This window comes from Lithobates pipiens, unplaced genomic scaffold (assembly GCF_037356315.1).
Source record: "Lithobates pipiens isolate NorthernLeopardFrog02 unplaced genomic scaffold, aLitPip1_a1.2 Scaffold_30, whole genome shotgun sequence".
Classification (NCBI taxonomy): domain Eukaryota; kingdom Metazoa; phylum Chordata; class Amphibia; order Anura; family Ranidae; genus Lithobates; species Lithobates pipiens.
Window position 1 is genome coordinate 153,961,640 of NW_027507791.1, and position 543,329 is coordinate 154,504,968.

The window sequence follows — 543,329 nt, forward strand, 5'->3', positions numbered from 1 at the left end:
ATGCAGTGCGCCCGCCGTTTCTCCTGGTGGGGGGAGGGGGAGGTTTTCGGCCGCGCCGGCTCCCCCTCCCCCCCCCTCACATACATGGTGCTACCACCGTTTCTCCTGGGGGGAGGGGGAAGTGATAGGCCGCCTCTCCCGTGGCAGATCCAGCTGTGGGGGGCGTCTGTATGCTCATCCAGCTCCATGATGGAGCCGCCAGCGGGTGCATTCGGTTCCTTGTACTGGGGGGGGCTCCACGAGGGGGGACACGCCGTCCGCCCGCTTTTTCCGCTGGGAGGGGGGGGGCATTCGGCAACCATCAACTTCCCTGTCCTGACTCCACGTAGGGGCCGCCCGCCCGCTTCTCCCGCCGGGAGAAGGGGGGGGGGGTTTTGCTGCCGTCAGCTCCTCTGTCCTGGGTTCTCCTGGTGTTCCGCCGGGAGAGAGGGAGGGGTTTCGGTTGGCCGTCGGCTCCCCCTCTCCCCTCGCATCTTCTTGTCCACTCTAGTGCAGGGAGACGGTGTGTATTTGCACACACTTTGCCCGCGGGGGCGGTGGTAGTGAGTATGTTCGGCGGGATAGAGGAAGAAGAGCATGTATGAGGGTATGCTGTTGTGCAAATCACACAGAGGAAATCTGCTGTTTTTCATTGCATCCACATAAACAAAGAGCCTGGGTCACCCCCCCCCCCCCTTAAATCGCTGGCTGCATTTCATTTCTGTGCTGCTAAAAGTTGACAATGCGTTATCTCCCGACTGCCTCTAATTGTGTTTATCATGCTGCAGAAAGCTGCTCTTCAGCTGTGATCTCCCCTGTGTCTTCATGAAGATGCTAGCGAGGCCCAGCAGCCTTCAGACTGGTGCCTGGCCAGAGAAGAGGCCTATTCAGAGGGACCAGTATTGGGGCCACAATACAATGCAGGGACGTGGATTGTCTCTGCACTACAGTCAGCTTGTCTGGAGGGATTGTGAGCTACCGAAGTGGCTGAATACAGCGCAGGGAGGGTAGCGGAGGGGGCTCTGATATTGGGGCAGCTGGGGGGGGGGATCCCAGGGACAGGTCTGCTCTTGTCAATGAGGATCAGTAAGTGCGAGACTCCGACACTCAGCCGCACCGCCTGAGCTCCACGTGGCGTGCCCCGCCTGAGCTCCACGTGGCGTGCCCCTCCCCCGCCTGAGCTCCACGTGGCGTGCCCCTCCCCCGCCTGAGCTCCACGTGGCGTGCCCCCCGCCTGAGCTCCACGTGGCGTGCCCAACCCCCGCCTGAGCTCCACGTGGCGTGCCCAACCCCCGCCTGAGCTCCACGTGGCGTGCCCAACCCCCGCCTGAGCTCCACATGGCGTGCCCAACCCCCGCCTGAGCTCCACGTGGCCTGCCCCCGCCTGAGCTCCACGTTCTCGTGCTATTCACTGTTTTCTCACGCAGTTTCACGTTCTGGTGCATTTTATGGTTTTCCCATGCAATTCGGTCCCATGCGTTTCCGGTTTCAGGCCATTCACGTTCTCTTAGCGGTCACGTTCTCAAAGCATTTGCGTTTTTCATGCATTTGCATTTCCTTGCAGTTGCGTTTCATGCAGCTGCATCTTCTTGCAGTCGCGTGTCTTGCTGTTGCGTTTCTTGCTGTTGCGTTTCTCAGGCTGTTGCGTTTCTCAGGCTGTTGCGTTTCTCAGGCTGTTGCGTTTCTCAGGCAGTTGCATCTTCAGGCATTTGCGTTTCTTGCATCTGCGTTTCTTGCATTTGCGTTTTGTTTCGATTACGTTTTCATGCAGGTATGTTCTCGTTCATTTACATTCTCATGCAGGTCATGTTCTCGTTTCGTTTTCCGTTCTCATTCGAGTTGACGTTCTCATGCTTGTTGGTTTCAAGCACGTTGCTTACTGTTCTTACGCAATTTTGTTTTTCATGCGTTTTGGGTCTCTCATGTGATTTACTTTTCTTATGAAGTTGTTGTTTCTCATACAATTGATGGTTTTCGATGCAATTTTACGGTTTCTCAGGCATTTGCGTTTTCTCGTGCGTTTCGCAGGCAGTTGGCGGTTTTTAAACGACGTACAGTTCTTACGCATTTATGGTTCTCATGAATTTATGGTTCTCAGGCATGTTAAATTTCTCAGGCAATTTACGTATTAGATGTTATTTGCGTGTCTCACGCAACTTCTTGTGTTTCCCATGTTTCTGACGTTTCCCCATGCTTTTTATAGCATTTTCTGACATTTCCCGTGGTTCTGACGTATTCCCGTGGTTCAGTTGACGGTTCATGCAACTACGGTTTCTCATGCTTTTATGGTTTTCTCTCACTTTCCAGGTTTTCTCTCACTTTCCAGGTTTCTCTCACTTTCCAGGTTTTCTCTCACCTTCCAGGTTTTCTCTATCGCTTTCCAGGTTTCTCTATCACGTTCCATGCTTTTTGGCATTTCATGTTTTGCGTTCTCATGCAGTCATGTCCTCGCTTCATTTTACGTTCTCATGCACCCATGTTCTTGTTTCATTTTAACATTCTCATACACTCATGTTCTCGTTTAGTTTACGTTCTCATGCATTTTATGTTCTCGTTTCGTTTTACGTTCTCATGCGATCATGTTCTCGTTCGATTTGACGTTCTCATGCTTTGTTTTCACGCACGGTTCTCACTCGTTTACGGTTTTACATGCAATTCCCATTTTCTCATGCAATTCAGTTTATGCAATTCTCGGTTTCCATGCAGTTGGTGTTTCTTGAAGTTACGGTTCTTACGCAATTTTGTTTTTTCATGTGATTTAGGTCTCTCATGTGATTTACATATGTAGTTGGTGTTTCTCATACATTTGATGGTTTTCCATGCAATTTTACAGTTTCTCATACAATTGCGTTCTCGTGTGTTTTGCTGGCAGTTGACGGTTTTTAAACGACTTACAGTTCTTGCGCTTTTATGGTTCTCATAAATTTATGGTTATCAGGGTTTTTTACGTTTCTCATGCATTTCACGTATCAGATGTATTGTTCATGGCTGTTATTTACGTGATGCAACTTCTTATGTTTCCCTTGTTTCTGAAGTGTCCCCATGTTTTTCTAGCATTTTCTGTCGTATTTACATGGTTTTGACGTATTCACATGTTTCCTTACGTGTTGTCCGGTGTTTCCTTCCGTATTTCCCAGTTGCCGCACGTTTCATGTCTCATGCCTTTCATGGCATTACCCTTGTGTAGTTTCATGATTCTCAGGCTTTTTACGTTCCTCATGCTTGTTAGTGTCGGATGTATTGTACGTATCTGATGCTATTTACGTGTCTCATGCATCTTCTCGCGTTTCCCATGTTTCTTTTGTTTCTCGTGTTTTCTTGGCTTTTCTCGTGTTCTTACACATTCCGATATGCCGCACGTTTTGTGTCTTATGCTTTTCTTTTCTCTTGTGTACCCCCCAGGGTTTTCTTTTGTGTTTTTCATCAATTTGTGAAGCCTGCATTTCCTAGGCAGGTCGTGTTTTCTAGCAGCCGCGGTTCTTAAGCCGCTCACGGTGATCAGTTCACGCTTCTCATGTTTTAGGTCAGTCACGTTTCCTCATTGCAGGTTTCGTTTTGTCGCAGGTGTTTTTGTTTGATCACGATTCTCTTGCTAGTTGTGTTCCTGATCAGTTGGGTGCCTTTCCTCACTATTTACTTTGTTTTCCTAGCTACGTCTCCGGCCAGGAGTTGTCCTGGGGTATGGAAGTTTGGTTAGTCAGTTTTCACTGATCCACGGTTTCTACTGGCTCAGGGGCTTTCGTGGATCACGGGGCCCGGGCTAGTATCTGTAGGCTCGGGTCTCAGAAGCAGGTTTCCAGTGACGCACTTTCTTGTCAGTTCCAGTTGTGGTAGATTGGTTTTCCATTTGGTTGGCACTGCAGCCTTGATCATTGGGTTTTGTTTTTTATTCCAGGAAAGCCCATGACACTGCTTGGCATGTTTCCAGGTTAGGTTTCCAGTCCTGATGGTGAAACGCCTAGTTCCCTTTGCTTTTCTGTTTTGTTTTAGTTTCCTTTTTGGCTTCTCCAGCTTGTATCAGCCTTCAGCACTTTCTGGGCGTATCCAGTTAAGTCCCAGCATTTCATGTTGAATGATCTATCAGGTTGTTTTATTTTCGGCTTTTCCGTTTGAAGCCATCCAGGTCTCCAGCGGTGGGGACTCCCTGCTGTGCTTAGCTGGTTTTCCATGGTGGGTTTCATTTTATGACGTTCACGTACTCTCAGGTTTATCTTGTGTTGGTCGCTAGGTTGGGCTCAAGGGGGTGCTATAGCTGGCCTTGTGATTCCTGAAGCCAGGGGAGGGGCTACTGCCTTTCTTAGTGTTTCCTTCTCTGCGGCAAAGGCATAACTCATTTGCCACCACTCCAGGTTAGACGTTATTCACTGGGTCATCTGGTTGTTGAGCTTTCTTCCTACTGTGTTATTTTTTGGCCCCTTTAGGCATACTGACCACGTGACCTTTGGCACACTTCAGGTCTTTGTTTCCTTGTTGCTCTTTGTTCCTTTCCTCATCATCCACAGAGTGACTCTGAGTACAAGTGTAAGGCTGACCGCAGGGTAAGCCTGTATTTGTAGGAGGAGTCAGGCTGCATAAAGCCTGCCCTCCTCCACCTCCTCCTCGTTGGACGTCGGATCTCGTGTCCCACCCACCCATTCCCTTTTTCTTTTAATTTCATTCTTTACATTTCATACTTGGGTATGCCCCCTTTAGGCATACTGACCACGTGACCTTTGGCACACTTCAGGTCTTTGTTTCCTTGTTGCTCTTTGTTCCTTTCCTCATCATCCACAGAGTGACTCTGAGTACAAATATATATATATATATATATATATATATATATACACACATACACACACACACACAAATTACCAGTGGGGCCACATTAAACCGGAACATGGGCTGGACTTTGGACATGCCTGTTATACACACATAGCTCCCAACTGTCCCTGATTTGGTGCAATGTCCCTCTGTCCCTCTTTCCCCCTCATTTGTCTCTCATTTTGGTCTGATCTATATAGTTTTATATAAAATGCACTTTTTTTCTTTCAAAAAGTGTTTCCTAGTGCTAAATCTTTCATTAAATTCTAAATTGCCGCATTTGTGAATTTCAAAAGTCAACATAAAGGAATAGTGGTGAAAAAAGCCCTTGTGGACTTGATGAACCTTTGTTTTTCAGATGAATTGTCCTTTAAGGGGGTATGGCAGGGGCATGTCCTATGCCTTCATACATTTGCTAGTAGGCAGTGGCGTCGCTAGGGGGTGGCTTTTGGGGCTATAGCCCCGTATCTGGGGCCCATAGCCCCAAGTCTCTCAGAGATAGCTGTGGCCTCTGTGCAGCTGGGCCACGAGTGTGGCGAGCAGCATTGGAGAGCAGGCAGGCAGCACGGGAGAGCCAGGCCAGCGAAAGAGCAGAGAGAGGACATCATCTCTCACCAGAGGCAGTCTGGGGGACCCTGATGTAAATGGGGGGCACTCTAGGGACCCTGATGTAAGTGGGGGGCTCTCGGGGGACCCTGATGTAAGGGGACAGCTCTCTGGGGACCTTGATGTAAAGAAGGAGCTCTCTGGGGACCCTGATGTAAGTAGGGGCTCCCTGATGTATCGAAGGGGCTCTATGGCGACCCTGATGTAAGGTAGAGGCTCTCTGGGCACCCTAAAGTAAGGAGGGCTCTTTGGGGACCCTGATGTAAGTGGGGAGGCACTCTGGGGACCCTTATGTAAGTGGGGGAGGCTCTCTGGGGACCCTGATGTAAGTGGGGGAGGCTCTCTTGGGACCCTGATGCAAGGAGGATGCTCTCCTGGGACCCTGATGTAAGTGGGGGGTCTCTCTGGGGACACTGATGCAAGGGGCATGCTCTCTGTGGACCCTGATGTAAGTGGGGGTCTCTCTGGGGACATCGATGCAAGGGGAATGCTCTCTGGGGACCCTGATATAAGTGGGGGGGTTTCTCTGGGGACACTGATGCAAGTGGGATGCTCTCTGGGGACCCTGATGTAAGTGGGGGGTCTCTCTGGGAGCCCTGATGTAGGGGAGGGGGGCTTTCTGGGGACCCTGATGTAATGAATATTTATATATATATATATATATATATATATATATATATATATATATATATATATATATAATACTGGTGTAAGTGGGGGAGGCTCTCCGGGGACCCTGATATAAGTGGGGATGCTCTCTGGGGACTCTGAGGTAAGGAGGGGCTCTCTGGGGACCCTGATCTAAGTGGGGGAGGCTCTCTGGGGACCCCGATGTCAGTAGGGGGGGCTCTCTGGGGACCCTGATGTAAGTGGGGGGAGGTCTCTCTGGGGACCCTGATGTAATGATAATATAATATATAACACACACACACGTATATTATATACGTGTATGCCCGCCCAAACATATGACTTCCTTTACTGCTATGGACTCTAGCCCCAGATCTTGTGTAGACTTAGCAATGCCCCTGCTAGTAGATGTCCCTCATTCCCATCTCAAAATGTTGGGGGGGGGGGTATGTACACATATATAATAAACATAAATATGTAATTTATAAATGACAATAATTATATCTGTTTATAAATAATAACAAAAACATATCTAATAAACCTATAGATTACACACCAGAAAGTCTGACTCTGGGCTTGCTGCCCCTTTCACACATATTATGGAAGGACCCTGACCCAGGAGGGACACCGTAGGCAGACACACCGCCCAATAATGAATGGACTGTAACCTAGCAACGACGAACGCCACTAACAGAACAACGAAGCTGACTCTCGGGTTACAGTCGGGCGGGATGTACGGCAAAAGGGCGATTTAGTGAAGTGAGTGTAGATATCGGTGAGTTTCGGGAAATAGCCGGAGGACGCGGTAGGTAAGCACAGGTAAGCGTCACGTGATTGCAGGTCCTGCAGGAAGCTCCATCCTGGGGGTGCGGCGCGCTGTGTCCAATGGAATCTCATCACTAGAAAAGGGTCTGTGGGGTTGAAGGGGATTTCCCCATTTAGGTGGCCACAGGCTTCCCAGTGTAGAAATAAAACATCGTGTGACTTTCTATAATAGGCTGCACTGACACAGAGTTCTGGGCTCTCTGTCTGGGGGACATTCAGCAGCGGTAGGTCTTTTCTGGTACTATGTTTTTATTCAGAGAGAAAAAATAAATAAAGTTATAAAACTCTCACATGGGGGATACAATCAGTAGATTTAATATAAAACAGAGTGAAAATGCACACATATGAAATGTATTCAGACATCGCAACCTGCAGAACCTCATTTCAGGGAGGTGGCTCTTCGTGCCCGCAAATGCCCCCCACCCCCGTGGAAAAATATTTTTTAGGCCGGGTTCACACTTCTGCGGGGGGAGATCCGGATGTGATTCGCACCGCACTGCAGTGCAAATCACATCCGATCTCCGTAGCGATGCGAGTTCAGCCATACAGATAGTATGGCTGAATTCGCATCGCTCCCGCAGCAAACTCGCACGGGACCCTTTTTTTGGTCCGCAACAGAATCGGATCGCATGGGTGTTCACACCATGCGATCCGATTCCTGTGCGAGTCTGCAGATCGCACTGCGATATGCGGACGGATCTGGGGGTGTCATTAACATTTCATTGACACTCCCAGCCGTTCGCATAGGGCAGTGTGAACTGCCGGCGGGAGTCATGCGATGCGGGAAAACGCCGCGGATTCGCGGCGTTCCCGCATCGCTGTGGTGCGGAGATCGGATGTGATTTGCACTGCAGTGCGGTGCGAATCACATCCGGATCTCCCCCCGCAGCAGTGTGAACCCGGCCTTAAGGCTGGGTTCACACCACAGCGATGCGGGAACGCCGCAAATCCGCTGCGTTTTCCCGCATAGCATGTCTCCCGCCGGCAGTTCACACTGCCCTATGCGAACGGCTGGGAGTGTCAATGAAATGTTAATGACACCCCCAGATCCGTCTGCATATCGCAGTGCGATCTGCAGACTCGCACAGGAATCGGATCGCATGGTGTGAACACCCATGCGATCCGATTCTGTTGCGGACCAAAAAAAGGGTCCCGTGCGAGTTTGCTGCGGGAGCGATGCGAATTCAGCCATACTATCTGTATGGCTGAACTCGCATCGCTACGGAGATTAGATGTGATTTGCACTGCAGTGCGGTGCGAATCACATCCGGATCTCCCCCCGCAGCAGTGTGAACCCAGCCTAAATCACTTTTTAAATATTTTTTCGCAGTGCTTCTGGGGGAGGGGGTGGGGTATGTGGACAGTGTCAGTATTTTTTTTGTCTCCTTTTATATTGTAAATTGTTGGCGCTATATAAATCCTGAATAATAATAGTAATCATTTTTAATTGATTTTTTTTTTTTTTTTCACAATGCTTTCTGGGGAGGGGATTGGGGCAGTTGACAGTGTTGGTAGGGCAGGGGAGAGTGGTATCAGTAGTTTTTTATTTTATTTTTTTTAAACTTTTTCATTTTTTAGATTTTTTTATTTTTTTTTACAATATACTTTTTAGATTTTTTGGGGGGCTTTGGTGAGATGTCAGGGGTCTAAACAGTGAAAAAAATAATAAAAAATAATTTTATATATATATATATATATTATTAGAGCTGCACAATTAATCGCCAAGAATCGTTATCGTGATCTTGACTAAAGTGTTTCACAATTCTTTCTTTGCAAAGAATTCTCTCTGCTCTTCTGAATCCACAGCCCTCAAAAGAAAGGAAGAGGAAAACTGGACAGTCTGCCAAGAATCAAAACAATCTTTATCAGTTCAACTTAAGTATAAACATTGTAACAATTTGTCAATGGAATAGACTTTGTGTGTAAGTAAAAAAAGTTTAACTACTTAAAGCGGGGTTCCACCCTAAAGTGGAACTTCCGCTGATCGGAACCCCCCCTCCGGTGTCACAATTGGCACCTTTCAGGGGGGAGGGGGGTGCAGATACCTGTCAAAGACAGGTATTTACACCCACTTCTGGGCATAGACTCCCACGGGAGTCTATGCCTCTTCCTGTCCCTGCGCGCTGTCTGCTGGGACACACACGAGTCCCAGAGACAGCGCGGACAATTCCTATTGCGCTGAGCGACTCGCGCATGCGCATTAGGGAACCGGGAAGTGAAGCCGCTTCGCTTCACTTCCTGATTCCCTCACCTAGAATGGTGGCGGCAACAGCCGAGAGCCGAGCGATCGATCGGCCACGGCTGCCGGCATCGCTGGACCCCGGGACAGGTGAGTGTCCATTTATTAAGTCAGCAGCTGCAGTATTTGTAGCTGCTGGCTTTTAATATTTTTTTCTACAGTGCAATCCCGCTTTAAACACTAAAACTTTTTCTGACATTTGTTGTTTTCAAGCTAAAATCATTTTTATTTTGCTAGAAAATTTACTTAGAACCCCCAAACATTTTATATATATATATATATATATATATATATTAGTAGACACCCTAGAGAATAAAATGATGCTTGTTGCAATATTTTATGTCACACTGTATTTGCACAGCTGTCTTTCAAATGCAAATTAAAAAAAAAATGACTTTAATGAATTAAAAAGAAAAAACACCCCACTAACCAGTAAAGTTAGCCCATTTTTTGTATAATGTGAAAGATTTTACATTGCGAGAATCGTGATATTTTTATTCTAAGCAAAAAAATTGTGATTCTCATTTTGGCCAGAATCGTGCAGCTCTACTATAAATAAATAAATAAATAAATATATATATGTGTATATATACACACACTCACGCTGATGGTGAATGAATGAAGTGAAAAATAGTGAATGTAGCTGCTATACACAAAGTGCTAAATACTTGAACAAAATAAAAAAAATGATTACAGCGCTCGCAAACATAAATAAAACGTAGAAAACCATCAAAAACATAAAGTCCCTAAAAATGACTGAAAAGATGCTTCAAATCCGTAGTGCAAAAAGTGTTTCAAAAATTTTCAGGCGTGACACGACACCCCCACATGTGTCCCCATTCACCGGATCACAACCACACCCAGCTTTGCAGTCTGGGGGGTCACTTCAGACTTCTAATGATATCCAAGGTGGCAGATTCAGTATTGGGACCTGATGACAGAAGATCATAACAGCATCCTTCAAGAGGATTTCTCGACCATATAAACAGGTACCCAGAATGAAAAAAGATGAACTAATAGTGAAGTACAGCTAAGAAACAGTTTTATTGTGCATGCGAATGCATACTTATGGACGTAAGTTATAAAACAGGCATAAATGAAGACAGTATTACAGCAAACGCTGTTCCTGGCGTTCTTTTCCACGAGACCGGAAGCGACGTCAATCGCACCGGAAGCTGCGTCAATGCATTTCACCCTCCTATAGGGCATCATCAAATGACCTGATAATCTTCTGTCATCAAGTCCCAATGCTGAATCTGCCACCTTGGATATCATTAGAAGTCTGAAGTGACCCCCAGACTGCAAAGCTGGGTGTGGTTGTGATCCGGTGAGTGGGGACACATGTGGGGGTGATGTTTTTTTAAACAGAAAACCCCTGGCATCTCCCATATGAGACAGACAAAGGGACTGAGAACACATTCCCCAGTCCCTTTCTCAGCACTAAAGATAAATGAACAGGAGACAGAGGCTCCTCTCCATTCATAAACTGAGCAGATAAACACAGTTTACTCTGCTCAGTAATCACAGGACACAGACGCGATCTCGCTCACTGTGTCCAATTACTAGTTCCCCCGCAGCTGGCGGGAGAGGAGGGGGCCAGAGGAGAACGGGGGGTGGAGAAGGACACAGAGGAGGCCAGAGAAGAACGGGGGGGGGGGGAGAAGGACACAGAGGGGACCAGAAGAGACGTGGGGTGAAGGACATGGAGGGATGAAGAAGGACACAGAGGGGGCCAGAGGAGAAGAGGGGTGGAGAAGGACACAGAGGGGGCCAGAGGAGAAGGGGGGTGGAGAAGGACACAGAGGGGGCCAGAGGAGAAGGAAACAGAGGGGGCCAGAGGAGAAGGGGGGTGGAGAAGGACACAGAGGGGGCCAGAGGAGAAGGGGGGTGGAGAAGGACACAGAGGGGGCCAGAGGAGAACGGGGGGGGGGAAGAAGGACACAGAGGGGGCCAGAGGAGAACGGGGGGGGGAGAAGGACACAGAGGGGGCCAGAGGAGAAGGGGGGTGGAGAAGGAAACAGAGGGGGCCAGAGGAGAAGGGGGGTGGAGAAGGACACAGGGGGGGCCAGAGGAGAAGGGGGGGGAAGAAGGACACAGAGGGGGCCAGAGGAGAAGTGGGTGGAGAAGGACACAGAGGGGGCGGGGGAGGAGCACACAGAGCAGCTGAAAACGATCGGCGCATCAGGGGAGACAGCTGAGATCACTGATCTCCCTGTATAACTTTCTAGCTAACAGCCACGGGAGGGAGAGAAGGAGAAGTGACTGTCAGTTAAAAATCTATACAAAGGAGATCGTGATCACAGCTGTTCCCCGCCGCACTGATCATTCCCGGGAGATCGGGAGGCGCTTGTGGGTGTGCAGGAGCTGCCGCAGAAATGCGGGAGACTTGAGATGTCTGTGTATTTAAGACATAGACTGTCAAACAACGGTAACCCTTTGACCAGTGCCGGGGGTCAACCCAATCGCTGTAAATGGTTAAAAAAAAATTTAAAATTACAAACATGTCATACATTCCTCCACTGTGGAGTTTGTTTTGCACAGTGTGGCCCCGAACCTAGTCTTCTGTGGTCCCACAACAGCGATCGCGGCTCCTCCTCGCATTGGTAAACCCCCTAGGAGAAGCGCTCTCCCTGGGGGTTACCTTGCGGGCGCACTCCTGAGACACAATAGACACAGAATGCTGGACTCGGCCCCGCTCCCGGTGCCCGTGTCATTGGATTTGATTGACAGCAGCGAGAGCCAATGGCTGCAGCCCCCCGGCCCCCTGTTTTACTTACCTTAATGCTGTCATCCTCCAGCCAGCTCTAGCTGGTGTCTCATGTCCCGATTGAATAAATTGATAGCAGCGCAGCCATTGGCTCCCGCTGCTGTTAATCAAATCCAATGGCGCTGCGCCAGGGGTGGGGCCGAGTCCTGCATGCTGGGTGAATGGACACAGATGCAGGATTTGGGAGTGCGCCTGCACGGCTGTCCACCTTAGGAGAGCCTTCTCCAACGTGGACACTCGATGCGGGCAGGAGCCGCCAGCACCGCTGAGGGACCTCAGAAGAGGAGGACCGGGGCCACGCTGTGCAAAACGAACTGTATAGTGGAGGTAAGTATGACATCTTTGTTATTTAAAGAAAAAAATTAGGATTTACAACCCCTTTAAGCCCGGTACACACAATGAGATTCTCGGACAAATGATTGTTTTTTTTTTTTTTTTTTTTGCATGCTAATCTCAGATGGAATTTGAAGATTTTACTTAAGTCACGAAAATTGTAGTAGAACGGAATAAAAATTCAGAAGTGATGTCATGCGCTGTAACGCATTTGTATTGCATTTTCCAACGTACTGGTTAAACTAAAATCATATGATCTGGCATCGTACGAAAACATTTTTTGTGCGTGTCCGATCAAATAATATTGGATGGACTGTCCTGATCGGCTCTCGAAGGCTCTTTGCTAACGATCCAATTATCGTACGATCGCTACAAAAGCAGTATTTTCCATACAATTTTCTGATCGTGTGTACCGGACATTAGGGCTCTGGGGCTAGAGTGTGGAGCAATCCACAAAAAACGAATCTAAGGCCGCGTACACACGGGCGGACTGTCTGTCCAACTTAGTCCGCTGAAACACATTTCAGCGGACAGTCCGCTCGTGTGTGGGCTTCAGCAGACTTTTTCAGCGGACAGTCTGGCGGACTAAGTCTTTCGGAATGTTGGAAAGACTGTCCGCTGGACTCGCATTTCGGCGGACAATCCGCCCGTTTGTGTGTCAGTCCACCCTACTTTTGAAATGAGCGGACTTTTCCCGCCCGGAGAAAAGTCCGCTCATTTCGAGCGGGTATCCAGGTAGGCGGGGCCCGCAACGGAGACGTCGCTGACCCCGCCGCCTGGTATGGACTTAAAGGGGGACCCCAACGCCGAAAAAAATCGGCGTGGGGGTCCCCCCAAGTCCACAACAGACCCTTGTCCGACCACGCTACCCGGCCGGCCAGGAAAGGGGGGCGAGCGAGCGCCCCCCCTCCTGAGCCGTACCAGGCCGCGTGCCCTCAACATGGGGGGGTGCCTTGGGGAAGGGGGGCCGCGCGGCCCCCCCATCCCAAAGCACCTTGTCCCCATGTTGATGAGGACAAGGGCCTCTTCCCGACAACCCTGGCCGTTGGTTGTCGGGGTCTGCGGGCGGGGGGCTTATCGGAATCCGGGAGCCCCCTTTAATAAGGCCTAGAGGCGATTCAGTTCGCATTGTGCGCTATATAAGTATTTCATTCATTCATTCATTCATTCACCCTATGTGAATGAGTATGGGGTACAATGTACCCCTACCCATTCACCTGTGAAAAAAAGTACAAAAAAAACACAACACAGGGTTTTATTGCACAGTTCCGGGGGTCTTCTCGTCGGACTCCTCCGCTATCTTCTTGTAGCTCTTTTGCTAGCGGAGGAGTCCGGCTATCTTCCCCGCCGCCGGCCTCTTCTCCCGACTTCGGGGGTCTTGTCCCCCTCTTCGGTTCTTCTGCCGGGCCACCGCGCCTTCTTATAGCTCTTTTACAGGCGGTGGCCCGGTCTTCTGTCGCCGCCGTCGCCGCCGCCTTCCGTTCTTCTTCTTCTTCTTCTTCCCCAGGAGCCGCGCTGCGCGGCCACTTATATAGTGACAATGGGGCGGTGTCACATGGGTTGGTGTCACATGGTGACCCCGCCCCCTTACGATGTCATAGTCCCCATGTGACATCAACCCATGTGACATAAAGCCATGTGACACCGCCCCATTGTCACTATATAAGTGGCCGCGCAGCGCGGCTCTGGCATTCCGGCCGGAGAGATCGTCGAGGCAACATCTCCTGGGGAAGAAGAAGAAGAAGAAGAACGGAAGGCGGCGGCGACGTCGGCGACAGAAGACCGGGCCACCGCCTGTAAAAGAGCTATAAGAAGGCGCGGTGGCCCGGCAGAAGAACCGAAGAGGGGGACAAGACCCCCGAAGTCGGGAGAAGAGGCCGGCGGCGGGGAAGAAAGCCGGACTCCTCCGCTAGCAAAAGAGCTACAAGAAGATAGCGGAGGAGTCCGACGAGAAGACCCCCGAAGACGGAAGACCCCCGGAGCTGTGCAATAAAATATTTTAACCCTGTGTTGTTTTTTTGTACTTTTTTTCACAGGTGAATGGGTAGGGGTACATTGTACCCCATACTCATTTACATAGGGTGGGGGGCCGGTATCCGGGGGCCCCCTTATTAAAGGGGGCTCCCAGATTCCGATAAGCCCCCCGCCCGCAGACCCCGACAACCAACGGCCAGGGTTGTCGGGAAGAGGCCCTTGTCCTCATCAACATGGGAACAAGGTGCTTTGGGGTGGGGGGGCCGCGCGGCCCCCCCTTCCCCAAGGCACCCCCCCATGTTGAGGGCACGCGGCCTGGTACAGCTCAGGAGGGGGGGCGCTCGCTCGCCCCCCTTTCCTGGCCGGCCGGGTAGCGTGCTCGGACAAGGGTCTGTTGTGGACTTGGGGGGGACCCCCACGCCGATTTTTTTCGGCGTTGGGGTTCCCCTTTAAGTCCATACCAGGCGGCGGGGCCAGCGACGTCTCCGTCACGGGCCCCGCCTACCTGGAGACCCGCTCGAAATGAGCGGACTTTTCTCCGCGTGTGTGGGCGAGTCCGTTCATTTCAAAAGTAGGGCGGATAGTATGGCGGACTTAGTCTGCCGTATTAGTCCGCTCAAAAAGTGCCGTGTGTGGGCAAGTCCGTTCATTCGAAAGTATGACGGACTGTCCGTCGGATTGTCTGACGGACTAAGTTGGCCAGACAGTCCGCCACGTGTGTACGCGGCCTTAGACCGGTGGTGGTCGGTCTTTTCAAGATGATTTTTAACCCCTTCCGGACCAGCCGCTGCAGTTTTAGTGTGACAGGTTGGCTTCCCTGTGCGAAACCACATAACTATACATTGACTCGCAGAGACCGGATCGTAGGCACACGCGCTGCACAGCTGGGGGTGCCGATGCTCATGGCCGACAGTCGAGATGACCACTGGCCACGAGCGATCATGAGCTGGAGACACAGAACAGGGACGAGTGTGTGTAAACACACACTTGCCTGTTCTGTTCTGAGAGGAGTGACAAATTGTGTGTTCCTATTAGCTAGGAACCACGACCTGTACCTCCCCCTTGACTTAGAATCCCCTCCCAGGGAACACAGTTAACCCCTTCACCGCCCCCTAGTGTTAACCCGTTCACTGTCAGTGAAATTTTTACAGTGTAATCAATGCATTTTTAATCGCACTGATCGCTGTATTAATGCCAATGGTTCCAAAAAAGCAGATCGCCACCATTACTTGTAAAAAAAACTTGTAGACGCTATAACTTTTTCACAAACCAATCAATATGCGCCTATTGCGATTTTTTATTTTTTTTGTACCAAAAATATGTAGAACAACACATATCGGCCTAAACTGAGGAAATAAATTGTTTTTTATATATATTTTTGGGGGATATTTATTATAGCAAAAATTTAAACATAATGCGTTTTTTTTTTTTCAAAATTGTCACGCTTTTTTTGTTTATAGCGCAACAAAAACAAAAAAACGCAGAGGGGATCAAATACCATCAAAAGAAAGCTGTATTTGTAGGAAAAAAGGCACGTCAATTTTGTTTGGGTACAATGTCGCACGACTGCTCAATTGTCAGTTAAAGCGACACAGTGCCGAATCGCAAAAAGTGCTCTGGTCAGGAAAGGGGTAAATTCTTCCAGGGCTGAAGTGGTTAAGATCCTTTGCACAGTGTCCGCTACAGTGCCTTGCAAAAGTATTCGGCCCCCTTAAACTTTTCAACCTTTTGCCACATTTCAGGTTTCAAACATAAAGATATAAAATTTAATTTTTTTGTGAAGAATCACCAACAAGTGGGACACAATTGTGAAGTGGAACGAAATCTATTGGATATTTTAAACTTTGTTAGCAAATAAAAAAACTGAAAAGTGGTGCGTGCAAAATTATTCGGTCCCTTTACTTTCAGTGCAGCAAACTCACTCCAGAAGTTCAGCGAGGATCTCTGAATGATCCAATGTTGTCCTAAATGACTGATGGTGATAAATAGAATCCACCTGTGTGTAATCAAGTCTCTGTATAAATGCACCTGCTCTGTGATAGTCTCAGGGTTCTGTTGAAAGTGCAGAGAGCATCATGAAGACCAAGGTACACACCAGGCAGGTCCGTAATACTGTTGTGGAGAAGTTTAAAGCCGGATTTGGATACAAAAGGATTTCCCAAGCTTTAAACATCCCAAGGAGCACTGTGCAAGCGATCATTTTGAAATGGAAGGAGTATCAGACCACTGCAAATCTACCAAGACCTGGCCGTCCCTTTAAACTTTCAGCTCAGACAAGGAGAAGACTGATCAGAGATGCAGCCAAGAGGCCCATGATCACTCTGGATGAACTGCAGAGAACTACAGCTGAGGTGGGAGAGTCTGTCCATAGGACAACAATCAGTCGTACACTGCACAAATCTGGCCTTTATGGAAGAGTGGCAAGAAGAAAGCCATTTCTCAAAGATATCCATAAAAAGTCTTGTCTAAAGTTTGCCACAAGCCACCTGGGAGACACACCAAACATGTGGAAGAAGGTGCTCTGGTCAGATGAAACCAAAATCAAACTTTTTGCCCACAATGCAAAACGATATGTTTGGCGTAAAAGCAACACAGCTCATCACCCTCAACACACCATCCCCACTGTCGAACATGGTGGTGGCAGCATCATGGTTTGGGCCTACTTTTCTTCAGCAGGGACAGGGAAGATGGTTAAAATTGAGGGGAAAATGGATGCAGCCAAATACAGGACCATTCTGGATGAAAACCTGTTGGAGTCTGCAAAAGAGCTGAAACTGGGACGGAGATTTATCTTCCAACAAGACAATGATCCCAAACATACAGAAAAATCTACAAAGGAATGGTTCACAAATAAACGTATCCAGGTGTTAGAATGGCCAAGTCAAAGTCCAGACCTGAATCCAATCGAGAATCTGTGAAAAGAGCTGAAAACTGCTGTTCACAAATGCTCTCCATCCAACCTCACTAAGCTCGAGCTGTTTTGCAAGGAAGAATGGGCAAGAATTTCAGTCTCTCGATGTGCAAAACTGATAGAGACATACCCCAAGCGACTTGCAGCTGTAATCGCAGCAAAAGGTGGCTCTACAAAGTATTAACGCAAGGGGGCCGAATAATTTTGCACGCCCCACTTTTCATTTTTTTATTAGTTAAAAAAGTTTCAAAAATCCAATAGATTTCGTTCCACTTCACAATTGTGTCCCACTTGTTGGTGATTCTTCGCAAAAAATAAAATGTTATATCTTTATGTTTGAAGCCTGAAATGTGGCAAAAGGTTGAAAAGTTCAAGGGGGCCGAATACTTTCGCAAGGCACTGTAGGTCAGGGTTTCTTTTAGCTTCAGGAAGACCTCTTACACGCAAGTTGATGCAGCAAGACCTTTTTATTATGGTCCTCTATTTTCAACACAAGTGATTTGAGAGGTGCCCTGTGTTTTTTTTCTGTTAATGCTGCTATAATGCTTAGGTGGTTTCACCATCTTCAATTACATAGGTTGAAACAAGATACAAGGCCATATAGTTCAACAAATTAAAAAAAAAAAAACTCAATATACACAATCCTTTATCCACAGTTGATCCAGAGGAAGGCGAAGAACCCCTATGCAGCATGGTCTGATGTGTCCCAATGGGGAACATTTTTTTTAATTGCATGAATTAAAATCCAGTTGTATTTTTTTGCATTTAGGAATGCATCCAGCTCTTTAAAAAAAAAAATAAAAAATCTAATGAGCTGGTCACAACTAGTTCTTGAGATATCTATACAGACAATCCTTTTAAGCAAAATTGGGGACTTTCTCTATTCCAATGGGAACCACTTGTAAACATATGTAAAAAATTACAAAATTGTATTCTGTTTCACATTAAAAACAAACAACATGATTTCTTTAAAAAATATAATTTCCCTGAAGAACACATAAGGAACAGAAAATTCCTTTACGTAATTCAGAGCTTTGTCACCAAAAGTGCACGGATAGCTTCACAAACGGTCTACACGTTTCGCAGGATCCCCCGCTTCTTCAGGACTGTGTGAAGTTTATGAACACATCTGTTTTTTGAGCTCTGACTATACACATATAGTTCTTGAGGGAATCTATTCCACATTTTTACAGCTCTTGCTATAAAAAAAGCCTGACCAAATGTGGAGGCTAAATCTCTTTTCCTCCAAACATAAAGAATGCTCCTCCATTTCTTATTATATTTATTAACCACTTGACCACTGGGCACTTAAACACCCTTAAAGAGGGATTCCACCAAAAAATTTTTTTTTAAAAGCCAGCAGCTATAAATACTACAGCTGCTGACTTTTAATAAATGGACACTCACCTGTCCCGGGTTCCAGCGATGCCGGCAGCCGAGGCCGATCGATCGCTTGGCTCTCGGCTGCTGCAGTCACCATTCTAGGTGAGGGAATCAGGAAGTGAAGCGAACCGGCTTCACTTCCCGGTTCCCTACTGCGCATGCGCGAGCCGCGCCGCGCAATAGGAAATCTCTGCGCTGTCACTGGGACCCGTGTGTGTCCCAGCAGATAGCGCGGCAGGGCAGGAAATGGCGTAGACTCCCACGGGAGTCTATACCCGGAAGTGAGTGAAAATACCTGTCTTTGACAGGTATCTCCACCTCCTCCCCCCTGAAAGGTGTCAATTGTGACACCGGAGGGGGGGAGGGATCCGATCAGCGGAGGTTCCACTTTAGGGTGGAATCCCGCTTTAATAACCAGACCAATTTTCTGCTTTCGGTGCTCTCACATTTTGAATGACAATTACTCAGTCATGCAACACTGGACCTATATGAAATTTTTGTCCTTTTTTTCACACAAATAGAGCTTTCTTTTGGTGGTATTTAATCACCGCTGGGTTTTTTATTTTTTGTGCTATAAAAGAAAAAATACAGAAAATTCTGTAAAAAAATGAATTTTTCTTCGTTTCTGTTATAAAATTTAGCAGATTAGTAATTTTTTCTTCATAAATTTTGGCCAAAATTTATACCACTACTTATCTTTGGTAAAAATAAGTACAAATTGGTGGATATTATTTGGTCTTTGTGAAAGTTATAGAGTCCACAAGCTATGGTGCCAATATCTGAAAATTGATCACACCTGAAGTACTGATGGCCTATTTCAATTCTTGAGACCCTAACATGCCAGAAAAGTACAAATACCCCCCAAATGACCCCTTTTTGGAAAGAAGACATTCCAAGGTATTTAGTAAGAGGCATGATGAGTTTTTTGAAGTTGTCATTTTTTCCCACAATTCTTTGCAAAATCAAGATTTTTTTTACTTTTTTTTTTTTTTTTTTCACAAAATTGTCATATTATCAGTTTATTTCTCCCACAGCATATGCATACCACAAATTACACCCCACAACACATTCTGCTATTACTCCCGAGTACGGTGATACCACGTGTGAGACTTTTACACAGTGTGGCCACATACGGAGGCCCAACATGCATGGAGCGCCATCAGGCGTTCTGGAGCACCCAGGACAATTCTGACATTTCTCTCCTACATGTAAAAATCATCATTTATTTGCTAGAAAATTACATCGAATCCCAAAACATTATATATGTTTTTTTTAGCAAACACCCTGGAGAATACAATGGTGGTCGTTGCAACTTTTTATCTCGCACGGTATTTGCGCAGAAATTTTTCGAATGCTTTTTTTTTGGAAAAAAGTTTTGTGCTTAAAAAAAAAAAAAAAACACAGTAACATTAGCCCAATTTTTGCATAATGTGAAAGATGAAGTTACACCGAGTAAATCGATACCTAACATGTCACTCTTCAAAATTGCACAGGCTCGTGGAATGGCGCCAAACGTCGCTACTTAAAAATCCCCATAGGCGACGATTAAATTTTTTTTTTTACTGGTTATATGTTTTGAGTTACAGAGGAGGTCTAGGGCTAGAATTATTGCTCTCGCTCTAATGTTCGCAGCGATACCTGACATGTGTGGTTTGAATACCGTTTTCATATGTGGGCAGGACTTACGTATGCATTCGCTTCTGCATGCGAGCACATAGGGACAGGGGCGCTTTAAAAAAAAATATATATTTTTATTGTTCATTTTACTTTATTTATTTTAGTTTGACATTTTTTCCCCCAAAAATAAATTTTTTGATCACTTTTATTCCTATTACAAGGAATGTAAACATCCCTTGTAATAGGAATATGGCATGACAGGTCCTCTTTACAGTGAGATATGGGGTCAATAAGACCCTGCATCTCACCTCTAAGCTGGGAAGCCTGAAAAAAAAAAAGATTCTGGATTTGATCGTATTGGCGAGTCGGTAGAAGCACCGGAGGGCGGCGGGAGGGGGGGGGGGTGTCTATGGCTGGGTATTGCAGGGTATCACCGACTATGGCTGGGTATCTCAGAGTATGGCTGGGTATCTCAGAGTATGGCGTTGCAGAGCATTGCAGGATATTGGAGGGTGTTGCAGAGCATTGCAGAGTGTTGCACGGTATTGGCGGGCATTGCAGAGCATTGCAGAGTATTGCAGAGTGTTGCAGGGTATTGGTGGGTGTTGCAGAGCATTGCAGAGTGTTGCACGGTATTGGCGGGCGTTGCAGAGCATTGCAGAGTGTTGCAGGGTATTGGTGGGTGTTGCAGAGCATTGCAGAGTGTTGCAGGGTATTGGCGGGTGTTGCAGAGCATTGCAGGGTATTGCAGAGCGTTGCAGGGTATTGCAGAGTGTTGCAGAGTGTTGCAGAGTATTGCAGGGTATTGCAGAGTAATGCAGAGTAATGCAGAGTAATGCAGGGTATTGCAGTGTAATGCAGAGTATTGCAGTGTAATGCAGAGTATTGCAGGGTATTGCAGGGTATTGCAGGGTATTGCAGGGTATTGCAGAGTATTGCAGGGTATTGCAGAGTAATGCAGGGTATTGCAGAGTATTGCAGAGTATTGCAGTGTAATTCGGGGTATTGCAGTGTAATGCAGAGTAATGCAGAGTATTGCAGAGTATTGCAGAGTATTGCAGAGTATTGCAGAGTATTGCAGAGTATTGCAGGGTATTGCAGGGTATTGCAGGGTATTGCAGGGTATTGCAGGGTATTGCAGGGTATTGCAGAGTAATGGCAGGGTATTGCAGAGTATTTGCAGGGAATTGAGGGGTTAATTTTCGGTGAGCAGCGATGTGGGCACTGCAGATGCAGCCCACATCGCTGCTGACACCGATCTCTTCCCCCTCCGCTGTTCCGATCGGTACAGAGAGGGGGAGGGAGGAACCGGCGTCATAACATGACGCCGGGTTGTTTACAAGTGATCACTCCGTCATTTGATCACTCCGCTCATAGCGGCCGTTTACCGTGATCCGTGATGCGCCGGGTTCTGTGGATGGTCACGAGTGGAATTCTGGGAGGACGTCATATGACGGCCTCCCAGAGTTAAGAAACCGCCCTGTAGCCGTCATTCAGCTATAGGGCGGTTATTAAGTGGTTAATTAATAATACTAAGACCCCTTTCACACTGAGCCACGGGCAGCATTAGCGTTAAAGCTAGTTTAGCAGCGATTTACCGTTGTTTTTGCGGCACTATTCAGCCACTAGTGGGGTACTTTTAACCCATGCTAGGAGCCAAAGAAAGGGTTAAATGCACCCATTAATTTTAATGGGCAGGGGCAGTGTAGGAGTGGTGTAAACACTGCTCCTCCACTTCCCCAAAGACGCTGCTTGCTGGACTTTTCTAACGTCCTGTCAGCGAAGCGCCTGAGTGTGAAAGCACTTGGGCGTTCATGCTGGGACTGCAGGGAGGCATTTTTCAGGTACTTTACAGGCAATATTTTAAGCCCTTTAGCGCCTGAAAAACGCCTCCAGTGTGAAAGGGGTCCAAGTGTTTCAAATCACTTTCCAATTGAACAGGATGCTGGCTGCAGGTGTCCTACCTGCCTCTACTTTCCCAGCATCTGATCCATATATGTAGGAATGTGTTCTGCCATCCACTCTTTTTAGGTCTGCAGATCATGTCACGGGAAAGCTTTCTGAAGATCTGTTACCCTTTCCCAATCTCTTTTAGCTGCCTTCCTGTGTCGCAGCCAGCCCTAGATTGAGTCTTGATGCTTGCCTGAACCTCAGGCCCTTGGATTAACAAACTGCCTCATGGTGCCCATTTGTGCTGCAGGTGGGGTAGTGGGGAGGAGGTTTTTCTCTTTTTTTTTTTTTACCCCTTTCATTCCATGCTTAACCTAAATGCCTCCAGACATAGAGTGTGCTACCACACTGGTGGCAAAAGATTCCCCTATATGTTAGACTGGGTGACAGAGAGAGCTTTTATACCCACAGCTCTATGCAGGGAGATTTGAAGGAATTTGGGGGCCCCAAGCAAAATGGACATGGAGGCACCCCCAACTGCCCCCCCCACACACGCACGCACACACGCAAAGCCTACAGGAATCACAGCATAGCGATACAGTTTATGTTCACCAATACTTTATATAAATAAAGGTTTACAGTGCAAATACTGCTGTTGCATATAATGTGCATAAAATGTGAACATTTGCTACAGTGTACTGTAGAATCTTTTCTCTGCTTTGTAAATTTTTGCAAAAAGCTTTAACTACTTCCCACCCGGCCAATGTGTATATATACGGCCGGGTGGGAGTTCTCTACTTCTGCCTGGACGTTCCTGAACATCCTTCAGAAGTAGGGGGATTGCACGCGCGATCCCGATGCTCTCATGTCACTCAGTCACGGCGCATCTTGGATCGGCAGGAGGGCTCTGTGATTGGCCCTCCTGATCACATGACGGCCATGTCCAATAACAGCCATCATGTGATGTAAACAAACAGCTGGTTGCTAGGCAATCGTCTCTCCTCGCCTCACGTGGAAGTCGTCGCTGAGGAGAGGAGAGCGGATCGCTGCAGCCGGCTGGTGATCAGTGAGTATGAGCTGTTTTTTACAGCGTTTTACTCGCTGATCACCAACCTAGTCTAAAACAGTGTAAAACACACATGTCCCCAAAACACACATGTCCCCAAATAATAAACACACATGCCCCCCACATATGTTCCACTAAAATCACATGTCCCAATGATTATCTGCACACATCTGTACATGATCATTTGCGTACATATGTCCGTGATCACACAAACCAATTATTATACACTTAACGGAAATTATTTTTTTTTCTTTTAAAATAGAAAGAAGAAAATATAGTCGTGAATAAATACCACCAAAATAAAGCTATATTTGTGCAAACAAAATGATACAAATTTAATTTGGGTACAGCGTAGCATGACCGTGCAATTGTCATTGAAAGTGAGAGAACGCTGAAAGCTGAAAATTGGGCTGGGAAGGAAGGGGGAGAAAGTGCCCTGTATTGTAGTGGTTAATAAATATTACCTAATTCAAAAAAAGAGCAATAAGATGGAAATGAGATGGTAAAGAAAGAAAGCTATGGTAATTGTTTTTATTATGGTCAGCAAGCTCCCATATTTTTATTACTAAATGGGTCTTGATGACTGCCTCCCACCACCCCTCCCGTGTTCGGTACGCGGCAGGAGATTCAGTTTTCTACTCCCGGCCGGCCGGACTGAAAGGAAGTGAGTGTGTGCGGCTGGGAACAGGAAACTGAAACTCCTGTACCGCGCGGACTGAAGGAAGAGGCGCTCGGCCACGCTACAGGCTGCAGCTTATAGGAAGCGGCGGCGTGGCTGGGGCCCAGGCTAGCTCGGGGCCACAAGCAATTGCTTGTTTTGCCTGTCCTGTCGCAACGGGCGTGGCTCTGTGCTGTCTTGGTTGGTCATTACTAGAGGTTGATACCAGGTCAAATCCAGGCAGTTTCACTGCTTGCATTTAAAGAATAAATGTATAATTTATGATCTAATAAAGTAAAAATAGATCCAAAGCTCTATTGGTACTACTTCTCCTGGGGATCACAGGAGTGACCCGTATTCAGTTGACAGTTGGCTGATGACACTCAGCTGCTCCAGACTCTGGAGGAATCCTGACTTTAATGTTGGGATCCACCTAGAGGCCTGGACTGGGAGCTGGCGCAACCTCTCAGTGAGCCGCTGAGAGCCTGAGACGATATACTCCCGCCCCCTGAACAGCCCGACCCTCCAGTGAGAGCTGGAGGGGCAGAGCAGAGATCTGGTGACTGACAGCCCTGGCTCTTTGATCATCGAGAGCTGAGCGACTAGTGACTGCTCAGTTCTCGGCGTAGAGGCGGTGGAATACAAATGCAGCATTGGATCGATGCTAGGTAAGTATGAATGTTTATTTAAATACCAAACTTCTGTTTTAATGAATACACAGCTGCATTAGTTTGTGTCTTTTTTTTTATATATATATATATATATATACCTGGAATTCAGATTAAATACAACCATTTCACCTGTAATTACAGGGATTTAAAGTTTGAAACTTATGTATAGTAATATGTGATCAATGCATTGTGCTTGTATTTAGATTTTAGATGAGTTTTCTGGAGATGGATATTGTGAAAGGAAACCTGGATGACATTTCCAGACCTGCTTCAGTATCTCGGTCCCGTCCTGAAAGCCGTATTTCAAGTTCACTCCAGGCAGAGAACCCAAAAATATTTTCCACTGTAGGCTCTTTGGAAGTGTTATCACCAGAACTGTTCCTTTCAGAGGTAAAGTCATTTATCTATCTTTTGCAGTGTCCAAAGTTTTGTTGGTGTCAAGAAGATCTAAAATTAGTAGATGTTTAGTGATGCAATGGGCCACAGCTGGACCATCTAAGGCTCCATGCACACTGAAGCCGTTTTTGGGAGTTTGGGCGTTTTTTTTTTAACCTCTTAAGGACCAGGCCTCTTTTTCTGACTCTGTGTTTACATATTTAAAACAGTTTTTTTTTGCTAGAAAATTGCTTAGAAAAAAAACAATATATATTGAGGGTTCTAACACCCTAGAGAATAAAATGGCGGTCATTGCAATATTTTTTTCACACCGTATTTGTTCAGCGGTCTTACAAGCGTGCTACTCACATATGCGTTAGTTTCTGCAGATGAGCTTGTCGGGATGGGGTGTTTTAAAATTATTATATATTTTTTTTATTTATTTTACTTATTTTTTTTTTTTTTTTTTAATGGATCACTTTTATTCCTATTACAAGGAATGTAAACATCCCTTGTAATAGAAAAAAGCATGACGGGTCCTCTTAAATATGAGGTCTGGGGTCAAAAAGTCCTCAGATCTCATATTTGGACTTAAATGCAATAAAAAAAAAAAAAAATTGTCATTTGAAAAAATGACATTGAAAAAATGTGCCTTTAAGAGGTAGTGACGTTTTGATGTCGCTTCCGCCCTGCTATGGTATAGAGACGGGTGGGGGCCATCTTAGCCTCACTCGTCTCCATACCACAGACAAGGCAGGTCCCGATTGCCTCCACCACTACCGACGGCTCCGGGGGGGGGAGGGAGTGGCACCTTTCCCGCCGCCGATAACGGTGATCTCGTGGCGAACCCGTCGCAGAGACCACCATTATTGTACACACAATCGGCGCCTGAAGAGATGGATATCTTGGTTGTGGCAGCAGCTGCTGCCATTACCGAGAGATCCCTCTTCAAAAAATGGACGTACATCGGCGTACGCCGGTTGTAAAGTGGTTAACAGCCCATAAACTCCCCTCTATGTTATCCTTTGTGTCCATGCACACATGGACGTTTTTGGATGTTTATCAGCAGTGGAGTTTATGGGCTGTTTTTTGAACGCCATAAAATCGCGTTCATGAGTCACTAAAACGCAAAAAAAGGCTAACATGGAAAACCGCAAAAAAACGCTAATAAACACTATTGCAAAAACGTTCAAAAACGTTGAAAGACTCACTGCAAAGCTACTGCCGTTTATATAAAGTTATTTTAACCACTTCAGCCCCGGAAGGATATACCCCCTTCCTGACCAGAGCACTTTTTGCGATTCGGCACTGTGCCGCTTTAACTGACAATTGCGCGGTCCTGCGACATGGCTCCCAAAAAAAAAATGTAAATATCCAAAAACGAGTTAAGCGTACGTTTTTTAAGGAGTTCAATTTTTGCCTGGAACTCCACTTTAAGGTGCATGTGAACCCAAATCTATTTTAACATTCTTAATTTATATTTTTCAAATACAGGCATGGTTGCAGGTGGGTCAATACAGCAGTCCAAACATTGGACAAATCCAGAATAATTACATAGATACCCACTGATATAATATAAACCAATGAAGGAATCCACACATTGTTTAACCACTTCCCGCCCGCCCTATGGCCGAATGACGGCCTTAGAGCAGGCGGGTTCCTTCGCCTGGCCGTCCCTGGACGGCCTCGTGTTTACTTCCGCAATGCGCGCCGCCGGGGGGCGCGCATCGCGGAAGTTTTGTATTCGCCGTGTCTCCCGGAGACAGGCAAATACAGATCGCCGTGAATGGCCAATCAAAGCGGCCGTTCACAGCGCGATCGCAGCTGCCAATGGGAGATGATCTCATATGTAAACATATGAGATCATCTCCCATTGCCGTGTCTCTCCCTCCTCACACAGAGACAGCGCGTGAGGAGGGAGAGCGATCTGTAAGTGATGAATTGTTACACTGTCAGCCCCAGTGCCAACTGTCAGCCCCAGTGCCATCTGTCAGCCCCAGTGCCAGTGCCATCTGTCAGCCCAGTGCCATCTGTCAGCCCCAGTGCCATCTGTCAGCCCCAGTGCCAGTGCCATCTGTCAGCCCAGTGCCATCTGTCAGCCCAGTGCCAGTGCCGCCAGTGCCACCTGCCAGCGCCAGTGCCTGCCGTCAGCCCCAGTGCCGTCAGCCCCAGTGCCGTCAGCCCCAGTGCCGCCAGCGCCAGTGCCACCTGCCAGCGCCAGTGCCACCTGCCAGCGCCAGTGCCATCCGTCAGCCCCAGTGCCATCAGCCCCAGTGCCGCCAGTGCCGTCAGCCCCAGTGCCGCCAGTGCCGTCAGCCCCAGTGCCGTCAGCCCCAGTGCCGCCAGTGCCGTCAGCCCCAGTGCCGCCAGTGCCACCTGCCAGCGCCAGTGCCACCTGCCAGCCCCAGTGCTGTCAGCCCCAGTGCCGTCAGTGCCGCCAGTGCCACCTGCCAGCACCAGTGCCATCCGTCAGCCCCAGTGCCATCCGTCAGCCCCAGTGCCGTCAGCCCCAGTGCCGCCAGTGCCGTCAGCCCCAGTGCCGTCAGTGCCGCCAGTGCCAGTGCCACCTGCCAGCCCCAGTGCCATCCGTCAGCCCCAGTGCCATCCGTCAGCCCCAGTGCCGCCAGTGCCGTCAGCCCCAGTGCCGCCAGTGCCGTCAGCCCCAGTACCGCCAGTGCCGTCAGCCCCAGTGCCGCCAGTGCCACCTGCCAGCCCCAGTGCCATCCGTCAGCCCCAGTGCCGTCAGTGCCGCCAGTGCCAGTGCCACCTGCCAGTGCCACCTGCCAGTGCCAGTGCCATCCGTCAGCCCCAGTGCCGCCAGTGCCAGTGCCGCCAGTGCCGCCAGTGCCACCTGCCACCACCAGTGCCGCCAGTGCCACCTGCCAGTGCCACCTGCCAGCACCAGTTCCACCTGCCAGCGCCAGTGCCATCATCCCCAGTGCCGTCAGCCCCAGTGCTGCCAGTGCCACGTGCCAGTGCCACCTGCCAGCGCCAGTGCCATCCGTCAGCCCCAGTGCCGTCAGCCCCAGTGCCGCCAGTGCCACGTGCCAGTGCCACCTGCCAGCGCCAGTGCCACCTGCCAGCGCCAGTGCCATCCGTCAGCCCCAGTGCCGTCAGCCCCAGTGCCGCCAGTGCCACCTGCCAGTGCCACCTGCCAGCGCCAGTGCCACCTGCCAGCGCCACCTGCCAGCGCCAGTGCCACCTGCCAGCCCCATTTGCCAGAGCAATTAGCCAGAGCAAATAGCCAGCACAATCTGCCAGTGCCATCTGCCAGTGCCAGCCCCAGTGCCATCTGCCAGCCCCATCTGCCAGCCCCATCTGCCAGCCCCATCTGTCAGCCCCATCTGTCAGCCCCATCTGTCAGCGCCATCTGCCTCCAGTGCCATCTGCCTCCAGTGCCATCTGTCAGTGCCACGTGTTGTCAGTGCCACGTGGGGTCACTTTGTGGGCATTTCCATTGTCCTGGTGTCATTTTTGCTATGTACATGCTATGTGTTGGAAATATCTTATAAATGGACAACTTTGCGTAAAAAAAATGCATTTTCATTTTTTTTCCACATTTTCCCAAAACTTCTGGAAAAAAAATGAACCATTCAAACGACTCATTATGCCACATAGATTATACGTTGGGGTGTTAGCTTTCCAAAATGGGGTCACTTTGTGGGCATTTCCATTGTTCTGGTGCTCCAGGGCCTTCAAAAATGTAATAGGTGGTTGAGAAATGAAATGTGTAATTTATGCTCCTAGAACGCCTGATGGTGCTATTTCAATATTGGGCCTCTGTATGTGGTCAGGCTGTGTAAAAGTCTCACACATCTGGTATCGTAATACTCAGAAGGCGTAGCAGAACGTATTTTGGGGTGTCATTTGTGGTATACACATGCCATGTGAGAGAAATAACCTATTACATTGAACATTTTGTGAGAAAAAATAAATAAATAAAAAATCTTCATTTTGCAAAGAATTGTGGGAAAAAGATGACAACATCAAAAACCTCACCATGCATCTTAGTAAATACCTTGGAATGTCAACTTTCAAAAAAGGGGTCATTTGGGGGGTATTTGTACTTTCCTGACTTGTTCGGGTCGCAAGAAATGAGATAGGCCACCAGTACATCAGGTGTGATCAATTTTGTGCGATTCGCACCACAGCTTGTAGACTCTCTAACTTTCACAAAGACCAAATAATATCCACTAATTTGGGTTATTTTTACCAAAGATATGTAGTAGTATAAATTGTGGCCAAAATTTATGAAAAAAAAATTATAATTTGCAAAATTTTATCACAGAAACAAAGAAATATGCTTTTTTTTTCAACATTTTCGGTCTTTTTTCATTTATAGCGCAAAAAATAAAAACCCCAGAGGTGATCAAATACCACCAAAAGAAAGCTCTATTTGTGGGGAAAAAAAGACACAAAATTCATTTGGGTACAGTGTTGCATGACTGAGTAATTGTCATTCAAAGTGTGAGAGCATCAAAAGCTGAAAATTGATCTGGTCAGGAAGGGTGTTTAAGTGCCCAGTAAGCAAGTGGTTAAAAGCAACATAACAACCTAAATCCCCATACACACTATCAGATTTTCTGTTGATTTTTGTCTTCAGATTTACCAAAACCATGTAGTGCAAGGGCCTGCCTGACTGCATACAAATTGAAACTCCTAAGGTTTGACCTCATATTATAGGGTTTTGGTAAATCTGAAGGAAAAAAAAAATCAGCAGAAAATCTGAGTGTGTATGGGGCTTTAGGCCTGATTCACACCTATGCATTTTTTGTGCTTTTTGCATTTTGCATATTTGCACTGCAGTCCACTTAACACAGTTTCCTATGGAACACGTTCTGCAGTGCAAATCTGCGAAATGCAAAAAGCACAAAAAACGCATAGGTGTGAATCCAGCCTTAGACATACTAAGCAGCCTACAACTTGTCCGAACCATTTTTATAACGGGCACAGAGGGGAACAAACACGGCCTTCTCCAAACAGGAGCCGCTGTAAGACAAATGTATTTTTTAATATTTGACATTGTGCCTCCCTGTATACATTTTTTGTGAATACGTTGCAAAGTTTCCGTTTTAGGGCAATCCTGCCAGTAACAGCACTTCTTTCTGCAGGCTGACAATGCTAACCTACTGCCTTGCAATTAGCAGAAGCATTGTCAGCCTTCCATGTGTGCTCCTTCAGCTGGACCATTGGGCTGTTTGTTATGCCTTTCAGAAAGGGCGTCAAACTAGAAAACTAGAACTCGCATGGCTGGCGGACAGTGCGGCTGCTAATTGTCAGGCAGTGCCACAAAGCTGTCAACGAAAGCAGTGAAGGGGATATTTTGGGTTGAAGGCTATGTTCATAGGTTTCCTTCGAGCATCGTGTTTACTTCATGTATGTTCTTAACAAAAAAAAATGGAATCTATTAAAAAACATGGTTTAATGACTTGTTAAGTATTAAAATCAATGAGCATAGCATACATACATAGCATAACAAGCAGGCAGCTAGAGCTTTTTAGGGGGGTGAGCAATGGCAGCTCTACATTTTTTTTCAGGACAGGTTTATTTTGAATTGTTCTATGCTAACAAGAACTAGTGATGGTTGTCCAAGAAGATAAGCAGTCTGAATCTGATTAATAGGTATATATATATATATATATATATATATATATATATATATATATATATATATAATATATATATACATATAATAAGGCTTTATGCACACTGGACGTTTTTGCAGTAATCAATGCAATTTTATAGCATTGATCGCTGTATTAATGCCAGTGGTCTCGAAAATGTGTCAAAATTGTCTGATGTGTCCGCTTTAATGTCTCAGTCACGATAAAAAAACGATGATCGCCGCCATTACTAGTAAAAACAAAAAAAAAAATATTAACAAAAATGGCATAAAACTATCCCCTATTTTGTAGACGCTATAACTTTTGCACAAACCAATCAATAAACGCTTATTGTGATTTTTATTTACCAAAAATATGTAGAAGAATATGTATCGGCCTAAACTGAGGAAAAAAAATAAAAAAATTTTTGGGGATATTTATTATAGCAAAAAGTAAGAAAGAATGCGTTTTTTTTTTCAAAATTGTCGCTTTTTTTGTTTATAGCACAAAAAAAAAAAACCGCAGGGGTGATCAAATACCGCCAAAAGAAAGCTCTATTTGTGGGAAAAAAAAGGACGTCCATTTTGTTTGGGAACAACGTCGCATGACTGCACATTTGTCAGTTAAAGCGACACAGTGCCGAATCGCAAAAAGTGCTCTGGTCTTAAGCCAGCAAAATGGTCCGGGGCTTAAGTGGTTAAGTATTGGGACTGACTTCTGGGACACCCTTGGGAGCATGTACAGAATGGTACAATGCTGTGTCTCAGACAGTTTTCACCAGCAAAGGTTTTCTGTTATTACCTTTTGGCAGTGATTTGTGAATTGGACAGCAGAAGTTTTGATTTGAGTGGTACCAGACCCTTGGCTGGCTTACCATAAAGTGTAACAGTAGTCGTGTATGGGAATGATATTGGTATGCATTAGTATGTTTATTAGTTTAATGTGAACATAAACCTTGGTGATTCATAAACTGTACATAGGAAATATTACAATATGTCATGTAAAACCTCTGTGTTTTGAAGCTGCAGAATTTGACTTCATGTGATGATCAAGAGACTCTTAAAGCCCAAAGTCCGGAAAACAGTCTTAAAGGTCAGAGGTCACAGAGCCCTACAGTGATCACATTAAACAGCGGGCAAGAGAGAATTCATGAGAATCTGAAATCAACAGCGGCAGAGCAGTCAGGTAGGTAATGTGTGGTCTTGAAAACATTTTTTCTCTAATGCCACGTACACACGACCAGACTTTTTGACAGCAAAGGTCAGACGGAAGGAGTTCGTTGGACAATTCGATCGTGTGTGGGCTCCATCGGACCTTTGCTTGCCAAAAATCTGGCGGAGTTTAAAAATAGAACATTTTTTACATTTTCCCACCGGAGCTCCGCTGGGCCGATAAATCTGTTTGTGTGTATGCTAGTCCGACGGACAAAAACCGGCGCTAGGGCAGCAATTGGCTACTGGCTATGAACTTCCTTATTCTAGTCCGGTCGTACGTCATCGCGTTCTAACCCGTCAGACTTTGGTGTGATTGTGTGTGGCCAAGTCCATTCATTCGGAAAGACCGTCGGACCTAGTCCCTCGAAAAGTCCGGTCGTGTGTATTCGGCATTAGTTTAAAGAACATTTAGCAGAGCACAAGGGTCTGTGATCATCTCAGATCCCACTTACCCATACACTGCAACAGAAAGATCCCCTTGGACCTTTTGCATTCTTGTGCTAGATCACATTGCACTTGGTTATTTTAAAATGATAAAAAAGAAAGATAAATAATTTAGGCAAATAAGTAAAAATCAATCACAGAGTTACAAATTAAATTCCATCTTAAGCCTAACTGCTCTTAAAACTTTCCCCTTTCAAAACTTATGTTTACTAACCTGTGTATGAAAGATTTATCTACTTACCTATTTTCAGACCTGTCACGTGATCTGGCTCCCCTGTGTTAGCTAGCGCAACTACAGGGGAGAGGAGGGAGAGCCAACAACAGATGAGCCATTGAAGCCTATAGGTTACGTTCAGGTTTACTAGCCATTGTCAGAGAACTCTCCCCTGCTAGACATTGGCAGAATTCTCCTCTCCCTTGCAGCTCCACTGGGCCCTGTCTCAATATTAGGCTCTGCCCCTTCACATCTGCCCCCCCCCCCACACTAAGTACTGCCCCATTCATGTCACCCCCTCCACATATGTAGGCCAGGGGGAAGTAAGGGGCTCCTAAATGGCACAACTGCGGTTCTGGATGGGACAGCGGCCTGGTCCGGATCCAGTCTGTGGTCCGCTATTTATTAATGGCTGGCATAGGTGTTAGGAGTAGGGAGGAACAGTTTTAAAAGTAGTTAAGGTTAAGCTGAAATTCTACTTTCAGACATATTTTAACATTTTGTGTGATCGTAAAATTAAATAAAACCATCCAAACAACTACACAAAGCTGATCTGTGATTTATTGCTATTACTGAATGTTTGCTCATGGTTGGTGAGAAAGCACCAGACACTTTTGTAACATCCAAAAGTTGATTTTATTAAAGGATGAAGCGGTATTAAACCCCCAAAAAATTATTCTAATGTAGTTTTCTAATTCTTAGATGTGGTGGCTGCATTCATTTAATTTTGGCAGGTTGTAATAATTTATGTGTGGCTAAAGACCTGGTGTAAGAGGGAAAGAGTTGGGTTTCTAGAGTACTGGGCTAACTTTTTTTTCTTTATTTTCCCTTATCTCACGAATATTATTGTACTTATATATTTATGTAGAGTGTTATTTACATAGTTATATTTGTTTGGTGTTCACGAAACATAGTAAGAACACTATTATTTTAAACCCACGTAGTCACATTTGGAGAGGGTGCCGCATAAAAATACAATTCTAATAGTTCCTCACACGTGGGTGAATGCATATTTATGTGAGCAGCACCCACCTTACACACATAATTTCACATATTTAGGTAGGTAGTGCAGAAGTGTTGACAAAAACACTATCACAAGGATGAACAATATCCCTTGACAGGTCATCTTTATGGAAAGATATGGGGTTTATAAGACCTGTCTGTAATGGGGTCTATAAGGTCTGTAATGTCTGTGTTGTGCTTAATTTCTCTGTTATCAGCATGAATCCCTTCTAACACTAAAAAAAAAAAAAAAAAAAAAAAGTGATAGGGGAGGGATATTTAGCTGATTGACAGCCTCAGCTCTGTTCCTGTGTGCTGTGTAAAGGGGGTGTCTCCGTTCCCTCCAATCTGCTCTCGCAGCTCTCCACGCAGAGCTCTGCAAAATGTCATTTCACCTCTGCTCCCTCTTTCTTCTGACAGCTCAGGCAAATTTTATAAATTCAGCACTTTATAAAAATGTAGAGAAGAAAAGACAGCAGACAAAACAGGTGCAACTTAAGTTGGAGGATTTGTTGCGCCTAAGGCCAGTTACTTTGCTGGGTTTATGTAAAGGTTTACAACTACTTTAAAGACCCGCTTCCTGGCCAACCCTTAATAACACTTTTTCATTACTATATATTCACAGTCATTCCTTTTGTGTAAGTTTTTGCTTACCTCCTCAGAAAAAGAAATCAGATTTGTTTGACAATGGTAGGTTTTTGGTGAATCCATGTTGTCTATTGCTTAAAATATTGTGGTATTTTATTTAACTCTCGAGTATCTTCACAACTACAGAAGTTAAACAAACTGGTATGTAGTATTTGGTAAAGACTTTGATCCCTTTTTAAATATAGGCACCGCATTGGCCTTGTGCCAGTCCAGTGGTACTATACCAGTAAATAAAAAAATTAGAAACAATGGCTTGGAGTTCAGCTCTTTGAGGACATGTGGGTCCATTTAGTCCAGGTGCTTTATTCACTTTTATTTTGTCAATTTTTTTTGGAATGGACAGCACGTTTTTTTTTTTTTAATCAGAATAAAGTTTATTAACCACTTGCCGACCGCCGCACGACGATGTACGTCGACAGAATGGCACGGGCAGGCATATGGGCGTACATGTACGTCCCTGCCTTCCCGCGGGTGGGGGGCCCGATCGGGCCCCCCCCGGTGCCAGCGGCGGTCGGTATCCGTTCAGGAGCGATCCGGGATGAGGGGGCGGCCATTCGTTCATGGCCACCCCCTCGCGATCGCTCCTGACGAATGGAAGTGAAGCGTGACATCACTTCCTCTCCTGTAATGTAAACACAGGCAGAGGAAGTGATGTAATCTCTCCTCCGTGTCGGTATTTTTCGTTCCAGCACCGAGGAGAGAGGATCGGTGAGTTGCACCAACACTACACAATACAGTAGAACATGCCAGGCACACTCTCACCCCCATTCACCCCCCGATCACCCCCCCAATCACCCCTGCACCCCCAGTCACAGTGACACCAATTGCATTTTTTTTTTTTTTTTGCATTGGTGTCATTTGTGACTGTAATAACTGTTAGGGCAGTTAGGGTTAGCCCCCTTTAGTTCTAGGGTACCCCCCTAACCCCCCCAATAAAGGTTTAACCCCGTGATCACCACCCTCCGTCGCCAGTGTCACTAATGCTGGGTTCACATTGCAGCGGTTTATGAGAACGGATGTGATTTTGCACCGCACTGCAGTGCAAATCACATCCGATCTCTGTGCGATTCGAGTTCAGCCATACAGATAGTATGGCTGAATTCGCATCGCACCCGCCGCAAACTCGCACGGGACCCTTTTTTTGGTCCGCAGCAGAATCGGATCGCATGGGTGTTCACACCATGCGATCCGATTCCTGTCCGAGTTTGCAGATCGCACTGCGATATGCGAACTGATCTGGGGGTGTCATTAACATTTCACTGACACTCCCAGCAGTTCGCATAGGGCAGTGTGATGCGGGAACCCGCCGCGGATTCGTGGCATTCCCGCATCGCTCCAGTGTGAACCCAGCCTAATAAGCGATCGTTTTTCTGATCGCTGTATTAGTGTCACAGGTGACGCTAGTTAGGCAGGTAGGTATTTAGGGTCGCCGCAGCTTTTTATAGCGCCAGGGACCCCCATATACTACCGCATAAAGCCCCCTGATTGCCCCCTAGTTAACCCTTTCACCAGTGATCACCATATAACTGTTACAGGTGACGCTGGTTGGTTAGTTATTTTTTATAGTTTCAGGGCACCCGCCATTTATTACCTAATAAAGGTTTAACCCCCTGATCACCCGGCGGGTGATATAAGTTTGAGGGTCAGATAAGGTCTGCGTCGCCCCAGGCAGCGTCAGGTTAGTGCCAGTATCGCTAACGCCCACGCGCAAAGCATACACCTCCCTTAGTAATATAGTATCTGATCAGATCTATATTAGCGTCGCCAGCAGTTTAGGTTTCCCAAAACGCATTGTTAGCGGGATCAGCCCAGATACCTGCTAGCACCTGCGTTTAGCCCCTCCGCCAAGCCCAGCCCAGCCCACCCAAGTGCAGTATCGATCGATCGATCGATCACTGTCACTTACAAAACACAACACACATAACTGCAGCGTTCGCAGAGTCAGGCCTGATCCCTGCGATCGCTAACAGTTTTTTTTGTAGCGTTTTGATACAGTCGCTGACAGCCTAGGTGCTTTTTTACCTGTGAGTCTCACTAGTGTACCCCTAAATTTAGGGGTGTCTACTTTCCAAAATGGGGTCATTTGGGGGGGGGGGGGGTTGTGCCATCTTGGCATTTTATGGCCTTCAAAACTGTAATAGGTAGTGAGGAGTGAAGTCAAAAATTTACGCCCTTAGAAAGCCTGAAGGCGGTGCTTGGTTTTCGGGGCCCCGTACGCGGCTAGGCTCCCAAAAAGTCCCACATATGTGGTATCCCCGTACTCAGGAGAAGCAGCAGAATTTATTTTGGGGTGTCATTTCACATATGCCCGTGGCATGTGTGAGCAATATATCATTTAGTGACAACTTTGTGAAAAAAAAAAAAAAAAAAGGTTTGTAATATTCCCGCAACTTGTGGCAAAATATAAAATATTCCATGGACTCAACATGCCTCTCAGCAAATAGCTTGGGGTGTCTACTTTCTAAAATGGGGTCATTTGTGGGGGTTTTGTGCCATCTTGGCATTTTATGGCCTTCAAAACTGTGATAGGTAGTGAGGAGTGAAATTACAAATGTATGCCCTTAGAAATCCGGAAGGCGGTGCTTGGTTTTCGGGGCTTCCAAAAAGTCGACCACATGTGGTATCCCCGTACTCAGGAGAAGCAGCAGAATGTATTTTGGGGTACAATTCCACATATAACCATGGCATGTGTGAGCAATATATCATTTAGTGACAACTTTGTGTAAAAAAAAAAAAAAAAAAAAAAAAATTTGTCATTATTCAATCGCTTGAGGCAAAAAAATAAAATATTCAATGGGCTCAACATGCCTCTTATCAATTTCCTTAGGGTGTCTACTTTCCAAAATGGGGTCATTTGGGGGGGTTTTGTACTGCCCTGCCATTTTAGCACCTCAAGAAATGAGATAGGCAGTCATAAACTAAAAGCTGCGTAAATTCCAGAAAATGTACCTTAGTTTGTAGATGTGACAACTTTTGCGCAAACCAATAAATATACAGTTATTGACTTTTTTTTTTACCAAAGACATGTGGCTGAATACATTTTGGCCTAAATGTATGACTAAAATTGAGTTTATTGGATTTTTCTAATAACAAAAAGTAGAAAATATCATTTTTTTTAAAAATTTGCGGTCTTTTTACATTTACCGTATTTGCCGGCGTATAAGGCGACTGGGCGTATAAGACGACCCCCTATTTTTCAAGTGAAAACATAGGTTTTGGGCAATGCTCGCGGTATAAGACTACCCCCCTTCTGAGGCAACACCATTTAAAAAACACAAAGCAAGAATGCCAACTACTCATCTGCCATGCTGTGATATGTCATAAAGTAAATCAAACAAATATGTCATAAAGTAAATCAAACAATAATAACACAAACAGATCTATTGAATGCCAAAACTCTGGAAAGTAGAATTTTTCACTAACCAAACCTATACCACTTTTGGTTTACATTCTATGGGAATTGTCCACCAAAATGCATTTAACCCCCGTCATATGTCCCAGATTTACCTGTCCCTCTTGGGTGCCTAGGACCTCAAAGGCAAACAGCAGGATGTATAGTAGTAGATCAGTGAATGGATTTACCCAGGGAAGTATGGTGAGCGGTGTATTTTAATGAATACAACACCTGGATTGGCAGAGGCTGTAGCATCATCAACCCTTGTCTCTCTGTGTCTCTGTCTCTCTGTGTCTCTGTCTCTCTGTGTCTCTGTCTCTCTGTGTCTCTGTCTCTCTGTCTCTCTGTGTCTCTGTGTCTCTGTCTCTCTGTCTCTCTGTGTCTCTGTGTCTCTGTGTCTGTCTCTCTCTCCCAATTTGAGAAGGCTACTCTATGTAGGGTTTGGCTCAACGGTGTATACTGTTTGTAGCTGAAGCCACATACAGTATTAGCAGACATTTGGGGGCTGACATCCATCGGGCAGCATTGTATATCCGGCGTATAAGACGACCCCTAATTTTTGGGCATTTTTTTTAAGTGTAAAAGGTAGTCTTATACGCCAGAAAATACAGTATATCGCAAAAAATAAAACTCGCAGAGTCAGTCAAATACCTTCTATTTGTGGGAAAAAAAGGACGCAAATTTTGATTGGGTACAACATTGCATGACCGCGCAATTACCAGTTAAAGCAGCGCAGTGCCAAATTGTAAAAAGACCTCTGGTCATTGACCAGCAAAATGGTCCGGTCTGAAAGTGGTTAACAACTTTTAAAAGTATAATAAACAATGCACATTCGTATAATATTTATACAATACCTTCACAGAATGCAAAGTAGAATAATGTTCTTGTACATAGCTAAACTGATTTATAAAACAGATTGAACATGAGATGTCATTAGTCGTTATGAGTTAGGGAGACATTCTCATCATATCTCTTCCCCAGTACTTTAAATTAAGCTCACTCCAAGGGTGAGGACTAAGTGTTTGAGTTTCCATGTTAAGTCAATAGCCGATCAAGAATTAGTTCTAATGGAGCCAAGCCAGGGGTAGCTAGCCAGCATCTCCAGATCTTTTTTTTAACCCAGGTGGGGCTGCCTTTGGGCTGATCTATCAAGCACTCATATCTCAAAGTTAATCCCATGTTAGCTAACCACATCTCTAACATTGGACAGGTTTGAAAGATCCAATGTTGCAAGATCAGCTTTTGAGCTTGGAACAGTGCTCTGGACACTGCCTCTGACATATTTGTCCATTATAGCTTCATCTAGTATACCCAATAAGTACGGTTTAGGGTCAAGACAGACGATTATTTGAAAAGTATTGTTGATGGTGTTTACTATGCCACTTCAAAAGCGGTGTAACTTTGGGCACCGCCAAAGGAGATGTATCAAGTCCCCATTAGCTCCCTTACATCTCGCACACAATGGGTCTGGGCGGAGTCAGAGAGAGAGAGAGAGAGAGAGAGAGAGAGATGAGTTACACCATATGCCCGCCACTGTCAGGTCACCTTGAGGCGAGGTGACAGGCGCACACCGTAGGATCAGGAGTGCACCGCAAGGTTGTGGACCCTACGGCTGACTGCTGCAGACGGGGGACAGATCCCACTGGGGTTAGAGCGTAAGATTCCCTGGGGCGCGGAGTCTAAGAGCCAGCAGGGGTTCACCAGCGCCTCTGGTGGTGAGGATGGACTTGGCTGCAACTAGCTCCAGGTCGCGACCCCCAGGGTCCCCCAGCTCGCACCCACAGTAGGCAACAGGAGGATAGGGATGGTGAGGGACAAAGCCAAGGTCGGGGCCACAAGCAGACAAGAATAGTCGGGGACACGCCAAAAGGTCAGGATCACCGGCAAACGGGGATAGTCAAAACACGCCAAAGTCGGTAAAGGAAAACAGTAGAAGAGCACACGGCAGGAAACAGGAAACTAACACACAAAGGAATACACAATGGTTGATCAGCACTGATGGCCTGCAGTGCACAGGTTAATATAAGGCTCCCTGATAGGGCCTGGGGTGGAGCCATGCTTAGAGGAGAGGTTATAAAAACCACCAGGTGGAAGTGGCTGGCCTCTTAGTCTGAAGACATGAGGGGAGGTAAGCAAACACAGGAAGATCACTGCATAACCATGACAGCCACCCTGTCACCCTCCCAGATAGCAGCCTGGGGATTATGATAAAAAAAAGGACCCATACAATAAAAAATTTTTCTCCGAAGCCAAATATTTCCAGCACAAATAGCACCGTTTCGCACTATCAAACGCTTTGTTCGCGTCCAGTGACAAAACCGCTCTCGCCCCTCCGTTATCAGCTGGTGTTTGCATATTTATATAAAGTCGTCTGAGCTTGACAGCAGTGGATTTATTAGGCATGAAGCCAGCTTGATCTGCATGAACGATATCAGCAATTACTCTGCTAAGCCTCTGAGCCAGTACTTTAGACAAAATGTTTATGTCTGCTTGTAACGAGGAAAAAGGGTTTTTAGTGTATTGTTGATATACCTCCATTGGTAGCCTATCATCCCCAGGTACTTTAGAGTTGGAAAAAGAGCTTGTCGTCTCCCAGATCTCCTCTTATGTATGAGGAGCATCCAGACTTGCTCTGTGAGTGTCTGATAGAGTGGGTATATTGATACAAAAAACAGACGCCACTGCCCCTGTCTATAACTAGCTATTGCAGTAAGCAGCATTGGGGTGAGGGCGACATAAGGTAAAAACTAGGCCAAGGATATATCCAAGAGAAAAATACCAAGCTTACTTACCGACCAGCTTGGGTATATTGATAGACTGTAAATAACTTGATAGGGCCTCTAGGGTATAGGAGACCTTGAAGGCATAGAGATCCGAGTAGAATTTCACTAGTTCTGCCATAACCGTTTCCGGGGAAATGTCATAGCCCCCTGTAGGAAGCTTTTAGGGCAGCAATCACTGGAGCCACTGGGTGTACATTAACTGTTTTTGCAAGCAGACGACCAGTCTGTTCCCCCTCTTTATAAAAGGTTACCTTGAAAAAAAAATAATAATTCAGCTTTGGAGTTAATCCGTTGTGTCAGGGCATCCTGTGCAGCCAGCCAAGCTAACCGTGCCTTGTTTGAGGTTTGTGAAATATACACTCTCTCCCTTTCCTGGACATGTTGTGTGAGAAGTTTTTTGTGCTTTTTAGATTCTGTCTTTATATTATTAATGGCGGATATGAAGACTCCACGTATATAGCATTTAATAGTGTCCAACTTAAGTAGGTTAGTGTCAGTTTCAGCCAAAAAGCATTTAGACGCCATGGAGCTCTAGGAGTCAGAACAGGTCTAGCTGTAATCCAGCATATTGTAGCAGTGGGGCGTCTTGTTGTGAAGAACCTAAATTTGAGGGGGGGGGGGGGGGGGACTGTCTAGGGCAGGATTTAGGACCTTTTTAAAATCATTTAGGACAAAGACTGGAATATCAGACGTATCTAAAGTGAAGACCAGCAGCACTGAAATGGAAAAGGGTGGAGGTTTGTATACCACAGCTATGATACATATTAAATAGAACAATTTACAATATAAAAATACGTATTGCCCCTCCAGGTCAGATATTGCAGCTAGTTCGTGAAAATCCAGAGATTTGTGTACAAGGACAAACACCCCTCTGGAGTATGAGGTACACGTGGCATGATATATCTTTTGTGCCCAGGAGTACTTTACACAGCTAAGAGTCTCTGGAGTGAGATGGGTCTCTTGGAGGCCTATTATTGCAGGATGGTACTTACGGGGGTCCATACTCACCATCACCCTCTTTAAACTATTGTGTAGTCCCCTAACGTTCCAGATAACCAGAGGTATGTCCGTCCTATGACTAATAAGATCTTATGCAATGTGGCAAATGAGATGCATCTGCATCTCATACTACTAAAGTACCTTCTTAGGCCTAGTAAGTATTATAGATGAACAAGATAGCTCCAGAAGTGCAGAAAACAAAAAATCTAATGAAAAAAAACAAAGATTAACTCAGAAACAACCTCGCCGAGAGGGTTGAGAAACCGTTCTTCCCAGTTATGGGTATCAATTAAATTAAACCTTAACTTATAGTGGTACCTTTCAGGCAAAGCTTTCCAACAAATAACACTTAACAGGTGTGTTCGCATTTGTTGATGAGTCATCTCGCAGAGAGCATTTCACGATCCCCAACGAGGGGGTGCCTCCATCTGAGCTTATGTGTAAACGTAGCAACATTTTAGTGACTCCGGTAAAAGTGCAGCACCCTTCAGAACCACCGAATCAAAGGTATGCGTCAGTTTGTAGAGGAAGAAAAGGGAAACGGTCTCAGGTGTCAGCGTTGTCTCGATTCCTGGCGTGAAGACAGGGTTCATTGACATCCAGCCAGTCTGCAGCTTCCCTGGCTAAGTTGAAGACATGCGCCTGACCTCTGGCTGTAATTTGCAGCTGTGCAGGGTAGAGCATTGCATATGGCAAATTAAGGAGTTTGAGACGTTGCTTGACATCCTGGAATTTGGCCCGCTTCTTCTGCACCTCAGGCGCGACTCTGGTGCCATTGTAATGTATATTGGATTTCTCCCTTGCTAGCCTTAAAATTTTCTCTCTGGCATGGTAGTGTATTATTTGCGCCAGGACTGGCCTAGGTGCGAAAACCTTAGCAGGAATGTGATGCACCCTTTAAAGAGCAAACAAACAAAGGCTTCTTTCCCGAATAGATCCAGCAGCCATTTCTTGACTAATTCTGTGGGGTCACAATCCTCTACCTTTCTCGCAGCCCCACTATGTGAATATTGTATAGTCTAAGGTGATTTTTAATACCATTCGTTTTGTCACTTGTTGCAGTGGCTATGTGAGCAGCAGTGCGGCTTTCAGCAATCAGTGGAGGTAGTTTGTCCTCAAGATCACTGACGCGGCCTTCAGAAGCAGTTTTTTGTTCTTTAATCTTGCAGAGGAATCTGTCAGCGCCCCTAAGACCCCTTTCACACCACACCGCCCTTTGCGTCGGCGGTAAAACGCCGCTATTTCTAGCAGCGTTTTACCGCCGGATTTGCGGCACATTTCGGCCGCTAGCGGGGCGCTTTTACCCCCCGCTAGCGGCCGCGAAAGGGTTAAAACTGCCGGCAATACGCTGCAATAGCGGCGTTTTGCCGGCGGCATTACAGCGCTGCCCCATTGATTTCAATGGGGAGCAGTGGTGGAGGAGCGGTAAACACACCGCTCCTTCACCGCTCCTTCACCGCTCCAAAGAAGCTGCTGGCAGGACTTTTTTCTGACGTCCTGCCAGCGCACCGCTGTAGTGTGAAAGCCCTCGGGCTTTCACACTACAAACAATGGTGTAGCTTCTTTAGGGCGGATTGCAGGCGCTATTTGTAACGCTATAGCGCCTGCAAAATGCCCTGGTGTGAAAGGGGTGTTAGTGCTCCTTAAAGCGGAAGTAAACCCGCCTATCCTTTTCATCCAAGGAAGCTGTAATCTTGGCCTCTTTAATTTTCAACTGCCATAATGCTGCACATGTGATCAGTTATGACACCAGCCATTGGATGGTTTGACAGTTTGGTTGAAAGCACAACCAATGTGACAGTTAGCATTCCCAGCATGCTGGGAATATACATGTTTTTTTTTAAAACTGTTAAATTGATGGGTTTACTTCCGCTTTAACTGAAGCAGTGCAATGCTTTACAGCTTGTAAGATTTGACTTGGGGTAGGCTGTACTTCTACCTCTCTCTTATCTGCAGTGCCTGCTGATCACTGTCTGGGAGAGACATGGTATCAGGCTCAGTCCCATGCTCTCTCTATAGACTGGGATAGGTCAGCTTCTTCCTCCTGGGCTGCAGATGAGCCTTGCCCCTGCTTCTCTGTGATTTTTTTTGTGTATAGTAGAGCATGTCTCTGAGGGCATAGGAGTTATTTTTAATTAGGTCTCTGAATGCTGGAGTGCATGGATAAGATGTTGTCCTGTTACAACTGCATGATTTACTGGTTCATAGCCTGGGAGTCTAATAAATGCCCTGGTTGCACCATGAATGCAGTATTTCCAGATATATGTTTTTCCACTATTAAAATGGCTCCTACAGGAGAGCTAGACAGAGTATCCACCATTCTGAAACTTTCACATTGGCTAAAAAAAAATTCTGGTACCTCCACCTAATGCCTCTGGTTGCATATGTTCCATGGCCGCCTCCAGCTCGCTCTGATCTCCTGTCTCAAGGACTGACCCTATGTCCTGTCACACTGCTTTACCAGCTGGCTGTTGAAGCTCAGGCTTTGCAAAAATGTGTTATTGCCACTATGTTTAGAGTTCATGAAACTTGAATGATTTGACTTCCAGACAAGTATTTAGCATCTTCTTTTACTTCATCTTCTGCTTCAGTGTTTTCATCCTAGGGACAAACTAATCATAGTGGAAAAAAATAAAATAATATATAGATATATTTATATATAGTAATCAGTAGTTTCCTTCTACCCATATCTCTGGATGTACTTTTAACTGAGGTTTTTGCTTAAAATCATTTCTGCTCAGCAATTTTTTCATCATATTCATAACTAATTGTTCAGATATGTAACAGGTTTACAGTTAAGATGTCAGTGAAGAGAAGGACATTGCCAATGGCAATTTGTTTGTTAGAACAAGGGAACGTCGGGGACCAGCTGGTGCAGATAAATCTGCGGTGTTGGATTACCTGTCCCTAACACCCACAAATAGTGACAATGAGGGACCCAGATGGTAGAACTAGGTGAGTAAAATTAGCTTTACAAGGTAGTAAGAAATGAAATTGTATGCTAAATGGGTGATTTAATTTTTGTCCAAAGATGAGTTTAAGTCAGTTTGCACTGCAGTTTGTGTGATGTATTTACATGAATGGCTGACTTATGTTTGTCTCAATTTTTTTGTTTAAACAGATTCTTCTGAGATTCCTGTTGCAGTAGAACCTAACATTGACCCCAGACTGGAAAAAGCCATAAAGAGAATGAAGGCTCTAGATGAAATCTTGCTTAAAAAGATTGCAAAGGAGAAGGAGGTTGTAGCCCAGACCAATACACTTAGAAAGCATTTGTGGGAAGAACTACAGGTACAGAAATTGTCATTTGAAATTTTCAATGCAAACTACAGTTTTATTTAAAAATATAACAATAAATAATTTATAAATATAAAAATCAAAAAAATAAATTTAAAAAAACCACTGCGTTTGGGTAAAAATAGCAGCCAACATGAAAAGCCAGAATACACACTCTAAATAAATAACTTAAATGGAAATGTAGCGATAATAGAATGACAACCAAATGGTTAGGATGACACCTACGATGGTGACGTCATCCTGTGATCCATCCCTGATTGGCTGTTGTATGTTCGTGCTTGGAGCGAAGCCCGTAGGAACTCTGAAAAGTTTTACATATGCTTGGATTGCTTTCATGCTGGTTTTACAATGGATTCTTGTAAGTGAAACTTTTATCTTTACTTATTAAATGGTCTTTTCGTACTACACTATGAAAGCGAAGCACCTCTCTTGCTTTTGTCTTCGATTATTGCTGGAGCAGTGTGAGCCACATATGGTTTGAGGTAGACCTATTTCCTCTTGCCCTGCTTGACCACCTGTAATTCAGTGGTCATATATATCTGATAAGCAACTTGAATACTCGCCTTGGGTGTGGAGCACGATCTTTTCTGGCTGCCGATCTGGTCCAGCATCACAGTTTTCCCTTCACTTGTTTTTTATATCTCACAGAGTACTAAAGAGAACATTTGTGTGTACAGTGTGCTATCTGTTTAAAAGGACAATTTTTTATGCTCATATGTTTTTTAAATACTGTATACGTTTTTTAGCTTTAGAGATTTGCCTACAGGTTTTGCATGTGTACTCATTTATTGACGCATATTTTTATTCCTTAGCAGGATCATATGCAGGATCATATGGTGAAGGTGTCATCCTAACCATTTGATTGGTTGTCATTAAATTAGTGCTGCACTTATTTAAAAATGTATCCAGGCCTTCTATATATGTTGTATCAAATTTAGCACAATTCATTGCAGATTTCTAACCACTTATTTTTTTTAATCAATATACTGAGACAGCCTACTGCAATACCGTTTTGAAACTCACTTCTACTTGGGGGAGGCTCTTACTGCTATAATCGCTATATCAGCCTCAGCACTTCAGTAAAAAAACAAAAAACAAAAAAAAAAAAAACTAGCAGTTCCAGCATCTCTTTAAATACATGGGAAAATTATCATCTAACATGAAAGGCTTGCTGCAGTTAATAAAATGACAGAGCTGGGAAAACCCTAAATGTTACAGTACCTCAAGTTTTGTGTAGGTTGCCAGGATAAATAGTGGGCATATCACACAAGGAGAAGTTCATTTTATTTTTTGGAAGCGTCCTGTGCACAGATTGTGTACAGATCCCTCAGAAATTTGTTGCAAGAAAATGATACACAGACTTATTTTTTTTGGTTGTTTGACATTTATGGCTGGCTGAATATTATTATAAGTGTTTTTTATTTCATTATGTATAAACTCACTTGTGTAGCCATTATCTAATTTGTCAAATTGACAAAAGTGAAAATTTCCTTTTAAAGAATAAGTAACTCAGCATTTCATCTGTACATAAAAAGAGCTGATTGATCTACACAATTGAAAGCAGGAGAACAATTTACAGAAATGAAGTTGGGTTGTAGACACTGTGTTTGGCATCTACGACTAGTAGACAGAAGGTACAGAATAGGACTCAGTGTAAGAGAAGCCAGTACGTATCAGAACAAGAGTAAAGGATCACTGCAAGCCATGTATTAGAATGCACATGCAAAGTATTAGCGTGTACACTAAGTTTCACATGCGCACGTATGGGTGCACACTTGGCAATGGCACCAAATGGCCTGTTTAAGCTGAATTGTGACATGAACAGATTGCCCCGTCAGCTAGTTTCTGATTTATATCTGCCCTGATCTGCTATATTTGCCTTCCCTTGCTTGACCCAGCTTGCCCGTGACCCATCTATGGGTTCCTGCCTACCTGTTGTGATCTGAGCTCGTACTCTGACTCCACTTCTGCCTTATGTTCCTGTGCCCAGCTATGAACTGATCCTGACTTTGCCTCTCTCTGCTGTTGCTGCACCTTGCTGCCTGATTGCCGATCAAGTGTCATCATGTAGGGGTCTGTGGTCCCTGTCTGGTGATTATTATACAACCAAGAGTTGGAACTTCCTGCTACATTGGCCTTCGTGCCACTTTGTGTCCTCACACCTCCTGTCACCACTAATAGTGATATTGGACATGAGGTGCAAGGTATGTGACACCCAGTGCTACCAGTAGTAGACCTGAACTGGTCATCCCTTTTACCCTCTGAGAGTATGTTTAGAACTTGGCAACAGGTTGTTCCAAGGCTACAGTTCCCTTGGGTCATTTTAACGAAAACAAGTAGGGAGCTAAGGAAATGAAGAAGCTACTCTTTATACCAAAGAATCAAGCAGATATGATGTCCAATGTAAGCCAGAATATAACCCAAAGGAACTAGTAGCCAGACATAACAAATGTTCAAACAGAGACAAGGTCAGAATCTGGAAGCAAAAAGGCCAGAAGCCAGTTATTGTCTTCAGAAGGGAGAATCTGAAGCTAGAAACTGGTTACAGGAGTGCGTCCAAAGGGTGGTGATAAATAATGTGTGGTAAATGGAGTGCCCCAGGGTTCTGTCTTGGGACCAATTCTATTCAATTTATTCATAAATGATATAGAGGATGGGATAAATAACTCAATCTCAGTTTTTTTCGGGGACGACACAGAATTAAGCAGGACAATAACTTTACATCAGGCTATAGAAATTTTACAGAAATACTTGAACAAAATAATGGAGTGGGCAAATACATGGCAAATGAGGTTTAATGTGGAAAAATTTAAGGTAATGCACTTGGGGACAAAAAACATAAATGCAAACTACTCACTAGGGGGAGAACTGCTGGGGAATCAAGGATGGAGAAAGATCTGGGGCTCCTAGTAGATAACAGATTGAGCAATAGCATGCAATTTCAAGATGCAGCTACCAAAGCCGGCAAAATATTAGCATGCATAAAAAAAGGATATACTCCAGAGATAAAACTATAATCCCACCACTTTATAAAACTCTGGTTAGGCCACTTCTGGAGTGTTCTGTTCTGTTCTGGTCACTAGTCCTCCTATGAAACTATGAAATCCAGCTACAAGATAAAGCAGTGATATAGAAATGCAGGACATTTAGGAAGACCATCCAACAACTTGCACAAGGTCTTGGCTTCATTAAGTTGAAGTTATATAGTTACATAGTTGGTCTAGTTGAAAAAAGTCCATCTAGTTCAACCAATAAAAGGGGGGGGGTTCTGGGATCTGATGCCCACCTTGCCCCGGGGGTTGCAGTGGCCTCCCTGGATGCTGAAAAAGCATTAGACTCTGTCGAGTGGGAGTATCTTTGGGGGGTCCTGCTCCACTTCGGCTTTGGCCCCAGATTTATTTCCTGGGTGAAGGCTCTCTATGGCGCCCCTAGGGCAAGAGTGCGCCCTGGGTTGGTCATTTTTCCCACTCTCCTCCTCCGCAGGGGTACTCGACAGGGATGCCCGCTCTCCCCGGTGCTTTTTGCGCTGGCCATAGAGCCAATGGCCATATTGATCAGGTCTTCTTCGGTGATCCGTGGCATCCCCTTGGGCCCTGTGGAGGAGAAAATTTCCCTTTATGCCGATGACATCCTTCTATACCTTCGGGAGGTGTCCACGTCCCTGGAGGAGGCCCTCTCCCTTATCGACAGCTTTGGCAGGTATTCGGGTGTCCGAGTAAACTGGGACAAGTCTGTCCTGCTTGCCCTCCACCCCTCGGATGCCGGGCTCCCGGGTTAACGCCCCACTTCAGGTGGTTACCCAGTTTAAATATTTGGGGGTGATAATCCACAAGGACCTGGCCCAATTTATACCTCTTAATCTTGAACCGGTTTTGTCCTCACTGACACGACAGTGTTCAGGTTGGAAGACTTTACCTCTCTCGCCCGTGGGCAGAGTTAATTTGATCAAGATGTCAGTCCTGCCCAAGTTCACCTATCTGTTCCGACAAACCTCAGTGCATATTCCCCAGGTTTTCTTTCGGAAGTTAAACAGTTTGATCATTTCCTTTATCTGGAATGGTGGCACCCCGAGAATAGCACAGAGCATGCTTCAGCTTCCGATCTCTTTAGGGGGTTTAGCTCTGCCTTGCTTTAAGTACTACTGGGCCGCAGTCCTGGTGACGGTGCAGTGGTGGATGTCTGCAGAACCGGCAAACCCTGCGGCTACCCTTGAAGCGATGCTCTTGGGCTCCTATTCCGAACTCCGGAACTTAGTCCACAGAGGCCCTAGGTCCAATCCGGGGGTCACTCCCTCGATGCGGGCCACACTAAGGGTCTGGGACGCGGTCAGGGCCAGGATAGGGAAACCTAACAGCTGGTCCCCTGATACTCCGCTGTGGGGGAACCCGCGGTTGCTCCACTTTCGATCCATTCCGGACCCTCTGCTGTGGGCCCGGAGTGGTATCAAGACTTTGGCGGATGTCTCCTCCTCACAGGGGTTGCTTCCATTTGATGAACTGAAACGCAGACATGAGCTGCCTAACTCTGTTTTTTAGGTATATCCAGCTCTGGCATGCCTATCGAGTGCATTTCTCATGCGCTATCACTCTGGAGGCAACCCCTGTGGAGACCATTTTGGCCCTATCGAGTGAAAAGAAAACGCTGTCGACCTTATATGCTGTTTTAATCAGTATTGATACCTCTGTTGTCTCCCGTCTGTTCTCCAAATGGCAGCGGGACATACCAGAACTAGAGGAGGGGGACTGGGAGGAGGGTGTTCAACAATATCTGCCTCTCATGATATCCTCTAGAGACAGATACATCCAGCTTAGGTTTATTCATCGAGCTTATTACTCCACAGACTGTTTGTCCAGAATTTACCCTAACAGGAGTGGTATGTGCCCTAAATGCGGCTTGGTCTCAGGTACTTTCTTCCATATTGTATGGTCTTGTGAGTACTTGCAGACCTTCTGGAGGGGGGTGGCGTCGGAGATCAGCTCTATGGGCCAATTTGAAGTCCCCTGTGATCCGCTGCCCCTCTTACTGGGTATTGTATATATGATTTCGGCATCGCAGGCTAAAAAACAATTTGTATTCTACTCAGCCTTCTATGCTAGGAAAGCTATCCTAATTAAATGGCAGGATCCTAGTCCCCCAACGGTGACCCAATGGAGAGCCCTGATTGATGCGGCCTTACCGCTCTATAAACTGATGTACCTGGGAAGAAACTGTCCTAAAAAATTTGACAAGATATGGGGACCCTGGACCAAAGAGAGGCCACTTACTTAGTCACTAAGCTGAGGATGAAACAGGAATCTCTGGGTAAGAAGATGGTTGTAGTGGGGAGGGTCTGTGAACTTGTCTGCCCTTTTGCCTTAGATGGAAATGACATGTGCTTGGTATAGATGATTCTATCCCACCCGTAGTGATATGTACCTTATACTGATTTTGCCCTCTGGTTGCAACTCTGGCCTGAAAGGATATTACAGGACTGCATAATATAATCTGATATGTTTCTTATGCTGATTAGCCCATATTTGACTTTTCTTTTTATATATTCTTCTTGATCTACCGCTGTAAACTGCCACGATAATCACTGCTGAAATTGTACCACTGTTCTGACATGTACTGTACAAACTTAATAAAATCTTATGTTAAAATAAAATAAAAGGGGGGTGACATACAAAGTTGCGCATAACAAGTTGTACATGTGCTAGCATGAGAGCAGGGCTGGGCCGATATAATGGTAGAAGAGATGCTGTGGTGGCACGAGGCAGACATTGGGGACTCTCCTGGCGCTGTATTGCCTCCGACTTTTTATGTACAGTCCCGCTGTCTACACTGTATCAGGATCACTGTGTGCTGCTGATACAGCAGACCAGCTGCCTACATGACAGGAGAGCTTTACTGATTAATCTGTGAGAGTAGATCTTCTGATGTAATCTGCAAGGTTGGGCTGTCAGTGTGACAATGAGTTGCTATATATAATAAGGACTCCTTCACACCAAAATGTGGTCCTGGAAAGATGCCTTCCATGCGCGTATCCCACACAGCAGCAAAAACGCTGCCCATGTGAGATGCAAGCAGGTGCCAATGAGTTGTTAATGTCACCCCAAATGCTTCTTGCAAACGCAGCATGTTTTACAGCCATCAAATCGCATGGTCCTGAAGTACCATGGCATTTGTTGCAGTGTGATCTGAGAAACTAGTATTTTTTCCAAGTTGCAGTGTGTTTTTTCAGCCTATTCCAATGAATGGGCTGCCAAAACCGGACTTGCAGGAACGTGTGTGCTCCAGCGTGAACTGGCCCTACAAGTGACTGCGATAATTCTTAAAATCTTCCATTAAAGCAGCCAGGAAATGAACTATATATTAGCCCAAATCAAACACTATTGCTTGGGTTTAGTGGTACTTGCTATCTCCCCCCGTGCAGGATAATCAAAGCATGACTCCTCCCAAAATGATAACTACTAGTTGGATTGATGTAATTAAAGCAGAACTAAACCCATCAATTTAATTTTTTCCCAAAAATGGTTACATTCAAGACATGCCGTGAATGATATCTGTCTCAGCTGCTTTTGCTCTCAACCAAACTGTCAAGCCATCAAATGGATGGTGCATACCTGATCACAGATGCAGCACCATGGCAACTGCAGATTAAACAGAGGCTAAAAATGACAGCTTCCTTGACTATAAAGGATAAGGAGGCTTTAGTTCCACTTTAAGTCTATATGGAGCAGATCATTTCCATGACATATTGATTACATTCAGTTATTTTCCTTGTTAAAAGGTTTTATTGCATGTACAAATGATATACATATTAGACACAATAATAATTATACAAATCAAGGTAATGAAGTTTACTCACACAGATACAAAAGTATTATTATCATTATCTAAATTCATTTAAAGACATAAATGGTAAATTAATAATAAATCCTTAACTAATAAACAAAAATATCATTAATAATTTGCAAATCAAGGACCTTGCAAAATTAGATGCAATCCTCGGAACTATAATAAGATAGAAACAACTTGTATGCATATTTTTATAATGATATGTAAGTATGAGTATAGTAAAAGGAAAGAAGATGAGAGAGAAATGAAAAGATACAAAGAGAAAAAAGAAAAGGAAGAAAAGAAAGGGGGGAAGGGAAGGAATCCGCGGAATAGGGCTGAGAGCCGCCGCTATTTCTGAAATTAATGTATTCAGGATGATATCTTCTCAATCAACTACCATGGCAAAAGCACTTTCAAGTCAAATGATGGAGATAAAAAGTTATCTATCCATAGCTGCCATATTTTTTCAAATTTAGGAATCGTGTACGACTTCGTTAGTCACCAAGTCCGGAGTTCTCCAGGCTTTTGCCAACATTCAGTTATTTTCAAACACCAAGACTCCTCCTCTATCAAGTACCAAAGTCCCGATGAAGGAGGCATGTTAAAAGCCTTTGAAACATAATGAACTCTATCAAAAAAATAAATAAATAAATAAACATTTTGTTTAGTCTCCCCACTAAGGGCACATTTTTATCAGAATGCAATGTGTATATGTGTTCTTGTATGTTGAGGCACTTTGGTGCACATTGTGCATTATGGTGTTCTTTAAAGTTGATTTAGATGTGTATTTGAGTGGCATGAACAATTAATAGCACTTCAATGCATTAATGCACATCTTGTACAACACAATTGCAATAATTCCTCACAACCCAGATATTTTTATTTTAAGCACATCTCACGTAGTTTAATCGTGACCAACAGTTTGACAACTCCCCACGGTAGAATCCAAAGTATCCAAATTATTTGTCTAAAATGAACAATTAAGATCAAAGTGCATTGAGCTTCTTCGGAATAAGTGTTTCCATCTCATAAATCCACCATAATTCACATTACCTGAGGGTCTTAATTTTGTCTGACCCTCTTCTGTGTTTGTTTGATATTTCTCTATACCCCAGAAATGAAATGCAGTGGGGCTCTTATTGTAAATTTCCCTAAAATGTATTTTTATAACTGGTTATTCTTGAATCAGATGGAGATATTGATGTGTTGATTACAGTAATTCTCTTCGCCAGTCAATGTTTAGTTCTTCCTATGTATTGTAACTGACAAGGGCACTGTGAATACAGTACACATCACTCTCTATTACATGTGATCATGTGCTTAATTTCATATTCTTTCTTGGTAACTGTAGACTGGAATTGCTTTCTCCTTCTGAGGTTACCATTTGTCTTTGTACATCCTTGGCATTGGCCACAGCTATAGAATCCCTTTTGGTCCAGAAAAGTAGAGATGTTATTTCTTGGTGGATGAATAACTCCCTTCACAATCCTATCCGTTAGGTTCGGAGCTCTTTTGTAAATTAATTGTGGCTTTTTTGGGAGAATTGTATTCCATACCTTTTACCTTATAGTAGGATAGTAGGATAGGCCAATGTTTGGATACAATATTCTCTATTTTGTCTGTCTTATACGCTAACTGAAACTTATATAATACTTCATACAGAATTCTTTGTTGGTAATGACAGCTTCAAAAGGAAGTAAACTCTCCCACTCTGATGCTTCTCTTCATTTAGTCCATTATAATAAGTAATTATCAGACTATAGCCATTGTAATCCAGCCCCAATCGCATATTACTTACTGTTTAACCGTCTCCCAACCGGCGCACGCCGATGTACGTCGTCAGAATGGCTTGGGCAGGCATATTGGCGTACAGGTACGTCTATTCTTCAATGCTGCCATTGCGTGCGTGCCGGTCGGGACCCCTGTGAGTCTGGTCGTGGGTCCCGCGGACTCAATCGCCGCGGGCATACCTGCGATCGTCTCACGGGGTGGCTGAATGGAGGAAATGCTGTGTAAACAGCATTTCCCCATTCTTCTTAACAACTAGTGACGCTGATCTCTGCTCCATGTGATTGGAGCAGAGATCAGTGTTCACTAAATGAAAGCCCAGCCCCCCCACAGTTAGTAACACACCCCTAGGAACACTTAACCCCTACACTGCCACCCACTGGTTAACCCCTTCACTGCCAATGTCATTTACACAGGAATCACTGCATTTATATAGCAGTGATTACTGTATAAATGACAATGGTCCCAAAAATGTGTCAAAAATGTCCGATGTGTCCGCCACAATGTCACAGTCACAATAAAAATCGCTGATCGCTGCCATTATTATTAAAAAAAAAAAAAAGAATAAAAAATTATTAATAAAAATGCCATAAAACTATCCCTATTTTGTAAACGCTACAACTTTTGCGCAAACCAATCAATAATTGCTTATTGCGATTTTTTTTTTTTTTTTTTTACCAAAAATATCTAGAAGAATACGTATCGGCCTAAACTGAGGGAAAAAAATGTTTTTTTTTATATTTTTGGGGGATATTATAACACAAAGTAAAAAATAATGCGTTTTTTTCAAAATGATCGCTCTATTTTTGTTTATAGCGCAAAAAATAAAAAACGCAGGGGTGATCAAATACCACCAAAAGAAAGCTCTATTTGTGGGAAAAAAAGGACGTCAATTTTGTTTGGGAGCCACGTCGCATGACCGCGCAATTGTCAGTTAAAGCGACGCAGTGCTGAATCGCAAAAAGTGGTCTGGTCTTTGACCAGCAAAATGGTCCAGTCTGTAAGTGGTTAAAGAAACTTTAAAAAACTTGTTTCCAGGGGTTAGGCAGCACTATCCTAAGTATTGTTTTCTGAGTCCGCAGTGTAGTGTATTTCTGCCCTTACATTGAGCAATTCCTGTACTGTTAACCAAGCCTCCTTCTCAATCCAACGTTTCTATGACAACCCTGCTTCCCTGTTCATAGCTGACTTGTTTTATTTCATAGTATTTACTTGTGCCGATGTCTAATGTTTCCCTTTGTCAGTCTTATCAGCTTCAGCTGATAAGACTGCACTAATGGGCAGGTTTACATTGTATGTCATGTTACATGGTCACATGGTGTGTAGGAGGAAGCTCTGAATGAGTCTGAAGTCTCCTGGGAGTTCAGTGTTGTGCCGTAGGAAGTCCTGATAACAGATAGATAAGACATAGAGAGTGTGCCGTAAATCAGGGGAGATCTGGGCATGCTCAGTGACTTCATTCTAAAGAACAAAAAAGGATTACAACAATACTAAGTAAGTAAGGAGATATCTACAAGCAGTGTTCATTAGAGTTTTTTATGCTGATTTACATGGGACAAAGTTGTGGGGGAGGGTTTACAACCACTTTCAAGGCGCCTCCTGTATGAAGAAACTAGTCGTATGCATTGCTCAGGTGTGATTTTGGCCATTCTTCCACACAAACAATCTTCAAATCTTGAAGGTTCCGTGGGCCTCTTCTATGAACTCTGATCTTTTTTTTTTTTTTTTTTAATAAAATAAATATTTATTGGATTTTAAGCAAAAGAAATTTACAAAAAAACAACAAAGCACCGTACAAAACCCAGTGTAAAAAAAAAAAAAAAAAAATCAGTTTTAAACAATAAAAATCTTTTGAAACATACCGAGTCCCGTAGTCTGACCGCCAAGATTCTAGGGCCAGACGTACTGCCTGAAACTTCCAAAAAAGTTGATAGGCAAGGTCCTCTAACCTGGACCATCTCCACTGGACAGAATCTTCTTCCAGGGCTGCTCCCAAGCCTAGAAGGCTGGCATCTGTTGTTAACACCTTCCAGGATAAAGATTTTCCCTTTTGCTGGATAACAACAACCAATTTAGGCTCTATGTCAGGAACCAAGTGTATTGGAAACAAACAAAGCCTGAATTTTTATTCCACGCCGACAAGATGGTGTCTTGAAGCAGTCTTTGAGTAAAAATCGTTGAAGGAGGCCACCATTTCCCCTAAAAATCTCCTGCACAGCCGAATGAAGGAACTTTCCTTTGTTTTGATAAGTTGAATTAATCCTACAATGGAACTGATTCTCGTCTGAAGTAAGAATATCTTCTTCTGTATGGTATCTATAACCAGCCCCCAAGTACCATAATCTCCTTGATCGTTTTAAGGAGAATCTTCCTAGGTTGAGAATCCAACCTAGAGATTTCAGATATTTACGACTGAGATCAGACTCTGGTTTTAGACCTGAAACTGAATGATCTATTAAAAGTAGATTTTCTAATAGGCTAGGACCGCTATGCCTTGAGCCCTTAACCTGGCTAAAGGAGGTGCCAGAATCTTTCAGAACACTTGTGGTGCTGTGGCTAAGCCGAATGGAAGGGCCACAACTGAAAAAAATAATTTTATATATTTCAGACCGCAGAAATTTCTAGTAAGTGGGAAACTTCGGCACACGGAGATATGCAACTCCCCTCCTTGCAGGATGGACACAGCCGATTGAATTATGAAAGGGTCGGATGTTTAAAGAGGAAGTAAACCCTGATGGGATCCGCACGGGAGCCGACACTCGCGGCATATTGCCGCGATCTGCAGCTTACCCAGTGCGCCTGCGCGCCGCTGTCTACAGCGCATGCGCCGTAGACAGCGGTGGCTGTCTTCAGGTAAATATCTCCTAAACCGTATAGGTTTAGGAGATATTTCTTGGACCTTAATCTAGGCTTACCTGTAGGTCAAAGTGGTTTGTAAGGGTTTACAACCACTTTAAGTGCCGATAGAGATCTTCGAGATCTAGAATGGGTCTTACCCCTCTGTTTGGTTCTGGAACCTTAAAAGGTTTCAGCCCAAAACCCCCTGTTCCACTAAGGGAACCTCTGATATCACTGACTGGGATAACAGCTGATCCAGAGGCCAGAAAGAGAGACTTCTTTTTTTCTTTGGATCCCTAGGAACATTGTCTGAGGAGAAGGAAACTCTTGCATAAAGGCTGCCCCATCAGCAGCCCAAGGACCCCACAGGCAGCACCCAAACAGGGACCCGAACCCCGGAACCTCAGATCAAAAGCCGACTGAGCCCTCCTGGCTCTCAAAACTCTAGTCACAACCTAGAGAAAACATTTCAGAAATCCCTCTGCTCTTGACATTGTTCCTGCCAGATCTTGAGAATCGCAGGACCTTTCCCCTCACCCAAATGAGTGGGGGTACTCCTTCATGAGAAGGCTTTAGCATTCTGCTTTGTGGGCTTTCTGCCCCAAGATCCTTCTGCTGCCCTTGGGGACTTTCCCTCGAACCTGACGATTGAGACTGTCGAGCCTGCCTAGAGGCAGATGCCCCAGGCATAGGAGAGGCAGCATGATAAAAGGAGAAATGTTTGAACCTCCTTTTACTGATAAGGAGAGATTTACCCTTTTGGATGTACTTATCCACTCTAAATAGCCGTACCCCAGGAAGGGAAACAAACTCATAAGGCTGCTAGAATGGGCCAGCCAATCACCTGATTTGAAAATCTTTGGAAAGAAGTAAAGATCAGAGTTCATCCCCATCGCCACTCTGCGATCTACGACATTTTGGGCCCCTCCTCCTCCCCCCCACTGCATTTTGGGACACACAGTGGTCCCAGAAGACGGTGAGACCATTCAGAAAGCACAACGTGACTCACGCATGCGCAGTAGGAAGCAGGCTGTGAAGCCGTAAGGCTTCACTTCCTGTTTCCCTTACTACAGTTGCCAGCACCTGCACCCGAAGCCGATTGACGAATCGGCTAGGGGTGCCAACATTGCGGGATCCCTGGACAGGTAAGTGTTCTTATATTAAAAGTCAGCAACTATGGTATTTGTAGCTGCTGACTTTTATTTTTATCTTTTTACAGACTGGAACTCCTTTTAAAATGCACTTCAATACCACACGCCGTCATATGACGTCCTTGACTTTGTGCGGGGATATCTGAATGATGCAGCTACAGGCATCATTCAGATATCATCATTATTTGCAGGTGGCGATTCTGTGCATGTCAAGAATGATCATAGCGGCAGTTCCGCTTCTTGATCGTCCGTTCCCCCCCCCCCCCCCGCCACCATCTGGTGCTTCTCCGGGCTCTCTCGTGCCATCGGGGGGCCCCTAGAAAGAATTGGATGCCGCTGGATGACGACCATACTATTTTTTTTCTGGTGACCAGATGGTCACCAGTCACCTCTATGACCGCCGGAGGCCCGGGTGCGACGTTTTGACGTAACGCCTGGACCCCGCGTGTAAACAAAGCTACGATCGTGGCTGTCAGCATGAGATCGGTGAGTTTTTTTTTTTTTTCGGTCTCATGCTTTACAGCCTGGAGCAGTGATGTGGGGTCTTATTGGGGGGCGGCACAGTGGTGTAGTGGGTAGCACTCTCGCCTAGCAGTAAAATGGGTGGCTGGTTCAAATCCCAACTGTGACTCTATCTGCCTGGAGTTTGCATGTTCTTCCTGTGCCTGTGTGGGTTTCCTCCGGGTAATCCGGTTTCCTCCCACACTCCAAAGACATGCTGGTAGGTTAATTGGCTTCTGTCCAAAATTGGCCCTAGTGTATGAATGGGGACCTTGGATTGTGGGCTCCTTGAGGGTAGGGACTGATGTGAGTGTGCAATGTACAGGGCTAGGGACAATTGTAGACACTCGCTCAGGTTGAACTGGATGGACTGGTGTCTTTATTCAACCTTACTAACTATGTAACTATCTCTCCATAAAGAGGACCTGCCACGATAGATTCCTATTACAAGGATTGTTTACATTCCTTGTAATAGGAATAAAAGTGATAAAAAAATTTTTTTATGTAAAAATTAAAAAAATGCATTAAAAAAAATTTTTTTTAAACGCCCCTATCCCCGGTAGCTCGTGCTCAGAAGCAAACACACGTAAGTCCTGCCCAGGTATGTAAACGCCATTCAAACCACACATATGAGGTATTGCCACGTGCGTTAGAGCGAGAGCAACAATTTTAGCACTAGCACTCTTTAACTCTAAACTGGTAAGCTGTAAAAAATTTGAAAGCTTCTTCTATGTAGATTAAGTACCGAAGTTTGGCGCCATTCTATGAGTGTGCACAATTTTAAAGTGTGACATGTTGGGTATCTATTTACTTGGGGTAATATTATCTTTCACATTATACAAAAAATTGGGCTAACTTTACTGTTTTGTTATTTTTTAATTCATGAAAAAAAAGGCGTTTGAAAATGTATTGCGCAAATACTGTGCGAGATAAAAAGTTGCAATAATGCCATTTTATTCACTAGGGTGTCTGCTAAAAAAACATATATAATGTTTGGGGCTTTTGAGTAGCAAAAAAATTATGATTTTTACATGTAGGAGAGAAGTGCCAGAATAGGCCCGGTATTGAAGTGGTTAAAGAGAACCTTACAAATACATATAAAGAAGACCTTGAGAAACTGATCAGAAGAGGCTTAAGGCCGGGTTCACACTGCTGCGGGGGGAGATCCGGATGTGATTCGCACCGCAAATCCCATCCGATCTCCGTAGCGATGCGAGTTCAGCCATACAGATAGTATGGCTGAATTCGCATCGCTCCCGCAGCAAACTCGCACGGGACCCTTTTTTTGGTCCGCAACAGAATCGGATCGCATGGGGGTTCACACCATGCGATCCGATTCCTGTGCGAGTCGGCAGATCGCACTGCGATATGCGGACGGATCTGGGGGTGTCATTATCATATCATTGACACTCCCAGCCGTCTGCATAGGGCGGTGTGAACTGCCGGCGGGAGGCATGCGATGCGGGAAAACGCCGCGGATTCGCGGCGTTCCCGCATCGCAGCGGTGTGAACCCGGCCTAAAAAAGAAAATCCTGGATGAAAAGGAAGCTTATTTCTTGATCCCCAACACGAATTGCGTCCCCAAGAGCCATAAAAGCCCCCAGGAAGACCCATAGCCAATTGAATAGGATCAGTAGGTGCTTGAATAACTAATTGACTTATTGTTGATTTCGAATATTGCCATGAGGGTACACAAGCTTCGTATTCTACCATCACTAGGTGGCTCAGACAGATCATCTAAGCATATGTTCTCAAGGATTGTGTTCCACCCATTCCTGTCCAAGTGCACCCTACTAGATTTGTGAGTGCTTCTGGGCTTGCGTTTTTGGCATCAAGCAGCTGTTTACCAGGTTTGAAAGACTATCATCTAACCTCCACTTGTGTTTTTTGTTTGCTGTGTTGCCACACCTCAGTTGGACTACTTTTGACCTAAATGTTTAAGTCTTCCCGTGTGGAAGCCTTAAACTCTAACAATGGATGCTAACAAAATTATTTTAAAGTGAGTACAAACATCCTATTTTTTTGTGTATACCAGGGGTCTGTCCTTCAGACTTTAGGAGGGCCGGACTAGGGGCAGTGGGATTAGAAAATGTCCTGGCATTCAGTGGGAGTAAACAATGCCCTATCTTTGGTGTCAGTGGAAATACCGGGCCCCATCATTGGTGTCAGTGGAAGGAATAGTGCCCCATTGTTGGTATCTGTGGGAGAAATTGTGCCTTTTTGTTGGTGAAAAAACAGTCAGCGCCAAAATAAATTACTTCCTCCTATAACAGGGTAAATGTGTGAAATCGCCAATATATGTGACTGCACAGCTGCTGAACAGTTAGTGATACACCACACCAAATTTAATATTGTTTTCTAAATAGTGCAGCGCTGCGTCTCATTAAATAATGTGCATACAAAATTTATATTAAACATTTCATGATCAAACAAAATTTTAAATAAAAAAATAAAAATGTAAAAAAATGTGAAAAAAACAGTTTATCTGTGTCAGTGCTTCCAAAACAATCACCACTGTGTGTGTTCGTCCTCAAAAGGACCAATATCCAGTGCACACCTTCACCAGCTCATCTTGTAATGCTGTGTACACACGACTGGACTTTTTGACAGCAAAGTTCCAATGGAACAAATCCACTGGACAATTCGATTGTGTGTGGGCTTCATCGGACCTTTGCTGTCTAAAAATCAGACGGACTTTAGATTTAGAACATGATTCAAATATTTCCGATGGACTTGAGTCGGGTCGAAAAATCCGTTCGTCTGTATGCTAGTCCGACAGACGAAAACCGACTCTAGGGCAGCTATTGGCTACTGGCTATGAACTTCCTCATTATAGTCCGGTCGTACGTCATCATGTTTGAATCCATCGGACTTTGGTGTGATTGTGTGTGGCCAAGTCCGTTCGTTCGGAAAGTCCATCGGAAATCCGCTGGAAGAACGTCGGACCTAGTCTTCCAGAAAATCCGGTCGTGTGTACACTGCATAAGTGGATTTGTTTTGGGGGCTTTAAATAAACAGAGTACACTATGGCACTTTTGTTTGTTGTTTCATGTCTATATCCTACGGAAGTAATAGCGTGATTGAGGACTTATGAGAAAGTGAAGGAAGGTTTGTCTGATGGCAATACAAACGCAATACAAATGCCAATTACCCACACAGAGGAGCAGTCTGGAGACTGTAGTATTACCATGGGAGAGTGAAAGTTGATCCATTGTGGTGGACACAAGGATTGATTTGTTTATGCTTTTACATTCATCTTTGAGGTGAGAAGGTACTTTAGCTGGTGGAGGTGTTCACTGGATATTGGTCCTTTTGAGGACAAACACACACAGCAGTGATTGTTTTGTAAGCATTGACACAGATGAACTGTTTTTTTTTACATTTTCCTTTTTTTGATAACATTTTTTTTTTTGATCATGAAATGTCTAATATAAATTTTGTATGCACATTATTTAATGAGACACAGGGCTGCACTATTTAGAAAACAAATTTTGATTGTGTTACTGGGAGGAATAATGCCCCATTGTTGGTGCCAGTCAGGGCCGCTGATAGGGAAGTACAGCCAGCCTTCCTGTAGGGGGCCCGAGCTCTGCCACTTCAGAAGAGGGGCCCGGAACCTGCAGAGCAGGAGAGCTAGCCGAACTGCCTTCTGACATTTGTGGATCTCCTTGAAGCGCTGCCAGCTTTCTCCCTCCAGCATCTCAGTTCTTCCTACTGGCAATTGGTAAAGTGTCCCGATCTGGAGCAGAAGACAGCTGCAGTCTCAGTCTGCCTGTGTCTCTGTCGGGTCCTGAAACTCCCCCTCCTCAATGATATCTCTGGTCAGCATAAGCAGGAAGCTTGCTTCACCTCCTCCCTGAGTGCTGACCTCTCATCCCCCTCCAGATATGCTCTCACTGCTCTGTGCTCACTGAACTTCAGGGTTTGGATGGAGTAGTGCTTCTGCTGGAGGGGGTGGGGTTGCTACTGGAACAAAGTCACAAAACTTTAGGATTTTGGAGAGAGGGTGAATATGAAGCCAGTCTAGAACTGCAGATAGCTGTCAATGCAGTGCTGAGCAAGAACCCAGTGGACACATCTCTCTCTCCAGCTGCCAGGCATCTCTGCCCAGCCATTTCTATATACCATCCCTAAGGTCCCTTTATACTTCATATAGCAGTAACAAACATTCCTGCTCACATTTTCTTATTTTTTTTCTTGTTTTTCACACATAGGGTAACCCATTCACTTGAATGGGCTGTCATATATGTGACAAACACATAGAGGCTTCAGAAACTTTTAAGGCATGCAGCGTTGCCACATGACAAAACGCATGTCTTCTCATTGCATTTGGGGTGACATTAACAATTATTGTGCACCACAAGTTATATGCGCATGTGCAGCGCATTTCCAAAATGCACTGCAAATTGCCCATTACCTATGCACTTGTCACACATTCAGGTAACCTCCAACGTGAATGTGGCCTAATGTCTCATATACACTGCTAGTTTACTTTTGCTAAACCCCACAGGCTGAACGAAAAAAACCCCTGACACCTCAGGTCAGAGCCTCTGTACTGACAATCTAATGTTAGTACAGTGATCTCCCCTGCTATTCTATTGTGTTCTGACAAGGGGACGCCCCACCAGAACACTCCGGCCAGGGAGATGGTCAGCATCCCTTTTTTAATCAAGCCCTTTCGACATAAGCCAGCTGTCATACCGGGCTGTATACATGCCATGGCTGCAATGCTTTACTTCATAGCTGAGGCATTTGTACTGCAGGCTGCAGAATTTGACAGGCAGCACCACCTGTCAAACTTCCCATTGAGTTCAATGGGGCTGCTCTGCACCTTGAAGCCAAATACTTGGCTTACAGCTGCAATGCGGTCTCACAATGTAAAAATGTAAAATGTAAAATAAAAACAACAGGTGTCATGAGGCAGCAGTAGCAAGGCTCTTATTTCTGCAATGGCTGCAAAGCATACCATTGTGACCATGGCATTTTAGCGATTTGATTTCCCGGGGGCCCTGTCAGGTAGGTTGTTGGGGGCCCTGTGATTTCTAACAGCGGCCCTGGTGCCAGTGACAGGAATTATACCCACCATTGTTGGTGTCAGTGGATGAACTAGTACCCCAAGGGTCGGATAAAGGCAAGCAAAGGTCCACAGCTGGTCTATACCACTGCATGTACAGAATATATTTAGTTTACCTTGGTGTTCTGAGGAGCTCCGCTTGATCAAAACTTTGAAGGTAAAAAATTTTCAATCAGCAGCTGCTGGCAGTGTCATACTGGAACCAGGCTGACTGGTAAGTGTGCTGGAAAATCTTTTGTTTGCGATGTTCATTGCCCTTCCATGTGCACCTTGCAGCAAACGCCAGTTATAGGTTGGGGTGGTTGCTATTTTTTTTGTACAATGTCATACTGGACCTGCAGATCCCACATACTCACCCAAGTAGCTGTCATTGTTTGTTTGTGTAATAAGGGACCCCAGCTTAAGAATTTCACTGCAACAATCACTCTGCTCTTTTGTGACTTACTGGACACTGAGATTGAGGCAGTCGCGCAGCAGTTATTACCAGAATTGGTGTTCATACATGACCTTGGAAACAGTTGTATGTCATCTCAAGATTTGGTTAATTACTGCAATATTCACATCTGAAATAACAAGCTGTCACCTATCAATCACTGAAGTGGTGAGAAGGCTGTGAGAATTGCTGGAGCATTTTTTTTATCTAACTTCTTCTTAATTTACTCTATCTGGGTCATGTTGTGTTTCTGTATTTTTTTCTTCCTGCTATTTCCGGAGTTTCCTGCTATTTCCATGTTTAGACAGGGAGTAGCCTCTTAGTAATTTTTTCCTTTGTACGATTTTCTGAGGGTCCCTTTTTGAGTGCACAGCTACAGGAAATGGGCACTTCTTGCTGAGTACACTGTACAGTGGCATTGTTGGTCTCTGAATGTAGTTTCTACTCCTTCACTAAGCTCACTACTTCTCAATATATCCTCACATACCCAACTGTGGACATAGCAGGTCTTGAAGTAAGTGAAGAGTCAGGTAACATAATGCCTTCCCAGGGGCCAATAGATTTCCCCTTTCACTTGCTTTTCCTCTTTTACTACTGCAAGTAGTGAAGAGCTTAGCGTTTATCATCAGGTGTGGAAAGCATACTTTGCTTGGTGTGAGTCTACAGACTTTCACCCAGGAGTTTCCCTGTGGAACTAGGCCTTTCTTTCCTGCAGTTTTACCCTTAGTGCCATCAAGTGTCACATCTCTGCTCTTGTTATTCTTTTCTAGAGACTGTTGGCTTCCTACTCTCTGGTCAAGACCTTTGTGTGAGGAGTCTCCTAACTGCTTTAAATTTGAAACAGGTCCTTTTGGTGCTTCAGACGCCTCAATTTGAACGTATCCCTATTTCTGCTCTAACTTACAAAGTATTTTTTATTGGTGCTATCACTTTGGCTAGACGAGTGTCTGAACTGACAACCTTATCCTGTCAGGAACTCTTTTTGGCACTTTGTGTGTGTGTCCAGCTACGATCATCGTAGGTAATCTCTCCGTGGCCACTGATACCTAAACACCTGTGCAAATTGAGCCTTAACAAGCAGATGAAAGCAAGTTATTGACAGCAACACCTTCACAGAGCCCCGGTGTTGTTGTTTTTTTGCTGCAGTCCAGCAGGTGAGAGTGTCAAGGACTGGGGCTACAGTAGGGAGGTGAAGGAAGGAGCGCAGTAGCTGCTAGCACAGACAGTAATTGGATACTCCCAGAATAGAAGACTATAATGAGCATGATGTGAGGGGGCTGTGCTACACAATTGACTGTCTTGAAGTTGTCAAATGTGCTAGCAAGTTACATAGGTTGAAAAAAGTCCATCTAGTTAAAAAAATAAAAATAAAAATATATACATACAATCTTCAATCCCATATGCACAAAACTTCACCCACAGTTGATCCAGAGGAAGGTGAAAATACCCTAGTAAAGCATGCTCCAATTTGCTACAGCAGGGGAAAAAAATTCCTTCCTGATGCCCAGAGAGGTAATCAGATTTTCCCCGGATCAATTTTACCTATAAATATTAGTACTCAGTTATATTATGTACATTTAGGAAATAATCCAGGCATTTTTTAAAGCAATCTACTGAGCTTGCCAGAACAAACCTCTAGAGGGAGTCTAGTTTGGTTCAGAGGCACATTGCAAGCAAATAAAAATAGATTATAAGGAACACACTGTAAGTGAACATTTTAAATATTTTAATTGTATGTGATTTTTAAATGCAATTCAAGTTGGTAATAGTGTCTCTTTAAAAAAGGCGTCAAATTGATTAATAAAACCACTATCACTTTTCTTCTAGGCACTTTATATCTGACTAGTGTTGATTTATTGTATTATTACATTCTCTTATGATTTTACATTATGTCTCTTCTTTAGAGTGTTTCTGGGAATTCTTTGTTGCGCAGTCATGAAGAAATTGTGAATACTGATAAATTTTTGGCACTGAGTCCACAATTCGATAAAACTCCAGGTAAGCTATGAATTATATTATATATAAAAACATACATTTGTGTAAGTTATTGGAGTTCTGTGTTCAGAAATTAAATGTTCTAGAATCCAGAATAAACAAACCTATAATAACCTATATTTCTTTATTGACCAGTGAGTGATACAGAATTCCATCTGAATCATGAGTTAAGCTAGCCATACATGGATCAAAATTCATGAATTCAGAAATTCGATCCATATATTGGCACAGATCGACTTCTGTTGAACTGGCCTGTTGTGATCACCACTACAGGTTGTAGACTGCAGCGCCGATCAGTGTATTCTAATGATGGGGAAGTCTCCCCGCTGTAGAGAGTAGTGTCTCACAGCTGGGAGGATTCCCCTATCCACCTTCAATGTAAGGTTTTCTTGAATCATCAACTGCTAGCAGACGAACAGTCTTGTGGTTTTTGTCCTGCAGGACACCTCAAAAGTAATGGACTCTGTTACGCAGCCTAGCCCTCACTACTGTTTCTAACTGGGAGATTTTCTTGCTTCTATTCATGCTTACTGCTGCTTCTGCTCTACGTGCCTGGAGGGAAAGTTGCTTTGCAGGATCTTTGTCTGCCACCTGCAGGGAGCCTTGTTCAATTTGCAGCCTAACTACCCCAGCTCTGAGGCTTGAGCGCCTGGTCACAGGGTTTTATTGATGACTCTTATAGGATCCAGTGGGACATGTCTTTTTCTGAATGGGTTGTTGAGTGGGTTCTGAGTTGAGTTTCTCTGCCCCTAATACTCACGCTGAAAGGTTTTACCTTGGGTATAGAGGGGTCTATGTTCCAGCTTGCTCAGATTACTCAGATGCTAAACCGGAGCAGAGGGGTAGTAGGCATCATGCTCTCTGTTCCCCAGAAGGATTAGCTGTCAGTTTCACTGTCTCTGCCAACCCTGGGTGAAAAGACCCTTTCTGGTGACAGCAACGACTTTGAAGGCTTAACCCAATCACAATGAGGTCAGCTTACGAAAATATTGAAGCAACTCACAATACCAAAAAGCTAGAAGTTACTATTATGTCTTACCGATACACGTGTTCTGTCAAGTATATTGCTCATAATGCTTATTTGATTCATTTATCTACAAATATTAGAAAAACACAGACAAATCCCATTGCCCTTGGTAGAGGGATTTGTTAAGATGTTATCCACACCCACCTGCCTAACAGGCTATGGCCTTCCTTATGGAAAATGCCTCTTCCTTTTTGAATCCCACCTAAAGTGATTGAAATCCCTATTCAGTTTTATTACATAGTTACATAGTAGGTGACGTTGAAAAAAGACACAAGTCCATCAAGTCCAACCTATTTTATGCTTTCTTTATCAGGTTCAACTGTACAACCTGCATTTAATGTAAGTCTTGCTAGCTCAGGCCTTATTGGATTGCTCCAAATCCCTGTGCAGGAATTTATCAGATAAAGGTATTGACCAGCATCTTGTCAGATGGTGCTGTGCTTTTAACTCCTTTATGCCACCTCATGGTGACCCTGTAAGTGGGCTTTAATGTCAGGAGGCAGAGTGGCTTCCTGATGACGTGACCACTGTAATTGGCTCTTAAATGATTGGGAGTCTGTCTGGTTGTCCCTCCTGAACAGAAGCAGTGATCGATAGCTGTCAGACAGCTTGGTCAGTGTGCTGGATTGGCGTGGACTCATGTGTAGCAGCTGGGCATTAAGGCCCACTTTTACACTGCATACATGTATTATGCAGTTGGTTAGAGGTTATATCACGTGTGACACAGCACTGGATCCTAGTCGTTGGATGTCTTGTATTAGTCTTCTGTCAGTCTGGAGGAATCTCCAAAAAGGACCTCCCTTTTTTTTCCCCTTTTGTGGGGGACCAGTGATTGGTGCTTGTCTGCTGCTTTAATGATTTCATCCAATCTGTGGTAAGAATATGTATCTTCTCCACAATTGGAAGGGTAGCATGTATGCCCCCCTTTCCTTCCATTAACCATGCATCTTGCATTCTTTCAATTCACAGTTCCTGAAAGTCCTGGCAGGTCAAAAGCATCAAGTCTGTAGATTTTCAGCGGCAGGTCAAGTGCATCAAACCTGCAGTCTTTTGTAATCATGAAGATGCTTCTGCACCTGTTTTAGTCAAGGTTGTGGAATGACTGGTTGGAGAAGTTTGCATCTTGGAGATGTGGATTCTGCAGATGGTGTCTCAAAGTTAAAAAAATAGAGTTCTATTCCTTGCCGCCTCCCTCGTTTTTTTCTTATACCTTCCTGTGTCCCCACAATATCTTGTGGATCTTCATCCCAATCTTCAGGGGTTGTGAGTTCAGGAATTTTGTGTTTTTCCCAAAATCATTTTTTCAGGACAGTATATGAGATAAAAGGAGGATTCAACCCTTTTGTGTTATGTATGTACAGTATATGAGATAAAAGGAGGACTCAACCCTTTATGTGTTATGTTCTTTGTCTGTTTGTATATGTTTTGTTGAGGTTATGTGCTTCACCTTTTTCCTTTTTTTAAAACTAACTAGTTGAGCAAAACGACTTCCTTTTTAAAGTGTCTTTGGGGGTGTCTTTCCTGTTCTTGTTGGGGGAGGTGCCTATATATTAATTTTAAAGTTCCAAAACCAAATAGCTTTTATTCAAATCTAGACTTGATGTAGTCAAACGTGTTTGTGTATTGCCAGAGGTTCGGGTTGGAATATTCTTATTTGGCGATTTAAATTTTTTCATAATGCTTCAATTTGTTAGTCCATGGCCTCAACAGACATCAAGAATGGCTATATTTTTGTTCATATTTTTCAGTCATACATCACAGTAGCAAAGTGCCACTTTCAGGTTATGGTGCTTTCATTCTGCCTATTCTCACAAAGGTGCACTGGTTCTGGCCCTTATCCATCAGAGGTGCTTCCCTTTAATTGGTTACTTGGACAGCCTTCTCTTGAGAGAGCAGATGACAAAAGGTGTGTCAGGGACTTGCTTGCCACCATGCAGCGGATGCTCAAAGGCAGATGCAAATGCTCACGCGCGATCCTGCAAGTGCCCATCTTGCAGGCACAAGCGAACAAACCTGATTCTGCTTACTCCTGTATTAGACCCGGCTTACCTCTGGCTTCGTATATATCTCCTACCCTGACCCTGGCCTGTATCTGGACTTTGCCTCTGCCTTCTACTTACCTGATTGAACTTGTGTTGCCGATCTTTGTCTGTACCTTGACGATTCCTTGTCTGCTGGCTATGCCTACATCTGTTCCCAACCTGGCTTTTCTGACCATGCATTCTGTGGTTACGGTGTGGAGGAATGATCTTGGATCTCATCCTCAGATGTACATGCTCCTGCCCCCTCTGTGCTTTCCATTTACGTTTTCCCCTCAAGCCTGGTCCCCCCCCCCCCCCCAAGGGGGAGAGGGTGTACTGTCAGGGGTGTCAGGGCTCCTACTACTTAACAAGCAGCTCTTTTCTTTCAGTGCTCAGAAGCTGCTTAGCTGTCATGTCATTTACCAGCCACTCGTTACCACAGTGACTCACCTGGTTACCATTAACCTGCCTCATTAGTCCAGCCTGCAGTCAACCCCTTTTTGCTATTTAAGCAGCTTAACTAATTTCTTATTTGCCCTTGCGTGGTCTGTGTTCTTGTGTTCCTGTGAATGACTTGGACGGATGTCGGACTTCAAGTAGCAGGGCAAAGTCGGATCCACAGTGGTATGACTGTAGCGTCGTGTCGTACCAGTGTGAACCCAGCCTAAAGGAGAAGCATGGCCAAGGCTATTTTAGCTCTACTTCTCCTGTAGGTCAAAGGAGTGCAATTTGTTCTGTACTCCTGTGTCTCCTTTTCAGCCGACAGCAAGCTAAAACCCTCTGTCAGCAGACGTCACTCAGCTGGTTCAGGCTGAGTAAAGATCCTGACTTTACAGTTGGGATTCACCCAGATGCCTGGATTGGTAGCTGGATCAGCCTCTCAGTAAGCAGCTGGGGGACTCAGCCAGCTGCTGCTGCCCCTGCCACAATCCAGTGCTATAGTTTCTCAGGTGATTTTATGGTAAGTACAAAAACTATTTTTATTTACTTATTTTATTTTTTTTAAAAACAGCAAAGGTGAAATAAAAAATAAAGTGAAAGTATACTATACACCTACTGTACTCAAATACACAGAAAGTAAAAACAAATACGAAGATTACTAACTACAAATACACAAATACACTCAAGTAAACATCATACCCAATAAAGAAAAATTAAGAAAAATAAAATGCAATAGCACCACTTACACAACTTTACTGTAACTCTTGTCATGTAGCATTGTTCATGGAAGCTACAAACTTTCATTGACTGAAGCTTTATTACTGGCCTTTCTTTTTGTCCTTTATTGAAAGCCGATACTCAAATGTTTTGTGGATCTACAAACTTATGCTTATAAAATATCAATACAAAGCATCTATGCAAAAAAAGAAATGTTTTATTGAATCCCACCCATTTAAGAATAATTTTATAGAAACCTTTAGCTGTTTGATAATGTAGGTATTTAAAGGAGAAGTGTTTTAAAAAAAATTGAAACTCCCTAGGGAGCTAAGAGCATATAACACTTGATCCTCACTGCCGGTTTCCCTTAGAGGTAGTGGCGGCGGCAGAACCCGAGAGCCGATGGAACCATTGGCTGGGATGCTGACATCGCTGGGGTCCAGGACAGGTAATTTTCCTAATATGTGCAGCTGTTGGCTTTAAATTTTTTGCTGGGGGGGGGGTCTAGCTGATTGTAAAGTCTAGTTTTTTTTCCTATAAAAATAACATATATGTCTATACTTACCTGCTCTGTGCAGTGGATTTGCTAAGAGCATCCCCGATCCTCATCTTCTCAGATCCATCTTCTGTACTCCTGGCCCCTCCCTCCTGTCGAGTGCCCCCACAGCAAGCAGCTTGCTATGGGTCACCCGAGCCGAGTCACAGCTTCATGTGTCCATTCAGGCACGGAGCCACTCCCGACCCTGCCCCCCCTCTCCAGATTGGCTAACTGACGTTGATTGACAGCAGTGGAAGCCAATGGTGCTGCTGCTGTTTCATAGCCAGTCAGGAGGGATAGTCTAGTAAGGAGGCTGAGGCACTAGTAGAAATCGCTGGACAGAGATGGGGCTCAGGTAAGTATTACGGGGGCTGTGGCACGCAGACGTTTTTTCCTATCTTTATGCATAGAATGCATTCAGATAAAAAACCTACTGACTTTACAACCCCTTTAAATGATCCTTCACAGTTCCTACAAAAATGTACCATACACATGGGGGTGGCACAGTGGTGTAGTGGTTAGCACTCTCACCTAGCAGTAAAAAGGGTTGCTGGTTTGAATCCCAACCACTCCTGCCTGTAGTTTGCATGTTCTCTCTGTGCCTGCGTGGGTTTCCTCTGGGTAATCCAGTTTCCTCCCACACTCCAAAGACATGCAGGCAGGTTAATTGCCTTCTGTCCCAAATTGGCCCTAGTATATGAATGGGGACCTTGGATTGTGGGCTCCTTGAGGGTAGGGACCAATGTGAGTGTGCAATATACAGGGATAGGGACAATTGCAGACACTCACTCAGGTTGAACTGGATGGACTGGTGTCTTTATTCAACCTTACTAACTATGTAACTATGTAACTATGTAACATTAGTAAAGCATTCACTTTTCACTTCACAACTGGTCCAGTTATGAAAAAACTGCTAATATCCCCAACTATTACCACTTACCAAAAATATTATAGTCACTATGTAGCTAACCGTAATATCTGGTATTTAATAACAAATAACCTTTTACATGAGCCATTCATCTACAAAAAATGTGTTCCATCATATTTGACTCTGCGGATGTTATAAAAATGTAATGACTTCACATGGGATTCCTCCTGCAGCTGACTTATTCTAGCTGTAACTGCGTTATATAACAATATATAACAATATTCCACATTACCTAGGAATAGATTGTTTAAAACATCACCTGAAATATCAAATACAACAGATCTAAAACCACTTTCGGAAAACCAAGCAATTCAACTGAAAAAAGAATTTGGACATTTGAAAGACCCATTAAAGCTGGCAGTTCCAGTACATATGGTAACAGATGTTTATGCTGTTAGTTTATACAACATGAACAAACATTTATTACCACCAGATCCAATGATATACAATTACCCATTGAGACGCATCTAGACTGGGGATCTACGTAATAGAATGCACATTGCAAATACAGTATGTTGTAAGTACAGTCCAAATACTAAGAATACAGTTAGACACAATATATCCTCAGGATTTCAACACTGTATCTCCATAAACTTTAAGACATGCCATAATAACTACATTGCAGTATGGCTAAAGAAAATTAGGTATCTTGTTTCTTGAGGCTTCAGTGAAAGTATAGAGACCTTTACGGAATCACATTTAGTATAGCACAGCCTGGAAAATAATATGGAAAATCAGATCTTTGGGATGAGAATAGCAAATAAAAAATATATGCAATGACATCTATCGACCACTAGAGGGACTCTAGATTTAGGGAAGATTGGGATAGAGAAGGAAAATCCCTATTTAGAACAAATGTATACCAATAATCTTGGACCTCTAGATCATTATTTCTCAAGGCGCCCCCAACAGGTCATGTTTTCAGGATTTCTCTCAGGTGAAACAGCTGTGTGTCAGAGGATCAACAGACTTCAACGTCGGTGCATCCCTGTGCGCCTGCGTGGTAGACCAGCGCAGAGGCGCACATGGGTGCGCGATACGGCGGGTTTGCACATCACCTGATCACTCTGGCAGGCCTATAAAAGGCAACCATTTGCTCTGTGTCTTTGCTGGTTTGTCTCCTCAGCTCACCTGTGTTCCTCTGCTTCCTGTTCCTGTTTGCCACTTCCTGTTGTGACCCGGATTGCCTGAAGACTACTCTGATTCTCTCCTGACCTGATCCCTGGCTTGTTTAACGGACTTCCTGCTCTTAGCCTTGCTGGCTCCTGGACTGATTACATGTGTTTGACCCTCGGCCTGCCTCTGGAATACCCTCTGTCTTTCACATTTAGCCTTGCTAGCTCCCGGACTGATTACATGTGTTTTACGGGAGCGTCGCTCCGAACGCCTCCAGTCACCTAGACCCATGTGGATGCTACCCCGGGCACCTGTTCCAGCTCCTACCTCCTCTACTGATGGTGAACCCATGCAGCTGGGCTTGGTCCGGGCTCCACTCACCCCTGATGAGAGACTCCGTCGGCGTCAAGCCAACCTTTGTCTATATTGTGGTGAAGCGGGCCATTTCCTACGCAGCTGCCCTGTGAGACCCAGTAAGTGCCGACCTCGTGTTGCTGTGAATTCTCAGATTGCGGTTTCCACCCGGTCTCACCTTGTCCTCCCGGTTTCATTACAGGTGGCGGAAGAGGAGGTTTGGCTGGGAGCCATCATTGACTCTGGGGCCTGCAGTTGCTTTATGGACATAACCCTAGCTCGGAGCCTGCACGTTCCCCTCTGCTCTAAAAAACAACACCTTCAGATTCATCTGGCTGATGGCTCCCTACCCTGTTCCGGTCCTGTGACCCAGGAAACAGAACCAATCTTGACATCCACAGACTCTGGTCACTGTGAATTTCTTCGCTTTGACGTTATCCACTCTCCTATGTTTCCAATCATTCTTGGTTTCCCTTTCCCTGGAACAAGAAAGAAGTACTCTTTTCATCTGCCTACTGTTCACAGCACTGTCACCTGCCGACCTCCCACAAGTCCACCTCCTGTCTAACCATACAGACCATTCCTGATAACCTGCAACATGTCCCTTCAGCCTATCATAATTTTTTGGACATCTTTGACAAGAAGAAGGCTGATACTCTGCCACCCCATCGGCCCTATGGTTGCCCGATAGACTTGCTACCCGGTTCCGAAATTCCGTTTGGTCGGATCTTTCCATTATCAGAGACTGAACTAGAAGCCCTATGCTCTTACATAGATGAAAACCTGGAAAAGGGATTCATCCGACCATCCTCTTCTCCAGCTGGTGCAGGCATCTTTTTTGTTGAAAAAAAGGACGGTTCTCTCAGGCCTTTCGTGGACTACAGGGAACTTAATAAAATTACCATTAAGAACAGGTACCCGCTTCCTCTCATCCCTGAACTTTTTCAACGCCTAAGAACTGCCAAGATATTTACTAAACTAGATCTTCGGGGAGCATATAACTTAGTCCGAATCCGTGATGGGGATGAGTGGAAGACGGCTTTCAGGTCTAGATTCGGGCATTTTGAATATCTAGTGATGCCCTTCGGGCTCTGCAATGCCCCGGCCACATTCCAGCATCTGGTCAACGATATATTCCGTGAGTATCTAGACAACTTCGTGACAGTATATCTTGACGATATTCAGATTTTTTCCAATTCCTTAGAACTGCACCGTACCCACGTCAGGAAGGTCCTCCTCGTCCTCAGAGAACATGGGCTCTACCTAAAGGGAGAAAAGTGCGAATTTGAGAGAGACACCATCCAGTTCCTTGGATTTATCATCACCACAGGAGGAATCTCAATGGATCCACAAAAGATCAAAGCTATCCAGGAATGGCCGGCACGTTCAGACAAAAGGTCTGTACAGCGATTTGTTGGCTTTGCCAATTTTTATCGCGGGTTCATCCAGGGGTTCTCCACGATTATTTCCCCCATCACCCAACTAACCCGCCAGCAGGTCAAATTCCAATGGTCTCCACAAGCACAGGAAGCCTTCGATGAATTAAAGAGACTCTTTATATCAGCTCCTATCCTCCTACATCCAGATCCAAGCCTTCCCTATGTGTTGGAGGTGGACACCTCTGAATTCGCATTAGGTGCTATCCTCTCCCAAAGAAGTGGGCCGAAGGCTCTCCTTCATCCAGTCGCCTTCGCTTCCCGGAAACTCAGTCCTCCGGAGAGGAATTACGATGTCGGAGATCGAGAACTTCTCGCTATAAAGTTGCACTGGAAGAATGGAGGTACCTGCTGGAGGGTGCGTCTCAACCCATCATGATCTTTACAGATCACAGGAACCTGGAGTACCTCAGAGCTGCTAAACGCCTCCGACCCCGACAAGCACGCTGGGCTCTCTTTTTCTCCAGGTTCAATTTCCATATCACCTTCCGTCCCGGTTCCAAGAATGGGAAAGCAGACGCACTCTCCCCAATGTTTCCAGAAGCCGAAGAACCACCTGAACCCGCAACTATTCTGTCTCCACACAACTTCCTCCAAATTATCCAGCCCGATCTAGAAACTGCCATCAAACAAGCCACTAACCAACTCTCCAAAACTACAGCATCCTCCCTGTAAAGGAAACACGGTTTGCTATGGGCACACAGCAAGGTATTCATTCCTCCTTCAGTAAGACCTCAGATTTTGCAAACCTTTCATGACCACAAGATGGCAGGACATTTTGGGACCGGGTTGGAGAAGGGACTGCAAGAACTATGTCCAGTCCTGTATCACTTGCCAACGTAACAAGGGGGCAAACACCAAGGCCTGGGGACTTTTGAGGTCCTTACCTGTTCCCGAACGCCCTTGGAGAGAGATCTCTATGGATTTTATTGTTGACTTACCACCTTCTGACCAGTTTACTACAATCCTAGTAGTGGTAGATCGTCTCTCGAAGATGGCACATTTTCTACCTATGTGTGGCACTCCTTCTGCTTCAGCTACAGCAAGCATCTTTATCAAGGAAGTCGTGAGGCTACATGGCGTCCCTTCCAACATCGTGTCTGATAGGGGAATCCAATTCACCTCCAAATTCTGGAAGGACATCTGCAAAGCACTGGAAATCAAGACCTCACTATCCTCCGCATACCACCCGCAAAGCAACGGGCAAACAGAAAGAACGAATCAGACACTAGAGCAATACCTTCGTTGCTTCTGCTCCTGCTCTCAAGACAATTGGTCCTCTCTCCTGCCCTGCGCGGAATTTGCCTACAATAACTCGGGACACTCCACCACCCACCAAACACCCTTTTGGGCTAATTATGGCTATCACCCTTCCTTCCTGCCAGATTCCATTCCCGAAGTCTCCACTCCTGCAGTACAAGAACGGGTAAAATCAATCCAAAACAATTTCCTACAAATCCAAGAAGCTATGAGAAAGGCTCAGAGGGACTATGAGGAATATTATAATAGGGGGAGATAGAACTGTCCAAGTTTCAAGATCGGGAAAAAGTTTGGTTATCCTCTATTAACCTTAGATTACCATACCCATCAAGAAAACTCGGCCCCAAGTTCATTGGTCCCTTCGAGATCAAGAGGGTGGTAAACCCAGTAGCCTTTGAATTATCGCTACCTAGTTCGTACAAGATCCACCCGGTGTTTCATGCATCCCTATTGAAACCAGTGATCCAAAGCTCCATTCCCGGAAGAGAAGTGGCACCACCTCCACCGGTCGAAGGCGAAGAAGAATTCGAGGTGGAGGCCATAGTGGATTGTCGAAAGGGGGGAGACAGACTCAATACCTGGTTAAGTGGAACCCCCCCTGAAGACAATTTTTGGGAACCATCCAGTAATATTCATGCTCCTCGCTTAATACGTGACTTCCACCGTAGACACCCTGAGTTACCAGCCAGGTTGGGCATCCGGAGGCTGCCCCTTGGAGGGGGGCACTGTCAGAGGACCAACAGACTTCAACGTCGGTGCTTCCCTGTGCACCTGCGTGGTAGACCAGCGCAGAGGCGCACACGGGTGCGCGATACGGTGGGTTTGCACATCACCTGATCACTCTGGCAGGCCTATAAAAGGCAACCATTTGCTCTGTGTCTTTGCTGGTTTGTCTCCTCAGCTCACCTGTGTTCCTCTGCTTCCTGTTCCTGTTTGCCACTTCCTGTTGTGACCCGGATTGCCTGAAGACTACTCTGATTCTCTCCTGACCTGATCCCTGGCTTGTTTAACGGACTTCCTGCTCTTAGCCTTGCTGGCTCCCGGACTGATTACATGTGTTTGACCCTCGGCCTGCCTCTGGAATACCCTCTGTCTTCCACATTTAGCCTTGCTAGCTCCCGGACTGATTACATGTGTTTGACCCCCAGCCTGCCTCTGGATTATCCTCTACATTCAGCCTTGCTGGCTCCCGGACTGATTACTTGTGTTTGACCCTCGGCCTGTTCCTGCACAAGCCCTCTTCCAGACCTTCACACAAGTCAGGTGTTAGAACCCCTGCCGGGCGTTCTCTTCAAGTACATCCCAAGGCCATCTGCATGGGCATCTCTTCCCTCAGAAGACTTCCTGCGTACCAGTCACCTGCTGGAAACCCGTGCCCCTTCGTGCCCTGTACCCGCTGTTCCACCCTCAGGGGTACTGTGCACCCAGTTGCAAGGGAAGCCGCTCTCAGCACTTCGGCCCCTGGTGAGTACCTGACACTGTGGTAATTACCAAGGCCGTGAAACTGATCATATCACCTGTGCAAAATAACGGAATGCCTGAAAACATGACCCGTTGAGGCACTTTGAGGACCGGAGTTGAGAAACACTGCTCTAGATGAATTAAGAATGTTTATACTATGTAAGCATGGAAAACTGATACCTTTTAAAAACATAAATATGGCTGGATACAATTCTAACACATACTGTAAAGTTAGATATATATTTAACACACAAAACTAGTACCCTCTCACCTGCATAATAGGAATGAAACCTTTAGATTGTGACCACATAATCTATGTAGAAATAAAGCTACACTTGTAGGAATAATATAGAATATTTTTATGCATTTATTTGATGATATACCGTATTTGCCGGCGTATAAGACAACCTTTTACACTTAAAAAAACTGAGCAAAAAGGAGGGGTCGTCTTATACGCCGGGTCCGCTGCTGGGATGCCTTCTGGCTGTCCGGTAATACTGTATGTAGCTTCGGCTACATACAGTATATACCACTGAATCAATCCCAGTGAGCGATGTATTCAAATGAATACAGAGCCTGCTCGGATTGGAGCAGCAATCTCTGCCAATCCGAGCAGGCTACACACAGTAGCCTGCTCCGATTGGCTTTGAGAGTGAGGCGCGGGCTGATGATGTAACAGCCTCCGCCAATCCCAGCAGGCTTTGTATTCATTAATAGAATACATTGCTCGCCGTGATTGGCTCCAGCACCAGAAGGAAGAAGGAAATGGCTCCAGCAAGAACGAAGAAGAAGAGGGATATGAAGCGTCGGAAGCCTCGGAATCGGGGGTCGTCTTAAACGGTGAGTACGGGCAAAACATTTTAACTGTGCAGGTTTTTAGGGGGTCGTCTTATATGCCGGGTCGTCTTATACGCCGGCAAATACGGTACTGTACATTTGATATGGTTATATAGTCATGATCTAACGAGTTAACATTGGACTCATATATTTAATCCTAATACAAAGCACTGTACCCCAATTAATATGCAACTATGATATCATGTATTACTCCTCTGATATATATTTTAGAGAGCATTATAAAAGAAATACAGGACTATATGTTAAAGTGATATTAAAGTCAAGTTAAAAAAAAATAACAAACATGTTATACTTACATGCACAGAGCAGCCCCAATCCTCCTCTCCTTGGGCCCCTCCGCCAGCGTTCCTGGCTCCACCTTTCTGACAAGTGCCTGCAGAGCAAACAGCCATTACTTTGCATTTCCATTCAGACATGGAGCCGCGCCCCCTCTATTCTCATTGGCTTACTGGCTGCGAATGACAGTAGCAGGAGCCAATGAGGAGGGAAAGTCCCCGGAGAGGCCAAAACTCTGTTGTACATTGCTGGATCGTGATGGGGCTCAGGTAAGTATTGGGGGGCTGCTGCACACAGAAGGTTACATAGTAGGGGAGGTTGAAAAAAGACACAAGTCCATCAAGTTCAACCTATGTGCATGATTATATGTCAGTATTTCATTGTATATCCCTGTATGTTGCGGTCGTTCAGGTGCTTATCTAATCGTATTTTGAAACTATCGATTCCCCCCGCTGAAACCCCTGCCAGTGGAAGGGAATTCCACATCCTTGCTGCTCTTACAGTAAAGAACCCTCTACGTAGTTTAATGTTAAACCTCTTTTCTTCTAATTTTACTGAGTGGCCACGTGTCTTATTAAACTCCCTTCTGCAAAAAAGTGAAAAAAAATGAAATCATATCCCCTCTCAAGCGTCTCTTCTCCACAGAGAATAAGTTCAGTACTTGCAACCTTTCCTCATAACTAATATCCTCCAGACACTTTATTAGCTTTGTTGCCCTGCTTTGTACTCGCTCCATTTCCAGTACATCCTCACTTAGGACTGGTGCCCAGAACTGGACAGCATAGTCTAGGTGTGGTCGGACCAGAGTCTTGTAGACAATTGGGAGAATTATTGCTTTATCCCTGGAGTTAACCCCCTTTTTAATGCATGACAATATTCTGTTTGCTTTGTTAGCAGCAGCTTGACACTGCATGCCATTGCTGAGCCTATCATCTACTAGGACCCTGAGGTCCTTTGCCATCCTAGATTCCCCCAGAGGTTCACTCCCTAGTGACTAGATTGCATTAATATTTTTGCCACCCAAATGCATTATTTTACATTTTTCTACATCAAACCTCATTTGCCATTTAGTTACCCACACCATTAATTTGTTCAAATCTTATTGCAAGGCCTCCACATCCTGCAGAGAAGTTATTGCCCTGCTTAGCTTAGTGTCGTCCGCAAATAAAGAGATTGAGCTGTTTTATCTATCCTCCAAGTCATTTTTGAACAAATTAAACAGGATCGGTCCCAGCACAGAACCCTGGGGTACCCCACTTTCCACCTCTGACCATTCTGAGTATTCCCCATTTATCATCACCCTCTGAACTCGATCTTGTAGCCAGTTTTCAATCCATGTACTCACCCAATGGTCCATGCCAACAGACCTTACTTTGTACAGTAAACGCTTATGGGAAACTGTGTCAAATGCTTTTGCAAAATCTAGATACAACACGTCTAAGACCTTTCCTTATCTGGGTGGCAGCTCACCTCCTCATAGAAGGTTAATAGATTGGCAAGAACGATTCTTCATGAATCCATGCTGATTACTGCTAATGATACCGTTTTCATTACTAAAATCTTGTATATAGTCCCGTATCATCCCCTCAAAGAACTTGCATACTATTGATGTTAGGCTAACTGATCTGTAATTTCCAGGGATGTATTTTGGCCCTTTTTTAAAGTTTGGTGCTACATTCGTTTTTCTCCAATCAGCTGGTACCATGACAGTCAGTAGACTGTCAGTAAAAATTAGAAACAATGGTCTGGCAATTACTTGACTGAGTTCCTTAAGTACCCTCTGGTGCAAGCCATCTGGTCCCAGTGATTTATTACTGTTAAATTTCCCAAGTCTAATTCTAATTCTGTCCTCTTTTAGCCATGAGGGTGGCTCCTGTGATGTGTCATGAGGAGAAACACTGCAGTTTTAGTCACTGAAGCCCCCTGATTCCCTTGTGAAGACTTATGAGAAGAATACATTCAATACCTTCACCATCACCATCGCCAATATGGTCCATACTCCTCCTTTTATACTGTTTATATACTTAACCACTTAATAACCGGCCCATAGCCGAATTACGGCTACAGGACGGTTTGTTAACTATGGTAGGGCGTACAGTGACGTCCTCCCAGAATTCAGCTCTCACGCGCCCCCTGAGAACTTCTGTGACTGCTGAGTCCACAGGACACGGCGCATCACAGATCACAGTGAACGGCCGCTGATCACATGTAAACCAACTGGTGGGATTTCCGGTTCCTCCCCTCTCCATCCAGTGACAGATCCATCCATTCTCACCCATCCATACTCTGCATACCCAGCCATACCCAGCCACACCCTGCATACCCAGCCATACCCTGCATACCCAGCCATACCCAAAATATATGAAGAAAATGTATTAATTTGCAAAGTTTTATAACAGAAACGAAGAAAAATTCATTTTTTTCAGAATTTTCTGTCTTTTTCCTTTATAGCGCAAAAAAAACCCCAGCTGTAATTAAATACCACCAAAAGAAAGCTCTGTTTGTGTGAAAAAAAATTCAAATAGGTACAGTGTTGCATGACTGAGCAATTGTTATTCAAAATGTGAGAGCACCGAAAGCTGAAAATTGGTCTGGTTATTAAAGGGAGTTTAAGTGCCCAGTTGTCAAGTGGTGAAAGAATTTCTTGGGATTTTTTTGCTCTGCCCTGCTATATGTCTTTTGTGTTCTATGTTATCTGCGCTAATTGCACCCTTACATATCTTGATGCATTCTTTGTAAATTCTGAATGCTGATGATGATCCCTCAGCCTTGTATTTTTTGAATTCCTTCTCCTTTGCTTTTCTATGCATTTTTACATTATAGTTAAGCCATTCAGAACTTTTGTTCGCTCTTTTAAATTTATTTCCTAATGGGATGAACTTGCTAATGCCCTTATTTAATATGGTCTTAAAGCAAACCCATCTCTCCTCTGTGTTTTTTCTTTCTAAGATTTTATCCTAATTTATATCTTCTAGCAAGGTTCGTAGTTTAAGGATGTCGACTCGCCTTGTGTTTCCTATTTGTGTGATTTATACTGAAGCCAATTGACCTGTGATTGCTGTTTCCTAAATTGCCCCGCATCCATGATCAGGTCTGTATTGTTGGTATTCAATAGATCTAGTAACTCCTTGTTTCTTGTTGGTGCATCTACCATCTGACCCATGAAATTGTCCTGCAAAACATTTAGGAACTGGCGAGCCTTAGACGAATGCGTGGTTCCCTCCACCAAGGCTATGTCTGGATAATTAAAATCTCCCATTATGGTAACACTTCCCATCCTTGCTGCTAATCCAAATTGTGATAGGAGATCCCTCTCCCCCTCCTCATTCAGGTTAGGGGGCCTATAGCATACTCCCAGTATTATTTTTCCCTTAGCTTCCTCCCTTTGGAGCTCTACCCATAAGGATTCCACCTCCTCCCTAGCTCCCTTATTGATATCATCTCTCACATTTACTTGTACATTATTCTAGATATATAGGCATACCCCTCCCCCTTTTTTACCCTCTCTATCTCTGTGATAAAGGGAATACCCATGAATGGTTGCCAGCCAATTATGAGAGCTGTTGAACCAAGTCTCTGAAAGTCCCACAAAATCTAAATCCTCCTCGTTCAACAGTATCTCTAGTTCACCCATCTTATCCGCCAGGCTCCTGTCATTGGTGAACATGCCGTGTAGTTTAGATCGGTCGTATACTGACCTCTTATTGGGTGTTACAAGATTGCAAATACAGTCATGGTCGAAATTGTTGGCACCCCAGAAATTTTTCCAGAAAATCAAGTATTTCTCACAGAAAAGTATTGCAGTAACACATGTTTTGCTTTACACATGTTTATTCCCTTTGTGTGTACTGGAATAAAACAAAAAAAGGGAGGAAAAAAAGCTAATTGGATATAATGTCACACAAAATTCCCAAAATGGGTTGGTCAAAATTCTTGGCAGCCTTTCAAAATTGTGGATAAATAAGATTGTTTCAAGCATGTGATGCTCCTTTAAACTCACCTGGGGCAAGTAACAGGTGTGGGCAATATAAAAATCACACCTGAAAGCAGATAAAAAGGAGAGAAGTTCACTTAGTCTTTGCATTGTGTGCCACACTAAGCATGGACAACAGAAAGAGGAGAAGAGAACTGTCTGAGGACTTGAGAACCAAAATTGTGGAAAAATATCAACAATCTCAAGGTTACAAGTCCATCTCCAGAGATCTATATTTGCCTTTTTCCACAGTGCACAACATTATCAAGAAGTTTGCAACCCATGGCACTGTAGCTAATCTCTCTGGGTGTGGACGGAAGAGAAAAATTGATGAAAGGTTGCAGCGCAGGATAGTCTGGATGGTGGATAAGCAGCCCCAAACAAGTTCCAAAGAAATTCAAGCTGTCCTACAGGCTCAGGGAGCATCAGTGTCAGCGTGAACTATCCGTCAACATTTACCGTATATACTCGAGTATAGGCCGACCCGAATATAAGCCGAGGCCCCCAATTTACCCCCAAAAAAACTGGCAAACTTATTGACTCGTGTATAAGCCGAGGGTGAGACATGCCTGTCCATCCCTGTGTGTGTGTCCGTCCATCCCTGTGTGTCCGTCCATCCCTGTGTGTCCGTCCATCCCTGTGTGTCCGTCCATCCATCCCTGTGTGTGTGTGTGTCCATCCATCCATCCATCCCTGTGTGTGTGTGTGTCCATCCATCCATCCATCCCTGTGTGTGTGTGTGTCCATCCATCCATCCATCCCTGTGTGTGTGTGTCTCCATCCATCCATCCATCCCTGTGTGTGTGTGTGTCCATCCATCCATCCATCCCTGTGTGTGTGTGTGTCTCCATCCATCCATCCATCCCTGTGTGTGTGTGTCTCCATCCATCCATCCCTGTGTGTGTGTGTCTCCATCCATCCATCCCTGTGTGTGTGTGTCCGTGTGTGTGTGTGTGTGTGTGTGTGTGTGTGTGTGTGTGTGTGTGTGTGTGTGTGTGTGTGTCCAGCCTACCTGTGTCCCGAGCCTCCGTCCCGTGCCTTGCCTCCTTGCCTCCGTCCCGTGCCGTGCCTTGCCTCCTTGCCTCCGTCCCGTGTCGTGCCTTGCCTCCGTCCCGTCCCGTGCCGTGCCTTGCCTTGCCTCCGTCCCGTGCCTTGCCAGGATCGCCGCTCTTCGTCGGCGCCTCGGCGGCCATTCTAACATTCAAACGCCGCGCCTCCGCCTTCGCCTGTGATAGGCGGAACACTGAATTTCCCAGCAGCCTGTGTTCCGCCTATCACGGACATCGTCTCATCCTCGTCCGTAGTACGAGGATGAGACGATGTCCGTGATAGGCGGAACACAGGCTGCTGGGAAATTCAGTGTTCCGCCTATCACAGGCGAAGGCGGAGGCGGAGGCGCGGCGTTTGAATGTTAGAATGGCCGCTGTCTGTCTGCTCGATACGCTGATCGAGCAGGCAGACAGCGATGACTCGAGTATAAGCCGAGGGGGGCACTTTCAGCCTCAAAAAAGAGGCTGAAAATCTCGGCTTATACTCGAGTATATACGGTAAATGAAATGAAACGCTATGGAAGGAGACCCAGGAGGACCCCACTTCTGACACAGAGACATAAAAAAGCAAGAATACAGTTTGCCAAAATGTACTTGAGTAAGCCAAAATCCTTCTGGGAAAAAGTCTTGTGGACAGATGAGACCAAGATAGAGCTTTTTGGTGCTGGAGCTTTTTCTGTTTACTGAAAGCGGAACAAGGCCTACAAAGAAAAGAACACAGTACCTACAGTGAAATATGATGAAGGTTCAATGATGTTTTGGGGTTGTTTTGCTGCCTCTGGCACTGGGTGCCTTGAATGTGTGCAAGGCATCATGAAATCTGAGGCTTACCAAAGGATTTTGGGTTGCACTATAGAGCCCAGTGTCAGAAAGCTGGGTTTTCTTCCGAGATCTTGGGTCTTCCAGCAGGACAATGACCCCAAACATGTCAAAAAGCACCCAGAAATGGATGGCAACAAAGCGCTGGAGAGTTCTAAAGTGGCCAGCAATGAGTCCAGATCTAAATCCCATTGAACACCTTTGGAGAAATCTTAAAATTGCTGTTGGGAAAAGGTGCCCTTCCAATAAGAGAGACTTGGAGTAGTTTTCAAAGGAAGAGTGGTCCAAAATTCCAGGTGAGAGGTGTTAGAAGCTTATTGGTTATAGGAAGTGACTGATTTCAGTTATTTTTTCCAAAGGGTGTGCAACCAAATATTAAGTTAAGGGTAACTGTCACAATTATGAATAAACAGCACTACATTAATCATAAAGTCTTTGACTTATTATATTAATAAAAGTCCATAGTAAAAAAGTTCATAGTAGAAAAGATGCAAGTTGGAAATAGATCCCTCAGCTTCAAATGGACGCACCACAGTGATTTCACACAAATATCAAAAATGTGCCCAGCCACCGACAAAAGATTGTGCTTACCACATGGTAAAAGCGTAAGCAGCGTTATGGTAAGAGCCAATCGCAGTTTCGCCTGTACTAGATGTCTTTCTATCCCAGGGGCAACACTTCATATGGTGTAGATCATTACGTTGCTCCACACTCCCATTCCCACAAAATGAATATGCTCAGAAAAGAAAGAGAAGCTTACAATAGTGTAAAACCATTGACAATCCTTTAATTATAAACGAAATGCACTTACATAAAAAAAAGTGTTTGATCGTATAAATATAAGCCAGCTGGCAAACTCTGTAGCCCGTCCTCCTCTCGTTCAGTGTGGTGACGTCACAGCATGCCCTCCCAGATGCGTTTCATCAAACGTGACGTGATGCTTTCAGCATCTGCCTCCGACTTTGTCATTGGTGCCAACATGCACCATGACAGCCAGGTCTTCCCCAGCCTCTCCCAGTAATCTGTCCACCAGATCCATGACGTGCCAAACCCGAGCATACAGGCCGGCGCTTCAGGTCTCTATGACAGATTGCTCTCTCTGTCCTTCAAAGAATTAAGTCTCCTACCACCAGAATCTGTCTATCCTTTCCCTTCACTTGCCCCCCACTCTCACTGGAGGAGTTCTTCCCTTGGCACCTAAGAGAGTCCCTCAGCTCCAGCAGTGCTGGCCCCTGACCGCTTTCACCATTGTCACTCAATGGAGCATACTTATTGAGATGCTCCAGCCAGGATCGGCCTCGCTGGCACTTCATCCTCTATCCTTCCAGACTGTCACTCATCTACTCGTTTCTAGTGCCTGCACCTCTTTGTCTCCACCCGCCTCTGTGCTGGCCCCTGCCGGCACCTGCCAGGTACATTCCCGGCTCTCCTTTAGTATGGAGGGTCTTCTCAGTGCTGACAGTTGCTTCCCTAGATTCAGAACCTGGGCTTCCAGGGAAACAATGTGCTTACATTTTACACAGCAGTATCCGCCCTCGGCCAGCTGATCAAGGAACACATACATGCCGCAAGATGTACACCAAGTCACATCCCCAACCTCGTGTCGGGCATCATACCTACTAATTTTACGAGGATTGGGGATTATACCCTGTCCAAATTACCTAACAACTAGCTTCCTGACACTGATACTCAACAATACAATACACAGGTACACAACAAGACAATAGACTGCATGATGGTGAAAAACCTTGAGCCTTTAGGACCACTTTTAATACACGTCGGCTATTAAAAGATATAACACAACAGATTTGGACTTGTTTTTTGTAACAGCAGGATGATTTTATATAAGTTCATGACAATATGTAGATTTGTATCAAGTAATTTCAAGTATCTCACAAAAGTGAGTACACCCCTCACATTTTTGTGAATATTTTATTCTCTTTCATTTTTCATGTGACAACACTGAAGAAATTACACTTCGCTACAATGTAAAGTAGTGAGTATACAGCTTGTATAACAGTGTAATTTTGCTGTCCCATCAAAATAACTCATCACACAACCATTAATCTTAACCGCTGGCAACAAAAGGGAGTACACCCCTAAGTGAAAATGTCCAAATTGCGCCCAAAGTGTCAATATTTTGTTTGGCCACCATTATTTTCCAGCACTGCCTTAAACATTTTGGGCATGGAGTTCCCAGAGCTTCACAGGTTGACACTAGAGTCCTCTTCCACTCCTTCATGTTAGAGACCTTGTGCTCCTCCACCTTAGGTTTGAGGATGCTCCACAGCTGCTCAATAGGGTTTATGTCTGGAGACATGCTTGGCCAGTCCATCACCTTTACCCTCAGCTTCTTTAACAAGGCACTGGTCATCTTCGAGGTGTGTTTGGGGTTGTTATCGTGTTGGAATACTGCCCTGTGGCCCAATCTCTGAAGTGAGGGGATCATGCTCTGCTTCAGTATGTCACAGTACATGTTGGTATTCATGGTTCCCTCAATTAACTGTAGCTCCCCAGTTCCGGCAGCACTCATGCAGCCCCAGACCATGACACTCTCACCACCATGCTTGACTGTAGGCAAGACACACTTGTCTTTGTACTCCTCACCTGGTTTCCGCCACACACGCTGGACACCATCAGAACCAAATAAGTTCATCTTGGTCTCATCAGACCACAGGACATTGTTCCAGTAATCTATGTCCTTGGTCTGCTTGTCTTCTGGAAACTGTTTGCGGGCTTTCTTGTACATCATCTTTAGAAGAGGTTTCCTTCCGGGATGACAGCCTTACAGACCAATTTGATGCAGTGTGCTGCATATGGTCTGAGCACTGACAGGCTGACTCCCCACCCTTTCAGCCTCTGCAGCAATGCTGGCAGCACTCACACATCCATTTCCCAAAGACAACCTCTGAATATGACACTGAGCATGTGCACTCAACTTCTTGGGTCTGTTCTGTGTGGAACCTGTGCTGTTAAACTGCTGTATGGTCTTGGGCACCGCGATGCAGCTCAGTTTCAGGACCTTGGCAATCTTCTTATAGCCTATGCCATCTTTATGCAGAGCAACAATTTTTTTTTTCAGCTCCTCAGAGAGTTCTTTGCCATGAGGTGCAATGTTGAACTTCCAGTGACCAGTATGAGAGAGTGAGAGTGATAACACCAAATTTAACACACCTGCTCCCCATTCGCACCTGAGATCCTGTAACACTAACGAGTCACATGACACCGGGGAGGGAAATAATGGCTATTTGGGCCTAATTTGGACATTTTCACTTAGCTGTGTACTCTATAATGCATCAAGGGCAAACAAACTGACAGGGAAACCACTTCAGTACTGGGTACTTTCACCCCCTTCCTGCCCAGGTAAATTTTCAGCTTTCAGCACTGTCGCACTTTGAATGACAATTGTGCGATCATGCACCAATGTACCCAAATTAAATTTTTATCACCACTGGGTGTTTTGTTGTGACTAGCTGTATTTGGCTATTCACATGTATATCTGGTACAGGCTGTGATTTGCCCTGTCTGTACCATGTGATCACTGTGACAAATCTCCGCTAGCAGCACAATTGTTTTGAAAAGGAGGGCCATCCATAGTTTACAATTGTCATGTGATCTGCTGTGATTTGTCACAGCAATCACATGGTACTGGTAGCAAGACACAGCTGGTGACAGATCACACCGCTGTGAGGCCTGTTCCAGGAGGACGTCGTATTACATCCACCCAGAACGACAAATGTTAGCGGACCTTCAGTAATTTTCTGAACTTTCCATCTATTAAATCTTCTGCCCTTGTTGTTTTAATTTTGGATAGTAAAATTTTTTTTCTGCCAGTAAATACCTTATATAGAAAGCAAATGTTCCCATTTGTGTTGGACCTTATAGGCGCTTGACTCGTATCACAATTGTATAAATAAAGAAGTAATTTTAAAAGTAAAAATAAAAAAGTAATTTAATTATTTTCATATTGATTAAAACAATAACATAGAATGTACATGGCCAAAAGCCACTAAAAATACACCAACTGTAGCATAATTGATAGTGCGAAAAAATATCCTTTACCTGGTGCGTTTCAGAGTTTATTTCACCTCCTTCATCGGGGGTAGGTACGATATCAATTCTAATCACTTTAGTAGAGTGTGTGTGCACATTCCATGTTGAATTAAATGAAAACACAGCCTCAAGGAATTCCTGTTTTGTTTCGTCCCCAATGGGTGTATAATATATTATATTATGGACCGGATAGGAGCCAGTGTTTTAGAGGAGCATCACAGGTGCCACCTTAGGAATGGGAAATCCAGACTAGAGGTCAACCGATATATCGGCCGATATTTGCCGTTTTTTAATTAATCGGCATCGGCCGATTGTGCTGATAAAAAGGCCGATTTAGAACAGCGCGACTTGGAAAGACTTCTGTAATAGAAGTCAGCGTAAGTTGCCTGAGTCGTCATAGAAACGACTTGTCTCCTCTCTGGGCAGTCTGCCAAGAAAAGAACAAAAAGATACAATGTTTACACTTGAATGAATGAAATCATCTCAGTGTGTAGAAGTTCTCAGTTTAACCATTTAAAGACTAAATCTTTTCTGACACTTGTTGCTTACAAATAAAAATCCTGTATTTTCTGCCAGAAAATCACTTAGACCCCCAAAAATTATATATATATATTTTTTTAGCAGAGATCCTAGGGAATAAAATAGCGGTTGTTTTGCAATATTTTAAGTCACACGGCTTTTGCACAGAAGTCTTTCAAATGCATTTTTTTGGGAAAAAAATACACTATTTAAAAAAAAAAAAAAAAATGTAAAAACAGTAAAGTTAGCCCATTTTTTTTTTCGTCCAAAAGTTTTGACTACCTGTTTTTATTTAATATATAGTTTTTTTTTTTTTTTTTATCTAAATCATGCATACAAGTAAACTGATTGGAGGTTTGTTTTGTTTAATAAATGTTTAAATGTAAGAAATTTTCTGTATCACTTATGAAGGCTGCTTTCACACTGGAGCGGGCGGGCGTTGATGGTAAAACGCTGCAAGTTTTAGCGGCTCTTTACCATCATTTTAGTGGTGCTATTTGGCTGCTAGTGGGGCACATAAAACCCAGCTAGCGGCCGAGGAAGAGGTTAAATGCGCCCGTGAAGCACCGCTGCCAAATCGCATTGCATGCACTTCGGCAGTGGTGCCCATTGATATCAATAGGCAGGAGTGGTGGAGGAGCGGTATACACCACTCCAAACGTGCTGCTTGCAGGACTTTTTTTAAGATCCTGCCAGCGCATCGCCTTAGTGCCCATTCACACTACCGCGACTTGTCAGGCGACTTAGTCGCCTGACAAGTCGCGCTCCGTTCTGTACTATGGAACCGTTCTAATAGGAGCGACTCAAGTCGCTCCAACTTAGAAAAAGGTTCCTGTACTATTTTGGGGCGACTTCAGGCGACTTGCATTGACTTCTATACAGTCGTCGTTTTGCAAGTCGTGTGCAGGTCGCGTCTGTGAGTCGCGCTGCAAGTCGTGTCGCCCCTGTGTGAACGGGCACTCAGTGTGAAAGCACTCTGTCTTTCACACAGACTGCAGGGGAGCCGTTTTGCAGGCACTTTACAGGTGCTATTTTTAGCCCAAAAGTGCCTGAAAAATGTCCCAGTGGGAAAGGTGTGTTAGATTTTATGAGATCAAGGGGGATTAAAAAAAAATAAAAAATCGGCCTAACATATCGGCCCAAAAAAAATCGGCATCATATATCGGCTATCGGCCGCCATGATTTCTAAATATCGGCATCGGCCAGAGAAAAACCCATATCGGCCGACCTCTAATCCAGACACACTAATGCAGCATACAAACGATCTGAATTTCCGCCAGCAAAAGACAGATGAGAGCTTTTCATCAGAAAATGCGACCGTGTGTATGCTCCATCGGAATTTAGCTGGCCGAATCCCCGCCAGCAAAAATTTGATAGCATGTTCTCAATTTTCCAGATGGAAAAACTTTCTGTCGGAAATTCCGATCGTGTGTATGCAATTCCGACATGCAAAAACTCACGCATGCTCAGATTCAACTACGAGATGGAAGCTATTTGCTACTAGGTATTGAACTTCCTTTTTCTAGTCTTGTCGTACGTGTTGTATGTCACCGCATTCTTGGCGGTCGGAATTTGGTGCGATCGTGTGTAGGCAAGACAGTTTGAGCGGAATTCCGACGGGAAAACCATCGGAGCTTTTTCCGACGAGAATTCCAATCATGTGAATGCGGCATAAGGCCTAGCAGACAGAATCCTTTGTATGTGAACCTACTGATAAAGCAAAAGATCTCCTGGTGGATGGTATTACATGATTGCACTAGATTTTCCCCGTGTCCTCAATGAATTGTGGCCTCCATGAGGGTGTCCTGAGTGCAGAGCATACTGCGTATACAGAATTACATCATTGAATGGTTCTGATATAAATATCAACGAAATGGCGCACTTTAGTAGATATTTACAGTACTCACAGGCCAGACTTATTATAATGCCTCGTACACACGATCAAACAATCCAGTGGAAAAGTCCAGCCGACTCAAGTCCGCCGGACAATCCCCCCTGTGTGTAGGCTCCGGCGGACTTTTTTTACCCAAAAGTCCGGCGGACTTAGAAAGTAGTTTTGCACTCCAATCTGTCCGCCGGACTCGCATTTCGGCGGACAATCCGGCCGTGTGTGTGCGCCAGTCCGCCATACTTTTGAAATGAATGGACTTTTCCCGCCCGGAGAAAAGTCCGCTCATTTTGAGCGCGTCTCCAGGTAGCCGGGGCCAGCGAAGGAGACGTCGCTGGCCCCGTCACCTGGTATGGACTTAAAGGGGAACCCCTACACCGAAAAATCGGCGTGGGGGTCCCCCCTAGGTTCACATTAGACCCTTGTCCGAGCACGCTACCCGGCCGGCCAGGAAAGGGGGTGGGGACGAGCGAGCGCCCCCCCTCCTGAGCCGTACCAGGCCGCGTGCCCTCAACATGGGGGGTGCCTTGTCCCCATGTTGATGAGGACAACGGCCTCTTCCTGACAACCCTGGCCGTTGGTTGTCGGGGTCTGCGGGCGGGGGGCTTATTGGAATCCGGGAGCCCCCTTTAATAAGGGGGCCCCCGGATACCGGCCCCCCACCCTATGTGAAGGAGTATGGGGTACAATGTACCCCTACCCATTCACCTGTGAAAAAAAGTAAAAAAAAAACACAACACACAAGGGTTAAAATAGTTTATTGCACGGCTCCGGGGGTCTTCTGACCGTCTTCGGGGGTCTTCTCGCCGGACTTCTCCGCTATCTTCTGCTAGCTCTTTTACTAGCGGAGGAGCCCGGCTTTCTTCTTCGCCGCCCTCTTCTTCAGACTTCGTTGGTCTTGTCCCCCTCTTCGGGGGTCTTGTCCCCCTCTTCGGTTCTTCTTGCCGGGCCACCGCGCCTTCTTCTAGCTCTTTTTACAGGTGGTGGCCCGGTCTTCTGTCGCCGTCTTCTGTTCTTCTCTTCTTCTCCTCTTCTCTTCAGATGTTGCCTTGTCGCTGCCTCTGCTCAAAATGGCAGGGGCGCGGCGACTTATATAGGGATATCACCAGATGATGTCCCCGCCCATTATGATGTCACAGTCCCAGCATCCTCTGGGACTGTGACATCATAATGGGCGGGGACATCATTCGGTGATGTTCCTATATAAGTCGCCGCGCGCCGCGTCCCTGCCATTGTGAGCGGAGGCAGCGACGAGGCAACATCTGAAGAGAAGAAGAGAAGGACAGAAGACCGGGCCACCGCCTGGAAAAGAGGTAGAAGAAGGCACAGTGGCCCGGCAAGAAGAACCGAAGAGGGGGACAAGACCCCCGAAGTCGGAAGAAGAGGGCGGCGGCGAAGAAGAAAGCCGGGCTCCTCCGCTAGTAAAAGAGCTAGCAGAAGATAGCGGAGGAGTCCGGCGAGAAGACCCCCGAAGACGGACAGAAGACCCCCAGAGCTGTGCAATAAACTATTTTAACCCTTGTGTGTTGTTTTTTTTTTAACTTTTTTTTACAGGTGAATGGGTAGGGGTACATTGTACCCCATACTCATTCACATAGGGTGGGGGGCCAGTATCCGATAAGCCCCCCGCCCGCAGACCCCGACAACCAACGGCCAGGGTTGTCGGGAAAAGGCCCTTGTCCTCATCAACATGGAGACAAGGTGCTTTGAGGTAGGGGGGCTGCGCGGCCCCCCCTTCCTCAAGGCACCCCCCAGGGCATACGGCCTGGTACGGCTCAGGAGGGGGGGGCGCTCGCTCGCGCCCACCCCCTTTCCTGGCCGGCCGGGTAGCGTGCTCGGATAAGGGTCTGATATGGACCCCTTTTAAGTCCATACCAGGTGACGGGGCCAGCGCCGGCTCCTTCGCTGGCCCCGGCTACCTGGAGACGCGCGTGTGTGGGCGAGTCGGTTCATTTCAAAAGTACGGCGGATAGTCCGGCGGACTTAGTACGCCGTATTAGTCCGCTGAAAAAGTGCCGTGTGTGGGCAAGTAGCCCGTTCGGAAAGTCTGGCGGGAAGTCCGCCGGACAGTCGCTACGTGTGTACGTGGCATAAGCTTACCTTATATACCTAGGTACAAGGTAAAGTAGAACTTAGGCAAAACTTATTTTTTTTTCTAATTTTGGATAGAGCAAGGGAGTGTCCTAACTCCTGTCAGATTTTGTTCACCATCTAAGTCCCATTGTGAAGATTTCCTTTCACTTCCTGTCACATAGCCAAAACAGGAAGTGAGAGAAAATCCCTGCAATTTAAGTGAATTTCTTGTGGACCCCCAGGTCACCAGAATTAGTGTCCCCATTGTAAGATTTCCCCACCATTACTTTTCTGAGAACAACCCAAAATATGAGATTTTCTTTTACTTTCGCTTTCAATGATAATTGTAAACAGGACAAATGGAAAGAGTGAATCTCCATAAGGGGGGCAAAGAGAGTGATAACATCTGACAGGTGTCTCTCTTTTAGCCACATGGTGAAATAAAAGGCTAATTTTGACTAAGGCTGGGTTGATTGTGATTCTTGACTAAGGCCGGGTACTGATTCTGGATGCGGTTCGCAGCAGGGGTCTCGTACGTCCCTGTTCTCCATTTCAGGGATAAATCAGGGCCACATCTTTGCCAAAATTCGGCCCTGAAAAGGAGCCAAAGACACACAGGACCTCTATCCAAGCCGCTCCGCAGCCACCCTGGAGATGTGTGAACCGGCTCCATAGAGAGCCGGGCACATTCTCATGTAATGCAAATTGAATGTGGAAAAACCTCTGCATCCAATTTGCACTAGTGTGAACCTAGCCTAAATGTTTAGTGAGGAAGAAATCAAGTCAAAATCACTCCACATATCCCTTCTCATTGTGCAATGTTATTTTATCCTGACTGCTGCTCATCTGGTGAACATCATATATGAATGTTTAACCACTTTAGCCCCGGAAGGTTTTACCCCCTTAATGATCAGGGCATTTTTTGCGATACAGGTACTGCATTACTTTAACTGACAATTGCGTGGTCGTGCGACGCTGTACCCAAATAAAATTGATGTCCTTTTTTTCCCCACAAATAGAGCTTTCTTTTGGTGGTATTTGATCACCTCTGCAGTTTTTTTTTGTTGCTATTAACAAAAAAAACAAAAAAAGAGCGACTATTAAAAAAAAATTCTTCATCAGTTTAGGCCAATATGTATACAACCACATATTTTTGGTAAAAAAAAAAATCCCAATAGGCGTATTTTGATTGCTTTGCGCAAAAGTTATAACGTCTACAAATGATGGTATTTTTTTTTTACTAATAATGGCGGCAATCAGAGATTTTTAGCGGGACTGTGACATTTCGGCGAACAAATCTGACACTTTTTACACTTTTTTGGGGGATCAGTGATGCTAATACAGTGATCAGGGCTAAAAACATGCATGGTTACTGTACTAATGACACTGACAGGGAAGGAGTTAACATCAGGGTCGATCAAAGGGTCAAGTGTGCTCCTAGGGAGTGCTTTCTAACTGTGGGGGGGGGGGGGTGCTGTGACTGGATGAAGGCAGAGATTGGTGTTCCTGCTTAGCAGGAACACAAAATTGCCATCTTTTTCTCTGTCAGAACGGCGATCTGACTTGTTTACATAGGCAGATCACCATTTTGCCTCTCTGGGGTACGATTGTGGATGGCCGGAGGACATTGGGCCAGCAGCACACGTGCCACCCAGTGGCTATTGCACAAACTCACGTACAGGTACATGATTTCATGCAATAGAGCCAACCTGCTGTCGTAAATATGCACTAGATGGTCGGCAAGTGGTTAAACCACAGCACTGTTGCTTGGTGCTCTAACACTGCAGCTATATGTGTTCATGTGCTTGTATTACAGATTTTTTTTTCTTTCAGTTTGTGATTCTGAATCATGATTGCTCTATACAATTTTGTAACCGTACATTTGATGTATAAAGGCGCTAAAAAACATAAATAAAGCATTAAAAAAAAAAAAAAAAAACAAAAAAAAACACGGCACTCCCATTTAGTTAAAAAGGAAGTAAACTCTGATGGGTTTACTTCCTCTTTGTCTCCCTGCAAAGGTAAAGCATAATGGGCTACTATGCATCGCATAGTAGCCCATTATGTGTCACTTACCTGACACAGGAGCCAGCAATGTCACCGCTGCCCCCTGTAGTCCGAAGCATCCATCTTCTTCCTGGTATCGCTGCTCCGGCCACTCACAGGAGCCGCCACTAGCGGCATATCGCCGTTGGCAGCGGCATGCTGTTAACGCCGATAGTGCGCCAGCGCGCCGCTGTCTACAGCTCATGCGCCGTAGACAACTGTGACGGTCTTTTAATAATCTAGGCTTACCTATAGGTCAAAGTGGTTTGTAAGGGTTTACAACCACTTTAAACCTATTTCTTTCTTTCTTTTCTGAGTCCAGTTTTTTTATACTTCTAAAACAAATCTGTCCACCAGATGGAAGCATTTCCACATATATACAGTATATATGCATTCAAAATTCTGTTGTGGAAATATTTGCATAGCTTGGTTTGTGTTTTTATTTACTATTGCTTAAATTTTTACAATTACACTAACATTTCTTGAAGATTCTCTCTTTTTTTTTTTTTTTTTTTTTAACTATTAAAGTGGACTGGCGGTAAAGATTTTATGTTGTTTTGAGTTGCTTAAACAGTTTAATACTTCTCTCTTGGGTACTGCATTTTTTACAAACTTACTACATACTTTCACAAAGTACAAGCTATACATTGCTTGTAATTAAGACACAAACATATACAGTGGAGAAAATAATTATTGTTTCCCCTGCATATTTTGTAAGTTTGCCCAATTAAAGCAATAAAGGGTATATAATTGTTTATCATAGGTTTTACTTTTAAATAATAGAGACCTAATATCAACCCAAAATCCAGACAAATCCAGACAAAACACATAATTCAAATGTTATAAATTGCAGTTCAGTGAATAAAATAAGTATTTGAGCCCAAGCAAAACATGACTTAGTACTTAGTGGAGAAACCCTTGTTGGCAAGCGCAGAGGTCTTTTCTTGTAGTTGGTTACTAGGTTTGCCAACAACTCAGGAGGGATTTTGGTCCACTCTTCCTTTCTTCTCTTAGGATCCATTCACACCTATGCAGTTTGCTTTTGAGTGTTTTTGCTGTGCTTTCTGCTGGGTTTTTTTTACCTCAATTTTTGCAGCATTTTTGCCACGATTTGCATTTTTTTATGCTTTTTTGGGGGGAAAGTTTGTTGTTGGGCAGATAAAAAAAAAAAAAAAATTAAATTTTTCTGCAGCTTCTCCATTGAAGTCTATTGAACCAAAAAAGCAAAAAAAGCACCGGTATGCATTTAAAAACGTCCCTGACCCTATCCAAAAACGCAGAGGCACAAAAAGAGACATTGAGGTGAACGTGTTCCATAGGAAACTATGGAAATAATGTTCTGTGTTTCTACAAGAAGCATAAAAAAACGCATTGGTGTCAATAATTAAGCTTTCTTGGCTGTCACTTGGCAAGTCAAAGTATCAGCTCCCTCCATAAATTTTATATAGAATTAGGGTCCGGAGACTGACTTGAGCCACTCCTTTGTTGCCTCGGCAGTATGTTTTGGTTTATTGTCATGCTGGAAGACCCATTCACTACCAATCTTCAGTGTTCTGGCTGAGGAAAAAAGTTCTACAATACATGGCCCTGTCCATTTGCTCCTCAATGCGGCAAAGTTGGCCAGTGCCCTTAGCAGAGAAACAGCCCCAAAGCATAATGTTTCCACCTCCGTGCTTGACTGTAAACATGGCAAGTCGAGTCAGTGCCATAGAGCTACATTTTAGTGTCATCTGACCACAGCACTTTCTCCCAATCCTTCTCTGAATCATTTAGATGTTCATTGGCAAACTTCGGACGGGCTTGTACATGTGCCTCCTTGAGGAGGGGGACCTTGCGAGCACTGCAGGATTTCAGTCTATTGCAGCGTATTGTGTTACCGATGCTTTGTTTGGTGACTGTGGTCCCAACTGCCTTCAGATTATTCACAAGCTTTTCCCATGTAGTTCTGGGCTGATCCCTCGCTTTTCTCATTATCATCACTACCCCATGAGGTGAAATCTTGCATGGAGCTCCAGACCAAGGGCAGTTGATGATTATTTTGTATTTCTTCCATTTGCAAAAATTCGGTCCAGCAGTTGCCTCCTCCTCACCAAGCTTCTTGTTGATGGTCTTGTAGCCAATTGCAGCCTTGTGCAGGTCTACAATCTTGTCCCTGGCATCCTTTGACAGCTCTTTGTTCTTGCCTATGATGGTAAGGTTTGATTTGGGAGAAAGATATTATGTGGACAGGTGTCTTTTAAACAAATAAGGAGTTGTCATTAGGAGCGCCTTTTGAAATTGACAGGACTAGTCTGTGTACCACATCTGCACATACTGTAGCCATTCTGTGGGAGACAGAATTATTAGTACTACTTATAAAGTTATCACTTTCACCTTGAGATCCTGCCACTAACACACTTCTGTCCTAGGAAGTGACAACACTCACCCTACTGTATCTACGAGGAGTAGTTACATAGTTAGTCAGGTTGAAAAAAGACACAAGTCCATCCAGTTCAACCACAAAAAAAAAAAAAAAAAAAAAAAATATATATATATATATATATATATATATATATATATATATATATATATATATATATGATAAATATCATACCAGCCCATATACCCAAATCTATACCCAAATCTATACCCATAGTTGATCCAGAGGAAGGCAAAAAACCCCAGCAGAGCATGATCCAATTTGCTAAAGCAGGGGAAAAAATTCCTTCCTGATCCCCCGAGAGGCAATCGGATTTTCCCCGGATCAACTTTCCCTATAAATGTTAGTACCCAGTTATATTATGTACACTTAGGAAATAATCCAGGCCTTTCTTAAAGCCATCCACTGAGCTGGCCATAACCACCTCTGCAGGGAGTCTATTCTACATTTTCACAGCTCTTACTGTGAAGAAACCTTTCCGTATTTGGAGATGAAATCTCTTTTCCTCTAGACATAAAGAGTGCCCCCTTGTCCTCTTTGTTGACTGTAAAGTGAATATTCTTGGCCCCCAAGTGCATAACTTTACATTTCTCAACATTAAACCTCATCTGCCATATAGTCGTCCAATTAGACAGAGCATTGAGGTCGGCTTGTAAATTGGAGACATCCTGTAAGAACGGTATTCAACTGCATAGCTTGGTGTCATCTGCAAACACGGAAATGTTACTTTTGATCCCAGACCCAATATCATTTATAAAGATATTAAAAAGTAAGGGTCCCAACACTGAACCTTGGGGTACACCACTGATAACCTTAGACCAGTCACTCTAGAATACGACTAGAGAACATTTCCTCCTCCTCTTTTTCCATAGCATTTAGTATGTACCATAGCATGTAGGGAGGTGTTTTGTAGTCTTCTGAGATGATTGGGAACAATGAAACAGATGAAAGTGCAGCACAGGCATAGAGAGCCCAGGAATTATCAGCTCTCAAGATTTTTGGCAGGATCATCAGGTATTTTGTATGATGCATTATGTAACATGTAATATGTATTAAAAGACCAAATGGAAATTCAATGTTTCTTATTGTCCATTCAGAGAAAGTAGTAATTCTAAGCCCTTGTACACACGGTCGGACATTCCGACAACAAAATCCGTTGGATTTTATCAGACGGATTTTGTCCAAAACTGGTGTTGCATACACACGGTCGGACAAAGTTGTCGGAAAATCCGATTGTTCGTAATGTGATGACATAATTTAGTTACGAAGGGGACTACGTTCAGGCTAGTAGCCAATAGCTTTAATCTAGGAATTTGATCTGAGCGTGGCACTTTGTCCAATCAGAATTCTCTACAAACGATCTGACAAAGTCCGATCGGATCATGTTTTCGGAAAATGTTATAGCCCAGCTCTAAAACGTTGTCGGTCGTTTTTTTCCGACGGAAACAGTCCGATGGAGCCCACACATGGTCGGATTATCCGACAACACGGTCAGATCAGACATTTTCCGGGGATATATTGCTGCCTTCAGAAGGTTTTGGCACTAGCAAATAAAAGACGTTAAACCGGCCCTGATATAACCCCGCCTCCAACCATCCGTTTTTTGCAAGTGTCCTAGGAGGTTGGATGGTAACGCTACATAAACTAAAATATAACTTTTTTATTTTTATTCTACTTTTTTTTTTCTTTGCTTGAAGTTTACTTTAAATATTCTTTTCTTTGGTGACTTCAATCAAAACTTTAACCACTTCAGCCCCCAAAAGCTTTACCTCCTTCCTGACCAGAGCACTTTTTACAATTTGGCACTGCGCTGCTTTAGCTGGTAATTGCACAGTCATGCAATGCTCTACCAAAACTAAATTTGCTTCCTTTTTTCTCCACAAGTAGAGCTTTCTTTTGGTGGTATTTGATCACCTCTGTGGCTATTATTTTGTGCAATATAAATGAAAAAAGACCAAAAATTTAGAAAAAAAAAATATTGGCCGAAAATAACCTTTTCGGCAATCTGCCGAAAGAGAAAAACGGCCGATAATGGAGCCGAAAAAGAGGCGTGGCCTGAGTGGAGCTCCGCCCCCTGCCCTGGTACCGCCCATCATGGGGGTATATAGCGCAGAAGAGCCGCCTCCGCCGCCTGTTTGATCACAGCGCCGGGAACCTCACAGCTTTCATTTCAATAGCTGTGTGTTCCCAGCCGCGCTGTCACACACAGCCCCTCCCCCTTGTCCGGGCACTTTGATAGACAGATCACCCGCAGGATTGGATGGATGATCTGTCTATCAAAGTGCCCGAATAAGGGGGAGGGGCTGTGTGTGACGGTGCGGCCCGGGAACACACAGCTATTGAAATGAAAGCTGTGATGTTCCCGGCGCTGTGATCAAACAGGCGGCGGAGGCGGCTCTCCTCTCTTCCCTGCACAGGCTGGCTGCAAAATGGGACACTCTGGCTGCAAAATGGGACACAGACACACTGGCTGCAATCGGACACTCTGGCTGCAAAATGGGGCACAGGCACACTGGCTGCAAAATGGCACAATGGCTGCAAAATGGGACACACTGGCTGCAATGGGGCACAGGCACACTGGCTGCAATGGGGCACAGGTACACTGGCTGCAATGGGGCACACTGGCTGCAATGGGGCACAGGCACACTGGCCTGCAATGGGACACAGGCACACTGGCCTGCAATGGGGGACGCTGGCCTGCAATGGGGGACGCTGGCCTGCAATGGGGGACGCTGGCTGCAATGGGGGACACCTCCTGTACCACGTCCTCTGTCTCTGACCATCTCCTGCACCACGTCCCCAGTCTGATCATCTCCTGTACCGTGTCCCCAGTCTCTGATCATCTCCTGTACCGTGTCCCCAGTCTCTGATCATCTCCTGTACCGTGTCCCCAGTCTCTGATCATCTCCTGTACCGTGTCCCCAGTCTTTGATCATCTCCTGTACCGTGTCCCCTGTCTCTGACCATCTCCTGTACCGTGTCCTCTGTCTCTGACCATCTCCTGTGCCATGTCCCCTGTCTCTGACCACCTCCTGTACCATGTCCCCAGTCTCTGACCCTCTCCTGTACCATGTCCCCAGTCTCTGACCATCTCCTGTACCATGTCTCCAGTCTCTAAACATCTCCTGTATAAAAATATATTTTTTTAAAATATGTTTTGGTATCAGTTTCGGTTTTCAGCCTAGTGTATTTTTCATTTTCGGTATCGGTTTTGGCACCAAAAACGAAGTTGTCACTGAAATCATATATTGCTCAAACATGCCATGGGCATATGTGAAATGACACCCCAAAATACATTCCGCTGCTTCTCCTGAGTACGGGGATACCACATCTGTAAGACTTTTTGGCAGTCTAGCCAAGTACAGGACCCCGAAAAACCAATCACTGCCTTCAGTATTTCTAAGGGTGTAAATTTTAATTTCACTACTCACTACTTATAACAGTTTCGGAGGCCATGAAATGCCCAGATAGCACAAAACCCCCCCAAAATGACCCCATTTTAGAAAGTAGACACCCAAAGCTATTTGAGGAGAGGCATGTTAAGTGAAATATTTTATATTTTGCCACAAGTGTCAGGGCTGGGCTCAGCCCTTCCTTTTCTGAGCTGGCCGCTCAACTTTCAGCTAATTGCCAGCTCCCATCTCTCGCCACAGTTACTCATCTGTTGATGATTCTGCTCATCAGTCCTGCCCACTTAAGCCATCCAGTCCAGAGGAGCTCTGCCTTCTCCTTGGTCACATCACAAGAAACTATCTCCTGCGTTCCTGTTTAAAGACTGGCTTTGCCTTCTGGTTCCAGATCCTGATTGCTGTTCCACTACATTGACCCCTGACTTCTGACTTGGCTTACTATCCGTTCCAGTTACTGAACTTTGGCTATATTTTGACTACGTTAGTTCTTTTTACTTTTGTTATTAACTTGTTGCTGACCGCCGGCTGTCAAATGACGGCCAGGCGGCGCAGCTCTCGTGGCGGGAGGCCGTCATATGACAGCCTCCCGTTTAAACAGGGTATGTGCGCGATCCCCGTTCCCTCGGTGGCGGCGTGTCACGGAGACACCGCTCACCACCGAGGGTGGTAAACAGCCATTGGTCATGGCTGTTTACCACGTGATCGGCCGTGATGAAGTCACGGCCGATCACAGCTAGAGCTCGTCGCCTGTAAACGGCGCATGCGCGGGATCGGGAGCTCGTTCACATCGGTGGCGCCGTGTTCCCCGGGAACACTGCTCGTCACCGATGCCGGTAAACAGCCATTGGCTGGCTGTTTACCCATGTGATTGGCTGTGAACCTTTCACAGCCGATCACTAAATGTAAACACAGAGCGGTAACTGACTGTTACCAGCTCTTCTCTCCTCACACACAGTTTCCAGTGTGAGGAGAGAAGAGCCTGGAGCAGTGAGTTATCGATCTGTGTTCTGTAGTGTCTACACCAACACCACACTTGTCAGATCGCCCCCCCCCCCCCACTGTCATCTGTCACCACAGTCACCCAATAAAGTGAACCTGTCACATAGGAGACTGCCATCAGTGACCGTCAGCGGTGCACCTGTCACCCATCGCCCGTCACCCATCAGTGACCGCCAGCTGTCGCCCGTCACCCACCAGTGACCGCCAGCTGTCACCCGTCACCCACCAGTGACCGCCAGCTGTCACCCGTCACCCATCAGTGACCGCCAACTGTCACCCGTCACCCATCAGCCACCGCCTGCAGTCAGCCATCAGTGACCGCCAGACATCACCCGTCACCCATCAGTGACCACCAGACATCATCCGTCACCCGTCATCCATCAGTGACCACCAGGCGTCACCCATCAGTGACCGCCAGACATCAACCGTCACCCATCAGTGACCGCCAGACTTCACCCGCCATCCATCAGCCACCACCAGCCGTCACACATCAGCCATCGCCTGTCACCCATCAGTGACCGCCATCTATCGCCTGTCACCCATCAGTGACCGCCAGCCATCGCCTTTAACCCATCAGTGACCACCAGCCATTGCCCGTCACCCATCAGTGACCGCAAACCATCACCCTCCACCCATCAGTCACCGCCAGCCATCAGTGACCGCTAGCCGTCACCCATCACCTGTCACCCATCAGTGACCGCCAGCCATCACTCATCACCTGTCACCCATCAGTGACCGCCAGCCATCAACCGACACCCATCGTGACTGCCAGCCATCAGTGACCATCACCCATCAGTGACCATCACCCATCAGTAACTGCCAGCCATCAGTGACCATCACCCGTCACAATCCGTGGCCTGTCACACCGTCAACACCTGCCACCCATCGCACAGCCCATCAGTGAACGTCACCTGTCACACAGCCATCAGCGCCATGGCCAGAAGAGTATACACCAGCGAGGAGGCGTTCCAGATCCTCTCCATGACCGATGAGAGCAGCGGGGAATTCTCATCAGGTTCCAATTCCGATTCTGATTCTGATTCCGAATCAAATTCGGCATTTAACCCGAATAGTGAATCGGAAATTGATTCGGAGGAAGAATGGGTCCCTCCTAAAAGGGCAAGGCCCTCTGAAAACCAGGATTATATTCCCAGGCCCGGTATCAGAGCTCCTGCCAGCAATAGGCCCCAAGAACAAATTCCCAGGCCCAGTACCAGCGCTGCTGTCAGCGTTAGGCCCCGGGATCAAATGCCTAGTACCAGCTTTGCCGCCGGCGATGGGCCTCACCAACAATTGCCCAGACCCAGTACCAGTGCTGGCACATCACGCCTGAGTACCAGCATAGGAAATTCCAATCCGACTACTAGAGTGTCACATCCCCCAAGAGCCAGGGCCTCTACATTTATGCCAGATGGTCTTGCCAACCCAACATGGCTGCCTTCCAACTCGGCATCACCAATTATTCCCCCTTTCACAGCACAGCCAGGTGTGCAGACCAACACCCAAAATTTTTCAGACATCGATTTTGTTCATCTGTTTTTGCCTGACACATTTCTGCAATTAGTTGTGGACCAGACAAATTTATATGCCCAGCAGTATATTGCCAATAACCCCCACTCATCATATGCCCATCCCTTTGAGTGGCGAGATCTCAATTTGGAGGAGTTCAAAATTTTTATGGGCCTCACCCTGAACATGGGGATAACAAAAAAAAATGAAGGACATGCCTATTGGTCCACCCAACCCATCCACCACATGGCTATTTATTCTGCCGAAATGTCCAGGTCCCGATACAAGAAGATAATGCGCTTTCTTCACTTTAGCGACAACACAGAGTGCCTTCCCCACAATCATCCAAATTATGACAAGTTATGTAAACTTCGCCCACTGATAAATTTATTTTCCCAACAATTTTCAGAACTCTATGTCCCCGATCAAAATATATGTGTCGATGAGTCCCTGGTACCCTTTTCAGGCCGGCTAGGAATAAAGCAATATATACCTAGCAAAAGGGCCAGATACGGAATAAAATTATACAAACTGTGTGAGAGAGCCACGGGATATCTGTATGCGTTCCGCATATATGAAGGAAGAGATTCCCAGCTCCAGCCCCCTGAGTGCCCGGCCTACATGGGCACAACTGGAAAGATTGTATGGGACCTGGCATACCCACTTCTGAACAAAGGATATCACATATACCTTGACAACTTTTACACCAGCCTGCCCCTTTTCAGACACTTATACATTGCAAAAACCCTGGCCTGCGGAACCTGCAGAAAAAATAGAAAGGGCTTCCCACAATCACTGGCAAACAAAAAGCTGCGAAGGGGGGAAAGAGCATCACTGAGATGCAACGAAGTGCTGGCCTTGAGGTGGAAGGATAAAAGGGACGTGTACATGATGTCCACCATCCATGAGGACACTACAATTGATGTTCAAAGAAGACGAGGTACCACTGAAAAGCCAACGTGTGTCCAAGATTATAATCTCTACATGGGGGGAGTGGATTTCAACGATCAAATGATTCAGCCCTATTTGTCAATAAGGAGGTCCCGATTCTGGTACAAGAAAGTAGCAATCTATCTAATCCATTTGGCCATTTATAATTCCTACATAGTCTACACCAAATCCATGGAAAGCCCCGCCCCCTTCATAAAATTCATCGAAGAAGTTGTCATGTCCCTCATCTATCACCAAAGACCCCCCCTAGTTGACCTTCGCTCTGAGGCTGTTTGCCGACTTCGTGAGTGCCACTTCCCCTTCAGAATTCCAGCATCTGAAACAGGCTGAAGATGGCAAAAAAAATGTTGCGTGTGCACCAAAAAAGGGTTTCGAAAAGATACCAGCTACCATTGTCCCGATTGTCCCTCCCAACCTGGCCTTTGCATTGGTGAATGCTTCAAACTTTATCATACATCCCTAAAATATTAGCCCATATTTTTAACCATTTCCCCATTTTCATTATCTGTGCTGACCATTTTTCATGCTTCCCCAAATAACCATGCCACTGCCTTCCACGTGAACTGACCCTGGCCTGTTTTTTGACTATGCCTCTGCCTACTGTTTGGACTGCTTCTACGTGAACTGACCCTGGCCTGTTTTGTGACTATGCCTTTGCCTACCGTTTAGATTGCTTCCACGTGAACTGACCCTGGCCTGTTTTACCAACTACGCTTATGCCTACCGCTTGGACTGCTTTCACGTCATCTGACCCTGGCCTGTTTTATGGACTATGCTTTTGCCTACCGCTTGGACTGATCTGTTGCCCTGCTACTCTAGGACACAGGGGTCTCCCATGTGAGGGGCTCCAGAAATGTTTTTCCGGATGGAGGAAACAATTTTTATTGTTTCTTCCGGTTTTCGGAATAGGGTCTGGAGTCCGGAGGCTTCTTAGAGATTTGGGTGGGTCGAAGCCTCTACCCCTGTGCCCCTGTGCACAGGTCTTACGTGATTGCGGCCCTCAGCCTGCCGCTGACTTACTGCCACCATGCCTCTGCCTGCCGCATGAACGGACCACACCGCTACCTGGACTATGCAAATAATTAGCTGTAGCAAGAGGCAGTATGTTTATGAAGGGCTGGAGAGCGGTGCGATAATGAGTGTCTGCAGGTAACGGTGTACCAGGACCAATATTATGGCTGTGCTGGCTGTCTCTGGACAATTTCTATGGACTGCCATGCTGACAATATCCTTGTGCTGACTATAGACAATATTCCTGCCGGCTGCCTTGATAACTATCATTGCTGTCGCTAAGCACATCCCTGCCTGCTGCCTGGACCAGCGCTCTGGTGGATACTACACAGGTAATGCTTTTTTTTTTTTTACCCTTTCCACAATAGAATTTATTTTGGATTGTAATTCTTGGTATGTACATGCTATGTGTTAGAAATATGAAGGTCCTTCAAAAATGATAGGTTGCCAGGAAACTATATGTCATTTATGCTCCTAGAACGTCTGATGGTGCTACTTGAATGTTGGGCCTTTGTATGTGGCCAGGCAGTGTAAAAGTTTCACACATGTGGTATCGCCATACTCAGGAGGAGTATCAGAATGTATTTTGGGGTGTCATCTTTGCTATGTACATGCCATCTGTTGGAAATATCTGATAAATGGACAACTTTGTGTAAAAAAAAATGCGTTTTCATTTTTTTCCACATTTTCCAAAAACTTCTAGAAAAAAATGAACCGTTCTAAAGACTCATTATGCCTCATAGATTATATGTTGGGGTGTCTGCTTTTCAAAATGGGGTCGTTTTGGGGGCAATTCCATTGTCCTGGTGCTCCAGGGCCTTCAAAAGTGTAATAGGTGGTTGAGAAATGAAATGTGTAATTTATGCTCGTAGAATGCCTGAAGATGCTATTTCAGTGTTGGGCCTTTGTATGTGGTCAGGCTGTGTAAAAGTCTCACACATGTGGTATCGCCATACTCAGGAGGAGTAGCAGAATGTATTTTGGGGTGTCATCTTTGCTATGTACATGCTATGTGTTGGAAATATCTGATAAAAGGACAACTTTGTGTAAAAGAAAAATGCGTTTTAATTTTTTTCCACATTTTCCAAAAACTTCTGGAAAAAAATGAACCATTCAAAAGACTCATTATGCCTCATAGATTATACGTTGGGGTGTCTGCTTTCCAAAATGGGGTCATTTTGGGGGCAATTCCATTGTCCTGGTGCTCCAGGGCCTTCAAAAGTGTAATAGATGGTTGAGAAATGAAATGTGTCATTTATGCTCGTAGAACGCCTGAAGATGCTATTTCAGTGTTGGGCCTCTGTATGTGGTCAGGCTGTGTAAAAGTCTCACACATGTGGTATCGCCATACTCAGGAGGAGTAGCAGAATGTATTTTGGGGTGTCATCTTTGCTATGTACATGCTATGTGTTGGAAATATCTGATAAATGGGCAACTTTGTGTAAAAAAAAAATGCGTTTTCATTTTTTCCCAAATTTTCCAAAAACTTCTGGAAAAAAATGAACCATTCAAAAGACTCATTATGCCTCATAGATTATACGTTGGGGTGTCTGCTTTCCAAAATGGGGTCATTTTGGGGGCAATTCCATTGTCCTGGTGCTCCAGGGCCTTCAAAAGTGTAATATGTGGTTGAGAAATGAGATGTGTCATTTATGCTCGTAAAACGCCTGAAGATGCTTCTTCAATGTTGGACCTTCGTATGTTGCCAGGCTGTGTAAAAGTCCTACACATGTGGTATCGCTGTACTCGGGAAGAGTAGCAGAATGTATTTTGGGATGTAATTTGTTGTATGCATATGCTGTGTGTGAGAAATAACCTGATAATATGACAATTTTGTAAAAAAAAAAAAAAAAAATCGTCATTTTGCAAAGAATTGTGGGAAAAAATTACAACAACAAAAAAAAAATCATGCTACTTACTTAATACCTTGGAATGTCTACTTTCTAAAAAGGGGTCATTTGGGGGGTATTTGTACTTTCCTGACTTGTTAGTGTCTCAAGAAATGAGATACACCTGATGTACTGAAGGCCTGATCAGAAGTGATCAATTTTCAGTGATTGGTACCATAGTTTGTAGACTCTATAACTTTAAAAAAGACCAAATAATTTACACTAATTTAGTTTTTTTTTTACCAAAGATATGTAGCAGTATAAATTTTGGCCAAAATTTATGAAGAAAAATTACTAATTTGCAAAACATTTTGATGGAAAAAAAGAAAAAGGCATTTTTTTCACAAAATTTACGGCATTTTTTATTTATAGCACAAAAAAAAAACCCCACTAGTGATTAAATACCACCAAAAGAAAGCTCTATTTGTGTGAAAAAAAGGACGCAAGTTTCATATGGCTACAGTGTTGCATGACTGAGTAATTGTCATATAAAGTGTGAGAGCGCTGAAAGCTGAAAATTGGTCTGGTCAGGAAGGGGGTGTAAGTGCACTGTACTGAGGTGGTTAAACAAGTGTGATTTAGCTGTACTTCTGTCTCAGTCTGATTAGGTGGTTTCTGACAAGTTTTGGAAAAACATTTTTTTTAATGATAAATGGTATATTGCTCAAACGTGCCATGAGCATATGTGAAATTACACCCCAAAATACATTCTGCTGCTTCTCCTGAGTATAGGGATTCCACATGTGTGGGACTTTTTGTCAGTCTAGCCACGTACAGGAAAAAAAAAGCAAGCCAAGAACTGCCTTCAGGCCATCTAGGGGCGTATATTCTTGATTTCACTTCTCACTACCTATCACAGTTTCGGAGGCAATGAAATGTCCAGATAGCAAACCCCCCCCCCCCCCCAACCAAATGACCCTATTTTGGAAATAGACACCCCAAGGTATTTGTTGAGAGGCATGTTGAGTATTTGTAGATCTCGCTTTTTGTCACAAAGTTTTGAAACTTGAAAAAAAGAAAAAAAAATGTTTTCTTTTCTTTCTTCATTTTCAAAAACATATGTGAGCTGCAAAATACTGCCCATGCATCTTAGCAAATAACTTGGGGTGTCTACTTTCCAAAACGGCATTATCTGGGAGGGGGGGGGGGGTGTGCTATCTGGACATTTCAGGGCCTTCGTAACTGTGGTAGGTAGTGAGGAGTAAAATCACAATTTTACGCTTTTAGAAAGCCTAAAGGCGGTGATTGGTTTTTGGGGTCCTGTACGTGGCTAGGCTCCCAAAAAGTCTCACACATGTGCTATCCCCATACTCAGGAGAAGCAGCAGAATGTATCTTGGAGTGTAATTCCACATATAACCATGGCATGTTTGAACAGTATATCATTTAGTGACGACTTTGTGCAAACAAACAAAAAAAAGTTTGTAATTTTCCCGAAACTTGTGGCAAAATATAAAATATTCCTTATACTCAACACGCCTATCAGCAATTAGCTTGGGGTGTCTACTTTCCAAAAAGGGGTTATTTGGGGGGGGGTTTGACCTGTCTTGGTATTTTATGCACAACATTAGAAGCTTATGGCTTATGCCACACATCACCCACTCTTCTAACCACTTGAAGACAAAGCCCTTTCTTTTTGTTTACATGGAAAAATATTTTTATTTTGCTAAAAAATTACTCTGAACCCTCAAACATTATATATATATTCTTTAAAGCAAAGGCCCTACAGATTAAAATGGTGGGTGTTGCAAAAAATTTTTCACACAGTATTTGCGAAGTGATTTTTCAAACGCATTTTTTTGGGAAAAAGAACACTTTTTTGGAATTTTGAAGTGATTGATAAAATATAAAAGATGTTCTTATGCTGAGTACGTAGATACCAAACACAACATGCTTTAAAATTGCATACAGCCGTGCAGCAAAGACAAACTACATATATTTTTAAAAGTCTTTATAAGCCTTTACAGGTTACCAATTTTGATTTACAGAGGTGGTCTACTGCTAAAATTACTGCCCTCGATCTTGCATTCGCAGTGATACTTGCATTCGCATTTGTGCACTAGCACGGGGGGGACAGGGGTCTAGATATCTCCTCTGCCCTCAAAGCACCTGACCACACCAAGATCGGTGTGACAAGATGCTTTCCAAATTTCCCAATGGCACTGTTTATATGTGGTGTAACCAAAGTCACAAAATGCTTGTAGCTTCTGGTTTCTTAGGCCATAGGATTGAAGCCACTCTGATCTTCGATCAGCTCTATGGTCAGCTGGCGGAGCCACCATCTGCATTATCAGGTTCCCCGGTTGGACAGGAAAGCCAGAGAAAACAAAGGAACATGGGGGGGGGGGGGGTACGTTCCCTCCTGCTGCTTGTAAATGCCTACTGGCTGAAAAGAACGATGCCAAGATGATACCTAAACCTGCAGGCATACCATTACGTTGCTGGTCCTTGTTGGGCATATATTTGTAATGTTCTTTTTCTTCATGCAGCCTGTGCGCTGAACGAAAAAAATATATTGATCGGTGGGTATGCCCACCATTAGAATACCGCCCTGCATCCACACACTTCTAATGATGGGCATACATGCACCATTTTATTTTTAACTGTGGTGGTGAAATCGCCTCCTACAGCACTGGAGTCGCTGATTTACGTATCGTGAGAGCAAACGCTGTAGCTGTCAGGATAAATAAATTAGTGCTGCAGCTGAATGGCATACCTTAAAAGAAAATAGCCTGCAGGCCACTGGGACGTGTCCCCCCACATAAGTCACACTCCCATATCACCTCTCTCACCCTTCTTCTCCTAACTTCTGGAGATATTTCCCCAAATCCTGGACCACAATCATTTACCTTCGGCCAACATACCCAGCACAACCCATCCTCTGCTATCAGCCGCAATCCCCACAGTCTCATTTCTATTCCTCTTAAGCCTAGAGCCAGCCTCCCCTTCTCCTGTGCCCTTTGGAATGCCCGCTCTGTTTGTAACAAACTCACCACCGTCCATGACCTATTTATCACTAACTCCCTGAACCTACTTGCAATTACTGAGACCTGGATTCAAGAATCTGACCTTCCTTCTCCTGCTTCTCTCTCCTATGGTGGCCTCCTGTGGACTCTCCCAGGCCTAGTGGACGGAAAGGAGGTGGTGTTGGAATCCTCCTATCCCCTCAAAGCACTTTTCAGGTTCTTCATCCACCCCCCTCTCTGTACCTCTCTTCATTTGAAGTTCACTGTATTCGCTTATTTTCTCCGGTTTCATTGAGAATTGCTGTGATCTATCGCCCCCCTGGACCGGTATCAAACTTCCTTGACGATTTCTCTGCCTGGCTACCCTACTTTCTCTCCTCTGAAATTCCAACACTCATTCTTGGTGACTTTAACATCCCTGTTAATCTTAACACTCCTGCTACTTCTAAGCTGCTGTGCCTAAACTCCTATTTTGATCTAAAACAATGGACAAGTGCTTCGACTCACTCTGTTGGCAACTGCCTTGACCTCATCTTCTCCTACCTATGCACTCTGCACACCCTTTCCAATATTCCTTTGCCTCTATCTGATCACCACCTTATTAGTTTCAATCTCTCCTTGTCTGCCTCCTCCTTACCTTCCAACTACCAAACTATTACCCGTAGAAACCTTCGCCATCTTAACCCTCTCTTCTTTTCTCTGCTACAGATTGTCTCCACGACAAAATCTCATCCTTGTCCTGCCCCAACTTGGCTACTTCTGTCTACAACAGTTTACTGTCATCCACGCTGGAAACCTTCACCCCCCCCCCCACTACGCACAGAATCAGGCCCCGACCGCTACAATCCTGGCAGACCGACAATACCAGAAGCCTCAAAAAACGTAGCCGTGCTCTTGAGCGTCTGTGGCGTAAAACTAAGTCACAGCAAGACTTCAGCCAATATAAATCTGCCCTCCAAAAATACCATTCCTGCCTGCACGCTGCCAAACAGACCTACTTTATCACTCTCATTAACACCCTCTTACGCAGTCCCAGTCAACTCTTTTCTACCTTTACCACTCTACTTCGTCCTCCATTACCCCCACCCACTAACTTACTCACTGCCCAGGAGATTGCTTATCACTTCAAAAATAAGATTGAGACGATTCGTCTCGAGATCTCCGCTATACAGACATCTCCCTCAACTTACACTCCCTGTCCTCCTGCACAATCAATACTTTCCTCTTTTGACCCAGCTACTATAGAGAAAGTCACTAAACTTTTTTCTAATGCCCACTTAACCTCCTGCCCCCTGGACCCTGTTCCTTCTCAAATACAACGGTCACCATCTGACTCAATCCTACACTCCTTAACTCATATCTTCAACCTCTCACTCTCTACTGGCATCTTCCCCAACCCTCTAAAACATGCACTAGTCACTCCCATACCAAAAAAGGCCTCAGACCACACAAATCTTAACAACTGAAGACCCATCTCTTTACTCCCTTTTGCCTCCAAACTCCTTGAGCGTTTAGTCTACAACAGGGGCGGACTGACAACTCATGGGGCCCCCGGGCAATAGGAGATTATGGGGCCCCCAGGCAATCAAAGATTATGGGGCCACACAGTATACACATACACACACACACACACACACACACTATACACAGACATGTTTCTGTTGGCTGAGAAGATCCTGGAGAGGTGGGGCAGCTATAATCTCTGGATTTTTAGACCAAAAGGATGTCTGTAAGGGACATTTCAGAGACAGATGTGATTAAAACACAGATTTTTACATACTGTCCCTGGTTTTACTGAGGCTGGCAACCCTGATGGGGCCCCCTATTGGCCGGGGGCCCTCGGGCAGTGCCCGAGTGGCCAAATGGTCAGTCCGCCCCTGGTCTACAACCGACTGAGCAACCACCTCATTGAAAATAACCTTCTCGATCCTCTTCAGTCTAGATTTCGCCCACAGCACTCCACAGAAACTGCCCTCCTAAAACTCACTAACGACTTACTAACAGCCAAAACCAAAGGTCATTATTCCATACTCTTACTCTTGAACCTTTCTGCTGCCTTTGATACAGTTGACCACCCCCTCCTCCTCAAAAAACTAAATTTGCTTGGTCTCCATGGCTGCATTCTCCATTGGTTTGAATCTTACCTATCTCATCGCACCTTCAGTGTCACTTACAACTCCACTTCCTCTTCTCCAACTCCCCTTTCCATTGGGGTCCCCCAAGGTTCTGTCCTTGGACCTCTACTATTCTCGATCTACACGTCCTCCCTGGGTCAGCTGATAGCCTCCCATGGCTTTCACTACCATTTATATGCTGATGACACCCAAATCTATCTCTCTGCCCCTCAGCTCACCCCATCAATCTCCTCACGCATCACTGATCTAATAACAGACATATCAGCCTGGATGTCACACCACTTCCTCAAACTTAATCTATCTAAAACCGAGCTCTTAATATTTCCTCCCCCACGTGCCCCTTCACCTGACTTCTCTGTCAAAATCAATGGCACATCTATCAGTCCATCCCCACATGCCAGGGTGCTAGGGGTAACCTTAGACTCCGAACTGTCCTTTCAGGCCCACATACAAGCCCTGTCCAAATTATGCCGCCTTAGCCTCCGCAACATTTCCAGAATATGCCCCTTTTTAACTAATGACACCACCAAGCTTCTAATTTACTCCCTGGTCATCTCTCGCCCTGATTACTGGAACTCCCTCCTCGTTGGATTACCTTTACATAGACTTTCCCCCCTCCAGTCCATAATGAATGCCGCTGCCAGACTCATCCACCTTACCAGCCATTCAGTGTCCTCCACCTCTCTCTGCCAATCCCGGCACTGGCTTCCACTCACCCAACTAATAAAATTCAAAGTACTAACAAAAATTTACAAAGCCATCCATAACTCTGCCCCTAGTTACATCACTAACCTAGTCCCAAAATACCAACCAATCCGCTCTCTTCGGTCATCCCAAGACCTCCTGCTCTCTAGCTCCCTTGTCACCTCCTCCCATGCTCGCCTCCAGGATTTCTCCAGAGCTTCTCCCATCCTTTGGAACTCCCTATCCCCAATCTGTCCGACTGTCCCCTAATCTATCCATCTTTAGACGATCCCTGAAAACCCTTCTCTTCAAAGAAGCCTATCCTGCTTCTAACTAACACTGTTTTACTTCCTCCATCAGCTCATCCCCCCACAGCTATTACCTTTTGTATCAATTGCCCCTTCCTTTTTAGATTGTAAGCTCTAACGAGCAGGGCCCTCTGATTCCTCTTGTACCAAATTGTAATGTAATGTCTGCCCTCATGTTGTAAAGCGCTGAGTAAACTGTTGGCGCTATATAAAACCTGTATAATAATAATAAAAATAATGGTTAACAATAAAACACAGTAAAGTATAAAAGAATCACATACCTGAAAAGCAAACATGATAAAACATAGTAAACATAGTAAAAAGAGCAGAGCAATAGAGAGAGAGTAATAAAACAACTATTTTTGGCTTTTTTATTTTATACAGTGTGTGTATATATATATATATATATAATATAATATCATTTTTACACTTTTATTTGTAACTGTAAGCCCTTGTACACACGGTCGGAGATTCCGACGGAATGTGTCCTATCGGACCGTTTTGTCGGATATTCCGACTGTGTGTGGTCTGCATTGGACTGTTTCCGTCGGAATATCCGACGGACCAAGTTTTCCAACTTGCCGGTAAAATTTAAAATGCTCTTATCGGACATACTCCGATCATGTGTAGCCTACTCCGACGGACAAAGTGCCACGTATGCTCAGATCAAATTCCTAGACCAAAGCTATTGGCTACTAGCCTGAACGTAGTCCCGTCGTAATGAAATAACATCATCACGTTATGTACAATCGGATTTTCCGACAACTTAGTCCGACCGTGTGTATGCAACATCACTTCCCGGACCTCTTCCGGAATTAATCTGTCGGAATTACTCCGACGGATTTGGTTGTCGGAATCTCTGACTGCGTGTACAAGGGCTAACAGTTCCAGGTTCGGGTCTCTCAAAATGGGATGGCATCTTTGGAGACCCTGTGAAAGTGTTTCCTAGTCTGTGCAGTGCTGTACCCTACGCTAATACTCTACTAGTGTGTGGTAAGGTTTGAAACATTCACCAATGCAAAGACCAGCATGGTATGGACAGGAGGGACAATAGTAGCGGATGTCACGTCTATATCTGTGCTTGCTACATACACAATCTTCTTTGGGGTGATCGTTGGATAGGGATACAAGAGAGGACATATGGAAAATGCCTCTCATTGTCAGAGGAACAATCCTTCCAGCCACATTAGCCATGTCCTTGCGCGCATGCGCAGCGGAACGGAACTCCTGCGTGCACTCGTTCTGGCAGAACGGCGAACGCACATGCGCACTGTCGCATACTCAACGTGACCCTTGGGCTGCCTATAAAAGTTGCTCTTGTGCACAGGCAAATTGCTGGTTTGTCTTCAGATTCCTGTTGCATTTAATCCTGTTTCCTGTACCTGTTTGCCCTTTGTGACCCAGATTGTTCTTGAGGTCTCTGCTCTTCTCCTGGACCTGACCCTTAAATGGATTTCCGCCTTGTCTCCTTTGTTTGACCCTCTGCCTGTGACCCGGACCTGCCTCTTGTCTCCTCGCCTTGACCCTCTGCTTGTGACCTGAACTTGCCTCATGTCCCCCAGACGCCATACGTCAGTCAGTGATTGGGACTACCAATTCTCTGTGTTTGACCCTCAGCCTGGTTCTGGACTTTCTGTTTGGTCTCCTCCAGCAAGTCATCCCATCTGCCTGACTCTGCACAGCTGCTCAACTCTACAAGCACCACTACGCTAATCAACTCCTGCCTGCTGGGTAGCCTGTGCCCCTCTGTGCCATTCACTCCCTGTATCACCTCCAAGGGGTGGACTGCACTTAGTTGCAAGGGGGAACCGCTCTCCACATCTTGGCCCCGGTAAGTACTTTTCTGACACCCATGCAGCCGGCTTACTGCATTTGCATTGGGAAGTTGGGGCACAGCACCATCTGGAAACAGAAGGGCTGTGAAAATCTCTTCCTGGAATTTAAGGAAGGATCCAGTTCCTCCTGACGCTTTGTGTAGCACATAGCTAGTTCAGCAGAGCCAATTGTAATAAGTATGCAGCCACTTTTTTATACCAGCGTCTGGCCTTATGCGCAATTAATTACGGCGCCATCAACTGGTTGTGTTGAGGTCCACCCCTCCCATATTAAGGTTGTATTCATGGACACAAAGGGGTTTCTCCACAACACCAGTCACTGTTTAAGTATGGGCCGCCATGTCTGTGTGAAGGGAGGACAGAACAAAAACATTCCATGAATCCCTCCACTTCACTGCAAGCAAATTATTACTTCTCTGGCTCTCTCCCCCAGCCTAAGACGGGAATCTACAAGCCTCTGGGGTAAGCCCCGGTGATTAGATCGCATGGTGCCATATGTGCCAATTCCATGATCAAACTAAAAAGTGGCACGCTTGTGTAATAAGTGTCCACATACAAGTGGTACCCCTTTCCAAATAAGGGTGACACCAAGTCCCACACCATCTTACAAGCGCTCCCTATGTAATCTGGGCAGTTATCTGGCTCATGTGACTATCTTTTCCCTCATAAACCATAAAACTATATGTATAACCTGTTTCCCTGTCACAGAGCTTATACACCTTGACCCCATATCTGCATGCTTGCTGGGAGGATACTGTTTGAATTACATTTGATATCGGGGAACTGGAGAAAGTGCAGAGAAGGGCAACCAAACTGATAAGAGGCATGGAGGAACTCAGCTATGAGGAAAGATTACAGGAACAGAATTTATTCTCTCTTGATAAGAGGAGATTAAGTGGGGATTTGATCAACATGTACAAATATATAAGGGGTCCATATAGTGAACTTGGTGTTGAGTTATTCACTTTACAGTCAACAAAGAGGACAAGAGGGTACTCTTTACATCTAGAGGAAAAGAGATTTCATCTCCAAATATGGAAAGGTTTCTTCACAGTAAGAGCTATGCAAATGTGGAATAGACTCCCTGCAGAGGTGGTTCTGGCCAGCTCAGTGGATTACTTTAAGAAGGGCCTGGATTATTTCCTAAGTGTACATAATAGAACTGGGTACTAACATTTATAGGTAAAGTTGATCCAGGGAAAATCCGATTGTCTCTCAGGGGATCAGGAAGGATTTTTTCCCCCTGCTTTAGCAAATTGGATCATGCTCTGCTGGGGTTTTTTGCCTTCCTCTGGATCAACTGTGGGTATAGAATTGGGTATATGGGATTGTATGATATTATTATAAATTTTATTTATTTATTTATTTTTTTGTGATTGAACTTGATGGACATGTGTCTTTTTTCAACCTGACTAACTATGTAACTATGTAACATGTGGCCAGAAAACGTAATCGGGGATTCATCAACGCAGACAAATTGATCAGGGTAAACAAGGCTGTAAACTGTTGATTGAAGTGGTTTATGAGGGGCGGAATTTTGTGGAGCCAATTGTATTCAAGGTCACACCGAGGAAGACAGAGTTCATTGTCATTGAAGTGCATAAATCACAAGTTCTGCTTGTATCTAGCACTGGTCATAGAGGCAGAGAACAAGGGCATATGGTGAATTGGGTCAGTGGACCAATATGACCGCAGCTCACTTTTTTAAGTTATGCCTATGAGGAGGGATTGGTCCAGAAAGGTCCTAAATTGGGAGACCATGATAGGTCTCCAATCTCTGGCAAGGTGAAAGAAAAAATGCGCCTCTGAGTGCAGAATTAGAACTTTTAATATCCCCAAACGAGATTAAAAACACTTACAGAATCAACGATAAGAAGAGGCATAACATGGATGTATGAAGCAGGTGATCCGGCATCAGGCGGTCCCAGTGTGTGTGTGTGTGTGTGTGTGTGTGTGTGTGTATATGTGTAATATATATATATATATATATATATATATATATATATATATATATATATATATATATATAAACCTTCAACCTTATATGATGTTTACATAAACCACATATATATTTTTAGCATTGAATATCTTAGCATTTTATATGTAATATGACTGAAATATTCCATCAACTCCCCCTTAGTGGCATCTGCTATTGAGGAGCAATGTACGGTTTGACCATTTTGTTCCTTTTTATATTTTTCCATTGATTTTAAGTTCCTGTCCTAATATGTACTTTTGTAATGTCCTGTATTTGTCTTGCCGTTTTTCGTGTGTGGGCTGTATCCCGTGCTGTCTTTATGTTTAAAAACCTGTTGTCATTGGCTTGAAGAAGGAACCAATCAGTAGTTCCGTTCCATCTTGATGACATATTTCCTGTTTGCGGTCCATGTTGGTTGTCATCCCCTCCCACTGAAGTCATTTCCGAGATTCATGCTTCACGCTGACTCAGACGGCGTGATTGCTTCACCAATGTTCCCAGAGCCTGGGGTGTTCACCTGCTGGTTATCCTGGGACCTTCTGCTGCTGCATATCGTTATCCCTGGAAAGCTGTGATACACTGGGATCTCCTGATGCTGGATCGCCTCCTTCATACATCCATGTTATGCCTCTTCTTATCCTTGATTCTGTAAATGTTTTTAATCTTGTTTGGGGATATTAAAAGTTCTAATTCTGCACTTAGAGACGCCCTTTTTCTTTCATCTGTTTTCTATTAGAGATTGCTTCCCTCTTTGAGTGCAGCCCTAAGTGTTTGAAGGCCACTTCATCTGTCCAATAAAGACACTATCTGCCTGGTCCTGACATTCTGAACGCCCTTGAGGTACGTTTTATCTCAATCTCTGACAAGGGCCAACTGGGGATTAGCGGCGATGAATTGACCAGCATACAAATTGCTTTGGTCCACAATAGCTCTATAGAGATCTTCAGTGAAAAACAGCAAATAAAAATCAAGTGACGTAAGATCAACTGTTTCCACCTGAATTCCGGGTTGGCCAGTGAATGGGGGAAGTACAGGTGCTGCAGAAGTGGAGGGCTCCCAATTCGGATTGGCAAATGTAACAGGAAGGGCTCAACGGGCCTGTCTTTGCCTTCTTGGTGACTGTGGGGCACTAGCTGTGCTAGCCACCTCAACAGCTTGAACTGCACTTATGGGACTCACCACATGATACTGCAGTGCTGGTTTGACTATGACCAGGGTGTTCTAGGCCTCTTCACTAATGTACCTTTCAGTGGACATTGTGGCCTCTAAATTTACTGGTACAACTAGTGAAACCCACAGGAAAGAGCACTAGACTGTCAGCGACTGCTTCAAAGACTACCAAAAAAACTGTTAGCATTCGCAGAAATCAGGCCTGTCTCTGCGAACGCTGCAGTTATGTGTTTTGTAAGTGACAGTAATTGATTGATACTGCACTTGGGTGGGATGGGCTGGGCGGAGGGGCTAAACGCAGGTGCTAGATTGTATCTGGGCTGATCCTGCCAACGCTGTGTTTTTGGGAACCCTAAACTACTGGGGATGCTAGTATAGATCAGATCAGATATTGATCAGATCAGATATTGATCCGTTCAGACACTATACTACTAAGGGAGGTGTATGGTGCATGCGTGGGTGTTAGCACTACTAGCACTAATCTGACGCTGCCAGGGGCGACGCAGACCCTGACTGATGTCACCTGCTGGGTGATCAGGGGGTTAAACCTTTATTGGGTAATATATAGCGGGTGCCCTGCCCTATAAAAAAACAAACGATCACTGGTGACAGAGGGTGAAAGGGTTAACTAGGGGGCAATTGGGGGTTTGGGGGGTACCCTAGACCTAATGGGGCCTACTAATTGCCCTAACAATGATTAGGGTGATTAAAGTGTACCTACTGGTGTTAGTGTAGTGCTGTGCAACTCACGGTAAGATGTTCTCTCTCCTCTCTCTGGAACGGAAAAGAGTTCCACGAGGGCAGATGACATCACTTACCCATCTGTGTTTACATTTACAGACACGGAAAGCATTTTCATTCGCCAGAACCGATTAGCAGGTTTAGGCCAGAAATCATTGGCCTGGACCTGAAGACTGATTGGTTCTGCTACGAATCAGATCACCACGAGCGCCGTACAGGTCCGTGATTATGTGCCCCCCCTGCAACTTATATTGGCGTGAGCCTGTCGGCAAGTGGTTAAGAAATGTTACTTTAGCCAGTCTCTAGACAGCTACTTGAATCCTTGAATCCTCAGCAACAGCTTTGGAGGCCATACCTGGGCCCCGTTGAACTTAAGATTGCAGGGTTAGCCTGAAATATGACCTTCTGGCACTGAGCTCTGTAATATGGCACCTTCCAAACCTCTGTGCTCTGCATTTCTTAGCTGCAGTCTTCGAAGATTCCTTACATCAGCATTTGCAGGTTGCATCTGAATTCTGCTACACTGTGTAAGATTGAGGAGCTAGCCTGAAATGTGATCTTTGTTCTCTATTCTCTATTAGCTCCAGAGCCCAGTCTTTGGTGTGACCCAGTCTTTAAAAACTCAAATACTGAGTAAGGCTGGCCAAGCTAAAGCACTGAGAACTTTGGTACCAGTAGGTACCATTTTAAGAAATAATCCCTGTCACCACCATTTTACAGCGTCAATGGTTATAGCTGAAAGAAGGAAGTGCTGATTTTCTAGGCTATCCGTGTGCTGAACTTGTTTGCTCTGTGTTCTTTCTCCCACTATTCAGCCTAGAGGAAGCATCTTCCACAATGCTGCATCTACTTTTGAAATACTTCATGGACCAATGGGTTTGGATTCCATACTGCCTGCTTACAGTATTACTTCTGGTCACCTTTGTCGCTGATTAGAACCAGCTGCCTGGGTTTGTGGATAATGCCTACAACATAGACCCTGGGACTTTTAATATAGGGTATTCCTGACTGGAATCTTATATAGCTCCATGATGTGAGACTAAGATCTCCCATACATCCATAAGACCTTTACACTTAATTTTAATTTTTCATACAGCTATCTGCTCTCAGGGGATCTAAGCATGCTGTGGGCCATCCACAAAAATATCAGATTCTGATCCTAATGGCTCTCCATTCAGATTCAGAGTCTCTACCTTCCCCCGAAAAGCAGGTTCCATATGACTGTGCTTTACAAGGAGTTCTTGATTTTTGATTGAAGCAGTGCATTATGCTCCTCACTTGGAGAATAAGCCTACTGTTTAAGGCATTGGTCTTTTAAAGCTGTTGCTACAAAGGCCTTCCCAACACATTCCCTATGTAAGACCTTTCCCTGAGGACTGGAAACAACCTGTGGAATCATGACTTGCTTCAGTCATCCACCATGACAAAATTACCACTAACGAGGCTGATGATGTTCTTACATTTGGATTTTTACTATCAGTTGGATTTCCTACTAAGATCTTAGTTTGAGTTACCTGCTGTGACTGCTTCCCATTTGATGATGACTCAAATGTGTGAATCCATATGATAGTGGATCAACTCTGTTAAATAGGATTGTTGCATTTTAGGGATACCCCCTTGTGTCTGGAGCATTGCAGTACAGATGAGAGGTGAAGGTCTTTTGCAGGCATGTAAGCTTGTGTGTCTAATTATGTCCATTCAAATGCTTAGGGCACTTTGAGTTTGTGCCTGGCACGCCAAGGATAAGCTAAGGGAATCTGATATTTGGGCTACGCACAAATTTGGTCCTATGGACCAACAGGTTCTGCTAACTATTTGTGTCTAGTGGGATGAGAATGATTCCCTTTCTCTCATTTTAAGTGGATTCACCTTTATGGTAACTTTTATTAAATGAAGAAAGATTGTAGCGCCAATCTGAGTGTAGTAAGTTGGTAAGGATTATTTAATTTAAAAAGTAATGAACTCACAACAAGCAGTATAAAATAAGCGTAGATGTGACAGGGTGCCTCCTTGTATCGATTCCGGGTTGTGGTGGAAAGGTGTCGGTACCACGCCGGTGGTTTCCAGAGCTCCAGGACTAGCAGACAGGCATGAGTCTTGCAGCTGTGACATCACTGTACAAAGGTAGTGGGAGGCATGGCGGTGCATGCATGCTCCTGCTTCAGGCCATGGGGCGGCCTTGTCTACTGTGGCTTTTATGGGTACAATAGCGTCTGCGGACCATAATACTCAGCAAGCCAGCAGTGCTGCCCACAATGCTTAACAGTGACTGACTATATATACTAATACTAAAATATACATGTGGTTACATACAAAATATATAATGGTGCTTACAGTAAATTCCGATCGTGTGTAGACAATTCGGACGGACAAAATGCCACACATGCTCAAAATAAACTAAGAGACGAAAGCTTTTGGCTACTGGCCCATTTATAGTCCCCGATGTACGTATTTAAGGTCACCTCGTTCAGAATGATCGGAAATTCCGACAACTTTGTGCGACCTAGTGTATGCAGGACAAGTTTGGGCCAAAATCCGTCTGAAAAAATCTGACGGATTTTGTGGTCGGAATGTCCGGCCACGTGTATGGGGCATTACACAGGCATTTAAACCATTCTGCCCAGGGGAGATCTTTGGTGAGTGCTTCCACTATCCATACTTGGAGGCCAGTGGAGGAGCCCTGATAAAATTCAGAAAAATGTTTGGGAACGCTCAATTTTACTTTTCCTTCCTCTATAAAGCAGGGGTCATCAACCCCCGGGCCGCGGCCCACTACCGGGCCGTGGCTCTTCTGCAGCCGGGCCGCCGGTGCGGACGGGTGGCATGAGAGAGCCCGGCTGCCAGCTGTAGAATGTGAAGTTCCCTCGGAGTGGATGAACAATGTCGGGGATGGTGAGAGTGAAGCGCGCATTCCATTGCTCAGTGTGGTCACGTGCTCTCCCTCACCTCCTGTACACAGCAGTTAGTGTTGTCTATTGCTGAGCGCTGTGTTGTTTGTTATGCAGAGTGGACCCTGCCTTTGTCTCTCACACGGACACTCCCCGTACGATGTGAATGAACGTGCCCCCTCCTCACTGGCCTCACCCCGCCTTTCTGTCATAGGGGAAGGTGCAACACACCATCACCTCCAGGACAGCCCACAGTAGCAGAGAAGCCACTGGTGTCCCTTGGTAACGAGGCTGAGGGTGGATAGAGCTGAGAGGAGACGAGTGCACACTTCTTCCGGGAGAGCAGGGAGCCGCCCCCTCCCCTCTGATCCCTCCATATACTTACCTGCTGCTAATCCTCAGCCCTCATCACTGAACACTCACCAACATGACTGAGCTCTGGAGGAGAGGTGCGGGCGAGTATGACAACACTACCAGTGACAGGGTGAGTGTGAGCGGGGACTGACTGGGAGTGGGTCACCTGTGTGCATGGAGTGTGCAGGGCCTAGTGGGGGCACTAATTTCATATGTGAGGGGGCTACCTTCATCTGTGGGGGGGCTACCTTCATCTGTGAGGGGGCTACCTTCATCTGTGGGGGGGCTACTTTCATCTGTGGGGGGCTACCTTCATCTGTGAGGGGGCTACCTTCATCTGTGGGGGGGGGGCTACCTTCATCTGGGGGGCTACCTTCATCTATTGGGGGGCTACCTTCATCTATTGGGGGGGCTACCTTCTTCTGTGGGGGCCCTGCCTTCATCTGTGGCGGCTATACTACATCTGGATGGACTGGTGTCTTTATTCAACATTACTATGTAACTATGGTGGCAGGCGACATGGCCAGTGACACGCTCAGGGCTCCCACTGATTCTGCATTATGGTGAGTTGAACAATTTCATTTAATACTACAATGTAATAACAGTAATAAAGAAATAATGCGCTGACAAATTGCCCGCGAAAAAAATCGCTTACCCATCGCGTGCCATCCCTAACCTCCGCCACCCCGGGCCTTGCCACAATTTTCTTCCACGCAACCGGTCCCCGGTGCCAAAAAGGTTGGGGACCGCTGCTATAGAGCGTCTGTGCTCTCCAAACCCTTTTCTGAGTGTTCTAGTAGTTCAGCCTACATACAGTAGGCTGAATGGACATGGTAGACAATATATAACAAAATCAGATGAGTAGTTATAGAATTCTTCCAATGTAGGTTTTTCCTTTCGTGGTGACTTTTTTTTTTTGTCCATATTGGATGTGTTTACATGTAACACACTGACACTTACTTACTACTTTGCTTTTTATGTTTCAAGCTTGTCTATATGATTTAAAAAAAAGATCAAATAAAGAGTTTATTGAAAAAATGTACAACAAAACATTCAGACACAGTTTCATTGCAGCCATAAATTCCAATACAGCAGTTATAACATGTGTCACATGGTGTGAAACATATGGATTCGTATAAGGGGTCAACTAGCTGTATATAAACAATAACATTTGTTCTAATAGTGCAGTATAATTTTCCAATCTCAATTAACAACAATCTAGACTGTGTGTCCTGAATCATAAGGAGTACTATAAAAATTGAACACATAACAATAACCAGGTATGTAGGAGAGCTAATAAAAGTAGTCCACACTCAGATATAAGGCAAGAAAATGTAACATCACTTTCTCCCTATGCATTTTTGGTTGTTCACCATGGTTCCTCTATAAGCAATTATTTTAAAATCCATAGGTTATACAATTATTTTTATTTTTTGGCACGACCTCCCTATCTAACAGATTACATCTCTAATAATCTTTGACCAGCTGGGTTGGACCTAGTCCCGCAGTGTACAGCCAAGGTTGCCACATTGAGTAGAATTTCCTAAGGACATTTCTATGTTGGTAGGTAATTTCTTCCCATAGTAGCATATAATTACCAATTCTATCCATCGTTCTCCCGTTTGTACCCTCTGAGTTATCCAGAGTCTCACAATCGCTTTGCGTGCTGAGTATAATACCCGTAGAACTGACGTGTGGCCATTCAATGAGAGTGAGGGTATCTCCAAGGTGCCAAGGAGGCAAACAACTGGGTCATGTAGAATTGGAACTTGAAATACCTGAGAGATTGTGGATAGAACATATTGCCAGTATCAGAACAATTTTGGACATTTCCACATCATGTGCAAATGTATGGAACCCAAACCCATTGGTCCTTCATGCCTACAGAATTTTGGACATATTGGGGAATCCCTGAGCCTATATGAAATTTTTGGTATACTGGTATGGTGGGCTTTAGGTGAGGTTCTTCCAGTAGCATTCCCCAATGTTTTGCCAAAGATATTTTAGAATCTGTGATGGTGTACATGATATTGAGTGGTAAATCTCAACGGTTCTGATTTTTGAAAGGAAGCATTTTTAGGTGGTTGTTTGTTGTGTAGGCCTCTTGGACTAATGTTGGTGGGTATCCAGGATATCCAGAGGTTCCATTCATACATAAGCGCCCTTTATACCTTCACCTTCACTGGTTACTCCACCCACCTTGGCATGGCAGGGAGTAGGAAATATGGAAGAATGTTTTCTCCTCAGAAGTGTAGTTGAAAAATTCAGTGAGAAAATGAATCTCTGCTGCAATAAAACAAATGGACCCTGATCTAAGGCTTTGCTTTCTACTTTTTATTAATAAGAAAATGTACTTGAAAGTGGGTACCTCATAGCACAAAGGACTTTACACCTCTGGATCTATCAGTATCTTGTACACAATGTAACCCAAGTGGGAAAACGGGGTCTTGAGATGAATATGCCAGCAACTAAGGTGGAGAAATCAAATCGCTCTATAGCATACTGAATTTCATAGATGTGAACATTGTGCTTTGTGTTTTTTCTAGGTCATTCACGCTGAGTAAACATAAAGTGAAAAGACAGAGATGGTTAGTCTAGGAGTGTTCCAGATGGGTACCTCTGTTTTTAGTGCTTTCCTTCCCTACTTCAAAAGCTTATTCTGGTCATAAAGGAGCAAAGATTCACTTTTGTAGCTAATGATTTTTAGAGGAGGTCAAAGTGCTGTTTGTTTCCAGGTGGGTGGAATGTGAGGCAGAATTCTGTGTAAGGTTTGAAACTGTGAAAGTACCTTAAGTTGCAAGTGACTGCATACATACCTTGTGGCATTGTAATGTTTGCTCCTCTCCAGGAGTAATTTGCTAATCTTTGCCTAGTTAGGAAGATTCCTCTGTTTATCCTTAACTTGTATTGGATTGGAGGGGAGATGAGGAAAAAAATTAAGCTTTTAGAATCTTTTAGGACATGTCTTTTTTTTCTGCCATGTTGAAGCTTCACCCAAATGAGATCACTTCTTTTTAGGGCCTGTGTTGACAAGTTTTGGGTGGGTATCAATGGCATTTAGGTTGACATCAGTTTGAAATCCATGTGGGATGCTTCTGAATTCAAAATATTATTCAGAATACACTGACAATGGCATTTGATCTACAATTGACTGACCTCAAGCAGGTTTGACTTTTGTCCCGTAGACTTGTATGGGAATTCAAATCTCGGCTGATGCGAACAAAGGGCAGTCACAACACATGTTCATAAAGTGAGGCTTTGACTAGGATATGAGCATTTAAATATTTGCATATTATTAACAACCCCTTAAATTAACTTTATAACAAGCCCGTAGTCTGTAGTTGTAAACACTGGGGAGCAATTCATCCTTAAATTTCACAATTGAGGTCTGTTTGTTGTGTTCGCAAAAGAGTATTTGCTGTTTGTTTGCATAGGTTACCAAATTGCTGCTTTAGGCACGGTTCACACCTAATGCCGATGCGGCTCACAGCAGGGGTCCTGTGCAACCCGGTTCATCATTTCGGGTCCAATTTCAGCCCGCATTTTGGGCTGAATTCAGACCTGAAACAAACCAAAAGACTCACAGGGCTCCTGTGCAAATTCGCACCAGAGCCACATCGGAGATATGGGAACCGGCTCCATAGAGAGCCGGTCACAATCTCCTGTAATTGTGAATTGGATGTGTGGATCCCGTATCCAATTCACAATAGTGTGAACCTGACCTTAGAGGGAGTAGTGCAAGATGAGCTGTGACTTCAAGTGCATGTTGAAGGATGGATTGCTCCACAGTGTAGGCAGCTACGGAGGTCAGTGAGGTTTTTTTCCCCAAGTTCTACATATGTATAAGTTATATACAACCACTCTTGTTATCCAGACAACTCTACCAGAAAGCATAGCCAAACCTTCAAGCTATTAGCTTGAACAGAAATACAACTTAATCAAAGGCACTCACAAGTTTGCTGACTAAGGCGTGATCTAGCTACAGTACAATAATGTATTACTCTCTTTGTTCATTCTTCAGTTTCCTTTTCTTACCTTTTTAAGTAAATGTGCATATTGCAGAACCTAATTATCTAGTAATCCATGAAATGGTAAGTATGTATTTAGAGTGAACAAAAACGTGCCTTGTTCACATTTAAGAACCCATTCTGTTATTCTTTGGTTAGGTTCACAGGACGCTAACAGCTTAATGTGGCTTGCCAACGTTCTAAATTGTTAGTAATGTAGTGGATGACATTTTGAACAAAGTGTCATTCATGTGTAAATTTAGTTTTTGCCTCAGAACAGTAGTGGAGTTCTGAGGGTTAATTGTGTAGGTTAACTTTGACATCAATTTGGCTGGGCTGTGTTAGAGTTCTGCCTGGTCATGTGTACAGTGAGGTGCACATGACAGGCCAGAACCAGGCTGGTTGGACGTTTTGGGTATTGGTTTCCTCTGAACCAATCAGTGGGTGTGCCGGGCCCCGCTGAGGAGTCTGGGGAGGGGTACTTAAGATGTTGAAGTCACGTGTTCAGGAGGAGTTTGTGAGGCCCAAGCGGTCTGGTGTTGTTTCCTGGACCGGGGTAGCCCCGTGAGGGGTCCTGGTCACGGGTTGTTCGACATCCCGCAACATGCTTCTGTTGGTTACCCCCATTAGACCTGCCTGGTCTGGGGTAGGGAACCGTCTGTTCCAGAGTCTCGGAACCGGCTGGTCCGAGGTGCAGTAACTGAGGGAGGATTTGAGGCGTCCGGGTGTGCTCTCGGCTTGAAGGGGCACCACAGCTCGTGAAAGTGACTGGGGAGGACTCTTTGGAGGAGGGCCAACAAGCTGGTATCCTGAGAAGTGCCTGGTTACTGAGTTGGGAAGGACATTGACGAATCCACGCTTTATCCAGTACTATCAAGGAGACCGAGAACGTTCCAGGTACTGAGGAAAAAGGTTCCTGTTCACTTTCAGTTACAACTTGTTCAAGGTCAGAGATTTTACAAGTTCTGAATCAAAGTGCTGACTGCCATAATCTCTAGCTAGAGATTTGTTCAGCCTTGAAGCGCCCAGCTGCGAGTGGCTACTCTCTGGGTGGTACTAGAGACTTTGTTATGTCTGCAGTTCAAGGTGCCTGAGTTCTTCACCCTTGCCCTCTGTTCCTATACGAGACTGTGTTGTTGGATGTTACCCCTGCAAAATAAAACCTTTCAAAAGGACTTTATTGGTGTCAGTGTCCAAGTTGTTGGGTATCAACCCTGGGAACCCCTAGACGTGGAAGAACAAGCCAAGCGGAGGTAACCGGTAAGCCCAATAAGTTAAGGCCGCCTTACAAAGGGTTATGGCCGCTACAGTAAGATTTTGACTAAAGACTCTGATGTCCACAATTCATTGGATAACTCCTGTGGCATTGGGTAACGTGATCCAAAATCTGCTATGGGATCTCCTTGTTAGGGCAGATGGGTAAATATATACTCATTCTAATCGCCACCCCTAATTTTTAAAAGGGGATATATGTTGTATGTTTGGGTTCACTCTAGCACACAAATTTTAAATGCTGAGAACTGCGAAAAAATACATTTGTCAAGTGCCTGATAATCAGAAAGAAAAACATTTCTTCCACTGTGCATTCATCTAAAAGTTGTGATAGTTAAAAACACTGTCTATTTTTTAGTTAGAGATCTATCCTTGTATAACCTACTAAAAGCAAAGACAATAATTTCTTAACTCAAAAATGTTTTCATTGGCTTTCTGCGAAATAACTCAAAGAAAAAACAATATTTGTGGAGATGTTTGCAGGCACAATACACAAATCCATAGTCCATGTTTTTTTCTAGATGAAAGCTTCAATAATTCAATTCAATAATTCAATTGGTTATAAAATAGCTTTGGTTTCTGTGTACGTTGCCTAGTAGGTGTTAAATGGACACGTCTTTCTAAATCTGGTTGCTATGAAAATGTGAATGCTTAAGTTTTTCAGCTGGTGGTTAGTTTATTTTTCCATTCAGGTTTCTGTTCAAATGTCCCTTGAAGACAAATCTATCTTGTATCGTCTGTTTTATTTACCAGTTACCACAACAAGGAAGTTGGTGATTATTTAACTTTCCATGTAACTGCTGGTTTTAGTGAATCCTGCTCTTTTCTAGATTTGTGATGTGTTCTGAATAGTCCATCTGCATTTGTTAGAAAAACAGAAATTGTATTGTCTTTGGCCCTCATTCAACACAAACAGCACACCTTCACAATGGAATATTTTGTCCACTTCATGGAAGTAAAACTATAGTGGTCATGTAAAGGATTTATGAACAGAATATTGCATGATATATGCAGTTCTGCAGAATTATTTTTTCTTAATGTTTTCAACACAGATGAATCCTTTACCACTTTCTGGGCATCAGAAATCTCTATGCTCAACTTCCGACGGCAGCCAATCGCATGGGTGAGCCGATAGAAGCACAGGAAGGACGGGGGGATGTGGGGACGTCCCCTCCCTATGCCTGTAAGAACGATCAAGCGGCTGAACTGCCGCTATGATTGTTCTTATGGTGCTCAATCTGGTGGCCATACTGTGTTTTCTAGAACCACTCAATTTGTTTAGGAATTAATAACAATCAACCTGAAAAGGAAATGGGAACAGAACATTCCATTTTACCCTATTACCAGAATGCATAACCAGTTTTGAAAGACTAATGCCCCGTACACACGGTCTGACTTTCTGAAAACAAAATCCGTCAGATTTTTTTCTGGCGGATTTTGGCCCAAACTTGTCTAGCATACACACGGTCGCACAAAGTTGTCGGAAAATCCAATCTCTCTGAACGCGGTGACATAGAACATGTACAACGGGACTATAAATGGGCCAGTAGCCAATAGCTTTCATCTCCTAATTTATTCTGAGTATTTTTTTCAGTTTCAATTGTCTACAGACAATCGGAATTTAAGCGATCGGATTTTGTTGTCGGAAAATTTTAGATCCTGCTCTCACATTTTGCGTGTCGGAAATTCCGACGGAAAAAGTCTGATGGAGCCCACACACGATCTGATTTTCCGACAACATAGTCCGATCGCACATTTTCCGCCAGAAAGTCCGACCATGTGTACAGGGCATAATAGTTATGCACATTGCTTTAGAACTACATCCAAAAGTGTATGGTTTTATACAATCCACAGTGTCTGCAATTTAAATTACTAAACATTTAAATAATTAACCAATAATATTTGTCAGCGGGTTATATGAGTTAATTTTACACTTGATAATACAAGCAGCCCTGCTCATCACCAGGGATGTTAACTGCCTTGCATACAAGCAGTAGGCTGGATTGCACATTTTTCCTATTTTTTGTGCTGCTGAATAGTGACGTGGCTAGTATAGCATGCACTTTAAATAATGAGCGTAGACGAACAAGTCAGTGCCCCTTGGTTGAAAACTGACCTTGCCTGGGAATTTTCAACTAACGGATATGGGGAAATGGTCAGATCTGCTTCTGATCTTCCAGTATTTAGTCCCCTTACCATAACAAACAGCTTACCGATCAGAAACTCTGCCTCCTTTTGCCTCCCCTACTTCTCTTGGTCTGTTGTGTAATTGTTCTACAGACAGGCTGGAGAGAGCAGAACCCTCTAGTGATTCCTATTAGAATGTTGATTGTTCCTAGTCTTTAGGTGTCCTGACTGAGATGATCTGCTAAACTTTGAGACACGTCTGCTATTTAACATTGACTTGTGATTTCTAAAATGCCCACAGATTCACTTACTTGAATATTGATAAACTGTATGTATTTCTTTCAAGATCTGTGCGGTCTTCCAGTGTGAAACTTTGGGTTTTTTACTAAAGGCAAAAAAGAATGTGCACTTTTCAAAGTGCAGTTGCATTCTGCAAGAACAGTTGCTCCTGAGCTTAGTAAATGAGCAGCAGCTCTGTTGAATCAAATGCTGCTTTCAAAGTGACGCTTTACTTCAGTCACTAAGCTCTGGAGCAACTGCACTTGCAGAGGGCAACTGCTCATTGCAAAGTGTACAGTCTATTTGCCTTTAGTAAATCAACCCCTTTGCCTATTTGCAGGAGCTTCCTGTAGAAAAGACCAGTCATTGCTGTTCTCTCTCTTTTTGCAGGATGCCTGGTCTTGTCTCCTCCCCCTCATTTAGTTTTCTGCAGGACCTGTCCCACAGCTCTGCTGTCTGCACAGGTTTTGTACAGCACAGTGATGAAGTCACTGATACTTTTATATGGTAATATCTGGGTTTACGAAGGCATTTGGTGCACGCAAAGTGGATTTATATCCTTTTGGGTTATTGAGGAATATTTTTATTGTAAAATATTTGTGTAAAGTTATAGAGTTTAGCTTCATTTTAAGTCTTTATATGCAACATACAGCACTATGCAGATTTCAACATACACACACCAGACACTTTATGAGGTACACCTTGCTAGTACCGGGTTGGACTCCCTTTTGCCTTTAGAACTGCCTTAATTCTTCATGGAATAGATTCAACGTGGTGTTGAAATAATTCCACAGAGATTTTGGTCCATATTGACATGATAGCGTCACACAGTCGTTGCAGATTTGTCAGATGCACATCCATGATGCAAATTTCCCATTCCACCACATCTCAAAGGTGCTCTAATGGATTGACATTTGGTGACTCTGGAGGCCATTGGAGTATAGCAAACTCATTGTCATGTTCAAGAAACCAGTTTGAGATGATTTGAGCTTTGTGACATAGAGTATTATATTGGTGGAAGAAGCCATCAGAAGATGGGTACTGTGTAGCCAGAAAGGGATGGGCACGGTCAGCAACAGTACTCAGGCAGGCCGTTTAAACAATGCTCAATTGGAACTAAGGGGCCCAAAAATATCCCCCACACCATTACGCTACCATCACCAGCCTGAACCATTAATACAAGGCAGGATGGATCCATGCTTTCATATTGTTTACGCCAAATTCTGATCCAACCATCTGAATGTCGCTGCTGAGACGGAGACTCATCAGATCTGGCATAATTTTTTAATCTTCTGTTGTCCAATTTTGGTGAGCCTGTGAAAATTGTAGCCTCAGTTTACTTTTCTGAGCTGACTGGAGTGGCGCCTGGTGTGTTCTTCTGCTGCTGTAGCCCATCATAGTTACATAGTTACATAGTTACATAGTTACATAGTTAGCCAGGTTGAAAAAAGACACAAGTCCATCCAGTTCAACCTTAAAAACAAATAAATAAAATAAAAAATAATCGTACAATCCAGATACCCAATTTTATGCCCACAATTGATCCAGAGGAAGGCGAAAAAAAACCCCAGCAGAGCATGCTCCAATTTACTACAGCAGGGGAAAAAAATTCCTTCCTGATCCCCCAATAGGCGATCGGATTTTCCCTGGATCAACTTTACCTATGTTAGTACCTAGTTATATTATGTACCATCAGGAAAGTATCCAAGCCTTTCTTAAAGCAATCTACTGAACTGGCCAGAACCACCTCTGGTGGGAGTCTATTCCACATTTTCACTGCTCTAACTGTGAAGAAACCTTTCCGTACTTGAAGCTGAAATCTCTTTTCCTCTAGACGTAAAGAGTGCCCCCGTGTCCTCTGGGTTGACCGTACAGAGAACAACTCAACACCAAGTTCACTATATGGACCCCTAATATATTTGAACATGTTAATCATATCCCCCCTTAATCTCCTCTTCTCAAGAGTGAATAAATTTAGTTCCTCTAATCTCTCCTCATAGCTGAGTTCCTCCATGCCTCTTATCAGTTTGGTTGCCCTTCTCTGCACTTTCTCCAGTTCCCCGATATCCTTTTTGAGAACTGGTGCCCAAAACTGAACGGCATATTCCAGGTGAGGTCTTACTAATGATTTGAACAGGGGCAAAATTATATCTCTTTCTCTGGAGTCCATACCTCTCTTAATACAAGAAAGGACTTTGCTCGCTTTGCAAACAGCAGCTTGGCATTGCATGTTGTTATTGAGCTTATGGTCTACCAAAACCCCCAGATCCTTCTCCACTATGGATTCCCCCAGTTGTACTCCCCCTAGCATGTATGATGCATGCATATTCTTAGGCCCCAAGTGCATAACTTTACATTTATCAACATTAAACCTCATCTGCCACATAGTCGCCCAATTAGACAGTGTATTGAGGTCGGCTTGTAAATTGGAGACATCCTGTAAAGACGTTATTCCACTGCATATCTTGGTGTCATCTGCAAAGACAGAAATATTACTTTTGATGCCAGACCCAATATCATTTATAAAGATGTTAAAAAGTAAGGGTCCCAACACTGAACCTTGGGGTACACCACTGATAACCTTAGACCATTCAGAGTAAGAGTCATTAACCACGACTCTTTGAATTCTGTCTTCTAGCCAATTTTCTATCCATTTACAAACTGATATTTCCAAACCTGTAGACTTTACCTTACACATGAGCCGTGTGTGCGGAACTGTATCGAATGCTTTTGCAAAATCCAAGTATACCACGTCCACCGCCACCCCTCTGTCCAAGGTTTTACTTACCTCCTCATAAAAAGAAATCAGATTTGTCTGACAACTTCTGTCTTTCATGAATCCATGCTGTCTGTTGCTTAAAGTGTTATTGTTCAGCAAGAACTCGTCGATGTGGTCTTTTATTAAACGCTCCAGTATCTTCCCAGCTATAGAAGTTAAGCTAACAGGTCTATAGTTACTTGGTAAAGACTTTGATCCCTTTTTAAATATAGGCACCACGTTCGCCCTGCGCCAATCCAGTGGGACTATTCCCGTCATTAATGAGTCCCTAAAAATTAGATACAATGGCTCTGAAATTACAGAGCTCAATTCTTTTAGGATCCGTGGGTGGATGCCATCAGGTCCAGGTGCTTTATCCACCTTTATTCTGTCTAAGTATTTCTGGACCATATCCCTTTTGAGCCATTGTGGATCATTTGGGGCTGTGTCACTACCACCCCCATTATGGACATGAGCTCCCCCATGCTCTTTTGTGTACACAGAGCTGAAGAAAGTGTTTAATAAATTAGCCTTCTCTTTGTCCCCAGTCACCAACTCTAGATTGTTTTGTAAAGGGCCTACATGCTCAGACTTGACCTTTTTACTATTAATATATTTGAAGAATTTTTTGGGGTTTGTCCTACTATCTTTTGCAATCTGTCGTTCGTTTTGAATTTTTGCATCCTTGATTTCCTTTTTACATATACTGTTAATTTCTTTGTAACATTTAAATGACACTAGTGATCCTTCATTTTTATATTTTTTAAAAGCTCTTCTCTTACAGTTTATAGCTTTTTTAACTTTGGCCGTGAGCCACATAGGTTTTGTTTTTAGCCTTTTAAACTTATTGCCCATGGGAATATACTTTGCAGTGAGGTCCCCAACAGTCTTTTTGAAGAATTCCCATTTCTGTTCTGTGCCCATTGAAGCGAATATTCTCTCCCAGTCTAAGTCCTGGAGAGTAGCCCTCATCCTTGGAAAATCAGCTCTCTTGAAGTTAAGTGTTTTTATCTTACCCGTATGTATTTCTTGTTTAGCGCTAACATCAAAGGAAATCATGTTATGATCACTGCTACCCAGGTGTTCCTTTATCTGGACATTAGTAATAAGCTCTGCATGGTTTGAGATTACCAGGTCCAACAGAGCTTCATTCCTAGTTGGGGCCTCAATAAACTGGACCATAAAATTGTCCTGTAATAGGTTTATCATTTTTTGCCCTTTAACTGTCCCAGCAGTGCCATTACTCCAGTCAATTTCTGGGTAGTTAAAATCCCCCATTATTATCACTGTCCCAGCCCTTGCAGCCCTTTCCATCTGTGCAAGGAGCTGAGTCTCCACCTCCTCATTCACATTGGGTGGTCTATAACAAACTCCAACGATTAACTTTGAACTACCCCCATCTAAATGCAGTTCCACCCATAATGCTTCGGACTCATCACACTCTCCATCCACCAGGTCCTCTTTCACACTTGCTTTGAGATCACTTCTCACATAGAGACAGACCCCGCCACCTTTCCTTTTTACCCTGTCTCTCCGAAAGAGTGCATAGCCAGGAATATTAATAGCCCAGTCATGTGAGGATTGAAGCCAAGTTTCAGCAATACCGATTACATCATAGCTCTCCTGATGCACCACAGCTTCCAACTCACCTATTTTGCTTGGCAGACTTCTGGCATTGGTGAATAAACACTTTAATGCATTATTACATTTTGCTCTGGTGTTTTTCATATTATTTTTAGTAGTACAAATTGCACTATAGTTTTCAATGGCTGTTTGCAACATGGGAAATTTCTTGACACCTGCCATATCCCACCCCCCATCTATCCCCATTCCACCCTCCATTAATGTCTGACCCCTAACTGACCTGTCTGCCCAATGTACTTCTGGTTCACCCTCCCCCCTCAAACCCAGTTTAAATACTCCTCCAGCCTTCCCATAAACCTCTTCCCCAGCACAGCAGACCCCCTTCCATTCAAGTGCAAACCATCATTAGCATATAGGTTGCACCCCAATGAAAAGTCAGCCCAGTGCTCTAGAAACCCAAATCCCTCCTCCCTACACCAGGTCTTTAGCCATGCATTCAGCTCTCTAATCACCCCCTGCCTTTCCTGTGTTGCGCATGGCACAGGCAATATTTCAGAGAATATCACCTTGGAGGTCCTTCCCTTCAACTTGCAGCCTAGTTCTCTAAATTGATTCTTGAGGAGCCTCCACCTTCCATGTATACGGTCATTGGTTCCAACGTGGACCAAGACTGCTGGGTCATACCCAGCCCCTCCCAGTAATTTATCCACCCGGTCCACCACATGCCGAACCCTAGCACCAGGGAGACAGCAAACTATTCGGTTGAGGCGATCCTGGCGACAAATTATTCTATCAGTCCTTCTGATTATAGAATCCCCTATAACCACCAACTGTCTAGGCCTTTCTGCACTCCCCTCACCTCCTCTACTAGATGGGCTGCTCTCCCGGCTGTTAGGGGGAGCAGTGACATCTAGGGCTGCCACCTCTGTGTTTGTCACCTCCACATTTTCACCCAACTCGGCAAATTTGTTTTGATGCACAAACACAGGACTGGCCTTCCTTTTCTGCGAGCCCCTTCCACTCCCTCTAACTACATTAACCCATCTTCCTACGTGATAATCCTGACTTGCCCCTCCACCCTCCACATCAACCCTACTGACCACCTGCTCAGCGAGCAGAGGACCCCTTTCAAGGTTGTCCTTTCCACCCAGTGTTGCAACTTGCTCCTCCAGATCTCTAATGCGAGCTTCTAGAAGGGCAACCTGCTCACATCTGTCACAGCGGTATGCATCCTGGAGCTCTTGCACCAGTTTTGCATACATGTGGCACACTGTGCACTGAGCAAAACCTTCAACCCTGCTATCACTCATTTCCCAGTTACAATACAATTACTTAAATGAAGTTTAAGATGTTACTTACAGGTTAGAGACTCCTGTCTTAACTCCTGTTTCCAACTCCTGGTTATTAACTCCCCACTTTAGTTCAAAATTCCACTTGAGATCACAAAATCCACATGCAAACCACCAACAGGGAGCAAGCTCTTTGGGGAGTTTGTATACCTACCTTTATACACCTGTGAACAATTAACCCCTCCCCTCAATTAGCAGGAAGAAAGAGAAAAAAAAAAAAATGCTGTTTAAAAAGTGACAGAAAAAAGGTCTTTTAAAAACTGCTAGCAAATAAAGGAGGGGAAAAATAGATAAAAACACCCCTAAAAACAACACTTGCAAGCAGAAGCAGTCAAAAGCACAACTCCTGGTCAGCTTCAAGGTTTGATGTGTTGTGTATTCAGAGATGGTATTCTGCATGCCTTGGTTGTAACAAGGGTTTATTTGAGTTACTGTTGCCTTTCTATCATCTGAAACCAGTCTGCCCATTCTCCTCTGACATCAACGAGGCATTTTACTTCACACAACTGATGCTCACTGGATATTTTCTCTTTTTCGGACCAGTCTCTTTAAATCATAGAGATGATTGTGCGTGTGTGAAAATCCCAGTAGATCAACCAGTTTTTTAAATACTCAGACCAGCGCGTCTGGCACCAACAACCATGCTACGTTCAAAGTCACTTAAATCCACTTTCTTCCCCATTCTAATGCTCGGTTTGACTTCAGCAAGTCATCGTCACCATGTCCAGATGCCTGAATTCATTAAGTTGCTGCCATGTGTTTGGCTCATTAGAAATTTGTGTTACCAAGCAATTGAACAGGTGTACCTAATAAAGTGGCCGTTGAGTGTATATTTAAAAATAATAATTTATACCATAACAAATAACGTATGCAAATAAAAAGAAGTGCATTAAATACAGAAATGTATCAATAAAGCTATAATAAAAGAAAATTATAGCAAAAATGCTGTGCAAATCAATAAAGGTGCATCAAAACAATACATCAATAATCCATCCAACAAATGATACAGTGAAAAAATGAATTGTGCAGAATCCTTTCAACTGTATATAATAGTATATAATATAAGTCCATAAACCATTCAGTTTTATTTTATTTTATTTTTTTTTTACTTTCAAAGTTTCATAAAACAAGATACATGCTATACATCCATATCGTGGTACAATGTTTCAGAGCTTAATATATCTCCTGTAGGCTTGGATTGAGGAAACAGATATGAAAAGCGATAGAGATATTTTCAGTGTGAGAATTTTGAGGTGGTTAAGGTGATGCATCTCTGTACACGTGCCTTGTAATACCTGGTTCCAGATGTCCCATAGCGCTCTCCCGGCACCCCTAAAGGGATCAAACTGTGCCGGGACAGCCACCCCAGGTCACCCAGAGTGCCACCAATTGCATTAGTGGGTAAAGAGCACTGCGTGTGTATGGGTTGGTTTGTACGACTAGCCTATGAGCTCCTAAGGGGGGCTCTTATACTTGTACTGCACTGACCCGCAGAACATAGTATATGGCCACATTGTACCTAAATGAGGTGGGTCCACAAAATAAGAATAAGAAACAAAAGAAAAAAAGAGAGAAAAACCAGGAGAAAAGAAAAGAAGGAGGGGGGAGGGGAAAGAATGAGGAGCCATTCAGCAGGAAGGCGGTTGAAGGGAAAGTGTCAAAACTTACCAGTTATGCTTGTATCCCAGGGATGAGGGAAATACCCACGTGTTTGGCTCAAGGTTCCCAGGTGGATTCAAACTGTGCTTTTGAGTCTGGCAATACACTGGTCAATTTCTCTTGGGACATCATCCAAGATATTTTACACTTGGCAGCTGAGATAGATACCCTGGGTTGTTTCCAGAGCTTGGCAATTGTCAGTTTAGTGCCCAAAAGAATAACGTGGATTAATCTGCGATTCCATTTAGGAGTCTTTGGGATATTATCATTCAGGAGGGCTACCACACTGGTTCTGGGAATCTGGAGGTCTGTCACTTTTTGGATCAGGTTGAACATCCTCTTCCAGAATGACCTGATTTTGGGGCATTCCCACCAAATGTGGGCCATAGAGCCATTCATATCACATCCCCTGAAGCATTGGGGGTTTGCAGAGGGATACATGAGGGCTAATTTAGAAGGTGTGAGATACCATCTCGTCATCACTTTGAGGTTAGATTCTATAAAGGAAATATTCTTTATCCCCTTATAGGCTCTGGAAAAGGATGTCTGCCATTTGGCCAGATCCCATTTAATTTGGAGATCGGTTTCCCATGCAGACATATAAGGAGTTTTGCCTGCTTGCTGGGCTAGTGACTGGTAGATAACAGAGATTCCACCCCTCTGATCCATGGCTTGTCCTGACCATATCTCATATGGAGTGAACCTAGGAGGGATGGGTTTCCCTTTCCATATTTTGTGGAGATAGTGATGTATTTGGAGAAACCTGAATTTCTCCCCACTCAGGATTTCCAGTTGCTCACAACATTTTATAGTTATTGGATCTGTTGCAGTAAAGAAGTGTCCGATCCGATACAACCCCTTGTCTAACCACCACTTAAAGAAATTTATATCAAGACCCCGAGCGAAGTCAGGGTTGTTTAATATGTGAGCCAGGGCATGGCATTCAGAGGTTAAGGAGGTATGGGTTTTCAGTTTATCCCAAAGGGATAGGGATTGTGAAAGGATCGTGAGAGTATGGGGGGGTCTGTCTTTGGGGGGGGATCCATAATAAATAGTCAGGGGTGAAGGTGGGTGCTGCCTGTCTCTCTATATGGATCCAGTCTGGTTTTTCCGCTTTAGAATATACTGTAGAAAGTTGGACTAGTCTCACCACCTGATAGTACCAAAGTAGTCTTGGTAGCCCTAATCCACCCTTTGTACGCTGTCAGTGTAAAGTGTTTCTAGGCAACCTATGTCCTGTACCTCCCCAGGTGAACCTACTGATTTTCCTTTGGAGTGATTGCAAATGGTCTTGCGGTAGGTTAATCGGGATAGCTCTAAATAAATATAGCAGTCTGGGGAGGATTGTCATTTTTATTCAGTGGATCCTACCCAGCCAGGATAGTTCTTTACTGGCCCAGTTCTTCATCTCCGACTCAAGTCTCTGGTAGGTGGGTGGGAAGATGTGGGTGCTGAATATAGTTGGTTTATTTTAGCGGTTAGGTTAATCCCTAGGTATTCTATTGAAGAGAAGTTCCATCTAAACTTAAAGGAGCTTTGCAGCATCTCCACTGAGGCTGGATTCAGAGATATGTTGAGGGCATGGGATTTGTCATAGTTTACCCGGAGACCTGAGGCCATTGGGAATTCGTTCAGGAGTTTACAGAGGTTGGGGAGTGACGTGAAATTATGAAAAGTAGCATATCGTCTGCGAAGAGGCTGCATTTGTGTATTTGGGAGCCACAAGAAATTCCTTGTATATTGTGGTTTAAACGAATCATGACTGCCAGTGTCTCCAGAGACTATGGAGAATATTAAAGGGGATGGGGGTATTCCTGTCTAGTGCTATGTTGAAAGGTTTGGAGAGGTGGCCGCTGAGGCGACTCCCCATTGCTCCAGTAAGGCAAATAAATACGGCAATTCGACTGTGTCGAGGACCTTGTGCAGGTCTAGGGATAAAAGCATCCCTTCCTGTTTGGGGCCCCCGTCCCATCCAGAATGTAGAAGAGAGACTAGATGAATGGCCCTCCTGATTTTGTCTGGCCCCTGTCTGCCTGGTATGAACCCTACGTATGGACGTACCGATTTATAAAGGCAGCTAAGCAGTTGGCCAAGATTTTCGGGAGAATCTTGGGGTCGTTATTTATGACAGAGATTAGTCTATAATTCTCAACCTCTTCTGGATTCTTATTCGGTTTGGGGATAACTGTTACGCAGGCAGTATTAAGCTGAGGATCTAGGGGAGTTCCCTTTGTCTTTGTGTTAAATAATTTTGCCATATGAGGTACTAACGTGTCTGCAAAGGCTTTGTAATATGGCACGCAGAGACCGTATGGCACGGGCACTGAGCCTGTTTTGAGGTTTTTAATGACCTCTCTTATTTCCTCAGCAGAGATGCTTGCCTCCATAACGTCCCTGTGTTCATCGGTTAGAGTTGGTATCGGTAGGTCTCGGAGGAATTCGGGTATCAAGGGGTCTTTGTTCATTGGGGTCATGTTATACAGGTTGGTGTAGAAACCTCAGAAGAATTCTAATATCTTGTAGACATGGGCGCCGTCAATAAATTTGTTTCGTTCTGTTCCATTTCGATTCGTAATAAAATTAATTCGTACCGTATTTCGTGTCCGAAATTCCGTTCTGTTTCGTACGAAATACGAATTGTCGTTCGTTCGTTCTTTACGATGAGTTTAAAGGCAAAAACATTGCTCATTATGCTTATTATGACTTGCAGAAGACTTCTGTGATAGAAGTCAATGTAAGTTGCCTGAAGACATCGGTGAAGCACTTTCCTCCTCTCTGGGCAGGCTGCCAAGAAAAGATCAAAGTGATACAATGTTTCTTCTTCAATGGGCTGGACTCCGTGTGTAGAAGTTCTCAGTTTAACCATTTAAAGACTAAATCTTTTCTGACACTTGTTGCTTACAAGTAAAAATCCAATATTTTCTGCTAGAAAATCACTCAGAAGCCCCAAAAATTATATATATTTTTTTAGCAGAGACCCTAGGGAATAAAATAGCGGTTGTTGCCATATTTTATGTGACGCGGTATTTGCGCAGAGGTCTTTCAAACGCAAGTTAGCCCTTTTCCGTCGACCTCTAGAGAGCACTGACATTAGCAGCGTGACATACAGCAATGACACCTGCACCGTGATAGAGTGATCTGACACCAGCACCGTGATAGAGAGCACTGACATCAGCAGCGTGACATACAGCAATGGCACCAGCAGCGTGATATACAGCACTGACACCAGCACCGTGATATACAGCACTGACACCTGCACCGTAAGCAGCCCCAGGAGGAAGTCAGCATAGCACAGGGATGGTGGGAGCCCCTCATAATAAGCAGCCCCAGGAGGAAGTCAGCACATCACAGGGATGGTGAACTTTACAAACCTACAGGTCATATTTGCAGCCACAAAATAATTACTAGCTGTGCACACATAGTCCCACCACATGGCCAATGACATAACACATGTATGAGGTGAATCTGGGATCGACAACTACAAGCATTCTTTTTTTATATGTGAAATTCTGAAAATTCAGGAATCTTGAGATAATGGATGCTAGGGAAGGTCAGGGTAGGCAAAGAAGAGGGTGCAGGATAATTATCACCAGCACCAGCACTGTGATATAGAGCACTTACACTTGCACCGTGATAGAGTGATCTGACACCAGCACCGTGACATAACACATGTATGAGGTGAATCTGGGATCGACAACTACAAGCATTCTTTTTTTATATGTGAAATTCTGAAAATTCAGGAATCTTGAGATAATGGAGGCGAGGGAAGGTCAGGGTAGGCAAAGAAGAGGGTGCAGGAGATGATCACCAGCACCAGCACCGTGATATAGAGCACTGACACCTGCACTGTGATAGAGTGATCTGACACCAGCACCGTGACATAACACATGTATGAGGTGAATCTGGGATTGACAACTACAAGCATTTTGTTTTAATATGTGAAGTTCTGAAAATTCAGGAATCTTGAGATGATGGAGGCGAGGGAAGGTCAGGGTCCCCTCCAAAGATGACTTTGCCTTCTACTAGAGGTAGCAGGGTTTTGAGGAGTATTTGGAAGAATTTGGTTTGGCCTTTGTTGGAGGCATAGTAAGAGATTATGGAGTAAATGTTACCCTCGATAGTACCTTTGACTAGGATGAATCTACCCTCATGGTCCCTGAAGTCAGAGATGTGGGAAAAGTTGCTATTCTTAGAGAACAGGATCGCTACTCCTTTAGTTTTGTTTGGGGTGTTCGCCAGATAGAATATTAAGTAGTTTGAGTGTAGGAATTAGGACTAACACTGTCTATTTTCAGGGAACGGTAATTTTCAAACGCTATTGTGTGTTTACTGGGGGAGTTCAAGCCTTGTTCATTGTGAGTGGCAATTCTGAGATCCTTCCCTGTCCTGTTCACATTATGCCCTGTACACACGGTCTGACTTTGCGACAGAAAATGTGCGATTGGATAGTGTCACAAAATCCGATTATGTGTGGGCTCCATCTGACTTTTTCCATCGGAATTTCCGACACACAAAGTTTGAGAGCTGGATCTAAAATTTTCCAACAACAAAATCTGATCATTTAAATTCCGATCGTGTGTAGACAATTCTGATGGACAAAGTGCCATGTATGCTCAGAATAAATTACGAGACGAAAGCTATTGGCTACTGGCACGTTTTTTCTCAAATAACGTTTTATTAATTGCCAGTGGTTGCATAGGAATATAAACAGTACAGAAGTACAGTGGAAGGCAAACATCTACACAGCTGTGCAAGAGTAAGAATAGATATGCGATATGCAGCGTCAAGTCACATGCGTGTGCAGTAGAATCCAGTAGTTTGGACGGTGGAGTGCTGGGGGGCAGAGGACACCAAAAGTCAGCCGCCCACCCCACAACCTCCACGGCCCGGTTTGAGCTGCCTTGCGGCTTATGCAAAACACGAAATGCATAGCAGATGAGATCCGCTATAGAAACAGGGGAGGAGAAAAGGGAAAAGACAGAGAAGAAAAAGAAAAGAAAGTGCCAGAGATCCAGGTCGCCATACCTTAACCAATTCGCCCTTAGTCCTCCCGCAGCCGCCATCTCTCCCAGACTTGGTCAAATTCCTCCAGCCTGTCCCTCATTCTGGCAGTCATTTTCTCCATAAGGTCCACGTCCTTTATTCTGGTGTAAAGGGCTTCCATAGATGGGGCCAGTCGACTTTTCCAGTTAAGGGCTATTAGGCAACGGGCTGCTGTAAGAATATGTCGTAGGAGCTTCCGGGATGGCTTAGCCATCCTCGGTTGGGACAGGCCAAATAAAAAGAACTTGGGTACAAACGGGACAGGCACCTCAAATACCCGGATAAGGAGCTGTTGGATTGATTTCCAGAATGGGGCTATCAAAGGGCAAGTCCAGTATATATGGAACAAGGTGCCCCTGTCCTGTAGGCAGCACCAGCATCGATCAGAGGCGGAGGGATAAATTTTGTGGAGCACAGCTGGGGTCTGGTACCAGTGGTAGAGAATTTTATAAAAGTTTTCCTTGTAAAGGGTACATAGGGAGGACTTGGCCGCCTGTCTCCATACCCCCCCCTGCCAAGCTTCCAGTGGAAGTTCCTCACCCAACTCCTTTTCCCATCGCAGCATATACTTGTGCTTGCCCTTTGCGTGAAAGTTGTGCGAGTTGAGGATGCGGTAGAGGTCTGATATCATTCCCCTGCGATTCCGTCCCTCAAGTATAATCAGTTCAAAGGGAGAAGGCGCGGAGAATTGGAGTCTCGGAGCTATGGTTTGCGCAAAATGTCTGATCTGTAGGTAACTGTAGAACGTCTGCCAGGGGAGGTCGTGTTTAGTCTGCAGCTCCGAGAAAGACAGCAGTTTTCTCGATCTGGGGTCTACTAGATGTCCCAGGTGGAATAAACCCCGGGACGCCCAGGGCCAAGACATCTGGTGGGTTAGGCTGTCCGGGAGTTTAGGGTTACAAAGAAACGAGGTCAGCAAGGATGCTTCCGAGTGGAGCCTGCGTTCCCGGGAGAGTTTCCTCCAGAGCTGGTTAAGCTGAGCCATCGGCCCCAGTAGCCGGTTCATATCAATCTGTGTTTCCGCGCTCCAGAGCAGGCTGTTCGGGTGCACCGGAGCTAGCCATAGCTTCTCTATCTCTGACCACTTGTTGTACGACCGCTGCGTGAACCATGAGACTATAGCCCGTAATTGCGCCGCTTGATAGTACCTAACCAGGTCGGGGAACGCCAGGCCCCCGTCCGAGCGCAAAGCAGTCATAACGGAGGCAGGAACCCAATGTTTTTTATAGTTCAACAGGAACTTCAGCAAGTCCTTCTGGAGCATACGGAGGTGCGCGTAGGGGATCGGGATCGGAAGCGTCTGGAACAAGTAAAGGAGTTTGGGGAGAATTACCATTTTGATAGACGCGAGCCGCCCCAAGAGCGATATTTGGTGTGCCTTCCACTTGTGGATAAGTGCCCTAATCTCCCTGTAGAGGGGGGGGAAGTTGGCCTGGTACAGGGTATAGAAGGATGGGGTAATGAGAACCCCCAAATATTTAAGAGAGAAGTTCTCCCATCTGTAGGGAAACACCGAGCGTAGGTGAGTTTCCTCTGCCGCAGGTATATTGATCGGGAGGGCCACCGACTTGGAGGCATTAATTTTGTAACCCGAGATCTCCCCGTATCGCTGCAGTTCCACACTCAGGTTGGGCAAGGACGTCCTAGGCTGGGTCAGGGTGAGGATGACATCATCCGCGAATAGAGATATTTTGAATTCCCTGTCCCGAACCAAAATTCCCCTGACATCCTGATTGCTTCTAATGGCCTCCGCCAGGGGCTCCACACAGAGTGCAAACAGTAAAGGAGATAACGGGCAGCCCTGGCGGGTGCCATTGGCGATAGAGAAGATCGGAGACGTAGCATACAGGGTTTTAACTTGCGAGGTGGGGGTGGTGTAGAGGTGTGCTACTGGCACGTTTATAGTCCCATCGTATATGTTCTACGTCACCGCGTTCAGAACGATCGGATTTTCCGACAACTTTTTGTGACCATGTGTATGCTAGATTTGGGCCAAAATCCGCCAGAAAAAATCAGATGGATTTTGTCGTCGGAAAGTCCGACCGTGTGTACAGGGCATTAGACATCTAGACAGTGGAAAGCTGTTGATGTGTCCTTCACTTACTCATTGATGTCTTCTCCTTAGGGGCCCTGGATGTTGAAGAAGCTTCATTTGGAGCAAAATTGGGTTCTGGAGTATCAAACTACCTGCTAAATTGCTTGAGAAAAGGAAGAGGTTAGGAAGGGGGATGAGGAGGGAACGAATGAACAAAACAAAGAGCAGCGTCTTCTAGGAAGACGATCATCGCCTGGCATGGAAAAGTCTCACCAGGGACCATCCATTAGGCATCAGCGGCCTCTACCAGAGGGCCGATGACCCATACTACAGAGGGGGAGAATATGTGTTTGTGGGATGGGTGGAGGCGCAAGGGTTCTACCCCTGACCCTTGCCTCTATGTTAAACTTAGTAATAAAAAACAAAACTAACACAGCATAGCACAACAAGACAACGTTTTGGAAAAATATCAGGTTAATATTAAAAAACAAGAAAGTGCCCTGAGATCAAAGAGTACGACTTGTAATGGGTTCCTCTGCAGTGGTCGTCCCCCATGCCCCACCCCCCTATTGGGGGGGAGGAGATGGGAGAAACTCCCCCGAAAAATCATAACCGTTTAGTGTCGTTGCAGTCGCCCAGGTTGGGACCCTGAGCTGGATCCCGCCGGAGATCATTGAATTCAGAAAGTTCTTAGAGTCTTGGTTCCTCTGGATGACTTCCCGGGTGTGGCAAAGAGACTGCAGGGAGGAAGCCTGGTTAGCAGACGTGAACGTTTCTGATAGTCATGTTGAGGCTTCCCGTCCGAGCTTGAATTGTCCAAATGTTCGAGGATGAGTGTCTCTGACATATGGCTTTAAAACAATAACTTGTGTGGAATGAAGAACTTGAACTTGAAATGTAGGAATGCCCAAAGATTGGCAACCAAGGAAAGGTTAGGAGCCCTGAGTGTCCCAGAGTGGAGTGCCCTATTGAGGGCAAATTGAAGAAGTAGATTTGTGTGTTCATCTTATGGGGGTCTGCCATCTTTAGGCTTCTTGGTCTTCTCTTTATTCCAGAGTGGGGAAACCGGGCTTTGTGACGGGGGGTCTTTTGGTTGAGCCTCCCAGAGCTGAGTTAAAGTCCATGGGTGCTTCCTGGGAAATCAGCTTGAGGTGGAGGAGAAAGAGTAGGCTTTGCCTTGGCTGGTGAATTTTACTCCAAAGGGGAAGGCTTATCTATATTTGATATCCAGTTGGGACAGAACTGTGAGGAGTAATTTGAGGGTTGAATGCTTCTGGATGGTCGAGGGGGCCAGATCCGCAAATATTTGTATTTGGTGTCCTCGGCAAGTGACTTGCTGTTTGAGGTGGGATTGTCTCATGACTTCCTCCTTTACGGCGTAGAAGTGGGGCTTGACAATTACATCCTTCCTGGGGGGACCAAGGGCTCTGTGGGCCCTGTCCAACTCTAGTCGTGGGGGGGGGGGGGCGTGTTGGGAATTAGCTCCTTTAATGAGATCTTGTATCGCTGGGGGGATATCCATGATGTTTTCAGGGAGGCCTTGGACTTGAAAATGTTATCTCCTGGACCTGTTTTCGAGGTCATCTATCCTGGAAAGGGCAGTCTCCATGAGGGTTTACTTCCTCTTTAAGGCCATGTTACAGCTATGTGAATGTAGCCAGACATATTTTTAGGCATTTTTTTTCTTACCAGATGCAGCCCATTGTTTTTAATTGGCCTGTACACAGGCACAGAAACTAGTGCTGTGTAAAGATCAGTAAAAATACAAAAATCTGCAATACTGGTCATTATTTTATGTACATAGTCCACACCCTCTTAATAAAAAAAGTCTAGGGGAGTTTTTACGTATATGTACATGTACAGTATGTGCATGTACACATGTAGTATGCAGCCCTTCCTCATGTTTTTTTACACAAGAACTTTCTGTCAGGAATATCTGATGTTCATACATCATTACCCTGTGCAATAACCTTTAAAGTGATTGTAAAGGCAGAAGGTTTTATACCTTAATGCACTCTATGCATTAAGATAAAATGCCTTCTGTATGCAGCAGCCCCCTAATACTTACCTGATGTCCCTCTAAATCCAGTGATAGTGTAGTGTCTCGGCTACCCGGGACTCCCCTCCTCATTGACTGAGACAGCAGCGCTGTGCCATTGGCTCCCACTTCTGTTAAAGTCAGTCAGCCAATGAGGAGAGAAAGGGGGCATGGTTGGCTGCGGCTCTGTGTCTGAATAGACACAAGGAGCTGTGGCTCCACTCGGGGGCCCCCATACCCAGCTGCTTGCTGTGGGGGCACTCAACAGAAGGGAGGGGCCAGAATCACCAAAGAGGGACCCGAGAAGACAAGGATCAGGGCTGCTCTATGCAAAACCACTGCACACGGCAATTAAGTATAATATGTTTGTCATTTTTATTTTTTTATTTAGGATACAAGAGGTAGCCAATACAACAAATCAAATCTGAACAGTAGAAAAGTAGTCAAGGAAAATAGGTGCATCAAGTATACAATATTAAATCACCGGGTGTACAGGTAATAGTAGTACTACTATTGTATCCACAGTAAGACTACTAAAATGAACATGAAAATCCTTGGCTTCGTTATGCACATTAATACACATTTTTACCTGGGGTGCCCAAACTTTCGATCCCCACTGTATGGAGGATTTAAAGGCAAACCTATTTATTTGTCTATCCTGTTTGGGCACAAAAGACCGCCCCCAATCCGTTTCCCATTTAATAAGACTTGGTTGTCAGGATTCTTCAGACGGGAATATCAGTATAGAGTACATTGTGGAGAGGGTGCGAGGTAGTGTGCCTTCTGCCATGCAATGAGATTCAAATGGGGTTGGTGATTTTCTATATTCTGTCTGGAGGAAGTGGTGGAGTTGATGTGCCCTTCAAAAGTCTAAAGAAAATCGGCCATCTAGTTGCATCAGAGTCTGGATTGATGGCCAGCTGTCCAAATTGAGGAAATGTGACACTTGGAAACAACTCGAGTCCAAAAGACTATGAAACGGGCCTCCCCATAGGCCCGAGGGAAAGTTGGGATGTGACTTAGTGGTGGTAATGGCCAGGTTTTTGCACAAGGTATTGCAGACCCTAAAGGTTGGGCCTATGGTAGGATGTGCTTTAAAGGGGTTGTAAACCTTCATGTTTTTTCACCTTAATGCATCCTGTGGGAGTGGGAGTGGTCAAAAAGTGGCCTAAAACTTCACCAGCCGCCACTGGTGGCTATACTATACTTTGTTGGTACTAGCAGTATTCTGTGCTATACACTACCTGTGGCAAACAACTGTATCTGTAATTTACTGTCAAAATCTTATTACATGCTTAACACTGGATCACATTTTTCTTTTTATATAGGAGAAACTGCTGTTTTGGAAATATTTTCTCCAGTATTCTCCACTCAGCTTCCAGCTGAAGAGTGTGATGATGATGAACCAAAGGATTTACAAGGTAACATGCACATATTTGTTTTGTCAAGGGTACAGTCTTACCTAACATGCAAAACTCCATGTGTTTTGAAACAATCTTCAATCTGTAATGTCAGGCAGAATTAAAAATTGTAAGATAAAGTACAATGTTTTGTACATATTTTTTTTTTTTAAACGGCTAAAAAAAAAATGTTTTTGACATTGCTTAACCACTTTCAGACCGGACCATTTTGCTGGTAAATGACCAGAGGTCTTTTTACACTTTGGCACTGCGCTGCTTTAACTGGTAATTGCGCGGTCATGCAATGTTGTACCCAAACAAAATTTGCGTCCTTTTCTTCCCACAAATAGAGCTTTCTTTTGATGGTATTTGATTGCCTCTGCGATTTTTATTTTTTGCGATATAAACGTAAAAAGACCGCAAATTTTGAAAAAAAATGATATTTTCTACTTTTTGTTATTAGAAAAATCCAATAAACTCAATTTTAGTCATACATTTAGGCCAAAATGTATTCAGCCACATGTCTTTGGTAAAAAAAAAGTCAATAATTGTATATTTATTGGTTTGCGCAAAAGTTGTCACATCTACAAACTAAGGTACGTTTTCTGGAATTTACGCAGCTTTTAGTTTACGACTGCCTATCTCATTTCTTGAGGTGCTAAAATGGCAGGGCAGTACAAAACCCCCCCAAATGACCCCATTTTGGAAAGTAGACCCCCTAAGGAAATTGATAAGAGGCATGTTGAGCCCATTGAATATTTTATTTTTTTGCCTCAAGCGATTGAATAATGACAAAAAAAAAAATTTTTTTTTTTTTTTACACAAAGTTGTCACTAAATGATATATTGCTCACACATGCTATGGACGTATGTGAAATGACACCCCAAAATAAATTCTGCTGCTTCTCCTGAGTATGGGGATACCACATATGTGGGACTTTTTGGGAGCCTAGTCGCGTACGGGGCCCCGAAAACCAAGCACCGCCTTCAGGCTTTCTAAGGGCGTAAATTTTTGAGTTCACTTCTCACTACCTATTACAGTTTTGAAGGCCATAAAATGCCAAGATGGCACAAAACCCCCACAAATGACCCCATTTTAGAAAGTAGACACCCCAAGCTATTTGCTGAGAGGCATGTTGAGTTCATGGAATATTTTATATTTTGCCACAAGTTGCGGGAAAATTACAAACTTTTTTTTTTTTTTTTTTTTTTAACAAAGTTGTCACTAAATGATATATTGCTCATGCATGCCATGGGCATATGTGAAATGACACCCCAAAATAAATTCTGCTGCTTCTCCTGAGTACGGGGATACCACATATGTGGGACTTTTTGGGAGCCTAGCCGCGTACGGGGCCCCGAAAACCAAGCACCGCCTTCAGGCTTTCTAAGGGCGTAATTTTTTGATTTCACTCCTCACTACCTATTACAGTTTTGAAGGCCATAAAATGCCAAGATGGCACAAAACCCCCACAAATGACCCCATTTTAGAAAGTAGACACCCCAAGCTATTTGCTGAGAGGCATGTTGAGTCCATGGAATATTTTATATTTTGCCACAAGTTGCGGGAAAATTACAAACTTTTTTTTTTTTTTTTTTTTTTTCACAAAGTTGTCACTAAATGATATATTGCTCACGCATGCCATGGGCATATGTGAAATGACACCCCAAAATAAATTCTGCTGCTTCTCCTGAGTATGGGGATACCACATATGTGGGACTTTTTGGGAGCCTAGCCGCGTACGGGGCCCCGAAAACCAAGCACCGCCTTCAGGCTTTCTAAGGGCGTTACAGTTTTGAAGGCCATAAAATGCCAAGATGGCACAAACCCCCCCCAAATGACCCCATTTTGGAAAGTAGACACCCCTAAATTTAGGGGTACACTAGTGAGACTAGGTAATAAATGGCGGGTGCCCTGAAACTATAAAAAAATAACTAACCAACCAGCGTCACCTGTAACAGTTATATGGTGATCACTGGTGAAAGGGTTAACTAGGGGGCAATCAGGGGGCTTTATGCGGTAGTATATGGGGGTCCCTGGCGCTATAAAAAGCTGCAGCGAACCTAAATACCTACCTGCCTAACTAGCGTCACCTGTGACACTAATACAGCGATCAGAAAAACGATCGCTTATTAGGCTGGGTTCACACTGGAGCGATGCGGGAACGCCACGAATGCGCGGCGGGTTCCCGCATCGCATGCCTCCCGGCGGCAGTTCACACTGCCCTATGCGAACTGCTGGGAGTGTCAGTGAAATGTTACTGACACCCCCAGATCAGTTCGCATATCGCAGTGCGATCTGCAAACTCGGATCGCATGGTGTGAACACCCATGCGATCCGATTCTGCTGCGGGCCAAAAAAAGGGTCCCGTGCGAATTTGCGGCGGGTGCGGCGGGTGCGGCGAATGGCTGAACTCGAATCGCACAGAGATCGGATGTGATTTGCACTGCAGTGCGGTGCGAATCACATCCATTCTCATAAACCGCTGCAATGTGAACCCAGCCTTAGTGACACTGGCGACGGGGGGTGATCACGGGGTTAAACCTTTATTGGGGGGGTTAGGGGGGTACCTTAGAACTAAAGGGGGCTAACCCTAACTGCCCTAACAGTTATTAGTCACAAATGACACCCGCCGGGTGATCAGGGGGTTAAACCTTTATTAGGTAATAAATGGCGGGTGCCCTGAAACTATAAAAAAATAACTAACCAACCAGCGTCACCTGTAACAGTTATATGGTGATCACTGGTGAAAGGGTTAACTAGGGGGCAATCAGGGGGCTTTATGCGGTAGTATATGGGGGTCCCTGGCGCTATAAAAAGCTGCGGCGAACCTAAATACCTACCTGCCTAACTAGCGTCACCTGTGACACTAATACGGCGATCAGAAAAATGATCGCTTATTAGGCTGGGTTCACACTGGAGCGATGCGGAAACGCCGCGAATCCGCGGCGGGTTCCCGCATCGCATGCCTCCCGGCGGCAGTTCACACTGCCCTATGCGAACTGCTGGGAGTGTCAGTGAAATGTTACTGACACCCCCAGATCAGTTCGCATATCGCAGTGCGATCTGCAAACTCGGATCGCATGGTGTGAACACCCATGCGATCCGATTCTGCTGCGGGCCAAAAAAAGGGTCCCGTGCGAATTTGCGGCGGGTGCGGCGGGTGCGGCGGGTGCGGCGAATGGCTGAACTCGAATCGCACAGAGATCGGATGTGATTTGCACTGCAGTGCGGTGCGAATCACATTCGTTCTCATAAACCGCTGCAATGTGAACCCAGCCTTAGTGACACTGGCGACGGGGGGTGATCACGGGGTTAAACCTTTATTGGGGGGGTTAGGGGGGTACATTAGAACTAAAGGGGGCTAACTCTAACTGCCCTAACAGTTATTACAGTCACAAATGACACCAATGCAAAAAAAAAAAAAAAAAAAAAAAAAATGACATTGGTGTCACTGTGACTGGGGGGCAGGGGTAATTGGGGGGGTGATCGGGGGGTAAAGGGGGGGTGTGAGTGTGCCTGGCATGTTCTACTGTGTGTGTGAGTGTTGGTGCAACTTACTGATCCGCTCTCCTCCGTGTCGGAACGAAAAATACCGACACGGAGGAGAGAATACATCACTTCCTCTCCTGTGTTTACATTACAGGAGAGGAAGTGATGTCACCGGGGATTTCTATTCGTCGGGAGCGATCGCGAGGGGGTGGCCATGAATGAATGGCCGTCCCCTCGTCCGGGATCGCTCCCGTACGAATACCGACCGCCGCAGGCACCGGGCGGGGGCCCGATCGGGCCCCCGACCCGCGGGAGGCAAGGGACGTACATGTATGTCCTTATGCCTGCCCGTGCCATTGTACCGACGTACATCGGCGTGCGGCGGTCGGCAACTGGTTAATAATAATATTTTGTAGTCAAGCCAGCAGTGGAAACGCTTATCTCTTTTTACAGAAGGGCATATGGAGCACTGGTTAATTTTTTATTTTTTTTGGTAGGTATCCCGGTCAGATGTTAAGTCTGGTGGATTCCCTTTGGACAGCTTTTCAGAGGGAACTGCTATAGGTCAGCTCATGTCTGAGGTCATTGGGAAATGCAACTAGGAGTCACTGTGTTTTTTTTACTAATTGTGACTTTTAATAAAAATGATTTCTTATTTGTATGTTACAGGACACAGCATGGTATTCTGGAACCATTGGGTTATGTACTGTAGCTGCCTTCAGGAGATTGGACACTGGCAAACAAAGCTATAAGCCTCCCGCTCCCAGCAAGCCTCAGTTTTTTTGTCCTCTTTGCGCCAAGAGAATCATATTGCTTTCTTTTTGCTTTTTGTTCTTTCCTCAAGTCATTTTCTACTAGCAAGTTACTATAGCTTCTACAAAGTCATTGAGGCTTATTTTGGCAGCATCCAGATCGGTTACTCCTCGACTTTGCTCTGGAGGACCATACCTTGGACGGGCCTAGAAAATTGCCCTTTGGGTAATGAACTTTGCATTAGGCACCCAATATCTAGAGATCAGGGCAATTCAGTTGCCTCTTTTACTCTTGACCTTACGGCTGCAAGGTCACCTGACCAGGATTCATTTGGACAATGCCGCAGCAGTGGATTACACCATCTGGGAGGCACCAGAAGTCATGCAGCTCAAAGAGAAGTTAACCTAATTCTAGCTTGGGCTGCACTACACATTTTGACCCTGACTGCCATGCACATCCTAAGTGTAGAACATTTTTCAACAAACTTTCTCAGTTTTTAGTGTTTCATGTTCTCTTTTGAAAGTGAGGGGTTGTTTGCCATGACCAAGGATTCTCACGCCTTCATGATGGATGCTGGTAACTCAATGTAAACAGTTCAAACTGATCTACGTTTTTCCTGAAGCTTCTTGCTTGCCTACTCTGCAGAATTGAGAGTTACAGTGATCCTCTTTGTGCAAAACTGTCCTATAAGAATGTGGTACTCCGCAAACCCTCTGTGGCCCTCCTCAGTGCTCTGTCACTGTCTACTATCCTGCTTTTCAGTCACTGGGTTTAATGGTTAGGCTGTTGATGCCCAGGTGCTAAAGGACAGGGGCCTATCAGCACGGCGTTGTCGTCCTCCAACGCCCAGCGCAGGGAATGTGTGTTTTAATGCCACCAATGTTGCTGTTGCAAGCTGTGGAGGGACACAAGAGCGAAGGTATATATGTGGTTCGATGACACAGGCATACGTTTGACACATTTACTACTGCATCAGGCTGAGCTTTAATATCAGCAGATGAGCTGGACTATTGCTCAAGCAATGCATGCATTCCTTCTGGTGGTACCCCTGCTTTGTGCATCAGGCTATGGTCAAAAGGGAGATTAAACTCACCTCAAAAAAGGGCTCTAGAAAGACTATGGTCACTACGAAGCCATGACCTATCTCCAAAAAAAAGATGGCATCCTCCCCTGAGAGTAATATGGCTGCTCAGAATGAGCCATCAGGAGCCATTACAGCCCCTGTATAGATGATTAAGGAGGTTTTTTCTCCAACCATTATAAGTTTGGAGCAGAAGATTGATGCTTTAATTGCATCCCAGAGTGGGACTAAGCATAACAGGTCCCCGTCCATTGCTCAGGACCCTTATGCTGAGGAACAAGGGGCGAGAGATGATGAATTTCTCTCAAGGGATCAGGAAGAGGCTGATGTCTGAAGAAAGGATCAGGTTCGCAGGAGTTGGTACAGTCTCTCACTGAATTGGTCCGCTCCACATTTTTACTGCCAATTAGCACAGTAATCGATGAGCCCACTTCTGGTTTGGGTTCACTAAAGCCTCCTCTATCTGTTCATGCTTTTTCTTATCCTTTCATGCCCATCAATATTCTAGAGATTCGGGCAGTACGCCTGGCCCTGGAGGCCTGGACACTCAGACTACGGAATTGTCCTGTCAGGATCCAATCTGCCAATGCCACAGCTGTAGCCTATATCAATCACAGAGGGGGCACAAGAAGTTGTGCAGCCCAGAAAAAAGTGCATCGTATTCTATCTTGGGAAACAATATTCCTTAAAAAAAATTATAAAAAATCTGCGCTTAGTAAAAAAATAATAAAAAAATTAAAAAACAGCAGCTGAACACAATAACCAGGATACTGGGCACAACAAAATAGAAAAAAATAAAAGTGCAGCGCTTATCACTAAGTGAATTCTCATATGACTAAGTATAAATAAATAAACTTTCGTAAAAATCCTAAAAATAAAAAGATCTAAATGTTAGTGAATCCAAATATAGTGAAAATCAATAGTGAAAAATATTTTCAAAAAATTAGTTGTCAAATAAAAAACAACAATCATCTAAAGCTCAAATGTCCAGTGCATTTAAACATGTGAAAAAAATCTCAAAAGTGTATAATAATACTACACAGTGTAAATAGTGTCCTATATAAGTGAACAAAAAAAGTAGTTAATCCTGTTTGTTCAGAAACTAGTGCTTGACCAAACAATATTCCTTGCATATCAGCAATTTTCATTCCAGGGATAGGGAATTGGCAGGCGGACTACTTGAGTTGCCAACAATTATTCCCAGGAGAATGGTTCCTTGACCTTGACAGCTTTCTGTCAAAATGACAAAAATAGGGAGTTCCGGACATGGATCTGTTTGCGTCCAGGTTCACCAACAAGATATACAATTTTGTGTCAAGGACAAAGGGATCCATTGGCATATGGAACAGATGCCTTGGTTATTCCGTGGGATCAGTTTTTCACTGATCTATGCATTCCCTCCTGTTCTGCTGCTTCTGTGCCTTTTCGCAGGATCAAGTAAGAAGAGAAGGAGGTGATTCTTGTGGCCCCAGCATGGCCCAGGAGATCTTGGTTTGCTGAGATTGTAAAAATGGCGATAGGGGACCCTTGGACCCTACCGCTATGGCCAGGCCTTCTCTCACAAGGTCTTGTAATGCATCCTACCTTACAAATGCTAAATTTAGCGGTTTGGCTATTGAGACACACATTCTAAAAAATTGTGTGCTGTTAGCTTCAGGAATTTCTACCTGGTTAATGCTAGGAAGCCGGCCTTTGGAGTCATATACTATAGAATCTGGAAGGCATATGTCTCCTGGTCTGAATCCGGGTGGTTGGCACCTCAGGAAATATGTCATAAGTAGGATCCTTGAATTCCTACAGATAGGATTAGAAATGAAGATGACCTTGAGTACTATCAAGGCCAGATGTCAGCTTTATCAGTGTTTTTTCAATGACCACTTGCTTCACACTCTCTGCTTCATAACTTTATTCAGGGGGTAACTCGGATTAATCCTCCAGTCAGGTCACCCCTGAACCCTTGGGAGTTAAATTTAGTCCTGTCGGTTTTACAGAAGCAGCCTTTTTGAGACAGTACGAGATATTCCCTTGGTCCTCTTGATGAAGAAAAATAATTTTCATGGTTGCCATATCTTCGGCAGGAAGAGTATCAGAATTGGCTGCTCTTTCTTGTAAAGAACCATATTGGGTTATTCATAAGGATGAGCTTGTATTGCGGCCTCATCCTGAATTCCTACCGAAGATAGTATTGGTTTTTCATTTAAACCAGGATATTGTTCTGCCTTCATTTTTTCCAGAACCTTGTTCTGTGGAAGGAAGATCACTACATTCTCTTGATGTGGTGAGAGCGGTCAAAGTCTTTTGAAAGTGTCCGCTCAGATTCATAAAACAGATGTGTTGTTTGTGTTATCCGACGGTCCTAAAAGAGGACAGGCAGTGTGGAAATCTACTATTTTTATATGGATTTGACAAGTAATTGTTCATATTAAAGCACACTTCTCCAGGGCTGTTAGGGCTTCTTGGGCAGTGCATCACCAAGCCTCAATGGCTCAGATCTGCAAGGCTGCAACTTGGTCTTCAGTCCATACATTTACTAGATTCTATAAGGTAGATGTAAAAGATCCTGAGGATATTGCCTTTGGGCACAGTGTACTGCAGGCTGCAGTATTAGTCCTCTAGTCTCTTGGTGCCCTACTTTTTTGTGTCTCCCTCCCTTCAGTTGTCATTGCTATGGGACATCCCACATAGTAACTACTATGGCTCGGTGTCCCCTGATGTACGATAAGAAAATAGGATTTTTATAGCAGCTTACCTGTAAAATCCTTTTCTTTAAAGTACATCATGGGACACAGAGGTCTCTCCCTTCTTTGGTATACACATGTATTGCTTTGCTACAAAACTGAGGTACTCCCACCAGTGGGGTGGCGTGCCAGTGTCCATCACCTGAAGGTGGCCTATAACCCACATAGTAACTACTATGGCTATGTGTCCCTTGATGTACTTCAAAAGGATTTTGCAAATAAGCTGTTATAAAAATCCTATTTTTTATGACACAAAACAACCTATCTGGTCATTTTTATTCACAGCATCTTCTGTTTACTCTTAAAGTCATCACAATGCAAACTCATTCCTTATTAGATGACTTAGACCCCTTTCACACTGGGGCGGTTTTCAGGCGCTTTAGCTTTCAAATAGCCTCTGCCAAGCGCCTGAAACCCACCTCCCATTCATTTCAGTGTGACTTTTCATACTTGGGTGGTGCGCTTGCGGGACGTTCTGAAAAGTCTTGCAAGCAGCATCTTTGGGGCGGGTTGGGAGTGCTGTATTTAGCGCTCCCAAAATGCCCTGCTCATTGGAATGAAAGGGCAGCGCATTCAACCCCCTTGAAAAGCAATTTGAAAGTGCCACAAAACACAAGTTTTTAACTTGTTTGTGGTTAAAAGTGTACGAAAAGCGGTGCAAAAGTGGCACTTAAACAGCGCTAGAGTGCCGCTAAAACGACTGACGCTTTAGCGTTAAAGGCCAGCAGTTTTAGTCTGAGGTTTCAGTCAGTCAGACCCTCAAGCGATCTTTAGCTGCTGTGCTATCTCTCAAGCCAACTCATAGTGCTTTGGGATTTTTTTTATCTTGTGTTAAATGTTTGTTACATAGTTAGACAAATTGAAAAAAAGAAAAAAATGCAATCTGGTTCAACCAATATTTGTCTAAAATAAAATTACATTTACTGTAATGTAATATGTAACTAAATATACATTTTTTATAACTACCATGTTTATGAAACTTATATATGTAAACAATTAAATAAATATGATCCAAGTCTATTATAATTACTTTTTAAAGAGAAAATAGTATATTTTGTCTTAGTTATGTTGGATCCCAATAAATTAGGCTTACGTTTATCATTATCTTAAAGTAGTCTGGTGCAAAGGCATGATTTGACTGCATTTTAGCAGCTTGTTCTGTTGAGTGTAAATCAACAGCTTGGATGACTGTTTTTTTTCTCTGAAAAAGAAAAGGGGGCAGTGTAGGCTGCAGTGCTTATATTATGTTATTGCCCAGCTCAGTGTACATTGCAAATGAGCAGGTAAGAATACTTTAATGCTAAAGAAACATAAGGTGTCGGCTCTGCATTAACAAGTCAGAATTTTTTTTTTTTAATGCTGAAGTTTAGGCATGACAATTTATACACAGTTACATTGTCCCAGCTTGGACCAATGTAAGTATGTATGTACCACACCTGTAGGATCCCCGTGAAAGCTGTAGTAGGAACCGCAACCACACAGAACTCTGTGTGTGATCGGCCATAGCCGATCAGCTGACTTCAGCCAAAATCATTGTCCAATCTCAGCACAGGTTGACAGAGGGGGTGCATGCCTGTGCGCCCCAAACCCAGAACAGCCACAACATACCATGACTTCACCTGTCCTGCAGGTGCTGTCTGCTCACAGTACAACTACTGTGAGCTGGTGGCAAGCAGTTAAAGCGGTTCTTCACCCTAAAGGGGAAGTTCCGCTAATCTGATCCCTCCCCCCCTCCGGTGCCACAATCGGCACCTTTCAGGGGGGAGGGGGGTGCAGTTACCTGGATAATCCAGGTATCTGCACCCACTTCCGGGCAGACCGCCACAGACCCCCGCAGACGCCCCGCCCCCGTTGTGTTCTGGGAAACACACAGTTCCCAGGACACAGCGGGGGACCAGAAGAGACGCGCAGCGTGACTCGCGCATGCGCAGTATGGAACCGGGCAGTGAAGCCGCGATGCTTCACTTCCCGATTCCCTGACACAGGATGGCGGCGGGGGCAGCAGAAAGACGAGCGATTGCTCGTCATCTGCCGCCGACATCGCTGGACCCTGGGACAGGTAAGTGGGATTTTATTAAAAGTCAGCAGCTGCAATATTAGTAGCTGCTGGCTTTGAATATATATTTTTTAGGTGCAGAACTTTTTTAAAGGGATTGCAAAGTCAAAAGTTTTTTTTATCTTAATGCATATTATGCATTAAGATAAAAAGTCTTCTGTGTGCAGCAGCCCCCCCCCCCCCCCCCAACACTTACCTGAGACCCCTCTCTGTCCAGAGACATCCACGAGTGCCTCAGTAGTCCAAGAGTCTCCCTCCTTATTGGCTGCCACTGCCCTCATTCAAAGTAAGCTTGCCAATTAGAATTATGTATCTAAAAAATAACAATAAGAGGCCATCATTGTGCATATACAGTACTGTGCAAAAGCTTTAGTCAGGTGTGAAGAAATGATGTAAAGTAAGAATGCTTTCAAAAGTATTTTAATCGTTTGAAATAATCAACTTACAAAATGCAAAGTGAGCATACGGAAGAAAAATCGAAATAAAGTCAATATTTGGTGGGACTACCCTTTGGCATCAAACCAGCAACAGTTTTTACACATGTACACGCATGCACAAAGTCACTGCATTTGGGGGATTAGAATTGGGTGTATAATTAACCAATTATATCAAGCAGGTTCTAAAGATCATTTATTTTATATGTAGGCTAAAACACAGTCATTAGCTTTAACAGAAACTGTTATATAGGAGGCTTAAAACTGTGTGAGAAAAAGCCAAACTCTGCTAATAAGGTAAGGTTGTGGAAGACCATTTCATGTCGCAGGTCATTCACCATGGAAAGTCTGAGCACAGCAACAAGACACGGGGTAGGTATGCTACATCAGCAAGGACTACCCCAGGCAAAGATTTCAAAGCAGACTGGGTTTCAGTATGTGCTGTTCAACCTCTTTTGAAGAAGCACAAAAAAGTGGCCAAGGAAACTTAATGCAGCAGATGAAAGACACATCATGCTTATTCATCAGTAGATGTCCAGCAGTGCCATCAGCACAGAACTAGTGTAAACCAGTGGGACTCAGATATACCCATCTACTGTCCAGAGAAGTTTTCCCAGAATTGGTTTTCATGGAAGAATTGCTGCCAAAAAGCCATACCTCCAATGTGAAAACAAGGCTAAATGACTCAACTCTACACGAAAACATAGAAACTGGGGTGCAGAAAAATGGCAGCAGGTGCTCTGGGCCGATGATTCAACATTTTAAATATTTGTCTGTCCCAGGGGGCAGTATGTTCTCTGAAGGGCTGGAGATTAGTGCAATATTGAGTGTCTGTAGGCAATAATGAAGCATGGTGGAGGTTTCTTGCAAGTTTTTGGCTGCATTTCTACAAATGGAGTTGGAGATTTGGTCAGAATCAATGGTGTCTTCAATGCTGAGAAATACAGACAGATACTTATCCATCGTGCCATACCATCAGCAAGGCATATGATTGGCCCCAAATTTATTTTGCAGCAGGAAACGACCCCAAACATGCAACCAATGAAGTGATGGTTTGGCCCCCAGAGAACCCCGATCTAAACATTGAGTCCGTCTGGGATTACATGAAGAGGCAGCCTACATCCACAGAAGATCTGTAATTAGTTCTCCAAGATGTTTGGAACAACCTACCCTCCTAGTTCCTTCAAAAACTGTGTGCAAGTGGACTTAGAAGAATTAATGTCTTTTTGAAGAGTAATGCTCCATACACACAATCAGAAATTCTGTCAGAAAAAACTTGGATGGTTTTTCCAACAGAATTCTGCTCAAAAGCTTGCCTTGCGCACACACACGGTCACACAAAAGTTCTCTGAACTTTTGACCGTCAAGAATGCGGTGACATACAACACTACAACGAGCCAAGAAAATTAAGTTCAATGCTTCAGAGCATGCGTCGAATTGTTTCCAAGCATGCGTAAGAATTTTGCATGTCAGAATTGGTACAGGCGATTTTTGGAACTCTGCCAGCAAAAGTCTGATGGAGCATACACATGGCCAGAATTTCTGACCAAAAACTCACATCCGACTTTTACTGGCAGAATTTCTGATCCTGTGTATGGGGCAAAAGGGTGGTCACACAAAATATTGATTTGATTTGGATTTCTATTCTGGTAATTTACTTTCCAATTTGGTGACTGATAAAAATAAATTATTAACACTTTTTGAAAGCATTCTTAATTTACAGCATTTTTCACACCTGCCTAAAACTTAGGCACAATAATGTATATGTGTGTGTGTGTGTGTGTGTGTGTGTGTGTGTGTGTGTTTTATATGTATTTTGGTTAATAACTCAAATGTAGTGCTTCAATGATGCAGTCCACTCAGCAAAATCTTTGTTTTAGGACTTTCTTGCCAACTTTTATTAAAAGAAAAGCACACAATATATATAGGGTTATCCACACAAGGGTTATTCAGAATCTACCTGCAAAAATCAATCTTTCCTTCAATGTTATGGCTTTCCCCTTCTGCTCTGACCCTCAATCTTAGGGCTCCTGTCTGCTTCTTCCAGGCTGTTCCCACAAACTCTCTGTGCCTGCACACTAGGGATGGGCCACACCCCCCCCCCCCGGTTCGGTTTGCACCCTATTAAAGTCTAGGGGACACAAACATGAAAAATCAAATGTGCTCATTTTAAAGGCTTATATGCTAGTTATTGTCATAAAAAGTGTATGGGGACCCGGGTACTGCCCTAGGGGACATGTATTAACGCAAGAAAAAGTTTTTAAAATTACCGTTTATCCAGGAGCAGTGATTTTAATAATACTTAAAGTAACACAATAAAAATGAAATATTCCTTTAAATGTTGTGCCCGGGAGGCCCCCTTAGTCTGCCTGTAAAATGGTGCATCTGTGCGATGTGTATCACAGTGCCACCTCAAAATGTTAATTTCTAAAGGAAAAAATTTCATTTATTTATAATTGCTTGCGGCTGTAACGTAGTGGTCGCTCCCGGCAATATAGATAAAAAATCAAGGAAAAAATTGGTCCGCCATACCAGGCCTTTCAAGTCTGGTTTGGATATTAAGGGGAACTCCACACCAAAATTTAAAAAGCCCTAAAAATCTATACCAGACCCTTCTCCGAGCATGCAGCCTGGAGGACAGGAAGGGGGGGGATGAGTGAGTGCCACATGAGTGAGTGGTACAGGCCACATGCCCTCAACATGGGGAGGGTGTTTTTTCCCGACAACCCTGGCCATTGGTTCTCGGGTCTGCGGGTGGGGGGCTTATCGGAATCTGGAAGCCCCCAGATCCTCCCCCCCATGTTTCATAGTTAGTAAAGTTGAATAAAGACAGCAGTTCATCCAGTTCAACCTGAGCGAGTATCGACAATTATCCCTATCCCTGTATATTGCACATTCACATCAGTCCCTACCCTCAAGGAGCCTACAATCCAAGGTATTCATATACTAGGGCCAATTTTGGACAGAAGCCAATTAACATACCTGCATGTCTTTGGATTGTGGGAGGAAACCGGAGTACCCGGAGGAAACCCACGCAGGCACAGGGAGAACATGCAAACTCCAGGCAGGCAGTGTCGGTGGTTGGGATTTGAACTAGCAACCCTTCTTACTGCTAGGCGGACTCTGCCTCCATGGGAAGCTTCTCGGCGACTGCTGTCTTTTGACTGTGACAGCTGTTATATAGGCAAGGGTGGGGCCACTTGCTGGCGTAACCGGATGACCCCACATGATGTCACATGACATCAGGAGGGAGTGTGGTCACTCGTTTACATCACCAGGTGGCCCTGTCCTTGCCTATGTAACAGCTGTCACAGCCAGTAGACAGCAGTTGCCGGGAGGCCACCCAATAAGATGAAACTTTTTTGTTTTTATTTTTTATTTTTCGGGTCCATCGGGCCGTGTGATTGAAGATGGATAGACATCGTGGGACACTTTTTTATTTTTATTTAATAAAGTAATTGTCAAAAACTGTCTATTGTGGTTTTTACTTTTTGTTACTTGGTTGGCGAATGAGTAGGGGTACAATGTACCTGATACCCATTCACATAGGGGGGAGGGTTGGGATCTGGTTAAAGGGGGCTTCCAGATTCTGATAATCCCCACACCTGCAGACCACGACAACCAATGGCCAGTGCCTGGTATGGATTTTGGCAGGACTTCATGACGTTTTTTTTTCCTAATTCTGTCATAGGCTTCCCCTTGACCACTTCAATACACTGTATTATATACTCTGCATTGCAATATATACCTTGAACTGTATTATATGTACTACACTGACTGCACTATATAGTCTTAACCGCAGTATATATACTATACGGACTGTGCTATAAACTCTGAACTGCGGTATATATACTATATGGACTGCACTATATATGCTGCCAAAAAATTGGGCCTTGGGTATTGGTGGTGCCAGAACACTAACCCCTCACAGTTACTCTTGTTGGGTGCAGAAACGGGCCCTGCTGTTAAATATTATTTTAAAAATTGTAATTACATGCCCCTGTTAAACAGGGGCAGAAAAATGTGGCCCATTGGGTGTTGGTGGGGCCTCAAACCAAAAAATATTGTCTGAAACTATCATCATCAAGATTCAGGAATAGGATAGGCAGCATATGCAGTCTTCGAGGGATCCCAGATCCGTAAAAAATTCAATTAGTTACATCAGCATCAGGGGCTTAATAACTGCTGATCCAGGACTGAATGATTTAAAAAAATGTGAGCCTATCAACGGCGTCTGTGGACAGGAGCACTCTTTAATCCATTACCAACCCTTCAGCAACACTGAATGTGCATTCAGAAAGCATGCTGGATGCAGGACAGGCCAGTAGCTCGATTGCATATTGAGCAAGTTCTGGCCAGTGGTCCATCCTCAAGACCCAGTGCCCAGTACTCAGTTGCTCCTAGAAATTCCTGCTCCATATAATGCAGACACTGCCGATGGTTGCTTGAAGCTATCAGCTGAGGACTAAAAAATTGTTTGAAGGCATCAGTCAGCCAGCCAGCCACCTTCTCCACCGGTCTTCCTCTGACTGAACGAAGCCTCAGAAACATGGTGTCCAGCACCAGGAAATGGTAACTTCCCAGGGTCTGGAAAGGCGTTACACAAACTCTTCTTCACAGCACCCTGAAGATATTTTATCCTCTGCTCCCTCTGCGAAGGCAAGATGAGCTCAGAAACTTTACTCTTGTAACATTGATCAAGAAGGGTTGCTAGCCAATAATGATCTTTCTTCTTGATACCACGAATCCCAGGGTCCCTTCGCAGGCTTTGCAGAATCAGGAAGCCCATGCAGCTTAAGTTTGCAAAGGCATTCGATTCTGAGTCGTCTGGGTCACTAAGGATGACATTGTCAGGAACTACCCCCTCCCAGCCACATACAACTCCTTGGGTTTATGGTGACTGAAAACCATCTCTTGAACACTGCTGCATGTTATCCTCTACATCCATGCTGACACAATCCTCCTCCTCCTTTTTCCTGTGTGTTTGGCGACCTTGCAGGAATGCTGTCTGCATAAAGGGGGCCTTGAGAGGAAAGGAAGTCCTCCTCTTCTTCCTGCTGTTTTGCCTCAAGTGCCCTGTCCATGATTCCACAAAGCATGTGCTCCAGCAGGAAGACTAGAGGGACAGTGTCACTGATGCATGCATTGTCGCTGCTCACCATCCTTGTGGCCTCCTCAAATGGTGACAAGACAGTGCATGCATCCTTTATCAGTAGCCATTGGCGTGGCAAAAAGTAGCCAAGCTTGCCCGAGCCTGTCCTGGTGCCATACTCACACAGGTACTCATTGATGGCCCCCTGCTATGTGTGCATCCGTTGCAGCATTGCCAATGTTGAGTTCTACCTGGTGGTCATGTCACAAATGAAGCGTTTGGTGGGCAGGTTGAATTCCCATTGAATGTCAGCCAGCTGAGCACTGGCATTGTATAACTGCCGGAAATTACCACAGACTTTTATGGCCTGCCTCAGGAGATCTTGTAAGCCTAACTCAAGACGTGTGTCAAGCTTCTAATATGTGTTGATTGTCCCTGTCAGAGGGCCGACAGAAGGTTGATGCGATTGTCGCATACAACCACTCCTGGCTCAAGCTGGCATGGCGTCAACCACCTCTGAGCCTGCCCTGGCAGAGTTGACAGAATCTCTGCCTGCCCCAGTGTGGCTCCTGTCCCCTAGGCAGACCAACTGAAGCACCGCATGGCATCCTTTGGCCTGACTGCTTGCGTAGCCCCTTCAATGCTTATGGAGCACTGCTGGTTCAGAGGACAATTCTGCAAAAGAGACCATGGAGGAAGAAGAAGAGGAAGGGGTGGAGCAGAGAGATGTAGCACAATCACCAGCAGCTTTTTGGAGGCATGGTGGCAGAACAAGCTCCAACACTGAACCCTGTCTTGCTTTCTTCCCAGCTGCCAGCGGTGTTACCTGGGCTCCATGAAGGAAATGTAATGTCCCTGACCATGCCTGCTGGACCATGATTATGCAGTAATATGAACCTTGCTGCTGACTGCCCTGTCCAATGGGGTGTCAGCAGTGCCCTGCACCTGTGGATCTCTGTAGTGTGATGCAATAGGGTGGCTGCCCTTAAACTGGCCCCTGGATGACATCCTGCCTCGTTGGAATTGTGCCTCCTCCTCCTCACTTTCCTCCAATCTTCTTTAAGGCACCCAAGTACAGGTAGTGACATCATCATCCCCTTCCTCCTCGTCACTGGAGCAAACTTGGCAGTATGCTGCAGCTGAGGGAACATGACTGCTAGTTTCTTGTCCTTCTATGGCACCCCCTCTCTAGGCTCACGTTACTTTCTTCCTCAACTTGGGAACCAACATAGGAGCCTTCAAATTGCTGCACATCCTTCAGCAGCATGTAACCAACACTATGGTCGAATAATTCTGGTGACTCCTCTGTGCATTATAGTGGGGCTATGGAAGGAGAAACTGTGGACAGGGAGATGGTGGAATAGGCCACTTTGGCAGCTGCGTTGGAAGGCAAACTAGTATAAGCCTTTGTGACAGAGGATGAGGAGGATGACGACGGCTTAGTTATCCACTCCACCAACTCTTCTGCATGTTGTGGCTTAATAACATGGCCAGCAGCAGAAAAAAAGGGCAAGCCTGCACAGGATGCACCATGTCTGCGACCACCACTTTTCACTGTAGACACAGAGGCTGCTTGCCCTCTTTTAGTGCTCTGTGAGAGTCTGCTGCACTGTATTATATACTGTGAATACCGCCTGAAGTGTATTAGAAACTGTACACACTGTATTATATACTTTGTACACCACTTGCACTGTATTAGATACTGTACACCGGCTGCACTGTATTATATACTGTGTACACAGCCTGAAGTGTATTAGAAACTGTACATACTGTATTAGATACTGTTTACACTGCCTGCACTGTAATATATACTGTAGACTTACTGCACTGTGTGTGTGTGTGTGTATGTGTATATTTATATATACACCACACTGTTTTGCTGCTCTCAACTGCCCGGGTGTAGCTCTGAGCTACACTTCATTCTACTTTCCTCAACTTTTTCACAAGAAACTGGGCATGAAGAAAGAGCCTCTCACCTGACAGCATTATCTCCAACATAGGGCAAGCCGCAACATATTGCCCCCATTGGTAACGGGGCAATGTGAAGCAAGGTACTGGTCAACTTTCTTCATAGAAACTTTTCACATCTAAATTCCCAGCAGGCTGAAACACTCTTGCATCTTCCTGGGATTGCTGAGCTACACCTCCACTGGAACTTTTGTCTTCTGGTAACCAGAGTCCCCCTGTTACTATAGGAAATGGGAAAAATGGGAAATGGGAAAAACAGTCAGTTGGCATTAGTTTCCCTCAAAACATGAACCCTAGGGTTGGAGGCTTCATCCCACTTAAAACTCTACAAAGCCTGCAGGCTCCAGAACCAAGACAAAGACTTGCCAAGCCCCGAGAAAATTGTCAGTCCAGTTTTCTCCCTACCAGACATACATCCTGGAGCCCTGTATGGGTGAGAACCCTAGGTGAAACCCATACATTTTCTGAGCTTATGGTTCCTCACCTGCAAAATTGGGCTCTAAATGCCTTTTCATGCCACAACATGACACTGGCATGTCAAAATAAATATGTGTGTGTACATGTCTGTGCTTATATTTCTGGAACCTACAGTGTACACTCCTGGTGCACATTGGGGCCAATCTTCCTAGTGGTAGCAGAGACTTTCATGTGTCTCCTAAGGCTCGGTTCACACATGGGCGACTTGTCCAGGCGACTTCGCCGCCTGACAAGTCGCCCCCGTTCTGTACTACGGAACCGTTCTAATAGGAGCGACTCGAGTCGCTCCGACTTAGAAAAAAGGTTCCTGTACTACTTTTGCGGCGACTTCGGGCGACTTGCATTGACTTCTATACAGAAGTCGTTTTGCAAGTCGCCGCTGAGGTCGCGGCAGGTCGCGGCGCTGCAAGTCGTGCCGCGTCCTGTGTGAACCGAGCCTAAGAAATGTAAAATAATTGTGAGAAAGAATAAAGAATAAAAGAGTCTAGTATAATTCTATTTCTCTGTTTGGCATGATAGAGTGTACATTTGACACACCCACTGATAAGTGATTTCCAGCATTTGTGTCATGAAACATTTATTGTTTATCCAGTGCCTGCATTATTTCAGTGAGAGTAAAGCATTGTGTGATGAGGACACCCGGATGATAGTCAGAGTTTTTAGTTATGTAGAATAGCAGTGCCAAGGGTTAAGTGGGTTAAAACCATGTATGTTTTGCAATAGAGCCAAAGGTTCTTGACAGTACATGATCTCACCAACAGAAGTCAACTGAAAACAAAGGACTATAGTAAAGAAGTGAAATGCCTTTCTTTTTTATTTTTTTTAACACTGCTAAGGGACTACCACAGGCTGTTGAAAGAATCACATGTCCATACCCACATAGACTTCTAAATTAAATATGTACATGTTGGTAATACATCAAACACAGCTGTGAATTTCTTACATTCTGCTTGTGTTTGTAAAAAATGCAGTATCGTTTTTATTGCTCTTTTCAACAAACATTGTCTTTTAAAACGGGTTACGTTTCAGGTAAATCTTCAGAAATGGAAACTAGCGAGAGATTGAATCAGAAAGCAAAGCAGAAGAAGCATAAAGACCAAAAAGGAAGAGTGGATTTTATTCAAAAGAACATTGAGGTATGTTAGTGATTTTTTTAACACAAGAGTATAAATGGCAGAGGGTGAACCTTTTTTGAGCTGAGTGCCCAAACTGCAACACAAAACCAACTCCTTTACTTCAAAGTGCCAACACTGCAATTGGCTGGGGCTGAGTGAGAGGGGGCAAGAGAGAAAGAGAGGGGTGTGAGAGAGAGGGGGTTGTGAGAGTGAAGGGGGTGTGTGAGAGAGAGGGTGTTTGAGAGAGAGAGAGAGAGGGTGTGAAGGAGAGGTGGTGGGGTGTGGGGGGACAAAGAGGGGTGTGAAAGATGGGGGGGGCAGAGAGAGAGGGGTGTGAGAGATTCTGAAAGAGGGGGAACAGAGAGAGGGGGTTTGAGAGAGAGGGAGGGAGATGACAGAGAGAGAGAGGGGGGGGAGCAGAGAGAGGGATGTGTGATAGAGAAGGGGACTGAGAGAGAGAGGGGGGACATAGAGAGGGGTGTGAGTGAGAGCGAGTGGGACACAGAGAGAGGGAGAACAAAGAGGAGGGGGCTTGAGAGAGAGAGGGGGGACATAGAGAGAGAGATGTGAGAGAGATTCTGAAAGAGGGGGAACAGAGAGAGGGTGGCTGAGAGGGAGGGAGATGACAGAGAGAGAGAGGGGGGAGCAGAGAGAGGGCTGTGTTGGAGAGAAGGGGACTGAGAGAGAGGGGGCTGAGAGAGAGAGAGAGAGGGGGGACATAGAGAGGAGTGAGAGTGAGGGGGACACAGAGAGAGGGGGAACAAAGAGGAGGGGGCTTGAGAGAGAGAAAGGGAGGGATGCTGAGAGGAGAGAGATGGGGGAGATGAGAGAGACCCCTAGCTCTGTCCCCATCTGCAGTCCCTGCTCTGCCCCCCTGTCTCAGTTTTTGTCTGCAGGTAGTCTGTCTATGATTGTGCCCGGTACCTTCCATGCCAGTCTCTGTTCCTTGATCCGGGGAAGCTCTCTGCTCTGTTCAATCCAGCGGCTCCCTCACAACCTGTGCCTCCCACCTGTCCTCGTCGTCCGGACCCCCAGTCAGCCTGTTCTCTAGGTCTCACTGTTGAAGAGGAGGTTTGAGAAGTCTAGGCTCTGGAAGACGCCGGGTATGCTTCACCCGCTGCTTGCCTTTTCAGCTGTTCAGGAGGCGGTGAAGCTCTTCTCTCACTCCTGTGCTCTCAGGCCTATAACTCAGGCCGCTCACTCTCTCATGCGGTAGATTTCTGCACCTCGCCACTGCTTGCTGCTGTCCTTTCACCACCACAAACCTGGACTCTCTCCTGTACCCACAGAGGTGGCTCTGCATGCCGGCTGTGGCACGCGTGCCATAGGTTCGCCATCACTGGTCTATATGGATTGCTGTAGGGCATTGGATGGCCTTTAAGTGGTCTTGTAGGTGGGATGGGGGTCTGCGATGGCTGAAGGTTTCTATGGAAAAGGGCATAGTTGGGATTTATGTTGATGTATATATGCTTTATTTTTTTTGGAGGGCGGGTTGTGGGGCTGTTTCAGCTTTGCAATGGTGCTGATATATTTTTGTTACTTATACCCTGTTAAATAATGTACATCAGTCGTGTCCAACTTGCGACTCAAGAAGGCTATGAACAGTTGGAAAATTGTTCCTCTTACGGGACTTTAAAGGGAAAAAAACGACTCTAGGGTAGTAATGAGTATACATTTTATTTTAGCAAGAAAGGGGAGGTGTAGATATCACAAATCTACAATGTACAAAAATGGATACACAGAAAAATACAGGATGCATACTGTGACAAACATGCAATACAATATGAGAAGTTCACAATCATTAGACTCCGTTTTACATATGGAACACATGTACCTGACACGTTTTGAGTTATACTCTTCTTCGGGAGTATCTATTGGAAACAGCATGATAAGGATGTAAAAAATAAGAAAGATAGTGGTGCGCTGTACGTCGGAGGGGTATGCCTGTCGGTAAGGGCAATATACTGAATCAACAGTTAGGAGGTGTAGAATAAAGTTTAAAAAATTAATACAAATAAGAATATAATAAAAATATGTGCCTATGTGACTTATTAAACAGTAATACTTATTGCTGCTAATATATAATCTAGAACATACAGTAAACAAAGGTGAAAAAATAAGCAATCTTAATTCCAAAGTTCAGCGTGTTGCGATCACAAAAATTGCATAACGTGCTCTAATGTGATGCACATAGGCAAACCTTCAAGTGCAAGGTGCTGCGATTATTCCTATAATCGCACAAGGTGTGATTCCTTCAACATGGTAATTTGTGAACAATGTGGAAATGTTGCAATGGAGAGGGCAGTGGTGCTGGTGAGAGGGGATATATCCTTCGTGGTTCCATGTATACCGATGATGGATGTCCCCTTACCTTACCGCTGTAAGGTAACAGCGTATATGAAGATCTTTAGGATCCTTTGGCGGAGTTTCCCTTTAGTGTGGAGTTCCCGGGTCCTGACAAATGCTGTGGTCCCTTTAAGGGGTTTCTCTGGGGTATTGCAGTCAGGGTTCCTCAATGGTATGGCATGTATGTAGGTTTAAGCAGACATGGAGGAAGGATACTCCATAGTGTGAAAATGTTTCAACAGATTTATTTATTTAAAAAGGTTTAAAAATACTCACAAACACAGAGTCTGTAACAACAGTGTACAAACGAGCTGCGGGCTCGATCTACGTCACTTCCGGTCGCTTAGTGTCCCGACGCGTGTTCATCACAGGTCACGTGACTTCATCAGGGGATGATAAGGATGTGTAATTGAGGGGACAGTCATGAGCCAAAAAATAAAACAGCAGAATCATTCACATAAAATACATGCAACAGTAAGACCATTATAATAAGAACTTGAAGTTGGTACTGACCATAAAGTATTGCTTAGGAACATCATCGGTTACTGCATCCATTAAGGAACATTTTAAAAGAAAATTTTAGGGAACAGATGGCCACTATTCCGTATATGCCAGGCCCGCCAGAGCCCAGGAGGGAGGTTCCCCAACAGAGGGCGTCAGGACACCAGATAGTGTGTTGTAGTTCTTGGGGGGGGCTCCACACCCTGTAAAAAAAGGAGATATAAGGAATAATACTCAGCTGTAAGAAGGCCAGAGGTGCCTGAGGCCAGCATGTTGCTCTAATCCCATAAACACATGCACTTATAGTGAAAAATGGGAGGAAAAATACCTGGGAGCGCATTCTGATATAGGAGTATGGGATCTTGCCAGACAGAGTGGGCTAGGCCAACAGCGGCGCCCGAGTTGCAACACAGTCTCCCAGCCCACCCGTGGGTATGGGGGAAACCGATGTGGAAAGGATCCTGGTGGGGATAGTGGTGGCATATGCCAGACTGCCTGTCACCAAAACGGTACAAAACGCAGGGCTGCTAAATGCTTCTTGGGACATTTAAGCCCTTGTATACACGGTCGGAGAATCCGTCAGAATGTGTCCTATCGGACCGTGTCGTCGGATAATCCGACTGTGTGTGGTATGCATCGGACTGATTCCGTCGGACCCAATTTTCCAACATGTTGGAAATATTTCCCGACCAACTGGTTCGATCGGACATACTCCGATCATGTGTAGAGAATTTTGATCGGACCAAGTGCCACGCATGCTCAGATCAAATTCCTACATCAAAGCTATTGGCTACTAGCCTGAACGTAGTCCCATCGTAACGAAATTACGTCATCACGTTCTGAATGATCAAATTTTTCGACAACTTAGTCCGACCGTGTGTATGCAACAGTTTCGGACAAGATCCGATGGACAAAATCCGACGGATTTGGTTGTCGAAATCTCCGACCGTGTGTACAGGGGCTAAGGGTAGGTTGCCGGACCCAGGGTCCAGTAAAACTGGGAGTCCAACCTAGAAAGAAAACATTATGAGGATGGTGTCAAAAAGGAGAATAAGTAAATCAGGCCTGGATATGTGTGGGTTGCATGGGCGGCAAGCACCAGATGCTAGCGCAGCTAGGTAGGGTTTACCTTAAAGTGGTCCCGGGAGGAGAGTGGTGACGCCGCCCCAGGGCAACAGTGTCGCGGCAAGCGTCCCCCCCCCGCACCGAGTGGGGAAGTACAGAGGCAACAGCCAAGCCCAACTGGGCCGCCCAAATCCGAGTTGGCAAAGCCGCAGGAGCAAGCATAGTGTGGCAAGAAGGCTATGAATGTGGCACAACACAAAATCGTAAACTTTTTTTGTAAAAATGCGTTCACATTTAGCGTACAAATGCGGCCAAAAGAAAATTTGTCTCCTTACTGGACTTATATTAGATTTATCTTTCCAAAGAAAAATATCCCACCCTTCACAATCGCGTCTTAATTATGTCATCAATTTTCGGCAGCACTTCTCTTCTCCACACAGAATATAGTTACATATTCAGGTTGAAAAAAGACACAAGTCCATCTATTCCATCTTCAAAAAAAAATAATAATGCAATCCCAATACCTGCATGAGTAGTTACATAGTTTTTTTTAAAGGCTAACTTTTTATTGTTTTTATAAGCATAACAAATAACAGTTACACAGGTGTACAATCATAACGAGTGTTATTAGAATCAAAGTGCAATATATTGGTTAGGTATACAGGTATACATTGAGAAGCAGCATAAAAGAGGTCTCTTACATCACAGTCTACTCTTGTCAGGGGGCAATCCCTGTTAGTATCTAATCCATATTATTTTTCATTATTCATTGTATTCTAAGGGCTAGGTGGTATGGTGCTCTCTGATTCAACCCATGAGTCCCATATTTTGGAAAACTTTTTTGGGCATCCTCTAGCCTCGTATGTCAGCTTATATAGTGGTATTGCTTGGTTGATAATGGTAAGCCAGAACTTTATAGTCGGGGTAGACTGAGATTTCCAGTGCATTGTTATAGTTTTTTAAGCATAGAACATCACTTTACATATGAAGACTGAACATTTTTGGATAAAGTTTCATCATTGATATGCCCCAGTAAACATCTAAGAGGATTACTAAAAATAGCGCAGTTTTACTGCTGACGCTATGGGAGGCGCAGTGTGATAGCCCTCTAAATATCAGTACCCAGTTAAATTATGTACATTTAGGAAATAATGCAGGCCATTTTTATGGCAATCTACTGAGCTGGCCAGAATCACCTCTGGAGGGAGTCTATTCCGACAACAAAATCCATGAGATTTTTTCCAACGGATGTTGGCTCAAACTTGTCTTGCATACACACGGTCACACAAAGTTGTCGGAAATTCCAAACATCAGGAACGCGGTGACGTACAACACATACGATGAGCCGATGAGCATGCGTGCCATTATGTGCGTCAGAATTGTGTACACACAATCGGAATTTACGCGAACGGGTTTTGTTGTCGGAAAATTTGAGAACCAGATTTCAAATTTTGTGCAACGGAAATTCCGATGGAAAATGTCCGATGGAGCCTACACATGGTCGGAATTTCCGACAAAAGGCTCTCATCGAACCGCTTTCATCGGAAAATCCGACCATGTGTATGGGGCATTACTGTATCCGTATTTGGAGATTTATTTTTTTCCCTCTAGACGTAAAAAGTGACCCCTTTCCTCTGTGATGACCTTAACGTGAATAACTCAACGCTAAGTTCACTATATGGACCACTTATGTATTTGTACATGTTGATCATATCCCCCTTAATCACCTCAACTCAAGAGAGAATAAATTCAGTTCCTCTAATCTTTCCTCATAGCTGAGGTCCTCCATTCATCTTATCAGTTTGGTTGCCCTTCTCTGCACTTTCTCCAGTTCCCCAATTCCCCTTTTGAGAACTAGTGCCCAAAGCTGAACTGCATATTCCAGATGAGGCCTAAGCTGTACGTTTATGAAGCAGTGATCAGCGGAGATCCCAAGGATTGCCGCTGATTACAGTCCATAAACAGTTTATGAAACAGAGATAATTGGGGGAGAAGTGTTTGAACTTGTTTTCCCGCTGATTATCTCCACACATGGAGAATCCTCATAGACTGACACAGCAACGGCCAGTTTATTAAGCTGCGATCTCATCGCTTCACTGGCGATCTATGTCAGAATTCACACTCCCGATTCACCAGCTCAGAGGTGGAGAATCGGACAGTGAAAAGAGAATGTGAGGGGATCTGAGGGGGAAAGAGGAAGATAATTAACTTCCTTATACCTCGTTCAGACCCCCCAACACTGTAACCATGTCCCCCTGTCATTATACATTATATATATTTTATATATATATATATATATATATATGTAGCAGCGGCTCCTGAAGAGCACGCGCTATGTGTTTTTCAAAATTAAACTTTACCCAAACTACAGTTTGGTTTGGGTCTATTTGCCTAAATTAGACTTCTGTACCAGTCTGACTGGACTGTGAGATGTTCAGCCTGGCCACAGGGGGCACTGTCTCGGGTGGCAGGCGTGGAACTATGGTCTGGTCAGGTGCTTAAGTTACTCTCTTTCGGAGCCCTCTGGGAGAGGGTATTTAAGATGAGGACATCACGTGCTTCGGGGTTCTGGTCCAGTATGATGTGCTGACTACTTGGTCCTTGTCCTCCTGACCAGCCCCCGGGAAGGCTATGGCCTGGGGTGCGGATCCACCCGACTTTGATGCCCCGAGGCTGGCTAGCCCAGGGCAAGGAAACTAAAAGGAGGATTCTGAGGGGGTTGGGTGCCGTCTCCGATTCGGGAGAGACCCATTGTACTTCGAGCATTCCAGGGGAGGACTCTTTAGAAGAACACCACGTCCGGGTTGATTTTCTTAACAAGAGCCTGGAAGGGCTGAAGTCACCGAAAGAATTAGGTCTTGGGGATATCGCCAAGCAGGCTGAAAGATCCAGGTATCCTACAAGTGTTCTACAGCTTAGTTTACCTACGTGTTCTGCAACAAAGTCTGTGACAAAGACTTTGTTTCCGAGTAAGCACCTTGGTTGCTAGGCCTTGTGAGAGAGGGACTGTCCAACCTGAGTGTTCATCCAGCTGCGAATGGCTATTCTCCGGATGCAGTCAAAGTAAGTTCTTTAACGTTTTTGGATTTTGACATTGAGAGTACCTGAACTACCTTTTCCAACCCTCTGATCCCAAGTTGAAAGACTGTTCAATGGTTTGAGTTTTTGCAAATAAAATCCATTCAAGTGGATCTATTGTCAGTCATCTACCACGGGACATCCCCTAGACGTGTCACAAGGAGAACGGAAGGTAACGGTAAGCCCAAAAATAACCAGCAGCTCCTTCGGGGGTTAGTGCTACACCAGGTATGGACATTAAATCATTCCAATGGTGGTTGGACAAGGGGATGTACCATATTGGACATTACTTCTCTGTTGCAGGCCTGTTATCTTTGAAACATTGTATAAACAAACTGGATCTACCAGACTTGGAGAGATTTAGGTTTCATCAAATGTCGCATTTTCTCTCTTCCATGAAAAAACAAACCCATACCCCCAGAATTCACAGATTATGAGTGTTGGTTTGGACAGGCAAAAAAAAGAAAAGAAGAAAAACCTATAGCGCGTGCTCTTCAGGAGCCCGCCGCTACACTGGTTTGAATTGTGGGTTGTGGAAAATGTGTGCTAGAGGGCGTATTTTGGATGTCAGATAGGGTAGATGTCTCATGTCATCCCATAACGCTAGGGAATGTGAGAGAGTGGAGGACATTACTGGGAGTCTAGATTTTCGGGACACCAAAGGAGATAGTGTATATGTAGGGACAGCCTGCCTTTCTATATGAATTCAGTCAGGCTTCTCAAGCCTATAGTAGACCGTGGATAATTGGGCTATCCAGGCTGCCTGGTAATACCATAACAGGTTGAGGAGGCCTAGTCCCCCTCTGACTTGGGGCTAAAGAGGAAACGTTGAGCAAATCTATACCCTTTTTCCCCCAGATAAATTTGATTACTTTCCTTTGGAATGATTTGAGGTGATCTCTTCTTATCGCCATGGGGAGGGATCTAAACAGGTAAAGAAGTCTGGGTAGTAGAGTCATCTTGAAAGAGTAAATTCCAAGGGACCAAGTTTTGAGGTCAGATTCAAGCTTGTGGTACATGGGAGGGTAGTTAGTCTGGTATAATTATTCGATCTTGGAGGGGAGGTTTATCCCTAAGTATCAGATAGATGAGTCACCCTATTTGAATTTGAAGGATGGTTTCAGTTTCTCCACTAAAAGAGGTTTGAGTTTAATGCGTGGGAGTTAGTCAGGTTAACATGGAGGCACAAGACATTCGCAAAGGAGTTTAGCAGCTTACAAATGTTTGGCAAAGAGGTAATAAGGGAGATGACAAAGAGAAGGAGGTCATCCACGAATAACGCGCATTTATGATTGGTGTGTCCGCATTGGACACCCCTGATCGGATTAGATCTAATTGCTATATCTAAGGCGAAGATCAAGGGAGATAAGGGACCTCCTTGCTGAGTTTCCCTGGAGATCCTGATTGGATCTGAGTAGTAGACTTGCAGTCTTATCCTAGCTTCTGGAGAGAGCCCAGAAGCCCCAAGAAGATCTCTCCGAATCCCCATAGTTTTAGAATTGCGAAGAGATACGGCCAGGATAGTGAATCGAAGGCCTTCTGAAGGTCCAACGATAGAAGCAGACCTTCCTGGCGGGGGCTTCTGTCCCACCCAGTCTGTAGGATTGAGATTGCATATATAGCCCGTCTTACTTGGTCTGGGCCCTGTCTTCCTGGAATTAACCCCACTTGGTCCTTGTGTATATAGCGACTGATAAAGGAGCCTACTCGGTTTGCTAAGATTTTGGTCAATATCTTCAAAACTTTGTTAATCAATGATATAGGCCTGTAGTTCTCTACTTGCTCTGTGTCTCTGTTTGGAGTTAAAGAATTTGGCTAGATGTGGGGCTAGGATTTCTGAAAAGTCTTATAATAAAGGACAGAAAATCCATCAGGAGCTGGGGCTGATCCCCCTTTTAGATTTTTAATCACATCAAGGACTTCTTCCTTCAATAATGGGGCTTCCATTATGTCCTTGTGGTCGATTTGGAAAGTGGGGAATAGGTAGTTTGTCTAGGAAAGAATGTGCTTTAGACTCTGTTATATTTCCTTCCTGGTATAATTTAGTGTAGAATACCTGAAATGACTGTAATGCACATTGGGGGTTTAGGGTCGTTGTCCCATCTTGTAACCACATTTTCGGGAGAGTAAAGGAAAGTAATTTGGGGGACAGTTTAGAGGCTAGCATAGTGCACTAGCTTTAGTTAGCCTTTGTCTGAACTTCCACTTTAATGTTTTCTGTTCTATGAGAACAGGTGCCTTGGCATTTCTATTGATTAAGTATGTAAAAATCACATTCTATGGGCCACACACACCATTCTGTTCTCTGTAAAATATGCCCTTTATTATGATCCATGTTAATTATACTTCCTGTGGCTCATGCCCCCAGAACTAGGGACTTTTCATTCAGAACATTCTCCCTGTATTGCTGTTCACCGTCAGAAAGCATATTTAATTGTCCTGGTGCATAGCCCCTTGAATTTTCTGTATTTTATTTTTCCATATAGACTTGGCCATATAGACATTTTTCTTTGGTCGCATGTATTTACTAAGTGTCACCATTTGGTGAAATTTCCCCCTCCTTCCCCCTTAATGGGCACAAGCATGCAAGTTTTCCTGATCTAAATTTGCATGCTTGTACAGTAATTATTCCTAAGAATAATCCTTTAGCCATATATAGTTCTTAGGTGTTTAAAGGACTGCTGGAATGTGATGCACATGCTGTGACATCTGCATATAAAAATAATGGGCATCTCAAGTGTTAAGCTCTGCCATTGTACTGTTGTTGGTCTTTGATGTCCAGAGATGGGCAACAAAACTGGTGAAAGGTCTGATAGATAAAACCTATCAAAAGAGACTTAAGGAACATAATATGTAAAGCCTAAAGAAAAGGGAAAGAAGAGACATGATTGAAACCTTTAAATACTGAAGGTGGTGAGTAGGGTTCAAGACAAATATAGACACAGACAAAAAAGTTGAAAAACAAATGTGTAAGAAATGGGGCAGACTCGGTGGACCACTTGTTTTTTTTTTTTTTTTTTTTTCTGCCGCCACTCGTCTGCAGGTCCCAATGTACTTCAAAATAGTGGTTTGTGTTTTTTTGGCTCTCTGAACCTTCTGTTCTTTTATTGCTAGTAACTTCTATTGTTGAGTGTAAAACTAATATCTTACTAAAATCTATGCAATGTGAGGCCCTACCTAAACAGTCCATGTTATATAGTCAGGCATGCCTTTTTTGTGTATGTTGTTCCAAAATTGTACCACAGTACGACAGCTTATTTCACATACAAAACCAGTGGCGTAATTAGAACCATCAGGGCCCGATGGAAGAAACCATGAAGGGCCCCTGACCCCCAGACAAGGCCCTTTCCTCTGAGCCCATTGGCGGAGCACCAGGGCACAATCGCAAGTTGGTGGCTGCATATAAAGGAACCTATTTCTCCATTTCCCCCCCAGAGGAAAATGGACAGGCGGTCAGGAGGCAACATACCGGCTGTCAAATGCCTCTGAAAAGCAATCTGAGCATGAATTGCTTGAACAGCATTTTTCTGCTGGTACTATGAACAAGTTGGGAAAAAAATGAGGTCTAATTGTACACATATAGGAGGTCAGGATTAAAAGCGCATACATAAAATGTGCCTACATAGATGTAAACGCACATGTACGCACACACACACACATACATACATACATACATACATACACATATATAACACACACATATACTGTATATACACACACATATACACACACATATATAAATACACACACACATATATATATATATATATATATATATATAAATGCACATATGCACACACATATAAACACATACATACATACATACATACATACATGCACACTCACATATAAAAACACCATACAAACATACATACACATACAGTACATGCACACACACACATAAACACACATACATACAGCCTTTTAAAAATCGGCAGTCCTTTACCTTAGGGCAGGGTTGTCCAAACTTTTTTCACAGAGGGCCACATTTGATGAAGTGAACATGCTTGAGGGCAGACTATTTTAACTGACATTCTTTGAACCATTCAAATTTAGTCTAAGGGCACTTTCACTTTCACAGTGCGTTGGCGGTAAAGCGGTGCTATTTTTAGTGGCACTTTACCATAGATTTTGCAGTGTTTTTCAGCAACTAGCGGGGCAATTTTAACCCCCCCCACTAAAGGCCGAAAAAGGGTTAAAAGCTTCCCCATTGATTTCGATGGGCAGAGGCATCTTTAAGGCGTGGTAGGAACAGTGTATACACCGCTCCTACATCGCCTCAAAGATGCTGCTTGCAAGACTTTTTTTAGCGTCCTGCCAGCGCCACTCCAGTGTGAAAGCCAATATATATATTGGTGTGTGTGTGTGTGTGTGTAATATATAATTCCAGAGCGCCACTCAGGACTAAGGATGAGCTTGGAAATGTTAATTTGGATATACCATATCTATCGGCGTATAACATGCACATTCAGTTTAAGAGGGACGTTTCAGAAAAAAAACTTAAATTTTAAATAAAGAACTGTGAAGCAAAATAAGGCTCAGTGCCCATCTGCAGCCTCACCATTGCCATGATTGCAGCCTCACCATTGTATGAATGCAGCCTCACCATTGCATGTATGCAGCCTTACCATTGCCATCAGTGCAGCCTGACATTACATACAGGAGAATCTCCTGTTTTTTCAGCGGCCTCTTTAATAAAATGTCCGCCTCCTATGATAGACAGAACAGTCATCCAATGGCAGCCCAGGAGATGGGACTTCCTATTACAGAGGCCACCATGTAAACAGGAAATTACATTTTCACTATATATATTCTGTCAGCGCTCGTCCTGTCCCGAGGCACACACACACACACACACACACACACACACACACACACACACACACACACACACACACACACACACACACACACACACACACATATATATATATACAGGTATATATCTTTTTTGGCCCTCGAGGCATTCAGGGATTCATTGGGGGGCCACACAAGATATATATATTCAAATTACCAGTGGGGGCAAGGGCCCTCTGCAGCACGGGGCTCAGCCGACTTTTGCGATCCCTATACATCTGCCACTGTACAAAACCAATCAATATGAAGGGACTGGGAAACTAGCAAGTACAAACTGTCTTTATTTAAGGGATCAGAGAGAAAAACTGCATAAATAAGGAATTGGCACAAGAATTGCTGTTACATCTGTGAAAAAAAAGTCCAAAGCACATATGATCAGAACAGTTTTCAGGAAAATTATTAGTTTTTGGAATACTAACAATTTGCATTTTGTGATCTGTGTGTCCCAGCGCCAGCTTCAGTGTAGAGGAAAGGCAACGACAATGGGTACAGATCCTGGGCAATGACATCACCCATAGGCTTACTATGGGGCATCTATTGTTGGCTGCCCCTCCGCTACACTGAATCCACCACTGGGACCCAATCCTGTCACTGGACTGGAGCAACCTCAGAATAGGCAAGTATAGATATCTTTTCTTTTGCAGGGTAGATAGAAAAGTCTTAGAACGGGGGTGGGAGTAGGTTTAGGCTTAATTAGAATTTGACTGGGATTCCACCAGCAGCACTAAAGGCAAAAATTCTTACCTTCGTTGCAACATGTAGGCAGGTACCCACTGTAAGCCACTGTTTTTTGTTATATTTTTATTACAAGAATTATGCTGGTACAGTGTTACTTTAAATATCCTGGCTGGTTGCTGCACAGGTCGGGTTGTGTATGACTTCTTCCTCTGCAGATGTGCCATATACTGTATATATCTGCATAGGGGGGAGTCATATGGGAGTAGATTTGTGAGGACCAACAGTTGTTATGTAGTTCTAGTAATTTTTACCGCCATCCCTCTAATCATTGTGTCCTCCTTCAGGGGTGACAAAGTTTTATAGACTTTTGTTTTCCATGGCAAGCGTGGGCCACACTACGTTCTCTATGCACTTATTCTATGTTAACCTCAGCCAAATTGCACAGCCAATTCATATGCAAGTAACTGTACATGTATGTGGAGCATAAAATGAGATGTACATGTAATTTCCAAACTTGTCAGTAAAATAGAACTTTATATAAGTGAAGAAGCTGTCAGTGTAATTTACTGGGAGAAATGTTAAAGAAGAGAACAGATGTAACTCTGGTGTATCACAAGAACATCATCTTTGCGGAATTAAAGCCATACAACCTTCTAGGTTAAGCTGCCTTGTGCTACTGCAGAACATTTATACCAGGTTAACCCTTGTAATTAAGTACATATGGTGAAGCAATCATGCAACCTTCAGGGTTGGGACACATTACACAGTAAAAGCAAAACCGAAGAACAAAAATGCCTTAAGCCTAAAAATGCGCTACCAGCGCACAACTAGGGGAAAAGTCATCCTGTTGTAATGGCACTGTCCCAAACATGTGCAGCCAGGGGCGTAACTATAGGGGGTGCAGCAGTTGCGACCGCAACTGAGCCCTGTGATGCAGGGGCCCATGCAGCCCCCTCTACATATGACCGGCAGCAGCATAGGCAGCTAGGGGTACCAGTGCACCATGCACACGGGTGGCTGGAGGTGGAGGGTGACTAGCAGAGCTCCATGCTCAACTGTTGCACTGGCTGCTCTTTAGTTGTGCATTCCCCGCATGACCTGTGTCCTCGGCCAGCTCCTCAGAGTACCCCTCTCCTGCTCCATGCATTGCCGCTCAGTCCGATGTCTGTTCTCCCCAGCCAGAGTCCCGCCCCCCCCCCCCCGAGTCCGGCCCACACTGTACTGCATAATTCTCCCGGGTAAACAAACTTTAAGCACATAGTTGCAGTGCAGCCCTATGAGAGCTCCCCAGAGGACACTGCAGGCTTGTCTGCCAGCCCCCCTCCTCCCCCGTCATGCACAGATGATGAAAGGTCTTTCTGGGAGATATGCTGATCGCCCGTTCAGCACACTGGATGGAGCCCAGGCCACCATGAATGAGTGCGCGGCCTGCAGCTTGGTCATGGTTAGTGAGAGGACCCCATCCCCCACACACCATTACATACCCCCTCCATCTCCCCCTGGGGACAGGGACCCCTTCTCACGTGGGGACAGGGACCCCTTCTCACCTGGGGAAGTAATTTAATCTGCCCTGGAGAAAAGGACCTCATCTCTTCTGGGGACAGGGACCCCATCCTGCCTAGGGACAGTCCCCCAATGGGGCACCTAAAAATAAAAAAAATAATAATAAAAAAAAACTACTGATACCAGTGGTGGAACTACAGGGCTCACAAAGGTCATACCTGTGACCAAGCCCTTGAGTTCCACCGCCGGACTCGGAGGGAAGGGCCCTGGCTGGGGTTCAGGGAGGCCCTTCATGGTTTCTTGCATCGGGCCCTGAAGGTTCTAGTTACGCCACTGTGTGCAGCCAAATAGGGTAGATGAGCAGCCGAGGCACAGGGTCCAGATTACTGCACCCAGGGACGTATCAAGTCATGTGTCTTGGTCGGCATTTTTTAGGGGGCAACGCTGCCCCAGGCTCTCTCTCCCTGCCACTTCACCCCGCTGCACCTATCCCCCCCCTGCAAACCCAATCTTCCGCAGCTGTCCGCTTCACTCCTCTGCCCTCCCGCCGACTTTGGGAGCTGCAGGGCAGCCACAGAGGGATCTTCTTGGCCAAACAGACCCCCCACCCCGCTGATCCGACTGCCGCTTTGCTGCCCCCCACCTCAGTGAGTGCTGAGGTGTTGTTTGTTGTTTATATCAGGGTGGGAGAGGATACTGTTGTTTATTGTTCAATTGTTTTAGGGTATAAGGACACGGGGTGACACAAGACTATATGGTGTTTTATGACAATGTTTTTATATATCTTTTATATCTAGTCCTTATTGAACAACACTGTCTTGTTAGAGCACATATACATTTTTGGTTATTTGTTTCTTTTGTTTATATGTGTTATATATAATTATGGTATATATTCATGGGTCTGTTTTTCACATGTGTAGTCTATGTAACAGGAAGTCTGCAATTAGTACCTGGCGACCCCTGTTATAGGTGGGACTATATAAGAACTGTCTTGCTAACATATCTGTGTAATGACTAAGCACACGTGAAGTGTGCGAAGCGCGTCTACCCAGCATTCTGATTCCTGTAGTTTTTGGGATGTCCAAATAAAAAGGATTTTGATCAACAGTGGTGTGTGGCCATTTCTTCTCATTTCAAGTGCTGGGCACCCCCTCACCTGAAGCCGCTGCCTGGCTCTCCCTCCTCCCCTTCCGCCTGCTGCAGTTGCTGCTAGTGCGGGAGATCGCTGGATGGATGGAGAGTGGGGGTTTACATGTGTTTCCTTTCCTGAAATAATACAGGCAGTGATCACAGTACTGATCGCTTCTGTATTCATTAATCATTGACACATAGTAAACTGTGTTTAGTATTTGTCAGTTTGTGAATGAAGTATAGTAAACACTGTTGTATGAATGACTAGGAGTCTCCATACAGACTCCTATCTCATTTATCCACAGTGCAGCGTAGGCTGCAAAGAAAGAGACCGTCTTCAGTCCCTTTCTCTGTCTCAAAAAAGAGACATTAGTGATCTGTTTAGACCCCTGTTGTCTCTCCAAAGTCATCCCCGTACAAAAAAAATGAATAGTTTAAGTTGTAAAAAAATAAATAAATAAACAAAATAAAAAAACACAGTGAGAGCCCTTTCACACGGGCTGGATCTGTAAAAGCAGATCCGCCTGCTCAGCGGGGGGATCTGTCCGCTGTGCAGAGAGGACACGGACACAATCCGCTCTCCTCTATGAAGCAGTCACATTGAAACGGACTGCCTGTCAATTTCTATCTGACTGCCATCCGATCCGATCTGCCAGCCAGATGGGGAATAGATCCCCAATCCATCTGTTTTATGCGTATCTGATCGAATGGGGGCGGTGGACAGGAAAGGGTGGTAAAAATTTAGATGGGGGGATCCTAGATTTTAGTCTTGCCTAGGGCAGCACAAAACCAAAATATACCACTGGCTGCACTGTCGGCTGCTGGATGGAGAGCTGCTCTGACAGTCTGACATACACAATGTGCCTCGATTTCTTTGGATCTTCGTTTTTCTCACATTATACAGTAAACAGCGGTCAGCTGGAGGAGGAAGCAGGTGAATGTGGCAAGTGATGGCAACCCTGTTGGCGTGGGGACAAGGGTACCTTTCTTTCTCTCACCTCCTAGCTTGGTCTCTATATTGGAGCCTTCTGTGGTGCAGCACAGTCCCGTTGTTTATTATCCTTATGAACTGTTAAGGACATTGACATTAGGGGTGCAAAATACCAGGATGTGCAGAGATTTTACTATATAGGAAGAAGGCACTGAGAAGTAGAAGGGGTTCCCATGAAATCTTTTCTACAGATTCCCATGATTTAAAGTTACACCCAGTATACAGATCAGGAGTTCTGACTTCACTGATGGTGGTCTCCCTATGAGTATTAGCCCTTATACACACGGTCGGACATTGCGACGGAAAATGTCCGATCGGACCGTGTTGTCGGATAATCTGACTGTGTGTGGGCTCCAACAGACTGTTTCCGTCGGAATATCCGACGGACAAAGTTTGAGAGCTGGGCTATAAAACTTTCCGACAACATGATCCGATCGGACTTTGTCCGATTGTGTGTAGAGAATTCCGATCAGACAAAGTGCCACGCATGCTCAGATCAAATTCCTAGACCAAAGCTATTGGCTACTAGCCTGAATGTAGTCCCGTCATAACGAAATAACGTCATCACGTTACATACAATCGGATTTTCTGATAACTTTGTCCGACCGTGTGTATGCAACACGAGTTTCGGACAAAATTTGATGGATTTTGTTGTCGGAATGTCCGACTGTGTGTACAAGGGCTAAGAGGTAGCCAGGCAGCTAAAATTTTCAAAAGGTACTCAACAGTGGCAGCCTATGTATTTTTCAGTCCAAATTACATCAAAATAATGCATGTTAAAAATGTTTTATTAATTTTTAGTGTAAATGTGAATTTTGGTCTTACAAATTACCTGTAAATCAGCAATATAAATATCAAGCAATGAATAATGTTTTGTTTACCAGCCAGTGTATGTTTAGCCACTTGCCTACTTACACCCCCTTCCTGCCCAGGCCATTTTTCAGCTTTCAGCACTGTTGCACTTTGACAATTGCGCAGACATGCTACACTGTACCCAGATTACATTTTTATAATTTTCTTCACATAAATAGAGCTTTCTTTTGGTGGTATTTAATCACTGCTGGGTTTTTATTTTTTACAAAAAAAGACCAAAAAATGTGAATTTTTTTTTTTTACTTCGTTTCTGTCAGTGATATTTGTATTTAAGTAATTTTCTCCTTCACTGATGTGCGCTGATGAGGCGGCACTAATAGGCTGAACTGGTGGGCATTGATGAGGTGGCACTTTTGGGCACTGATTAGGTGGTACTGATGAGGAGGCACTAATACTTATGGGCACTGATAGGCGGCACTGATGGAAACAGTTAGGTGGCACTGATAGGCAGTACTGATTGGCAGCACGGATAGGTGGTACTGATGGGCATTGATGGGCTTTGATGGATGGCATTGATGGGCACCTCTGGGCATTGATGGACAGCAGTGATAGGCATTGATGGCCAGCACTGATAGGTGGGACTGATAGCCAGCTTGGACTGGCATCACTAATGGGCACTGATTGGTGGCATTTGTGGACAGTGGTGGGCACTGATTGCTGGCAGTGGTGGGCACTCACTGCTGGCACTGATTTGTGGCACTGGTGTCGCTATTGTAATCGGGGCACTGATGATCAGTGCTCTGATTACATGTGTAGGTGTCTCCTGTGAGGAGATGCCACTGATCAGCTCTCCTCGCCACACACTCTGTCAGTCTAGGGCGGGGAGCGCATTACTGGCATGTCCATGTTTACATGTGACCAGCTGTGATTTACAGAGATCGGGTCGTGCCTTTTCCTAGCAACACGGCGCGGCCCCTATCGCCGCACTGTACGCCCCCGCAGGTGCGTGAGAGCGCCCATTCTGGGGCGCCGTTATATGACAGCGTCCCAGAAAGAGAGCCGTATCGCCCCACCGTCATTTAACAGTGGGCGGGTGGAAACTAGTTAAACTCGAAGGGCATAGTACCGCTAGATTGAAGGGCACTGGTACCACTGGATTGGCGTAAGGCTGACATTTCAAAAGGGATGAAAGTCTTTATGAAGGAACTAAAGACTTGTTAGTTTAACTTCTGTAGTTGGGAAGATACTGGAGAGTTTAAGACCACATAGATGAGTTTTGGCTGAAAAAAATAAAAAAATGTACGAAAAAGTCAGCATGGATTCTTGAAAGACAGAAGTTGTCAGACATTCTTTTTAAGAGGAGGGGAGCAAAACCTTAGAGGATGCATACTTGGATTTTGCAAAAGTGTTTGACACTGCTCCCCATACACGACTAATGTGTAAGGTAAAGTCTACAAGCTTGGAAAAATAATTTTGGAAATGGATAGAAAAAGACCCTATTCAGAGAGTAGTGGTTAATCATTCATACTCTGAATGGTCTAAGGTTATCAGTGTACACCACCCCCAAGGTTCAGTGTTGGGACCCTTGCCTTTTCATATATTTATAAATGATATAGGGTCTGGGATAAAAGTAACATTTCAGTCTTTTAACCACATCAATACAGGGCATTTTCGCCCCCTTCCTTCTCAGACCAATTTTCAGCTTTCAGCGCTCTCGCACTTTCAATAAGAATTGCATGGTCATACAACACTGTACCCAAATGATATTTTTAACATTTTGTTCACACAAATAGAGCTTTCTTTTGGTGGTATTTATTCACGCCTCTGTTTTTTATTTTTTGCGATATACAGTAAGCGAAAAAAGAGTGGAAATTTTGAAAAAAAAACAATATTTTCTTTATTCTATTTTTAAAAAAATCCAATAAAATTGAATTTTGTCATAAATTTAAGCCAAAATGTATTCTGCTACATGTTTTTGGTAAAAAAAAAAAAAAAAAAATCCTGTTAGGTGTATAATAATTGGTTTGTGTGATCACAGACATATGTACGCAAATGATCATGTACAGATGTGCGCAGGTGATCACGGACATATGTGTGCAAATGATCATTGGGACATGTGATTTTACTGTTATATATGTGGGGGACATGTGTTTTGGGGATCATTACTATGTGGGGTCATGTGTTTTAGGGAAATGTGTTTTACATGTGTGGTGACACTAGACTGGTGATCAGTGAATAAAAAGCTGTAAAAAACAGCTCATACTCGCTGATCACCATCTGGCTGCAGAGATGCGTTCTCCTCTCCTCACCGACAACTTCCATGTGAGGAGAGGAGAGATGATTGCCTAGCAACCGGCTCTTTGTTTACATCACATGACACCCGTGATTGGACACAGCCATCATGTGATCAGGTGGGCCAATCAGAGACCTCCTGCCGATCTAAGATGCACCGTGTCCAGGTGACACGAGCGCATCCCGCTCCTTCTGAGGGACGTTCCTGAACGTCCACTCAGAAGGAGAGAGCACCCACCCAGCCATACATATGCAGCGGTTGAGTGGGAAGTGGTCAAGGATGACACCAAGTTATGCAGTGGAATAACGTCCTCACAGGATGTCTCCATCTTACAAGATGACCTCAATGCACTGATTAATTGGGCAACTGTGTGGCAAATGAGGTTTAATGTTGAAAAATATAAAGTTATGCACTTAACGGTAAAAATATGCATGCATCATACAGCTGGGGGAATTAATTGTGGAGAGTGTTCTGGTAGATCATAAGCTTAATAACAGCATGCAATGACAAGCAAAGTCCCTTCTTGTATTAAGAGAGGTATGGGTTGCAGAGAGAGAGAGAGAGAGAGAGAGACAAAAGAATATCGGAGAACTGGAGAAAGTGCAGGGAAGAGGAACCAAACCGTTAAAGCGGGGTTCCACCCTAAAGTGGAACCTCCGCTGATCGGAACCCTCCCCCCCTCCGGTGTCACAATTGGCACCTTTCAGGGGGGAGGGGGGTGGAGATACCTGTCAAAGACAGGTATTTACACCCACTTCCGGGCATAGACTCCCGTGGGAGTCTACGCCATTTCCTGTCCTGCCGCGCTGTCTGCTGGGACACACACGGGTCTCAGAGACAGCGCGGACAATTCCTATTGCGCTGCGCGACTCGCGCATGCGCAGTAGGGAACCGGGAAGTGAAGCCGATTCGCTTCACTTCCTGATTCCCTCACCTAGAATGGTGGCGGCAGCAGCCGAGGGCCGAGCGATCGATCGGCCTCGGCTGCCGGCATCGCTGGAACCCGGGACAGGTGAGTGTCCGTTTATTAAAAGTCAGCAGCTGTAGTATTTATAGCTGCTGGCTTTTAATATTTTTTTTGTAGGTGGAATCCCTCTTTAAGAGGCATGGAGGAGCTCAGCTATGAGGAAAGATTAGCTGAACTGAATTTATTCTCTCTTGAGAAGAGGAGATTAAGGAGGGATATGTTCAACATATATAAATACATAAGTGGCCCATATAGTGAACTTGGTATAGAGTTATTGATCTAAAGGTCATCACAGAGGACAAGTGGGCACTCTACATCTGGAGAAAAAGAGATTTCATCTCAAAATACTGAAAGGCTTCTTCACAGTAAGAGCTATAAAAATGTGGAATAGACTCCCTGAAAAGCTGGTTTTAGCCATCTCAGTACAGGCATACCCCACTTTTAAGTACACAATGGGGTTTATTTACTAAAGCTGGAAAGTGCAAAATCAGGCTCACTTCTGCATAGAAACCAATGAGCTTCCAGGTTTTATTGCCAAAGCTTAATTGAACAAGCTGGGGTTAGAAGCTCATCGGTTTCTATGCAGAAGTGAGCCTGATTTTGCACTTTCCAGCTTTAGTGATAAACCCCATTATGTACTTAAAAGTGGGGTATGCCTGTAGATTATTTTAAAAAAGGCCTGTTTTTTTTCCCTAAATGCACATCGTATAACTGGATACTAATATTTTATAAGTAAAGTTGATCCAGGGAATATCAAAAAGGAATTTTATTCTACAGCTGAACCAAATTGGGTCATGCTTTATTGGGGTTGTTTGCCTTCCTCTGAATCAACTGTGGGTATAGGATAGTGTATGTGGAGGTTTTCTATTCGTGTGTGTGTGTGTGTGTTTTTTCTGTGTTGGTTGAACTAGATGGACTTGTGTCTTTTTCAACCAGATTAACCATGTAACTATCTTACCCATGCAGAGGAGTTCAGCATTCTTCCTCATTGCTCATTTCTGCAGGCCTGAAATTCGGGAATGTGCAGACAAATATGTGGTAGAAGGCACCAGAGGATAATTAGTACGAGAGCAATTTTATAGGTGTCTTTCTCACTACCACTTGGTATAGTAAGACGTGCCACGGAGATGAGTCAGCTGATGTGAATACTGTGGTATAGGGACATTTTATTCAGGACTTTAATTTAATCATAGAGCCAAAATAATTATTTGGTGTTTGTCACAGTAGGGTTTTTTGCTTAACTCTGGATAGAAAAAATTATATTTGGAGGAAAAGTGAACTTAGTGGCCCTGTACTGTGTGTGTGTGCGTGTGTGTGTATATATGGTATATATATATATATATATATATATATATATATATATATATATATTGTAGCGGGGTGCCTGTAAAACAGGGAGAGAGAGAGAGGTGGCTGCTCATCCCTGATGTTGGATATAAAGGATTTGCATTTGTAAGGATGTTTATTACAAGACTGGTCAGTCTATGGACACAGTCAGGCTCAGTAGAGCAGAATTGTATTATTGTTTGATTGCTGGAGGAGCTGGTGGTTTGAGGGAGCAGTACCTGTAGCTGCAGTGCTGTTGAAGAATAGCCAGGTGAGCTTGTATTTTCAGTCTGAATGACGTTTAAACCCCTGTGTGGGATTCCTGAGTGGACTTTTGTTTTGTTTTTATCATTTAATAAACGTGGGCTACCAGGCCCTTAACTATAAACGCCTGTCTGATGTGGACTCGCTACATGAGAAAGCATCTACCACTGAGCTGAACAATATTATTATATTATATATATATATATATATATATATATATATACATATATATATATATATATATATATATATATTTTTTTTTAAACATGATGAGTTTTCTAAGTATGTAGTGTCTCCCTCCCATAATGTTTTTATCATTCTCCCTTCCATCCATCTGCATGCAGCTAACAAAGTTTGGTTCTTGTAGTTTATCTTGTGATGATGTGGTCAAAGTCTTCTATATAAAATGAACTGTTCCCTGTACTTTTGGTTTCCTTGAATGGAGAAATGTACAGAGGAAATTCCATGTGATGAATTTTGGCACTTCCTATCATAAATCTTAGAAGAGCAGCTCTATCATTATATTTTCTGATTTATTTTTCCAAGTTTATTTTGTTTAGCACTTGAGTTAAATGGCATACAATTGCTTGTTCTCTTTTTGAAAATTGCATAAGGTGCTTATAGCCATGTTAGTGCACTTGCAGCAAAACAGCACATGATACTTCTTTCTTCTTTTTTATTTTATTTTTTATTTGCATCAGCAATTAAAGCAGAATTATACTCTCCTCTGCTGCAGTGATATGATGTCCACAAGTTTCCTCGCCATTGCTGACTTCTGGGTTTTGGGATCTTTGTCTATCTTGATTGGCCAGGCCAGGATGACTGATGCCGTATACACATGATGGGACTATCTGGCGGACTTGGTCGGGCGGACCAGAGTCCGCTGGACAATCCGCCCGTGTGTGGGCTCCGGCGGACTTTTTCTTTCCAAAAGTCCGGCAGACTTAGAAAGAAGTTTTTGACTCAAAATTGTCCGGTGGACTGTGCTAGTCCGCCGGACTTTTGAAATGAACGGACTTGCCCATACGGAGAAAAGTCTGTTCATTTTGAACATGACTCCAGGTAGACGGAACTAGCGAAGGAAGTCAATGTCGCCTCCTCCATCAGCGAGATTGACACCTGGATTTAAAGGGGAAGCCCTATGCCGAAAAAACGGCGTGGGGGTCCCCCCAAAGTCCATAGCAGACCCTTATCTGAGCACGCAGCCCGGCCGGTCAGGAAAGGGGGTGGAGACGAGTGAGCGCCCCCCCCCCCCCGAGCCGTACCAGGCCGCGTGCCCTCAACATGGTTGTCCGCCGGACATAGCCCGCTGGAAAAGTCCGGTCATGTGTGGGCAGGTCCGCTCATTCGGAAAGTCTGGCAGACCTCAGCTGCAAAATCTGGTGGTTTGTCCGACGGATTAAGTCCGCCGGATAGTCCGATCGTGTGTACGCGGCATAAGTGTCACTAAAGGCAAAACTTTTTATTTTCATTTTGTTTAGAGTAAGGCAAGGTTATTTTTTATTTTTTTTGCCATCTGTGTCCCATTGCAGAGATTTCCCTTCACTTTCTGTCCAATATCCAAAACAGAAAGTGAGAGGAAATCCTTCGAAAATGAGGGAATCCTGGGGTGTCACCAGTGTCACAAAAACTAGTGTCCCCACTGTAAGTTTTCAAGCTGAACTCCGGGATTCAGATCTCCCCATTAACCATAGACACTTACATTTACTTTTCTCATTTTAAGCTGTAGTGTGCAGAAACAGTATATTTTATTGCCTATGACATCATAGTAAGTCAGCCAATGAATTTGGAACTTGCTACAGTTGAGGAAAGTGAAATAATAGCACTGGACCCATTGGGTTATCTCACTGTATTGCTATTTTAAAGTGCTGATGTAAATGATCTCGTGCTCATGTAAATGATTTCCCCTCTATTCTAGTTGCTCTTCCCAATGCCTGGCCATAGAAAATATATTACAGAAATTGAAACTGAGGCGTCACAAAACTGCTAAGAGGTCCAGATACAGTACAACTTTATTCCATTAAAAGTCAGGAGGTCCAAAAGCACCTCCTTCATCTGGGCTTTCTTGGAAATGTGAATAAACTAGAATGTGAACCTTTTTAATGTTGTTTTTCCAGTGTGATTACAAGCACAGGCCATGTCAGCAGCTGGTTTGGCAGGAAAAGATAATGATAAATGTTCAATTCACTTCTAGTTTATTCACATAGTTGTCAATAAAGCCCTGGTGAGGGGATTACTTTTGAGCCCCTCAAATGCATTGGCTATGTTTTGGATTGTCCCCGACTTTTATTAGAATAAGTTTGTATCTGGACATCTTAGTGTCGTGTGGCACTTCAATTTTCATTCTTGTTTGTTTGAAGCTGCCTGCCTGGGAACCAGATCATTTACATCAGCACTTTAAAATGGCAATACGGTGAGATAACCCAGTGGTATTTTTTCTCTTTCCTCAACTGTAGCAAGCTCCAAATTCATTGACTGACTTACTATGATGTCATAGGCAATAAAACATACTGTTTCTGCACACTACAGCTTAAAATTAGAAAAGTAAATGTCTATGGTTAATAGGGAGATCTGGATCCTGGATTTCAGCTTGAACTTTGGTAAATATTTTATATAATTATTTATTTGTTCATTCGGACACTAATGAGGAAGAAAACCACATGGGCCAGACAATGAAATCTAAATTACTGCTTTTTTATTTTTTTTATTTACAGTTAGTGAAAGAAGCAGGGTCTCATGTCCTTTTCATGGATGATGAAAAACTACGCTTGGAACAGCTGCTGGCAGATATTCAAGATGGCTGTAGTGATGACGATGCCACAGTGAGTGAAAGTTTTTCAAGTTCTCTCGCTATAATTATTTATACACAATTAAAAACAATTTTTTAGACCATGTCACGTCTTTAGTAGAGGTAGATTGCTGATGTGATAATGGTGAAGGAAAAGTGCAACAACTGAGTAGTTGGGATGAGAAATTAGGAAAGTGTGGACTATAATTTCGTAGACTCCTTAGTACAAAGAAGACTGGATTTTGAGATCATGCACACATTAAGACTCATGTATCCGCTTTCTTGTTCCAGAGATAAGCAAAGTTCTAATCCTTACCCCCCAGATAGTTTACCTCATCTACACAATATGTTTCTGTCTGGTCCTACCCTTTGTAAATGTAATCCTCTGTAATAATCCATCAAAGTCTACCATGGTCATAGCAAACAACGCTTTTGACAAGTATGCCTTCTCCATCAGAGCAAGTCGCGTGCAGCCACCCTTAAAATGTCTGCCCTTTAGTAATCTAGCTAAAACCAACAAAATTGTGCCATGCCTCCCTGAAGACTACAATGCCAATATCACTGGATGTCTTAGGCAGTACAGTAGATACCATAAACCTAGGCTGAAGGGCAGTCGCCTTGCTGTAGCATTATGTAACGATCAACTTTTCCACTAGGTAACTGATGTTGTGTACAAACTGCTAGGCTAAAAATGATTTAAAAACCTGTTACAGGCACACACAGACGTTACATTGCAGATCCACCTAGGGGTTAGTGTCGATAGGTGCATGTAAGTTTGAGTTTTCTGATGATGGCACATTGAATAGCATAGCAATTATTACAAAGGATTATATTTGTTTATGATTAGTCTAAGCCTGCAAACTGTAGATATTTGTAACCTCAAGCTCTGATAATGTGCACATTGTTTTGGTCTAAAGTGATCACGTATTTACATTTGATGTATAGTTTTTATTAAAGTAGACGTCCACCCTAAAACTAAAATCCCTGCATCTATAGGCATCCACGATCAAACACTAACCTATGAAGCCCTGTAAAGAAAAAAATCTGTATACATACCTTTTTTAAAAGCCACTCTGACCTGGTCCCACGCAGAGCTGTCATCTACGGCTTTGCTGTGGAGGTGGGGGGGGGACACATCTGACAACGGAAGCCCCATAGTAACTCTATGGGTGACGTCACTCCCCATTAATTTCACAGACGTCGGCTGTGTCCTCTGCAGAGCTTCTGCCGCTGAAGACTGGGTGGGATCGGCTTAAAAAAAAAAGGTATGTATACTGATTTTTTCTTTACAGGACTAGAAAAGTTAGTGTTAGTGTTAGATTGTGGATGTCTATAACACTAACACTAACTTTTCTAGTCCTGTAAAGAAAAAAATCAGTATACATACCTTTTTTTGAAGCCGATCCCACCCAGTCTCCAGCGGCAGAAGCTCTGCAGAGGACACAGCCGACAAGGTCTGTGAAATTAATGGGGAGTGACGTCACCCATAGAGTTACAATGGGTCTTCTGTTGTCAGATGTGTTCCCCCCCGCCTCCACAGCAAAGCCGTAGATGACAGCTCTGCGTGGGACCAGGTCGGAGTGGCTTCAAAAAAGGTATGTATACAGATTTTTTCTTTACAGGGCTTTATAGGTTAGTGTTAGATCGTGGATGCCTATAGATGCAGGGATTTTAGTTTTAGGGTGGACGTCTACTTTAAGTAATAAAGTTTTGTACAATTATAGCTATTGAATTGGAAAGTTTGGAGTTTAAGTAATACCCTCTATTGTCCAACATAAGTTATTAAAGATGCAAGTTTTCAGAAAAAGTCTGATTCCTTCCTCGGTCATTATACAATAAAATGATGCCTAAGGAAAGAACCTTCTCTTTTTTTACAATTGTATTTGCCAATAAAGGGCATCACTTAAACTCCAAATGTTCTGAACTCTATTATTAATAAACAGTTCTAACCTACTACACTATGCAAGTGTGCTTTGATGTTGGTGATTGCAGTGTCTGGACAGTTGATATTAAAGGATCAATAAAGGCAAATTTTTTTTTTTTTTTAAATAACAAACATGTTATACTTACCTCCACTGTGCAGCTCGTTTTGCACAGAGTGGCCCCCGAACCTGCTCTTCTAGGGTCCCTCGACGGCTGTCTCGGCTCCCTCCCGCTAGGACTCCACAACTTCATGCGAGCTCCCTCGCATAGTGTGGAGTGCTTGTGGGCGCACTCCCGTTATACAGCGAGCGGCCGTAGCCGCTCGATGTATCACTCGGCCCCGTCCCCCAGGTGCCGCGTCATTGGATGTGATTGACAGCAGCATGAGCCAATGGCTGCGCTGTTTTCAATCCATCCACTCTAGCCAATCAACGGCCAGGGTAAGCTGCGAAGAGGACGTCGGGGGCGAGCGCAGGACTTTTGCTGGGTCAGGTAAGTAAAACGGGGGGGGGGGGGGGGCAGCATTGTCAGATGTTTTTTCACCTTAATGCATAGAATGCATTGAGGTGAAAAAACGTTTACCTTTACAACCACTTTAATATTTCAAGATTTCTAATGCCCGACATCAGAACCTTCAATGTCATCATAGTTTTAATTATTAATTGTTGATCAAATATAAAACAATTGCAATATATCAAATTATCCTTATAATTATAATTCTGTCTCATTTTTTTATTCACATACAATGCATTTCATTTGTAGACAAATCTTTCCCTTTGGCTGTTGCCTGGTGAAGGCTACACTCCAGAACCGGAAGAACTTACACAGCTGGCAAACATAGAAGCACAGCTTCAGGTGTTTTGCAGAACTACAGAAACCAGCGATTGTAACTATGGCGATGTGTCACCCACACAATCAAAATCGGTAAAAAAACAACTTTTAATACACAGTATGTGTAGTAATGATTTAAAGCATAATTACTTAGCAAGGCTTTACACCTGTCCCTTTATCGCTGTTACATATCTTGTGCACTAAAATTTGAGGTCCAACAGTTCATCAAAGAGCATGTAGCTAGAGTTGCAGGTCATCAGTAAGGTGGAACTAAATGTAAAAACTAAGCAATTCCAAACAGGCAAACTTTTTATTGCAGAAGAGACATGCAATAAAAAAAAACACCTCCCTTGCATTTCTAGCTGCAGCCATCATGAGTTTTTACTTTTTGGAATCCATCTGCCCATAGTCCATTAATGCAGGCAGGAGGGTGTGCTTAACTGAAAAAGCCAGATGAAAGAAAAACATGTTTTTCATATAGATGAGGTTTAGCAAGTATGATGGCTTAAAGAGAAGCTAAACTCTGCAAACATTGTTAATTATTTTCAATCCTTATGCTGCTAGCATTAGTAAATAGATAGGAAGGTACATTATATTTAGTTATATTAAACTTTATATTTATTTATTTTTACTTTATTTGCTTCCTGAATTCTGGCCTAGGCCAAAATGATATCATATATCCCAGGAGTCTTCATGGGTATTTGTTTCTTTCATTTGGAGGAGTGGATTTCTCACTTAGGCACACCCTTTAATCCAAGGGAATTTTTGTTTCTTTTAAGAAGTAAAAACTCAGGATGGCCATAGCTAGAAATTCTAGGGAGAGGTTTTGCAGTGATATCTCAACATAATAAAGCATGGAGAAATAAATACAGTCAGGTCCATAAATATTGGGACATTAGTATTTTGTCAATCTTTTTGGCTCTATACACCACCACAATGGATTTGAAATGAAACAAACTAAATGTGCTTTAACTGCAGACTTTCAGCTTTAATTTGAGGGTATTTACATCCAAATCAGGGGAACAGTGTACAACAGTTTGTATATGTGCCTCCCACTTTTTATGGGACAATTGGCTACTCAGCTGTTCCATGGCCAGATGTGTGTTATTCCTTCATTATCCCATTTACAAGGAACAGATAAAAGTTCCAGAGTTAATTTCAAGTGTGCTATTTGCATTTGGAATCTGTTGCTGTCAACGCTCAATATGAGATCCAAAGAGCTGTCACAATCGGTGAAGCAAGCCATCAATTAGGCTGAAAAAACAAAACAAACCCATCAGAGAGATAGCAAAAACATTAGGTGTGGCCAAATCAACTGTTTGAAACATTCTTAAAAAGAAAGAACGCTCCAGTGAGCTCAGCAACACCAAAAGACCCGGAAGACCACGGAAAACAACAGTGGTGGATGACCGAAGAATTCTTTCCCTGGTGAAGAAAACACGCTTCACAACAGTTGGCCAGATCAAGAACACTCTCCAGGAGGTAGGTGTATGTGTGTTAAAGTCAACAATCAAGAGAAGACTGCACTAGAGTGAATACAGAGGGTTCACCACAAGATGTAAACCATTGGTGAGCCTCAAAAATAGGAAGGCCAGATTAGAGTTTGCCAAACAACATCTAAAAAAGCCTTCACAGTTCTGGAACAACATCCTATGGACAGATGAGACTAAGATCAACTTGTACCAGAGTCATGGGAAGAGAAGAGTATGTAGAAGGAAAGGAACTGCTTGTGATCCAAAGCATACCACCTCATCGGTGAAGCATGGTGGTGGTAGTGTCATGGCGTGGGCATGTATGGCTGCCAATGGAACTGGTTCTCTTCTATTTATTGATGATGTGACTGCTGACAAATGCAGCAGGATGAATTCTGAAGTGTTTCGGGCAATATTATCTGCTCATATTCAGCAAAATGCTTCAGAACTCATTGGACAGCCCTTCACAGTGCAGATGGACAGTGACCCGATGCATACTGCGAAAGCAACCAACGAGTTTTTTAAGGGAAAAAAGTCAATCACCTGACCTGAATCCGATTGAGCATGCATTTCACTTGCTGAAGACAAAAGTGAAGGGAAAATGCCCCAAGAACAAGCAGGAACTGAAGACAGTTGCAGTAGAGCCCTGGCAGAGCATCACCAGGGATGAAACCCATCGTCTGGTGATGTCTATGCATTCCAGATTTCAGGCTGTAAATGACTGCAAAGGATTTGCAACCAAGTATTAAAAAGTTTGATGGATGATTGTTAATCTGTTTCATTACTTTTGGTCCCTTAAAATGTGGGAGGCACCTCTACAAACTGTTGTAATTCCTACACCGTTCACCTGATTTGGGTGTATATGCCCTCAAATTAAAGCTGAAAGTCTGCAGTTAAAGCACATCTTGTTTGTGTCATTTCAAATCCATTGTGGTGGTGTATAGATCCAAAAAGATTATAATTGTGTCAATGTCCCAATATTTATGGCCCTGACTGTAGATATATACAAAGAGAAAATGGTCTGGTGTTGCCAGTGTCACACCTCCATCCCCAAATTAAATACACAAAGGTTAATGAGATTATGCAATGTAAACCTAGTTTATAAATGTATGAAAATTGTATAACATTCATTGTATATGAGATGCATAAACAGAGGTGCCAAACCACTTGGCAGTGATAGATGCAGCATACCAAGCGGCTACATACATATATATTTTCAATTATTGATGTACGGTAATACACATAAATCATAAAACTCAATGCTTTTCGCGACTCACTGCATTTCTTCAGGAGTAGATGTAAATGCAGTGTATCTACAGAATAAAAATATAAATGAGAAATATATAACATAAAGATAAATGCCATAAGGCAGATATGGGGGACTTTACACAAAGAGATCTCATACTCACATGTGGACTGACCCAGCGTCTCAAAAGCCAATTAACCACTTTAGCCCCGGAAGATTTGGCTGCTCAACGACCAGAGCACTTTTTACAATTTGGCACTGCGCTGCTTTAACTGGTATTTGCACAGTCATGCAATGCTGTACCCAAACAAAATTTGCGTCCTTTTTTTTCCCACAAATAGAGATTCCTTTTGATAGTATTTGATTGCCTCTGCAATTTTTGCTTTTTGTGATATAAATGGAAAAAGACCAAATATTTTGCAAAAAAATATATTTTCTACTTTTTGTGAATACATTTTTTTTATAAATTCAGTTTTGGTCATACATTTAGGCCAAAATGTATTCTGCCACATGTCTTTGGAAAAAAAAAATGTCAACAGGCATATATTTATTGGTTTGTGCAAAAGTTATTGCGTCTACAAACTAGGGTACATTTTCTGGAATTTACACAGCTTTTAGTTTATGACTACCATTTCTCATTTCTTGAGGTGCTAAAATGGCAGGGCAATACAACCCACCCCCCCCCCATGACCCCATTTTGGAAAGTAGACACCCCAAGGAAATTTCTGAGAGGCATGTTGAGCCCATTGAATATTTAATTTTTTTGTCACAAGTGATTGAAAAATGACAGAATTACACAAAGTTGTCGCTAAATTATATATTGCTCACACATGCCATGGTTATATGTGGAATTACACCCCAAAATCCCAAAATACATTCTGCTGCTTCTCCTGAGTATGGGGATTCCTCATGTGTGAGACTTTTTGGGAGCCTAGCCGCGTCAGTGTATCACAGTTTTGAAGGCCATAAAATCGCAAGATAGCACAACACCCCCCCCCCCCCCCCCCAAATGACCCAATTTTGGAAAGTAGACACCCCAAGCTATTTGCTGAGAGGCATGTTGAGTCCATGGAATTGTCACAAGTTTCGGAAATATTACACTTTGTTTTTCTTTTTTGCACAAAGTTGTCATTCAATGAGATAATGTTCAAACATGGCATGGTTATATGTGGAATTACACCCCAAAATGCATTCTTGGGACAAAATATAAAATATTCCATGGATTCAACATGCCTATCAGCAAATAGCTTGGGGTGTCTACTTTCCAAAAAGGGGGCATTTGGGGGTTTTGAACTGTCCTGGCATTTTATGCACAACATTTAGAAGCTTATGTCACACATCACCCACTCTTCTAACCACTTGAAGACAAAGCTTTTTAAAGCAAAAGCCCTACAGATTAAAATGGTGGGTGACAGTATTTGCGCAGCGATTTTTCAAACGCAATTTTTTGGGGGAAAAAACACACTTTTTTAAAATTTTAATGCACTAAAAACACACTATATTGCCCAAACGTTTGATGAAATAAAAAAGATGATCTTATGTCGAGTACATGGATACCAAACACGACATGCTTTAAAATTGTGCACAAACATGCAGCAGCGACAAACTACATACATTTTTAAAAGCCTTTACAGGCTACTATTTTAGATGTACATAAGAGATATACTGCTAAAATTACTGCCCTCGATCTGACCTTCGCGGTCATACCTCACATGCATGGTGTAATTGCTGTTTACATATGACACCAGACAGACGCTTGCATTTGCCTTTGTGCGTGAGCACGGGGGGGCAGGGGTTTTTTTTTTTTTTTTTTTTTATTGATTTTTTTAAAATCATTTTTATTGTTTTCTCAGGGAATGTAAAAATTCCCTATGATTGCAATCGGTGGTGACAGGTTTTTATTTTTTATTTTTTATTGGGGTCTATTAGACCCTAGATCTCTCCTCTGCCCTCAAAGCATCTGACCACACCAAGATCGGTGTGATAAAATGCTTTGCCAATTTCCCAATGGCACTGTTTATATCCGGTGAAACCTAAGTCATTAAATGCTCGTAGCTCCTGGTTCCTTAGGCCATAGAGATGATTGGAGCCATTTTTGGCTCTGATCAGCTCTATGGTCAGCTGGCGGAACCACCGGCTGCATTCTCGGGTTCCCTGTTGGGAGAGCCCGAGAAAACCATGGAAGATGGTGGGGGGGGGGGGCTTATAAAAGCAGTCTAGAGGCTAATTAGCCACTAGGATTGCTTTTACATGAAAGCCAACTACTGGCTGAAAAAATGATACCAATATCATACATAAACCTGCAGGCATCATTCTGGTATAACCACTCAAAGTCCAGCAACATACCAGTTGTTCTTTTTTCATGCAGCCTGTGGGCTGAACGAAAAAAGAGATTGATCGGTGGGTATGCCCACCATTAGAATACCACCCTTCATCCACCCACCCACTTTTAATGATGCATACATGCACATTTTTTTATTTATTTTTTTAACTGTGGTTGTGAAATCACCTCCGACAGTGTTGGAGTCGCGGCTTTACATATTGTGGGAGCAAAGGCTGTTTCTGTCAAGATAAATAAACCTGTGCTGCAGCTGAATGGTGTACCTGCTAAGCAAATGATGGTTAACAATAAAACAAAGTAACATTACAGTATAACAGTAAGACTTACCATACCTGCATTTCTGAAGTGAAGGTAAATGTCTATCCATCTGTATGCTCTACTCTGCTGAACTATCTGACATTACTGTATTATATTTGGTAAATGTCTTCTGCTGTCATATATTTAAACTTCTATATTTAATGCTAGCTACCGTATTGGCGTATAACGCACACTTTTTTCCCCCCTAAAATCAGGGGGAAATCGGGGGTGCATGTTATATGCCAATCCCCCGCTATTTCTAATCCTTTCTGCCGCTCTCTGAGGCTTCCGAGTTTTTTTGGCAGCACTCGGCCATTCTCGGCTATCTTCTGCCATTCTCGGCTATTTTCTGCCATTCTCGGCGGCTTTCGGAAAGACAAAAGCTGCAGAGAACGGCTAAGTGTGGCCGAAAATAGCCGAGAACAGCCGAGTGCGGCTGAAAATACCCGAAAGCCGCCGAGAGGGGACGAGAACTACCGAGCGCCGCCGAGATACACAGGACATCCACTCTGTATCTCGGCTGTGCCATTTTTAAATGGCAAAGCCACAGACAAGGCTACAAATGACTGATGAGGCTAAATGCAAGGCTGCAAATGACTGACGAGGCTAAATGCAAGGCTGCAAATGACTGACAAGGCTGCATTTATGGGCGTTTAAATGTAAGTTTTTTTCCTTAAACTTCCCTCCTAAAAGTTTTTTTCTTTTAAATTACCTCCTAAGTTTGGGGTGCGTGTTATACGCCGATAAATACGGTATATAACGACCACACTGCAATAGCAACATTACTGGTGATTGATTCTCAACCCCATTTGGCTTGAGTGATCAAGAGAGGTAATTAGCTTTATGACCTTAGCCTGTGTCTGGTCTTGGTCACCTCCTCTCCCATATTCAGGTGTCTCAAATCAGACCCTATAATGACCAATTGAGAAATGCATGCCTTTTCAGTCTCCCTATAAATTCAAAGCAGCCTATGGGGTGGTGCAGACAGCAGCAAGGTGTAGACAACATGGCTCTTTCCTGAGTGGCTCTGTCACGAGTGATGCACGGTTTCACCGCTGCAGTTTAACAAAAGCAGGATAGTTAAAGCTGAGTGAAGATAAACGACAAGAACTCTGTTCCACTCTGCAAGATGACAAGCAAACCAGCATTTACATTTATTTTATATGGAGTCAGATTCCCACTCTCTGTCCACTAACATGCTCCTTATTCTCTTCCTTCTCACATCAGTGTCTTCCATCCTCAAAGTATCCTTACTCTACCCCTCCTCTCTACCCTGCAGCATGCACATATCACCCTCACCCCTACCCTCTCCCTACTATTGCACCCATCATCTCCTGCATTCGCTGCACCCACATGCTGACATAAACACCAGGGCCACTAGACACGTGCGCTCATGGACATCCCAATCCCAACTTGCTTTCCTCGCCCTCTTCCTTCTCCTAGTCTTAGGTGACAGTTCTCCTAATCCTGGTCCACCATTTTCCAACTGAAAGCCACATATCCAATACCCCTCCTCCTCTGGCAACCACAGCAATGTACTCAGTTTAATTTCTATCTCCCTGCTTCCTCAAAGCAGCCCACCAATCAAATGCGCCCTTTGGAACGACGACTCCATCTGTAACAAGCTAACATCTGTACATGACCTCTTCCTCTCTCATGGCTTGAACATACTCGCCATAACCAAAACCTGGATTCAAAATTTTGACTTAGCTTCTCCTGCTGCCCTTTCCAATGGTGGTCTCTATTGGACTCACTCCCCCAGACCCAACCGACAGAAAGAATGTGGAGTTGGATTGCTTCTATCCCCACAAAGCACCTTCCAAGTCCTTCCTGTCCCTCCCTCTCTTCTTTTGAGATGCACTGTATTTGTCTGTTTTCTCCCATTTCTCTGAGGATTGCAGCAATTTATTGGCCTCCTGGATGGGTATATCACTTTTTTGACCTTCTTAACCTCATCTTTTGACATAACCCAATGGACACATATTTTCACTCACTCCAATGGTAATACCCTTGACCTTGTATTCTCCCATCTCTGCAACCCTGGCAACCTCACCAACACCCCCTTTCCTCTTTCTGATCACAACCTCATTAGTTTCATTGTATCCTTGCCTCCAACCACCCATCCCACCAAGCAGAAAACAACTACTTGTAGAAACTTTCGCCACTTTAACCCTTCTCTTCTCTATTCCGCTACTGACCACCTATATGACATAATCTCTCCCCTGCCCTGACCTGGCCACCTCTGTCTACAACAGTTCACTCTCATCATCACTAGATGCACTTGCTCCTCTAACCACACGCAGAATCAGGCCTCGACCGTTACAACCCTGGCAAACTGACACACCAGAGATCTCAAGAGATAGCTGTGCTCTTGAACGACAGTGGTGTAAAACCAAATGCCTGCAAGACTTCACCATATATAAATCTGCCCTTCTAAAATACAATTCCTACCTCCATGCTACCAAACAAGCCTACTTTGTCACTTTTGTTAATACCTTGTCATCCAGTCCTCATCGGCTCTTCTCAACCTTTAACTCTCTGCTTCGTCCCCCACCCCATCTACCCACTAACTCACTCACTGCCCATGAGATTGGCAATCACTTCAAAGACAAGATTGATGCAATTCGTGAGGACACCTACACTGTGCGTACATCTTTCCCACCCAACATACATTGCCTAACAGCACATTCAACACTCTCCTCTTTTGAACTGGCTACTACTGAAGAGGTTACAAAACTTTTCTCAGATGCCCACCTAACCAATTGTCCCTTAGATCATGTTCCCTCACAACTGCTACGGTCACCCTCTTCTTCTATCCTATGATCCCTCACTCACATCTTCAATCTCTCCCACTCTAGTGGCACCTTCCCCTCCCTTCTAAAACTTGCGCAGATCACGCCCATACTTTAAAAGCCCTCACTGGACCCATCAACCTGAACAACTTAAGACCTATCTCATTGCTTCCATTCCACCCTAAACTTCTAGACCACTTTGTCTACAACCGTCCTAGCTCCTACCTCAGTGTAAATAAACTTCTTAACCCCTTACAGTCTGGTTTTTGCTCGCAGCACTCCACGGAAACTACCATACTAAAACTCACTAACAATTTACTAACTGCTAAAACCACCAGTACTCCATACTCCTACTACTTGACCTCTCTGCGGCCTTTGATACTGTTGACCACCCGCTCCTTCTCAATAAACTACATTTTCTTGGCCTCCGAGATTCTGCTCTATCCTGCTTCTCTGCCTACCTATCACAGTGCTCCTTGGTTACTTCATAACCGCCCACGGCTTCAAATACCACTTATATGCTGATGACACCCAAATCTATCTGTCTACTCCTCACTTCACTCCTTCAGTCTCCTCTTGCATTACTAACTTACTAACTGACATATCAGCATGGTTGTCGCACCACTTCCTTAAACGAAATCTCTCTAAAAATTAGCTATTAATATCCCCCCCCCCCCCCGCCCGTGCCCCCCTCCCGTGCCCCCCTCCATAACTTTTCCATCAAATTCAACAATGCAGCTCTCAGTCTCTCCCCTCACGCCAGAGTACTAGGTGTAATCCTAGACTCTGACTTGTCATTTCAGCCTCAAGTCCAATTGTTGTCAAAAGTTTGTAGAATTTACCTCCATAACATCTCTAAAATTCGCCCCTTTTTAACAAATGTATTGAGAAGAGCGACAAAAGTGGGACTTTACATGAAGTGCGTGAGTGCAATAAGATAACATTTGGTGAGCAATTAGGAAAATGTATTAAATGGTTCATAAAGTTAATCAATATTCTGAATAAAAAGTAAAAAGGTAGTGGTGCGCGGTACTATGGTGAAGAGTTAAAACAGGTTTAATATATTCAATAGGTACTCAAAAGATTAGAAGATAAATGTAATATCGTCTCCACTACAGGTAATAAATGGAACGTAGAAAAAGAAAAGACAATATATGTATATAAAAAATATAAAATATATATATATATATGTATATATAGTGAGGGACCCTCACTCCTATGCGTAGTAGTATTTTGAGTGGTAGACAAATGGATAAGAAAAACAATTCCCTGATGAAGTCACGTGACCGTGACGAACACTAGTCGGGACGCTACCGGAAGTGACGCAATCGAGCTCGAGGCTCGTTTATACACCATACAAAAACTCTGTCTGTTTGTGAGTACCAAAGCTGTTTTTATAAATAAATTTCTATACTGTTGAAAAATACTATACTATGGGGCTCCCTTCCTCCTTATCTGTTTAACCCCTTGCATAAAACCGCCGAGGTATACCACCAATTCCCCCCCCCACGCTGAAGTACCGCTGAGGGACCACTTACAGAGCCCAATACGGTACAGTAGGCAGGAGACGCCAGGACCCGGGGACACGTGAATAGGACCTCGAGGGATAAGGACCACCAGGAACCCTGAGGATACATATACCATATGCTGTTACCTTACAGCTGTAAGGTAAGGGGACACCCATATTCTGATTACACAGGACCACGTGGGAGATATCCACCATCACCATTATCACTGGTTTAAATCTCTACCTTATAGTGCACATATATTTTAAGCACCAGCATTGCAGGCGACTGTCTTGTTACATGCGATTTTGGGCTAATCGCCACTTGTTGTTGCACCAGCTGAATGGACAATTTTAACTAGGATTACTGTTCCATTGTTGTTTTTTTATATTTTTTATAGTTTCAAACACTGTGCACCTTTTTCCTTCTGTTTTGGATTATTCCCAGAGGGTTGTTTCCCTCTCACCAACACTTGGATCGTTTATGCGTTTTTGTTTTGATTCAACAATTTGATTTATTTTCTTTGATTGTATGATTCAATTTAGTGCACTGCACCGATATTTAAGTTTATGGTATAAAGACACCCGCACAGAGTCACTTTGCTTAACCCTCCCTTGGCTTTAACACCATATGCGATTTCTTTAGTCACAAGGCAAGCATTACTTACATCTTTTGCCTTATCTAGCTAATGATTACTTTTGTACACTGTTACACATATACTTTGACTTAGCAGATTTTCTTTTCAGATCTATTTATTGTTCAGCACTAGCACTTTGTATGCGTTTTTCGTCATTTTTAACAAATCGCATGGTGATTCACTTTATATATTTTTTATTTTGTCCACTATTTTATGTATAGTACTTTAGTCACTGAAACAAATACAGTAGTAGTTATTTTCACGGACCTTCTTTATATTCAGCACTGCCACTTTATGCAACTCTGCTACCTAAAAAAATCGCATTGGGACCACCAGTCTTATTTATCATTAATTGTTTTTCTTATCCATTTGTCTACCACTCAAAATACTACTACGCATAGGAGTGAGGGTCCCTCACTATATATACATATATATATATATTTTATATTTTTTATATACATATATTGTCTTTTCTTTTTCTACGTTCCATTTATTACCTGTAGTGGAGACGATATTACATTTATCTTCTAATCTTTTGAGTACCTATTGAATATATTAAACCTGTTTTAACTAGATTCTTCACCATAGTACCGCGCACCACTACCTTTTTACCTTTTGTCTTCTCCAATTGGGGTTCAAGTACCCCATTTCAGTGTGTGCAGTGGTGCAACAATTGTATTACTCTTTGATTAGGCGCAGGAATATTCTCTTTTATAATATTCTGAATACATATTATAGGGATAGAAACATATGACTTTACCAAATCATTGTTTCATTCAAAGTCCCAATCACCCAGTGAATTAAATTCAAAATACTAACCACAACATACAAAGCCATTTTACAATTCTGTCCCGAGCTACATCATCAATCTTGTCTGCAAATATCACCCAAATCGTCCTCTCTGCTCTTCTCAAGACCTCCTACTCTCAAGCTTTCTCATCTTCTCCTATGCTCATCTCCAGGATTTCTCCAGAGCCTCTCCCATCCCCTGGAACTCACTATCTCCACCTGTCCAGCTGTCCCCTACATTTACTAACTTCAGGCTATCGCTGAAAACTCTTCTCTTCAGGAAAGCCTATCACGTCTCCAACTAAATTTTTTACCACTTCCATCAGCTCATTCCCCACAGTTACAACCTTTTGTACCACCTGCCCCACCCTATTAGATTGTAAGTTCTTCTGAGCAGGGCCCTATTAATCCTCTTGTATTTTATTGTATTATAACTGTATTGTCTCCCTTTTATATTGTAAAGCGCTGCGTAAACTGTTTTCGCGATATAAATCCTGTATAATAATAATAATACCTGCAAAGTAAATACAATAAAACATAAAACATTGCAGTCTGTGCCTGAAATAAAAAAATATGCCGATGCATGGGGGCAACCTGCCCCTAATGTTAGGAGCAAATCGCTCCTCCACCCCTGCCCCCATGCTTCGGCATATATGCTCTTTCTTTTTATTTTTTTTAACTGTGGTGGTGAAATCACCTCTGACATCACTGGAGTCGTGGCTTTATGTATCGTGGGAGCAAACGCTGTTGCTGTCAAGATAAATAAGCCTGTGCTGCAGCTGACTGGCAAACCTGCTAAGCAACTTATGGTTAACAATAAAACAAACATTACAGTATAACATACCATGCCTGCAAAGCAAATACAATAAAACATAGTAAAAATAAAACAGAGAGAGAACGATAGATATAGAACAGTAGAGCAAAAATAATAGCGAGAGAGAGAAGAAAAATACAACCACAAGTATTTTTGGATTTTTTTTTTTTAGATTTTTTGTTGTGTGTGTGTGTTTTATTTTTTTTTCACTTTTATAAAAACTGTAAAACTGAACGTTGCAGATTAGGACACAGAGGGGTTTTTCCACAACACCAGTCACCATAGAAATTTGAGCCATTGTGTCTGCATGAAGGGAGGACAGAATGAAAACGTTCTTATTATCCCTCCACTTCACAGCAAGCAAATTATTACATTTCAAGCAGGCTCTATCGTCCAACCTAAGATGGGAATCTACAAGCTGCTGGGGTAAGCCCCGGCGATTAGATTGCACGGTGCCACATGCGCCAATTTGGTTATCAAACAAGTGACTAAAAAGTGGCATGTTTGTGTAATAATTGTCCACATACAAGTGGTACCCCTTTCCGAATAAGGGTGACACCAAGTCCCACACAATCTTACCAGTGCTCCCTATGTAGTCTGGGCAGTTCTCCAGCTCTGCGCAACTATCTCTTCCCTTGTAAACCATAAAACTATATGTATAGCCAGTGGCCCTGTCACAGAGCTTATACATATTAACCCTGTATCTGGCATGCTAGCTGGGAAAACACTGTTTGAATGACAAGCAGCCAGAAAACTTAATCAGGGACTCGTCAACGCAGACAACTTGATGGAGAGTGTGGTGGAGATTTTGAAATATAATATCTATAGCAAGGAGCTTTAAACCATTGTGAGGACTTTCTAATTACATTTCCATGCCTCGTTTTATAAGTATGTGTGTGTGTGTGTATATATATATATATATATATATATATATATATATATATATATATATATATATATATATATATATAAGAGAGAGAGAGAGAGGAATGTATGACTTAATATTTTCAGGTTTATGTGTATGTATATATGTCTGTATATATATATATATATATATATCTGTATCTCAAGACACACCAACATCTTTTGGTGTGTTTTTTGCATAGTAAATAAATTGTTCTATTGTTCTTTGGGACGAGGGGCAGACATTGAGGCTCCCAAGTCCTTGAAATGCTAATGTTGAAACTGGCAGGGTTGGGGATCAAAGGAAGTTGCTCAACATATATAGACAGAAAGGCACCGGAAGTTTAGGTGGGAAGCATGCAGAATCTGAGGCAACTCAACAAATAAACATTATGCTGCAGGGGTAGCCAATCAGGATTCAATGCCACTTCTGAACCAATGAGGTGACCCTGAGTTCTCATTGGTAGCATTGTGGTAGTCTAACCACATAAAACCAATATCCCTAGACATGCTAATTCTCTCTCTCTCTCTTAAGCTCTCATGGACTGGACACGTAAGATTCCTGTGTAATGTATTTCCTTATCTCTCTTCATCCCGGTGTGCCCCCCCCCCCTTTGCAAAAATGGTAACTTAGGAAAAGTCTAGATAATTATTATGTCTCTTTTCTTTTCTGTAACCCTTTCTACCATAGGACTTTGCATTAATATAATATTAATCTCTTGAAAGGATGTGTATGACCATTATAGCAATATTTGGTAAAAATCGTTTTTTTTGAGGTTGTATCCTCCACATTATATGGGGTAATATCTAACGTTTCTTTTCTGTACTATAGTATGTTTAACCGGTTCCCGACCAGCGCACACCGATGTACGTCGGCAGAATGGCACGGGCAGGCATATTGGCGTACAGGTACATCCAATCTTCAATGCCGCCCTGCCATCGCGAGCACGCCGCCGGTGGCACGCTCTCGTGCCGGTCAGGACCCCCGTGAGTCCATTAGCGGGTCCCGCGGACTCGATCACCGCGGGCATACCCACGATCGTCTCACGGGACGGCTGAATGGAGGAAATGCCGTGTAAACAGCATTTCTCCATTCAGCCTAGCAACTAGTGACGTTGATCTCTGCTCCATGTGATTGGAGCAGAGATCAGTGTTCACTAAATGAAAGCCCAACCCCCCCCACAGTTAGCAACACACCCCTAGGAACACTTAACCCCTACACTGCCACCCACTGGTTAACCCCTTCACTGCCAGTGTCATTTACACAGGAATCACTGCATTTATAAAGCAGAGATTACTGTAGAAATGACAATGGTCCCAAAAATGTGTCAAAAATGTCCGATGTGTCCGCCACAATGTGGCAGTCACAATAAAAATCGCTGATCACCGCCATTACTAGTAAAAAAAAAAAATAATAAAAAATTATTCATAAAAATGCCATAAAACTATCCCTATTTTGTAAACGCTATAACTTTTGCGCAAACCAATCAATAATCGTTTATTGCGATCTTTTTTACCAAAAATATGTAGAAGAATACGTATCGGCCTAAACTGAGGGAAAAAAATGTTTTTTTATATATTTTTGGGGGATATTTATTGTAAAAAATAATGCGTTTTTTTCAAAATTGTCGCTCTATTTTTGTTTATAGCGCAAAAAATAGGCAATCAAGAGGTGATCAAATACCACCAAAAGAAAGCTCTATTTGTGGGAAAAAAAGGACATCAATTTTGTTTGGGAGCCACGTCGCACGACCGCGCAATTGTCAGTTAAAGCAACGCAGTGCCGAGTCGCAAAAAGGGGTCTGGTCTTTGACCAGCAAAATGGTCCGGTCTGTAAGTGGTTAAATAAATTTGATTGTTACCCTTTTCACACAGGTATCATTCGTTAATTTCATGGTTTGATTCATATAGATAAAAGGTTTTTAATCACTTATTTTATGTATAGGTAAGTGAGGTAGGCAAATTAGCCTTAACAAGAGTAAAGTGGTTTACGAGGGGCCAAATTTTGTAGAGCCGATTAAATTCAGGGTCACTCCAAGGATGATAGGGTTCATTATGGTTTAAATGCATGAACTACAAGATCTGCTCGTATCATGTCCTGGTCATGGAGGCAGAGAATATGGGCATATGGTGAATTGGGTCAGTGGACCAATATAACCGCAACTCACTCATTTTAGTTATGCCCATGAGGAGGGATAGGCCCAGGAATATCTTAAATACGCAAACCATAATTGGTTTCCAATCTTTGGCAAGGGTCAGCTGGGAATTAGTGTTGATGAATTGACCAGCATATAAATTGCTTTGGTCCACAATAGATCTATAGAGATCTTCGGGGAAGAACAGCGAATAAAAATCAAGTGACGTAAAATCAACTGTTTCCACCTGAATTAGAAGTGGTGGGTTCCCGATGAGGATTGGTGAATGCAGCAGGAAGGGCACTATAGGCTCGACGGGTCTGTGTTTGTCTTCTTTTTGGTGGCAGCAGGACACTACTCGTGCTAGCCACCTTGCCAGCTTGAACTGCACTTATTGCATTTACTACGTCACCAAGTGTTACTGCAGTGCTGGATGTACCACCAGCATGTACTAGGCCACTGGTGCTTGCCAGTTCACCAGAAGGATGAGCAGTGCTAGTACTGGCTTTCTGCTCCATATGAGGGACCTGCGGTTCTTGCACCTCAACAACAGCAAAAGAACGGGGTCTGGAATGCCTGACCTTGGCAGGGATCACAAATCCGTCGTCCAAGCTATCTGTCAGGGTGCCGCTGCTGTTTACAGGTTTGTATTCTGAGCCTGAATCTGACAGATGAATGACTTCCTCCTGACTATCTGTCATGCTCAGAAACATGTAGGCCTCTTCACTACTGTACCTTCGATTTGACATTTTGGTCTCTAAATTTACTGGTACAGTAATGAGACTCACAAGAAAAAAAGCACCTGACTGTCAGTGACTGATTCAAACGCTACCAAAAAAAACTGTTAGCGTTCACAGGGATCAGGCCTGACTCTGTGAACGCTGCAGTTATGTGTTTTGTATTTTTGTAAGTGACAGATTGATACTACACTTGGGTGGGCTGGGCTGGGCGGAGGGGCTAAATGCAGGTGCTAGCAGGTATCTGGGCTGATCCCGCTAACACTGCGTTTTTGGGAACCTTAAATTGCTGGGGACGCTAATATAGATCAGATCAGTTATTGATCTGTTTAGACACTGTACTACTAAGGGAGGCGTCTGGTGCATGTTTGGGTGTTGGCGCCACTAGAACTGATCTGATGCTGCCTGGGGAGAAGCAGACCCTATCTTATGCTAAAACCTAACTTTCATCACCCTATAACGCTATAAAAAATATCTAGCAAACCTGCATCACCCGTGACAATTACACAGTGATCACTGGTGACAGAGGGTGATCAAGGGGTTAAACCTTTATTGGGGGGGGTTGGGGGGGGCAGTCCCTAGACCTAGCTGAGTCTAAAGCCGCGTACACACGGGCGGACTGTATGGCCAACTTAGTCCGTCAGACAATCCGACGGACAGTCCGTCCTACTTTCGAATGAACGGACTTGACCACACATGGATGCACAAACAGTCCGTCGAAAGTTTGCGCAATGACGTGTACAGCATGTACGACGGGACTAGAAATAGGAAGTCCAATACACAGCAATGCAACCTTTCGCCGTGTAAATCCTTTCTGAGCATGCGCCATACTTAGTCCGTCTAACTAGCCTACTCACGAGCGGATTGTCCGCTGAAACCAAAGTACGACGGACAATATTACGGAAATTCCGAAATACTTAGTCCGCCAGACTGCACGCTGAAAAAGTCAGCTGAAGCCCACACACGAGCGGACTGTCCGCTGAAATGTGTTTCGACGGACTAAGTTGGCCAGACAGTCCGCCCGTGTGTACGCGGCATAAGACTAATTACCCTAACACTGATTAGTGTCACTAATGACACCAGTACAGCAATAAAAAAAAATCTGAATGCTGCACTGGGTGACATAGTGACAGGAGGTCAAGGGGTTAATGGGGGGGGTGATTTGTGTGCCTACATGACCTGGTGTCAGTGTACTGTCGTGCACTTACTATGAGATGTTATCTCTCCTTGGTCTGGAATGGAAAAGACAGACAGGAGGAAAGATGACATCACTTCCCCTGTCTGTGTTTACAGTTACATGCCGGGGGAGGGATCTAAAGCCGCGTACACACGGGCGGACTGTATGGCCTACTTAGTCCGTCATACAATCCGACGGACAGTCCGTCATCCTTTCGAATGAACGGACTTGACCACACACGGATGCACAAACAGTCCGTCGTAAGCGTGCGCGATGACGTGTACAGCACGTACGACGGGACTAGAAATAGGAAGTCCAATACACAGCAATGCACCCTTCCGCCGTGTAAATCCTTTCTGAGCATGCGCCATTCTTAGTCCGTCGAACTAGCCTACTGACGAGCGGATTGTCCGCTGAAACCAAAGTATGACAGACAGAATTTCGAAAAATCCGAAATACTTAGTACGCCAGACTGCACGCTGAAAAAGTCCGCTGAAGCCCACACACGAGCGGACTGTCCGCTGAAATGTGTTTTGACGGACTAAGTAGGCCATACAGTCCGCCCGTGTGTACGCAGCATAATTCGCCAGGACCGATCACCTGGAGATTGATCGGTTCTGCATCGAAACCGAAAGTGAGGGAGACGAGAAACACTGGAATCCTAGTCAGTACCAGTGTGCAAAGGTGTATTTGATTTGGAAGAATAAATCACCTCTAACATTGGGTGTTCTATGTGTATATGTGGATGTTTATGCGGTATAAAAAAGTGTTAATATTTTTTTATTTTTTTTTTAGAATGGGGTGCCTCCTGTATAATTTTAACCATTTTCTGGCCAGCTCATAGTAAAATGATGGCCGGGAGGCTGGGTCATATGACATCCTTTCAGGCATGTACCCCACATTTTAGAATTGGGTGCCTCGAGATTGTACATAATTTTAACCAATCACAGCAATCAAATGCTGATAATGTAAATAATTGTCATGAATGACAACAATTTACTATTGTGATGCAGTGATCACATGGTGTACATGGCCAATCACAGAAGCCCCTGTAACATGTGATTGACCTGTGACCAAGGCATCTTTTGATCTAAGCATCACAATAGTAAACAAGTAAAATAAGAGCCATGAATGAAAGACATTAATGACAGTTAATAGATTGCCTTTACAGTGATCTGTAAAACAGTAATTATCACTGTAACAAGCAATTACAGAGTACAAAGATAATTATACATTCTTTTTTTTTTTTTTTACATAATGAGCTCCATTTAAAAAAGCGGTATCTACCGCCTTAAAGTAATTGTAAAGTCTTTTTTTTTTAAATAACAAACACTTACATAAACACTTATACTTACTACCTCTGTGCAGCTTTTTTTGCACAGAGCAGCCCAGGTCCTCCTCTTCTCTGGTCCCTCTTTGCTGTTCCTGGCCCCTCCCTCCTATCGAGTGCTCCCACAGTCAGCAGCTTCCTATGGGGCACTCGAGCCAAGTCACAGCTTGGTGTGTCCATTTAGACACTAAGCCTCGCCCCTTTCTCCCCTGATTGGCTGACTGACTTTGACAGCCGGGGGAGCCAATGGCGCCGTTGCTCTGTCTCAGCCAATTAGGAGGAGTGTCCTGGATGGCTTGGACATTCATTGACCTCACTGGAGAGAGATGGGGCTCGGGTAAGTAATTAGGAGGCGCTGGGGTGGCTGCTACACACAAAAGGTTTTTTATCTTAATGCATAGAATGCATTAAGATAAAAAGTCTTCTGCCTTTACAGCTCCTTTAACCACTTCAGCCCCGGAAGGATTTACCCTCTTCTGACCAAGCCCTTTTTTGCAATATGGCACTGCGTCACTTTGAGAATTGCACGGTCGTCCGATGTTGTACCCACGCAAAATTTACATCCTTTTTTTCCCACAAATAGAGCTTTCTTTTGGTGGTATTTGATCACCTCTACTTTTTTTGCGCCATAAACAAAAAAAGCAACAATTTTGAAGAAAAAGCTATATTTTTTAGTTTTTGCTATAATAAATATCCCCCCCCCCAAAAAAAATAAATAAATATATATATATATATATATATATATATGTATTCTTCTACATATTTTTGGTAAAATAAATGTATATTGATTGGTTTGTGCAAAAGTTATCGCGTCTACAAAATAGGGGATAGATTTATGGCATTTTTATTAATAATTTATTTTTTATTAGTAATGGTGGTGATCTGCAATTTTTATCGTAACTGTGACATTGCAGACAGATCGGACACTTTTTTGGGACCATTGTCATTTATACAGCGATCATTGCTATAAAAATGTACCGATTACTGTGTAAATGTCACTGGCAGGGTAGGGGTTAAACACTAGGGGGTGAATCAAGGGGTTAACTGTGTTCCCTCAGCATGTTCTAACAGGAGAAAGCTCACTAGAACATGACAGAGGTCACTGCTCCCGATCACTGGGAGCAGATCCCTGTCATGTTGCTAGGCAGAACAGGGAAATGTGTTGCTTACATAAGCATCTCCCCGTTCTGCCTCTCTGTGCCGCGATTACGGGCCACAGGGGGACATCGAATCCTCGGGTGCCGTGGGGACACTCTCATGGCGTTTGTGTGCCCACTAGCCGCGGATGGCACAGCGATGTACGGGTATGTTGTTTTGCGCATGCGTGCCACTTTGCCAACGTATATCGGCGTGAGCCATTCGGCAGTTGGTTAAGAGCTGAGGTAATATACCTCTTAGTGTTTTTCAAAATGTATTTACAATTCACTGAAAAACGCTACTGCAATACCGCATGAGCTATTTTATGAAGTGATGTGGCATTTTAGTGGTGAAAGCTAGCATTATTTTAAGTCTGGTGCATGCCGGCATGCTTAACAACCAATAAATAGCTGGTAGTTAAGGAGTGGGCAGCCGCCATGCCAGTAGATCCTTAACAACCAGTAAATAGCTGGTAGCTACGGAGTGGGCAGCCGCCATGCCAGTGCATCCTTACCAACCATGGCTCATCTGCTGTCAGTGGGGTTCCCTGCCGACAGAAGAATGTAAACAAAAGAAGTGCCAGCATTAAAAAATGTACTGTAATTCTTTTCTATTTTTTTTATTTCTCTTGTCTTCTATTCTTTTCTATTCTATTCTTTTATATTATATTCTATTCCTAATAAGAAAAAGTGACCTATAAGGAACAAATCGCCAATCCTACCTATGCGGAACAGAAAACACACTATACATAAATGGTGAAAAAAATATATAAGTAAAAATATATACAAGTAAAAGGTGACTGATATATAAATCGAAAAGTTAAATGATAACCTTATTGCTACCACTTTAAATAAACACACAAAAAATGTAATAAATTTACCAAACTGGGAAGAGAATCGCTCCATCTGCAGCTAATTCCAATGCATGTAGTCAATCCCAAGGGGATAACTTGTATGTGGGAAGACAAAGTAGGGCTGCAATAAGTTTTGACATGCTTTATTTAAAACCACAATGTAATAAAATGCACTCATATTTTATCCACTTTAAAAAGCATTTGCTTTAAAATCTGTATCAGCATTAAGCCTAAGTCCTAATAATATGAATGCCTCCGTTCAGTGTATCTCACCGACCACTCGTTAGTGCCAGAACATCACTTCTGGTTGGGCATGATACTGTCAGGGCTGGGCTCAGCCCTTCCTTCTCTGACAGGGCCGCTCAGATGTCGGCCTGTTGCAAGCTTCTATCTCTCCACAGTGACTCATCTGTTGATGATATCCTGCTCGTCAGTCCTGCTTACTTAAAGTGGAGTTCCACCCTAAAGTTGTACTTCCGCTCATCGGAACCTTTCCTCCCTCCGGGGGCCACAGTTGGCACCTTTCAGGGGGGAGGGGGGTGCGGATACCTGCCTAAAATAGGTATTTGCACCCACTTCCGGGCATAAACTCCCACTGGAGTCTATGCCTCTTCCTGTCCCGCCACGCTGTCTGCACAGTGACTTTCTCCTGCACTCCTGTTAAAGACTTGCTTGGTTGACTTTCCTTCTGGCTCCATATCCTGCTTGCTGTTCCACTATCTGATTCCTGGCTTCCTGACTTTCTGGCTATCTTTTCCGGTTAACGAACCTTGGCTATGATTTGACCACGTTTGTTCTATTTACTTTTATTATTAAACAAATGTTATTTAATTGTAATTCTGTTTCGGTCTGATTCATGGTTTCTGACAGTAGGCGAAGGCCATGAATTCAGAAGATGCAGTCAATACACTTGTTGGTAATGTTTTTTCCAGACTGGACATGCAGGATCACCGCATGGATCAGTTTACCATGGCGTTACAAACGCTCCTGAGTCGCGCGGCTCACCTGGAGTTTCCCACTGTGGCTACTCAAGGCTCAAGTACAACCTGTCTTGCAGGCCATCCCTGCTGCTGCTCCAGTCTCTTTGCAGGCACCCGCCTCAAGTACGTACTACCTCTATAAGAGGTATGTCTGGTTCTGCTCCACTTCCCCAGCAATTTGAGGGCAATCCAGTCCAATGTAGAGGGTTTCTCAACCAGGTTGAGATATACTTTGAGATGCTGCCCCAGGCGTTTCCCGCAGACAGAAGCAAAGTAGGTTTCATGATATCTTTGCTTTCTGAGAGAGCTTTGGCCTGAGCAAACCCTCTATGGGAGACGCAAAGACCCATTGTCCTGAGTTACCCAGTCTTTTTGACTTCCTTTAAAAAGGTATTTGACGTTCCCGCATGCTCAGCTTATGCTGCCAAGTGCTCATGTCCATCAAACAGAGTACGAGAACTATTGCCGATTACGCCATTGAATTCCGTACTCTGGCAGCAGAGGTTGCTTGGAACAATGGGGCCCTCATGGCTGCTTTTTCTCATGGTCTCTCGGATACCATCAAGGATGAGATGGCAGCCTGAGATATACCCACTGAGCTGGAGAAGTTGATCACATTTACCGTCCTCATTGACTCCAGACTCAGAGAAAGACTCTCTTTTAAGGAGCGCTTGCGGAAGCCTCCTGTACATTTAACAAACGTAGAGTACCCGCGCTTAGGGTATTAGCTAGGTTGCTGCCTCCCCTAGAAAAGGCCTCCCAGGAGGGGGGGTCTAGAAATGAAGAGAGTAAGTAAATGGGATGAGTGGCGGCGCTACCTGAGATCGATAGGTTTATCAAAACCAATCTCTCTACATAAACTGTATTTACTTTGATTAGGTTTAAACTAGAGGATGTATATGGATTCCTATTCAAAAATTAAAAGGTGTCTACAGAATGTTAAATTAGTGAAAAACCTTTTATAAAGTGCTAAGTGCTACAGGTGGAGTATAGATAAAATCTTGTGTGCCCGTGGCCCTCCCTGCGCAAGTGTGGCAAGAATCCTCATGATTCCACCCAAAATAAGTGAAAAAAAATGTAATATGTGTATAGTAGCTTAAAGTGTCTGTCCCTGCACAGATGTGACCAAAAAGTTTTCACAGATCCAACGAATCTAAGTGCAGTCCATAGATATATATGTTACAAGGCAAATACGAATGTGATTCAAAATAGTCCAGTGATCAGTTAACTTCCCCGGCGGTAAGATTATTTCAGATTTTTGGTGCGGAAAGCAGTACAATTATTTTGCATGGAAATTTGACGTTTTATATTGTAGGCCTGTAATTCTTAGGGATAACTCACTTAAATCTGTCCAAACCAGAATCTAGTAGACATCCTGGGTATGATAAAGTTTTAAAAACAAAATCATAAATTATAATATAATAACTATAAATAATTATACCAAATAATAATATAATAATAATAAAAATTATTCAATAATGTAATCAAATCAAAAACTGAAATTTGCTCAGTTGCAGAATTGTCACTGTCATTACTTTTCAGTGTTTGATGATGGATCTCCCCACAAATCACTATCACTCAATTCTGCGAGTGATTCTAATTTATTATCGCTGTTTTTTAGCTGGTCTAAAACCACTTTTGATGTAAAGGGACAGTTTTGGTTGCTATGAACAATCTCTAGTTTCCAGGCAGAAAGAACAGTTTTTATAATATAAAACTTCATGCAGGGCACTGGAGAAACCACAAGGGACAAAAGGGAGGTGAAATAATTACACTAATGTAATCTGTAAGATTACAGTGTACTGTATGTATAGTGTGTGTTTCACTTTTTGAATTTGGCGCTGTTCTCTGTCCCCGTGTGTTGCAATGCTCTCAGGGAACGGAGCTTGGCTCTGTGATGAATCAAGTGGAGGAGTCGCTCATACTGCGGGGAGGACATCGCAGGATCCAGGGAACAAGGTAAGTAAGCTCTTCTTGGATCCTGCGATGCAATCCCGAGTCTGGCTCGGGGTTACTGCTTTTGGTTCTGAAATTCCACCCCGAGCCAGACTCGGGAATACCGCTAAGGAGGTTAAGTTGTACACGTTGAAAGGCAAACACTCCTAGAGCTGATGTGCTACCATCTGGTCTGAATCATTTAAAACAGAGAAAAGTTAGTCCCAATAACGGTGATATGTAATATTCCAAAGGTCACAGAAGGTCATTCAAAAGGTGACTTGTGTGCGCAGTTGCACAGATATTTGTGACTTTTGTGCTCCCCCTCTCGGGTCCCCACTCACCAGCTACCACTCCCCTGCAGGGGTAAGTGGCATATATAGTATACAGCAGCTGAGGTCCTGATGTCTCTCTGGGTCAGGATGCTTCCAACTTCCCGTCAAAATATCCTGTGTCAGTCGAATACTAGGAGGTAGCTAGTATATTCCAGTGTTGATCCCAGTAGAAAGAATATATGGAAAAGATAAGGGCTCCAATAGTGTAGTATCAAAAAAGTTTTTTGTTTCTTAAAAAATATATAATTAAAATAACATAACCATCTCCCAACCATGGTAAGATGTCATCTCAAAAATAAAAACTGAACATTCAAGAAAAAAACAGGGCCTGTATGCAATGTCGGAAAGCCGGGGATAGCAGCGTGCACTCCAACTGCATTACGCCCCACCACCGAACCCCCTCCCCCCCCCTCCATAAAAAAAATGTCACTCCTTGGGTTTGAGAGGTAAATCAGGTGCAACGAAGTTGGAGTGCACGCTGCTGTCCCCGGCTTTCCGACATTGCATACAGACCCGTTTTTTTTTTTTTTAATGTTCAGTTTTTACTGTTCCACTATACTGATTCCTAGCTTCCTGACTTTCTGGCTTGTCTGACTATCCGTTCCAGTTACCGAACTTCGGCCATGTTTTGACTACGCTTGTGCTATTTACTATTATTATTAATAAGTGTGATTTAACTGTACTTCTGTCTCGGTCTGACTCATGGTTTCTGACAGATACAGATTGATCCCTGGACAAAGTCATAATGACGAAATGTGTAGGCACATGGCTGTACGGCAACCAAAAGTGAAGTATCACACCCAACCGGAAGTGATGTTCCAGCACTAATGAGCAGTAAGGACAACTGCACTGCTGGAACCACAGGAACTCTTTTTATTTTTCCTTTCTTTAGCCTTCTCTAATTCTGGCCAATGAACATGGCATTCCTGGAGGCAGCCATGTACCAGTAGGCTAGGCTTACTTGGCTTATAGGAACAGGGACTGCTATAAGTGATGCCACACTAAGCTATGGAGCACTCATATAGAGGCGACAATTCAGGTACATTGGTTTTGATACAACTGGTTGATTTGTGATGCACAAGATGCAATGCCCAGTGTATAATCAGTCCAAACATTGAAAAAGTCTCACACGTGGTATCACCATACTCAGTAGGAGTAGCAGAATGTTCTGGGGTTTAATTCTAGGTATGCCCATGCTGTGTGTGAGAAATATTTTATTAACAGACAACTTTTATGTAAATAAAATCATTTTAATGTTCCTTCCTGCATTTTCCAAAATCTTGTGGCATCAAAGATTGTAGCATTCTTGGGGGAGATGGGAGGAGCCGCTGACACGTAGCAGCCGCCGGAGCGACTCGCGTCCTCTTCCCCTGCCGCCCCCGCCCCATGCCTCCTGAATCGCCCGCTCCGCCCACCCGCCGTCAGCTGCTCGCCTCCACGAGGCAGACGGACGCTCCGGATCAAGACAGGAGAGAGAGCGAGCAGAGAGCGCTCCCTCATGAAGCAGAGACACAGTGGTAGGAAGGCGGCCCTGTGCGAAGCTCTGCACCCCCCCTCCCTTACCACGGAGTCGGCCTGACGGCACGGACCTTTCCACCCCCCCATAGGTCGGTAAGGTTATGAATGAGATAATCAGTGACAGAGCGGAGGAGCAGTGATAGGTGAGCAATCTGTGTGGATGAAAGGAGGGGAGATGGACAGCTGGATATTTTGTCATCATCATTGACTAGAAGCTATTACTGTAATGACTTTTCTTGGAAAGTGGTAAGGTGTATATATATATATATAAGCCTGCTAACGACTGCTGTTAACGTGACACCTACTACTAGACCACCAGATTGTTACCAACACTGCCTGATCAGCTGGACATAAACCCTGCAGGGGGAGGAGTGATGAGAGGTGAATGGATGGACATCTGAAGGACAGATAATTAGCAATGTTATGCGGAGTTTTTCTTTTTTTTCTCTTCTACATACAAGTCTCATACAGAGGTATAAAATAGCGGTCTGGATTTGTGCTCATTTTACAATTGTCTATCCTTCCACCCATTGTTTGTCCAGCACTCCTTGACAGCAACTTTTGCGGGCTGATACAGGTGGCGAGTGCTTGAGTTAACTTATGGCCAATATCTGCGGCTAAAAAAAAAAAAAAGAGAGGGAGAATCCTGGCGCGGAGCCTTGGGCGACGAGTTGGACTGGTGTCCTCTGCCCGTTAACTGAACTGTCGTTGCCCGCTGGCATACTGGTACAAGGGATTGAGGTACCCCGCCCCCAGAAAGTGACGTAATCAATCCGGACCCCATAAGAGTTATAGGAAAGGGGAAGGCCCTGGTTCTTGGAGTTAATCTGTTACAAAAGGAGAATGCCGGGGAAGACGAATAAAAGGAGGGGTACGGGGCCTGCTAGCCCGGGGGGGGATACAACGATATTTGGTGGGGGAGACAAGTACGATGGAAAGCAGCCAGGAAACCCCCAGCCAGAAGACATTAAGAAAATCAGGTGCGGGCACTAGTAAAACTATGGACACGGGAGAAGGGCGGGGATTTGAAAAGCCTAAGGACTTATGCCCAACTCGCACCAGGATGGGGGGGGTAAGCTCTCGAGATGAAGACAAGGTCAAAAGAAGGGAAGAATTGGGGAGAAAAGGAGAGGCCTCCTCCCTACCCGAAACCCAACCCGAATTAGAAGGAGCCCCAGTGTTGGCAGAGCCACAAGTGAGCCTGAGTATGCTGAGAGAGATATTTACAGAGGCATTGACTAAGGTGGAAACGTCACTTAAATCCGATATAGTCGGGATAAAGGCAGATATTGGCCGAGTACTAGGTAGGGTGGAAGAGATGGAGGAAAGAATGAATGGGTATGAACAGAATATGAGGGACCTAAGAGAACAAGTGAAATCAGCCCAAAAAATAAACAGATCGATCCTATATAAAATCGAGGACCAAGAAAATCGTGGAAGAAGGAAAAACTTAAGGATAAAAGGTCTAGAAGAAAAATTTAAAAACGAACTGCTCCCTAGGGTGATGCAGGACTTGTTCAATCCCACTCTAGGTAGGGCGGAGGATGAAAAATTAAAAATAGACAGAGTACATCGAGTCGCGGGATACCGGGCCCAAGCCACAGAAAAACCAAGAGACGTAATAATCAGATTCCATTTTTATGAGGAAAAAGCGTTAGTATTGGAGAATATCCGAAGGATGGATAAAATTCTGTTTCAGGAGTCGGAGTTACAGATATTCTCGGATCTGGCAGGGGAAACATTGAGGAGAAGAAGGCTCCTTAAACCTCTTACAGATCTGATGAGGTCATTAAATGTTCCCTATCAATGGGGATTTCCAGCATCTCTTGGGGGAAGGAGAGACGGCCGCTCCGCAGTATTAAGGTTCCCAGAGGACTTAATGGACTTCTGTAATAGGTTAGAAATCCCCCCACCAGCACTACCAGGATGGGAGGAAGGGCTCGAGAATGAAGGAATTAGCGGAGCTATGCAGTGGTCTCGGGCCGGGGACAGGGGGGGGAGGGACAGGGTGTAACTACCATCACTGGGGGGCGAGGGGGATGTGGGTTGTGGGGGGGGAGCGCGAGCACGTTGATAGGCTGTGAATGAGGCGGTCCTCTCAAAGAATGCTAGGCGTGAAAAAGGTGACCAGTGGGTCACCGGGACGCCTAAGCGAGGAACAAAAATTGAAATTGTTCACTCCTCTGAATGGAGGAGGGGGGGGGAAGGAGGTGGGGGGGTGGGATAGGGGGTAATCTCTCTCTCAGACAGGGTTTATGCACTCTCTCTCGCGCTCTCTCGTCTCCCCCTCCTCTCTCTCCCCATGCTGACCCCCGACGGGGGGGGGGGGGGGTGGATGTTGCCCCCCCCTGGCGGGGCGGGGGGAGAGAGGAGGGGGAGGGGTGGAGTGAGATATGACAAGGTTGAAATTGATAACATATAATGTGAGGGGTATAAGTACGCCCCAAAAAAAATTCAGAGTAAACAAGGAGTTAGAATTGTATGGGGCGAATGTGATCTGTTTGCAGGAAACACATATCTCACATGAGGTTAAAGGAAGACTGACGTCTTGGAGGTTCCCAACATGGTTTTACGGCGACTCTACAACAAGCTACGCTAGGGGGGTAGCAATAGGCTTTGAGAGAAGTGTCAGGTTTGAAGTTGAGAAACAAATGGCCGACCCGGAAGGGAGATTTTTGTTCATAAGGGGAAGAATGTTGGATGGAGTATACACCTTTGCGAACATATATTCCCCAAACAGGGACCCAGATAAAGTCTTGGACCTATTAGCAGAGTTCAGAAAAGGTAAATTGATAGTGGCGGGGGACCTGAATATGTGCGTCGACCCTCGGGTGGACTCCTCAGCGGGGTCCCCTCGATGGTCGGGGCTCAGATATAAAAAAATAAAAGCCCTGCTCTCAGAATTTCAGTTAGTTGATGCTTGGAGGATTAAACATCCGAATAGCAGAGACTATACTTTCTACTCATCGGTGCACGGAACATTCACCCGAATTGATTATGTTCTGATTGAACATCAAATGCTCCCAGCACTCAAAGATACAGTAATAAAATCTATTTCCTTGTCCGACCATGCCCCGGTCATGGCCCAGCTGGAGCTGGTAACGGACCAGGCCAAAAGAGAGACATGGAGATTAAATGAGGCGTTGATACAGGACCCGGAGATTAGAAGTATAATTGAAACAGAGCTAGAAGAGTTCTTTATAAGAAATGACTCCCCAGAGGTTACGAGGAGTACGATATGGGAGACCCATAAAGCATTTATCCGAGGAATCTTAATAAGCATTGGGACAGGGAAAAAAAAGGAAATAAGGAAAAGGCGACCAGACTTAAATAAGGAGATTTGGGAATTGGAGCAACAAACAAGACCAAAAGGGATCCCAGAGAAAGTAGAGCTGAAAGATAAGAAGCTAGAATTAGAAGGTCTATTGGAGAAGGAAAGGGTGCGAGTTAATCACTGGGCAGAGAGCATAAGATATCAGGAGGGGAACAAACCTGGGAAATGGTTAGCGAGAGTAGTGCGGGAGAGAAGAAATGCGTCCTTCATATCAAAAATAAAAAATGAAAAGGGGGAAATGAAGCACTCCACTCCTGAAATAGCGACGGTTTTTCATGGCTATTATAGCCAGTTATATAAGGTAGGACAGGGAAAGGAGAAAAGTAGAAACAAGGAGGATACCATCGAGTACCTAAAAGGGATAGATCTCCCTACAGTCCCAGAGGATGAGTTGGAAAGGCTAGAGGCACCGGTAACGGTAGATGAGGTGGTGAGGGCAATAAGGGGAATGGCAATTGGGAAGAGTCCAGGCCCGGATGGGTTTCCAATCCTATATTATAAGAAGTTCGAAAAGATACTGGCGCCCAAATTATGTGAGTATATGAACGCAGTCGCAGATGGGGAAGATTTGAGGGAAGAAGCATTGATGGCTTATATCACTTTGATATTAAAGGAGGGGAAGGACCCAACAACCCCTGGGAGTTACAGACCAATCTCTCTTCTGAATACGGACGTGAAGATATTCTCAAAAGTGAAAGCAGAAAGACTGAAACCATTATTACCCCAATGGGTCCATAGTGACCAAACGGGGTTTGTTACTGGCAGGGAGGGGAGGGATACTTGCCTTAAAACCCTAATGCTGATTCATGGGGTGGAAAGCAGCGGATCTCCGGTCGCCCTGTTATCTGTGGATGCTGAAAAAGCATTTGACAGGGTTGACTGGGGCTTCATGTTTGAGACCTTAGGACATTTGGGGTTAAAAGAAAAAACATTGCGATGGATAAAAGCATTTTTATTCCCACCCAAAGGCAAGAATTAAAATTAACGGTAACCTCTCCCCGGTAGTAAAGTTATATAATGGAACTAGACAGGGGTGTCCTCGGTCTCCAATGCTGTTTGTATTGGCCTTGGAACCCTTGCTGGCCTCAATCAGGAAAAATGGAGATATAAGGGGGGTGAGAATAGGCGGAGAGGAGTATAAGGTGTCTGCGTATGCAGATGACATATTATTCTATGCTTCAGAACTCAGGATGACTCTGCCAAACATATTTAAGGAGATCCACAGATATGGGAAGTTGACAAATTTTAAGATCAATATGTCAAAAATTGAAATTTTGAACATAACAGTACCAAAAAAAGAACAAGAGGAACTCCAGAGGTCCTTCCCCTTTATCTGGTGTAGGGGAGAGCTTGGGTACTTGGGCGTTAGAATTACACCCACATTGTCATCTATATACGCAGCCAATTATACAGATATATTAAATAGGGTTAAAGAATGTATTAAAAGCATGAGACATAAACCCTTGTCGTTGATAGGGAGAGTTAACGCGTTAAAAATGTTTATCTTACCAAAACTGACATACGTGTTCCAAATGATCCCAATAAAAGTTCTGCAGGAGTTCTTTACGAAACTTAAAACCCTAACCTTAAAATATATATGGGGACGTAGGAATCCCAGGATCTCTTATGCGACTCTAGAAAGGGGGAAAGTAGGAGGGGGATTAGCGGCCCCGAACTTCAGAAGATATTACCAGGCAGCAGTAATCTCACGAGTGGCGGACTGGGTGTATGACAAAGGGGATAAAGGGTGGGTAAATATAGAGAAAACACAAAGCGGAGTTAATCTAGGAAAAAGGATTTGGATACCACGGGATTATCGTGATTTGGGGAGTAGCACTAATCCACTGACTATTAATTTGTTTAAAATATGGGATAAAGTGGGAGAATTAAACCATTGGCAATATAATTCACCTTTGATTTCTTTATTGGACACAAGTTTTTTTAAACCAGGGAAGGAGGAATTTGTTTACTTTACCAGATGGACAAAAAAGGATGAAATTTTGTTGAAAGATGTGATGAATGGGGACAGATTTTGCACTTTAGGTGAAATAAGACAAAGATGGGGATGTAGGAAACTAGATAGTTGGAGATATGCACAAATTAAACATTTTGTTCAGACCCTACCGCGGCCACTTCGTGGGGAAGGAGATCTTAGACCTATGGAGAGAATGCTTTCAGACTCGAGCTGCAAAAAAAAAAGTATGTCCAAAATTTATAAAATTCTAGAGGAGGAAAAGGACCCAGGGGAACCGCTATTCCTGAAAAAATGGGAAGAAGAATTGGGTACTCTGGGGGATAAGGAACGTAGAAAGAAGATTTTAAGAATAGCAGGTACAATATCTAAGGATAACATGTCAGTAGAGATGTCATTTAAATTAATGGCAAGATGGTATATCGTTCCACAAAGAGCGCATAAGAGGAGGGCGGACATATCAGCATTATGCTGGAGGGGTTGCGACAAGGTGGGAACTTTTGCACACATCTGGTGGGAGTGTGGAAAGATTGCCCCATATTGGGAGAAAATAATAGAAAACATCTACCGGATAACAGGGGAACAGGTAAAGAAGGAGCCGTGGACATGTCTGTTCCATGATACCGACAAAACATTAGGGGAATATAAAAACTCACTGATTCCTCATTTATTGATTGCCGCAAAAAGCCTGATCCCAAAGAGATGGGGCACTCTCGAACCCCCATCTACGAGGGAATGGTTAGGTAAAATAGAGTGGTTAAGATCAATGGAGGAATCAATATCTAGAAGAGCGGACCAAGTGGAAACTCATTATAGTAAGTGGGGAAAATGGTTGGAGTTTAAGAAAACAAGGGAATATCTCAGAATGAGTGGACTCGAGGAGAGGTGAGGGGGGGAGTGGGAGAGAGAGACGGAGAGAGAGAGGGGAGGGAGGGGGTGAGGGATCGAAGGGGGGGGGGGGGGGTGGGGTTATATAAGGAAATGGAATAGGAAGTATATTTTTGTAATACATTTATTTTTCGAAACCTTAACAAAATAAAGTAAGAACAAAATAGAGGAAAATGCTGGAAAACAAAAAAAAAAAAAAAAGGATTGCATGTGATGTGAAAGTAGCACTGCCAACAGACCAAATGGTGGCAATAAGTAGAAGGGAACTAAAGCAATAAGGGCGCAAAGCTTGCCACAACTTGTTGATGAGAGATTACGGCGTGCTATATACTGATGCTAAAAAAAAAAAAAAAAATTGTAGCATTCTTGTGCCATTTTTTAAAAGACTCATTATGCTTCTTAGAAAATACCTTGGAGTGTTTGCTTTCCAAAACGGGGTCAATTTGTGGGTGTTTTCACTGTCCTGGTGCACCAGGTCCTCAAAAAATTTGATAAGTAGTCAGGAAATTAGATGCGTAATTTATGCTCCTTAAAAAAAAACAAAGGTGCTCCTTGGATTTTGGACTCTTCTGTGCATCTAGGTGGTGAAAAAGTCTCACACTTGTGGTATTGTCATACTCTGGAGGCATAGCAGAATTTGTTTTGATGTGTAATTCTAAGTATGCCTATGCTGTGCGTGAGACATAACTTGTTAACCTCCTCGCGCCCGCCCTATAGCCGAATGACGGCTGTAGAGCAGGCGCTTTCGTCCGGGAGGCCGTCCCTGGACATCCTGTTATTTACTTCTGCAATGCGCGCCGCCGCGGGCACGCATCGGGGAAGTTCTGTGTTTGCCGTGTCCCCCGGATACAGGCAAACACAGATCGCTGTAAACGGCCAATCGCAGGCAAACATATGAGATCATCTCTCAGCGCCGCTCTCCCTCCTCACACAGACAGCGTGTGAGGAGGGAGAGATGAACGGCTGCAGCTGCCATGAGTGTAAAAAAAAAAAAGAAAAAGGTAAAAAAGTGCCATCCTCCCCCAGTGCCATCCTGCCCCAGTGCCATCCTGCCCCAGTGCCATCCGCCCCAGTGCTATCTGTCCCCAGTGCTATCTGTCCCCAGTGCCACCTGTTGTAAGTGCCATTTGTCCTCAGTGCCATCTGTCATCAGTGCCATGTGTCATCAGTGCCACATAGTGCCATCTGTCATCAGTGCCACATATTAGTGCCATCTGTCATCAGTGCCACGTATCAGTGCCATTTGTCATCAGTGCCACCTGTCAGTGTCATGTGCCATCTGTTGTCAGTGTCACGTGTCATCAATGCCACTTATCAGTGCCATCTGTCATCAGTGTCACGCGTCATCTGTGCCACGTATTAGTGCCCTCTGTCATCGGGGGCACGTACTAGTGCCACGTATTAGTGCCATCTGTCATCAGTGCCACGGATTAGTGCCACGTGCCTTCAGTGCCACGGATTAGTGCCACGTGTCATCAGTGCCACGTATAAGTGCCATCTGTCATCAGTGCCACATATTAGTGCCATCTGTCATCAGTGCCACATATTGGTGCCATCTGTCATCAGTGCCACGTATAAGTGTCATCATTGCCATGTATCAGTGCCATCTGTCATCGGTGTCACGTATCATTGTCCTGGTGCTCCAGGGCCTTCAAAAGTGTAATAAGTAGTCAACAAGTTAGATGTGTAATTTATGCTCCTAGAACACGTGATGGCGCTCCCTGCATGTTGGGCCTCTCTATGTGGCCAGGCTGTGAAAAAGTCCCACAGATGTGGTATTGTAATACTCAGGAGGAGTAGACATTTTTTTTTGGGGGTGTCATTTGTGGTATACACATGCCATGTGAGAGAAATAACCTATTACAATGACAATTTTGTGAAAAAAAAAAAATTTAAAATCTTAATTTTGCAAAGAATTGTGGGAAAAAAATGACAACATCAAAAAGCTCACTATGCCTCGGAATGTCTACTTTCCAAAAAGGGGTAATTTGGGGGGTATATGTACTTTCCTGACTTGTTCGGGTCACAAGAAGCGAGATAGACCACCAGTACATAAATTGTGTGCGATTCGCACCATAGCTTGTAGACTCTCTAACTTTCACAAAGACCAAATAATATCCACTAATTTGGGTTATTTTTACCAAAGATATGTAGCAGTATAAATTGTGGCCAAAATGTATGAAGAAAAATTAATAATTTGCATAATTCTGTCACAGAAACAAAGAAATATGCGTTTTTTTCGAAATTTTCGGTCTTTTTTCATTTATAGCGCAAAAAATAAAAACCCCAGAGGTGATCAAATACCACCAAAAGAAAGCTCTATTTGTGGGGAAAAAAAGGACAAAAAATGCATTTGGGTACAGTGTTGCATGACTGAGTAATTGTCATTCAAAGTGTGAGAGCACCGAAAGCTGAAAATTGGTCTGGGCAGGAAGGGTGTTTAAGTGCCCAGTAAGCAAGTGGTTAAAAATGACAACTTTGTGTAAAAAAAAAACAAAAAACTAAATTTACTTTCTTCTTGGACTATCTACTGTCCTGGTATTTCAGAACCTCAAGAAAATGGGATAGGCAGTCAGTTCATAAGGACTAATCAGTTTTTAAATATATATACAGTATGTCACAAAAGTGAGTACACCCCTCACATTTTTGTAAACATTTTATTCTATCTTTTCATGTGACAACACTGAAAAAATTACACTTTTCTACAATGTAAAGTAGTGAGTTTACAGCTTGTATAACAGTGTAAATTTGCTGTCCCCTCAAAATAACTCAACACACAGCCATTAATGTATAAACCGCTGACAACAAAAGTGAGTACACCCCTAAGTGAAAATGTCCAAATTGGGCCCAATTAGCCACCCTCCCCCGTGTCATGTGACTCATTAGGGTTACAAAGTCTCAGGTGTGAATGGGGGGCAGGTGTGTTAAATTTGATGTTATCGCTCTCACTAATTAACCACTTGCCAACCCACCACAGGTAGCAGCTACAGCCATCAAGATGTACTCATACGTTACAGCTTGTTTCAGGGTTTTGGGCGCATTCCCCAGCCCACCTATTCCCCTGTCATTGTAAACAGCGGAAGTCTGTCATCAGATCGCAGCCAATGATTCACGACTAGGACCTGCTGACCATTAATGTCTAAACCGCTGACAACAAAAGTGAGTACACCCCTAAGTGAAAATGTCCAAATTGGGCCCAATTAGCCACCCTCCCCCGTGTCATGTGACTCATTAGGGTTACAAAGTCTCAGGTGTGAATGGGGGGCAGGTGTGTTAAATTTGATGTTATCGCTCTCACTAATTAACCACTTGCCAACCCACCACAGGTAGCAGCTACAGCCATCAAGATGTACTCATACGTTACAGCTTGTTTCAGGGTTTTGGGCGCATTCCCCAGCCCACCTATTCCCCTGTCATTGTAAACAGCGGAAGTCTGTCATCAGATCGCAGCCAATGATTCACGACTAGGACCTGCTGACCGGCTGTGTCAAATCACAGCCCAGAGTCCTGCGTTGACAGTCAACACAGGGCTCTGTACAGAGGGAACGATCGCTTTTTTTCCTTTTCCGTGCAAAGCAGCGATAAGAAACAAATCGATTGGTAGAAAAAAGCAGCACACATTGTTAGGCACACAATTAACCCTTTGATTGCTCCTAGATCTTAACATCTTCCCAGCCAGTGTCATTATTACAGTGACCATGTATATTATTAGCACTGATCACTGTACAGTATTAGTGTCACTGGTGATGTCAGTGACAGTCAGTTCCCACAAAGTGTCAGCGCCACTATCAAAGTGCCACGATAAGTCACTGATCGCCGCAAATACTAGTATAAAAAAAAACGCACAAGTTGTGGTGTATTTCTGTATAGCAAAAAATAAACTGGCCATGAAGGGGGTAAAATCTTTGAGAGCTCAAGTGGTTAATTCACCTCCCCCCAGAGAGTTAACCACTCCAGCCAGTTCATAATGGGGATCACAGACAATTCCTTCAATTCTTGGGGTTATTACATAAGCTGGCAACATTGCTGGGGGTTGTAGAAACTGATGCAAATGCTGTGGGTTACATAGTTATAGTAGGTAAGGTCAAAAAAAGACACAAGTCACATAGTTAGCAAGGTTGAATAAAGACACCAGTCCATCCAGTTCAACCTGAGTGAGTGTCTACAATTGTCCCTATCCCTGTACATTGCACACTCACATCAGTCCCTACCCTCAAGGAGCCCACAATCCAAGGTCCCCATTCATATACTAGGGCCAATTTTGGACAGAAGCCAATTAACCTACCTGCATGTCTTGTGGAGTGTGGGAGGAAACTGGAGTACCCGGAGGAAACCCACACAGGCACAGGGAGAACATGCAAACTCCAGGCAGGTAGTGTCATGGTTGGGATTCGGACCAGCAACCCTTTTTACTGCTAAGCGAGAGTGCTAACCACTACACCACTCTGCCGCCCACAGTCCAAGTCCAACCTATGTGTGTGATTTATATGTCAATAGTTATTCTTGCATATTAAATTATCGGATTAAACCTAACTTAATTTCTTAATTGATTAAGTGGTTTTAGTGTTGCGCAAATGGGGGAATACAAGAAAGGAGGGGAGAGGGAGGGGGGGAGGGAAGGGGGGAGAAAGAGAGGGAAGGAGAAAAGAAAAAGGGGAAGGGGAAGAAAGGGCAGGGAGGGGGAAGGGGAACAGATGAGTATGCAGGTAAAGGATAAAAGGGTAAAGGTCAAAAAGTGCTAGTGTAAAATTATATGTGTCTGGGTGTGCACAAATCCTTGTTCGGTACGTGCTAAACTAAAATAAGTGTTAGAGAGTGGCAATCAAATATAGATTCTGATAGAGTGCCATACAAATAAAAACTCACAGTAATGGATGAATGCCTGAAACAATAGACATATAAATCGTGGGTGCTGTGCAAAACTGCAATAAAATATGCTGACAATAAATGAGTATATAACTTAAGGTGATAGTCCAAAATATATGACTAAAAGTGTACAGTGAGAATAATCACATAAGCACAATCCCATGTGACATGCCAAGTGGAAAAAACACAGATATCAATCAATCCAATATAACAAAATGCATGTTCCATGCGGTGTTTATAAAGTGCCAAGTGAAAAAAAATACAGATAACAAACAATCCAATATAACAAAATGCATGTTCCATGCGGTGTTTATAAAGTGCAAATAGTGCTAGCAGCAAAAAAAACGTTACAACACAGGTGAAATGATAAACACATAAAAATAAGGTGCTGGTAATCAGTCTGGGATATTCAGTCCTGTGGACATGCTGTGTTCTAAGGGGAAGCACTAGCTTTGAACTTCAGTGATCCATGCAGGCATACATGTGCAGTGACTTAATCCTCCTATTTATCCAATACGTGGATAGATGTGCCCTTACCTCACGGCTGTGAGGTTACAGCCTTAATAGTATAGGTGGGTAACTGGCTCCTGTTCCTGGGATAGGTATGCCTCACGGCTGTGAGGTTACAGCCTTAATAGTATAGATGGGTAACTGGCTCCTGTTCCTGGGATAGGTATGCCTCACAAGATAAAGAGATAATGTCCCATAGTGTAGTAGTTTCAACCAATTGAATTTTATTTAAGTATAGTGACAGGGTACTCACATTCTGAGTGAATAAAAACTGCAGTAATAGAGCAACAAGCAGAGTAACGAACGGTGCGTTCCAATGTCCTTCCTAGTGTCTCTCTCACTTCCTTCCTTGCGCATTCGTCACCGTCACGTGACTTCTTCAGGGAAATGAATAGAGAGAAAGGAGTTGTGTTTTTATGCTGATCGTTCGTACTTACGGTGGCCATTTTCTTGTAGACCGGAACAGGAAGTTCCATGGCGGCCATTTTTGGTAAGGTATGTCGCCGGAAATATACCAGCATTCATTGAATTGAAGGTATATCAAGCTAAATTACACCAAGCTCAGGTTAGAGGGAGAGTGACACCAGGGGACTACTCAGCACCTTGAAATATATCGCTAGGCTCATATAAAGTGCAGTGAAATACAATATTATATAAAAATACCCTTTTAAATATGTGGAAATAAAAAATATAAAAAAATAGTATGCTGCACCAAGGTATATATAAAAACTATAAAATATAATGAGAGAGGAAAAAGTATATTTGTATCGATGTGCGTGCCTAAAAATTAGAAATATATTAAAATATAGAAGCTATATTAGATAAAAACTAGATTTGTGTATGTAAAATAGAGCATAGGAATAATATAACGCGCCAAAGTGAATTGAGAGAGGAGAGTATAAATAAATTTACGTCAATGTGCACTTATATAAATATAAAATCTGTCGGTTATGTTAGGGGGAGAGAGTGTAAATGTGTTTGTACATCAGTGTACACATAATTAAAGGAGGAGAGGTTTATCCGAATTAATTATTAAAAATATTAATAAATATAAAAATGTAAAAAATATATAATGACTTTAAAGGTTAGATAAAGCACTCATAAGAGGCAAAAATGATTAAAATTTAGTGGGAGGAGTCTAATGAAAAAACATGTATGTATTAAAAATCGCTGATGAAACAGTTCAGGTCAAACTCTATATTTAACCCTTGAGGGGCAAAAGTGTCTAAGGTGAAAATCCACTTCGATTCCAATTGGCTTAATGTTCTGACTTTGTGTCCTCCGCGCCAATGTTTGGTGTAAGGTTCTATGCCCCAAAATTTTAGTTGGGATGGGTCTTTGTTGTGGACAGCAGCAAAGTGCCTGGATACACTGTGCTTGTCGAAGCCTTTTGAGATGTTCTTTACATGTTCCTTCAGACGAACTCTAAGGGGTCTTTTTGTGCGGCCCACGTACTGGAGGCCGCAATTGCACTCCAGTGCGTAGACCGCTCCCTCAGTGTTGCAACTTATAAAATCTCTTATCTCATATGTGTTTCCAGTAGTTGTAGATGTGAACTCCTTTCGTTTCTTATTCTGGCATCCCGTTTTTAAACAAGCATAACATCTTCTACAAGGAAAGAAACCTTTTCCAGTAAAGAATGAAAAGTTATTTTTAGGGGGATCCGGGACATTTTTTACTAGCTTGTCTCGAATAGTCGGAGCCCGCCTATATATAAATTTGGGTTTTGAAGGGAGTATCTGTTGTAGCTGTTGGTCTGCTAGTAAGATATTCCAATTTCGTCTGATGATTTTCTCCACTTCTTTAAATTGGGAACTATAGTTGAGGATAATTGGTACTACATCGTCTTTAGGTATATGTTTCGGTTTATCTTCTAGTAGTGTTTTTCGGTCTATCTCTGCAACTTCCATGATCTTTTTATTGATAAATTTATTGTCATATCCTTTTTCCAAGAATTTATCTCTCAGGGTTTCTGCTTGTACTTTGAAAATTTGATCGTCAGTGCAGTTCCGCTTTATTCGCATTAATTGTCCTTTGGGTATATTGAACAGCCAGTTGTTATGATGGCAACTTCCTATTGGAAGGTAGCTGTTCCTGTCTACCTCTTTAAAGTGTGTTTGGGAGGAAATTTTGTTGTCCTTCTGTATAATTTCTAAATCTAGAAATTTGATATTCTTATCGCTGATCTCCCATGTTAATTGGATATTTCTGTTATTGGTATTCAGGCCTACTAGGAAGTTGATGAGTGATTCCTTCTTACCCTTCCATATTATTATTATGTCATCAATATACCTCTTGTATAGATGTAAGTCTTCTGGGATGTTTTTTAGTGCCTCTTCTTCTTCCCATTGCGCCATAAATAGGCCCGCCACACTCGGGGCAAATTTGGCTCCCATAGCCACCCCTGTTTTTTGGAAAAAGTAATTGCGGTTGTACCAAAAATAGCTATTTTTCAAAGTAAAATCCAGGCATTTTATAATATATTTCCTCTGACTGCATGGTAAGGTTGTATATTTCCTCAGTCCCCATTTTACTGCCTCACATGCCTGGTGATGTAAAATTACTGTGTATAAAGAAGCTACATCTGCTGTGGCCAAAAGCCACGGTTCTTCATTGACAGGGAGATTGTCTAGTATTTGTAGAATTTGTTTAGTGTCCCTTAAATATGCTTGTGTCTTCTGGACTGCGGGTTGTAAATAAAAGTCGATGTATTGTCCCATGCGTGATGTTAATGAATCTATCCCATTGACTATTGGTCTTGGTGGGGGATTACTCTGGTCTTTATGTATTTTCGGGACTGTATATATAATGGGAGTACGACACGATTCCGGTATGAGATATTTTGCTTCTTTCTTAGTCAAGATTTCCCTTTTAAGGCCCAAGTGGACTACTTGTTCTAGTGCCTTTCTGCATCTGAACATAGGGTTACTTGGTAGACGTGTGTATGTGTTTTCATCTTCTAATAATTTTTCCATACTTAAATTATATTGTTCCTTGGAGAGGACCACAATTCCTCCCCCTTTATCCGCTGGTCGGATTACCAGGTCTTTTCTTTTTGTTAATTTCTGAATTCCACTCTTGATGTGTTTGGGGTCTTCTTTCTTTCTGATTTTTAGAGACTTTAATTCGTCTGTTACAATTCTCTTAAACACATCGATGTGTTTATTATCTTTTGCTGGTGGATTGAAGGTAGATTTATTCCTCAAGGTACTATGTAGGGTATTGTCATTGGTGTGGGATATTTTGGTTTTGCAAGGGTTACTGGCAATGTATTTCTTGATGTTGAGTTTCCTTATATACTTCTGAATGCCTATATATGTCAGAAATGTATCTAAATTTTTTATGGGGGCATATTTGAGACCCTTGTCTAATGTACCAATTTCCTCATGTGTAAGTTGTTTCCCACTAAGATTAAAAATGCCTCCTCCTTTCACTCTTTTTCTTTTGTACTCTCTTCCCTCCTCTTCGTCCTCTCTTCTTTCTGGGGTGCGTCTTACGTATCTCATTTCTTCGGCATTTCTTACCGGGTGGTTTTACCTGCCCCGTTCCAAAAAAGACCTGTCATGTTCTGTGTCTGAGTGTTGTCGTCTGTCGGGTCTATCTTCCTCTGGTCTGTTTAATAGGGGCGCATAATAGTTATAGGTTCGGATTGGACTCCTCTCGTGCGGTCTATGTGAACTATGTGGTTGTGGACCTCTGTTGTCTCCATCTCTTCTCTCATAATTGTGCGTTCGGGTTGGGCTCCTCTCATATGGTCTGTACAGCCCTTGTGTTTGTGGTCCTCTGCCATCTCCATCTCTTCTATCATATTGGTGTTGATATTCTGGGCTTCTCGCTCTTAGTCTATTTGTATCTTGTGGGCGATCCCTGTTGTGATAGGGTGTCCCCCTGTACGTTTGTGGGTATCTTCTTTCATCTCTCTGTTCGTATGGGGGCCTCTGTTCGTATACAGGTTTTTGTTTATAATTATTCTTCCTAAAGTTTTTCCAAAATGGCTTTTTCCAGCCATTTCTTGGGGTCCGTTCCTGTTGGTATCTTCTTTCGTTATTATACGGTGTATATTGTTGGTAAGTAATATGTCTTTCATCATATCTTTGATGTTCTGTGGTTTCCCCTCTGTGATTTTGATGGTCATCTTGAGGTACATGTTGTGTGTCATTTCTGCTTGGTTGGGGGGGGTTAACTCTCACTGTTTTCTCTGGTGTTGAGTACGTAGATATTGGGTCTGCTTGGTTATGCTGGTTCTGCCATTTAAAAGTATGATCCGTTTTAAAATCATTTATGTCCCTGATGTATTTTCTACTTTTTTTCTGTTGGACTTCTTTATCCCTTTTAGTGAGATCCTTGTTCAATTGTGATGTGAGAGTAAGGAATTCAGCCTTATCCTTCCAGGGTTCCAGGTCCCTTTTAATCTGAGAGATCAATTCCTCTATTAGTCTCAATTTCTTCTTTTTTCTTTCTAATAGGAAGGCAAGTAATTCTAAGCCTTTCTCATTGAAGAACTTGAACCATTCATTGATGGATTCCTGATCCATAAGTCCATCATTAGGGGTTATGTCCCATCTTAGTCTTCTCGGGACAATACTATCTTTCATGTATTGTTCAAAAGTTACTATATCCCACCATAGATTGACTTTCTTCTCCATAGCATGGCCCAATCTCCTCATTAGGCTCTCCAGGTCGTTGCTTTTTTTGCTAGGGATGGTGGTACTAAAAATTTCCTCCAGATTAATTTGTCGTTTATCCAAGAATGAAAATATGTCCATGGTGGCAGCAAAGGTGGCGAGGAAAAGTGGGTAGCAAACAATTAGTGTATAAAGTACCTCTGCGCCAACCACCTTGACAAGGGGAATGGAGGGATGCTGCAAACACTGAAGGGAGCTTCACCTACTCCCTGAGCAATATCGATTAAGTGGTTTTAGTGTTGCGCAAATGGGGGAATACAAGAAAGGAGGGGAGAGGGGGGGGGGGAGAAAGAGAGGGAAGGAGAAAAGAAAAAGGGGAAGGGGAAGAAAGGGCAGGGAGGGGGAAGGGGAACAGATGAGTATGCAGGTAAAGGATAAAAGGGTAAAGGTCAAAAAGTGCTAGTGTAAAATTATATGTGTCTGGGTGTGCACAAATCCTTGTTCAGTACGTGCTAAACTAAAATAAGTGTTAGAGAGTGGCAATCAAATATAGATTCTGATAGAGTGCCATACAAATAAAAACTCACAGTAATGGATGAATGCCTGAAACAATAGACATATAAATCGTGGGTGCTGTGCAAAACTGCAATAAAATATGCTGACAATAAATGAGTATATAACTTAAGGTGATAGTCCAAAATATATGACTAAAAGTGTACAGTGAGAATAATCACATAAGCACAATCCCATGTGACATGCCAAGTGGAAAAAACACAGATATCAATCAATCCAATATAACAAAATGCATGTTCCATGTGGTGTTTATAAAGTGCCAAGTGAAAAAAAATACAGATAACAATCAATCCAATATAACAAAATGCATGTTTCATGCGGTGTTTATAAAGTGCAAATAGTGCTAGCAGCAAAAAAAACGTTACAACACAGGTGAAATGATAAACACATAAAAATAAGGTGCTGGTAATCAGTCTGGGATATTCAGTCCTGTGGACATGCTGTGTTCTAAGGGGAAGCACTAGCTTTGAACTTCAGTGATCCATGCAGGCATACATGTGCAGTGACTTAATCCTCCTATTTATCCAATACGTGGATAGATGTGCCCTTACCTCACGGCTACCCATCTATACTATTAAGGCTGTAACCTCACAGCCGTGAGGTAAGGGCACATCTATCCACGTATTGGATAAATAGGAGGATTAAGTCACTGCACATGTATGCCTGCATGGATCACTGAAGTTCAAAGCTAGTGCTTCCCCTTAGAACACAGCACGTCCACAGGACTGAATATCCCAGACTGATTACCAGCACCTTATTTTTATGTGTTTATCATTTCACCTGTGTTGTAACGTTTTTTTTGCTGCTAGCACTATTTGCACTTTATAAACACCGCATGGAACATGCATTTTGTTATATTGGATTGATTGTTATCTGTATTTTTTTTCACTTGGCACTTTATAAACACCGCATGGAACATGCATTTTGTTATTTTGGATTGATTGATATCTGTGTTTTTTCCACTTGGCATGTCACATGGGATTGTGCTTATGTGATTATTCTCACTGTACACTTTTAGTCATATATTTTGGACTATCACCTTAAGTTATATACTCATTTATTGTCAGCATATTTTATTGCAGTTTTGCACAGCACCCACGATTTATATGTCTATTGTTTCAGGCATTCATCCATTACTGTGAGTTTTTATTTGTATGGCACTTTATCAGAATCTATATTTGATTGCCACTCTCTAACACTTATTTTAGTTTAGCACGTAACGAACAAGGATTTGTGCACACCCAGACACATATAATTTTACACTAGCACTTTTTGACCTTTACCCTTTTATCCTTTACCTGCATACTCATCTGTTCCCCTTCCCCCTCCCTGCCCTTTCTTCCCCTTCCCCTTTTTCTTTTCTCCTTCCCTCTCTTTCTCCCCCCTTCCCCCCCCCCTCCCTCTCCCCTCCTTTCTTGTATTCCCCCATTTGCGCAACACTAAAACCACTTAATCGATATTGCTCAGGGAGTAGGTGAAGCTCCCTTCAGTGTTTGCAGCATCCCTCCATTCCCCTTGTCAAGGTGGTTGGCGCAGAGGTACTTTATACACTAATTGTTTAGTACCCACTTTTCCTCCCCACCTTTGCTGCCACCATGGACATATTTTCATTCTTGGATAAACGACAAATTAATCTGGAGGATATTTTTAGTACCACCATCCCTAGCAAAAAAAGCAACGACCTGGAGAGCCTAATGAGGAGATTGGGCCATGCTATGGAGAAGAAAGTCAATCTATGGTGGGATATAGTAACTTTTGAACAATACATGAAAGATAGTATTGTCCCGAGAAGACTAAGATGGGACATAACCCCTAATGATGGACTTATGGATCAGGAATCCATCAATGAATGGTTCAAGTTCTTCAATGAGAAAGGCTTAGAATTACTTGCCTTCCTATTAGAAAGAAAAAAGAAGAAATTGAGACTAATAGAGGAATTGATCTCTCAGATTAAAAGGGACCTGGAACCCTGGAAGGATAAGGCTGAATTCCTTACTCTCACATCACAATTGAACAAGGATCTCACTAAAAGGGATAAAGAAGTCCAACAGAAAAAAAGTAGAAAATACATCAGGGACATAAATGATTTTAAAACGGATCATACTTTTAAATGGCAGAACCAGCATAACCAAGCAGACCCAATATCTACGTACTCAACACCAGAGAAAACAGTGAGAGTTAACCCCCCCCAACCAAGCAGAAATGACACACAACATGTACCTCAAGATGACCATCAAAATCACAGAGGGGAAACCACAGAACATCAAAGATATGATGAAAGACATATTACTTACCAACAATATACACCGTATAATAACGAAAGAAGATACCAACAGGAACGGACCCCAAGAAATGGCTGGAAAAAGCCATTTTGGAAAAACTTTAGGAAGAATAATTATAAACAAAAACCTGTATACGAACAGAGGCCCCCATACGAACAGAGAGATGAAAGAAGATACCCACAAACGTACAGGGGGACACCCTATCACAACAGGGATCGCCCACAAGATACAAATAGACTAAGAGCGAGAAGCCCAGAATATCAACACCAATATGATAGAAGAGATGGAGATGGCAGAGGACCACAAACACAAGGGCTGTACAGACCATATGAGAGGAGCCCAACCCGAACGCACAATTATGAGAGAAGAGATGGAGACAACAGAGGTCCACAACCACATAGTTCACATAGACCGCATGAGAGGAGTCCAATCCGAACCTATAACTATTATGCGCCCCTATTAAACAGACCAGAGGAAGATAGACCCGACAGACGACAACACTCAGACACAGAACATGACAGGTCTTTTTTGGAACGGGGCAGGGAAAACCACCCGGTAAGAAATGCCGAAGAAATGAGATACGTAAGACGCACCCCAGAAAGAAGAGAGGACGAAGAGGAGGGAAGAGAGTACAAAAGAAAAAGAGAGTGAAAGGAGGAGGCATTTTTAATCTTAGTGGGAAACAACTTACACATGAGGAAATTGGTACATTAGACAAGGGTCTCAAATATGCCCCCATAAAAAATTTAGATAAATTTCAGACATATATAGGCATTCAGAAGTATATAAGGAAACTCAACATCAAGAAATACATTGCCAGTAACCCTTGCAAAACCAAAATATCCCACACCAATGACAATACCCTACATAGTACCTTGAGGAATAAATCTACCTTCAATCCACCAGCAAAAGATAATAAACACATCGATGTGTTTAAGAGAATTGTAACAGACGAATTAAAGTCTCTAAAAATCAGAAAGAAAGAAGACCCCAAACACATCAAGAGTGGAATTCAGAAATTAACAAAAAGAAAAGACCTGGTAATCCGACCAGCGGATAAAGGGGGAGGAATTGTGGTCCTCTCCAAGGAACAATATAATTTAAGTATGGAAAAATTATTAGAAGATGAAAACACATACACACGTCTACCAAGTAACCCTATGTTCAGATGCAGAAAGGCACTAGAACAAGTAGTTCACTTGGGCCTTAAAAGGGAAATCTTGACTAAGAAAGAAGCAAAATATCTCATACCGGAATCGTGTCGTACTCCCATTATATATACAGTCCCGAAAATACATAAAGACCAGAGTAATCCCCCACCAAGACCAATAGTCAATGGGATAGATTCATTAACATCACGCATGGGACAATACATCGACTTTTATTTATAACCCGCAGTCCAGAAGACACAAGCATATTTAAGGGACACTAAACAAATTCTACAAATACTAGACAATCTCCCTGTCAATGAAGAACCGTGGCTTTTGGCCACAGCAGATGTAGCTTCTTTATACACAGTAATTTTACATCACCAGGCATGTGAGGCAGTAAAATGGGGACTGAGGAAATATACAACCTTACCATGCAGTCAGAGGAAATATATAATAAAATGCCTGGATTTTACTTTGAAAAATAGCTATTTTTGGTACAACCGCAATTACTTTTTCCAAAAAACAGGGGTGGCTATGGGAGCCAAATTTGCCCCGAGTGTGGCGGGCCTATTTATGGCGCAATGGGAAGAAGAAGAGGCACTAAAAAACATCCCAGAAGACTTACATCTATACAAGAGGTATATTGATGACATAATAATAATATGGAAGGGTAAGAAGGAATCACTCATCAACTTCCTAGTAGGCCTGAATACCAATAACAGAAATATCCAATTAACATGGGAGATCAGCGATAAGAATATCAAATTTCTAGATTTAGAAATTATACAGAAGGACAACAAAATTTCCTCCCAAACACACTTTAAAGAGGTAGACAGGAACAGCTACCTTCCAATAGGAAGTTGCCATCATAACAACTGGCTGTTCAATATACCCAAAGGACAATTAATGCGAATAAAGCGGAACTGCACTGACGATCAAATTTTCAAAGTACAAGCAGAAACCCTGAGAGATAAATTCTTGGAAAAAGGATATGACAATAAATTTATCAATAAAAAGATAATGGAAGTTGCGGAGATAGACCGAAAAACACTACTAGAAGATAAACCGAAACATATACCTAAAGACGATGTAGTACCAATTATCCTCGACTATAGTTCCCAATTTAAAGAAGTGGAGAAAATCATCAGACGAAATTGGAATATCTTACTAGCAGACCAACAGCTACAACAGATACTCCCTTCAAAACCCAAATTTATATATAGACGGGCTCCGACTATTCGAGACAAGCTAGTAAAAAATGTCCCGGATCCCCCTAAAAATAACTTTTCATTCTTTACTGGAAAAGGTTTCTTTCCTTGTAGAAGATGTTATGCTTGTTTAAAAACGGGATGCCAGAATAAGAAACGAAAGGAGTTCACATCTACAACTACTGGAAACACATATGAGATAAGAGATTTTATAAGTTGCAACACTGAGGGAGCGGTCTACGCACTGGAGTGCAATTGCGGCCTCCAGTACGTGGGCCGCACAAAAAGACCCCTTAGAGTTCGTCTGAAGGAACATGTAAAGAACATCTCAAAAGGCTTCGACAAGCACAGTGTATCCAGGCACTTTGCTGCTGTCCACAACAAAGACCCATCCCAACTAAAATTTTGGGGCATAGAACCTTACACCAAACATTGGCGCGGAGGACACAAAGTCAGAACATTAAGCCAATTGGAATCGAAGTGGATTTTCACCTTAGACACTTTTGCCCCTCAAGGGTTAAATATAGAGTTTGACCTGAACTGTTTCATCAGCGATTTTTAATACATACATGTTTTTTCATTAGACTCCTCCCACTAAATTTTAATCATTTTTGCCTCTTATGAGTGCTTTATCTAACCTTTAAGGTCATTATATATTTTTTACATTTTTATATTTATTAATATTTTTAATAATTAATTCGGATAAACCTCTCCTCCTTTAATTATGTGTACACCGATGTACAAACACATTTACACTCTCTCCCCCTAACATAACCGACAGATTTTATATTTATATAAGTGCACATTGACGTAAATTTATTTATACTCTCCTCTCTCAATTCACTTTGGCGCGTTATATTATTCCTATGCTCTATTTTACATACACAAATCTAGTTTTTATCTAATATAGCTTCTATATTTTAATATATTTCTAATTTTTAGGCACGCACATCGATACAAATATACTTTTTCCTCTCTCATTATATTTTATAGTTTTTATATATACCTTGGTGCAGCATACTATTTTTTTATATTTTTTATTTCCACATATTTAAAAGGGTATTTTTATATAATATTGTATTTCACTGCACTTTATATGAGCCTAGCGATATATTTCAAGGTGCTGAGTAGTCCCCTGGTGTCACTCTCCCTCTAACCTGAGCTTGGTGTAATTTAGCTTGATATACCTTCAATTCAATGAATGCTGGTATATTTCCGGCGACATACCTTACCAAAAATGGCCGCCATGGAACTTCCTGTTCCGGTCTACAAGAAAATGGCCACCGTAAGTACGAACGATCAGCATAAAAACACAACTCCTTTCTCTCTATTCATTTCCCTGAAGAAGTCACGTGACGGTGACGAATGCGCAAGGAAGGAAGTGAGAGAGACACTAGGAAGGACATTGGAACGCACCGTTCGTTACTCTGCTTGTTGCTCTATTACTGCAGTTTTTATTCACTCAGAATGTGAGTACCCTGTCACTATACTTAAATAAAATTCAATTGGTTGAAACTACTACACTGTGGGACATTATCTCTTTATCTTGTGAGGCATACCTATCCCAGGAACAGGAGCCAGTTGCCCATCTATACTATTAAGGCTGTAACCTCACAGCCGTGAGGCATACCTATCCCAGGAACAGGAGCCAGTTACCCACCTATACTATTAAGGCTGTAACCTCACAGCCGTGAGGTAAGGGCACATCTATCCACGTATTGGATAAATAGGAGGATTAAGTCACTGCACATGTATGCCTGCATGGATCACTGAAGTTCAAAGCTAGTGCTTCCCCTTAGAACACAGCATGTCCACAGGACTGAATATCCCAGACTGATTACCAGCACCTTATTTTTATGTGTTTATCATTTCACCTGTGTTGTAACGTTTTTTTTGCTGCTAGCACTATTTGCACTTTATAAACACCGCATGGAACATGCATTTTGTTATATTGGATTGATTGTTATCTGTATTTTTTTTCACTTGGCACTTTATAAACACCGCATGGAACATGCATTTTGTTATATTGGATTGATTGATATCTGTGTTTTTTCCACTTGGCATGTCACATGGGATTGTGCTTATGTGATTATTCTCACTGTACACTTTTAGTCATATATTTTGGACTATCACCTTAAGTTATATACTCATTTATTGTCAGCATATTTTATTGCAGTTTTGCACAGCACCCACGATTTATATGTCTATTGTTTCAGGCATTCATCCATTACTGTGAGTTTTTATTTGTATGGCACTCTATCAGAATCTATATTTGATTGCCACTCTCTAACACTTATTTTAGTTTAGCACGTACCGAACAAGGATTTGTGCACACCCAGACACATATAATTTTACACTAGCACTTTTTGACCTTTACCCTTTTATCCTTTACCTGCATACTCATCTGTTCCCCTTCCCCCTCCCTGCCCTTTCTTCCCCTTCCCCTTTTTCTTTTCTCCTTCCCTCTCTTTCTCCCCCCTTTCCCCCCCCTTCCCTCTCCCCTCCTTTCTTGTATTCCCCCATTTGCGCAACACTAAAACCACTTAATCGATATTGCTCAGGGAGTAGGTGAAGCTCCCTTCAGTGTTTGCAGCATCCCTCCATTCCCCTTGTCAAGGTGGTTGGCGCAGAGGTACTTTATACACTAATTAATTTCTTAATTGTTTCTTAATTGTTCTAAGTATTTTCTTATTTTGAAATGACAGACTCTTTCTTCACACGGGCGGAGTTTCCCATTTTCGTCATAGGTACCGGATGACTTTTGTCCCAGCACTGTTTGGCAGGGAAGTGGGAATTAAATTGAGACCTCAGGTTTTTTATTCTCTCCATTATGGGCACACTCCTCTGCTTCATTTGTTTCTAGAGAGGATTTTCCTACTTCCACAGCTACCATTACTGTTCAGTTGTCTGGGATCGGGCGGATATGGGAGACAAGAGTCACTAATGTCCCATATCTCCCTCATCACAAGAATCTTCCTGGAAATTTCCTCTTTCTGCCATGCAGGCTGTGAAGAAACATGGAAAGGAGGAATTGGAAAGAAGGAGAAGAGGCATCCTCCTCCACATCTGAATACTCAGAGGAGGAGACAGAGTTCAGCCCCCTGGCATCTTTCAGGCCTATAAAACAACTGTTTGGGAAGCAAGGGTGCAGATCCAGGATGTGACAGTGGAACCATAAGGGCCTGGCCTACTGTGAGCCAAATAAGGGAGGCATCTTTGACCACCTATGTCAGTTTTGGAGCGTGAATATGAGGATGATGAGGTCCTATAATTTGAAGGGGGGGCGGGCTTTCAGATGTGGTGGGGGGACACTGGTGCCTAAAATTGAACTGCGTATTCAGGGTGAAATCTTACTAATGGTGAGATTTTGTGTCTCTTCTTTTTTTTTTTTTTCCTATTTTGTCCTCGTGTGGCTTTTTTGAGAGTGACTTAACATGGGTGATGTCTGAGTGAGAGCAGTTCAAAAGGGGAGGAGGGCTTTAGAAGTGGTGGAGTGGGACAGCATCCTTTAATGTGAGCTAGTGGCCAAAATCACACTGCATATTCAGGAGTTCTAACGAATGCTATGTACAGAGACAGGATTACAGTGCCTTGAAAAAGTATTCAAACCTCTTAAAATTTTCCACATTTTGTCATGTTACAACCAAAAACATAAATGGGATTTTATGTGATAGGCCAACACAAAGTGGCACATAATTGTGAAGTGGAAGGAAAATGATAAATGGTTTTCAATTTTTTTACAAATATCTGAAAGTGTGGCGTGCATTTGTATTCAGCCCCCCCTGAGTCAATACTTTATAAAACAACCTTTTGCTGCAATTATAGCTGCAAGTCTTTTAGGGTATGACCCTACCAGCTTTGCCCATCTAGAGAGTGAAACTTTTGCCCATTCTTATTTGCAAAATAGCTCAAGCTCTGTCAGATTGGATGGAGAGTATCAAGTCTTGCCATAGATTCTCAATTGGATTTAGGTCTGTACTTTGACTGGACCTAACACACGAATATGCTTTTGATCTAAACCATTCTAAATGTTTTAGGGTCATTGTCCTGCTGGAAGGTGAACCTCTGCCCCAGTCTGAAGTCTTTTGTGGACTCTAACAAGTTTTATTCTAAGATTGAACAGAAAAAATATAATAGTGCAACTTTATTCCCTTGGTCTCCGTGACTGTGCTCTTCAGTGGCTCTCATTCTTCCTATCCTAACGCACCTTTAGTGTCATTTACAATTCTACTTCATCCACTCCTCTTCCCTTCTCTGTCGGAGTCCCCCAAGGTTCTGTTCTTGGACCTCTTTTATTTTCAATCTACACCTCAGCCTCTCATGGCTTTCAATATCATTTCTATGCTAACGACACACAAATCTATCTCTCCACCCCTCAACTCACTCCATCAGTCTCCTCATGCATCACTAACTGGCTAACAGACATATCTGTATGGATGTCACAACACTTCCTCAAACTCAACTTGTCCAAAACCAAGCTTATAATATTTCCTCCCCATGTGCCTCTTCCCATGACTTCTTTGTTAAGAGCAATGGCACAACCATCCGCCCATACCCACATGCCAAGGTTCTAGGTGTTATCTTGGACTCTGAACTATCCTTTCGGCCCCATATCCAATCACATTCCAAAGCTTGCCGTCTTGACCTCCGCAACATCTCCAATCTACATTCCTTTCAATCAAAGCTCCTAATTCACTCCCTGGTTATCTCTCGCCTGACAACTGCAACTCCCTCCTCATTGGCTTACCTTTAAATAGACTACCCCCCCTTCAGTCCATCATGAATGCTGCTGCCAGACTCATCCATCTTACAAACCACTCAGTGTCTGCTACCCCTCTCTGCCAATCCCTCCATTGGCTGCCACTTGCCCAATGGATTAAATTCAAAATACTAACATAGCCTAGTCTCAAAATACCAACCTAATCGCCCTCTTCATTCCTCCCAAGACCTCCTGCTCTCTAGCTCCCTCATCACCACCTCCCATATCCTCCTCCAGGACTTCTCCCGAGCCTTGCCCATCCTCTAGAATTCGCTACCTCAATCTGTCAGACTGTCTCCAAATTTATCCACTTTTAGGCGATCCTTGAAAACTTTCCTCTTCAGAAAAGCCTATCCTGCCTCCATCTAACAACTGCACTATTGTCTCCATTAGCTCATCCCCCACAGCCATTACCCTTTTGTATAACTTGACCCTCCCTCCTAGATTGTAAGCTCTAACTAGCAGCGCCCTCTGATTCCCCCCTGCATTGAATTGTATTGTACTGTCTGCCCTAATGTTGTAAAGCGCTGCGTAAACTGTCGGCTCTATAGAAATCCTGTATAATAATAATAATATTTAAACCCAACCCCCATGCTGAAGAAGTCCCCGTCTGACGTCACCCGTGGCCATATTCTAGGTTTAAAAAAACCTTTACACATTGGTAAAACCAGCACTCGTTTATGAGTGCAACCATTGTGAGTATATCTTTTAATATTTTACTTGGCAAATAAAATAGTTCATACAGAGAGCTCTAGATTGTCCTCTTCCTCTTTTTTATGATTGCCTACTGTGCAAGATCAATGGCTTTATCGATTTACTGTCATCACCCCAGGAGTGGGTATAAGCCTCTGTATAAATCCCAATAAAACACATTTACATTTTTGGTTGTAACATGACAAAATGTGGAAAATATCAGGGGATATGAATACTTTTTTAAGACTCTGTATGTTACTTCCTTTTTGTTTATAGGGTTTTTAGGATGTCAAGGTTATAACTGTACCGTGACTTTGATAAATTAGAACCTTCACAGACTTACTACATTTTGTGTTTTGTTTGAAATGTACTTTTACATACCACGTTAATAACGTATCATTCTTTGATACATAATGAATAAGGCTTAATGTACACGGGAGGCAACCTCCTCTGAACAAATTTTTTGACAGCTTCAAACCGGCGTTTAAAAATGCCCATTTTGCCGCGTTTGTGTCTAGGAGCATTTATTTAAGATAATATCATAGGACCCTCCCAAAGCTGAAAAAATTGTATTATTTAACTATTTCAGCCATTCTGTGAGACTAGAGTGAGTAGCAGCAGCTGAGAGAGCAGCGCTGTACTTGTATCTACCTCAGTTTCGGTGATTTCACTATGGATCCCATAATGAGCATATGTGAGGAAAAAATGCTAATTTTTAATATATTTAATTTTTAAATTGCAATTGATGAGTGTATGTATATATATATAATTTTTTTTTTTAATAAGCTGTATATGTAATTTCATTTTTTTTAATGTATTTATTTTGTCTTTCTTATGCAAAATGTAATTGATATCTTTTAATATATTTAATTTTTAAATTGCAATTGATTATTAGAATTTTTGTTTAATTTTTTTTAAAAGCAATTTTTTTTTAATTCATTTGTCTTTTTATGCAAATTTTAATTGCAATTTGTAAAATATTTTGAATTAACCCTAACCAGAAACCCTAACCCTAACTATAATGGGTAAAGCTAACCATAACCCCTAACCCTAATGGGAAACCATAACCATAACCCCTAACCCTAACCGGAAACCCTAACCCTAATTTGTTCGTCAATCAGAAAACACTAACCCTAATCATAACCCCCTAACCCTAATGGGAAACCCTAACCGGAAACCCTAACCCTAAATGGAAACCCTAACTTGTTCTTCAAGGGGAAAACCCTAACCATAACCCCCTAACCCTAATGGGAAACCCTATCCCTTACCATAACCCTAAACTTGTTATTCAAGGCAAAAACCCTAACTTGTTCTTCAAGGGGAAAACCCTAACCCTAAGTGGAAACCATAACACTTAACATAACCCTAAACTTGTTCTTCATGGGGAAAACTCCAAATCCTAATGGGAAACCCTAACCTTAAACTATATTTGATCAAGTTGGGGGTGAAGCTCAATGGTGGGGCCATCTGGTTGAAATCTAACATATATGTCAAATTCCAATTATACTTTGGCTAACAGCAATGCTAGTGGCATATTGGATTGGATTATGGGCTCATTAGGGGTATATAATTGGTCTATGAAGCATAGCAAGCAATTACATGTTTTTAAATTTTGTAATGTTAAAAAATAGGGCACCTGTAAAAACGCTTATAAGCGAAAACTTGGCTAAACGCCGGTACCGCATTTAGAGGCGTTTAGCGGCGTTTTGCATCTGAAACTTTGGAAACTTCGGCGTCTGAACTAATTTTTTTGCCTTTAAAGAAAAGCCTATACACGCAACTGCCTAAAAATGACTTTAAACGAACCTGTGTACATGTACACATAAGATAACATTGGATGAGTTCAGGGGCAGCTGAAACATTGGATGAGTTCAGGGGCAGTTGTTTTCTTGACAAAGTCAGGACAAGTATTGCAGATGACAATATAGTACTGGTCTTTGTAACAAGTGTCTAGAGTTAAAGGGTTCACGTAGAACATAAAATGCAGAGGATAAGACCTAGTTCTGTATATAAAATTAATCCATACAGATGTCTCTCTAGCACTCACAAGGGAACTTGACTTGCTTATAAATTATAGGTAGTTCCTCACACAGGAAATAAACACAACAAAATCTTGCCGTTTAAGTTATATTTAAAACACGAATATAATCTTTATGGGTGTCATTTTGAGACAAACACAAGTGTTTCAGAAAAGAAAATACACAGACGTGCAATTATGTCTCGCCACATACTGTTTAACATGAACCACCTAATTTTAGAAGACTTGTTTTTTATGTTGCTTTTCGGCAGCCTGCAAATGTATAATCCCCCAGCAAAAAGGACATGTTGCTTTTCAAAGAAAAATAATTCTATAAACCTATATTATGGTATTTCCAGTGCTTTTGTCAGAACATACCAGCAATGAGTGCAAATAGAAAGAAGATAACTAAAAACAAACCCTTATTTTCTTCGAGCTATTTTAACTGATCACATATGATGCCCATTCTATGTATTGGACATTGTAGTACATAACTCATTGTGGCTCCAATAATTTACATGCAGTTTAACTGGAAACAGATTGCTGTGTGTTTTTTATTATATTAGTGATATTAGGGAGGATAAGGTGTCACTGCAATGTATAATGTTAAGGCGCTGGCAGCTTTATTGTTACATTCCAAAAACATATGTATTTCAAGTTGGCAATAATTGTAATATTTTGTGTATCTCAAGGGCCAGTGCAGCAGTTTTACATTAGTCTTTCATAGGCAATTCTGCCTATGTGTTCCAATAATATGACATATTCATTTAACATAAGGTATTTAAATAAAGTTAGATATAGTTCATACTGCTTTGTAAAGAGTGGTCATTGCAGAACCAAAAGAGCAGCCCAACAAGTAATATAGAATGGTAACTTCCTTCACTCATCGAAACTACACATTCCCCACAGCATTACCTGTACTCTGTAGATGTCATCAATGTATTCAAGATGCATAGGAGAAGTTCAGAGGTACCAACTACAACCTTATCAAGGTGTCATAGTGCCTGAGGGTCTTCTCAACCACCCTTTGGGATTGGCAGGTTGCATTCTCTAACCCTGCTTACATTATTGCAATTAAAGGGTAACTGTGCTATTTATCCAAATCATACAGGACAGGACACAGGACTTGTACTCCTAGACCATGGGTTTTATGCAGGCTTTGACTGGACATTGGCTACTTGCTAGGACCACCCTTACTGTGCACTCATATAACCCCGCCTAATCCATGCAACTCCAGTTTTTTTGCTAGTGTGCTTAGGTCATGAACCTGCTATCCTCTGGTAAAGTATTTTTCTTTTAAATTCATTTGTTTTGGGGGGTTTTTTCGCTGATGTTTCTGTCAAGATCTAACTTCTTATTGCCCTGGGTTATTTATCCGTTTCCATATCAGACCCTATACGTATACATTGGGGACTGTACCTAGACCCCCATTATGGGGACCAGCCTGTAATGGTTCCTTCAGGAACTGGATACTTTTTTGGGCAGTCACCTTGGCGGTCTGTAATGTTTGCTTCAGGCACTAGATCCTGTGTTAAGTGCTCACCTTGTCCTGAAATGCAATGTATGTAGTTAGCCAAAAGGTGCTATTCAGGTCCAGGCTATTTCTGAGGTTCTCTTTGTCGATCGTTAGGTAAAACAGGGTTTTCCCGACACTAGTTCCTGGGTTTAATAACTCAGTGTCCAGTGTTTAGCACACTATGTATTTTAGACAAAAGAGTTGTGAGTTATTCACTTTATTGCGGTATCCCCTGCTGTTTTGTCTCTAATGCTTCTGTAATCTAAATTGTAATTTTTTTTTTTGCTCCTTCTAGACTTATGCTGGAAATACATTGATCAAAATTCAGGTGGTTCAGCAGGAACTCAATAAATTTCGATCCATGTATAGGCTAGGTGGTTGTACACAAGTCATCTATCGATTGACGTGTTCATCCAGCCTGTCCGTTTTTTACCGAATGAGCAGTGCCACCAGCTATAGCCAGCAGCACTGATCATTGTATTCTACCAGTGGGGAAGGCTCCACAACAGTAGAACACAGTAGGAGTGATTCCCCCATCCATCTCGAAGTCCCAGGAGGATGTGGCAGCGGTATCATACCTCCTGGATGACACAATCCATCCCACCATTTCTGCTGAAAACACACATTGCTGCACTCCTGCTTCCACATTCTACAGAGCCACAGGAATATGGTCAGGACTTGGCTTATAGCAGCTCCTGTATATGGACACTTAAAACTCCATCCATTCTGCACTCTGTTTCCTACTGAGTATCCTCTCACTTAGCAGTGGTGGATCACAGATGCAAAAAGAGCTGGGACAAAAGAAAAACATGAGTTCTGCAGATGGACTACAGAAAACGCAAAAAACACCGCTCAAGGTGGTGATAACACTTCCTAGAGTCCTATTATGACCCTGCTTCCCTTCAGATGGGATCTAGATTCCTCCCAGGCTTGCACCAGGTAGCCTGTCTGACAAAAGCAGATTTCTCTGTCTGTGTCTGAATTCTTTGGAAAACTTTTGATGCTTCTAGGATCTTTCTTCTCTGACCCAAATTGCTACACAACTGCTACTCTCCCTAACCCCTCTCAGGAATCAGAGGTGGTACCTCCTTTACTTAGGATATTATGGTGAAACGTATTAAGGGCCCTGATATTGTAGTGGAGATTTTACTTTTCCTGCATTTTGTGGGGTACATGCTAAGGCTTCACACCAAATGTTTTCTACTGTGGACACATTGATGTGCTGTGCACTAGTCTATGCCTAACAGCATCTGACACTGTAACCAAAACAAGCCCCTTATGGGCACTAAGATACAGGGTAAAGTGGAGTTCCACTCCAAAAATAATTTTAGCATTTTTCAGCTCAATTAAAAACGATTAATAGCATTTGGAAAAATAAAAAAAAGTTACTCACCTCTTAATGCCTGTTGCTAGGGAGTCCCTCGTAATCTGCCTCCTTACTCACCTCGGCTCCTTAAGTCACTTCCCTCAGCACCCTCGTTGCCTTCCGTCCGCTAGGCAAACACCTGGGACATGTCACAGGTCCCAGATGATTGTGCGGCCAGTCATGGCGCAGTTACAATGCCGGCACCACTGAGCGGAGGGGTAGAAGAGCCAGAATCATCTTTCCTCAGGAAAAAAATTGCTTCCCTAAGGTACCACATGCCAACCCTCGGGTCACAATGGCACTCCTTTGAAGCAGTTCCCTTTTTCCATTTTCTTCTTGACATGGTAGATCTCCTGCCCTGGAATCAGAAAAGTTGTTCCTTCACATGCCCTGTAAGGTGGTGAGAACAGATGCCAGCCTTACAAGCTGTGGTGGGGTTTACAACTCCCTTATTGTCCAGGGATCACAGATGGTACAAAGACATACTCAGATTTCTTTCATAAAACCTTGGCCTCTTCTAAACAGACCAGAATTACTGGCCCAAGGCCCCATATTCCATCCTGCTTCTCAGTCACTGGCTTAATGGTGGGGCTGTTAAGGGTATTTTTGACTCTGTTACCCACACCTTAGTCGGATAAGATAAAATTTACCATTGTACATGGAAGTGTATTTGTTATCTTACATGCACAATATCAGATACTTTGGTCTGTGACACAGTGTATGTGTAATGATCATCATGCTGTATGTTAGTAGGTGAACCTGTTTATTGCAGTCAAGTTTATTTGCAGCTCCTGTTGGTCTAGTTAACTCTGTCCCTTCTGGTCAGGGGTTCTATAGCTAGTTTTAGCTCAGGGCTCAATAACCAGCTTGGGCTAGATCCAGGTTAGAATCCAATATCCACTTCTAGTAGTTAGGTCCAGTTGCATCACAGATTAGACGCTACTAGGGACTTAGCTCAGAGCAGATAGGTCACAGTAAGGTTTCTGCTGGTGAAAAGCTGCGTTCCTGGCTGGTTGGACTATGGCTGGAGTGTAAGCTCATCACCACAGATCTTGTCCCTGGGTTTCTGACACCAAACTGAATGCTGCATCATGATCATCCTCAAGGGCCCCTGCAACTGGACTTTGCTGCAACATTCATCTCTCAGTATCTTTATTGATAACTATGTATACCTATGTATATGTGCACAATTCTACCAGGACTCTTGTTGGGCCTTTTGCTGATAATACTCCTTTACACTGGATGTATGTACAATTATTATTTTATTACAGTAGCTATAAAAAGTATGTGAACCCTGTGAGGCAGGAACGCAAACCCAAATCATGATATTCCCTCCACATACTTCATCGTTGGGATGGTGTTTTGATGTTAGTAAGCTGTGCCCTTTTTGCACCATTCACAGTGTTTGTTTCAATAGCCCACAAAACCTTTTCCCTGTAGCGTTACAATTTGTCAAGGTGCTGTTTGGAAAACTTCAGGCACGCAGTAATGCTTTTTTTGGAGAGCAGCAGCTTCCTCTGTGATGCTCTGCCATGGACACCCTGCCTGTTCAAAGGCTTGCATATGGTACACTCAGACTTATAAATGGGAATTGTTACCTGTATTGTCCCTTGTGAGCCATCCTGGCTGGGCGCCCACTTCTAGGAAGAGTAGCTGCAGTACTAAACCATCTCTATTTATAGACAATTTGTCCAAGTGTCCAACTGATGTCTACTGACTACGCTTCTGGTTACCTGCTTATCCACTATCTGTCTTCACCATAGACTCCACCTTAGACTGCACACCTCAGGTGACTGCCTGTGTATCTATCCTGCTGGTCGATGGTAGTTCCTCTTCTGCTATAGCAACTGGTCTTCGAGCCTGACCCCTGATTGTGACATTAGAATTGTTTGTGTGTTATCAGCTTCAGCACATTGTGTTTGTCTATTGCTGTGACTTAGATGAGGCTCAGGTCACATATTATGGCAACTTATTGCAGAAAAACAGTTAATTCCAAGGGGTTCACATACATTTTCCTGCTTCTGTATATAAAGCTATTATTATTTCCATACTAGTGTGTATCTACAGTATAGGGGGAAAAAGGTATTTGACCCCTTGCTGATTTTGTATATTTGCCCATTGACAACGAAAAGATCAGTCTATAATTTTAATATTAGGTTTATTTTAACAGTGAGAGACAGAATAAAAACAAAAATATCCAGAAAAAGGCATTTTCAAAAAAGTTGTAAATTGATTTGCATTTTAATGAGTGAAATATTTTTTGATCCCCTATCAATCAGCAAGATTTCTGTCTCCCAGGTGTCTTCTATACAGGGAACGAACTGAGATTAGGAGCACTCCCTTAAAGGGAGTGCTCCTAATCTCAGCTTGTTACCTGTATAAAAGACCTGTCCACAGAAGCACTCAATCAGATTCCAGTCTCTCCACCATGGCCAAGACCAAAGAGCTGTCCAAGGATATCTAGGACAAAATTGTAGACCTACACAAGGCTGGAATGGACTACAAGACCATTGCCAAGCAGTTTGGTGAGAGGGTGACAGTTGGTGGGATTATTCGCAAATGGAAGAAGCACAAAATAACTGTCAACCTCCCTCGGTCTAGGGCTCCATGCAAGATCTCACCACATGGAGTTTCAGTGATCATGAGAACAGTGAGGAATCAGCCCAGAACTACACGGGAAAATCTTGTCAATGATCTCAAGGCAGCTGGAACCATAGTCACCAAGAAAACAATTGACAACACACTATACCATGAAGGATTGAAATCCTGCAGAACTCACAATGTCCCCCTGCTCAAGAAAGCACATGTACAGGCCCCTCCGAAGTTTTCTTATGAACATCTGAATGATTCAGAGGAGAACTGGGTGAAAGTGTTGTGGTCAGATAAGACCAAAATTTAAACTTTTGACATCAACTCAACTCGCCGTGTTTGGAGGAGGAGGAATGCTGCCTATGACCCCAAGAACACCATTCCCCACCATCAATCATGGAGGTGGTAACATTGTGCCTTGGGGGTGTTTATCTGTTAAGGGGACAAGACAACTTCACTGCATCAAAGGGTCGATGAATGGGCCATGTACTGTCAAATCTTGGGTGAGAACCACCTTTCCTCAGCCAGGGCATTGGAAATGGGTCATGGATGGGTATTCCAGCATGACATTGACTAACCCAAAACACGTGGCTAAGGCAACACATGAGTGGCTCAAGAAGAAGCACATGAAGGTCCTTGAGTGGCCTAGCCAGTCTCCAGACCTTAATTCCATAGAAAATATGTGGAGGGAGCTGAAGGTTCGAGTTACCAATGTCAGCCTCAAAACCTTAATGACTTGGAAAGGATCTGCAAAGAGGACTGGGACAAAATCCCTCCTGAAATGTGTTAAAACCTGGTGGCCAACTACATGAAACGTCTGAGCTCTGTGATTGCCAACAAGGGTTTTGCCACCGAGTACTAAGTCATGTTTTGCCAAAGGGTCAAATACTTTTTTCACTGATTAAAATGCAAATCAATTTAAATCTTCTTTGAACTGTGTTTTTCTGGATTTTTTTGTTATTATTCTGTCTCTCACTGCTAAAAATAAACCTACCATTAAAATTATAGTCTAGTAATTTCTTTGTTAGTGGGCAAACATACAAAATCAGCAGAGGATAAAATACTTTTTTTCCCTCACTGTACTTATTGTTAATTTTATATGCTACTTGCAGTAGTTCCTCTGCTCCCAATTACGGTACTTTCAGTTAAAATAAGTGACTTTGATAAGATTCCAGGAAAGGAAATCTCCTTGTTCTGGCTGGTGCCACTGCCAACTTTATTATCAAAACCAACTCTTCCACTTAGTGAAGGTTCAGGTTCTCTTATTTTCCTACAAATTTAGAGCAATGGCTCTCCCCAAACTGGATACTTCTCATTCCCCCCCCCCCCCCCCCAAAAAAAACGAGGACTACATTATCCAGTTTCCCACTCCTCAATTTATTGTATGGGAACATAGGTTAAAAAAGGCACTAGTCCATCTAGTTCAACCAATTAAAAAAACAAAACAAAAAAACACACACATACAGAAATAGATAACCTCCATACAGTATATACTATCCTATACCCACAGTTGATCCAGAAGAAGGGTAAAAAAAACAATAAAGTATGACCTAATTCACTGCAGTGGGGGAAAAATCCCTTCCTGGTCCCTCATGAGGCAATCCGATATTCCCTGGATCTTACCCTAGCTGAACTGCTATATTCCAAATTCAGCGGCTGGAGACTGGTGTGTTGGATGTTCAGTCCCCATTGTAGACAATCCATAGCAAATAAAACTGTTTACTCAGTGTACTCTTCTCAATAATTCTTTATTAAAGTGAAAACAATGCAGCACTAAGAATCAAATGTTGAGTATTGGCATATCAATATACCGTGATATACAAAATAAATTGTAATTGGCATATACAAAAAACTCTAACACCATCATCTGATTGATAGTGTCTCTAAATAAAGTGCACTGTGTAGCACTGTAGTGTAGGAGTGTAGGACTAAAGGAGTCACCATTGTGTGTGCATCCACCACCCTGTGGTGGATGGAGGCTTTTTACCATCTGGGACATTGCCATCCTGATCCCTATTCTCACATACCGGGTTAAGGTTGCCTGAGGTGGCTCAGCTGAGGAGGAGGAATTGCACCACTCGCTATCCAGAGCTTTGCTATCACATGCCTGATCGATGCTACCGTCTGGTAAGCGCATTTAATCTTCTCCCCTGGATGGCAGATGCACACACGGCGGTGACTCCTTTAGTCCTACACTCCTGGATTCCTTTCCATCAATATATACTAATGGATTAATGATTTAATCACCAATGGGACTATACTACTAATGTTGATTTACAATTTTCACAGTGCACGTTATTTAGAGACACTATCAATCAGATGATGGTGTTAAAGTTTTTTGTATATGTTAATCACAATTTATTTTGTATATATAGGGGTGGGTCCTGCGCAAATCGTACCACTCAAATAAAATACACAAATTCAAAATAATATAAATATGTGCATACATACAATGCCGTGAAAAAAAATATAGTCCAAAAAACAGCACGCATAAAAATATATAAAAAATATATAAAAAAATGGAAAAAAGGTTTAATGATAGAACAATAATAAAATGTCTGCTACTCAAGGCTCCCAGAACTCTCACCTTTAAACGAAGTGAATAAGCAAATCAAACAAACTCCAGGATTCTCTTATTTCATTCATAAATAATAAATAATAGCCATCAGGAAATCCAAAGGAGGGATGCAATGATACAATTCCGCCACTAGAGGGGCAGTCCCAGCTTCCAGAATAGGTGAAATGGATCTTCACTTCTATTTCACAGTGTATGGCTCAAAATAAGAGAGAGGAGGGGGAGAGAGAGAAACAGGAGACTTCCATAGTGTAGTAGTTTAAAAAACGGCAGGTAGATTTATTAAAAAGCAGTAAAGACTCTCACATTTTAATTGCAAAAACAAGCACAATCAGGAAGAGGGTATAATGACAACTTCTTCCCGCCTTACTCTACTTCCGGTTCGTCCTCTGGCCAATCCCTACGCGTTACGTCATGTGACTTCTTCATGGGGATCCCCATGAAGAAGTCACATGACGTAACGCGTAGGGATTGGCCAGAGGACGAACCGGAAGTAGAGTAAGGCGGGAGGAAGTTGTCATTATACCCTCTTCCTGATTGTGCTTGTTTTTGCAATTAAAATGTGAGAGTCTTTACTGCTTTTTAATAAATCTACCTGCCGTTTTTTAAACTACTACACTATGGAAGTCTCCTGTTTCTCTCTCTCCCCCTCCTCTCTCTTATTTTGAGCCATACACTGTGAAATAGAAGTGAAGATCCATTTCACCTATTCTGGAAGCTGGGACTGCCCCTCTAGTGGCGGAATTGTATCATTGCATCCCTCCTTTGGATTTCCTGATGGCTATTATTTATTATTTATGAATGAAATAAGAGAATCCTGGAGTTTGTTTGATTTGCTTATTCACTTCGTTTAAAGGTGAGAGTTCTGGGAGCCTTGAGTAGCAGACATTTTATTATTGTTCTATCATTAAACCTTTTTTCCATTTTTTTATATATTTTTTATATATTTTTATGCGTGCTGTTTTTTGGACTATATTTTTTTTCACGGCATTGTATGTATGCACATATTTATATTATTTTGAATTTGTGTATTTTATTTGAGTGGCACGATTTGCGCAGGACCCACCCCTTTATATTCATTATTTGATAGTTTGTGCTCACTATTTTGTCCTGCTGCATTTTTTAGTTAGCATTTGCACTTTATATCACTCAGGCTCTTTTTTACAGCATCTGTGTTTCATTATATCTGATTTTGGATTTTGTTCCACTTTAGTCACTTATTACCACTTAGCGGCGCGAAGGCTGACCACTTTTACAATTTATTTTGTATATCACGGTATGTTATGCCAACACTCAACATTTGATTATTAACGCTGCACTGTTATCACTATTTATTCCTACAATTTTCGTTAAGATTGTAGTGCTAGCTGCTATTGTTTTTGTATAACACAGTAGATTCCTAATAACTCTTTATTGGCTACATATAAAATTAAACAACATACAGAATGCTAACATGTTTATGCCAATATAGCCTTCCTCCATAGCATAATAAGACATTTCTTATAATAATTATCGTGAAGAGTACTCTGAGTATCTGGCTTTATTTGCTATGGATTAATATCCAGTTATAGTTTGTGCATTTAGAAATGCATCCAGCTCTTTTTTTAAAACAGTCTACTGAACTAACCAGTTCTTGAAGGAGTCATTTTCACAGCTCCAACTGTCTTACTGTGAAGGTTAAAGTGGTTATTAAGCCACTATCTCATCTATATATCATCCCCTCTGTCACATAAAAAGCTGCATCCTATTGCCTGTGCTTTTCTAAATACAAAAAGGTTTTTTCACAGTAAGAGCTATGAAAATGTGGAATAGACTCCCTCCAGAGGTGGTTCTGGCAAGCTCAGTAGATTGCTTTAAAAAAGGCCTGGATTCTTTCCTAAATTCAATCTAACTATGTAATACTATGTAACTATTTGTGGTTATAATGCAGATCTAAGGATGTCTGCAGCTCTATTTTACCTTTACCTACAATGGGGTCTAATGGATCCTGGAGTGGGGTCTCTCCAACAGAGGTCCTCTCTGTGTCTGTGAGGGTCTGTTGGAGCCTTTAACATGCCCCATTAGAGACTTCAACAGGCACCTGGAGGTGGGTCTATATAACAGAGGTCCTCTCTGTGACTATTGGAGAGTCTTTGATAGAGTCCCCTCCAGGCCCCATGAGAGACTACATTAGAGTGTCACTGAACATAGTAAAAATAAACAATATTGTATTAATTAATATAAGATTCAAAGTACCTGGGCACGTTGATGCACTAGAAGACTTCATTAACCTTAAATAATCGGAACTGGGGCTGGCTGCTGGTCATGATTCCTGGCTTCTGGGGCTGGGTTGCTTGTCCTGGGATCTGGCTGCTGATCCTGGGGCCTGGCTTCTGGGGCTGGGTTCTGGCTTCTGAGGCTGGGCTGCTGGTCCTGGGGTCTGGCTTCTAGGGCCTGGCTCTGGTTGCTATACACCAGGGGCAGCAGGCGTTTCTAGCAACCGGTGCCGAGGCCAGGTAGCGGAGTGTGGATGGTGCAAGAAAAGGGTCTTGGCTGTGCCACAGCTTTGGCGCCCCCCTTCTGAAGCAGATTGCGGCACCCGGGCGCAATGCACCCCGTGCACCTGTCCCAGGATTGGCCCTGGATATACAGATCAGTTTGTTTTGAAGCAGTGGGAAAAGGAGCATATCAGTGATAGTGAGAGATGATGGGGGGGGGGGCAGAGGAGGAACAGGGAGAGCTGCAGATAGCCGTGTATGACAGAGGCATGTACTGACTCCAGTGTCAGAGCTCTGCAGCCCTGATAGATTGGAGTCAGCGCAGAGAGGGGAGAGTAGAAACTGGCAGGATCAGCCAGGTATTTCAGTTGATACAGGGGGCTAAAATACACAGCACAAGCATTGTGCCGTGTAACATGCTTTAAAGGAACAGGATCTTTACTTTTATTTATTTTTTTAATTAACAAATGCTTTAAATCTATTTTCCTCCAGAAATAAAGAGTACCCCCTTGTTCTCTATTATAAACTGAAAGTGAATACCTACAGTACACTTTATGGACCACTTATGTATTTATACATGTTAATCATGTTCTCCCTTAAATTCAGTTCAGCAAATCTTTCTGAAAAGCTGAGCTCCTCTATGCATCTTATCAGTTTGGTTGCCCTTATCTGCACTTTCTCCAGTTCCCCGATAAATCATTTTGTGAACTGATGCCCAAAATTGAACTGCATATTCTAGATAAGGTATTAAATCTCTCTTTCTGGAGTCCATACTTCTTTTAACCACTTGAGATCCGCGCTATAGTCAATTGACGGCTACAGCGCGGATCTCCTTTTCCGGGACTACGTCGCGCTCTGTGATCGGCGAGTCTACGAGACTCGCCTGATCACCGATCCGTGCAAGGGGTCGATCCCGACCCCTTATCAGGTGATCAGCTGTCAGCCAATGACAGCTGATCATGTGATATAACGGAGCCGGTAATCGGCTATTATTCCTCCTCGCGCTGTCAGCGCGAGGAGAAAAAAAAAAGCCGATCACCGACGGCCGTGATCGGGACATCAGTCCCGATCATGACCAGCACTGCTAGTGCCCACCTGCAACCCTGTCAGTGCCCACCTGCCCCCTGCCAGTGCAACAATAAAAAAAGTAAGTGCCCCCTGTCAGTGCCACCCAGCAGTGCCCACAGTGCCACCCAGCAGTGCCCACAGTGCCACCCAGCAGTGCCCACAATCTGCCTTAACAAAGGTGCTGCACCCGTGCCACATATCCGTGCCCATCAGTGTCATCTACCAGTGCCCAGCAGTGCCGCCCATCAGTGCCCAGCAGTGCCACCTATCAGTGCCCATCAGTCCCATCTATCAGTGGTACCTATCAGTGCCCATCCGTGCCACCCATCCGTACCACCCATCTGTGCCATCTTATGTGCCCATCTTTGCCCATCAGTGCCACCTTATCTGTGCCCATCGGTGCTGCCTTATCTTTGCCTATTTGTGCCACCTTAACTATGCCTATCAGTGCCCACCAGTGCAGCCTATCAGTGCCCACCAATGCAGCCTATCAGTGCCCACCAATGCAGCCCACCAGTGCCCACCAGTGCAGCCTATCAGTGCCGCCTCATCAGCGCACTTCAATGAAGGAGAAAAATGACCCGTTTGCAAAATTTTATAACAAACTTTTAAACATGATTTTTTTTTTTGCATCTTTTTTTGTTTGTTTAGCAAAAAATAAAAATCTGAGCTGTAATTAAATACCACCAAAAGAAAGCTCTATTTGTGGGAAAAAAATTATAAAAATTTCATTTGGGTACAGTGTTGTATGACTGCGCAATTGTCATTCAAAATGTATCAGCGCTGAAAGCTGAAAATTGCTCTGGGACTGAGGGGGGTTTAAGTGCCCAGTAAGCAAGTGGTTAATACAAGAAGGTATTTTGCTAGCTTTAGGAACTGCAGCTTGGCATTGCATGCAATTATTTGGTCTATGATCTACCAGAACACCCAAATCCTTCTCCACCATTGACTTTCCAAGCTGTTCTCCTCCTAGTGTGTATGATGCATGCGTATTTTTTTCTGTTTCAATATGTTTATTGAAAATTTTGAATAAACAGGAATAAACAAGAGACTACAATCTGCTCCTTGTGCGCCCTCGCAGGGGCTACAAAACATGAATATGAAACCGAAGGGCAAACCATCACATTATACTTATAAAAACACAAGAAGGGAAGGAAAAAGTGTAGGGAATGGTATCGAGACTGGCTCCAGTACCAAGCAACTCGTTCCTTTATCGGTTCCGGAGGGCAAGCCCTTCTCCCACTACCCCCTCCTACGGGGGGCAGCAGTATTTGTTAGCAATGAGAGAGATTGCAAAGAAGAGTGAAAAGAGATAGGGAACAGAAGAAGGAAAGGTTGGGAGAAAGGAGGGGGAAAGTTCGGGTGTGGACGCCTCGCCAAGAGGAGTTAGACCAAGCCCAGGTCTGCAGCTAGGAGCCCGGGGAACTCATAGGAGATCCATGGCTCCCAGATTTTTAGAAACTTAGCATGAGAATTATGGACAATACTGGACATACGTTCCTGAAGTAACATAGCAGTCATGCGGGTTTTTTAACCCCTTGAAAATCTACCCGTTGGGACTTCCAGGCTTGGGCAATGGTCCGCTTGGCCGCTATAAATAAATAAGTAGTCAGCTTTTGTTGAGGGCCTCGCAAACCAGGTACCGGGCAATGTAGAAGAGCTAGCTTAGCGTCCCTTCGGATCGTAAGGTGGAAGAGTGTCTGCAGCAAACCGAAAATCCTAGACCAGAATCCCACCAGCCTTGGGCAAGCCCACCATGTGTGCAGAACATCACCACCTCGCTGTCCACAGTTGCGGAAGCATCTGTCAATACTCCCAGGGAAAGCCCAGGCTGTGCGGGCAGGTACCCAATACCATCGGAACATTACTTTATATGCAGCCTCTAGGGTATTTGTGTTGAACGAGCATTTGGCGACCGTTTTCCAGGCCCTGCTCCAGTCCTCTGGGTCTACTGGGGCCTGAAGGTCCTTTTCCCATTGAGTCATATAAGAGAGGGGTGCTGATGGCGGGCGACCATTCAGAGAGGCATAAATGGCCGAAATAAGACCTGGGGACCCTGGGGCGTGCTGGCATGAATGTTCAAAAAAAGTTTTTTGGAAGGGGTAGGTGGACATGCGGCGCAACGTTGCAATCCAGTGCTTTAATTGGATAAAGTGATAATGCTCGTTAGCCGGCGCCTCATGTGTTTCCCGGATACTCTCCCAGGAGGGGAATAAGCGTGAGGAAAGAAAATTTTGGACTCGTGGGTAGCCATGTGAGGACCACCAGGAGAATGCCTGGGGCTCCTCCAGACCCGGGGTGAAAAGAGGGTTATGAGTGATGGGAAGTAAGAAAAGGGGGACATCAGATTACTGGAATAGCGAACTGAGTCCCACACCCGCAGACCATGGAGCAGCATGGGGCTTAGGGAGGGGGGGGCGCAGATTCCTGGGGAGCCAGAGGAGTGCCTGAAGTGCACAAAGGTCACAGCCAGGCACCTCCAGGAGCACCCACAGAGGGACATCCGCGGTTGCATGGAGCATAGTCAACGGAGAGATCTGGGCTGCTGTGTAATATTTAGAGATATTGGGGACCCCCAAGCCTCCCCGGAGCCTATGGGTATAAAGGGTCGCTCTAGGTACCCTGGGGCGTTTGCGCACCCATATAAATTGGAGGATTTTATTCTGCAAGAGTCTAAGGAAAAAAGTGGGTACCCGGACAGGCAAAGTACGAAAATAATAAAGGACTTTAGGAAGAATCGTCATCTTCACCACCGAAATCTTGCCTAGCCATGAGAGCGTGGAGAATTGCCAGGCTTGCATAAGGGTGAACACCGTTCGCAACAGGGGATAGTAATTGGTCGAGAAAAGGGAAGAATAAGACCGTGTTAATTTGACACCCAAATAATCAATCGAGTGGGATGCCCAACGGTATAGAAAATGATCCTGGAGACGCTGCACCAGTTCCAGAGGGAGAGTAACGTTCAGCGCTGTTTTCTTGGCGGGGTTAATTTGAAGACCCGAGAAGGCTGAAAATCGGTCTAATACCAGTTGCAGGTTGGGCAGGGAAATAAGCGGGTTTGATATGGTCAAAAGGGCGTCGTCCGCAAAGAGGTTCACTTTGTATTGAGTGCCCGCGTAAGGGATTCCTGAGATATCGCTATTGGCCCTAATCGCCGCCGCCAGCAGCTCCAATGCTAGGATAAATAGTGCCGGGGACAGGGGGCATCCCTGTCTAGTCCCCCGGAGTATCGGGAAAGGGTCAGAAAGGAAGCCCGCATATTTAACCGACGCCGACGGTGTGGAATAGAGGGCCTGGATCCATTGCAGAAAATGTGGTCCAAATCCCCATTTGGTTAGAACAAAATAAAGGTAGTCCCAGGAGAGCGAATCAAACGCTTTATAAATATCTAGGGAGAGCAAAAGTCCAGGTATTTTACGCTGATGAAGTATATGAAGGAGATGGACCACCTTGCGGACATTGTCCCCCGCCTGGCGACCGAGCACAAAGCCCACTTGATCCCTGTGAATGAGGGCCTGAAGATATCTGTTGACCCTTGTGCTCAGAACCTTTCCCAGAACCTTCAGGTCAACATTCAACAGGGATATGGGACGAAAGGACTGCGGGTCTGTGGCTTCCTCGTGTGACTTAGGAATCATAGAGATATAGACTTTCAGCGAGTCTGGCGAGGGTCTTGCACCTTCCCGCCAGGCGTTGAAATAAGACGTTAGATGGGGCGTGAGCAGGGACGCAAATGTCCTATAGTATAGACCGGTAAAGCCGTCCGGGCCCGGGGCTTTGGATGGCTTAAGGGACTTTAGGGCTTGGGCGACCTCCATTTCCGTTATAGGAGCATTCAAATTGGCCTGTGCCGCCGAGGACAACGAAGGGAGACAAATCGATTGGAAGAATCTCTCGGCCTTGTCCCGGTCGAAGGCAGCTGGCCCACTATAAAGGGGGGAGAGGAAGGAGGCAAAGCCAGCCGCTACCTTGGATGGATTTGACGTATGTCCCCCACCTGTCACCTGTAATCGAATTGGCCTGCCCGAACGTCCCGCTGAATTAAGTTTCCTAGCTAACATAGGACCAGGTTTGTTCGAGCAACTGTAGAATTTATACTTGGACCAGCGCAGGGCTTTCTCCGCCTGAGCAGAGGCGAGTAGGTCCAACTCAGTGGCCAAGTTGTCACGTGTCCGCCTATGGGTTACCGTAGGACGTGCCTTCCACGTCGCATCTGCCGCTTCTAACAAGGAAGTCAACTCCCGTTTCCGCTGCTCCCTGGCCCGCTTTGTACGGGAAGCGATCTGGATTAGATGTCCCCTGACCGTCGCCTTGTGAGCTTCCCACAAGGCAACTGGAGAATCAACTGAGCCTACATTTTCTGTGAAATAGGTTTGGATATGTGTTTCTATTTGAGATGATGTTGCTTGCGTACTCAGGAGGGATTCATTAATCCGCCAGAGAAAGGCCGGGCGGGAGAATCCCGCCAAGGAGATTCCGAGGATCAGGGGGTCATGATCAGACCACGGAGAAGTGGCGATAATGATCTTATGTACCAACGGCAGGGAATTAAGTTGCAGAAACACGTGATCTATCCTACAAAAACTCTGGTGGGGGTTAGAGAAAAAGGTAAATTCCTGTGACAACGGATGTTGCTCGCGCCACACATCCACCATGCCATATGACTGGAAGAGATCACGCAATATTTGCTCTTGGGAGGCATCACGGGACGGAGGCACTTCCCGGAGACTACGCCTGTCCAAATCGGAGTTAAAAACAGAGTTGGAGTCTCCCATCATAATCAGGAGGCCTTTTTGGTGCCTAGTGATCACCTGAAGCAAATGGGAGAAAAACCTCTGTTGAAATGAGTTAGGAGCATAGTATCCAACCAAAGTGACCTCCTGGTCCCACAGGGTGCCCTGCAAGATCAAATATCTACCCGTAGGGTCCGCGATTTCCTTAGAACAGGTGAATTGGAGGTTACGCCTAAAGGCCATCAGCACCCCTCTTTGCTTCTCAGAGGCGGAAGCCGTATAAAACACTGGATAATGGGAGGACAAATATTTGGGGGATGAGGACAGGGAGAACCTGGTTTCCTGCAGACACACCACATCAATAGATTGAGATTTTAGATGACGGAAAACCTTTGACCTCTTAATGGGGGAATTAAACCCATGGATGTTCTGCGAGAATATTTTCAGCACATTCTGAGCCATCTGGAGGGTAAAGGAAGGTCTATATCATTATAGAGCGGCCAACAAGGTACATACTTACCCTGGTCCCATGGCGAGGCAATCCGAACCCGAATAGGGGAGTGAGAGGGAGGGAAACACAGGGAGAAAGAGAAAGAGAGAGAAAAGGAAACACAGAGTAGACAAGTGAACCACATAAACACCACAGTTGGTGGGCATTGCATCCTGCTACAGGACACTAAAAGGTGTGGCTCTACCACCAACCACAAAGCTAGCAAATAGCAAAACATAACAGCAATAACAGCAATAATACTACAATATTACTAGAATATTACTACATTATTACCGCCCCTGCACAGGGCAATTATAACTAGAACAAAAAAAAAAACAACAGGCGAGACGAGCCAAGCCCATCTCGTAGTACTGCTACCGGGTAGCAGTGGATAAAACTAACAATGGGATTAAAGGTTCTCCCCAGCCGGCGCCGCCCCACAGGAAACGCCCGAGGGGAGAACAGAACCTCGGTCCCCGAACGTGACCCCCGCGCCGAAGCGCCGTCAGGCCTCCAGGAGTCCAACACTAAGAGGGGACCCCGTAAGGCCTAGGCAGGAGACCACCAGTGCTGATTAAAGATCCGCCCCCTTAAGGGGGTGTGGACCTGAAATAAACCATGGCTTGACCCGAGCAAGGAAGGGAGGATAGGAAGGAAGTGGGGGGATCAGGGAAAGAAAGAAAATAAGAAAAAAATTTATAGGACGGGGGAGTGGTAAGGGAAGAGAATTAAGAGGAGGGGAATGGGGAAGTAAGAGAGGGAGCAGGGGGGAGGAGGGAATGGCAGGAAGGGGGGAAGAGAGGTGCCGGGTGTGGGGAGCAGGGGAGTGGAAGGGAAACGGGGAGGGAGCATGGATGAGGAGAGGAGGGAGTGGGGAGAAGGAGGTAAGGCAGGGTAAAGGATGGAAAGATTAAAGGATTAGAGCCTTTTATAGTTCCTAGAGTCCAGAAACCAACCAGTGCACATAGAAAATTAGACTTTATATACATTAAGCCCCGGAATCGGCCCCCCAGACTGCCCCTATCCCATCAGGAGTATGGTCCCACTTTCCTCTCCTCCCTTAAAAATAAAAATAAAAATAATAATAAAAAAATTATTATGTCCCGAGAGAAGGCCCCCAGGTTAGCTGGGAGGTTTGGGCAGAACTAGGCAGTCTTAGTAGAGCTGGATCACCGACAAAAGCATAAAGTCTAAAGTGAAGGTGCATAAGGCCTTTATAATAAGTAAAAACTGAAAGTAACTATAAATTTATAAAATAAAACAGGGAAGGGGGGGGGGAGGCATGGGCCAGGAGAGCATGGTCACATCGTCTGGTATGAGTCAAGAACCAGCACAGGCAGAAACAAACAGTGCTTCAAAGGTCCGGGGAAAGCAACCGGGCAGAAAGCAAGGGATCATGGATAGGCACACCCGTGTGGTTGTCATCCCGGATCTGAATAGGGGGATCGGGCATGCGGCTGGGCATCAGGGGAGGGCCGTTTCCGGTTGCTGACTGGTTCCCACACGCGACCCAAGCGCCCAGAGGGGGGCCTAGGACCTGAAGCCCTCTCACGAAGGCTGGGGTCATCCGAAGAGGAGAGCAAATGTAGTGCTTCAAAAGTCGCCTGGGCTTCCTCCACGGTGCGTACAGTGTAGCCCCGGCCCTGGTAGGTGAAAGCGAGGCGAAAAGGAAAGCCCCATGTGTATTTGATGTTGCGTTCCATCAGAGCTGAAGTATAAGGTTTCAGTTGTCGTCTCTTTTGCACTGTGGAGGGGGCCAAATCAGTAAAGAGCTGGTACTTGTGGCCTTGGAAACGGAGTTCAGGCTTGCCCCGTGCTGCCTTAAGGAGCGTTTCCTTAGTGCGGTAGTACGTGAACTTGATGATAATGTCCCGAGGGGGCCCCCCCTCCTTCTTCGGCCCCAGGGCCCGATGGATCCGGTCAAATTCCATGCGATCAATGGGGATGCCTGGGACCAGTTCCTGGAATAGGGCCGCGGCAGTGGAGGTTAAGTCCTAAATAGTTTCAGGGAGTCCCCTAAGCCGGAGGTTCCCACGTCTAGACCTGTTCTCATGGTACTCTAGTTTTAGGAGGGCTGCATCCAGCTCCCTGCGGATCTCCTGCAAGTCCTGCTCATGGTGATCAATGACCGTGGCTGCAGCCTCCATTCTATCTTCCAGCTTATTTGTACGGTTACCCAGCTCACGGATTTCCTTCGTGAGATGCGTGGCCAGTTTGGAAGTGGCTGCTGACAGTTCCCCCTGCAGCATGGTTTTAAAGCGAGACAGCAGGTCTGCATCCCGCAAGGAAGGCACTATATAGGGTTGCTGGACTCCTGGTATGCTTTCTGTATCCGAGCAGGCCTTCGGGCTCATCAGTGAGCAACGGAGGGGTAAATTCCATGTCTGAGGCCTGTGAGTCCAGCAGGGCGTCCGGTGGAAAGGCCTCAAGGCTAGCTCGCACAGCCTGTCTCTTTGTGGTGCTCCGCGCTGTGCCTGATTTGCGTCCCATAATGTCAGTCTCGATGCCGGGATATAGCGAGCCCAGATTAATGTGCAGGAGCGGTTATATCACAGCTGGTGTGGTCGGTGGTGGAGAAGCGCCATTAGCTTGCGGCCATCCTGGGTCTTAGCTCACAAGCGCCCTTGGCATATAGTGATTTCTGATAATGCCAAGTAATTACATTCTCCCCTCACGTCAGCAGGCTGTAGTAAGAAGAGTTTTGTTTAGCTGGAGCTCTAACCCACTAGGGCGGTAGTCAGGCTGTTAAGAGCCTGAACCCAGGAGGGGGCCGGGCCGGAGAGAGGGCCGTGGAGCTTTGGGGATGGGGAGAGTGTCCAGTACACAGCAGGGAGAGGTCTGGGGAGAGCAAGGGCCCCTTGGGCTAAGACAGTGCCTCACCTGCAGTCCGTGGAGCTCACCGTCACCTCCTCTCCTTCAGCTGTCTTGGGATCCTGGAGTGTGGGGGGGATGAGATGGCAGCTGTAGTGTCCAGGTTCCAGTGCGTAGGCCCCCTGCCAGGTGCTGGGGCAGGAAGGTGTGGGAACTGGCAGGCTTTACTGGGCCTCGCTAGGCCTCACTAGGCCGCATCCGTGGCAGACAGTCCCGGGGGCCCCACAGACCTCCAGAGGTCCCCAGTTAATGAATAGGGCAGACCAGGTGGCAAGGGGAGCCGAGCAGCCCACCAGGAGGGCCTCTGGTAGCGTGGTTGAGGAGAGTGGAGGCTGGGAGGACGGCCGCGGCATCTTCCCGCCGGGCGCTGGTGTAGGAAAGTGCGGGGACTGGCTGGCTGTACTAGGCCGCACTAGGCCGCATCCGCGGCAGACAATCCCGGCGGCCCCGCGGGCCTCTGGACCTTACTGGGCATGGAGTAGGGCAGTCCGGATGATGGGGAGATCCACTGCCAGGTCCCCCGTTGAAGTGGTGGAGGAGGATGAAGGGCGGGGAAGATGGCGGCGGCGGCCGCGGACGGACAAGGCCGGCGTCTCTCGCCGCGGATCCCAGGCCAATCTCGTCCCAATTTCTCTCCAGGCTGAGGCAGGGCAAGTGGTAGGGTGCATAGGCCGAAGGATTGGGGAAAAAACGGCCGTGTATGCACCCGGATGGCTGTGGATTGCACTGGGCACTCAGGAGCTCTCTGTGAACATGTCCATCCTGGGTCACTTCCGGGTACGCCCCCCTCATGCGTATTTTTTTAAACCCAAGTGTGTAACTTTACATTTATCATCATTAAACCTCCTATGCCACGTAGTAGCAACGGGAAGACACTACCAGAAGGGTCAGAGAGTGCTGCTCACCCCCGAGAATAGTGAATGGGAAAAATTCCCCCACAGTGGGGTTTTTAGGCAGCAGATAATACATGTAAAGGAGTATTGTATAAAAAATTCAATGTTTATTAATATAAGAGAACATAACACACTGGTTAAAACATGAGCTCCACTGGACCAATAATATGAAATAAAATAAAAAAATTAAAAAAATTGGGTGTACTCTTGCAGACAACAACTTCATACAAACACTGTGCAGAATTTTTTATACAATACTCCTTTACAGTTATTATCTGCTGCCTAAAAACCCCACTGTGGGGGAATTTTTCCCATTCTATATGCCACGTAGTTGCCTATTAAATAGTGCACTGAGGTTTGCTTGTAAATTGGACGCATCCTGTAAGGATGTAATCCACTGCATAGCTTGGTGACCTGCTTTGCCATCTGCAAACACTGAAATGGTATTCCCAGGCCTTATATAATTTATAAATATTTTAAAAAGTAAGGGACCTAACACAGAACCTTGGGATACACCACTAACAACCCTAGATTATACAGAGTATGAATCACTAATCATTACTCTCTGAATATGGTCTTTTAGGCAGTTTTCTATCCATTTACAAACTGAATTTTCTAAGCATGCAGATTTAATTTACATATTAGCTGCGTGTGGGGAACTATTAAATTATTAATTTATTAAACTCTTGAATATATTTCCAACTATAGAAGTTAAACTAGCCAGTCTGTAGCTACTTGGTAAAGACTTTGATCCCTTTTTAAATATTAGCACTGCGTTGGCCTTATGCTAATCCAATGGTACCTTGCTAGCCATTAAAGAGTCTCAAAAATTAAAAACAATGGCTTAGATATAGCAGAGCTCAGCTCTTACAGGACCCTTGGGTGTAAGCCATCTGGGTCATGTAAATTTTGAGCCATTGTGGATCATTTGGGACTATGTAAATACCATGCCCTCATTTTCCTTTGTATCAACAGAGCTGAAGAAGGTATTACAAAAAAAAGGAGCCTTCTCTATATACTCAATTACAAACTCAAATGATCTAGTAAAGGGCCTATATACTCAGACCTGAGATTTTCATGGTAATATATTTTTGAATAGACTTTTTTAGGGTTTCTCCTACTGTTTTGCAACCTGTCATTCATTTTCAATTTTTCAGCCTTGATTTCTTTTTTACATACTCTGTTATATTTTTTGTAACCTTAAAATAATGATGACATTTTTTTTTTCATTTAAATGCTTGTTTCCTATTATTTATAGCTATTTTAACTTTGTAAGTTAGCCACATAGGCTTTATTTGTAGCCTTTTAAACTTATTACCCATGGGAATATATTTTGCAGTGTGTTTGCATACAGTCGATTTGAAGCATTCCCATTTCTCTTCAGTGTTCTTTAATGAGAACTGATTTTTGACAGTCTTTCTGTCTTAGTTAAGTGTTTTTATCTTTCCAGTGTGTTTACAGCCCATAAACTTTCCATGGTCTATGTATACAAGTCCTGTGTCATGTATTGTATGATTAAGATGATAAGAATTGTGGACTTGCCTGTAAATTTCTTATCTTGGAGTGCAGTACAGGACAGAGGCCCCTCCTCCATGTCTTGATCGCTCCTTATTGCTTGATAAAAAAACTGGAGTCTCATATAGTGGGTGGCGTTATACAAGCGTGCACTGGGAGGGGGCCCTTGCAATTTTTTGTCAGTGTCCAATGACCTGTCGGTAGCCTGTTTTTAACTATTGGTCTAAGAATATAAGTCTTCTGTCCTGTATTGTACTCCAATATATGGCATTTACTATTTAATGTAGCTCTTGTAAGTAAACAGATTTGACTTGATAGGGTGTGCAGATCTCAGAACTGGATGTACAAAAATACAAATCCTACATTACTGGATCAGAAATTTTTCTTTTACCTTGATACAGTACCAAGCTTTGTACCATAGGCCCAGTCCTCTATAACTGCATTATTGGGTAACTGGTAACTCTGTCCATATAGGGTGTTGTTTGTATGTTGCTTATATGTTTTTTTTTAACTATGTTGTAATAAAATTTATACTTTTTTATTGATTCTCGCTCTCTCTCATTATGTGCCCACAAAGTCCGCTAATTTCTTGACTTGGTCAATCCTTGATTTTATAATATACTCTCAGTTTGTTTTAAATATCCTATGTGTTTTTAGCAGTTTAATAAATGTATATTGACAGGTGGCAAATACATGGGCTTTTTGACCTGGAAATGACTGGGAACAGTGGCGGTTGTGCATTGTTTTTTTTATTACACTGCTATGCCTGTGGATGCAAGTTTGTTTCATTACATAAACATAGTTGTCTACATTACAGTCCACAGCTGCCTGTTTTAAACAATGTCTGGGGAATTCACTGACAGGAAGTGTGATATGTATGTGAGTCATCAAGCACACCCCTTGTATGTAATCATCTGTCTGCTCCTTTTTCAGGAAGTGTCTTTGGACAAGTTTGGGAACTCAGTTTCTGCACCTGGGGAACAAGCGTTACGTTGCACAAAGGAACTCCGAGAACAGAAAATACGCCTGAAAGAAATAGATCAGCAACTTGATGATATAGAGCAAAGAAACAGCATTACGCCACGATCACTATCCTGCTTTAGCTCAATGTTGAGTTAATCATCTCTAAATATTTAACAGAGTTAGTTTCCTTCCTCAAACCGATTGTTTACTTAAAGATTTAGGAGCAATGGAATCTGGTGGATATTCTAAAATTGGTTTGAAAATGTGATTATAAATAGTTTTTACCTAAATTGAATGTATAGACTAAGGTCAAAGTTGTGGTGAAAGTCAAACAATGGTCAAATGGATCCTGAAGAACTGGTCAGGGATCTCTGGTATAGTTCAGGGTGTCCACCAAAACTGAAAAGAGAGGGAGGCCCTTATAGTATAGTAGATTGATTCAAAAACAGGATGACAGGGTTCAAAGGGGTTAAAGACCATGGAGAGTTGTTCCACAGAGGGAATAGAAATGATAAAGATAAATGTACATCTGTTGAGACTACAGTCCCCCAAAGAGGTGGGGGACACACAACTTTCCAAATGTTCAGGTAGAGAAAATCTGTCTCCACACAGGGTCAAAGTGGTTGCTTTCTATACCTCGGGGGTCTATGCCATCCTGGGTTCTCTGTAGTGCTCAGGTGGGTGTAGGAATCAAGAAGAGGAATTGTTGCAAAAACCCAATGGTGGTCCAATCGGCAGACATGCCCAAAGTATACAATATACATATAGAATATATAGATTGATGTTAAATGTAATAAAGTATACCTTAAAGTGAGCAGGAGCACTAAAATTGTTGAGTGTATCCTCTCAGCAGCTTCCCCTTTTCAATAGTGACTTGGTAGCCTTCCAATTTTTAATTTCAGCACAAAGCAGGTGATCAGGGATGGGGCAGCAGGGAGTGCTGAGCTGCTGAGAGAATGACTTCAGCAGTCTTTTTTCCCCTTCTGTGAAATGGGGTCAGTTAGAGCTCATGTACTGCTTGTTAAGAGTATTAAAATACTTGAATGTCCTTAGCTTGGCCACAAATTTAAATACTTTACAGCATTTAGAAGAATTTAGTTTTACAATAGATGGTTCTCCACAACTGCAGGCTGCACCACTTCTAGCTATAAAACATGTATTAGAGATGAAATGTAATACAGTATATTTTGATGCACATCACATACTCCTGACTTATGCACTTTGTATGTTCTATGTTAAATACTCCAGACTACTACCCGCTACACATTACTCTGTTGACTGCCCCACAACTTGTCTCTCTTTGTGGTTCTCAAGGATGCTCCAGGTCCTTTACAATCCTAGCTAGGCCCCTTATGGGGGATCAGAACGATTTTTTTTTTTTTTCGCCCACTGGAGTGTTTGTATATGTTTTTTTGCCTTCCTCTGGCTCAGCTGTGAGTATAGGATTGTGTATATGGGGGTTTTCAGTTTTTATTTTTTTTTCTATTGGTTAAGCTAGATTGACTTGAGTCTTTTTAACCACCTAAGGACCAGGCCTCTTTTTTAGATGGGTTGTTTACAAGTTGAAAACAGTTTTTTTTTAAAGAATAAGATGTCGGTCGTTAAAATACTTTCTGCCACAAAAAAATACACTTTTTTGAATTAAATAAGACAACAGTAAAGTTAGCCCAATTTTTTTTTATTGTGAAAGATAATGTTGCGCCGAGTAAATTGATACTCAACATGTGATGTTTCAAAATTGAATCCGTGGAATGGCGACAAACGTTTACCCTTAAAAATCTCCATAGGCAACGTTTAAAAAATTATACAGGTTGCATGTTTTGAGTTAGAGGAGGTCTAGGGCTAGAATTATTGCTCTCACGCTAACGGTCGCAGCGATACTTCGCATGTAGTGTTTGAATACTGTTTTCATATGCGGGTGCTACTCACGTATGCGTTCGCATTTGCACATGAGCTTGGCAGGACGGGGCACATTAAAAAATTATTTATTTTCCCTTTTTTTTATTTTTACACTGTTTAAAAAAAAATTGTGTCACTTTTATTCCTATTACAAGGAATGTAAACAATTGTAATAGAAAACAAGCATGACAGGACCTCTTAAATATGAGATCTGGGGTCAAAAAGACACCGCATCTCATATTTACACTAAAATGCAATAAAAAATAATTGTCATTTAAAAAAATTATTTAAAAAAAAAAAAGGCCCCTTAAAGAGCTATTCGCTCCGGAAGTGTCATGGAGATGGGTGAGGGCCATCTTCCCCTTGCTCGTCTCCATGTACAGCCACAGGAACAATCCGATTGCCTCCACTGCTGCCAATGGCTCTGGTAAGTGGCGGAGGGCACCGGATCGCGGCAAAGGGGGCCTCTCCCGCTGCTGCAGAGACCACTTTTATCTTGTAGCCGACCACCAGCCGAACACAGGGATACCGGGGTTATGGCATCTAGCTCACTTTGAGGACGGACATCGGCGGTCAGCAAGTGGTTAACCTGTCTAACTATAAAAACATACTTCTGATGATGGGGCATAATATGTTATATGCAATTACAGAACTACTGAATAAAATTTTGCCAGTCAACCTACAGTATCTGGATTCTCATTTTGAAAAATTACAGCAGAAAGTGTTTGCAAAATGTCTTTTTAGTCCTACCTTACCCACTTCCCGGCTGGGCGAGACAACCAACTTTCTGGGAGAACATACAGGTATGTACACCCAAAAGCATGCCTTGTCCACGCCCCTGCCCACCAGACACAGCGGATCACCGATCAGTGTATCGGCTACTGTGCTCTGCCCTGACCAATCACATGTCAAGTAGTAGAGAATTGCTGTCATTCATGACGCCATTGCTTACTACTGTGATCTCTGTGATTGGCCACTGCAGCAGCCCTGTATTATGTGATAGCTGTGATTTGCCACTGCTATCACAATAATAAGCAATGGCATTATCATGTACACTGTGTAAAGGCATTCACTGACCTTTACACAGTGTAAATGATTGCTTATACAGTGATCATCACTGTAATAAGCAATAGGAAAATCCCGATCATCTTCCCAGAGTAGTACAGTTACACTGCACTACTGTGGTGGCAGTGTGTTAAAAAAAATTGGCCTACTGTCATCAGAGTAAGTGCAGTGTCACTATAGTGACATTATACTATTGTGTCATTGTGTACAGTGGCTAGCTGCTCTGATATCACTGTATGTGAGTGCTGCCAGCCATTGACTCCGATCACTGCTACAGCAAGACAATGTCACCAGACCAGTGCTACTAGTCAGGGTCCCTAATCTCTGCCACACCACTCACAATGTCCCGGATCACTGCTGTACCACTTACAATGTCCCTGATCACCACCACAACAGTCGTATTGACCTTGATCACCGCCACACCAGTCATATTGTCCCTGATCGCTGCCACTCTGGTTACAGTGTCCCCAATCACCACCACACCAGTCATATTGTCCCTAATCACCAACACACTAGTTACGGTGCCCCTGATCACCATGACCCTGTGTAAGCCAGCAACAGTGTCCCTGATTGTCACCACACCGGTCCAGGTGTCACTAGACCAGTGTAAGTCAGCAGCAGTGTTCCATTGCTGCCACACTAGTCCCCAGTGTCTCCAGACCAGTGTAAGCCTCCAACAGTGTTTCTAATCACCACCATGCAAATGCAGTGCCACCTGTACTAACCCTGGCTTGTTTATTGCTCATGTTTCTGCTTGCTGTCTGGACCATGCATCTGCCTGTGGCCTGAACTGATGCATCTGCACTTCCCACTGACTATGGTCCTGTGGGACACCAGTCCTAGCCATCCCCTGTGGGCAACTGCACTCCTGGAACCCAAGGCATTATGTTGTTCTTCCTTTCTGTAGCTTCCTGTACTTCCTGACCAGTGACCATGGCATTCCATAGCCTAGCCAGTAGGCTAGGCTTGCATGGCATATAGGAACTGGGTAGGTGATGCTACACTAAGCTTCATTTCCTGACCACTTGTATAGAGGCAGCCATTACATTACATTGGTTTTGATACAATTTGTTGATTTGTACGTAATATATAATGTCCTGTACATAACCCAGATATGGTATTGTCTTGTACATGGCCCAGATGTGTTTTTAGGTGTAATTCTAAGCATGTCCATGCTGTGTGTGAGAAATATCTTATTAAATTGTCAGCTTTGTTTGAAACAAAAAAATAATAATTTTCCTTCTGCGTTTTCCAAAAGCCTTTGGCAAAAAATTTTAATTTTCTAAAGACTCACTCTGACTTTCAGAAAATACTTTGGAGTGTTTGTTTTTCAAAACTGAATCATTTTGTGGGTGTTTCCACTCTCCTGGTCCTCCAGGGCCTCCAAAAATATATTAGGTAGTCAGGAAATGAAATGTGTAATTTATGCATAATATTTGCTCCTTGAAAGCCAAAATGTTGGGTTCCTCTATGCATCTAGGTTGTGAAAAACTCACACATGTGGTTCACCCATACTTGGGAGGCATAGCAGAATATGTTTTGAGGTGTAATTGCAAGTATGCCTATGCTGTATGTGAGAAATAACTTGTTAAAATGACAACTTTGTGAAAAAAAAAACACATTTAATTCCTTAATTTTCCAAGAAATTATCAACAAAAAAGTATAACTTCAAAAGTCTCACCACACCTCTTCTAAATACCTTTGACTGTCTACTTTCATAAAATAGGTCATTTGAGGGAGGGGGAGTACATATACTGTCATGGTATTTTAGAGCCTTGAGAAATGAGCTTGGCAGTCAGTACAGGACAGACCAATTTTCAAATATGTATACACCATAGTTTGTAGACTCTAGAACTTTTACACAGACTAAATAATGTACACTGATTTGGGTTATTATTACCAAAGAAGTGTAGAAAAATACATTTTGGCCTAAATTTATGAAAGAAAGATTATTTATTTGTAAAATGTTATAACAGAAACAAAGAAAAACATGCTTTTTTCCCAATGTTTTTTGTATTTTGTTCGCTTACATAGCAAAAAGTTAAAAACCACCAAAATACCACCAAAAAAAAAGCTCTATCTGTCTCAAGAAAACGATAAACCATTTTATTTGGGCACAGTATTGCACGACTGAATAATTATCTTTCAAAGTGTGGCAGCAAAATGGCCCGGGCAAGAAGGGGGTGAAATTTGTAGTCTTGAGGTGATTAAATATTATCTTGTTTATACATTTGATAAAAAAAAGAAAATTAAGAAAGTCCCTCTGTATAGGCAATTAGTAAATAGCCTTGTCATCATAAACGAAAAGCAGTCCAAACAAAGTGTACCAATAAGTATGGGGTGCTAAGTAACTCATCTTTAAAATAAGAGCAGACCTAATACATTGTTTTGGTATGGAACACTTTATGGATAAAAACTACTGCACCACTTGAAGCGTTCTAAATGTAGGTGCTTTCAAACAATCCAAATAAAACACACACACACACACACACACACACACACACACACACACACACACACACACTAATATTATATATGATATTATTTTTTTATTATTTTTTTTATTTTTTTTTGTGGTTGAAGTGTATGGACTTGTGTCTTTTTTCAACCCGACTAACTATGTGACTATGTAACTAATAACTGCCATATAAAAATATTTTAAGTTAACGCAGCCTCACCTATTGCACAGTTCCAGCCATGTGTACTAAAAAAAAAAAATACAATGTGGCAGCCACTCCGTCAGCCCGCTATCTGAGCTGACATAGTGTCTCTGTCTGACAAGCACTGTTCTATGTTACTTCAGACAGCTAGCTCACAAAGCCCCCCTCTCCTCTGTAGTTCATATTCAGATAGTAGTTCAGATTCATTTAAAGTGGTTGTAAACCTTTATATATACCCAGTGAAGTGACTGGCTTCAGGTAATGCACAGAGATTGAACAAATCCTCCTAAACAAGGTGTATCTGTTTATCTGTAATTTTCTCTTCTCAACCTTTGTTCAAAGTGCAGAAATTATAAAGCTTGTTTAAGTATTCAGAAAACACGGGGTGGAGAGCTTAGGTTACACTCTGCAGGGGTCAGTAAGGAAAGCTTTGAGAGTTGATTGGAGGGAAGGGACAGCACACAGGAAAACGAGTTGAGGCTATCAAATTTGTCCGAAGGAACTCGTGCTGTTAGCACAGGCACAAAGCAACATACAGAAATTATACTTTATTGAGTCAAGGACACACTATAGAGGGGAATGCTTTGCTCACATTTCATATCTGAGGTTTACAACCACTTTAAACAACTCTTTATTTTAGGGAAGGGGGTCTTTGTCAAACACTTATTAATGGTATTCCCAAACCTCCTGGTTCTCGTAGGTTTGATAAAGGGGTATATTCCACTGCTTTGCCCCCCCCCCCCCCCAAACTATAGGAGACCCTTTAGCTGTTCCTTCTAAGCACCGCTTGCTGTCATCATGTTGCAGCTGCTCCAGTCCCTGCTCTTCTCTCTCACTGACTGGCTGTTATCCTCTGGTCCATGCTGAGCTTTACAGCACAGGCAGTGTGTGTGGGTCCTGGATCCTTTTTGATGTTACACAACTTCCTTGTAACTCATTATATGCCAGTTTGACAGGGCTTTGCTGTATGGCAGATCTGTGTAAACCTAAGAACTGAATGGACAGGAATGCAAATCCTTTGTCAGGTATCCCTCCAAGATGTTTTTCATTTGTAAATTTAGTTGGTAACCTGGTATACAGCAGTAATAACAGCACTCATGCTATTTTAAATAACTGATTTGATGTAGACAGGTCTATGGAGTTGTGTTTGTTTCCTACAACTGAACTGGTCTAATATAGGCTAATCTACTCTGATAATCTTCCTGAACATAGACAGAAATTGAATACTATTTTTATAGAAACCCATCTATGACTGAATTAAAAGAGTATGGGCAAAGCTATTTTGGCCCTATTTCTCCTATGGATCACAGGAGTGCTGTTTGTTCTGCATTCTTGTGACCCATTCGCAGCTGACAGCGGGCTAAAGTCAGCTGACATCGCTCAGCCAGTCCAGGCTCTGGATCAATAACGACCTAAGCCAGCAGGCCCCGCCCTCTCCACAGCCCAGTGAGCGCTAGAGGGAGCTCAGAGCGGAGGAAAGAACTGAGCGAAAAGCAGTGTTTGATCACTCAGTTCTCTGTGCAGAGTTGGCAGAAGACAGATTCAGCATTGGATCGATTCTGTATCCACATAGGTGAGAATGTGTGTGCGTGTGTGTATATATATATATATATATATAAGAGGGCCAGTATGGTGGCCCGTAATTATGGGAGGAGCCCGGAGGGTATATAATCAGACCACCCACAACGGTCTGTGTCGGTTCCAGTGCAAGGTACTGCACATCAAGGGGCTGACTCTTCTCAGCTCCCTCACGGTCGTCTATCTGTGTGTCCAATCGTAGGTGCACTTCGGCTTCTTCATTCGTGGTCTTCGTCGGCGGTTCCCGCTCATGGTCGCAGATAAGTAGTATCCGAATCTTTTCATATCATGTGCAAACTTGCGGCTTATCATGCTTACTATCCTGCACCCCTTTTGCAAAACCTACCTCTGAGTTGTTGACACTCATGTCCCGACGTTGTTCGGCACAGCCGAGTCGCTATCAGTTGTTCCTCGTTATCACTCGCCATAGGCTTCACTGGTTATAAAATTCACTGTTCTCATCCTTTTTTGAGATAAACAGGTATTGTTTGTATGGGTTTCTGTGGCTGATTGAGGTGTAATTAAACCCACCTGATGTCTTACCTGCACTTGACTAGCCTGGGGGGATGGGTGGTTGATAGGTGTTTGGTTTCACAGTAAGGACGGGCATACACTCTACAACCAATTCGTATCAGATACTCCTTACTGCCAATTTATATCAGATTCATCTCATACATTTTTGAGCTGATTCGTGTCAAATGCATTGCAGAGGCTGACTCTGCCAACTCACTGCATGTCCACGTAGTTGTACCTTCGAGATCGGTCGTATATCTTCATTGATTGTCCCACGCTCGGACCGCTACACACTCGCTGTCGCAGGTAGGACTTTGTTGTTACCGCTCTTCTAAACTCCAATAGTTACCTTATCATGTTCGTTTTGCAAAGTCGCACTTACGCCACCGTAAGTCTATGTCATCTTTCATGTATTTCATCCTTTCTACCCAACGCGGGTTTACTCGAGCCGATCACTTCACGGTCGATGCGGTCAAATCCGACATTCAAGCCCCTTACTCACCTCGCATCTACGGCCGATTTGAAATCTAGTCGCAACTTCACTTCTATGTTTCGGATCCTTGGCAGTCACAAGCCCCTTCAACCGCCATCACCATTTAGTCGATTCAAACCCAGCCATATCATCTGCAACACGGGCAGATCTGTCATACGAGCCCTGTAGTCACCTCGCATCTACGGCCGTTTCAAATCTAGTCGCAACTTCGCTTCTATGTTTCGGATCATTGACAATCACCAGCCCCTTCAACCACCATCACAATTCAATCAATCCGAACCCAGCCATATCCTCAGCGATACGGTCGGATCCCATATACGAGCCTCTCAGTCGCATCTACGGAGGATTCGAGTTTAGTCGCAGCGTCGGCGCAACGATTCCAGTCCTTGCCAAACGCAACTCTAACAACCAAGCCGAATCCTGTTGCATCACCGACTCAAATGAGTCAAATCTTTTGCAGACTATTCCATAGCTATAGCCCAGTTCAAACTAGTCACATCGACTGTACGAATTCAGCAGTACTTACATTTGACCTTCTCAGTCTATCCATACATGATCGTACACAATTCTCTCCACCAATTTGCTCAGTATTGCGCACGGTCATTCCTACATAATCACATTTCCTCTATAACCTTTCTTTCGCCTTTCAACAAAGGTGCGTTCTTGCAATCGCTGCAAGTCTTTTCTGCATTTGGCTCAAAACTGCCAATCGTTTCCAGTAGCAACACTGCTGTTCACCTCATACCTACACACTTATAAATCCACAAAACATTGCTTTCACCTTTCAAATCTCATCTCTAGTAGCAAAACGGCTGCTCTCCTCATTCCTACACACTTATAATTAAATTTATAGATTCAAATAAAGCTGCTTTCTTGCAAATCGCTGCAAGCATCTCTGCAATAGCTTAATACGGCCACTCATCGTCTCCAGTAGCAACACAGCTGTTCACCTCATTCATTCATTCATTCATTCATTCATTCTCACCTCATAATTCAATTTATAATTCAAATAAGGCCGCTTCCTTGCAATCGCTGCAAGCATTTCAGCGAATGGCTCAAACTGCCACTCATCGTCTCCAGTAGCAACACGGCTGCTCATCGTTTTCTCTGTCGCTTTCCCCTTTTAGGCCAGTTAGAACACCAGTTAGTCCACCCTGCACCAGGTTTGGACAGTATCTCCCAAAAAAAAAAAAAAAAAAAAAAAAAAAAAAAACCCATTGTCGAGGGCTTGCATCTTCACCAGGGGGCCAGCTTTGCCCCAAACAGCTCTTTGCAATCCCCATCGTCAAAACGAAATTCTCATGTCACCTTACTACAGGCTCCCGGTCAACTCAGTTCTCGACCACCAACCAGTCGACTTCACAACTAGGGCATAAAGTCAGGTGTGTAGTTCAATGGGATTCCCCCTTTCTCTTAAACACTCTTTCACTACATATTTTTACTTCACATACAGAATTTGACCTGCTCCTGAGGCGTTAGCAACTGTCACATACTTCTGTGCACTTCACTCTGTTTTCAAAGCACAAGCCTTCAATACGCAGACAAGGTCGCCTAATCTCCATACTTGCTGGCAGTGCAAGCATTAGTAGACCGAACCCACGTCAATTAACTACAGATCGCAACATTCCTACTTAGTATACCAGACTTCAGCTACCCACCCCAGTCCGCCCTGGGGCGCTCTGGTTCATTAGTCTGTGCCGAGCACAGACTGACACCCGAGCTATCGGTTACCTAGCCAGTCACCTCCTGGCTCACCTCGGTTGTTACGCATTCTTTTGAGTTTTCTAAAGTCACACTCAAACAGCGCTCGAGCGCAAACCAACTGTCACTATGGCTGTCGTTCCTTGTCCTATTCTTCTTGTTTCCTTCCGCCTTTCATCTTATCTACCCAACGCAACTATCCGCTCCTACCTTTGCAACTTATCTCAAACATACCCCCCCCCTTGCTTTTAGTTGACGCCATGTCGCAGGCAGACAGTGAGGACTTTGCCTCAGCCCTGCCATCACCCTTTACGGGCTCAGCAAGCGGCGGTTTAGTCTCACAAGAGCTTGGACCAATAAAAAACAAATAAACAAAACAAACAAACAAAAAAAACAAAACAAAAAAAATATATAAACTCATAACAGAACGGTGTCGCAGGAGTAAATCCTACCCTGCTGCAGCCAGGAAACCAAGCCTTTAGGCTACTGTTTCCACCACCAGTGGCAGCCCTTCCAGGCACCACTTCAGTCTATCTTCTTTGCGACTACTCAGCTGCACTCCTGGGTAACCACACTGTCAGCAGCAGTCCCTGAAGTCCAAGCAGAGTGACAGCCCTGGAGGTACGCCCAGCCATGCCCCTACCAGCTCCAGTCACCACCGTCATTCCCGTACCTTCACTTACAGATGCACCATCGTCTTCCCTGCACACCTTGTCCTAGCAGGGCATCTAGGAGGACATCTTGGATGACAACGACGTTAACTTAGCATCCCTCCTCATAGCAGTACACAACTTGGCCTAGAACAAATCATATTCGCAGGGAGATGTCTCCGTCATCCTGAAGACCAGAGACCCTTTACTTAATCGCAAGCTCACTGTCACAGAGTTTGTGCGGGCCTTGGGGACAGTCAGAGACATGCTAGGCAGAGCAACCCCAACAGGAGGGTAGAATTGGACCCGTATCTGCACGCAGCAGGTCACAAGTACGCAGGGTGCCCATCCTTTGACTATCACTGCTCATTTTCAGCCAAGGCAGCAGCCAGACTCAAGGGGATCTTTTACCTCCCATCTTTTAGTGTTTCTCTTCCAGGCAAAGACCCTGACTAAATCCTTAAATTAAGATGTGCCAGCTATAGCAGATCTGCCCATGAGAGTCGAATTTCTCACAAATTGGAATGGCATGCCAATGTGTATTCCTTCAGCATCTCTCTCTTCATCTCAGATAGTCATGGTCACCGCAGCCTCCACAGGTCCTCGCCTCAATTTTGGTCAAATTGGGTTTATAGGGCCATGGCCGTCAGAAATCCTCTTGATTCCTGGGTTCAGTTAGTCCTCCTCTTTGTTCGACCTCTACCCCATTGTCGCAGCAGCTCAAGTCTGGTGCAACAACTGGGCAGGACAAACAGTGGCGTTCGCCACAGACAACCAAGCCAATAAACCAATAAAGGAGGTCCTAGTAGCTGGCCATCGTGGCCTTCCTGTGCAGGCTGGTGCCACTATCCCCACAGCACCAATCTAACGTCCTATGCGTCCACATCCCAGACAAATGCAATAATCTGGCCGACGCACTACCCGTTAACTTTGCTTCGTTATTTTTTGCAGGAACCTGGAACCGACCCGACCATGTCTCTTATCCCACACTGGTCGTAGCTAACCTCGGATTCAAACAACACTTTCACGACGCTACCTGCCTTATTAATCTTTCACTATCTCACAACACCCTGAAGGCCTACCGGGCAGCCTAGAGGTTCTATGTCAGGTTACTAGCCTCAAACCCCAGAGCAATACCAAGAGTTCTCCATCACATCCCGGTCTTCATATTATGCCACCGCACACAGTTGGCATTGTCACACAATACCTTAGATCCCACTCAGCTGACATCCAGTATTTCATCCCCTTATGAGATCCTAACAAACCGTCTTGTTCGCCGCCCATACGGTCAAGACCATGTTGTGTGGTATTCACAGGCAATGACCCCAAATCAGTATCAAACCTACCCGTCACCAGCGCCATATTCCGAGACATGTCTTTCATCCTGTCACATTCCCCTTTTGGCTAAATTCAGCCTGGTCCTTCAAGCAGCCATCTACCTGGCTTTCTACAGCTTCTTACACCCCAGTGAATACTGTCACCATCCCAGTTGTAAAGTGTTACATAGACACCACCTCACACGCCATCAGACTTCATCTTGCTCCTCAGCGTGTCCAAAACACAATAGTCCGGTCCAGGGGTTGACCTAAAAACCTTTCCAAACTCTCAAAGCCTGGTGCCCCGTGTCCATCCTAGATCAATTTTTGGCCCATATGTTTGATCCCTCGCAGGACAGCCCATTACTACCGTTCTCGATTAGTACCCCAGGCAGCAACCAGTTCATTAGTCACGTCAGGTTCCTTTTGAGCACATTAGGCCAGGACCTTGGTCATTTTCTTGGACATTCTTTCGCATTGGAGCAGCATCAGCAGCCTCACGAAACAGGGTCCCAGTCCACGCGATCAAAGATGGGCAGGCGGGAATCCACCTGCTTTACTCGATACATCTCCAATCCACAAGTGGAAATGTCCTGAGCCTTCAGAAACTTTGCCCCATAGTGTCTTGCTGTACATAAATTAATAATTACCTCCCTACACCAAATCTTTTGCGGCCTTCTCTTGGCATATCGCCCAGCAGAGCAGGGCTCACCGCCCAGCTCACCAGGGCTTACCTTACAGCAGACCAAGGGCACAATTCAGGTCTATTTTATGTTGTTAGTCTTGTGACGTGTTTATGTGTTCTTTCATATCTCTTACAGCGGAGGGCTCCAACCATAAATAAGAGGGCCAGTATGGTGGCCCGTAATTATGGGAGGAGCCCGGAGGGTATATAATCAGACCACCCACAACGGTCTGTGTCGGTTCCAGTGCAAGGTACCCACCCACCCATTTCCCTTCTTAGAGTACTTCACTTAAAACACGTTTCTCTACAGAAACATCCATTTACTTTCTTAAGGTATGCGGCCTTCTCTTGGCATATCGCCCAGCAGAGCAGGGCTCACCGCCCAGCTCACCAGGGCTTACCTTACAGCAGACCAAGGGCACAATTCAGGTCTATTTTATGTTGTTAGTCTTGTGACGTGTTTATGTGTTCTTTCATATCTCTTACAGCGGAGGGCTCCAACCATAAATATATATATATATATATATATATATATATATATATATACATATATGTATATGTGTGTATATATATATATATATATATATATATGTATATGTGTGTGTATATATATATACATATATGTATACACATACAGTGCTGTGAAAAAGTATTTGCCCCCTTCCTGATTTTTATTTTTTTTGCATATTTTTCTTTTCACACTTAAATGATTCAGATCATCAAACAAATTTTAATATTACACAAAGATAACCTGAGTAAATCCTAGATGCACTTTTTAACCACTTCGCACCCAGGCCAATTCTGACATTTCTCCCCTACGTGTAAAATTCATAATTTTTTTGCTAGAAAATTACATAGAACCCCCAAACATATGTTTTTTTTTGGCAAAGGCCCTAGAGAATACAATGGCAGTTGTTGCAACTTTTTATCTTGCACGGTATTTTTCATGCTTTAAAAAAAAAAAAAACACAGTAAAGTTAGCCCAATTTTTTTGCATAATGTGAAAGATGAAGATATGCCGAGTAAATAGATACCCAACATGTCACGCTTCAAAATTGCACGCGCTTGTGGAATGGCGCCAAACTTTGATATTTAAAAATTCCCATAGGCGACGCTTTAAAAATTTTTACTGGTTAAATGTTTTGAGTTACAGAGGAGGTCTAGAGCTACAATTATTGCTTTCGCTCTAACATTCGTGGTGATACCTCACATGTGTGGTTTGAACACCATTTTCATATGTGGGCGGGACTTACTTATGCGTTAGTTTCTGCGTACAAGCTCATGGGGACAGGGGCGCTTTAAATAATTTTTTTATTGTTAATTTTACTTTTATTTTTTTAGTTTGACACTTTAAAAAATAAATGTATTACTTTTATTCCTATTACAAGGAATGTAAACATCCCTTGTAATAGGAATATGGCATGATCGGACCTATTTACAGTGAGATGTGGGGCCAATAAGACCCCACATCTCACCTCTAGGCTGGGAAGCCTAAAATAAAAAAAAACGATCACAGCTTCCCAGCCGAGGCAGCGCTGTTATTTGAATGCAGAGGCCAGGCGTGATGTCATAGCATCGCGCCCAGCCTCCAAACGATCATAGAGACTCCGGCGACCATCTGCTCCACCAGAAATCTCTATGATCACCATCCGGGGGCCGGCGGATCCTGTGTCCGACTCACCGAAGGAAGTGGTGAGTCAGTAAAAGCACCGGAGGGCGGCGGGAGGCTGTCCATAAGAATGATCAAGCGGCGGAACAGCCGATATGATCATTCTTATGGTGCAGGGAATCGCCGGCTGAAAATGCCAATATCTGAATGATGTCTGTAGCCTCAGGCATTATTCAGATATATCCCGGAAAGTCAAGGACGTTCCAAGACATACCTTGGGCGCCAAGTGGTTAAATTATTATTTGCATTTATTAAGGGAAAAAAGCTGTTAAAACCTGCCTGGCCCTATGTGAAAAAGTAATTGTCCCCTCCCATGCTGAATCATGAATGAACTGTGATTAACCTTAGTTTTTGGGAAAGCGGAGTAAAATTTCACTTGTCACACCCAGGCCTGATTACTGCCAGACATGTTGACAGGGCCTGTGAAATATCAGAACTGCACTGACCTTGATAAAAATATACTAGATTGAGGGATAGCCTCACTAATTAAGGCCCCACTCCCCTCCACCAACTCAAAACTGTTCTGAACGAACAGCAGTGAAAAACAACATTGATAATGCAAAGTGGATTTGGACACTAATCAGAATGTCTCAAGACTGTTGAAATAAATTTGTGACCAAAATAATAAATTAAAAGTGATAATAAACATACGAAATTGCTCCAAACCTGTAAATAAAGAAATGTGACTAACAACACATACTAAAAGTCCTTTGAAATAAAAGTCCAAATAACAATATGTGCACCACTTGTGACCATAAATGTGACCAATAAATTAATGGATGAATAAAGGTGAAAAAAAAGTAGTAAATTGTATGTATGAGTGGCAACGCTTAAGGAGAGGGGAGAAAAGGGGGAGGGGGAAAAGGGGAAGGAGGAGGGAGAGGGGAAGGGGAAAAGGAAGGACGAACGAGGGGGGGGGGTGACATTAGGTTGCTGCCACCCTTTAGTTCCGCAGCCTCTATATGGAGTCTGTGGTCTGTAATGGTGTATAATCTGTAACCGGGCTAGTGGCGCTACCTCTACTACGTTACCTGTTCCCTCTATCGGGTAATCCAACCCTTTTTAACAAGTACTTGTTTATGAAGAAAATAAAGCTAGTAAATATGCCCCTCTATATCATCTAAATGTGTGCTGTTTATTAAAGTAAATGGTAATCCCAGAGAAGGGTCCGTTGCTGAGGACGTCTATGACGAAACGCATACAACGGAGTCACGCACACCACGTCACTTCCGGACTGTCGAGGTCGTGGAGAGCAGCTGGAACGCACGCCGCTCGCTTGCGACCACACTCAATAGAGGAGGCACATACTAATGTTAACGCTACGGCGGTATATTTTTGTATATTTTTATAAATTAACTTTTTGTTTTTATGCTGGTCTTTGTTTTTGGACCTTTTTTACTTCAGAATTAAGGACTATCGGTCCCTAAAAAAGCTTGGGAACATGTGGTAGTAACCATCTAGCTCTTTACCTTTTCTTTTAACCACTTCCCACCCGGCCAATGCATATATACGGCCGGGTGGGAGCCGTCTACTCCTGATAAGACGTTCAGGAACGTCATTCAGGAGTAGCGGGATCGCGCGCGCGCGCAGCGGCGCGATCCCGATGTGCTTGTGTCACCCGGACACGGCACATCTCAGATCGGCAGGAGGGCTCTGTGATTGGCCCTCCTGATCACATGACGGCCGTGTCCAATCACGGCCGTCATGTGATGTAAACAAACAGCCGGTTGCTAGGCAATCGGCTCTCCTCTCCTCACACGGAAGTCACCGCTGAGGAGAGGAGAGCAGAACGCTGCAGCCGGCTGATGATCAGTGAGTATGGGCTGCTTTTTACAGCTTTTTACTCACTGATCATCAGTGTAGTGTAAACACACAACACACCACACAGTACAAACACAGTCCCCACACATGTCCCCAAAACACACATGTCCCCAAAACATACATGTCCCCAAATAATAAAAACACATGTCCCTAATAATAAAAACATGTCCCCCACATATGTCCCACTAAAATCACATGTCCCAATGATTATCTGCACACATATGTACGTGATCACCTGCACACATATGTACATGATCATTTGCGTACATATGTCCGTGATCACACAAACCAATTATTATACACTTAACGGAATTTTTTTTACCAAAAACATGTAGCAGAATACATTTTGGCTTAAATTTATGACAAAATTTGATTTTATTGGATTTCTTTTCAAATAGAAAAAAGAAAATATTGTTTTTTTTCCAAATTTCCGCTATTTTTGCGCTTATATCGCAAAAAAAAAAAAACGGAGTCGTGAATAAATAACACCAAAATAAAGCTCTATTTGTGCGAACAAAATGATAACAATTTCATTTGGGTACAGTGTAGCATGACCGCGCAATTGTCACTGAAAGCGCTAGAGCGCTGAAAGCTGAAAATTGGGCTGGGAAGGAAGGGGGCGAAAGTGCCCTGTATTGTAGTGGTTAAAGAGAGCCCTACTTTAGCGTGGCCACATATATGGTCCTTTCTGTATTTTGTCTAGCAGGTTTCTGTAGCCTTATGAGTTTATGTGAAATCTCCATTAATACCTGTACAATATTGTAATTAGAAATATATTTCCATTAGATTTAAATATATATTTAAAGTATTGAGTGTTTGTGTTGGTGTTACTGTAATTGGTTCAACTTCAAAGCTTGGCCTTTTGTTTTCCCTGATAACATCTCACCTGGGAAGTAAACAACAGCTTTCGTTGACTCATCCAATCAGGCTGTTCCCAATATACATTGACTAGGTACAGTGACCAATTAGGGAGAATTATATTAGCCACACTACAGAAAGTAGGGGGGGAGATATAATGCTTGGTGAGAAGGCCAACTCACTCTGGTGTGGGAGCACACGGCAGTCACCATGGGCTGACCTGAAGTTAACAGGTAATCTAACTCTGAACTTGCACCTTATATTGTATTGTAAATATGGTTCTGTGAGTAATTTGTAAATATCATGTAAGCCAGGGGACCTACACTGTATATTGTGATGTAAATACTGTCTGGTGTGTAATTTGTATATATTATGTAACCCTATAAATAAATGTGTATTGCTGATAGAACTACCTCTTTTGTACAAGATCTCTCAGATCTAGATATGTATATGTCCATACTACTACAATGATTGAGGTGTATGCACATAATCATAAATACTAGTTAACAAATGGCGACCGACGAAGGGACAGGAAAAATTGGTGGTCTCTTTCAGCAATATCTCAAGGGGTTGCAATATCTACAAAAGGCACACTATGAAAGGGTTTTTCATCTGAATGCTAAAAAGTAACATTGGGTGCTCTATGTGCTCAATATAGAAATGGGCTATAAAAAATAGCTGTGTTGTACAGTGTGTGATCATTAGGAAGCCTACTGTTAGTATACTAAGGAACACATCACTTATGTTAAAAGCTAAATATAATATAGAATTTGTACATGAAGAGTCCAGATACATTAGAAGGAGATGAAAAGAGCTGTTGCCCAATGTTTATATGCATGAAGATTCAGTCTATTTAAAAAAAAAGGTTTGAAAGATGATTCCTGCAGTGGATGAAGTGCATGTAACAGGAATTGAGAGTACAGCACAAAAGATGGATAGGGAGGACAGACAGTCTTTAGAAAATGTGCTACTTGTAGCTAACAATATTGGCAATCTATTGCCAGGAGTGCACATAACATTTCATGCAGATAATGTCTTGCAACGATGTAAATTGCTGGGAGTTGCCAACTCCAGAGATCAGGTTAAAGTTTTACTATTAACAGTTAACTTAGACACATGGTCTTCCTTACCAGACCATGTTAAAGAAGGAAGAGCAGATTACAATGAAACTGTAGATGAACTGCTAAAAATATTATATCCCTTTGACCTAGGCTTAATAGCAGCGTTTAGAACAAAACAGGAAAATAATGAGAATCCACTTCTATATGCAAACAGGCTATGGTCAGCTTACTATGTAAGCAAACGGAGAAATGTACACAGAGAGGACCCAGAGTACAAAACCCTCCTAATATCTAATGCCCATCCAAAATTTAAAATTCAATGTGGATTTTTTATAAATCCTCTTAAAGATTCATATCAAAGTATCATGGATTGTATGCACAATTATTTTCATGTAGCCAGAAGGTCTAATTCTGTGAAATCAAAGATTTATCACCAGCGTACAAACAAAAATACCTATTTAGCAAGTCACACTACAGGAGAATCGGCCACCTTTTCAAACAGAAAGAGACATCATTACAATTACAATGCCTCCAAAGATAAGATCTATAGGCATGGCTCCATAGTTACTAGTCAAAGGCAAATAGCCTCATGCTCCCCTTTGAATGTAAATACCATGGAAAGCGATCTCAGATTACAGCACAGGAGATCAGTTCTGAAAGAACTTACGTTAATAACCACAATTACGTCTCTTGAAAATGAGATTAAGCTACTGAAGGCACATATTCATAATTGGGAAAATACCAATAAAATAATGGAAACATCACAACATATTCTTAAGGAAAAATATGAAGCATGCCATGCAGATGTGGTACAGTGTAATAAAGAACTGAAAGAAATAAAACAATCTTTTGATCAAATTGTTAAGACCCCACAGAAAACCGTCTATTCCATTCAAACAGAAAATACAGGAGGGAGGCCCAATCTATCTATATTATCTGCTAGGACTTCCCCTTACGGGGAACAAAACTTAAATATAAGCAATGTAGACACAGCGAAAGAAATACCAGATCTAATGTGTCATTCAGATGTCTATGATCTGAGTAATTTATTTTCACCAGATCCAAGTGCGGATGTCAGTGAACATATACCAATGTAAATGTAACAATGTGGTAGTGTTTGCTTTCTTTGTGCCAACGAAAGGGAAAGGGGTAATAACTTTTGTATAAGTTATATTTTTCAGGTGCAGGGAGCTCATGAAAAAGTATTTACATGTTAAGCAGATGTATCAATATAGATGTATATACATAAATACATACGCCTAAGGTAATGTATATTAGGCTAGGTATTCAAACATGGTTATTAGTAATATAGGTGTTTATCTTCCCCAAAGGATCAGAAGACTGCCATAAATATTCAAAGGTATAGGGTACAAGTGTTGCTTAGTACAGAATCTTACTCTTGCTTCAGTTTATTTTTATTTTTTGTTTTTGGTTGGTGTTCTTGGTTGTTGTTTTTTTTTTTTTTTCTCTCTCTCTCCCGTTTGCAGAAACACATAACAATTAATTTGCAATTACCAAGGTGCTATCCAGGATGTATGGGATGCAATCGAAATTAATGTGTATGTTTGAGTGTCGGAATGCATGGGTATGAACTGTCCATGTGTAAACAAAGATATTTTTCTTTTTTGTACTCAACATTGCTTTATGACCATAAATAAGTGTGATCACACTAATGCGCATGCGTTGTACTGTTTATGATTATTTTATAATTTTTTTTTTATTGGAAATGAGCTCAATACTGGTACCAGTTTAAATTTATAATTTTTTTTTACAAGTTTAAATGTACTTGCGAATAAATAACCTGTGCACAAATATGAAATCTCAATCCCTATAACTATGAGGAACTGTAGGGATGTTGTGTATATTTTTGTTTTCTCCTTTCCTGTGGCTCAGAGTGAAGGATCTTTCACTCTGACACTCGGAAACTACATGATACATTACTTTGCACCTTGTGACATCTTATGGATTCAGTAGGTCTTATGTTTTGTTTTGTTTTTCCTTCCAAGTAACTCATGTGATGCTAATATGTGTGAAGGTTATAGATCTACATGTTGTCATTTTAGAATTTAAGTATTTACAAACCCTCCCAGTTTTTCCATATTTGGTCTGTCAAAGTATAGACTCATTACCTTGGCTGGAAGTCTGTTCCAAGCATCCACTACTATTGTAGACCATTATGAACCTCTCACAGAGGTACAGTGAGGTGTTATTAATGATTTTTAAGTTTTGTATTTTAGGGTAACTGCCCAAACAAGGATGGATGATTGGACCCAGACGGGGCAAAGTATTGTGAAACACAGATGAGGACCTTAAAACATAATTTTATGTTGGTTTTAAGGAGAAGCCTTGAATGGAATTAATTACAGTCAGGCCTAACTAAATTCTAATTTCTTTAGGGCGGTCTGTTTCAATAAACAGAGGTCCTGCGCTCTCTAATACAAATTTTTGTGGCCTGCTTGACTTGCAAATTGTTTTGCACTGAGAGTCAATTAATATGTTAATCACCACCGAGAGAGGGTGTTGCGCAATGTTTGAAGGCAGATTCAATCATTTTGTTTAACACAATTACAGATTCAAGGCTCTTTAACAAATTAAAGGTTGAGGCAGCATTCAATCTGAATAGTTTTTTTTTTTCTTTTTTTTCTTTATTGTTTAGTTTTTTCCTTCAACTTTTTCTCTTAAGGAAAACTATTTTTTTTTTCTTTACTTCCTATATCACCTTTTTTTTTTTTTTGGTGATTCTTCAGTTTGGCTTGCCTATGGTGAAATAAAAAAAAAAAAAGAGGGGAGTATGGGGAACATTATATGGAGAACATTTAAAGCAATTACAAATGTTGATATAGGATATTAAAAGCTTCCCTTTAGCATTTTGGGGATGGGTCGAGTATCCGACAGTTTTTGTTTTTCTCTTATGACACTGGATAATTGTTTTGTATGAATTTTAGGTCATTGTAGCTATTATCATGACAATAGTAACATTAGGGTTTAGCTACAAACATGTGACTAGTTTCTGTGTATATGTGACATACAATCCTCTCTACAGTTCTAATATTGGGTAGTCATCAGATGTGGTCATTGATCATTTTTCTTTTTTTTTATGTTGCTCAGTTTTTCCTTTTTGTGCCATAATCAGTTCAAAGAGTATTGCGTGAATATCATAGATATACTGGGACTTGTGAGACTCATAGTGATTGGCAAATAGCAGGGAGTATAGTACATTTGTACTTAAGAGTATTTTAGTTTGATTTTTCTTAAAGCCACTAGTGACTGGTGACATCACACCTATCTGTATTCTGAAATCCAGTCATGTTTGTCTGCGTAGGCGACACTGCCTAATCTGCAATGAGAACTCTTAAAGTGATGACCTCTTCCGTAGCCTGCTAAAGGCAGGGCTCGTACAGTAGCTACACATGGTAGCCAAGGATGGAGCGATATGGCCAAATATTGCACTGAACACAGCTTCAGTAACAGGAGTTAGTGGTGAGTTGCGATGGCAACAAGAGCCCCCTGGACACTTGAAGGGTCATACACAGACACACAGTGGTAGCCAGCAGAAGGCAGATCAGAGTTACTTGCAGGCATATGACCATGGAGGAAGAAAGATGGGGGATGGAAATCAGACACCTGGCGGAAGGGCGTACCCAAATTGTTACACATGTCATTGAGAAAGGGGTCTCATTAGTATGTCGCAGTATATCTAGGGTAATTCTAATAAAAGGTCCTAACTGCTCAGACTTACCAGACGAGCATTAAGTTGAATGCATGTGTCTCAAAGGTACTTGTGGTTTTCTTTCTCTACCTCTGTCCACATTAACAAAGTATAATCTTAGCCGGGAAAGCTGATCCAAAGGCCATTACTGTATGCGGTATCCAACGGGAATCACCATGGGAGGCTGTCCCAGAAGCAAGGGCAACATGACCAGATTGACATTATTGACTTTCGCACTATCATTATTGGACGGTTGAGAACAAGGATCCTCATGTTTTTTTTTTATCCCTCTTGTTTTTTTTATTGTGTTTTGTATCCTATGATTTTTATTATGGACTTATTACATTCAGAACAAGTGAGGACTACCGATACTAGGACCCAGAAATGTGAACTGTAGAGATGGAGAGTTTAAACGTTTTTTTTTCTTCTCAAAGAGTTTTATTTCATTTCAGAGGGCAAAGCCAAATGTTCAAAATATTAAAGAAGATTGCACATAAACCATTATTCTATGTGTGGCCAAGTCTCATATTCTCAACTGGCCACAAGTGGCCATCTGTAGCCTTATGAGTTTATGTGAAATCTCCATTAATACCTGTACAATATTGTAATTAGAAATATATTTCCATTAGATTTAAATATATATTTAAAGTATTGAGTGTTTGTGTTGGTGTTACTGTAATTGGTTCAACTTCAAAGCTTGGCCTTTTGTTTTCCCTGATAACATCTCACCTGGGAAGTAAACAACAGCTTTCGTTGACTCATCCAATCAGGCTGTTCCCAATATACATTGACTAGGTACAGTGACCAATTAGGGAGAATTATATTAGCCACACTACAGAAAGTAGGGGGGGAGATATAATGCTTGGTGAGAAGGCCAACTCACTCTGGTGTGGGAGCACACGGCAGTCACCATGGGCTGACCTGAAGTTAACAGGTAATCTAACTCTGAACTTGCACCTTATATTGTATTGTAAATATGGTTCTGTGAGTAATTTGTAAATATCATGTAAGCCAGGGGACCTACACTGTATATTGTGATGTAAATACTGTCTGGTGTGTAATTTGTATATATTATGTAACCTTATAAATAAATGTGTATTGCTGATAGAACTACCTCTTTTGTACAAGATCTCTCATATCTAGATATGTATATGTCCATACTACTACAATGATTGAGGTGTATGCACATAATCATAAATACTAGTCAACATTTCAATATGCACTAGCCTGCAGGGCATATGTAATTAACTGTTTTTTTTTATATTATTTTTTATATCATTTTGCATTTTTGTTCTGTTTTAATTTTAAACAATTTTTTCCTTGCTGCTAAGGCACTTGTTCAATAAAATATTGGCCTAAAGAGTAATCCCCTTTTTTTGGGTATCGGCTTTTTTCAAAGAGACAATATATTCTAAAGTGTCCTTTCCTGTGAACTCCCCTTAGCATTATAGAAATAGTTGTATAAAGATTTCGGGAGTATCTGATAAAGGTTTTTATAAAACACACCCCAAAGTAATTGGCATACTACACTATGAGCACTGGTCTCTCTTCCCCCTGAGGAATGATCCTGTTCACCTAACATTGCTCTGTCAAAAAAGGAGTATCACCATTTGCGAGATAAAACAAACACCATCAGAGTACCAAGCTCACAGCTGGGAGGTGGAACCATCAGAGGCAAGGCGTACAGCGGTGGAGAGTCTATATGTCCATAACCCCTTAGGGGGGACAAGGATCTGGTAAGTGGGGACCCAAAAGGGGCACAGAAGTCACTGGATATATGCAATCACGAAAGTCACCATTCTTGTTTCTTTTCACTTTGGGACTTTGAGTATTGTTGAAGTTTGCAAGATATTTGAACTTTACAATTGCACTGAGCACTTTTTTGGAACAATGTCTTTGGTTATTTACAATTTTTTTCTCACAATGTTTTCAACATTAATGGGAGAGGACTACTGAGTATATATAACCTATTGTGATCATTGGTTTAGTTTACATTATAGTTTATGTATTGTATGGTTCTTGTATGGCACATTCTACTTTTTTTGTATGAGGATCTAGACTGACGATTTTAGAGCCTATTTGCACAACATTTCATAGTATCACTTTGCACTTTATATTATTTACTGCAGCACTTATGCACCTTATGAATTTACCATATATATATTTTTTTTATGCATATATGCACTTTATTAGTTTGTAATTTTTTTCACATATATGGTAAAAGTTATACTAGTAGCACTGAGTTTGGAGGCCAGAAAACACCCTGCAAACACAATATAGTGGAATAGGGCATGAGGAATTTTCTCTTGCCTACTCTTTAGGTAGGTACGATATATACAGATATAGGGGTGCCTTGCTCCTCTTCTCTTTTTTAGTTGTCTCTATCTGTTCCCTTCTCTGGGATTACCATTTACTTTAATAACCAGCACACATTTAGATGACATAGAGGGGCATATTTACTAGCTTTATTTTCTTCATAAACAAGTACTTGTTAAAAAGGGTTGGATTACCCGATGGAGGGAACAGGTAACGTAGTAGAGGTAGCGCCACTAGCCCGGTTATAGATTATACACAAAGGTGAAAAAAAGTTCATCCAAAAAACATTTCTTCTATTGCTGTGAGCCGTGTAGAATCCACCACCGCCTATATAAGAATTGGCTTCTTACCAGAAGGTTCAGACCCCAAAGGGTCAAAAATGGCTTATAAGGATTATGGTAGCTTCTCCAACCATCACATTCCTCCAACGTTACAAATGATCTCCTATATATACATCCACTGTAGCTGGCTTCCAAAGGGCTCTCCCATTAACAGTGACTCATAGGTGGGCATCCATACATAAAAAACAAAATGGCTCCAAATAGTGTAAAATCCCAATTTAATGAAGGTTAAAAAGATAAAATGCACGCATACAAACTTGAAGAAACATCAGGCCTTAAGTGGGTTGCGCCGGCCGGACACACACCATCACAAACCCATCCTCCCCAGATCGTATTCACAAACCCCGAGGTGATATCAGCACGACGCTCCTCCCTACGCGTTTCCACCGAGACAGCGTAAGTTATTACGAAATGCGTAGGGTGGAGCGTCATGCTGACGTCACCTCATGGTTTGTGAATATGATCTGGGGAGGATGGGTTTGTGGTGGTGTGCGTCCGGCTGGCGCAACCCACTTAAGGCCTGATGTTTCTTCATGTTTGTAAGTGTGCATTTTATCTTTTTTTAACCTTCATTAAATTGGGATTTTACACTATTCTGGAGTCATTCTGTTTTATATGTATGGATGCCCACCTATGAGTCACTGTTAATGGGAGAGCCCTTTGGAAGCCAGCTACAGTGGATGTATATATAGGAAATCATTTGTAATGGTGGAGGAATGTGATGGTTGGAGAAGCTACCATAATCCTTATAAGCCATTTTTGACCCTTTGGGGTCTGAACCTTCTGGTAAGAAGCCAGTTCTTATATAGGTGGTGGTGGATTCTACACGGCTCACAGCAATAGAAGATTTTTTTTTGGATGAACTTTTATTCACCTTTATTCATCTATTAATTTATTGGTCACATTTATGGTGACAAGTGGTGCACATATTGTTATTTAGACTTTTATTTCAAAAGACTTTTAGTATGTGTTGTTAGTCACATTTCTTTACAGGTTCGGAGCAATTTCGTATGTTTATTATCACTTTTAATTTATTATTTTGCTCACAAATTTATTTCAACAGTCTTGAGACATTCTGATTAGTGCCCAAATCCACTTTGCATTATCAATGTTGTTTTTCACTGCTGTTCGTTCAGAACAGTTTTGAGTTGGTGGAGGGGAGTGGGGCCTTAATTAGTGAGGTTATCCCTCAATCTAGTATATTTTTATCAAGGTCAGCGCAGTTCTCATATTTCACAGTTTGATTCAAGTTTGTATTTTTGGTACAGAATAGAACCACAGCTTTCACTCAATTCAATCTTTCACGAGATTACTTATAATTTATACTGTAGCGCAGTTTCTTTTCCGACCTTTTATTGCAATGTTGACAGGGCCGCTGATAGGTCAGTACCGGCCAGCAAGGGGGCCCGGGCAACCTGAGCAGATAGCTAATTCATGTTAAAAAAAAAAATCCTCCAGCCATGACCGAACATCGTCCATCCTACGCCCACTCAACAAGTCACCCCCCCAAACCGTTTACTTTTTATGTTTTTTTTTTCCTAATAGCACTGTAATGTACTTGTAGGTGGCGGCAGGGAGGGGGACTATTTCTATTTTGGGCATGGAAGAATGCCTCTTCTGCGCTTGCTCCTCATGCTGGCTCAAGTCCCAGCCAGCACGTCCTCTATATTGCCTTCCCTGGTGCCACGGACTGATTCATCTCCCTCTGCGTGAGAAAAGCTGTGAGGCGAGAAGGCAGCAGAAGAAGAAGCAGCTGGCATCGGACTGTGTGGACACTACAGTCCAGGCAGCAGCAGGATCAGGGAAGAAGTGACTCCTGGGGCCCAGCTGCCCAACACAGGTGTGTCGTGTCTGTGTGTGGGAGGATTCAAGATCTACTACTACTGCAGAAGCCAGCATCTATACATTATGACATTGGCGGCATGAGTGCCACTGTCTGCAGGTAGCACATGCTTTATCATAACGCATGTCCTACTACAGAAACAGTGCCACCCATGCTGCCAATGCCTTAATGTGCTGCAGAGAAAGTGCCGCCAGTGCCGTAATGTGCTGCAGACAGTCCCGCCAATGCCGTAATGTGCTGCAGAGACAGCGCCACCCATGCTACCAATGGCATAATGCCATTGGCAGCATGGGCAGCATATTATGGCATGGGTGGCACTGTCTGCAGCACATTACGGCATTGGTGGCATGGGTGGCACTGTCTCTGCAGCACATTTAGGCATGGGTTACACTATGGACCATAATGCATGTGCTACCTGCAGACAGTGCCACCCATGCCATATTGTGCTGCAGACAGTGTCACCCATGCCACCAATGCTGTAATGTGCTGCAGACAGTGCCACCCATGATGCTAATGCCATAACGCATGTTATACCTGTGGACAGTGCCATCCATGCCGCCAATGCCATATTGTGCTGCAGACAGTGCCACCAATGGCAAAAGACAAACCTGCACTTTGTTTCAATCTGAGGCAGGCCAGGGGTGGGGCTGAAGAAGGGACCAGGGGTGGAGCTAAAGGGGGCCCATCAGGTAGGCTGTATGGGGCCCCATGATTTTTATCAGCGGCCTTGCATGTTGAATCAAGAAATCACATAAATATAAGCTGTCTGACAAAGTGAAGCACAATAAAAGATCACAAAAGCCACACATCATGCCACAATCTAAAAAAAAAAAATCAAGAACAGATTAAAAACAAAATAATGAACATATATCGGTCTAGGAAGGGTTTCAAAGCCATTTCTAAGGCTTTGGAACTCCAGTGAACCACGGGGAGAGCCATTATCCACAGAACAACATCTAAGGAACTGCAGTCCTCACTGGCCTCATGTAAGATCTGTGTTCATGATTCAACAATAAGAAAGAGACTGGGCAGAAAAGGGCATCCAGGGGAGAGTTCCAAGGCCAAAGCCACTGCTGACCAAAAAGAACACATTTACCAAAAAAAATCTTGATTATCCCCAAGACTTTTAGGCAAATATTCTGCGGACTGATGAGACAAAAAAATTTACTTTTTGGAAGGTGTGCGTCCCATTACATCTGGCATTAAACGAATACAGCATTTCATAACAAGAACATCATACCAACAGTCAGACATGGTGGTGGTAGCGTTATGGTCTGGGGCTGCTTTGCAGCTTCAGGAACTGGACGACTTACCATAATTGATGGAACCATAAATTCTGAGCTCTACCAGAAAATCCTAAAGGAGAATGTCTGGCCATCAGTTTGTGACCTCAAGCTCAAGTGCACTTGGGTTATGCAGCAGGACAATGATCCGAAAAACAACAGGAAATCCACCTCCAAATGGTTCAAACAAAGCAAAATTTTGGTTTTGGAGTGGCCTAGTCAAAGCCTGCACTTAAATCCAATTGAGATACTGTATCATCCTGGAAAACCCTCCAATGTGGCTGAATTAAAACAATTCTGTAAAGAAGAGTGGGGCAAAATTGCTCCACAGCAATTTGAAAGTCTCATTGCAAGTTATTGTAATTGCTTGATTGCAGTTGTTGCCGCTAGGGGTGGCACAACCAGTTATTAGGTTTAGGGTGCAATTACTTTTTTCACATAAAGCCAGGCAGGTTTGGACAGCTTTTTTGCTTTAATAAATTAAATCATTTAAAAACTGCATTTTGTATTTATTCAGGTTATCTTTGTGTAATAACAAAATTTGCTTGATGATTGATGATCTGAGACATTTAATTGTGACAAATATGCAAAAAAAAAAAGAAATCAGAAAGGGGGCAAATACTTTTCACAGCATTGTGTATGTATATACGTATATATATATATATATATATATATATATATATATATATATATATATATATATATATATATATATATATATATATATATATATATATATATATAGGAAACCCATATTTCTCTTTTAAAGCGCTAGTAAACTCTTTTTATCTAGGCCCGGTATGTACAGCATACTCGCACATTATGACACACCTATCTGTCAAAGAAAGACCTCCAGCACTGCGCTTCGATTTTCACCCAGTCGTCCTTCCATATACCCTCAGTTTTCCTCGGGAACACTTGACTGGCCAGGCCACGATGATGATGTTCCTGAGCATGCACACGGGAGTCACATCGCCATAGCACAAAGCAGGTACCATAATATACTGTGAGCTGCACATTGGCTCTGTGTACATTACTGCTGACAGGCAGGAGGAAGCATTTATGGCAGAATAGTCGATAGAGTCTTATCTGGTAAAAAAAAAAGCACTGGCTTGTTAGTGTTTTTTTTGTTTTTAAGTTTAATACTGCTTTAAAGTGGTTGTAAACCCTTACAGCCAACTTTGACCTACAGGTAAGCCTAGATTAAGGCTTACCTGTAGGTCCAAGAAATATCTCCTAAACCTACACGGTTTAGGAGACATTTGCCGAAAGCCAGGCACCACTGTGTATGGCGCATGCGCCGTAGACAGCGGTGCGCAGGCGCACTGAGCGGGCCGCTGTCAACGGTGATATGCCGCGAGTGGCGGCTCCCGTGCACATGCGCTGGAGTGACGTCATCGCGGCTTCGCCGAATGACAGCGGCGGAGCAGTGAGACCCACTGAGAAGATGGATGCTCCGGACTACAGGGGACAGCAGTGACTTCGCTGGTTTCTGTGTCAGGTAAGTGACACATAATGGACTACTATGCGATGCATAGTAGTCCATTATGCTTTACCTTTGCAGGGAATCAAAGAGGAAGTAAACCCATCAGGGTTTACTTCCTCTTTAAGCATTGTAATGAAATGAAAATCTCAGTTTATTGTGTGCTGCGGGAAGATATCTCCAGCTGAAAAATATTGTCAACATTATTCTTTAGAAAAACAAAAATAGAAATGAATAGTGGGTTTTAGGAGAATACAAAGTCCAACGGATTCTGCATAACTGTGTTATACAACCAATTAATCCTTATTAGCTCTTTGCATAGCTGAGCAACATCAGTGGAAGTTCTCTGGAGCGGTTACAAAACAATGCTCTATTTGGCCCTATAGAGGGTCATAGTGTGGGAAATATTTATCCTCAGTGACTTCAGAAGGTAGGAAGCCAAGATTATATCACCAGACAATGTTGCATCATTCAGATTGAAGAAAACATCTGCTGCACATAAAATCGATGAAAAGATTCATCTCCCTAATGATTTCAAATAATTATTTTCACAATTCAGGTTCTGGAATTCACATGGTAGTTCTACAAATATTTTATGAAAATATGCAATCGATTAAACCTTTGATTTCTGAAAAAAATGTAGACTATTTATAAAGAAGAGGGAAGGGAAACAACACAGCACAATCGACATCTAGTGCAGTAGTTAAAAACTCTTGAGAAAAAACATAAAATAAAAAGAGCAAATGTATGCATGGAGTGTGTCCAGTATGCCTTAGGCATGTGTAGGGATGCGTTTCTGGGATCTAATCCCCTTCCTCATCCCCCTTGGCCAGTGGTAGGAGATAGCTGCATCAGATACCTGATCCCACCTGTCTGACAGTGGACATTTATATTGACACACTTAATATATGCTACATGCTTTCAAGGGGATTGGTACCCCAAAATGTCTCCCTGCACATGTCCAAGGAGTGACATTGGTGATAGGGCAGATCCAAAACAGTTTGAAGGGACAGATGGCTCATCTGGATGGTCCCAGTTCTACAGTACGCAGAGCTTCATACTCTGCTCTCAGTGGTGGACCATCCATAGGGGGTGCACGGGCACCGCCTCCCCATCCCTAATCTACATGCAGGACGCCAGGCACAGGTAGCCTTCCTTTGCGGTTCATTATTGCGCATTACTCATGCTTTAACGTGCTGTGCCAAAGCAGTCAATTCTTTATGGATGGGCTGCCAATGCATCAAAATGGATAAAGAAAAAAAATGTACATGAATCTTTTGCAGCAACGCAGCACACCAGTGTAAGTGTATGTGTGTTTTAGTGCCCTGCAGTATACAATGCATTGGAGTGCAATTCCTATGAATGGCACCGCACATAGAGCAGGTGCGATGTCACGTATTGCAGAAACACATGTTTACGCATGTGCTTGAGCATGCACACATGTGTGAATGGGCCCTAGAAGTTCATTTTCATTCATTTGGAAACACCCCCATCCATCTAGATAAAGACAAAGCCAAAGCACTAATCTATTCTTATGCTTATCTGATTGAGCCTTACGTGTATATCTGTCACGTACCTTGTAACCGAGCCTGATGTGTAGAAGGAGACCTCTCTGACAGCCCTGGATCAGGGGCCACTGAAGTTGTGACAGTGGCCACGAGAGTGCAGTGAGGTAGGAGTGCCTGTGGAATTCCTTGTTGATGGTAGAGATGCGCAAGCTGATGGGTCTCCAGACCAGGCTGGGTGGTGAGCAGCAGCTGGCAGCAGAAGCAGCAGGTGTGGATGCAGAACAGTGTCACCAGGTACTGGATGGAGCAGGATCAAGCAAGGTCAGACAAGCCGGGTCAATCACAGATAATCAGATGAGCCCCAGACGACGTCATATATGACGAAACGGATGTAGGGTGGTCTCGACGAGCTTGACGCTATCACGTGACATTTGGGCATTCGCTTTGCCGGCTGGCATTTTAACGCTGATTTGACCTTTTATGCTTGTGAGTATGTTTTCTATGATTTAATAAAAGATTTTACTTACGGATTTACGCTATGGGAGTTTCTATCTGCATTTTATGAACGATCCAACCGGGTGGAGAGATGAGATGCTGTCCTGGTGTGATGACCCCTTGAGATTCCTGACTATATATGCCTATTTGTTTTGGGATTTGGTAAATGCGCGTTCTTACTATTAATCAGCACGGTGGTGGTGAAGGAAGTTTTTCACTGTACCTGCACTGAATCCCCTTTGGAGAAACATTTCTGTTTGTTGGACTATCACGTTTATGATCATATTTTTATGAGAACTGTCGCCTACACATTTTTTTGAGCACTTTATATATTATTTGGGGTGCCTGTTATTGTTTGTATATTTTGTGCACTTTATTGATCGCATGAATTTATTTATATTTATCTCAACAGAGTTTTTATTTATTTATTTAATTGCTCATATTGTGTATGTAGTCTCACTGGATCTTAATTGTCCATAGTATATACATAGTAATTTTTGTTTATTTGTTACGGTTATTACTGTTTTTTGTTTATATTTTTAGTTGTTAGCTTTTTTCACTAAGATTTGGTATATGGGAGAGCGCGGTTATAATTTTTTGACAGATAATCAGATATGGCATAAGAGGTAAGCTGAGATTGGTCAGTAGACAGGCAGAGGTTGGCAGCAGGATATCGGTCAAAATAGCAGGTATAGCAAGGTTAAGGCATTAAGGTCAGGGCTGGAGATAAGAAAGCGTAGTCAAAGAAGCTGTGTCAAACACAGGTAATGTTGCTGATAGAGGATCAGATTTAGGTAAATCTGAAGCTTAGACGGAAATGCACTAGTTTATATAGGCCATTTGGTGCCAGCATTAATGGCTAATGTGTGCGCGCACATGCGTTCGACTGTCCACACTAATGTTTCCACACATGCGCATATGCTTAACCTATGCCCGGCAAGATAGGCACCTGCAAATGCATGTCTGAGCATGCCTATCTGCCTCTGCCTAGGTGCTTCGGCTGCATTATGGCCAGCACGTTGGTGACAATATCCTTTAACCACTTATTTGACTGCTTTTATTTCAGTGAATCACCACCATAGTTTTGTTTAAATATTTAAAAAATGCTTTTTTTAACATATCAACATTTTTTTAAAATCATAGTTGATATTAGTATGTGTGTATATATATATATATATATATATATATATATATATATATATATATATATATATATATATATATATATATATATATATATATATTATATAGTAAAGTGCAAATACTAACTAGAAGTTCAATGGGTTTTAAACCCTCATTTTATTTTTAACGACTTCAGCCTGGAAGATTTAGCTGCTCAATGACCAGAGCACTTTTTACAACTGCGCTGCTTTAAATGGTGATTGCGTGAAATGCTGTACCCAAACAAAATTTGTGTCCTTTTTCCCGACAAATAGAGCTTTCTTTTGATGGTATTTGATTGCCTGTGCATTTTTTATTTTTTGCAATATAAATGTAAATTTAGAAAAAAAAATTATTTTCTACTTTTTGTTATAAAAAAAAAAATCCAATAAACTAAATTTTAGTCATGCATTTAGGCCAAGTAGGCCAAGTTGTAGTATCTACAAACTAGGGTAAATTTTTCTGGAATTAATGCAGCTTTTAGTTTTATTTCTTGAGGTGCAGGGCAGTACAAACCCCCAAATGACCCCATTGTGGAAAGTAGACACCCCAAGGAAATTGCTGAGAGGCATGTTGAGCCTATTGAATATTTATTTTTTTGCCACAAGTGATTGAAAAAAACATTAGAATACCGCGCTTCATCCACCCACTTCTGATGATGGGCATACATGCACCATTTTTTTAACTGTGGTGGGGAAATCACCTCCAACAGTTGCTGTCAAGATAAATAAATCAGTGCTGCAGCTGAATTGCGTACCTTTCTTTTTTGTGTTTTGTTCAGAGACCAGGTTGGTCAGGATAGGAGGGACAATAAATATGGGTGTCATGCCTAAATCCACATTTTCTGCAGACACTGCATCTTCTTTGGGGATTTATTTGGGTCGGGGTACCAGGGAGGACATACAGAAAATGCCTCTCATGCAGCCGGCTCATTGGGAAGGTGGGCCACAGCACCGTCTGGAAACAGAAGGGCTGTAATGATCTCTTCCTGGAATTTAAGGAAGTATCCAGTTCATCTTGAAGCTTTGTATAGCACATAAGCATTCAGCAGAGCTAATTGGAATAAATATACAGACATTTTCTGTACCAGTGTCTGGCCTTATGAGCAATTAGGTATGGCGCCAACAACTGGTCATTGAGGTCCACCCCTCCCATGTTAAGATTGTATTTGTGGACAGAGAAGAGTTTCTCCACAACACCAGTCGCCGTAGGAATTTGGACAGTTGTATCTGCGTGAAGGGAGGACAGAACGAAAATATTCCGTGTAACCCTCCACTTCACTGCTAACAAATTATTACATTTCAAGCAGGCTCCCCCCCTGTCTAAGTTGGGATTCTACAAGCTGTTGGGGGAAGCCCCGGCGATTAGATTGCACGGTGCCACATGCGACAATTCCACAATCAAAAAGGTGACTAAAAAGTGACATGCTTGTGTAATAATTGTCCACGTACAAGTGGTACTCCTTAACAAATAAGTTTAACACCAAGTCCCACACAATCTTAACAGTGCTCCCTATGTAGTCGGGCAGTTCTCAGGCTCCACGTGACTATCTTGTCCCTTGAAAACCATAAAACTATATGTATAGCCAGTTGCCCTGTCACAGAGCTTGCACATCTTGACCCAATATCTGGTACGCTTACTGGGAAGATAATGTTTGATAGACAAGCGGCCAGAAAACGTAATCAGGAACTCATCAACGCAGACAACTTGATTGAGAGTAAGCAAAGCTGTAAACTGTTGGTTGAAGTGGTTTACGAGGGGCTGAATTTTGTGGAGCCAAATGTATCCAGGGTCACCCCAAGGACAACAGAGTTCATTGTCATTGAAATGCATGAACTGTAAGATTTGCTTGTATCATGTCCTAGTCATGGAGGCAGATAACACGGGCATGTGGTGACTTGGGTCAGTGGACCAATATGACAAAAGATATTGATCCGTTCAGATACTATACTACTAAGGGAGGTGTATGGTGCATGCATGGGTGTTAGTGCTACAGGCACTAATCTGACGCTGCCTGAGGTGACGCAGGCCCTAACTGATGCTAAAAACTGATATCACCTGCCACGTGATCACGGGGTTAATCCTTTTACTAGGTAATATACGGCAGATGCCCTGATGCTTTAAAAAATAAACTAACCAGCATCACCGTGACACTAATATGATGATCACTGGTGATGGGGTTATCAAGGGGTTAAACTTCATTAGTAGGGTTTAGGGGGATCCCTAGACCTATATGGGCCTACTACTAAGTACCTTAACACTGATTCTTGTCACAAATAACATCGGTACAGTGATCAAAGAAAAATATGGCCACTGCACTGGTGACACTGTGACAGGGAGTGAAGGGATTAACTGGGGGGCGATTGGGGGGTGATGGGGGGGTGACAAGTGTGCCTATGTGTACTGTGTCAGTGTAGAGTTGGTGTAACTTACTGTTAGATGTTTTCTCTCCTCTGTCTGGATCGCAAAGAGTTCCACGAGGTAAGATGACATCACTTCCCCTGCCTGTGTTTACACTTACACAGACAGGGGAAGGATTTAATTTGCCAGAGCCGATCACCAGGTCCAGGCCAGAAATCAATCGCCTGGGCCTGGCGACTGATCAGTTCTAAAGCGAATCCGATTGTTGCTGCTGCCTAGGGGTACGTGCCGGATGTAAGATAGCGTTGCTTCGCCCAGCCGAGCCAACCTGCCATAGTACAACTGCAGCGACTGGTCCAGAACTGGCTAAACAAACAGGTCATATTTGCCTCCACTCTGCATCTAGTTTTGCATACAGTGGCCCCGGTCCTCCTCTTCTGGGGTCCACATTAAGTGTCCACATTGGAGAACTGCTCTCCTTGGTGGACACCAGTGCAGGGGAACTCCCAAGTCCCGCATCTGTGTCCATTCACACAGAATGCAGGACTGGCCCCGGAGCCGCGTCAGATTTGATTGACAGCAGCGGGAGTCAATGGCTGTAAAGCTATCAATCTATCCAATCAGGACACGAGACACCAGGTAGAGCTGGTGTGCTTATTCCCGGCCGGAGAAACATCGAGCTCAGGTAAATAAAACGGGGGTTTGGGTGGGGGGGGGGGGGGCACTGCATCACCACAGGTGGTTTGTCACCTTAATGCATAGAAGGTGAAAAACCATGAGGGTTTACAACCCCTTTCAGGGTTTTTGACCCTGTGCTTTGAATAATGTAATAAAATAGTTTTCCCTTATTGATAGCCTATTGATAGGCAGGTAACATTGTTGGACATATAGTCGCAATCTTTCTCCAGTCTGGACCAGCTCTGTGACGTCAGCTGGACTCCAGCCTGCTGTCTGCTGAAAACAGGTCACAGGAGTGCAGAACAAATTGCCTTTAAGTATGAAGTGAAGCTGTGATGCGTTCAACAGTTATCCAGTTATGTATAAGCAAGAATTTTATTTTTTTCTTGCAAATATCCTTTGAAATGTGCATTTTCACTTTGCTCAAATGTATTTAGTAAGCTAAGTGAAAATTGACTTTGCAGTGTGAACGATGAACTCCTGCGCTGTATTATATATAACGATATGTCTATATAATGTTGATCATTTTTTATGTGCAATATTTGGATTTGCTAACTCACGTTTCAAGTTTATTGAAACCCAAAAACAAAAATGTAATACTGTATATTGCAGGTTATCAGTCTTTAGATGTGGTGGCTGCATTCTTACTTTTAAGAGCATTTTCAGCAAGTACAGAAAATTCATAATGATCTTGCCAGAAATGCAGTTTTACTTCCTGTAAGCTAACCTCATGCACCTGTATACCTTTGTAGCGCTACCCCTGGAAGAGCCACTTAAGTATGTTTGGTTCCTCCCTACTCTGCCTCTCAACACCAAGAACAGCCTCTGGCACACCTGGCAATAGTATAAGAGCAAGGACCAATGAAAACACAGAAATTGTCTTTACTGCAATTTTTCTCTGGAAAAGTAATCCAACCGGAGAGCAATAACTGAGATTAAGAGTAATATAGCTCATTACTATATTCAGGCTGCTTTCAGGGGATTACCCATCTGAGAAAAACCCCACCAGCAAAGGCAAACACTTCAGCAGTGGCAATTCTATATCAAATTGATTACCTCTACATAAATTGGCTCTATGAGTCCAGGCAGGAGGAGAGCAGAGGAATGATCCTCTCTTATGTCAGACCTCTCTCTTCTATCCCCTGACACCACAGGCCTAACTACAAACACTGTACTCAAATCAACATTTAATGGATCAGCCCCCAAGGTAAACTATCCCACACACCCACTACATATACAGAGCCCTGAACATGTGTGTGCTTGCCTGTATGGCACCAGTAACTTCAGTCCCTTTGAGGAAGGATGAGGCCTTGGATCTTTGCCTAGCAACTTTAGTTGGTGCCCTTAAATTCCTGCTTAGCGAAGTGTATCTGTGGTGTGCTGACAGTATCTAGATAACAAGGTGGATACTGTGACTGCTTAACAGGCCATTAACAAAACCCAGGTTCTGGTAAGTGTAGGCAAAAGTGAGGAATCTCTGTGTAGGTGCAGTGTCCTTGTTTCCTGCAGATGGGCAAGTGCCCTCTCACCAATCCTGTGGTCAAGGCTCAATGATCTTCTTGGAACAGGCAGGCTCTTCTGGTGATCTGGCTGTTCACCTCACACTGGAACGCTTCACACCGTCGGTGCAGGTGCGCCTGGATATTCCCCTTGGATCCCCCTCTCTTAGGCTGGATGTTCCAACCGGCTATGCATGGCTGAAATGACGCAGTGGAGGCAGCACCTCTTCCCTGGGTCCAGTCTCTTCTCTTGCCCCTTGGTGTCTGAAATCCCTCAGATAAGCAAGATGGAGTATTTTCTTCCTTTACCCCCAAAGCATGCTGGATCTTGTAGTTCCTGCCCACATACAAGCCTATGGGGCCATTTTAGATGAGAACTACATGTCCCAGGATCCTTTGCAGCTGCTGCTGCTAAAGTCCTTCTGATGCCGCATACACACGCCTGGACTTTCTGGCAGACTAGGTCCGATGGTCTTCCCGGCGGACTTTCGGCGGAATTCCGACTGACTTTCAGAACGAACGGACTTGGCCACACATGAACAGACTAAGTCAGTTCGAAAGTCCATTAATTTTGAACGTGATGACGTAAGAAAGGAAGTTCAGTAGTCAGTAGCCAATAGCTTCCCTTGCGTTGTATTTGGTCCGTCGGACCAGCATATAGACGAACGGTTTTCCCGATAGGAATTAAGTCCGTCGGACAGATTTGAAGCATGTTCTATTTCTAGGTCCATCAGATTTTTTAAACAAAAAATGATCGGATTAGCCCACACATGATCGGATTGTCCGATGGACTGATTCTGTCAGACCTAGTCTGCTGGAAAGTCCGATTGTGTGCACGCTGCATTATTGGTTTCTGTACTTGCGCCTGTAATTGGCTCTCCTCCTACTTCCAATAGGGATACAGGGGAGGGAGCAGAGCGGGTGTATTCCTGTGCACGTCAGTAAGGAGAAAAGCGGGGGAAGAAATCCCCTGCAGACACTGACAGTCTCTCTCTTTCGCACAGGAGAGTCTATGCACTCGGCCAGCTTGACAAGGCTACGGAAAAAATGGGGCCCCTGCTACACATTTTACTGACCAAAGTAATTTTTCATTTAGTCTCTGGGCTTGCATAAAAAAATGAAAAATAATAAGCCGCGCTTGACTCACACAAACATCTAATTGTGCAAAAAATTTAATAAATCGTGAACCAATATTAGCAACTATATATAGATTAATATATGCCTATATCGTGCATAGTAAAAAACACAAATACATTAGTAGCTCAAACCATACAACTTATTCCTTGCAATATGAGATTCCATTTATATAAACCTATAACATGGAAAAAAAGAGGGAAAAAAAAACACCCAGTGTATAACCAATAAGTCCGTATATATGACCCACAAGGAACTAGTTTTCAAAAACTGTGAATGAAGTCCCCCACAGATGAACCACAGAAATCATAGGAGATCCACTACTGGGTCCAATGAAACAGTGCTCGATCCACCACCAACATGCGATAAAATTTGCCGCTTACCAGAAAAACATGACCCCCCGCTACAGAGGGTCACACGAGACCTATAAGTGTAGATTCAACCTCCAGCCAAAAAGGGGTCCTCAGTATTCTCCTGGTTTCACCACTCCAATGAGAGTTAAGTGGAAACTGCTCCCAGACGTCTTCCTCATAGGTCCAAAGGGACTCAAAGCAGGGACATCAGAACCATAAAGGAAAAATAGAACTCCAAATAGTGTAAAACCCTTTATTACTGAAGATAAAAAAGTAAAATTGCACTTACAATGTGTAGAAGAAAAAAAGCCTTAAGTCCGTTGCGCCGGCCGGACGCACACGGACAGACCCGTTCTCCTGGAAACTGTCACAAACACGAGGTGATGTATAGTGTACCGCTCATCCCTACGCGTTTCGCAACAAAATTGCGTCATCCAGGGGCAAATCCTGCGTTCAAAGACCTGGTAGATAAGATGTTAGATGACCTCTTTCAAGCTCTCTTTTCCCTGTTGTGTCCATGACAGTCTGTCAGAATTAAGCTGCTGTCCATTGCTGTCAGAATTAAGAGCATAAACCATTTATCTAAAACCTTACACATTTGCATGAATAGCTTTGCAGACACACTTTGCCAAATCTCCAGAATGATTCCTCTCTCTATCCACATGTGCAGGATTCTCTGGCTTAAATTCTGGTCAGCTGAGCTTCCAACCAGCAAATGCCTTGATGAGTTACCCTTTGTAGGTGAAGACCCTTTTGGTCCCTGTTTAAATTAGTACATCAAGGCGATCTCAGGGGGGTAAAAGCACTCTCCTTTCTCAGAAGAAAGGATCTTGCACCTTAACCAGTAGGTTTTCTACTCCTGAGGTTAGGAAGTGTTCATTTCTTCCCTGTCAGTCTTCCAGTGCTAAGTCTCAAGACAGGAAAGTCTTTCTGAAAGAAGACCTGAGCCTCCTTGCCAACCAAGACTGGTGCCAAGGCCTCTCCACAGTTCTCCCAACTTTTGGGGCAGAAAGACATCTGTTGGTCTTCTCTACCTGCTGGTCCCAGAAAAATCACAGATGTCTAGGACCAGAGTGTGGTTTCTGGGTGCTACAAACCGGTGTTTCACACTCTGCCTCCTCCCTGCTTCATGCCTTCAGACTTGTATTTTTCTCTGTCACAACAGGCAGATTTGATGGCTACTATCCAGCAGCTCTTGTCTCAAAGGGTCAATACCTCTGTATCAACAGAACATTTTCATGGTTTTGTCTCAAACTTGTTTTATGTTTCCCAAACAGTATGGGGGAGTTCAGACTATTCTATATCCGAAGACTATCAACTTGTTTTATGCAAATATTTTGCATGAAAGATATCAGGTCAATAATTGCTTCCCTCCTATCGTGAATCTTCTGGCCCCAATATACTTGGGATGTTTACTTGCATATTCCCACCTTTCTGTCTCATCATTGCTAGCTGCGTTTTGCAGTGAGTGACCAACATTGGGCAACCAATTTGTCACCCTTCCCTTTGGCCTGTCCATAGCCACTGTCTTCAACAAAGTGCTTGGCCAGTTTTGCCTCTACCCTGAGCTAAGAGATTCATTATGTGTGGCACCTGTACAATCTCCTGTTAAAGGACCTGTCCTCCCTGTCCCTGATAGCCAAAATCAGACAAATGGTAAAAACTCTGCAGAGCTTCAGTTGGATGTTCAGTCTAAGGAAGTTGTTGCTGGATCTCAATAATTGGAAAACTTGCTAGGCATGGCTGTCCAAGGATTTTCCTGCCTCAGGCCAAACCACTGTTCCTTCATTATAATGCCCAGGTTCTCTAGACCCAAAAGAAGCCCTTGATTAGTGTTTGCTTGAGGGTTTTGGGTCTCATTGTTACCATGCACCCAGTTTTACTCCAGGCTGTTGCAAATTGGCATTCTGTCTAATGTGTTTGACTTCCAAGACTAGACTCTCCCTAGTGAGGTAGGGACTGGAGTTAGAGAAGCCTTTTACTCCACAGTTGTCAAAGTTGCTCACATTGAATGCCAGCCTGTTGGGCTGCGTAACCGTCCTGTATAAAGAATAATGAGGGTCCCTCGCGTCAGCAATATAAAAATTATAAACTAGGTAATTGCAGCTATATCTGGAGTGTGCACCATTTTAGTTGCGCTTATCTACTCCATTTTATTGCGTAGCAGTCCTGTACGCCCTCTCAGTGCAGAGGACTTGGTTGTCAGAGGAAGTTTGCCTTCCCATCAACATTCTGGCAAATTGGTTGTCATTTCAATGCTGGGCTCCTCTATTGCAATGAGAATCTAGTTGGACAATGCCTTGGCCATGGCCTATATCAAGCTGAGCCACTCAAAAGGAAGCAAACCTGATCCTCTCTTGGGCAGAATTGCACATTCTGGCTCCTGTCTGCTGTCCACATCATAAATGCACTTCCTCAGTCATGAGTATGTAGATCTTGGGGAATGGGCTCTCCATCCAGAGGTATTTCAAAACCTTTCCCACAAGTGAGGGGTTCTGGCAGCCAGCTTCAACAACAAACTGTGCAGGTTTTTGGCAAGGTTTAGGGACCCTGGGGGGGGGGGGGGGGGGGGTCAAGTGAGCCTTTGCAGAAAAAGGTCTGGTGACACTGTAGATTCAGTTTAACCTGATCCATGTATTTCTGCCCTTCCATATACTCCATCATTTGCTCCACAGGATTGAGTTGGAGATCATTCCAATGATTGTCATCACATGACAATGAACTGGTCCAGGAGGGTGTGGTACATACACATACTCAGCCTCCAGGCATGTGATCCCTGAGCCCTTCCAGGTTGTCCAGGTGTCCCAAGGGCCGTTGTTCCATCCTGCTTCTTGATTGGATGTTGAAGCTACAGTCTGACGGGACAGGGGTCTTTTGGATCCAGTCATCCCTACCTCTTGAAGGCTAGAAAAGTCTACCATTGTACCCAGAAGGTTTATTTAGTTGGGTCCGAGTCAAGGAACTTTCATCCTATGTGCTTAGTAAGACATATTCTGTCTTTCCTCCAGTCAAATCTGAACCAACATCTGGTTTTCAGTACCAATAAATTACAAATAACAGGTTCCCTTTTTGTGCTTCCTGATGCCTCTCACTCCGATATTGCTAGAGGAATCAAACGGATTATCATTGGGACTTATAATCTAAAATCAGATATCTCCCTTTCTTGTTGAAACTCATTCTACCAGATCTGTTTGTGCTTCATGCACTTTTCATCATCAAGCATCTGACTGTATCTCAGATTTGCAAAGCTGCCACCTGGGATTCTGTTCTACCAGGTAGATATTCAGATCTAATCTGATGCTGATTTTGAGTCTCTCAGGCCTTTTTTGACCAATTTGTTACATGAGCATCTTGGTGTTTTTTATGTTCTACATTGTACTGCTTTTGGATTTCCTAATCAAAATGATATAAGAGCCTGTGTACAATTAGGAAAATGTTTAACGGACTGATACAATCCATTTCCTGGAGTACAGTACAGGACATGGGTTCCTCCCACCTAGTTGTTAATATGATCTCCCTAATTGCTTACTACTACACTAAGGATAGCTGGAAGTGGGAGGTGTTTTATAGCAGGATGTCCCTGCAGTTTTTGTTTTGCCAGTCTCCTATTATCTGAAGGTAGCTGCATAAAACCCAGCCATAATGATTATGGCGCCTGTGTCCTGTACTGTACTAGAAGAAATGGATTTTACTTGTAAATCAAAATTCTTTTTTTTTCAGGCAGCGAGTCCCTGGAGTAGTCTGTAGAATGTTGGAAGGATGAGAGAATTTTATTGTTGATTCCCTGATATGAACAATACATTTGTAGTGGACTTATCCCTTGTGGCACTCTCATCCTGCCAATATTCTACACACCACTCTATATGGAATCTAGTTTCATATCCAACACACAAGAATTTTACTACATATACTCACTTAGTAATACTGATCTGTTTGAAATTATATCCAGACTCATTGTGTTATTTATTTATTTTTTTTGGATTTTATTTACACCTGATTGTAATAAAAATGTAACCTGATTATGTGAGTCTTCTATAAAGCAATTTTTACAGTTAGGATTTCAGTTTTATATGATCACTGTTAGTTCAGTAATTTAGCTAATTTTATTGGTCTGATTGTACATTTTGCAATAAATAAACAGGATGTCTGGTCATCAAGAAAAGATTTTTGGGTCTATATGTAACCATTAACATATACTTGCAAGGCTTGTTCTGTCAGATTAAGTTAACACACTTTGTTTTAACCTTCATTCAATTAAGCCATCAACATATTGTTTATCATATAATTTTCCAAACATGTTTTAGTTCATTATTACATTATAAATTATTGCAATGACTTGGCTTTTCATCTGTAGTCTTGGTTACATTATCCCCCAGCACACTGAGAGATCCTATGAACAGTTTAACACGTTTTGTTCTTCAGAAATATTTATTTGTAACCATCAAACAAGTAAGTGCTTTTTACTGTCTGAAAAATCATGAAATACTATGCCATATTTGACTGCTTTAAAATGTATTTGGCAATAATGGTCTTGTGTATTGGTTGAAAATATCTGCTGCTGCAAATCAATGGGGGAGATTTACTAAAAGTGGAGCACACAGAATCTGGTGCAGCTGTGCATAGTAACCAGATTGTAGGTGTCCTGAAATAATTAAATAATATTATTTCTATAACATGTTTCCCCTTGTATTGTAATGCTTAGAAATTTGATCGGACTTTCCGACAACAAAACCGTGGAATTTTGTTCGAAGGTTGTTGGCTCCAACTTGTCTTGCATACACACGGTCACACAGATGTTGGCCAACAATTACGAATGTGGGAACGTGGTGACTAGGGATGAGCCGAACACCCCCCGGTTCGGTTCGCACCAGAACTTTCGAACGGACCCCAAATTCGTACAAACTTTAGAACCCCATTGAAGTCTATGGGACTCGAACGTTCGAAATTAAAAGTGCTAATTTTAACAGCTAATATGCAAGATGCTGTCCTAAAAAGGGTTTGGGGACCTGGCTCCTGCCCCAGGGGACATGGGTCAATGCCTAAAATGTTTTTAAAAATGGCCGTTTTGGCAGGAGCACTGATTTTAATGACGATTAAAGTGAAAAAAAAAAGTGAAATATTCCTTTAAATATCGTGCCTGGTGCAAACAAGACAGGGACTGTGTAGGTTTGTTGTGTTAAGTTGAATCTGTTTGTAATTTTCAACTGGTACATTTTTAAAGTGTAGCTCCAGTCAAAAAAACTATTTTTAACCTTTTTGGAAAACATAGGGAAGGGTTATCACCCCTGTATAATTTGTTTTGTTGTCCATCTTTTTTCATCTCACTTGCTGTTGTCTCCTTCCGTTTGCAAGTAGGAGATGTTTGTAAGTTGGATGTTTGAAAGTAGGGGCCTGCCCTATATGCTCTGCAGAAATGGCGGAACAAGGTGTTGGTTTTGCCACAACATTGTAAGCCCTCAAAGTGACTCTTGGTGGGCGCTGGAGCGCCCTGCTGTGAACAATTATATCAAGAATTGTAATTGCATGCCATTGTTGAACAGTGTTCGAAAAATTGACCTTTGGTGGTTGTGGTGCTGGTGCCACAACACTATAAGTCCTCACATTTACTCTGGGTGGGCACAGGAACGGGCCCTCCTGTGAAATATTATATCAAGAATTGTAATTACATGTCCCTGTTAAACAGGGGCAGAAAAATTGGGTCTTAGGCACTGGTGCTGGTGCCACCACACTGCAACCTCTCCCATATACTCTAGTTTTATTGCAGGAATTAGCCCTGCTGCAAAGCATTGCATCAAAAATTGTAATTAAACGCCCCTGTTAAACAGGGGCAGAAAAATTGGGCCTTAGGCACTGGTGCTGGTGCTACGACACTGCAACCTCTCCCATATACTCTAGTTTTATTGCAGGAATTAGCCCTGCTGCAAAGCATTGCATCAAAAAATGTAATTAAACACCCCTGTTAAACAGGGGCAGAAAAATTGGGCTGATGGCATCACCCAGAACCAGAAATGTTCTTCCAACATATCAGCGGAGGAGAAAGAGGATAGACAATCAACATAACAGGACAGTCACTCAGCATCAGCATAGGCAGTCTTGAAGGGATGTGATATTTCAAAAAAAATTATGCGGTTACATCAGCTTCAGGTGCTTGGTAGCTGTGGGTTATCCAAGACTGATTCATCTTGATGAAGGTCAGTCGATCAGCTGATTCGGTGGACAGGCGCACCCTGTGATCGGTAACAAAGCCACCAGCAGCACTGAAGGTGCGTTCCGAAAGAACGCTGGATGCAGGACAGGCCAGTAGCTCAATTGCATACTGTGCAAGCTCTGGCCAGTGATCCATCCTCAAGACCCAGTAAGCCAGAGGATTTTCGGTGGGAAAGGTGTCCAAGTCTGACCTTGCCCCTAGGTATTCTTGCACCATGTAAATCAGACGCTGGCGATGGTTGCTGGAACCGATCATACCTTGGGGCTGCGGACTAAAAAATTGTCTGAAAGCATCAGTCAGACGGCCACCTTCTCCACCGCTCCTTCTGACCGATGCCTCAGCAACACGTTGTCCAGGACCAGGAGTTTGTAACCTCCCAGTCTCTGGGAACGCGTTGCACAGACCTTTCTGCAAGGCCTCCCGGAGATGTCTCATCCTCTGCTCCCTCTGCGATGGCAAGATAAGGTCGGCAACCTTACCATTGTACCGTGGATCAAGGAGAGGGGCCAGCCAGTAATGGTCCCTCTCCTTGATCCAAAGAATACGAGGATCCTTCCGCAGGCTTTGCAGGATCAGGGAGGCCATGCAGCGTAGGTTAGCTAAGGCATTCAGTCCGGAGTCCTCTGGGTCACTAAGGACAACATGATCCGCAGCTACCTCCTCCCAGCCATGTACAAGTCCACAGGTTTCTTGGGACTGTAAATCATCCCTACAAGACTGCTGCTGCTGCTGATGCTGAGTGCCAGCCTCCACCTCCATGCTGACACAATCATCCTCCTCCTCCTCCTCCTCTTCCTCCTCCTCATCCTCTTCCTGTGTGATGGGTGGCACAGCAGGAACACTGTCTGGATAAAGGGGGCCTTGAGAGGCAAGGAAGTCCTCCTCTTCCTGCCTCTGTTCTGCCTCAAGTGCCCTGTCCATTATCCCACGCAGCGTATGCTCCAAGAGGTGGACAAGAGGTACAGTGTCACTGATGCATGCACTGTCACTGCTCACCATCCTTGTGGCCTCCTCAAACGGTGACAGGACAGTGCATGCATCCCTGATCATGCCCCACTGGCGTGGTGAGAAAAAACCGAGCTCCCCTGACCCTGTCCTGGTGCCGTAGTCGCACAGGTACTCATTGATGGCCCTCTGCTGCGTGTGCAGCCGCTGCAGCATGGCCAACGTTGAGTTCCACCTGGTGGGCATGTCACATATAAGGCGGTTCTTGGGCAGGTTCAACTCCTTTTGGAGCTCAGCCAGCCGAGCACAGGCATTAAATGATCGGCGAAAATGCACACAGACTTTCCTGGCCTGCTTCAGGACATCCTGTAAGCCCGGGTACCTGCCCAAGAACCGCTGCACCACCAGGTTAATGATGTGAGCTACACAGGGCACATGGGTCAGTTGTCCCTGTCGGAGGGCGGAGAGGAGGTTTGTGCCATTGTCGCAAACCACCATTCCTGGCTTAAGCTGGCGTGGCGTCAACCACCTCTCGGCCTGCTCCTGCAGAGCTGACAAAACATCCGCCCCACTGTGGCTCCTGTCCCCCAAACAAACCAGCGCAAGCACGGCATGGCATCGTTTTGCCTGCGTACTTGCGTAGCCCCTGGAACGCCTACGGAGCACCGCTGGTTCTGAGAACAGAGCACTGGAAGAGGCCATGGAGGAAGAAGAAGAGGAGGGGGTGGAGGAGAGAGGTGTGTCACAACCAATAGTAGCATTTTGGAGGCGTGGTGGCGGAACAACCTCCAACACTACTGCACCTTGTCCTGCATCCTTCCCAGCTGCCAGAAGAGTGACCCAATGGGCCGTGAAAGACAGGTAACGTCCCTGTCCATGCCTGCTGGACCATGAGTCAGCGGTAATATGCACCTTACCACTGACCGCCCTGTCCAGCGAGGCAAGGACATTGCCTTCCACATGCCAGTAGAGCGCCGGAATCGCCTTCCGTGAGAAAAAGTGGCGTTTGGGGACCTGCCACTGAGGAACCGCACATTGTACAAACTCATGGAAGGGGGCCGAGTCTACCAACTGAAAAGGCAGCAGTTGAAGTGCTAGCAATTTAGCCAAGCTAGCATTCAACCGCTGGGCATGTGGATGGCTGGGAGTGAACTTCTTTCGCCGGTCCAGCAGCTGGTGCAGGGACATTTGCCTGCTATAATCGGACGTGGGTGTACTGCTAGCAGAGTGCCTGGAAGCACTTGGCTGTGACGCACCTAATTCTACACCTTCATTCATCTCAGAGCAGGTTTCAGAGAGGACTGAAGGTCTAGTGGGGTTGGAGATGCCAGCTGATGAGGAGCAAGGAGAGGTCCGCTTTGTTTTTTGGTGTGCATCTTTGATGTTTTGGCCGCGCGAGATACGCTTGAGACATATGTTGCAAATAGCAGCGGTGCGATCTGATGTACTCGTCCTAAAAAAGGCCCACACCAAAGAACTTTTAGAATAACGCGCAGAGGCAGCGCCCTGCACAGGCGGAGCTCTGCGGTGTGATTCAGTCGGTGGGCTGCCCCTAAGCTGGCCCCCGGAGGGCATCCTGCCTCGTTGGACATGTGCCTCCTCCTCCTCCTCTCTCCTACCAGGCACCCACGTGGAGTCAGTGCCCTCATCATCCCCTCCCTCTTCATCGCTGTAGCAAACCTGGCAGTATGCTGCAGCTTGTGGAACATAACTGCCAGATTGCTGTCCTTCTTGAGCATCCCCTCTCTCTACATTCACGCTACTGCCTTCCTCTAGCTGAGTATCATCATCAGAGCCTACAAAACACTGGGCATCCTCCTGGATCATGTACCCAACACTGTGCTCAAAGAGATCAGGAGACTCCTCAGGAGGACGTGGTGGGTCTAGGGAAGGAGTCACTGATGATGACATTGAGACGAGAGAAGACGATGCGTTGGCAGCTGCTTTGCTAGTAACCTGAGACTGGGTGAGAGAGGATGAGGAGGATGAAGAGGGCTTGGTCATCCACTCTACCAAGTCGTTGGCATGTTGCGGCTCAACATGTCCAGCTGCCGAAAAGAAGGACAAGCGTGTCCCATGGCCACGTGCTGATGATGACGATGCGCCGCGTCCACGACCAGCACTGTAGTCTCTAGACACAGAGCCTGCTTGCCCTCTTTTATCGGCTCACGCCTGTCTGCCTCTCCTTGCTGGCCTTCCAGACATGGTAATGGCCTGAAGGGAGTTGGGTAAAACAGCAATTGGGTAGTGTATATTGTGCTGGAGGCACACAACACCCACTAACTCCTGCAGATGCCTTTATTATAGAACACCAGCAATAAAGGGTAGATAAAGGGGTATACTGTACTGGAGGCACACAACACCCACTAAGCCCTGCAGATGTCTCTATTAGAGAACAGCAATAAAGGGTAGATACAGGTGTATATTGTGCTGGAGGCACACAACACCCACTAACTCCTGCAGATGCCTTTATTATAGAACACCAGCAATAAAGGGTAAATACAGATGTATACTGTGCTGTGCTGGAGGCACACACAACTTCCAATAACTCCTGGAGATGGCAGATGGCTCAAATAGAGAAGAGCTATGTAGGTGGATATAGCGGTGTGTACTGGGTACAGAGCACGCAGACAGCACGCACAAGCTCCTAACACTGACTGCAAGCTCTATTATAAAAGATAGATATATCGCTAGCTATATAGGTGAATATAGCGGTGTATACTGCGGTCAGGGCATGCGGACAACAACCACTACAGAAGAGCAAGATCGAAAAATTGGCCGATAATGATCGGTGTATACTGTGTTGAAGGTACACAGAACACCCACTAACTGCTTCAGACGCCAACACACTACACAAGGCCGCCGCGCTGGCGGCCTTATATAGTGTGGGGCGTGTACTACACAGCCTGAGCTATGATTGGCCACAGGCATCCTGCCTGTGGCCAATCATAGCTCTCCTCGCTGCCGGAACTGTGATTGGCCAAGCATGCGGGGTCACAGTGCATGCTTGGCCAATCATGAGCCAGCAAGGCACTGCGCCATCGCAGTGCATTGTGGGCCGCGAGCGCCACACAAATTTGGCGCGAACGGCCCATAATGTTCGTAATTTGCCGAACGGGCGAACAGCCGATGTTCGAGTCGAACGCATGTTCGACTCGAACACGAAGCTCATCCCTAGTGGTGACATACAAGATGCACGACGAGCCGAAGATAAAAGGATGTTCAATAGCCAGTGCAGTTCCTTCTGCTTTATTCTGAGCATGTGTGAACTTGTGTGCGTCGGACTTGTGTACACACCATCGGAAATTCCGACAACAACGTTTTGTTGGTGGAAAATTTGAGAACCTGCTAGCCAACATTTGTTGGCGGAAATTCGGACAACAAATGTTTGATGGAGCATACACTTGGTCAGACTTTCAGCCAACAAGCTCACATCCAACATTTGTTGTTGGAAAATCCGATCGTGTGTATGGAGCATAAGATTTCATTTTCGTTTTTATTTCGTTTCATGAAGTTCATTCATTCCAAAATCAAACGTTAAAAGCAAACTAAATCTTTAGCTCGATATTCAAATGTTTTGAGAATTTTTTTCAACTTTTGTTTGAAATTCTACTAGTGTATGGCTACCCAACTTTATTCTTCTAATGTTCCTAATATGGTGCAATCTGATGATGGCTAATACCTGTTGCTTAATTGATAGGGCAGTGTCCAGGGTCATGCCCTTGCTACGCACATGTTCTGAGTGAGAACATAAGATTTGCATTCCTAAGGTGTAAATCAGCTGGACGTATTGTCTGTCCAATGTTAGCTTCTGCAATCCAATTACAAGCACTACTCTCTTGTCTGGGTTCAGTTTCAGCCCTTTACAATTCATCCACCCTTGTATGTCAGTAAAACACCTGTTGATCTTGATCACAGGGTCACTAGTGTCTGTTTTGAAGGACACGACTATTACTAGCATTGGTAGCTAAGACCGTGGCGTTGGATGTTCTTTCTAATGTATCTGAAAAATAACACTGGTGACAGAAAATATTTTTGGTGTCCCAAAAAATGTATACACAATTTGAATAAATATAAAATCTGTATTTATTACCACACAGTTCAATTTTAAATTATAAAATGAAATACTGTATATAAACAAACTTTTTTATACTTGGCGCTTGCTCTTGAACTGATGACCATTCTGGTCCAGGCAATGATAACGTGAAGCAATAGAACCACAAATATTGAGAATAATTTTGTTTGCTATTTGGGTGCATTCTCTTTTAATGACTACTCTAAATTTGTCAACCATTTTGTAGCATAAGCTTTATCTTTTAGAAATCCCCTAAGGGTCAAGGGTATTCTACTGAATCTCTTGGCACAATCTATCTGTTTGGCAGATTCTTATGAAAAGAGGCCCTTACATCCTAATGGTAGTGTGGGGGCACCCCACCTTGTTGAAAAAAAGTCCACCAAAATCTTCTTGAAAAGTAGTATGTCAGAATCCAACAGCAAGTTCAAGTAAACTGCACCAGTTACAGGTTTCATCAAAAAAGAATGGTCCAATTAATCCATTCGCTGACAAGGTGTTCCTCCATAATGTGTGGATTCTGAGGTCCCCAGTAATTACAAAAAACTGAATTTGTGTATTTAATTTTCAAGTTAATTGTACAGTAAACAATCATAAATAAGAATTTTTTCTGGACCAAATAACATTCTGCTTATCTGAAAAAGAAGCCAATAAACTTTGGCAAAGAAAATTTGGGAAATGATGTTGCTATATTTTTATTGAACACATTAAATTATAGTATTATACTATAGTGGTAATGCTTACTCCATGAACATTTATTTACTTTGTGACTAGTTCCACTTTAAACATTTTGTAATATTTTTAGCAAACTGTAATAACATCTACACACGTGTGCCACTCACATGTTTAAAGGAAGATAAACAAGGTTTTTATGTCTCCACCTGTTCGTACTAGCTGAAATTCCTATGTGCCTGTAACACACTGGTAATATACAGTAACTGAGCTGTGAAAAGATGTTACCCTAGGTAAGAAGTGTGATGTCCTTGCATATGGAGCGTGTGTCTCCTACCTCATCTACACATACAATGGGAATTCTTCAAGAAATAGGCCTTCTATTACTCTCATGCAAGGCCATGTTTACCTTCATGGGGATGCACAGGTGTTCCATGCACCCCCAGCAGTCAGTTCTATTGGTGCCAACTGTGACACAGAGGCTATACAGACGCTGTTCCTAATTTGACATCTCTGCATTAAGGTAAAAAACATTCCAATATCAGTGCCCCTGGTATCTATACAGTGTTGTGCCTGGCTTCAGTTCTTCTCTCCCCTCTCCGTGCTCTCACAGACTTGACTGAGAGCAGCGGGAGATTGAGGAGGAGAAGGGTCGTTTTGTCAGTGGTGAGACATGCTGTAAAAGACTACCTTATAGTCATTTGTTAACTACTGACTCAGCTTCCAATTATTGCCAATCTCTTAGACTGTAAGGCAACAGTGCTCAACCTTTTGAGGAGCGAGTGCCCCTTTAACGACTTGGTAACTGGTCACAGGCCACAATGAGCATAAAAGGGGGATTGTAGGTTTGTGTCCACTCTGCATATGTAGAGCAGACATGGATGCAACCCGCTCTACCCCAAGGGCCCTCCAAACCGCCCAGACAGAAGGGGACAGATCCCCATCTGTTTTTTTAAGGAGATAGGATTGCAGATTGATGGGTATAAACGGACTCGACTCTGTTTACATCTGCTCCTCTATAGAGGCGAATGTAGAGTCCGTTTGAGTCCACCTGAAAGACAGACAGGCGGACCCGATCGGACCGATCATGTGAAAGGGGCCTGCTTTCACACTAATGCACAGCGTTTACCTGCTCCTCAACTGACCTCAATCTTCACTTCTTCCTCAGAATTCCTGCAGCTGGCTGGTACTGCTGGTGGGTACTGCTGACAGGTGCTGATACTGCTGGCTGGTACTGCTGCCTGGTACTGGTACTGCTGACCGGTACTGCTGGTGGGTACTGCTGACTGTTACTGCTGGCTAGTGATGCTGGTGGGTACTGCTACTGCTGGCTGGTACTACTGGCTTGTACTGATACTGGTGGCTGGTACTGGTACTGCTGGTGGGTACTGCTGGCTGGTACTGGTACTGCTGGTTTATACTGCTGGCTGGTACTGTTGATTGGTACGGATGGTGGGTACTGGTACTGCTGGTGGGTACTTCTGGCAGGTACTGGTACTGATGACTGGTACTACTGGCTGGTGCTGGTACTGCTGGCTTTTACTGGTACTGCTGGTTGGTGCTGGTACTGGTACTGCTAGTTGGGTTGGGCCAGTGGTTGGGCACCCCTGCTGTAAGTCCACAGTTCCATCATTATTTACTTCTTGAATTTTAACAAATAATTAGCTCCATCACTAAGATGCAGCATGTTTTTTCTTTCTCAACATCCATGATATTACCTTCTTTGTCCTCCTCTAATTCCTTATCTCACAGAGGTTTCTATCAGCAGCCAGCAAAGTCAAACACGCATTCTGCCTTTTCCCTCACCTGGAATAGCATCATTTATGCTCTCTACATTGCTAATAAATCCATTTTTTTTATTTATTAGCCTCCCTCAGCTTTCAATGAATGGGCTCAGAAAAACACTACTTCACAGCTGTTTTGCATAATGCAAGTGTTGACTGCTTTCTATTGCTTGCATAGGAGGTTTTAGCATTTGCATTATTCCACTTTGTGGTACACTGAAGACTAACTTTTAAAAAGAAAGACCATGCTGTATAAGAAACATGTTCCCTCAGGCCACTTTCACACTGAGGCACTTTATAGGTGTAAAAATAGTGCCTGTAAAGCGCCTCTCCTGTCACTCCAATGTGAAAGCCTGAGTGCTTTCACACTGCTTTTACACTGCAGCGGTGCACTTGCAGGATGCCAGAAAAAGTCCTGCAAGCAGCATCTTTGGGGCAATGGAGGAGAGGTGTATATACCACTCCTAAACCACCTGAAGTGCCTGCAAAGCCTGCTAGCGGCCACAAAGCCTTGCTAAAATACTGGTAAAGCGCAGGCAAAAGGACGGTAAAATGCCGCTACAACTTTACCGCCGATGCTCTCACTGCCCCAGTGTGAAAGTAGCCTTATGCCCCATACACACGATCGGACATTCCGACCACAAAATCCGTCTGATTTTTTCCAACGGATTTTGGCCGAAACTTGTTTTACATACACACGGTCGCACAAAGTTGTTGGAAAATCCGATCATTCAGAACGAGGTGACATTATACTGGTCTCTACATACGATGGGACTACGTAGAGGCCAGCAGCCAATAGCTTTCGTCTCAAATTTTTTTCTGAGCATGCGTGGCACTTTGGGCGTCAGAATTTTCTACACACGATCGGAAAAAGTCAGATCTGATTTTTTGTCGGAAAATGTCAGATCCAGCTCTCAAACTTTTTCCGTTGGAAATTCCGACAGAAAAAGTCCGATAGAGCCCACACACGATCGGCTTTTCCGATTGCACTTTCTCCATCGGAATTTCTGACCGTGTGTATGGGGCATTAGAGTAGGGAAAGATGGAAAGGACTTTACCTAGATATGCCCATTACCTATGTAAACTCTGAATATTTTGTTAGGAATTTGTACACCAAAGTGTTGACATGAACTAAGCAGAGAGCAAGTGTCGATCTGATAAAAGTGCAGTGATGTTCTGGCAGTTGTGACTTCTCTTATTGACCACAAATTTCTCACACATTCTCAGTCAATTTAATTTAAATCTTTTAATTTTTTAAAACTTTTAAGAGCAGGGGCCCCCAACCCCTGGGCTGTTGATGGCCAGGCCACACAGCAGGTGGTGAGCAGTGACCGTGGTCTGCACAGGGCTATCACAGACCGCAGTCGCCGCTTACTTCCTGTTGTGTGGCCTTGCCCATGTGTCCTTTCCCGACTCCTCCTATCCCCTGCCTTGCTGATGAGATGACATCGTTGGCCGGATGGAGGAGCAGGGAGAAGATACATAGACTAATAACATGCACAACCAAACTACCAACAGGCGCTACTACAATAGTGCACATGGATCTTGTCTGTCAATGAGCCATATGTGCAGGGCCGATGATTAATGGAGGTCAAGAGACCAGTGACACCAATAGGCAGAAATCTCAATGAAGACACATTTTATTCCAACAAATTAAAACAGCTTCTGGGTCTCACGTTTACCTCTCCAAAAGGGGTTTAAGTGATCAATACCCCAGAATTTCAGCACAGAGGCATCCTGGTTGTGATGAATTTTAAAGTGTAAAGACACATTGTGGTCCTTGAAGCCTGTTTTAATATTGGCTATATGTTCTGCAATTCATATTCTTAGCTTTTATGCGGCCTGTATAGATGAATCCACAAGGACATTGGTGTGCATACACCACATATGCCGTATTGCAAGTAATAAACTTCTTGATTTAAAATTCTTTGATATTGGAGGTGGACACAAACATATCAAAAGCTCTTAACAGTGTTCTAACATCCTTGCATGCATGGCATTTTCTACATTCATAAAACCCGTTTTCATCCCAAAATGAGGAGGGTCTGCATGTGGGATCTATCTCCTTTTTCACAATTTTGTCCTCATGGCTAAGTGCTATTCTATAAATTAATCCAGGTTTAGATGGCAATGGTGGATTAAGGATTGTATTCTTTGGTGGAAGGTGCATGCTAGGATAACTATGATCAAAATCCTATTACGCTTTTAACTGTCAACACTACCATCTACTACATAGAGACTATTACCTGTGGTGTTTGCTTCATGTTTATGAATTTATGATCAATTTTAATTTATAGCGCTGTTTTAGTATTTGAATGATCCAAGCACTGAACTGTTTTATTGAGATTCTACTCCATGGGGGAGCCAGTGCAGCAAGAGGCTGCTAGCTGTGTGCACCAAGCTGGTCGGTGAAACAGTCTGTAGGAGACAGACAAGGGTCTGGAGGGTAAGGCCAGAGCAGCAGTGCTGCAAGTGAGAGCCTACTAGGCTGAATGTAGTTTTGTTGATGAAAAGGAATGCTGAAACCCCTGCGAGGGAAACTTATCTTTGTTTGTTGGACTTTCTTTTAATAAAAATGGGCAAACAAAGCCCTTTAAAAGAAGAACCAGTGAGTGGCAGTGTCCTCCAAGCTCTACATTTGATGCTAATCCTTTACATGTGGCAGAGAAGTGCTGTGGGCACAATCTGAGATCCCTACAAGCAAGTAAGTTCATCTGTTATATGAACTGTTTTGGTGCATGAGACTGCATAATCTGTGTGCAGGTGAGGAGAATCTGCAAGTGAAAGTGTGCTGTTTGTAAGTCTATAGCCTCATACACACGATAGGACTTTGTACAAACTTTCCCTTGGATTTTTGTACAAAGGGCGTCGGCCCTGAACTTGTATTGCATACACACGGCAGGACTTTTTCAGCCAACTTTCACCAAATCATGTGGTTTTTCTGCTCTTTACCGCCACCTTTGGTCAACTTCTGTATTGTTGTCTGATCTTTTGCATTGGTTCTGAGCATGCCTGTTTGTACTTTGTACAAAAGTCCTATGGTTTTCTGTACACACGATCAGACTTTGCTCCATTGGACTTTTGTTGCCAGAAAGTTTGTCCGTTCGCACAGCCAACAAAAGTCAGATGAAAACCAAAAAAGTTTGTCTGATGGAGTGTACACACGGTCGGATGTTGCTTCAAAACAGCTAATTTGCATGTTTGTTGTCAAAAAGTCTGATCGTGTGTATGGGCCTTTAAAGTGGTTGTACAAACCACTTTGACCTACAGTTAAGCCTAGATTAAGGCTTACTTGTAGGTCCAAGAAATATCTCCTAAACCTACGCGGTTTAGGAGATATTTAGTAAAAGACAGCATACGCCGCAGACAGCGGCACGCAGGCGCACTATCGCCGTTAGCAGCATGCCGCTGCTAACGGCGATATGCCGTTAGTGGCGGCTCTCGTGCACATGCGCGGGAGTGACGTCATCGCTGCTATGGCACTGTGAGTGGCCGGAGCAGCGACACCCAGAAGAAGATGGACGCTCCGGACTACAGGGGACAGCGGTGACATCGCTGGCTCCTGTGTCAGGTAAGTGGCACATAATGGGCTACTATGCGATGTATACTAGCCCATTATGCTTTCCCTTTGCAGGGAGACAAAGAGGAAGTAAACCCATCAGGGTTTACTTCCTCTTTAAAGAAGACAGTGCGCAAAATTTTCTGGTATTAAAAGGAACTGTGTTAAAAAGTGTTGTGTGCCTGACTGCAGAGATGGGGCAGTCAAAAAGCAAAAAGGAAGCAATGTTTGCTGAGATGAGAGACAGAACCCTGTGGCTGGAGGGGTTGTTACCGACAGAACAACCTTCAGACTGTTGCAAGATGCACTTGGCCGCACTGGAGCAAAGGAAAAAGGAATGCAAACCGTCACTTAGTGCAAAGAGTGAGCAGATGGGTGCGGTTGCTCATGGCAACAAAGCAAAAATCTGTACAGCTGACTTCATTCGGCCTATGCTGCTTTCTGAACATATTGAAGACTTTTTGGATGATTTTTCGATGATTGCTTCCTCCAGAGGATGGCCCAAAAGTCGCTGGGTTGATTTGGTGCAACCTTTTCTGATGGAGGAGTACAAAGAGGTGTACCGTGGGATGTATCATAACCGAGATGACTACGACAATTTCCTAGGAGCAATCCAATCTAGAGAGTGCTGGAAAAGATCAGAGGGGAGAATGTGATCTCCCATAGCAACCAGAGAAAGTCTGCGGAAAGGAGGAGTTACAACAGAGATGTAGCTCAAATTCTGAGTGAAGAGGTTTGTGCAAAAGTGTCTGCTGTTACCCCTGGCAACAGGAAATCTGTTTGGCCTACAGGGGATGTTGGAAAATCCAAGAAGGATGCAATGTTGCCCTGTGTCCATGTGGGGGCATTAGCTTGTGAAAGTACATCAAACAACGGACAACTCCCTCAATTGAAGCTTTCAACACCTGCCAAATGGAATGGTAAGACTGTTGCAGTTACAAATGTGAGAGAGACTAGTTATGGGACTATTCTCTGTGAAGTGGGAATAAGTCCAGTGAAAAAATTGCTTTCAGAGACTTGCTGTAAGAGAATACCTTCTGTAGTAGCAAAGCCCAGTTTGAAACTGAACCTGCAGCAAGCATGAGGACTGGTAAGGATTTGTCTTCAGGCAGTGTACTGTGTAGCAGGAAGACAAGTGGTAAAAATTTGATATTGCATCCAGAAATGTCAGAGGTGACCACTGAGAAATATGTACTGTTGCCCCTGGCAACCATGGCAGGTGTAGTAGAGGTGTCCCTGGAGACCGCCCAGGAGCTCATGGTGTCTGAGTTCCGGGTTTCCTAGGAAAACTGTGTCGCCGCCCGACTGACAAGTGTGTTTCACATGAGGTGAAAAGCAATGTACTAAATTTCCTACAATCTCAAACTGCTAATGTGCTAACACAGCTTATACAAGGCAGGAAGGTGGATAATATGATGTTGAAAAGTGTATTACTGACAATGTTGATGGTTTTGGTGTTTCCCATGGTAACCACAGGTGGTGCCGCAGAGGTATCATTAGAAACCTCAAAGGAGCTGTGTGTGTTGGAGCCAGAGGTTGCCCGGGACAACTGTGGTGCCACTCTGATAGATAAGAGGGTACTTGACCTTGGGGATAATGTGTCAAATGGTAAAACTAAAATGTCTGAAATTACTTGTGGTGATAATGGGTTACTGTGGTCTGTCACTGCTGACAGCAAAAGGCTTCATGAGTTTAATGAAGCTCTACCCGAACAAGGTGGTGAAGTTATGGTATTGCAGCCTGCTGTGTTTAAAAATGTTTGCCTCTCTGTCCTGTGTCTCCTTTGGTAGTTGGAGCAGTACTGCATAGTACCTCTGATGGGAGCCCAGAGAAAGTAGACTGGGACAGATGGGCAACAAGTTTGTTGGCTTTATTGGAAGAGATCTCAATGTGTAACAATGGATCGGACACAATTTCTGCTGTGCTAAATGGAGGGACTGCAGAGCAGCTTTTGGACCAGGGCTCACTTGCTGCTGTTGCAGAAGATATTCCTCAGGAGATGGAAGAGCCAAGAGAGATTGAGCACATAGCAGAGGTACTGCCCACAACCCATAAAGGAGTAATCGGTGTGGTATACCAAACTAATGTTATCCATAGAAAAGACCTGGAACAGATCATTGTCACTGAACCTGAGAGTTTTGTAGTGACTCCCACACATGGCTGCGCTCTAGGAGAGCACCAGGTTATTGCGTTGGATACCTCCAGTGGGGAGGAAGCCCCTTTAAGAAGCACCACCTCTAAGGCATGAGTAAATGAGTCTTTCCACATCTCAAGGAACATTAAGGACCCCAGGAAGGTCTTGAGTGTAGAATCATGGTGCCTTTTTATGACAGACATGCTGAGAGAAATGTTAGAATGTTGGAGTGTACAGCCAGTGTATGTCCTGCCATCCTCTCCTGCATTTGGAGAACTTGTACCATGGGGTATGCATAAATTGAGCTGGATTTTACAGGCTGTACTACTGCAATCTCTGCAATTTTGGAAGCATGTAATGCAATGGTCGTTGTTATGGAAAATTGTCTCACAGTGTGCTGGATTGCGTCATACAGAGGTTGTGTATGAGAGGCACTCTGGAGTACTGTTGACCAGGACAGAAATCTGGGCAGAAGTGCCGGGGGCACACGTACATGTGATGTGTTTGGGGCCATGAATCCAAAGGTGAAATTGGATAGTGAAGATCAGGTATCAGGACAGTTGCTGGAGGAGCGTCATGTGGCAGTGGAGTTGGTGATTAGTGACGTTGCCATGGTAGACAACCACTCCACTTTCTGCGATTCTCCTCCAGACACTTCCTTGCAGAACACTGGTGAAAAGAGTTCTGATAAATGTGGTGATACTTCGGACAATGAGGAAAAGTGCAACACACTGGTAAATGTTTGGTTACCATGGGTAACAACAAAAATAAGGGAAGACCTGATGGTCGTCAAGGTCACATGGGTGCACTTAATCTTAAAAAATACAGGAAGATGAATGGTACGACAGACATAGAAGAGGGAATAGGTGCAGTAGAATTGGGCCCCCTACAGGTTCAGGGGTGTAATTCTGGGAAGGATTTCCAGAAGTCCAAGAGCCTCCCAAGTTGCAAGAGTGAAAGGTATGAGGACACTGGCCCAAAGCTTAACAAGGTGCATTAAAATAATTTAATTCCAAAATAAAAGTGCCCACACTTATGGCTAAAAAGATGTTTAAAAATGTGATCACTTTAGAAGTAAAGAGAAAAAGGTTGAGAAACAATTTCCAAGTCCTTGGTAAGTCCCTTAGTGTTAAAGTGTTTGAAGGTGTGGCCCCAAGGAAAATGGGCAGATGGTGTTTTTGGAAGCGCACCCGTAAAAAGTCACTGGGGTGTCTTTGTAGTACTCAAGTCAGTGTTGCAGGGGGACATAGGGAAAGTTACCTGGTGAGACTTGGTTTGGCCCTTGTTGGTGGTAACTGACACAGAGGTGCCATTTTGAAGAGGTTTGGCTGGTGTGTTACGCCCCCTCTGGGGGTCGAAACAGGAGGGGAGGATATGTGGCAAAGCTTTGCCCTGCCAGGGTCTAGAAGGAGGATGTGCGCATGTAACATGAAGAGGAAACTGGCTGTTCAGTTTCCTCAGTGTTTTCTAAAGTCCACTTTGGGACCTGGAGCTCAGGGATTTCTGAGAGATCCGGGTGGAATGGAATCCCTAGTCCTGGGCCCTGATTTTGAGAACAGCCAGCATACTGATTGGACAGGTGTGTGCTGGGCTTTAAGTAGTGACCTGACCATGGTTCTGGGCTCCACCCCGACAGATAGGAAGTCTGAGTACCAGGAGTCAGGAGGGCTCCCACGGGGGAGCCAGTGCAGCAAAAGGCTGCTAGCTGTGTGCACCAAGGTGGTCGATGAAACAGTCTGTAGGAGACAGACAAGGGCCTGGAGTGTAAGGCCAGAGCAGCAGTGCTGCAAGTGAGAGTCTACTGGGTTGAATGTAGTTTTGTTGATGAAAAGGAATGCTGAAACCCCTGCGAGGGAAAGCTATCTTTGTTTGTTTGGACTTTCTTTTAATAAAAATGGGCAAACAAAGCCCTTAAAAAGAAGAACAGTGTCCTTTAAGCTCTACATTTGATGCTAATCCTTTACAATATATAATCATGAATGTTAGTCAATATATAGGTGGTGTTGTTAATTTGTTATTCTACGGGCAACTTGATTATAACTATTTTTGGGTGAGACAAAAAAGCACAGATTTTAAGCTGTTCAAGTACACATCCACACCCGTGCATATCTAGAACCTGCGCATGCACACAAGTACCTACAGGGGAGGGGGATGGTTGCAGCACATGCATGTACTAAACGCACATGCATGCATATGGGGATAATGGAGATACATTTGTTGAAGAGGTGGGGGGGTTAAAAAAATGGGTTTCGAAAGGAAGGAGAGTGGGAGTCTATGATTTAGCTGGCAAATTAGGTGAGTACTGACGGCAAGTTGTACTGGGTAGCTCAGATTACATTGAAAAGGTCTTTTTGTGCTATTAGATATTAATAGATTGTCTGAATTTCAGTTTCCTAATTTAGGCCCCCAGGCTTTAAACTATCTAGGGTCCAGAGCCAGAAAGTGTCAATTTTGCACAGACACTTACTGCGTTCAGCTCGAGAGAAACTACACTGAATAGTCTCTATGGCCATTGGTGAAGCCCTTATGAAATTCAGTGAAATTCAGTGAAATGTTTAGAGATGGTGAGGTCACTATTGCCTCCAATGGATCCTCTGTGTTTCTCAAACCTTTTTTGTAGGGTTCTGGTAGTGCGGCCTACATAATGCAGGCCGCATGGGCAGAAGAGGCAATATACAACAAATTCTCCTGAATAGTTAAAGAATTTGTCAAGAGGGTATGTTTTGCCTTTTGTGGTAAAATGTTTTTGTCGTGTTGGACAAATTTGCAGGCCAATACTGACAACATTATCCATGCTAAGAACTACACGAAACCGACCACAGGTAACTCATATGTTCATTTCCGTAGCTGCCATCATCCAATATACCTAAAAGTCTCAGTGTCAAGACCTCACCATCTCTAGACAGTTCACTGAATTTCATAAGGGCTCCACCAATGGCCTACAGGTCTGGGCCATAGAGACCATTCCAGGTAGTTTCCCCCGAGCTGAACACATTAAGCGTCTGTGCGAAAGGGAAACTTTCTGGATCTACACTCTAGATAGTTTAAAGCCTGGGGGCCTAAATGAGGAAATCAAAATTTATTCAATCTATTAATATACAACGGCACAAAAATACCCTTTCATTGTAATCTGAGCTACTCATTACAACTTGCCATTAGTACTCACCTAATCTGCCAGCTAAACCCCAGACTCCCACATCCCTTCCTTTCCAAAACCATTCTTTCCACTCCCTCCAGCTCTTCCACATTTTTATCCCCATTACCCCCATGTGCATGCATGTGCCTTTAGTACATGCCTGTCCTGCAACCATCCCCCTCCCCTGTAGGTACTTGTGTGCGCATGCGCAGGTTCTAGATATGCATGGGTGTGCATGTGCACTTGAACAACTTGAACAATTCCGTTCTTTTTTGTGTTACCCAAAAATAGTTATAATCAAGTTGTCCGTAGAATAACAAATTAACAACACCTATATATTGACTAAAATTTATGATTATATATAATAATGATAATTTTTTCAAATATCATTTTTTCAAATATCATTTTCCAACAGGATTTTTGTGGCCAACGAGATTGTCATAAGGTATATTTGATTTTTGTGGCTAATGAGATTGCTCATAACGTATATTTGTAAGTATACTCAACGAATTAGTGAATATCTAAAAACTATATAGATATATAGCCTAAAAACCTTGTATGGTCACATTTGTATACATTGTTCCATTCATATACACATAGATCTTTCCTCAACATATATTTTTTTCTGTAGTAAAAGGTATACTTCCTACCACTTTATTATGTTCTTTTTATCTCCTCATCCTTCTATCTATTAATATTTTTAGTCCTTTTTATTATAATTGATTCTCTCTCTCTCTCTCTCTCTCTCTCTCGTACTTAATCTATTCTAGTAATATAACCCTTATCCTTATTTCTTTGTTTTTACTCATGCATGATTTTTGTGTGGCCAATTCATTAATAATCCACAGCCCCGTGTCTTTCACATGTCCATAATAATCCTTGCTCAATAGTATCTTATTGCGCCTCTAAAATACCGTGGCGCCACTCCCTCCCTTCCCTTCTCTCTAAATGAACCTTTCCAAGGACGGCCGAATCCCCTGCCTGATGAAGTAGCATGCATGCTCCGAACATGAGCGCTCAAGCCACAGCAATTGCTCTCCAGCACCTGACAATTCCTGCTGACGTGCCTGTTTGTGATACATTCAGCCTCGAAAGCCAAAAACGAAAATGCTGAAAAAGCAGAGCAATTCAACCCAGAACCAAAACTCAGCAAATATGAAAATCGGACCATGACAAAATGTTGGATGAAATCAAGACTACAACAAAATGGTGGCATTAACAAGTGAAATTCAGTCACCGATCCCGGCAAAACCAGCACCAAGATTTCTTCACTAGAAAAATGAATTTTCTCCCCACAAAAACTGACTACACAATTGAGATACCAAATGAAAACTCATCTGTAGAGAAATACTTTAGGCTATATCAATTAAGGCCTATAGGAGGACTAAAATATAGGTTATTTAACTAAACAATATATCTAAAAACTGCAAAGTTACATAAAACACAAAATAACACGGCTTAAACATACTCTTTTTTTCCCCCAAGTACAAAGAATACTTACTGTAACTCTGAAAGTTGGAAGGTCAACAGATACACAGGACCAAGACAATGCTGGTTGCATGCTTGATTTGATCTCAAAACAATAGAGCTCTGTCATGCAATTGCCCAGAATCCCGTGTCTCAGAGACCCCCCCCAGGGCCTAGCCCTTTCAACAAACAGCTCCTATTGTGAGTGATGTTTCAGCAATGTATAGTCACCACTCCCCCTCAACCACATGGCCACTTGAATATGCAGCAGCCATTTTCAAAACACTTCCTACAAAAACATTTCAAAACGACTTCAAACCAACTATTTCGGAACTACTTCAAAGTCCACCAAACCATCAGTGGGTGTAAGATATTATTACGCATTTATGGGGACATGTGTCATGAATCAGTTAAACAATATAAGCAACTGACACAATCTACTTGTTGGTCCCATACCTAGGTAATAATCACAATTCATACATTTCTACACAAACATTACACAATATACACTTTAGCCCCATACACACTATCAGTTTTTCTGCTGAGTTTTTCCTTCAGATTTACCAAAACCAAATAATATGAGGACAAAGCCTTAGGAGTTTTGTATGCAATCGGGCAGGCCCTTGCACTACATGGTTTTGGTAAACCTGAAGGAAAAACTCAGCAGAAAAACTGATAGTGTGTATGGGGCTTTACTTATCAGCCTGCTCAGTCATACACATGCAACATACACTTTAGGTCTGTATTAAATGGGACCTATAGAGGATTTACATATAGGTACCCTCCCAATTAATAGACCTACTTACAATGACAAAAAATATATCCTACAATTAAAGTTCCGTCATTATACAGAAAGAGACAAAAAAACAAAAGGTCTTTGCCTAGCAGAATTTACCTCATACAGTGGACAGAGAAATCAAGATCCCGAACACAGAACAGTAAAAATGTTCAAAAACTTGGTATGGTATGGTTGTCTTACCATGGGCCGGCCTTTGCTGGTCTGGTTCTAGATCCTTTTTCCCCCTTGAGGTCCGCTGGATAAGAAAGTTCTGTTGGCTCTGAAATTCCTGGCCCACCATCTGTAGTGAAATATTTTTAAGCTTCTATAAGCAAATAATTCCGTTGTGCTGAAAAGCACAAATACAGCTTTCTTGTATAATGCCGGGAAAGTGTGCTTGTATATTTCCAAGTAACACAGACACAGATTCTGGTATCACGTTGAGCTTAGCAAAATCCTCCTGGATAGGAGCTGCTCTCTTTGTTATTCATGCTTTACACTATAAATAAAGGGAGGTGGTGGCTTCACAATTGGCCAAACGGTCGTGTACAGATCCATGTGAGCAGATTCCTATTGAGACATAATGTGCCTCACATTGTGAACACTACAAACGTGGCTCCGATCACGGCCATGTGCACACTCCCACTGCTACCATTGATGCAAGCCATACTCTACCATGGCTCAGTGAGCTTTAATTTCGTATGGTTATGCTATTGCTCCCATGTATACAAATCTGTTTGCTAGGAGCTAGTAATGCAGTCGCCATGAGGTGGCCAGTCTCTTGGTGAGGCATAAATTAACATCCTTTAAAGGGCGGACAAATCTGCCTTGTCCACGGGAAGGTTTTCGCAAACAATGGTCCTTCACCGACGTCTGTATGTGTGAATATGCTCGCATGATTGTATTTGCAGCAAAACTGACACCGGGGATATCTGACAACATACATTATGTAAAATTTCCATAACACCTGTTAGCACTCAGAACGTGACAAACAGCATCAGCTGTGTGCATTTTTCTTTAAGAGGGTGTAGAGCAGAGATGGTGATCCTTGGCACCCCAGATGTTTTGGAACTACATTTCCCATGATGCTTATGCACTCTGCAGTGTAGCGGAGCATCATGGGAAATGTAGTTCCAAAACATCTGGGGTGCCAAGGTTCGCCATCACGGGTGTAGAGGGTGGTAGCCATTCCCTTTACTCAGGTCTCACTCAGATTGCACTCATCTACCTTTACTATACTGTATTTTGTGACATCAAATACATGCCCACTGCCTTCTGAAGCTCAGATATGCTATGTAAAACGCATGCTTTAAACATTTTTTTTAAAGTAGAGGAGAAAGGGCTGCAGATAAACAGGTATAACTTAAGCAGGAGGATTTGCTTTATCTCTGTGTATTCGGTCTATTTTCCTTTATATAAAAAAACAAAACCCAGTGGTGATTAACCACTTAACAACCGCCCATTGCCGATTAACGGCATCAGGGCGGTTGTTTAACTCTAAGAGGCCGTTAATTAACGGCCTCCTAGAATTCTGCTCTACGCGCGCCCCCTGGGGCGCGCACACGAGAGCATCCGTGACCGCTGGGTCCAGTGGACCCGGCGCATCACGAATCACGGTAAACGGCCGCTCATCGCGGCCGTTTACCACGTGATCGCTCCGTCAAATGACGGAGTGATCACTTGTAAACAAGCCGGCGTCATGTTATGACGCCGGTTCCTCCCTCCCCCTCTCTGTACCGATCGGTACAGCGGAGGGGGGAGAGATCGGTGTCAGCAGCGATGTGGGCTGCATCTGCAGTGCCCACATCGCTGCTCACCGAAAATTAACCCCTCAAATCCCTGCAAATACTCTGCATTACTCTGCAATTCCCTGCAAATACTCTGCATTACTCTGCAATTCCCTGCAAATACTCTGCATTACTCTGCAATTCCCTGCAAATACTCTGCATTACTCTGCAATTCCCTGCAAATACTCTGCATTACTCTGCAATTCCCTGCAAATACTCTGCATTACTCTGCAATTCCCTGCAAATACTCTGCAATTCCCTGCAAATACTCTGCAATGCCCTGCAACACTCTGCATTGCCCTGCAACACTCTGCAATGCCCTGCAACACTCTGCAATGCCCTGCAACACTCTGCAATGCCCTGCAACACTCTGCAATGCCCTGCAACACTCCGCAATGCCCTGCAACACTCCGCAATGCCCTGCAACACTCCGCAATGCCCTGCAACACTCCGCAACGCTCTGCAATACCCTGCAACACTCTGCAACACCCGCCAATACCCTGCAACACTCTGCAATGCTCTGCAACCCCCGCCGATACCCTGCAACACTCTGCAATGCTCTGCAACCCCCGCCGATACCCTGCAACACTCTGCAATGCTCTGCAACCCCCGCCGATACCCTGCAACACTCTGCAATGCTCTGCAACCCCCGCCGATACCCTGCAACACTCTGCAATGCTCTGCAACCCCCGCCGATACCCTGCAACACTCTGCAATGCTCTGCAACACCCCCCAATACCCTGCAACACTCTGCAATGCTCTGCAACACCCGCCAATACCCTGCAATGCTCTGCAACGCAGTACTCTGCAACACCATGCTCTGAGATACCCAGCCATAGTCGGTGATACCCTGCAATACCCAGCCATAGACATCTCCCGCCGCCCTCCGCCCTCCGGTGCTTCTACCGAATCGCTAATACGATCAAAGCCAGAATCTTTTTTTTTTTCAGGCTTCCCAGCTTAGAGGTGAGATGTGGGTCTTATTGACCCCACATCTCACTGTAAAGAGGACCTGTCATGCCATATTCCTATTACAAGGGATGTTTACATTCCTTGTAATAGGAATAAAAGTGATCAAAAAAATTATTTTTGGGGAAAAAAATGTCAAACTAAAATAAATAAAGTAAAATGAACAATAAAAAAAAAATGTTTTTTTTAAAGCGCCCCTGTCCCCATGTGCTCGCATGCAGAAGCGAACGCATGCGTAAGTCCCGCCCACATATGAAAACGGTGTTCAAACCACACATGTGAGGTATCGCTGCGAACGTTAGAGCGAGAGAAATAATTCTAGCCCTAGACCTCCTCTGTAACTCAAAACATATAACCAGTAAAAAAAATGTAAATCGTCGCCTATGGGGATTTTTAAGTAGCGACGTTTGCCGCCATTCCACGAGCGTGTGCAATTTTGAAGAGTGACATGTTGGGTATCTATTTACTCAGCGTAACTTCATCTTTCACATTATGCAAAAATTGGGCTAACTTTACTGTGTTTTTTTTTTTTTTAAGCACAAAACAGTTTTTTTTCCAAAAAAAAGCATTCGAAAAATTACTGCGCAAATACCGTGCGAGATAAAAAGTTGCAAAGACCACCATTGTATTCTCCAGGGTGTTTGCTAAAAAAACATATATAATGTTTTGGAGTTCTATGTAATTTTCTAGCAAATAAATGATGATTTTTACATGTAGGAGAGAAATGTCAGAATTGTCCTGGGTGCTCCAGAACGCCTGATGGCGCTCCCTGCATGTTGGGCCTCTGTATGTGGCCACGCTGTGTAAAAGTCTCACACATGTGGTATCACCATACTCGGGAGTAATAGCAGAATGTGTTTTGGGGTGTAATTTGTGGTATGCATATGCTGTGTGTGAGAAATAACCTGATAATATGACAATTTTGTGAAAAAAAAAAAAAAAGTAAAAAGAATCTTGATTTTGCAAAGAATTGTGGGAAAAAATGACAACTTCAAAAAACTCATCATGCCTCTTACTAAATACCTTGGAATGTCTTCTTTCCAAAAAGGGGTCATTTGGGGGGTATTTGTACTTTTCTGGCATGTTAGGGTCTCAAGAATTGAAATAGGCCGTCAGTCCTTCAGGTGTGATCAATTTTCAGATATTGGCACCATAGCTTGTGGACTCTATAACTTTCACAAAGACCAAATAATATCCACCAATTTGTACTTATTTTTACCAAAGATATGTAGTAGTATAAATTTTGGCCAAAATTTATGAAGAAAAAATTTCTAATCTGCTAAATTTTCTAACAGAAACAAAGAAAAATTCGTTTTTTTACAGAATTTTCGGTATTTTTTCTTTTATAGCACAAAAAAAAAAAAAACCAGCGGTGATTAAATACCACCAAAAGAAAGCTCTATTTGTGTGAAAAAAAGGACAAAAATTTCATATAGGTCCAGTGTTGCATGACTGAGTAATTGTCATTCAAAATGCGAGAGCACCGAAAGCTGAAAATTGGTCTGGTTATTAAGGGTGTTTAAGTGCCCAGTGGTCAAGTGGTTAAATAACACCAAAAAAGCTCTATCTATCTCACAAAACGATATCAAATAATTTGAGTACAGTGTTGTATTTTGTATGAGTGAGTAAGTGTCAGTCAAAGTATCTCAGTGCTGAAAACATAAAAATTACCTTGGCAGGAAGTATGTTTAAAATGCAGCTCCTCAAATGATAAAGAGAACTTTTATTATGGAAGCTGTGCCAAAAAAAGGCAGAACTAGGAGAAAGGACTATTCAAAAATATTGCATGTAGGGTCCCTGGAGCAAATAATTTCCGCAGGACTGACTTATGTCTTGTTCTGCACTGTGTTTCTTTGTGGAGGTGGCCTTCTTGCTAAAGGCAGAGATTGCTTTTTAGGGGGTGTTGAAGTTTCCCAACTGATAACTGGTGCAGTACTATTAAATAGTAGACAGGAAGGGTAGAGGATTCAAAGAATAAATGAGGCAGAAGCATAGAGATCCTTGCACTGCAGGTCCTCAGGAGTTAGTTTCACTCCAGCAAGGTAAACAGTAAGTAGCATGGTAGTGATATCAGAAAAAGTGACTCCAAAACTCATGAGACTAGCAGTCAGAGGCACAATTCATTAGATCATATCACACTGCATACATAAAGCATTGGGGCTAAAGAACAGGAGTGCCTATGCATGGTCATTTGCCACAAAGTGCATTGCTATTTTTTAAGAGAAATTTAAGAAGAAATGTATATTTTCTAGATACTGATTTGACACAATTAACACTTGTAAACACTCTCTACAAGATAAACATTTTTGTTTGAGTTCATGTCCACTTTGCTAGTGTAACTTTGTTAATCAGAGCTGCATATGGAAGCAGCTTACTCATCTTATGCCCCGTACATACACACCGAAGAGGGGGACAAGACCCCTGAAGAGCGGGACAAGACTCCAAAGTCGGACGAAGACCCCAGGTGGCGGCGACGACTAAGAAGAAAGCCAGGCTCCTCCACTAGTAAAAGAGCTAGCAAAAGAGCAGAAGATAGCGGAGGAGTCCGGCGAGAAGACCCCCCAAGACGGAAGACCACCGGAGCTGTCCAATAAATTATTTTAAAAACATGTGTTGTGTTTTTTTATTTACAATTTTTTTCCCCAGGTGAATGGGGAGGGGTACATGGTACCCCATACTCATTCACATAGGGTGGGGGGTCCAGTATCTGGGGGCCCCCTTATTAAAGGGGGCTCCCAGATTCCGATAAGCCCCCCGCCCGCAGACCCTGACAACCAACGGCCAGGGTTGTCGGGAAGAGGCCCTTGTCCTCATCAACAGGGGGACTAGGTGCTTTGGGGTCGGGGGGCCGCAGGGCCCCCTCTTCCCCAAAGCACCCCCCCATGTTGAGGGCACGCGGCCTGGTACGGCTCAGGAGGGGGGCCGCTCACTCATCCCCACCCCCTTTCCTGACCGGCCGGGCTGCGTGCTCGTCTAAGGGTCTGATATGGACTTTGGGGGGACCCCCACGGCATTTTTTCGGCGTTAGGGCTTCCCCTTTAAGTCCATACCAGGTGACGGGGCCAGCAAAATGTCAATCTCGCCAATGGAGACGGCGACTTTGACTTCCTGCGCTAGTCCCGTCTACCTGAAGCCGCGTTCAAAATGAAAGGACTTTACTCCATGTGTGGTCAAGTCCGTTCATTTAAAAAGTCGGAAAAGTCAGTCGTGTGTGGGCAGGTCCGCTCGTTCGGAAAGTCAGACGGACCTCTGTTGCAAAGTCCCGCGGTTTGTCCACCGGACTAAGTCCGCCAGATAGTCTGATCGTGTGGCATTATTCTAACTCGACACTCTCTTTAGCCGCAATGACAGGGACGTGTTGTGCGGCAACTTATATAAAGACAAGGGGCGGGGTCACCGGGTGATGTCACATGGCGACCCCACCCTCTTATGATGTCACAGCCCCGGAGGATGCTGGGACTGACATCATAAGTCACCGAACAATGCGTCCCTGTCATTGCGGCTAGAGAGAGCTTTGAGTAAAAATCTCCAAGAAGAAGAAGAAGGAGAAGAAGAGAAGGCGACGGTGGCAACAGAAGACTGGGCCACCACTAGTAAAAGAGCTATAAGAAGATAGCGGAGGCCCAGCAAGAAGAACCGAAGAGGAGGATAAGACCCCCAAAGTCGGAAGAAGACCCCGGGACGGCGGCGGCGATGATGAAGAAGAAAGCCGGGCTTGTCCGCTAGTAAAAGAGCTAGCCGAAGATAGCAGAGCAGTCCGGCGAGAAGACCCCCTAAGACAGAAGACCACCGGAGCTGTGCAATAAATTATTTTAAAAAACGTGTTGTGTTTTATTCTTTACACTTTTTTCACCAGGTGAATGGGTAGGGGTACATGGTACCCCAATACTCATTCACATAGGGTGGGGGGCCGGTATCTGGGGGCCCCCTTATTAAAGGGGGCTCCTGGATTCTGATAAGCCCCCCGCCTGCAGACCCCAACAACCAATGGCCAGGGTTGTCGGGAAGAGGCCCTTGTCCTCATCAACATGGGGACAAGGTGCACCCCCCATGTTGAGGGCACGCAGCCTGGTACAGCTCAGGAGGGGGGCCGCTCGCTTGTCCCCCACCCCCTTTCCTGAGTGGCCGGGCTGCGTGCTCGGCTAAGGGTCTGATATGGACTTTGGGGGGCCCCCACCCCATTTTTTCGGCGTTAGGGCTTCCCCTTTAAGTCCATACCAGGTGACAATCTCGCCGATGGAGGCGGCGACATTGACTTCCTTCTCTAGTCTCGGCTAGCTGGAGCCGCGTTCAAAATGAACAAACTTTTCTCCGTGTGTGGGCAAGTCCGTTCATATCAAATGTCCAGCGGACTAGCACACAGACAGGCGGATTGTCCGGCGGACTGCCGAGTCTGCCGGACAATTTTGAGTCAAAACTTCTTTCTAAGTCGCCCGACTTTTGGAAAGAAAAAGTCAGCCGGAGCCCACACACAGGCGGATTGTCCGCCCGGACTCTGATCCGCGGGATAGTCTGATCGCGTGTACGTGGCATACGTCAAACCAGCTTTTTTCTTCTCAGCATATAGATTCCTTGATTCTATCTTACTACAAGTAGGAATGTTATCCTGTCAATTTTCATGGCCAGACCACTGACTCCAGCTTCAAATAACCCAGGGGATTCTTTCTTGCCTACTTTTATCACTGACCAGACTCAGAAAACCTGGTTTTGTCTGAAGAATTCAGAACCAAAGACTTACATAAACACCAGTAGAGATAAGTGCTAAAACTTTGCAGTCATGAATGCGAATGGCAAACCACCAACCCTAATTTTAGACCTGGTGATATTGTTCTTCTGAAAGATGGCCAAATGCAAAAAAAATTGTGGATTCTACATCTTGCTACCAAAACATTTTAAAGCTAAAGTCAAGATCTGTAAGCAAATTCAGAACAAGTTAAAGTAATTGTAAACCTTTGTTTTTTTATTTTTTAAATAACAAACATATCATACCTCCACTGTGCAGTTTGTTTTGCACAGTGTGGCCATGATCATCATCTTCTGAGGTCCCCCGGCGGCACTCGTGTCTCCTCCTCGCACCTTGTGGCACGCCCCCCCCCCCCGGCGCCCGCATCATTGGATTTGATAGGAGCGAGAGCCAATATCTGCGCTGCTATCAATCTATTCAATCAAGAGCTGAGAACCTCGGGCAGAGAGTTAGAGTGCGTCTAAGCCAAGGGAACGAACAAACGGACTTAGGTGAGTAAAACGGGTGGGGCTTGGGGCAGGTCAGTGACAGAAGTTTTGCATACGATACATGAAGGTGAAAAAACACGATGTAATGTTGCTCAGTACTTGAAAACAATGCGTTCCATAGATCAGTTTATGATATTAGTGTAGTATTTTCCCATCAACACAATTGTGTTCTTTTTTGTTGTTTGCACTTTCTTTGCAGGCTTCCAACTAAAAGGTTGTCCACATAACTTTTTTTTTAACCAAATTTTATTTATTGAAAAAGCACATACTTTATATTACAAAAAAAGGTCCATATAAAACAGATAACATAAAAAAAAAAATAGAAAACAAAAACAGACTAGATCCAACACACTGAATCATTGCACAATGTAATCTATCTGATCTCTCTGGTAATATAAACCACTTAGTTGAAGCTCTTCCACCTAAATCTTTTGAAATTGAAATAAAGCTTCCCTATGCTGAGAAGTCAGCTGCTGTAACTTTAAATTAAATTTAACTGTGGACATTATTTCACCTTTGTTGGTGGATGTGACAAAATCTAAATTTTTCACTCAAATTTCTAGCAATAAACAGCCCTAGTCTTAGCCCAACAAGATGCCCCAAAATGCATGTAAATGGTTTACATACAATATTGTTTTACAAATTCTGATACCCTCCACGCTTTACACATCATGCCCACAGGCACAATCATTACTTCCCTCTTTCAACCCCACCACTATAGGCGAAGTTGCTAAACTACTTGGTAATGTCCACCTTACCACCTGCCCTCTGGATCCTGTTCCCTCGCAAATGCTGCGTTCACCCTCTGGCTCTATGCTACACTCTCTAACTCACATCTTCAATCTCTCCCTCTCTTCTGGCATCTTCCCCAACTCTCTAAAACATGCACTTGTCAAACCCATACTTAAAAAACCCTCACTGGACCCACCCAATCCTAACAACCTACGCCCCATCTCCTTGCTCCCCTTCTTATCCAAACTACTCGAACGTCTGGTCTACAACCGAATGAGTGTCCACCTCGCTGATAATAGCCTTCTTGATCCCCTTCAGTCTGGATTTCGTCCTCAACACTCCACAGAAACTGCTCTCCTAAAACTAACAAACGATCTACTAATGGCCAAAACCAATCGACATTATTCTGTACTCCTCCTCCTGGACCTCTCTGCTGCCTTTGATACGGTTGACCACCCCCTCCTTCTCAAAAAACTCCACACCTTTGGTCTCCGTGACCGTACTCTACGATGGTTCTCTTCCTACTTATCCAACTGCACCTTTAGCGTCTCTTACAACTCTACTTCCTCCTCTCCTCTTCCTTTCTCTGTTGGGGTCCCCCAAGGTTCTGTTCTTGGACCACTCCTATTTTCAATCTATACCTCCTCCCTGGGTCAACTGATAGCCTCCCACGGCTTCCAATACCACCGCTATGCTGACGACACCCAAATCTATTTCTCTACCCCTCAGCTCACTCCCTCACGTATCACTAATTTACTATCAGATATATCAGTTTGGATGTCACATCACTTCCTCAAAATCAATCTATCCAAAACCGAACTTATAATTTTTCCTCCCCCGTATGCCCCTTCCCCTGATCTCACTGTCAAAATTGATGGCACAACCATAAGCCCATCCCCTCACGCCAAGGTTCTAGGTGTAGTCCTGGACTCTGAACTCTCCTTCAAGCAACACATCCAATCACTGTCCAAATCCTGCCGCCTCAACCTCCGCAACATCTCCAAAATACGCCCCTTTCTAACCAATGAGACAACAAAGCTCTTAATTCACTCGCTGGTCATCTCCCGCCTCGACTACTGCAACTCCCTTCTCATTGGCTTACCTCTACATAGTCTATCACCTCTTCAATCCATCATGAATGCCGCTGCCAGGCTCATCCACCTTACCAATCGCTCGGTGTCTGCTACTCCTCTCTCTCTATCCCTCCACTGGCTTCCGCTCATCCAAAGAATTAAATTCAAAATACTAACAACTACATACAAAGCCATCCACAACTCTGCCCCCAGCTACATCACTAGCTTAGTCTCTAAATACCAACCTACTCGTTTTCTTCGTTCCTCTCAAGACCTCCTGCTCTCTAGCTCCCTCATCACCCCCTCCCATACTCGCCTCCAGGACTTTTCCAAAGCCTCTCCAATCCTATGGAATGCCCTACCCCAATCTGTCCGCCTATCTCCTACTTTATTAGCTTTTAGACAATCCCTGAAAACACTTCTCTTCAGAGAAGCCTACCCCACCCACACCTAACTGTATTTTCATGTTCTCCATCAGCTCATCCCCCCCCCCCCCCACAGTTATTACCTTTTGTTTCAACTTGACCCTCCCTTCTAGATTGTAAGCTCTAACGAGCAGGGCCCTCTGATCCCTCCTGTATTGATTTGTATTGTAAGTGTACTGTCTGCCCTCATATTGTAAAGCGCTGCGCAAACTGTTGGTGCTATATAAATCCTGAATAATAATAATAATAATAATAAACAAATAGCATTCATTTGTTGAACAACGTCTTTCCATTATCTTACCAAATTAGGACGTATTCAGATAAAATGTATAAAATCACCCTAAACCAAATCTACATCTAGTACAATTAGGACTGTCATTAGGTCTATTGTATGAAGTGAATAGGGAGTTCTATACATTCCAAGGACAATAAATGACTGTCTGAGAGGCAGATATTGAGACAGAGGGGTATCTCTGACTAGTTATACTTTTCAAAAATATATTGCTCAAATCACTTTATTTTTTTTTTAAACACTTTAGCCCCGGAAGGACTTGCCCCTTAATAACCAGCCCATTTTTTGCGATACTATATATCACTTTAATTGACAATTGCACGGTCGTGCAACGCTGTACCCAAACAAAATTCATGTCCTTTTTTCCCACAAATAGCACTTTCTTTTAGTGGTTTCTTATCACTTCTGAGGTTTTTATGTTTTGCACTATAAACATACTTTCTGCTATAATAGATATCCAAAAAATATATATATATATTCACCAATTTAGTCCAGTATGCATTCTGTTACATTTTTTTTTTTAAATCGCAATAAACATATATTGATTGGTTTACACAAAAGTTATAGTGTTTACAAAATAGGGGAAAGATTTAGGGACTTTTTTTATTGTTTTTACTAATAATGGTGGGGATCAGCAATTTTTAGCGGGACTGCGACATTGCGGTGGACAAATCTGACCCTAAGTGACACTTTTTGGTGACCAGTGACACTCTATAAAACACTATAAAAATGCACTGATCACTGTATAAATGGCACCGGCAGGGAAGGGGTTAACACTAGTGGTGATCAAAGGGTTAAGTGTTCCCTTTTTAACTGTCAGGGGGGATAGGCTCACTGGGAGTACAGAGAGATCGCTGTTCCTGATTACTAGTACCAGCTGATCTCTCTCTCCTCCCCGTTCTGCCTCTCTTCACCACAATCGCGGGTGGGCAGTGGATACTGAGTATACTGGACACACGGGCCAGCTTCCGTGGCGTGCGCCCACTGTATCTGATGCACGGACCGACATACAGATATGTTGGTTCGCGCAGCCGGCAGCCCTGCTGCAGTATGTGGGCGGTCCTGGAGTGGTTAAATTGAAATAACAAACATGCTATACGCAATGGTTTTGCACAGAGCAGAACCAATCCTCTTCTTCTGGGGACCAAAGCCCCCCACACAGTGCCCCCATGAAAAGCTGCTTTCCATGGGGGCACCTGTGCCTGCTCGCTACCAAGCCACCCTGTCTATATCTATTGACACAGAGCGGGCAGCTCGGCCCTTCCCCATGCTCCCTAGGAAAAGCATTTGATTGACAGCAGCGGGAGGCAATGGCTCCCACTGCTATCTGCCCAAGGAGGATGGAAGCAGCGGTGAGAGACGCTGTTTTCATGCACATTGGATAGGGCTCAGATAAGAAGAGCTGGAAGGGGGTATTTTACAGCACAGAAGGTTTTTCACCTTAATACATAGCATTAGAACTGTATATTTTCATGAAGAAAAGACACTAAAGAATTCATAAACTGTGTAATACCTTACATTTTCCATAGGCAAACCATTAAAAGTCATTTACAGGTCATCTGTTTAGAATTGAAGTGATGATAAAGTTTCATTTTTTTCCCCATAAAAATAGCAAACATGTTGTACTATGTGGATTTGCACAGAGCAGCCCAGATGCTCCTCTTCTCGGGTCCCTCTTCTGTGCTCCTGGCCCCTCCCTCCTGTTCAGTGCCCCCCACAGCAAGCAGATTACCAGACCCTGAATCCATACCAGACCAGACATTAGCAATGTCATTTTGCTGTCAGACTGTTCTAAACACGGGAAACATGCACAACCCCCAGGCTACGAGATTTAAAGGCATATTACACTTTTATTGTTTCAATTTAAGCATTATTAACCCTTTCCTGCCGAGCGTACGCAGATGTGCGTACTCGGCTTCCGGGGGGTATACCGGGATGATGCCCGCACCTGCAGGCATCATCCCGGTACCGTTTTAATCAGCGGGCGATTGGCTATGCAGCCATAACAACCGATGCGGCTAAAAGCTGCTCGGCTGTTATGCCGGAGGAGCGGGAGGGGACGTCCCCCCCTCCCGCCGCCTCCCGCCGCCTCCCGCCGCTGTTACCGGGTGCTCCCGCTCGATCGGGAGCACCGATTCCTGCTGCGATGCCTCCGGCCGCAGGGGAGGAACTGGAACGAAGCCGTAATCGGCTTCGTTTCAGTCTCCTCATAGTAAACACGGAAGCGGCATCATGACGTCACTTTCCGTTTACTCGGCTGCCAATGGCGCCGGTTTAAAAAAAATATCCGGTATTCAGAATCGCCGTTTTCGCCGATCTGAATACACTGAAGTGTAAAGGAGGGGTGGGAGGTCTTTTAGACCCCCGATCCCTCCATAAAGAGTACCTGTCACCGCCTATTACTGTCAAAAGGGATGTTTACATTCCTTGTGACAGCAATAAAAGTGATCAAATTTTTTTTTTTTTATTTTAAACAATTTAGTCATTTTAAAATAAATAAAAAAATAAAAATAAATTTTTTAAAGCGCCCGCCGCCCCCGCGAGCTCGCAAAGCAAAGAAAACGCATACGGAAGTCGCGCCCGCGTATGTAAACGGTGTTCAAATCACACATGTGAGGTATCGCCGCGATCGTCAGAGCGAGAGCAATAATTCTAGCACTAGACCTCCTCTGTAACACTAACCTGGTAACCATAAAAAATGTTTAAAGCGTCGCCTATTGAGATTTTTAGGTACCGTACTTTGTCGTCAATCCACAAGTGCGTGCAATTATAAAGTGTGACATGTTTGGTATCTATTTACTCGGCGTAACATTATCTTTCACATTATGCAAAAAAAATTGGATAATTTTACTGTTTTTTTTTTTTAATTCATGAAAGTGTCCCTTTTCCCAAAAAGTTGCATTTAAAACACCGCTGCGCAAATACCGTGTGACATAAAATATTGCAACAATCGCCGTTTTATTCTCTAGAGTCTCTGTTAAAAAAATATATATAATGTTTGGGGGTTCCAAGTAATTTTCTAGTAGAAAATATGGATTTTAACTTGTAAACACCAAATTCCAAAAATAGGCTTAGTCATGAAAGGGTTAAAATCACTGCTCATGAAAAAACTGCCGTTTTTAAAACTTATTTTTGCATTGATACATGTCCCCGGGGCAGGACTCAGGTCCCCAAACACTTTTTATGACAATACCATGCATATAAGCCTTTAAAATTAGCATTGGTTATTCATGTTCATGTCCCATAGACTTTAACGGTGTTCGCGTGTTCAAACAAATTTTTTGCCTCAATTAAAAACAAACATAAAACATATACTACTGCTCAGACAATATTGCTGGAAACAATATACAAGGTATAAATAAAGAAAATGTGGTGCATGGGGGTGTACCCGGAAGTGACCCAGGATGGACGTGTTCACAGAGAGCTCCTGAGTGCCCAGTGCAATCCGCAGCCATCCGGGTGCATACACGGCCGTTTTTCCCCAATCCTTCGGCCTATGCACCCTACCACTTGCCCTGTCTCAGCCTGGAGGGAAATTGGGACGAGATTGGCCTGGGATCCGCGGAGAGAGACGCCGGCCTTGTCCGTCCGCGGCCGCCGCCACCATCTTCCCCGCCCTTCATCCTCCTCCACCACTTCAACGGGGGACCTGGCAGTGGATCTCCCCATCATCCGGACTGCCCTACTCCATGCCCGGTAAGGTCCAGAGGCCCGCGGGGCCGCCGGGATTGTCTGCCGCGGATGCGGCCTAGTACAGCCAGCCAGTCCCCGCACTTTCCTACACCAGCGCCCGGCGGGAAGATGCCGTGGCCGTCCTCCCGGCCTCCACTCTCCTCAACCACGCTACCGGAGGCCCTCCTGGTGGGCTGCTCGGCTCCCCTTGCCACCTGGTCTGCCATAGTCATTAACTGGGGACCTCTGGAGGTCTGTGGGGCCCCCGGGACTGTCTGCCACGGATGCGGCCTAGTGAGGCCTAGCGGGGCCCAGTGAAGCCTGCCAGTTCCCACACCTTCCTGCCCCAGCGCCTGGCAGGGGGCCTACGCACTGGAACCTGGACACTACAGCTGCCATCTCATCCCCCCCACACTCCAGGATCCCAAGACAGCTGAAGGAGAGGAGGTGACGGTGAGCTCCACGGACTGCAGGTGAGGCACTGTCTTAGCCCAAGGGGCCCTTGCTCTCCCCAGACCTCTCCCTGCTGTGTACTGGACACTCTCCCCATCCCCAAAGCTCCACGGCCCTCTCTCCGGCCCGGCCCCCTCCTGGGTTCAGGCTCTTAACAGCCTGACTACTGCCCTAGTGGGTTAGAGCTCCAGCTAAATAAAAAACTCTTCTTACTACAGCCTGCTGCCGTGAGGGGAGAATGTAATTACTTGGCATTATCAGATATCACTATATGCCAAGGGCGCTTGTGAGCTAAGAGCCAGGATGGCCACAAGCTAATGGCTCTTCTCCACCACCGACCACACCAGCTGTGATATAACCGCTCCTGCACATTAATCTGGGCTCGCTATATCCCGGCATCGAGACTGACATTATGGGGCGCAAATCAGGCACAGCGCGGAGCACCACAAAGAGACAGGCTGTGCGAGCTAGCCTTGAGGCCTTTCCACCGGACGGCCTGCTGGACTCACAGGCCTCAGACATGGACTTTACCCCTCCGTTGCTCACTGGTGAGCCCGAGGCCTGCTCGGATGCAGAAAGCATACCAGGAGTCCAGCAACCCTATGTAGTGCCTTCCTTGCGGGATGCAGACCTGCTGTCTCGCTTTAAAACCATGCTGCAGGGGGAACTGTCAGCAGCCACTTCCAAACTGGCCACGCATCTCACGAAGGAAATCCGTGAGCTGGGTAACCGTACAAATGCGCTGGAAGATAGAATGGAGGCTGCAGCCACGGTCATTGATCACCATGAGCAGGACTTGCAGGACATCCACAGGGAGTTGGATGCAGCCCTCCTAAAACTAGAGGACTATGAGAACAGGTCTAGACGTGGGAACCTCCGGCTTAGGGGACTCCCTGAAACTATTGAGGACTTAACCTCCACTGCCACGGCCCTATTCCAGGAACTGGTCTCAGGCATCCCCATTGATCGCATGGAATTTGACCGGATCCATCGGGCCCTGGGGCCGAAGAAGGAGGGGGGGCCCCCTCGGGACATTATCATCAAGTTCACGTACTACCGCACTAAGGAAACGCTCCTTAAGGCAGCACGGGGCAAGCCTGAACTCCGTTTCCAAGGCCACAAGTACCAGCTTTTTACTGATTTGGCCCCCTCCACAGTGCAAAAGAGACGACAACTGAAACCTTATACTTCAGCTCTGATGGAACGCAACATCAAATACACATGGGGCTTTCCTTTTTGCCTCGCTTTCACCTACCAGGGCCGGGGCTACACTGTACGCACCGTGGAGATAGCCCAGGCGACTTTTGAAGCACTACATTTGCTCCCCTCTTCAGATGACCCCAGCCTTCGTGAGGGGGCTTCAGGTCCTAGGCCCCCCTCTGGGCGCTTGGGTCGTGTGTGGGAACCAGTCAGCAACCGGAAACGGCCCTCCCCTGATGCCCAGCCGCATGCCCGATCCCCCTATTCAGATCCGGGATGACGACCACACGGGTGTGCCTGTCCATGATCCCTTGCTTTCTGCCCGGTTGCTTTCCCCGGACCTTTGAAGCACTGTTTGTTTCTGCCTGTGCTGGTTCTTGACTCATACCAGACGATGTGACCATGCTCTCCTGGCCCATGCCTCCCCCCCCCCTTCCCTGTTTTATTTTATAAATTTATAGTTACTTTCAGTTTTTACTTATTATACAGGCCTTATGCGCCTTCACTTTAGACTTTAGGCTTTTGTCGGTGATCCAGCTCTACTAAGACTGCCTAGTTCTGCCCAAACCTCCCAGCTAACCTGGGGGCCTTCTCTCGGGACATAATAATTTTTTTATTATTATTTTTATTTTTACTTTTAAGGGAGGAGAGGAAAGTGGGACCATACTCCTGATGGGATAGGGGCAGTCTGGGGGGCCGATTCCGGGGCTTAATGTATATAAAGTCTAATTTTCTATGTGCACTGGTTGGTTTCTGGACTCTAGGAACTATAAAGGGCTCTAATCCTTTAATCTTTCCATCTTTTACCCTGCCTTACCTAATTCTCCCCACTCCCTCCTCTCCTCATCCATGCTCCCTCCCCGTTTCCCTTCCACTCCCCTGCTCCCCACACCCTGCACCTCTCTTCCCCCCTTCCTGCCATTCCCTCCTCCCCCCTGCTCCCCCTCTTACTTTCCCATTCCCCTCCTCTTAATTCCCTTCCCTTACCACTCCCCCGTCCTATAAATTTTTTCCTTATTTTCTTTCTTTCCCTGATCCCCCCACTTCCTTCCTATCCTCCCTTCCTTGCTCGGGTCAAGCCATGGTTTATTTCAGGTCCACACCCCCTTAAGGGGGCGGATCTTAATCAGCACTGGTGGTCTCCTGCCTAGGCCTTACGGGGTCCCCTCTTAGTGTTGGACTCCTGGAGGCCTGACGGCGCTTCGGCGCAGGGGGTCACGTTCTGGGACCGAGGTTCTGTTCTCCCCTCGGGCGCTTCCTGTGGGGCGGCGCCGGCTGGGGAGAACCTTTAATCCCATTGTTAGTTTTATCCACTGCTACCCGGTAGCAGTACTACGAGATGGGCTTGGCTCGTCTCGCCTGTTGTTTTTTTTATTGTTCTAGTTATAATTGCCCTGTGCAGGGGCGATAATAATGTAGTAATATTCTAGTAATATTATAGTATTATTGCTGTTGTTGCTGTTATGTTTTGCTATTTGCTAGCTTTGTGGTTGGTGGTAGAGCCACACCTTTTAGTGTCCTGTAGCAGGATGCAATGCCCACCAATTGTGGTGTTTCTGTGTTTCACTTGTCTACTCTGTGTTTCCTTTTCTCTCTCTTTCTCTTTCTCCCTGTGTTTCCCTCCCTCTCACTCCCCTATTCGGGTTCGGATTGCCTCACCATGGGACCAGGGTAAGTACGTACCTTGTTGGCCGCTCTATAATGATATAGACCTTCCTTTACCCTCCAGATGGCTCAGAATGTGCTGAAAATATTCTCGTAGAACATCCATGGGTTTAATTCCCCCATTAAGAGGTCAAAGGTTTTCCGTCATCTAAAATCTTAATCTATTGATGTGGTGTGTCTGCAGGAAACCAGGTTCTCCCTGTCCTCATCCCCCAAATATTTGTCCTCCCATTATCCAGTGTTTTATACGGCTTCGCCTCTGAGAAGAAAGAGGGGTGCTGATGGCCTTTAGGCGTAACCTCCAATTCACCTGTTCTAAGGAAATCGCAGACCCTACGGGTAGATATTTGATCTTGCAGGGCACCCTGTGGGACCAGGAGGTCACTTTGGTTGGATACTAGGCTTCTAACTCATTTCAACAGAGGTTTTTCTCCCATTTGCTTCAGGTGACCACTAGGCACCAAAAAGGCCTCCTGATTATGATGGGAGACTCCAACTCTGTTTTTAACTCCGATTTGGACAGGCGTAGTCTCCGGGAAGTGCCTCCGTCCCGTGATGCCTCCCAAGAGCAAATATTGCGTGATCTCTTCCAGTCATATGGCATGGTGGACGTGTGGCGCGAGCAACATCCGTTGTCACAGGAATTTACCTTTTTCTCTAACCCCCACCAGAGTTTTTGTAGGATAGATCACGTGTTTCTGCAACTTAATTCCCTGCCGTTGGTACATAAGATCATTATCGCCACTTCTCCGTGGTCTGATCATGACCCCCTGATCCTCGGAATCTCCTTGGCGGGATTCTCCCGCCCGGGCTTTCTCTGGCGGATTAATTAATCCCTCCTGAGTACGCAAGCAACATCATCTCAAATAGAAACACATATCCAAACCTATTTCACAGAAAATGTAGGCTCAGTTGATTCTCCAGTTGCCTTGTGGTAAGCTCACAAGGCGACGGTCAGGGGACATCTAATCCAGATTGCTTCCCGTACAAAGCGGGCCAGGGAACAGCGGATACGGGAGTTGACTTCCTTGTTAGAAGCGGCAGATGCGACGTGGAAGGCGCGTCCTACGGTAGCCCATAGGCGGACACGTGACAACTTGGCCACTGAGTTGGACCTACTCGCCTCTGCTCAGGCGGAGAAAGCCCTGCGCTGGTCCAAGTATAAATTCTACAGTTGCTTGAACAAAACTGGTCCTATGTTAGCTACGAAACTTAATTCAGCGGGACGTTCGGGCAGGCCAATTCGATTACAGGTGACAGGTGGGGGACTCACGTCAAATCCATCCAAGGTAGCGGCTGGCTTTGCCTCCTTCCTCTCCTCCCTCTATAGTGTGCCAGCTGCCTTCGACCGGGACAAGGCCGAGAGATTCTTCCAATCGATTTGTCTCCCTTCGTTGTCCTCTGCGGCACAGGCCAATTTGAATGCTCCTATAATGGAAATGGAGGTCGCCCAAGCCCTAAAGTCCCTTAAGCCATCCAAAGCCCCGGGCCCGGACGGCTTTACCGGTCTATACTATAGGACATTTGCGTCCCTGCTCACGCCCCATCTAACGTCTTATTTTAACGCCTGGTGGGAAGGTGCAAGACCCTCGCCAGACTCGCTGAAAGCCTATATCTCTATGATTCCTAAGTCACAGACCCGCAGTCCTTTCATCCCATATCCCTGTTGAATGTTGACCTGAAGGTTCTGGGAAAGGTTCTGAGCACAAGGGTCAACAGATATCTTCAGGCCCTCATTCACAGGGATCAAGTGGGCTTTGTGCCCGGTCGCCAGGCGGGGGACAATGTCCGCAAGGTGGTCCATCTCCTTCATATACTTCATCAGCTTAAAATACCTGGACTTTTGCTCTCCCTAGATATTTATAAAGCGTTTGATTCGCTCTCCTGGGACTACCTTTATTTTGTTCTAACCAAATGGGGATTTGGACCACATTTTCTGCAATGGATCCAGGCCCTCTATTCCGCACCGTCGGCGTCGGTTAAATATGCGGGCTTCCTTTCTGACCCTTTCCCGATACTCCGGGGGACTAGACAGGGATGCCCCCTGTCCCCGGCACTATTTATCCTAGCATTGGAGCTGCTGGCGGCGGCGATTAGGGCCAATAGCGATATCTCGGGAATCCCTTATGCGGGCACTCAATACAAAGTGAACCTCTTTGCGGACGACGCCCTTTTGACCATATCAAACCCGCTTATTTCCCTGCCCAACCTGCAACTGGTATTAGACCGATTTTCAGCCTTCTCGGGTCTTCAAATTAACCCCGCCAAGACCACAGCGCTGAACGTTACTCTCCCTCTGGAACTGGTGCAGCGTCTCCAGGATCATTTTCTATACCGTTAGGCATCCCACTCGATTGATTATTTGGGTGTCAAATTAACACCGTCTTATTCTTCCCTTTTCTCAACCAATTACTATCCCCTGTTGCGAACGGTGTCCACCCTTATGCAAGCCTGGCAATTCTCCACGCTCTCATGGCTAGGCAAGATTTCGGCGGTGAAGATGACGATTCTTCCTAAAGTCCTTTATTATTTTCGTACTTTGCCTGTCCGGGTACCCACTTTTTTCCTTAGACTCTTGCAGAATAAAATCCTCCAATTTATATGGGCGCGCAAACGCCCCAGGGTACCTAGCGCGACCCTTTATACCCATAGGCTCCGGGGAGGCTTGGGGGTCCCCAATATCTCTAAATATTACACAGCAGCCCAGATCTCTCCGTTGACTATGCTCCATGCAACCGCGGATGTCCCTCTGTGGGTGCTCCTGGAGGTGCCTGGCTGTGACCCTTGTGCACTTCAGGCACTCCTCTGGCTCCCCAGGAATCTGCGCCCCCCCTCCCTAAGCCCCATGCTGCTCCATGGTCTGCGGGTGTGTCCCCCTTTCTACCCCTACTTCCCATCACTCATAACCCTCTTTTCACCCCGGGTCTGGAGGAGCCCCAGGCATTCTCCTGGTGGTCCTCACATGGCTACCCACGAGTCCAAAATTTTCTTTCCTCACGCTTATTCCCCTCCTGGGAGAGTATCCGGGAAACACATGAGGCGCTGGCTAACGAGCATTATCACTTTATCCAATTAAAGCACTGGATTGCAACGTTGCGCCGCATGTCCACCTACCCCTTCCAAAAAACGTTTTTTGAACATTCATGCCAGCACGCCCCAGGGTCCCCAGGTCTTATTTCGGCCATTTATGCCTCTCTGAATGGTCGCCCGCCATCAGCACCCCTCTCTTATATGACTCAATGGGAAAAGGACCTTCAGGCCCCAGTAGACCCAGAGGACTGGAGCAGGGCCTGGAAAACGGTCGCCAAATGCTCGTTCAACACAAATACCCTAGAGGCTGCATATAAAGTAATGTTCCGATGGTATTGGGTACCTGCCCGCACAGCCCGGGCTTTCCCTGGGAGTACTGACAGATGCTTCCGCAACTGTGGACAGCGAGGTGATGTTCTGCACACATGGTGGGCTTGCCCAAGGCTGGTGGGATTCTGGTCTAGGATTTTCGGTTTGCTGCAGACACTCTTCCACCTTACGATCCGAAGGGACGCTAAGCTAGCTCTTCTACATTGCCCGGTACCTGGTTTGCGAGGCCCTCAACAAAAGCTGGCTACTTATTTATTTATAGCGGCCAAGCGGACCATTTCCCAAGCCTGGAAGTCCCAACGGGTAGATTTTCAAGGGGTTAAAACCCGCATGACTGCTATGTTACTTCAGGAACGTATGTCCAGTATTGTCCATAATTCTCGTGCTAAGTTTCTAAAAATCTGGGAGCCATGGATCTCCTATGAGTTCCCCGGGCTCCTAGCTGCAGGCCTGGGCTTGGTCTAACTCCTCTTGGCGAGGCGTCCACACCCGAACTTTCCCCCTCCTTTCTTCCCCCTCTTTTCTCCCAACCTTTCCTTCTTCTGTTCCCTATCTCTTTTCACTCTTCTTTGCTATCTCTCTCATTGCTAACAAATACTGCTGCCCCCCGTAGGAGGGGGTAGTGGGAGAAGGGCTTGCCCTCCGGAACCGATAAAGGAACGCGTTGCTTGGTACTGGAGCCAGTCTCGATACCATTCCCTACACTTTTTCCTTCCCTTCTTGTGTTTTTATAAGTATAATGTGATGGTTTGCCCTTCGGTTTCATATTCATGTTTTGTAGCCTCTGCGAGGGCACACAAGGAGCAGATTGTAGTCTCTCGTTTATTCCTGTTTATTCAAAATTTTCAATAAACATATTGAAACAGAAAATGTGGCACATGGAATTAAATGAATATCAAAAATTAATCAAAATACATATTTGTAAGAAGGAAAACTTAAACGTGAATAGTCCCAATATGAAAAAAAGATTCCACCAATCAGGAGCAAATCACCATCCACCGTATCAAACAGGTAAGAAAGTAGTGAGGTCCCGTCACCGTCACCCAATAAGACTGACCCTTACAGTCAGTGCATGGGTAATGCATATGTAATGACACCAGTTCAAAATAGTCAGTATAATGATACAGACCCTCTCACAGGTTGGAGCAGGTATGGGGATCCTTACACATGGCTCAGTGATCATAAAAATAAAATAAAAGGACACCGCTCATTGCGCAAACATCTTAAGATGTAATCACCATTTTATTATAGATAAAAGTTACAATCACATTTAGTAGAACAGTTATCGTGAAATACGAAGCGACCAGCACTTCGGAAGTGACCGCTGAAATGTAGAAATGTAGTCTGTGTCCCACGTCGTATATATATATATATATATATATATATATATATATATATATATATATATGTATATATATACACTGTGGCAGCACGCAGGTAAAGTCACCTGGTTGTATCCAGGATGGGAAATATGTGTGCCCTAGATTCAGGCTTTATGCAGACTTTTACAATTAGAGGGGAAGAGTTAATGAGCCCAGCTGAAGTAAGTGGGCTCATTAAGACCTCTACAAAAAACCCCAGCATGCTTAGGGAGATGCTCCATTCTGGAACCAGTTTTGTGTTGTATAGACTGGGGAGTGTGACACCTGTTCTGTGCGGTGAGTTAATGCCTGTGTGGCAAACCTCTACAACAGAGACAGGGACTGGTGCAGCACAAGGCTGCACTCAGTTGTTAGACAGGGAATCTAAGTGTGTAATTAGAGGTCAAGCTGACCAGGATTTATTTTCTTGTTTTATTTTTGTTTGGCTGTTATATGTTTCACTGCATGTAGCATAAATAAACCGCATCTTTTGTTTTTTTGCACCTACAACGCTGTCTGCTGTGCCTGATTTTGTGTTGTGAACCCATCCAGGGGGTCACACACACCGCTGCCGAGCTAACCCCTCACAGTTGGTGGAGAATTTTGGCAGTTTTTTTTTATTTTTTTGTTAAGGCCAGCATGGAGGAGATACTGAGACAGCTGGCTCTAGCAAATGCAAACCAGCAGCAAACAAATGCAGGTTTACAAAAGAGCCTTGCAGCTCAACAACAGAGCCTTGCAGCCCAGCAGCAGACAAATGCAACTTGGCAGCAGAGTCTGGAAGCTCAGCAGAAAGCTCACCTGCAGAGTTTGGAAGTTCAGCAACAAGCCCAGCAGTGATCTGAGGCCCGCTTCATAGACCTGTTGCAGAAGCAAGAGCAGAGTTTTCAACAGCAAATAGAGACATTAATACAGCAACGTCCGCAGACCAATGAAGCAAGTGGTTACAATAATACCGCATCCTTTGGTGTGAGCCGTTTACTGACAAAAATGACTGGAGAGGATGATCCGGAGGTGTTTTTGACCACATTTGAAAGGACTGCTGAAAGGGAAAAGTGGCCTAAGGAGCAATGGGCTGGACTGGTGGCCCCTCTGTTAACTGGAGAATCGCAGAAAGCTTATTATGACCTAGAGCCTGACCAAGCAAAAGACTATGTGGTGCTAAAAACAGAAATATTGGCACAGCTGGGTGTCACCCTGGCCGTCCGGGCTCAGCGTGTGCATAATTGGACTTTTCAGGTTGGAAAACCCCCCAGGTCTCAAATGTATGATCTCATTCACCTGAGCAGGAAGTGGCTGCAGCCAGAGACTTTGACCGCACCAAACATTGTGGAACGTGTTGTTATGGATAGTTTCCTGAGAGCTCTTCCTACTGCCATCCAAAAATGGGTAAGCCATGGAGACCCAGAAAATGCAGATAAACTTGTGGATCTGGTTGAGAGGTACTTGGCTACAGAGAACCTGACCACCTCTTCCAGGGACTCACGGACTTTCTACCCTAAAACCAGATCATCCCCAGTGGCGGGTAAGATGACTCCAAGGGGTGAGGGTGGAGAGAGTGAGAGAGTGGGAGTTCTACCTAAGGTCTGGCGGGAGCAGCCCAGGAAGCCCATGCTGCAAGAGGCAGCAAAAAAGATTATTTGCTACCGCTGCTGGCAAGAGGGACATATTGCAGCCAATTGCCCAGTTGTGGATGAGCCTATGCAATGTGACTTTATAAGGGAGAGACGTCAGTCGCTGTTTGCGACAGTTGCATGCACTGCCATTCGGGGACCTGAGAAACATTTATGTAAAATGTGTATTAATGGTAGAAATGTTGATGTGTTGCTGGATTCAGGTAGCCTGGTAACATTGATAAAAGCTGAATTAGTTACTACAGAGGTCTCTGGGAAGAACAGGGTGGCTGTTATTTGTGTGCATGGGGACACCCGAGAGTATCCTGTAACTTCAGTGTTTTTTGAGACCCCCAAAGGTAACCTCTCTCATCAGGTGGGGTTAGTGTCTCACTTACCACATGATGCTATTGTGGGAAGGGATTTTCCAAAATTCTGGGAACTCTGGGATTGTCCTGAGCCCCCCACTGGTGCCCCTATAAACCAGGAAGATGACCAGAATTCCTCTGGGAGTGGTAAGGACTCTCCTGAATTTCCCTTGTCGGTATTGGCAGGGGAAACTCAAGAAACTGGGGAGGAGCCAACATCCTCAGATGAAAACATGCCGTCTGTGGAGTTTCCGGATCTTGAGGTTCACAGGGAAAATTTTGCCACAGAACAGTTAAAAGACCCCACCCTAATAAAGGCACGGGAAAATGTGGTGAAAATAGATGGCGAGTTAGTGAACCCAGATAAGACTTGCACTTATCCTTACTTCACTATGGAAAGGGACCTGCTGTATCGAGTGGCTCAAAGGGCAGAAGAAACCATTGAGCAACTTGTAGTGCCCAAACCTTACAGGAAGTTGGTGTTAGAATTGGCCCATGGGCACATTCTGGGAGGTCATCTGGGGACAGAGAAAACCAGAGAGAGGATATTGCAGAGATTCTATTGGCCTGGGGTCATGAAGGAAATAGAAAATTATTGTTCCTCCTGCCCTGTGTGTCAGAAGTCGGCACCTATGCCACATTTCCGTAACCCGCTTGTACCTCTTCCTATCATTGAGGTCCCCTTTGAAAGGATCGCAATGGATTTGGTAGGTCCGATAATGAAGTCCGCCAGGGGGCATCAGTACATTTTGGTTATATTGGACTATGCCACCCGTTATCCGGAAGCAATTCCTCTTCGAAATACCTCGGCCAAAACCATAGCCAAAGAGCTATCTCTTGTTTTTAGCCGCTTGGGTATTTGTAAGGAACTGCTTACGGACCAAGGTACACCCTTTATGTCCCGGGTAATGAAAGAATTATGCAAGTTGTACAAAGTGACGCAATTGCGTACATCTGTGTATCACCCCCAAACAGATGGGTTGGTTGAAAGATTCAACAAAACCCTAAAACAAATGTTAAAGAAGGTGGTGGATAGAGATAGAAAGAATTGGGACTGTCTAATACCCTATCTGATGTTTGCCATTAGGGAGGTACCCCCAATCCTCTACGGGTTTCTCACCCTTTGAGTTGCTCTATGGGAGACACCCAAGAGGGCTGCTGGATATCGCCAAGGAAACTTGGGAAAATGAGAGTTCTTCTCACAGGAGTGTGATTGAGCATGTCGCCCTGATGCAAGATAGAATTGCACAGGTAATGCCAATTGTAAAGGAACATTTAACCCAAGCGCAGTTTGCACAGCAGAGAGTGTACAACCGTGGGGCCAAGACCCGTACTTTTTCCCCGGGGGATAGGGTCTTGGTGCTAGTCCCTACGGTTGAAAGCAAATTTCTGGCCAAATGGCAAGGTCCATATGAAGTAATTGAAAAAATTAGTGAGGTGAACTACAGGGTTAGACAGCCAGGAAGGTGAAAGCCGGAGCAGATCTATCACGTCAATCTGCTGAAAGCCTGGAGGGATAGGGAATCCCTAGTCGCAGAGACTTTGTCACAAGTACAGCCTGATTGCTTAGTTCCTGAGGTTGGAATAGCAGACACCTTATCGAAACCCCAACAACAGGAGGTTAAAGAGTTTGTACTTCGTAACAAAGAGATTTTCTCTGAGCTTCCGGGACAAACATCTGGCGTAGAGCATGACATTATCACCCAGCCAGGAGAAAGGGTAAAACTAAAACCTTATAGAATACCAGAGGCCCGACGGGAGGCAATACGTGGGGAGGTTCAAAGGGTGCTGGAATTGGGTGTGATAGAGGAGTCCCAGAGTGACTGGTCCAGTCCTATCGTACTAGTGCCCAAACCTGATGGGAGCTGGCGGTTTTGTAACGATTTTCAACAATTAAATAAAGTTACAAAATTTGACACCTACCCCATGCCGCGTATAGATGAGTTGATTGACCGGCTGGGAACAGCCCGATATATGACAACTCTTGATCTCACCAAAGGGTATTGGCAAATTCCCCTGGCCGTGTCGGCCAAGGAGAAAACTGCGTTTGTAACCCCAGATGGGGCATTCCAATATAAGAGAATGCCGTTTGGGTTACAGAATGCACCGGCAACATTCCAGCGGAAAATGGATAAGATTCTGAGGCCCTATCAGAAATATGCTGCAGCTTACCTGGATGATGTGATTATCCATAGCACAGACTGGGTCTCACATTTGCCAAAAGTAGAAGCAGTCCTAGACTCTATCCGGGAAGCTGGGTTTACGGCCAATCCAAAGAAGTGTACCATTGGACAGGAGGAGGCCAAATATCTTGGGTACACTATTGGGAGGGGGGTGATAAAACCCCAAGTCAATAAAGTCGAGGCCAAACAGAGTTGGCCACGTCTCAACAGCAAGAAACAGGTACGAGCCTTTCTGGGAATCGCTGGCTATTATCGACGATTCATTCCCCATTTTGCTTCTCAGGCTGTGCCCCTCACCAACCTGACAAAAGGGAAAGAGTCTGTTATGGTTAAATGGTCCCCAGAGGCTGAAGAAGCATTTCAGTCCTTAAAAACAGCCTTATGTAGCCAGCCAGTGTTGTACTCACCAGACTTCTCTAAGGACTTCGTTGTACAAACTGATGCATCAGATGTTGGGTTAGGAGCGGTGTTATCCCAGGTCTGGAACGGGGAAGAGCACCCAGTCATTTACCTCAGCAGGAAGTTGAAGTCCCATGAGGTAAATTACGCCACGATTGAGAAGGAATGTTTAGCAGTGAAGTGGGCTCTAGATTCCCTTCGGTACTATCTGCTAGGTAGGCACTTTGACCTGGTGACTGATCACGCTCCTTTAAAGTGGATGGCTCAGAACAAGGAGACCAATAGAAGGGTAAATAGGTGGTTCCTGGCCCTACAAGAATTTAACTTTACAGTTAAGCATCGCCCTGGTGTTAAAATGGGGAATGTGGATGCTTTGTCTCGGATACATGCGTGTCTGACTGCTTGTGTTACAACCCCAAGGTTGAAACAAGAGGGGGGGGGGGGGTATGTGGCAGCACGCAAGTAAAGTCACCTAGTTGTATCCAGGATGGGAAATATGTGTGCCCTAGATTCAGGCTTTATGCAGACTTTTACAATTAGAGGGGAAGAGTTAATGAGCCCAGCTGAAGTAAGTGGGCTCATTAAGACCTCTACAAAAAACCCCAGCATGCTTAGGGAGATGCTCCATCCTGGAACCAGTTTTGTGTTGTATAGACTGGGGAGTGTGACACCTGTTCTGTGCGGTGAGTTAACGCCTATGTGGCAAACCTCTACAACAGAGACAGGGACTGGTGCAGCACAAGGCTGCACTCAGTTGTTAGACAGGGAATCTAAGTGTGTAATTAGAGGTCAAGCTGACCAGGATTTATTTTCTTGTTTTATTTTTGTTTGGCTGTTATATGTTTCACTGCATGTAGCATAAATAAACCGCATCTTTTGTTTTTTTGCACCTACAACGCTGTCTGCTGTGCCTGATTTTGTGTTGTGAACCCATCCAGGGGGTCACACACACCCGCTGCCGAGCTAACCCCTCACAACACACACACATACAGTATACATATATATATATATATATATATATATATATATATATATATATATATATATATGTATGTATATATATATATATATATATATATATATATATATATATATATATATATATATATATATAAAATGTCCTTAGTTATCACATGTCTGAAAACATGTAATTAATTGAACTCGGCTGCACCGTAATCTCACAATATCTCACGAGATTACAGGCAGCCCACCCACTTTTACACTTATCTTTGCCATTTTTAAAGGAAACACTTCTCCTCTGTTCTCCCTCTGAGAACTGAAGTTCTCAGTTTAATAAACCGGCTTTAGAGGAGATCATTTTCCTCTGAGAACTGCCGAGAACTGAATTGAGAAAAAACTTCTCAGTTTTATAAACATACACCATAATAAAATATTTACAAAACTGTGAGGGGTGTACTCACTTTTGTGAGATACTGTATTTAGTTAGTTATCATGTGTCTGTACATGTCATTATATGTTCTTTTAAACTTCGGTTTCACTTTTTAACCACTTGAGGTTCAGACCATAACCGAATGACGGCTACAGTGCGGACCTCAATTTCCAGGAGGCCATCATAGGACGTCCTCCCCTGTGCTCGCTCCCTGTGCGTGCCCTGTAGGGCACGTAGGGCGCTCGCTGTGATCAACGAGTCACTGAGACTTGGCTGATCACTGGTCCTGGCCCCTTACCATGTGATCAGCTGTCAGCCAATGACAGCTGATCACACATGATCATTTGACAGCGTGCAGAGAAAAAAAGCCGATCACCAGCTTATGTGAAAGGGACATCGGTCCTGAAGAGGAAGGAGGCACATCTGCCTCCTCTGTGCCATTTAGTACCCCCTGCCAGTGCCACCTGTCATTGTGCCCATAGTGCCCACAGTGCCCATGAGTGCCACCTATCAATGCCCACAAGTGCCACCTATCAATGCCCACCAGTAGTGCCAATCAGTGCCACCTAGCAGTGCTGTCTATCATTGTAAGCAATCAGTGCCCATCACTGCCAACCATCAGTGCTTATCACTGCCACCTATTGGTGCCCATCACTGCTGCCTCATCAGCGTACATCAATGAAGGAGAAAAATCACCTGTTTACAAAATTTTATAACAATTTTATTCGGTCTTTCAATTTTTTTAACAAAAAATAAAAACCGCAGAGGTGATCAAATACCATCAAAAGAAAGCTCTATTTGTGGGAAAAAAATGATATGAAATGTAATTTGGGTACAGTGTAGCATGACTGCGCAATTGTCATTCAAAGTGCTAAAAATTGGTCTGGACAGGAGGGGGGTTTAAGTGCCCAGTAAGCAAGTGGTTAAACTGGACGGCACTGTAATCTCGCAATATCTCACATAATTACAGGCAGTCAACCCACGTTTACACTGATCTCGGACATTTGTAAATAAAAAACTTCTCCTCTGTTCTGCCTCTGAGAACTGCGGTTCTCGGATTCATAAACAGGCTGCAGAGAAGATTTTCCTCTGAAAACTGCTGGGAACTGAACTGAGAGAAAACTTCTCTGTTTAATAAAGATACATATCAACAGTGAATAGGTCCAAGTAAAAAGTCCTAGATAAAAGAGTGCTTGTGCCGATGTAAACACAACAGGTCAGTGGTGTAACTAGAACCTTCAGGGCCCTGATGCAAGAAACCATGAAGGGCCCCCCTGAAACCCAGCCAGGGCCCTTCCCTCCGAGTCTGGCGGTGGAACTCCAGGGCGTGGTCACAGGTATGACCTTTGTAGTAATTTTAGGTGCTCCATTGGGGGACTGTCCCTAGGCAGGATGGGGTCCCTGTCCCCAGAGGAGATGAGGTCCTTTTCTCCAGGGCAGATGAAGTTACTGCCTCCAGGTGAGAAGGGGTCCCTGTCCCCAGGGGGAGATGGAGGGGGTATGTAATGGTGTGTGGGGGATGGGGTCCACTCACTCACCATGACCAAGTTGCAGGCCGTGCACTCATCCATGTTGGCCTTGGCTCCATCCAGTGTGCTGGATGGGCGATCAGCATATCTCCCAGAAAGACCTTTCATCATCTGTGTATGACGGGGGAGGAGGGGAACTGGCAGACAAGCCTGCAGTGCCCTCCAGGGAGCCGGCTCTCATAGGGCTGCACTGCATCTGTGTGCTTAAAGTTTGTTTAACCGGGAGAAGTATGCAGTGCAGTGTGGGCCGGATTCAGGGGGGGCGGGACTCTGGCTGGGGAGAACAGACATCAAACTGAGCGGCAATGCATGGAGCAGGAGAGGGGTACTCTGAGGAGCCGGCCGAGGACACAGGTCATGCGGGGAATGTACAACTAAAGAGCAGCCAGTGTGATAGTCGAGCATGGAGCTCTGCTAGTCACCCTCCACCTCCAGCCACCCGTGTGCATGGTGCACTGGTACCCTTAGCTGCCTATGCTGCTGACCGCCATATGTAGAGGGGGCTGCATGGGCCCCCTGCATCACAGGGCCCAGTTGCGGTCGCGACTACTGCACCCCCTATAGTTACGCCCCTGCAACAGGTGCTCTGACACTGATCACAAGTTGTTGACCTACTATTGCTAGTCAGGTCAGTAGTGCTTGTGTTTGGGGATACATTGCCTTGAAAATTTTCCACATTTTGTCATGTTACAACCAAAAATGTAAATGTATTTTATTGGGATTTTATGTGACAGACCAACACAATGTGTCACATAATTCTGAAGTGCAAGGAAAATGATAAATGGTTTTCAATTTTCTTTACAAATAAATATCTGAAAAGTGTGGCATACATTTGTATTCAGCTCCTTTACTCTGATAAACTTAACTAAAATCATGTGGAACCGATTACATTCAGAAGTCACCTAATTAGTAAATAGAGCCTACCTGTGTGCAATTTAATCTCAGTATAAATGTGGCTGTTCTGTGAAGCCCTCTGAGGTTTGTTAGAGAATCCTAGTGAACAAACAGCACCATGAAAGCCAAGGAACACATCAGACAGGTCAGGGATAAAGTTGTGAAGAAGTTTAAAGCAGGTTTAGGTTATAAAAACAATATCCCAAGCTTTGAACATCTCACAGAGCCCTGTTCAATCCATCGTCCAAAAACAGAAAGAGTGTGGCACCACTGCAAACCTAACAAGACATGGCCGTCCACCTAAACTGACAGGCCAGGCAAGGAGAGCATTCATCAGAGAAGCAGCCAAGAGACCCATGGTAACTCTGGAGGAGCTGCAGAGATCCACAGCTCAGGTGGGAGAATCTGTTCACAGGACAACTATTAGTTACGCACTTCTCAAATTTGGCCTTTATGGAAGAGTGGCAAGAAGAAAGCCATTATTGAAAGAAAGCTATAAAAAGCCCTGTTTACATTTTGGAAAAAGCCATGTGGGGCACACAGCAAACATGTGGAAGAAGGTGCTCTGGTCAAATGAGACCAAAATTTAACTTTATGACCTAAAAGCAAAATGCTATATCTGACGGAAAACTAACACTGCATATCACCATGAACCAGGGCCGCTGATAGGGCAGTACAATCAGCCCTGTTGTACCAGGCCCAGTCAGCAGGGGGCCCCAAGCAGCTTTGTAGTTAAAAGGAGAAGTCCAGCCTGAGCTTCTTTGTCTGGCGTTCACTTATGGGTCATCGGAGTGCAATTTGTTTTGCACTCCTGTGACCCATTTTTCTGAAGTCCGCTCTCTGCTCATGTCACAGGAATCAGTCCAGGCACCGCATCATCGCGACAATAAAGCCTGGATCCGCCATGTATCTGGACTGATGCCCATCTCAGGGAGCCGTTGAGAGCCTGAGATGGCCGCTACCCGCCCCTTCACAGCTAAGCGCTCCAGTGAGCATGGAGGAGCATATAGGAGAACTGCTGATTGACACTGATCTCCGCTTGAGGATCTGTGAAAACCAAGCCATCGGCAGTGTTCGATCTCTCAAAACTCAGTGCAGAGGCACCAGAGGACAGATTTAGCATCGGACCGGTGCTGCATTCACATAGGTAAGTATAAATGGGCAAAAAAAAAAACATCATGGCAGCACACACTGGCTTGTGACTCCACCCACACAACCTGACATGATTGGTTAACTATAAATTAGAAGGAGAGGCTCCCCCCTTCATTCTCTTTTTTTTAGACGCACCTGACAAGATTGAGATGGATTCCGCACCCTTACGGCATTCGCCCCACCAGGTTAAGCCTCTCTTGGCTGGAAGTCTCTCCCGTGCAGTCTCTAAAGGAGCCTTTACAGAGAGAACCCCAATCTGGTGGTCCTGGGGCTACTTTTCTGGCACTTATACAAGCTTTAAAGAAGCTTAGATCACTACAGGGACTGCTTACCTTTCACCTCTTTCACTCAGGTATTTATTTCGTTCTTGTTTTCATTTTAAAGGTTGGCTGAACCTGTAGTTCCACGTGGATGGAGTCTGTTCCATCATGGCGGCAACGTCCTCTTTGGCGCTCTGCGCATACGTGTGGGAAAGTGAGGTACCTCGGCAGGTCTCTCTGCCCTTCTCCAAGATGGTGCATGGGGTAGCAAATCGCTAACGCTCATGAGCGGTGACGTAATTTCTGCCACGATAGTGGCGGCAGATTTAAAAAGGCCTGTGTTTCTGCTTATGGTTTCAGGCACGTTACGAACGGATTTTTGACCTGCACTGCAACTTTATGCTATTCTATTCTATGCTCCTTTATCAGATATTGTTTTCCTGTGCACTGTCTTCATGGAGGTCACTGCCCAAGCAGACCACCCTCAACATATAAGGTAAGATGTGCTCAGTATATCTGGTAAGTATAGAAGAGGAAAAAGAGTGCATGACCTTTAATGCTGCGACTTTCTGACAGCCCTTCCAGGTCAAGATGTACAAACTCCAGACATCAAGGTCGCTCAAGCCATACTTCAAGCCATAGGAGATCTAAGAGAAGTTACACCCGTCCTGCAGCAAGCTGGGTGTGCAGAGCTCCAGCTTTGCCAGACAAGTTAGCCTGCCACACCTGCCTCAACGAAACAACCATGGAGAAGGAGTCTGACGCAAGAGAGGTAACTGACCTCATAAGAGAGTCTGTGTGGGAATCTATCCTGGAGACATCAGTACCTGAACCAGATAAGGGAGACCCAAGCTGCTGAACCCTTTATAAGATCAGCAAAAGAAGCCATAGGATGGGAAGAAGAGAAAGAGGACCCTCGCAAAATCTGGAAGTACTCTCCGGAGCCCTTTCCCTTCATTGAGTAACTGAAGGATCTTATTAAAGCGGAGGTCCACCCTAAAATGGACCTTCCGCTCATCGGATTCCTCCCCCCCTCCGGCGCCACAATTGGCACCTTTCAGGGGGGAGGGGGGTGCAGTTACCTGGATAATCCAGGTAACTGCACCCACTTCCGGGCTAGCTCTCTGCGGAAAGGGGCGTACATTACGCCCCTTTCCGCAAGTGCCCGCCCCCTTCCGCAAGTGCCCCGCTGCCTGCTGGGAAACACACAGATCCCAGAGGCAGCGGGGACCGTCCTCATTGCGCAGCGCGGCTCGCGCATGCGCAGTAGGGAACCGGGAAATGAAGCCGAAAGGCTCCATTTCCTGATTCCCATACCCAAGATGGCGGCGGCAGCACTCGAGTGTCGATCTAGAGATCGGCTTCGGGTGCCGACATCGCGGGCGCGCTGGACAGGTAAGTGTCACTATTTTAAAAGTCAGCAGCTGCAGTATTTGTAGCTGCTGACTTAAAAAAAAAAAAAAAAACGCGGAGTCCCGGCGGACTCCCGCTTTAAGGATGTGTGGGAGAGATCAGATAAAAGATCTAACCCGCATAATAGATTGGTGAAACTATATCCTCTGAAGGAAGTGAAAGTGAATCCACTGGTCCACCCACCGGTGGTCGACGCCTCTCTAATGCGACTCGCAAGACATGTTACTTTATCAATAGAGGATGCAGTAACCTTCTGGGACTTGCTGGACCGGAAGATTGATCTGGACATGAAAAAAGCATACTCCACAGCAGGAGGTGCATGTAGACCAGCAGTAGCAGTGGCTGCAGTTGGCAAAGCAATTCCCGAATGGTCTGCCAATATAGAAAGATCCATACGTGAGCGGGCTGACCAGGAGAAAATAATTAGTTCCCTTTAGGAACTAAAACAAATTTGTAGCAGAGGCCTCGTGGATGTCATTTGTTCTTCCGCAAGGGCTATGTTGGCTTCAGTCATGGCCAAAAGAGCCCTGTGGCTCAAACTATGGGTGGCAGATGCAACATCAAAGACCAATCGGTAAAAGATCCCTTATGATGGAGTTAACATTTGTGGTTCAAAACTGGACTCAGCAATCTCCAAAGTGACAGGAGGCAAATTAGGACGGATTCCCTCACATAGAAAACCTAAGCCACAGAAAGGTCCAAAAGTAATTTTCAGTCAACCAGACTACCGTCATCATAGTTACATAGTAGGTGAGGTTGAAAAAAGACACTAGTCCATCAAGTCCAACCTATGTGTGTGATTATATGTACCGTATATACTCGAGTATAAGCCGAGATTTTCAGCCCCTTTTTTTAGGCTGAAAGTGCCCCCCTCGGCTTATACTCGAGTCACTCGAGTCACTGCCTACCCAATCAGCGTGTCGTGCAGACAGACGGCGGCCATTCCACTATTCAAAAGCCGCGCCTCCCTGTCTGTGATAGGCGGAACACTCAATTTCCCAGCAGTCAGTGGTCCGCCTATCACGGACATCCGCTCATCCTCATACTACGGACGAGGATGAGAGGATGTCCGTGATAGGCGGAACACTGACTGCTGGGAAATTGAGTGTTCCGCCTATCACAGACGGAGGCGTGGCTTTTGAACAGTGGAATGGCCGCCGTCTGTCACAGACGAGGAGGAGAGGTGCGGCGATCCTGGCATGGCCGCCTTATGTTTTTTGGCACACAGAGGCTGCAGAAGGACACAGAGGCTGCAGAAGGACAAAGAGGCTGCAGATTGGCACACGGAGGCATGCACAGGACACAGGTAGGCTGCAATGGACACAGGGATGGACACAGGGATCGTCACAGGGATGGACACAGGGATGGACACACTGATGGACACAGGGATGGACACAGAGATGGACACAGGGATGGACACAGTGATGGACACAGGGATGGACACAGAGATGGACACAGGGATGGACACAGGGAGGTATACAGCTGCAGATGGGCATTGTTGACCCTCTTTTCCACTCTTTTAAGCTGTAACAGTAGCTGCTGCATGTCTCACCCTCGGCTTATACACGAGTCAATACGTTTTCCCATTTTTTTTGTGGTAAATTAGGGGCCTCGGCTTATATTCGGATCGACCTATACTCGAGTATATACGGTAAGTATTACATTGTATATCCCTGTATGTTGCTGGCGTTCAGGTGCTTATCTAATAGTTTCTTGAAACTATCAATGCCCACCTCTGAGACGGCCACTTGTGGAAGGGAATTCCACATCCTTGCCGCTCTTACATAAATAACTCTCTACGTAGTTTAAGGTTAAACCTCTTTTATTCTAATTTTAATGAGTGGCCACGAGTCTTGTTAAACTCCCTTCTGCGAAAAAGTTTTATCTCTATTGTGGGGTCACCAGTATGGTATTTGTATATTGAAATCATATCCCCTCTCAAGCGTCTCTTCTTCAGAGAGAATAAGTTCAGTGGTCACAACCTTTCCTCATAACTAATATCCTCCAGACCCTATATTAGTCTATATTAGCTTTGTTGCCCTTCTTTGTACTCGCTCCATTTCCAGTATATCCTTCCTGTGGACTGGTGCCCAGAACTCAAGTATGTAAATGAGCTAGTAAAGAACAGGGCAATTTTGGAGTTTCCAACCCCCCCCCCCCCCAAAGAGGGAGAGGATGTTACTCTCCCCTATGCTTAGTAAGGAAAAAGACAGGAGATCTACGCCCTGTAATGGACCTAAAAGGGCTCAACAGAGGAATTCAGGTCAAAGTCTTCAAAATATAGAGTCTCCAATCAAATCTATTAGCTGTAAAATTAGGGGACTGGATGCTTTCCATAGACTTATTGGATGCCTATATACACATCCCTATACATCCTGCCTTTCAAAAATATCTGCGATTCTCAGTCAACCACCAGCATTTCCACTTTCAATGCCTTCCATTCTGCATCTCCTCTGCTCCCAGGACCTTTACCAAGACTCTCCATCCTGTGATCACATTTCAAGGGAGAAAGGCCTGAGACCTCCATCACTATCTAGACGACATTCTACTCCTAGCAGACAGCAAGAGAAAGCTAATTCACAATCGTGCGGTACTGCTCAACACACTCCAGAACTTCCAGTGGTTAATCCAGTGTTTCTCAACTCCAGTCCTCAAGGCGCCCCAACAGGTCATGTTTTCAGGTTTTCCCTTATTTAGCACAGGTGATTTGATCAGTTTCACTGCTTTAGTAATTAGCACAGCCGTTTCATCTGAGGGAAATCCTGAAAACGTGACCTGCTGGGACGCCTTGAGGACTGGAGTTGAGAAACATGTTACATGTACCAGCTCATGCCTCCAGTTCCCTAAACCCCCCCCCCCCCCGGTGACAGTGTGGGGTCAGGGACGGAGCCAGGGCTGGGGTTGTGGGCTTGGTCAAGGGGCCCAGTCAGGTAGGCTGTATGATTTCTAAAAGTGGCCCTGCCCTGAACACACCATCCCCACCGTGAAACACATTGGTGGTAGCATCATGTTGTGGGGATGCTTTTCTTCAGTAGGAACAGGGAAGCTGGTCAGAGTTGATAGGAAGATGGATGGAGCCAAATACAGGTCAATCTTAGAAGAAAACTTGTTAGAATCTGCAAAAGACTTGAGGCGGAGGTTCACCTTCCAGCAGGACAACAACCCTAAACATACAGCCAGAGCAACAATGGAATGGTTTAGATCAAATGATATTCATGTGTTAAAATGGCCTAGTCAAAGTCCAGTTCTAAATCCAATTAAGAAACTGTGGCAAGACTTGCAAAAAAAAAAAAAAATGCATGTACGTCTTTGGTTGTAATGTGACAAAAAATTTCAAGGCACTGTATATCCCTAAATCTCCAATTGCTTTGTTCCTATGGGTCCTTCTCAGATGGTGTACCCTCATGCATGCAAATAAAATACCAGGGAGGATCTCATAGCGTAAAACAGTTAGATTTTATTAAAACACACAGAAATATTGTAAAAACTCATCTGAAGGTTGAAACTCAAAACACATTTGAAGGTGCCTATAGAACCGCCACTGGGTATGTATGACTTGCATAAGCAGAAAAAAATGGCTGCGGCTGTGCATGTGTAGGAAACCAGTATGGAAAACAGTGGAAGCACTGAGAAATGGAGCAATTGTTTTGTTTACATCAGCTGTTTATATGATTATTTAGTCTTAGGCTGGATTCACACCTATGCATTTTTTGTGCTTTTTGCATTTTGCAGATTTGTACTGCAGATCGCGTTCCATAGGAAACCATGTTAAGTGGACTGTAGTGCAAATCTGCAAAATGCAAAAAGAACTAAAACTGCATAGGTGTGAATCCAGCCTTAATGTTGTTTTTTATTGCTATAGCATGTCTTTTGTAGTTAAGCTTTATATTTTCTGTATGAGGCTTTAGAGCAGTGCAGTTTCTCTATGATACTATCATTTGTACTCAGTGTTTTGATTATATAGCACTTGTTCTAATCTGCAGCAACCAAATTCACCAGAATTATTCATTTAAACATTTTATGCACTTTAATTGATTATTTCCTGGGCACAAGATTTTTTTAGTTTTTCTTGTATCTCTACAATACACCAATGGTTTTTTGATGTACAGTCGGCCATTGGAGAAACATTTGTATAGCTCTGCCTTGTATTCTCAAACAGCTGAATCTAACCTATTGAACCCGGGGTTGCAGTAAGATAGTCAGGGGCCCAACATCAACACTGTGTGTGGGTCACTGACAGTCTGTGACCCACTGCTGTAGAGATGCAGGGAACCAGTAGAACCTGTTCATTCGGCTTGCTTCCTTAATATTAATCATGACCTGGAAGAAATACCTGACTGATGCAGAGATTAACAGGGATCACTGGTATTTATTAGGATGTTTAAACAAAATCTGTGCCCTTATGACAGGTACACATATATTAGGGTCCCCATCCAAGTCCCCTCCTACATCAGAGTCCCCATCAGAGACCCACCTTACATCATGGTCCCCATTAGAGTCCCACCTTAAAACAGAGTCCCATTCAAACTTCCACATTACATCAAGGCCACCATCAGAATGCCCCTTAAATCAATGGTCTGCATCAGAGTGACTCCTTACATCAGATGTCCCCATCAGAGGCCCCCTTACATCGGATGTTCCCATCAAATGCCCCCTTACATCAGATGTCCCCATCAGTGGCCCCCTTGCACCAGGTGTCCCCATCAGAGTCGTACCTTACATTAGGGTCCCCATCAGAGATCATCTTTATATCAATTGCCCCATCATTAGAGTGCCCAAAGTTTCTAGTTATGTCACGTTCTATATTCTTGTGTTTATTACTATATCTATATATCACTGCTCATGCTACTGAACTGTAGATATAATCATTTTTAGCTGCAGTTCCCTGAGACCTAAACGTTTTTTTTTAAGTTTCTTCATGGTAAAAGGGCTGCAAAAAGCTGATCAATTAGGACAATTACAAAACAAATTAATGAAATTCTGTGATAAATAAATAAATAGAACTTCAACTATTAGTACTGTCATTCTGAGTGCCTTATGATAGTTGACCCATTTAATGTCAGTTCTGATGAATTTATGTAAAGTGACGTATCTATACAAGGGCTAATTGATCATTGTGAAGCTTTTCAGCAAAATAAATGTCTTCGACTTTATGGCCTCAATAGCCCAACCTAATTAAACAGTGTCAAGGTCAGTGAGGTCAACAGCTGTGGGCCTTCTGGTATTTTGACTCCTAAAGAAATAGCAGTAAAGTCAGACAAATCCCTCTATTGTGCCAAACTTAGGGTCATCTCATAAAGTTGTGCAAGGCTCGTAAACATGCTGTTTTCAGTAGTTACCAAAAACAAATGAAAAGTTCAATTAATGTATAGCAAAGACGTTTCATGGAAATCACAACCTTTACAACTCAGTAAGAATGTTTAAAAGGCAGTGACGAATACATATTTTTGAAATAAGGCATGTGAGGAATACATCAAAAATACTGTTCACCGTCCTCCTGCTTTAAGGTCAAGCAGTGCCAAACTGGAGAATGCCGGACTGATGATCTTTTAAACAAATAAGGGCCTAACATAACATCTTGTGGAAAATATACAGTAGATAGGGTTCCTTCCTTTAGCTGGAGTGTTTCTAGTTCAAATTTAGCGAGAAGCTGAGTTGTAGTCAGCCTGAGTTCAGATTGTTTTCTATGTTTGATGAGTTTACCCTAAATTTGGGGAATTGTTTGCTTCTGTCTTTGGCAGGGGATCATTACTAGCAAAAACAATATTGAGTTATATATCTGTATTTCTCTCTGGTAAATCACTTGCAGGTTTATTGCCGGTGATGTATGCAAGGGGAGGGTATAAATATTTTTGGTCTTGGAGAAGCCGTGTAGGATTACTCGGCAGTGGCAGACTGTCCATAAGGGGCGCAGGGATGCTGGCCCCCTAATCCATGCACCTGGCCCCTAATCTACACATGGATTCCAATGTTTTTTTTTTTAACTGCATGATTAGAGCCTGGGACTCTAATTGGCTTCAAAAAAAGGGTGGGCTTGAGATGCAGTCCTCTGCACCCCGAGACGACTGCACCTCTCTGTACCACCAAATTGAGGATGTGTACCAGGAAAGGCACTTGTGTGAACTCTCCCTGCCGGAGGGGGTACAGCAAGTTGGGGCTATTGTCGCACACCACCATTTCGCACTTAAGTTGCTGTGGGAGTAACCATCTCTGGGTCTGAAAGAGCAATTCCATGAGCTCTGCAGCTTGTAATATTTACTGGAATTATGAAAGGAAGAAGTAAAGCTAGGCAGACTGTGACTGCTCTACCAATACATTTACCTGCTAAATGTTATGTAATGGTTGAGCTTTGTTATTCATAGACATTATCAGAGGAATTTAATAAAGCAATAAGGACACATTTCTGGTGGTACCATGTTTCCCTGAAAATAAGCCTGGGTCTTATATTAATTTTGGCAACCAAAAAGCTCAGTAGGGCTTATATTCAGGGTAGGGCTTGCCATGCAATGTGTTATCTTCTCTCCCCCTCTCCCTCTCTGCCTGTCAGAAATCCCCAGTGTGAATATAATAAAGTGGCTGCAAAGTGCAAGAATCCCCTCCACCACAGGACTACAAAATGCAAAAGGCATGTGCTCCTGCAATACAACCGCACATATATCCTCTTAGCCCCTGTACACACGGTCGGACATTCCGACAGAAAATGTCCGATTGGACCGTGTTGTCGGATAATCCGACCGTGTGTGGGCTCCATCAGACTTTTTCCGTCGGAATGTCCGACCAACAAAGTTTGAGAGCTGGATATAAAATTTTGAATGATCCAAAGAGAATTCTGATCGGACAAAGTGCCACGCATGCTCAGATCAAATTACGAGACCAATGCTATTGGCTACTAGCCTGAACGTAGTCCCGTCGTAATGAACGAATGTCATCACGCTATGAACGATCAGATTTTCCAACGACTTTGTCCGACTGTGTGTATGCAACCCCAGTTTTGGCCAAAATCCGTCGGACAAAATCCGTCGGACAAAATCCGTCGGACAAAATCCGTCAGATTTTGTGGTCGGAATTTCCGACCGTGTGTACAGGGGCTTACAGTGCCAGCTTCCATGGCTTGTCTGAGCTGTCTTCCACCACTTCGAGCAGTGCAGAAGGAGGGGGTCTGAGATCCCCCGCTGACACCCGGAGAAGAGAAGAGCAGCAGAGATAAGCTGATCCATGGCCCGCCGGAGCTGTCTTCCACCACTCCAAACACTGCAGAGGAAGGGGGTCGAGATCCCCCGCTGACAGCTAGGAGAAGAGGAGATCAGCTGAGCACTGAGCGGCACCGCACCAAAGACACCTGATACAACTATACCACAGAAACACACACCTCCCACACTATACACTACTGCAGGAGAGTAGACTCCACCATTCCACAACCATCTCAAACTAGGGCTTCGTTTCTGGGTATGGCTTATTTTGCAGCCCCCCTGAAAATCACAGTAGGTTTTATTATCGGGGTTGGTCTTATTTTCAGGGAAACACAGCAGTTTCCATTAAAACTACCTATGCAGCAACAAATTCAGGTAGTTCTAACTACCCCCTCATTAGGAACCTGTCTCTACTGGAATTACTGCCAGATTGCAGATTATAAAACTGGTGGTAATTAAGACCAGCCAGTACTCAGTGTGGGACATGTCTGTGCTGGGAAGCAATCATGCATCTGAAAGGTTCTTACACAGTTCTCTATGCCTGGAACCATCCATCTGTAGGATGGGATATTTCCTGTCTGAAAGATAAATGTAAACAAAGGGGCAGTGGATAGTGGTGATATCATAACTCAAATATGGCAATGCCCATATTTAGGATATGACTTACTAGGTCGGCAGAGACTGATGGGAAACTAAGGGACTAGTCATCTTGGTGTTGATTGGCTATGGCAATTGGCACATTTGGAACTTGCTATTAGACTGAGATTTGATCTGCCTATTGTCAATCATTAGCAAGGCAGACCTGATGGGGAGCTAGTCTCTGACATCCCCATCAGGCTCTGCCCACCCCTACTACAGAACCATTTGAACCATGTGCCTGTTTAACCACTTCAGCCCCAGAAGGTTTTATCCCCTTCCTGACCAAAGCACTTTTTACAATTTGGCACTGCGCTGCTTTAACTGGTAATTGCACAATGCTGCACCCAAACGAAATTCGTGTCCTTTTTCCCCACAAATAGAGCTTTAGTTTCGTGGCATTTGATCACCTGTGCGGTTTTTATTTTTTGCGATATAAACAGAAAAAGACAGAAAATTTGGGAAAAAAAATATATTTTCTAATTTTTGTTATAAAAAAATCCAATAAACTCAATGTTAGTCATACATTTAGGCCAAAATGTATTCAGCCACATGTCTTTGGTAAAAAAAATGTAAATAGGCATATATTTATTGGTTTGTGCAAAAATTATAGTGTCTACAAACTAGAGTACATTTTCTGGAATTGATGCAGCTTTTAGTTTATGACTCTCATTTCTTGAGGTGCTAAAATGGCAGGGCAGTACACCCCCCCCCCAAATGACCCCATTTTGGAAAGAAGACACCCCAAGGAAAATTGCTGAGAGGCATGTTGAGCCCATTGAATATTTTATTTATTTGCAAGAAGTGATTGAAAAATGACAAAAAGAATTGTCACTAAATGATATATTGCTCACACATGACATGGTTATATGTGGAATTACACCCCGGAATACCTTCTGCTGCCTCTCCTGAGTATGGGGATACCACATGTGCATGGGCATCCGCAGAACTTTTTCCAAGGGGGGGCATCATTTTAAGGCCACTCATGCTCCGTCCCTTTTCGACAATCTCATGAAAATCTTTCCACTGGAAATACATATGTGTTATATAACAGATAATTCATCTTCACTTTGTATTGGAAGTTACTCTGGCGGCTGTGTTCCATGCCCATATAGCCTAGAGAATGTACATCTTTTTACATTGCAATACATCTGTTGTGGCCATATTTTGATCTCATACTTTCACTGTATTTCTGTTTTCATCAATATAAAAATATGGCAACAACAGATGTATTGCAATGTAAAAAGATGTACATTCTCTAGGCTATATGGGCATGGTATGCAGCCACCTGAGTAACCTTGCGGACACCCATGCTTTCAAAAACCAGCCCTGGAAAAAATTTCATACCAGCCTCACAGCATTATTATACCAGCTCAACAGCATAACATCATTATTTTCTTGTTCATGAAAGGGAAAACCATACATTTTACCAGTTAATAGTGGTAAGTGATCAATCATCAAGGGGGACCCCAGGAACTCAGAATGTGGGGGGGGGGAACCACCTTCTGCAGAAAGAATATTCGAAGGTAAGGGGAGTGGGTTACTAATATAAGGAGGAAACCCTTTATATCAGTGTCCCTTACATTATCGTATTAACTCCCCACGACTGGCCTGGCGGTGCTTTCACTGACCTCCTCTCAGGTGCACTGTGCAGGGCTCAGTCAGTCGGCTCCAGCTTGGTGGCTCTGGTTTTATCCTATAGTCTCCTGTCCACAGTCCACACAAGTCTGACTTCTCCCATGATCCCCATCCCGGCGGTGCTCCCACTCTTGACTCCTCTCCAGACTCCCTCAGAGACTGCAAACATGCTACAAGAGATGGTCAGAGACTGCAAACTTGATGCAAGAGCTCAATGCAGCCTCACCAGTGCCCATCAAATGCAGCCTCACTGTGCCCACCAATGCAGCCTCACTGCGTCCATCAAATGCAGCGTCACTGTGTCCATCAAATGCAGCGTCACTGTGTCCATCAAATGCAGCCTCACTGTGTCCATCAAATGCAGCCTCACTGTGTCCATCAAATGCAGCCTCACTGTGTCCATCAAATGCAGCCTCACTGTGTCCATCAAATGCAGCCTTACTGTGCCATGAATGCAGCCTCACTGTGTCCATCACTGCAGCCCCTCCTGTGCCCCATGTCCCAGTCTGCAGTCCCTGTCTGTGGGAAGGTGTGTTGTTGATGCTTGGTACAGTACCTTGCATGCCAGCAGGATATCCATGACGGCCAGCAGCAGGCAGGGTCTGTTCTCATTTTGGATGGGGACGGTGCTCCTTCCAGAGGATCTGTCTGCTGTGAGATGGAGTGGTCTCTGGCCACCTGCACCTTCAGCCGTCCTCATTTTCCAGCCCCAGTCAGCCTGTTCTCTGGTCCTGGGGAAGTGGAGAGCACTGGGTGGGAGTTGGAGAGAAGGGGGAGCAAAGAGTACTGGTGGGGTTGGAGAACACATGGGTGGGGGCAAAGAGCGAGGGGGAGTGGAGATCACAGGGGTGGGGAGCAGAGAGCGCTGGGGGAACTTGTGAGCACTGGGGGGGCCAATAAGAACAGGGGTAGAGAGCACGGTAGGCTGAGAGCACTGGGGGGGCTAAGAGTGTGGGGTGGTGAAGAGCACTGGGGGGCATAAAAACAAGGGTGGAGAGCACGGGGGCTGGAGAGTACTGGGGGGGTACAAAGAGCAGGGGGAGTGGAAAGCAATGGGGGGGAGCTTGAGAGCACCAGTGGGGGCCAGAAAGAACAGGGGTGGAAAGCACGGGGGACTGGAGAGCACTATGGGGGGTGGAGAGCACTGGTAGGGTTGGAGAGCACATGGGTGGGGGCAAAATGCAGGGGGAGTGGAGAGTACAGGGGTGGGAAGTGGGGAGTGCTGTGGGGAGCCAAAAAGAACAGGGGTGGAGAGCACGGAGTGTCAAGAGCACTGGGGGGGCTGGAGAACACCAGGGGGGCAGAAATAACAGGGGTGGGGAGAATGGGGGGCTGAGGAGCACTGGGGTGGCGGCTGGAGAGTGATGGGGAGAGCTGAAGAGCACTGGGGGGGGGAGAAAGAATAGGGGGGAGAGCACTGGGGGGAGTGGAGAGCACTGGAGGGAGAGCACTGGGGGGGGAAGAGCAGGGGGAGAGCACTGGGGGGAGAGGAGAGCACTGGGGGGGAGAAAGAACAGGGGGGGCAAGAGCACTGGGGGAGAGCACTGGGGGGAGTGGAGGGCACTGGGGGATAGAACAGGGGGGAGAGCACTGGAGGGAGTGGAGAGCACGGGGGGGGGGGGAAGAACAGGGGGGAGAGCACTGGGGAGGAGAACAGGGGGAGAGCACGGAGGGGAGAGGACTGGGGGGAGTGGCGAGCACTGTGGGGGGGGGAACAGGGGAGCACTGGGAGGAGTGGAGAGCACTGGGGGGAACAGGGGGGGAGAGCACTGGGGGGGGGACAGGGGGGGGGAGCACTGGGATGATGAAAACAGGGGTGAACAGCGGCGCTAGATATGGTGATAACATAAAATTATATAGCAACTGGAATATAGGTATACATACATATAAAATGTGTGTGAATAAGCACACATAATATTAAAACATTTGTTAAAACATAATGTCCATAAATGATCCGAGATCTTGTATGATTAGCACCTGGAGGCAGCTCCCTTAAAGTGAAGCGATGAGCTCTGTGTAGAAATGGGAACAGAGGGGCGCCAGACTGAGTGAAGTATAAATCATATATTTAATAAAAACAAGTAGTAACTCACAGGTTAAATTAGATGAGTTCAGTATGTGGTGAAAATCGCCAGTCCTGGAGTCTCATAAAAGTCTTCCCTTTGCAGCCTGGGGCACTGGTGTGATCTTACAGGGATCCAGACAATGCTGGGAGCCAGGAGGCAGGAAACAAGAAGCAGCCGGTCGTGACTTCACAGGAACTTCCTGTGAAGTCACAACCAGCTGCTTCTTGTTTCCTGCCTCCTGGTTCCCAGCATTCTCTGGATCCCTGTAAGATCACACCAGTGCCCCAGGCTGCAAAGGGAAGACTTTTATGACTTCCTGTGAAGTCACGACCAGCTGCTTCTTGTTTCCTGCCTCCTGGTTCCCAGCATTCTCTGGATCCCTGTAAGATCACACCAGTGCCCCAGGCTGCAAAGGGAAGACTTTTATGACTTCCTGTGAAGTCATGACCAGCTGCTTCTTGTTTCCTGCCTCCTGGCTCCCAGCATTGTCTGGATCCCTGTAAGATCACACCAGTGCCCCAGGCTGCAAAGGGAAGACTTTTATGACACTCCAGGACTGGCGATTTTCACCACACACTGGGATGGTGGCTAGAGAAGGATGGGGAGAGCTGGAGAGCAGGGGGGCAGCAAGAACAGGGGAGGAGAAAACTGTGGGGGGGGGGGAGGGTAGGAGAGTGTGGTGAAGGAGAGCACTGGGTGGGGACAAGGGGGAGAGCACTGGGAGGAGTGGAGAGCACTGTGGGGGGGGGCACTGGGGGGAGAACAGGGGGGAAAGCACTGGGGGGTGAACGGGGGGAGTGGAGAGCACTGGGATGGTGGCTAGAGAAGGATGGGGAGAGCAGGGAGGGCAGCAAGAACAGGGGAGGAGAGAACTGGGGGGGGGGGGGCAGGAGAGTGTGGTGGTGGAGGTGAGCACTGGGGGGGCAGGAGAGTGTGTGGTGGAGGAGAGCACTGGGGGGGCAGGAGAGTGTGGTGGTGGAGAGCACTGGGGGGGGGGCAGGAGAGTGTGGTGGTGGAGGAGAGCACTGGGGGGGTCAAGAGAGTGTGGTGGGGGAGGAAAGCACTGTTGGGGCAGGAGAGTGTGGTGGAGGAGAGCACGGGGGGGGGGGGCAGGAGAGTGTGATGGTGAAGGAGAGCACTGGGGGGGCAGGAGAGTGTGGTGGTGGAGGAGAGCACTGGGGGGGGCAGGAGAGTGTGGTGGTGGAGGAGAGCACTGGGGGGAGCAGGAGAGTGGGGTGGTGGAGGAGAGCACGGGGGGGCAGGAGAGTGTGGTGGTGGAGGAGAGCACTGAGGGGGGGGCAGGAGAGTGTGGTGATGGAGGAGAGGAGGAGAGCACTGGGGGGGGGGCAGGAGAGTGTGGTGGTGAAGGAGAGCACTGGGGGGGGGGCAGGAGAGTGTGGTGGTGGAGGAGAGCACTGGGGGGGGGAGCAGGAGAGTGTGGTGGAGGAGGGCACTGGGGGGGGCAGGAGAGTGTGGTGGAGGAGAGCACGGGGGGGGGCAGGGAGCACAAGGTGAACTGGGGACAGTTAAATAAGTTGGATAGGAGAATTGGCAGAGGGGCCCCTTGCAGCCCCCCCAATCCTCCTATCCAGGCACTGGGGCACACAGGGCTGGCTGTATCTGCAGCATCTCCTCCTATGAATAAAAGCGCTGGCTGGCTCTGTGTTCGGCGGCTGCTCTGTAACATGACCCCCCCCCCCCGACCGGCTCGTGTGATAGGCAGAACGTTGATTCTCTTTACTATCACACGAGCAGGTCTGGGGGGGCGGGGCCATGTTACAGAGCGGTCGCCAAACAAGGCAGCCAGCTCTGTGATCGAGAGGAGAGAGCGGAGGATGCAGCCACCGGCGGACTCAGTAAAAAAAATGCAGCATGGCGGCGGCTGCAACACCTTGGGGATTCCAGGGGGGGGCACTTGACCCCCCTTGCCCCCTGCTGCGGACGCCCATGCACATGTGTAAGATTTTTTGGGAGCCTAGCTGTGTAGAGGACCCCGAAAACCAAGCACCGCCTTCAGGATTTCTAAGGGCATACATTTTTGATTTCACTCCTCACTACCTATCACAGTTTCGAAGGTCCTGAAATGTCCAGATAGCAGAAAACACCCACAAATTACCCCATTTTGGAAAGAAGACACCCCAAGGTATTTCCTAAGAGGCATGGTGAGTATTTTGCAGCTCTCATTTTTTTTTGAAAATGAAGAAAGGCAAGAATTTTTTTTTTTTTTTCAATTTTTAAAACTTTGTGACATGCCTCTTAGCAAATAGCCTGAAAACAGAAGGGCTGTGATGATTTCTTCCTGCAATTTTAGGAAGGATACAGTTTGTCCTGAAGATTGTATATCCCATAAGCATTCAGCAGAGCCAATTGGAATAAATATACAGACACTTTTTTTATACCAGCGTCTGGCCTTACGAGCAATTAGGTGCTGCACCAACAACTGGTCATTGAGGTCCACCCCTCCCAAATTAAGGTTATATTCGTGGACAGAAAGGGGTTTCTCCACAACACCAGTTACCGTTTGAATTAGGAGTAGGACTGTCGTGTCTGCGTGAAGGGAGGACAAAACGAAAACAGCAAACAAATTATTACATCTCAAGCAGGGTCTCTCCCCCAGCCCAAGACAGGAATCTACAAGCCGCTGGGGTAAGCCCTGGCGATTAGATCGCATGGTGCCACATGTGCCAATTCCATGATCAAGGGACTAAAAAGTGGCACTCTTGTGCAATAATTGTCTACATACAAGTGGTACCCCTTTCCGAATAAGGGTGACACCAAGTCCCACACAATCTTACCAGTGCTCCCTATGTAGTCTGGGCAGTTCCCCGGCTCTACGTAACTATCTCTTCCTTCATAAACCATAAAACTATATGTAAAGCCTGTTGCCCTGTCATAGAGATTATACATCTTGACCCCATATCTGGCACGCTTGCTGGGAAGATACTGTTTGAATGACAAGCTGTCAGAAAACGTAATCAGGGACTCATCAACGCAGACAACTTGATCGGGAGTAAACAAGGCTGCAAACTGCTGGTTGAAGTGGTTTAAGAGGGGCCGAATTTTGTAGAGCTGATCGTATTCAAGGTCACCTCGATGAGTTCATTGTCATTGAAATGCATGAACTGCAAGATCTGCTCGTATTATGTCCTGGTCATGCAAGCAGAGAACACGGGCATGTGGGGAATTGTGTCAGTGGACCAATATGACGGCAACTCACTTTTTTAGTTATGCCCATGAGGAGGGATAGGCCCCGGAAGGTCTTAAATTTGGAGACCGTAATAAGTCTCCAATCTCTGGCAAGGGTCAACTGGGGATTAGTGGTGATGAATTGACTAGCATACAAATTGCTTGGGTCCACAATAGATTTATAGAGATCTTCCGTGAAAAACAGCGAATAAAAATCAAGTGACGTAAAATCAACTGTTTTCACCTGAATTCCGAGCTGGCCAGTGAATGGGGGAAGTACGGGTGCTGCAGAAGTGGTGGGCTCCCTATTCGGATTGGCGAATGCAGCAGGAAGGACACAATGGGCTTGACAGGCCTGTCTTTGTCTTCTTGGTGGCTGCAGGACACTAATTGTGCTAGCCACCTCACCAGCTTAAACTGCACTTATGGGACTCGCCACGTCACCACGTGTTACTGCAGTGCTGGATGTACGACCAGGATGTACTAGGCTGCTGGTGCTTGCCAGTTCACCAGAAAGATGAGCGGCACTAGTGCTTGCTCTCTGCTCCATACGAGAGAACTGCAGCTCTTGCACCTCAACAACAGCAAAAGAACGGGGTCAGGTTGGTACGCCTGACCTTGGCAGGGGCCACTACTCCGTCGTCAGAGCTATCTATCAGGGTGCTGCTCCTGTCTACAGGTTCATATTCTGAGCCTGAATCTGACAGATGGGTGACTTCCTCTTCACTCTCATCTGTCATGCTCAGCAAAGTGTAGGTCTCTTCACTAGTGTACCTTCGATTGAACATTTTGGCCTCTAAATTTACTGGTACAACCAGTGAGACTCACAGGAAAAAAGAGCAACCGACTGTCAGCGACTTCTTCAAATGCTACCAAAAAACTGTTATGCCCCGTACACACGAGAGGGATTAAGTCTGACAGACCTCCAAAGGAGTTCCGCCGGAGTTCCGACGGAGTTCTGGCGGAGTTCTGGCGGACTTTTCGACCGAACGGACTTGACCACACACCATCACACCAAACTCCGACGGAGTCGAACGTGATGACGTACGACTGGATTCGACGTAGGAAGTTCCTAGACAGTAGCCAATAGCTGCCCTAGCGTCGGTTTTAGTCCGTCGGAGTAGCACACACACGAGCGGATTTTTCAAAGGGGACCGGGTCCGGCGGAGTTCCGTCGGGAAAATTTAAAGCATGCTTCATTTCTAAAGTCCGTCAGACTTTAGCTTCGCTAAAGTCCGTTGCAGCCCACACACGATCGGATAGTCCGCCGGACTCAGTCCGTCGGAGTTTGGATGTCGAAAAGTCCGCTCGTGTGTACGGGGCATTAGCATTTGCAGGGATCAGGCCTGACTCTGGGAATGCTGCAGTTATGTGTTTAGAGTTTTGTAAGTGACAGTGATCGATTGATACTGCACTTGGGTGAACTGGGCTGGGCGAGGGGCTAAACGCAGATGCTAGCAGGTATCTGGGCTGATCCCGCTAACGCTGTGTTTTTGGGAACCCTAAACTATTGGGGACACTAATATAGTTCTGATCAAAGATATCAATCCGTTTAGACACTATACTACTAAAGGAGGTGTATGGTGCGTGGGTGTTAGCGCTACTGGCCCTAATTCTATATCACCCGCCCGGTGATCAGGGGAGTCAAACCTTTTATTAGGTAATGTATGGTGGGTACCCTGACGCTATAACAAAAATAACTAACCAGCATCACCTGTGACAATAATACAGTGATCACGGGTGACAGGGGGTGATCAAGTGGTTAAACCTTTATTGGTGGGTTTAGGGGGGTACCCTAAAGCTACCTGGGCCTACCACTAACTGCCCTAATGCTGATTAGTGTCACAAATGACACCAGGACCCCCAGAGCCATGTGGAATGCCAGAACTGCACTTAATGCCATGTATACATGACCAGACTTTCCGGCAGGCAATCCGATCCTGTGTGGGCTAGTCCGATCGTTTAAAAAAAAAAAATCAGACGGACCTAGAAAAAGAACATGTTTCAAATCTATCTGACGGATTCCATTCGGACGGACTAAAATCGGGAAAACCGTTCGCCTGTGCTGGTCCGATGGACCAAATACGACGTAAGCAAAGCTATGGGCTACTGGCTATTGAACTTCCTTGTTTAGTCCCATTTACGTCATCACGTTCAAAACTAATGGACTTATGAACAGATTTAGTCCGTTCATGTGTGGCCAAGTCTGTTCGTTTCGGAAAGTCCGGTGGAACTCCGCCGAAAGTCTGCCGGGAAGACCGTCGGATCTAGTCTGCCGGAAAGTCCGGTCGTGTGTAAGCGGCATTACTTTGATGAGCATGCATATTCTATCATATTGTAAGTGTTTTTAATCTTATCCTATTAAAGTCATCATTTTAATACTACACTCAGGTTGGCGCCCCCACCTCCCTGTTTTTTCCTAACAATTTGGGTGTGACAGCCGATGGAATTCTAAAGGGTGTATAGGTATTTACAGTTAGTTTGATATATGTGTTGGGATCAAGAGCAGGGGAAAGTGTAAACTGTATAAAAATGAGGGTTCGGCTTTGGAGTGACCATGAGTACTACCCAAACCCTAGTCATTCTTGGTTCAGGAGGATGCTGAACTAATGTGGCAGCTTATACCCATAGCAACCAGTTCCCAACATTGCTTAGAAGGGCCAATCATGGGGGGTTTCTTATATACCAGTGTAGTGCTACCCCCATTGAAGCCACTGGTAATTTGGGTCCGCTGCTCTTATCCAGTTCTATGTGAGGCCTCGCCCTCACTGACTTCACCAGTATACCTTTCTGTAAACCTCAGCAGGCATTTAAGAATTAGACTCACAACCCTATAAAAGATAAACAGACTGTATTGGCAGGCTAAGGTCGTAAAAGTATAACAGAGTATACTAGCACGTTAAAGTCAATCGTTTATGTTCATAAAGTTTATGGTGGACAGTGTTGGTTTCACTACGACACCCAGTTTTGCCAAAAGATGGCGGCGTAGAAGGAATTTTGTTTCAATTGTCAGGACGGCAGTCTGTGGTTGCTGCTTATGTGCCCCCACAGGCCTTCGTCCTTCCAGTCCATGGCCGGCGCTTCCTATTTCGGAGCGTCGGTAGCTCCAAAAAAGGGTATTTGCTGGTTATTTAACAAAAGCCACTGCAAGTGGTACACCGCATGCCGCTTCAGGCACGAGTGCTCGGGTTGTGGGGGTGCCCACCCCACCAGCCAGTGCTTTCGGAGGGGCAAACAGGCCATGCCCAGACCGGGGATCAAGCCTGACCTTTCTAAAACAGAGGACGCCAGTGAACGTCTCAGAGATGCTTCCCTGGCTAGACCGGTACCCCCTTCGTAGGGAGGCGCTGGTCCTGAGTGATGGCCTGGATCGTGGTTTCAGGATCCCCTTTTTCCCACCGGACGCGCCTACCATGGCGCCCAATTTAAAATCAGCGGTCGAATTTGAGTCCGTCGTTGCCGAGAAGCTTCAGAGGGAATTGGAGTTGGGATGGATGGCCGGCCCTTTTGACCTCCCTCTTTCAACAACCTGAGGGTTTCCCCCCTCGGTGTGGTTCCGAAGAAGGTGGAGGGTAAGTTTCGCCTCATCCATCACTTGTAAAACCCTCCTGGCTCCTCGGTCAATGACGGAATCGACAAGGAGGAATCCAGGGTCCAGTACACCTCTTTCGATAGGGCGCTTCAGTTAGTTAGGGCTGCTGGTCGGTCGGCATGGCTGGCTAAGGCGGAGATAGAGTCCACCTTTCGCCTCCTCCCTCCGGACTGTTTCCACCTCCTGGGCTGCTACTTTCGGGGGAAGCAATTTTTTCGACATGTGCCTATCCATGGCTTGCGCCATAGCCTGTTATTTCTTTGAGCTTTTCAGCAGCTTCCTTGAGTGGGTGGTTGCCCAGAAGGTGGGTTGCCAGTTTTTTTCCTGCACTACTTGGATGATTTTCTCTTTGTGGGCCCAGCGGACAGTGAGCGGTGTCAGTGGCTGCTTGCTGTTTTTCAAGACTAATGCCGGCGTTTCGCTGTTCCACTGTCCGTTGACAAAACTGAAGGTCCGGCGACCGTTTTGTGGTTTTTGGGCATAGAAATCGACACGGTGGCGATGGTCTTTCGGTTACCTAAAGACAAGCTAGCCAGGCTCCTTTCCTTGGTCCGCTTGGCCAGAGGTGCCAAAAAGTTGCAGTTAAAACAACTACAATCTCTGATAGGCCATTTAGTTTTTGCCTACAGAGTCATACGGATGGGTAGAGTCTTCTGCAGGTGCCTGGCGTGGGCCATGAAAGGGGTGACAGCCCCTCACCACTATGTGCGAATCACCAGGCTGATGCGGGCCGACTTGGGGATCTGGTTATCCTTCCTTCAATCCTACAACGGCCAGTCTTGTTGGCTATGGGAGGAAGTGCCGAACTCACAGCTGGAGCTATACACTGATGCAGCAGGCTCCTGTGGTTTCGGCGTTCTCTTTCGGGGAACATGGTCTGCTGAGGGTTGGCCGGCCTCATGGGCCTCATGGATCTGTTTCGTAACCTCACCCTCCTGGAGCTCTTTCCGATCATCGTGGCGATTGAGCTTTGGGGTGAGCGGTTGCGGGTTCATTAGGTAGTTTTTTGGTCTGAAAATATGAGTGTGGTCCAGGTTGTGAACAAGCAGTCAGCTAGTTCCCCTCAGTTCTTTCATTGCTGCGGTTTATGGTGTTGAAGTGTCTACAGTTTAACATTTGTATTAAGGCTCAGCATGTGCCGGGGGAAGCTAATGATATTGCTGATGCTCTCTCCCGTCTACAGCTCGACTGGCAGTGGCGGAATTTTCAGGGTCGCATCAGTCGCATTTGCGACTGGGCCCTTGAGTGCAGCCACTGTAGGGGGGCCTGCCGCTGCCCGGGAGATAGTAATTTACACGGAGTCCCGGTAAGCTCCGCCCACCCTTTCCTGCTGCTCTGCCCATCCTCCCCTCCCATCCTCTCCACCTATTCTCTGCTCCCGCACCATGGGGACAGTCCCTGCCCGCTTCGCCCATCTTCTCTGTCCCCGCCCGCTCCGCCCATCTTCTCCGGCCACACCTTCACTCACAGGCTATGCCCAGCCTCTCTGCTCGCCCAAGCAAGACCAAGCAAGGAGGAGGAACAAAGTGATCTGCAAGTGAGTGGCACCCATCCCTTAATAACAACACTGCCACTGATACCCCACACCACTACTGCCACTGATACCCCCTCCACACCACTACTGCCACTGATACCCCCTCCACACTACTGCTGCCACTGATACCCCCCGCACCACCACTGCTGCCACTGATACCCCCACACCACCACTGATACCCCCCATACATCACCACTACTGCCACTGATACCCCCTCCACACCACTACTGCCACTGATACCCCCTCCACTGCTGCCACTGATACCGCCTGCACCACCACTGCTGCCACTGATACCCCCCGCACCACCACTACTGCCACTGATACCACCCACACCACCGATACCCCCCACACACCACCACTGCTGCCACTGATAACCCCCACACAACCACAACTGCCACTGATACCCCCCACACACCACCACTACTGCCACTGATACCCCCCACACCACCACTGCTGCCACTGATACCCCCCGAACCACCACTACTGCCACTGATACCCCCACACCACCACTACTGCCACTGATACCCCCCACACCACCCATACCCCCACACACCACCACTACTGCCACTGATACCCCCCACACCACCACAACTGCCACTGATACCACCACACATCACCACTACTGCTACTGATACCCCCCGCACCACCACTAATGCCACTGATACCCCCACACCACCACTACTGCCACTGATACCCCCCGCACCACCACAACTGCCACTGATACCCCCACACACCACCACTACTGCCACTGATACCCCCACACACGACCACAACTGCCACTGATACCTCTCACACCCCACCACAACTGCCACTGATACCCCCCACACCACCACAACTGTCACTGATACCCCCACACCACCACAACTGCCAATGATACCCCCACACCATCACTACTGCCACTGATACCCCTCACACCACCACTACTGCCTCTGATTCTCCCTCCCCCCCACCACCACCACTAATACCCCCCAAACCACCACAACCACTGATCCACCCCACGATGACCACTACTGCCACTGATCCACCCCACCATGACCGCTGCTGCCACTGATCCCATCCTGCAACCACCATCCTTGCCACTGATACCATTCCCCTCCCCACCACTCATCCCATCCCACCCCCCCAACCACCACCCTCACCACAGATCCCATCCTCCCACCACCACTTATCCCATTCCACCCCCTCCATCCCCCTCCAACCGTCACCCTTTCCACTGATCCCAATCCCACCACCATATCTGCCACTCATCCCATTCAACCCCCCTATCACTGATCCCACCCCCCCAACCACAACCCTTGCCACTGATCCCATCCCCCTCACCACTGACACTCATCCCATTCCCCCACCAACACCGCTACTACTGATCCCATCCCCACCAAACCACCACTGCTGCCACTGATCCCATCCTCCCCACCGCTGCCACTCATCCCATCTCTCCCTCACCACTGCCACTCATCCCATCCCCCACCATGGATGCCACTGATCCTATCCCTCCTCAACCACCACTGCTGTCAATAATCCCATACCCCACTACCACTACTGCCACTCATCCCAGGGACCTAACTACAGGGGTCACAATTGCCCCTGAACACCTGGATCGGGGAGGGGGGCATTTAGAGGAACAAATCAATTTTTCTACTGCGGCCACTAAAAGTCTGCTTCTCCTCCCATCCCTCTGATAAGCATTAAGTGACTGCAGGAGGAAAATGGAAGGGATTTGTTCCCCCTCCTATCCAGGTCCTGCTGCCCCTGGGATCAGTGGGAAGATCCCTGGCTGGAGGTCAGGGGGGCCCTCCATGGTTTCTTGCACCGGGGGCCCTGAAGGTTCTAGTTACGCCACTGTCGATCGATTTCGCTCCTTGGCTCCGTCGGCTTCCCTGGAGGGCCTCCCTTGTCTGGCCCACTTATGGAACCTCGTTTCCGATGCTTGCTGAACCTCCTATGGTCGCCGTTGTCTGCGCGGACGTGGGCGTCGTACTGCAGAGTTTGGCACGAGTGGATTCAAGATTCGGGTGGTGAGTTTTACATTTCCTCATCTTCTGACAGACGTATGGCACTGTTTGCTTATTTAGTCCACTTGCTTCAGAAGGGTGTTGCCGGTTTCACCGCCTCCTCTTCTTTGTCGGCTCTGTCCTTTTGGTTTCAGCTTCTCGGTTGGGAGGATATTACCAAGGCTTTCCATGTTCATCGGATGCTGCGGGGCTGGAAACGGGTCACCCATTCCCTGACTCGAGGTGCCTGGTTTCCCTTCAGATCCTCGCGGGTATCCTCTCAGTGTTACCGTCCATATACTCTTAGGCTTCAGAGACCCTTCTGTTTCGTGTTGCATTCTCCTGGGCACTTTTCGACGCTTTTCGCATCAGCGAATTAGTTTAAAAATCCAACTCGTCTACGGGCGGCATTCTGTCGTCGGATGTTTATTTTTTGGAGCGTTGCGTTTCGGTTCTGTTGAGGACTTCTAAGACCGATAGTCTTGGAAGGGGCTAGAGGGTAGTTTTGTACCCTTGCGGCAGCTCCTTTTGCCCGGTACTTCTGGCTTCCCTCTTCATGGCGGAGCACCCTCCTTCCCTCTCCTTTTTCGTTCACTCTGATTCCTCCTCTTTGAGTAGGTTTACATTTTTAAGAGTTTTCCATCGTTGTCTCGACATTTTGGGCCTTCCCTCACGTGATTTTTCTACGCGCTCATTCCGCGGCTTCTGGCATGGGTTTTTCTGATACGGAACTTCAGCCCCTGGGTAGATGGGAATCATCCCTTTTTTGTTGTATGTCCGTCCACATCTGCTGTGTTAATATTTCAGGTTGCCGGCCGGCCTTGATATGGATGCTCGTGACTCCTTCATCTATTGGGCGGCTCGTCGGGTGGAAGTCCGGACCTACAGGAAGAATATGGGTTTTGCCTATGATTTCGCCAGGGTCCGCTGGCTCGGGCTACGGGGTTTGGGATGGTCCCAGGTTCTTCCATAATGCTTACGACTCCGCGCACATGTGTCTGGTTCCATCGTCTTGGTACTCCATGTTGGTGGAAATGATGTGGGATACATGCCTTCTGTGGACCTGATTTCCGTGATCAAGCGAGATGTTGCCCATTGTTTGGCTGTCTTCACCAATTTGATCCTCATTTGGTCGGAAATTGTGCCCCGCTCCGTGTGGGTGCGGGCAATCCTAGGCCCCAGGTTGGAGTGATTCCGTTGAAAAGTCAACGCCCAGGTTGCCAAGTTTGTCTGTCAGATTGGAGGTTACGTCATCCGTCACAGAGACTTGGAGGGCGCTAATGCTGATCTGTTAAGATTGGATGGGGTTCACCCCAGTGAGATTGGTTTGGACATCTTCAATTTGGGACTGCAACAGGGTGTAGAACAGGTGCTGGCTGCGGTGGGGTGCCCGTCAGTTGTTCACTGAAGGGCGAGTGGTGTTTTTTTGACCTTGCCAGCTTAAAATGGCGGTTATGGGGATATGCTCTTGATGGAAATGGGAAGCAGATAGCCTGTTCAGCACTTATGGTAAGGACAGGCCCCCCTTCTTATCTCCTTCCCCTTCTTTGGAATTATGTGCTCACAGTATAACTGTGACAGGCACTGTTTTGAAGTTTTCAGATGTTATGTGTTGGATTTAAATAAAGCTGTGGCCTTGCCCTTTCCAACTTAACAGTTGTATGTGTGTTATTCAAGGGGATGAAGGGGCAAGGGTTAAGTGGTGGTTATGCAGACTTTACGCTTTATGGCCTGGGCTCATTGCACCTCAGCAGTCATGTGTCTTGGAAGTTGATTTTAGTGTAGGACTCTTTGGGTACAGATGAATACTTAAAAGGGCAACCCCAGTTGCAGCAGTCAGGTGCAAAGGTGTACATGGTGAAGTAGTTATAGTATACAAAGGGTATGCATGGTTTTAGCTGTTAGATGTATGCACAGTTGAAATTGTTAGATGCACAATTGCATTACTCTGGAAAGTAGAACAAATAAGTTGCTGCATTGAATCTGGTATAGAATAATATGAACAGTAAATACAACAGCAGGTGCATGGCCTATGGTCTATTGCAAATGGGTGCAGCTTAAAGTGGTTGTAAACCCTCCCGCACAACTTTGTCCCATGTAAATCAGCATAAAAACCATAATGAACACTGCTTGTAGATATCTCCTTACTTGCTTAGTATTGTTGTAATCCTTTTTGTTCTTTAGAATGACGTCACTGAGCATGCCCAGATCTCCCCTGATTTACAGCACACTCTCTATTTGCTTATCTATCTGTTATCAGGACTTCCTACGGCACACCACTGAACTCCAAGGAGGCTGCAGAATCACTCAGAGCTTCCTTCTACACACCATGTGACCACGTGACCTAACATGCTGTGTAACGCAGGGCATGGGACAGAAATAACTGCAGTCTTATCAGCTGAAGCTGATAGGACTCACACAGGCAAACTCTAGATAAGCAGCACAAGTAAGCTATGAACAGGGAAGCAGGGTTGCCATAGAAACGTTGGATTGAGAAGGAGGCTTGGTTAACAGTACAGGAAGTGCTCAATGTAAGGGCGGAAATACACTCCACTGTGGACTCAGAAAACAATACTTAAGATGGCGCTGCCTAACCCCTGGAAACAAGTTTTTTAAAGTTTCTTTAAACAGTAAGTAATATGCGATTTGGGCTGGATTACAGTGGCTATAGTTTGATAATTACTTATTATAATAGACTAAATGAAAAGCAGCATCAGAGTGGGAGAGTTTACTTCCTCTTTAACAGTGGGTCTGTGACCTGCTCACCACTTCTTTTCTCTGAGAATCCCTGGTGGCAGTGTTTGGATGAAAGGAGGGTCCCCCCTTTCTTGCAGTTGACTGACACTGGCAGCAAGCAAGATGACGACCGTCTTGGGGGTTTCTTGGCGGGGCTAAGCAGTGCTAGCCTGGATAACCCACAAGAATCTCTGGATGGGCACCAGAACGTCCAGTTAAGCAGCAAACTCTCCTTATTCCAGCCTCCTGGTCTAGGATAAGGCAGCATCCAGTGTGACTCAGTATAGACCAGCCTAGCACAGCACAGTACAGTATAGCACTTCTGCCTTCCACTCTCCAGTTGGCGTGCTGCTCCAAACTGTTCCACGCCTTCCTGGGCTTTTTCTTTTTTTCCCCTTTTATTGGTTGAACTGGATGGGTTTGTGGGCTTGTGCCTTTTTTCGACCAGACTAACTCTGAAACTATATCATCCCTCTTGCTCTCAGGTATTCCTTGTTGTAGTTGTATCTCAGATCACTGTGGAGATGGGTGCAGAAGAGGCAGCCGACAACGGAAGCCCTATAGCAGTGATGGCAAACCTTGGCACCCCAGATATTTTGGAACTACTGTACATTTCCCATGATTCTCATGCATTCTGCAGTGTAGTTGAGCATCATGGGAAATGTAGTCATCTGGGGTGTCAAGGTTCGCCATCACTGGCCTATAGTAACTTTATGGGTGACGTCACTTCCCATTCATTCACCAGCCATTGTCGGCTGTCTCCTCTGTAGAGCTTCCGCCACCAGAGACAGGATCGGAGTGGCTTCAAAAAAGGTATGTATAGCGATTTCTTCTTTACAGGGCTAGATAGATTAAGCTTAGATCATGGTATCCATGGTACAATTCGAGATTTTAGTGTTAGGCTGGACTGGACTTTAAGTTTGCATTGGAGAGTACATGAAGTTGGAAAAAGAGCACATAAAGCACTGCAGGAAAAGTTGAATCAAAGGCACACTAACATTGTATTGTAAATTCAATATCCTTCGTAGCTAATGGAGCAAGTTGTTTAGTTTCAGTGCCAATTTTGGCACTTAGGATATGTTTTTTTGATGCTTGTTTTTTTTGTTTTTGTTTTTATATATTGAATTGTATATGTGCCGAGCCTGGGTATGCCCAATAGGCTCTGTTTTTGTATCTTAAAAATTGAAACTGAAATAAAAAGAATCCCCCCCCCCCAACAAAAAAAGGTAGATTAAGGAAAGATCATGGAGTGTTCCAGGAAGAATTAGATGCTGCTTTTAGTTGGTTTAAAAGGTCCTGCAGCAGTTTTAAAAATATGTGCTGCCAGTTTCTGTAGCTTTACTGAAATATGTTACAGATTCGAGTAGCTCTTAATATAAAGTGGGGCTATGGGTGCACCAAATTCAAAAATAATTTCCTCAAATTTGTAGGTAATGAAACTGGGAGGTAATTAAGACCAAAAGTAAGTTGCTATACAGAACATGCGCAGAGCCTGTCTCTTTACACTGTGCACCAGAGCTGTATGCTTGCTATCACTCCCCTCCCCCCTACCTGTTAGTCATTGTCAAGGTCACTGTCAGATTCACAGCCAACAGGATCTTAGCAACTAGGGTTGCTGACAGTGGGCAGAGCCTGATGGAGAAGCTCAGGGGCTAGTTCCATAACAGATCTATCCTCTTCTTGTGAAGCCCCAGGTCTGAGGTACATTCTGGATTACAGCTGCACAAACCTGGCTGTCACTGACAGCGTGACACATGCTGAAGCCACTCACACACAGCCGGTGCTGCAGCTGTTCTCCCTCTCCTTGTCTACCAGTGAGGAGAGAAAGGGAGCGAGAGACAAAACATTGAACTTTTCCATGGATGTGTTTGGAGAGAAAGCTGTAATGTTATCCTGTGCATTCTGGGAGAGGACAAAGTCTGCTGGGAGGAGCAAAGACTTGTGGGAGATATAGTTTCTAGAGAGACCGAGCCTGTGCTTCAGTCTTGCGCTTGCACTACATATCTTAGAATTACCAGAGCTCTGCAGAGGTGGAAAAGCAAATATTTTCCTGAGCCAGATGGCAGACATTGGAAGCATGTACAGCGCACACTGTGCAGCAGGCAGAGTCGCCAACATCTTCTTGTCTTTGGGAGCATCACTGTCAAGTCTGGCGTCACTACTTGGTTGTGGAGAGGATGTCAAAGCAGCTGGCATCGCTGAGCCACAAACAGAGTAAATTTGTCACCCTATGTGTCAGTGAGAGGCTGCTGGCCATACCTCCTGCACGTTATTTAAAGTAAAAGTATTGCTGTTTGCGACACCATTTAGACACTTGCACAGAGGTTTCTGTAACTTACTTAGTGCACTGTGTAGAAGATGCAGCCATGGGAAGAGGGACCAGTTGCTAACAGTCTTTTTTTTTTTTTTTTTACAGAAGTAAGCAGATGAGGGCAGAGATAAACTGGAGGGGGGGGGGGGGGGGCAAAGTAGGTTTGCCACCTCATCCCTTTAAACCTGAACACATATTAATTACACGGGTTCTGTGGCTGATTAAGGTGGTAATTAAACTCACTTGGTGCCTTACCTGCATTATATTAGCCTCAGAACCTATATAATTCATATATGTTTGGGTTTAAAGGGATGAGGTGGCAACCCTAGTGCAAAGGTAGAGGGAATAGCTACAGTGGTGTGAAAAAGTGTTTGCCCCCTTCCTCATTTCCTGTTCCTTTGCATGTTTGTCACACTTAAGTGTTTCGGAACATCAAACCAATTTAAACAATAGTCAAGGACAACACAAGTAAACACAAAATGCAATTTGTAAATGAAGGTGTTTATTATTAAAGGTGAAAAAAAATCCAAACCATCATGGCCCTGTGTGAAAAAGTGATTGCCCCCTAAACCTAATAACTGGTTGGGCCACCCTTAGCAGCAACAACTGCAACCAAGCGTTTGCGATAACGTGCAATGAGGCTTTTACAGCGTCCTGGAGGAATTTTGGCCCACTCATCTTTGCAGAATTGTCCTAATTCAGTTACATTAGAAGGTTTTCGAGCATGAACGGCCTTTTTAAGGTCATACCACAACATCTCAATAGGATTCAGGTCAGGACTTTGGCTAGGCCACTCCAAAGTCTTCATTTTGTTTTTCTTCAGCCATTCGGTGGTGGACTTGCTGGTGTGTTTAGGATCATTGTCCTGCTGCAGAACCCAAGTTCGTTTCAGCTTGAGTACACGAACAGATGGTCGGACATTCTCCTTCAGGATCTCTTGGTAGACAGCAGAATTCATAGTTCCTTTTATCACGGCAAGTCTTCCAGGTCCTGAAGCAGCAAAACAGCCCCAGACCATCACACTACCACCACCATATTTTACTATTGGTATAATATTCTTTTTATGAAATGCAGTGTTCCTTCTACGCCAGATATACTTGGACACACACCTTCCAAAGAGTTCCACTTTTGTCTCATCGGTCCACAGAATGTTGTCCCAAAAGTCTTGGGGATCATCAAGATGTGTTGTGGAGAAATTGAGACGAGCTTTGATGTTCTTTTTGCTCAGCAGTGGTTTTCTCCTTGGAACTCTGCCATGCAGGCCATTTTTGCCCAGTCTTTTCCTGATGGTGGAGGCATGAACGCTGACCTTAACTGAGGCAAGTGAGGCCTGCAGTTCCTTGGACGTTGTTGTGGGGTCTTTTGTGACCTCTTGGATGAGTCGTCGCTGCGCTCTTGGGGTAATTTTGGGCGGCCGGCCACTCCTGGGAAGGTTCACCACTGTTCCATGTCTTCGCCATTTGTGGATAATGGCTCTCACTGTGGTTCGCTGGATTCCCAAAGCTTTGGAAATGGCTTTATAACCCTTTCCAGACTGATAGATCTCAATTACTTTCTTTCTCAATTGTTCCTGAATTTCTTTGGGTCTCGGCATGATGTGTAGCTTTTAAGGATCTTCTGGTGGACCTTACTGTGTCAAGCAGCTCCTATTTAAGTGATGCCTTGATTGTGAACAGGTGTGGCAATAATCAGGCCTGGGTGTGGCTATAGAAATTGAACTCAGGTGTGGACAACCACAGTTATAGTATGTTTTAACAAGGGGGGCAATCACTTTTTCACACAGGGCCATGATGGTTTGGATTTTTTTTCACCTTTAATAATAAACACCTTAATTTACAAATTGCATTTTGTGTTTACTTGTGTTGTCCTTGACTATTGTTTAAATTGGTTTGATGTTCCGAAACACTTAAGTGTGACAAACATGCAAAGGAACAGGAAATGAGGAAGGGGGCAAACACTTTTTCACACCACTGTATGGTAAGGGGTGCAGAGATAAGCTGTGAAAAGGAGGAGTGTGCTGAGGTGAGCTGTGGTCAGGGATGCAGAGGTTGATCCAGCCACCATCAGGAGATGCAGCAAAGAGGTTCTTTGCCATGCCATCTCGTGCCCCTTCTTGGATGGTTGCATAGATCCAAGTGTGATTTTTTCCCCTGGATCAAGGAGAGGTTAAGCACCCCCCTCCCCACCCACAAGCCACCCCAAATTTCTTCCATACTGCCAGTATCATGACCTTCTTTCTCAAAGCCAAAATCCCCACCTACCTCTTCCTCTTTACGGCCAGTACCCCAACCCTCCACAAGGATAGAGGCATAAGGCAAATGATACTGCTGGCTCTAGAACAGCAGGAAGTTCTTCACTTCCTCATGCTGCTATGCCTCCAGTGTCCTGTCTATTACACCATACAATGTCACTAATCTGTCGCCTCTTAAAATAGTGACAAGATGTTCCTGATTGATGTTGTGAGGGTCCAGTCCTGCTGGTGCTGCTGCTACAGCTTCATCAACAGGAAGTTTCTACATGTGGGTATATGGCATAATGGATGGGGCTGGCAGGCAGCTTCTGTAGCCACTGCAAATCAGCTGGGTGTAGATATAATGGGTATGACCACCTAAAGTGGATGCAGAATTTTCTCTTCTGCTACAGGATAGCCTGAAAGCCAGAGTACCAAACCAGGAACTGCTGGGCCATCATTTTCTAGGCATGTGCTAGGAAATTTCTATAGTCGGGAAAATTCTGGAGAGTTTAATAAAAGACCACACAGATGAGTTCTTGCTGGAATAAAATATTTTAAGCAACATACAGCATGGATTCATGAAAGACAGAAGTTGTCAAACAAACCTGATTTCTTTTTATGAAGAGATAAGTAAAACATTTGAGGGGTGGCTGTGGACGTAGTATGCTTGGATTTTGCAAATGCATTTGACACAGTTCCCCACACACGACTAATGTGTAAGGTAAAGTTGGAAGTAACAGTAAATGGATAGAAATGGATAGTATCAGTGTAAACTGATAGAAAGTTAGCTAAAAGATAGAATTCAGAGAGTAGTGGTTAATGATTCTTACTCTGAATGGTCTAAGGTTATCAGTGGTGTACCCCAAGGTTCAGTGTGAAGACCCTTACTTTTTAACATCTTTATAAATGATATTGGGTTTAAAAGTACCATTTCAGTCTTTGCAGATGACACCAAGCTATGCAGTGGAATAACGTCCTTACAGGATGTCTCCAATTTACAAGCCAACCTCAATGCACCATCTAATTGGGCAACTAAGTGGAAAATGAGGTTTAATGCTGAGAAAAGTAAAGTTATGCACTTGTGGGTCAAGAATATGCATACATTATACATACTAGGGGGAGTACATGCAATGCCAAGCTGTGGTTTGAAAAACAAGCAAAGTCCTTTTTTTGTATTAAGAGAAGTATGGACTCCAGAGAGAGAGATGTAAGTTGCCCCTGTACAAATCATTAGTAAGACCTCATCTGGAATATGCAGTTCAGTTTTGGGTACCAGTTCTCAAAAAGGATATCAGGGAACTGGAGAAAGTGCATAGAAGGGCAACCAAACTGATAAGAGGTATGGAGGAGCTTGGCTATGAGGAAAGATTACAGGAACTGAATTTATTCTCTAGGACAGGGATATGCAATTAGCAGACCTCCAGCTGTTGCAGAACTACAAGTCCCATGAGGCATAGCAAGACTCTGACAGCCACAAGCATGACACCCAGAGGCAGAGGCATGATGGGACTTGTAGTTTTGCAACAGCTGGAGGTCCGCTAATTGCATATCCCTGCTCTAGGAGATTAAGGTCAACATGTACAAATATATAAGGAGTCCATATAGTGAATTTGGTGTTGAGTTTTTCACTTCAAGATAATAATAAAGAATTGATACTTGGCACTGAGATACACAATGTTGAAATTAAAAATGTTTTTATTATAAATTGATTAAAAATGAAAAACAATCAAACAGACATTGATTTAGAAACACCCATAACATCGCCACGTTTTGTGACCACTGGAGCGGCAAAGGATAGCAAGTAACCTTACATCTATGATATGTTGATACTCAACTGCTCTAATCTATGAGGAACACACATCTCTGTAGAGACCCTCTCTACAACTCTACAACTATTATCTAGGAGTCACCGGCTTGCAACTTATCCTTTCTTACCCACTTTACTATACTGTGGCAATTACATAACCACTGTTTATTTGGCAATCAATTTTATGGATTAGTCACCTCCTTAATGTGATGTGCCTGTCACACCCACCATTTTCCTGGATACCCACCTATCTTGTTATATACATTGTTGTAAAGTTTTTAAAGCGGGAGTCCGCCGTTTTTTTTTTTTTTTTTTAAAGCCAGCAGCTACAAATACTGCAGCTGCTGACTTTTAAAATAATGACACTTACCCGCCCAGCGCGCCCGCGATGTCGGCACCCGGAGCCGATCTCTCGATCGTCTCTCAGGTGCTGCCGCCGCCATCTTGGGTATGGGAATCAGGAAGTGGAGCCTATCGGCTTCATTTCCTGGTTCCCTACTGCGCATGCGCGAGTCACGCTGCGCAATAAGGATGGTCCCCGCTGTCGCTGGGATCCGTGTGTTTCCCAGCAGGCAGCGGGGGACCTTCGGAAAGGGGCGTAGATTCTGCGGAAAGGGGCGTACCTTCTGCAGAATCTACACCGGAAGTGGGTGCAGATACCTGTACTGTACAGGTACCTGCACCCCCCCTCCCCCCTGAAAGGTGCCAATTGTGGCGCTGGAGGGGGGGGGGGGAGGGTTCCAATGAGCGGAAGGTCCACTTTAGGGTGGACCTCCGCTTTAAATCATTGTCTGTTTGGTTGTTTTTCATTTTTAATCAATTTATAATAAAAACATTTTTAATTTCAACCTTGTGCATCTCAGTGCCTATAAGTCAAAGTATCAATTCTCTATAATTATCTCCAAATTAAGGAATATGGCATATATCGAAATCATCTTAGTATCCACAGCGCCACCCTGTGGTGATACGTCTATCAATAATTTTTATTCACTTTACGGTCATCACTCAGGACAAGGGGGCACTCTTTATGTCTAGAGGAAAAGAGATTTAAAGAGGAAGTAAACCCTGATAAGTTTACTTCCTCTTTCATTCCCTGCAAAGGCAAAGCATAATGGACTACTATGCATCGCATAGTAGCCCATTATGTGTCACTTACCTGACACAGGAGCCAGCGAAGTCGCCGCTGTCCCCTGTAGTCCGCCGCATCCATCTTGTTGGTGGCGTCTCACAGCTCCGCCGCTGTCATTCGGCGAAGCCGCGATGACGTCACTCCCGCGCATGCGCACGGGAGTCGACACGCACGGCAGCTCCATTCTTGGAAACGCCACGCTCAGTGCGCCTGCGCGCCGCTGTCTACGGTATGCGCGGTAGACATCGGTGCCCGTTTTCGGGCAAATATCTCCTAAACCATATAGGTTTAGGAGATATTTTTTGGACCTACAGGTAAGCCTTAATCTAGGCTTACCTGTAGGTCAAAGTGGTTTGTAAGGGTTTACAACCACTTTAATCTCTAAATACGGAAGGGTTTCTTCACAGTAAGCCCCTGTACACACGGTCGGAGATTTTGCCAACCAAATCCGTCGTATTTTGTCCGTCGGATTTAGTCCGACGGATTGTGTCCGAAACTGTTGCATACACACGGTCAGGCCAAGTTGTCTGATTTAGCGGTTGCCAAGAACACGGTGATGTAAGCCGTGTACGGCGGGACTAGAAAAAGGAAGTTCAGCACCACGTCCGGCACCCTTTGGGCTCCTTCTGCTGATCTCGTGTTTTAGTAGAAGTTTGGTGAGAGACGATTCGCGCTTTTCAGATTAGTGATTCAGATCACTACCGCACTTCAGTTTGTGCTTGTCTTTGCGTATCTGATAATCAGTGCGTGCAATCATTAAGTATTTGCTTCTCATTGTGGACTATATCTTGGTATAGTACGCTTTGAAAGGCATTTTTTATTGTCTGCTTGCCTCTGCTATTCAGGTCGTCCTTTCAGGCCTTGCTGTTTATCTGTGTTTTCTGGTGTCCGTTCTGACCAGCCGACCGTTTTCAAAACATGTTTCATCTATGTACTCATCGTACAGTTTGTGCTGTGCAGGGGCTTCGTGTTGGGGTTCTTACTTTGAATTTGACACAAGCCCGGTCCATGAACAGCCAGCGTCACCAGTTCTCCCACATGCCTTTGCTCCGTGAGATCCACGAGAATAATCCTGATCATTTCTGGATTTTTCTCAGGATGACGGACCCCGTTTTTCACCGTCTGCTGGCTTTGCTGACCCCTTATATCACCAGGCAGGATACCTGCATGCGGCAAGCCATCACTCCGGAGCAGAGGATCATCGCCACGTTGCGCTACTTGGCGACAGGGGAAGCCTTCAGGACCTCAAGTTCTCTACAGGCATCTCCCCCCCAGGCTCTGGGGATCATTATTCCAGAGACCTGTTCGGCCATCATTCAGCTCCTGCAGAAGGACTATATTATGCTTAGTTTTATCCTTAAACATCACATTCTATGTATTTCAGGATTGCTAATGTCTTGCATTTCTTTCCTCATTCCCTAATTACCATCATTGCAATATGCTCTAATTCATATGCTCTGCCCCTTTGTCCTCATGCATATTTGCCTCACTAACTTCCCCACCATGCTCTTTTTGGCCCATAAAACTTCAGTCTAGTCACTTAACAATGTCTTTTGGCAGCTCCATAGTATTGCTTTCCCCTAAACACCCCCTAAAATCTCTACAAATGTGATGTGTGTGCTTCAATTCATGCAAAGTGACCTTTTTTGGATTTTTGGAGTTGTGCCAAACTCATCAGGAACTCCCCTCTCCCCAACTGCTAGCTCAGCTGATAGCAATCTTCTATCTGATGACTTGACCCAACCCAATACACACTCTAAATACCTTTTTCATGATCACATTTATGGACAAATTCACGAAAGCATGTAGTGTAAGGGCCTGCCTCAATACTTTCAAATGCTATTTTTATTTTTTTAACAAATAAATTTTCTTGCTATGTAATAGCAGAATGTCAAAATGTCCTTCCATTTTGTTATTATGACACTTCTTACCTGTCCGGTGGGCTGCCAATAGTGTAACTAAGGAGGGGCTTCCCAAAGTATCACACATTATTTAGGCATTCAGCTCTCAATCAAGTGGAGAGGGCTACCTGTCCTAAACATCCCCCCTCATTTTTTAGCAAGGGCCCATCAGATGGGGGGGGGGGGGGGGGGGATATGACTCTCATAAGGGGACATTATACTTTAGGCTTTAAATACTCAGTTAAAAAAATGTTATACTAATTTTGTCAAAAAATGTGGGTGTCTAATCTGCATGCAATGTTGATTTGTCAAATTACTAGTTTTTGTTCTTGTGTCACTACACAGTGTCCTTCAACGCCACAGGAATGGCAGACAGTGGCCTCCCACTTTGCCAGTTTTATTAGTTTTGCCTTTTTCACCAACAGTGCAAACCCAAGTTCAGAGCGAGATGAGGGGACAGTCTCTTCTTCAGATAATCTTATTATGTTGTGGGTCTGCTACACACACACACCTTCTTTTTGTTAACTAATGTATGTAGTGCATTACTGATCAAAATCATGCTTATTTTCAGCACCATGGCAAGAAAATGGCATGATTTCCCAAATTTACACATCACTGTGGGTGCTTTTTACTAAAGGCACATCCACTATGCACTACAAGTGCACTGCAAAAGTACACCTGAAACTGCACTTGGAGTGCAAAGTGGAGTTGCCTTTAGTAAATCGCACTCCTTCTCAGCACAAACTCAAATTTGACTACAAATACATTTTAAGCCCAATGAAAAAGGAAGCCACACATTGTTGAGAATTCAACTTTTTAATACAAGCACATTCATATGTGTGTTTATTAAAGGTTTTTACAACAAACCAAGAGATTTTGTGTATCTAAAACAGAGTTTAATCATATTTTTTTTTACTTGTTTTTTTTGTGTAAACAGGCATGTATCAAACCGTAAAATACAGAACACAGGAACTTACAAAGTTCAACTTGGAAAAGTGAAGACAATATCAGACCTGAGTATGTACAAACTGGGCTGATATTGCCTTCATCACATGGGGTGTGACCCCTGAAAAATCCAAATTTGGAAGATGCACACAGTGTGTCAACTTGTGCTATCTCCCATCATGGGGGATCAATGTACATGCTTTGGGGCTGCAACCCCTTCATCTCAGACACTTTACACAAAACACGTACATTGATCCCCCATGATGGGAGATAGCGCATGTTTACACACTCTGTGCATCTTCCAAACTTTTAATTATGCAAAATACAAAATTTTTATGTTAAAAAGCAAAAATAAAACTCTATCTAGTTTTTTAGTTTTCACACTCTCCCCAAAACATCAATGATGTTCTTCATTTTATTTTTAACATCATTGATGTTTTGTTGTACAATTTCCAAATCCCTATTGCACCCCATTATCTCCCCGATCAAGATCTGGGCACTTTCACTGGTAAAACGGGAATCTTCTTCCACATCACCTAGAAAACAAAGCAAACAAACACACCATGTAATCCAAATATGGTGATATACATTGATGAGCTTACCGGAAGCTGTGTTCTCCGACACTCACCTGTTGTGGTGACAATTTGTCCAACCTCCACAATCTCTCCTTCCTCCTCCTCCTCCTGCTCCTCTGTTTCTGCTTTTGGAAGTTGGCCTTCTTTGGGAGTGGTGTGGTCCCTGGTGTCCTCATACTTGCCGAGTCTTCCCTCCCCTATGAGAATGTAAACAAAGATTAATTAGCACACAGAGGGCAGAAATAGGAATCTGAAACATTGCTTGGAAGTGTTGTACAATTGTGTTTTTGGGCCGAGTTACAAGGTGAGAACATTATTGGGGACACTTTGTTAAGCTGGAATACTTCCCTGCAGAACGATGTTTCATACGAACGAACGAAACCATGACCTTGAAAGTGGCCATTTTAAAATGCACAACATGAAATCAAAGCACATGGAGCATGTATGCAAGCAAGAATAATCATATGAACACACGACAACTACTTACTTTTTTTAAGAACACGCTTGATCCTTAGGTACTGCTCGTGCTCCCTCAGTTTCAAGTCTGACCAGCATTTTCTCAGTTGATCCTTGGATCGGTGTACCCCAAAATTATTCAGAAGACTCTTCACAACTTTATTCATCATCTTGGCCTTTCTGATATTTGGGTTTGGGTAAGGTCCATACTTCCCATGATAGTCGGTCCTGTTCAATATGTCGACCATCTCCAACATCTCTCCAAAAGACATATTTGATGCCTTAAATCTTGTCTTCCTGGATCGGGACATTTCAGGCTCCGGGCTTTCCTCACCCTCCTCCTCGTTAGTGGAACTACTAGTGCGCAATAGTCTGGAAAGAACGTCAGGGGTGGGCGGAGTTTCACGCATGCGCACAGTATATAAAACGCAACACATGTGTATCATCCGTATGATCTGGGAGGAAAGTGTGAAACACGGACGCGGCGAACGTGGAAACAAAGGTAACATTTTTAACTTGGTGCTTCACTAGACTAGACTGCTTGTATCTAGGCTGTTGTTGGGACAAGATTAGGAGGGATTTTAATTGCATTATTAGTATTTGAGGGTTTGTCTTGTGTTGTGTCTTGCAGACAAAATAGATCCATTCACCAACTTTATGGGGCTATTCATAGAACTGTACATGGAGATGCCCTGCCTATGGCAGTTCCACAACAAGTTTTATAATGACAGATCAAAGAGGAACGCAGCACTGGAGAAACTGCTTGCTTTGTTGCAGATCATGGTCCCCACGGCAGACATGACCTATCTGAATCGCAAAATTTTGGCCATGAAGCTTACATATTTCAGGGAGAGAAAGAAGCACCAGGAGTCCTTGAGAGCAGGAGATACAGATGCTGTTTATTACCCCAGGATGGTGCACTTTGACAGGCTGCATTTTCTGGTAGACCAAGGGGTACCCAGGCCACCACTTAGGCCACCACTCTCCAGGCTTCCTCCAAGGCATCCTTGACCCCCAGCTGAGGCTTCTGATGTCCAACCTGGGGCTTCCAGGAAGCACCATGTGGTGGGGCCCAGCTTGAGACAGGTATTGCATTGTTGAACATATTTCTTGTGTTACATTTAATGATGTTAACTAGATGTTCTTATTGATCAGTAAGTTGAGATTTCTCCAAGTGGTTTACATCTCAATAGACAGTAGTGACCAAAAATGATTGGGACGGGAAAGAAAAATGCTGGTCTCAGAATGATAGTCTGTTCTATTTGGTAACATTCAATTAGCAAAAGCCAGGAGCACAAAATGGTGTGATGGATGATCAAAAAACTAAAACTATGTCCCCTTTTCATACACAGGATGACCTCAGTTGGGGGGAGGCTGTGGCAAGTGGCAGCCAGGAGGTTGACCAACGCCCTCCTTCTCCTGCCCCAGCTACAGGAGCCCAGCCACAGCCTGGAAGGATGCCTGGTGGGAAGTCCCAAAGGAAGACCAGAGAGTGATGGCCTGGGTTGAGTCTGGGGTGCCAGAAGATGCAGCCTCTTGAAGATCCACATCCTGGGGACAGAAATGGCATCTGAATTTCCTGCTCTCTAGGACTTCGGGACCAGACTTCTCTGCCTGAGATATCTACTCCTCAGGCCACCAATTTTTTAATATCTCATTTAGTCATGTCTGCCCTGGGGGCCAAAGGCTGCACCAAAGTTAAGAAGTTTCTCCAGTGCTGTGTTCCTATTTTTAGTTTCTAGCGAACAAAATACATTTTTTTTTTCTTTGATGAAATACTTGTGTAATGTGTTTTCCTTCAAAAAGTACAGTTTATTTGTGAGCAGGCAGGTACATTTCAAAAATACAAAGTGAACTAAATAACAAGGGGTACCAACACTAAACAACCTTCTGTAGATTAAAAAAGATAAAGAAAATATAAAAAATACAATAATGTTGTTGTTGTAAGTTTACACACAAAAAAATATATAAATAAATAAGGAGAAATGAGCAAAGTGTCTTTAAAGGAGATTTTTAGGGAATCCCCCCCCCAAAAACATCCAAAAAATAAAAAACCAAATCAAAAATTGTGTAGATGTGACGCAAACTAAAATTGTATTGCTGAAATGGTTAAAAAAGAGTAATGAAATCCGTTCGGGAGAAGTGTGTGTGACTATGAGCATCAAAAGAAGTTTGTTCTTGCAGCATTGTTAACCCCCCTGACGGTATTCCCGAGTCTGACTCGGGGTGGATTTTTCATACCAAAAGCGGTATCCCCGAGCCTGACTCGGGACTGCATCGCTGGATCCAGGAGGAGGTTTACTTACCTTCTCCCTCGGATCCAGCGTTGTATCCCCGCTGTACGAGCGAGCCGAGTCTCGCTCGATGCATTACATCGCCGATCTCCGTGCCCTGCGAGCGTTGCGACGCACGGGCACGGAGATCGGCGCCAAATTCAAAAAGTGAAACAAACAGTAAACATACAGTATAATGTAATCTTACAGATTACATTGCTGTATGTAAATATTTCACATCCCCGTTGTCCCTAGTGGTCTGCCCAGTGTCCTGCATGCACTTTTATATAATAAAAACTGTTCTTTATGCCTGGAAACTGGAGATTGCCCATAGCAACCAAAACTGTCACTGTACATCAAAAATGATTTTAGACCAGCTAGAAAACAGCGATAATAAATTGGAATCACTCGCAGAATTGAGCGATAGCGATTTGTGGGGAGATCCGTCATCAAATACTGAAAAGTAATGACAGTGACAATTCTGCAACTGAGCAAATTTCAGTGTTTTTGATTTTATTACATTATTGAATAATTTTTATTATTGTTATATTATTATTTGGTACAATTATTTATAATTATTTATTATATTATAATTTATGATTTAATTTTTCAAACTTTATCATACCCGGGATGTCTGCTAGACTCTGGTTTGGACAGATTTAAGAGAGTTATTCCTAAGAATTGCATGACTACAATATAAAACGCCAAATTTTCATGCAAAATAATGGTACCGCTTTTAGCACCTAAAATCCGAAATAATCGTACCGCCAGGGAGGTTAAAGAACAAGAGAATGCGCTTGATGAATGAATTTTTAACATTGCAGCGTGACGAATGTGCTATATCGCTTACAAGCAGTAGTTTTACCTAAACGAGCGCTTCCGTGTCGGAATTTGAATGTAAGCATGCGTGGCACTTGGTCCGATCAAAATGCTCTACACATGATCGGATTAGGTCTGACCGGCCCAGTTGGTCGGGAAATATTTCCAACATGTTGGAAAATTGGGATTCGGACGGAATCAGTCCGATGCATACCACACACAGTCGGATTATCCGACGACACGGTCCGATAGGACACATTCCGACGGATTCTCCGACCGTATGTACAAGGCTTAAGAGTTGTGAAAATGTGGAATAGACTGCCTCCAGAGGTGGTTCTGGCCAGCTCAGTTGATTGCTTTAAAGAGGAAGTAAACCCTGATGAGTTTACTTCCTCTTTCATTCCCTGCAAAGGAAAAGCATAATGGACCACTATGCATCGCATAGTAGTCCATTATGTGTCACATACCTGACACAGGAGCCAGCGAAGTCACCGCTGTCCCCTGTAGTCCGGCGCATCCATCTTCTCGGTGGGGTCTCGCAGCTCCGCCGCTGTCATTCGGCGAAGCCGCGATGACGTCACTCCCGCGCGTTTTCCGTCGTTGAAAATGCCGTATAGGTTTAGGAGATATTTCTTGGACCTACAGGTAAGCCTTAATCTAGGCTTACCTGTAGGTCAAAGTGTGTTGTAAGGGTTTACAACCACTTTAAAAACGGCCTGGATTATTTCCTAAATGTACATATGAAACTGGATACTAACATTTATAGGTAAAGTTGATCCAGGGAATATCCCATTGCCTCTCGGGGGGGGGGGGGGGGGCAGGGAGGATTTTTTCCCCCTGCTGTAGCAAATTGGATCCTGCTTTGCTGGGGTTTTACGCCTTCCTCTGGATCACCTGTGGATATAGGATTGTGTATATAAGACTGTATGGTTGTTTTTTTGTTTTTTTTTATTTGTTGAACTAGATGAACTTGTTTTTTTTTTCAACCTGACTAACTATGTAACTAATTTCACTCTTGTTCCCCAGGCACTGAGCAGGACACCAAGAGGTACCCCCAGTTCCAATGTTATGTCCCCTTCTGCATCCTTCCCATACTACATCAAATTTTACAAGTGTGACATGAAAGAGATGTACTGTTACCTATTTATATAATTGGTAAGGTTGAATAAAGATACTAGTTTATCCATTTCAACCTGAGTGTGTGTTTATGTCACTATAATGTTCCATATACCTGTATATTGCATTTGCTAAGATGGCCATTTAAGAGTGTTTTGAAACTATCAACACTTTCTGGAATAGATGGAATTTTGTATCATATTTCAGAGTGGTACTATGGATACAAAATAAATAGAAAAGTGGCACGTCCTATAAATTGATTGAAATTGAAAAAAAAGGGGACTTTGGACTTTTTAGGCACAGTAAGCCCCTGTACACACGGTCGGAGATTTCCACAACCAAATCCGTCGGATTTTGCCCGTCGGATTTTGTGCGTCGGATCTTGTTGCATACAAACGGTCGGACAAAGTTGGCGAAAAATCCAATCTTTCAGAACGTGATGACGTAATTTTGTTACGATGGGACTACATTCAGGCTAGTAGCCAATAGCTTTGATGTAGGAATTTGATCTGAGCATGCGTGGCACTTGGTCCGATCAAAATTCTCTGCACATGATCGGAGTATGTCCGATGTATATACATGTACTCAGTGTTACCGCTACTTTACAAAACTATATAACTACACGGAGACCAGAAAGATACAATGACATCATTCCATGATGTAGCAAGAGTTTGAGAGTAAGGTTAAAGGACAGAAAAGTGGTACAGTAATGTTGTTTAAAAAGTCGAGTTGGCTCAACATGTTGCGCGTGCGAGCATGCTTCTTCAGGAGCTTTAAACATTGTGGCTATCAAAAAAATGGAGAAAACAATATACTATATAAGTACAAAATAATCTAATACTAGACAAAGTATTAATTAGTTGTCACAACTGTAGCCAAGTCCAAACAGCACAAATCGAGCAAGAGGAGGAAAATTGGTTCACCATGGGGGCATACATAATATACAATTTTTTTAATGGATATAAACAAAAGAAAAGGGGGCGTTTTACTTAAATTACCTAGTAGGGATTATCGTAACAATCCTCAAAATATTGTCACCAGGGGCTATAATAATAACCATAATGTTTCAACCATTTATATAAATAAATATTTATAAAAAAAAAACAAATCACAAATATACTTACTACAAAAGGTGCAGTATGAAGCAAGAATAGTATGTTTTAAAACCCAAAGCAAAAAAACACCCAACAGGACGGTATACGAGGCACTGAACAAAGGGGTTAATTAGTGGAAGATAATCCAACATCAAAGCTAGACCCAAATGAGTATTAACTCCCTATAGAGCAGGGGTGCTCAACCTTTTGAAGAGTGAGGGCCACTTAAGCGACTTGGTAACCGGTCGCGGGCCACAATGAGCAGAGCAGCTTGATGACAGGTCCATGCAGAGTGGACACTGACACAGCCCACTTTACGGGTCCTTAGATCCAATCCTCCCTGATGAAAGGGGATTGATTTTTTTTTTTTTTTTAGCGAATCAGATTAGATGTAGGCAGGTGTAAAAGGACACAAATCTGTTTACATCTGCCGTTTCATAGAGGTGAATGCAGGGTTCGATTGAGTTGGACCGATTGTGTGAAAGGGGACCTACACACTAATGCAGAGCAGTGCACCTGTGTCTTTCCTACGGGTTATGCTACACTTTGCCATAGACTTCTGTTATATCATGCAGGTGTGGTGCACTTTCTGAAAGCTCACCAAACCCGCAGGTAACAACAGAAGTCTATGCCTCAGGTAACCTATAGGTGCTCTGCACCTGCGGATCAGTTTGAAAGCAGCCCAGTAACCACTGCACAGATATGCCCATATATACATTGCAATTTTAGTAATAAACTGACCTTTAATAACAGTCTTCCATTCAGGTATTGCCTGCTGTTGCTGTCTCCGGCAGAGTGCATTTGGTATCACTGCGCCTGGCAGGCTATACAGGAAGCCTCAGCTTATACAGCTCTGCACCACAGCTGCTTTGCCTGCTTCATTAACAACACAGATGCTCTGGGATGGCAGGTCTGCAACCCATGATCTGGGCTTGCCAATCTGCCATCCCACAGAAGTAGGTCGCGGGCCACATCAGAGGGCTCCACGGGCCACATGTGGCCCCCGGGCCACTGGTTGGGCACCCCTGCTATAGAGGAACATAGGGGAATATCTAATTAGCATACTGACAATAACCATTATACATGAAAAATTAGCTAATTCATATTACCCACAGACACTGCAAGAACTCTACGTTAGTAGCCAATCAATGAGCATATTGTAGAGGGCAAAAAGAGCCCTATATATGATACTTCATGGTAGACAAAACAGTAATATAGATAATCCGGCCCATCAGGAAGCCTTTATATGCAGGCAGGAATAATTTAGGGCCCACTGGTAATTCAGGGAGACAAGGTGTCTGTATATCAGCCTGAAAAGCGTATAAAGATAACCGTATAAGGATGTAAAGTAGGGAAGCCATACAGTGAATGGGCAATTCAACAAGCACAGAGTATTATAAAAAAACAGTCATACTTTAGTACAAAAGGCTCCTTACAGACAGCGACCTCGATGGATGCAAACACCAGTCCTGTATAGCAGCTGGTGGGACACGCTAAATCACGTGCTATTTGTATTTACATGCTGCCCGTAGTCAGCAAATCGGCTTCGCCGATGTAAAAAGAAGGACAGAACATCTCCTGGAGAAGAAGAAGAAGAAGAAGAACGGAAGGCGGCGGCGGCGGCGACAGAAGACCGGGCCACCGCCTGTAAAAGAGCTATAAGAAGGCGCGGTGGCCCGGCAGAAGAACCGAAGAGGGGGACAAGACCCCCGAAGTCGGAAGAAGAGGCCGCGGCGACGAAGAAGAATGCCGGGCTCCTCCGCTAGTAAAAGAGCTACAAGAAGATAGCGGAGGAGTCCGGCGAGAAGACCCCCGAAGACGGAAGACCCCCGGAGCTGTGCAATAAAGTATTTTATCTTGTGTGTTGTGTTTTTTTTTGTACTTTATTTTACAGGTGAATGGGTAGGGGTACATTGTACCCCATACTCATTCACATAGGGTGGGGGGCCGGTATCCGGGGGCCCCCTTATTAAAGGGGGCTCCCGGATTTCGATAAGCCCCCCGCCCGCAGCCCCCAACAACCAACGGCCAGGGTTGTCGGGAAGAGGCCCTTGTCCTCATCAACATGGGGACAAGGTGCTTTGGGGTGGGGGGGCTGCGTGGCCCCCCTTCCCCAAGGCACCCCCCATGTTGAGGGCACGCGGCCTGGTACGGCTCAGGAGGGGGGGGCGCTCACTCGCCCCCCCTTTCCTGGCCGGCCGGGTAGCGTGCTCGGACAAGGGTCTGTTGTGGACTTGGGGGGGACCCCCACGCCGTTTTTTTACGGCGTTGGGGTTCCCCTTTAAGTCCATACCAGGCGGCGGGGCCAGCGACGTCTCCTTCGCGGGCCCCGCCTACCTGGAGACCCGCTCGAAATGAGCGGACTTTTCTCCGGGCGGGAAAATTCCGCTCATTTCAAAAGTACGGCGGCCTGGCATACATACGGCCGGATTGTCCGCCGAAATGCGAGTCCGGCGGGAAGATTGGAGTGCAACACGGCATTCTAAGTCCGCCGTACTTTCGGGTCAAAAAAGTATGCCGGAGGCTACACACGGGGGGATTGTCCGGCGGACTTGAGTTTGCCGGACTTTTCCACCCGCTTGTTTGATCGTGTGTACGCGGCATAAGTGCTACCTGGTCATCTGTCATCTACAAGTATCCCCAGTTACTGCAGGCTTGACAAAAAAGGAGGAATCTATGAAAGGCATTGTCGCCCCCTGGTCTGAAGATACCTGGAGTCAGTGGATGCTGCTTTTTTCCAGCTGACAGAGTGGGTCTTTATTGCAGGCATCAACACAGCACCATGGCTTACCAGCTCTTGCTATTCACAGGAAACAGATACAGGAGGTGGTGCTTGCACTCCTGTATCAGTTGCAGCTGGATTGCTTCACTAAGTCTGCTATTTATTTGATGGAAATAAATGTAAACAAGCTTTTAATGTGGATCCCATACCCTTCTCTTTCTTGCGTCTGTTCAGAACTAGCTGCATTTAACTCATGCTGCATTCATATGACAATGTTTCTATATGCAGCAGGCTCATTGATTTAACATATCCACAGACGAGTGGTCACAGATCTTCCGCCTTCCCACAGACACCTTACACAATATGCAGGATCACATATAGCCCTGTACATGAAACTTTTCTATTGATGGACATGAACTATTTCTTCTGGGATGATATGTAGGCTTCTGTGTGTGTGCTGGTATTCGTTTCATTATTGTTCGTTTTGAACAGTAATTATGCTTAGCACTCCTCAATCGGGCAAATTTAAGATTAGAGGTTTTAATGAATCTGCTTTGTCCGCAATCCATATTGTAGAAAACTTGCTGTGACCCAATAGATATTTTTGTCAACTTTTAGAAATGTCTTATTTACTTTAAAAAAATCATCTTCCCTGAAATAAACTTGCAATATAAGCTATGGAGCCTAAATAACTTGCATGCTACTACAGGCTGCATAGCCTCTAGTCTCCTCAAATCTGATGGTCTGACCTCATATACAGTCATTACATTCTTTACCCAAGAGTGAAGTATGCTACTTCCTTATTTGGTACATCATAGTATATTGATTGACAAGGTAGCATCTTCTTCAAATTCCTCCAGTCTACTGTGAATTATTCAGTGCCAGGGAATTAGTAAAATGGGAGCCTGCATGTCAGAATTGGGAACATGTATGTAAACTTGGAAAGGAATCAAAGGATCCCTTTTACCTGTTTATTTACAAAATGGGGAAGAGGGTTGGTGAAATCAATTTGTGCACTTTGTTGATTTTTCATCTCTAGTAAAACACTCAATGAATGATCAAAAACTTGCTGTGATTGTTAAGGTTCGATTTTTTTTAAAAATAATTATTATACTAAAAATGATATGCAAAACACAAGTGCAATATGTAACTATGGATTAAAGTATCTGTTCACCAATGCCAGAAGTCTGCCAATCAAAATAGGAGAGTTGGGAGTTTTGGAGCTTTTAATTGTTATTGCTGAGTCTTGGCTTCATTCTTCACATGATTGAGCTAATTAATATTTATGGCTATTCTCTAATTTAAGGTGAGAGCCTGAGTTGGCCGCTTCACCTCCTCCACAGCCAATCCAATGAGTGAGGAGGGAGAAGAGCAGAGAGCTCTGAAAACTGAGTTATCAGCAGTGTTCGATCGCTCAGTTCTCATTGCAGCCGGGGGACAGATGCAGCATCAGACCCATACTGCATCCACCTAGGTAAGTATGATTGGGGGGGGGGGGATTCCTTTACTTCTCTAAATAATAAGTGCACATATTTTTTCAGAAAAAATGTAGCATTTATTATTTTTTCCAAATGAGGCCGCAAAGCATTTCACATGTGATTATTTATTTAGTGGATCGCAGATACAATCAGGTCAGGCTCCTGCAGACACTTCCTCTATGGGCTCTTCTGTACGGCTTTTAGGTAGAAAGCTGGAGGAAATGTCAGTGGACTAGTGTTAGGCAAACAGTTAGAGCTGAGCCTGTTTGCTCATTTGGAAAACACTTGAATTTGCGGGTAGCCCGGCCAAGCAACCTACAATGCACTGCGTACTTTACAGTGCTTTCTAGGGCCCTAATTGGATGAAGCCTTGGGTGAAGCCTTGCACCTGACCGCAGCAATTAGCACTGTCAGAGCCCTGATTGGACAAAGTTATGACTTTCTCTAATCACGGCTCAGTGCTCATAGTCCCACCCCACACTATAAAAGGTAACTTGCCATAGAAATCTTTTGCAGTGTGTTGAAGTGGAGATAGATAGAGCGGGGCTCAGTTTTCTAGATAATAACCCCCCCCCCCATCATGTCTGGGAGGCCAACAAGGAGAGGCAGATGTTCCCATACCAATATAAAGGGGCCAGCAACATCTGTGTCCACAGGCAAAGGTGGACGTGGTTCGTTCTTAGGCAGGCACATTTGTCTCTGTTTAGTGATGTTGCCCATGCTATCCAGCAGTGGTGGACTGGCTTACTAAACCATCCTCATCCTCCTTATCCTCTATGACCTAAGCTGACTAGTGCACAGTCCACCGCAGGTACCAGAGTAGCTTATTCTGCCTCCTTGTCCACAACTACTCCTGCCTTGGCCCCAGCATCATGCATGGAGGATCAGCTGAATTTGAACACAGCACCAGTCACTTGCTTCTTGAGGATGCACAGACATTACTTGATTCTGTTGTTGGTTCTGAGGTTGGGGAAGGGAATATCATGAGCCTAAAGAGAGGGGAGAACACTGATAAACAACAAATTGCCAGTCATGTTACCCTAACCACAGTGTATTGCCAAGTTAGCTCCAGTGATGATGAGGATGGAGGGGGATGATGATGATGATGATGATGTTACTGATGTGACTTGGGTGCCAAATAGAGCAGGGGAGAAAAGGGGGAAAAACAACCCCAACAAGGCAAGATGTCCTTCAGAGACAGTCATCATGGAAGAGTAGAGAACGGCCACCCTATTCCATCATATTGTGGAGCTGTTATCTCTCAGCCCACTTCCCAAAGCTCAGATGTGTTAGCTTTTTTAGCACATATGCAGCCGATCGCACCATTGCAATTTGCAACCTCTGCCCCAAGTAGATCAAGCATGGCAAAAACACCAGCCATTTTGGGTACCACATGCTTGACAAGGCATTTAACCTCCCACCACTCAGCCTGTTGGCAAGAACACCTGAAAGCCACACATGGTTACATAGTAGATGAGATTGAAAAAAGACAAGTCCATCAAGTCCAACATATGAGTGTGATTATATGTCAGTATATCCCTGTATGTTGTGGTTGTTCAGGTGTGTCAGGTGTGTCAGGGCTGGCTTAGCCGTTCCTTCTCTGGGCTGGCTGCTCAGCTGTCAGCTAATTGCCAGCTCTCATCTCTCTCCAAAGTTACCCAGCTGTTCCTGATCTTGCTCATCTGACCTGCCTAATTAAAGCTGTCCAGCTCACTTCTTCTCTGCCTTCGCCTTGGTCACATCACAAGAAATCATCTCCTGTGTAAAGACTGGCTTGCTGACATCCCTTCTGGCTCCTTATCCTGTTTGCTGTTGCTCCACTTGGATCCCTGACTTCCGGCCTGTCTGATTATCCAATCTGGTTATTGAACTCTGGACTGGCTAACTACTCGATCCGGTTACTGGACTCTGGCTTGCTTTGACTAGACTTACTCTATTTACCTTTTTATTAGTAAACAAGTGTGATTTAATTGTACTTCTGTCTCGGTCTGATTCATGGTTTCTGACAAGGTGCTTATCTAATAGTTTCTTGCAAACTATCGATACCCCCCCTTGAGACCACTGCCTGTGGAAGGGAATTCCACATCCTTGCCGCTCTTATGCTGCGTACACACGATTGGACATTCCGACAACAAAAGACTGGGATTTTTTCCAAGGGATGTTGGCTCAAGTTTGTCTTGCATACACGCGGTTGCACAAATGTTGTCAGAAATTCCGATCGTCAAGAACACGCTGACGTACAAAACGTACGATGGTACTATAAAGAGGAAGTTAAATAGCTAGTTTGCCACCCTTTGGGCTCCTTCTGCTAATCTCGTGTTATTAGAAATTTGGTGAGAGGCGATTCGCGATTTTCAGCCATGTGCTTTTCAGTTTGTTACTGCTCCTCAGTTTGTGCTTGTGGGTTCTTATCTGTTCTTCAGTGCGTTTAGTAATTTCCCATCTGGTTTTCAGTGCGTATTTTTATATTACGTATTTGATTTTCAGTGCGTTCTGCTAGTTCGTTCTGACCAGCCGACCGTTTTGAAGCCCTATTGCAAGTATGTACTCAACGTACAGTTCATGCTGTGCAAGGGCTTGGTGTTGGGGTTCCTACTTTGATCCAAGTCCAGTCCATGAACAGGCTGACCAATTCTCTCATATGCCTTTGTAGCTGGAGATCCGTGAGAATAATCCTGATGGTTTAGGAATTATCTCCAGATGACAGACCCATTTTTCATCTGTTGGCTTTGCTGTCCCCTTATATTACGAAGCAGGACACCTGCATGTGGGAAGCCATCACTCCCGAGCAGAGGCTAGTCGCTACCTTGCGGTACTTGGGAAGGAGGCTGCAGGACATCAAGTTCTCGACAGGCATCTCCCCCCAGGCTCTGGGGATCATTATTCCAGAGACTAATTCTGCCATCATTCAGGTCCTGCAGAAGGACTATATTAGGGTAAGTTTTATCCTTTAACATCACATTATATGTATTTAAATAACTGTATTTTTAAAATAAATTTGTATTTAAAACTGAACAAGATTTCCTTTGATTTACTGCTTGTCTCCTAGGTTCTCCAAATGGGCTTTTTTTGGCCGTTTTCTACAATAGTTGCAACATAATTTCTTTGATAAACGAGGTGACAATCTCTTATTCAGCTAACTATTATTTATGTTGTGGGCCTGCTACATACACACCTTCTTTTTGTTGTTAATGTATATGATGCATTAATGATAATAATATTCATCATTTTCAGCACCCTGATAATGGCCTGATTTATGCAAATTATAAAGCACTGTGGGTGTTATTTACTAAAGGGAAATCCTCTTTGAACTACAAGTGCACTGCAATGGTGCACTTGAAAGTGCCCTGAAACTGCACTTGTAGTGCAAAGTGGATTTGCCTTTAGGAAATAACCCCCCATTGTCACTGTAAACACCAACTTAAGCAAAAAACTGCTATTGAGCATTGAAAGAAAAAGCCACACATCGTTGAGTTGAATTTTTTTTTTTTTTTGGGACTGTAGAAATATCATTTTTTGTGGTAAACAGGCATGTTTTTCAAAACATAAAACAATACACAACTCAACTTACAAAGTTCAACTTTGATAAATTGAAGGCAATATCAGACATTAGTATATACAAACTGTGTTGATATTGCCTTCATCAGATGAGGTGATATCACCCCTATAAAAGGCAAATTTTGAAGATGCACACAAATTGAGAATCAAAATGGGTATTTCCCTCCTGATCCCATGCCTAAGGTCAACATATGCTTGCTCCCATCATGGGGGATCAATGGACGTGTTTTGGGGGTACAACCCCTTCCTCTCAGCTACTTGCAAGTTGCAAGGAAGGGGTTGCACCCACAAAACGCATACCTTGATATCCTGTGACGGCAGATAGCACATATTGACACACTGGGTACATCTTCAAAATTTGGCTTTCAACATTTGTTTAGAAAAGTTAAAATAAAAATCTAAAAAGTATAAAATGTTGGTGTATTTTATATTCTGCCCAAAACATCAATGATGTTTTTGAGTCTTTTTTCAACATCATTGATGTCTTCCTTGATTTTCTGTAAATCCCGATTGCACACCATGATCTCCCCAATGAGGATCTGGGCACTTGCACTTGTGAAATGAGATTCTTCTTCCACAACATCCACATCACCTAAAATAAAAAAATACACTATGTATTATAAATATGCAGGCATACATCTATTACCTGAAGCAGTGATCTCAGACACTCACCTGTTGTGGTCACTATTTCGCCCACTTCATAAACCTCTCCTTCCTCCACATCCTGAGGTTACAGGTCCAGGGACCCCCAACCTTCTTTAGGAGGTTGGGGGTCCCTGGTGTCCTCTGACTCCCTGATTCTTTTCTCCCCTATGTAAATAAAATAAGGTTATACTTAGCACACAGATATTTGAGGCAACAAATAGGAATATGAAACATTGCTTGGAAGTGTCGTACAGTTGTCTGTTTTGGCCGAGTTCCAAGCTAAAGACATTATTTTTTAGCTTTATTAAAGCTGAATACTTATCTTTTTGGGTAAAGTTTCACACATAGAAACACCCCTAGTATCCACTGGAGCACCTGTGTGGGACACCTTAAAAAGTTTGTTCTGGTGTCCAAAAACTAGTGCGCCTGCGTCCAGATGTGTGAACAGCTGCTGAGTGTCCTCTCCTTAAACTGAATCAAGTTTACATTTCATTCTAGTTACAAACCCATCTAGACAACAATGTACTAAACTTCTTTTATACAAATAGGCCTGAACAAATGTAGTTAACCTGCATCTGCAAAAAACATCGTATTAGTGGGTGAACGAACAATGTTTACAACAAATGGTTACGGCACCCACGAACCTGAAACTTGCCGTTTTAAACTGCACAGCAGTAAAGGAAAGCACATGGAGCAGCACAAACTTAATAAGAAGAATAGGAAAACACAACAAAATACTTACTTTTTTGCAGCACTCTCTTGATTGTTCTGTACTGATCCTGCTCCCTCAATTTGAAGTCCGACCATCATTTCTTCAGTTGATCCTTCAATCGCCATACCCCAAAATTTATCTACAGACTTTTCACAACTTTAGCCATGATTTTGGCCTTTCTGACATTTGGGTTCGGGTATGGTTCATGCTTCCCATCATAGTCGGCCCTCTTCAACATGTCCACCATCTCTACAAAGGACATATTAGAGGCCTTAAATCTCCTCCGGAATTGGGACTTTCGTGGCTCCGGGCTTTCGTCGTTGCTGCTGTCTTCATGCACCTGTAGTCTCTCCACCATGTGCTCTCCCACTGCGCCAAAAGACAAGGAGCGGGGAATAGACTATAAAGAAGGTCAGGGATGGGCGAAGTTTCACGCACGCGCAGTGTATATAAAGCGTAACACGTGTGCGTAGTACTTACAATCTGTGAGTGAAGGACGGAGTAGCGGAGGCACCGATCGTTCTAACAAAGGTACAATTTTAACTTGGGCCATCAGTGGCCTATACTGCTTATAGATTGAGGTCTATATTGGGACAAGATTATGCGAGTTTAGCCCGACATTAGGGTTTGTCTTGTGTTGTGTCTTGCAGAAAAAATGGATTGATTCAACGATCATGAGTTCTTCCCCCAATTCATTGATTTGCACAAAGAGCTGCCCAGTCTGTGGCAGACAAAACACCCCTTTTATAAAAATTGACTAAAGAGGAAGGCAGCACTGGATAAATTGCTGGAATTTGTGAAGCCGCAGACATCAACTATTTGAAGTGCAAAATTGGTGGCACGAGGAGCACTTATAATAGAAAGCACAAGAAGGTCCAGGATTCCCACAGATCAGGAGCAGCAGCTAATGTAAACTTTAATTCATGAAGTATACAAGGTTTACTATAATATATGGGCTCAACATTTTTATGAACTAATGGATATTAGCCCCTTTCCCTTTCCTGTATAATTAAATCAAAGAAAGGCGTTATTCATTATTTATTCATTCATGTCTTCCTGCCTCTTTTCAAAAACTGTCCCATGGACAGTTTTATCGTATAAGCATGACTCTTATACGATACATTATATTAATTTATACATCTTTATGGTCACCTGTGCATTGTGTCGTCGTTGACACCCATACATGCACTTAGGTTGACATACTTATACATCAGATGATAAATTTTTCTCTACATCATCATATTAGGGATAATGCATGGATTTTCACGTTTTTTTGAGACTGAATATTTACATATTTGCACATATACGGCGACTGTTGGTTGTGCTTTAGGTGCGGTGTCTATATCTACATATTTTGATATTTATTTATTTACTGTGTCACTAGTGATACCCCAGTATGCCCTCAAAGCCAACATACCCACATTTATATATATGCAGCGTCGCTTGTGATACCCTAATATGTCCCCAAGATAAACAGACCTATATTTACATTAAAAATTATTTACTTTCCTGGTTGTTACTATTGGGGACTTTGTATGGGTACCCATGTTGACACATGTATAGTCATAGGTTGATTGAGATTCCTATTTTTGGGTCTCTTTCACAATTTTATGTACAGTATTTACATGGTTTATTCTGAGACATTACAAGTAAGTTAGTGTCTGCTTGGGAGTCTTTTGAAAAAAGTCTAAGTGGCTTTCCCCCTTTTCTCCTCAAACTCTGTTTTGTGTCCTCTGCGCTTTTAGACTCCTGTTGGAGTGCCAACTTTATTGCCAGTAAGGGTCCTGCATTCTTTTCTTCTCCCTCTACTTTTCTTTCTTCCTTTTTCTTTTCTTCTTTGTTTGGCTGTTTCCTTTCTTTATAATATCCGTATGTTCTATATAAACAACACCCATGCCCTTATGGATACGGACATTATGAGTTAGTCCGTTTGTTTATATGCCATGCTTTTGAACATATATATACATGCAAATTTTCTAAGCCGGCTATAGGGTATTCACAATATATATATGACTGAGTGGCATTTAGAATGTACAGCCAAGCAACACTGCATTCGATTTAGACTTGCTTTAACGATTAATTATTTTACTTATACTGCGTGTTTTTACAATGTATCATGGAGTTTTTATTCTATGTATAGCAAGGAGTCATATTTTTCATTAATTTATCTGTTTTTCATTATGTATCTACAATCACAGCATGATAAAAGCTTTGTTTATTATTGATGACAGTTTAAGACCGACCAAGATCGATCTGTGTATGAGGGTTTTTGGCCATGGATTGGCGATTAGTTTCAGATTGGTTTGCTTGGAGCATTGGAGCTTCCAGATATGTGAACAATTCATCATAACTACGGTATATCGTTTTTGTATTTACATCACTCCTCTCCACTGACATTTGACAGTTTATATAAATAGTACCCAAAAATTAACCCCGTGAAGAGACGTTTCATCCAACTCCATTGCTAATAAACTCCTTCATATTCTATATATAGAACTTCGTTTTATTATGCTTTCACACAATTTTAGATGAGCATTTCTCAATATTCATATGCATACACTTTTTACTCATTTCTTATTTCTTTCTTTTTTACACACACTCACATTTCACTCATACTCACACTCACCATCCACACTCATATTTTTGTTTCAACTACTTGATATTACATATATTCATTTCACATCCACCCTTCACTTTTCATACACATTTTTCACCCTCTTCATTTTTTTTTTTTTTTTTTACATATATTTTCATTTTCACAGTTTTTGTTTGACACATTTCACATCACATACATTTTTACTCGAAAATTCTTTTTCACATATTCATTTCATCCATTTCTCCTTCTTTCTCATCACTTATTTTGTTTTATTCTAATTTTCAACTTCTACAATTTCACTTTTAATTATTTATTAATTGGGTGTGAGGTTCACATGTGTGGAGACTCCAGGTTAATGAATTACCGGTGGTTACAACCACTTATGCTCTAATTACACTATCACATGATGACACTCATTTAATATATATATGTTTTTTGTTCAGAACAAAGATTAGCTATGAGTAAGTGCTAAATTCAGCGTGAAACGCGTCAGTATTCCTTGTTCTACATTCCCTTTGCTGGTGTGACTTGTATGATGTGAAGTTTTTTTAGTGGAAACAATAAAGGCACAATCTATTTTACCTGATCCGGAGTGCGGCTATCCAGAGTTCTTCTGTTTTTTCCATTTGAGTCAGGTATAGTTGAATCAGGTACATTGTTCAACATATTTCTCAAAATTGTGTGTGATTGATGAACAATAAACTAAAACTATGTCCCTTTTTCATACACAGGAAATCCTCAGCCAGGAGGAGGCTGTAGAAAGTGGAAGCCAGGCAGGGCCAGATTAAGAGCAACATGGGCCTGGGGCTGAGGATTTCGGTGGGCCTTTTTATGGAAATAAATAAAATGAAGATGCAAACATTTTTTGTTAAAACAAATTAAATATTGAATGTGTTTTGATTTTTGTCATTTTTTTACACAAATAGACCTTTTTTTTTTGGTGGTATTTAAACACCACTGGGGGTTTTATTTTTTGCTAAACGTGAAAAAAAGACACGTTTAACCACCTGAGATCCGTGCTATAGTCAAATGACGGCTACAGCGCGGATCTCAATTGCAGGGACTACGTCTATTGACGTCGTCCCCTTTAATGGCTCCCCGCGCGCTCCTGGGAGCGCGCACCGGGGAAAATCTGTGTTGGCCGTGTCCCCTGGACACAGCCAATCATAGATCGTTGTAAACGGCCAATCACAGCGGCCGTTTACAGCGCGATCGCCGCCTCCAATGGGTGATGATCTCAAATGTAAACAAATGAGATCATCTCCCATTGCCGAATCTGTCTCCTCACACAGAGACAGTGTGTGAGGAGAGAGATTCTGTGAGTTACTTTTAACAGTGAAAAATAGTGATATTAGTGCCATCTGTGCCCGCCAGTGCCCATCTGTACCCCTCCAGTGCCCATCTGTACAACGCCTGTGCCCACCTGTGCCCACTTGTGCCCACCTGTGCCATCTGTGCACCATCTGTGCACCATCTGTACACCGTCAGTGCCCGCCAGTGCCCATCTGTGCACCACCAGTGCCCGCCAGTGCCAATCGGTGCCCATCTGTACCATCTGTGCCACCTCAGCAGTGCCCATCTGTGCCACCTCAGCAGTGCCCATCTGTGCCACCTCAGTGCCCATCTGTGCCGCCTCAGCAGTGCCCATCTGTGCCACCTCAGCAGTGCCCATCTGTGCCCATCTGCCGCCTCATCAGTGCACATCTGTGCAATAAATCAGTGCCCATCTGTGCAGCCTCAGCAGTGCCATCTGTGCCGCCTCAGCAGTGCCCATCTGTGCTGCCTCAGCAGTGCCTATCTGTGCCGCCTCAGCAGTGCCCATCTGTGCAATAAATCTGCACATCTGTGCAATAAATCAGTGCACATCTGTGCCGACCCATCAGTGCCCATTTGTGCCGCCTCAACAGCGCCCATCTGTGCCACCTCAACAGCGCCGATCTGTGCCACCTCAACAGTGCACATCTGTACAATCAGTGCACATCTGTGCTGACTCATCAGTGCACATCTGTGCCGACTCATCAGTGCCCATCTGTGCCACCTCATCAGTGCCCATCTGTGCGATCAGTGCCTATCTGTGCTGCCTCATCAGTGCACATCTGTGCCATCAATCAGTGCACATCAGTGCCCATCAGTGCAGGCTTAGCACACACCTGTGCAGTCTCAACACCAGCAACCATGTCTAAAAGAATCTTTTCCGCCGAGGAGGCGTACAAAATTATTTCCATGGCCGACGAGAGCAACAGGGAGCTCTCTTCTTCAGATTCTCATTCAGATTCGGATTCTGAAGCCGACATAAATTATGAGCCAGTCCTCAGTAGTGAAACACTGACTGAATCCGAGGAGGAAGATATCCGGCCCATCAGACAAAGGCGTTCTAGTGAGGCAGTGCTATCCACCAGCACTGAAGTGCCGTCCACCAGCACCGAAGTGCCGTCCACCAGCTCCGTAGTGCCTCGGCAAGAAAGGCCAAGTACCAGTGGGGTGTCATCTCAGCCCCAAAGGGTTAGGAGCCATGCCGGCCTTCCCTATGCCCTTCAGAACCCCTTGTGGCTTCCTCCTAATTCAGGAGAGGCCAATGTTCCCCCTTTCACTGCCCAGCAAGGAGTCCAGGTGGACACGGAGAATTTTACCCCAATAGATTTTTTAAATTTAATTTTTACGGAGGATATGTTGGCGTCAATTGTGGCCCAGTGCAACCTGTATGCACAACAATTTATTTTGCAAAATCCGACATCTTATTATGCCCATCCCTACGAATGGAGAGACCTAACGGTGGAGGAATTCAAGGTTTTTTTAGGCCTCACATTTAACATGGGACTCAACAAAAAAAATCAATTGCGTACCTATTGGTCAACCCACCCCCTCCACCACACACCGCTCTTCTCCGTGGTAATGCCCAGAACCAGGTATCTGATGATCATGAGGTTCTTACATTTCAGCGACAATACCTAGTGCCTTCCACGAAATGACCCAAATTATGACAGGCTTTACAAAATTCGTCCAATACTTCATTATTTTTCACAAACATTTCCCAAATTGTTTACCCCGGACCAACACATATGTGTTGAGTCCCTTATTAAATTTAGCGGTAGGCTTAAAATGAAGCAATTTATGCCCAGCAAAAGGGCCCGCTATGGGGTGAAGGTCTACAAAGCCACAGGGTACACATATTCCTTCATAGTGTACGAAGGGAAGGACACCAAGCTGCAGCCCCCTAATTGTCTGGACTACTTGAGATCCAGCGGGAAAGTTGTTTGGGACCTCATATACCCCTATTGGATAAAGGCTACCACCTGTATGTAGACAACTTCTACACATCTCTGCCCCTGTTCCACAACCTTCACCGGAAGAAGACGCCAGCATGTGGCACCGTAAAAAGGAATCGGAAGGGCTTTCCTCAAAGTCTTGTGAATAAGAAGCTGCGAAAAGGAAAAACCGCAAGTCTGCGAAACAAGGAGATTCTGGCAGTGAAGTGGAGGGACAGAAGGGATGTATATATGTTGTCTTCTATCCACAATAAAACGTTCGTGGAAATCCCCAGAAGGAATGGCCTCGTAAAAAACCCAAAATGCATTTATGAATATAATTTGTTCATGGGGGGAGTCGACTTCAACGACCAAATTATGGAACCATACCTTGCCACAAGACGGACATACCATTGGTACAAAAAAGTAGCAATTTATTTTTTTCAATTGCCCATTTACAATTCCTATGTCATTTACTGCAACTCCACCCAAAACCCCAAACGCTTCTTTGGCTACCAGGAGGAAGTTTTCACTGCCCTTATTTTCCCGAACGGCCCACCAGAAAATATCCGATCAGATGTTGTTAGTCGACTCTCCGAGCGCCACTTTCACAATAAAATCCCTCCCAAACCAACAGGCCAAGGACGTCAAAAAAGATGTAAGGTGTGTACCAGAGCAGGAGTCAGAAAAGACACATCTTATTATTGTGCACAATGTCCTTCCCAACCAGGCCTCTGCATAGGTGACTGTTTTCGCCGTTACCATACTTCAATACATTTTTAGTGAATTATGGTAAACATAATCCTCAGTTCCTGACTTCATACACCTTCACACCCCTTATGCCACTGCCAGCTCTGTAACTGACCCTGGCTTGTTATTCGACCACTCTTATGCCTGCCGATTCTGTACATACCGCTGCCTGATCTGGAACTGACCCTGGACTGTTATTCGACCATGCTTCTGCCTAACGATTCTGTACATACCTCTGCCTGATCTGGAACTGACCCTGGACTGTTATTCGACCATGCTTCTGCCTAACGATTCTGTACGTACCTCTGCCTGATCTGGAACTGGCTTTGGACTGTTTGACCATGATATTTGCCTGCCTCTTGGACTGATCTTGTATTCTGCAACTGGACTAGTGGGATTCAACACAGGGTCTCACATATGTGAGGGGCTCCAGTATAGTTTTTCTGGATGAAGAAAACTATTTTCTTTGTTTTCTTATTCCTAGATTAGGGTCTGGAGACTCGGAGGTTTCAAAGAGATTTGGGAGGGAGAAGCCTCTACCCCTATCTCCATTCTGTCCTGAACGAGGCTCTACTTCTGTCTGCTGCCTGTAGGACTTACTGCCGTCATGCCGCACTGACCACACCACATGGACCTGCCTATTACCAGGACCAATATTTATGGCACTACTGACAATATCTCTGCACTGACCCTGGACTGTATATGGACAGTATCCCTGCCTGCTGCCTGAAAAATTGTGTTCGCTGTTGCTGACCAAGTCCCTGCCTGCTGCCTCGACCAGTAATATCCTCCTGTGGACAACTGCGCTTCTAAAACCACAGGTAATCTTTTCTTTACCCTTTGCTCAGCATAATGTATTTGGGGGTGTAATTCTTGGCATGTGCAGGCTATGTGTCCCTGGAACGCCCGACGGTGTTCCTTGCATGTTGAGCCTCTGTATGTGGCCAGGCTGTGTAAACATCTCACACATGTGGTATTGCCATACTCAGGAGGAGTAGTAGAATGTATTTTGGGGTTTTATTTTTGCTATGTAAATGCTATGTGTTGGAAATATCTTATAAACGGACAACTTTGTGTAAAAAAAAATGCGTTTTAATTTTTTTCCACATTTTCCAAAAACTTCTGGAAAAAATGAACCATTCAAAAGACTCATTATGCCTCATAGATTACACGTTGGGGTGTTAGCTTTCCAAAATGGGGTCATTTTCTGGACGTTTCCATTGTCCTGGTGTTCCAGGGCCTTCAAAACTATAATAGGTGGTTGAGAAATGAGATGTGTAATTTATGCTCCTAGAATGCCTGAAGGTGCTACATCAATATTAGGCCTCTGTATGTGGTCAGGCTGTGTAAAAGTCTCACACATGTGGTATTGTTATACTCAGAAGGAGTAGGAGAATGTATTTTGGGGTGTTATTTTTGCTATGTAAATGCTATGTGTTGGAAATATCTTATAAACGGACAACTTTGTGTAAAAAAAAATGCGTTTTCATTTTTTTCCACATTTTCCAAAAACTTCTGGAAAAAAATGAACCATTCAAAAGACTCATTATGCCTCATAGATTACACGTTGGGGTGTTAGCTTTCCAAAATGGGGTCATTTTCTGGACGTTTCCATTGTCCTGGTGTTCCAGGGCCTTCAAAACTGTAATAGGTGGTTGAGAAATGAGATGTGTAATTTATGCTCCTAGAATGCCTGAAGGTGCTACATCAATATTAGGCCTCTGTATGTGGTCAGGCTGTGTAAAAGTCTCACACATGTGGTATTGTTATACTCAGAAGGAGTAGGAGAATGTATTTTGGGGTGTTATTTTTGCTATGTAAATGCTATGTGTTGGAAATATCTTATAAACGGACAACTTTGTGTAAAAAAAAAAAAATGCGTTTTCATTTTTTTCCACATTTTCCAAAAACTTCTGGAAAAAAAAGAACCATTCAAAAGACTCATTAGGCCTCATAGATTATACGTTGGGGTGTTAGCTTTCCAAAATGGGGTCATTTTCTGGACATTTCCATTGTCCTGGTGTTCCAGGGCCTTCAAAACTGTAATAGGTGATTGAGAAATGAAATGTGTAATTTATGCTCCTAGAATGCCTGAAGGTGCTACTTAAATTTTAGGCCTCTGTATGTGGTCAGGCTGTGTAAAAGTCTCACACATGTGGTATCGTTATACTCAGGAGGAGTAGGAGTATGTATTTTGGGGTGTTATTTGTGGTATGCACATTCCGTGTGGGAGAAATAAGCTATTACAATGACAATTTTGTGAAAAAAAAAAATATATAAATTTTGCAAAGAATTGTGGGAAAAAATGACAACTTCAAATAACTCACCATGCCTCTTACTAAATACATTGGAATGTCTACTTTCCAAAAAGGGGTCATTTGGGGGGCATTTGTACTTTGCTGGCTTGTTAGGGTCTCAAGAATGGAGATAGGCCTTAGTACATCAGATGTGATCTTTTTTTGCAAATCTTTAGGATTTGCACCATAGCTTGTAGATTCTATAAATTTCACACAGATCATATAATATGCAATAATTTGGGTTATTTTTACCAAAGATGTGTAGTAGTATAAATTTTGGCCAAAATTTATGAAGAAAAATTGCTAGTTTGCAAAATTTTATCACAGAAACAAAGAAAAATTATTTTTTTTCAAAATTTTCAGTCTTTTTTCATTTATAGCGCAGAAAATAAAAAACCGAGAGGTGATCAAATACCACCAAAAGAAAGCTCTATTGGTATGAAGAAAAGGACAAAAAAATCATTTGGTTACAGTGTTGCATGACTGAGTAATTGTCATTCAAAGTGTGAGAGCACTGAAAGCTGAAAATTGGTCTGGGCAGGAGGGGGGTTTAAGTGCCCAGTAAGCAAGTGGTTAAAAAAAAATAGTTTGTGATAATATTTTGCCATAAGTAATGTTTATTCTTCACTGATGGGCACAAATGAGGCAGCACTGATGGGCAGTGATAAGGGGGTGCTGATGAGGCTGTACTGATATGGGGCACTGATATGCAGATCATCAGCGATGGGCTATGATGAGCTGCACTGATAGGCAGCAATGATGGGCAATGAAAACTTGCACTGATGAGCTGCACTGATAGGCAGCACTGGTGGGCACTGATGAGCTGCACTAATGGGCACTGATGGGCTCTGATAGGGGTCACTGACAGACAGCACTTATGGGCACTGATAAGGTGGCACTGGTGAGGCAGCACTATTATGCGGCAATGATGGGCACTTATGGGTGGCACTGACACTGATAGGTGGCACTGATAATCTGCACTGATAGGCAGCACTGATGGTAAATGATAGGTGGCACTGATGATCTGCACTGACAGGCAGCACTGATGGTCAATGATAGGTGGCAGTGATAGTCAATGATTGGTGGCACTGATGAACTGCACTAATGGGCACTGATGGGCAGCGCTGATAGGGCTCTGATAGGTGGCACTGCTGTTTAATGATAGGTGGCACTGATGAGCTGGACTAATGGGCTCTGATAGGTGGCACTGACAGACAGCACTTATGGGCACTGATAAGGTGCCACTGGTGAGACAGCACTATTATGTGGCACTGATGGGCACTTATAGGCAGCACTGATGTGTGACACTGACACTGATAGGTGGCACTGATGATCTGCAGTGATAGGCAGCACTGATGGTCAATGATAGGTGGCACTGATGAACTGCAGTAATGGGCACTGATTAAATGCACTAATAGGCACTGACAGGGCTTTGATAGGCGGCACTGACAGGCAGCACTGATGGTCAATGATAAGTTGCACTGATGAGCTGCACTAATGGGCACTGATGGGCAGCACTGATGGGCTCTGATAGGCGGCACTGACAAGCAGGACTTATGGGCACTGACAAGGTGGCACTGATAGGCGGTGCTGATCAGCTGCACTGTTAGGCAGCACTGATAGGTGGCACTGGCACTGCTGAGCTGCAATAATTGGCATTGATAGGTGGCACTGATGAGCTACACTGATAGATGGCACTAGCATTGATTGGATGGCACTGATGAGCTGCATTGATAGGCAGCACTGATAGGAGGCACTAATAGGTGGCACTGATGAGCTGCGCTAATAGGGGGCACTGGCATTGATTGGATGGCACTGATGAGCTGTACTGATAGGTGGCACTGATAGAGGGCACTGGCACTGATAGGTGGCACTGATAGAGGACACTGGCACTGATAGGTGGCACTGGTACTGATTGGTGGCACTGATAGAGGACACTGGCACTGATTGGTGGTACTGATATAGGACACTGGCACTGATAGGTGGCACTGATAGAGGACAATGGCACTGATGGTGGCACTGATATAGGACACTGGCACTGATTGGTGGCACTGATAGAGGACACTGGCACTGATTGGTGGCACTGATAGAGGACACTGGCACTGATTGGTGGCACTGATAGAGGACACTGGCACTGGTTGGTGGCACTGATAGAGGACACTGGTACTGGTTGGTGGCACTGATAGAGGACACTGGCACTGATTGGTGGCATTGATAGAGGACACTGGCACTGATATGTGGCACTGATAGAGGGCACTGGTACTGATTGGCGGCACTGATAGAGGACACTGGCACTGATTGGTTGCACTGATAGAGGACACTGGCACTGATTGGTGGCACTGATAGAGGACACTGGCACTGATAGGTGGCACTGATAGAGGGCACTGGTACTGGCACTGATAGAGGGCACTGGCACTGATGAAATGCACTAAATGGGCACTGATGGGTTGCCTGCACAGTCACCCCCCCCCCCAAAATGTAAGTTAACCACTTCAGCCAATTTAAAAAATAGAACCTATCTGCCTGAGTCTAGCGCCCGTGGCTTACTTGAATTTAATTGTGCTGTCCTCCACTGTGTCCAGGCTGTCCTTATTGCTCCCAGTACCGCCCGGCGCCCGCACAAGAGTGCGTCCAGTCCTTTCCCAGTCAAGCCTCGGGACGCTGGGGAAGGCCTCCGGATGACATCACGCCAGCTGGGACGTCAAGCTCCGCTTACAGGATGCCGAGCAGCCGAGCAGCCGAGCACACGTCGCTCAGCCTCGGCTGCGCACTAGTACTGCCCGCACTGACAGTGTCTGCACTCTGCAATATTATATCCCGGCCATGCCGCATTTAAAATGAAAATGTCATATATGTGTGGGCCTATAAATAATGCAGCTGCCTGGCAATGACAAAGCTATATAGCGGCCGGCGGCCGACGGCCGGGCCGTAGTGATTGAATTATTGTATGTACTTAAATTGTTTGGGCCTATAATACGATGGGGGCCTGGAGCTTAAGCTCCAAATGCCCCTATGTTAATCCGGCCCTGCAGCCAGGAGGTGGCAAGGGAAAGTGGCAGCCAGGAGGTGGCGGGGGTAAGTGGATGCCAGGAGGTGGTGGGGGTAAGTGGCAGCCAGAAAGTGGCCTGGCCCAGTAGCCTGACTGAATCCCAGGTCCCTCTCCTTCACCTTCAAAAAAAAGGCAGAGGAAGGGGAGAAGTGTGGAAGAGTCAGAACTTGGGTTAATTTGGCAGGCTTCTGTGGCCCTCTGAACCCTCACCGGTCTTCTGGAAGCCTATGCCTGCATGGCGGCCAACAAAATGCAGGAAATAGAGGTAGGCCAATGCCTCTTTTGTGAGCAACTGATATATATGGCCCTAAATAAGGGGTTGAGGGGCGAAGTCACAAGCAAAACCCACCTGTGTGAGTTGGACTATCCTCCTCCTCCTCCACCTCCTGCCACAACTCCAACACCAGAGCCACAGCTTGGAAGCAAGTGTGTAAAGAAGACAAGAGAGTGATGGCCTGGGTTCGGTTTGGTCTGGCAAAAGACACAGGCTGTTGTAAGCCCCCAGCCTGGGAACATACATGTCACCTGCTGCTGTTCTTAATCTCTTGTAGTCCTGGAACGGATTGTGCTCCCTATTAAATGGACTCCTCAGGCTCCCAATTTTGCCTGTCAAATAGTTGATGTGTGCCCTGGGGTACAAAGGCTTCGCTAATTTCACCAGTTTATCCAGCTTTGCCTTCCTCTTTATTTTGTTATGACCCCTAATAAATGTATAAATGTATATTTTTTTCTTAAATCATTGGCTATGTGTTATAATTAAAAAAGGTCAGTTTGTGAGTAGGCAGGTACATTTTGAAAAGACAATCTAAAATTAACAAGGGACACCAACACCAACCAATCTCCTTGAGGTTAAAAAATACAAGATAATAATGGTGTTGTGGTAACTTGACACACAAAGAAATAAGAAAGAAATCAGTTTGTCAGAACTCTGTGTGAATGCCATATGCAAAACAACTTCATTATTCTAGCATTATAAAGAAGAAGTGCAAGCACTGCATTGAAAGATTACAAAATTTGCAGCGTGACGAATGTGCTTTCTCCATTATGAACTATTTATGCTAGTTTTACCTGATGGAGCGCTTCCGTCTCATACTTGATTCAGAGCATGCATGGAATTTTGTGCATCGGAATTGTGTACACACGCTCGGAATTTCCGACAACAGATTTTGTTGTCGGAAAATTTGAGATCCAGCTTTTTGTCTGATGGAGCCTACACATAACAAGCTCCCATTGAAAATTTTTTGTCGGAAAATCCGATCGTGTGTACGCAGCATTACAAAAAAGAACCCTCAACTTAGTTTAAGGTTAAACCTCTTTTCTTTTTAATGAGTGGCCACGAGTCTTGGTAAACTTCCTTATACGAAAAAGTTTTATCCCTATTGTGAGTTCACCAGTACGGTATTTGTAAATTGAAATCATATCCCCTCTCAAGTGTCTCTTCTCCAAAGAGAATACGTTCAGTGCTCGCAACCTTTCCTACTAATATCCTCCAGACCCTTTATTAGCTTTGTTGTCCTTCTTTGTACTCGCTCCATTTCCAGTACATCCTTCCTGAGGACTAGTGCCCAGAACTGGACCCCATACTCTAGGTGCAGAGTCTTGTAGAGCGGGAGAATTATCGTTTTATCTCTGGAATGAATCCCCTTTTTAATGCATGCCAATATTCAGTTTGCTTTGTTAGCAGCAGCTTGGCATTGCATCATCTACTAGGACCCCCAGGTCCTTTTGCATCATAAATTGCCCTAGAGGTATATAGATTGCATTCATATTTTTGCCACCCAAATGCATTATTTTAAATTTTTTTACATTGAACCTCATTTACCATGAAGTTGCACACCCCATTAACTTGTAGATCTTTTTGCAAGGTTTCCACATCCTGCGGAGAAGTTATTGCCCTGCTTAGCTTAGTATCATCCGCAAATACAGAGATTGAACTGTCATCCCATCCTCCAGGTTGTTTCTAAACAGGATTGGTCCCAGCACAGAACCCTAGGGGACCCCACTACCCACCCCTGACCATTCTGAGTACTCCCCATTTGTCACCACCCTCTGAACTTGCCCTTGTAGCCAGTTTTCAATCCATGTACAGTGCCTTGCGAAAGTATTCGGCCCCCTTGAACTTTTCAACCTTTTGCCACATTTCAGGCTTCAAACATAAAGATATTAAATTCAAATTTTTTGTGAAGAATCACCAACAAGTGGGACACAATTGTGAAGTGGAATGAAATTTATTGGATTTTTGAAACTTTTTTAACTAATAAAAAAATGAAAAGTGGGGGCGTGCAAAATTATTTGGCCCCCTTGCGTTAATACTTTGTAGAGCCACCTTTTGCTGCGATTACAGCTGCAAGTCGCTTGGGGTATGTCTCTATCAGTTTTGCACATCGAGAGACTGAAATTCTTGCCCATTCTTCCTTGCAAAACAGCTTGAGCTCAGTGAGGTTGGATGGAGAGCGTTTGTGAACAGCAGTTTTCAGCTCTTTCCACAGATTCTCGATTGGATTCAGGTCTGGACTTTGACTTGGCCATTCTAACACCTGGATACGTTTATTTGTGAACCATTCCTTTGTATTCCTTTTGCTGTATGTTTGGGATCATTGTCTTGTTGGAAGATAAATCTCCGTCCCAGTTTCAGGTCTTTTGCAGACTCCAACAGGCTTTCATCCAGAATGGTCCTGTATTTGGCTGCATCCATCTTCCCCTCAATTTTAACCATCTTCCCTGTCCCTGCTGAAGAAAAGCAGGCCCAAACCATGATGCTGCCACCACCATGTTTGACAGTGGGGAGTGTGTGTTGAGGGTGATGAGCTGTGTTGCTTTTACGCCAAACATATCGTTTTGCATTGTGGGCAAAAAGTTCGATTTTGGTTTCATCTGACCAGAGCACCTTCTTCCACATGTTTGGTGTGTCTCCCAGGTGGCTTGTGGCAAACTTTAGACAAGACTTTTTATGGATATCTTTGAGAAATGGCTTTCTTCTTGCCACTCTTCCATAAAGGCCAGATTTGTGCAGTGTACGACTGATTGTTGTCCTATGGACAGACTCTCCCACCTCATCTATAGTTCTCTGCAGTTCATCCAGAGTGATCATGGGCCTCTTGGCTGCATCTCTGATCAGTCTTCTCCTTGTCTGAGCTGAAAGTTTAGAGGGACGGCCAGGTCTTGGTAGATTTGCATTGGTCTGATACTCCTTCGAGCTTGCACAGTGCTCCTTGGGATGTTTAAAGCTTGGGAAATCTTTTTGTATCCAAATCCAGCTTTAAACTTCTCCACAACAGTATTACGGACCTGCCTGGTGTGTTCCTTGGTCTTCATGATGCTCTCGGCGCTTTCAACAGAACCCTGAGACTATCACAGAGCAGGTGCATTTATACAGAGACTTGATTACACACAGGTGGATTCTGTTTATCACCATCAGTCATTTAGGACAACATTGGATCATTCAGAGATCCTCGCTGAACTTCTGGAGTGAGTTTGCTGCACTGAAAGTAAAGGGGCCGAATAATTTTGCACGCACCACTTTTCAGTTTTTTATTTGCTAAAAAAGTTTAAATTATCCAATAGATTTTGTTCCACTTCACAATTGTATCCCACTTGTTGGTGATTCTTCACAAAAAATTAAAATTTTATATCTTTATGTTTGAAGCCTGAAATGAGGCAAAAGGTTGAAAAGTTCAAGGGGGCCGAATACTTTCGCAAGGCACTGTACTCACCCTATGGCCCATGCCAATGCACCTTATTTTGTACAGTAAACATTTATGGGGAAATGTGTCAAATGTTTTTGAAAAATCCAGATACACCACATCTACTCGCCTTCCTTTATCTAGATGGCAACTCACCTCCTCATAGAAGGTTAATAGATTGGTTTGGCAAGAACGATTCTTCATGAATCCATGTTAATTACTGCTACTGATATCGTTCCCATTACTAAAATCTTGAATATAGTCCCTTTATCATCCCCTCCAAGAGTTTACATACTATTGATGTTAGGCTAACTGGTCTGTAATTCCCAGGGATGTATTCGGGCCCTTTTTAAATATTGGTGCTTCATTGGCTTTTTTCCAATAAGCTGGTACCATTCCAGTCAGTGGACTGTCACTAAAAATTAGAAACAATGGCCTGGCAATTACTTGCCTGAGTTTCCTAAGTACACTCGGGTGCAAGCCATCTGGTCCCGGTGATTTATTAATGTTAAGTTTCCCAAGTATAATTTGAATTCTGTCCTCTGTTAACCATGGAGGTGCTTACTGTGATGTGTCATGAGGATAAACACTGCTTTGGTTACTGAAGCCCCCTGATTCCCTAGTGAAGACTGGGGAGAAGAATAAATTCAATACCTTTGCTATCTCCTCATCCTTTGTAACCAGATGTCCTTCTTCATTCTTTATGGGGCCAATATGGTCTGTTCTCCCTTTTTTACTTTTTACATACTTAAAGAATTTCTTTGGATTTTTTTTTGCTCTCTCTGTGTCTTTCATGTTCTATCTTAGCAGTCCTTATTGCACCCTTACATTTCTTTATGCATTCTTTATAAAGTCTGAATGCTCCCTCAACCTTGTATTTTTTTGAAGGCCTTCTCCTTTGCTTTTATATGCATTTTTACATTGGAGTTAAGCCATCCAGGACTTTTGTTCGCTCTTTTAACCACTCCAATACAGGGCACTTATACACCTTCCTGCCCAGACCAATCTTCCGCTTTCAGCACTGTTGCACTTTGAATGAAAATTGCACGGTCATACAACACTGTACCCAAACTAAATTTTTATCATTTTGTTCCCACAAATAGAGCTTTCTTTTGGTGATATTTGATCACCTCTGGGATTTTTATTTTCAGCTAAACAAAAAAAAAAACAGAAAATTTTGAAAAAATATGTTTTTTGTTGTTTCAGAAACAAATCTTTGTAACTAAGTACGTTTTCTCCTTCACTGATGGGCACTGATGAGGTGGCACCAATGAAGTGTCACTAATGAGGTGGCATTGAAGGGCACTGATAGGCAGCACTGATTGGCACTGATAGGTGGCACTGATATGCGACACTGATGGGCATTGATAGGAGGCACGGATTGGCATGGATAGGCGGCATGAATGGGTATGGATAGGCGGCATGGATGAGCATAGATAGGCAACACGGTTGGGCACTGATAGGCGGCATGGATGGGCACTGATAGGCAGCATTGTTGTGTAATGTACTGATGGATGCCAATCAGTGCCAAACAATAATGCATGCCAATTAGTGATGCCCATTGTGGGCACTGACTGGCATCCCTGGTGATCTAGGGTGGCATACCTGGTGGCCCAGTGTGGGCATCTTAGGGGGGCTGCGCTGATAATCAATCAGCACAAACCCCCCCTGTCAGAGGTGCAGCTGATTGGCTCTCCTCTCCTTCGTCGGAGACTCTTTACTGAGATCGTAGTTGCGGTGTGTCAGACTGACACACCGCACCACCGATCAACGTGATGCGCGCCCCAGGGGGCGCGCAGTGGCTTAATACCCTGAGGACATCATATGACGCCCAGTCAGGATACTGAAACCCCTTTGCCGCCGTCATTCTGCTATATGGCTGGCAGCAAGTGGTTACATTTATTACCTAATGGGATGCATTGGCTAAAGCCCTTATTTAATATGTTCTGAAAGCAAACCCATCTCTCCTCTATATTCTTTGTTCCTAAAATTTTATCCCAATTCATGCCTTCTAGCAAGGCTCGTGGTTTAGGGAAGTTGGCTCTTTTGAAATTCATTGTCTTTGTATTCCCCTTATGTTTCCTATTTGTGCGATTTATACTGAAGCCAATTGACCTGTGATCGCTGTTACCTAAATTGCCCCGTATTGCCCCACGACATCCGTGATCAGGTCTGTATTGTTGGTAATCAGTAGATCCAGTAACGCTTTATTTCTAGTTGGTGCACCTACCATCTGACCCATAAAATTGTCCTGCAAGACATTTTACGAACTGGCGAGCCTTACATGAATGTGTGGTTCCCTCTGCCCAGTCTATGTCTGGATAATTAAAATCCCCCATTATGATAACACCTATCCTAACTTATCATTAATGCCCCCAATACTACCCTCTGGAATATGTTCCATGCTATCTCTACCTCTGGACCCTCCCCCCCATCGCCTAGTTTAAAAACCCCTCTAACTTTTTGGCTATCTTCATTCCCAGCTGATCTGCACCGTCCTCACTTAGGTGCAGTCTATCCCTTCTAATAGTAAGAGACAAAATTATTATCTTTCTTACTCCTCACCTTTCATTTCTACCCTGCTATATCTCATGACCTCTCAGCAGCCTCCACTGACAGGGATGATAATATAGCAAAGGGTGTCGCAGGTCCTTGAAACACATCTGCCGGCATCACAGCACCAGCTGTAGAGTATAACACGCAAAATTTCTCTGCCCCAGCTGCTGCAGCAAAAAAAAAAATACACTCCTTGCCACCCACATGCCCAGCGTCTATATTCCAGCTTGCCCAAATTCTGGCTTTACAACTCCAGCCTTTCCATCTGGTGGATTCTGCCCCTTCTATGAATTTGCAGAATGTGCTGTACCACAAAGGCAGGTTCCCAGTCACTATTTATTTGCATGTAAGGTCATTCCAGCTCTGTACCATCAGGTGGAAGGCAATGTTTTGGCATTGTTGGGCAAGACAGTCAGCTGCAAGGACCACATTACTGCTGACACATGGTCCAGCAAGTATGGTCAGGGACAATATATTTTGTACACAGCACACTGTGTAACCCTGCTTGAAAATAGCAAGGATGCAGGACAGGGCTTAGTGCTAGTCTTATGCAGTGAAACATATATATTGAAGTGCTATATTCCCTCTCCAGCTGAGTGCAAGTATAGCATATAAGGTGACTTGTCTTCTTTTGTGCAAATTGTACAAATAAGTGCAGTGTGCAAAAGTGCAAAGTGACTTCTCTTCTGTGCAACACAATTCAGTGTAAGGTGGCCTCATCACCCTGATGAATTCAGGTGACTGCGACGATACGTGTTGGGACGGAAAGGCACAGCCAGTGTTCAGTTGGCTGAAATTCAGCAGGAATTCCTCCTGTCCTGTGAACTGCCTGATTTGTGACATGCCCACCAGGTGAAACTCAATGTTGGCAATGCTGCAGCGGCTTTGTATGCAGCAAAGGGTCTTCAACAAGTACCCATGTGAGTATGACATAAGGACAGGCTCAGGGCACCTTGTTTTTTCCCTACATCAATGGCTGCAGATAAAGTATGTATGCACTGTATTGTCACCATTTGAGGGGGGGGGGGCAAGGTTGGTGAGCCATGCATTAGTGACACAATCCCTCTGGTGTTCCTGCTGGAGAATACTCTGTGTGGCATTATGGACAGGGCACCCGAGGCAGAGCAGTGGGAGGAAGAGGAGGGCTTCCTTTCCTCTTAAGGCACACTTTATGCAGGCACCATTCTTGTGATGCCACAGAACACACAAGAGGAGAGGGAGAAGGAGGAGGATTCTGGCAGTTTTGGAGGCATAAATGCAGAGGAAGACATACGTCAAACCTTAAGAGATGGTTTTCAGTCCCCGGAAACCTTGGGAGTATTACGTGGCTGGGAGGAGGCAGTTCCAGATACTGTAATCTTCAGTGACCCCGAGGACTCTGCTTTTCATGCCTCCACAAACTTGCGGTGCATTGGCTCCCTTATTCTTCAAAGTCTGTGAAAGGTTACAGTCTCGCAGGAAAAGGTAGTTTTGAGGCTTCTGTTGGCCAAAGAAGGAGCGGTGGAGAAGAGGGCTGCCACAGTGATGTATTTCAAAACGTTTTAAGTCCTCGGTGCCCAGGACTGCCAGTTTCAAGATCCCATTGGCAGCTTCTGCATCATATGGTGGAAGATTATCTAGGGGCAAAAACAGACATGGAGTGCTTTCCAGTAGATGCTGGGTTTCTGGGTCATGAGAAAAAAACACTGACCAGAACTTGCCCAGTATACAATTGAGCTGCTGGGCTGCCCTGCATCACTTTTATTTAGAGAAAGTAAAGCTTGAGCCTCAAGCCTAGGTTTTTGGTCTAGCCCATCAGACTGATTCATAGTATCCCTGTGCCATGTACAAACTCTGTACTGCTTTCTCTTGCATTCTCTTACAGCTCTGGTCCACAAACTGGCCTCTAAGCAGGGGTCTCCCAGGTGGAGCCCTGAACCCCTGTCAGCCCCTTCATTATAACAGCTGTACACACTTGCACACACAGCCTGCTGGTCTCTGGTAAGAGCTGGACACAGGGTTAGAATCTTTTTCCCCTGTGAGACTCTTTGAAGCCTCCAAACTCCAGAACCTAATCCAGGAATTACAAAACGTTAACCACCTCCTGCCCATGCCATAGCCAATAGACGGCTACAGTGCGGACCTTAATTGCTGGGAGGGCATCCATGTACATCCTCCTGTGCATGGGCTGCCTGCACGCCTCCAGTGAGACATGCACGGTTCGCTCTGTGATCACTGAGTCAATGAGACTCAGCCGATCACAGGTTGGCGTAAGGGGCCGATCCCAACCCCTTACCACGTGATCAGCTGCCAGCCAATGATGTAAACAGAAGATCGGTAATCTTTTTTTTTTCCTCACGCTGGCAGCTGATCACCGGCTTCTGTCAGCTGTCAGAGGGACATCAGTCCTGCAAACAGAGAGCTACCACCACCTCATCTGTACCCACCAGTACCAGCTACCAGTGCATATCAGTGCCCACCAGTGCCACCTACCAGTACCCACCAGTGCCCCCTATCAGTGCCCATCAGTGCTGCCAGTCAGTGCCTCATCAGTGTCACCTATCAGTGTCCTTCAGTGCCACCCATCAGTACCACCCATCAGTGCCACCTCTCAGTGGCACTTATCAATGCACATCAGTGATGCCTTATCAGAGCCCACCAGTGCAGCCTATAGGTGCTCATCAGTGCAGTCTCTTCAGCACAAACCAATAAAGGAGAAAAATTACCTGTTTGCGAATTTTTTTGACAAACTATAAAGCTGTTTATTTTTTTCAAAATTTTCGGTCTTTTTTTCTTTTCTTTTTTTAGCAAAAAATAAAAAACCCAGCAGTGATTAAATACTACCAAAAGAAGGCTCTATTTATGTAAAAAAAAAAATGATAAAAATGTCTTTTGGGTTTAGTGTTGCATGACCGTACAATTGTCATTCAAAGAGTGACAGCGCTTAAAGATGAAATTAGCCTGGGCAGGAAGGGGTTTTAAGTGCCCAGTAAGCAAGCGGTTAAAAAAATACATATTTTCTCTGTTTATAAACCATTCTGGAGTCTCTCAGGCTGCATTCTTGAGAACCCTATGTAGCACCCTGATAATTAGGCAGGGTTGCTCATAAATTTATTTGCCAAGTGTTAGGTGTGACTACTGCAAGTCACCTATTCATCAAGTTATGTTACCGTTTCCCAATTGTTATTAGAGTTCTTATCTAAGCAAGGAGACACGGAAAGAAGTTCTCAGTATATCTGCTCAGAAGGTCGCACCCAACTCTGAGGTTCTTTATTAACACAGCTCTTTTATACACTCAAAAGACAGGCGTTAGAAATGTTGAAACAAAACAACAATTTCCATAAAAGGCAATTTCTAAGTGTCTTCTGCTTTTTGAGTTGATGTGGCAGATGACCCTTAAGACATGGTTTCCTCTTGTGTACGTGACTGCACCCATCCGGGCTTAAGGATGATGTGTCTTTAAGATACTGAGAATAAAACAGACGAGATAAGCATTTAGTGAAACATACTGTCAACCATCTTGGTTTCTTATACCTTGATCCTCACAATTTCCCCCTTTGACATCACCCTTCCCTCTTACCCTGGGTCCACCTGAACAAGTTCTAGTCGGCCTATGTCCAAAGTACTCTCCCTGACCGCGAGTTGTCAGAGGGGTATACACCCATCCCCCTGGATAGTACCAACATCTAAAATTCAGGAAGAGTGGCTTTTCTGAAAGATGGGTGATGTCAAGGAACCAAATCCACCTATCTTATCCAACTTACAAAAGTTCCATCTTTTCTACAGCATTTACCTTGGCTTTCTTGCAAAAGCACATGAGCAGTTTAAAGCACGCATAAAGAAGAAATACAAATAAAAGCACCACTATAATTGTCATCGCTGCCTTCTTAAGCCAAGAGAATAACCCTGAGAAGCTAAAAGTTCCACCAAACGGATCCCAGTCACGGCCAATATTACGGGCCTTCTCCTGTAGATCCTTTACTTCCGTGCGGTGTCGTGCAATGATGTCATAATAGTCGGGTATCTCGATGCTGGTGTTATGTATCCAAGTACAACATTCATAGTCTTCTGTAGCCTCACAGAGTCCTGTTAATGCTGCACTCATACTTTCAATCGCTAACTCATGTAATTCTATTTGTTTTGTGATGGCTCTGGTCTCTAGATTTAACTTAGTAATGTCATCAGAGTTTTTCTCCAAAATATCATTAATTATTCCAGTATAGTTATTTAGTCGCTTCATTAAGTCTATACCCCATCCTGTCCAGGACGGGAACCAAGCCCATGCCATGTCCTGCTCTAAGAATATTTCTCTCTTGCTACGATGTCTGAGGGGATATCTGGGGTGCATACTAGCTTCTAGTAGGTGATCACCTCGTTCATCACCCACTACTCCCATTACTGGTACCAAACTTGCGAGGTAGCACCATCCCTGAGCCCTTCTAGGTATCCAGGTATAACACTTATCCCCACAACAGATGTATATATTGTTTCCTAGAGCTACTGATCTTGAACTGATATTATTTCTATAACGAGAGGTGTATCCATAGAGGGATAAGTTGGATACTAACCACCTAACATTATTATCCACAATGTTAGTGAGGAAGTCAGATAATGTCTGGTGTGTGCTGGTATTACTGGGGTAGAAGCTTCCATTTAATACAACAATGGACAAATTAAACTTGCTGTCTTGGCATTCTCTATTTCCTCCCGTTGTGTTCCCTAAGTTGAAACACCAGGCAGGGGGAAAGGCGAGACCATTTGATTTAAACATTACTGTCTTGCTGGTATTTGTTCCAGTTATGTTAATGCTACTGTTAGCAAGATCAGTATAATTTATAGGAACTGCCATCAGTGGTATTTTTGCTGTACTGGGGTGTAATTTACTGCAAATCCAACATTTCTCATATCCTGACTTCCGAGCATAAGCATATTTAAACTTCAGTAATAACATTTTTTTAGAAAATCCTTCGTCCTTGTGAATTTCATTCTGTGAGGTAACCAAACTATTGGTCAGGATTACTGAAACAAAAAGAATAAAAAGATACATGTTGTCATTTGCCAACTGGCTCCTTTTTACAGTGTGAAGCGTGGATCCAGGTAGATTTCCCTTCCAATTTCACTGATGTTGCTGTAGTCAATAGCACCTGGAAAGGACCCTCGAACCTCGGTTCCAGTGTCTTCCTGGTATGTTTCTTTACATACACATAGTCTCCCGGTTGTAAGTCGTGTGTACCTGTGACAGAATTAGGGTCTGGAAGAGAAGAATACACACTCTTGTGGATTTTAGTTAGGCGCTGTTGCAATTGTATCACATATGTAGTTAAACTATCACATTGCAATTGCATACTTTGAGGAAAATATAAACCTAATCTGGGTACACTTCCAAAAAGTATTTCGTATGGGGATAACCCGGTTTTTCCTGTTGGAGTGTACCTAATAGAGAACAAGGCTAAGGGTAGACACTCAGGCCATGGTTTGTTCAACTCCTGCATGGCCTTTTGTATTTTCAGCTTGATTGTACCATTTACCCTCTCCACAGACCCTGAACTCTGCGGATGGTAAGGGGTGTGAAAACTTTGTTGAACCCCTAACATAGCCATTACATTCTGCATGATTTCTCCTGTAAAGTGTGTTCCCCTATCTGATTCTATGGTTTCAGGAAGACCAAACCTAGGTATTAACTCAGTGATCAGTTTCTTGGCTGTGGCTTTTGCTGTAGCTGATTTCACTGGATAACTTTCGGGCCAGCCTGAAAATAAGTCGATGCACACGAGACAAAATTCAAATGGGCCGCTCTTAGGCATTTGGATATAGTCAATTTGCAGTCTCTGAAAGGGATACTGGGCCCGGACCTGATGTTTACGTGGGGTTTTCACTCTCTGTCCTGGGTTATTTAACAGACAGATTTGGCATGCAGCACAGTAGTTCCTTGCAGTACTACTGAATCCAGGGGCTAGCCATCCTTGGCTTACAATCCTATACATAGAATTGGAGCTGACATGAGTGGGCAAGTGGACAGCCGCTGCCATTGCGGGGTATAGAGAGGCGGGTAGACATATTTTGTCTCCCTCTCTCCATACATTGTCAAGGCCTGGTGCAGCTCCCTCCTTAACCCAACGGTCCTTCTCAGTAGTCCCTGCTTGTTCCTGTAGTTCGATCAGCTGCTGCCATGTGGTTTCGGGCATACTCACCTGTACCGTGGCTAAGGTCTCAGGGCTTACTTCCCCTAGAGCTGCCTTCTTTGCAGCTAAATCTGCAAATGCGTTTCCTTTTGCCTCAGTTGTTTTTGCGCTCGTGTGTGCCGCTATCTTCATAATGGCTACTCTTCTAACTTTTTGAAGATTGTTCAGGACTCTTTTGATTCCTTCACCATGTTTAACAGGTGTGCCTGCTGCTGTAAGGTAACCTCTAGCTTTCCATATGTGGCCATAATCATGTGCCACACCGTAGGCGTATGCAGAATCAGTGTAAACGTTCCCTTCTTGTCCCTCTAATGCCCCGTACACACGAGAGGGATTAAGTCTGACAGACCTCCAAAGGAGTTCTGCCGGAGTTTCGACGGAGTTCTGGCGGACTTTTTCGACCGAACGGACTTGACCACACACCATCACACCAAACTCCGACGGAGTCGAACGTGATGACGTACGACTGGATTCGACGTAGGAAGTTCATAGACAGTAGCCAATAGCTGCCCTAGCGTCGGTTTTAGTCCGTCGGAGTAGCACACACACGAGCAAATTTTTCGAAGGGGACCGGGTCCGGCGGAGTTCCGTCGGGAAAATTTGAAGCATGCTTCATTTCTAAAGTCCGTCAGACTTTTGCGAAGCTAAAGTCCGTTGCAGCCCACACACGATCGGATAGTCTGACGGACTCAGTCCGTTGGAGTTTGGATGTCGAAAAGTCCGCTCGTGTGTACGGGGCATAAGTGTTCTAAGGCTTTTTCTAAAGCTGTTAGTTCCGCTTCTTGTGCAGACATGTGTGCTGGTAGTGACTTTGCCTCAATTACCTGTGTGTCCGTTACCACAGCATAACCTGTGTGATATTTACCTTTGTCATCGGCAAATCTACTACCATCTATGTACAGTGTGTGTTCTGCATTTGCAATGGGTGTGTCTGTGACATGTGGGAACCCCGTGGTCTCTTGTTCCATAAGTTGAAAACAATCGTGTTCATCAGATGTTATGTCATGAAATGAAAGTGTGTCAGAATCCTGAGTTTCTTGTGCTGTGCCTTCACCATTACTCCCCCCTGTCAAATCTGTCTGTAAGGGTAAAAGTTGTGCTAAGTTAAAGGAAGTGCATCGCTGGAAGGTAACATTGGGAGGTAGGAGCAAGGTGCATTGCAGACGCAGCTGCCTCGCCATTGATATGTGTTTTGGCTGAACTTGTGACAAGATGGCGTGTATGTCATGTGTGGTATGTACCACTACAGGATTGTCTAAGACAATTTCTGAGGATTTGTCAATGATAATTGACACTGCTGCGACTGCTCGTACACAGGACGGTGATCCTCTAGAGACAGGATCGAGAGCCGCTGAGAAGTATGCTACCGGCCTTTGTTTGATGTGTTGTTGTGTCAACACCCCTGTTGCGTGTCCCGTGATTTCAGCAATGTACAAATGAAATGTTTTGGTATAGTCAGGGATCCCGATCGCAGGTGCCGAAATTAGTAACTTTCTTAAGGTGCTAAAAGACTTATGACCTGCTTCTGTGAGTACATAGGGTACTATTTTCAAGCAATCATATAATGGCTGCATCAGAGAACTGGCATGTGGTATCCATTGTCTACAATATGATACTATTCCCAGAAACATACGAAGTTGCTTAAAGTTGCGTGGGACATTCATTTGTCTTATGGCCTGGACTCGTTCTTCAGTGAGGTGTCGAGTACCCTGGGATATACAGTGGCCCAAAAAGACAACCTTTTTCTGGCATACCTGTAACTTAGTTCTATTCACTTTGCACCCTTTTTCAGCCAGGAATTGTAACAATGATAGAGTGGCTTTTAAACAAGTATCGTTATCCGGACAACATAACAATAGGTCATCTACATATTGCAACAATACACAAGTGTCAGGTGGTTGCCATTCCCCCAACACTGTCTGTAGGGCTTGCGAGTATAGAGTCGGCGAATGCGCCATCCCTTGCGGTAGGCGTGTCCAGGTCAACTGGCGGTTTTTGAGACGGAACGCAAACCACGGTTGACATTCCTCCGCCAGGGGTACAGAAAAGAAAGCATTAGCCAAGTCTATAACAGTAAATGAGGAGCTATCTGATGGTACTTCTGAAAGTAAAGTTTGCGGGTTTGGTACTAGTGGCGTTATTGGGGCCAATATTTTGTTTACCGCCCTTAGGTCTTGTACCATTCTATACTTTACTGGGCCATCCCCCAATGTCTTTTTCTTGACTGGATACAATGGGGTATTGGCTGGTGACTGTATTTCTTTTAATGCTCCACTTTTGAGTAGAGCCTCCACTTGTAGTTCTATAGCTGCTTCCTGGGGCGCACTGAGTGGGTACTGTTTCTGCTGGGGGAGAACTGCTCCTGGAATCAGCTGTAGAGTAACCGGGGGTATTGGCAAAAGCCCAACGTCTGCTGGATGTGCTTCCCATAGCCCTTCCGGAAGGCTAGACAGAATTTGATCTATTTCCGGCGAGGGTGTATTGGACGGTTCTGGTTCTTCTTCCAAACATTGTATTTTATTACAGATTTCTATACCCTCTGGGTCATCTCCTATTGCTAGGGTGACCATACCATCTGGATGATAAGTAATGTTTGCTCCTATTTTCTGAAGAATATCTGCTCCTAATAAATTAGTAGGGGCTCCTCTGGAAATCAAAAAGCGTGACAAAAACATGTGATTCCCTATTTTTACTTTTAAAGGTTTAGTCAGTGGGGCATCGGACAAAAGACCGTCATAACCACTTATGGGTATGGTGTCACGGGATGTCATGTGTGGAGGGACTACTGAATCAGATAATAAGCTGCGTGATGCTCCCGTGTCAACTAAACAAGGAATATGTTTACCTTCCACCTTCATCAACATGTGGAGCATTTTATTCTCTGATTCAGCTAGGACTGGGGCAAGTCATGCGGTCGGATCGTCCCTATCGTTGGTACGCCTCTGTCTGTTGTCCCTCGTGTCTCTGTCCGTGTTTCCTTCCTGTTCGTCTTTTATTCTTTTCCTACAGTTTCTTTTTATATGTCCCACCTTGTTGCAGTAATAACAGGTAAGAGGTTTACGGGAGGAATTCCCTCCTTCATTGACCCGGGCAACAGTGTTAACTCCCGGTGTCCTTCTGGGTTTAGTTTCTGCTAAATCAGCCTCTATGCCTTGTGCTTTCTGCAACAATGTTCCTCTGTCCCGTATGGCTCTCCATTCGGGAGTACATGCCTTCAGTTTGTCACCTATTTGGGGTACTAGTCCTTCCATAAACTGTCGATTGAAAGCCCTAATGGTGACGGGTAAGGCTAAATCTAGACCTTCGTCAGCCATCATGCTTTCCATGTTGAGGTAAAATTCTGTAACAGTCTGACCTGGGGCCTGTTTTATGGGCGCTGTCGAACCCCTTTCCTGCTGTTTCCCTTGGCAAAATTCTCGTAACTGATTAATAAACAGGGGTCTAGAGTCTATATGACGGGGGTGGATTCCTGGTGGATTTGCCGCTGGATCCCCTTGTGGTCTATGTGGAGCAATTTCATTCATAAATTGATTAAACATCGTCAGTGTCATTTTATGTCTACACAAATCTTCCCCATCTTGCCAAGCTGCTTCATGTGTGTCTAGTAATTGTGTCACGAATCTACAGAATGCGGCAGGTTTTGCTACGGGATCAGGAGCATTCTGTATTAATGCCATAAGAGTGTCAGCCGACCAAGGTGTCCATGTCCTCAGAACGACTTGTTGAGTCACTGTAGGTGGCTGTCCTGCTTGACCCGCATTTGGATTATTTACTTGTATTACCCTAGTCTGACTGTGGACTGGAGCTACGGACTCTGGTCTTTGAGCTCCGCAATGTACACATTCCTGTGCCCAGTCTGTATTCTGGGTACCGCATACTCGGCATACCCATCCTCTTCCTCTTAAGGAAGGATAAAGTTTTGGTCTTTCGTTACCCGGTGTGGTAGTGGTATAAGGAGGTGGAGTACCTTCCGTTTTTACTCCATCCTCGGGAGCAGAAGGGAGACTCTTGCGTCGGACCTTCATGTCCCATCCACTCTGTTCATGACAATACTTCCATCCCTCCTCTTTAGCCCTGTTGGAAACCTTAATTAAACATTGTATTTGTGATACCCATCTGTTCTGCAGGACCTCTCCCTGTCTGTCTCTCTTTATATTCTCCCAACCTTCTACACTTAGCCCATTTTCTCCATCCATTCCAAATTTCTTGAGAACCCTATTCGTGCCCTGTGCCTTGTCCTTCCCATACAACATTGTAATTATGTCTTTAACAGCATAACATTTCTGAGATTCCTCCTAGGGTTTACCATGTGTCTGGCCCATTTTGACAGTCCTGCCTAGGTGGCGTTTGGATCACTTACTAAGTGTCTCGTTGCCTTCTCCTCCTAGGGTGCCAAAATACTAAAACTTTGTCTGGGGTACTTATTCTGAAACCGAACTACTTTTACACCCCAACCAGATAATAAATGCGACTACTAATACAACAGAAACAATAATCACAATCATCACTTGTAGGTGGCCAAACACATATGACTAGATCCCCGGGACTTTGTGGAGACCTTATTCCCTTCCCTTTAACATGGAATTTCTCAGCAATCGTTTCTTATTCCTGCTTTATTGAGGCAGTCAGGACTTATACTTTCAACCCGTTTTTAGGCTCATGAATCAAAAAGCGTATATCAAACTTAAGTGTCGGACCCCCCAAGTACTCTTACGAGTTAAGGGCGCATTCCGTTACTCATTGGGATGATATATGTTTCAATTCACACCATACAAACAGGGCTTATCTCAGTCACAACAGACAGATGACAAGGAGACAGACAAGAAACAACGGTAACATAAGTCAAATATTAAATTCAAGACTCGCTTACTACAGAGGTTGGTATTACCTGAAGAACAATACAGACAGATCGGGTGGGCACAAATCTAAGAAGCACAGAGTTTATAAGAAAATAAAGCTTTTCTTACCTGCGCAGGTTTTGTCTGTGGTTCCTGATGTGCCTGACCTCTTCGTTCCGTCCTTATGTTCGTTTGCCTCTTGTAGTTTCTTTAGCAAGTCCCTGTTCGGGCGCCAAAATGTTAGGTGTGACTACTGCAAGTCACCTATTCATCAAGTTATGTTACCGTTTCCCAATTGTTATTAGAGTTCTTATCTAAGCAAGGAGACACGGAAAGAAGTTCTCAGTATATCTGCTCAGAAGGTCGCACCCAACTCTGAGGTTCTTTATTAACACAGCTCTTTTATACACTCAAAAGACAGGCGTTAGAAATGTTGAAACAAAACAACAATTTCCATAAAAGGCAATTTCTAAGTGTCTTCTGCTTTTTGAGTTGATGTGGCAGATGACCCTTAAGACATGGTTTCCTCTTATGTGTACGTGACTGCACCCATCCGGGCTTAAGGATGATGTGTCTTTAAGATACTGAGAATAAAACAGACGAGATAAGCATTTAGTGAAACATACTGTCAACCATCTTGGTTTCTTATACCTTGATCCTCACACAAGTGATAGTTGCCTTGGCCAAATGCTAGGAGGTCAACCGACTTTGCCCTAATTCTGGAATTGCTGCACTTCTCTCTTCTGTGGCTAGGTGGCCACGTACCTGGTGGCATTAGATAAGACAAGGGCATTGCAAGGACAGATTAGGAGTATACGGGGTATCTCAGCAAATGGGCAGGCATTTTATTGAGTCCCTTGCCCTGCTGGGAGAGCCTGTTTATTTGGGTGGAGCCAGTTGATCAGGGTTTTCTGTGCCATCTGGACGGCTGTCTGAGTGGACATGTGTTGTACTTCCCCAGGCTGCTAGGCTAGAGACCTGAGGCCTATCCTGGGGGCATCTGGCTGCTAGGCTGTCTGAGGGCCTATCCAGAAGCAAGAGAGCAGCGTAGGGTTGGGACTGCGGCTTGTGATCAGAAGTGAAGTGACCAGAACCAGAAGTGACAGTTCTGCCGGCCGGAGAACCTGACGTGGTCGGAGGTAGAGTGGAAGCTGTCGCCACTAAGGGTCCACCTTGTTACCAGGGACCACTGTGAGTAGCAGACTCAAGTACCAGAGTTGTTTTCTCACCAACCAGGGAAGGTGAAGAATTGGGAAACTTCAGCAGGTACCAAGCCAGGGACCAAGCCAGTGGAGGTGACGCTTGCAGATCAGTATTGTGTGTCAGGCCAGGGACCGATCAGGCCAACGGGGTGACGTTTGAGGAGTATCTGTGAGTGCCAAGCTAGGGAACCAGCAGGAATGCGGTGATGCCACCTGAGGAAGATACTGTGTGAGAATATTGGAAGAGCTCAGGGGACCTCCAGCTGTTGCAAAATTTCAAGTCCCATCATGCCTCTCTCTCTGGGTGTCATGCATGTGACCATCAGATCTCGCTATGCCTCATGGGATTTGTAGTTCTGCAACAGCTGGAGGTCCCCTAATTGCATATCCCTGTTTTAGAGGAAGAAATGTTAGCTGTCCCTATCTCTGGAGGTCACCATTGGGCCTGGAGAGGCCCAGGACTTGACCACACCTATATGCCATTTACCTATTTTATTACACAGCGTCAATGCCTAGCACTGTCGCACCATGTGAATATTACGATTTACACAAGAGCATAAAAGATGCAATTTCTGATCACAATTAGGGAGTAGCAATGTCCCTTTATAAACTCTAAGATGTCTAGCTTTCTATGTTGTGGGATTGCCCTTTTTAAATATGGGTACATGACACCTGGAAGTCCAATTTTCTAGTTCTGTAGTAATGCACCCTTTTTATAGAAATGTTATGCCACGTACACATGAGCGGAATGACCGACAGAAAAAGTCAGACAGAAGCTTTTCATTGTATATTCCGATCGTGTTTAGGCTCCATGCACACTGGAGCTCATAAACTGCAGTTTATTAAAGTTTGGGCATTTTTTTTAAAAGCCCATAAACTCCACTCTATGTTAGCCTATGTGTCTATGCACACATGGACGTTTTTTGGCTTTAATGAGCTGTGGAGTTTATGGGCTTTTTTCTGAACGCCATAAATTTGCGTTCAAAGTGCCGTTTTTCACTTCCCAAAAATGACAAACGCTTATAAATGCTCATAAACACGTGTTAATTAGTGTTCGGCATTCTATTTTTTCAATGCATTGTGGGTGCTTGGAATGCACTGTGGGATTTTTGGAGTGTCCTCTGTGTATTTTTATTGAAAATGCCCATAAACGCTAACGCTAATAAATGCTCATAAACGCTAGTACAAAACACTGTTAAAAGCACGTTTTTCAACCAGCATTTTTTGAAAAAGTTTTTTTGAGCTTCGGTGTGCATAGAGCCTTATGCCTCATCTGACTTTTTTTTTTCGAAAATTTAGACGGACCTAGAAATAGAACGTGTTCTAAATACTTCCGATGGAATCAATTGCTGTCGGGAAAACCGCTCGTCTGTATGCTGACCAAAAACGACACATGCTCTGAAGCAAGTACGAGACAGAAGCTATTGGCTACTGGCTATTGAATTTCCTTTTTCTAGTCTCCTCTTACGTGTTGTATGTCACTGGGTTCTTGACGAGTTTATTCCGACAGGAAAACCGGTCATGTGTACAGGGCATTATTCTATAAATGTTTTCTCTATTCATTTTACCATGTGACTATATATTGGGCAAGAGCCTACTAGGATGGCCTTGTAGATACTTATGATGGGAATTTGGACTAATGAAAATTCCTATGTGTTCGTTTTGATGACTGACGGACGTCTTGTTTGCATGCATGCCTTGTAAAGCCACATTACATCCAAAATGCAAATCAAATACAGCGCAGTAACAGACACAACAAGGTGAATACAGTATTTTCAGTTTGTGTTAATGTTTGAGAGGTTTTAATTATTGTGTATTAACAAATATTACTTGTAGATTTTTTTTTTCCAAAGATTTTTATTGTTTTTCGATAAAACAACATACAGAAAAATGACATCCTATAACTGGTAATCATTACAGGGAGTATACCAATAGTATAGGTAAACAAACAGTATAAAGTCGCTCATTGGAAGCATAGATATATATGATATATGTTTATCTGCTCAATATAAAAGAAATGTTGAAGGAGAATTTAAGTGCACGAAAAAATTATGGCGCTCTTATCTGTGAGTGTGTGGGATAGGATTCAACAATGAGCACATTGTTAGAGTACCATGTCAAGATATACAAAACCAGATAGAAGTCTAGTAAGAAAAAGAAAAAAAATTAGGGAAGGAATGAGAGAGAGAGAGGGGGGGATTGCGTCTGTAATGCTGAGTGTGTATGAGGCTTACGGAGGGGGGGGGAGGGGGATGAGAGTAAAAGAGAATGGGGGGAAGAGAATTACAGAGAAGAGCAGGGGTGAGGGTGGACTCCTCAGGTGGGTAAGTAGGTAAGATAGGGCTATAAGTAGGGCTATAAGTACTCCGCCACTCGCCGTCCGTAGGTCCTGGATGAGTGGAGACGATCTTCTGAAGGGTCATGTGATAGAAGTGACGCCATAATGGGTGTTAGTAAGCTGTTCCAAATGGAAAGGATCTAGGGAATATAAGGCCATATGGGTTCTTACTAGTATATGGTGAATTAGGTAGAAGGTTGTGTCAGACGGTGAAAGTCATCAGTGGTTCTGAAGTGTTGCCAAGGGGCCCATTTCGAGGCATATTTAGTCGGTGTGTCGTTGTTAATATGAATAAGTTCCTCCAGTTGTGCTATTTTATCTACTCTCCGGAGCCATTCTTTAGTGGAGGGAGCGGTAGAAGACCTCCAATGGATTGGGATGCATTGCTTGGCTGCACTAATTAGGTGGAGTGTAAGGGACTTACGGTAAGATGTTCTAAAGGGAACTTTGTGGTGCAAGAGATATAGAGCTGGGTTAAAGGGCAATTCTGTACATGTAATTTTGTTAATTAACAGATGTATTTTTTGCCAAAAAGGTTGGATGGCCGAGCAGAGCCACCATAAGTGCAATAGAGTGCCACGCTGATTTTGGCATCTCCAACAGATATCAGAAACTTGAGCATCCCAGGAGTGGATCAGAGCAGGGGTTCTATACCATCGGCATTGAAGTTTGAACCCATTTTCCTGAGTGGACACATTTAGAGTGCCTTTATGAATATTGAGGAAAATGTTTTCCCAGTCTTCACTAGAAATGGATAAATCGAGGTCTTTCTCCCAGGCCTTGCAAGCCAAAGAGTATATCTTTGATATAAGAGGGAATGAGTTAAGGATATGAGGTGCGTCAGAGGCGTTTTGGAAGAACAGAGTTTCTCAAAGGGGGTCAGAGGTCTAGTACAGTCCGTTTGTTTGTTAATACAATGTAGGTAATGTCGAATCTGTTGGTAGGTCCACACGGGAATAGGGGGTGTTTTCATGTCAGCGGCCAATTGCTGAGCCGTAAGTAATCCTCCATTTTTGTAAAAAGATGATATCTGTAGTGGTGTAGATTTGTTATGTAGGTAACCTTTTATTCAGAGTCTTGTGGCCCCTAATCACCAATAGAATGTTGATCTACTGAAAAACTTGTCTTGAAGGAATTCTCCCTTGAGGCAAAGCTGGAAATTGTTTTGGCTAAGGTAGAAGGATTCAAAAGGATAAATAGAAAAGGAATAATGTGATATTTGATCTTTGAATGCTTGAACTCAAGGCTGTTTTCTTAACCTCAGTGATTTGTATAACAGCCAAGGAAGGTAAACTACACAGAAGCCAATCATGGTCTGTTCAGGCTCTATACACTGATAGACAAATTTTGTTTACAGATATAGCCAAACCTTTTACTCCTCTGTCCACTCTTTTCTGTAGACAATACACACATTTTGGAGAGTTGCTGATGTTTAGTTATTAACCTGTACCTTCATTTTCTTTTTAGATATACTGTTTGGCATGAAACCCGAGGAAAGACCAAATATACAGTGCCTTGCGAAAGTATTCGGCCCCCTTGAACTTTTCAACCTTTTGCCACATTTCAGGCTTCAAACATAAAGATATAAAATTTTAATTTTTTGTGAAGAATCACCAACAAGTGGGACACAATTGTGAAGTGGAACAAAATCTATTGGATATTTTAAACTTTTTTAGCAAATAAAAAACTGAAAAATGGTGCATGCAAAATTATTCGGCCCCTTTACTTTCAGTGCAGCAAACTCACTCCAGAAGTTCAGCGAGGATCTCTGAATGATCCAATGTTGTCCTAAATGACTGATGGTGATAAATAGAATCGACCTGTGTGTAATCAAGTCTCTGTATAAATGCACCTGCTCTGTGATAGTCTCAGGGTTCTGTTGAAAGCGCAGAGAGCATCATGAAGACCAAGGAACACACCAGGCAGGTCCGTAATACTTTTGTGGAGAAGTTTAAAGCCGGATTTGGATACAAAAAGATTTCCCAAGCTTTAAACATCCCAAGGAGCACTGTGCAAGCGATCATTTTGAAATGGAAGGTGTATCAGACCACTGCAAATCTACCAAGACCTGGCCGTCCCTCTAAACTTTCAGCTCAGACAAGGAGAAGACTGATCAGAGATGCAGCCAAGAGGCCCATGATCACTCTGGATGAACTGCAAAGAACTACAGCTGAGGTCTACAGCTGAGGTATCTCAAAGATACCCATAACAAGTCTTGTCTAAAGTTTGCCACAAGCCACCTGGGAGACACACCAAACATGTGGAAGAAGGTGCTCTGGTCAGATGAAACCAAAATCAAACTTTTTGCCCACAATGCAAAACGATATGTTTGGCGTAAAAGCAACACAGCTCATCACCCTCAACACACCATCCCCACTGTCAAACATGGTGGTGGCAGCATCATGGTTTGGGCTAGGGATGAGCTTCGTGTTCGAGTCGAACATACGTTTGACTCGAACATCGGCTGTTCGCCCGTTCGCGAATTCCGAACATTATGGGCCGTTCGCGCCAAATTCGTGTGGCGCTCACGGCCCACAATGCACTGTGTCATCGCAGTGCATTGCTGGCTCATGATTGGCCAAGCATGCACTGTGACCCCGCATGCTGAGCCAATCACAGCGCCAGCAGTGAGGAGAGCCATTATTGGCCACAGGCAGGATGCCTGTGGCCAATCATAGCTCAGGCTGTGTAGTACACGCCCCACACTATATAAGGCCGCCAGCGCGGCGGCCTTGTGTAGTGTGTTGGCGTCTGAAGCAGTTAGTGGGTGTTCTGTGTACCTTCAACACAGTACACACCGATCGTTATCGGCCGATTTTCGATCTTGCTCTTCTGTAGTGGTTGCTGTCTGCTTGCCCTGACCGCAGTATACACCGCTATATTCACCTATATAGCTAGCGATATATCTATCTTTTATAATAGAGCTTGCAGTCAGTAGTGTTAGGAGCTTGTGCGTGCTGTCTGCGTGCTCTGTACCCAGTACACACGGCTATATCCACCTACATAGCTCTTCTCTATTTGAGTCCACTTGCCATCTGCAGGAGTTATTGGAAGTTGTGTGTGCCTCCAGCACAGCACAGTATACATCTGTATATACCCCTTTATCTCTGGTGTTCTATAAAAAAGGCATCTGCAGGAGTTAGTGGGTGTTTTGTGCCTCCAGCACAATATACACCTGTATCTACCCTTTATTGCTGTTCTATAATAAGGCCATCTGCAGGGCTTAGTGGGTATTGTGTGACTCCATTACAGTATACCCTTTTATCTCTTGTGTTCTATAATAAAGGCATCTGCAGGAGTTAGTGGGTGTTGTGTGCCCCCAGCACAATATACACTACCCAACTGCTGTTTTACCCAACTCCCTTCAGGCCATTACCATGTCTGGAAGGCCAGCAAGGAGAGGCAGACAGGCGCGAGCCGATAAAAGAGGGCAAGCAGGCTCTGTGTCTAGAGACAACAGTGCTGGTCGTGGACGCGGTGCATTGTCATCAGCACGTGGCCATGGGACACGCTTGTCCTTCTTTTCGGCAGCTGGACATGTTGAACCGCAACATGCCAATGACTTGGTAGAGTGGATGACCAAGCCCTCTTCATCCTCCTCATCCTCTCTCACCCAGTCTCAAGGTACTAGCAAAGCAGCTGCCAACGCATCGTCTTCCCTCGTCTCAATGTCATCATCAGTGACTCCTTCCCTAGACCCACCACGTCCTCCTGAGGAGTCTCCTGAACTCTTTGAGCACAGTGTTGGGTACATGCTCCAGGAGGATGCCCAGTGTTTTGTAGGCTCTGATGATGACACTCAGCTAGAGGAAGGCAGTAGCGTGAATGCAGAGAGAGGGGATGCTCAAGAAGGACAGCAATCTGGCAGTCATGTTCCACAAGCTGTAGCATATTGCCAGGTTTGCTACAGCGATGAAGAGGGAGGGGATGATGAGGGCACTGACTCCACGTGGGTGCCTGGTAGGAGAGAGGAGGAGGAGGAGGAGGAGGAGGAGGCACATGTCCAAAGAGGCAGGATGCCCTCCGGGGGCCAGCTTAGGGGCAGCACACCGACTGAATCACCCCGCAGAGCTCCGCTTGTGCAGGGCGCTGCCTCTGCGCGTTATTCTAAAAGTTCTTTGGTGTGGGCCTTTTTTGAGACGAGTGCATCAGATCGCACCGCTGCTATTTGCAACATATGTCTCAAGCGTATCTCGCGTGGCCAAAACATCAGCTGCTTGGGCACCACATGCTTGACCAGACATATGTTGACCTGCCATGCAGCTCGTTGGCAAGCGTACCTCAAAGACCCACACCAAAGAACAAAGCGGACCTCTCCTTGCTCCTCATCAGCTGGCATCTCCAACCCCACTAGACCTTCAGTCCTCTCTGAAACCTGCTCTGAGAGGAATGAAGGTGTAGAATTAGGTGTGTCACAGCCAAGTGCTTCCGGGCACTCTGCTAGCAGTACACCCACGTCCGATTATAGCAGGCAAATGTCCCTGCCCCAGCTGCTGGACCGGCGAAAGAAGTTCCCTCCCAGCCATCCACATGCCCAGCGGTTGAATGCTAGCTTGGCTAAATTGCTAGCACTTCAACTGCTGCCTTTTCAGTTGGTAGACTCGGCCCACTTCCGTGAGTTTGTACAATGTGCGCAGGGGCGGGCTGGGTCGGGGGGCAGGGTGGAAATTTCCCCCCAGGCCGGCACCTACATTATGTTTAAAACGGCCGCTGGTCGTTTGTTCATTTCTTTTTTTACGCTGTGACGGGCAGCCGGGACCCAGTTCAATAATCTCCTTCTCTCTGTGGTTGTGTCGCTCCGTTCTGATCAGTCTCGGGCAGCGGCTGTCACTCACAGCCGAGCAGAGTGAAGCCGCCTCCCCCTCCTCCATGCACAGCACTGTGTAGACATGAAGGAGGAGGGGGAGGCGGCTTCACTCTGCTCGGCTGTGAGTGACAGCCACTGCCGGGACTGATCAGAACGGCGCGTCGTGAGTCACGTGACCACAGAGAGAAGGGGATTATTGCGCCGGGTCCCGGATCACTGAGCCGACAGATGTCACTCAACTCGGGTGCTGCTCGCACCTCCCCCCTGCAATGCCACTGCCTTGGGCTCGAGGTACATTATGGGTCCTTAGGGGGGTTCTTTACTGTGGGGGGTCCTGCACTGTAGAGGGGGTCCTGCACTGTAGAGGGTGTCTGCACTGTAGAGGGGGTCCTGCACTGTAGAGGGGGTCTGCACTGTAGAGGGGGTCCTGCACTGTAGAGGGGGTCTGCACTGTAGAGGGGGTCTGCACTGTAGGGGGGGTCCTGCACTGTAGAGGGGGTCCTGCACTGTAGAGGGGGTCTGCACTGTAGAGGGGTCCTGCACTGTAGAGGGGGTTTGCACTGTAGAGGGGTCCTGCACTGTAGAGGGGTCCTGCACTGTAGGGGGGTCCTGCACTGTAGGGGGGGTCCTGCACTGTAGAGGGGTCCTGCACTGTAGAGGGGTCCTGCACTGTAGAGGGGGTCTGCACTGTAGGGGGGGTCTGCACTGTAGAGGGGGTCCTGCACTGTAGAAGGGGTCCTGCACTGTAGGGGGGTCCTGCACTGTAGAAGGGGTCCTGCACTGTAGGGGGGTCTGCACTGTAGGGGGAGGGGTATGTACTGTAGGGGAAGATTCGGCACTGTAGGGGGGTCTGTACTGTAGGGGAGTCTGTACTGTAGGGGGGTCTGCGCTGTAGGGTGGAGGGGTCTGTACTGTAGGAGGGTCTGCACTGTAGATGGGGGTCTGTATGGTAGGGAGGGGGGTCTGCACTGTAGGGGGTCTGTGTAACATGCAGGGGGTCCAGAGCTGTGAGGGGCTGTGTAATGTAAAGGGGTGCGGAGGTGCGGGGTGCTGTGTAATGTAAAGGGGTCCAGAGGTACAAGGGCTGTGTAATGTAAAGGGGTCCAGAGGTTCAGGGTGCTGTGTAATGTAAAGGGGTCCAGAGGTACAAGGGCTGTGTAATGTAAAGGGGTCAGGAGGTAAGGGGTCCAGAGGTACAAGAGCTGTGTAATGTAAAGGGGTCAGGAGGTAAGGGGTCCAGAGGTACAAGAGCTGTGTAATGTAAAGGGGTCCAGAGGTGCAGGCTGCTGTGTAATGTAAAGGGGTCAGGAGGTGCAGGCTGCTGTGTAATGTAAAGGGGTCCTTAGGTGCAAGGTCCTGTGTAATGTAAAGGGGTCCTTAGGTGCAAGGTCCTGTGTAATGTAAAGGGGTCCTTAGGTGCAGGGTGCTGTGTAATGTAAAGGGGTCCAGAGGTACAAGGGCTGTGTAATGTAAAGGGGTCCAGAGGTTCAGGGTGCTGTGTAATGTAAAGGGGTCCAGAGGTACAAGGGCTGTGTAATGTAAAGGGGTCAGGAGGTAAGGGGTCCAGAGGTACAAGAGCTGTGTAATGTAAAGGGGTCAGGAGGTGCAGGCTGCTGTGTAATGTAAAGGGGTCCAGAGGTGCAGGCTGCTGTGTAATGTAAAGGGGTCCTTAGGTGCAAGGTCCTGTGTAATGTAAAGGGGTCCTTAGGTGCAAGGTTCTGTGTAATGTAAAGGGGTCCGGAGGTGCAGGGTGCTGTGTAATGTAAAGGAGTCCAGAGATGCAGGGTGCAGTGTAATTTAAAGGGGTCCAGAGGTGCAGTTGTGGAGAGGGGGGGTGCACAGTAGTGACAAAAAAGATATTGAAGGATGCAGAGGTATGCAGGGGACACAGTGGGTGTTTTTACATTTTATGGTGGGGGGGGGGGGTGCCAGATATAGGATCCGCCCCGGGTGCCAAATGCTCTAGGTACGCCCCTAGTGTGAGCACAGCAGACTACAACTCCAATCCCAGGAGTCTCAGAGGCAGGCCAGGTGTGCGGCACGTCAGGGGAGGGGACGCCCGGCGTCAAGAACGCCACGTCGCACGTGACCTGCTGGGCTTATGGGGAGCAGTGGCTAGCTGCAGTCTGCAGAGAAGATGAGACCTGCTTCAGGATCATTAAGATGAGACCTGCTTCAGGATTATCTAACACCCTCCCCCCCACCAGCGGACTTAACACCCTCCCTCCCACCAGCAGACTTAACACCCTCCCCCCCAACCAGTGGACTTATCTAACACCCTCCCGCCCACCAGCGGACATAACACCCTCCCCCCCAACCAGCGGACTTATCTAACACCCTCCCCCCAACCAGCGGGCTTATCTAACACCCTCCCCCCCAACCAGCAGACTTAACACCCTCCCCCCACCAGCAGACTTAACACCCTCCCCCCCACCAGCAGACTTAACACCCTCCCCCCCCACCAGCGGACTTATCTAACACCCTCCCCCCCACCAGCGGACTTAACACCCTCCCCCCCACCAGCAGACTTAACACCCTCCCCCCCAACCAGCGGGCTTATCTAACACCCTCCCCCCCAACCAGCGGGCTTATCTAACACCATCCCCCCCAACCAGCGGGCTTATCTAACACCCTCCCCCCCACCAGCGGACTTAACACCCTCCCCCCCACCAGAGGACTTGACACCCTCCCCCCCACCAGCAGACTTATCTAACACCCTCCCCCCCCAACCAGCGGACTTATCTAACACACTCCCCCCCACCAGCGGACTTATCTAACACCCCGCCCACCAGCAGACTTATCTAACACCCTCCCCCCCACCAGTGGACTTATCTAACACCCTCCCCCCCAACCAGCAGACTTATCTAACACCCTCCCCCCCACCAGCGGACTTATCTAACACCCCCCCACCAGCGGACTTATCTAACATCCTCCCCCCACCAGCGGACTTATCTAACACCCTTCCCCCACCAGCGGATTTATCTAACACCCTCCCCCCCACCAGCGAACTTATCTAACACCCTCCCCCCCACCAGCGGACTTATCTAACATCCTCCCCCCACCAGCGGACTTATCTAACACCCTTCCCCCACCAGCGGACTTATCTAACACCCTCCCCCCACCAGCGAACTTATCTAACACCCTCCCCCCACCAGCGGACTTATCTAACACCCTCCCCCCCACCAGTGGACTTATCTAAAATGCTCCCCCCACCCACCAGCGGACTTACCTAACACCCTCCCCCCACCAGCGGACTTACCTAACACCCTCCCCCCACCAGCGGACTCACCTAGCTGATTAAGTGGTTCAATGGGCCACTTGACTGGACTTGCCCCCCAGGCCTAAGGCTGCCAGCCCTCCCCTGAATGTGCGGTTCCTCAGTGGCAGGTCCCCAAACGCCACTTTTACTCACGGAAGGCGATTTCGGCTCTCTACCGGCATGTGGAAGGCAATGTCCTTGCCTCGCTGGACAGGGCGGTCAGCGGTAAGGTGCATATTACCGCTGACTCATGGTCCAGCAGGCATGGACAGGGACGTTACCTGTCTTTCACGGCCCATTGGGTCACTCTTCTGGCAGCTGGGAAGGATGCAGGACAAGGTGCAGTAGTGTTGGAGGTTGTTCCGCCACCACGCCTCCAAAATGCTACTATTGGTTGTGACACACCTCTCTCCTCCACCCCCTCCTCTTCTTCTTCCTCCATGGCCTCTTCCAGTGCTCTGTCCTCAGAACCAGTGGTGCTCCGTAGGTGTTCCAGGGGCTGAGCAAGTACGCAGGCAAAACGATGCCATGCCGTGCTTGCGCTGGTTTGTTTGGGGGACAGGAGCCACACTGGGGCGGATGTTTTGTCAGCTCTGCAGGGGCAGGCCGAGAGGGGGTTGACGCCACGCCAGCTTAAGCCAGGAATGGTGGTTTGCGACAATGGCACCAACCTCCTCTCCGCCCTCCGACAGGAACAACTGACCCATGTGCCCTGTGTAGCTCACGTCCTTAACCTGGTGGTGCAGCGGTTCTTGGGCAGGTATCCCGGCTTACAGGATGTCCTGAAGCAGGCCAGGAAAGTCTGTGTGCATTTCCGCCGATCATTTAATGCCTGTGCTCAGCTGGCTGAGCTCCAAAAGGAGTTGAACCTGCCCAAGAACCGCCTTATATGTGACATGCCCACCAGGTGGAACTCAACGTTGGCCATGCTGCAGCGGCTGCACACGCAGCAGAGGGCCATCAATGAGTACCTTTGCGACTACGGCACCAGGACAGGGTCAGGGGAGCTCGGTTTTTTCTCACCACGCCAGTGGGGCATGATCAGGGATGCATGCACTGTCCTGTCACCGTTTGAGGAGGCCACAAGGATGGTGAGCAGTGACAGTGCATGCATCAGTGACACTGTACCTCTTGTCCACCTCTTGAAGCATACGCTGCGTGGAATAATGGACAGGGCACTTGAGGCAGAACAGAGGCAGGAAGAGGAGGACTTCCTTGCCTCTCAAGGCCCCCTTTATCCAGACAGTGTTCCTGCTGTGCCACCCATCACACAGGAAGAGGATGAGGAGGAGGAAGAGGAGGAGGAGGATGATTGTGTCAGCATGGAGGTGGAGGCTGGCACTCAGCATCAGCAGCAGCAGTCTTGTAGGGATGATTTACAGTCCCAAGAAACACGTGGACTTGTACGTGGCTGGGAGGAGGTAGCTGGGGATCATGTTGTCCTTAGTGACCCAGAGGACTCCGGACCGAATGCCTCAGATAACCTACGCTGCATGGCCTCCCTGATCCTGCAAAGCCTGCGGAAGGATCCTCGTATTCTTCGGATCAAGGAGAGGAACCATTAATGGCTGGCCACTCTCCTTGATCCACGGTACAAGGGTAAGGTTGCCGACCTTATCTTGCCATCGCAGAGGGAGCAGGGAGCAGAGGATGAGACATCTCCGGGAGGTCTTGCAGAAAGGTCTGTGCAACGCGTTCCCAGAGACTGGGAGGTTACAGACTCCTGGTCCTGGACAACGTGTTGCTGAGGCATCGGTCTGAAGGAGCGGTGGAGAAGGTGGCCGTCTGACTGATGCTTTCAGACAATTTTTTAGTCCGCAGCCCCAAGGTATGATCGGTTCCAGCAACCATCGCCAGCGTCTGATTTACATGGTGCAGGAATACCTAGGGGCAAGGTCAGACTTGGACACCTTTCCCACCGAAAATCCTCTGGCTTACTGGGTCTTGAGGATGGATCACTGGCCAGAGCTTGAACAGTATGCAATTGAGCTACTGGCCTGTCCTGCATCCAGAGTTCTTTCGGAATGCACCTTCAGTGCTGCTGGTGGCTTTGTTACCGATCACAGGGTGCGCCTGTCCACCGAATCAGTTGATCGACTGACCTTCATCAAGATGAATCAGTCTTGGATCACCCACAGCTACCAAGCACCTGAAGCTGATGTAACTGAATAATTTTTTTTTAAATATCACATCCCTTCAAGACTGCCTATGCTGATGCTGAGTGACTGTCCTGTTATGTTGATTGTCTATCCTATAATTTTTCTGCCCCTGTTTAACAGGGGCGTTTAATTACAATTTTTTATGCAATGCTTTGCAGCAGGGCTAATTCCTGCAATAAAACAAGAGTATATGGGAGAGGTTGCAGTGTCATGGCACCAGCACCAGTGCCTAAGGCCCAATTTTTCTGCCCCTGTTTAACAGGGGCGTTTAATTACAATTTTTTATGCAATGCTTTGCAGCAGGGCTAATTCCTGCAATAAAACAAGAGTATATGGGAGAGGTTGCAGTGTCATGGCACCAGCACCAGTGCCTAAGGCCCAATTTTTCTGCCCCTGTTTAACAGGGGCGTTTAATTACAATTTTTGATGCAATGCTTTACAGCAGGGCTAATTCCTGCAATAAAACAAGAGTATATGGGAGAGGTTGCAGTGTGGTGGCACCAGCACCAGTGCCTAAGGCCCAATTTTTCTGCCCCTGTTTAACAGGGGCGTTTAATTACAATTTTTGATGCAATGCTTTGCAGCAGGGCTAATTCCTGCAATAAAAATAGAGTATATGGGAGAGGTTGCAGTGTGGTGGCACCAGCACCAGTGCCTAAGGCCCAATTTTTCTGCCCCTGTTTAACAGGGGCGTTTAATTACAATTTTTGATGCAATGCTTTGCAGCAGGGCTAATTCCTGCAATAAAACAAGAGTATATGGGAGAGGTTGCAGTGTGGTGGCACCAGCACCAGTGCCTAAGACCCAATTTTTCTGCATCTGTTTAACAGGGACATGTAATTACAATTCTTGATATAATGTTTCACAGGAGGGCCCGTTCCCGTGCCCACCCAGAGTAACTGTGAGGACTTATAGTGTTGTGGCACCAGCACCACAACCACCAAAGGTCAATTTTTCTACCACTGTTCAACAATGGCATGTAATTACAATTCTTGAAATAATCGTTCACAGCAGGGCGCTCCAGCGCCCACCAAGAGTCACTTTCAGGGCTTACAATGTTGTGGCAAAACCAACACCTTGTTCCGCCATTTCTGCAGAGCATATAGGGCAGGCCCCTACTTTCAAACATCCAACTTACAAACATCTTCTACTTGCAAACGGAAGGAGACAACAGCAAGTGAGATGAAAAAAGATGTACGACAAAACAAATTACCGTATATACTCGAGTATAAGCCGAGATTTTCAGCCTCTTTTTTGAGGCTGAAAGTGCCCCCCTCGGCTTATACTCGAGTCATCGCCGTCTGACTGCTCGATCAGCGTATCGAGCAGACAGACGGCGGACATACTACAATTTGAAAGCCGCGCCTCCTTCTCCGCCTCCGCCTGTGATAGGCGGAACACTGAATTTCCCAGCAGCCTGTGTTCCGCCTATCACGGACATCGTCTCATCCTCGTCCGTAGTACGAGGATGAGACGATATCGGTGATAGGCGGAACACAGGCTGCTGGGAAATTCAGTGTTCCGCCTATCACAGGCGGAGGCGGAGGCGGGGCTTTTGAATTTTAGAATGGCCGCCGAGGCGATCCTGGCAAGGCACGGGACGGAGGCAAGGCAAGGCACGGCACGGGACGGGACGGAGGCAAGGTACGACACGACACGGGACGGAGGCAAGGAGGCAAGGCACGGCACGGGACGGAGGCAAGGAGGCAAGGCACGGCACGGGACGGAGGCAAGGAGGCAAGGCACGGCACGGGACGGAGGCAAGGAGGCAAGGCACGGGACGGAGGCTCGGGACACAGGTAGGCTGGACACACACACACACACACACACACACACACACACACACACGGACACACACACATGGACACACACACACAGGGATGGATGGATGGAGACACACACACACAGGGATGGATGGATGGATGGAGACACACACACACAGGGATGGATGGATGGATGGAGACACACACACACAGGGATGGATGGATGGAGACACACACACACAGGGATGGATGGATGGATGGACACACACACACACAGGGATGGATGGATGGATGGACACACACACACACAGGGATGGATGGATGGATGGACACACACACACACAGGGATGGATGGATGGATGGACACACACACACACAGGGATGGACGGACACACAGGGACGGACACACACACAGGGATGGACAGGCATATCTCACCCTCGGCTTATACACGAGTCAATAAGTTTGCCAGTTTTTTTGGGGGTAAATTGGGGGCCTCGGCTTATATTCGGGTCGGCCTATACTCGAGTATATACGGTATACAGGGGTGATAACCCTTCCCTATGTTTTCCAAAAAGGTTAAAAATAGTTTTTTTGACTGGAGCTACACTTTAAAAATGTACCAGTTGAAAATTACAAACAGATTCAACTTAACACAACAAACCTACACAGTCCCTGTCTTGTTTGCACCGTCTATATACTGCTGTTCTGAGTATATAGGGCCTGGGGCCACACGCATTTCCTTTTTTTAATATGGGTACGGGGTTCCCCTTAATATGCGTACAAGACCCAAAGGGGCTGGTAATGGGCAGGGAGGGCTACCCATGCCATTTTTCTCAATGATTTTCAACCATATTGCAGGAACCAGATATAACATTAAAACCGCAAGCAGTTTTAAATGATGTTATTTCCATTTAATGTCATTTTGTGCAGGGACTGTTCTAAACACGGGAAACACGTGGCACTTCACAGGCATACTACAGACACCCCCCAGGCACCATATTTAAAGGAATATTTCACTTTTTTTTTTCACTTTAATTGTCATTAAAATCAGTGCTCCCGCCAAAACGGCCATTTTTAAAAACATTTTAGGCATTGACCCATGTCCCCTGGGGCAGGAGCCAGGTCCGCAAACCCTTTTTAGGACAGTATCTTGCATATTAGCCGTTAAAATTAGCACTTTTAATTTCGAACGTTCGAGTCCCATAGACTTCAAAGTTCGTACGAATTTGGGGTCCGTTCGAAAGTTCTGGTGCGAAACGAACCGGGGGGTGTTCGGCTCATCCCTAGTTTGGGCCTGCTTTTCTTCAGCAGGGACAGGGAAGATGGTTAAAATTGAGCGGAAGATGGATGCAGCCAAATACAGGACCATTCTGGATGAAAACCTTTTGGAGTCTGCAAAAGACCTGAAACTGGGATGGAGATTTATCTTCCAACAAGACAATGATCCCAAACATACAGCAAAATCTACAAAGGAATGGTTCACAAATAAACGTATCCAGGTGTTAGAATGGCCAAGTCAAAGTCCAGACCTGAATCCAATCGAGAATCTGTGGAAAGAGCTGAAAACTGCTGTTCACAAACGCTCTCCATCCAACCTCACTGAGCTCGAGCTGTTTTGCAAGGAAGAATGGGCAAGAATTTCAGTCTCTCGATGTGCAAAACTGATAGAGACATACCCCAAGCGACTTGCAGCTGTAATCGCAGCAAAAGGTGGCTCTTCAAAGTATTAACGCAAGGGGGCCGAATCATTTTGCACACCCCACTTTTCATTTTTTTATTAGTTAAAAAAGTTTCAAAAATCCAATAGATTTCGTTCCACTTCACAATTGTGTCCCACTTGTTGGTGATTCTTCACAAAAAATAAAAATTGTATATCTTTATGTTTGAAGCCTGAAATGTGGCAAAAAGTTGAAAAGTTCAAGGGGGCCGAATACTTTCGCAAGGCACTGTATTTTAGACCACTAAAATCTGCACATGGATATATCTTTCTTACTTTTATGTCTATTGTAACATGTTCTTGGGGTTACTTTGAGGCACTTGGGGTGGGCTTTATTATAGAATTAAAATCTTGACATTTTGTTCATGTTTTTTCAGATTTCTCAGGTTTTTGGGAGACTAAAGTACTGGTACTGTTGGAATTCACCTTGTTACAACATGTGTTCTTTGATATACCCTTTAGGTAGAATGACAGTCCTTGGCTCACTTGTCATTTTTGTCCTCTTCCCCTGCCTCCCTGTTTGGAGGTCCCAGTTCACCCACTGCTCCCGGGGGGAAAAACTTCCTATGGTGCTTCTCCTCTTGGAGATTTTAATTTAGGTTTATGTGCAATATATGTTCTTGTCTCTATTCGGCTGACTTTTGGCTTGATGAGCTGGCATAACATAATGATTTCTGTACCCATTTGGTTAATAATGTATATTTATATTTTATAGATACCTTGTCAATGGCAACTTCTTCTAATGAAGTAGAAAATAAAATGTATACAAAGCATTAAAAAATTGCCCCACCCAGTGGACTTGTGTGAGAATTTCTCCCCGGGGGAAACTGTTAAAGCAGTTCTGCACCTAAAAAAAAAATATTAAAAGCCAGCAGCTACTAATATTGCAGCTGCTGACTTTTAATAAATTGACACTTACCTGTCCCAGGGTCCAGCGATGTCGGCGGCAGATGACGAGTGACCCACTGCCATCCTCTGTCAGGGAATCGGGAAGTGAAGCGTTGCAGCTTCACTGCCCGGTTCCCTGCTGCGCATGTGCGAGTCCCTTTGCGCGTCTCTGCTGGTCCCCGCTGTGTCCTGGGAACTGTGTGTTTCCCAGAACACAACGGGGGGGGGGGGGGGGCATCTGCGGCGGTCTGTCCCAGAAGTGGGTGCAGATACCTGGATTATCCAGGTAACTGCACCCCACCCGAAAGGTGCCGATTGTGGCACCGGAGGGGGGGAGGGATCAGATTAGCGGAACTTCCACTTTAGGGTGGAGAAGCACTTTAATTACATGTTATTCTGTAAAATCGTTTGTGATTAAATCAGTCAAATGTTTTTAATACATTTTTTTCATTCGTAATGATAAAATTTAAAATTATTTTTAATCATATAGCAATTATTGTGAAAATGGCAATATACCTTTAGAAAAGTCCTATAGGTACTTTTAAGTTGTGTGTACTAAATCCTTAGTAATCTGATTGCAACACAAGTGCTTCTGTGTAAGTTGCATAGTAACATAGGTGCTCCATTCACAGAACCAGTTTGCATGTGGTATTTAGATGTTTTCCCAAATACCGCATGCGATCCTGAAAATTCCAATTCACTATTGCTTTTTGCGGTAAATACGCATAAAACAGGAGTGAAAGCCAAGTCACAAAAGTTAAAAAAATGTATGTGGTAAATAAGTAGTGGTCCCGGCATGCGACAATTAAGGAACTGGCAGCTGCCGGCATCCTTAACAACCAGTAAACAACATGGTTATTAAAAAGTCATCAGCCTGGGGGGACAAGGGCTTCTTCTCCACAACCCTGGCCGGTATTTGTGGGAATCTGCAGGCAGGTGGCTTATCGGAATCTGGAAGCTTCCTTTAACCACTTCAGTACTGGGAAATAGTTATACGACATCCGCAGATGGTATTTCCCATCCTGGGCGGGTGTCATATGACGTCCTTGGCTTGTCGCCCGGGGGCCCGCATCGCGGCGTTCGGGGATGAGGTGTGTCCCTCGGACACAGCCCATCCTCAATCCATGTAAAGAGCCAATAAAAAATGTCTCTTTACCATATGACCGACTGTGTTCAATCACAGCCGGTCACAGAATGTCAACAAACTGCAGTAACGAGATTCTCCTCCTCACACAACAATCGTGTGTGAGAAGGATATTTTGTGGTAACATCTCGTTACAGCTCACAGTGTACACCAACCACACTGATTGCCCCCCTAATAAAGAGGACCTGTCACCAGCCATCAAAGTTCCTGTCACCAGCCATCAAAGTACTTGTCACCACCCATCAAAGTACCTGAGTACTGGTCACAGTATATATGAGTACCTGTCAGTCCATCTAAGTACCCAAGTACCTGAGTACCTGTCACAGCCCATCTGAGTACTCGAGTACCTGTCACAGCCCATCTGAGTACCCGAGTACCTGTCACAGCCCATCTGAGTACCCGAGTACCTGTCACAGCCCATCTGAGTACCCGAGTACTTGTCACAGCCCATCCGAGTACCTGTCACAGCCCATCTGAGTACCTGAGTACCTGTCACAGCCCATCTGAGTACCTGAGTACCTATCACAGCCCATATGAGTACCTGAGTATCTAAGTACCTGTCACAGGGAAAAATTAGAAAAGAGGAAGAGACCACCAACGCATGATAGATCCTAACAGCTTCTGTCACATCCCAAAAAGAATCTATAAATACGGATAAGGACTGCCCCAGGGATTTTGTGGGCAAAGGAAAGAATATGATTCTAGCAGAGTACTACTTTAAACAGATTATATTTAAAAAATGAAAAAAGTTTATTGAAATATTAAATAGTATAGAAAAATGTGTATATCATTGAATTTTTTCTATACTATTTAATATTTCAATAAACTTTTTTCATTTTTTTTTATATAATCTGTTTAAAGTAGTACTCCGCTAGAATCCTATTATTCTTTCTTTTGCCCACAAAATCCCTGGGGCAGTCTTTATCCATATTTATAAGTACATGTCACAGTTCATCTGAGTACCCAAGTACATGTCACAGCCCATCTGAGTACCCGAGTACCTGTCACAGCCCATCTGAGTAGCCGAGTACCTGTTACAGCCCATCTGAGTACCCAAGTACCTGTCACAGCCCATCTGAGTAGCCGAGTACCTGTCACAGCACATCTGAGTAGCCGAGTACCTGTCACAGCACATCTGAGTACCTGAGGACCTGTCACAGCCCAGCTGAGTACCCGAGTACTTGTCACAGCCCATCTGAGTACCTAAGTACCTGTCACAGCCCATCTAAGTACCCGAGTACCTGTCACAGCCCATCTGAGTACCTGAGTACATGTCACAGCCCACCTGAGTACCCAAGGACATGAGTACCTGTCACAACCCACCTGAGTACCCAAGTATCTGAGTACCTGTCACAGCCCACCTGAGTACCTGTCACAGTATATCTGAGTACCTGTCACAGCCCATCTGAGTACCCGAATACCTGAGTACCCGAGTACCTTTCACAGACCATCTGAGTACCTCAGTACCTGTCACAGCCCATCTGAGTACTCAGTACCTGTCCCAGCCCATCTGAGTACCCAAGTACCTCAGTACCTGTCACAGCTCATCGGAGTACCTGAGAACCTGTCACAGTATATCTGAGTACCAGAGGACCAGAGTACCTGTCACAGTCCATCAGAGTACCTGAGTACCTGTCACAGTCCATTGGAGTACCTGAGTACCTGTCACCGTCCATCGGAGTACCTGAGTACCTGTCACCGTCCATCGGAGTACCCGAGTACCTAAGTACCTGTCACAGTCCATCTGAATACCTGAGAGTACCTGTCACAGTCCATCTGAGTACCCGAGTACCTGTCACCGTCCATCTGAGTATCCGAGTACCTAAGTAGCTGTCACAGTCCATCTGAGTACCTGAGAGTACCTGTCACAGTTCATCTGAATACCTGAGAGTACCCGTCACAGTCCATCTGAATACCTAAGAGTACCTGTCACAGTTCATCTGAGTACCCGAGTACCTGTCACCGTCCATCTGAGTATCCGAGTGCCTAAGTACCTGTCACAGTCCATCTGAGTACCTGAGAGTACCTGTCACAGTTCATCTGAGTACCCGAGTACCTGTCACAGTCCATCTGAGTACCTGAGAGTACCTGTCACAGTATATCTGAGTACCAAAGTACCTGTCACAGTCCATCTGAGTACCCAAGTGCCTGTCACAGTCCATCTGAGTACCCTTCACAGTCCATCTGAGTACCCGAGGACCTGTCACAGTCCATCTGTGTACCCGAGTACCTGTCACAGTCCATCTGAGTACCCGAGTACCTGTCACAGTCCATCTGAGTACCCGAGTACCTGTCACTGTTCATCGGAGTACCCGAATACCTGTCACAGTTCATCGGAGTACCCGAGTACCTGTCACAGTTCATCAGAGTATCCGAGTACCTCAGCATCAGCATGCATTCATGAAGAATCATTCTTGCCAAACCAATCTATTACCTTCTATGAGGAAGTGAGTTGCCAACTAGATGAAGGAAGGCCAGGAGACGTGGTGTATCTGGATTTTGCAAAAGCATTTGACACAGTTCCCCATAAACATTTACTGTACAAAATAAGGTCCGTTGGCATGGACCATAGGGTGAGTACATGGATTGAAAACTGGCTACAAGGGCGAGTTCAGAGGGTGGTGATAAATGGAGAGGACTCAGAATGGTCAGGGGTTGGTAGTGGGGTCCCCCAGGGTTCTGTGCTGGGACCAATCCTATTTAATTTGTTCATAAATGACCTGGAGGATGGGGTAAACAGCTCAATCTCTGTATTTGCGAATGATACTAAGCTAAGCATTGCAATAACTTCTCCGCAAGATGTGAAAACCTTGCAAAAAGATCTGAACAAATTAATGGGGTGGACAACTACATGGTAAATGAGGTTCAATGTAGAAAAATGTAAAATAATGCATTTGGGTGGCAAAAATGTGAATGTAATCTATACACTTGGGGGAGAACCTCTAGGGGAATCTAGGATAGAAAAGGGCCTGGGGGTCCTAGTAGATGATAGGGTCAGCAATGGCATGCAATGCCAAGCTGCTGCTAACAAAGCAAACAGAATATTGGCATGCATTAAAAAGGGGATTCATTCCAGAGACAAAATGATAATTCTCCCGCTCTACAAGACTCTGGTCTGGCCGCTCCTACAGTATGCTGTCCAGTTCTAAGCACCAGTCCTTGGGAAGGATGTACTGGAAATGGAGCAGAAATGTAGAAAGAAGGGCAGCAAAGCTAATAAAGGGTCTGGAGGATATTAGTTATGAGGAAAGGTTGCGAGCACTGAACTTATTCTCTCTGGAGAAGAGATGCTTGAGAGGGGATATGATTTCAATATTCAAATACCATACTGCTGACCCTACAATAGAGAAAAAAAACTTTTTCGCAGAAGGGAGTTTAACAAGACCCGTGGCCACTCATTAAAATTAGAAGAAAAGAGGTTTAACCTTAAACTACGTAGAGAGTTCTTTACTGTAAGTGTGGAAAGGATGTGGAATCCCTTCCATAGGCAGTGGTCTCAGCAGGGGGCATTGATAGTTTCAAGAAATTGTAGTCAGAGTCTGGATACTGAAAGGACATGAAACCCCCCAACCCTGGCGACCTGAGGTGTGCCATGGTCGCCCGTGAGAGTATACTTAAAAGAGGGCATACCCTAAGAGTAAATAAATGAAAAAATGGGAACGGGTGGGAGGGAACCCGGAAATGCAGCCGACGAGGCCATAGGAGGAGAGGAGGGGATTAAGAAGCCCCACACTCCTCCTACAAATGCAGGCTAACCAATGGCCAGCCTTCTAACTTGTAGTCAGAGTCTGGATACTGAAAGGACATGAAACCCCCCAACCCTGGCGACCTGAGGTGTGCCATGGTCGCCCGTGAGAGTATACTTAAAAGAGGGCAAAAAGACACGAACTAGGTATGAAAAGAGATTTAATGAAACCAACAAGAAAAGATCAACCTAACAACATGGTAAAAGCTCGTCTGACCTCAGCATGTGGATCCGGAATGTACCTGGTATAGCATGACGATTGCCAACGCCCCATGAACTTAATGACATGGGAAGGGACCCCCTGTTTGGAAGCTGCGGAAGCTGCGCCAATCCTGAACGAGTGTCCCGAGAACTGTTTCGGATTGAGCCCCAACCTACCAAGCAAAATTCTAACATGGGAAATTAACTGGCTGGAGGAGAGGCCCTGAGAAGGAAAGGGTAGTAATGGGCTGTCGGGAGGAGCTGCAGTGAACAAGCCCATGAGCTGATCTAACACCTCTACTGGACACCAGTCAGAGTGAGATCTGTAAAACTTGATGACAAACCCCTGCCCCACATGGCGGTTCTTATTGTTGGGAAGCTGAAGTGAATAATGATCCGGCCACCTGGTGAGACTATTCTTCAGGAGAACTGGAGCGTGACGCCCAGCACGAGACACCTCCCCTGGCCTCAGGAACCCAAAAAAACAAAGGTATATTGCTGCCTTCAGAACCACACTAGGACCCAACCCGAAGGGAGAGAGGGAAAGTAAACCTGCTAACCCCCGGAACACCTGCCCTGAAATAGGCAAACGTGTGACAGCTGGCCTCCCCTGCGTCTTCTGAATACCTTTAAGCATGGCTCTAATAGGATGAGCCGCAAAAAATGACGGAAACTCAGGATGAAGCAGGGAAAAGAAATGTTGGACCCCGGCGAGGTATAATTTGATGGTGTTAAAGAAAAGAGACAATTCCTTATGGCAATAAGCCATGAAAGCCAGAATGTAACTGACATCACCCACCCTATTGGAGGGGAAGAGGGACCTGAAACCATTGAAACACCTCCAAGCCGTTCCGTAAGCCCTGAGCGTGTTCCTGGATAACGATGCATTGATTAGGCCGACCGCTTGAACACCTAGGGCATCTAATCCAACCTCAGCATGGCAAATGGCGGAACTGGCATGCCCCTCCGATCTGCCTCTGGATGCTGCGAAAAGAAACGCTGAAAATCAGCCCTAGATAACGCATCAGCAGCTCCGTTAAAAACCCCGCTTATAAACTCCCCCTGGAAATGAAAATTAAATTTGAGGCCCAACCACGTCAATCTGCGCATGAATGCCATGATCACGAGAGAACCTGACCTCCCCTTGTTGATGATCTCCGCCGTGGCCATGTTGTCAGTGAAGAAAATAACCGTCTGCCCAGACCAAGAGGGACCCCAAGTGCAGGCAGCGGCCACCACGGGGAAAATCTCAAATAGAGCGGACGTCCGCGAGAAACCTGGAACGTCTGCTACCTCTGGCGGCCAGGGGCCCGCAAGCCACTGGTCCCCAAAAATAGCAGAGAAACCTACCGAAGCGGCGGCATCTGAAAAAACCCTGGGGGAAACTGACGTGGGGGCATGAATGAACAAGGAAATCCCATTCCAACCACACAAGAACCAATCCCACATGAGAAGATCGGCCCTAGCGTCAGCCCTCAACCGCACCACCGAATCTGCTTCTTGGAAGAGTGGGAGGAGGGCCAGGAGTCTGGACACAAACGACCTGCCCTGAGGAATGATCCTCATGGCAAAATTGAGCATACCCAAAAGCGACTGTAGTTCTTTTTTAGAGCACATTGGAGACCTGACCAACTTGTGAATGAACTCGCGGATCCTCACCAGCTTGTCCTGCGGTAAGCTTGCCATCATATGGACAGTGTCCAAAGTGATCCCCAAAAAGGTAATCACCGTGGACGGTCCCTCGACCTTGTGGGTAGCCAAGGGGACATTCAGATCACTGAATAACTCGGTGAGAACCGCGAGATCCTTGGGTGGCTGAGCCGGGAACTCCAGCAGCAAGAAATCATCCAAGTAATGAATAACCTTGCCACACCCCAACTGCGTAGACAAAATCCAATTGAGTGCAGAAGCAAAATTGTTGAAAATCCAAGGGCTACTCTTGGAGCCAAAAGTAAGTTTGGTAGCGAAGTAAAACTGCCCCCGCCATTTGAAACCATGCCACTGCCAGAGCGATGGTCTGATCGGGAGGAGCTTGAAAGCGTCAGAGATGTCTGCTTTCGACAACCATGTCCCCCTGCCTGACTGCAAGATATGTTGAATGGCAGAATCCACAGATGCGTACTGCAAGGAAAACTCCTCAGATGGGATAAGAGAATTTAAACTAGGAATATGAGAAGAATGAGGAGCCGACAGATCGTAAATCAAACGAAATTTATTTGAAAATTTCCCTTTAACAATGCCAATGGGGCTAACCCTCCACATACCGAACGGCGGGGACAAAAAAGGCCCAATCACAAACCCCTTAGACAGCTCATCCTGCAACAGCCGGTCCACTACACCGGCATTGTCGGCAGCAGAGACCAAGTTGGCACATTCGTGAGACTGCAACGGGAGGGTGATTAAACCCGTGTGAAACCCCTCTGAAAACCCATCCACCAAGAAACGCCTGAAACCCGGGGAAGGATGATGGCACAACCAGAAATCCAACCTGGGAATATTGACCCGGGTCAGTCAAGATGCACCGGATGGCTTGATCGGACAAGCAGTTTTAGGATGAGCCCTAAAGCAGTTGGCACACACATGCAGCAACCTACATTGATTGTAATTACAGGTTGTGTAATTGAAATTATTACAAAGCTGCGCCTTACCCAGCAAATGGATGGGCCTGCCAAGCTTGTCAACCTGCCCCGAAGGCCCAGAGGAAGGACCACTAAAACCTGACCTGTGAGCCCCAGAAACCCCTGGGTGGTCCAGATTGGGACACCAATTGGCAGTGTGGGCCGCAGATTGACAGTTAGCACAAGTTGGAGATTTCTGACTAGCAAATTGTCTACAGAATAACTCTGTGTCAATGTTACTCCAACATGTAACCAACTGGAACTGAGCCCACATTGCTGCCACTTTGGAAGAGAAAGACCTATGATAGTCATAGAACGTGGAACCGCCATATTTGTGGGCCAAATCAACCACCTTGTGTAGGTAGAGGTCCAGCTCCTCCCTTCTGCCGGGACTAACCGTGCAGATGACATCCCTAAAAATACCGAAAGCCAGTACAAATTCAGCAATGCTCAGCTTGCGGTTAAGCCTGGGATCACGGGTCCTGAGGACCACCGAAACTTCCCCGCAAGCATAAGCTTTGTTCTCTACCACATCCTGCGATGCAATGAGAAGAGATGCCAGATTGACATCTTTCCCCTCCAAGATGTCCTTCTTCAGATTGGCCGGAATGAAATGAGCGGGAGAAACTGAAGGCAATGAGGCAGAAGCTGAAGGATTTATCAAAGGTACGGGCCCACTGCTGTTACCTGCAGACGGCACCAGACCAGGGGACGCCACTGGCAAGACTGCACTGGCTGGACGGGCCTCCAATACATCCATCCTGTCCTGCAACAGCTGAACAGAAGTGGACAAGGTATTCAATACCGCGTGGATCTGCGTCAGAGACGTGACCAGGGATGCCTGCTCCGCGCTGGCGGTAGGCTGTGGCTGGGAAGGAACTGGAAAGAGGAGTCTAAATAATTCCGCTTTCCTGGCTGAGGCTGGGAAAGGAATGCCTCTTCCCCTGAGTTCTGCCATGAGCCTAGGAACAGTCCAACTCCTCAAAGATGGTGTACTGCCGTGCTCCGAAGCCCTAGCCGGAGTGGATGGGATGAACGCAAATTCGTCACTTTCAGACACGTGTGACATGATCCAATCTGTAGAAAAACCAACCAAAACATCAAGCACAACCTGACATGCCCCAAACCTACCTAAACTAACCGAAATGGTGAGTGGTGCTGAGAACATAGAACATAGCGCATGAGATGCTAGTGACCGTGACCCCCTGCGTGAGTGTAGCACGAGCCCGAGCAACCTGTGGCGCTAGAACAGGAAATTAAAAACGAAAAACTCAGGGCTTAGTACCCACAGACCGTGGTAGGTACCAAATAAGAATGTAAGTGACGTGCAACGTATGACGTATGAAAGTACAGGCGAGAAGATTGCAAATACAACCAATTAAAAACGAAACCTCAGCCTGTACGGATCTGAAGACGTGACAGATCCAATTATGTAACCGCTCAACTAACCCCTGGGCAAGAAACAAGCGAACACACCTGACGTTCCTGAAAGAACCGAAGACTCCACCTGCGACACTGCGATGAAAAGACCTGAAAAACCAATAACGAAATGCAAACGATATTACCCTAACCAAACAGAACCGAATCCCAAGGAAAAAACCCCCACCCGAACAGAGAGAACGTGCTCTGTGGTGGGAAAATCCCTGGGTAAGAACCGTGGTAACAGTGACCTTGAGCCCCTAAAAAGAGGCCGAGAGCCCACCCAAACCTACCAGGCTGGAACAACCCCCAGCCCCCCCACCCTGCAACCCCCGTGACCCCCCCCCCCCCCCGAGGCGTGGTCCTCCTGTGAGAGCTAAGTGGCAGCCCGAATGAGGGGCTAACCGTGGCCACATAGCTGAGGAAAGCCCGAACCCCATAGGAGAAACCTGTGCGCCCCAGTCCATGTGCATAAACCGACAGAACTGACCCCAGCTCGCGCCAGCACCGATTGGACCCAGAGCAACAAAAACCACGATGCCCCCCCCCCCCAGACAACCCATGACCTCCTAACAACACCAGAAAACCCTGAACCCCCAAAAGGATAGGTACATGAACTCCGCTACTTACCCCCTCCCCCCCCCTCTCACTTACCCGGAAATGCAGCCGACGAGGCCATAGGAGGAGAGGAGGGGATTAAGAAGCCCCACACTCCTCCTACAAATGCAGGCTAACCAATGGCCAGCCTTCTAACCTATTCGATAAACACCTGAATGACCGCAACATACAGGGATATTCAATGTAATACTGACATATAATCACACACATAGGTTGGACTTGTGTCTTTTTTCAACCTCACCTACTATGTAACTATGAGTACCTGCGCACCTGTCATAGCCCATCTGAGTATCTGTCACAGTTAATTTGAGCACCTGTCACAGCCCATCTGAGTACCTGAGTACTTGTCACAGCCCATCTGAGTACCCCGAGTACCTGTCACAGCCCATCTGAGTACCTGAGTACCTGTCACAGCCCATCTGAGTCCCCGAGTACCTGAGTACCTGTCACTGCCCATCTGAGTCCCCGAGTACCTGAGTACCTGTCACAGCCCATCTGAGTACCTGAGTACCTATCACAGCCCATCTGAGTACCCGAGTATCTAAGTACCTGTCACAGGGAAAAATTAGAAAAGAGAAAGAGACCACCAACCCATGATAGATCCTAACAGCTTCTGTCACATCCCAAAAAGAATCTATAAATGCGGATAAGGACTGCCCCAGGGATTTTGTGGGCAAAAGAAAGAATATGATTCTAGCAGAGTACTACTTTAAACAGATTATATTTAAAAAATGAAAAAAGTTTATTGAAATATTAAATAGTATAGAAAAATGTGTATATCATTGAATTTTTTCTATACTATTTAATATTTCAATAAACTTTTTTCATTTTTTTAATATAATCTGTTTAAATTAGTACTCCGCTAGAATCCTATTATTCTTTCTTTTGCCCACAAAATCCCTGGAGCAGTCTTTATCCGTATTTATAAGTACCTGTCACAGTTCATCTGAGTACCCAAGTACCTGTCACAGCCCATCTGAGTACCCGAGTACCTGTTACAGCCCATCTGAGTACCCGAATACCCCAGTACCTTTCACAGCCCATCTGAGTACCTCAGTACCTGTCACAGCCCATCTGAGTACCTCAGTACCTGTCACAGCCCATCTGAATACCCAAGTACCTCAGTGCCTGTCACAGCTCATCGGAGTACCTGAGAACCTGTCACAGTATATCTGAGTACCAGAGGACCAGAGGACCTGTCACAGTCCATCAGAGTACCTGAGTACCTGTCACCGTCCATCGGAGTACCTGAGTACCTGTCACCGTCCATCGGAGTACCTGAGTACCTGCCACCGTCCATCTGAGTACCCGAGTACCTAAGTACCTGTCACAGCCCATCTGAGTACCTGAGTACCTGTCACAGCCCACCTGAGTACCTAAGGACATGAGTACCTGTCACAACCCACCTGAGTACCCAAGTACCTGAGTACCTGTCACAGCCCACCTGAGTACCTGTCACAGTATATCTGAGTACCTGTCACAGCCCATCTGAGTACCCGAATACCCGAGTACCTTTCAGAGCCCATCTGAGTACCTCAGTACCTGTCACAGCCCATCTGAGTACTCAGTACCTGTCACAGCCCACCTGAGTACCCAAGTACCTCAATACCTGTCACAGCTCATTGGAGTACCTGAGAACCTGTCACAGTATATCTGAGTACCAGAGGACCAGAGTACCTGTCACAGTCCATCAGAGTACCTGAGTACCTGTCACAGTCCATCGGAGTACCTGAGTACCTGTCACAGTCCATCGGAGTACCTGAGTACCTGTCACCGTCCATCTGAGTACTCGAGTACCTAAGTACCTGTCACAGTCCATCTGAGTACCTGAGAGTACCTGTCACAGTTCATCTGAGTACCCGAGTACCTGTCACAGCCCATCTGAGTACCTGAGAGTACCTGTCACATTTAATCTGAGTACCCGAGTACCTGTCACCATCCATCTGAGTACCCGAGTACCTGTCACAGCCTATCTGAGTACCCAAGTACCTGTCACAGCCCACCTGAGTACCTAAGGACATGAGTACCTGTCACAACCCACCTGAGTACCCAAGGACATGAGTACCTGTCACAGCCCACCTGAGTACCTGTCACAGTATATCTGAGTACCTGTCACAGCCCATCTGAGTACCCGAATACCCCAGTACCTTTCACAGCCCATCTGAGTACCTCAGTACCTGTCACAGCCCATCTGAGTACCTCAGTACCTGTCACAGCCCATCTGAATACCCAAGTACCTCAGTGCCTGTCACAGCTCATCGGAGTACCTGAGAACCTGTCACAGTATATCTGAGTACCAGAGGACCAGAGGACCTGTCACAGTCCATCAGAGTACCTGAGTACCTGTCACCGTCCATCAGAGTACCTGTGTACCTGTCACCGTCCATCGGAGTACCTGAGTACCTGTCACCGTCCATCGGAGTACCTGAGTACCTGTCACCGTCCATCTGAGTACCCGAGTGCCTAAGTACCTGTCGCAGTCCATCTGAATACCTGAGAGTACCTGTCACAGTTCATCTGAGTACCTGAGTACCTGTCACCATCCATCTGAGTACCCGAGTACCTAAGTATCTGTCACAGTCCATCTGAGGACCTGAGAGTACCTGTCACAGTTCATCTGAGTACCCGAGTACCTGTCACAGTCCATCTGAGTACCTGAGAGTACCTGTCACAGTTCATCTGAGTACCCGAGTACCTGTCACAGTCCATCTGAGTACCTGAGAGTACCTGTCACAGTATATCTGAGTACCAAAGTACCTGTCACAGTCCATCTGAGTACTCGAGTACCTGTCACAGTCCATCTGAGTACCCGTCACAGTCCATCTGAGTACCCGAGTATCTGTCACAGTTCATCGGAGTACCCGAGTACTTGTCACAGTTCATCGGAGTACCCGAGTACCTGTCACAGTTCATCAGAGTACCCGAGTACCTGTCACAGTTCATCAGAGTATCCGAGTACCTCAGCATCAGCATGCATTCATGAAGAATCATTCTTGCCAAACCAATCTATTAACCTTCTATGAGGAAGTGAGTTGCCAACTAGATGAAGGAAGGCCAGGAGACCTGGTGTATCTGGATTTTGCAAAAGCATTTGGCACAGTTCCCCATAAACATTTACTGTACAAAATAAGGTCCGTTGGCATGGACCATAGGGTGAGTGCATGGATTGAAAACTGGCTACAAGGGCGAGTTCAGAAGGTGGTGATAAATGGAGAGTACTCAGAATGGTCAGGGGTTGGTAGTGGGGTCCCCCAGGGTTTTGTGCTGGGACCAATCCTATTTAATTTGTTCATAAATGACCTGGAGGATGGGGTAAACAGCTCAATCTCTGTATTTGCGAATGATACTAAGCTAAGCATTGCAATAACTTCTCCGCAGGATGTGGAAACCTTGCAAAAAGATCTGAACAAATTAATGGGGTGGACAACTACATGGTAAATGAGGTTCAATGTAGAAAAATGTAAAATAATGCATTTGGGTGGCAAAAATGTGAATGCAATCTATACACTGGGGGGAGAACCTCTAGGGGAATCTAGGATAGAAAAGGGCCTGGGGGTCCTAGTAGATGATAGGGTCAGCAATGGCATGCAATGCCAAGCTGCTGCTAACAAAGCAAACAGAATATTGGCATGCATTAAAAAAAGGATTCATTCCAGAGACAAAATGATATTTCTCCCGCTCTACAAGACTCTGGTCTGGCCGCACCTACAGTATGCTGTCCAGTTCTGAGCACCAGTCCTTGGGAAGGATGTACTGGAAATGGAGCAGAAATGTAGAAAGAAGGGCAGCAAAGCTAATAAAGGGTCTGGAGGATATTAGTTATGAGGAAAGGTTGCGAGCACTGAACTTATTCTCTCTGGAGAAGAGATGCTTGAGAGGGGATATGATTTCAATATTCAAATACCATACTGCTGACCCTACAATAGGGATAAAACTTTTTCGCAGAAGGGAGTTTAACAAGACCCGTGGCCACTCATTAAAATTAGAAGAAAAGAGGTTTAACCTTAAACTACGTAGAGAGTTCTTTACTGTAAGTGTGGAAAGGATGTGGAATCCCTTCCATAGGCAGTGGTCTCAGCAGGGGGCATTGATAGTTTCAAGAAACTATTCGATAAACACCTGAATGACCGCAACATAGCCCATCTGAGTATCTGTCACAGTTCATTTGAGCACGTGTCACAGTCCATAGTCCATCTGAGTACCTGAGTACTTGTCACAGCCCATTTGAGTACCTGTTACTGCCCATCTAAGTAGCTGTCACCACCCATCAGAATACCCGAGTACCAGTCACCAGCCCATCAGAGTACCCGAGTACCTATCTGTAGCCCATCAGAGTACCCAAGTACCTGTCACCAGGCCATCAGAGTAACCGAGTACCTGTCTCCAGCCCATCAGAGTACCCGAGTACCTATCTGCAGCCCATGCCTCATAGAATATACATTGGGGTGTTTGCTTTCCAAAATGGGGTCATTTTGTGGGTAATTCCACTGGTCCTGGTGCTCAAGGACCTTCAACAATGTGATAGGTAGGAATGAAATGAGATGTATAATTTATGCTCCTAGAACGCCTTAAGGTACTACTTCAATGTTGGGCCTCTGTATGTGGACTGGCTGTGTAAAAGTCTCACACATGTGGTATCACCATACTAAGGAGGAGTAGCAGAATGTGTTTTGGGGTGTAATTTTTGCTATATACATGCTATGCTTTAGAAATATCTTGTAAATTGACAAATTTGCTTCCTGCATGTTGAACCTCTGTATGTGGCCAGGCTGTGTAAAAGTCTCACACATGTGGTATCGTCATACTCAGGAGGAATATAAGAATGTGTTTTGGGGTGTAATTTTTTCTATATACATTCTTTGAGTTATAAACTGACCACTTTGTGTAAAAAAAAAAAAATACGTTTTAATTTTCTTTCCACGTTTTCCAAAGGCTTGTGGGAAAAAAATGAACTGTTCAAAAGACTCATTATGCCTCATAGAATAGATGTTGGGGTTGTTTCCTTTCCAAAATGGGGTAATTTTGTGTGTAATTCAATTGTCCTGGTGCTACAGGGCCTTCACAAATGTAATAGATTGTTAGGAAATTAGAGGTGTAATTTATGCTCCTAGAACCCCTGACAGTGTTCCCTGCATGTTGGACATCTCTGTGTGGCCAGCCTGTGTAAAAGTCACACACATGTGGTATTGCCATACTCGGGAGAAGTAGCAGAATGTATTTTGGAGTGTAATTGGAAGTATGCATATGCTGTGTGTGAGAAATAACTTGTTATTATGACAATTTTGTGGAAAAAAAAAATCTTACATTTTTACAAGAATTATGGGAAAAAATTACAACTTCAAAAAACTCACCATGCCTCTTAATGAATACCTTTGCCTGTCTACTTTTCAAAAAGGGGACATTCAGGGGATATTTGTACTTTACAGACATTTTCAGGGCCTCAAGAAATTAGGCCTCAGTGTATCAGGTGTGATCAATTTTAAATGATTTGCACCATAGCTTGTAGACTCTAACTTTCACAGAGACTAAATAATATCCACTAATTTGTGTTATTTTTACCAAAGAGATGCAGAAGTATACATTTTGGCCCAAATGTATGAAAAAAAATGACTTAATTGCAAAATGTTATCATAGAAACTAAAAAAAAGTGTTTTTTTTCACTTATGTCGCAAAGTGGCCCCCCCTTTCCCAAAGCACCCCCCATGTTGAGGGCACGCGGCCTGGTACGGCTCAGGAGGGGGGGGGGCGCTCGCTCATCCACACCCCCCTTTCCTGACCGGCCAGGCTGCGTGCTTGTACAAGGGTCTGCTATGGAGTTTGGGGGGAACCCACGCTGTTTTTTCGGCGCAGGGTCTCCCCTGTAAAATCCATAGCAGATGACTGGGCTCATGAGGTGTCAATCTCACCGATGGAGGCGACGACATTGACTTTCTTCGCTAGTCCCAGCTACCTGGAGCCACGTTCAAAATATCAAAGGTCCGGCGGACTCCCGCCATATTCCGGCGGAATGCCCACCGGACCTAGTCCGCCGCAAAAGTCCGGTCGTGTATGGGCAGCTCCGCTTGTTCGGAAAGTCCGGCGGACTTCCGCTGCAAAGTCTGGTGGGTTGTCCACTGGACTTAGTCCGCCGGATAGTCTGATCGTGTGTACGCGGCATTAGAGAGGCTGCCTTCATGATTTAGACTTTAGCCAAAACTGGACTGAAAGAGATCCCATCTGGAGCAGCAAGCTGCCAAAGGGTCCTAAAGGGCCCTGATTCTGGCAAAGCTTCCTGCTGAGGATGTAGCCATAGAGAGATTGACATCATGGCTCAATCCTCATTTCAACTGGACTAGATGGGATCCCACCTGGAGCTGTAAGTAACCAAAGGATCCTTCCTAGCCTAAAGCTTCCAAGGATGCAAACTTCCTGGCTGATCCGATGGACCTTAGAGTGCTTGTCTTTGGCTCAGTCTTTACCCAAGCTGGACTGCAAAGAGATCTCATCTGGAGCTGGTAAGGAAGTCTAGAGCAAGTAGTAAATTTCTTTGCTCTCCTTTAGTCTCAGATGCAGCCCCCCCATCAAAGTATTAAATGAGTAAGGGATTGTCCACCCATGAGACATTAGATATGAGATGGACTGCAGAGATCTGCCATTACAGAGAGCTTAAGATCAGTTGAAGACCAGAATGCACCTGATGAGAGGACTGAGCCAAAAGAAAACAAAGCAGTCCAAATTAAACAAGCTTTATTCAAATCCTTTTCTAGGATTTACAGATATTAGCTTAGCGAAACAACAGCCAAGCCTGATCAGTCTCTTCCTCCCAGGATGAGAAACTGATCAAAAAAACAAAACAAAGTGTTATACTTACCTCTTCCGTGTAGTTGGTTTAGCACAGAGCAGCCTGGATCCTGCTCTTCTTTTTTGCTCCTGGCCCCTTCCTCCTATCGAGTGCCCCCACAGTCAGCAGTTTTCTATGGGGGCACTAAAGCTAAATCATAGCTCCCTGTGTCCATTCAGACACAGAGGTCTCTCCCCTGATTGGCTGACTGACTTTGATACCCGCAGGAGCCAATGGTGCCACTGCTGTGTGACACCAACCAGGAGAAGTGTCCCCGGTGACTTAGACATTGGAGGACATCACTGGAGAGAGATGGGTCTCAGGTAAGTATTAGTGGCCACTCCACTCAAAAGGTTTTACATCTTAATGCATAGAATACATTAAGATAAACAACCTTCTGCCTTTACAGCTCCTTTAAACAGTTATCTTATTCAGGACAGAAGACAAAGACAAAAGGTAGAATGCTGCAATGCACATAGATCACCCAGAGAGCACAGTAATCTCCACATGTTTTCATTTTGTTTTTTTAAACATAAGTGGAGTTACTCCATGACAGCTTGCATGGCATCTGGTCCCTTCTGCTAACCTCAAGCCAAACATACTTACGTGTCCTGGACCGGTTCCGCAGGGGAATCAATGCATCCTCTGGGTTACCCGGATCCCAGAGGCAGGAACAGCAGAGCACACATTAATGGTCATCTGCTGTTAGCAGGGCCCCTGCATTGGCAGGGCCTCTGTTTTGCAGGTATTGATCTTCTGCTCGCGTGTGCCATAACCAGTGGTTTATCTTGTTTTTGTGCTGCCCTAGGCAAGACTAAAATCGGGCGCCCCCATCTGAATTGGCCACACCTCTTCCTGTTTAAAATTCCCCTCAGGAGTTGCAAACATGATACAAGAGATGGTTACAGACTGAGGACATGATACAAGAGATGTTCAGAGGCTGTAGACATGATTGGAAACTGCAGACATGATACAAGAGATAGTCAGAGGCTGCAGACATGATACAGGAGATAATCAGAGACTGGGGACATAGAGGCTGCGGACATGGTCGGAGGCTGGGGACATGATCAGAGGTGAGCTGGGACCCCCTCACTCAAGCATAGCCGAGCCCAGCCGAGGTGAGTTGAGACTGCCCCCATTCGAGCCCAGCTGAGGTGAGCTGAGCTGAGACCGCCTCCCCCGCCCGAGTACAGAGGCTGTGGACATGGCCAGGGGCTGTGGACATAATTCATTTACCGGCTATTACTTAAATCATTGTTACCGTCCCCTCCATAATTCCCCCGAGCACAGCTGAGCTGAGGTGACATGAGACCATCCTCCCTGCCTGAGCAGAGCCGAGCCCTGCTGAGGTGAGCTGAGACCCCCCCAACTGGAGCATAACTGAGCCCAGCCGAGGTGAGTTGAGACTGCCCCCGTCAGAGCCCAGGAGAGCTTAGACCGCCCCCCCCACCGAGCAAAGCTGAGCCCAGCCGAGGTGAGCTGAGACCGGCCACCCATCCGAGCTTAGCCCAGGTGAGCTGAGAATGCCCCCCCCCCCCGGCAGAGTACAGCGGAGTCCAGCCGAGGTGAGCTGAGACCAAAGCCCCCCGCTCGAGCACAGCCAAGGTGAGCTGAGACCACCACCCCTGCCCGAGCCCAGCTGAGTGGAGACCGCCCCTGCCAGTCACTTCATGTCGCTTTATAAGAGAGGTGGTGGGCTTTTTTGGCACCTCCCTGCAAAGTGCCACCCTAGGCCTGGGCCTTGTCGGCCATAACACAACCCCACTGATATCTGGGGACTCGGTGACTACTGGAGCCATCGCAAAAGACTTCTGGACACCACAGGACGCCCCCAATATCCACACAGCTGTCCTGCATGAGACCTGGACACCGACTACTCCAAAAGGTAGTAAAACATGATACAAGATGGTTCTATAAACGAGGAGGACATAAAAGGAATGTGCCATCTGGCTCAGCTTGAACATTTATGGGAGCGGGATCCTATAGAGTTGGAGTGAAGGGTGGGGCTACCTAAAAATTATGCTGTCATGGCAGTCTGTCAGGAAAAAGGATTAAAACATTTTTTTTATTGGATACATTTTGTAGCAGAAGTAAAAAAAAAAATTTATTTTTTAAAATTTTTGTTCTTTTTTGTTTATATCACAACAAATAAAAAACCCAGTGGTGATCAAATATCACAAGAAGGAAGCTGTATTTCCGTGATAAAACACAACACATGGGCAGCACAGTGGTGTAGTGGTTAGCACTTTTACCTAGCAGTAAAAAGTGTCGCTGGTTCAAATCCCAACCACAACACTTGTCTGGAGTTTGCATGTTCTCACTGTGCCTGCGTGGGTTTCCTCCGGGTACTCCAGCTTCCTCCCACACTCCAAAGACATGCAGGTAGGCTAAATGGCCTCTGTCCAAAATTGGCCCTAGTATATGAATGGAGACCTTGGATTGTGGGCTCCTTGAGAGTAGGGACCAATGTGAGTGTGCAATGTACAGGGATAGGAGTAGACACTCACTGAGGATGGACTGGTGTCTTTATTCAACCTTACTAACTATGAAACTATGAAACATGACCGTGCAATTACCAGTTAAAGTAGTGCAGTGCTAAATAGCAAAAAATGGCCTGGTCATGTAGGGGGTAAAATCTTCTGGAGCTCTAGCTTTTATTTTATAAACTGGTAAAAAAAAACTTTGAATTCAGTGGTAATAATGAGGAGAGCCAATGATGTTAAAAATTGGTACAGCACTGCTTTTACAAAACAGATGGGATTTATATGCTAGTTTAGCAGAATAGGCAATTGCCTGAATGATCAGACATGGAGTCTGATAACTTGCAGTTTACTAAACAGATGCAAAGTTACAAGCGCTAATGCTGGCAAAGAGCATGAATACATTTCAGAATATTACAGGTTTTTGTAGGGTGTTTATATATATGTAGCGCTGGTATTTTCAATACATACGCTATTATTTTTGTAAATTTAAGTTTGTCTGAATAGGGATGAGCTGAACACCCCCCGGTTCGGTTCGCACCAGAACTTTCGAACGGACCCCAAATTCGTACGAACTTTAGAACCCCATTGAAGTCTAAGGGACTCGAACGTTCGAAATTAAAAGTGCTAATTTTAACGGCTAATATGCAAGATACTGTCCTAAAAAGGGTTTGGGGACCTGGCTCCTGCCCCAGGGGACATGGGTCAATGCCTAAAATGTTTTTAAAAATGTCCGTTTTGGCGGGAGCACTGATTTTAATGACGATTAAAGTGAAAAAAAAGTGAAATATTCCTTTAAATATGGTGCCTGGGGGGGGGGGTCTGTAGTATGCCTGTGAAGTGCCACGTGTTTCCAGTGTTTAGAACAGTCCCTGCACAAAATGACATTAAACGGAAATAACATCATTTAAAACTGCTTGCAGATTTTAATGTTATATCTGGTTCCTGCAATATGGTTGAAAATCATTGAGAAAAATGGCATGGGTAGCCCTCCCTGCCCATTACCAGCCCCTTTGGGTCTTGTACGCATATTAAGGGGAACCCCGTACCCATATTAAAAAAAGGAAATGCGTGTGGCCCCCAGGCCCTATATACTCAGAACAGCAGTATACAGGCGGTGCAAACAAGACAGGGACTGTGTAGGTTTGTTGTGTTAAGTTGAATCTGTTTGTAATTTTCAACTGGTACATTTTTAAAGTGTAGCTCCAGTCAAAAAAACTATTTTTAACCTTTTTGGAAAACATAGGGAAGGGTTATCACCCCTGTATAATTTGTTTTGTCGTACATCTTTTTTCATCTCACTTGCTGTTGTCTCCTTGGTTTTGCCACAACATTGTAAGCCCTCAAAGTGACTCTTGATGGGCGCTGGAGCGCCCTGCTGTGAACGATTATATCAAGAATTGTAATTACATGCCATTGTTGAACAGTGGTAGAAAAATTGACCTTTGGTGGTTGTGGTGTTGGTGACACAACACTATTAGTCCTCACAGTTACTCTGGGTGGGCACAGGAACGGGCCCTCCTGTGAAACATTATATCAAGAATTGTAATTACATGTCCCTGTTAAACAGGGGCAGAAAAATTGGGCCTTAGGCACTGGTGCCACGACACTGCAACCTCTCCCATATACTCTAGTTTTATTGCAGGAATTAGCCCTGCTGCAAAGCATTGCATCAAAAATTGTACTTAAACGCCCCTGTTAAACAGGGGCAGAAAAATTGGGCCTTAGGCACTGGTGCTGGTGCCACCACACTGCAACCTCTCCCATATACTCTAGTTTTATTGCAGGAATTAGCCCTGCTGCAAAGCATTGCATCAAAAATTGTAATTAAACGCCCCTGTTAAACAGGGGCAGAAAATTGGGCTGATGGCATCACCCATAACCAGAAATGTTCTTCCAACATATCAGCGGAGGAGGAAGAGGATAGACAATCATCATAACAGGACAGTCACTCAGCATCAGCATAGGCAGTCTTGAAGAGATGTGATATTTAAAAAAAAATTATTCAGTTACATCAGCTTCAGGTGCTTGGTAGCTGTGGGTGATTCAAGACTGATTCATCTTGATGAAGGTCAGTCGATCAACTGATTCGGTGGACAGGCGCACCCTGTGATCGGTAACAAAGCCACCAGCAGCACTGAAGGTGCGTTCCGAAAGAACGCTGGATGCAGGACATGCCAGTAGCTCAATTGCATACTGTGCAAGCTCTGGCCAGTGATCCATCCTCAAGACCCAGTAAGCCAGAGAATTTTCGGTGGGAAAGGTGTCCAAGTCTGACCTTGCCCCTAGGTATTCCTGCACCATGTAAATCAGACGCTGGCGATGGTTGCTGGAACCGATCATACCTTGGGGCTGCAGACTAAAAAATTGTCTGAAAGCATCAGTCAGATGGCCACCTTCTCCACCGCTCCTTCTGACCGATGCCTCAGCAACACGTTGTCCAGGACCAGGAGTTTGTAACCTCCCAGTCTCTGGAAACGCGTTGCACAGACCTTTCTGCAAGGCCTCCCGGAGATGTCTCATCCTCTGCTCCCTCTGCGATGGCAAGATAAGGTCGGCAACCTTACCCTTGTACCACGGATCAAGGAGAGTGGCCAGCCAGTAATGGTCCCTCTCCTTGATCCGAAGAATACGAGGATCCTTCTGCAGGCTTTGCAGGATCAGGGAGGCCATGCAGCGTAGGTTATCTGAGGCATTTGGTCCGGAGTCCTCTGGGTCACTAAGGGCAACATGATCCGCAGCTACCTCCTCCCAGCCACGTACAAGTCCACGTGTTTCTTGGGACTGTAAATCATCCCTACAAGACTGCTGCTGCTGATGCTGAGTGCCAGCCTCCACCTCCATGCTGACACAATCATCCTCCTCCTCCTCTTTCTCCTCATTCTCCTCCTCATCCTCTTCCTGTGTGATGGGTGGCACAGCAGGAACACTGTCTGGATAAAGGGGGCCTTGAGAGGCAAGGAAGTCCTCCTCTTCCTGCCTCTGTTCTGCCTCAAGTGCCCTGTCCATTATTCCACGCAGCGTATGCTCCAAGAGGTGGACAAGAGGTACAGTGTCACTGATGCATGCACTGTCACTGCTCACCATCCTTGTGGCCTCCTCAAACGGTGACAGGACAGTGCATGCATCCCTGATCATGCCCCACTGGCGTGGTGAGAAAAAACCGAGCTCCCCTGACCCTGTCCTGGTGCCGTAGTCGCAAAGGTACTCATTGATGGCCCTCTGCTGCGTGTGCAGCCGCTGCAGCATGGCCAACGTTGAGTTCCACCTGGTGGGCATGTCACATATAAGGCGGTTCTTGGGCAGGTTCAACTCCTTTTGGAGCTCAGCCAGCCGAGCACAGGCATTAAATGATCGGCGGAAATGCACACAGACTTTCCTGGCCTGCTTCAGGACATCCTGTAAGCCGGGGTACCTGCCCAAGAACCGCTGCACCACCAGGTTAAGGACATGAGCTACACAGGGCACATGGGTCAGTTGTCCCTGTCGGAGGGCGGAGAGGAGGTTGGTGCCATTGTCGCAAACCACCATTCCTGGCTTAAGCTGGCGTGGCATCAACCACCTCTCGGCCTGCCCCTGCAGAGCTGACAAAACATCCGCCCCAGTGTGGCTCCTGTCCCCCAAACAAACCAGCGCAAGCACGCCATGGCATCGTTTTGCCTGCGTACTTGCGTAGCCCCTGGAACGCCTACGGAGCACCGCTGGTTCTGAGGACAGAGCACTGGAAGAGGCCATGGAGGAAGAAGAAGAGGAGGGGGTGGAGGAGAGAGGTGTGTCACAACCAATAGTAGCATTTTGGAGGCGTGGTGGCGGAACAACCTCCAACACTACTGCACCTTGTCCTGCATCCTTCCCAGCTGCCAGAAGAGTGACCCAATGGGGCGTGAAAGACAGGTAACGTCCCTGTCCATGCCTGCTGGACCATGAGTCAGCGGTAATATGCACCTTACCACTGACCGCCCTGTCCAGCGAGGCAAGGACATTGCCTTCCACATGCCGGTAGAGACCAGGAATCGCCTTCCGTGAGAAAAAGTGGCGTTTGGGAACCTGCCACTGAGGAACCGCACATTGTACAAACTCACGGAAGGGGCCGAGTCTACCAACTGAAAAGGCAGCAGTTGAAGTGCTAGCAATTTAGCCAAGCTAGCATTCTACCGCTGGGCATGTGGATGGCTGGGAGTGAACTTCTTTCGCCGGTCCAGCAGCTGGGGCAGGGACATTTGCCTGCTATAATCGGACGTGGGTGTACTGGCAGCAGAGTGCCCGGAAGCACTTGGCTGTGACACACCTAATTCTACACCTTCATTCCTCTCAGAGCAGGTTTCAGAGAGGACTGAAGGTCTAGTGGGGTTGGGGATGCCAGCTGATGAGGAGCAAGGAGAGGTCTGCTTTGTTCTTTGGTGTGGGTCTTTGAGGTACGCTTGCCAACGAGCTGCATGGCAGGTCAACATATGTCTGGTCAAGCATGTGGTGCCCAAGCGGCTGATGTTTTGGCCACGCAAGATACGCTTGAGACATATGTTGCAAATAGCAGCGGTGCGATCTGATGCACTCGTCTCAAAAAAGGCCCACACCAAAGAACTTTTAGAATAACACGCAGAGGCAGCGCCCTGCACAGGCGGAGCTCTGCGGTGTGATTCAGTCGGTAGCAAACCTGGCAATATGCTACAGCTTGTGGAACATGACTGCCAGATTGCTGTCCTTCTTGAGCATCCCCTCTCTCTGCATTCACGCTACTGCCTTCCTCTAGCTGAGTGTCATCATCAGAGCCTACAAAACACTGGGCATCCTCCTGGAGCATGTACACAACACTGTACTCAAAGCGTTCTGGAGACTCCTCAGGAGGACATGGTGGGTCTAGGGAAGGAGTCACTGATGATGACATTGAGATGAGGGAAGACGATGCGTTGGCAGCTGCTTTTCTAGTACCCTGAGACTGGGTGAGAGAGGATGAGGAGGATGAAGAGGGCTTGGTCATCCACTCTACCAAGACGTTGACATGTTGCGGTTCAACATGTCCAGCTGCCGAAAAGAAGGACAAGCGTGTCCCATGGCCACGTGCTGATGACAATGCACCGCGTCCACGACCAGCACTGTTGTCTCTAGACACAGAGCCTGCTTGCCCTCTTTTATCGGCTCGCGCCTGTCTGCCTCTCCTTGCTGGCCTTCCAGACATGGTAATGGCCTGAAGGGAGTTGGGTAAAACAGCAGTTGGGTAGTGTATATTGTGCTGGAGGCACACAACACCCACTAACTCCTGCAGATGCCTTTATTATAGAACACCAGAGATAAAGGGGTATACTGTAATGGAGTTACACAACACCTACTAAGCCCTGCAGATGGCTCTATTAGAGAACAGCAATAAAGGGTAGATACAGGTGTATATTGTGCTGGAGGCACACAACACCCACTAACTCCTGCAGATGCCTTTATTATAGAACACCAGAGATAAAGGGGTATACTGTAATGGAGTCACACAACACCCACTAAGCCCTGCAGATGGCTCTATTAGAGAACAGCAATAAAGGGTAGATACAGGTGTATATTGTGCTGGAGGCACAAAACACCCACTAACTCCTGCAGATGCCTTTATTATAGAACACCAGAGATAAAGGGGTATATACAGATGTATACTGTGCTGTGCTGGAGGCACACACAACTTCCAATAACTCCTGCAGATGGCAAGTGGGCTCAAATAGAGAAGAGCTATGTAGGTGGATATAGCCGTGTGTACTGGGTACAGAGCACGCAGACAGCACGCACAAGCTCCTAACACTACTGACTGCAAGCTCTATTATAAAAGATAGATCACTAGCTATATAGGTGAGGTGAATATAGCGTTGTATACTGCGGTCAGGGCAAGCAGACAACAACCACTACAGAAGAGCAAGATCGAAAATCAGCCGATAACGATCGGTGTATACTGTGTTGAAGGTACACAGAACACCCACTAACTGCTTCAGACGCCAACACACTACACAAGGCCGCGGCGCTGGCGGCCTTATATAGTGGGGGGCGTGTACTACACAGCCTGAGCTATTATTGGCCACAGGCATCCTGCCTGTGGCCAATCATGGCTCTCCTCGCTGCTGGAGCTGTGATTGGCCAAGCATGCGGGGTCACAGTGCATGCTTGGCCAATCATGAGCCAGCAATGCACTGCGATGACGCAGTGCATTGTGGGCCATGAGCGCCACACGAATTTGGCGCGAACGGCCCATAATGTTCGGAATTCGCCGAACGGGCGAACAGCCGATGTTCGAGTCGAACGTATGTTCGACCCGAACATGAAGCTCATCCCTATGTCTGAAGCTGCAGTTTGACTAATTATACTAAAGTTCTGGTTTCTGTACCAGTTTAGCTGGGTTGTGTTAATTTCCACTTGACTGTGGGTGTCTCTGTCACCACCGGTAGGTGTTGGAAATGCAACAGGCTAAATGCATTGGGTACCCCTTTTACTCAGAAACAGCCCGGTGGGAATGCATTCTGGGTAAACATACTTAAGGTACAGGCGCCATATTTTTGGGGTTCGTTATCCCGACCTCATGGCCCTCCTGGCCTAGGGTGTGTGCTGTCTTACTTTATGTCTCGGGGCCGGCTGGCCCAAGGCTTTGTAACTGAAAGGGTGGGCCCAAAAGTCTGGGGGCCTACCAATCCAGGGGGTGTCCTGTGCTGTCTTGCCTGTGGGGAGAAGTCAAGCGACTGGAGGATCCAGGGGAGGCCTCTAGAAGAGCCTGGAGATTCAGCTGGAGGATATATCCCAGGTCACTAACCACACAGTACCGCCAGATTGGCTGAAAGAAACTGGTACTGTGCGACAGCTCTTTAATTTTACAACAAGCTGCTAGTTGTGTTTTTCTGTGGCAGCAGGGCCACCTTTAATATTGATTGGACCCTGGGCAAACATTTTCTTGGGGCCCCCATGCAGTTTCTCTCTCCACCTGCTCTGAAACATACAATACCATCTAGACTCAAAATCAGTTTACTGAATCACATCAGACAGCAATTGTGATTGGTTGCCAGAGGCTTACAGCATGTCAGTACCGCTTACTGACACATTGTTAGAGGTTACAGCACCCATTACGGCTCACTGATTAGTTGCTAGAAGTTACAGCACATGATTTCTGCTTGTTGACTGGTTGCTAGAGGTTACTGCACATCATTACTGCTCACTGATTGGTTGCTAGAGGTTACAGCACATCATCTCCTCACTGCCTGCACACCATGGACTGGGGAGGTGACCGGACCCTTCAATAGACAGAAAACTCCTAGGGTTCCTAGAACTCCTGCGATCAATGGTAGTGCTGGGTGGAGATGAGGGTGTGATCAATGGCAAAGCTGATTTTTTACCGACTATCAATATAAAGAGGAGTTTCAACACTGGCCACCAATAAATTGGGGTTTACATTGACCACTAATGTAATAGAAGCATTAACAGTAGCCGCCAAATGTAAGGAGGGATTTACACTGACCACCAATGTAAGGGGGGCCTTCACACTGGCCACTAGTGTGAATGAAAGGATTCTTCACCAAGCCCCAATGTAATGAGAAGATTTACAGTGACCACCATTGTACCTGAGACATTTAGCCTGCATTTACATTTTGTGTATTTTGGGAATGCATGCAAAATCGCTTTCCTGACACTACAGAAACCTGCTGCCCTTTAGCAGATACACAGCAGTGCCATTAATTGAGATTTTGAAAAAGGGTCAGGGACTTTCTTCTACATTTCTAGCACAAAAAGAACAGCCCATTGAAATGAATAGGCTGCCCTACACATGACCTACATCTTTATCCACCCTGTCTGTACACCTTTGCATCCTAAAACCCCTGCTAACCTCTGCACCACAAACCTTCACCATCCTCTCCATTCCTACCCCCTCTCCTTTAACTCTACCTGCCTCCTCTGCTTATCTTTGCACCCACCTTTCTTACCTCTATACACCCCCCACCTTGCTCATCTGTACACCCCAAACTGTAATTCCTTCTTTACCTACCTCTGCACACCCCACACTACCCTCCCCCACCAATTTGCTTACCTTTGCAGAACAGGCTGATGTTAGGCTTAATGACCATATTTGCAGGCAGGACTTTTAAGCATGCCCCTTTCTCTCCCCAGTGGGCAGCATTCAGTATAGGTGATGGCGGATATCTAAAAAGAAAGAATGACCATAAGTTTTCCCCCCTCTATAATTAAGTGGCAAGTAAACCCCCCTCTTATAAGCCACTTCTCCAAATACAGGAGGCTATTGCCGTAGCCAAAAGACGGCATACAAAAAATAAATTACCTATCAGCAGGGGATAAAGATTAATCCCCGCTGAGAGGAAACAGATGGCTACTATGGCTATGGTGGGAAAATATGAGAGATTATAATTTATTTCAAAATCACATTTATTAAATATCAAAAAAACACAAAAGTAAAAGATCACCCAGTCCTACGGCTGAAGTACATCCGACCCTGCTGTATGTCAGATCGTAACACACCAGAACGCTACTAATAGTGTCCGGTGCGTCCCACAAACAATCATGAAAACACATATAGACAATGGACTCACATAAAACATATACGGACTAGGCGCCACAATTGCCAGGCATGCATTGAAATTCTTGTGGGGGAAACCCCCCTAACAAATAAAGATAATAATCTTCAGGTAATTCATAACCTATTAGACCAGAAGTCCAATGCATGTATGGGCCCTAGGGTTGCAGAGTAAAACATGTAAATAATTATCTGTTGTATTTCACCAATTTGCCAGTTAATTAGTATCCTGTGTTATCTCAGGGCTGAAAAAAACCTATCCTAACAACTTGCTTATCACAGTCTCCGGTATAGGATATGCACCAATCTATTATTCATTAGCAATATATTGCTTCTATGATGTCATACATTCATTAAGTAAAAGATTATATTCTTAAAAAGTGCAAAATTGTGCTATGTCTATAGAGCAGCTAGTAAAAGACAATTCTTCAATCCTGATCCAGCAAATAGGGATATGAATTTCAGGTGAGTTCAACACTCATCTCCCACATGTGTCCAAGCACCATCCCTTCAAAACAAGATAGCCTTTTACCCAGTCACTACGGAGCTTTAGCAATCATTTAGTATATACAATATATGGTGGATATGACCTCAGGGGGCATGATATACATGTGAATGCCACCGGTCACCGCTATTTACATAGAATGTATGTAATGTATTTAAACGCTGCCGAAATTTACATATCAGTGCAGGTTATTTACATGTAAACACAGTCTGCGGGTGAGTCATCTCTACACAATAGGGCAGAGCTGGGCAGCATTAGTAGCAGCACTTTCCACTGAGATATCGGGACACAGCACAGGACTAAAACTTCAAGGGAATTTAAACCAGGATAGTTGGCAAGGATGAGGCAGCTGCTTTGGGCCCCACAACAATGACAGGGCCCAGGGCAGCTTCCCCTTTTGCCCTGCCTTAAAGACGGCCCTGCCTGCTGTTAAAAATTTGAAAAAAATTAATGGAAATTACATGCACCTGTCAAATAGGTGCAGAAAAATTGAACCTTGGGTGTGGGTGGAGCCTGAAAACTGTGACTCCTCACAGTTACTCTTGTTGGGCGCAAGAACAGGCCCTGCTGTTAAAAATGTGAAAAAAAATAGAAATTACACGCCCCTGTCAAACAGGTGCAGAAAAAATGGGTGTTGATGTAAGCCAAAAATATTGCTGGAAGCTAGCATAATCAAGATTGAGGAAATAGGATAGGCAGCATAGGCAGTCTTCAAGGAATCCCAGATCCTAGGCAGTTGAACTAAAATGTGGCTCAAGGGGAGAGGCGCCTCTGGGTGTAGATATAGGGCAGATTATTTTAACAATTTATATACACAGGCAACTTACATTTGTGAAGTCATCAGTAAGCATTTGGTTTAAAATTTCCCAACATGGGGGTAGTCGTCAGATTCGCCAGTCCATTCCTGATTCCTGGAGATTAAATCAAAACGAGACTTGGGCCGCAATCGAGGTAGCCCAGATTTTGAAGAGCTTGAAGAAGTGCAGCTACCACGTCACTTGCAGCCTGTATGCTCAAGAAACGCAGCGTTTACCAGTGATGTAATCTCTCCTCGCCTGCTCTACAACTGCGCCCCAAGCCTCGTTTTGAGTTCATCATCTCCACCACGGCCGGCTGCTACAACCTTGTGGTGTTTACATCGAGCGCCCCGGCAAGCAGGAACGGACTGGCGAATCTGATGACTACCCACATGTTGGAAAATTTTAAACCAAATGCTTACTGATGACTATATAAATGTGAGTTTGCCTGTGTATATAAATTGCTAAAAAATTTGCCCTATATCTACACCCAGAGGCGCCTCTCCCCTGTCTTTTTCAGAGTATTGGAACACGGTTTCTGTTCCCCCTTGATGGCAGCCCTGAGTGTGGAACCCCTTACCACCATCCCCCCGTAGACTTTTTAATATATTACTAAGACTATGGACCTTTTTTGCAATATTACCACTATTGTGCATAAATTTATATGCGTTTTAATGCATGTGTTTTAATACTGTGGGATATATTTTTTGCTCCAGTTCCCTACACCTTTACTTGTATACTGAACTAAAATCAGGGCTACTTCAAGCAATCACTCGAGTTGGGGGATAGCATCTTCTTGGGTGGCTTTAGCACAGGTCTCTCCGGAAACGATTTGTCGGGCGGCAAGTTGGTCTTCGTTTACCACCTTCATGGCTCATTATAGCCTGGATTAAGCCACACTAACGGGAAAAAAACATAAAAATTTTGTAACCCTAAATAAACTATATCTTTTGCAGCAATCCTCTGTCAGGAACCATGAAACAGACTGAGACAGAAGTACAATCAAATCACACTTGTTTATTAATAATAAAAATAAAAAGGTAAATAGAAAAAAGCGTAGTCAAGCATAGCCAGAGTCCAGTAGCCAGATCTGGTAGTCAGCCAGTCCAAAGTTCATAAACCATTTTGGGTAATCAGCCAGTCCAGAAGTCAGGGATCCAAGGAGAGCAACCGCAAGCCGGACAAGAAGCCAGGAGGGATGTCAGCAAGCCAGTCTTGAAACAAACAGCAGGAGATGGTTCCAAACGTGAAGGCAATGGAGAAATGAGCTGGAAGACTTTAAATAGGCAGGTCAGACGAGCATCATCGGGACCAGCTGGTAACTGTGGAGAGAGAAGAGAGCTGGCAATTAGCCGACAGCTGAGCGGCCAGCCCAGAGGAGGAAGGGCTAAGCCAGCCCTGACAGTACCCCCCCCCAATGACCCCTCTCCCTTGGAGGGCCACCAGGCTTGAGGGGAAACTGTCTATGGAACTCACGGAGGAGGACAGGGGCATGTACATCAGAGGATGAAACCCAGGAGCGTTCCTCCGGACCGTACCCCTTCCAATGCACCAGGTACTGTATGCACCCACGGAACCTACGGGAGTCAACAATGGATTGTACCTCATGGTTCTCAACCTGAATAGGGTGAGGACGTGGCACCGAGGTGGTAAATCGGTTACAGACCAACGGTTTCAATAAGGAGACATGAAACAAATTTGAGATGCGCATACTAGGAGGAAGTTCCAACGCATAAGCTACTGGGTTAATCCTGCGAAGGATATGGAAAGGCCCAATAAACCGAGGTGCAAACTTCAGTGAGGGAATACGAAGCCGGAGGTTGCGAGATGACAGCCAGACCCTGTCCCCAACCTGGTAGGAAGGCGCTGGCAGGCGTCTGCGGTCAGCATGGAGTCTGTACCTATCATTAGCATGACGCAAAGCCTACTGGACTTGTACCCAAGTGGAACGAAGACCCCGGAGATGTTCCTCTAATGCAGGAATACTCTGTGGAACAAACGAGTCAGGCAACATGGAAGGTTGGAAACCATAATTCGCCATAAATGGAGACAATCGGGAGGCAGAATTCAAGGCACTGTTGTGAACAAACTCTGCCCAAGGTAATAGGTCAGACCAGTTGTTATGATGGTCAGAAATATAGCAACATAGGAATTGCTCCAAGGACTGATTGTCTCGTTCTGCGGCCCCATTAGACTGCGGGTGATACGCAGAAGAGAACGCAAGCTGGATTCCCAACTGTGCACAAAAGTTTCGCCAGAACTGGGAGACAAACTGACTGCCCCTATCTGAGACAATAACCTTGGGTAGCCCATGTAAAAAAAAGATCTCCCGAGCAAAAATGGAAGCCAGTTCCTTAGAGGTGGGCAACTTCTTAAGTGGAATACAATGACACATCTTTGAGCACCGGTCAACCACCATAAGGATAACAGTGTTGCCTTGGGAGTTGGGCAATTCCACAATGAAATACATAGACAGGTGAGTCCAGGGCCTCTCTCCATTGGGTATGGGTTGTAGGAGCCCCACCGGAAGGTGTCGTGGAGTCTTACTCTGAGCACACACGGGACAGGCAGCTACAAAAGCAGTAACATCAGCCCATAGACTAGGCCACCAGAATTGTTGGGAGATGGCCCAAATGAGTTGATTCTTCCCAGGATGGTGAGCTGCCTTGGGAGAATGATAAGTCTGGGGCAAAGCAGCGGTCACAAGGTTTATCAGGAGGAGCATGGACCTGAGCAGCAAGAATTTTGTCACTCAAAGGAGAGGTAAGACTGGTGCGAACCGTAGCTAAGATACGAACAGGAGGAATCATAGGAACCAGAACCGACTCCGACTTGGAAGTGGAGGAAAATTGTCGTGACAAGGCGTCAGCCCTTACATTCTTAGTACCGAGTAAGAATGAGACAATGTAATTAAAGCTCGACAAGAAAAGAGCCCATCACGCCCTTCTGGGAGAGAGTCGCTTAGCTTCAGACAAGAATGTAAGATTCTTATGGTCGGTAAGAATAAGAACGGGCGCAGTGGTACCTCCAATGAGATGTCTCCATTCTTTCAGGGCTAAAATGATCGCCAACAGCTCTCTGTCATCAATCTCATAATTGCACTCAGCAGGTGACAATTTCTTGGAAAAGTAGCCACATGGATGCATGGCGCTCTCAGAGTTAGGACATTGAGACAGAAGGGCGCCAACTCCAGTGTCAGAAGCATCAACTTCTAGGATAAAAGGCAATGTAGGATCAGGATGTGCCAACGCAGGAGCAGAAACAAAGGCAGCCTTGAGAGTCTCAAAGGCCTTAATGGATTCTGGAGACGAACTCTGTGGGTTACCGTCCTTTCTGGTGATATCAGTCAGAGGCTTGACCAGATAGGAGAAGTTACAAATAAACTTCCGATAGTAGTTGGCAAAGCCCAGGAAACGCTGCAGAGGATGTAAACCCATGGGTCGAGGCCACTGTAGGACTGCCGAAAGTTTCTCTGTTTCCATTGAAAAACCAGCAGTGGAAATGACATAGCCCAGGAATGTAACCTGTTCACGATGGAACTCGCACTTCTCCAGTTTACAATAGAGATTGTTCTTTCTTAGTTTCTGAAGTACACGACAGACATCTGTGTGGTGGCTCTCCAGGGACTTGGAAAATATGAGGATATCATCGAGATAAACCACCACACACAACTGCAACAAATCTCGGAGCACATCATTAATAAATTCCTGGAAAACTGCCGGGGCGTTATAAAGGCCAAAAGGCATTACCAGGTATTCATAATGGCCTGTTCTGGTATTAAACGCAGTCTTCCACTCGTCGCCCTCCTTAATGCGCACGAGATTGTATGCCCCTCTCAGGTCAAGCTTAGTGAAAACCATTGCTCCCTTGAGGCGGTCAAATAACTCAGTAATAAATGGAATTTTAGGCATTCTTAATCATGACACGATTGAGACCCCTATAATCTATACAAGGTCTCAGTTCACCGCTCTTTTTCACAAAGAATAAACCAGCACCAGCAGGAGATGAGGATTTGCGGATGAAACCTCGAGAAAGTGCGTCAGCAACATACTCCTCCTTGGCCTTATCCTCCAAGACTGACAAAGGGTAAACCCGGCCACGAGGAGGTATGGCACCAGGTTGAAGGTCAATTGCGCAATCATAAGGCCGGTGTAGAGGCAAACTACCGGCTTGACCTTTATCAAAGACATCGCCAAAATCACGGTACTCCTCCGGCAGGGAGGGGAGTGAAGCGGTGCACAGGAACTTGGATACCTGCAGGAAGCATGTCTCACTGCATTGTGGTGACCAGGAGAGAACCTCAGCACGGAGCCAATCAAAAGAGGGGTTGTGTCTCTGTAACAAAAGATAACCAATAACCAGTGGAAATCTGGGTGAGGAAATAACTTGGAATTGGATTATCTCATGGTGAAGAGCCCCTACAGCCATGGACAATGTAACCGTCTCATGAGTCACATGGGCAGGCTGTAAAGGTCTCCCATCAAGAGCCTCAATGGCAAGTGGAGTGTCACGCAGCTGCAACGGAATCGAGTGCTGCGAAACCAATGCAGCATCAATGAAAAGGCCTGCAGCCCCAGAGTCGATTAGAGCCTGTATCTCGATGGCCGACTCAGCCCAAGAAAGGGTGACCAAAACCAGGGGCTTATCCTTCTGGATAACTGGGGACAAAACAACGCCACCTAAGGTCTGTCCACGACAGGACCTCAAGGTTCGGGCATTCCCTGGACGGGTAGGACAAGACTTCAAAAAGTGACCTGCCTGGCCACAATAAAGGCACAATCTCTCCCTCCTCCTAAAGGCTCTCTCATCCGCAGAGACGCGTGAAGCCCAGGTGCATAGGTTCATCTTCACTGACCAACTTGGTACCAGGAGGCATGGGAGGTGAGGGAGGCATGGGTGGGACTACAAAGCTCGGAGGCAAATGTACAGGAGGCTTCCGCAAGTGCTCCTTAAGAGAAAGTCTTTCTCTGAGTCTGGAGTCAATGAGGATGGCAAACGAGATCAAGCTCTCCAACTCAGTGGGTATCTCATCCTTGATGGAATCCGAGAGACCATGAGAAAAAGCAGCCACGAGGGCCTCATTGTTCCAAGCAACCTCTGCTGCCAGAGTGCGGAATTCAATGGCGTATTCGACAACAGTTCTTGTACTCTGTTTGATGGACATGAGGCACTTGGCAAAAAGAAGAGCGTGCGGGGATGTCAAAAACCCTTTTAAAGGTGGCCACAAACTGAGGGTAACTCAAGACAACAGGTTTTTGCGTCTCCCATAGAGGGTTAGCCAAGGCTCTTTCAGAAAGCAAAGATATCAGGAAACCTACTTTGCTTCTGTCCGTGGGAAACGCCTGGGGGAGCATTTCGAAGTGTATCTCAACCTGATTGAGAAACCCTCTGCATTGAACTGGATCGCCCCCAAATCACTGGGGAAGTGGAGCAGAACCAGACATACCTCTTATAGAGGTAATACTCGAGACGGGTGCCTGCACAGAGACTGGCGCAGCAGCAGGGACGGCCTGCTACTCAGGTTGTACCGAAGCAGCCACCGTGGGGGATTCCAGGTGAGCCGTGCGGTTCAGGAGCGCTTGTAACGCCAAGGCAAAATGATCCATGCAGTGATCTTGCTCTTCCAATCTGGAAAAAATATTACCAACAAGTGGATTGACTGTACCTTCTGAATTCATGGCCTTCACGTACTGACAGGAACCATGAAACAGACTGAGACAGAAGTACAATCAAATCACACTTGTTTATTAATAATAAAAATGAAAAGGTAAATAGAAAAAAGCGTAGTCAAACATAGCCAGAGTCCAGTAGCCAGATCTGGTAGTCAGCCAGTCCAAAGTTCATATACCAGATCAGGTAATCAGCCAGTCCAGAAGTCAGGGATCCAAGGAGAGCAACCGCAAGCCGGATAAGAAGCCAGGAGGGATGTCAGCAAGCCAGTCTTGAAACAAACAGCAGGAGATGGTTCCTTGTGATGTGACCAAACGTGAAGGCAATGGAGAAATGAGCTGGAAGACTTTAAATAGGCAGGTCAGACGAGCATCATCGGGACCAGCTGGTAACTGTGGAGAGAGAAGAGAGTTGGCAATTAGCCGACAGCTGAGCGGCCAGCCCAGAGGAGGAAGGGCTAAGCCAGCCCTGACACCCTCCCTATGAGCACGTTATTTACTATGTGTATGCTGCCATGGAGGCACCAGGAAATCAGAAAATGTAATACTTAACTTTCCATACATTTTCCTTTCCTGGTGCCTATCCATAGCAGCATTCACCCTCCCTTGCCATATTCTGCATTATTTGAGACTCACCTACCATGAACATAAAAAAACAAATAAAACAAACCAAAAAAAACAAAATGCTTGAGCTTCAAGGGTCGTAGCTTGGTGACCTGGGATCACAGAGGTCCCAAATTTGGGGGGGTCCTACCACTGGTCAAAATGTGGGGCTCCTGCCACCTATATTTCCGGAGATATGTGGCTTCTTGTACAGTCTGTCAGAAGCTACATACAGAGTGGCCAGTTTAAATACAAGCTGCCAGCCAGGCCAATTCTGACACTTCTCTCCTACATGTAAAAATCATGTAGGAGAGAAGAACACCCTAGGGAATAAAATGGTGCAACTTTTTATGCTACACTCCTTTTTTTGGAGAAAAAGTTTAATGAATATTAAAAAAAAAACCCACAAAAGTTAGCCCGATTTTTTTGTTTACTATGAAAGATGATGTTACACCAAGTAAATAGATACCTAACATTTCAAACTTTAAAATTGCACACACTCATGGAATGGCGCAAAACTTCGGTACTTAAAAACCTCCATAGGCGACGCTTTAAAAATGATTACAGCTTACATGTTTAGAGTTACAGATGACAAAGGGGGCACTCTTTACGTCTAGAGGAAAAGAGATTTCATCTCCAAATACGGAAAGGTTTCTTCACAGTAAGAGCTGTGAAAATGTGGAATAGACTCCCTGCAGAGGTGGTTATGGTCAGCTCAGTGGATTGCTTTAAGAAAGGCCTGGATTATTTCCTAAGTGTACATAATATAAGTGGGTACTAACATTTATAGGTAAAGTTGATCCGGGGAAAATCCGATTGCCTCTCGGGGGATCAGGAAGGAATTTTTTCCTCTGCTTTAGCAAATTGGATCATGCTCTGCTGGGGTTTTTTGCCTTCCTCTGGATCAACTGTGGGTATATAATTGGGTATATGGGCTGGTATGATATTATTATATATATGTATTTTTTTTGTGGTTGAACTGGTGTCTTTTTTCAACCTGACTAACTATGTAACTATTGAGGTCTTGTGCTAGAATTTTTGCGGCATATGTAACCTGTGTGTATCTGGCCCTGATGCTAGCCAGTGCCTCTCCAGCCACTGACCTCACCGCATGTCCCTGTCACCGACATGTTAAAGCTAAAAGATCTGCAAAACAGCAAGGAAATTTGCATTTTCTGGAGGTCAACAGTAGCAGTCCACCTATTTCTTTCACTAGAAAGGAATTTAATCAATGTAAGGAGGCAGAAGGTTTTCTCTTTAAACACAAAAGAAGTAAGGCAACTTTTAAATGTATCTGCTGTTTAGGAACAGCAGTGCAACAGGGGTCACCAGAATTACCAGACCATGAAATCCAGTCAGTGCAGAGCTGGAACGTAAGAGCCGAATGATTTATTTGCTAAGTGAGACTATTGTTTTGTGTATGTGGAACATAATTGCTGCTCATGCAAGTAAAATTCCCTGCTAATAATAACAGGAATGTTATATTGTAGCATTAAGAGAGTAGAAAGAAAATGTCAGTCAGCACTTTAACAATATCACAACACAAGTGATTTTTTTTGTGTGTGCTGTCTTGGCACGGTATGCTAAATCTGGCCATGGTTTGGCAATTACCATTTAAATTAGAGCCCCACTTGTGTATCTCATTGCAATCTATTCCCTGCCCCCTCCTCTTTGCCTCTTATGTAGCAGGGTGTCTCTCTACCCTTCTCAAGTTGTTCTGTGACTGGGCGTCCAGGCGTGTAAAATGCACTCTAAGTGTACAAGGTCATATAAGCCTTTTTTCCTTATTCAAATTTACAGAGGGAAAAGCCTGAATCCTTTCAGCATCGCTATTAGTAAAAGGACTGGGAAAGAAGCTTTTTGTTTGCTGGAAGCACTTAAAATTCCTAGAAATTAGCTTGTTCCCCACAATATTAATTCAATTGCTAATTATATCAGCCTTGTTCTTGTTTTTTCTTGTCTGCAGCTAGTTGCTTTTTCCAGCAGTGAGGCTCTTTTTGGTAAGAGTTGTGCTTGATTACTTCATGTTACTTTCACTGCAAAATATCTGTACCTGGGATTTTACAGTGAACAGTGGGTATACAGGACTTTTGAGACACTGATGCTTACACACACAAACATGAGTAAATATAACATTTCAGATAAACTCTTTCACATTCTTAACAACAAAATCAAGAAATTTAATAAGATATGGGACCCATGGATCGACTTCATTTTGACTCCGTAGTGAACTCAAGGATGACCCTCACTCTCCTCATCCCCCTCTTTTCCTTGGTTTCTCCCTCTCTTTATCTCCTTTTTTTTTTTTAGAAACTTTACCCACAATACAGATGATCACACATGAGGCCTCATGCGATCATGAGTCCTGAGATTGTCCCGAAGACCATCACTGGTACCCCCCGGGACTCTGGATCTCTACCATTTCTTCAGACGGAGATACTCTGGATCATAGCGGGTAATATTGTTAAACCCCGTCAGTTTTGGGTTACATACCACAGTTGTTATGTTCTGTTGTTATAACAGCTGATGGATAAGCATTATGGCCATACCGTTTATTTTTCTATATTGTTATGCGATGTTTTGAAAACTTAACGCCAACTCTGACTTTTATTTCACAGTGCATTGATCTATTTTCATTTGGTCACAATGTTTTGATTTTATTTTGTGCACTTATGAATTTTGTACATGTTTTATTGTCAATATCGTTTGATATATTCATGGGCACATCATTGGTGATCTTGTATTTTTATGGTGGATATATATTCATAACGTAAATATGATTTTTCGTAATTTTCAATTATTCGTCACATTTATATAGGATGTTTCATTTGCCCATTGGCTGCCCAGGTGCCCTGCTTAGTGCTGTCTCACTCACCTCGATCTAGCAGGCTGCAGCCACTCATCTGCCGCTCTCCAGGCTCCGCTAATCTGCTGCTTCTAAGGGAAAGAGAGGCCGGAGGGGGGCGGAGAGCAAATGTAGATCACTCCGCCAGCAACTGCGGGACCTGCAGTCGGAACTATAGAAGCTGCATCGGCAAATGCGGCTGGGTTGCTCTGCGGCTGTGGTCCTAGTTCCCTGCTCAATCACCTCCCACTTGCAGCACAGCTGTTTTTGCCGGCCGGAACCCGACCCCAGTGGTGGTGACTGAGTTACTCAGGGACAGGACAGACATTTTGCAGGCAGTCAGCACTAACAAAAGGTGTGAAACACTGACAGAGCACAGGGATGATTAGGGTGTGCCTGGGCACACCCTGTGGGCATGCCTATGTTAACACAGCAAAGTTGCTTCATACCCTGTTCAGTTTTATCATCCCAGACAGGGTGTTAAATATGAATGAAAGATAGGTGTTACCGACCATCTTCCACCAATAAGGGGTACATGTTCAAATGACACATTTTCTTTTACATTGTATTCAACCAATTGTAATCATTAACTCTTTATCATTATAACATATTTTACTATATTACATTATATGACACACATGTAACTTCTGGTTTCAAATTCATTGTCAAATGATTTTATTTAGTTCACAAAAAGTGATAACAGATATGATAATTAAACATATTGTAACAAAAGGAATGAAGCTTGTTAATATACAGATTTGTAGACATTCAAAGTATGTAATAGATAACTAAATGTAATCAGGAGTGTTGGTAAAGGGAAGTAGGGGTGAAAAAAATATATAAATTGAGTGAAAGAGAGTAGAGGAGAGAAGAAAACGGGGTCCGGTCGGTCTATTCAAAAGCTACCACGAGATATAATATGGTTATTCATAGATCAGTTACCAATGCATGAGAACATTTTCATCAAAGGTTGATGGTAAGTGGTATTTTATCCATGGGTGCCATCATTTTTTGAATTTCGGGACCTGATCTCGTTCTATGGCCACCATTTTAGTGTGAAATTATGCATCCTGTGTTTCGTCTCAGTTACCATCAATGAAGGGGATTTCCATGCCTTCGCTACAGTTTTCTTTGTGACTGTAAGGAGCTGGATGAAAAGTTTGAATTGAGTGTGCGTTAAGCACTCCGGTTTCAAATGAAAGAGGACGTCAACTCAGAAGAAATATTCTCAGTAATCATATGGCCACTAAGTATAGCATTTATAAACTCAACAGGATAAGAATTAGTGTACTGTTTCTGCAGCTTGGTTTCTATTCTCTCTGTTCCTAAGCCTAAGCCAGTGCCATGTTTGTAGTCTCCAGCCACATCTGTACTTTTGCCCTTTTCTCCCTGAACCAGGCAGAATCTCGGGCATGCTCAGTAAAGAGTAACTGAGCCTCGTTTTCGTATACCGTTACCATGGCAAAGGGCCGGCAAGCCAATAAGAGCACACATGCAAATTTCCTACTAGTGTTAAAAATGAATGTCCTTGTTCACACCCCCATGATGTAGATGGTCACATGGGGTGTTTCAAGAACACCAGGATCTCGTGGAATTGTGATGCCGTGGAGCTCTGCTATCAGAGGCACGGCACATAGATGAATAGACTGACGTCTTTTTGAGTGTGCAAGGGACAAAATGCGCATGCCTGAGTGACGTCACTGAAACAGATATCTGCAATATCTCCTAAACAGCGCAGCTTGGTAATTTTTAAAGCCACCTAAAAGTAAGTGATTGCAAATAGCTTTACATGCAATAAAGTTGGGCAGGGGGATTTACAACCACTGTAAGTAATGCAGTAGTTAGGTTGAGTTGTAGCTTCACGTCAAATATTCTGGAGGCCAATTCAAAAATTTCCATCCAAAAGGCTTGGGCTATTAGGCAGGTCCACCAAATATGTATGTGCGTGCCGAATTGCGAACAGCCCCGAAAGCATTAAGCAGAATAAGTAGGCACATACTTAACCACTCTGGAAGGAACGAAATACCAGTGGGTCAACATTTTGTAATTGGCTTCCATCGCTAGAATGTTAGGGGAGGATGATTTAGTAGCAACCAGATCTTAGACCAGTCTGCAGTGTCAAGTGTATGACCAAGGTCCGTCTCCCCTCTCTGGGTGTAGGATGGTTTATCTGAGTCAAGATTGACTAAAAGTTGGGTGTATAGGGAAGAAATTAGTCCTCTAGTATGGGGGTTTTCCTTACACACTGATTCAAAGCCTGAAAATTCGGTCAGAAGGATGCCAGTGTTTGTATTTGGTGTGAAGGCATTTTCAGTTTGAAGGTATCGGAACAATTCTGATTGTGGTAGACAGGTCTCGCAGAGAGTCGGGAATGGGATAAAGGATGTAGAAGTGACAAATTTGTGTAACTCCAGGGAGGTCCACACTTTAAATGAGTGGGAGACCCATGCAGGGTAAAAAGCGGGGTTTTTGAGAAAGGAGAGGAGAGTATTGTGTGGGGATTGTAAATAGTTCTTAAATTTAACTCTTTCCCAGAGGGAAATAAAGTGTTTGGTGATGGGATTATGTATATTAGGGGGTTCTTTGGGGGTGAAGCTAGAGAAAATTAGAGATCAATAAAGGATCACATTCTGTAGCTTTGATCGTTGCCCATAGAGGAATTTCCTGCATTACATGGTATTTGGATAGACTAGCAATATGTGCTGCTTTATAGTAGGTTGTAAAGTTTGGGAAGCCAAGGCCTCCATTGATTTTAGGGAGATATAGTGTGTGAAAAAGGTATACGTGGTTTGAAGGAGCTCCAGACAAGTGACGTTGCCCCTTTCTTTATTAGTCTTAAATAATAGGCAGGGATTGGAATGGGAAGAACTCTAAACAAATACAGTAATTAAGGCAGAATTGTCATTTTTATTGTATTCTTCCCAACCATGATAGTGGAAGGTGAGACAATTGCTTCAACAAGTTTGTCACTCTTCTCAAGGTTGGTGAGTAATTGGCTGAAAAAAGATCTGAAGTAGAGGCTGTAAGGTGAATCCCTATATACGGGATTGATTTCTCTGCCCAGGTAAAAGGAAGTGCAACTTTTGCTGAATCTAGTTCCATGTTGGAGAGAGATATATTTAATACTAAACATTTCTTAGGATTTATTATGAGGCCTGAGAAGGCAGCAAACTTGTTGGGAATGGGTAAGAGATTAGGGCCTGAAACTTGTGGAGATGATAGGAATAGCAAGATGTCGGGGCGTGGCTTTGTGCACAGGGGAGATGGCTGCCTGATCACAGAGCCCCAGGAGTCCCACGGCCCTGCAGCCTTTCTTTAGCACTCCATACGCCCTATAATGAGCAGATTGCTGAGGCACAACATCGGGACACGATCGCGCCAGTTGTCAGTGTCTGCTCACACCCACAGCATCCAGAAGATCTTCAAAAACAAGACCTGATCGGGCCGCGGCACACCACGCAAGATGGCACCGACTCGAGGCGGGGAGGAAGAGCTCAGTGACGGCTCCCAGTTCAATGCAGAGGACTTGGTAAGGGGGACGAGGAACCCAAATCATCCCCTCACTCTGGATGACATGAAAACTATAGCCACGGACATAAAAAAACACCTTCTTCTCAGCCATAACTGACCTGAAGGCTGACCTACTGTCACTGACTGATAAAATGGCCACCATGGAGAGAGCTGATAGTAGGAGGGACAGGGGCATACACAGATTAGAAGCCACCACAACATCCCACTCAGCCCATTTATTTAAAATCAATAGACATTTAGAAGACCTCGATAATAGAGGCAGGAGGAACAACATCAGGGTGAGGGAAGTCCTTGAATCGATTAACTCTGATCAAGGGAGTGTCTACTGCAAGTCTGGGCTCCATGGGAGTCATTTTTACAATCAGAGGAAGGGAAAGGGCTAATTGGAGAGGAACTAGAGGAATAGCTAGTAAGTGATGTGGCACAGGTCCCTCTGTCGGCAGGGGCAACATATTTTTATTTGTTCCATTTGGGATTCCCTGGGGGTTTTTTTTTTTTCCCTCTCTCTCTCTCTATCCTCGGTTCTATAAGTCCCTCACTGGATCTAGGGCCTTGTTAGTTGCTTAGAAGGGGAAAAGAAAAGGAAAAAGAAATTTTTTTTGCAGGAATGCACTGTATATCATTGGTTAAATTAATAAGTTTTTGTTTTGTAAATTGATTTGATAAGTTGACCTATGTAATTATTATTTTTTTTGTTTGTGATCTTTGTTATGTATTCCTGCAGAGAAATAAAGTATTTAAAAAAAAAAAAAAAAAAAAATAACAACTTCCTTCTGCCCTGCAATCAATCTTTAACAACATACTGGAAAAACCGGCAAATACTCCTATTGAGTTTGTCCAGGCACACAGGGCCCTGAGAATGAAACCTCCTGATATCGCACCACCCAGAGACATTATCTGCTGTCTCCAGAACATCCCATTAAAGGAAGAAATCCTGAACCAAACCCAAAAGATCGATCAAATTCTTTTCAATGATAGTATACTCGCTGTATTCCAGGATCTGTCTCCTATCACTCTGCAAAACAGAAGGGCAATGCGCCCCTTACTGGAGGTGCTCAGAGAAAATGGAATTGTCTACAAATGGAGCTTTCACTTTGCTCTGCAAGCAACTTCAAATAGGAAGCAATTCATTCTGTGGATGCCAGATGAACTCCCTGATTTCTGTGCAGACCTACACATTCCAAATACAGACCTGCCTGAGTGGTATGCCGAGTTCAGAATGATTCCGGCAGAACATAGCCCTGTCAGCACGCCGCATTCACCCCTGGCCAAGCCTCCGCTGAAGAAAAACAAATATGGCAAACAACTAAGCTCAAGTGTGGGCTGTTCACCATATGCCTCCAAGCAATCCAGATACTGCAACCAGACTTGAATGATCAATATTTGCCCATTTTGAGGGGCCTTACCTACCTTAGGAGTTACCTGTTCTCCCCGTTATCCTGGTTTATGTTGGCTCAGTATCATGTTCAGCTATAACTGTCATGGTTATGCAGTGATCTTCCTGTGTTTGCTTACCTCCCCTCATGTGTTCAGACTAAGAGGTCAGCCACTTCCACCTGGTGGTTTTTATAACTTCTCCTCTAAGAATTGCTCCACCCCAGGCCCTATCAGGGAACCCTATATTAACCTGTGCACTGCAGGCCATCAGTGCTGATCAACCATTGTGTATTCCTTTGTGTGTTAGCTTCCTGTTTCCTGCCGTGTGCTTCTGCTACTGTTTTCCCGTTACCGACTTTGGCGTGTCTTCAACTATCCCTGTTTGCCTGTGATCCTGACCTTTTGGCGTGTCCCCGACTATTCTTGTCTGCTTGCGGCCCCAACCTTGGCTTTGTCCCTCACCATCCCTATCCTTCTGTTGCCTACTGTGGGTGTGAGCTGGGGGACCCTGGGGGTTGTGACCTGGAGCCAGTTGCAACCAAGTCCATCCTCACCACTGGAGGCGCTGGTGAACACCTGCTGGCTCTTAGACTCCGCGCCCCAGGGAATCTTACGCTCTAACCCCAGTGGGATCTGTCCCCCTTCTGCAGCAGTCAGCTGTAGGGTCCACAACCTTGCGGTGCACTCCTGATCCCTACGGTGTGCATCTGTCACCTCGCCTCAAGGTGACCTGACAATAACACTTCCCAGGTCGCCCTTCAGGAGGGATCGCCTCTGAGACTTTTTTTTTTGAGGGACTGTGTTCACTTTTGCAGGGACTGTTAAACCCTCTGCACAAAGAATCATTCACGTGGCCTTACTCCCTGCTATTGCGCTCTATATAAATACAGTGCAGTTCAGAGACCCAAGATGGTGCTTTGTGTCAGCTGACGGATGCTCTTTCCAGCCTCTTCCCAGCCTCCATTTCAATTTTCTTACCCACCTGGTAAATGAGGGGTTCTTCCTCAGTTCCGGAGCCCTCTGTCCTAGTTTCGGAGGGAACATGGTTGCACATCCCCTCCCCCTCTTCCATCTCATGAAGGACTCTGAGTACTACATAGTTAAGCTATTTTTGTGCTTTTTATTAATATGCTACTCCCTTTGCTGTTTGTTTCTCCTTCCTCCAGGATATAAAGAGGACCAGATAGCATCTGCACTCTGACAACCCTCGCAGGCGTATAGCCTATCAGTCCACTGAGGTGCTGTTAGAGACTTACTCCCAAGCAGGATATTTTCATAACTCTCCTCACCTTTACCTAGCCGGTTGCAAGCAATATACTGTGTGTTCCCAGTATACACCAGTTTTTTTTTCTTTTTCCCCTCTGCACACAATAGGCGGAATGGATGTCACGTTAACAACTGATGATAGTTGCCTTATGCTTATGGTTGTACCATATTTGTTCATATGTCTCATTTATATATAGCTTTGCCAGAGAAATCATTTTTACTTACTCATATACAGGTTGCTCATTGGGCTGCAGGTCCCCTGAAAACAGATCTCTTTATACATATTCTTGTTTAACTGTTTAATTGTTTATCGTGCTTTTACTAGCTCAGTATTAAACACTTATCTCCTAAGCAGAACTGTGTGGACAGGTTCAGCACAGGTACTGCTCATATAAATCTAAACAGCTTGCAGTATTGATAACTGCAGGCAGTTTTTCTAATTTTCCGCTTCCTACCTTATTCCTAGGGCTCCCCTCCCTCCCACACAACCCCCCCTTTTTTTTCTTCCCGTCCAAGGGGTCGCCTTAATATAGTCAAAAAGTTGGAACCATGGCATATTCGTCATTGGGCCACAGCCCCACCCTGATATCTCACAATGTATGGGGGCTGAACACCCCTGAGAAATGAACATCTCTACTCAGAGAATTTAATAAGGTGAAACCTCTTTTTGTCTTCTTACAAGAAACTAATTTCCAGTCTAAAAAAATTCCAAATTTACTCCATAAAAATTTCCTTAAAGTCTATCACGCCACAAACTCCATGGTCAAAGCCAAAGGAATTTCCATCTTTCTTAACAAATCAGTGGGCTTTGAGATTATTCAGCAACTAGCGGATCCTGCAGGTAGATTTTTATTTCTAAAGGGTAAATGGCGATCAATTCCCTTAACTCTAGCTAACGTGTATTTCCCCAACAATGCACATGTCTCTTTCTGTAAGCACCTTATTGGAGAAATGAAAAGTTTTGCCTCGGGACGTATTATCTTAGGGGGAGATTTAAATATCCCACTTAATCCACTACAAGGTACCTGCTCGGGTGAAATCTAGCCTTATATACCGTACTTTAAAACACATCAAAACACTACTCCATTCCATAACCTTGATAGATTTCTGCCGACAGGCAGAGACTACACTTACTACTCAGCACCCCATAATAAATATACCCGCATCGATTATGGCTTTATCTCGCAGAAAGACCTCCCAGACCTACAAGAAGCCCACATTGGCATACAAACTTTTTCCGACCATGCTCCCATTTCACTCACATTTGATCGCTCTGATTCACGTCCTAAACCCTACATGTGGAAGTTAAATTCCTCTTTATTGGCCGACGCATATTCACTCCAAAAAATAACTGGCACACTGCGCAATTATTTCACAGACAACTGCACAGAAGACCTCTCGCGCCTAATGCCCTGTACACACAGTCAGAATTTCCGATGGAAAATGTGCGATCGGATCGTGTTGTCGGAAAATCCGATCGTATGTGGGCTCCATCTGACTTTTTCCGTCGGAATTTCAGACACACAAAGTTTGAGAGCAGGAGCTAAAATTTTCCGACAACAATATCCAATCGTTTAAATTCCGATCATGTGTAGACAAAGTGCCACGCATGCTCAATCCTGGCAATTAAAACAATAGAGGGATCTCTGGATAATCACATGAATGAAATCACTGCCAGGTTCCAACGGTATTATTCCAAACCTTATAACATTCTCCGCCCACATAAACCTGCTGATCTCCAAGGTGAAAGGGAGCGAATACCTGACACAAAGCAGTATGCCCACAGTCTCTTCAGAGGACGTGGAGTCCCTAGAGAGCCTAATATCCTTGGAAGAATTAAAATCTGCAGTTAAAATTCTCAAACCTGGTAAGAGCCCTAGACCGGATGACATTTTGGCTCATTACTACAAGACATTCATTAACATACTAGAAGCCCCACTTCAACGCACACTAAACTTTCTAATGGAACCTCACCAAATACCAAACTCGTTTTTGATGGCACATGTCACGGTACTTAACAAACTGGACAAGGACCCCGCTAATTGTTCTAACTACAGGCCCATATTCTTACTTAATCTGGATCTGAAACTACTCGCAAAAATAGTAGCGAACTGGTTACGCACCTTTCTAAGTCAACTGATAGGACCAGAACAAGTTGGGTTTGTCTGGAGGGAATCAAGGGACAATGTGACAAAGGCCCTTATTTGATCCATCATTGTCATCAATCAGGCTTCGGTGGCTTTCTCCTGTCTATTGACGTGGAGAAAGCCTTCAACAGGGTTTCTTTGGACTATCTACTGGCCACATGTGCATATATAGCTTTGAAACCCCACATGCTTACCTGGATTTCCTCCCTGTTTCAGAACACAATAGCTAGGCAAAGTTCAATGGCACCCTGTCGGAGCCAGTTTTCATTAAAAATGCCACTAGACAGGGATGCCCACTGTCACTCCTACTATTTATACTTTGTTTGGAACCATTTATCTGCACGGTTAACAAAACTCCCTTGATTTTGAGTTTCGAGATAGGATCTAAAATGTACAAAATCGTGGCCTATGCGGACGATTTATTATTTTTCTTCACCCAACCGCACATCTCTATCCCCAATTTATTACATGCCTTCTCTATCTATGGGTATATTTCCAATCTCAAAATAAATTACACCAAATCAGAGGCCATGAACCTTACCCTCCCTACATACATTGTGACCCAGGCTCAACAGAACAACCCCTTTAAGTGGGTGTCAGGAGCGCTTACATATCTAGGGATCAGGCTCACACCCCTGCTCACTAACATTTTTTCACATAACTTCAAACCAATGCTACACCAGATTGAACTAAACCTTTCCAAATGGTCTTTCAAATTCTTTTCCTGGTTTGGCAGAGTCGCTATTGTTAAAATGGTTATACTTCCGAGACTACTTTATCTTTTCCACACATTGAGTATTGTTAGAACGGCCAGCTTTTTTAAGCAGCTACAATGTGTACTTTGGAAATTTCTATGGGCTCATAAGAAACCTTGCATTAATTTACACTTATTCATGAAGCCCAAAGCCACGGGAGGATTGGGTGTCCCAAATTTCAGTTTGTATTATTATGCTACACATCTGGCCAGAATTATTGATTGGCACTACCATGCTACGAATAAGGACTGGGTGTCTCTTGAGGAGAGTTTCTCAAAGACCCCATTGAAATTCGCACCATGGATCCCCTGGGTAAGATGCCCCTTGCCACTTGCACAACATCCTACTGTTGGTGCCACTCTAAAGGTCTTTCATAAAACTGCCCCACTTTACCAAATCTCAACTTCCCCTGGGCCATTAACCCCGATTTCCCCCCCCCGGGTATGGACATGAAAGCACCTTTCATAGCATCACAATTTGTATAGGCAGGTCATATTCTACCCCATAACAAGTTGCTGGATAATCTCTAGCCCACTGAATTTTCCTTCTGGAATTATTGACAAACCTGTCACTAACCTGTCACTACTTACTCTCCTCCGCCAGAAAAAAGGAGGTGACTAGGGATCTTACCACATTTGAATCAATCTACTCAAAAGGTGACCCCATTAAGAAAACAACCTCATTCATGTATGTGTGTCTCCAACAACCTGACGCCGCAGACTCGGCCAAGTTCAGGAGTCAGTGGGAAGCCACATTCCAAACGCACTTCACAGATTCCGAGTGGCAGAATGCATGTATTTTAGCGCATAAATGCTCAATCAGCATGAGATTGCAAGAAAATTCATATAAATGACTACTGCAATGGTACGCAACACCAAAAGTAAAAAAAATGGTACCCAACAGTGTTGGACCTGGTGTTTGAGGTGCGGGGAGGAGAAGGGAGACATGCTACACATCTGGCTGAACTGTCTTCAGATAACTACTTACTGGAGTAGAATTTGTGATCTAATCCTTCACATTACAGAGACTAAAATTAGACTTACCCAAGACTGTTGCCTTTTGAATATCTCCAACTTTCCCCTGGGAGATATAAAAGATCTCTGACGAAACATCTTATAAATGCTGCAAAATCATTGATCCTGGTGATTTATCTAGGAATGGGAGGAGGACCTGGTTTGAGTCACCACATATGATAGTTGTTCCTATCTTATGAGCGGATATTACCTTCATCAGGTATGAGGAAAGGTGGGGGTTGTTTGTTGGGAGCGTAATACGAAACTACGGTAACTGCTGTGTCTATCATGTGTCCCGAGAGAATTAAGTAACGCCCTTTTGGGAGCTTTGATTTCTGTTTGAATAGTGAATGGGGTGGAGCAGTGGAAAGCTATGAGGGTTCCACGCTGTTTGGTAGTAGCTGAGGCTGTAAATATTTGTGGGAAAAAGAACTCATACATTTAGGTGTGGAATTTACTGTGAAGTGTGCTTCTTTTAAACAAAATATGTGTGCTTTTCAAGCATGAAAAGAACGCAACGCTTTAGAATGCTTCTGCGGTATATTGATACCCTGAACATTCAGGGTTTAGAAGTGCCATGGTAGTTGATCTAAGAGATAGTACTTACAGGTTATCGCAAATTTCCAGCTGGATGAATCGACCTAAGTGGACATGAAGGAAAAGAGGAGTGAGGGGGACCCAGGAGAGTCTGGAGTAAAGAGAAAGTAGAAAGCCAATGAGGTAAGATAATACATTTTTAGAATAAACTTATAATAAAATTCAACAATTGCCCGCGATAAGGAAAATGATTACCTATCAGGGGGTGAAGGGCCATCGTCGAACTCCCACATATTATGGGTGGGCGATCGAGGGAGACACAATCCGTGCATGGGAGAAAAGCCTTATTAAAGAGACTTCGTTAAGATGTATGATTATATAAACCACTGGACACCAGGTGAATGCTGTTCTAGTTTCTAGAGAAGTTCCTAAAGGGGGAAGAATACGAGATGTACATGATATCTTCCAGCTTGAGACCAACTTGTCTAGGGTGGAAAGGGGTTAGGAAGAAGGAAGGAAGAGGGAAGGGGATAGGGAATGAAATATGAATCAGGAAGGGGGAGATTTAAGCCTTCAGGGCTAAAACAACCTGGGCATAAGTAGGTGTATTTAACTATTAAAATCTTAATAATGGAGGTGAAGGGAATGCAGAGAGTAGACCCTGGAGATATTTGATTGAAGTACAAAAAGAGCTTGGAGGTACGGGACTTTTTAGGTACCCATTTATACAGATATCACACTACAAATAAATAAAACAAACAAGTATCTTTTATTTGAAAAAAGTAAAAAAAAAATATATATATGACTACAATAATTCCTGTTGTTATAGCTACTAACTATGTAACTATGTAAGTCTATACATAGAACATATCACAGACAAACAGGAATCATAGCACTCAAATACATAACAGAGTATTATATATTCCGTCCCAATTTTTTTTTTACATGTTTCGCCGATGTGGCTTCTTCAGGAAAAAGGACGCAAAGTGTTCATTCTAAGTACAAAAAGGTATATCGCACTCTAGATGTATATAACAGGAAAAACAAGAAAATCAAAAATGAATACGTTACATTACACATATTGTATTAACAAATATATCATGTACATTTTTGCAAATGCGTGGCTCAATAACTCATACACCAAAAAGACTCCCTGAAAACAACCCCCACTGCAAAACATGGTATTGCATGTTGCCCTTACCTCCAAAATAGGGGGCATAGGGGTCAATTCAGGCCAAAAAAGGTTCCCCACCAGTCTCATCACCCATACAGCCAAAGATGGTCCAAAGAAAAGCCAGATTGCCCGTTGAGAGGGATAAACTTGCTAAATGTTTCTCTAGAAGGTAAAGTACAGATACCTGCAATAACATTAAACAATTAATCATTAAACAATTAAAGGCCTATAAATCAAAAGTATAGAGAAGGGCAGAGGAACAGTCCAAACCAGGCTTCAACAAATGAACTGCACCTACCTCCCACTCATAATAACTTGAAACATCTAAATAATTCCAGAAGCTTGGGTAAACTCTTTAAAGAGTTAGGTCCTAGTAAACAGATTTTTTTCCACCAGAATCTAAAAAATAAGTGAAGAGATAAAAGAAAGAAAAATAGAGAATGAAAGTAAAAGACACCTTAAGGTGCAGGTCATTACTAAATTCATTTAGATATACCTCATAAATCGCAAAAATAAAGCTCTCACCTTTTAATATCGCTAAAATCCTTATACAGGGCACCCCAGTGAATATCCGGGGGGGGGGGGGGGTAACATAAAGCTAGTGAGATCTATGGGACTGGAACTGGGAAGGATAGGGAGTTAGATATCCAGTCTCATATTAATCTGAGTGTCAGACTACAGTATGCTATAAAACAGCATTTGGATAGTAGGCAACGTTACTGCAAAGCGTGTAAAGCCAACCAAGGTTGGAAGTATATCAGTTGTGGGGGCAATAAGGGATTAGCAGGGGCCCAGAAAAGACCAATAATTGGAAACCAATGAATTTTAGAATGCCAAACATAGGATGATACTTCCGAAAAGTGCAGTATTAGGCCATTTAATAGTCTTCAGATATTTCTCTCAAAGTAAGAGATTGGAGGAATGTTCAAGGGAATAATTTGCTGTCAGTCCATAGAATCCTCTTGATCCAGAGGAGGGGAACCGAATCGACCTCTCTTATGGGAATGCTGGTTTCCATTTATCCCCAAAGATTGGGAAGAGTTGTGTGGAGAAGAAGAAAAGGCTCATCTTCTGCGTGAAGCATTGGTGGTGGGTGCGGCTTCTGTCAAGTGAAGGTCGTGTAGGGTCTGCTGAAGTTCTTCCGAAGATCTGCAGATGTATTTAGAGCCCTGGTAAACAAAGTGTATGGAAAACGGGAAACCCCATTGGTAAGTGATGCTATAACATTGCAGCTCTATTAACGGAGGTTTCATTGCATGTCGTGTAGATATGGTTAATTGAGACGGGTCAGCAAAAATCTGATAGTTTTGCCCCTGAAAGGTTAAGGCATTTTTATCCCGAGCTGCAGCCAAAAGTTGTTCTTTTGTTCAATAATAATGGAACTTTGCAATTATATCCTTTTTTTTTGGGTGTGAGGGCTCAGTGGACTCTATCCATTTCCATTTCAAGACGTTCAATTGCTATAAGCAGTTGGAGTTCTTGAAATAGTGCGGCCACTGTAGATTGAATGTCAGTACCATTTCTGGAATTCCCCTGATGTGCAAATTGGAGCACCTGGCTCGGTTCTCATAATCTTCCAATCTGTTTTGTAGTATTAAATTCAAGTAACTTGGCATCCGTATAGGGTATGGGGTAAGGCATGTGCATGCCTCATCTAACATGAATAACCACATAATCTACCTGATCAATTCAGGTCTTAACCATTGGAGGTATTAAAAATAATATTCCTCATCAATTAAAACATAAGTCCATAATAAATACAGAAATAAAATGTTTCTCAGCAACAATATTCATTATATAGATTCAATATTTTTAACTATATTTAACTAAACATTTATTCCAAATCTAGTATTACAGCAGGATTTCAAACTCCTTAAGTTCCTTCTGCCCCAAGTGGACCCGAGGGTAGCAGAACAGCACTTTTTACCCAAACACATAATCTGACTCCCAAATTTTCAAATATATCTGAACATCAGCAACAAAGCATTGATGAATAAACAACATTACATCATTAACACTTTACGATTGAAATTCTGGGAATTCTTAAAGTAATACAGTATATCCACTTGCCGACCGCCTCACGCAGATATAGTGCGGGTACATTACTTGCCTCTCGCAGGTGCCTGAGGCGGTCTGCATCGTTCCAGGAGCGAGAAGCAGAGGAAGTGATGTCATCTCACCTCGTGTCGATCTTTTCGTTCCGGTGCAGAGGAGAGAAGAAATCAAGTAGGTCTGCACCAACACTACACTAACAGTAGAACATGCAGGCACACTTTTCACCCCCCAATCAACCCCCGATTACCCCCCCCCCCCGCACCCCCTGTCACAGTGACACCAAAAGCAGTTTTCATTTTTTTACTGATTACTGCATTGGTCTCATTTGTGACTGTTATAAGTGTTAGTGAAGTTAGTGTTAGGCCCCTTTAGGTCTAGGGTACCCCCCAAACCCCCCTGTCGCCAGTGTCACTGAGCAATCTTTTTTCTGATTGCCGTATTAGTGTCACAGGTGACACTAGTTAGGCAGGTAAGTATTTAGGTTCGCCATCAGCTTTTTATAGCGTCAGGTACCCCCGTATACTACCTAGTAAAGGTTTTAACCCCCTACTTAATCCTTTCACCAGTGATCATCGTATAATTGTTACAGTTGATGCTAGCTAGTTAGTTTGTTTTTTTATAGTGTCAGGGCACCCACCGTTTATTACCTAATAAAGGTTTAACCCCCTGATTGCCCAGCAGATGATATAAGTTAGGTTTTAGGGTCAGATAGGGTCTGTGTCGCCCCAGTATAGTGCCTGTTTAGGAGAAACACATCGGGAAGGGGTCGTTGATGCCACTGCGTTGCCAGATTTTATTTCCATGCTTGTATTTGCCTGTAATATGTGAGTACCCATTTATGCTTTTAATGTTAATAAAAGTTTTAAACGGTATTTCACTATGAGGCTGTATTTTCTTTTTGGCCTATACTATACATGGAAGAATCTCTGTCCTCAGTCACCCCAAAAGGTGGATAGCCGTTTCATCTATTTTTGGGTCATCTCTCTATCTACTCTGGTACCCATGAGAAGTTACAAGTTTTGCCAGCTGTTTTTTCGTGTGGATTTACATCAGTAAACTCATTTCATCCATTTCATCTATTTTTGGGTCATCTCTCTATCTACTCTGGTACCCATGAGAAGTTACAAGTTTTGCCAGCTGTTTTTTCGTGTGGATTTACATCAGTAAACTCGTGTGACTCACTAGGTATATACCTAACTGGGTCCATAACATCTGGTAAGCCTCCTCTCAAGTGGTGGGGGATTTCTGCAAAGCATTCACTGAAGTCATTATAACTTCTCAAGATATTGCACTTTGTCACCATATTGTTTCACTTATGGACTCTTAACACGTTCACCTTGGTGGATATACGTATATCAATTTTTATTAAAATTTTTGTATATTTGGATATAGTGTTGTCTAAAACATAGAATCATTAGTAGTGTTAATTTATGCAGAGTTTTTTTTCAGTGGTTAGCACTCTTGCCTAGCAGTAAGAAGGGTCGCTGGTTTGAATCCCAACCACAATACTACCTGCCTGGAGTTTGCATTTTCTCCCTGTGCCTGCGTGTTTTTTCTCCGGGTCCTCTGGTTTCCTCCCACAATCCAAAGACATGCAGGTAGATTATAGTTTCATAGTTTCATAGTTAGTAAGGTTGAATAAAGACACCAGTCCATCCAGTTCAACCTGAGCATCTACAATTGTCCCTATCCCTGTACATTACACACTCACATCAGTCCCTACCCTCAAGGAGTCCACAATCCAAGGTCCCCATTCATATACTAGGGCCAATTTTGGACAGAAGCCAATTAACCTACCTGCATGTCTTTGGTTTGTGGGAGGAAACCGGAGTACCCGGAGGAAACCCACGCAGGCACAGGGAGAACATGCAAACTCCAGGCAGATTAATTGGCTTCTGTCCAAAATTGGCCCTAGTATATGAACGGGGACCTTGAATTGTGGGCTCCTTGAGGGTAGGGACCGATGTGAGTGTGTAATGTAGACTCACTCAGGTTCAACTGGATGGAATGGTGTCTTTATTCAACCTTACTAACTGTGAAACTATGAAATTCCAGGAAGAGATCATCAGAGCCCTTCTGTTTCCATACGGTGCTCCACCTCACCATCCCCAACCAAATGCAGTAAGCTGGCTGCATGAGAGGCATTTTCCTTATGTCCTCCTGAGTACCCCTACCCAACGAGCCCCCCCAAGGAAGATGTTGTGTCTGCAGCAAGCGCGTATATAGGTGTATCACCCGCTATTATTATCGCTCTTGTGCTGACAATCCTGGTCTTTGCATTGGTGAATGTTTTGAACGCTATTATACACTAGTTGAGTAATAGTGTAGGGTACAGCACTGCACAGACTAGGCACACTTTCAAGATGCCATCACATTTTGAGAGATCCAAATCTGGAACCTTTACAACAGTTCCAGTTACAAAAAAAGTGTAAAAAAAAAAAAAAACAACACAAAAATATATAAAATAAAAAACAAAACTAGTTATTGTTTTATTGTTCTCTCTCTCATTATTCTCTCTCTATTGTTCTGCTCTTTTTTACTGTATTATATTCTGCAATGTTTTATTGTTATTAGGTTTTATCATGTTTGCTTTTCAGGTATGCAAATTTTTTTATACTTTACTGTTTACTGTGTTTACTGTTTACCATTTTTTCGTTTTCAGGTACGCCATTCAGCTGCAGTGCGGATTTATTTATCTTGACAGCAACAGTGTTTGCTCCTACAATACATAAAGCCATGACTCCAGCTATGTCGGAGGTGATTTCACCACCACAGTTAAAAAAAAAGAGCATATATGCCGAAGCATGGGGGCAGCAGGGGTGTAGGAGCGATTTGCTCCTACCTTTGGGGCAGATGCCCTCATGCTTTGGCATATATATATTTTAGGCACAGATTGCATTAAAAAATGTTTTATTTATGTATTTTTTTTGTATTTTCTTTGCAGGTATGGTATGTCTTACTGTTATACTGTAATGATATATTATTTTTTGTTAACCATCATTTGCTTAGCAGGTACACCTTTCGGTTGCAGTGTGGATTTATTTATCTTGACAGCAACAGCATTTGCTCTCATGATACATAAAGCTGTGACTCCAGGGCTGTCGGAGGTGATTTCACCACCACACCAAAAAAAAAAAAAAGCATATATGCCGAAGCATGGGGGGCAGCAGGGGCCGAGGAGCGATTTGCTCCTAACTTTTGGGGCAGATGCCCCCATGCTTTGGCATATATAAATGGTGCATGTATGCCCATATTTAGAAGTGAGTGGATGAAGGGAGGTATTCAAATGGTGGGCATACCCATCGATCAATCTCTTTATTTTGTTCAACCCACAGGCTGCATGAGAAAAAAGATTACAATATATGCCCAACAAGGACCAACAACGTACTAGTATGTTGCTGCACTTTGAGTGGTTATACCAGAATGATGCCTGCGGGTTTAGGTATCATCTTGGTATCATTAATTTCAGCCAGCGGTCGGCTTTCATGTAAAAGCAATCCTAGCGGCTAATTAGCCTCTAGACTGCTTTTACAAGCAGTGGGAGGTAATGACCCCCCCCACCGTCTTCCATGTTTTTCTCTGGCTCTACTGTCCCAACAGGGAACATGAGAATGCAGCCGGTGATTCGGCCAGCTGACCATAGAGCTGATCAGAGAACATAATGGCCCAAGTCATCTCTATGGCCTAAGAAACCGGAAGCTACTAGCATTTCATGAGTTAAATTTTGCCGGATGTAAACAGCGCCATTGGGAAATTGGGAAAACATGTTATCACACCGATCTTGGTGTGGTCAGATGCTTTGAGGGCAGAGGAGAGATCTAGGATCTAATAGACCCCAATTTTTTCAATAAAAGAGTACCCGTCACTACCAATTGCTATCATAGGGGATATTTTTTTTTTTTTTTCATAGGGGATATTTACATTCCCTGAGATAACAATAAAAATTATAAAAAAACAGAAGAAAGGAACAGTTTAAAAATAAGATAAAAAAGCAAAAAAAAAGCACCCCTGTTCCCCCTGCTCTCGTGCAAAGGCGAACGCAAGATTGGGTCTGGTGTCAAATGTAAACAGCAACTACCGTGAAGGTCAGATCGAGGGCAGTAATTTTAGCAGTAGACCTCCTGTTTAAATCTAAAGTAGTAACCTGTAAAGGCTTCTACAGGCTTTTAAAGCATGTCCTCTTTGGTATCCATGTACTCGGCCTAAGATCATCTTTTTTATTTCATCAAACATTCGGGCAATATAGTGTGTTTTATTGCATTAAAATGAAAAAAGTGTGTTTTTTCCAAAAAAAAAAGGTTGAAAAAATGCTGTACAAATACTGTGTGAAAAATATGAAACACCCATCATTTTAATCTGTAGGGCCTTTGTTTTAAAAAAAATATATAATGTTTGGGGATCAAAGTAATTTTCTTGCAAAACAAAATTATTTTATCATGTAAACAAAAAAAGTGTTAGAAAGGGCTTTGTCTTCAAGTGGTTAGAAGAGTGGGTGATGTGTGACATAAGCTTCTAAATGTTGTGCATAAAATGCCAGGACAGTTCAACCCCCCCCCCCCCCCAATGACCCCAAGCTATTTGCTGAGAGGCATGTCAAGTCCATGGAATATTTTATATTGTGACACAAGTTGCGGGAAAAAGACAAATTTTTTTTGCTCAAAGTCGTCACTAAATGATATATTGCTCAAACATGCCATGGGCATATGTGAAATTATACCCCAAAATACATTCTGTTGCTTCTCCTGAGTACGGGGATACCACATGTGTGATTATTTTTGGGAGCCTAACCGCGTACGGGACCCCGAAAATCAAGCACCGCCTTCAGGCTTTCAAAGGGTGTAAATTTTTGATTTCACTCCTCACTGCCTATCACAGTTTCAGAGGCCATGGAATGCCCATATGGCACAAACCTCCCCCAAATGACCCCATTTTGAAAAGTAGACACCCCAAAATATTTGCTGAAAGGTATGGGGAGTATTTTGCAGACCCGCTTTTTGTCACAAAGTTTTGAAAATTTAAAAAAGAAAAAAAATACATTTTTCTTTTCTTTCTTAATTTTCAAAAACAAATGAGAGCTGTAAAATACTCACCATGCTTCTAAGCAAGTAGCTTGAGGTGTCTACTTTCTAAAATTGGGTCATTTGGGGGGGGGGGGGGGGGTTTGTGCCATCTGGAAATTTTTTGGCCTTCAAAACTGTGAGGTAGTAAGCAGTGAAATTAAAAATTTACGCCCTTAGAAATCCTGAAGGCAGTTGTTGGTTTTCGGGGTCTAGGTTCAAAAAAAGTCCCACACATGTGGCATCCCCGTACTCAGGAGAAGCAGCAAAATGTATTTTGGGGCGCAATTCCACATATGTGAATGGCAGGTGTGAGCAATATATCATTTAGTGACAACTTTGTTCCAAAAAAAAAAAAGTTTGTCATATTCTCGCAACGTGTGGCAAAATATAAAATATTCCATGGACTCAACATGCCTCTCAGCAAATAGCTTGGGGTGTCTACTTTCTAAAATGGGGTCATGGGGGGGGGGGGTGTTGTGCCATCTTAGCATTTTATGGCCTTCAAAACTGTGATAGGTAGTGAGGAGTGAAATAAAAAATGTACGCCCTTAGAAATCCTGAAGGCGGTGCTTGGTTTACAGCAAATTTTTTTCTTTTTTTTGTCATTATTCAATCACTTGGGACAAAAAAATTAAATATACAATGGGCTCAACATGCCTCCCAGCAATTTCCTTGGGGTGCCTACTTTCCAAAATGGGTTCATGGGGGGGAGGAGGGTTGTACTGCCCTGCCATTTTAGCACCTCATGAAATGAGATAGGCAGTCATAAACTAAAAGCTGTGTAAATTCCATAAAATGTACCCTAGTTTGTAGACGCCATAACTTTTGCGCAAACCAATAAATATATGCTTATTGACTTTTTTTTTTTTTTACAAAAAGACATGTGGGTGAATACATTTTGGCCTAAATGTATGACTAAAATTGAGTTTATTGGATTCTTTTTATAACAAAAAGTAGAAAATATTTTTTTTTCAAAATGTTTGATCTTTTTCCGTTTATATCGCAAAAACTAAAAATTGCAGATGCAATCAAATACCATCAAAAGAAAGCTCTATTTGTGGGAAAAAAGGACGGAAATTTAGTTTGGGTACAGCATTGCATGGCCGCGCAATTAGCAGTTAAAGCGATGCAGTGCCAAATTGTAAAAAGTACTCTGGTCAGGAAGGGGGTAAAACCTTCCGGGGCTGAAGTGGTTATCCAGAATAGTCACCCTGGCTATTATTCAAAAAAACTTCCCCCTCAAATTTTAGCATTTCACAGACTCAATATATACAGCAATATTTCAGTACTCTTCACACATTTTTAACCACTTCAGCCCAGAAGATTTGGCTGCTGAATGACTAGGCCATTTTTGCGATATGGCACTGCGTCACTTTAACTGACAATTGCGTGACGCTGCACCCAAAAAATTGATATTTTTTTTCCCCACAAATAGAGCTTTCTTTTGGAGGTGTTTGATCACCTCTGCAGTTTTTATTGTTTGCGCTATAAACAAAAGAAGAGCAACAATTTTGAAAAAACACAATGGGGGTTATTTACGAAAGGCAAATCCACCTCGCGCTACAAGTGCAAAGTGCACTTGAAATTGCAATCACTGTAGATCCGAGGGGGACATGCAAAGAAAATAAAAAACAGCATTTTAGCTCGCACATGATTGGATGATAAAATCAGCAGCGCTTTCCCTCATTTCAGATCTAGCCTTCAGATTTACTGAGGCTGAACTTCCAAATGCACTTTCAGTGCAATTTCAAGTGCACTTTTCAGTTGTAGTTTGCACTTGTAGTACAAAATTGGATTTGCCTTTCCTAAATAACCCCCAATATCTTTTACTTTTTGCTATAATAAATATCCCACATTTAAAAAAAAAACTCAAAAAAACTTTTCCTCAGTTTAGGTCGATATGTATCCTTCTACATATTTTTGGTAAGGATAAAAAAATCACAATAAGCATATATTGATTGGTTTGGGCAAAAGTTATATTGTCTACAAAATAGGTGATAGATTTATGGCATTTTTTTTTTTTTTTACTAGTAATGCTGGCAATCTGCAACTTTTATCAGGACTGCGATATTGCAGCGGACAAATTGGACACTTTTGCCGCATTTTTGGGACCACTGACAATTATACAGTGATCAGTGCTATAAATGCACCAATTACTGTATAAATGTCACTTGCAGGGAAGAGGTTAACACTATGGGGTGATCAAGGGGTTGACTGGGACTGACTAGGGGAAGAGAGAGATTGGTGTTCATAGTTAGTATGAACACACAATCTGTCTCGTTTCCCCTGAAAGAACCAGGATTTGTGTGTTTATACCCACAGATCCCATTTTTTGCTCTGTCACAAGCAATCACTGGTTCCTGGCGGTCATCAAACGCCCCTAGTGGCCAAAAGGCAAAGCGAAGTAAGGTAACGTCATTTCACCCAGCTGTGCCATTCTGCCGCAGTGAAACTGACCTTAAAGTCAGACTCCAACTGAAATAATCAAAATACGCCAGCTACGTTAAAATGTTACCCTTAAAAATGTATATTTTGCAATTATCTTAAACTTCTAAATCTACTAAATTATCTGATCGGATTACTCAAAAGAAGATATTTGGTACCACCAAATACATGTAATTTAATAGTGAGTTCACATTCACATATGATTCCAATTAACAGTGCATTAATACGTGCCCAACACATTCCATGAACAGACTAACAGTAGTTGCAACCTTTTAACAATAAACATGTAATGACATACTTTAAATCTATACAGATAACTTCTCTGAACTAAACTCTTCTCAACAATTTACATTTGTTTTTAACACTGACTCTCCATTCCAGCAGGGCTAGGACTTGCTGAATATGGAATGCAAATGCAGCAATATGCATTTCTCAAATAATAGAGGGTGAAGTGCACCCATAAAACAAAATTTATAATAATACAATTTTATCATATCATCTACCTTAATTTCTAACCTTTATTATTGCATTATCAGAACAAAGATGGCAATATTATATGTGTTAACACTAAATGACATTCATGTAAGAAATAAGTTTAACATTAACTTTAAGTATCTACTTGCACAAATCCGATGGATAGGATTATATGTATACTTTGCAAGTAATAGGTTGTGCACATAAGATAAGAGTTATTGTTGTACAATCAAATAATTGTTTGTATTCAATCTTTTATTGCTGTAACAATAAAACATTTCAATTTTATATTTACTCATGTTTGTAAACACGGGTGCCTTAAACGTCCTGTATAGCCACTGTTCCCTGTATATCCTGACATTATGTTTGGGACGTTGGCACCATTACAATCCTGAGTCACAGCCTGCGGGAGATGGATGGGAATGTGGTGATCCCCCCCAGGGAGACAGACAAAAATGCGGCATTCAGAGGCCTCCATACATTAGGAAGGAGGCAGATCAGGAAGAAGTTAATCTGGGCTGTAGCTTCTCACTCCTGGGGGCCACTGCTTCTCCTCCAGGCCAAACAGAAAGTGGGTCCTGACTGAGACCCGATTGTTCGGGAGTTCTAAGAATCCCGGCCAATCTGGTCCCAGAAATGGCTTCCTGATTGGCCAGGAGAAGCATCAGTAAGACAATAGCGAATAACAATTTGCTATTGTCACACAAGTGGGTGGGCTCAGAGTGCAGTGCTCTGTGCCACAAGCCCACCCTTTTTTTGAAACAATTAGAGCCTCAGGCTCTAATCATGTGCTTAAAAAACCCATTGAAATCCAAGGCGCCCTGCACCTTCCTTTTCTATGCTAGAAGCATTCTGTATGTTAAACTTCAAATCATCATTCATTCAACCAGACTGCTGGTTGGAAGCTAAACAGTGGGGATCTTGAGTGGAGAATGAACAAGTCTTGCTTTTTTGACTGCTGGTGATTGCTGGGTTGCATTTGTGGGTTCTTTTTGGGGCTTTTTCTTGTAGCTTTTTAACACCTTTTTCTGACACTTTTTAAACAGCTTTTCCTGTCGCATCTTCATGGCAGCATACACTCTGGGTTGTGACTCCGCCCCCACAACCTGATAGGACTACATAGCTATAAGATGAATTTACGCCCCGCCCCGGTATTCTCTTATTTTTCCTCACCTGTTGGGACCGCACGGATCATCACCCTCTTACCGCTTCGCCCCAGCCAGGTTCTAGCCTCTCCTGGGTGGAAGTCCTTACCGGTACAGCCTCTAAAGGAAGCTAAATGGAAGGGACCCCACTCTGGTGATTTCAGGGGTATGAATACTTTTTCTCTGAAAACAGAGCATTGCCTCTATAGCCGTTGGAAGTAAGCCTTAAATAGGCTGAAGGCATATAATAAAAAGATTGGTCTTTAAGCCTTAAACAGGCTTAGTACCTGCGGTGGTCTCCGGTTTCCTCTTCCTCCCTGGTGTCACTCTGTCTGCAGCTTGGCAGCATACTCTCTGCCTTCAGTATCTCTTGTCACCTTAGGTTGTCTGGTACCTTTCCCCCAGTGTTGCCTCTCTGCCATATTTTACTTCCTTTTGCTGAGCTCTGTAGTCCCACAGCAGCATCAGCACTCTGCCGCTTTGCACATGCTCACTGTGCACTTTGGGCAGCCTGTGTATGTCTATCTATGTCTTTTCCCTTTTCCAAGACGGTGCCGGCGGCCGCGCGGCGCTACTGAGCATGTGCAGATGCCTTTTTTGCCTGTTTTTGTGCTCAGCTGAATTTCCTGACTGCTGCATTTTTGGTTTTTCTGCCCCAGTGTTGCCTCTCTGTTTGGTAAGTATCTCCCCTGTATTTTTCTTCTCTCTATTTCCCTCTTGTTTCTGGTGTGGCTTTATCTTCCTTACTCTTTTTGTGTTACCTGTGTCTTCAGGCTTCCTCTGTTCCCTATCCATGGAGACCACTGCTCCAGCAGATCACCACCAGCATAATAGGTAAGAGGGGAGGAGTTTGGTAAGTAGAGAAGATCGAAAGAGAGCAGGACGCACTAACGCTACCTAAATGGTTAGCCCCATCAGGTCCGCAAGATCATCTCGCAGAGATTCCTCATATAGAAGAAGCCACTCTGGCCATAGGCGGAGCCATTCGGGCGAAGGAAGTCGTTCAGGGAAAGGGAGTCGCAGGAGGAGTCGCTCCAGGTCTCGTTCAAGGCGCAGCCATTCCCGCCGAAGAAGATCCACTGACTGGAGGTGCCATTCACCAGCACGCCACTCCCATCCTTCTGAAAATACCTGCTGGGTGTACGGGGTCATAGCCCTTCCAGACAGGTTGGCATGCCGCAGGTGCTTTGAAGAAGCCACCAGAGAGAAAGGGCAAGAACACAGAGAGCTCACTGAGTCTTCTGCCCCACGTGTCGCTCCGGACACAGAGTTGTCTCCATGGGGTGCTTCACCGGCTCCCCCAAGTACTTCCAGAGAGCATGATTCTCCTTCAGATGAGGAAGAACTAGAGGCTTCAGCGGGCTTTGACTTCTCCCTAATAGAGCCTTTTGTGAGGTCAGTGAAGGAGGCCATTAGCTGGGAGGAACCCCAGGAGGCCCAACCTAAAAGGAGAAAATATTTCCCGAACCTGAAGAGAGAACCCGAAGCCTTTCCCTTCATTGATGAGTTGGAGGAACTTATCAGAGACGAGTGGCAGAGACCCGAGAAGAAAGCAAGTCTCAACAATTAGCTTACCAAACTATATCCTCTAAAGGAGGCTAGAATTAAATCTCTTGTGTCCCCGCCAGTGGTGGATGCATCCCTCATGCGCCTGGCCAGGCACATTACGCTCCCTATCGAGGACGCTGTGTCATTCAAGGACGTCCTGGATAGGAAGATCGATACTGATCTCAAAAGAGCTTACCTAGCAGCAGGAGGCGTATGCAGGCCAGCAGTGGTTCTTGCAGCTGTGGGTAAGGCTATTGCCAGTTGGTCAGCAAGCATAGAAAAGCTTGTATTCGAGGGCGCTGATCGGGACCAGATAGTTAGGGCCCTGCAAGAACTATCTCTTGCAGGGGATTTTGTGGCAGAGGTATCTGTGGATGCTATTAAGTCTGCATCCAGGGCTATGTTGTCCTCGGTAATGGCCAGACGGGCTCTCTGGCTCAAACCCTGCAGCGGCAGATCCTGCTTCCAAGTCCAATTGGTGCCGCATCCCGTATGATGGCGAGAACCTTTTCGGTGCCAAATTGGACTCTGCTATTTCTAAGGTCACTGGCGGAAAATTAGGGCTTATCCCCTCGGATAGAAAGCCAAAGCTTCAGAGGCCTCTTCCCTTTAAGCGTAACCTCCCGGACAGGTACAGGGATGCCAAGTCCTACAGGCCTGGTAGGGAGTACAGAAGGAACTAGAAGGCCCCTCAAATGTCCTTCCTGAAGTTTCAGAAGCCCAGGACCCCGGCATCTACTGACCAGAAGTCCTTTTGAATGTGTGTCCGCCCAGCCAGCAGTGGTGGGGGCCAGACTCTCAAAGTTCACGCTGGTCTGGGTGGAAACGATAAGTGACCCCTGGACGTTAACCACCATTCACGTCGGGCACAGATGGTCATTCAGGGGACTTCCCCCTGGGGACCATTTTTGCCCAACAAACCTCCCGTCATCTTGGCAAAAGAGGTTAGCCTTGAACTGATACGTTCAGGATCAGCTCCAAAAGGAAGCAATTTCGGAAGTGCCCCTATCCCAAAGAGGTCGGGGGTTCTATTCCCCTCTATTTCTAGTAAAAAATAAATCAGGGGACCTACGTCCGGTCCTGGATCTAAAAAACTTAAACTGCTCTATATGGGTAGAAGCATTCAAAATGGAGAGCCTCCAGTGCATCCTCCAGACAATAAATCTGGGGGACTGGATGCTCTCAATGGATCTACAGGGTGCCTAGCTTCATATCCCTATCCATTCAGAACTAATCCACAGACACTTTCAGTTCCAAAGTCTTCTGTTTGGAATTTCTACGGCTCCCAGGACCTTTACAAAGGTCCTTCTTCCCGTTGTCGCGCATCTGAGGGAGAGGGGGCTGCGAGTCCACCATTATCTGGACGATATTCTCCTCCTCTCAGACAGCCGGGAGTCACTGTTACAACATCGGAAGATCCTCGTCTCCACTCTGCAGAATCTGGGATGGCTGATAAACTGGGGGAAGAGCCAGACTCGGCCCACCCAGAGAATGATCTTCTTAGGAGCCCAACTAGATACCCAGTTGAATACAGTGCAGCTGCCTCCGGAGAAGTCTTCCCTTTTGGTCCGGAAGGTGAAGAAGGCCATTCTAGCAAGATCCCTGTTGGCCAGAGTATGCCTCAGCCTTCTAGGCTCCCTATCAGTGACCATTCCTACGGTCCGTTGGGCTCAGTGGCACACCAGACCTCTGCAGAACTCCTTCCTACATCAGTGGGACGGTTCATCCATGACCCAGACGATCCAGATCTCGGAGACAGTCAGGCGCTCATTGCTTTGGTGGACTCGTCCCCACAACTTAAACAATTGCAAACACATAGTCATCCCTCCTCAGGAGGTAGTGACCACAGATGCCAGTCTAGAAGGTTGGGGAGCCCACTACCAGTCCCATGCAGCGCAGGGCCGTTGGCCTTTCGAAGTAAAGGACTCGGTATCGAACGTGCTGGAGATGAGGGCGGCCCTCCAGGCTCTCCTGGCCTTCAGCTCCCTTTTAAAGGGGAAGCAGGTCCTCTTAAGGATGGAGAACAAGGTTGCTGTCGCCTACATAAACAGACAGGGGGGGACCAGGAATCCCTCTATGATGCAGGATGTTCTTCCTGTGATGGAATGGGCACAGTTGAACCTGTCAGACCTGAGGGCGACTTACATCCCGGGGGTCGAGAACATCTTAGCCGACACGCTCAGCAGGGAGTTTGCCTCCAACAACGAGTGGTCCCTGAGCCCTCAGGCCTTCTCCCTCATCTGCCAGACCTGGGGTCAACCAGACATAGACCTTGCTGCGACTCTGGCAAACTCCAAGTGTTGAAGGTTTCTGTCGAGGTTTCCCTTTCACTCAGCGGAGGGGACAGATTGCCTCCAGCATCCCTAGAATTTCCATCTCGGGTATATCTTCCCACCGACTCCTCTGATAGTGAGATTTCTCTTAAGGCTCAAGAGATCAACAGCATTTGTCATAGCGGTGATTCCTTTTTGGCCAAGGAGGCCATGGTTCACCACCCTCCTACAACTGAACACGGCAGACCCTCTTGCTCTTCCCCGTCAGTCGACTTGCTCTCCCAGGGTCAGCTACTACATCCAGATATGGGGAGGCTGCACTTGATGGCTCTGAGGCTGAGAGGGCTAGGTATCTAGGTCAGGGCTGCTCCCAGAAGGTGGTTGATACCCTGCTCCAGGCCAGAAAACCTACCACCAACTGCACCTACCGCAGGGTCTGGGAGAAGTTTGTTGCTTTGTCTCAGGACCTTGGCCGGGATCTGTCCTCCCTTTCAGCTCCTCTGATCCTAGAGTTCCTGCAATCAGGCTTAGACAAAGGTCTTAGCTCTAGTACTCTGAAAATTCAGGTGTCAGCTCTTTCCACCTTAAATGGGCTCACGATTCCCTTGTTATGCAATTTCAGAAGGCCTGTCTTAAACTAAGACCACCTAGGAAGCCCTCCGTTCCAACATGGGACCTATCAGTCGTCTTAGAGGTACTATCCAAAGAACCCTTTTTTTCGCTGGAAAACATCTCCCTCTGGCACCTGGCAGTAAAAGTCGCCTTCCTGGTCGCAATCACATCAGCGAAGAGAGTTTCAGAGATGCAAGCATTACTGATTAAGGAGCCGTATCTGATCATCCATCTGGACAGGGTAGTTCTAAGACCCTAGGATCACTTTATCCCAAAGGTGGCATCCTCTTTTCACTTCAACCAGGAAATCAACTTGTCAGCTCTTAACATAGACCAGGGCGACCCTCATCCTCTGGATGTAAGGGGCAACATCATAAATATCTTTCCGTGTCCGAATCCTTTAGAAGATCGGAGAACCTCTTCATCATTCCCTACGGCCTTAGGAGAGGTCAAGAAGCGTCAGCCCGAACCATAGTCTCCTGGTTGGTGAAGACCATTAAAAAGGCCTACTTGCTGGGTGAGCTGCAAATTCCTGAAAACCTGAGTGCTCATTCCACCAGAGCAGTGGCCACCTCCTGGGCAGCGTATTGTAGGGTCTCAGCGGAAACCGTCTGCAGAGCGGCCACTTGGTCCTCCAGGAACACCTTTATCTCTCACTACAAGGTGGACTCAGCTCGGCTATCAACAGTAGAACTTGGAAAGTCCATTATTCAAGCCAACTCTTGTATTCCTTGCTAATAAACATTTACGTTTGCATCTCCCACCCAGTCTGCGAGTTAATCCCCAGAGTGTATGCTGCCATGATGCGACAGGAAACCGGAAAATTGTATACTTACCTTTCCGTAATTTTCCTTTCCTGTCGCATCTTCATGGCAGCATACAATATCCCACCCACAAAGGTGATTCATATATACAGAGAATACTGGGGTGGGGGCGTAACTTTAATTTATAGCTATGTGGTCCTATCAGGTTGTGGGGGCGGAGTCACAACCCAGAGTGTATGCTGCCATGAAGATGCGACAGGAAAGGAAAGTATACAATTTTCCGGTTTTTTTTCTTTGCTTCCTTCAGCCTACTGATTGAGGTGAGTGGTTAATTGGTCACACTTGCTTGAGGCCTATATAACCTTGTGCAGAACTCATTGTGAGCCTGCTCATCTTTGAGCCTGGTGGAACTGGTCTAAGTGGTGAGTTAAAAATCAGAGTTAGTGGAACTGGTCTAAGTGGTGAGTTAAAAAACAGGAGGTTATAACAGGGGTCATAGTACCTGAGTGTTGTCTGAGTAGAGTGTGTGGATCATTAGTAATGATGTACTGTGTATAGTCTGCGAGTGTTCTGTGCATGCATGTAGGTCTGTAAGTGCATGTAGGTGTCAGGACCTGGACTTGAACCTGGGACCTCAGCTGTGTCTGGCAATGAATCTTCTCACTGAGCTATCTGAGATGCTGGACAGTGCCTTGTCAGACCCTTTAGACAACCCTGCTTTGTACCTTGATTTCAGCTGAACCTTGAACTCTTTGCTCCTCCCATGAACTTCCTTATATAAGCAATGTCTCTGCACTTCCTTCTTGCCAGAATATTGTGCTATCTCCAGCCTGTATCTCGCTCCTGTCTTCCCCGCTGCCGTTTATATTTGCTATGGCTCGTTATCGACCCTTGGCTTGTTCCAAGACTACGCTTCTGCCTTATCCCAACCTACAACAACTCGTTACTGACCTTTTGGCTTGCTTACTGACCACGCTTCTGTTTGATTCTTACATGCTCATCCACTACTGAACCCCGGCTTGCTCACCTCCTGGTGGGGCGATCCTGAGGACCGCAACCTGGTACTAACACGCAGCTAAATCCATCTCCCCCATCAGGAGCTCTGGTGAAAACCGGTTAGTACTTAGACTCCGCACCTCAGATGAGCCTGTGTCATCTGCCAGGGTGACTGCCTATGTACCTATCCTGCTGGTTAGTGGTACCTGCAACTGCTATAGCAATTGGTCTTAGAGCCTGACCCCTGATCGTGACAGTAGGTCTGCGAGTGGTCTGCGCTTGCACGTAGGTCTGCGAGTGCATGTAGGCATGCGAGTGGTCTGCTATTGCACGTAGGTTTGCGAGTGCCAGTGTTAATTTTAGTCTTAGGACTAAAATGGCATTTTAGTTTTAGTCCCATTTTAGTCTTCTTCAATTGTTTTAGTCGTATTTAGTCGGTCTGTAGTGTGTTCTGGTGTGCTGATAGAGAGAGAAATAGGCAGTGTCATTTTATTTCATTTGAGTTAGATAGAGCAGGCAGGAGGCGAATCAGTATATATATATATATATATATATATATATATATATATATATATATATATGCATGCATCCTAGGTGTGTGTGTGTGTGTGTGTGTATGTATACATACATACACACACACACACACACACACTGTATTCAGTTTAGCTAGATTCGTTCCTGTGTACTGTGTCCTGTGTGCACTTAAAGTTACCCCAATTGCTGGTGTTCTTCTGATCCTATACCACAGGCAGCTGCAGTAATTGCAGTTAGTGTACTGTGTACTCTGCACAGTGTGCACATAAAGCTACCCCAATTGCTGGTGTTCTCATACTAATAATACTATAATGATAATAATACAGGCAGGTAGTTGCTTCTGGTAGCTGCAGTATAATCAGTGTATACGTCCCAGCTTTGTGCAGCTACATCTCCCTGCAGGCCATTAGTATGTCTGGAAGGCCAACAAGGAGAGGCAGACAGTCACAAGCCAATAAAAGTGTGCAAGCAGGCTCTGTGTCTAAAGGCAACAGACCTGGCATGCAGTTCGTTAGCAAGCGTACCTAAAAGATGCACATCAAAGAACAAAGCGGACCGCTCCTTGCTCCTTATTAGCTGGGATCTCCAACCCCACTATACCTTCAGTCCTCTCTGAAACCTGCACAGAGAGGAATGAAGGTGTAGAATTAGGTGTGTCACAGGCAACTACTTGTGGGAAATCTGCTATCAGTACACCGACGTCAGATTGTACCAGGAAAATTTCCCTGCCCCAGCTGCTGCACTGCTGAAAGAAGTTCACTCCCAGCCATCCAAATGCCCAGCGGTTGAATGCTAACTTGGCTAAATTGCTAGCACTTCAACTGCCACCTTTTCAGTTGGTAGACTCTGCCCCCTTCCGTGAGTTTGTGGAATGTTCGGGTCCTCAGTGGCAGGTTCCCAAATGCCACTTTTTCGCATGGAAGGTGATTCCGGCTCTCTACCGGCATGTGGAAGGCAATGTCTTGGCCTCACTGGACAGGGTGGTCAGCGGTAAGGTGCATATTACTGCTGACTCATGGCACATTGGGTGACTCTGCTGGCAGCTGGGAAGGATGCAGGACAAGGTGCAGTAGTGTTGGAGTTTGTTCCACCACCACGCCTCCAAAATGCTCCTACTGGTGATTCTGACACACCTCTCTCCTCCACCCCCCTCTCTTCTTCTTCCTCCGTGGCCTCTTCCTGTGCTTTGTCCTCTGAACCAGGAGTGCTCCGTAGGCATTCAAGGGGCTACGCAAGTCCTGCAAAGCCTGCGGAAGGATCTTCGTATTTGTCGGATCAAGGAGAGGGATCATTACTGGCTGGCAACCCTCCTTGACATTACACATTACAAGGGTAAGGTTGCGGACCTTATCTTGCCATCGCAGAGGGAGCAGAGGATGAAACATCTTCGGGAGGCCTTGCAGAAAGGTCTGTGCAATGTGTTCCCAGAGACTGGGAGGTTACAAATTCCTGGTCCTGGACAACGTGTTGCTGAGGCTTCGGTCAGTCACAGAAGGATTGGTGCAGAAGGTGGCCGTCTGACCGATGCGTTCAGACAATTTTTTAGTCCACAGCCCCAAGGTATGATCGGTTCCAGCAACCATCACCAGCGTCTGATTTACATGTTGCAGGAATACCTAGGGGCAAGATCAGACTTGGACACCTTTCCCACCGAAAATCCCCTGGGTTACTGGGTCTTGAGGATGGATCACTGGCCAGAGCTTGCACAGTATGAAATTGAGCTACTGGCCTGTCCTGCATCCAGCGTTCTTTCAGAACAAACATTCAGTGTGCTGGAGGCTTTGTAATCGATCACAGGGTGCACCTGTCCACCGACTCGGCTGTTCGATTGACCTTCATAAAAATGAATCAGTCTTGGATCCCCACCAGCTACCAAGCACCTGATGTTGAATTAACCAAATAATTTTTTTTTAAATGTCAGATCCCTTCAAGACCGCCTATGCTGATGCTGAGTGACTATCCTCTTCCTCCTCAATGATCATGCTGATAGCTTGTAAGAACATTTTTAGTTAAGGGGTGCCGTCACCAAGGCCCAATTTTTCAGCCTCTGTTCAACAGGGGCATGTAATTACAATTTTTGATGCAATTCTTTGCAGCAGGGCTCATTCCTGCGCTCCAACTAGAGTTTCTGTGAGATGTTGCAGTGTTGTGACACCAGTGCCAAAGGCCCAATTTTTCTGCCCCTGTTCAACAGGTGCAAATAATTAAAATTCTTGATATTATATTTCACAGCAGGGCCCGTTCCAGTGCCCACCAAGAGTAACTGTGAGGACTTACAGTGTTGTGGCACCAGCACCACCACCACCACCACCCAAGGCCCAATTTTTCTACCACTGTTTAACAATTGCATGTAATTACAATTCTTGATATAATAGTTCACAGCAGGGTGTTCCAGCGTCCACCAAGAGTAACTTTGAGGGCTTAAAGTGTTGTGGCAACACCCAAATTTCTGCAGAGAATATAGGGCAGGCCCCTACTTTCAAACATCCAACTTACAAACGCCTCCTACTTGCAAACGGAAGGAGACAACAGGAAGTGAGATGAAATCAACCCCTAGGAAGGGAAATTCTCTCCTGTAAGACTTGATATGGGAAAAACGTGTCTCCTTTCTACTGATGCTTTATCACCAATCCTTGTTTCAGTAAAAAAAACAAATTTTCAAAAAACATTAGGTGAAATCTTCTGAAGAGGTGCACAGACAGCAAAAAAATGTTGCAGGGGTGACAGCCCTTCCCTTTGTTTTCCAAAAAGCTTAAAAATAGATTTTTCTCTTATCGTCTTCCAGGACAGCCTCTGAGACATAGGGCTCCTCCCTCCGGGACAGGAAACACATTCACCCAAATGGTTAAAAGGAGGTTCTCCAGGCCTTCCCTTCCAGTTTTTGTGTTTCCTGCCGGACGGGAAGGGAGCATGTGAGGAACCTGGGGAGCTCCATGTTCCAGGACTGTCCTGGGGGGGGGGGGAGCCTCTGGAGTACCTTCTCCTCTGCCCAAAGCACCCCTCTGTCTAGTGCAGTGAAGAGAGGGCTGCTTGTACACCACTGACTATAAACTCGGGGAGAGTTGGACCTCTGAAGAGCGGCGGATCCCCTACCTCCATTTTTGTCGCACTAACCGGTCATTTTCCTTCATTGGAAAAACGAACGGCACCCAAAAACAAACAGTGTCCACGAGGCATGCGGGATGTCCATTCTGGGTATGGTTACGAATGTATGTGCATCCAAGGAGGGGCTTCTGCGTTCCAACGAATGGAAGTGACGCAGCTTAAGGCGGAACCGCATCATCAGGAGGCGCCAGGAAGTGAAGGTTCCAGTTTCCAGGTGCAGTGTGTGTAGCTTGTTGGGCATCCGGAGCCTGTGTAGATCCAGCAGAAGCTGCGACAACACTAAGAAGCCATGGAGGGCACTGCAGTAGTTCAGGCGTCGACTCCGGTTCTTCTGCCACCGGCACCTCTCAGGTAAGCGTGGTGAGGGCAGACCATGGCTTACTCTAGGAGGGGGTAAGGTCCTTGTGACTGAGGCCATTCCCTGGGTGGGGAACCACTGGTGAAGGGCTGGGCACTTCTCTCCTTCCTCCTAAGCACAGTGGTGGTGACGGTGGGAACAGGCTTTCCTTACTTGTTTTCTTTATTTTCTTTTGCTTTCAGGGTAAAGCACAGGACAGAGCTCAGATACAGCCTCCAAGGAGAAAGTGTGCTGTTTGTGAGACACAACTTGGGCCCAATTGGGAGAAGCCGCTTTGCCCCGAATGTGTCAATAATTTATCTAAGGATGATTCTATGACAGAGTGTCAGAAAATCCTTTCGTCAGTAAAAGACGAGATTGCATCCACCTTCAAACCATTTAGGGGAATGATGGACAGGATGCAGGGTCCCTCTGTGCCCTTATCTAGAGCAGCTAGTTTGCCCTCCCTGTCTGAGCCCAGTCAGGAAGATAGGTAAGATAGGGAGAGGGAGCCCAGGTCGCTGGCCTCTTCTCAGGTGGACTCAGGGTCTGACTCAGAAGAAGAGGAAGATTTCTCCAGAGGGTCCAGGTACAACTTGACATTGGACGATGTGGGGGATTTGTTAAAAGCGATCTATAACACCCTAGAGATCAGAGAGGAGTCAGTACAGCTTTCTAAGCATGACCTCATGTATCATGGGGTCTCTGCTCAAAAATCCAGAGGTTTCCCTGTGCACAAATCTCTAGTGGAGCGATCTTGCTGGAGTGGGAGCACCCTGAGAGCAGACCGTTCTTTTTGGGCAGTCTCAAAGCAGATTTCCCTTTTAGAAGGATGCGGCTCATCCTTAGAACAAGGTTCCTAAGTTGGGTGTGCCGCTAACGAAGGTGTCTAAAAATACTGATTTGGCCTTCGATGATCTAGGATCCCTTAAGGACCTAATGGATAAAAGGGTGATGTGCTGTTAAAGAGGGCTTGGGATGCCTCTTCTATTGCACTCAAACCTGCTCTTGCAGCCACTATGTGGCTAGAAATTTAGAATGCTGGTTAACTCGGTTACAGTTTCAGGCCCGTCCCGGCAACAGTTGTTGAAATCCCTTATTGTTTAAGGCAGTTGGGTTCCTAGCCGATGCTTCTGCAGAGTCGGTAAAGCTAGCGGCCAGGTCTGTGGCTTTGGTTAATGTGGCAAGAAGGGCTGTATGGCTGAAAGCCTGGTCAGGAGATGCAGCATCAAAGCTTAGGCTTTGTGGTTTGCTTTTCTCGGGCGACCACCTTTTTGGCCCTGGGCTCCAGGAGGCCCTGGAACGTACCCAGGACAAAAAGATTGCCTTTCCAGAGAAAAAGAAGAAGCCTGAGAGCAGACGTCTTTTTCGAGGGCTTAGGCAACAAACCCGGAAGGATAGAGAAGGTCGGCCTAAAAAACACTGGTCGGGTGACAAGGGGCGTGGCAGAGGAGGAATACTATTCAATCCTCCTCAGACCACTTCAAAATCCCAGTGACTCCTGTGCTCCAGTGGGAGGAAGGTTGGGGGATTTCTTCCCACAATGGACTAGTGCAACTTCAAGTCCATTTATATTAGAGATAATAAAAAACGATTACAAGTTGGAGTTCAGTGCCATTCCCCGACCTACCTTCCTAGTAACCAAGTTACCCAGAGACCGGGAGAAGGCAGAAGCTCTGAGTCTGCTGTTGGGAGACCTGTTAGATCAACAGGTCATCAGCCGAGTACCAGATGCGGAACACGGACAGGGGGTATAGTCCCACGTGTTCGTAGTTCGAAAGCCATCAGGCAAATTCAGGTTGATCCTCAATCTCAAGCCCCTGAACGGGTTCATCAGGTAAAAGCGGTTCAGGATGGAGTCAATCTTTACGATAACGAACCTCCTGTTTCCTGATTGGTTTATGGCAACAATCGACCTCAGGGACGCATATTTGCATGTGCCAATACATCTGGAATTCCAGAAATCCCTCTGGTTGGCAGTCATGGTGAACCGGAAATCCTCCACTTCCAGTTCAGGGCTCTTCCGTTTGGCCTAGCATCCTCTCCCAGGATTTTTACAAAGGTACTGGCAGAAGCCCTAGCTCGACTGCGTGTCAGGGCCATTACAGTGATCCCCTATTTGGACGATCTTCTGTTTGTCACCCGGTCTTACCAGCAGCTAGAAGAGGATCTACAGGAGGCGCAACACTTCCTGTGTTCTCTTGGTTGGTTGATCAATCTGGACAAGTTCCAGTTGATCCCAACCCAGGAAGTACTGTATTTGGATTACAGAATCTCCTCTGTAGAGGGTAAGGATGAGCCGAACACCCCCTGGTTCGGTTCGCACCAGAACCTGCGAACAGAACTAAACTTCATGTGAACTTTAGAACCCTATTAAAGTCTATGGGACTTGAATGTTCAAAATCTAAAGTGCTAATTTTAAAGGCTATTATGCAAGTTACTGTCATAAAGTTTGGGGACCTGGGTCCTGCCCTAGGGGACATGTATCAATGCAAAAAAAGTTTTAAAAATGGCCGTTTTTTCGGGAGCAGTGATTTTAATAATGCTTAAAGTGGGATTCCGCTCTTTTTTTATTTTTTTCTTACCTGTCTCACTGGTGGGTGAGTGCTAGCTTCGATTGGCATCCACGTCCGGCGTTTATTTGACCCCCGGCGCGACGAATCTTTTCTTCAGGATGACTTATAAAAACCTACTCTGGCATTTTCCATTTTAACTGTGGGCGTCTGAAGCCCACAGGCATTTACTTCCTGGTATATGATGACGTCTGGCTCCCAGCATGCTCCGCTCCATCTTGCACATGCTCAGTGAGAGCAGTGACAAGGAAAGAAAAACTCCAGGAAGTTCCCGCCCCGTTGTCAAGGCAACGAAAACCACACAGCACAGAGAACAAAGAATGAATGAAAACGAACCACAGAAGCAATCACAATTCAAAATAGGAACGTCGACTCTTAAACTCGGAGGAAAATCTAACATCTGCTCAACCAATTTGATTTTCTATCTAAAAGGTATAGTGTCTTTACTTATTGATTTATATATATATAGAGAGAGAGAGAGAGAGAGACAGAGAGACAGAGATAGAGACAGAGAGCCATGTGTTTGTTTGTTTTTTTATCTTTCTCTTTCTCTCTCTCTCTCTTTATATATACATATATACATATATATATATATATATATATATATATATATATATATATATATTTTAGATATAAAATTAAATATCATTATTATTTTTTTATATATATTGTATAGCTAAGTAGTCTAATTAAATGTTATGCTCAATATATTTTAATATATCGTTCTATTCTTTACATTTTGTATGTAATTTTATTACTGCTTTCCTATTTTTTGTGTGTGTATATGTATATGTATAGTTAATTGTTCTATTTATTTCTATATGTAATCTCGCTGCACCTCAATATCTCATTATAATTGTGTGTGTGTATATAATATCTATATATATATGTGGGTGCGTGTGTATGTGTGTGTGTGTGTATATATATATATATATATATATATATATATATATATATATATATATATATATATATATATATATATATATATATATATATATATATATATCTATATATATATATATATATCTGTGTGTATGTGTATAGATATAGATATAGAGAGATAGAGAGAGAGAGAGAGAGAGAGAGAAAGAGATCTGTTTATTTTTTAATGTTTTTTTATAATCTATATATATATATATATATATATATATATATATATATATACATATACTTAGATATTTATATATATATATATCAATATCTATAAAATTAAATATATATATATATATATATATATATATATATATATATAATGTGTTTGGAGATATAGGTATATGGCGTGATAGAAAATATATATATTTTCTTCATAATTTTCTATGGAACTGCTCAAGCTTATCGCTACGGCCTACATTCTATTTTAATTTGTATTGGTCTAAAAATTTTATATATCTATATATATATCTATATATATATTTCTAATAATAAATTTTTTCTTGTTATTTCATTAAAAAAAATTTGACGTAAAGAACATCACCTTTCAAGTAGTGTGAAATGGTAAGTCCATTTCTATTTAGATTGTCATATATAATTATGTTATGGTGATATTTTTTGAAGTTGACTTGTATTATTTTTTTTTTTAAGGAAAATACTGAAGTTCCATCAGGATCCAGAACAAGGAGTTATAGTTCTCTCACTCAAGAGGAAAGGGTAATTCAGATAGAATATTGTTTATATTATACTTTTATTTCAGTTGTATCTCTACACATGTCTGGATGTGTATAATGATAGACCAAATTTTATAGAATAATCACTTATTTCATATTTTTATTACCCATAAATATTAGCAATAAAATTAATAATTTTTCTATTTTGTTTAATTTTGTCTTTTATTTATTGCTTTTGTATACACTCTTTGTTGTAATTTTTGTAATTTTTAAATGTTTATTTTAGAAAACTAAATAGTTCTTATTTTTCAAAATTGTATTTTTAATTTTTACGTATGCTTTTATATTATGCTAATGTGTTTATTTTTTTTATATTTTTTTAAGAGAAATATGATGATTGAACAACTGTTGGCAAGGTATCCCGACACAGAACACGATCCGGCCTTTCCCAATAATCCCCGGATAATAAGTACCCCTGACGATTCAAAAACAAGCCAAGCTGAAGATACCCCTGAAGACCGTATTGGCAACACTCACTGGTGTCATTGTGAGTGTTGCATACCAATGGCCACGCAAATAGAATCTGTGTGTTGCCGGGAAATACACCAGGTTGAGGGATGCATCCCTGAGGGCGGGAAATGTATCACCTGTGCGGATATGTTCATTTCCCAAATTGCGACGCAAGAACATGTTCAACTCACATCCCTGGCCATGCATCTTGATGAATTACCTGTCGTGGATGCCAACAACAATCGGTAATTATTTTCATTTGTAATCAATACATAACAAATACACTATGGTTTCTTTGGCCTTTTTTTAATTATAATTTTATTTTATTTTCAGGCGATTACGGAAGACAGCCTACCGACTATTCATGGCATGGATTTACGGATATTTAGGGAAGGGTAATCGGAGAGTAATTCCGTCCTGCGCTGTTAAAGTAGTTAGAGATGTTTTTCCAGATCCGAATGGTTCGTATGTGGGTTTTTTATATTCAGATGACTACGATGCCTCTGAGATGGCATTTCATTAAAGTTTTTTTTTTTTTTTTTTGTTTATTGAATTATAATATATTTTTGGTTATTGTTTTTAATTGTATTATCTTTGTTTTAATAAATCATATTTCATTAAGATGATGGTTTTTGTATTTTTTTTCCACTGAATTGTATGTACACATTGCACAAACTGTGTATGTTTACTAATAATACACATGAAGCTGTAAGTAGAATTCAAAGCGTTTTATTAAATAAATAAAATAAAATAGAATATATATCTATATTAAAAATATATTAAACATTATGTCCCTTACCAAACAAACAAAACTTTATTACTATTTACTTTTCAAAAAAGGAGCAAACTTATCACAACGACCGTTTCAATTATCAAAGTTGAGGAAAACGTGTCATATGCTCCCTTACTGCAGTACTGGTATCCGGCCTTTCTATCGGAGCTATATTTTTCGGCATATCTGGATTTTTGGGTTTCCACGAGGTGATTAGCGTCCCCTCAACAATGCTAATCATTTTAGAAAGCAGATGGAAGGCATGTTCATTCTCCATTTTTTTGAAGAGTTTACGGACAATCCATTTCTTTCTTCCTCGTGGAAACTCCAGACTTTTTCTTTCGACCGAAACAACTTCTCCTTTTTCATCTATTTTTTTTATCACAGCGGGGTTGCGTATCACATTATGATTATGGCATAATGCTGCCAATTTAGTTCTAGCTTCCATGGAATCAAATTTATAATGAATTCGCTTGGGGCGATATTTTAACATCATACTGTGATACGTTTCAATTACCCCGGTTTGACAAAAAAAAGTTAGATGTTTCATGTCCTTTTCCAATTGTGCATCTAGAACGATTGTGGACAATGCAACAAATGCAGGTGTATTTTTGATTAACCAGGGAACAGACGGAGATTCCTCGTTGATCTCATCATGTAAGCATTTGTGCTCGACGTTTCCAATTGTCCATACATGAACATTAACAACGTGGTGTAGTACAGATTGCCAACGTTCTTTTAAAAAGGTCTCGTTACCTTTACAATGTCTACTACACCAGTAGAAATGAGTCAGTATGGATGGCACCCACGGCAATAGTGCACGATGTATTTTTTTTTTGGAAATTTGAACCAATTTTCGTTTTAAATTTTTAACGTAATGCCAAATGTCGAATTGGTGATTAAAATTTTTATATTTATCGTTTGTTGACAGTAATTTTCGAATGCCAGTGTGTCGATCTGTTCCCACAAATTGAATATCCAAATTTTGGTCAATTATGCGATCTAAACATTTGGTAAATCCAAACTTCTCCATAGCAACGGATGAAGTTGTTTGTGACACCTGCACTAATTCAAAGTCCACAATTTTCTTGGAAAAGAGATCCATGAAAGTGTAAGTGGAGTATTTGGCAGAAAAACCAGGACTGTCACATTGACCATCCCCAACAAGAAAAACTGGTTTTTCTGTCAAATCATTAATCACATTTGATCTATTCTCTTGCCAACTGTGATCAATAGCTTTAAAGATGTATTGATTTTGGGCTCGGTTGTAGGAAGAATTGCCAAACATCTGTATGCCACATAAATCAAACATTTCTCTAAGTTTGGCATAGCTTCCTCCACTTACACATAAGGCCCCAGCAAGCAGGATGTTACCCACTGCATATTGTTTGCTTTTCGGTTGGCTCTCCCACAACTTCAATCTGTGTGAATTGCCACATGTTGAATATGCTGTCACCATCGTACCTACAATTTGTTTTACAATTTTATGTATACGTGAATGACAATCAGTGTCAGGGCAACGCATATTGTAGAGGAGTTTGTCCAGGCAACTCTCGAAAACTATGTATTTTTTTTCTTTTACCCAATCTAGTGGGTGAGGAATGAGTTCTTCTGGTTCTGTTTCGTCTACACTTTCACAAATACTCAGATCACTTTTTTGTGGCGTTTCACATTGTGATACATGAAAACTTGGGTCTTCTGCATACGCCAATTTTCTCCTTTTTGGAGCAACCTCAGGAGTTTCTATATAACGAATTAGTGATGTCTTTGTTTGCTGAGGTATTTGTGAAGGTGTGGACGAGACAGATGAGGGAGATAAAGGGGTCACTGCTATTATTTCCGATGTTGGAGGTTGACGTTCGGGTGTTGACCTGAACAGCGGTGTCATTGAACACATTGAATATGCATGATCCAATGACAGCGCTCGTGGACTTGCTAGCTTAGAATAAATGCCTTCGGATTCATTTATGGTTACTTCTAATGGTTCTGTCTGGGTTTCAGCATCCTGTGTAGTGACAATCGAACAGTGAGAGCATTTACTCATGACATGGGTAATAGCTGAACTTCCTTCTACTAATAAACCTTTTTTTCTCAAATTGTCTAATCGGTTTTGCCATTTATTACCACGATGTGTTTGGCCAGGCAATTCACTGAAAATAGTTGGTACCGATTCTGGTATCAGTTTTCTGACACTTCCCTCCACATGGAAACAGTGACTTTCGAAGTGCACTGAACACAGTCGATAAACATTTTTGTGCAAATCTGCTTTTATAAGAGCGATATATTGATGGATCATTCTCGGCTCCATGCCAGCATTTTCAAGCCAAACTTGAATTTGCTGCTCCTCTGCCGGAAATGAATGGTAGCTGATGTTCTCAATTTTTGGTTTTGCAGTGCTGTAGTTTTTGCAATTTTTGGCGAAGCAGGCCGGCATTTCTAATGAATACATAAGATGATTCGGTTAGTGAAAACATAATATTTCATACATGTTGAATATTGTGAAAAAAAGAAAAAAAATTAATAATTGGTACGAAAAAAATCCCAAAAAAAAAATTGGACAAAAATTAAAACAAAGGTACCCGAAGGGCAAAGAAATGGGGTATTTTTTGTGTTTAAATAAATTGCATATCACCAATAAAGTGATTTCATATAAATAATTAAACAGAAATTAACACAAGCTCTTATTGAATTAGTTCTAGAGACTAGCAGTCCAAGTAATATTTTTAAAGGACAATAGTATATATTAGAAAATAAAAAA

At 44.5% G+C, this 543,329-nt stretch overlaps 2 protein-coding genes across 5 annotated transcripts; both read left to right on the forward strand.

Moving 5' to 3' along the window:
* The first annotated feature begins 6,674 nt into the window (after positions 1–6,674).
* On the forward strand, positions 6,675–272,573 carry FSIP1 (fibrous sheath interacting protein 1). Of its 4 annotated transcripts, none has more exons than XM_077465009.1 (10): positions 6,675–6,831; positions 24,550–24,736; positions 31,347–31,509; positions 44,144–44,313; positions 64,828–64,921; positions 146,497–146,589; positions 165,689–165,795; positions 190,302–190,409; positions 193,061–193,222; positions 269,967–272,573. In XM_077465009.1, exons 2-10 carry the CDS (start codon positions 24,557–24,559, stop codon positions 270,150–270,152), a joined length of 1,263 nt encoding a protein of 420 aa, XP_077321135.1. In that variant the 5' UTR covers positions 6,675–6,831; positions 24,550–24,556; the 3' UTR covers positions 270,153–272,573. The 4 variants fall into 4 exon arrangements, with proteins under 4 accessions (XP_077321135.1, XP_077321138.1, XP_077321137.1 ...); XM_077465011.1 differs by having other exon boundaries at positions 6,680–6,771; XM_077465010.1 differs by having other exon boundaries at positions 6,683–6,787.
* A 265,488-nt stretch (positions 272,574–538,061) lies between these two features.
* Positions 538,062–540,420, forward strand: LOC143942145 (P2X purinoceptor 7-like). Its single transcript, XM_077463415.1, has 5 exons — positions 538,062–538,114; positions 539,152–539,179; positions 539,267–539,332; positions 539,674–540,044; positions 540,133–540,420. Exons 2-5 carry the CDS (start codon positions 539,177–539,179, stop codon positions 540,320–540,322), a joined length of 630 nt encoding a protein of 209 aa, XP_077319541.1. The 5' UTR covers positions 538,062–538,114; positions 539,152–539,176; the 3' UTR covers positions 540,323–540,420.
* Positions 540,421–543,329: the final 2,909 nt, after the last annotated feature.

Excerpts from the sequence above, each read along its gene's own strand:
- FSIP1 (XM_077465009.1), top strand. The coding sequence starts at position 24,557 with ATGAGTTTTCTGGAGATGGATATTGTGAAAGGAAACCTGGATGACATT. Across the intron at positions 31,510-44,143 it reads AACAGCGGCAGAGCAGTCAG|ATTCTTCTGAGATTCCTGTT; the intron begins GTAGGTAATGTG and ends TTGTTTAAACAG. Across the intron at positions 165,796-190,301 it reads TTATTCAAAAGAACATTGAG|TTAGTGAAAGAAGCAGGGTC; the intron begins GTATGTTAGTGA and ends TTTTATTTACAG.
- LOC143942145 (XM_077463415.1), top strand. Across the intron at positions 539,333-539,673 it reads CTCTCACTCAAGAGGAAAGG|AGAAATATGATGATTGAACA; the intron begins GTAATTCAGATA and ends TATTTTTTTAAG. Across the intron at positions 540,045-540,132 it reads GTGGATGCCAACAACAATCG|GCGATTACGGAAGACAGCCT; the intron begins GTAATTATTTTC and ends TTTTATTTTCAG.